This window comes from Excalfactoria chinensis, chromosome 2 (genome assembly GCF_039878825.1).
Source record: "Excalfactoria chinensis isolate bCotChi1 chromosome 2, bCotChi1.hap2, whole genome shotgun sequence".
In the NCBI taxonomy this organism is placed as follows: domain Eukaryota; kingdom Metazoa; phylum Chordata; class Aves; order Galliformes; family Phasianidae; genus Excalfactoria; species Excalfactoria chinensis.
In genome coordinates, this window is record NC_092826.1 from 38,322,001 (window position 1) to 38,898,716 (window position 576,716).

Genomic DNA, 576,716 nt, shown 5'->3' on the forward strand with positions numbered 1-576,716 from the left:
TGACAGGATAGAAATATGTCAATACGATCTTCCTAAGGTCTTGCCTAAAATTAACATACATATATTTTGTAGCAAAATGGCATTAGGTACTTCCCTTTCCCCCCATCTGCCCCTTTGTCTGCAAATCGAAACCAGTTTTTTAAAGGTGAATACCTTATGATATGTTCCAGTTTGAGAGTAATGTCTTAGGTAGGTACACTCTTAATAGAAAGATAAAGCTGTCACACAAGGTGCAGTAAAGGATAAGGAACATTAGCGTTAAGATATGTTCTTATTATATCAGAGGCAGGTTTTATTTATTTATTTATTTATTTCAAAGGGAATATAAAGTTCTTATTGTCCTCCACCAACTAGAGAGCATTAACAAAAATGAATGTGTCTGGCATGTGATTAATATGGAAAGCATTCCACAGTATTTATGAAAAAAACCTGACAGTACTGACAAACATGAGTCCAACATGAGCCTGAGAAACCAAAAGCATTAAAGCCTTTTGCATTTCATTTTCTGAAAATAAACACACAGTTATCTCTGGTAATATAACAAAGACAGACCGGCTTTTTACTTGAGGTTGGTTTTGGCTTTTTTGGGGGGAGTGGGTAGTAGGGTGTTGTCTTTTGATCATTTTTTCTTCATGTAGGTGCTTCTTGTTTGGTTCTTGTTTCTTATACACTGCCAAAAAAAGGCTGAAATAATTTCCCAGGAAAAAGAAAAAAAGAAATATATATATATATATATATATATATGGTTGTTTTTCCAGTCATTTTGACTTAATGACTCAAAGTCAAGGATTTAATGTCCTGGCGTTTTTTCCACCATTCTTTCTAATGAGATCTTACACTGTCTTTTGTAGAAATGTTCTCATCACACATTCCCCCTTACTACTTTAATTTTCTTTCTTTTGTATAGATTTTAAATAGCACTTAGAAAAGAATGGTGTTTGCTAAAAGCACGGTTACTCATCCATCTGTGGTCCACTGACTGTCGGTTGTATTTCCCTGCTGCTCCTCTCAGGGAGCTTCATCTGTATTGTTTGCAAACAACTCTCCATCTGTAATTTCTTTCTTCTGAAAAGTGCCTGCCATTGAATGCACAAAGAAAGAAAAGGAATAATGAAATGTAATGGGTCATGAAACTATAGCTTCTCCTTTATGTATATATTTAAATTCAGATTATCTGCTAATCTTCTCTACCTGTACCTTCAAGTAGCTGTTGTCAAGAAAAATAAAAAAGCATAAAATTACTACATAGAAATATATCTATAAAATTCTGATTTTGCCTGTACTCCTCTCTCACGAAGAAGAAAACCATAAAAAACGATTCAGTAGACTCTGAAGAACCTGGAAGTGCTGCAGTGATTGATAATCAGCAAGTTTATCTGCAGAAGAGTGCTCTAGATCAGAAAGGAAAAGAAAATTAATTCAACTATTCTGTTGCTTACTGTGGTCTGCTGATGATCTAACATGCAAAAGAAAATTGTGGCTGAGATAGCTGTTGTCTCTTGGATTAGGATCAAATGTTTTCTTACAGAACATCATTATAAAAGAATGAAAGTTTTTTAATGTGAATATGTTTATTCTCTGGAGCAAGTTCCCTAATTTCACTGCTGTCCAACATCTGGGGATTTTCATGCTTAATATTTTCTGTCATAATAGTCAATATTACTTTGCAAGAAATTGTAATGTCATAGATTCTTGTACAATTTGACTGTTCCAATAAGCCACAAAAAGATATTGCTCTCAGGGAAAAGCATGGTTTCCAAAAAAGAACTACTAATGTTACAATGCGCAACAAAGGTAAAACAAGTTATTTTGACATAAGCTAGTGAGTGGCACACACAGACATGCATGCACACATGTGGTTACATGCATATGTGTATTCCTTTTTACGTCTGTATTTCGTAACTTAAAATGGTTCCCACAGCCATTTTGTATAATTTATATCAGATCCTTCTAAGTTTGCTGGGGATTTGCTTTCTACAAGGGCAAAAAATGTGACATACCACAGAATTAATAGAATTACCATCTTTTCCTGTATTGCTAATGTTGAGTTCTCTGTGACAAATAGGGGTTATTATTAACAATCAGTACTACTGTCAAAACCTAAGCAAAAGGTGTTTTGTGGGTTACTTCTACCCCAAAATTCAGAGGGAAAAATTACTTTGGATTGAAGCACTCAGACATTTTTTTGCAACATTCTGAGGAGCCCTGCTTTGACCTCTATGTTAACAGTGAGGTATCAGTATGTCACAGAAGCACATCCTGATGTTGCGAAGTGTCAGTAGATGTGCACTGAGTTCTCACCCTGGACAAATATCAGGAAAGTTTGCATGATGGCCTTTGACCAGTTGTGCTATACTTCAGCATTCTGCTTTGAAAATATTTTCCATCAAACTAACAGCACTTTTCACCACTTTTCACCCAGAGAAGTTGTGCTGTAGATGTGTCTACAAATTGGAGCAGCTAGGAGAAAGGCTGTGAATTCTAAATTAAATTCCAGCACCATTCTAGTGCTACTCTGAATATTCATGACATCTAATCTGTGAGGTCTCCTTCTCATAGGTACCTCAGCTGCTCACTGAACATCAGCAATTAAGATGCGACTCTGACTTGCATTGAACATAATGATGGGTTTGTAGAAGCAGTACAGACTCAAATGCAGGACATAAAGCATTTGATACACTGGAGGGAAAGAAAGCCATCTGGGAGGACCTGGATAGGCTGAAGTGAGCCCATTAATACATAATGAGGTTCAGCAAGGCCAAGTCCAAGTTACTGCACTTGGGCCAGGACAATCCCAGGTATTTATACAGGAGAAGAACTTGGGGGTCTTTGTGGATGAGAAGCTGGGCATGAGCCAGCAGTGTGCCCTGCAGCTTGGAAGGCTGTCTGTGTTCTGGGCTGCATTAAAAAAGGGTGGCCAGCAGAGAGAGGGAGGTGATTGTCCTCCTCTACTCTGCTCTCCTGAGGCCCCATCTGGAGTACTGCTTCCAGTGGGGCCCTGTCACGTGTTAACTGAAAATCCAGCACAAGAAAGACGCAGAAGTCTTGTAACGGGTCCAGAGGAGGACCGCTAAGATGATCAGAGGGCTGGAGCACCTCTCATATGAAGAAAGGTTGAGGGAACTGGGCTTTTTTTTTGCTTTGTTTTGTTTTTTATTTAGATTTTTTTAATCACACTGCATATTTTGTGGCTACCACTCACCTCCTACATTTATGTGTATGGAGTCAAATCTATGTACATTTCAATGTTTGTCTTACCTTGCCACTACTGTGCTTACATTACTACAGTAATAGCTAAGCCACAAATATATTTATGACTGGAGTTTGCAATCTGATGGTATTTCAGTTACAATTCCTTCCCTACTGGCTTCAGTAATTGTTCTGCAGCATCCATTCCTGACACCAAGTGTGTTATGCATTTATACCTCTATTATTCCTTTTGAGGCAGATGTTCACAGCTTCCTGTTTCAAGCAGTTGCAAGTGGTGCATCACCAAATGAGTGGATTTGGTGATTCAAAACAGTATCAGTCTACTTGCCCAACTTTAAAACCCTATCTAACTATTAACTAACAAATGTTGGCTGAAAATATGAAAAGTTTTTAAATAATCCCTTAATAATGTCCACTATCCCTGAACTTTGGTCTACTTTGTCCTTCCTTTTCTTAAAAAAACACACATCTACCTATTGTTTTGTTTTTGTTTGTTTGTTTGTTTTGTTGTTATGTTTCCAGGTAAAGCTGAGATTCCCATTTCAGTTTGGTTTACTGTACTATCACACAGTGAACTGTGCATTACAAAATTACAAAGCATTACACATTGCAAAAAATCTTCCTTCGTGTTCTGTCCATAGGCTGGATATGTGCTGGGACAAAAGGCATTCACTACTGGTGTTCTTTGCCACGTTTAAAATTGTAATCTACATTCAAGGGATGGAAAAATATGTTCTCTGAACTATTTGCTGGCTGAATGAACACTGAAGATGATGAACTATTGACGAAACACACGCTTTCATAGATTACTTCTACTATTATTATGTTTCTAAGTTCAGATTGTCACAAACATATAACCAAGGAATGCACCACAGTTTTATATCTGTACTCAGAAAATTATTTTAGATGCTGACAAACATTTCTTATCTATTTCATTTATAAATTAATTGCTTGCTCAGTGAACTAAATAATATTAGATATGTGTTTTTTTTTTAATTCTACTACCTTTTTTTTTCCTTTTTGCAAGCAGATAATTTTAAATGTCATTATTTTTCAGAAGAAATATTAAAATTTAATTTAAATTAATTACTATTAAGATAATTAATATGTACATTCCAATGTTAAGATTATAAAAGGAGATTAAACTTTTTTTTTTTTTTTTTTTTCCCCCCAATAATTAATGGTTTCAATCACTTATAATTCTTTTCCCTTTAGTCTCTCATGCAGCTGCTTTATGGGAGGGATTTTTTAGGCATTGCCCAATGGTGGACAAATCAGTCAGAGTTATGGTGACATAAAAAGACTGTAGAAAGGTTATGGTATCTGATTGCTATTAATAATAATAATAATAAAATTGTTATTAAACCTTTTTGCCTTCTACACTGAAATAAAATAAACTATGAATGAGAGAATGGCCCACAGCCCATTATGGTTGTGAGCAACCCTGCACTGCAGATTCTAGACAGGTAAGTAGGTAAGTCTACTGCTTTTCTATATAGATTTTAGACTGGGAGGTGGGTATGAGGAGATAAATTTGTGAAAACTAGTTCCTTCCTTCCTTCCTTCCTTCCTTCCTTCCTTCCTTCCTTCCTTCCTTCCTTCCTTCCTTCCTTCCTTACTTCCTTACTTCCCTTCCTTACTTCCCTTCCTTACTTCCCTTCCTTACTTCCAACTTCCTAACTTCCTAACTTCCTAACTTCCTAACTTCCTAACTTCTTACCTTTTTTCTGAAGACCGTTAATGGATAATGCATGTTCTTGGTTTGCTACAAATTGTGTTATGTCTTTCAAAGTCTTTCTGTTGGACTTTGATCTACAGGGATAGTCTGCATAGCAATTAACTGTTTCAAAAATATTTCTGGCTCTGTATCTGTGCCCAGTTTAGTTAATAAGCTGTGGAGATGGTGTCCCTTGATACTGGTACTCATAGTATCATAGTATCGTGCGAGTTGGAAGGGACCTTAGAGATCATCGAGTCCAACTCCCAGGTTTTGAGCCCCCTGTGTAGCGAAGCGGCACTTCTACCCCTGCACCACAGGGGGGATTCGAACCCGGGCCCTCCGGTGCCGCAAGCAGCAGCTTATACCACTGTGCCACTGGGGGCACAGTATTGTCCATGATATGTGCCTATACATGATAGATGGTTTTATAACCATTTCCTTAGCCCAAACGCATAATGGTATTGGCTGGTAAAATCATATTATTGTAAGAAGCAACACACTGACTTCCTTTCTTATATACAATAACTGAAGAGGTTTCTGGGGCTTTAGGTGAGAGGGTCATCTTTCATTCAATGCAAACATTTAGTGACTTAGGCAACCAATCATGGTAGCAGTCTGCTTTCATATTTCTTTTTACATACTTCAGCAAGCATGAGGAATTTCCATATGTCCATGTTCCAGCTCCCAGGGTCAACACAGTGCTTCTCCTGAGATCTTCCCCAGCATCCATAGCCCTTGGAGAAGAATCTTGACATCTCTAAGCAGTTGCTTCAAAGTTAGAGACTTCAGATTTGAGGGAGGGTGCTTGTCACCATGCCACTTTGAATTTTGAGTTTGCTGGTCAGTGTCACTAGGGAGAGGGAGGAAAGAGAAAGGTGCTTAGTTATTTGTTACAGAATAGTGAGTCCATAGCAAGCTCTGTTGTTACAGATATATAGCCAAACTTTTGTGGCAACAGATGCAAAAGAGGGAAAAGAGAGAAGGGACTTCTGTGGACTTGGAATGTGGCAGCCAGCATTGTAATGCCCAGCAGTCCCTATAGCATCCTGTAGCAGAAATGCTGAGTCATGGCTTGAAACAGTGATTGGGCACTCAGCCTTTCATAAATTCCTAATTAAATTCCGTAATAATGAGGATCGACTCAGATACATAATGACTTTAAGTAATAAATTAAATCTGGTACTTTTGCCAGCTTCCAGCAAGCAGATAAATGGTTTCTGTTACTGGATTTCACTACATCATTTATTACAAGTAAGTTTAGGAATTCACCATCCTTTCCATTTCGTACTCTGTAAAAATTTAAAACTAGGTATAAAATTTCAGAAATAACCTCACTCACAACATCACTGGTAGTTGACATTATTATTATTATTAAGTTTCTAGGAAAAATCATTGATGTGCTTCCAATTTTGTAAGAACCAAGGTTAGCTTTGCTCCTGGTGAAATCAAATCATTGGACTAAGTCATGGAATTTAGTCTTACAAAACTGATGCTGGCACAGAGCTGTGTGGAGCATAAATGTAGACCACCATGGGAAAGGGAAGGTGGAAGGAGTCCATTCTATTGACAAAGAAGCTCATATTCCTAGTATTTTTAGCATATTACTCCAGCAAGGGTTTTTGTTACTGCTGCTATTAATTGAGGGCAATAATGTGAGGGTTATTTGATACTTGAGGCAATAGTACCTATAGATACTTATGACAAGTATTCGATACAGTAAGTTGGATGCTCTGCGTACAAAGTAAGACTTATACCTTATGGCTGCTTTTCTGTCTGACACATGTAATAAATATAATTATTTATTGAGTATGACCTTCAAAAAATACCAGGAAAATGTCACATGAGAATATAGTTTATACAAGCTCTACCATTCTATTCAAAAGGCAAAGTTTACTAGCTCAGAAGTGTGCATCCCAAAAATACCAATTCAGTAGGGGATATTCATTATGCAACTACAACTGCCATTACAATGTCTGATGAAATAAAATCTTTTTAAAATAGCTGTCAGTCAGAAAATTACTTTGCAATAGTGTATAAACTTTTAAAAGTCATCTTGAGGATTACCATCAGGTGAGTTATCATATTTTTTTTCAGTAAGAGAAGCAATCATGTCCCAATTAGACACAGAATCCACATAAAAAAACAAGCCTGTAACATATCCCACTATAGTAAACATGTTTCTATAACTCCCAATATAAGAAAAATTTCTATGTTTAGACTTAGTCTAAGAAGATATAATGGCAAGAAACTTCTAAAGCTTCTATATTGACAACTTCTGCCACTTTTAACTTTGTTGCCTTCATTTACCTTTTCAATTAGTTCCAGATAGCAAGGTCAGAGGAGGGGAGTGGTTTCAGGGCTGGTTTGCAATACATCCATGCTCCCATATTTATAGCACACTTTCTCTACTGGGTCACTTAATTAAAGATTATATTTAAAGTACAATTTCTATTTCATAACTTCAGATACAGTAAATATGAATGGATATTTATTTTCTTTTGAGAATTAAAATCAGTCTAGCAGTTCTTATCAAATGCATGCACACAAAGACAATATTAATACTTTCTACCATTTCCTCTATCAGTGCTTGACTGTGGACAACTGTTTCTTGATTTTCTATTTCTGAAGTAAAACACAAAAATCAAAACAGTATTGTTCTTCTAGTGGAAAAGGTGAAACATAACTTACACACTTGTGTAGTGTATTGAAAGTAATACCCATGTAGAAACAGCAAAATAAGTATCTTTCTGCTGCATGGAGTGTTCCCACTGAGATGATGTCCTCATCAATTTAGTATTACTATGACTAAAGCTCTAGGGAAATTAAAAGACCAGTTAACTACTTTTTGAGAGGAAGTGACACTGGAGAAGAGTAATATCTGCTTCTTTGTTATAAACTGATTTTTAACAGAAATTGAGATACTGGCTTGTCACTTCTCAAAAGCATCCATCTTCCACTGAAAAAAAATGAATAGCAGAGTAACAGCAGAAAGAGATAATGAAACATCAGTAAGATTGCTTATGAACTGCTAAAATTAATAAATTAATTGTGATAACTTGCTTTACATATTTCAGTGTTTATAAATGTAACAAAAGAAATGAAGTGTCTGTTAACTCCTTGTTTATGCTGACAGTTCAAAGCCAACTTTTCCATTCAATCTCCAATTTGTCCTCTCCTCATGCAGAAACATCATAATCAGAATGATTTAATATATTATTTTTGGAAATATAGAATATGCATTAGTAACATACAGTCCAACTTTTCCTTTTGTCTTCTGTAATGCAATATATATTGCTGCATGCTTTTATATAATAGGAAGCAAAATAAAATATTTTTTGTATCATAAACTTCACCAACCAAGCACATAAAAATCTCCAGAATAATGCGCTGTCATTGTTTAACCCAACTGACAGCTAAACGTTACATTAAAATTTACTTGCTTCCCTGCCTCAGTGGGATGGAGGAGAGAAAGGAAAAGTGCAAGAAACTGTAGTGGAGAGGAGGGAAGGGAGGAGAGGAGAGGAGAGGAGAGGAGAGGAGAGGAGAGGAGAGGAGAGGAGAGGAGAGGAGAGGAGAGGAGAGGAGAGGAGAGGAGAGGAGAGGAGAGGAGAGGAGAGGAGAGGAGAGGAGAGGAGAGGAGAGGAGAGGAGAGGAGAGGAGAGGAGAGGAGAGGAGAGGAGAGAAAAGTCAATCCTCAGCTTCTCAAATAAAGCAGAATATTTCAAATATCTGTCCTTGTCTCATTTGAAATTCATTTAATGCATCCTACTGATTCAACGACACAGGTGAGAATTACTTTAGGAGATTCAAAAGTCCCTGACTACCTTATGAGTTTCTCCTTATTAACCTATATGGAAGAGCTATTTCTGATTGTGGTGCAACTCATTTATTTATTTATTTATTTATTTAGCTGAGTTCAGATTGTAGCCACACATGGATCAAGTCTTGTATCAACTAAGGATAATATCTTTTCTGGGAGAGGGAATGTCTGGTCACCGTTTTTGACATGATTCATGCCAGATACAGATATTAAAAAGACAACATTAAAGTCATCATTTGTACTGAGAAAGAGATAGTATGCCCATAAGAACATGCTATAGTCCTTGTATTCCAATACCTTTCTCTGTTCTACCTCCCCCACTTTCTCCTTTCTTTTTCTGTGTATATACATCTGGATATGCTTATAAAATATGCAACAGAATTCAGACACTTGATATCAAGTAAGAAGATCGACCTGAACTATACAGTCCCTTTGTGGTGCTAACTGATATGGTGTGTTTGTTCTTGACTGCAGACCACAGGTACCAGCATCTACAACCTGCACTCTCCAGCAAGGACTGTGCTTGGCCCAGTCACTTGGCAAAGGCTGTCACAATTATATGTCAGCTTGTCACGTCCAGTGTTTTAGAGTAAATACATATATGCACTCCTTTAATATACAAGCTTGTGATATGAGTGTTCATGGTATATGGGAATTCTAAAATGATTTAAACCACCTTACTGATAGCACCTATAGAGCAGTCACGGTGCTACAGTGGTTTACCTGGGGTTCAGAAAGATTTTAAGCAACAGTAAACTGTCTCTTTATCTCTTATTTTGCACAGCAAAAGAATGATACTTTATGAAGCACAGCTTGTATTTCATGGAGTGGTGGGGACATTACAGCTGGTTCACTAGTAGCCTCCGGAGGAATTTGTGTGAATTGTTTGTGTGGCAGAGGTGATAATCGTTACTAACTCTGATTTTTCTCCTACAATTACAGCTGTCAGGGAATATAGCCAGGCTGCCTTACAGCACCCTAATTACAAACAGAGAATCAGAACAAGAATAGATAATTTTATCCTATGTTTAAGATCACCTATCTTTCCCAGTTATGTGTGTTTTATATTAATGTGTTGCCTATTTTCATGGCAGGTCACAATAAGCATCCCACGGAATTAACACATGAAAATCAAAAGATGAGGATTCAATTTTTAGATGCAATTTTACATTTTCTGCAGAGACAGAAGACACTTTACAACATTGTGCAATTTAAAATATTACCATTTCAATGTTATTTTGATGGAAAATCTTTAAGCAGTTCAGACTTTTCATTTCATGTACTTTGACAAATATATATACATATATTAAAAAAAAAAAATTTTAAAAAAATGATTTTTATTTGGCCTATTTACCCTGCTCAAAATTGCTCTGTAGCATATTAGCAAATTACTATGTAGCAGTAATATCAGTAAGCCCTGAAGGCCTAGAACTGGACTGAGGTTCCATTGCTGAGTAGCACAGGAGGACCACATCTTTTGACCAGCTAGCAATGCTTTGCCTAATGCAGCTAAGAATATGGTCAGCCTTGTTATCAGCAAGTGTATATTGCTGTCTCATGTTTAACTTGATGTGTGGACTTTTAGAACTAAAGATTACCTTAGGAAATTTTATGCAATAGCACCACTACATTTCTCTGTGTTCTTACTCTGCTTTTCTTTAGTTGAAAGTGGTTGACTGTAGGTTTAAATCTAACCACTGTGATAGAGACTATTTGTAATTTCTCCTTTAGACACTTAACTCTGATTTCATTTATTTGGTCTGCTTTAATCTCCACTGGATAGAAGAGACATACTGACATTAACCCTAATCATGGAACATTTCCTAATGCCTAGCTTGTGGGAATATATATGAAGAAGGTAAAAGCCGTGGTAGTGTCACAAAACTAGGTTGGGAGTAGTTCAAAGCAGAGTCCAAAGTAGTGTCCAAAGACCAGAACAAAAAGAGAAACAGAAAAGTTTCTCTGTTGCTGAGAACTGCTTTGAATGTTCACTACACTGTAGAGCCAGTAAAAGAGAGTGCACAGTTCAGGAACTGCTATATTTTCCTTACAACTGAACCCTTTCAAGAACTGCCACAGCCAACAGTCATTCATTTAATCCTGTCTCATTTCTCATTACTGACAGGGCTGCTAGATAAGCTAAAACTCTTCCGTTCTGCTGTGCTCACTCATCAACTGGAGAGAAGTATGTATAGTTGATGGACAACACTCACGCAAGCTGTAAAGGGTGAGCATACATGATTTAAGATGTAACCTCTGTAAATAATAAGAAATGATCTGTGCAAAGGTTTTGCAAGTAATAACAAGCTTGCATTCTGCAACATTTTCTTGCATAGATGAGCATTGCTCAGTTTTAAGTCATAGCAACACACCATGTGTACAATTCCTGCAGGGGGATCTATTCATTTAGGACAAATCCTCTTTGTGAGGTCACTTGGTGGTTTCTGTGCCACAAGTGTAATGTTATGTTGGGATTAATAAAGAGACTGTTATGTGACAGAGTTGTGCAAGTTTCAAAAATGTTTGAAGTCTTTCCTAGTCTTTTTATCATATGGGAGCCAAACATAACCTGTAAATTAGTACTCTGACACTAACTGCACTGCAAGGTAAAATCTCAACAGCTAAAATGGTCTAAGTGTCAGAGTTAGTATCTGGAGCAGATTGGACAGCCTTGACTTTTTTAAGTGGACAGATCAGAACAGGACTCTGTATTGAAGTTCAGTCCTCTCTGTCTTTATTAGGCACAGGTAAATAAGCTTGGCTGATGGATACCGCAAGGCAATTTGCTGTGATCCATGTGTGGAGCACAAGAAGGTATTCTGCTCAGAAAAGTCTCTTCTGCAGAAAGCAAAAGCTTAGCTTGAACAATGTCTGAAAATTTAGTCCCACATGATTTTAAACAGAAACAGAAATGAAAACAAACAAACAAAAAAGATCAGCTTTAGAATTCGACAAAGTAAATGTTTTTTGAATAGTCTAGGAAGGGAAACTCAGTCTGAGTCAGTGCAGCAGGTCATGAAAATCTCATATTTAACAAAACCTAGAGAGAAATGAGTGAGTCATATTGGAGACCTCCTAATGCCCAAACCTTCAGTGGAGAATTGGATTTGAATGGATCTTGTCTGGCAGGTTAGAAAGTCACTTACCAGCCTGTAGAAATTCTAGCTTGCGGCTGAAAATTTGTAGAGCTCAATAGGAAGATTTAAATAATTCTGGTGAGGAACAAAACAAAAGCTTTTGCTTGGACTAAGCAATATGAGAGTAATGCAAAAGACTGAAAATAAGATGGCTTTTCAATATAGAAGAAATGCTAAGAAAGTGCCTTTACATAACAACAAAGCTTTTTTTTGAAGTGAGGAGAGCTATAAATAGTGTTAAGATCTATGATAAAATATATGAAATTGAAGCATAATAAGATAATTGTAAGGAAAAACTAGCATGATACATCTGAAAATTGATTAAAGTTATTAGAAGTAGAAAGGAAGAAAAAAGGAAACAATACTTGTGAAAAGAGATTTGAAAATTAATGATGAAGAACAAATGTTTAAATATTTGGAGGTTTTCAAGAACTGAAAACTAACCTATTCCTAATTAGTGGTTTTTTTTGTTTGTTTGTTTTGTTTGTTGTTTTTTTTTTTTAAGAAAAGAACAATATTTCCAAATATTTGTTTATTTATTAACAAAAAATCTCTTTATTACTTATCCCTACAGAAGGCAGAGGTTCCAAACATACTCAAGGCTACCTAACTTAGGAATTTTTACAATAAGTAAAGAAATTTTGAATTTTGTTCTGTTATTTTTCTTTCATTTTCAGAATGGAGGAAATTTTAATAACTGGAAAGTAAGATTTAGCTAGCCTCTTATTACAAAGAAAGAAAAAACCTTATGGAAAAACTATAGGGCTCTTTATGTTGTTTTGTTTTCTTTCAGTCTGGATGCTGAAGATATTTCATCTGTGACCATGAAAATGGGTGCTACTCAAAAGAAAATATGAAAGAAAAAATCACTTTGGATCAACCAAAAAGGAATTAGCTTTGATTTTCAGGAAGGCAGTGTTTTGGTTGGAAAAAAATCATGATTTAAGATATGTTCATATTTGTTTCAGTAATGTTTATATTTGTTTGTTTGTCTTAATTGCTTAATTTTTTTTGTTGTTGTTCCTTTTTGGTTTTTTTTTTTTTTTTTCCTTTTTGTCATCTACTTATTCTTAGGTAACACTATGAATTGTTTCTGATACATTTAATTAAATGAAGTCAACATGTGTGGACTTGCAGAACATGGTCTTTACCAAATATGCTTCCTCAGATGTAAAGGTGTAACTTCTGAGATCTTTAGCCAGTAGATTTGTCTAACAACAAGAGGAGACAGAAAGAAGTACTTCCTTCTGAGATCACTCAGAAAAGTTTCACTGGGAAATAATTTTTCTACAATACAAACAGAAAGCATGCTTAGACTATGACTGCACATTAGAGTCTGACTGAGTCTTCACACTTAGGGAACCTCTGGTCATGCCCTTGCATGTACTCATCCGCAGAAGTAGGTGTATATATATATGCATACCTGCTATCAATATATGACCTGCTAAGCACATTAGACTATGTGGAACACAATTATGCTATTCTCCCTATAAAGTTATTGTTTCAATACAATACAGTTAATTTAAAAAAAAAAAAAAAAAAAAAAAAAGTAAAGCTAGAACAAATACCAACAATCGCAAGTGGTAGAAGTGCCGCTCTGCTACACAGAAGGCTCGAATCCCAGGAGTTGGACTCGATGATCTCTAAGGTCCCTTCCAACTCGCATGATACTGTGATACTGTGATACTGTGATAATCCACCAATTAAAAAAGAAAGAAAGGAAGAAAGGAAGAAAGGAAGGAAGGAAGGAAGAAAGGAAGGAAGGAAGGAAGGAAGGAAGGAAGGAAGGAAGGAAGGAAGGAAGGAAGGAAGGAAGGAAGGAAGGAAGGAAGGAAGGAAGGAAGGAAGGAAGGAAGGAAGGAAGGAAGGAAGGAAGGAAGGAAGGAAGAAAGAAAGAAAGAAAGAAAGAAAGAAAGAAAGAAAGAAAGAAAGAAAGAAAGAAAGAAAGAAAGAAAGAAAGAAAGAAAGAAAGAAAGAAAGAAAGAAAGAAAGAAAGAAAGAAAGAAAGAAAGAAAGAAAGAAAGAAAGAAAGAAAGAAAGAAAGAGAAAGAAAGAAAGAGGGACAGCAAGCTTTTCTTGTTTTTCTCAGATTTTGTTTCAGATCTGAGGAACTATGAAAAGATCCTTATTATTTGTTGACATTTTCCTAAATTTCTGAATAACAAGATATTTTTTTTCTCACTTTCCCAGGAGCTGTGTAAGAGAAAGATAATATTTCTAATGCCAAAATTGCCTCTGGAGTCATATTAAAAACAGAAATACTTAATTAATAATAATAATAATAATAATAATAATAATAATAATAATAATAATAATAATAAAGTAAAGGATTTTGCCATGTGTTCTGCATTCTTTAGCCAAAAATGTCATGAATCCCTTCTTGGAGTACTCAATAGGTTCTCAGTCTCTCCCACGTGACAATAGCTCTTTCAATTTTCTCATGTCTCACATCCCACTATATTCTGGACTATGCCTCTAACACTCTTGACAATTTTCTTACCTTTTCCCATGTTAATTTTGTATCTCTATTGGTTTGAGAGTTGATCTGTACCAATTTCATCTACAAGCTATTCTGTTATCCTGGAGGCAGGCTGCTTTACTGGATTACAGTGTTTCATCTTCTGCGCTACCAGTCACATATTTTCATATAATTTATTTTTTTGATATCTCTTAACTCCCTTCATATACATATACAATGTTTTAACTCTTTTCCTTTTTGAAATACCACATCATTCTTACTGCCAAAGATGACCATGAGATACTAAGTACAGCAGCCCGGGTCTACTCCAACAGTCAGTAGTTGCTTAAATAACACTATGAGTTAGGAAAATTATTTGCATGTAGCTTATTGCATAATCAGTAGGGAAAGGGTAATTGATTCCAAATGTTATCTCAGTTAATTTGTGGAACTGCTCCTCCACTGATTAGAGATGGAGGCTGGGAAGAGTAGATTTGCTAGTGAAGTGAATAAATTATTAGTTATACTATGAAATACAAATTTCTACTGACTGTCTTTTAATTTACGGATTCCAAAAGAAACACTTTGTTAAATCTAATCGAGCTATCATACATACATTCAGCTTAATTCTGCTTGGGGTTTGATTTGTTTGTTATTCTATTCTTATTATAATTATCCATTTTTCTCTAGGACCACTCAGTTTCAAGAAGTGCTAGTAGTATTGAGTTGCTCAGGATAAATTTTTTAGTTTCTGACAGAATTTCATCAAAACAGTACATGCCTTTCATAACAGCTTCCTTCCAATTTATTTGGCCTTAGTTAAAGTTAGATATCTACGGGGCTGAAACATAAATGAAGCGTGTTTACGCATATCAATTTTATCAGTTCTGTATTTATTTCTTTGTTTGCTTCTTAAAAAACTTAATCTAGACTGTGATCATATTGAAATGTCAGTATGTTGTAGAAAGGCCATGTTAAAAAAAAAAAAAAAAGAAAAGAAAAAAGGAATAAAAATAAAGAACTGTGTCTTTATTGAACTCTATTGAAATTAAAGCTTAATTGAAGAAGTAATAATACTTTAAAGAGACTGACTTACTGTTTGTTGTATTTCAATCTCAGTATTTCAGTATTTCATAAGATAGAGTAGAACCTCCTATCACAGAATCACAGAATCAGCAAGGCTGGAAAAGAGCTACAAGATCATCCAGTCCAACCATCCATCAATCACCAATAGTTCTTACTAAACCATGTCCTTCAACACAATGTCCAAACATTCCTTAACACCTCCAGGGTCAGTGACTCCACCACCTCCCTGGGCAACCCATTCCACTGCCTGACCACCCTTTCAGAGAAATAGTATTTCCAAACGCCCATCCTCAACCTCCCCTACCACAGCTTGAAGCCATTCCCTCCAGTCTTATCACCAGTTACACGAGAGCAGAGGCCAACCGCCAGCTCACAACAACCTCCCTTCAGGTAATTATAGAGAGCAATAAAGTCTCCCCTGAGCCTCCTCTTCTCCAGACTTAACAATCCCAGCTCCCTCAGCCGCTCCTCATAAGGCCTGTGCCCAGACCCATCACCAACTTTGTTGCCATTTTGAACATGCTCTAGGGCCTCAATGTCTTTCTGGCAGCGAGGGGCCCAAAACTGAATGCAGTACTCGAGTTGCAGCCTCACCAGAGTTGAGTACTGGGGACAACCACTTCCCTCTTCCTGCTAGCAATACTGTTTCTGACACAAGCCAGAATGCATTGGCCTTCTTGGCCACCTGGGCACACTGTCAGCTCATGTTCAGCTGAGCATCAATCAATACTCCCAAATCCATTTCCTCTACACAGTCTTTCAGCCACTCTGTCCCAAGTCTGTAGCATTGCCTGGGGTTGTGGCTAAAATGCAGGACACGGCATTTGGTCTTGTTGAACCTCATCCCATTGGCTTCAGCCCAGCTATCCAGCCTGTCCAGATCTCTCTGTAGGGCCTCACTACCCCCAGGCAGATCGACAGTTCCAGTCAACATCTGCAAACTTACTGAGGGTGCTCTCAGTGCCCTCATCCAGGTCGTCAATAAAGATATTGAAAAGGACAGACCCCAGCACTGACCCCTGGAGAGCACTACTCATGGCCATTCACCAGTTGGATTTAGTTCCATTCACCACCACTCTCTGGGCCCAGCCCACGAGCCAGTTCTTTGCCCAGCCATGGGTGTACCTGTCCAAGCCACAGGCCGCCAGCTTCTGCAGGAGAATACCATGGGAGACAGTGTCAAAGACTTTGCTGAAGTCTAGGTAGACTACATCAACAGCCTTTCCCACTGGGTAATGAGGGAAAGGCTGTTGATGTAGTCTACCTAGACTTTCTAACAGATTTTATAAATATATCCAGGACAACCAACCAACCAAAAACAAAAGCAGTTCGCACCTCTGTCAGTTTATATCTTTATTATCTGTGTTTTTGGAACCATGGATAAAGTATCTTTAAAATTGTACGATGACTGAATATTTGCTTGCAGAATATATTTACTTTGCACATTTTAAGCATTTGTTTATAGGAAAAAAAAAAAAAAAAAAAAAAGCTATGGAGACTAACAGCGAATCCTAGCTCCTATGTATAGAAACTTTTTTTCAGATACAAGGGAACTGTACAATCAAATAGCCCTTGTCCTCTATCTCTTTTAATGTCTTGCAAAGAATATTTTTGTTAACTTTTATGTCACTTTGATTACTGCCTTAGAAATCTGTAAACATCCATTTACTTTATAACATAGTTGTTCTGGGACAGTTCTGATTTTGAAGGTATTCTCTCTCTTCAAGAACCCAACTTGTGTTAAAAATATGATCCGTATTTTACAAATATGACTTAGCATATGTTACCTATGTGTTTGGAAATTCTACTTGGGGGCCCTGGTATAGGCTAGTCCTTTTAAATACTGGTGTTATATGTACCTCATGAACAGAAGATCTTGTTAGGAAGAAATGTAAAAACGGCCAATACAAATGAATTTGAGAAGAGACTGGAAAGTATACATTATGCATACTTGCATACTGTCTATCAGTAAAAATAAACGGGGACTACAACATACAAAATGTGAGCTACATGAAAAGAAACAAAGCACCTCATTTTCTTGTTCTGAATAGCAAGGGGAAAGAAAATTACATGTAATATAGAGTGAATGTCAAAGCATTTGAATAACAAGGGAAAAATGACTGAACTTTTTATTGTGCTATTTAAAGAATGACCTCTGCTTCAGTATTTCAGTTGTTAATGTAGATGGCAATGTAGTATAGTACTCCAAATCACACTTGACAAACCTTCTGAGACTAACAGTATATTTTATCTTGATGTCTGTTATGTGTTTCCTGAAACTTCCATTGCCAGAGTAGTTTGCTACATAGCTACATAGGGAAAGGAAGGAGTAATAACTTCTCTTCATTCACACAGACAATGAATATTGTTATAATCACAAGATTCACAAGTATTGAATCCTCTATTTAGTCTCAGTTCAGTGGATAAGGGTTCATATTTTGGATATACTTAAAATAAGATGTTCTTACTTCCCCCTGTCAAAGCATAGAATCTTGTGAAATGTGTAAAAGGGAAATATCTTGCAGTGTCTACAGATAGGAAGTCAGTATAATTAATTAACCCAAAAGTGTATGTTTAGATCTTTAATCCTTGATATTTAACTTGAGCATATCTATGTTCATTGCCTACTGACAAATACATGCAGATAACAAAAATATCATGAATCTTTACTTAAAGTAATACAAAAGCTCAGTTTCTCACTATGAATGATCAAATGTACATCTTCTATATATTATGGAAAGAACAAAATACCTTACAATTTCTTTCTATGTAGAGATTTTATACTACTACCCCTCAGGTAAACATGAAGTCAGTAAGGGGCTATATTTAGGATGCAGAAGAAACATAATTTTTCCAATATAAAAATTCTGCTAGTATTGATGAATTATGTTTTTCTTGGGGAGTGGCACATTTAAAAAAAAAAAAAAAGGAAAAAAAAAAATGGATATGTAATTTTTCTCAATAATAACTGAAAACCTTAGGGGAGTGAGGAGAAACTATGTTCTAAGTGTCATCTTTAAATCAATGTAAAATTGCTCTTAATTCTAAAATGAATCCTAGTCATATACAAGGATAACATTTTCTCTGAGCTATTGTACATTTACACAGAAGTACATCAAAGCAGCTAAATGCATTATTTTACCTGGAAGAACCTTCTCTTAAGCCATCCTTTTTTTGTGCAGTCATCACTGAAGCAATTATTTTTACAGAAGCTATTGTCTGTTTTGTAGGAATACACTATGCTGAGACAAATCTTTAAATAATAGTGTAATGTAAGTTATCTCTAAGGCTCAGATGCACTCCATAAACCTAAATGTTGTTAGCTGGCATGTCAATATCAAACATTAACCTAGCCCATTTCAAAATTTTGTAGTTTTCAACAGCAAAATTGACCATGAATGTTAATGTTTTTAGAGTATTCTTAGTGCCAGTTATTTTGACCTTGTCCAACAGAATAGTCTCAACAGGAAATGATTTCTTCTAACGCCAAACTAACAGATTCTTATTATCTGAGAAATATGTTAATTTATTTAATTTTCAGTATGTAACTTAAAGCTTTTTTTTTTTTTTTTGCTTTTTTTTTTTTTTTGCCTTTTTCTTCCAGAAAGCTAAAAAATACGAAAAGAGTATATGTGCTCTTTGATGTATGGCATTTGATTCAATTACGTTTTGTGTGTTCATCTGTAACATTGATTATATATTAATGAGGATTTTTAACTGTTCTGAATATCATTATATTTTAAGACTTGACTTCAATCAGAGAAAAATAATCCATTCTAGTAATAAATCTGCCTATCATATAAAATATTAATTACAATTTACTGAGTTGAAGCAGTGTGTTTCATTCTGGAGTGGCAGATTTCACTAATAAGTGTAATCAAAGAAGTTAAGGTGCATACTATGTATTTCTTAGCCTAGCAAGAAATGATCCCTATCTATCTTGCATACTACAGGTGATATATGTGTTGTACAAAGAGATCTAGTCAAAGATATTTAGGTCAGTGTCCAATAATTTTATACAATATTTCCTAAAAATGCATGTGCAAGAGAAATACACACCAGATCAAATCCCAGAATACCTTGTAAATGTTCACTGAAGTAACACTACTGTTTTAATTGCATAGTGTACTTTCCATGCTCTAGAGGCGGTCACAATGCCTAAAGCTGAACATTTATTAATTTATGAGATTTATTAATCATGCCTGTTTTATTATTAAAGCCAGAATGATCAAAGGCAGTTAATAAACAATGTTTTATTGGGCAGTGTTTGAAAGAAATTAATTTTTTAATAATTTATGAGGTCATATAAAAGACAACAGTATTGTGTTCCTTCTAAATCAACATCCACTGTCTCAACATAGGACAAAAAGCTAAGGATTTTAAAGAAGTTAGGCTTTCATAAGATATTGCTCAGTTATTTCTACAATATGCAATCTCAAGTTAAATGGAAAGAAAAGGTGTAGAAGGTGTAGAATAATCCCAGAATGAGAACACTATGAAAATAATTCCTAGAAATCATAGTAGCTTTATGTAGCTTTCAAAATATAATAATTCAAAATAATAAAATATATAAAATATATAATATTTATAGTATTATAAAATAAAATATTTCAAAATATAAAACAAAATTGCTTGAAATTAAAAATGTAATGTATAGATATTTTCAGTTTTTGGTTTTGTAATTTTTAGAGTGAATTACTTTTAGAATGTGAATCATATTTGTATATGCTTTGGGAACCTGATCTAGTGATACAGTTATTCTCATGAATGCCACCATAAGTGTTGCAAATAAGTATATTGTATGAACATATGATTATAGATTATGTACTGAGAATGTTAAAAAGACTGATAAAAAAAAGGCCAATTTAAAGTTTTTAACTTCAAAACAAAAATTTACTGGACTGACATTTGATACCAACACATACTGTGTTAAGAGTTCATATATATTAATCAAGACCTATGATTACATATTCAGAACAGTTAACATTTAGCAAATATATCTCATCTGTGAGTATACAATACCATGGCATTCAATCAGCCATAGCAAACCTGGTGGAAACAGAGAGTCACATATGTGATATCATCCTGACTTTGCCAACTGACGGGCGGGTTCAGTCTGATGCCACGTTCATGGCTCCAGCCTGTGTGGTGGACAGGGGTAGATGAGGTTGGGAAGATGCTCCTCCCATTGGTGCTGCAGAAGGCAAATGTTACAAACTGCAAAAAAGAAAGATAATATCATGATCACTGTGTGTTCCTACGGCAGTCAGTAGCAATGCCCTGGTACCCCATCACCAAACCCTCCTGACCCTTGCTTCTCACCAGCCACCCTGGGGCCATGTCCTCACTCTACTCACCTCTTCAGTATGAAAAGTCCTTGTGCAGCCCCAGCTGCCTGAATCAGGCATGGCCAGGGAAACACTGGTGATATTGTGGAATGGACACCAAGAACTTCTTACAGCAGCCCCACAGTTCTCTTCAATATTTTCATAAATGACTCATGTCAGACTAGAGGGTGCTATGAGCAAGTTACTAACAATAACTAAAGTTGCTAACAATACTAAATTGAGAGGAACTGTTGACTCTCTTGGGGGTGGAGATGCCTTGCATAGACAAAATTATAGAGCTTGGCAATCACCATACTACTGTGAACTGTCTAGAGAGGAAGACATATGAGGAAAAAATAAAGTCTCTTGCTTTGTTCAGCCCACAGAAAAGGAGACTGAGAGGAGACCTCATTGATGCCTACAGATTCTTCACAAGAGGAGTGGATAGGCAGCACAATTTATTCTCTCTGGTGATATCACTGAGACCCAAGGGAAGGGCATGAAGCTGTGGAAGGGGAAAGTCCAGATAGATATCAGGAAAATATTCTTCACCGAGAGGGTACTCAGGCTCTGGGACAGTCTCCACAGGGAAATGGTCTAGCTGACAGAGTTCAAGAAGCATCTGGCCAACATTCTCAGACATATGTTCTGATTTTTGGGTTATACTGAGTGAAGCCAGGAGTTAAACTGATCCTTGTGGGTCTCTTCCAACTCATGATATTCTTTGTTTCTATGATTCTATTTCACCTACTTGGACTTATGCAAAGCATGTCATACTGTCCCATAGGATATGTTAGTATTTTACTGTCTTTACTTAGAGGGGCATGCATTTGATGGAACACTCAGGTGATAAGAAATTGTCTGTACAGTCACACTCAAAGTGTTGCAGTCAGTGGATATATTTAGATTAGATAACAGAATCAAATTATTTATTGTGAAGAGGCACAGAAATAGGCTGCTCAGAGAAGCTATGGATCCCTAGAGACATTAAAGACCAGATTTGTTGGGGCCCTCAGCATCCTGACCTAGTGGGAAATAACCTTGCTCATGACAGGAGGGCTGGGATTAAGTGATCTTTAAGGTCCCTTCCAGTGCAAACCATTCTATAAGTGAATAACAGCACCATCAGAAGGTTCACTTCTCATGTCTTCTATCTTCTTTATCAGATTTAGAAGGCAATTCCTGTTCTTTTGTGTGTATGAAGTACACATGAGAGGGATATGAAGAGGTCAAAGCTTTTTTTGTTAATCTGGACTTTCTTCTTGATCAGGACAATTGGAAATTGAAGCATCAGTGATATAAATAAAAGTTGATTGGTAATGTAAAGCCTGAGATTATTCTTTTGTGTGTGTATAACTGTTGTCAAAACAAGCCTTGCTTTATTAGTATTTATCAAATCTAAATACTCTCAGAGGTTTTATATAGTCAGAGGTTTGTTTGGGGTCATATTCTTTTATAGTGTTCTCTAAACTACATATAAACTACAGTCTTGTTAACATCTCCGTACTTATAACAGGAGTTAGACTAAAAAATAACAAACATAAAAAATATTCTTTCTCTATCATAGTCATTTATCTGTTATTCACTCTTCAATAAGCTTGTCTGCACCTAACTATTACTTACATTATCTGGTCTCAGTGGCAGTCTTCTTACTATGTTTAGCATATTCTTAATGGCATAAGGCACAACTTCAAGTTTTTGGTCATTTTATGCATAAGAATTCTTAGCTCAAGGTAGTTCCTAATCTAAAGTAACAGAATGCAGAAAGATATTTTACATTATGCTTTATTAAAAATAACCTATATTCTTTCTGAAACAGAAATAGTCTCCTAAAAGAGAAATGAGCCATTTATGAAAGGTTTGGTTTTTCTGTTGTTGTTATATAAGAAGCTTTCCAACTGTCTATTTTGCAGAAGGTCACTGACAGATTGCTGAGGAGGGTGCTTAGACCTTAAAAGTACCTTCACCGTATCCCAAGGGGTTCTATTCATATTCTGCCAGATCACTTCTTCTTTTCTTCATCCAAGAGTCTCTCAGCATGCTGTATGGCCAACACCATGGTTACACGATCATCCCAAACACAGAAGTACTGCATATGCAAAGTATGAAAAATACATGAAAACAAAAATAAAGGAAGAGAAAAAAAAAATATTGAGGAAGGATACATTTTTCCTTCTTTTTTGTTTGTCATTTTTTGCTGTCTAATTCCATTTTCTTCAAAAAGAATCATCCTCTGTTGCCAGAGAGCATGCGTCACTTAGCTCACTTGGCCACAGTGCATACAAAGGGGATCACCATGGGCCCTCCTTGCAGCAATCCATGAGTATAGTGATTTCTATACTGAACATAATTTATCTTTAACACTGTAGTGAATCATGTAGATCCATGCAATTTCAAATCAACTTCATTTTCTACATGCCTATAAAAATACATGTTGCTTCATTATTAATTCTGCACTTTGGAAATTATTTACTCCAAAAACATTGGAACAGAATACCTGTGGGTTACATGTAAATTTCCTGAGTGCTGTACTTCACAACTGAACCGTTAACTACATCAACATCAGACCTTATTAAAAAGAAATAAACACACAACAAACAAACAATAACAACAACAGAAACCACCTAGAAGTTTCATTTAAAAACATAGGAACTAAACTAGTAGGTTTATATAGTCATCTGGTTTGACAGCTGAAATTGTGAAGCAAGTTCATTTCATTCTTCCAAGTGCTTCTTATTTATGCTGTTTGCAACTCTCAACAAAAGCCCAGTGGGAAATCTTGTTCTTCAGTGCCTTTCTTAAGGGAAGTCCATTCATTTTCTGACTTTTCTTCCAAAGTCTGCCTTTCCACTACCTAAGATTCATTCCATCAGGGAATTCAACTAGATATGAGAAGTGACACTTTGATTTCATTTGTTCAGTTTTATAACAAGCAGCTAAATCCTAGCATACTGATAACACAACTGCTAGGGCCTAGTTGTCCAGCAACTTGATTCTGCTTGCCTTTTATTTAATAGAAATATCTGAAATATTTTCTTCAATCAAATGTCCTTTACAAGCTTTTCTTTTTTTTTTTTTTTTCTTGCATTTTCAACAAAGACATCGAGAATTTTTTTATACAGTATATTCCCAAATAGCTGAAGTCAGCTCTCTTTTTTCAGTCTCTGTTGTCTTAAAATCTTGAGAAGTACAATGCCTTCAATCTTTTCATGTATTTTGGCTCTCCCAATTGCATGTATTATGTGTTGAATGGAAAACAAAGGTAGGTATTTTATATACCATCTCACAGTATACATTTCAGTTCTAAACTAATATAGTCCTCATAATTATTATTCACATTTTAAAATGTTAGAAAAATCACTTCATTAAATACACCAGATGTATTTTACTTATATGTGTTGTATGTTTTTGGGAGGATGAATTTCATTCAGTTGCTTCCCTTTGACAGCATTTGTAAATAAACCAAAATGTTCCTGTGTGGTAGTTCTCACTGGGTCTTTTGGAAGCTATTATGTTTACAGAAGTATTTTGAGAGCAAAAATTGGCATATGATTAGAAAAAAAAGGAGCAAACTCTATGTTCCCTTATAAAATGGGCACCATTTTTACTGTTCTTCAGCATATAGTAACTGTGTTTTTGTTTTGCTAGAACTAATTTATAATAAATATTATTCTTTTTCATTCTATTGTTCTTTAAAAATTTTGGACTTTGTCAGAGCTATATTAAGACAAATATTGGCAAATACTTTCCTGGAGATTTTAGATTTTAATGGTTTTTATAAGGTTATTGTGGAACAGATTCCTCTCATTCAATAACCAGTACATACTTCTGTGTGTATATGGGTCGGCTCTGAAAGTAATGCCTCCTATTTTATCATGTTGTCTGACAACACCAGAGGTGAATGTTGATATTATGGCAGTAGAGGTGGAACTTTTTCACCAGTATTCCATTACATTTTGTTGTAGTGTAGCAGAGGGTCAGCCTGACACAATGGCTTCTAGCATGGGAGCGTGTATGAATGAAAGGTGTGCTGCTGAACCCCTCCATATGGAAAAAAAATGCATCCATTGAAATTCATTGATGTTTGATGAATGTTTATGGAGTCCAAACAGTGGATGACAGCTCAGTGAGGCAGTGACTGGTGTGTTTCAGCAGTGGCAGCAAAAATGTAGAAGACAAATCACATTCTGGATGACCATGACAATTTTTATGAGCATGCTATGTGGGCTCTCACTAATTGCTGGCAAAAAACATAGCTAATTGTAGGGATTGTATTGAAAAATAGTGTTTTATAGTGGAGAATTTACTCTATCAAATAGTGTTATGTTGCTCTCTTGTATCTGTTGTAAAATAGGAGGCATCATGTTTGGAATGACCTAGGTGTATCAATAGACTATATGTATATATATGTGCAGACAACAGTGAATGCATAAAAGAAATGCTGATTTTGACATATGGACTCAGCTTTTAATTTAGTACTGCATCTCTATTTTCTTGCCTTGAATTTAGTGAATGTGTTTTGCATGTACTCTGGCCCCAGGTTGAGAACTTACAGTAACAAATAGAATAAATATACAGAGCTTAAACTTTTTGTACATTGCTGAAGTCTTTTTTCTTTTGTGCTGCATTTTATTGCTCCTTGGAGATAAGTAGGCAATCATACAGAATTTCATTCTGCTTCAATTTAAAAACTGCTACACAGGGATAATCTCACACTAGTCTCCCATACCTTTAGTTTTTCCCTGCAGCACAGTGTTAGTGAAGTAGGCTTAATTGCTTACCTGACAGTTTTCGTGGCCAATTTCTTACTAAGTCTGAGGAGGGGTGTTGGAAAAAAAAACACCCTTGTGTTCTTTAGGAAAAGGCAGATATTTAAAACTAATTACTAGCACATGATCCTTCCAAAATGTGAACTAATTTCTCCTACCTTTGTATGAAATTTCATGAACAATCTAACCGATGTGAATGTAGGTTGCAAGTTAAAAAAGGTATTTTTCTCACAAAGTGCAGGTGCTAGTTTCAAAGCTGTGGTTATACTTGCATCTAGCTTCCTCCCATGAAATAATCTCATGCATACTGTTTTTGTAATTGTTGTTATTATTTGTCTGTTCAATTTTACCTCTTCACCTTTCCAGTTTACATCAGGTTTTCCTTAGACTCTAACACTTCATTGTCACTAATCTACTAATCCAGTCCAATTGGTTATTTTGGTGTTAGGAAAAGGCTGGTTTCTAATCAAACAGTCTTAAAAATTTTAAACAGCAATGAACCACTTTCTGCATTTGAAAATACTGTCTTGTTTTTTAACTTCAGAGCAGCAATTTTTACTTTTAGTAATGCACATTTTTATGTTCATATTATGCAGTATTGTCTTTGCCTTTAAATCTACAGTGTTAAATTTTTGACTGTTCCCATTAAATTACAGTCTTTTCTGCTCAATGAGTATCAAAATGCTGCAAAGTTTTCAGTGTTTCTACTGACTTTTTCCTTACTAAAGAATGGCCAAACCTCTCCTGAATGCTTAGGGGATTTTTCTATTACCTCCACTTAAAAGCTTCCATAGTTCACATATGGACACACAAAACTCCCTATTTTATTTGACTTCCTCCTCATTATTATTTAATAAGATATTCTCTGTCCACACTGTGGTGGTTGTTACAATGAGCTGCCCTTCTTAGTTTCGGTACACTGCTAATGATGACTGAACAGGAAAAGGAACTGAATATCTTTATTGCCTTTTAAGTGCTTCAACTTTTGTTGTCTCTTCATGTTTTCTTTTTTCTTATCCTTTCCTGATTTGAATATGTACTTTATATTGGAATACAAGTGTATATTTGAGTATATATATTTAAATATTCCGAATGGTATCTGCTTTGATCTTCTTTCTTTGTATTCTTCTCTGATATTTCCATCTATTATTAAAAATGTCTCATTTAGGAATGAAACTCACTTTATACATTGTTTTTCCTTGTTCCATCTTGTTCTCTTTTCTAAAATCAGATGCACAAACAAGAAAATTATCACTTTTTTCTCTTTAATTCTAACAGAAACCATTAGCTTGTGAATTATTTTTCTACCCAATAAGTCCTTACACTGATAAGGAGCTCATGAGGAGGCCCTTTAGTTATCATTCCTCCAGAGAATCATTGTTCTCAACACAGTTCCTTACTTTTATACCATTCACTCATACTTCTTCATGACCTTCCTAACCTATCAGGGAAAGAAGGCTGCAAAAGAAAGAATTCTGGGCATCCCACTTCACATCACATATTCTGGTTTTTCCTTCCAGGTTCATCGCTAGTATCAGCCATTGATTGTTGGCCTCTCTAGCTGTGATTTGGAAGAGCAGCGTCATGTGCTTTTTGTTTGTTTGTTTTTCATATGGTATGACAAGTAGCAAAGCAGCTCTTTCAACAGCTGGCTGAACAAAAGCAAAAACAAAAACAACAGCAACAATAAAAAAAAAGTGTCTGTAAATCCTGCCTTTTTAAAAGCTCGAAACTGTATTTTCAGCCAATAAATACTGCTCTTGTATTCAACATGAATTCACAGAGTGTGTTGCACATTTATTAACCAGCTACAGTTTTTAGGCACATGTTTTATGAGTATACACAGTAATTATTGTGCTACAGGAGTGTATATTCATGAAAATGTTCTTTGTGTGAAATCAAGTTCAGAATATACATATAATCAATTATAGCTGCAAGTTCAGTCTAATTTGTCAGAATGTGCCTGGCAGCATTAGTACTGTTAAGCATTATTCACAACTAGAACAGTACCTTGGTATATGTCTCATGTAAACATCTTAAAGCTTCTGCGGTGATTGTCCTGTATACATATTTCTGATGTATTGCATCCAAAACAATATTTTGGATATACTCAAATTTTATTTTTGCATTGTTTATTGAAGTCTGTACAACTATGATAGACCTTAATCAACATAGTAAATAATAATAGATAAAAATGAGGTTTTGGCAGTTTGTGTTTTTGACTGGGACATTTTTTCCTTTGGAGAAATGTTAGAAAACCTAAGATTAATGTTTAATTTATTCTTTGTCTGAAGACGTTGAAAGATGTCCAAGGGACTGTTGTGATAATTGTTTCTTTTAAAGATTGACAGGTTCTATAAAGATTACAATGAAAGTTAACCTGTTATCTGAATGCACTGTCCTGTCAGTAGAAATGCTTTCTTTTTCTTTTTCTTTTTCTTTTTCTTTTTCTTTTTCTTTTTCTTTTTCTTTTTCTTTTTCTTTTTCTTTTTCTTTTTCTTTTTCTTTTTCTTTTTCTTTTTCTTTTTCATAAAAAAATGGAAACACTGAGATTTAGCTTTTCTAAAATTTATTTTTCAGCATAAAATGGTAGATACTAAGAAGGAAAACATCCAGACAAAAATCTGTTTTGTTCACTATATTTCAGCTAAAAATGCGAACAGAATGGATGTAGTATAATAAACAGTTAAGAAATCCAAAATACAATCTTGTCTTGAATTTTTTATGGAGGAATCAGAAAGACAGAGAGAAGAAGTGTATCTTCTATATGGAGATGAAGTCATGGAAGTGAATGATAACCCAGAAGATTTGAAGAAGGTCTTGATTCAAATATTTCTGTCACAAAGGAAAGAGCAATTTTATAAAAAATTTATTTCATACAGCAGGATTGACTTCTCTGTTAAAAAATTCTGTGTTCTCAATTCCTAAGACTGTTCTCTATGTCTATTTTTGTTCACACTGACATTATAAAACAATGATACTCTGCAGTCCCTTGAGACTTGCTGCCACTTGCGTCTTGTTGCCTTTCTAAAATATGTTCTTTTTTCTCTTGCAGAAATAAAACCATACTTTTTGTTTTCCTTCCATTATATCCATCATAAATGTAGTCTTTTTTTTTTTTTTTTTTTTTTTTTTTTTTTTTTTTTCAGTCTAGGAAAAGAGTATACAGTCAAATTCTCTCAATGTAAACAAACAAACAAAAAACAAACAAACAAGAACCTCTGATTACCTGTTGGTGTTCATATTTGCAATCATTTATTTATAACCATTTAGAAAAAAAGTAAGAGAATGAACTGAGAACAGCTCTGAGGAGAAGGATTTGGAGATACTGGTTGGTGAAAGATTCAACATTAGCTGACAGTGTGCACTTAAAGCCCAGAAGGACAACAGTATCCTGGGTTGCATCAAGCGCCTCCGTGGAACAGATTTTGTTCCAACAGCACAGAATCACTAAATATTTTAATATTAAGCTTTGTTTTGTCCTTCTTTAAAGTTGAGAAAAGCAGTTAGCTAATATTCCAGAGAACAAAAGAGGAAGAAATAATAAGTGGGTTAAACTAATCAACGCTAGTTTGAGATATTTGAATATGTATGAGTTGATGGTGCCACACATAACAGAAATGAGTACTTGCATGTTGATTTATTCAGTTAAACTGAGAACTGTCCTTCAGATTGGGACTTTTCTGTGTAGTATAATAAAAAAGAGCAGGATAAAAGGAAATTAAAGTGAAATGACAGACACCAAAATCTTTTGTTTCTTTTTTTCTAAAATAAGAAAAATAAAACAAATGAAATATTACTTTGAATGAGAGACTGAATACTATTAGTCTGTTTTAAAAAAAATTTAAAAGAAGCCATGATTCTCCATCTTTCTCCATCTTGTTGCATCTTATCTACTACTGCACTGCTTGACTAACAGATGAGAGCAGGGTAATCTAAGACTCTAAAAGGCATTAAGAATAGGAAATCAGAATAGTATTATTAAATTTCACTATGAAAGCCCAAATAATTGTTAAAGAAAGAATGTTACTTGAATGAAGCAATTTTTTGTTCATCTTATATCTTTTAGAGGTTTTATTTCTTTATAACCATGAATGCCCATGATGGCATGGAAATATTATTTCCATGCGGGTATCTGTATCAGTGGAATAGCAATATCAATGCATTTTGCCTAATTCACAAATTGCACAGACATTTAGTTTCAGTTGTTTGATGCATCAAGAATCAACAATGACTACTGTCTCAAGTCAGTTGAAACATGGAAGAAATTTCCAAAACATGTAATATCCTTAGCATATGGTTTCTTCACCTCTGTTCTTTGGGGATTTTCCTCTGGGTATGAGGGACACATCACCCCGTGGTGTCACAGTCACTTCTGTTTTTCTCTATGTTTTTGTTTGTTTGTTTGTTTTTCATATTTGTTTGTTCCATTGCCTATCTGCCTCTGCCCTCTTACTTTAAGGATAGAAACACTGATGTGAATCTGTAATCATTGTATCAGTCACTGTACACTGAGAACTCCCAGTTCAACCTGGAAATTGGGATTTCCATGGGAGAAGTAAACAGAATAAAAATATAGTAAACCAGAAGATGGAAGCTCTTTTAATAGTTCTGTGATTTGTGTCTAGGTGTGTATGAGAGATTAGAGATCCAGATAAACTTCAGTCACTTGTATATAGGGCCAGCAATTTTATTGCAGAAGTTGAAATGATCTCATTCTCACTGATTCTTTCCATGCTATCAGTCTTTCCACTTTCTGGTTTTTGTTTTGCTTTGTTTTATTGTTGTTTTTTGTTTTTGTTGTTGTTGTTTGTTTGTTTTATTGTTTTAAATTTATTATTATTAAGCTGATTTAAAAGACAACTTAGTTTTGTGCTGTCAGTTTATTCATTCCTCTTTGCTGTCTTATCTGGAATTTGCCTATTCACTGACCATTAAAAAAAGCACCTGGAGATACAAAGCAGCAAAATGAATAGACATCATTAGCTTTTTCGCTTTAACCTCCAACCAACTGATATTTCAAAAGATAAAGAAATAACTACACTTACTCAGCTAGCTATGGGGAATTCCAATGAGTCATCCAATCTGTACCTCTTGGATGAATTGTTTCAACAGGTCTTCCTTACCTTGTAAATGAGCAAGAATGTCTAAGTCTATGATTCCATAGCACTGTAATGCTTTGTTCCTTTTTAACACCCTGAACACTGTGCAGTCTCTATTTTTAAAAGGGAAAGGAAAGCAAAATCTGATTGCCATACATCAGCCATCTAGAGTCTTTCAGTTCACATGGTTTACACTTGCAGTTTGCTATGTTTAAATGTCATTTGCATTCTGTAACTGAATCAACGCCTTCACACACATTAATAAATGGAGAACTGAGTAATTTTTCTGAGATCTTCTGGTATAGTGTTTCTTTTTCTGTGCATGAATTATTCACCTCTGATGATCCATTTGGTAGGTGGTAACTGCATTTAGGAAACATTAAAGTACAGACTTTCAGCAACATATTTATAATTTATTTCCTCCAAATATCAGACAAAGAATTTTACAAGATTTCTCTGGAGCAAAACAGCATTTAATAACAGTGATTTTATCTAGTGTTTTAGCAGCAGTTAATTTCCCTTTACAGTCAAGTGAGTACATACAATCACATGTAAATCAGTGATAATTGTTTCCTTGTGATTTATCACAGAAATAAGTTACAACATAGTGAGAAAATGCCAACACATTTTTAGAAGGTCTGTTATATTCTCTATTATTAAATTAATTTAATTGTATGAAATGATGTACAGTGGTACAATGGTATGTACTGGTAGGCACAAGGAAAAAAGCATGCATGTGTGAGTGAAGTCCGAATTTGCTACTTATGAGCAAATATGTCCAGTGCATATTAATCATTCAGTTCTACAACTGGATATAACTGAATGTTTATAATGTGATGGCAAAGGCATTATGAATGAGGAAAAAGATCTCATCATTTATTATCTTTGTTCTTATTTTTTCTCTATATATTCTCTTTTATATAAAATATATATCTAAAATAATTAAATACAAAACATATACATAAGACTAATATATGTCTATATATCAAAATATGTAAAATATTTAATTTATGTCATGCAAAGTTGTTGGTCCAGAGAAAGGCCACAAAAATGATCAGAGGGCTGGGGCACCTCTCCAATGAAGAAAGATTGGGGGAACTGGGCTTGTTCAGCTCCAGGCAGAACTCCTTGCAACATTCTGGTATTTGAGGTGATCTTATAGACAGGAGAGAGGCTGGTGTTTTGCACAGTCTGGTGGTGGTAGGACGAGGGAGAAAGTCCTTGTCTTTAAATTACAAATGGGAAGATTTATATTAGATGACAGGAGGAAATGCTTTACGCAGAGGGTGGGTTGTGAGGTGCTGGAACAGATTTCTCAGATAAATTTTGGATGCTCCTTTCCATTCAAGACATTCAAGAGCCCTTGGCAGCCTTATCTAGTGGGTGGTAACTACATGATTATTAAGGCTGCTCCCACCCTATGCCATTCTACAATTCTTTAGTGATGCACAGTGTTCAAACAGAACAGATGAAGAACAGGCCTTTTAGAAAATGAACATGATAGAAAGTGTGCTGTAGACAACAAAATGGACAGCTTTTGCAATAGTAATCCTAAGAATTTTGATGGTTAGAGGAAAGAGAATGATTGTGAATATTAAGATAAGTAAATCCTGGAGAATTATCATGTTAAAGATATCAGAATAGATCAGTGTAAGCTGACTAGATATTAATTTATGAGAGGATATCTATCCTACATAACAGTAAACTTCTGCAACAGTTTTCTAAAAACAGTAGTGAAGATAGATAGAAATACAACATTTTTTAAGGTGGAGTTTGATGCATTTATGAGATGTATCATATGCCAGTTTCTTTTTATAACAAGGGTTTGGAGTTGATGACTTGGCAAATCCTTTTCATTCTTATGTTGTTTGTCACGATATTTTTATGCTGTGATTTTCAAAACCTTGCTGATTGCCATCTGAACCACTTCATAAATCTGCCTTTACAGCAACTAAATTGATTTTTGCTACTCTAACAAAGTAAGCTTGATAATTCAGAATTCATTTCCCAACAAATCTTAGTAAAATGTAGTGTAACTGTAAGCTTTATGGGTATTCTTTCATTTTAAAATGATGTTTAAGAAAAGCAGACTGCTAATCATTCATTTTTAGTGTATTATACTTTTACATCAAATAAACTCAATTCTGTTTGTAGCCCTGGGAATTAATCTGACAATCAAATTCCATTTCACAGCTATTTCTTAAATAACAAAAAGAAACGTGAGTTTTCTTCTTTACTTTTCAGCTCTTCCATATGTACTAAAATATCCAAGCAACAATGTCATTTCTATATGTATATATTTGAAATAATAGACAAATATGAAATGCATTAATGAGCTGTGGGAAAGAAAGAGAATGTGGGAGAATGAGAAGTTTCCATTAGGAAGCTTGAAAGGTGAAAGTAATGGAGACCAATTTGCAAAAAAAAGTAAAATTAAAAAACAGCAAAGAAAAACAGCTAAATCTTGAATGCTTGTTTGAATTCACTTTGATTTTCAGTCAGCCAGGTGATTCTCTTCCTGTATTTAGGTTTTGGTGTTGGCTCACCTGAATATTGTGTGTGATTCTAGTCACCGCAGCATAAAAAGGATGTTAAGATCCCTACGTGCACCCAGATGAGCGCAACAAGGATGACTAAAGAGTGGGAAGGCATATCGTGTGATGTTGGCTGAGGACATCTGATTTGCCTATATAGGAGAAAAGAAGGCTAAGTGGCAACCTTGCTGCTCTCTATAAATTCCTGGGAAAAAAAAGGAGGTGGAGATGTCAGGCACTTCTTCAAAACTAGTGACAGACAGCAAATCACAAAGCTGTACCAGGGGAATTAGGGCATTAGGAGAAATTTATTTAATCTGAAGGTATCCAAACACTGGAACAAGATTCCTAGAGAGTTGGTTGATGCTCCATGCTTATCAGAATTCAAGAATCGTTTGGATAATGCCCTTAGTAATTGCTTTGACTTTTGTTAAGTGTTGTCAAACAGGACTAGATGATCTCTGTAGGATCTTTCCAACTGAACTATTCTATTCTATATGTATATGTATATGTATATATATTATATACTATTATATACAGTCTATTTCATATTTATTTAATGTATCAGCATGTTCCAATCTAGATCTATGCAGTTTGGGCTCCTGAAGAGAAAATGTTTTTAATTTAGATATGAAAAATACAACAGTTAAAGACAAAGTGTAAGAGAAATGATAAGAAGTAGATTGGAATAAGAACAGAGTGACTCAGAGCACATTTAGCTGATCTACTCTTTTTTTAATTGCTGAAAACACTGTGTGTTTAGTCCTGTATTCCACTGATTTGTTTCTTCTTGGAAATACAGAGAAAAATGAACTCAGGGATTATTTTGAATAAGCCACTGGTGTTGACAGCTTAGGTCATTCTCAATTATATTTGCTTAAACCTCATGTGATTATCATAATCCTTCTTCAGCATCATTCATTATTTCAATACGTCTTGGATTCAAAAGTTTACTATTCTATTTCTTTTTCTTTTTCCCATTAATGTAATGTCTCCACTTTTAAATGACACTAACTTATCTACTGGATTCATTTTATTTTCTGTTTACATGTTATGCATGGATGGTATTTTAATTTCAGTGCGCTTGGAAATTTTGTTTTCTGTGGCTTATTACTGTGTCAGTTCTCTAGTTTTGGAATTTTTTTATTTTATTATTTATATTTTTTGGGGTGTGTGTGTCAATGCTACACTTGTTCAATTTATTTTAGGACTCTTTTTGGCTTTCAAAAATATTCCCTTATTACTTATCTTGAGCATATTCTTTTTTAGAATTCTCTTCATATTCTGAAAATAGATATGAAGTAGAAAGCAGAGAAGATGGGGGAAGTCTGAGAGAGCATAAAAAATAGCTTCTTTGTGCAAATAGGGTGTTTTGTGTAGTTAAGTTTTCTAACATTGAAAACTGAAGGATATTTTTATGGGGAAACCAATATAAGATAGCTTGATCTACAGATATATGTACCCACACATGAATATGCATGTATGCACTTACAGAAATACTTACATAAATGCTTAGATATGTGTTGCTTTCAGGTACAGTGGCTATGGAATCATTATGCTATAACTTTCAGTACCAAATACACTTTTGTTTGTTTGTTTGTTTGTTTGTTTGTTTGTTTTTTGGCTAACACATAAAACATAGATATCACTTGCCTATTTTCACCTCTGAAAGGTATTTTTATTATAGTTTTTTAGGAAGTGAAAATGTAGGTAAAAGTTCTAGTACTCTGTAAATAGTCATTCTGTCGGTTTTGTTCCTCTACTTGAAGAATGCAAATGGAGTGGCCAGTAATCATCCAGACCTTTAATAGTAAGGGAACAGAGAGATGGCCTACTTTCTGTGCAGACAAAAGAGGGTGAATGTAGCTTCCATTTTGTCAAACTGGAAGAATTTCAAAGCACAGGACAGCAATAGAGCATCTCTTGTTCAAGTTGGTTTCCTACTGTTTCATGGCGAAGAAGCCCAGAGGTTAGAAGATATTTTTGTGTATCTACAAACTACAGGCAAGAGTCCTGTTTGCATTCTGGAGTTGGCTATTACAGTTATGAGGGCTGGCAGCTTTTTTCTGCTGGCGGAAATAAGATGCAGATGCTCATTTTGAATGTTAGCAGTGATGATAATGGTCTGTTTTTTGTCTGTGTAGGCACTGATATTTCAAGTAAACTACAGAAGAATAACAAATATTATGCTTAAAGGGCAGTTTAAATACATTTTTATTTAGTGTTTTATTTAGCTTTGAACATACAAACAAGGAACTGAGATATTGGGGGATTTTTTACTACTTTTGGGACTACGAAACTCTCATCGGAATCCAGAATAGATACAGATATTTGTCTTTCTAAGTGAACATTATTAGGTTCTTGACATCAGATGCCTCCCTGGCATCCAGGAATATGGAGCTGCACCATAATTTCCATAGTTCCAGACAGTCTACAGACTCGTGTTTACAAAATTCAAGAAAATATCAGAATGTAACACCACCAACAGTGGACAAAATTTCTGCCCTTCTTCACTAGGCATGTGATGATGAGAGACTTTCACTGTTCCTTAGTGCCAATAGCAATGAAGTCTTATGAGATCTTTGAGAATAACAAGCCAAATAAGATAATGCCTTCCTACCTCACTCAAGATAATAACAGCTTGGTGGGAAAAAAAAAAAAAAAAAAAAAAAAAAAAAAAAAAAAAAGAAGAAGAAAGCAATTTACAATTTGTTTTGAGCTTCTTCAGTACTCTGCAGGAAATGACTCCAATAAAAATAGCATCTTTACATAATACTCCCTAACCTTCACAGTATTTGCTAATTGTGTTGGAAAAAAACATCTTTCTTCTTTTTATGTCTTAACATTCAAAGAAGAATCAAATATATTTTTAAAAGTACTTAAAAATCTCAGAATTTCTGAACCTGGGATTCAGTGTTAAAATATCTTTTTCTGTCCTTTATCCCTTTTGGCAGACAGAGTACCTTGCAGACATTTTTCATGCTTCTTTATGTCTCTAGCTGTAATCATAAAATCATAGAATCCTTAGAGTTGGAGGAGACATTTAAAGGTTTAGTCTAACTCCCCCACAATGGACACCTACAACTAGATCAGGTTGCTCAGAGCCTTTTCAGCCTGGCCTTGGAAGTCTCCATGGACGGGGCATCCACCACAGTTCTGGATAACCTGTTCCACTGCATCACCACCCTCAGTGTAAATGACATTTTTCTTATATCCACCTTAATCTACCCTTGTTGCATTTTAAATCATTTCCCCTTGTCCAATCACAGCACATCCTGTTAAAGGTCACCTTGGAGCCTTCTCCAGGCTCAACAGACTCCATGTCTCTCACTCCAACAGGCCCATGTCTCCTCTGTATTGAGGAGGTCTCACCAGGACAGAGTAGAGGGGGAGGATCACCTCCCTCACCCTGCTGGCCGTTATTCTTCTGATGCAGCCCAGAATACAGTTGGCTTTCTGGTCTGTGAGCTCACATTGCTGGCTCATGTCCAGCTTCCTATCCAGCAGTACCCCCAGGTTCTTTTTGACAGGGTTGTGCTCAGTTGTTTCATCCTACAGCTAGTTTTGTTAGAGGGGGTAGCCTAGACCCAGGTGCAAGGATTTGTTGAACCTCATGAGTTTCACCGTGGTCCACTGTTCAAGCTTGTCTAGGTCCCTCTGGATGGCATCATGTCCTTTGGGCATGTCAACTGCGTGCCACAGCATGACATTACCCTCAAACTTTCTGAGGGTGCACTTGATCCCACTGAATTGTGAGAACAGTCTTTCCATACTGTGAGAACAACCTTTCCATATTGTGAGAACAGCCTTTCACATAACTTGTGCAGATACAAGCTGAAGGACAGAATGTGTAAACATAAGATCAAGAACAGAATGCAGAGGCCACGTTGTTAAGATAAGGAAGTAGAATACATGTCCTGTTGTTGAAAATAAGACAGCAAAACAGGTGCCTCAGCTCAGTGCAACACAAGTGGGAACTGGTTTGGTCTAGCCCCCCCTTTGAAGGCTGGAAGTTCACAGAGAGGGTGGTGACTACTAGCCTTCATTCAATGACCACCAGAGACCCCCACCAAGCTCTTAGAACACATGCTTGAAAGAGTGGGACAGCATGTTAATTATTTATTGGAATTTCTGTCCATTACCTTAGAATGTAATGAATATATGTAGTCACTGCTTCTCTCAGTATGCATGCATGGTGAAGCAATCCTCTATACACCCACTGCTGTAGTAAATGGAGTGCCTGCTTGACATAACTCATTGGCATGTCAAGTTACTTTGTTGACTTTCTTGGCTCCACCACTGTCAACATCATTGATGAAGATATTAAGGAATATCAGTCCTAGCACTGACCACTGGGTAATATCACTCATCACTTACCTCCACCCAGACATGGAGCCATTGACCTTCAATCTGGATTCAGTCCTGCAGCCAGTTCTTTGTCTATCAAACTGTCTGTCTATCAAAACCATATCTTTCCAATTTGGAGAGAAGGTCACCAGGGGCTTCACCTGACTTCCATGACTTTTCAAATATCATCAAGAGTGGCATGGCAACTACATCAGTCAATTCCCCCAGGACTCTGGGATGCATCTTGTCAGGATTCATAGTAATAAAAGAATCTTTCCCATCATATTAGTTCACTTTTCTTCAAAACTCACACAGCAGACAAACATCAGCAATTTTGTGAGGCTATAGCTTTACTAAAGTATCAGAGAGCAGCTTCACTTTCTAGGTCGGGATGAATGCTTCAGTCATGACTTAGTTCACATCAAAAACAAATCTGGGTACAGGGAACACTTTTTAGTGCTTTTTGTTCCACAGGCAGATTCTAGTCTGCAGATTGTTAGTCTGCATGCCAGTATGTTTCATTTCCTTCAAGGGGTAGCTGCCAGTATTGAACTGGAATAGCCAAGTCCACCTGGTTGACTGAAGTTTATAAACAGGTATTGAATCTCAGAAAGTCCTCCACAGAAAGCTGTGAAACTAAAGCTTCCTTTCATATACAGTAGGCAGAGGAGAAGAAGAAACTATCTACCTGGTCAGCCTAGGTAGATAGATCTATTAGAAGATCAGTCTTTGTATGTAGTACTCATGTTTCCACTTAGAGAAGCATTTTTAGGGATGATCATAGGGGACAAATGCAAATGACATGTTCAGAAGTGTTAGTCTCTCACATAAGTCTAGGTAAAATTGATCAGTCTGAATGAATTGTTCTATTTTCTGAATTCACAGGCAAAATGAGGCAAATACATTGGGGGGAAAAAATAGACATGGGTTCTTCAAGAAGATGCTGTTGTGATGCACGGGAAGTAGAACAGAGAAGGGCAGAAATTGGACTCACAAGACTTACATAGAAATCTTGTCAGTTTGGTAGCCTTTCTTATCAAATCTGGATAGCCAGATAGTCTACTATTAATTGTGCGAGTTTTCAGTTTTAATACAAGAGTAGATCTTATGTTTTCTGTGTGCAAGCAATGCAACAGCATTATATACAGGATTTCTGTCCTGAATTCATATTCTTCATCATCCAATCCATGAAAAAAAAAAAATCTAGAATATTTAGATATTATTATTTGCTCCTATTTGTAGTGCTTCATTCCTGTTAAAAACAAAGCTGAGAGGATACTACTATGATTACATTAACCTGTCTCTAAAGGGATTAGAAATCCAGTATTTTCCAAGTTGAGTATAATGATTCATCTATCTTTTCAAATACCGAAACTGTTAGCTATTGTCCATTGCCACATTATGCCATTATGCATTTTTTTTTTTTTCCTGAAATTTGGCTTGATCCTTTGTTGTTGCTGTTACTTCACTTCATAAAATCAGAGACAAGCTTCAGAATGCTCTCATACCCCTTGAATGGAACTTCAGAAGGATGTGAGCTGTGAACCAATAAACAATTCGATTCAGCCTTCAGAAAATGTATTGCTCTGAAAGGGAAAAACATATTTCCATTTCAAACCATTTTGTTCTAAGCTGTATGTCTTTTATCATTATATTGATCTCTTTTGTCTCCTCTGTGCATTAATATTACATTAAATGTTATAATATTTTTAATGGAGTTCACATTTCACGCAAACTGAAGAATTTGAATTTGTGCTATCTCAGCTTGCCAAAGGAAATCTAAAAAATCTAAATCAGTCAGGAAATCTAAAGTGATATGTTTTTAGGGTAGAACACAGTAGTACAATACAAATTAATACCCCATAGGAATAAAAGTGAGTTGCTTTGAATGCAGATGTTTGCCCTGAAATATTAATTATGAACAGATGTATGTGAAGACATTTAGTTCTGGGAAGATAAGGTGCATGAAAGTATTGCTGTCAATATAATGACAAATATGACAAACAAAAGTAATTTTCCAGGCCAATTCAGAAAATGAAATCTGTAATACAAAATAATTAAAGGAGGTTGTTAAGGGATGAAACTTTTTTGAGAATTCAGAATATAAAAAGCATTCACTATTTAAAAAACAAACACAAAACACGTTAATCAATATTGCTGTAACACATTTATTACAGTTAGATGCAGTTTTTCACCTTTCTAAATACTGTGTTAATACAACTGCATTGACAAAGCTGAAAGATTTAAAGGAGGCAAAGAACTTGATTTATCTCTGATGACCTGAGCATCAATTATGAGTTATCCTATTGAAACTACTGAACTGCAAAGATGCAAAACTGCTGATAGAGCTGAAATGTAATGTGGCACAGGTAACAAAATTTCTTAATGACTTGTGAACTGATACTTTTAATACATAATAACATTATTCATATTATTTTCCTTTAAATTTCCTTTTCTGAAAGTTAGAGTCTCATCCCAACCCACAGAATCCCCACCATATATCACAGAATCATAAAATCATAGAATTATTTTCTTTTCGTAAAGAATCATAGAATGGCTTGGGTTGGGAGTTACCCCAAGGATCATCAAGTTCCAACTCCCCTGCCACAGGCAGCATTGCCAGCTGCTAGATCAGACTGCCCAGAGCGCCATCTAGCCTGTCCTTACACACCTCCAGGTACAGGCATCCACAACCTCTCTGTTCCACCTTACCAATCTCTCTGTGAAGATCTTCCCTCGTTAATTGTTACATAATTCTCCCTTGTCTTATCACTATCTGTCCGTGTAAAAAGTTGATTTCTCTCACATTTATAAACTCCCTTTAAATATTGGGAGGCTGCAATAAGGTCTCCCCACAGCCTACTCTTTCCCAGGCTGAACAAGCCCTATTCCTTTTGCCTGCCTTCGTAGGAGAGGTGCTCCAGACCTTGGATCATCCTTGTGGTCCTCTTATGGAGCATATCCAAAAGCACCATATCCTTCCTGTGTTGAGACCCCAGACATGAACACAGCACTCAGCAGGTGAGTGCTCCCTCGCCCTGCTGGCCACCCCTCTTCTGATGGAAATGTATGTGTAACAACACATAAAAAAATAGAGATTGTACAACATTCAGTCAAAGCTCAAGTTACTACTTAATGCTAAGTAGTCACCAAATGGAAGACAAAGAGATTTCAATTTCATTGGAAAAATCAGTTATTTAATAATCAACCAGATGCAAGAAATCGTGCCTAGCATACCAAAGTGCAGTTTCTAAGGCATGGAAATGTATGTGAACAATCCAAATCATTTATTATAGGTTCTAACATCCCATACATACATTCTCAAGTTTTCTCTTCTAACTTTCCCATCTACCTGTACATGCCAACAAAACATTCCACTAACACTCCTTAACTGTGCATGCAGGCACTTAACCAAATCAGTCATGAGTTGTTCCTAGCCACACTCTCTTCCTCCAGTCAGAATCATTATCACGCAGCCATCACAAAACTTACTTTTGTTTTTTCCTCTTCTCGTGAGTACTTTATTCTCAGCCTTGCTTTTTCATGCTGTTTATCTTGCTCTGCAGCTTCTACTCTGAATATTCTTCCATGTATTCCCACACTAAAGAGCTACACTACATCAATTCTGATGATGAGGGTGGCTTCCTATTTAGAAGAAAATACATAAGAATTTGCCACAGAGTATGAAACTGATAAAATCCCTTAGAAAAGCTTTAAGAGATTTAGAACTGTTGAGGTTTCAAGTGTGACATAGAGAGAGTACCCCTTTCTCCCCTTTTGGGGGAAGGAAAGAAAAATGACCCACTTAAGGTAAGATTACAGACTTATTATAAATGAGAATGTAAGACAATAATAAGAAAGAGGGTTACAATTAATAACTCAAATGGGAGTGAGAGGAAGGCTACAAATATGTTGAGGCTTGTGGTGCTGATGGAACCCAGAAGAAGGTTCACCCCTATCACCCAGAATTGTTGATCATGCGGAGACCTTTGAGAAATGTAGTTCATCTCACTGTATGTTTCTCTTGGAGAAACAGAACTCATGTGAAACTGCTAGAGAACATGAGACTAGAAAGTACAGCTCCACTGTGCACTTGTGTCTATGCACCCAACAGCCTGTTGCATGATGTCGTATATGAAATATTCATATAACCAAGACAAGAATGTAAAAGGAACTATGTCTCACTGAGAGCATAAGACTTACACAAGGCCTTTGAACCTCCTGAAGGCCTTTGAAGAACTTTACCACTGAATCTGCTAAACAAAGTGTATTTCCATTTTAAGAACTTGCTCAGGCTATAGAACAGAAAAATAGCACAAGGTCTGGAAGGATGGGGAAGAGGGCATCTGCCAGTAACCACTGGTAGCAATAGCAAGTTTCCCAACATGCAGTAATCTATTCTACCACATGCTTGAACATTGTGGTTGGTGCAGAGGAGATGATAATCAGTGCTTTATGATTGTATTTTTTATTCCTAAATCCTGTTAATAGCTTTTCTTTGAAACTGTGCTGACGCAAATCCTTACAGCTTAATTGTAACTTTGCATAGCATCAGTAGTCAGTGCTGTGCTGTTGGAGACTGCCATTGATACTTGAAATGGATCTCCTGCTTCCATTTCAGACCTTGTTCTTGAAATCTCCCTGACCTCCTGCTTAGTCTCTGTAGTGTGTTTGAAGAGTCTCCCACTTAAACATTTTCAGAGTTTCACTGTTCAGGCTGTCTGACACAAAACTTCACTGTATTTCAGGTCATTCTGGGCAAGTTTCCAAGCTTAGCTGTGGAGTCCTGTCCCTTCTGTTACTACTATCAAAGAAAAAGCAAAAAGTAAGCTCCAGCAGCAGAGCTGCAGCTGTTTCATCTGAATGCTCTGATATATTAAGTAGAATCTGAGCTTAGCTGAACCGCTTCTTTTCTCTCTGACAATACTTAGCTTTTTCTGTCTCTCAGTATGTATGAAACGCTTGCTAAAGAAAGCTGGCTAGATTATTAGGCTTGAATAGAGGAGGGGCTTGTTTGCTCCTGGGAGTTATCTGCACCTCTTCTAGAATGTAAATTTAATTTTAAAACCTCAGAAAATATCACAATATTGCCATGTTTGCATAGAGAATAGAAAGTAATATTACTTGTATTCCGTAAGAAGGAAATCAGAAGAATATTTCAAAGTTAGTCAATAATGAAACTGTAGTTGTATTTCTCTGCTTGGACACTCATTTATAAATTACTGGAGTTGTACAGAGTAGAACATCATTATGTAGAGTTGCATATTATTATCATCATCATATTATCAGAAGTTCTCTATGGGAATATTTGCTCCTAAAGCAAAGTATAGGAGAGAATCTATTGCATAAGCTAAAAGAGAAATACCTAATACCATCATTTAAAACATTTTCTTTCCTTCCTTCCTTCCTTCCTTCCTTCCTTCCTTCCTTCCTTCCTTCCTTCCTTCCTTCCTTCCTTCCTTCCTTCCTTCCTTCCTTCCTTCCTTCCTTCCTTCCTTCCTTCCTTCCTTCCTTCCTTCCTTCCTTCCTTCCTTCCTTCCTTCCTTCCTTCCTTCCTTCCTCCCTTCCTCCCTTCCTTCCTCCCTTCCTTCCTCCCTTCCTTCCTCCCTTCCTTCCTCCCTTCCTTCCTCCCTTCCTTCCTCCCTTCCTTCTTCCAATATGCAATAACAAGAAAACAAATTTCCTAAAGTTTCATGTAAGTGTACATGATACAACACAAAATATATGATTCTGTCTATTAAGGAAAATATTCAGTGCATAGTATCAGAAAATGTTCAGAGAGAAGCTATTATCTTAAGTGATATGATCTTCACAGATGGGAGAATCAAACTGCAGAGATCTGGTTGGGAAATGAAAATTCTTCATATATGAAAAAAAGGGCAGAGGTGGCAAAGGGTAGAAAATTAAAAGAGATGTTCAAAATCTTGGATTTGGGAAGTGTGAAAAAAGGCAGTCAGGAGAAAGCCTATTAATTTTTAAATATTGGACCAAAATAGTACAATAGTACAAGTACAGATAGTACTTGTAAAACTTGTGATTCTATTTATCGGCACAAGTACCGATAGAAGAACTTCTGGACTGAAGATCTGATCTTACCTTAAATGCCCTGCAGCTAAGGAGAAAATGGAAGTTAGGAAACGCATGTAGAGATAACTGCTATATAGCTAAATTACTGTTTCTTTATGTTACTTGCCAAAACTGATAGCATTTCCAAAGTCCACGCAAAGTTTACTTGTTCATGACTGTGGATTTTTAAAGTATTTCTCACAATTAGACATTCCTAACATCTTCCAGGAGAAAGAATCTGGAATTAAGATATCTACCTGGATAAGCTTCTCCTGGCCAAACAGTTGTTTAAACTGTCACTCTATAGATGAGAGCAATTGATTTATGGAGGTGTTCTCAAATGGAGCTGTCAAACAGACACTTTCTCTTTTAGTATATTTTTAGTGATGTCAATATGGAGTTACAAATATTTTAGAATTAAATACCTCATAATCTGTAAGACACAAATGGTTAACCATGTTGAACTTGGTATTCTGTTTCTGTATAGGAAGAAAGTATAAGAAAATATGTAAAGCCTTTTCTGGTAGCTATCAGGTTAGGGATTTTGTGCCACAAAACAATAGTTAATTTAAATTTGGAAATGGAAGAGCAAAAAGGTCACAGGAATGTAATTCAGTCTCCTTAAATCTAGCACTATGTTGAGAAAACCTCTTTTGACTCTTCAGCCTTTAACCTAAGTTAAGTGTCAAGACAAAATGGATCAGCTCTAAGGGACTAATTTATGTCCATTACCAGGTAGAATAGATTAGGAATAGATTAGGAAGGTGTGTTAACCTCAACTGCATGTAAAATCTTGCTAATTTGAAGATGACTGATGTTAATAAATTTAACTAATAAAACTCATTTTTAGTCTCATCTTTGTTATATGCAACTATATTATTATGTGCATATTTAAAATTATACTTTAATATTTAGCATCAACAAATTGCATAGTTACATATTATAATTGCCTACAAGACAATGAATAATCAACATTCAGTACAATAAATTATTCCTAAAATCTTAAGTAATGTCACTCATCAAAGGTCAAGACCAAGATGCATAACAAAATCAGTGGTATGTTAAAGGACAGTTATGTTTTAACTTTATTAGCCAAGTGATCAGTGTCATTATTAATCTTTCTCTTATTGTCTGCTAAACCAGCATTATATACTCATGTGATCTATTCATGCATAATTCATAATAAGAATATGAAAATGGAATGAGACATTTGAAGTATAAGAATGGTCATGAAACCTTAATGAAACCTTTATGAACTTTTAATTCATTAACTGTCAAGCATCAACTGTTGTCTTGCTACAATTTATATGAGGGAGAAGAGGTTGTTTGATATATGTATACCCGGCATGAAATTAAGAAAAAACGGTTCAAATGTTGGTCTGACCAGTTTATTACAAATCTTAATCAGGGAGATGGAGAACGGGAGGATGGATGATTTCTGGTGATGGGGAAGGGAAGGCAGGCAATACAAAATATAGATAAAGGCAAGAATTGCGTAAAGCAGGGATAGTCACCATCAGGATCCAGCAGTAGTGTGACCTGCCTTGAGCAGCAAGAAAGTAGAAGGAAGAAGCTGCAGGGTAAGTCCAGGAGCAGGCAGCAGGATTCAGGTAGCAAGTCTGGGAGAGTCCGTCAGTGAGCAGGACATCCGTAGCGAGGAATCTGATGGCAGAAATCCTTTCTTGTTCTTCAGCATGTAGGAATCTTCTTCAGCATGCAGTTGTCAGGTTGTGAGGAACCTGATGTCAGAAACCTTGACTTCATGCTTGCTGATCCCTCTTTTATCTTCCTTTTTTTTCCTGCCTACTTGACATCCCTGGGTGCACCCCCTGAGATGGCCATCTTCCTCAAAATAAGCCCACACAAAAGACCACCTCATGGCCATTCATCTGCAGCTTATCTCTCTCATTGTTCCTGGCCTTGTCCATCTGTGTCCTTTGTCAGACAAAGGATTTCTCAACCCTTGACCAGGACTTGCTTGGACTTGTTCATCTGTGTCCTTCAGCAAGCTTTGAGTCAACAGTATAACAATAATTTCTTACAACTATCGAGAATAAATGTATGCTTTTAACAACCCAGGAAATGCTCATGCACATTACTTTATTAACGATTTTATTGAATACATACTCAAAAAAATAATGTTCCAACATTACAAATCAGATCTTGTTTTCTTTTGCCAAAATCCTACCACAAAGTGAAATATGAATGAAGTTTTGTTTAGTTTTGTCATTTTTCCCCCATTAATGTAGACTGTTCATTCAATGATGGAATATCTCATGCAACTAAGATGAACAAAACAGTTAACTGTTCTGAACAATTTTCTCTTGTTTATGCTGTCAGTGATAGAATACAAGAGAAAATTACTCCAGACACATACAACTAAAGAAACTTTCAAATTCCAAAATGATGACAGGTTTATTTTACTTCCTCTAAGATGGGAAAACTGTATTCTTTTTGTAGGATACATGTATTTCAGGGTAGTAGGTTTGATTTCTCTGTAGGCCTTCAAAAATAACTCTGAAGGTTTTCAAATTTCCATAAAATGATGCAGTGTACACAGAGGTTGTCTATTAACAAAAATCTGGAAATATTTTGTTGTTGATTCCTGACTCTACAACTGCAGAATAATCAGAGAATAAGAAAATGTCTGTTTATATGAAATATGTGTATATAAAGAAGAATGCACTTTTTAATAACTTTATACTCACACAGCTTTAATAAATACGCAGGAAAGAATAAAATATAGAAAGACTTCTAATCTCCTTAATTTTTCAGTAAGGTATCAAGCTGTTGTATTGCTGAATGCAATTTTATCTTAAGTTGTTTCAGCCATTTCTGAAGCTGTGGTCAGCTAAGAGTTTGGATTTTAATTATTTAAGCATACATGTTGTGAATTTTCCCACATTTTAACACAGTATTCATTTTTCAGAATTATTCTGCACTTCTGCAATTCTCTTCATTTTGTTGTTGTTGTTGTTGATTTTTGAGAATGTGGATACCTTATCTCATTCCCCCATTCTTTGATTATTTATATAGCTCTTTTATCAAGTAAAGTGGTTTAAGGGAGTAGAATGAGGAGAAAATGTGATTATTTGCATAACTATTAGGTATTCAAAATTGGTTTAGAAAATTAGCTCCATAGTGTTTCCAGATTGTCTATTAATTAGATCTTATTTCACAAGAAACAATTATCCTAATTCCAAACATTTGCCATATGGGCCCTTACAGGTTTGAGAACTAGATTTATGTGCACAATGTAATTGAAGACTTGACTTCTTTGTGTTTATGTCTGTGCTTCAGTGATTTAGAAGTAGGGTTGTCTAAGCAATCTTACATGGAATTATTATATGTCATATTCCTCCAGAAACACTCTACTGAATTCTGTGGAGGGTCTGATAAATCCCAAGTAATAACTATTATTGCTATCTTATGTTGGAATTAATTATATTCTGCTAATGGAAAATAATAAAGATATCCTCCTCTTTGGGAGGAATATCCAGTAATGACATGCTTACAAAAAGGATAAAAGAGGCCTTCCACATTTTCCTGATCCAGAAAATACATAGGAGAAAAGCCTATTTCGATCTGTATTTCTTATGAAGCTATTTAAATTTTATACTCTTTCTCTGCCATATTCCACTTGCCATTTGAGAGTTCTCCTCTTATACTATCTGTGTATTGTATATTACTATACAAGTCCACTGCATGCCATTATATCCCAGATTAACTTCAAGCCCTAAATTTGTTTCTTGTACATCTTTCTGAACAGATTCACTCTTAGCATGGGAACTACAAATATTTGACAGTCTTTGGGGACTTAATTAGAAGAACTCTCCTTTGGTGTTCTTGCCATTAATGACTGAAATCTCATGCAGATCTTTAAGGTATGATTTATTCGGATTGTTTTATGCTCTCTGCATCTAATAATTATTGTAACATAAATCTTCTTTTCAAGGAAATCACCTTCTGGCCTCTTCCAAAAACCATCTTTCTGGTTTTTGTCTATTCTATAGGCGAAACCTCAGTTCTACAAATGTTAATGGCAAAGTAGACATCAGTTTACTGAGGTAATGATTTCATCTTGACTTATTAGTAACATGTAGACTATCTGAAATATCAGTATTAAGTTTTCTCTTGAAAAATACTATCCTTATTTTCTTTTCTAAAGTACTTTATGTATATAAGTATAAAAATACTATTGCCATTAATAATTCATTATGTGATTGCTTCCTTGTTATTGCTTTTACAACCTATAATGTTGTAAAATGAATTGCAAATGCCGTAAATTAAAAAGTCCCAAGTTTCCTTTTAGGGTTATGTAAGATTCACCATTTGAATGTGTATTCCTAAATGCTTCATTTCTATTAGACAAATTACACTTCTCCATAAGCTTCCTGCACTGAGAAATATATTGAAAGATTGCATAACTGAACTAGTTTGATGCAAATTCTAAATGAAGTATTCTGGACTTCTGATGTACAATTAATAAATAAAATAATTTGGAAAACTAGTTATCAGTGAAATGGTATTAACACTGGAGGTGTATCATTTAGGGGAATTTCATAAAAAATACAGAAGCAGATAAAGAGAGTAGTAGCTGAACTTAACTAAATATTGTTAATGTAAACAACATAAAATAAAGCTTATGTTATATTCATAAATTCACAGACATTAAATAGGTGTCACTATTATTTTCATATGCAACAACTGTAGCACTTTTCTTATAACTTTCTTTATTCCTACTTAACATTTTAGATACTGCTGTGTTTGTCCCATAGTAGAATGATTGTAAACCAAGCAGAACAGCAGTCCTCCATGATTCTGTGGAACTGCATCAGTTTGTCACCTAAAACTTCAGTTATGCAATTAAGAACCTGCTGTTTTTCAGTCATGCATATTATAATAAGCATGAGAAGTCTAGGCTATGTGCTAAAACAGAACAATTCCTTAAATCCAGAAAGTTAAAACATAGTAAGCTCTAAGAAAAATGAAGTAGTTGTTGAGAACAGGGACACTTGTGAAGGGTCAAGTAGTCCTCCTTGCTAAACTAAACTGCAAGCTGGCAGGAGAGAATTACACTGTTGAAGGAGGGATTCATATTAGACCACTCAGATGCTCTGTAATGAAGACTCAGGTTCAGCATTTTGCAAGAGCTAGAAAAAATACTGGATAGGAATGTCATGCTGGTCTATGTTTTCTTTAGCAGAGACAGTGAGTGAGGAAATTCATGCTGGTAGAATCCAAAGCAGCAATTCCAGATATTTGTGAGTCGCCTATCTAGGGATCTCCACGGATCTGGAGACAGGAACAGTACAGTATTGTCAGGCTGAAGAAGAAGATGGTGGAACATGGAATGCGTTCAAGTGTCCCACTTTTGAATCCAGACCTAAAGAAAACTACTGGATGCATTGGGAACATTGGCAGTTGTTGGAAAATCCAACAGAAGGTTATAAAGGATGAGCACTGAGAACACACAGGCCAAATGTTATAGTACATATAATATTGCTTAAGATCTGCAATATCCAGACATAGTTTTATTCATATCACTAGATTCCAGGACTGCAGATACTTGAAAAAAATGACCTGTTGTTGGCTCCTCACATTAACTGCTAGTAATCGGTATATGTCACCTGATGCCTGCTGGAATGGCAGGATATGAGAAAGTATTTACAACCTAGGACATTTAATACAGTGTACCTGACTCAAAATAGTGTTTGCAGTACCGCTTTAATCCATTTGCATAAGCAGTCGCTACAAAGAAGGTAGCTCCTGTGGGTAATTAATTTTCTGAAGATCCTAAAAATAGATCTCTTTCATTTGTTCCTTTCCTGACTGAATATATATATATATATGTAATAATTAAAAAAAATATATTGCAATAAATATTCATCTAAAAATGTAGAATAAATTATTGCCTTGTAAGGGTAAAAAAAATGATATCAGAAACCATGGTCAGCATTCACTGACTGAGAAGTATTCTACATTATTGGACTTGATGGTTGGACTTGATGATCTTGATGGTTGGACTTGATGATCTTCAAGGTCTTTTCCAACCTGAGTAATTCTATGATTCTATGATTCTATGATTATTGAGATACTCTTTTTGTCCTAGTTCTGATTTTGGAGAGAGTACTGTGATCTTGACTGAGCTTTCCTGGTTGTAGCTTCTTGTATGTGATGAAACAAATCTAATAATCTTGTATAATCATCAAGGATACTGAAATATCTTTTGCACTGCAGCTTTAACTCAGTTCTGTCAAGGAAGTTCACATAATTCCATTCCATTTAGAAATAGCTTTTTGTACACAGTTGTAGTTACAGGAGCACAGACATTATCTGTAATATTTTTCAGCCTTTCAGTAATTATTACAATTTATAATTTTCCAATGTCACTTTAAAATACATGAATGAAAATATCATCAAAGTGAAGAAGGCGACAGTGCTCTTCTCAACATTCTTATCAGCAGACGTTTTATTAGATTGACTATCATCATTACATGTTTTTCACTGCATTCATCATGATCCAAATATTTATACCAGATTGCATAGGTAAAAGTTAAATTATTTGTATCTTTATTAAAATACACACTTAAATGCCACTATAACTCATCCTATGAACCACTGATACAGCTAATGAACCATAATAGTCAGGTAGCTACCTTACTACTGCGATATGAAACACACATTACATATATGTAAACATAAAACTTTCTCAGGAGACAGCAGATATATGTTAGGTATGGGTATGAGAAAATTCCAGCCTTTGTTAGGATTTCATCAATTAAACAGAGAGATAAAGACTTACTGTCACTTCAGCTCATTAAAAAGATGAAGATAATTGAGTAACTGATTTGCATTTTTAACTCAGGTTTCAAGAGAAACAGATCAGACATTATAATTCTCTTTTCAAAAACATTGCTAATAATAATATGGTAATGAGAGGAATTTAATTTTTGACAGTTCACATAATCTTTATTTCTACTGTTCTCTGCAAAATTAATTTTCCAAATTCTCCATATGAACTTAGTCCTTGGAATTAAAAATAAAGAAATGATAACTTTGCAAAAACAATGTTACATGAAGAATGCACATACTACTCTGAGTGATGTACCCATTATAAGACTACTGGTTGAAAATTCAGTAGCATTTTGGAACATTACATTCTTCTCTGTTTTAATGCCCAGTGAGATATGGTAACAAACCATACCATTTTTCTTCATTAGATTTACATGACAAAAGTTTGACTTTTAACCACTTAGCATTTAGTTTTGATGCTTTGATTTGGCAATAGGCAATAGCAGAAGACTAAAAAAAAAAAAAAAAAAAAAAAAGGAAGAAAATATAATTTAAGTCATTATCAGCACTTCTTGCAGTGTTGTTGAGTCCAAATGTGTGCCTCCGGTGGCGCACGGTGTTAGAACCGCCGCTTGCAACACTGGAGGCCCGGGTTCGAATCCCCCCTGTGGCGCAAGTGGATAACTGCCGCTCTGCTACACTAGAGGGCTCGAATCCCGGGAGTTGGACTCGATGATCTCTAAGGTCCCTTCCAACTCGCACGATACTATGATACTATGAAATAGGTCTAGGTGATTACTGATGACCAGAAGGATGATCCTCTCCTGTAAAGAAAGGCTGAGGGAGTAAGAGTTGTTTAATCTTGAGAAAAGAAGGTTTTGGAGACTACTTCCAGCCTTCCAGTACCTCAAGGTAGTCTACAAGAAAGATAGAGATGGGCATTTTTACAAGAACATATCATGATAAGACAAGGGTAATAAGTTTGAAGTGAAAGAGGGTTGGTTTAGATTAGGTGTAAGGTAGAAAGTCTTCACTATGAGGGTGGTGAGGAACTGGAACAGATTGTCCAGAGAAATCATGGATCAAGTTCTACATGACTGAAAATGTTCAAGACAGGTTGGAAGGGACCCTGGGCAGTGTGATCTAGTGGATAGTGTCCCAGTACATGCCAGAGAGACTGGAACCGGATGATCGTTATGGTCCATTCTAACCCAAACCATTCCATGATTCCATGTTTAAAGCTGTGGATTAGCTCTTGAGAATTGTGTGAAAACTGTTTTGTATATGAAATTATTGACAGTATCTTCTCTTATTTAGTGGTCACAACTCTACTACTGCTGCTCAAATTGTAGCCTTTTGAGGAAAAATGTGTTTTACTATATTCAACCCACTTTCTCAGACACTGCATTTTCATGATAAACTTGAAAAACTATTTTCCTTCCTAAATTGGAAAAGTTCTCAGAATAACATTTTCTTTAACTGCTAAACCATTTACAAATTTTATGGAAGTTCAGAGAAACTAAAGTTTATTTAAACTTTGAGACAGATAATTGATGACCCATTTAAACCCTCAAAAACATTAAACACTAAAGTAGCCCTTTTATTATATTGAAAACATACACAGATGGGAATATATAATGAATTTTGAAAACATATATATGGCAAGTACTTAGTATCTATGTATGCTCTTCTGTAGCATTTAATCATGAGCTACTGATTCCATATGATGTTGCTTTGCCACTGGAAATGTAATCACAGTAATCGCTGCTGAAGGGAGATGGATTTATAAGGCTACCATGGCTTTGGAGTAGGGAAATTTGAAAATTAGTCTGAAGTGCAAATTGACAATACATAACCTTATTCAAAAATGTTAGTTAGCAATGTCCAGGACAGTGTGATTCCACAGTAGGAAATCTCATGTTTCTCTCCAGTAGTGCTAAGTCATCTGCCTCAATTCCCTGAGGTGCTATCTGGCTAATAATCACACTAATTGCTACCTCAGAGATTGACATATCTAATCCTTGTTCAGTCCCAGCTGGGGTGATAAGGTCATTTCCTGGCTGTGGTGCTGGCATTAATTAGTGCCTGAGGTACAGCTTGGAGCTTGGCAGTTTGCCACTGCAGGATTATCTGTTTTGTGATGCTTCTACTTCTGTGAAATGACATCTAACTCCAGTAGCATCAGACTCGATATGACTGACTGATCTATATAATATGAGTCAGAATAGCATGATCAGGGCTAGCATCTGTCATTTTGATGATCTCTCTCATTTTGCATATTTGCCACAACATATTTGTCTATAAATACACTGTTCCTGAAAAATTCAATATATGATCCACCATTTATTACACCAAGTCCAGTAATACACCACACTGAGGTACTGGGGTATATTACCACAGTTTTCATGATAATTCCATAACTGTATTTATTTTTTAAGATTTTTGAGAATTTCGAAATTTCTGCTATTTTTCACTAGTATGCAAATGCTGTGTCAGGTAACAAGGGGATGTATGAGAGTGAATTTGTTTTCTTTAGTAAATGTTGTCCTATTTCAACATCTCTAGGTTCATAAGTTTTGCTCCTTCTGCTCCTATGATTTAATGATTCATTATTTTCTATTTTAATAAACCACAAAGTGCAGTAAATGAATGTTCCTCCTAGAGGGAGGAAAGGGACTGAAGAGAAATGTCAATCTCCTTGATTGTCTTAATTTCCTAATTGTTAAATTTATGATGGCTAAAATGCTAATTACCACTAGTGCTGCTTACCCTGCTTCCTTAAACATGACCTTTATTTGCTTGATTAACTACACTGTATTTTATAGCAAGAAGCTGTTACTGACAGTTTTGTTTAGGCAGCTTTATAGTCTGTTGTTACAATAGTTTGGAATTTTATATCTATCCAAAAAAGACAGAACTTTAGTTTGACTTTAATATCTGGAATTTTTGTAATAACAAAATAAAACTGAGTAGGAGAACAGTATTTTTAGCTTCAAGTAATTGTATGATCACTGTTTTCCTTTAAATTGATTTACAAAGATTAAATATACTATAAATGTTCATAGTCTTGAACATATATTGAAAACTGGAAATTCGCTGAATCCACAGAAAGTGGTGAATTAAAATTGATGGCAATATGATTATTAGATGTTGAACTCTGTTTCCTGTAAAAATAATTTATTCTGGCTCAACATATTTACCAGTAGTGCTGATTCAACGAACATTCATGCAATAATAACAAACAACGTTTTGACAATCCACATTTTTCACACAGAACATTTAGCTACTTATCCTACTGCAATATATATATATATAATACAGATATCCTTGAATTGTTAGATTATTTTCCTTAATAACGTGTGACTGAAGAAATGCAGCTTGTTTCCATTCATGATACTTTAAAAATGATGTCATACTGATTAATTAAAAATATAAATATAATATTGACATAAATACTATAGAAAGATAGCTCAGCCCTATCATACTTATAATTTAGAATCCAATTCAATTATCTATTACCTTATTGCTCCCATGATAACCAGCATAAATCTTCTGATTTCTGGTATTTTGGAGTGCAAATCCAACAAGCCAAGAGTGTATCACTGTTGGAGTTACAGAAGGGTCTCTTTAACGTTTTTGTGCTCCTGCTAGCACATGTGGTGGAAAGTGTTGACAGAATTATTGGACTCTGTAATCTTCATGAGTATCTTTCAACTCAAGAGATTCTATAATTCTACGGTTCTATGATTCTGTGAAAATTGGTCATTGTGTATTACAGTTAGAAAACCAAAGGCAGGCAAGAAAAGGAAACATAGCTCTCACCCATTTTTTGTGATTCTACATTTTCTTTATCACTGAAGAATCTGATGCAATAATGTGGAGTCCTTTAGTTGCTTAGATACTTCTTCATGGAGGCTGTCTGTACCAAAACATTGGCATTAATTATCCTCAAGCAGTTTCTTCTCAAATTATGTTTATTACTGCAATAAAATGAGTACATCATTCAGTCCATGACTTCAAAACATGCATTTTATTTCAATTTTTCCAAGGATTAGATTATTGTTTATAATTCTGTTTATAATAAAAATATTTCAGCTGGGATGGAGTTGCTTGTCTTTATAGTGTCTGGTATGATGTTATATTTCTCTTTTGGGAGAAAAACAATTTTGATAAGACATCGAAGTTTTTTAGGTGTTGCTGACCAGTGCTGAACAGATCCAAGGTTGTTTCAGTTTTCTCAACTTATCATAGTTCCAGAGAGTGGAACGAGGGACATGAGGAGTTGGGAGACAAGGACAGCTGACCAAAGCTGGCCAAATGGCTATTCCATAACATATGACATCATCTGAAAAAAAACTAAAAAACGGAAGGAAGTTGGCCAGGGGAGTGGCCACTGCTCAAGCACTGGCTGGGCATTGATCAGTGGGTGGTGAGCTATGACTTTGTGAATCACTTGTTTTATAGATAGATAGATAGATAGAATCATGTATTTTATTTCTCACTTCCTTTTCTGTCTTGGTAAACAGATTTTTTATCTTAACTCACGTTCTACTTTTTTTTTTTTTTTTTTTTTTCCCTGATTCCCTCCCCCACTCCAGTGGCATGAAGGGGCAATGAGTGAAAGGCTGTGTAGTGTTTAGCTGCTTGCTGGACTAAACCACAGTAAATATAATCTCCAAATAGCTTCAACAATTTGTTAATTTTCCAGTAGAATCTCTTGGCTAAGCACAGAATTTTGTGAGATGTTTTGGACCACTTATCAGAGACTGTCACTCTGTACTGTAGCAATATAAATTTATCTGGATAAGAGATAACTGGCAGGTGCAACCTCATGTTAAGTGTACAGTAAGATACTTATTCTTGATAGTAGTGCAAACCTCCTGTCTTATCTATAAACTGATAACCTCTTGTTCAGGTGAGTAGAGACTGGCTTTTGACATTGGTTGGCAAGCAGATATGAGTCTAATTAAACTGAAAGAATGAAAAAAAAAATAAATCTAACTAACTAAGATTAATTACTATTTATTTTTTTCTTTTTTCTTACTTAAATTCTAAGGTCAGGAGAGAGACAGTATTGTTGAATAAGTTCCCAGAAAGCTACACTTGAACCTCTCTGAAGCAGCAGCCTGAATACTGAAGATGCACTGGATTCTGGCTACAATAATTTTATATCTGCTTTGATTTACTGGTCCAGAACTTCAAAATGTTTTTGCGTGTCTAATTTAGCCAAAATTTAGAAAAATTCTGTTCCTATGACAGCTTTAAAGCAATGTAGTGTAAATATTCTTACTTCAAGAAAGTAAACAAAACAATCTGCAAAGATTTTATTCGATCATTGCTTTTAATAAAATCTTTAGACTTATGATATGGAGATTAAGAAAAGAATATAGCTAGCTGATTAAAGAGTAGATCAATGTATGGGTCAAGATCTTCATATGTCAGATATGAACCTTAAAGAAAAAAAAAAATAAATCTTATTCCTCTACTTGATTATATTTAATGATCTTTTTGATAAGAAAATCTGAACTGCTATTTGAAAATAAGCTTCTTCAAAGCTTCCAGTTTTGTTTGTTTAAGTATTCCTTTCTCTTCTTTCTCAGATTCCCTCTTCTACATTCTTCCTCTTCTATTATATTTTGTTCTATATTGTTTTTCTGGGTTGCCTACTTCTCTGTTTTTTTCCATTTACTTTACTGCTCTCCATTCCTCATCCTGCAATTTTGCCATTGTTGATATTTCATTGTTCAAAATCTTTGACTGTTTTTCATGGTATCTTTTTTAACAATAGATAAAAAGGTTTCATCCTGGATCACTGTAACCTCTAAGTATCATTTCATTACTGATCTGCTTTATTTTCCTTTTATCTTAAACTTCAGTATTGCTTCTGCATAATTTTATATTTCACTAGAGAGTATAAAACAGAATTAAAAGTAGAAATTCCTGATATATTAATCAGAAAGGTGGTCTTAGTAACCATTATGAGGGAGTTATGGTAGTTAAAAAATACCATTTCAATTCTGAGTTTTACATGTCTGGCCTTATGAAGTAGAACAGAAATTCTTTATAAGCTGCCAGTGGGATAAAAAGGAAGTGCTGTCTGATCATTTCAAGTTTTATGACTACATAAAAATGTGAAGTGTGCCACTCTTGTTTAACACTGCTATTAAAGACATAAGTCATGGCCACAGTAAGAGTGACTGAGATGATTTCTCAGCGCCCTCCCTCAAAAAGAATTGATTGCATGGAACCTGAAGCTTATTGGTTGCCTTCATGTACTTATAAAACAGTATCAATTGGAATCTTTTGGTTTGGTAGAAGACAACATTGCATTACAGGACTGGAAATCTTGTTCTGAACTGAACTGCATGTGATATAACCCAGAGTCTGATATATAACCTTTCTGGTGAAGTTCTATATGGTATCTTTACCTGATATAGCTCAACGGGTTATTAACATGTCCTGCTCAAACTTCTGGCTTTCAAAGGATCGGAAAACTAGCAAATGTGGGTCATCTCCTGGAGGAAACAGAAGTCCTGGTTACCCAGAAGGGGGAAAAGGTATCAACCTTTGCCAGCAAGACTGGCCTGCAGGAATCCCAGAGGCTAGAGCAAAGATGATGTACCTTTGGTGAAAGAGGATCAGGATGGGGAATATTTGAGTAAACTAGATATTCACAAGACCATATGTCCTGATGGAATGCATGCACACACAAATCCCAAGGAAAAGAAAAAGAAAAAAAAGACTGGAGGGAAGCAAATCTTCTGTCTTCTAGTAACCTTTTTATTTCTTTCCAATTCTGCTCTGCCCCTTGTCACTTTCTTCCAAGTAACCACCAGCTGTAGCTGGGCGTTTGGAAAGAGGCTGGACAAACACCTCATACAAGACTTAATGCTTGTATGCCAAGACAGCTATTACAACCTAAGTCTCAGCTTAATCATAGTTAGTCAGCACAGTAGTCACAGAAATAGCTCTTTCATTGGCTAATAGCCTCTCTATTGTACGTGAAATTAGTCACTTCCAGATCTCAATTTAAAAAGGAGCTTTAAGGAATCAAGTTCTGGTTACAACAACCTTTTAACATTTTTTATTAATTGGAGGTATTTTTGTATAAAGTCTAAGTAGATCTAGAAAGTAGACAGAAAGAAGTGCTGCATCAATAGATGCAATCTAATATATAGCATTCCTTTTAAATCAACTTTGTGACATCATCTTCCTGAATTTCTTTATGCTTGACAAATGCATTCTAAACTTCATGAATTAGATATAAATTAAAACTAAGAACCACCTAAAAACCGCCAAACATTTGTTACTGAAAAAATAAACCTTCCAATAATTAAGAAATATATATATATTGTCTGTAATAGAGAAATATTCTTCCTGTTCATATTAATATTCCACATGGAAATAATATAATATAGTTATTATCTATATCTCCAAGTGTCCTTACTTAAGAAAAAAGCTTAATAAAAAAAGATTATTAACAGCATAATACTAGAATTAGCTCTTAATTCTTCATTTAACACATGTGACAAAAATTAAAATTACTACTCTTGATCTTGTAAATCCAAATAAAATATGATTTAGTGCAAAAGATTAAAACAAATAAAAAACATAACAAACAAGCAAACAAACAAACAAACAAACAAAACTATAACACATGCAGATTCTTTGAAAGCTTGATGAATATTAACTTGCAAATGCCTACCATCACGTTATTTCACTTAGTGACGGAAAATAATTTGACAGACTGAGGAAGGATCATCTGTTTAATACACTAGATATATTTGGATTCAGGAACAGATTTTCTAAGTGTATTAAATACTTACTGCCAGAAGCATGGCTGACTGGGACAAGTATTAAGATAGAGAACCTCAAATTTGTTAAGGGAAAATGTAGAAACTTTCTCAGCTTCCTTCTTCCTTCAGAAGGATGGATGGTTCATATTGACAACAGGTCAAAGGGTTGGGGAGGGGTGCAGTTTCCATGATGACTTTTCTTCAATTTTAGATTTGCACTGTTTTGTATTATTAAGATAATGTTCAAATGCTTCTGGAGCCCATGTATTTAAAAGCTCATGTTGCTCTGCTTCCATTATTTATTTATTTATTTATTTATTGTGAAAACCATCTATTAAACATCTCTGTTTTTATATATGATAAACATCTCTGTTTTTACTATAAATTACACTCTCTCATTAGTATACTTTTTGAGAAGTGGAATATTTATCTGACAGGAAATTTCTAATGTGATATATTTTTCTTAGTTCAACTGAACTTTGAAAGATCAATACAATTTCAATAGTGTTTTTAAGAATACTAGTATGTTTTATCCTAAATATTATGAAATCAAAGGGATTACTGAAATCTTATTACATTAATGCTGCTTGGTTTTTATATTTGAATCATTTTAAGTTGAAAGGATCTGGGGGAACAGTAGATGTCTTTTCAAGATGAGAAAATTCAAATTGAGACCTGGGAAGACATATTTCTTCCAAAACTGAAGAATCTCTAGAAAGGCAGAAATTACTTGGAAACGAAAGATAAAAAGAAAACTCTTGATCACTTCCTCAGAGAGAATAATAATATTGATATTGTCATAAAGAAGAAGAAAAGATGTTGCCATCAAAGAGGTTGTTGTGTATTTAATCTTACAATCTTATTTTTTAAGGTATGCTACAGAAGTATTGAAATACAAAAGGAACAGAAAATGAGAAGAGGAAGAGAACCTGATTTCCATGGCAGCAATGCAAAAGTATTAGTTATTTCATTTGTCTTTATTAAATTCTAAAACATAATAATGGTCAAGTAAGGATTTTTATTAAATAGCATTTTTGTTCAGAGATGTAATTGATGTGTCCACAGGTGACAGGACATACATGTATCATGCACAAAAATTTATGGGACAGAAAAATTCACCTGCTTACACTGACTAGGAAAAAAACAACAAAACAAATGAACAAAGAAAACAAACATGCCTATAAAATAAAACTGCTTTTGCTGTCAGACTCAGGTTATTCTGCACCTCACAGCTTCTGGTAAAAATAATGGTAAATTCTTTTACAAGCAGCCTTAAATTTAAGGCAGATCAGACTGAATCTTCCTTGGGGTGCTGACTGTTGAGAGAAGTGACTGGACATATGATATTGCATATATATGGATACAACAGGGATATGTTTTGTGAAGAATATGAACAAAAGTAACAATTAGTACTGAAGAGTATTCAGAAAGTACATAAGGTTCTTAAATACACTATTACACAGATGCCGTAAGATGAAATTTTTCAGAAGCAGTAATTTGAAAGGCAAAGTCTAAGTATTCTAATTTAAAAAATATAGATTATGACTGGATGCAAGCATGAGAATGGCATTTAAATAATATATCTTAAATAAAAAGTGGGTGTAAAGTAGAACATAGTCATATATTTTTGTGGACTGGAAAAACATTTTGCTAATGCAGATTTTATTATATTTGATGCCAAATTAATTTTTCTGTTGACAGATACTTTATTCATTTATACATCAGAAATTGCAAGCAACAAAATGAAAAATAGCAGGGAGTTACCTTTGTGAATTTTAGCTGATAACAAACACATTTTTGTGGCACCTTGCTGTTATGTTATGTTTCAGTGTAATTGATAACAGATATCACAATCATATGATATGTCCATACTACTCAAGACCACCACAACTTGTTCCGTGAAGTCAGTTTTCAGTGCAAAGCTTATAACTTATTCAAGCAGTTTCCAAAAATTAACTTAGAGACTCAATAAAAGAATTACAACATCAACAGGCAGCTGCCAAGAATACAATCTGCAAAGATTGTCTTAATGGTACAAGATGGTTGAAAATTGCTCTAGTTACAAATAGAAATGGGTTGCTTTCTCAGTGCTTATGCTTTTTCTGATCCAGATGTTTGGGACATGCTTCTGCAATTCTTTCTGTTGGCTCTCTGCAGCCAGAAAAGGAACAACTTAAATGCACTGGAAATTGTAACCACAAATATATTAGAAGTAATTATCCACTAAGAATCAACACAGTGTTTTGAATTACCGTGTTTCTTGAATGAAAAAGATGGAAATAGGTAATCTTACCTGTTAAAAAACAATCTTCATTTTGATTAATGTAGTCCATACATCTGAGTGTTTCGTGCTTTTCTTGATAAGAAATATTTAATTTATCTCCCAGTGACCTTGAAAGTTGAATAAAAACAAGAGATCTCTTACTATTATAAAATCTACATTGGTATATTTTATCCTTGGACTAGTTGCAAACAATTCCTAAGAGTCAATGAAAATCTTGATGAAAGCATTACCAGAATTAGTCGTCAAACATATTCACAGCAAAAAACACCTTATGAGATCGCTTAGAGGTAGTAGTTGATCAGTTGTGATTTTCTCAGTTGTAAAAGGGCAGTTCCTTTCTGGTCAAGTGACTTTTTTGGGGTGCATTCATCTTTCTATTATCAATGTTTTTCAGACAAAAAATACTGGGTTGAATGCTATTTCCTACATGTTCACTGTAAAAGAGTCCCTGTGTCAGCAAATTCAAACCACAACTTTCTCTTCTTTGAACCATCAGGATTGTTGTTTCCACAACAGATCATTTTCTCTCCAAAATAGACATGCATTACCAATCAAGACTACTATCTGCCCTGACAGACAGGCACAGCAGTATCAAAGCCCTGACCCTGCAAGCTAATGGATCCTACTGCTTCCCTCACCCCAGTGACACTTCTTACAGGCATTGGCCCCTGCCTGATTGTCTCTGACCAGTCTGAGCTATTATGATGAGATCTTGACCATGACATCCTGATCCTGTATATTTTGGCAACCAGTCACAGTTCTCAGCAACTCCATTGCAAATCACTTTTATTTGATTCCTTGAAGAACCAAGGCAAATTTGCTACTTGGAGAAAATGTTTTTACTAAGTGCTTCAGAACTTACGGTCTCATTGATGATACTTAGACACTTTCCACTACACAGACACATTAGCTCTTGATAATGAATTACAAGAAAATCTGTAACATTTTCAAACCATTTAAGCTGCTCTCTGGTCATTTAAAAAATTTAGTTTTCAGACTAAGGGCAAACATTTTCAGGTTGCCAGAACTCCTCTATACTGTGAAGCACCCCTTAATTCTAAGTTGCAGAAAGAGGAAGAATGAATAGAAAAAGTACTACATGTTGCTACTAATATCACAGAATGACAGAACTGCAGGCTTTGGAAAGGATCTCAATATCGAGTCCAACCTCTATGCTAAAGCAGATTCCCTACACTAGTTTGCAGAAGTTGTAATACGGATGGGTCTTGAATATCTCTACAGAAGGAAACTCCACAACCTCTCTGGGCAACCTGTTCTAGTGCCTTGTCACCTTTACCATAAAGAAGCTCTTCCACGTGTTTGTATGGAATTTCCTATGTTCAAATATCAGACATCAGACCAACATATTGAAATTCTACTGTAAATCTTTTAGATATAGGTTTTAGTCTGTGCATTGACTTAGTTTCCTGTTTGATTTTGCTCATACAATGCTTTAAATGTTTTCAGTACAATGCAATGTTCTTCTTCCATTATAAAACAATAACACAGACTAGTGATCTGGAGAATATAATCTGTTACAATCATAGGCTCACCTACTCATTGAGATTAGTAGGTATCTCTGGAGGCCATCTGCCATAACAAATACCTCAAAACAAGGTCATTTTTTAAGTTAGACCCAACTTTAAAATTAGATCAGATTCCTCAAGATCTTTTTGAAATGTTTTGAGTATCTCCCAGGATGAAAATTTGATAATCTAAGTATACTCATGGTTAGAATAAATTCAAAATATCTAATTGAAGCTTGTCTTGGTTCAAGATTCTCTTGGTTATTTCTCATTTATTATTTATAATACTTGCTAAGATTTGATTCTTCTAATAATTAATATTGTCTCAACACTTACAGATATCTACAAACCTCTGGAATATAGTAAAGTCCAACTACATAATGCACAAGCACCAAAATGCTCTGTGTATTTTGTGAGAAGAGTCTTGCTTTTACTTTCTTCTCTCTTTACTATATAGTATAAGAATGAGAAAATATATAATCAAATCATATGAAACTGAGTATGCTAAGAAACTACAATAATATATTATACTGTCAAGTTTTCTGTTGATCCACTTAAAGGAACATTGACCTTTAATATTAATGTGCTTAGCTACAAATGTCATTGGAAAAGACTATAATACTTAATCTTCAGTGACATAAAATGTGCATGTCAACTGTGAACAAAACCATGAGCAGTAGTGAATAAATGTAAGCTTAATTGCATCATCTACTTGTCAGGAGGCTCTCACCATTTTCTATCATGAAAAATGGAGATTAAAGAGTATCAGTAGGCCAAAAGGCTACCATTCATCATGGAAAGATATTTCTGTGAAATAAAAAATAATAAGTTTTTTGTTGCAGACAGGAAAGGTGGTTAAATTATATGTGTTTATTTCAAAAGATTAACATCATTTATGCTTTGGATACAAAATAACAAATACCAGTGTGATACTTCACAGCAGTAAATAGAAAAAGGATTATTGATTCTTTTATCAGCTTAAAATTTATTTTCTTGCAGGATATAGAACATAAATTGTACAGCAAAAACCTCTGTTCATAGAATCATAGAATCACTAATGTTGGAAAAGACCTACAAGATCATCCAGTCCAATTGTCCACCCATCACTAATATTCTCACTAAACCACATCTCTCAACAAAATGTCCAGACATTCCTTCACCTTCAGGACACCTTCAGGAATGGTGACTCCACCACCTCCATGGGCAGCCCATTCCAGTGCCTGACCACTCTTTTGGAAAAGCAGTATTTCCTAACATCCAGTCTGAATCTTCCATTCCCTCTCATCTTGTCACTAGTTACATGAGAGGACAACCCCCAGCTCAACCAATACCCTCAGATCTGTTTCCTCAGAGGATACGCTGAACTTTAACCCCATTGTCTGTAAGCAAACAGTCTCCATAAGCACTTTTTCAGGTGTAGGGGTTCTTAACAGATGGTTTTCTGTATATATACTAGGTGACTTAGGTATTGACAAACGAGTGTCTGAAAAGGCAGCTTCTCTAAGGAGAGATGGAGGTTGCCACTTGTATGTTTCAACAGACCCACTGACCCACCATACGTCTGAGCCCACTAGCAGAAAGGGCTGAAAACTTTGGACATGCAGATAAATTTGAAATAAAAACAAACAAACAAAAACAAACAAACAAACAAAAAAAAAAGAAACGAACAAAAACTGAAAAAAAAAAAAAAAGCTGGACAGAGAGGAGGTGGTCCAGGCACTGTTGCAGAGATTGCAATGTACTGAATAATTTGTGATTGAGATTGATTGGAACTGTGAACTGTTAAGACTAGAAAACTACGTGGATGACCAGTTTGTGTGTTTTCTGTTGTTTTGTTTCCTAATTTATTAATCACTTTTCTTCTTCAGTACTTTTACACCAGCGTATGTATATAGGTATTAATTTTATCTGAGGATCTTGTAGGAAATTAAAAATACTGTTGATGAACAATATCTTTTTTTTTTTGTATTACTGAAAGGCTTTGAATGTACTCAGCTAGTTGTACAGCACAGTCCCTCTGATCAAATAAGAAGGGAAAAAGAAAGCAGTTAGATGCAATGATAGTGGCAGTTGAAAAGATACACTGGTTACAACCAAAACTTTAGGACACTGAAAGTTGCTTTCTACAGTTAACTGGGCAGCTTGAAAACTGGTATGTAAGGCATGTTGCAGGATATGAAAAAGTTGGCTGCAAAACTATTTCCATTTGACACATGGTGAATAATGCAATCCACTTCATAGTCTGCATATGTTGCGAATGACAGCAGTGATCATGTGTATCATGTTTTGAAAATTATACCTAATGTACCTTATTCCAAGAATGTACCAACAGAAACATTTATGAACATACTCTTCAATGGTTAGCCTGAACAGGAAAGTTTTTACTACGGTGTAGGTCTTCAAATGAATTACATGGGGATGACAAATTTAAGCAGCAAATATAATTTCCTAAAAGTAATACCATGAGTCATAGTCCATTATATGTTACAGCACAGAACAGCGCTGAATTTAGTGACAAGAAAGCTATACAACCTAATTAACATTACTACAGATGTTTCTGACAGTCTTAATAAAGCAAATGATAGGGACTTACAAATATCATTTGAAGATTTCATAATCACAGAAACTCACAGTATGAGCTAATGTAAATTGCTGTACTGACTTCATTCAACAACTTAAAAACCTTGAATCTCTAATAAACATAATTTGTCAAATAATACAGTCAGGTTGAATGTATTATTTGTAAATATATACAAGGAAGGCTTGGAAATTAATGAACCATTTTATTCTGCTGGACAGTAACACTGAAGGTGGATACTGGTGGTATGACAGTATAGGCTGAACCTTCCCACCAATATTTCATTACATTTTGTTGCCATGTGACAGATGGTATCTGAAGAACAGTCTGGCTGATAGGTATCTGACATAGAAAAGCATGTGAAGTGAAAGTGTGTCACTGAATTCCTCCATGTGGAAAATACAGCACCCACTGACAGTCATTGATGCTTGCTGAATGTTTATGGAGCCCAAACAGTGGATGTGAGCATAGTGGGGTGGTGACTGGTATGTTTCAGAAGTTGAAACAGTGGAAGACAAGGCATGTTCTGGATGACCATGAGCATTTTTATGAGCATGGTATTCAGACTCTTGTTCATTGCTGGCAAAAATGCATAGCTAATGGTGGTGACTGTATTGAAAAACAGTGTTTTGTAGTGGAGAATCTGCTCTATCAAATAGTGTTATTATGCTATTTGTATCTGTTGTAGTTTTGATGGAAATAAATAGGAAGCATTACTTTCAGTGCAACCTACATAAATACAACATTAAAATTTGATTTTATTTACAATCTACAGCTAAATTTGTATTAACAGGAAAAACCTTTTACAGAACTAAGTTGTGAAGCATTCTGTAGGTATTTAATAAGAATCTATAGTGACAATGTGAGAATTTAAAAATTAACAGAAGTATGTGGAGAACTCTTAATGTGCCTTTTTCAGTAATAACCTGTAGCAGATTTTCTAGATCAAGAATTGTATGAATTGCTTGACACTTTTGCAAAGTATTTGAAATTTAAAATAATATCCAAAGATGTTTTAATATGAACAATATTTCTACTGCAATGTTTTTCAACTAAAAACATAAGTAAATATTAAATGAATCTTTAGCAACAGGATGCATGAAAATGTATTTCTACTCATACAATTTTAAGTACAGACACAATTGTTCATGTATTAGATATTTGGTAGTTATTGTGTCCATCTGTCAGCATCCTGATGAAAACCTGTATTTACTTCTAATATTATCCTTGGTGTGCTTGCAGATAATCCATTTCTACTTTCATCTTGGAAATCAACAATAATTAAAGCACCAGATTTAGGCAAACTGAAAGACATCAAGGAACACTCCTGTTTAGTCTGGCATCCCTGGCATCTTTTCTGTATCTCAAAGAGAAAAGCAAGGGGTTTTGTTTGTTTGTTTGTCTGATTTTTTTATTTTATTTTTTTTTATTTTTATTTTTTTGCAGAAAGCCTTGATGGATCTGATATATAGTTTCATTTTGGTAATATACCATTACCAGTTACTCCCTGAGTTTGACATTCTCTGTCACCTGGGAAAATCAATTTGTAGTATGGTCACATATTCTTAACTGAAGAAAGATCATGACAGAGAGTTGATATACACTGAAGTCTATCAAATTTAAAATGTCCTTCATTTATAATTTAACAGGACTTGGGAAAATCTTTTTCACTGTTATTTCATGGTAAGTACTTAATAATAGTTTCACAATTTTTTAAGAACTGAAATTAAGCTGATCAGTCTATGATATCTGAACTGTTTTTAATAAAAGATACTGGGTTTGCTTGATTGTTTCAGTCTAGGCTGCTCAGGGGAATGTTTCTTGGAAACTACCTTAAAGTACATTTCTACTTATTGCTGGAGTTATTGTCTGCTGTCTGATACTCCAGTATACAGAAATGATGTGAACACAAAGATCTTAAAGATGCTGTCAGTTTCCTGTCACTGCCAAGAAGTCAGGGGACATACCATCTACGTGGCTCTTCTTTGAATGTATTTATATTTTCATCATGATTTCTTTTCTTTTCTTTGTTATGCTTCATCTTAAGTCTCAGATTTTCTTATTGTTGAATCTAAAGACTCATGAATGCTTGTATACTCTCCTGATTGGTTTGACCTTTCTTCATCTTCTGTGAAAAAACAAAACAAAACAAAACAAAAACATAAAAAATCATTTTAATTACATCATTTTCAATCTCTTCTGTTTGGCATAGAGTTTGTACTCTAGAATTCTTTTGTTTACTATAGCTTTAGGGTATTCTGTACTCACACTCTTATCCGCTCTTCAAGGAAAGAAAAAAGTTACTTTTTCCTTCCCCACCCTGGTTTATTAAATCTTCTAAAATCTTAAATTCAGATCTGTGGTTACCTCCTTTCATGAAAACGATGATTATTTCCGTATTTTTTCCCTCTGCTGTACCAGAGAATGAAAAATTAATGATTACAATTCCAGGAACATCGACGGCAAGGACACGTATTCCTCTTTTTCAATACTGCCACAGGCAATAACCTCCAGGAGAGGAATGGGCACACACTTTAGAGCAGCTGTGTCTTATATTACTACAGCTAGAATAGCAACATCTCCTGTGTAAATGTGCTCTTCTCTGAAGCTCTTCAGCATTTTGAGGATTGACATTTCTAGAATTATGTCCTGAACATCAACATATTTCTTAATTTTACTTTTTTTTTTAATTTTTAATTTAATTTTATTTATTTTTTTTTTAAAATCTACTCCTCAAACATATTGCAGGCATATGAAAAAACAAAAGGCCTTAGTAAATATACTAATTCTAGAATCTCTTTTATTTCATGATGGCATTGTGAATTGGATTGTGGTTTCAGCAGAAAAACATTAAATTGTGATCATCACCATTCTTTTGTATATGCTTTATTTCAGATTGAAGTAATTAAAAGTAACAGTCTAGAACAAATGAAAACGTGTTGCCAAATCAGCCCTATAGGAGTAATAAAAATTTTAATCAAACAAAATTCAGTGAATATTTTTTATTCTGCTTTAGTCAAGCTACTTTGAAAAAAACTGCAAGTTTGCCTTTGGTGCAACTGCCTTATAATTCACATAGCACGTTTCTTTACCTCTGATTCCTCTATCTTCTGAAGCATCTTTAATTGAAGCAAGTTAGCCGTGGGGATCTTTATTTAAAATCACTTCTACATGTCTTATTTTGTTCAGAAATGCCACACAAATCAAGAAGAGTCAGTAAATACAGCCTTAAGGCAATATGCATCTGTACTTTTATTTTTTCACCTGTGTCTACTTTTATAAAAATATCTGATCATGTCTTTTATGTTCCAAAAGCTTAGTAATCTAGATTAATTCCATTGGGTCTGACAAGTATCAGCTGCTTGATTAATTTTGCAATTGTTTGACTTGGTAAGAATACAGAGTGATAAAAACTGAGTTCTTATAGCTGCATGTGCAGCTTAATAATGCTAAAAGGAAAGATAAAATTCCTTCTTGTGCTCCTGTTTCCCTCCTTGTTATGTTATTACCAACTTAAGTACTTATTTTACATCTATATTATATGCACATATATTTTTAAGATATAAACTTACAGTTCAAATCCAGCAGTTTCGTAAAACATCATAAATCTGTATGTTTCTGACATTGGCATTTACATGTGCCAAACTGTAAAAAATAGTAATGTGAATAAAAAATAGTAATTCAACACAAATCTCTTGACAAGATCAAGATACGTAAGTACGCTCTCAAGCTCTCAACTTCTACTGTTACCCTTTGTCTCACAAAGGAAGAGCCTGACGTTTAACGTGCTTGCAAACAATGAACAATGTTTGTCAAAACACAGAACAAATAAGTTCTTTGATGAAAAATGTTGCTTTCTGCAATATTATGCTCTATAAGAAGAAGGATTCACTTATATTGTTATGTCTGCTCCTCTCATAAGTAAATATGTGTGTACATGGATGAAGCGTGAGGTTCAGTATGAGTCAGTTCAATTTTTAAAATTTTTTTATATTGCAGAATATATCTGATTCATGTGTACTTAAGGTTTTTGTTTTGTTTTGTTTTGTTTTTCTGGCCTACCACATGCACTATTTCACTCACTAAGCCATTATCCTTGAAAAGTCAGTACATCTGCCTCCTCCTTTCTCCTTCACAACAGTTAATAATAAATAAATATTAAATAAAAACAACAAAATAATCTAGACGTACTTAAGGAAAGGGCACTTGGAATGGATCATTTTATTTTACCAAAAGAAAAATGAATTCTAACATAAAATCTATCTTTAGCAGGAGGGCAAATGTAAAAGTAGAAGCAAATCTTGACTGACTGCCAAGGGCAGATATAGCAATCCTTCTAAGTTTCTATTTCATAAAGGTTTTAAACTTCCCAAGGTTCTAAACAGGGCAAGAGGTGAAAATAATGTGAAATTTCATGTTCCAATAATTCAAAAGATATTTCAATTTTATTTTCTATGTCACCTAGTCGTTCACTAATGATCTTAAGAATCTTAAAAAAATCTTAAAAGAATTCTTAAAAAAAATATATTTTTATTTATTTATCTATTTATTTATTTAATTTCCCCAGGCATTCAAGGAGATAAAGCAGAACAAAGTAAAATATGTCACAGGAACAAAACCAACAGGAGTATTACAAACAAATGAATGTGGGATTAGTTGTAATATTTCCCAAAGTTTAATTGTATATAATTTATAAGGCAATTAAGAACTAAAGATTAAAAAGAATCAGGCATTCATGATTCTAATTTGAGATTTTGTTCACAAGATAATGCCACTGTGAAATCATACATCAAGGAGTTATACCTAAAAAGATGTCAAAATAGATAAACATACATACAGGCTTACTATAGTTAAAAATGACACACTGATAAAAAAAAAAAAAAAAAAAAAGGGGGCATTAGATTTGATCTTGGCTGCAAAACTGTTAGAGTGGTGGGAAGAATCAAGGCTAAACTGAAGTCAGTGGAAATTTCTCTGTGGTTAATATTCATTAAACATGGGGCAGATTTTGAGACCTTATGTTCAAAAGATCTAGTCCATTGTAGTTATTCATAATAATACATTATTTTTTTAATTTTATTTATTATTATTTTTTTCCCCTTTGATTAATATTTTGTGTTTATTTTGATAACTTACCTTTGTAGCGGTGTGGCTCCCTGTTTGAATTTCAGTACATCATCAGGCAGGAAATAAGAAAAATATGGCAGTGCAGGAGCTGCTCCTGCAGAGAACTGATAAGCTCAGTACTTAAAAATTCACTTAAAATAGCCTTCAGTTTTGGAAAATGTGTAAATTACCTTTCTGCATGCACACTGGCCCTTGTTCAACTTACTGTTTTTTTCACCTTAAGGAAACATACTAAACAGTGTAATGTAATTGCCCTCTGCATGTTTCTGGATGTTGCTCATTGTTAGTTTAAATGCAGATGCACCTCCTTGCCATTTAGACTTCTCAAGAAACACTACCAGAACTTTTAGTGAAAGAGAAAGAACAATATGCCAATCACTGAACAATGTTTTACAACTTCTTTACTATTCTGGAAAGATTATTTTAATAAAATAAGAATTCTAAACTTGTGCCAGGTGCACATGGAACAAGCAGTTCTGAAGACCAGGTTTTCTTTGGTTGATTTTCAAATAATAATAAAAAAAAGTAAGTGGATAAGAAAGATTAAACAAACGAGAAGTATCATCAACCCATGCTACTTAAATATATATATATTTACATATCTAAATGAATATTTAAGTTGCAGTATAAGAGGATTCATGTAGTGATGATGATTGAATGGCAAACACAAAGTGGATCATTCAGCAGAAGAGTGACAAAATTAGCTCAACTCTTAAAAGAGCTTTGTAGTTGACATGTTTTTCCAGGAAAGCAATATTATCTTTTTCTGCTTAAGAAAAGATAAGAAAGAAAACGATTTCTTAATTATCTGAAAGGTGGGTCAGTTCTATGTCAGTTAACCAGAACAGTAAAATGCATACTGTCTTCAGTGCAGGTAGAAGCCTAGTATGTAGATATAAAAGTAAAAACAGAAAATGAGATTTTCTGTAGCTCATTCTATTTGTTTAAATCTCATGGATGTTTACTCATAGAATATTTCAATAGAATATTTCTTGGCATTATTCAAAACTGACAGTAAACACTGTTATGCATGTAAAATGTAAAATCAAGCTTCCATATCTTCGAGATAGACACCAAAGAAGAAACATCTCTGAAAGAAAAAAAGGAGCAGGAGGCATTATGCACTACTGGAAGAGACATTTAAACTTCGTGTCATTTTTAGGAAGATAGAGTAGAACCTCCTATCACAGAATCACAGAATCACAAAGGTTGGAAGAAAGACCTTCAAGATCATCCAGTCCAACCATCCACCAATCACCAATAGTTCTCACTAAACCATACTTCTCAACACAAAATCCAAATGTTCCTTGAACACCTCCAGGGTCAGTGACTCCACCACCTGGAGTGGAGGTGACTAGGCATGACTAACTAGCCTAGAAGTTCTTTCTCAGTTCTCTATTTCAGGCCTTTACATGGAACCGTATGTTTACTTCACTATGATATCTCTCTTAGTTCTATAGTATTCAGGACAGCTAATAACTATCATCTTCATTGAGAATATATGTTGAGCAAAAATAAATATAGAAACCTCAAGTCTTCAAATGCTGAAATTAAATTCCTTGTAAAAAAATCTGCACAGCCTTGATGAAATCTAAAAGAAAATTTAAAAAAGATTTTTTTTTTGCATATAATTGGAGTAGAATGATAAGACAAAAAAAAAGAATAAAAATCAACCCGTCATCTACTTTTTTTTTTTTTTTAACACTTCTGATCCAAAAAGAATTTCCATTAAGAACAGCAATTAGGAACAAATTTTGAACCTGAATACAAAACACTTAGGATTATGCATATTTATTTCCACTAATGACAGAGTAAATGTTCTATTAAATGACATTCATTTTAAATGATTAAGTTTCTTAAACTGCATATCTTAAAATGATAATTAGAATGTATGATTAGCTGAGACATTTCAGAAGAGGTGCTTGAGGAATTAGTAAAATATATAAGACAAGATATATATATATAAAGAATCGACGAATAAAACACCTTATTTGTATTAAGATCTTACACATACTGCTTGTCCTATCACTACATACCAAGCAGAAGAGAGCAGCTCTGAAGAGAAGGACTTTGAATTCTGGTGGATGAGTAGCTTGACATGAGCCAGTAGTGTGCATTTGCATCCCCAGAGGCCAACTGTACCCTCCGCTGCATTGGGCAGTGGCCAGGGCAAGGGAGGTGACTGTTCCACTCAGCTCTGTCCCCACCTGAAGTACTACATCCAGATCTGGGGCCCTCAGAACAAGAAAGATGTGGAACTTTCACAGTGGGTCTACAGAAAGCCACAAAGGCCAGGTTTAAAGCACTCTTATCTAGTGCAAGTTGTCCCTGCTCAAGGCAGAGGTGTTGTAACTTTGACTGACTTAATCTTTAAGGTAACTTTCAATTCAATGCTTTCTATAATTCTGTGTTTCTATGAAAGTGATCATTTATTTGTGATTACTATTTATTTATTTATTTATTTATTTTTGTTCCTAAATGTGAAAAATGTAAGAGAGCTCGGAGAACAGTAAAAAAGAATAATCCATAGGAAGTTACTTATAATCTCTTTTGTTTTTTCCTAGTTGTCATCAATGACTTATGCAATTGAATCACCTATTATTCTGTTATTTAATCTGTATTGATAGAAGTAGATAAAGAGAACACAGACTCTGTCAAAAATGTTATTTTAAAATATCCTACTAAATATAGTAGTGTTGAAGTTGGCCTAGCATATCACTTTCTCAGTTTCTTTGGATTTAAAACAAACTAAAAATAATGTTATAAAAAGGTTTAATTTGAAATGTTGACTTCAAACACAATATCATTGTGGATTAATCTTAAACATCTTGAACGGAAAAGGTTCTTCTGTCCTTGCCTTCTAACAGAATCCTCTTGTTGGCATTCTTAGGAATACATAAAATTGCAAAGGTCAGAGAAAAAACCAAAAATTACCATATGAATGTCTTTGATATTGGCTGTCTTTCTTCTAGACGAGAATAGAAATTTCAGCAGACAGCTCTAAATGGGTGGTTATATAATGCAGCTTGGCAGAAAAATATATATTAAAATATTTTATGCAGTGAGTGAGATCTGCTCTTTACATGAAATATAGTTCTACAACATACAGAATAGTTTCTTATATGATTTGTTTAGCTTTCTTATGCTTCACACTATCTTCTCGTTGTTGAGTTAATCCTTTACTGCTTCCATGAGGCATGATGGATATGATAGTATTTGTGTAAGAACAAGTTTTTTTTTTTTTGTTTGTTTGTTTCTCTGTTTTTAAAGACTTTTGCTAACCATTTAACTAGTAACATATCTGGAAAAATCAAAGTATGCAAATAAAAAATATGCCCCGAGCACTATAGTAGCAAGTCTTTTAGGGAAAGAATCACTGGAATCACATCTGAGAGAAAAAAAGGGAGAATACTAAGTGTGCCAAATATCCACTAACTTCAGTGTGAAATCTGCTTGGCTGAAATCATGTCCTTGCAATTAAACAAAAGTTAAAGAAGATAACAGCTGACACCATTTTTTCTGTTTCCCCTCACATGTTTTCTTTTAATAGACATCTTCTCTTGTTAAAGATACAGGGCATGAGGGAACACACAAATTACTTTATAATCAAAATGGAAATCAAATGAATTCCTTGTGCACAAGCAGAAAACTGTAAGAGATACTCCTCTCTTGTCCCTGTGCAGCTTTCCTAACCAGACAGATTAAAACATAAACTAGCCAGCACTTGCTTAGCACAGGTTTAGTGACCTGACCTCAAGTGAGGATATTTTTTGGAGTGGTTCAGTTGACTGATACAGAAATGACTCTGTTCCTTCCTACATATGAAGCATTTTTTAGGGGAACATTCATCATTAGCAGTGTGTTTTGTATTTCTTGTCTTACAATGAGGTTTTTTTTTGTTTGCTTGTTTTTGTTTTTTGTTTTTTGTTTGTTTATTATTGTTTTAGTAATTTAAACCTTGTTGCTGTCAGCTGATCAGTTGATTTTCTGCAATTGCATCCAATCACCTATAGCAACTGATTCAGCATTTTATTTGGTATAGAGAAGCCATTTATGATTTGAATTGTAAAATTGCACCTCCCTGAAAGTCACTGTAAATTTATTTGAGTGGAATGACAGTTTTTAGTATTCTCTCTGGCTGAGAAGAAGTGCCCTTATGAGAGTATTTCCTTGCTGTCTTCATCTTTAAATTACTTGACATTTACAATTTCTAAGTGAGAAAAAAAATATACACTTTTTTAATTGGTCCACAAAGATGTATCTTAATGGACAGTAGTGAGGACAGATTTTAGGAGTAGAAGTCAAATGTAATCTTTCCTTTTGAAAAGTATTGAGAAACTGTATTGGGATAAGATACGCCATTCATTTCCCTTAATATAATAAAAAGCTGACAGAGAAATTATTTTCATGTAACTAAGGCTAAATAATCTCTTACATATGAACCATATGGTAAGAAATAAAAAAATAACATCTGTTGTTGCATATGAATCATGGGACCAACATCTTTAGTTAGCCTTTCAGTTTGAACTGTTTTTGAAAGGGTGATCTAGTAAATGAGATTCCCTCATGTGCTGTTGGCAAAGCCCTCATTAAAACCTTGCTGGAGTTTTAAATTTACTCCTACAATAATGCTCCCAAATTGACATCTTCTTGTGTACATCTTAGTCAATGATTCCTTGGCTTTCTCTTTTATATGATAAGGAAATTTCTATGCCAGTAGAGAAAACATAACTTCATTAACATAACACAAGATTGTTTAGATTCACCCTGGCATCTGTAAAGCAATCACCGAAAAAATCAGATAATTACTGTAATGTATATCAACTCTTTCATATTGTGCAGCACCCTTGTCTGAATCTGATTTCTTTTTTTTTTTTTTTTTCCTTGATTGAAATTCCATGTGGATACAGCTGTATATATGAACAGTGTAGCTCCTAGCCCCCTATTAACATTAATCAAAAGAAAAATAGCTGCTAATAGCCCAGTGGTGGCTTTTGCTTGAGACAGGTACTCTATCCCACAGAGCCATGGTGATATTTGCTACCCCAGTGTGTCAGCTCTACCACCATCACAGTGATCATTTATGTGCAAAATATGTAGATTTTAGTATTGTTGTGACAGATTATTTTTTAAGAAATTTGTTCTAAAGAACTTGTGATAAAATACAGTTAGGAATTAGAAAGCTAACTTGATGGACTGCTACTGAGACTTAATCTAACCAAAGGATCCTTTCTGCCCTTACGCTCAGAAAACCTATGAACATACTGAACTGTCAGAATTTTCATAGACATTCAGAAGAAGATTTTGTAACAAAATTATATCTCACTTCATCAAACAAAAATTTTTACTCTGATTTCATTGTGAAATAAGAGTGATAGAAATATAAAATTAGTATAAAAGTTATCAAATTAAATGAATTTATAATTTTTCTTAAAAGGCTCACAGATGAGCTTTTCTGAGGAGGAAAAGCATATGCAGTATGACACAAATGTTATATGAGGTCAAACAAAAGTTCAGGAACATCCTTTTAGAAATTGCTTACCTGCACACAAAAGACTTAAGAGAAAATTATTTTAAGAAAAATCAACAATGCAAATAGATGCCATCTTTCCCTCTTGCCAGTTTCTCCTTCCAGCAGCCTATGCAACTAAAACAGTAGTTCATATTCTAATAAGAGGATACTGTACAATAATGTACACCATCAGAATGGTGCTGATACTTGATAAATAATCCTGCAACCAGGGAAATTACAAGTGGATCACAAGCCAACCATAATGTCTGGATATATGAACAAACCTTTCATTGTATATCTCGGTTATAATGGTTACATAACTTCCTCAAAGGCTTAAAATAATACCATAGCTGTTAATCTTTACTATGTATTTTTCTCCCTGGTAAATAGTTACTGATAGAAGAATAATGGATAACTTGATCATTCTAGATTAGAGACAATATATATGCATTTTAATGTGTGCAATCTTTTAATTCAAGTTATATTCTATAGTTATATATAGTCATTTTTTACATGCATCACATTTCAAATGATCTCACACTTTACCATACTGTGAATAAAGCTGGTGTTTATACACTGTCTGAATAGAAACAGAAATATAAAAATGGATTCATGTAAAAAGCTATTTAAACAGACAGATGAGCAAGTAACAGTTGTTACCACTTTCAGATATGTCTGCATGATAAATTCTTTTTCTAAGGCATCGTTAAGTAAATAGATGCAGTTTTGTTGACTGGATAGTACATTTGCAAAGATATTGTTCACTGCACTATTTTTGGTGTCTTTTAAAATAAAAAAAAATCTATGTTTCTTCTGACTGATTTGATCTGGCTTACATATCTGCAAAATTCTTGACGTATGTTTACATATGATGCAATAAGAAGGATCTTCACACCTCCTGTGCATACGTGCAAAACAGTGATCCATAACTTCTTACAGTTCAAGTCCAAAACTTAGAACACAGATCCTGGGATACAGCAGCTATTACTCATAGGCCAGACATAAGTATTATAGTATTGAATGTGTGACTTTAAAGAAGGGAAATAATTTTACCAAATACCAAAATTGCAATATCAAAGTTCCCAATAAGCAGACTATCTTTTACATGAATTTTGTAACAGATGCTGTTTCTCTGCTAATTAACTAGAAAAAAATATGTACTTTTATTTTAGTCTGAAGGTCATCTTTATTTGTATCAGATAATCATTGTTACCTTTCAGCCTCTGAAGAAATATGAGCAAAGATTATGGATTGTAGTAAACTGCCTTTTGTTCTGCCAAGACAGAGAGTTGAAATAATATCACTTGGTCTTACTTCTGTAAGTGGCAGTTCACTATCAGGATTATACAATGATATAAAAATTTTGCTGAATTTTATGCAATCATCATTATTTACATAGGAATGTTGTGTTCTTGCTGAGGAAACAATAAAAATTTGAGGTGTATTAGGTATTTGATTTCAAAGAAGAGGAATGCTGTGCTTCATCCAATGATTGTTTCTTTAGACTTTTTTCCATCTTTCAGGGAATGACTTTGCCTTAAATCTTGACTTTAGTTGGAGACAGAAGAAGACCAAAATTCTCTGTTGCATACAAAGTCTATCTGAAAAGAACCTTAATTTCATCAGCCAGCAGTTCTCATCTACTGCACGTCTTCCTAGAATTCCTCATGTGTTGTAAATGAAAGAATCTGGAAGTCTGAAAATAACACTATGCTATTGCCTCACAAGTAAAATTAGCCACTCTGGTAATGAATCACTGAGTTATGTCCTTTAAGACACATTACAGTCTTTTACTTTATTTGTGTGCTCATCTGTGTGTGTATTTATTTGTGTGTTCATTTTAGGAATTTCCAGAGGTTTTAGAGATAATTTGCTTCTGTACCTTACTATATTTGTCAAGATTATTTATTATCCCCTGAAGGGAAGCTTTCCAGATGAGTCAATACTTAATTTAGATGTTGCTTAGTTCTCCCTGTATATATGATACTGCTTGCAGACTTTTCACTGTGAAATGAATTAATTATGAATGTAAATACCTCTTATGATCTGTGAGCTCAGAACAGATTGTGTTGCAGCTATGAAAATATGGCCTTTTTTTCACTCCACAGTAGGTTCAATTTTTAATTTTTGTCATTGTGCCACCACCTTAGCCAACATTCTTCTTTTAGTAACACGTACAGATTTAAATCAGCCCACTGGATAACTTGCCTGCAGTTCTTAATGCTTATTTTTGTCCACATTGTTATCTAGAGTTTAATAGAACATTGCAGTATTTAATTAAGTCTGCATAGAACAACTATTATTTTGATTAAACCTGTTTTTGGACTCAGACAATTTGTTGACATGAGCTCAGCATGTCTGGCTTTCTACTGAAAACCTTCATTAAGGTCACATCTGCTTCCCCTGAATCCATCAAAAATGACCTTGTTGTTTACTCTGGTTTATGACCACAAAATCTCTCCCTCTGTAAAAAAGCCCTTCAAATGCTGATTGCAGTTGTGTCCTTTGGCTCTTGAATATTTCCAAACTGGGAAGTATTCAGGTCACTTCAAATCAGTATAAAGCTCAATCCAGAACAAAAAGTCACCATAGCTACCGATGTTATATACCATCCCTACTTCTTGTGCCTGGAAAAAGAAATTTTTGAGAACTAATATTAAACTTTAAATTTTAGCTTACCTTTTTGTGAGAGCCTCAAGACATAAAGAACTATAGGACGAAAATACCTACTGTTACATCACATAAATCTCTTCTGTTACCCTTTAAAGGTTAGAAATTGCATAAAATGTAATAAAAGCACCACTGCTTCACTAATATATCCTAGAATGTGCATGATGGTAGAACTTTGCACTCATTCACATCATTCAGATTTCATACATTTGTGACTCAAGCTCTCCAGAAAAATAGCTAGAAAAATCACATAGCCTTCAAGCAACTTAAAAGCTTATTCACAGTTCTGATTCTCAAAATGTCCTTTTAGAAGGAACAGTAGGAAGTCTCCTTTTTTTCTCTTCCCTTTCTAAACTCTTTCTGCCCTGCTTTTACTTGTAATTCACAAATTATAATATTTACCAGACAGTGTAGGATCACTCTTCTGCTATGCTTCTGTACATGCCCAAACAGAAGTAAAAAACATTCCCATTCTAAGAGATCTATGTTCCTTGTATTCATGATAACAACATGCAAAGTTAAGAGTGGATGTACTTTGGACAATGCTATTCTACTCCAGATTTCAAAATGTAGCAACAATTGGTGAATCCTCAGAATTGACCAAAAAGAGTATTCTATATTAAATAAGGCTTTATCACTAACACTTTAGTCATTATATCATTGAATGCCTGAAGGATTAGCTTGACATCCCAGAATCTCAAAAGCTCAGTCTGATTACCACCACATTATTTTTTATTTTTCTAAAAATGACCGTAAAGATGCATGTAATGTAGGAGCTAAAATAGGTTAGAGTGCAAAATACTAAAAAGAACTGCATATGAAACGGAGTGTTACTCTTGGTTCTCACGTCTGCTTTTATCTGTATATTCACCCAACTGACTACTCAAGATTCTTGATTTGACAGATTATGTTTTGGGACCTGTTAAAACAGTTTTGGACTAACAAGCAAGTTGTCTCCTTAGAGGACAGCAGGAGAGCATATTTCCTCTTCCATATTAATTCATAAATCGAGTTCTATCAGGCTTTGTGATGTAACTTCTATAAGACTAGAATTCCACTTGCCTGGTTTATTGAAAACAAAAAACAAAACAAACAAACAAACAACAACAAAATCAAAGTGAAGTAAAAATAATATCAAGATTTCCATCAAATAAAAAATTAAATATTTTCAAGTTCATCATGCCTGAAAAAAATATAAAATTTTTATCCTGTATGGAAATTTTTTCATCAGCTGGAGGTGTTCCAGATAAGACCACAACAGGATACATTAACAAGTAATACAGTATATGGAACATATCTCCCTAAAGGTTCAGATGGAATAATGGGGAAATTTCATTGAACAGTACATTGATGACAAACATAGTTTGTCAAAGATGTTTGGGAGAGAATAAACATAATTTCTTAAGAAAGTATTCATGTTTATCAGTTGTGACATTATAGTTTACCTGCTTTATTAAGGAGGTGTCTTGACAAGTCATCTGACAGCAGTTCCCATAAAATGCCTCCTTAATGTTAGTTTTAATACGTGAATGTATTTAAGTTAATGTTTTTGTGTCACTGTTAACCTGATGGAAATTTAAAATGTTAGGTTTGGAAACAAAGCTTTCTGAATTATGTAAGAAGAGGTGATGCATGTTTTCATAATGGTTACAAGAAATGGAGCATTTAGAAATCTCCAACTGATCTTTGAAAAAGTCAGTAAGAAAAACCACCTAAAATGATAACTAAATGATAAAATGAAGTAACAATTAGCACTTAGAATACCAGATTAATATCTGAAAACTTAAAGCATGGGATTATGAGATTTGTAATATGCTGTACACTTAATAGGTGTTATCAGAGCTGGAATAGCACAGTTGTTTGCTTTTTTTAAAAGACTAGTTGACTAAAAAACAACAACAACAACAACAAAAAAAAAAAAAGAACCAACACTGCACTTAAAGGCAGGAAAAAAATAAAATAATAATAATTTAAAAAAAGTACTGAAGATCCATTTCTTAAAATCCTATTTCTATTTTATAGAAATTCTTCACATGAAAATCCAATTCATTAAGGGCATTATTTTCTATGTTTTACTTAACAATCCAAATCTCATTACTGCTACTACATATTTTCTTAAGCAGAAATCAACTGAGTGAGAAGGGAAACAAGCAAAAATGTTTTGCAAAGTAAGGTATTTGTAGCCAGGAAGACAAAGCAGGAAGTCTTTATGATGTCCACTTGTGAGTAGCTCATTGCATTAAAAAATTCAGCATGATAAGGAATTTTACACATTCATCATTGTTGATGTAGCTATGCACTTACAATAACTCAAGTCAATGCTGTGTGTGAAGGCATTATTCAGTCATAAAAATATATAAACTGTATAAACATCAATTGTTCAAAAGCAATAATTTTGCACCGTGCAACATCAAAATTTGAATGATGGGTAAGTTTACCAAGGTTCTATTTATTTGCCTTATGAAGTAATCTTCAGAGTGATACATTTCATGTAATGAAGCTTGATCCTGACCTTCAACCAATGAGATCTTTACAAGCTTATAACTACACATATATTGGAGGAATACACATTTTTATCTTTTTAAGTACCACAGAAGGAAGAATGATGAAAACCGTTCTGCTAATATGTGACTTACGATTTTACTTTCATTCATAAAGCCTGGACAGTGGACATCATTTTAATGATTTTCAACTGGATAATAAAATTTGAGGAAACAGTTTTGTTTCTTATTTTACTGATATAGTGGTTGTGAGATACATTTCCAGTGAACAGATGGTGCACACTGAAAAATATTTTTGTACAAAAAGGCAGAGTTGTTTAGCTTTGACAGTTTAAAGTGAGTCTGCACACTGTGAATGATTTAATTTTGTGTGCTGACCAAGATCATCCATTTGAAAACTGGCAGCACCAAGATGAAATGCAGAGGAAATCATGGGTCTGCTTCTGTTATCAGTTGTGCTGCACTTTAAAAAATAATAACATACATTTTATTTAATCTGTACTTAAATTTAGTTACATTTGGCAGTTACTGTGCTGGAGGTAGCTCAATTGGTTCTATCACATCAGATGTAAATGTCACAACTGCTTCCCTTACCAGATGTAAAATTTCTCCTGCACACCACTGTCTGCCATTTCTGCCATTTCTGCTCCACTCTCATAGGCCATTTTTCATGAAAGAAATAATCTCTTGTGTTCAGTAAAGCAATATTTTAGCAGAGGTACGTGGTGGGTTTTTTTTGTTTGTTTTTGTTTTTTGTTTTTGTTATTGTTGTGTCTTTTGTTTTGTTTTGTTTGTTGTTGTTTTTTCCTTAAAATGTTTCTTGAAATCAGAGTTAAATGAGTTTCAGTGCAACACTGTCTGGATTCACTGGATTCACGCTTACAGATATGTCCTTCCAGGTACAGAAAATGTTCATGCACAGAGATTTCTCAGATTCTCTGGCACCCTGCTACAGTGCGTAGTTATTCTCTTGGTGACAGTTCTTTCTTATATCCAGTCAAAACTTTCCTGCTTCAGTGCAGAACAGTTGCTTCATATTCACTGTTCTTTTGCTGTATATGTGAGCACAGAGCATGACTCTATCATATCATCCTCTCACCATGCTTTCAATGAAAGATAGAAAATGCTGTTTTAGGATGAGAACAAATCTCCATTTAGCATCCTGTATTTTTTTTAGCCTTAAAAACAAACCCAGGAATGGGCTTAGGGTCATCCTACAGTAATATTTCCCCAAAATGTTCTCCAATCCTCCAACAAGTTATGGCCCATGATTTTCCTAATTTTTGCATTAAACATTCTGTGCTGATATGTTTTATTTATGTTTTCTTGCTTCAAGAAGGTCTACAGCTCAGTTCTTGTGTGTGTGGGAACATTCAACTCCTTTTCAGTCTAATATTTCATTAGATGGTCTATTAAAAAGGAACTGTGAGAGGCACTGAATAATTGTTTCCCTTTTCCACTCTTTACAATGTTATCAAATTGTATTGCCCATTTTGAGGTTGTTTTATGACTTCTTTGCCCTTCCTAGAGCCTCCCCTGGCCATCTTGAGGGAAGAGGATCAAAACTGCACAAACTAGCTATGTTTTAATACAGCATCATAATATCACTGTCTACTTTGTTCTCCACTGCTAACTGTGTAAGCCCCTTTGGGACTGCTGCTGTTCTGATGTCTCTAAAAAATCTCAGGGATGAGGCAGGATATCAAGATGAATTTCAATTGTCTGATCAGAGCCCAACATTTGTATGTAGAACTCTGTTTCTCCTATGTGTATAACCTCACATTTATCATCTCTGAAATTCATCAGCCATTCTTTTGCTCAGTAAGCCTCACAGATTCCTTCAAATACCTTATGTCTGAACTGTACTTACTGCCTGATGGTTTTAAATATGAGGTTTTTGGATGAAAACCTTTCAAGCTTTGTGTGTGGTGAGAGCTTGGATGAGTAACTATAGCTTTTCCAAAGAAACAGTAAGTGATCCTAAAAATTCAAAAGCCCTCAGATTGTTTGGGTTTCCCCGTCCTTTTTTTTTTTTTTTTTTTTTTTTTTTTTTTTTAAGCTTCCAAGAATATTGACTTTAAACCATTAATCAGAAGGTCTCAATAAAAGCCTGAGGCTGTGAATATCTTTTTGTCATCCTGTAAAAATGAATTATTCTATAATTGCAAATAAATAGAATTCTGCTACTTTCCCAGTGGGTTAAAATCTTTCCATATTAATTGAGATTAACTGACTTCATCAAATAAGCAAAGAGGAAAGAATAATCTCATCAATGAAGTGGAATGTTTTCCTATTCTCATTTTACAAGTGTCATTTTTAATCATTCATGATGCCACTTGTCATGAGTTAACCGAAAATCTACCTGCGCCAGTGACAGGGGGGCAGCTGGCCCATAGAGCTGCTGGCCCAAAAAGGAAAGGGAAAAAGGGAAAGGGAAAACAGTGGCAACGATCTAAGGAGGCACACTTATTTACTAAACACTATATTGAAATACAGGATAACACAATATAATACAAATTAATTGAAACTGAGGCTAATGAATCAAGCAAAATAGGAGAGAGAGTGAGTCCCAAAACCGAGAGGCCTACTGTAAGCTCTAGGTAAAAACAGCTGGAATGCTCTCCCACGCTCCCTGGATTCAAGAGAGCGAGTCGAGCCTGGGAGAGAGATTATATAGTGTCCTTGTCCCGTGACTTATCCCTGACCGTGATGTCCTCTGGGATATGTAGTCTTCTTCTGTGAGCTGAACATTTGGTAAAATTATCCATACTTTACATGATGTTATGATGTGGAATACTGATAGCAAAGTTACAAAACCATGACACCGCTATACAGTAGATTGCTATTATGATGAAAGACTGAAATACGTGCTTTATTCGTAGAAGTAATGAAACTTGCATGATCCAAGGACAACTTTTTGTTCTCTGTACTGAATATCTGAGCAACAATTAAGTATTTTTTATGTAGCTAACATGAAACAGTAAAACTGTACTTGATGATCGCATACATTTTTCCAAGTAACATGTAGGCATTTCAGCTAGAATTTGTCTTAATTACTTCAATTTTCCTCTGCTGTCGGTTCGCACAAGGTACAGAGACAGGTAGGTACACAGTTTGAGAGGTAAGATTCTTGACTACCTTTTGTGTTTGAAGTTCAGCAGAGTTCTCTAAAACTATTTAATTATTTGTGAATCCAATAAGAATACTATGAAAGAAATTTAATTTCATTTGACTCATTTGTTACAGAAAGAACTTCTGTCACAGTTCATCATTTTTTATTATTCTGATGTCATGAAAGTCACCCTCTCATTCATTAGAGAGATTCCCAGCAGAGGGAAAGACTCATCTTTCAGGAGAGACATCATCCTAAATGCTCTGAGGAGATCCTGGTTTACTGAACTATGAACACCTTATATATTGATAGAGTTCTTTAACAATGTAGTGAGATTTCTTACTTTGGGATATTTGGATGATACAGTAGGATTGTCTTGAATGGAAGCAGAAATTGAATGTATTTTTCTTCACTGAAACTAGACTGAAAATTTTTGTTCTAAGAAATCCCCATAAAGAAAATTTTCATTATCAAATAGTTTCCAACTGTTACGATTTTATTGAGTGTTTGATTTTGCTGAGATGTACACTTTTCTATTTGCCCCAGTTACTAAAACTGGATCATTATCTGAGATGGTAAGTGGTTCTTTTTTGTTTTTGTTTGTTTGTTTGTTAAATATAAATGCTGCTGAACTGCTTGATTTTGGAAACAGCTTGACTAATGCTAGGTAATCATCAACTTTGGGAAAACAAAAAAGAATCCATCTACTTATTCCCTATACCTCAAAAACATTAAAAAATACAATTTTGGGGACACTGGGTTTATTTGTGCTTATCAGAGGTAAAAGAAGGAAAATAAATTGATTTTTTTTTAATTGGACTTAAAAAAAAAAAAAAAGAAGAAGAAGAAAGAGAATATTTATCTTGATTTGATTAACAGAGAAGAGAAAGTACGATAAATTAAAGATGCATGGTGACCTCATGTGATGGTTCAAGACTTCAGTTAATTGTATTCAATTATATTAAGTGCATTAAAGCTTCAGAAATCTTAATAAATTTTAGACCATAACTTAAAACATGGTGATGTTATATCCTGCCCCTGGTAAGGGTATTAAGATTTAAAAAAAGATGTGATTTGAGAAGGAGGGGGAGCCCAAACAACCAGCCTACTGCAGTTCCTCCCAGGGTTCCACACAGGAGAGCCATTGGCTCTGCCCCACCTCAGCCACTACTGGGCCTCTCCAGAGCACCTTATAAATAGAGAGGTTGTATTGCTCACAGGCTGACATATTTATAGCAGGAGGCAGGAGAACAGCATCTGGGGATTGCATTGTACCTATTATGGAATGTTTAGGGGAGAAACCAAAGGTGGAAAAAGGGAGGGATCAAGATGGTTGGGGATGAACAAGCAAGAGAGATAGGTCATGTGTGACCAGGTTCCTGGTCTGTATGCATGTCTGGTTGTCCAGTCACTACTTCCTGACCTGTCTTCCTACTGAATTTATTTTCTAAATCCTTTTCCTGGGCAAGAGGCTCAATTCTGAAAGCATGAAAGTTTCAGAAGCTGCAACTGGGGCACATTTGGCAGCAAGTATGTCCCTGCTGTCAGCAAAGGTGGGGCTGAGCATCTACAAGTCAGGGTGTTACCACAAGGCACACCAAACTGGACCAGCCCACAGGCATGCATGCAGAGTATCATGGGGACTGGGCTTGTGCATAGGAACCTTGGACCAGTTGGTCCAGGACAACTGCCAGTGAAACCGTGGAGCTTCAAAATTGACTGTGTGCATGTGCACACGTGCAAGTGCATATATGTGTGTACCAGCAGCAGGAGTTGAGCTGTGGCCTCAGGGGCTTGTATGTCTATGTGCCAGCAACTGGAAAGATTGGGATTCAGAGGCAGCTGCTCAGCAGACTGAGTGCCTGAGTCCCACTGCTGGAGGCATCCATGCTGTACATCTGTGTAAGTGCATCTCCCAAAAACAAACCTTCAGCTCACTTTCTGGTGAGCCAGAGAGGAATCTGAATGAGATGCTGTTTGTGTGAGTGATGTGATCTACATGGCTGGCCGTATGTGCAAGTATATATGCATTGTATGTGTGTGTGTGCCTGTTGCACATGTTGGGCACACACACTCAGCCTTGCTACATTTTGGACCTGGGGATGTGCAGCTGCAGCAGCTTTACTGCCAGTGAAAGACCATACTAGAAACTCCTTGCAGCACCCATCTCGTTTTCTGCCTTTGAAAAATAACCCTATTTGTGCTGCTTGATTTGATCCTATTTTAATCCCAGAAACAAACAGCATTGAAAAGGTAGGTGTAGTTCCAGCTTTGCAAAACTTCTGGGAACTGGTAGCATCTATAGCTTACAAACAATCCTGTGTTTGTAAGACACCCAGGAGTGGTTTTCAGGCTATTTACTTCTGATGTGCGTACTTGTAATGGGCTTTGGACAAACTACCACTGTTCAGTCAGAAAGGCTTTTTTCTACATAAAGTACAAGTAATACTAGAGAATTTTTATGACTCGAGGAAAACTGAAAGAAATGGAGAGTGGTAGTAGGAGGTAGCTGTTGTTTCATTCACTTTGCATGCCAGTTTGGGTTAACATCTGAGTAGCTGCATACTTGGTCAGTGTGACTACCCTGGACAACGCAAAATTTTCTCATAAAGATACTCAAATCAAGAGCTCTACATTGAAATCTAATTTTTATAAACTCAAAACCTGTTTCAGTCATAGAACAAGACATCCACTTATGGTAAAGATGATTAACAGGATGATCTATCACTACACAGCACCTAAGTGTTGCAGGGGTTCCCTGCGCTTCTAGAAGCATTTGCTCACTAATATTAGTAGACACAGGTAATGCATATCTGCCAAATTTATTTTGCCAGTGGAAACTTCTTTCTAAAATATACTTTGGGTCTTTGTGAGAGAAGGTGATAAAAGAATGATAACAAGTTACTAGCTGAGGATCAAAGTGACTCACATATTTTGCAAACAGGGACCTAGAACAAATTATATGTTCTCAAAATAATAAAGCCATTGAAAAGTAATATAATTCTCACTTGCAGTCATAGCGACAATCTAATCTGAATTTTTATTTGGTAATATTGTCTAACCTTCATGAGAAATTCCATGGGTGCCTACAGAATAATTAAGAAGTCAAACAAAAGGTGTTACGCGATGCTTGGGAAACACTGTGCTCCTCACATATAGGCTCCTTGTACGAGGTAACTATTTATAAGGGGAAACCATCAGACATGCATTTAAATAGTCAGTAACTACCTTAATGGAAAGTGAAAACAGCTGTAATGTATTTAAACTACTGTGTAGCTATTAGCACTAGTCAGCACCAGAAGCCCATAACCAAACAAATAAAAAGAAGCAATCTAGGAATCTGTTATTACAAGCAGTTATCTGAGTGTAAATAAATCCCTTTATACATTACAGTAGAATGTAGTTGTAGTAATTTAGATGTGTACACCATTGAAGATTACTTTGTTTCCCTGACTATCCCGTTCAAGCAGAGTGGCACACAGTATTGAAATAGCAACCATCTTTTGCTCATGTATTTGGTATCAGAAGTCCAAATGCAGATGCTGCTAACATGGTCCTTTCACTTCATCCTCCTCAGGCTAACGTTCCTATATTATTTTAAACTCAGACAACAAGCCTTTCATCGAATTATATAGTTAAATAATATATCAAAATAGCAAAAATTATGGTGCTGCCTCTCAGCTCGTTACATGTTAAATTTCGGAGGTTTATGGTTGTGGTCTTCATGCTGGCATTTGACAACAGAAGAGACTCTGGTTGCAGTCCAAGTTAGATAAGAGCTATACAGTTGGTCCATTAATCAAGTGAACAATTTCAGTATCACAGAATGCTAACCTCAGACGTTCTAAATTGGCTTAGTCAGTGGAGCTGTGCTGCCTTACTCCAAGGGCACGGCCCCAATTTTTCATCTGATTTTTAATATGAGACAGCCAATGGGTTAAGTTATATAGGAAGAAGTAGTGCCAGACACCCACAGTTGATTTCAATTAATGACAAAATTTTTACCTTGCTCTCAAATGACAGTATTCCTGTGCCGGGAAAGTCTAATTTGTCTTGGATTATTATATTATCTGTCATACATTTCTGGGACAGACACAAAATGCTTTTGGCTATTCAGTATCCTGGTGGTAAGGAACTAAAGGAACAGTGCTGTGACCTTATTTCTGCCTGCCTCTATTGATATCTTCATTCAGTTATTTGCAACTATTTGCAAAAATCTAGGCTTTCTGGAGTCCAAGCTCCTATTCACATAAACCAGTAGATTTTCTTCACATTTCCTAGTCTGAAGCCAGTACCTTTGAATCTGAAGAGACATTTGATAGTGAACACACATCTGTGAGAATAGAGAGACTACCAGGTCAGTTCTGCATGAGACACTTGATGTCCACACACAGGCATATGCTTTCTCTCTGCCATTTGGGTGATTAGTTCAGACAGTGATCCCTGCAAGCAACACTACCCTTCCTCCAGGGCAAAACCACCATGAACTAAATGTTCAGGACAGTGAATGGAGTGACAGCATTAACATGAAAATTTGGCAGCCTGCAACTCTCAAACTAAGGAGAATAAGACTGCAAATTTACATGCACTGAGAAGCTGTAAAGTTTGCACATTTGTTTCCTGATGAAGGTAGAGAAGTTTAGCTGCCAAAACATATCCCGGCACTTGCATTTCCCATATGAGAACTGAGCTCGAGCTTTCCCTTACCTCCAACCTCCAGTGGGATAGGGAAAGAGGAATTAATGAATAAAAGCAAGAAAAACACGCACACACAAACAAAAACAAACAAACAAACAACAACAACAAAAAACAGCTTGTTGAGATAAAAGCTGTTTAATAAGTGAATAAGAAGAGAACGAATAGAGAAAGAAGACAAGACAAAACAACCAATGCAAATGCAATCATTCACCACCTCTTATGCAGAGACCAATCCCAAGACAGTCTCCAATGGAAAAATGTCTAATCCCTCACTTTTTCCTTTTCCATTATTTATTGTTGTACACGTCACTGTATTGCATGAAGTACCTCTTTGGTCATTTTGAGTCATTTGCCTGGCTGTGTCCCCTCCCCGTCTCTTGCACATCACCTAGATTTTTCACTGGGAGGCAGATTTAGAAACAGCACTGAGTCTCTGAACACTGCTCAGCAACAGCTAAAATATCAGTGTGCTGTCATCACTTGTTACAAATCTAAAACACAGCACTGTGCAATCTTTTATCAAGAAAATTAACTTAATACATACCAGACATAGTAGTTATTCTAGACTAACTTTCACATCAAATGAAAGTTCGATGTTTGCTTTTAAAACAAAAGGGTTCCATGTCAGATGTCACTTAGAGATTGTAAATAAAGATTGCATTTTTCCATCCTGCAATCAGAGTATTTATGGTAAAAAGGTGTGATGTAATTTCCCATATGAAACCTGAAACCTGAGTACAGTTAAAAGCAATTTATTCCTTTGAACAACTTCAGCACTGTTCAAATAGAAAAAGATATGTTTCAGCTATGAATGCAACATTTCCATAAAAAAATTTAAGAAGTCAATTTAGGCCCCTACGGTTTTTTCATGTCCAATGTCAAGATCCTAGTTTATTACACAGAAAGTATGCTAACGAGCCTGTACACTAAAAGCTGCTGTTACTTTATGAAAGAAGGTAAACTGCTGTCTCCAGACATTTTGACTTGTACATTTGCTTAAGCTTTAGCCATTTCAAAACTTACATGGAAATTCTTAATTACAGACTTTATTAATTTTGAAAGGCAAAACACAAAGCCTGTATTCTGTATCTTTTATGATCTGATTTATTTTTGTTTGTATGATAAATACTAGAAAATAGTAAGTGAATCAATGTTCAGACTCTCTTAATATCTTGCCTGATAAAACACAGCATGCCCAAAACTGGAGTCACTCTTCAAGAGGAAAAATTCCCCAAACACCCTGACTTTGAGTATAATCAGTGGGAGTTTCAGATACAAGGTTTTGGTCTAATGATTTTAAAGGTACGGGAGAAGGTTAATATCTATTTGCAGTGGTTATTACATAGTGGTGTCACAAAGAGCCTTGAGAGGAGTTAACTGAAATACTATCCTAACCAGAGGCAGTTTATTAGAGGGACTTGGTCATACAGCAGTTGTTCAGCTTATGATTGAGAAAGTCTTCACTATCTCAGTTTTAAGTCCTTGTTATGTCAAATTTCTTCATAATTGAGGGATCTTCTCTGCCTTCAGGTAAGCCCTGGAATTGGTCTGGAGTAACAGAGAGTAAAACTAATTTCCATGGCTCTAACTGGAAACGCTGGTTGTCAAATACTTTATTCTGATAGACTGTTAGCTGCATCAACTCCCAGTAATGCACAGCTGTCACTTTACTTCAGTGCATGAATTTAAGTCTTCATGCTCATGGACATAGAGTGTTACTGGAAGTACAGTCATTAAGTATCCTTAAGATCTGAGTGGAAAAAAAAAAAAAAAAAAAAAAAAAAAAAAGAACAGATTTATAGATGAAAGGAACAGAAAGAGTGGGAGGAAAATCAGTTCCCATTAGTTTTCCAAAGGTCCAGAACTGACTTCTGTTTTTAAAAAAAGAGAAAGTTGGAACACTGCTGACAAATACAATGGCCCCATTTTTATAAATGCTTTCCCCAGAAATCTACTTAAGCTAGCACCATCCTCTTCAAACACATGCAGATAATATATTACCCTCTCTCTTTTTCAAGTCTATTTCTACAGGTAAAACTTAATTTTGCAGCCATTTTATAGCCCAGTATTTGAGAATGCAGTCCTTGGAGCTCGTATAACTTTCAGTGACAGCACAATAATTAATGAAGCATAACAACCTGAGGTATACAGTGAAATGGAACAAAGATGAAACTTCATAACATCAAGCTTAATCAGCCAAGTTCCCCACATTTGAGATAGGAAATAACTCTCTTTATGGAAAATGCCATAGAATGAAAAGCTTTGATTGAGTGTACTTTGCTGTGCTTCGCACTTTTCCTCTTTGTATAATTCAAATTCATGCTTGGCTGAGTTTCAGGCAATATTCAGGCACAACAAGCATGTTCCTTAGGTCACGTGAGGTCCTTGCAGTCTTTCTTCAGTTGAGAATGATATGTATGCATATATACATATACTGACATTTACCAGTTCGAATAAATGTTTGAAAATGTCCGCTGTGCACAGTGTGCGCAGTGATAGCTGCCAAAGTGTTTGGATAGCCTTTGACAAATAGAAGAATTAGAATAAGTTATAGTCAAACAAAAAATGTTTTGTTCCTATACCTATTATCTGGGCATTCATGAACCTGACTTTGAGGGAATCGGAGCAGATGAGATAAGGGCTGGACAGCTGATATTGGTAACAATACATCCCCAAGATGTTGTTTGCCTGTGCTCTCTAGAAGCTTTCTTTCAGAATTACCATTTCAGGCTTTCTAATGACAAGTAAACATTAATGTTTGAGATGAATTTATTTCAAAAGTACAATATTTTTTCTACCTAATTCTAACTCAAAGCAAAACTCATGCATCAGGTTTTCACTCACCAAATACTTTTCAATTAAAACATTCCCAGAAGCTCTGCGCCAGTTGCAGAGCAATAGCCTAGCTCCTGGTAGAGGTATGCTCTACCTTCAACAGCTATATTATCTATATTGGAAGGTAAAGGAACAAGGGTTTTATTTCCAAAATTCATAAATATTTATTTAACTGCAGATATTGTACTACTGTTGAAAGAGCAACTGGAACTAAAATGCTTTCAAAAAACTCTCCTGACATATAATTAAGTAAAAGAAAGCCCACTGAATTCTCTAATACATTTATTTTAAAGGGAGGTATTAAGAGCTTGCTCAAAGACATTTGCACAATGACTGGACAGTTAGATAAGGAGCTTATATTACTCTATCTCATCTTCTCTTTGAGTCTTAATGCTTTATTTACATTGCAGTCTTTCTACAGCAGCTAATATGATGTCAGAATTACTACTGCAAATGCAAAAAAAATAAAAATCAAGTGATGAAGAATGAAGAGCTTTGCAGTAATGCTAGGGAAAGAAAATAAAACTAATAAAGAAAAATACAAAAAACAAACTTCAGCAGCATGAAGATCACCTAATGATAGCTAAATACATTGAGTTTTCATATATATATAAATAAAATAAATAAGGTTGTTATTTGATACCTATTATTACATAGACCCAAAAGCAAAATATGAATTTGATATCTACATTTGCATTCGTAAATCTGAATGAGAGAGGAAAAATAAATAGAGACTATATGAGATGGTTACCATTGTTACTATTCTGATTATTATTATTACCATTACTATCATTATTACTGTTTTAATTAATACAGGACTTTATAGCTCTGTTTAGACTTGTTTGCTTCATTTGTTCATTATTCTACAAATCTTACCTTATATGTCTATTGTATTAACAATCCTTTCAGTAGCATTTGGATTTCCCCTTCTATGTGATTACTCTAAGGAGCAGAATAGAAAGGACCTTCACTTTGACCCTACAAATGTAGAAATTTCTTTATAGTAGTATGGTTTAAACAGGTACATTGGATAATATTAAATTTGAAATTCTTTCTGATTTTTATTGGAACTGGAACTCAGACCGTAGAATTAGTTTCTTCTTGCCCAGCCCAGATGAAGTTACTTCTCTCCTTCAAAAAGTACACATTATATCTACTTATTTTATCTAGCTTTGTTTAATATTTGGGGATAGGAGCAAGTTCAAATGTTCGTTCTATTGAAGAATAAGAGTGTGCATTTGGATACAAGCAAATAAGATTTTCTCATTCAAAACTATGAAATGAACTCTATAAAGTACAATAAATATTAGAGAAAACACAGCACATCCTATCAGCTTGGAGGAATTTTCAACCACTTTAAAAAAGAGAAATAAAAGCTGAGAGTAAGAGTTGTTCTGATTTCATTTTTTGAGCCACTACTACTTCATTAGACTGAAGATAAAAATGGACTTTCTTTTAAAATGCCATAATTGCACACTAATAATAACATTATTTGCTTTAATCCAGTAAATTTCATTTCCCAGAGGGAATCTAAAATACTCAAATATTTCACTTTGGAAATCTTTTTTTTTTTTTTTTTTTTTTTTAACTTTTTCTGACACAGATAATAAAAGTAATAACATTCCTGTACCATTGTACTTCTGAGATCATTTCTTCATTTTCTTCTTTCCTGCTGGAAAGACCTGCCTGCCCAAATTAGTAGGGAAAGAGCTTGAAGGACACAAAAAAAACTACCTGAGTTTCAGTGATGAAATTTGCTCTTGTTCATGTAATTAATTAATCTCATAGTAAAAATACTCTAATTACTAAGAGGTAATTTGGAATTCTGGTAGTATCCCATTTACAATCTGAAACGTATATTCAGTAAAAACAAACAAACAATAAAGCACTTTAGAAATCTGATTAATCTAATCAGTCATTCTCTGTAATGAGTTTAACTTGTTCAAGCTTGCAAAAAAGATTAAGGTATAATGGGAATAAAGATTACACTTTTCTACCTTGGTGAAGACAAAACACAAAGGGAAAGCTTTGGGCTCCATTCTGATTATATCTGATTTACTCTTATGACAAAAAAGTCACATCCTGCAGTACAAGTAAAGGGACAGATGAGATGTTCTGAATGTCCCTGTATGTTCACAAAAACCATTTTTTACAGTTTTCTTATGACAGGATCACAGTAGAGACACAAACTGTAGTTCAAGGTGACTCCTTTCTGTATTAGAAGGTCATAAGAGAGGACTATGAGCACCTAATCAGACCAGCTAGGAAATTCAAGCACATATAATAGATTGGCTGAGACACTACTTATTTTCACAAGGCTACAAAGTGCAACTTATGTATATAGAGATACAAGATAAAAATAAGTTATTTTTCTATTAGTTAAAGTATTGATTTAGAAAGTACTTACACTAATTTGAAGCTTTCAAATAAGCAGTAGTTTATTTGTAGTTTAATATAAATATTTTCATATATAGTTTAACAAAAAGAAAACAGTGAAAATGTGTTCATTTGAATAAGACACTCACTAGCGATATGATTTTTTTTTTTTCTTTTTCCTTTATTCTTTTGTTTTAAGAGTGTGATGGAGTTTTGGTAAAAGAAAGAAATTATACCTTGGAATAGCTTGAAAAATGGCTTGGACATTGGAAGGCTAAAGGCAAAGGAGAGAGGGACAGCATGGGTCATTTCTTTCTTGCTTGAGAGCACTCTAGGCTGAGACAGAATGACAGGAAACCAACCCTCCTCCACAAGGCTAAATGGAATGTATGCATTCTCTAAGAGCATAAACAGAGACTAAAAAACATTGATTTTTCTTCACTAGACAGAATGAAATTTTTAGAAATTTTAAAAACCTTTCTGTGAAATGTTTTATTTGTTGTTGTTGTTGTTGTTGTTTTCTTTCTTACTTTGCCCCAGTTGTGATCTCATAATTCTCATCTTACTACCTCCTATTATGGTAGTAAACAGTAACATGAATGTTTAAATTTCACATCATTTTGAGAAGTTTCCTAACATGAGAGGCAAGAGTAATAGAGGAATCAAAGGGGTTCTGTTGTAGGCATTAATGAGGATTCGGGATGTGACGTGATAGTATCCCCCCTCTTCCGTCCCCTGCCTAGTGATGTATCTTGAGCACGCATTTCAAATATACACCCTAAGGGGTGTAGACAAAGTGATTAAAGTATATAAGGTGTTAATTACTCCTAATAAAGGCCATTTTAGCCATCTTTCTTGCTGAGTCATGGTGGCTTTTTTGGCCCTAGCAGGGGTAACGCTAGAACCTGGGGCAAGGGGGATTTGAACCATGGAAGCACAAGGCAACAGCGTTCAGACCTTCGTATTTTTCAATTTACTTTTCACTACATCCTTTCTAATATTACTTTATTCTTGGGGATAAGAAGAATTGATTAGTCTTTAAACAATTATGGTCTCATCCAAATAATGGAACTGAAAAAGGGTGAAGCTGAAGGAAATAGAACTGAGTAACAGTTCTCAAAAACAGAGGCCTGAAAAATTGTAACTTCCTTTTTTCCCCTCTATGAAACTGGATGTGTTATATGTAACTCAGGTAGGCTTACCACAAAGGACCTATTCTAAAGAATATCCTGTTGCTATGAAATTATGTAAAGTTTGATACTTAGTTTTAGAAAAGGTATGATTCCAAATTATGGCTTTTTATATACATAGAGGAACCTTCACTTTGGATTACACTGATTGCATTTATCCTAAGAAGGAATTTATTTACACGGTGAGCTCTTCAACCAAAAGCACTTCACATTTCCTTACATGCTTTAGAACTAACAGTTAAGTTCCAAGAAGGAGTTGTGTCTGCAGAATAGAAACAAAAATATCTTTTAATCTGTAGATTAAACAAAACAGGAAAAAAAAACAAAAACAAAACACACACACACACAAAAAAGCCCAAACCCACAAACAGAAATTATAATTCATATATTACAATGTACAGTGAAGTCCTATTACCCTGGATAAGGAAGGATAAAAAGTATAAGCAAGTATAAGCCTGCTAGTACAATTATTAAGGCATGTTTTGGTGCACGCCTCTTCTTGGATCAAGACTAGATATCAGATTGTTAATGCTTCTCTGGTGTACATTGCCAGACCTTTTTCCTTTGCACAAAGACAGCACAGCACTACATTTACAATATTAAGCACCTGTGAGGATAAATAAGCTTGAATGGAAACCAGTACCAGTGTATCAAGGCTTGTATTTCCATTAATGTAAACTCAGTTCTGAGTAAATATAACATGGCCAAGAATCACAGAATCATCTAGACTGGAAAAGACCTTCAAAATCATCAGGTCTAACAATCACCCTGACCCAACAAGACCCAGCAATGCATCCTGTCCCTTAGTGCTGCATCTGCATGTCTCCTGAATATCTCCAGGGACAGGGATCTCACAACTTCTCTAGGCGATCTGTTCTAATGCTTAAGTACCTTCTCTGTGAAGAAATTCTTCCTGGTATCCAGACTAAACCTTTCCTGGAGCAATATCAGTATGTTTCTTCACATCCCGTCACTTGTCACCTGGGAAAAAAGACTGACACCCTCCTTACTGCAGCCTCCTTCCAGATAGTTGTAGGGAGCGAGGAGGTCTCCCCTCAGTCTCATCAAGACTAAACACTCCCAGTTCACTCAGCTACTCCTTTTCATCTTGTTTACAAGTCTCTTTAACCAGCTTTGCTGCTCTTAGCTGCTGCTACTTGAAAATCCTTCTTCTAGTGAGTAGCCCAGAACTGACCATAGCACTTGAAGTGCAATCTTGTCAATGCCACATACAAGGGGACAATCACCTCCCTAGTCCTGCTGGTCACACTATTTCTGATTTAGGCTTGGAGCCATTCACCTTCTTGACCATATGAGTACACTGCTGCATCACATTCATCTGACTGTCAACTAGCACCCCCAGATCCTTTTCTGCCAGGCAGTTGTCAAGCTACACTCCTCCAGACCTATACTGCTGCATGGAATTGCTATGACTGAAGTGCAGGACACAGCACATAGACTTGTTGAATGTTGTGTAATTGAATTAATTCAATTTTGAATCAAATAATTCACTGAAGATCAAGTGTTAGGTGAAATTCTTGATACCCATTTTGCTTAATTTAACAAAAGTTAAAAGCAGTATGTAGCCACTGTTTCAGAAATTTCTTCCATGCAACAGAAATTCTGAGAGCAATGATGTGATCATGCAAAGAAATTTGATGCCTTTAAAGCAGTGTTCTGGAAGACATATTTTTCCCGCTACTAATTGTAGAGTGCAGTTCTGGAAAAAAACACATTAATGGCTTTTAAAAACTATAACACAAAATTTGTAAAGCACTACTTAGATTTAATTTGTACTTTCTTTATTGTTTTGGAGTGACAAAGGCAAACCTTTTTTTTTTATTTTTATTTTTATTTTTATTTTTAGAATGAGTGATGTAAATATGATTTCAGTATGTCAAAAGACCCATTTCAACATTTTCCTAAATATCTATTACTGAAAGAAAGTAAAAAGATTTCAATCCTGATGTTTCCACGTGGGAATATATGTAGCTCTATATGCCCAGTAATACTCTCAATATTACCAACCTTACTGTTAAAACAGATAATGAAGATATATCAAGGAAGTTAGTAATATTGAAGACCTCTTTTTCAGGTATAAGGGCTCTTATTCATCACAGTGACATCAGATTTCACATTTAGTGCCAGAAATCTGTGGAAAAGCTGCTTATATTTAGGGTAAATTGTGTCAGTTTTTATCCTTTTATTGGAAATAGTTCAGTGAAATCCTTGACAGTGTGTCTGCTCAAATACATGTACCTCAAAGAATTAGCTTTTAGTTAGTCTGTCTCAGTTTTGGTTGCTTTTTTGCTACGTAAACATTTTACCATATATTAATTAATATTAGGTATAAGAATGTTTGTTTAAATCATGCTCCTGGAGACATAATGAGTAGATACATTTCCAGAAACAATACACTCAGTAAGCCTGATAACTATAATCAGAATAAAGCCTCAGCTTCAGGTCTTGAATTTTTCCTAATTGTCAGTGAATATGTAATGAATGGCTAAATTTCAACTAAGGCATACTAGAGCACTCATTTGTCAAACTACCTCTAATAACTGTGGACAGTCATGAGATTCATATTTATTAAGTCAAAACTAACTTAAATTCAGATTGTCAACAGAAATCAGAAATAGCTTTAAAAGACATATCTTGCTCTTGGTAATTACTTTTCTGTCAAAAGAAGATTCATTTATAATGCTAAAAAGCATATAATTAGAAATAAACTGAGCACCAATGTAGTGAAATGTATGAATGAAGTTGCTTTTAAAAGTATTGTTTAACATGCATCAGAACAGACTACATATGCTGCTCTGAAAATACTGCATCTGATTTATTTCCATGGAAACTACAACAGATTAAAAGAGTACAATAACACTGTTTGGTAGAGCAAATTCTCAGCTACAAAGCACTAATTTTCAAACTGGTATGAGGTCTGGTATTATCATAATGCAATAGAAAGATTGTCTGCTCTGGCCTGACTCTAATGCTTGAGCTTAGTCAGCATCGTGATGTAGTGATCAGAGGTGACAGTCTGTCCAGGTTTCAAGAACTCCAGAAGGATCATCCCTTTCTTATGCCAAAAGGCAGTGCATATCACTTCTGCCACTACAGACTGTATCTTGAACTTTGTCTTCATTGAGGAATTTGCATGTTGCCACCCCTGGACTGCCATTTTCAGCTCATAGAGGCAACACCACATAAATAGACCCTGACCATCTTGCATATGGTGTTCTGTTCTTGTGTGAGCATTCACAGGAAACACCTGGAGAAAACAGTTTTTTCCTCATGAAGGATTTCAGTTCCACACCTTTGCTTCAAATGCACTTCCATGCCATTTTGTCAGACTGGCCCTCTGCTGCCATCTGTGGCACAACAATAAAATGTAATGGAATACTGGCAGGAAAATGTGCTACCATACCACCACCATCTCCTCCTGATGTTGTGGTGTCCAGACAATAAAATACAAGGCACTTTTTAGAAAGAATAGAATAGAATAGAATAGAATAGAATAGAATAGAATAGAATAGAATAGAATAGAATAGAATAGAATAGAATAGAATAGAATAGAATAGAATAGAATAGAATAGAATAGAATAGAATAGAATGAAAGCTGAAGTATCACACCTTTATGAATTGTTTCTAAACATTGTGCAATCTTACTGACCATCAACTGTTCACAAATTTATCTTTAATATCTGCCCTATCCACTAATATATCCTCCTGAAATTAAAATTTTAATTTTCTGTGTAGCATAAGCAGGAAATATGTCTAATAACTTATCTTTGGAAATGAACTTTTAGAAAATAAAATGATCTTTTTACTCCTATTTTATAGCAGCAAAGAAGAGAAACAAAATTGAGTGGAAAAATGAGTCAAACTAGTTTATTTCTGCATAGGACTGTCTACACCTTGGGCAATCAGTAGCACAGTAGGAGAAGTTGAGCACTGAGCAGGAAATTGTGTAATGCAGTGAGACAAATCAGACAGTCTCCAGGAAAGTATTTGGCATATTTTTAGTGCTTAAAAAAAAAAAAACAGGGAAATTTCTATTGCTAACTACTATATAAAATGTAAAAAGACATCAGAAGATATTTCATTATCTCTCTCACTACTTTTCTTTTTTGATTATCAATTCAATAGTTCCTTTTCTTGTGATGACTCAGAAGAGGAAACCCTTAAACTGCTTGACCACTGATAACTACTAATCACTGTATATTCACACAATCCTTAAAAAAAATAATAACATATCTTGAAACAGATATTTTGAAGAATCTTCTCTTAATTTCTCTTGGTTTCTTTTAACAAAATCATTTACTAAGTGATTTGAAAAAGCATTTAAAATATTTTCATTAAAGCAAAAAAAGAAGTGAACTACTGTTTCACTTTGAACTGAATATTTTCCTTTGCTTAATATCTATTCAGTGAGACATGTCACTTGGAAGTATCTGTAAAAAAAACATTGAAGAAATTCTTGCTATACTACCATACCTCTTTTCACATGATACAGTACAGTGATTGCATATGAAAAGGAAATAGAAAATCCACCATCAAGTTCTGCCAGCAGATCCAAAAAAGAATTTCAGACATTCATACAATCTCAAAATTCTAATATTGTCTTAGAAATGTAGTGGGAGAAGAATACTTGTGGCTAAAATCAAATTAAGACCCGATTCCTTCATAATTTAGTACAATATTCTCTTTCTTTATCAATTTACTGCTTTGAGATAAAACTTCAGCAGAAGTGAGGGGAACTAAGGCCAGTAAATCTAATCAATTTTTGGTTTCTGGTTTATCTCCTAGACATACTGACAAAAAATAGCATCTGTTACAATCTAGCTTTACATATATCTTCATTCATACTTATTTCATGCTTTTATTTCTAAATCCTTTAACTTTCCCTTAAACTCCAAACTTTAGTGACTTAGACTGGAGCAATAATCATTCTACTAATTGTCCCTGCTTGTATAATAGTTCAGTTAATTGACAGCAGCATGGAGTTGTTATATATAACAAGTAATGGAATTTTCACATTCCGGATTTTAAGATGAAAGAGTGCTTCTTTGAAAAAATCAGTTGCTCTTTATTAAGAGCATACCTGTAACACAAATATGCCTAACATCCTAGTTATTGTGTATTTGGACTAACTTGACAGCAGCTCCTCACAACCTTTTTCCAACCTCTCCAGGAAGTCTACTAGATTAAAAAGTGACCTTTTTAGAGCTTTAGACCTTTTCTGAAACTACCACTGTGATAATAGATACTTAAGATAATGGGAAACGCACAACCTAAGCATAGCAAGCCAGTTTGTGACATTTCATCCCATTTTTGAGAGTCAAAATTGTGGAATACTGACTTTAAAAGGTATTTCTAAATCAAGAAGTACTTTCACTATTACAAATAGGAATTTCATATGAAGTCTGATCAGTTTGTAAAAAAAATAAATAACAGTTCTCATATATTTATAATTTTCCAGATTTTTACAGTGATTAGTAGTTATCAGTGGTCAAGCAGTTTAAGGGTTTCCTCTTCTGAGTAAAAAAAATTAAAATTAAAATAAAATAATTTTTTTTGAAAAAAAATAAACCAGAAAAAAAAAAAAAGGCACCTGGTTTAGTGAAATGCATTGTTTTCAAACATGTTCTCTACTGAGAATTTATTGATTTAGGGGATATTCATCAAATTGTAGGCATTTTTAGTTTTAATAGAAAGATTAGTAAAAGGACTTCTGGCTGAATAACCTGATCTAGTTACACCATACAGAACTAGATAACAAATTTAACACTTTCTCCTGTGACTCTTGTTGGAAATCAGAAATGGAATTTTCTTTCATAGGTTTTCTTTTCTCCCAAAACCTCTTCAAAAACATGTGAAAATTCTAGGGGCTTCTTGTCACATTATTTATGAAACCTGTGCTCTTCTGTTAGTTGTCAAAAACATTCAAATTGCTGAATCATAGAATCCGCTACTGAGTGGTCAAGGTTCAAAGACACCTCTGGACTCACCTTGTCCAACAGCTGCTCAGACAGGGCCACCCAGAGCAGGTTGCCCAGGATCACATCTAGGTAGCTTTTGAAGATCTCCCATGAAACTTCACAATTGCTCCAGGCAATCTATCACAGTGCTTTGTCACCATCAGAGTAAAGAGGTGCCTCTTGATGCTTAGATTGAAATTTCTGTACTTCTGCTCATGCCCATCTTGTCCTGGGCACCACTTAGAAGAGCCTAGCTCCATGTTCTTTGTACGCATCAATCATGTATGTACAGACATGGATGAATTTTCCCAGAGCCTCTTGTTCTCCAGGCTAAAGAACTCTCTCAGACTTTTCCTTTAAGAGAGATGCTCCAAGATGCTCCAACAACTAATACTAGTTGACTAATTCTTTCTTAAATGGATTTCTCTTGGGAGTAAAAAGATACAGAGACACTGTCTTCATGGAAATGGACCATACATTTGAACTACATGATCCATAATGTCCCTTCCAACACAAGCTGTTCTGCAATTACATAGTGTAGAATGTGTCCTAATACATAAAACTCAATCAGCCACACAAAATTACTGTAAATATCTGTGCTCTGTTCATAAAGAATTAAAATTATTTCTGACCGGTTCTAGGCAGTTCCAGGCAAAGAATCCACAAGCAGACCAGTAACAATACACAGGAAAAAGACACAAACTCACCCAACTAGCAAAGGGGCTCTCCAGCCCTACAGCACACCTCCTCAGGAAACAGACTTTTTTCAATGGCTGGCCCTTATATAAGTCCAGGATGGCTCCACCCTGGGTCCACCCCTTCCAGTCACATGGGGAGCACCAGTTCAAGCTGTGGCCTAACAGTTCCCCTGCAACCTGCAGACAAGTTGCTAATGAGGAGGGTACATCCAGTATTCTGTGGGAATACAAAAAGGACTGTACAGAGCTGCAGCTGTGGAGCAAGATAAACAGCATGAGAACAAGGGACACCTCTAGAAGAAGAGCAACTAGCAGCTCCGATTGGATAAATGCCCGCATGAACGGTTGAAGAGTGTTTGTGCAATGCTCTGTTGATATGTAGGGGCAAATGGAAAAGCTAGGAAAAGAAAACTTGTGAAGGTATATAAGTGCTTCTTGCAACACCGGAGGCCCAGGGTTCGAATCCCCCCTGTGGCGCAAGTGGTAGAAGTGCTGCTTTGCTACACAGAAAGGCTCGAATCCTGGGAGCTGGACTCGATGATCTCTAAGGTCCCTTCCAACTTGCACGATACTGTGATACTGTGATGTGAGAACTTGTAATAAACAATGTGGATGTTTCACATCTGTGTCTGTGCATCAGATGCAGCAGTATTCTAGACCTGTTATTCTGCGGTCAAACTTTACTCATTCTACACATAAAAAAACACCTGATTTTCATTCTTCATGCATTCAGACTTATCCTGACTCTAGCAGAAACTTTGATTCTGTAAAGAGTGCAAGATGAGCAGTGGCAAGACAAAATTAAACTACATGGCAATCACTTTACTACTGCTTCTGCAATATGATGGAGAAATATCACTGTATTGCCTTAAAATGGAGAATGGATAATAACAGCAGATGGAAATAATATGAATGGATGAATTTACACAAGGAGCTGACGTTAGAAGTCATCTGGATTATCATTTTTGAAAAAGAACAATTGACTCCTATGACATTATGAAATGCCGTATCAGCAGCTGTGCTGAAAGCTGTGTAGGAGAAAGATTATTCATGAGCTGCTGTTTGATTCATACAGACTTCTTCCCCAGTACTGCTGAAGTCCACTAAAAATGCCTACGTATTTTTAACATAAGAGGGGAAAGTTTACAATCTCCATAGACAAATGTGTTCATATACATGGATGCATTTATATAAATTTCTCCTGAAGTCTTAGTGAGCAAAGTAGATTCACAGATATAATTTCATTCCTGTATATATGATTTCATGACCTTGTTCATTAAAGGCCTAAAAAAAATGATCACCAGACTTGCAGGGACTAAAATATTATATGTAGGACATGGCGTCCTTCAAAAAAATTTAATTCTGTCTGAAAGAGATTGAAATTTAATTTTAAAAAGTAGAGGGATGCTGCTATGATTCTTCTCCCCACCAGAGCATGGAACATATGCAGGCTAGTAGTTCCAGCAATATATCTGAAACACTCAAACTTTTATATTTATGGAAGAACAGACAGGTGTTGATATATTTGGGAGCCATTAACAAACAAACACTTGATCATCATAGAATGTTATGAAACTGCTCTAGAAGCCTGTCTTCAGCTTCTAATGGCAAGTAAACATTTATTGGTGTTTTTTTTTTCTACTCTAAATATCAAAATTATAGAGAAGAAAAAATGCTATATAATCTCCAAATTGTAACTGTAATCTTTAAGTATCTACTGTCACTTATTTTGGGTTTTGTTTGTTTGGGTCAGTAGGATTTTTCATTTTGCAGTTGTTGTAGCTTTTGTCTTCTCATATATGCATTCCCTATATCCTTATATTTTTCATGTACTCTCAGTGTAGGAAACACTGAAACTTATAGTATATTTTACCTGCTATCACCACACTCATAATCTGGCGTATTTTTCTTCAGCATTACTCTCTACCCAGCCATTCTCTTCATGTCCTTTTTTGACCAATTTGAATGTTTAATAATACATTAATTTTAGTCTAAAGAACCAATACAGTTCTTTTAAATGTTACCTTTTACAGACAAACAAATAAGCAAATAACTTAATAACCTCTCACAACCATGAGTAAATAAGAATGAATTAAAAAATATTTCCCAACATTTCAATTCATTCATCTTTGATGTTGGAAGGACCTATTTTATGTACAGCTATTTATTGTCCTCATTCTTTTAAAGCAGATGACCAACAAATGTTCCCTGAGGTGCCAGAAAGATTGTTTGATACACAGGCTGCTTCTGTTTTCAAAATCATGGCAAGCAAGCAATGATTTATCTTTTAAAGTATTTGCTTGTCTAAACAAAACTCTCTGTTCCTTCATGTGTGCCAGCAGAACATTTTAATTCTTTACTTTCATCTGAATGTCAAAGGTTAGCATCTGACATGCCATATCAAGTTCTTCTACCTTTTCCAAACCATTTAAAGCAATAAGACTTTTTGAAGGTAAATATATGAGGTAAATATATGATGAGATTCTAGGATTCATGGAATCAAACTTGTAAATTGCAGATGACAATGATTAGACATGCTGTTTAGATTATAAAACTACCTATTACAATTACTGAGGCTGAATTTAGAGACAAAAGCCTTGAAATCCTTCACTGTGCACACACAGTTGAATAAAAAAAAAAAAAAACGATTCGAACCCGGGCCCTCCGGTGTTGCCACAGATTGGATAAATGCTCTGATAGTAGAGGAAGAAGTGCAAAGTCCTGAACCTAGGGAGGAACAACACCACACACTTTGGAGTTATCAGCAAGTTGGAAAGCAGCTCTACAGATAAGTCGCTGGAATCCTTGTGGACACCAAGTTGAACATAAGCCAGCAATGTGCTCTTGCCACAGATAAAGCTAATGGTATTCTGGCCTGTATTAGGTAAATCATTGCCAGCAGGTTAAGGGAGGTGATCCTTATGAAGTAATTAGTTTAAATCCCCACATATTTTATTTATTCAGTTCTGTATATTGGTAACATTAAACTCATTGTAAATAGAATTGAGGAGTAAAAAATCATTGGCTATATGATCTCTAGTGAGGACTGAAGAATAAGTCGAAAGCAATTTTTTTTTATTTTTTTTTTAAATATATATTTCTTTCTTTTCAGTGCAAATTCAAAGGATTGTTTTGCTTCCCTGCAATTTCAGGATAGAAAATCACTGTGTTATTCTGCTTGTACGTGAACATGATGCTTCCTCATAGAATCAAGTCTGACAATGAAGAAATAATCTCAAAGAACACTTCCATAGTTCTACTCAATTACTATACTGCGGCACTTTGTACTACATCCTTCTCACAATATTCAATGTATTTCAGCCCAGTGTAATAATTAATAAAGTTTAATGTATTCCCTTCCAAATCTATATATAGGTACATATATATATATATATAGATAATTGTAAGATAGGAAGTTGATTTTATAAAGTAAATTTTCCCTGAACTAGTTAGAATGCTATTTCAACCATATTCTCCCAAAATATAATATGAATTTATTAAGATGTCCATACTAATAATATATATGTGGGGAGGAAGTGATGAAGTAAGTTGCTATTTGTTAAAAAAACATGAGTAGCAAGCATTTGTTATTTATCTGAAACACAAAAAAACAATTATCAAAAACATTCCATCTGTCTTACTGCTTTCATTTCTAATGATCTAGACTTGAATCATTGGTGAATTATTGTATTAGGCCTGTTATTTTGTGTCCTATTTAAATTAGTTATTCAAAATTAAGGGAAAAAAATGATTGCGCAGAGGCTACATACTGTGAACTGTTTCTGCACATGAATAATGATTCTTTCTACTATTGAATAAATGTAAATAAACATGCTAGTTATTCATTTCTCTATACTTTAAAAATGCTAGTGTTGCAAGCCGCTTTTACATATGTTCATATTGTGTGAGTAGTGAGAAAGTTGGCATGCTACATTATTTTGTTTGCCTTTTGGCAAAGTCAAATGGAACAGCAGATTCAACAAGAACATCCATTATTAACTGAAATAAAATTTTCCCATCATTTACAGGCTACCACTGACGCATTAAGTGAAAAATAAGGACTTAGTGTCTTCACGGAAATAAGTATATAAAAATTTAATATGTATGCAAGTATATACATATAGATATGTGTTTGTGTCTGTATACCCCTACAGATATGGAAGTAAACATTTGTCTGTATACCAGTCTGTAACCATCCGTACAGCCATATTCATATATTTTCCCTGGAGCAGATATGTTGTTCTCGGTTCAACTGACCTGATTTTCTTCTTAGAGTAGGTGGAAGTTTCTGTACAATTAGCACTAAGGAAAACATTATTTAGATTATAAAGTAATGAAGTAGCTGTTATGATTTAACTAGGCAGGCAGCTCAGCATCATGCTGTCATTCACTCACTTCCTGATCCCAGTGGGATGTGAGATTTGGAGAGAATTGAAAAAAAACAATGTAGAATGCATGGGTTGAGATGAAACACTGAGAAAGAAAAGGAAAAGGAAAATATTAACAATAAAATTAATAATATCTTTTTACAGAACAAGTGATGCACAGTGCACTGGATCACCACCCATTGACCAGTGCCTAGCTGTTCTGGTTTTGTTCCCTCCTAGATCCTTTTGTCCTCTTTGCCCCTCTCACTGGCAAGGCAGTACAAGAACCTGAAACACACTCAGCTCTGTACAGCACGGCTCAGCAACATCTAAAACATCAATCTTTTCTCAACATTGTTTTTCTCCCAAAGCAAAAACATAGCATCATACCAGTCACCATAAAGAAAATCAATTCAAACCCAGCTGAAAACAGGACACCTTGTGAGGATAGGATAGTTCTGCATACACTGTGCCATATCACCACCAGTTTTGCTCCTGTCTTTAGCCTGGCCCTCTCCAGCAGCCACTCCAGCTCCAATGAAAGTCTGATGTGGGACACACCAGGACAAGACTCTCCCAGTTGAAACAAGGACAGTATCTTTGTACCTTACTCTTTAAGTTCATTACAAATTCAGTAGTGCAAATTATTGCTACACTGAGCTCCATTTGAATTTATTTCTGCATCAATTTCAGTAAGATTATTTTAAGCCCAGTGTATACCCTATCTTATCTTCTATTGTTCATATAGAATAAAAGTGTTTCCAATTAAACTGGGAGAGTGCATTTGTGCAGGATCATATTCACTCTCATAAACTGGCACATGTTCATCAGCCTATTAATATATGTGTTTCCTGTTTTGTTGTAGTCAAGCACTGTCAAATTTCACATGGGAGAAACTATTAAACCAAGAAATATATAAAAACAGAATTTAAGCATAAATAATAAAATTCACAGGAAGGATTATTCTTGCCATATAACCGTTTGTATACTAAGAAAACAGAAGATTTTTTCAGCTAATAGCACATTCTTTTGCATGGGAATGTGGGATTTTTGGAACAGTAAAGATAGAGGATTCTTCTAAATAATCAAATACAGCAAGACTAATTTCTGAAGGAGCAGATTGCTTTTCTGTTAATTGTTGACTTGTTCTCCACAATGGAGAGTTTCTTCTTAAATACACTTCTGCTGATGTTACTTTTTAAAGAGTCTGAGTTAATTAAAAAATGCTCTGTTTCTTGCAAGCGGAAAAAGATCTGTTATCTGCTATGAGTGAACAGCTTCATATTTTTCTATAACATAAAGAATTTTTGGTTTTCAGATAAAAAATACACCTTTGACTTCTTTCAACACATATTTTTGGTTCTGATATAGAAGAAATTCAGCTGCAGTATGGAGTCAAAGGTGCAAAAAGAAAACAAGACTCTTGGACCCAGACATGTTCTTCAATCCTAGCTGTGAACACTGTGTCTATATTGTTAAGTACATTATTCTATTGCATTTATCAGTTTTGGTCCATCTGCCATTATATTCAATTTAATCATTTAAACATTATAATGTGTAGTAATATTGGCTCACTAATATATAAAAGTACACTTTTTGTTTTCAAATTGTTAGTCATAATGCAAAAGCATAAAGAAAATACCACCATGTGAAACATGTTTTTTATTTTTCCAGCCAAATGAAAAGCAGTTTTGGAAAGAAAACATTAACTCTGTAAGTCATCATGATGTTATTGCTAGAGTAGGCATTATTTCCTTCTTCCTGTGTTAGCCTGACATTTGATAAAATGGAGGCATGAACTAATTTTTTTGGAAAGCAAAACAGAACACCTTTCGTCATATTAGATATGAAGACAATAACATGTAATGAACAGTATAAAAATACTGAAAGGTACAATGAAATTTATCAATGATTTTTCACCTTTGTTTTGATATACAAATACCTTAAATTTAGGTGTGCATGCATGCAAATCTTTGAAAATAAAACGTTGAAGGTGAGAATTGTGGTTTCCATAGATACAAGTACCTTCTGTTTGTCCAGTCTTATATGATTTTTCATTTAATGAAAATAATCATATGAAAACAGCAGGTACAGAAAATATTGTTTTTAATTTTTTATTTTATACAATTAATTATTTCTTTATTTAAATTTCCTTCTTCTTACCTGATTAAATTTCAAAGGTTTGATGGTTAGTTGTTTATTTTTTGCCTTCTGAAATTAAATACAAATTTTAGCCAACTAAATACCTTTTTCACTTTGTTAAAATGAAACACTTCCCTCACAGCATGGAATAAAGGAAGAGATCAAATGGCAAATTCTTCCTGCTGCGAGACATTCTTGAAGGCTGAATTTCAACCTTCTGATCAGTTACTAGCAGGCATAAAGAGAATAATTGAATAGAGAAGTGTGACATAAGCCTCTGAAACAAACACTTGAAAAGATGTAGGCTGAAGAATCTAATTATTTTAATTTTTGTGTTCTACATATCCCTTTTATTTTGTTGATTTTCAGTGTGAACATAAACAGTAACTACACTAAATGCTCTTTAGAGGCTTGAGTAGCCATAGGTATAGTTTTACTTTATTTGAGGGATAGAAACAATAGGATAATTTTCAAAGCAGTTCCTCTCAGAAAAACATCTTTTTATTAGAGAAGTTGATGGTGGAAATAGAATTTAACAAGAATCTTTACCTAAATTACTTTCAGCAGAGTTAGTTGTACTGCAGTTTTTACTACAGGGTTTAGTGACTGTAATTGATTGAGATTTAATTATGTGAATAAAACAGTTAGAGTAGTGACCCCAATCACGTGTCTTGTGTATAGTATTTTCTTTAATTCTTAGGACAGGAAGTAGCCAGCAAATCATCACCACTGTTTAGCAATTCTTATGAAGAGTTGTAAGCAGGAAGGTTAATAAGTTTACACTGAGGGAATACCTAAAGATTACTACTGAGACTGAGATTTAAAAGGCAATATATTTTAGTTACAAGTAACTGATGCTGAGCAGATATATATAAAAAAGTGTGTTAGTGAAATAAATTCTGCACAACAGGGTTTCTTTAACAACAACAAAAAAGTAAATTTAAAAATGTTAATTAGCTGTATTTGAAGGCACTTGTCTTCCACTTTCTACTTTCTCTATAATACCTAGTTATTAGCCTAAAACTAGTCAGAAGCACTGTGACAGAATTTTAACAATAAAATGCCAACAATAAAAATTAATTGAGTGTATCAGGGTTTTTTGGGGGTGGGAGGGGAGGTTCTGACCTTCCTCAGACTGAACAACACCTAGAAAATAGATTTTATTCTATGAGTCTATGACTTCAAATCTGGGTAATAGAAAATAGAGTCTTTGATCATTATGGTAACTGCTTGCTTCATTTTATGAATTCAGCAACAAAAAAGAATTTTAGGTGTCTTCCTAACAGCCTTGTTTTTCACTGTTGGATATAGACAATGCTATGGTGAAACTGAAAGGATTTACAGCTGAATGCCAGAGCTTGCCTCTGAATAATTCAGGGAAGAACATGGTGGGTTTAACAAAATCAAGTGTAGAGTCTTGCACCTGGGAAAGAATAACCACATGTACCAGTACAGGTTAGGGGATGACCTGCTGGAGATAAGGTCTGCTGAGAAGGACCTGGGTGTTCTGATGGTCAATGGATTGACCATGAGCCAGCAATGTGCTTTTGTGGCCAAGAAGGCCAGTGGTATTCTGGGGTGCATTAAAAAGAGCATGGCCAGCAGGTAGAGGGAGGTGATCCTCCCCCTCTACTCTGCCCTAGTTGAGGCCACATTTTGCATAGTATGTCCAGTTCTGGGCTCTCTAGTTCAAAAAAAATGGGAATCTCCTAGAAGTCCAGCAGAGATGATAAAGAGCCCATGTGACAAAAGGCTGAGTAACCTCGGTTTGTTCAGCTTGGGGAAAAGAAGACTGAGGGGGACCTGATAAATGTTTATAAATAACTAAAGGGAGGTAGGTAGGAAATGAACAGATTAGGCCAGATTCTTCTTGGTGGTGTATAACAATAGAACAAGGAGTAATTGCCTCGAAGTTGAACACAGGAAGATCCATATCAACATGTTAAAGAACTACAGTAGAAGTGATGGAGCACTGGAACAGGCTGTCCAAAGAGGTTGTGGAGTCTCCTTCTACGGAGATGTTCAAGACCCATCTGGATGCCTACCTGTGCCACCGATTGTAGGGTATCTGCTTTAGCAGAAGGGCTGGACATGACTGATCTCTTGAGGTCTGAATAGTGAAAAAGGACTCCATAGTAGATGAAAGGGGAACACTTTGCTACAGAAAGGGAAAAGGGGTCTCACTAAGGCAAAGGGTAGTCACAGATAGATAGTTTATGTTAAGGGAGGACAGAGAGAGGGGGAATTGCAGACACTAAGTTTGAGAAAACAAGGGGATGAAGGCCATGAAGAAAAGGGTGGAACAGCCCAAAAACAGTATGGTGATTAGATGCCCACAGAGCAAGCTGAAACCAGTTTGGGGGGTGCCCCTCCCGCAGGGTCAAAAGTTTACAGCGAGGAAGATGATGAGCCTTCACAAGGAAGATGATGAGCCTTCATCCCACGACCACCCCCACAACTCACTACGCACACACAAGGGGGGAGGGACTGCATGCTAATGGAGTCTCAGGAATGTAATGAATATGTATCCAAATTCCTGCAAACTATTGATTATGTATTAGTTTAGCCTATATCTGTTGCACGCTTTCTCCTAATGGTGTGCAAGTGAGGTGGAGCTATCCCCCTTGCACTAGGGTGTATGCACATCATCACAAACATACCTGCTTTATAACTCCTTCGTGGTTATGGAGTTTGATTCTGCAAGTCAGGTCCCTGTCAACTCCTGCAATTCTGTGATCCTGTGATTCTGTAACTCACAGATCTGCTGTTTTTTTCAATAATCATACCATGAATAACAACAAATAGTTCATATATTTGGAGGTCATATAAACCACTATAAAGAAATATACTAACTGGTTTCTTATCTCTAATGCAATGTGCTGTTTGTGGATCTCAGATTCTGATATGTGTTACACAGCCACTTTAAAACTGCATTGCCAACAACTGCCTGTAACCAATTGCTGCTCAAGACAATAGGATCTGTATGGCTCACAGGAAAATGGAGGAAGAACATATGGACTCTAGACTAGAGGCATCCAATAGCCAATCACATCACAAACAGTTCTGTTCCTAGGCCACATCCCTGTTTGTAGTTATTGGGCTATATTACACATTTCCTCTATCCTCACAAACTGCAAAACTTTTTTGCAACATATTTCCTGTAAATTTCTTAGCTGAGCTTCCTTATTACCTGAAGAAACAAAACAGTCATTATGAAAAGATTCTGTTTAATTCTGTGTTTCCAGTCTAAAGCCAAACTCATGATAGAAAGCCTTAAATATCTATTTTCTTGGTGAACAGTGGAGATGCTTTGTACTTAAATGATTGTAGTTTTCCACAAGGTCCAATGTTCTGGAAAACTGAGGTGGTGCTTTACAACAATTGCATTAGGCAACTCCCAGTGAAAGCAGAATTTGAGCAAGAACTACATTCTAAGCTGAGAGAATAGGAGAGACATCCATGAGAGCAATACCTTCTGCAAAAAAAAAGATGCTACTGGTGACACGCACTGATTCACAACCTTTAATGTGAAAAATCAGTCTTCATGATTTAAAGATTTATTCACTGACTTCAACTGTTCTCTTTCATAACAGGACTGTTGACCATGGTTAATAGCAAAAAATCCCTTCTTATTAGAATTGCATATTATATAGAATTAGTTCTTTCTGAATAAATGCTTCCAATTTATATATATGTGTATATATATATGATTATTGGTTGAATTTAAGAGAGGAAGAAGAATACATGAGAGCAAATGAGAAAGACAATGACCTTAGAGAAGAACAGATTAATAAATATTTTTAAAGCAAGTAAAAATAAAAAAAAAGTTTCTTGACAGGCCATTACATGTTAGATGCGCAGTCACTCAAAATATATGTCTAAGATCAGAGTAAACTAATAATACAAATTGAGCTCTGATGTTATTTACTTTGAAGTCAAACATATCATTCATATGATGTTTCAATTTCAAAATAAGCCATTCTGATAAAGAATGTTTATTAGCTGCAAAGTGAGGAACTGATTTTGATTTTGTAGTTTGAAGTAAAGGAGCATTGTTTTGTGTTAACAAACTACTTGACCAATGTGCATATATATAGATAATCTTCACCTAGAAAATTTCATATCAAACCGATGTTTTCTTTTGAACTTTTGCCTGTTCAAGATGAAACAAGTGTAGCTTGATTTATATAGTATTCTTTTACTCCTACATTATGTACCCAATTATTGCTATTCAGAGTAAATTAAGCCTTGCATAAGTGCTTATCAAAGTCATGAGAATCTTTACCAAACTCAGTCCAGCAGATTATAAATGCTATTGATTTTGTATTTCAGTTTCAATTTCTAATTCAGATTTCTAGTTAGCAAAAATGTTCAGATAACATCATAAAACTATCACTGGAGTAATAAATATGTGCAATCTAAGTAAAAGATTCTTCTTTTTTTTTAATTACGTTATTTTTGCACAGTAGTCCTTAGGCTGTGTTCAGCTTGCAGATTAATTGCATAATACTTACAAACCCATTTTATAGAAGACTAACTGCAGATTCAGATGATAAATCTCCACAGTATAAACTGTACCGTGCTATCTAACCTTACAGACTTAGGATGTACATGATTAAAGGCGCCTATTCAGTACATTGTTTTTGTGTTTTATGTCTCTATTTTATTTCATGTACTTACCAATAATTTATATACTGTTTTACCTATGGTTAGCTTAATCTTCTCATTCTGCATTACCTTAAGCAACTTAGAATCAATTAGTAGATTAGTGTTACCAACACAGTTATCTCAGTAAAGTGTTAGAATTCTTCAGCATTTCACTTCAGCTTTCACTTTCAATTATGTATTCATATAATTAGCAAAATGAGATCACAGCTTGTCCTCTATATGGATGCCCAAATGAACTGTCAAGAAATCAGTCAACTGTTACTTGCAGAGGAATCTGTTCATTAGCATCCGTTGCGTGAATTCATTGCTTGAATCAGTTTGCAAATCAGTTTGCCCAAGGAGGGAACTTGGTTTTGAGCAAAAGCCCCTCTAAGAAAATGAAGTTAGATACAGGGCAATTGCATTAAACATGAACCACCAGATGGCAGTAGGAGTGACAGTTTGTCCCTTGGAAAGAAGGGGTTCTGTTTTAAGGAACACCAGGTAGCTAACACCATGCTCCTTCATCTTCACGCACCAGTAAAACATATTAGTTACTCGCAGCTCTTTGACTGGGATTGTTGCTGAGTGACAGAGCTCCTGCTCAGAGCAGAAGGCAGTCTTAACAGTCCTGCTTTTTATTCCAAAATACATAGTGTGAATTTGTGCTTTCCAAAGCACCAGTTTCTTGAAATTTTGTTACTGTTTTTCTCCTTCATTAAGGCAGAAGGACCAGAATAGTCTCCCTAATATGTAAATACTGAATTTTGAGGTTGTTTTTTTCATCATCTAAAATTATTAACAAAAAAACTCATAAAACTTCCTCCCAGAATTTAGTTATGAGAAAAGAACACAGAGATTCTTTTCTTTCTCCTCCAAAAAAGATATGCCATAGTTTTGCAAGCAAAAAAGCACCAATTTAATCAAAGCTCAAAGAATTGCCACAGCCTCAACTTTGTTGTCAACAAATAAAAAAAATAAAGTAAGGTCTAAAGGAAAGGTCTTCATGCCTCTTACCAAAAGGAAAGGTCTTCATGCCTCTTACCAAAGACGGTTGTGTGCATGTACTTCCTCAGTCCTTGCAAGTACTCAGGGGTCACTGTTCATCTGTTTAACATCATACATAACATTTTTGCAGTCAGCCCTCAAAAATTATCTAGATTCTTTTTCTTTACAGTTTGTGTAAACTATTGACTGAGTGCTTTAGTGACTTAATTCTAACTGCAGCAATGCTAAGTGACTGTGTATCTTTCAATTACCATTTGCTTTTGCAAAATGCAAATGCTAATTTGAACCAAAACATGTATTAGCTTCAGAGAAGTGTACTTAACTATGAGTACTGTGTTGAGTTTTGGGCCCCTCACTACAGGAAAGACATCAAGGCCCTGGAACATGTCCAAAGAAGGACAACAAAACTGGTGAGGGGTCTGGAGAAAAGACCTTATGAGAAGCAGCTGACGGACCTGAGATTGTTCAGTCAGGAGAAGAGGAGGCTCAGGGGAGACATTACTGCTCTCCATAACTACCTGAAGGGAGGTTGTTTTGAGCTGGGGGTCAGCCTCTCTCATGTAACTGGTGATAGGACTAGAGGGAATGGCTTCAAGCTGCACCGGGGGAGGTTCAGGTGGTGGAGTCACTGACCCTGGAGGTGTTCAAGGAACTTTTGGACGTTGTGTTGAGGAACATGGTTTAGTGAATATTTGTCATGGTTTGTTGCTTTTTGGTTACTGGTATTCCATGTCATAATATCATGTGGTGCACTGGGAGTTAAAGTGTTAATGCTCCAATTCCAGGTACCTGCCCGGAGGAGAAGAACTACCTTCACCAGGGGACTTTGCAGTCAGAGAGGAGATAGAACTCCTGGCAAGGTTACCTGATTGGGCTTTTTCGTCTCGGCGCTCCTCTCCTTCACCTCTCCTCGCTGCTGCCCATCCCGACTGCGTGCATCGCTTCAGTATCAGTGTAAGGCTGTTTGGACAGTATCTCTCTCATTATATTTGATTTATTAGCTTCAATTCTAATTATAATGTGTTATAGTGTGTTATCTTGCATTATGATACCATATTTAGTAAATTAGTTTGTTTATCCTCAGATCATTGTTGCTGTTTTAAATTATTTTGGGGTCTCCTGTTTCCCTTTTCTGGAGGTGTGGATTTTGCAAAATTCCTCCGGCCCACTAGTCACGGAACTGGGCAGGAGCAGCCTATAAACCACTGACAGTATTATTGGTGATCAGTGGATGGTTGGACTGGATGGTCTCATAGATCTTTTCAAACCTCAGTGATTCTATGATTCTATGACTCTATTTAGTTAGCTCTCAAAAAGCTGGTGTTGAGAGATACTCTGTTATAGTGGAGTGCTTATTTTGACTGCTTGACTTGCACTGGTAAAGATAACTTTTTTTTTTTTTTTTTTTTTTTTTTTTTTTTTTTTTTCTGTTAGACTTCTATTTAAATACTTTCATTTTCTCTCTTATTTGTTCACATTGGACTTATTTAGAAGAAAGCTACTGAATGGAAGTCAGAAAGTTACATTTTCTCTCTTTGATAATTGGACTTTTTGGCATTGTGATTTTCTGTGAGGTTTTCTTTTTCCACATAAAAAAATAAATCCTAAATAATGTACCTGTATTTGTAATAGTCTCAGAGAATTCTTAGGCCAGATTTCTCAGATAATTCATACACTGGACAAACAGTGAATACTACCATGTTTCCACAGTGCCTTCTTTGCTACTTCAAAAGTGAAGAGCTCAGGGCTTTCTTTGAATTCTGACTGTCAGCACAGCCAGTGGTGATTGATCTGAGCATAATCAATTATCTGGTGAAACATATTAGCCTCAGCCAGATCACAGAATCATAGAATCATTAAGGTTGGAAAAGACCTTTAAATACATCTAGTCCAACTGTCCACCAGTCACCAGTATTGCCCACCACACCTTGTTTTGAAGTACCTCTACACTTTCTTAAACAGCTCCAGGGACAGTGGCCCTACCACCACCCTGAGCAGCTTGTCCCAATATCTCACCACTCTTTCTGAGAAGAAATTCTTCATAATGTCCAACAAGAGCGACACTTGCCAAAACACCCTCTATTCTCTAAAAGCCAAATATACCTATCCAATGGCACATTCTGATGCAGTTGGTCTGGAAATAAGCATATTAAATACTATAACGGCTATAGGTTGTTACATTGTTACATGTCCAATGAGTGTAGTAAAGTGTCCTTATTTCTTTGCCTTCAGGCTCTGCCTTTGGACTTTACAGAACAATTTCTGTTGTAGTACTTCATCTAGCATTTCAAGAATCTTGAGATTTTGAGAATCCAGAACAATTACTTGTGCTACAGCTGGGAAAAACAAACAAACAAACAAACAAAAAAAACTTGATGGATTAGAAATAAAGGTAGAAATTCTGCATAAATCAAAGAAGAGGAAAAACACTAAAACTACATGTATGTTATCTATGCTCAAGATGGGAAAGTTTACAAAGCAGGCAAAAAAAAAAAAAAATAATGACCATGTGTCAGCACAGCTCTAAGGTAGTTAAAGGTAGATGTCTTTAGCCATCAACTATAAAGATCCTATTAAACTTTGGGACATCTATTTCAGTCATCTCATGCTAGGATTTGGTGAAATACTGTCTGTCTCCTAACAGACTGTTTAATTTGTAATTCATGTAGTTTCCAAAAAACGTTAGGTGTTATTTCCAGATTTTTGAAAAGACATTTACTGACAGTGTCTCTTGTTTTTTGTTTGTTTCTTTTTTTTTTTTTTTTTCTCATTTAATTGTGCTACTCGCTTTATTAAATCCTGCAGTGAAGAAGCTGTCCATTTATTTTTCATGTCTCTTTGCATTTAATGAGAACAGCTGCTAGATGTCATGCTTTTTTATTTGGTAAAATGACATTTACTGATAGGTTTCAGTAAAAAGGTATATCCTTCTGAGCAGAAGGGTCCAGTTGCAAAACAGTATTTGCCTGTCATGGCTTATTGTACCCATTTAAATGATACTGACCTATGTGTTAATGGAGCTGTAACCTTTGCTTTAGAGTAAACGATGACTGAATCAAAAATAGAGTTGGAGAAAGAGAGTACACTATGCTGCACAAAATGTGAAATATTATGGAAGGCAAAGCTTTAGCAAAATACTTTGAGTTTGGCAGCACATAAAATTGTGGTTTTAAACTGAACTAGAGTTTTTCAGGACAACATAGGTACATATATACAGATTCCTTGGGTTAGATTAAAGATAATAGTATAGATAATAAAATAAAGTTTAATAGCACTTTGTAGGGTTTTTATTCATTATTTATTTTTGACAAGAATTTATCCAATATTTTATGATCTTATTTAGTGTTATACAGTGTTGAGTACTGAGGGACAATCATTTCTGTGCTCCTGCTGGGTTCACTATTTCTGATACAGGCCATGATGCCATTGGCTTTCTTGGGTAGCTTGGATACCATTTAACTGAATCTAAACTTTTATCATCAAGCTATTCACTAGATTTTTTAGATGTTCCTGGGATAATAATAGCTTACCTATAGGTCATCATTTTCAGTGTATGCATCTAACATAAACAAGGTTGTTCTCATTCGTGCAGTTTCCTTTAAAAAATGACCTTTTACTACTCTGGCACTCAGAGGGTTTGATGGAAGTTCCAGAAATCTTTAGATATTTCAACTGTGGATTTTCCAAGCACTTTGTATTGCTATTAACAAGTCCTCCATTACTGTAAAAAATATACTATTAATGAAACCTAAATTCTTTTAGCTACAGTATCAAGAAAATGCTTCTATACCACTGTATGAAGAAAAGCAGTATTGCTCAATGTGGCAGAAATAGAGAATTCTCTTTAAAAGGGTTGTTTCATTTCATATTTCATTTTAGCTGTTATTTTATATGAATAAATATTCAGATCTAGATTCAAATTTGCCCTCCAGAGATACAATTCTTCAGAGGTATTCACTGCTGATGTTGTAAACCTCAGAGATAATTAATTATAAATATTAACATTCTAAGAAGATTTCAGTTAATTTAAAAAAATCTATCACCAGACAGTGGTTCTAATTTGCTTACTCATTCGTTTTAATGGAGTTTTCATTCTGGCTATTTTTTCACAGCTTTCTGGCAGGAAACTTTGTTTTCTTGGAAATTTGCATCTCTTGGTGAAGATGAAATCACTCAAATTTTATCCATGTCTTCATGATTTAACTAACATTTTAACTCAAGTCTTTATATTAACTGAAAATCATAGACTCATAGAATCACGAAGTTGGAAAGAACCTACAAATTTATCTAGTCCAACCATCCTCCCATTACCATAGCTACAGCAAAACACTAAACCATATCTAATAGTTTCTCATCCAGATGCCTCTTGAACACTGCCAGGGACTGCAACTCCACCACCTTCCTGGACAGCCATTCCAGTGCCTGACCACTCTCTGAGAGAAAAAGTTCCTTCTTATGTCCAATCTAAACTTCTGGTACAACTTGCAACCATTTCCTCAGGTCCTGTTTGTTGCTTGGGGGAAGAGGCCAAGTCCCTACTCATCACAACCTCCCTTCAGGAAATTGTAGAGTGCAATGAGGTCTCCCTGAGCCTTCTCTTCTCCAGGCTAAACAATTCCAGCTCCCTGAGCCGCTCCTCATAAGTCTTGTGCCCCAGACTCCTCACCAGTTTCACTGCCCTTCTCTGGACATGTTCCAGGACCTGAACATCTTTCTTATAGTGAGGAGTCCAAAACTGAACACAATACTTGAAATGCAGCCTCACCAGAGCTGTGTACAGGGGGGTGATTACCTCTCTGCATCTGCTGGCCACACTATTTCTTATACAGGCCAGGATGCCATTGGCCTTCTTGGCCACCTGGGCACACTGTTGGCTCATATTCAGCTCAGCATTGACCAACACCTTAAGTCCCTTTCCTCTTCACAGTCATCCAGCCACTCAGCCCCAAACCTATAGCACTGCATGGGGTTATTGTGGCCAAAGTGCAGGACTCAGCACTTGGCCTTGTTGAACCTCATCCCATTCACCTCAGCCCAGGAATCCAGTCTATCCAGATCCCTCTGAAGGGCCTCCCTACCCTCAGGCAGATTGACACTACCTCCCAACTCGGTGTCATCTGCAAACTTACTGAGGGTACACACAATCCCCTCATCTAGTTCATCAATGAAGTTATTATACAAGATGGGCCCCAGTACCGACCCCGGGGGGGACACCACTTGTAACAGGTTGCCAGCTGGACTTAACTCCATGGTTACACTACCTGCTGAGCACAGGCAAAATGTGTTTGCATATATCCAAGAACATAGTAAAAGCAAAAGTTGTACAAAGAAATGCTGTCCTTAGTTGAGAAACTGATGGAATTGAGAAAATAGACTAATTGCCATGATGGTCCTAACAGGCAAAGACAATATTTAAGCCTACCCAAGACTAGGTTGAGAAACATAACTTGTGAATAACGTTGATCCATTTATCAATTTGAGTTGAAAAGTAAGCTAGTGGTAATATATTATACTGGGATTCAGAAAAGCCAAAAGGTGAAATAAAGTTCTTCGCATTTATGAGAAAATGAACTACTAGCTGAGGGTGAAGAACAGATAGATCAACTGTCAAAGTCTTTGGATATCCCTGGTCTTAACATCAGCTATTTTAAGAACTGTGGATAAATTATATCATGGAATTTGAAAATTTTCCATTTCCAGTTTTGAAGCTGTTCTTCAGACCTCCTTTAAAGATTCATTTGAGAGAATGAAAAACATTTTTAAATTCCTTCTTATATAATTTTGTTCCTTACAAATTGACTGTGTGGATCCATTTATGGCAGTGGCTGGAGACATTTACATATGACAGGAATTCTCCACCAGTTTTCATGGAACTTACATAGCTATTTTATTTTCTTCCAGTGAAGTGAATTAAGCCGTGGAAGATGTACCAGTAAAGTCATCAAACTATTGTGCACCACAATAAATTCTTACACTCTAGTTGTAGAAGTTAAACCAAAATTACTAGTGAAAAAATTTTTCAAAAGTACCTCTCCATCTCTGACATATCATGGCTGGTTGTCAAGGCTGACTTTCAAGTGGAAGCTGGTCAAAATACTTCAGATCATCATGCAGTTTTTAAGATTTCCAATAATTAATGTCCTTGTGATATTGATCTTTGTATGATAAACTCAAAACAACTCAATTTCACAGTTCCAAGAAAATTACTTTTTAAATTACTAGTCATGAAATCACAGTAATTCAGCAGAGCAGAATTAAGGCAATGCAATAAATATATTTAGAGGATTGAATTTGTAAGGTGAAGAATATTTTTAATTCTCAGCAACTTAAGCTTAGAGAGCTCAGTACTGTGGAAGATCAAATCCTGTGTGTCTTTAACATGTGGCTGATTAAAAAGGTTTCAAAATGAGAAAAGTATACCAACTATGTTATAAAGAATAGTATTTTTAAAGTTTGAAATAAGTATACATTCAAACATGAAAAACGATAGTGTCTGAAAGTAATATAGCCTTTTTACAGATGTACAGGCATTTGCTTTCTCATTAGTTCTAACAGACAGAATCTGCATTATTATCGTTTTAATCCAGAGTCTGTACTCTTAACAGACTTAAAAATAGGTATGTTTCATGTAGATGTAGGAATTTAAAAAGCAAGCAGGTCTGCCATAAAGGTCAGGATCTGGCTAACTAGACTATGGCATTAGACACAGCAGGATAAACAATTTGTAGTTTTCTTCCTTTTTACCAGTGCTATTATTTGGACAAGTAGCATGCCATTATATTTCCCCAAGTTTCTTTTCTTGGGGAAAGATACAAGGAAACAATCATGACTCAAAGATGTGGCCACAAGTCATAGCCTCCTGGAGTTCTTTAGATGTCATACATTACTTCTTGCTCAGGATTGTGTCTCTGGTCTTGACTTCCACTTTAAAATTAAGGTGCACAGCAGTAGGTTATTTTATATGAGTAACAGAAAGTTGGTTAATAAGTACAGTTATACTGTAAATACAATAATTTTCAATGTATATCATTTTATTTTACTTTCATACATTTCTTTAAACTCTTAGACATATCTTTGAGCTATGCTATTGCAGGGGAGTTGAACTATATGACCTTTTTGGGTCCCTTCCAACTTGATTCTATGATTATGATTCTGTGATTGGGACAGCAATTGTGAAAGAAGTGATGTTACTATGATTATTTGTGCTCACTCTAATATAATTGCTTTTATGTTGTCTTACATTTTCAAATGAAATTTGAAGCTTCTTTCCTTACTGTGTACTCACCATATAAATTTAAATGATATGCTTATGCTCTAAAATACTAAATACTTTACTGTCCGTAGAGTTTGGAGTACCTTCTTGAAACTACTTACAAAACATAGAAAAGATGCAAAACTCAGTACAACCTCTAAATATTAAGGTTAATCATGAAATTACTAACTAGGATTAGACAACTCTCTCAAAGCATTAAAATTGGCTCTTTTTAAAATTGGCTCTTTTTCTGGAGAAAAAAATAAAATAACTCATCAATAGATATGCCATTTTTTGCTGTTTTTCATATTCTTGAAAGATCTTTCATATCCCCACATAGAAAAAGGATATTTAGCACCAAAATAACAGCAGTCTTCTACTTGTCTGTTCAGTATCAGGAAACACAAAGAAAACTAGGTAAACAGAAAAGGACTTCTCATCAGGAGAAGCAACATAGCTTTATTCCAAACAATGGTCAATAAAATTTTATGAAAGAAAATTGTTTAAAAAAAAGACAAGTAAACTGAAAATCTTAAACTTTCAGCTGCTGGTGAAAACACAGTCTTCTTCTTTGTGTGGTCTGTAATCAGAAAATGAAATTAGCGCTATCATGTCAACAAGTGGCTTTTATCAACTGTCACACAATGATTCTGGGAAAAAAAAAATCATTCTTTAAGATAATGTACATTACAGTTATTTGGTATACAGTAAAGTTGAGTTAAATACAACCTATGACAAACATTTGTTTTCTGAGGATAAGGAAAAGGTGGAGGTTCTGAATGCCTTCTTTACGTCTGTCTTTGAAAGTCAGACCAGTTATCCTCAGGGTACTCCTCTCTCTGACCTTGTAGTCTCGGTTGGGGAGCACACTAAGCCCCCTGTGATTGTGGAAGAAACGGTCAGAGACTTACTACTCCAACTGGACTGCCACAAGTTCATGGGGCCAGATGAGATCCACCCAAGAGTGCTGATGGAACTGCCGGAGGTAACAGCCGAGCTGCTTTCCATCATCTACCAGCTCTCCTTGTTGACTGGTGAGGTCCCGGAAGACTGGAGGCTTGCCAATGTGACTCCCATTTACATGAAAGGTTGTAAGGAGAATCCGGGGAACTACAGGCCTGTTAACCTGACCTCGGTTCCAGGGAAGGTTATGGAACAGATGGGTACACTCTTGGCTGGGTAAGGAACTGGCTGGAGGGCCGGGCTCAGAGAGTGGTGGTGAATGGAGTTAAATCCAGCTGGCTACCGGTCACGAGTGGTGTTCCCCAGGGCTTGATGCTGGGGCCTGTCCTCTTCAGTATCTTTATTGATGACCTGGATGAGGGCATTGAGTGCACCCTCAGTAAGTTCGCAGATGACACTAAATTGGCTGGTAGTGTGGATCTGCCTGGGGGTAGCGAGGCCCTACAGAGGGATCTGGACAGGCTGGAGAGCAGGGCTGAAGCCAATGGGATGAGGTTCAACAAGATCAAATGCCAAGTCCTGCACTTCAGCCACAACAACCCCAGGCAGCGCTATAGGCTTGGGGCGGAGTGGCTGGAAGACTGTGTGGAGGGAACGGACCTGGGAGTACTGATTGATGCTCAGCTGAGCATGAGCTGACAGTGTGCCCGGGTGGCCAAGAAGGCCAGCGGCACCCTGGCTTGCATCAAAAATAGTGTTATTGGCAGGAACAGGGAGGTAATTGTCTTCCTGTACTCTGCACTGGTGAGGCTGCACCTCAAGTACTGTGTTCAGTTTTGGGCCCCTCACTGAAAAAAGACATTGAGGCCCTGGAACGTGTTCAAAGGATGGCTACGAAGCTGGTGAGGGGTCTGGAGCACAGGCCTTATGAGGAGCGGCTGAGGGAGCTGGGATTGTTCAGCCTGGAGAAGAGGAGGCTCAGGGGAGACCTTATTACTGTCTATAACTTCCTGAAGGGAGGTTGTAGTGAGCTAGGAGTCAACCTTTTCTCTTGTGTCATTAGTAATAGGACTAGAGGGAATGGTTTCAAGCTGCAGCAGGGGAGATTCAGGCTGGACATTAGGAAGTATTACTTCTCAGAAAGGGTAGTCAGGCACTGGAATGGACTGCCCAGGGAGGTGGTGGAATCACCGACCATGGGGGTGTTCAAGGAACTTTTTGGATGTTGTGCTGAGGGATATGATTTAGCTGGGAAGTATTGGTGATAGTTGGACTGCATGATATTTTAGGTCTTTTCCAACCTTGATAATTCTGTGATTCAATACCACTGAGCATGCATTTGTGAAAGCTAACAGATAAATATGAAATGGCAAAGTAGACGTTTCATACAAGTTGGTCAGAAAATGTAGAACATACTACTTGAGCCTAGGAAAAAGTTTTCAAAGATGTCAGTTACCAAGGAAAATAAATTAATTATTGTGTGATAGTCATCTGGGCATTCCTTCAATGAGGACTGGTTGGGAAGGTATGTGTCAAAGTTATTCTGATCTCTTTGACTGATGAAGATAAAGGGACTGAGAAGAAAAATCAGACCGACTTTTCTTCTAGGTAGATTACATATGATATAAAATTTGTTGAATAACAAATCTAAGAAAAATGCCATGAGCAGAACCGCATTTTTTGCTCAAGGGAGCACTGAGCTCTTGGAAGTAGATGTCCTACGTGTGATAATAATATCAGGTAATCTTAATGATTTTATGCAATTTTTTATTATCTTATGTAAATTTGGCTGGCTGAAAAGTCATCAACATCTTTAAATCTAAAACATGCATGTCTTCAGTCAAGGATGCTTGTAAAATATGTGAACATTAGCTGGATACTTTTTAGCATAATGGTTGCTGCACTACTGATCTGTATCATCAGAAACAGAAATTGTGACACCCATTTGCAATATGGGTTGGGGAATCTGCATCAATCGCATTAAAAGAAAAATATAATTAGAACAACTGTGATGATCAAAACAGTGCAGAGATGATGTGGCAGTGTAATTCAGATGATGAAAGAATCCTTGAGGATTGCTGTATGGAGGAGTCTCAAAATGTAGGCAGATGAAATGTCATAAAAGCTATCACAGTGCTAATCTCAAATGATTTAATGCAGCACAGTTCTACACAGAGGATCCAGGACACATTCCAAGGGCCACAGTTCTCCAGCATTGACAAATTTCAAGGGTGCACCTGAGGTCACAAGTAATTTTAATTCTGCACAGAGCAGAGCAAAACAAAGTCAGGACATTAGAAAATGTTCAGTAGCATGTAGCTTTTCACATGGGTTCTGCTTCATATTTTGTAATAGATGAGACCTCTGAATAAAATAGCTGAAGGAAAGAGACAAGAGCTCACTCATTAATTCTGATAGAATATCCTTCCACGTGGTAAGATAGCGTATAAGTTACAGTAACTTGACCTTAAACTTCAGATCAATGTCGTTCAAAGATTTAGATCTGGAAACCTATTGTGGAATGCATTAAAATACATTAGTGCTGAGTCAATATAATTAATCTTCTCCTCAGTACAATTATATGGAACTTACAAGAAAGACATTTCTAAAAATTTTTACATCTTTTGTGTTAATGCTGGAATAAAAAACTAACTTTAAAAGGAAGCCATGTGGCTCACTATATTTCCATATATCTTTATCTTTGATACATCCAGATTCTATTGTAATCCTCAATATTATCCTGAAGGGTGATCACTGAGGTACTCTCTCACCAGCAGATAAGTAAGTCTGTGTGTAGGTGTATGGCCAGGCATGTAGACTCTTTCACAGCTATATGTCAAAGATCCTTGAAAAGTATTTAGGGCTTTAAAAGAAGCACAAACTTAAGATCATTTAGAAAACTTAAAAATTCTAATTCTTCTAGCTATTCCCTCATTAATTTCAAAATTAATAAGCTTTTTCACCCACAATTTTTATGCTCATTAGAATTTTACACCCAAATTAATTTCTTAATGTATTAACACCTCAATCAGTATGGTAAATTCTCATTTTGCAATTGCTTTGTAGCAATTTCTTCAGAACCAGATCCAGATTTTAAATTTGATTTGGCTGCACAATTCAGAACTGATCTTGTGTTTTTCCTAGAACATCTTGAAATGAATTCACATAACCAATCCACAGACTTCTCATACTCCATATGAGAAAGCCTGAAAGATTGAGCATTTCATGCAGAAAATCATTTCCCAGTAAACTGAGGAGATACTTATTTTCAATCTTCAATGACAGTTCTAGCCTTTGTATTTGTTGTCACTTATATCTAATTATGCATTATGTAATATAAAATACACATCATGTCTTCTCCATAGCTTGACTGAAATTATTTTAAAGTCAAAGAGAAAACACGTCACCTTTGTAACCAAAGTGCTGCCATATAATGTTTTCCTTCCTTTCAGCTTCATTATTTGCCCTTAAAAATCTCATTCTGATTGACTACTCTCTCAGTGTAATGTATTTAGGTTTCTAGAACACACTAATCTTTTTAAATTCCCCATTGTTTTATATCGCTGTTTTTATTTCCTTCTCTGACTGACACATTCTCAGTGTTCTCCACAACTTCCCTGCCATATTGGTTTGCTTTTCTTTATTCATTTTTCCTTTTGACTACTGAGAATATGCCTACCGTATGCTATCTGCCAAGCACTCCTCCTGTAAATTAAAATTTAAACATTTTTATTGGTAGAAATAATTTTCATCTCTGCTAATCTCACCATGGACCTTATTGTATTGTAAATTCAGTTCAGCATCTGAGATGCCAAGATTCTCTGTATGGGTATCATATAATTACTAATTAAATCTAATGAAAGAAATAAAATAACTTTTAACCACTTGACATCAGTCAATCATCTTTCCTATAATTTTAGCTTTTCCTTGCCTGGGGAGCCTGAGTTTATTAAAGGCAGAGGGTTGTTTCCCCTTATGGCATAGTAATTTGCGTTTCTATTAGAATGAATAGGTAGATGATTTAGACTGATTAATAATTTACCGTCTTGTTCATCACTTATTTACTACTTTATATTACTATAAACCTTGAATTTTGAACCCAATGATCAGAACAATACAAGCTGCTAGGTCTTGTTAGTAGCATATATAGTTCATGGCTACCTAAGTGAAGACTCCTTTGAACAAAATTCTTCTAATTATCAGTGGGTTATAAAGCAAAGACACAGTTGTAAAGAGTGATTATATATAGACAATGTTGTTATTGTGATGCAAAGATGACTGTTTATGCACCATAAAATTTCTAATGCGCTAATATTTTTCCTTTTTGGTGTGGTACCTCAGCTGATCATGATCAGGAGGATTATCAGTGGACATGGTAGTAGACACCTGAATTAGAAATGGCATTAATTATTAATGGAATTCACTCCTTCTGATGCTACCTGTAGCTAGAAGGATAATTTAGAGATGAAAAATTATAGACTCCAAAATTATCCCCAGGCACTAATAATCCTCATCAGCAGATTTCCTGACTGTCAATACAGACTATCAAGAGCTATTTCATCACAGATCGATACCTTTCAAAATTCAAGCATTGTTATTTACCAGGAGACACTGTTTAAAAATGACATATGTATACTATTATGTGCCTACTTACAAAAATCTGGATCAATCTGACCAAACTTCTGCAGAAAGCTGATTAAAAGACAGTGTTAAAAAAAAAAAAAAAAAGAGAGAGAGAGAGAGAGAGAGAGAGAGAGAGAGGACATACGGGATTTCTCACTTAAATACAAATTCAAGTTTACTATCATTGTTTACATGCACACAATGAAGAAAAGATGCTGTCCACAAATATACTCAAGGTATTTACTTAGAATTTTATTCTTCGTTGATTCAAATGACAAAAAAAAAAATAGCAGCTATCTGGCCTGGAAGTACATTTGTTTGTTGTGAGTGTAAAACAGTTAGGGATGCACTAGTATTTTGGATCTATTTGCAATAATAGATCTTCTTTCCACTTTGAGTAGGAAAATCATCTTAAGCCCATTAAATAGCTGACACAACTTGGGTTATTGTACTAATAAATGCAAAGAACTACATGCATTTTTATTTTAAATACACCTCTATTTAAAAAAATATATATTTTTATATTATTATTATTTTTTTGTGGCAATGCAAAGCAATAAATTATAATGTACAAAAAGGTGATGAAGATAATGTTTGACAGTACCCGTGGAAAGGACAAACAGGATCCTAGACAAATGCCTAGTACAAAAGTGACAGAAGATCTCAATCATTAGAGATCAAAAATAAGTGTGAAAGTGTTTTGTTTTATTTCATGTACATACATTTTCCTTTTAACTTCTTACACTGTTAACATTTGCAGTTTAGCAAATGCGCTGTGAGAGATCTGAAGGCTGAAAACATACTATGTTTAATAAAATAAAAAAGAAATAATGAAAATCATATCAAGTTACGCTCACAGAGAAACAATGACCAAATCTCTACAAATTCAATCAATCTGTCTGACCACAGCAGACATTCAATTAGTCAATAGCAATTTGTTCAGTGAATGTACAATAATGTCTGATAGGCTCATAGAGTTCAGTTTTGTTTATGCATTTAGTTATAGCTGTTACATGGTTTACGGTTTGATTTTGTATGTACTCACTGACTTGCCTACTCTCTCACTCCAATTTAAAGGAGGGAGGCAAGCTTCTCTTATATATTATACCCGGTGTGAGATTAAGAAACAACGGTTCAAACATTGGTCTGACCAATTTATTACAAATAGTAATCAACCGAGAAGATGAGGAAGGGAGAGTGACAACTACTGAGAATTAGGATGACAGGGAGAGGAAAGTGGGCAATAGGAAAGGTAGGAAGAAAGCAAGAATTGAGTAAAGTGAGGATAGTCACATGGCTATATCCAGGATATCACCTGGTTACAGCAGCATCCCATCACATGGTGTTCCATCGGTCCAAGGCAAAAGCACAGGGGATGGCAACAGCAGAAGGGAGCAGCAGCAGAGTGGCTGTCCACAAGCAGCAAGCCAGTGCAACGCAGAGTAGGTGGTGGAAGAAGCAGCAGGGTCTCACACAGCAGGCCCAGGAGAGTCTATCAGCAGCAGCAGAACAGCAGCGAGGGATCTGAAGCCAGATACCTTTCTTGTTCTTCAGCATGCAGGCATCTTCTTCAGCATGCAGATGTCAGCTCATGAGGAATCTGATGTCAGAAAACCACCTTGTTCACGTTGTGAGGAATCTGATGTCAGAAAACCTAACTTAATGGTTGCTGATTCCTCTTTTATCCTATCCTCCTTTTTCCTGCCTATGTGACATTCCTGGGTGCTTGGGTAAGAGTCATGTGCAAATCCCCTGAGATGGCAATCTTCCTTGAGATAAGCCCACACATAAGACCACTTCACAGCCATTTATCTGCAGGTTTTCTCTCTCACCTTGACTCTGGCCTTATCCATCTGTGTTCCTTAGACAAAGGATTTCTCAACCCTTGCTCAGGACATGTTTGGACTTGTCCATCCTCAGCAAACTTTGAGGCAATAGTGCAAAAGCATGACATCTTACATCTCCTTTTAATGAGAACCTAGTCAAGTTGTACCTTCTGAAAAGCTGTTTTCAGACAATTACTAGGAGCTGGTAGGAGGCCCCCTGTGACATCCATAAACCTAGTAACTTTGGATTCAGTTGCAATGACTTACATCATCAGAAAAGGAAAATGCATTCTCAACTATGCAAATACGTCAGAAATACTGGCTTTAAAAATTATCAGCATTAGAGATGCAAGTACACTGTACACACCCTGTCATCTAGCCTTGTTTCTACACAGAGAGCTGCCCTAGCCACTACACTACACTGGTACCTTAAGCTGTAAAGAAGTTTTTAAAATTGATTTCAATATTTCTATGAGTGTACCAACTGGACAGATCAATACAACAGGAAAGACACTGCAACAGAGATGTTCCAACAGAAGGGCTAGCACAATGAAATGTGCTATAAAGGAAGGGAAGAAGACTGCTCACCTGTATCAGAAGATTCTAAATTCGCAGAGGAAAGCTTCACCAAATAATGATCCCCAGAAAGAGACCCCTCCCCAATGGCAGTCAGCCCTTAAATGAGGTCGAAGAGAGATGTAGCCAGGCTCCACACTTTCCAGTCAAACAGGTGAATAGCCTTCACCTGTGCCCCTGGGGCTGACCACGTCCTTTCCCCAGGTGTTCAATGAGTGGTTCAGGCCATGACTCAGCAGTTCCCATACAATGGGCAATCACCAAGTTGCACAGTTTTATTCTCATTGCAAACCCTAATTAATGCTGAGTGTGCTCCACAGTGCTACATTTCTTTGCAGTAGGAAACAGCATCAGATGGAATCAGATAGGCTGCTCTTAAGACACTTCTACTTAAATGGTGCACTGAAATGAATAAAATCTCTGACATCATGTGTCTTGCTGATATGAATGAGTATATGTATGTCTTTGGGGAGCAGCTGGCTTGTTTTTAAACTAGCAGGCAAAGAAGGCTCATTTCTGTGGCACGCTTCCAAAACGAAAGAAATTTTCTATGAACTATAAGAAATTAAAAGAAAAGAAAAAAAAAAAAAAAAAAAGGAATAAAATATGGAAGTAATAGAATTACTTAGAAATTAGACAGTTGATATTTTGTACAGATCAGATAGTAAATGGGATTAAAATTTATATATTTATATATAAAATGTCTAATACAGAAATCCCTACAATATCTAAACATTGCATTTTTTAATGACATATACACAGGTAAGATAAAACTTATGAAATGCATGTAAGTGGTACTGTCAGAGCAATTGATGGTCATTGATTCTTAGTTTCTACAAATTTTCAATGAGATACAGATAATTAAGTGCTCAGGTAATGTCTGAAAGCTTTTCTTAGAAGCATTTTTCCAATAAAAGCTTTTACAAACTTGACCGACACACTGCAACCCTACATTTTCCTGATATTTAAGAAAATACATTATCTTCCACTCTATTAAAAAAAAAGAAAAAAAAAAGGAAAAAAAGAAAAGTAAAAAATTCTAACAGAAATAGTGCATTTAGCTCTAAGAAATCATGCTGCATTGTTGGGAGGGAATGAAAAAAGTGGAATCAGTCTCTTATCAGTAGCACAGAAAAAGAGGCTCTGGGCACAAAATAAAAAACACAACATTCCACCTGAAAACAAGAAAATAACTTTTTTACTGTGAGAGAGATCAAACACTGGAAAAAGGTTTCCCAACTGATTGTGTAGCCTTTCATAGTGGAATTCCAAGGTTGCAGCCTGAACCGAGACATGAGCACGTGACTGCCTGGAGTTCGGGGTGGGGCTGGAGCCACCCTTTCTGTATCAGCAATGCTTCTGGGAGCCTGTGTGCAATCTGAGTCTGTGAGGGTTCCCTTTCCTTCAGCCCTTTCCTCCTGTGGCACGAGTACGAATGGGAGAAGGCTGTGTTCCTCAGTTTGCCCCTTTCTCCAAACTGTTACTGGGAGGGATGAGTTAATTTCTCTTTGATATTTTTTCTTTAGCACCTATTTCTGTTACTGATCAGTCTGCTCTTGTTGACCCTGCTTGAGCTTGAGGAGTTGACTAGATGATCTCAAGAAGTCCCTCCAAAACTCAATGGTTCTCTGATTCAGTGATTCTCTGAATCTCTACAGATTTCCAGTTGTTTTGTTGTTGTTGTTGTTGTTGTTTTTCCTTTAGATCAGATGGGTTACTTATGAAGATTTCATGAACCTGTATCAAGAGCTCCACTAGATATACGACATCCACAAAGTATATTCTATCTAGAAGGTCTGTTGACCTGTCTTGGAAGGAAATTATTAACCTGTTATTGACAAATTAGTTTTGGTTGCTACTCATTTCCTTGTTCACTTCCACAGACTCACAAATTCTTGGTTCTTTTTTGTGTTTGTTTGTTTTTTTTATCATTTATAGTAAATTAGCTGACCTATAATTTCTTCCTTTTCTCTTAAAAAAAAAAAAAAAAAGAAAAGAAAAACGAACAAAAAACTCTTCTACTCTGCTGCTGCTTATGAGATCTCAAAGACAGCCCATAAGGCTTCTGACCACTCACAAGCATTTTCTTACATATCTTAGGTTTAAATTCATCTAGCCTTCTTCATCTGAAAGTCTCTTACCTAAGCATCATGTATATAATATAATATTTACTGAAGGATATTATATGATTATTGTGGGAATTTGCTGTAGAAATCAATTGATCAAAAGCAACCATTTTCTTAAGGACAACTTTTTAGATAATATACCTTCCCCAATAATTACCTTTATGAACTTATCCTCAGCAAATATACTAATAATTCATTTTGTTTTCGTATTCTCGTGCTCCCCATTCACATTTGCTTTAACCTACTTTCCATTCCCTGTATCTTATTTTTTAAATATTTTCCTTTTCTGAAGTCAAAGAACTCATGATGTAGTCCAGTTCCAGTTCATCTCTCAGAATTTTATTTTTCTGTATTGAGATAGTGTGAACTTGTGACCTTAATATCATTTCTGTATGTATTCGTTGAACCTGCCAATTCACTTCTAAGCTTCCAACTGAGAGCTGCCAGTTTTCTGAGTTTATTGAAGTCTGCCTGCCTGAAATTTACTGTTGTTTTTTGTTTGTTTGTTTGTGTAACATTATTATTTCTTCTTGTCTTATGGATTATCAGCTCTACTATTTCACAACCACTTTTACTCAAGTTTTCTTCATGTGTTCTTTCTTGTTGGCTAGAGCACAATGGAAGTACTTAACTTAGCATTAACTATATGCTGAACATGTGCACATTTTCTGTGTGCAAAGATAATCTCAGATTTTACAGACAAGTATAATGATACATACATGCAATCAACATAAAATTTTGTTGTAACAGAACTATTTACTTACATGAGAGAGATTTACTTCAAAATCATTGTAAAATGTGTATTCCTGAGCACTGGTTTATGCAGTTCATTCCTCATTTTCCTCTTTTCAGATAAGTGTCACATCTGAGTTTTATAGGATGACAGTGTCTCACTAAAGTTTCAATTGTACATTTAACTTGTCTCATGCAATAATCCACACCAGAAAGCTGCATGAAGATCTGCTTAGCTAGTGTCACGGGTTACCTAGATTTACCTGTGCCTGTGACAGGGGGCAGCAGCCCCGTAGGGCCCCCGGCCTGAAAGGGAAGGGAAAAGGGGAATGGGAAAAGAGAACAGCGGCAGCAATCTAAGGAGGAAAACTTATTTTATTAAATATGATATCAGAATACAAGATAACACAATATAATACAATATGATTGATGTAAATAAATAAAAAAAACCAAAGAGTGAGAGTCCCCAAAAACCGAGAGGCCTACTGTGAACTCTAGGCGACATGGCTAGAACGCTTCCCACTCTCCAGGAGTCCAAGAAAGAGAAAAGTCCAGCCTGGGAGCGAGATTATATATGTCCTCCTCCCATGACTTATCTCTGACCATGAAGTCCTCTGGGATACGTAGTTTTCTTCTAAGAGCTGAGTATTCAGGATGATGTTATTCCGCAGAACTGGAGTATGAGCCTTTTAATGATCCATACTGCACATAATATTATGATATGGAATATTGACAGCAACATTACAAAACCATGACAGCTAGGAACTAAGTAGTTCTTGCCTACAATTGACAACAATTGCAACTGTATGACATAGATTATCTGTTTGTATATGATCATTCATATACCCTATCCAAAGTGAAAAAGGGATGGTATTATTAAAAACACTTAATAGGAACATTTATGACACTGTATTTCATTGCTGCATTTGAATACCATCAGTTAGTTAATAGATTGTAAGCACAATTATACCATTTGCAGCTGTCCCCAAGAAATGCTCACTTGCAGACTAAGAAAAAAGACAAGAAGAAAGAAAAAACACATATATTGTCAATCTATTTGGTAATGTCTGTGCCAGCTCATTCATTCATGAATGGTGAAAAACAACTTGCCAGTCTAATCACTGGCTCATTGAAAAATGTCTAGGAGAGGGAAAAGTATATATATATATATTCATCTTTATCTATTTGCAAAACAGTAAGGCAGATTGTTGGCAAATATGAAAAAGGTTTGCATCGAACTGTGTATATAATCAGATATTCATGATGCAGGTTTTCCCTCTATTTCCTACATAGACATTAAGTCTAGACAGGGAAATGTGCAAAAATGAAGTATGAGAGAACAGCTCAGTACTTCTGTATTCACTGAATCTTTTTTGAATCTTTCAATTCACTTTATCCTCTTCACTTACCTAAGAACAGCAAGATGTATTCTCCACAAAGCACTAAGAGCGCAAAAAGATTGTGTGCAGTGAAAGTGGGAAAAATACATTAAATAAGTGAAGTGAAATAGCAATGGAAGTTGGTAAAATATTCTACCAGACTTAGAGTTAATAGCTATCTTGAAAAATTTTCTGAGTCACTCCCAAAACTTTTATAGTATAAATTCAAGAGGAATTGAAATCTATTTTACTGAAGTCAGTTAAGTTCTTTTTTAAGAAGAAATTTCCAAGATCACTCATGAAGTATATTAATGTCAGTATGCATGGAAAAAGGATCTACAATAACAGCTATCACTGTAATTAATCCTCTACTTCAACATACATGAACAGGGTGATGATGTTTGTTAAAATATAATTCTTATTGTCTTCTTATTAGAAATAATTCAGGGCTCTAATTATTAGCATTCCAGTACTCACTACTTAAAAACATTTAACTGTAATCTTCTTTAGAGGACAATCTAGTAATCTTTGTCACATGTCTGAAAAGGATGACAAATAAGTACCTAAGTCCAGAAATGGTCATGAGCTAGAAATGTGCTGTGCATAAATGAGTATACATTCTCTCTAGGACTGAGTTCAAAGTAAAACAGATTTCAGAGGCACCATCTTTTACCTTCCCTGACTAGCTATGGCATTTTATTTAATCCGTGGCAATTTCCCCTCACTGATGCATAATTCTCCCAGCTAACGTAGAGAAAAACATGCTTTATATGCAGTTTTAGTAAATCTACAGTAAATGCATGTAGGTGAACTGAAACAGTTCATGCCCTAACTAGGTAAACTTTGACAGCAATTCATTTTCAGACACTTCATCAGTGCAGTAGAAAACAATGTGCTGCATAACGTTCCATGAATTGGAAATCTCATGCAGTTGTGATTCCAAACAGCAATTAGCTATTTTAAGTGCTCTTCATCTGGCATTTGTTTGTTTTATTTTAAGGACACTAATCATAAATAATCCTTATAGGTATGTGTACACAATCTACATAAAAATGCTTTGTGTATTTTTGTGTTTCTTAATTTTGGATACTACAGATACTGAACTCACAATTAGTTGGCATCACATACAATTAGTGTTGAGCTGTCCAGATTAACTGACCTCAGCGATTAGCCTCAGTCTTAGTCACAAAATGATAGGCCTGATCCACAAATCTGGAATGCCTGAGCTGTAAACAATTATTAAGAAAACAGTGCCCTGTTTGTATAATTTCCTGCTGGCCAAGAACATACATATGTCTGGTAAATCAGCGGCCTGAATAAAACTCCTGTGTCCACTCAGGGAGCTTTGATTTCATCTCTCTAATGTCTTTAAATGTCCTCTTGAAAGATAAAAGGTAAATTTGTTATTGAGGCTGTCATTGTGTTAATCAAGCAATAGAGAAAGAACCAGAAGGAAGGGATGAGGAAAATGGTTCCAGCTTCAGATCTGTTTCCAGAATTTTTTGTTTACTGCCTGCTGTAAAATTTGGCAAATCTTTCTTTCTCCCTATTTGTTTTCCTTCCTCTATCCTCATTATTTTGTTTTAGATCTGACTACATGCTTCAGCATGGAAAGATAAGTCCAGAATAGCTCAAAGGACAGAGTTAGTTTAAGTTTTCACTTCTTTGCTAAATTTAATTTTTAAATACACCTATAATTGATTTTTTTATTCATTTGTTTAAGATAGAATAATGGGAGAGATGGTGTAGACAGTATTTGACTAATTGTATTCTCAACTCTCCTGTGCAAAGGCTAGATTTTTGACAAAATCATGTATAGCAGTGTGTTAATCAGCTAATTCACTTAAAATGATGAGATGGCACTGCTAATCCTGGAAACCATTGTTTACGGCTTTTTGGTATATTTGACAATGAAAAATGCTCTGACAATAAGCAATGCAATTATTGGTAAATGCATCATCCAAGGGTGTGGAAAGTACTTGTCAAGGAAAACAAATTGTATAGATCTAAGGCATTACTCTGATAACTACTTTTATTTAAGAATGCAAGAATGAAAGAAACTGTTGTAAAATATAATTTTCTGTTTCAGCTTCACTGACTGAGAATTGCATTTCATTTTTAAAGAAAAGGCAATTTCTTACATGCTATACAGTTTTTATCCTTGAAAACCGTTGGTTGCAATATCCAGGATGAAAATCTTTTTTTAGTATCCAGAGAGCATGCAAGAACATGTTTTCACATATAGACTAAATGAGGATGCCACCTGGGTGACACATAAAAAAAAAAATCTGTTCTGTAACACAGATCAACTTCTTTTGGCTGAGAAACGACAACTAGAAAATGCTATTTCTTCTACACAAAGATTGTACATTTAAAAAAAAAAAAAAAAAAAGTGGAAAAAGTTTTAAGTAGTGTCTTCATTTAAATGTGCCCTTTCACTGAATTAGTAAAACAAACTAATTAAAGATAGGTGATCACTTACTTGTTAAGTGTTCTCAAGAGGAATATGAAGGGCTCTTATCCTCTCATTTAATACCACAGCAGCTTGTCCGTAACTTTTTGTAATGTTAGATTAGTGCTGGAGAAGAAAATGAACTAATTTCACAAGCTTAATCCATGTACATCAAGTGCATGGAATTTTCCCTGTCCCAGACTGGAAATTATCAGACTAACAAAAGAGAGAAGCTAGGCTCTGCCTGTCATTAACATTCAGTAGTATTGCATTGTATAATCAAGTGTGGTCAGTTCCTTAGCCCTTATTATATTAACAGGCTTCTCAAGGGGATCTACCAAATTCAATATTGTTTTTTCTGCTCTCTAGTGGCAGGCACTGGGACTCTGTGCTGCAGGAAAACATCAGAGAATTGCCACCACTGAAGAAGATGCCCAAGTTTTCAGGAATGCTATTGTGATAGCTTTTCCTTGTATTAAACTCTCTATCTTTGATCAACACTATTTGCTTCTTTGCTGAGAATTTAGCTTTTATGGACATCTGCAATATCTAATGTCTTCCTGACAGAGCACAAAGATAATTTTGAATGTGTATGTGTATATGTGTTGATCAGTTAGTGGTGATGAGCAACTCAGAACAATATTTTTGTTCTCAATAGTACAGATCCAAAACTGACTGGCAAATGAGCTCTATTCAGTGAGTCTCTGCCTAAAAATTGGAGTCCAGATTTCCTGTGTAGTTACATTTGCCTCTTGGATCAGGAATGCAAAAGAACTGAAAGTGATTACATGTCATACAATAACAATCTGTCCAAATAAGTAGTGTAGCTCGTAAGCTACGATATACAAGACGTTTACACAGCAGTAATTCAAATGCAGAATAGAAGGTGATATTTTAGATGATTACTGTTCAGTGGTGCACAATGGTGAATCTGTATCTGGATGGAACTGGCACCCACAGCTCACATACAGATTATATTCCCATTCTCACAATGACATTTTTTTAATCTCTCCCTAGGCAGCATTATCTTCTGGACATGATCCCATTTCACTCTTCACACTATGATTCTCTTAGCTGTTCACAGTTTCCTGATTTTGGATCTCCCAGAATCACATTTACTTTCCACCACCCTCTGATACAGGAAAAAACAACACTCTTGTAGGTCTTCCTTTTTACTACTAAAAAAAAAAATAAATAAATAAAATAAAAAAATATTAAAGATGTGCACAAACTAATTTCTCTCCCCTCTATTTGAGTCAATTACAGAGAAAGGAAGCTGCTGGGGTTCCTGCATTAGTACATTCACATGGAAATATGTTTTGATTTCATAATGAGAATTGTCTGACATTATGCAAATCCTTTCTTACATGCTTGTATGTTTGAGCTTTCTTTATACTGTACTTATGTAGCTACTACACAAACAGCTTTCTATCCATCTATAAAATTTACCTTCAGTTTCTGCTTTGCTTTTGTTTCCATGGAAACAAGGATGTTTTTAAGGAGGTAGAAAGAAATGCAGGTTATCACAAAGACAATCCTCAAGACGGATGTCGTGAGATATTCTAGTCTTGTTCAAGAATTCCCACCTTGAAAGTCTCTACAAAATATTTTTTCTCTGTGAAGTCCTGGGAGGTCTTCTTTTTGCATACTTACATTCATACAGACACTGACATAACACTTTATAAAGTTGTAATCTAAGTAGTTGATAATATGTAAGCATAAATTACATGAAAATCTCTACAATTTAACCTTATTTACATGCTCCTAATCATAAGAGAAGAGACACATGGGCTTCAGTGAGGTGTCAGGGCAAATGAAAGCTGAGCACTAGGTTGCTCATTGCTGCAACTCCCCAGGCTAAGTTCACCCAAACTGCCAAGTGGAAAGCAAAATCTGGATTTGGCAGCCCAATTTCTCCATCTCAGTGTACATAACGCTGTTTACATGGGATGTTCAATAGCATTCAATTAGGCAATTTTGTGACACTAAGATTCATAGAGGCAAGGGTATTCGACCATTTTTACTATTCCAAGATAAAAGAAGACCAAGACTTTCAATGTTTAAGGCTTTAAACCTGATGACATTCAAACCTTTATTTCTTTTCTGTATATTCTATTCCTAACAATGAAAGTTAATAATCATAGGAAAATTAATAATACTGGTAGAAAAAAATATACAGAGAAATATCAGTGTTGAGAATGATTTAACTTAGTTTAACTGTAGCAGCTTTTGCCTCAGTTTTATTCCTTGGTACCCAATCATAGGTTTATGTTTCAGCACCAGTGAGATTTCAACTGCTCAGGAAGTGGATGCTGACAATTTAAAAGTTACAATATTTACATTAATTTTAGGATTCCTTCATATATGTTATATATATTAAAATAAAATAAAGAAATAAAAATAAAAATAATAATAAAAAAGCCTAAGGAGACCTAATTTATATATTGCACAGGATGGTAATTTCTCTGTTACTTGGTAAGAAATAAAAACCTTGGGACAAGGTTGGAGAATGAGCAGGACACAGTGGGAACAGAGACTGTACTGTACGCAGCTATAAGGGGGACCTTGGAGACTTGAGGAGTCATGCCTAGAGCCTTTGTATGCATTAGCAGAGAAGAAACAAATGACTTCTGGGCCGCAAAATTGGCAGCAAGTGATTTCAGAAAAAGGGAAAGACAATACCCTGTTTTAAAAGATGTTCCTAAGATAAGTTTTAAGGACTAATCTTGGATATTGCAATAGACAGATAAGTGAAAAACGCAGAATGCAGTTAAACTGGGGGCGGGGGGTTGGTGGGGGGAAGCAAATGACATGAAGAAGTCAGAGAAAAATACAGACAAAACTGTAATGCATCTGAATGAAGCTATGGTGAAATTTCACATGAGGCAAGAATCAGAGAAGGAAATCTTATTAAAAAGTGTATTCAGAATAATCTGTGTTTTTAGAATAAAACTTTTATTTTCACAGTATTTGTTCATCTTGCCATCCTGAGCCATTCACTTTCATTTTGTCTGTATTGAATGAAAGAGAGCTGCTGTTACCTGATTGCTGATTTTAATTTCCTGCCCTAAATCTGTTAAGTTGATTTTAATTACTTCAGAGTTTGTTTCTTTTCCATGCAAAGTAGTCCAGTAAAGCTGAGCAGACACAATGCCTTTTTTTTTTTTTTTTTTTTTTTTTCCCAGGAAAACCTCTCCTATGACAATTATCTCTTCTTACTTTGGCTTTCCATCACTTACCAGAGCCATATGTTGAGTTAGATCTGAGTAGACGCACTCAGCATCTCACTTATCAAGCAGTGCTTTCTGGTAGGCTTCACCCCTTGATGATAAACAGTGCTGTTTAGAAAATGAAGCTGTCTGCAAAGATAATGTATGTTTCATTGTAGGCATGCAATGTTATGGTACAAATGACTTAGCCTTGCTGGTAGTCTTGTCTTTGAAGAAGATGAGTTATGACTGAAGAACAGGTTTCATTCTGACTGATGTCATTCCTTTGAGTCTGCTGCTGCTGAAGAATCATTTTTTATTAGTTTAGGGAGGTTCTTTTGTTTCAGTTTGAGCTGTGGAAATTGTGATTGCCAAGCCATGAATGTAAGAAGAAAGTTGATAATACATCAAGCAAACACAGTATAGAAAAATAAACCATGAAAATCAACTCTGTCTTACACTTTAAACAGACAGGAACAATCTTCAATATTTAGATGCACTAATTTCACCTTTTTAAAGTCTGAGTAAAGAATGATAACACAAGATGAACTGGTGCATGTAAGATTGATGCCAAGGATGTCAGATGTATTCATATATTTTCTATTAATTTTCTTTTCTGCAATGCTATTTCAATACTGGCAAAGCCTAAGAAAGTTAAGTGATGGTATTTTCCATGTGGTTAATTTATTTAAGACAGTGAAAACATTAGAACTGAAAATCCTTGAATGTTTCATTAGGAACTTCATTTGGAGCCTGAGACATACTGTTAGTCTTGATTCAGTATAATTGTGCTGCTATTTTTCTGATTTCTGTAGACTGTTTCCTTATACTTCTGAAGGCTGAAAAGAATGTGTCATTTATAGAAGGTGATATTTCCTTAATACTGCATATGCTGTGACATTAATAACATTCAATTGTTGCAAATCAATAAATAAGATATACTGTAAAAGCCAAGATCTCACAGGAGTTACTTTGCATATCTTTGAATCTATCAAGAAATTCACATTTTCCAACAACAGTACACCATGAATATCTTTAAACACCTAAAATTTATCAGTTAAAATCCCCACTAATGGAATATCACAGTACTTAATAAAGCTATAATGTGAAAAAAAGATATCCAGGGGGAAAACAGATAAAAGTTATTGAATACTTAAGATGTATGTTCGACAACATAAAAGTACATTTATGGTTTAATTTAGAGCATAAATTACAGTGCATTACAGAAATGGAAATTCAAGTAAATTTAATTATCTGTGTCTGTTCTCTTTTATTTCACAGCTCTAACACATAGGTTGTTTAGCCCTGAATGCTCCAAATCCAGTTGTCAAAACTGAAGAACACGTGGTTTATTTCTTAGGCACGGGGGCATAGGAATAGTATAGAGGAGGCAATGCAAGTTATTAATGAAGAATATTACTGAATAAATGTTTACCTATGATAACAGTAGACAGAATACAGTTTTCCAGCTGTCAGTCATTGTAATTACATTTGGATTCTACGGTAATCACCACTAATTGTTTTTCAGTCCACTTTGGAAAAGTGGGAAAGAGGGATAGAGATGTAGGTTGTTATTTGGTCTCCACAAGATTGCAGGTTTTATAGAAAGAGGCTTTGATTTAAGAATGGCATATTATTTTGCCTGCTTATGCTTGCAGACACTTGGGGCACGTTGGCTTTTTTGTGGGAATGGAAAGTCTCAGCAGGCTGCAACTGCTAAAAGCCATTCTGCTTTACTGCTTCCACTCTTGCTGCTGCTGAGGAATGGTTTCAGAAGCACCCTAGAAGAGCTGATGAGAGCTTAAGTCTTTTGTGAGCATCATAAACATTTAAGAAATATCTACTGTGTAAAAGCCTAATTTCCCTAGACCATTGGTTTTATTTTTACTTTTCTTGTTTATGTTTTTTTTCACAAAGCATTGTGTGTCTCTGTCTCAGAAAACAAGTAGAAATTAAAAGACAAAGTAACACTTCAAGGTAGCTGAGATCATAAGCTTTGAACATTTGATGCTAACTCAGAATTACTAGCACACATTCCATTCATAACACATGCTTGTTTATTGTTGGTTTTAGAATTTTAATCATTAAAACGTTGTTATTTACTTGAATGGTAGTTCTCCTTTAGATTTGATTCCAAGACATTGCAAGTGGTTAAGCTAGGGCAAAATAGATAAAAGCCTGGAGATTATAACTTATGGATCACATCTCAAGAAGCTTGACATACTAGCATAGCCATATGCCTACTGTGTAGTCAGGATACTGTGTAGTTAGAAGTTCTTAAATGAAAATGATCTCTAGTACTTTATAAGACAATTAAATGAGTAGGAGATCTAGATACGAGATACAGACAAGAGAACTCTAATTACTGACCGCTGTCACATTTTTAATATCTCATATATATTCAAACAAGGACAGATTTCCCTAAAATTTATTTGCTCATCTTGTATGAAAACTGTAGATTAACATGTCATAAACATGTTCTTGCCTATTATGTCTTCAGCACATATTTCAGGTGAATATGCAACAAATACCTGTCCAGTCATATGTATCACTACACCATATTAAGATAGTTTTCCTAAAAAGATTAATAGCTTTCTCATTAGGCATAGGAAGTTTATTTGCTGGAAACATGCTGCCACATTTGACTATCTATCACCTTTTTTTGTGCTGCTTGTAATCATTAGTTATCTTGTGAAAAGCTTTTAAGTTATTGCATTTTATAACAGCTACTGAAGATTTACAGAATAATTGGTGATAACAATTATAATTCTGTTACAAGTGAATAATGCAATATTATACTCTGAATAAATGTGCTATGACTGAATTTTGCTATATAAGTCCAGTATTTGTACTTATCTCCCTAGCAGAGTAATTAAAATATTCTGATAATAATCCAATGGGACCAGGAATCACTTTGTATATAAACTCTACTGTGATTATATTATTGCTTTATCATATCTCAGGTCTGATAATATACCACTGTAATCAGGGCCATCTTTACTTTTTGATCTTTGAGTCCAGTGGCAAAACAAACTTTCTCTGAAGCTCTGTTCCCAGATGAACTACACAGGGTATTACATCTTCCTATGCAATCTGTAACAGACCATTCTGATGTAAAGTTCTGTCTCTCATCCTTCTCCTCTGTATTCCAGTAAAATGTCACATACCCAAATGATGATGTTTTATATCCAAATTGATACTTTTTTTCCCCCCCTGTATTCTTTGAGCACCAGGAGGGGCAAAACTCAAAACTTACATGGTTCCTAATAAGAAAGTTCTATTGCAGTGTTTTCAAAGCAGGGAATGTATTGTGTGCCTTGAAAATGACAGTCAGTGACCACATAGCCACTAGTTAGTTCCACAAACACATTAAAGTATCAGTAAACAGGGATAAATTATACTAATGCTTTTCTTCTAATTAGGGCTGTGATTTCTAAAGTGATTTTGTGTTAATACACAGGAAAAGGCCTCCAAGGCTACATCTGTCTTACTAAATTAAACATACCCAATATTGTGTTCTGGCACTGAGACAAGCTGGCAAGGAGCAGCCCTCGTACATACGTCTGCACAATTCACAGGGTAATGACAGTGTCCTCACTGCAAACAGCCCTGCTCTGTGCTCACTCCTTAATCACACCTGGAATTGTTTTGGAGACAGCCTGGGATGAATCTGTGGCAGAAATCACTTTAATCACTCATTTAGCAACATCAGTAGGAGTAAGGCCATAACAGTTTAATGGTAAAAGCAGTATAGTCTCAATGTCCAGGAATGTCATGCAGCATCACTTTACTTACTAGAACAGAAAAAAACCTACTGAGCAGGGTTTGTCACACTGCACTTCTGCTTGTTTGATTTAATCCAAGGACAATGATCAGTAGGTACAGAATCAGGTCTTTTACTGGGAGGTGCAGTTAAGAAAAGTCTCACAAAAGTAATATTATAAATATTTTATTTATAGATTTTTTAAATACAATTGAAAATTCATACAAACAGAGAAGAAAAGGTAGTCCTGTATTTCAGGAGTAGAAATTTCTCAGAAAATAACCATGTATTTTCTCTTTGTTGGCTTACTGCCTTTTAATTAGAGATGTGTTTTCCATATAATTTCAAAATAAATTCAAACATAATTTCATTTCCAAATCATTTCATAATTTAACAAACATGTGTATTCATTCAAAGTGTTGAAATTTTGAACAATTTTATCCTCTTGAAATAGCAAGTTTTTCCTTCTTTCTTCAGCACTATGAAATGTAGTTCAGCAGTTTGAATATGATTACACTTTTTTTTCCTTGAATATATGCGCTAAACTGTGTTACTGATATTTCTTATACCCTTACAATGGGGACAATATATGAAGTTGTATAAGTAATATCAAATGTCTGATTTGCTTGCAAATGTTTTATGACATCAACATGGCAAATAAGTTGCCATGAAATTCCGTTGTATCTGATATCTGATATCTGATGATATCTGGGGACGGGGAGAGGCAGCATTCCTGCAGTAGTATCTTTGTATTAAAAGTAAAATAGATTTTGCCAATATAAAGTGGTCTATAAGCATTTTCTGATACTGAACACACTTACAAATTAATACTACAGTAATATTCCAGTATATCACTATGTGATCCCATTACATATCTAGTTAATTAAATTGCTTTTCTCACAAAGTGAAACCCAATTAATTTGGGTTTATAATCCCTTGCAAATCTATTTTCAAGTGGGACTAGGGATCCTTTGCTTGGGGAACTGTCTTCTGAATTAAACTGTTAAGAGATTACAGATATTTTCATCTTTATTTGCTCTTCATACACACTTGGTTTTATTATGAAATGCATGGTTTTATATGTTCTGAAAACTGTGGAAAGATCAAGTTCTATGTTACAGTATCCTTTATCGTGATGGTCCAGCAAGAGTTTGTTTATAATTGGTAATTACCTTGCAGTATTACTTTTCAGGCAATATACATAACTGAAAAGAACTCTAGGCAGAAGGAAACATCTATTTTTCACATAATTGGAGCCTTTTCTTCATGACTCAGTGATTTTTTCTTTCCTTTAGACTGAGAAACAAGTGAAAAAGGATTTAAATTCTCCTTTTGTCTAGTCTTTGACTAGTCCTCCTGAGGTCACTTATCTTACATGGAAAACCAGCTTATTTATTGAGGAAGATAACTAAGATAACTGCTATGAGTTAAACTTTTTCTCCTACAGCTACTATCCTTGTTTGACTCTCACTGACCTCTAAATGATCTATCAGCCATCAGACTTTGAAGACCAGATGTAATATTAACGTAATTCTTCACATACAATTTCATTAGCATGCTGAATTTTGGCCCCAGTTCTAGACTCTACAATGACAATTTATACAGATTGCTGAGGAGACACAGAGAGCTATCGATTTCTGCAGGATTCATCAATGCAGTTTTTCTGTTGTGACTCATTTAGAGCTGCTCTTAAATTATTCGATAATGCAGTAGCCTTACCAAGTGGTTTCTGTACTTTTTGACTTAAGTGTCTCTTTCTTGGGATTATTTGAGATGAGTCAAGCAGAAAATAGATGACTGAACATGTCCTGTGTAAGGGTCATTAAGAAAACAAACACATTACTAGATTTGATGCCTCTGGCCTCCAACTTGTTTTGGAACCAGTCATACCTGAAGAGGGAAAGAGCCCACTAGCACAAAAAAAGGCATGAAGAAACCTTTCCCTTGTACAGAGAGAGAGAGTTTAGGGCTACTTAACATCCAGAGTGGAGAATCCACCGAGATTCATAGAGAAATATAGCTGCACATATAAATTGGATATGACTTCACATGAGATACATCATCATTGCTTTTTGGAAGGGTTTGAACTAGGAAAAAGTACTTACATATTATTTGCTACTTTATAATCCCTGTGCTTTATATAGCAGTTTGATAACGTCAGAATAAAAACACGCTGTTTTAGGAATGATGCTGGATTATATCAGTAAATACAGGATCATAAAAGAAGGAAAGTAAATGTTATAAAATGCAGGTAAATATGTTCCTACACAAAATAAATATGAAAGGACTAGAAAGAGGTTGTAATTCTGAGATGAGCCATTCTACAACACTATGGGAAAAAACAAAACAACAACAACAACAACAAAACCACGAAGTACCACATAATTAATAAATTTGTATTAGGTTATTCACAGAAAAGAATAGGGTCTATGTGAGTCACTCTAAAAGTACTGCCTCATATTTATATCCATGGAAACTACAAAAAATAGAAAGAGCAAAATAACCCTATTTGATAAAGCAAATTCTCAGCTTCAATAGTCATCATCACCATTTGTTATGTGGTTTCACCAGTGATGAACAAGAGCCTGAATGCCATGCTTATAAGAATCTGCACCAATGGAGGTGACCCACTATTGCCATTGACACTGCTGATATGCATCACCTACCACTTCACTGTTCTCACCTCCACTTCTTGGTGTACTTCACTGTTCTCACCTCCACTTCTTGGTGTCCATAAGAACTCAGCAAGTGTTGATTAATGTCAATGGGTGCAATTTTTTCAGCAAAAGGGAGTACAATGACACATTGTTTTATACACACTTCCAGGTCAGACGCCATTTTGTAAGACTGCCCCAGTGCTGCCATGTGTCCCAGCAACAAAATGTAACAGAATATCAGTGGGAAGATTCAGCCTCCACTGCCACGCCATCAACATCTGCATCTAATTTTGTAGGCTAGTGTAATAGCATAGGAAAGATTATTATTATTTATGTTATCTCTGACAAATTCAAAGACAGAATTAAAAGGCATGGTTCTCAAGTCCCCTTTAATGCAATTCCTAGTCACCTCCACTTTTACATGCTAGTCATGAAATTTATAGACTTTTTTTCAGTATTCCTGCTCACTCATTTTGGTAAGAAAACTATTTGCCCCTAGGTTTGCTCATATATGTGAAAGAACTGTGTTTCCACAGAGAGAGTAGTCAGTTTCCCAACTAGCTTTAGCTTGATTTTTTTTATGCTCCTTTATGTTTATTTTCCCTATGTGACTTCTAGCTATTTTCTTCAAGCTACAATGGAAAGGAGGATCTAACTATCTGACAAGGACAAAAGGCATGGAGAAAAAATTATATAGTACCATGACAGCAAAACTATGGGAATATTTATAGCATAACTTGCACTCAGCCTTTTGTTATCATTATCTAGATAAACTTCCAGATAATTTACAGCATCTCATCTACACAAACACTGTGATCAGCATCATTTTTGCTACTTTGCATGTGGTCACTGATGAAAAGATGACCTGAAAAAGAAAAGTAATCTTTCTTACAGAATCAAACAAACAAACAAAAACAAACCAACACTGGTACAGGACACATCTGTTCCTATTAGATCACAGAATCACAGAATCACTAAGGTTGGAAAAGACCTAAAAGATCATCCAGTCCAACCATTCACCTATTACCAATAGCTCCCACTAAACCATGTCCCTCAACACAACATCCAAACATTCCTTGAACACCCTCAGGGTCAGTGACACCACCACCTCCCTGGGCAGTCCATTCCAGTGCCTCACCACCCTTTCTGAGAAGTAATACTTCCTAATGTCCAGCCTGAATCTCCCCTGCTGCAGCTTGAAACCATTCCCTCTAGTCCTATCACTAATGTCACGAGAGAAGAGTTCGACCCCCAGATTACTACAACCTCCCTTCAGGAAGTTATAGAGAGCAATAAGGTCTCCCCTGAGCCTCCTCTTCTTCAGGCTGAACATTCCTAGCTCCTTCAGCCTCTCCTCATATGGCCTGTGCGACAGACCCCTCACCTGCTTTGTTGCCCTCCTTTGAACATGTTCCAGGGCCTCAATGTCTTTCTTGAAGTGATGGGCCCAAATTTAGACACTCGAGATGCGGCCTCACCAGTGCTGAGAACAGCACTGATGAGGGGAAGAATCACCTCTCTGCTCCTGCTGGCAACACTGTTTCTGATGCAAGCCAGGATGCCATTGGCCTTCTTGGCTGCCTGGGCACACTGTTGGCTCATGTTCAGCCAAGCATCAACCAATACCTCAGGTCCATTTCCTCTACACAGTCCTCCAGCCACTCCGCCCCAAGCCTGTAATCACAGAACCAGGAGAGAACATACGTCCTACAAACGTATGTATGCAGGTAATTACAATGTCTACATGTGCTCTTTTAAGAGTTAGTGTAAGGCAGGAATATCCATTTAACTTACCTTGGAAGTCTCTTCTTCCTTTTCCTGTCCTCCAAACACCAAATGCTATATCCAGGGGGATCAGGGTTAGAAACTTCTTTATTGCACAATTTTTCCTTAAATAAATTCCAGACAATCAAGTTCCTAAATTAAATTTTTTGCTAAATTTTACTTAGTTCAGCTCATTAATGTAGTTACCAATTTAATTAACTGAGTAGCATGGCCATGAATATTTTATAATATGCAATGGAATGACAACAAAATCTGTCATATAACATGGAGATCTGAAGTGCCTTGATGAGAAGCCCTAGCTATTCGGAGGTTATGTGAAATACACTGATTAACTGAAAGAAAAAAAATAAGATCATAGTTTGCATACACACTATTTTTTCTATATTAGCAGATAAGATGCTACACTTTCCTGTTCTGAATAATTAAAATATAGAATAATTTCTATAACTAGACATATTCCAGAAGTACTGATATAAGTACTGAAAAACTGGGTTTATGTTTCAAATTTTCAGTGGTATAACTGGGAGATCAACTTGCCAAAAAGCTGTGGGAAGTCAAAAAACACAAACATTTTTTATTTAAAATCACATTTCAATTTGCATTCTTATGAAAGTTTGTAACAAGATAGCTTATTCAGTTATTTTACAAACAATCATGCCCATGTAACTCAACAGAATGAACTAAAATCCACTTCTGGATAATGATATTCATTCTTTTGTTTTCTAAGGAGTCTGCTTGGTGACTATTTTTATTATGTATCAAGTATACCCCCTAAAAACATATACTTATGTTTCTAAAAGTTTACATCTGAGAGATGCTATTTTTATTATTATTATTATTACTTTTCTTAAAAGTGGAAGAGATTGACAGGAAAAAATGTATTTTAAGATAAGTAAAGATCCAAACTTCTGAGCTTGTTTGAAAGTGTTGCTTATGAGCAGAGACAAGTTTGATTATTTTTGTGGTTAATTTTATACTCACAGAATTTTTTATGCACAATGAAAACATCATGACATCTATATTATTCTTCTAGAATATTGATATAAAAACATCATTATAAAATCTATATTTTTATTTGAAATTATGCTACCTTTTAAGCATTTTTTAAATCTTTCTGTGAATATATAATTCTGACTTATGTAACTTTGGTACGATATACTTGTTTGAACCAGTATGTTCATTCTCTTAAGTAAGCTCTCTTCTGTTGATCTCAAAATATTTAAGGTGTTATGATAATTTTTCAGGTGAGAAAATTAAGCTATGAGCCAGGCAGATGGCTTGCCAATCGTATGCAAGTTAAAAGTTCTACAATTATAATTGACTCCATATTTGATGTTCCTGAAATGGAACACAAAAGAAATCAAATTCGCTGGTAATCAAATTCTCTGGTATTTGTCAGATTTAATTTAATCCTACAGATAAGAAATTAGCTATCATTTGAGATAATATTGGTAAAACAAAAGAGTCTATTAAACTACTGACCACTTCCAAGAATTGGATCCTTTTCTTCTTTATATCTCACAGTGTTCTAAGTGTAAAGTAGCAGTTTTCAAACTGTGAGCTTGGCTCCATGGGGGGACTTTGATCTCCTCCAGTGAAGAGTTCAAATATGAAAAGCAAAAGCAGAAAATATATACTTATTTCCTACTTTCTTTTTTTATTTTCCTTTTCTTTTTTCAGTTTCTGCAATTTAGGACTTTCAGCATATAGAAGCTATTTATGGTACACCACATACTTTGTGTGTCTGTATCAACTTCAAGTAGATTAAGACTAGGTTACTAGCAAGTTTGTATTTCAGTACATATGTTTACTATTATAGGAAACATTTCAGGCTGTGGACAAAAGCAGTGTCATACATTCAAAATAAGTTAAGAATTTGTTTGCATTTTAATCAATGATTGTAATGAAATGGTTAAGGACAGTGGTATTAAAAATACTGTAAGATAGAAGCTCAATCAATTATGTGAATCTAGGGATTCTGAGGGGATTCCCACACCCAGTGTGGTTGTGAGATACGTTGTAGGACTGTGTATTTATGTTGTATGATAGATAGCACTATGAGAGATATATGAAAGTATTAAATGAAGATGTCACTTGGATAACATGGTAAGTCACCGAAGGAACCCAGCTACAAAACTAAAGCACTACTGTAGTAGCTGTTGTTCCTGTGCCTGAGGCACGTTCCGCCGGGGGCTAGCGATTGACCCTCACTAGGACCATTGCAACACTGACACCAATACGGGGATGCAGCAAATGGCAATTTATTGCAACACAGCAGCTCCTTAAGTACTCTAATTGCTTCGTCTAAGCCCCATAAGCGTGCACCAAAAGCATGCGTCTAATTTACATCACAGAGCAGGGGAGGTCCTGTCGCATCACAAACCGTGTCCTTGTTATCACCTACTACAACACACTATGGAAAATGTTACATACTGTCACTGAGACAAAAGTCAGTGCTTTGCTCTTGTTGGCCACACTCACGTCTCTGAAAAAGTGCTCAGGAGGTGATTCTGGGAGCTGCAGGACAGAGACTCCCACTCACTCCAAAGGCAGCTGAGCCTACAATAAAGCACAGATTACTGGGTACATGCATGAAGTAGTATGCTGAGCTTAAGTCCATATTTTCAGAGACAAAAAAAAAAAAACAAACAAAAAAAAAAAAAAAAAACAACAAAAAAAAAACCCACAACGAAAAAAAACAGCCTCACTGACCTGCTGATCTTATATCCATGGGCTGGGGTAAGCTAGCACATGGGTAAAGGCAGCACTGTGGAAACCACATAATTAGATTTCTGAAAGGCTTCTGATGGTCTTTTACACCCAAGTCTTTTAAAGGAACTGAGCTGTCAACAGGTTGGAGGAAAGGATGTTTTAAAAATTGGAAGAAAAGGTTAGAACTTAATTATTTCCCAGTCTGTATAAGAATCAGCAGTGGATTCCTGCTGAACAGCCTTATTCAGCTTTTTAGGACACAAAGAAGGAGCTACACAGTATGTACAAAAGTTTATAAATCATATTAACCTTTTGCAGGTAGTTAAATGCCACATCTCTGACACAGTATTGGAAAAGGAATTGCCAAACAAGTTATCATTCTAGAAGATAGTAGCTGATCTTCGTATATATATATATATGAAGAAACCTTTCTATAATGTGGCTCCACAAGGCTGAATTTGGAAGTGATATATAAGAATGAGCCAAGGCTGAAGGGTTTACTAAATAATTGGCTTTATCTGCAGCAATAGAAATGAAAGTTACCAGAATGGATTTTGCTCATGATAGACACTGAAAAGAAAACAGAGGATGCCGTTTTGCTGGTAAATAAAATCCTGCTGTCCCCAGTTTATGTGTTCTATATGGTTCCAGCCTCTACATCTCAGGAATGGCATCATCAAGAAAAACAATATACAGAGAAAAGCATGTAAAACAGCAAAGAGGGTAGAGTAACTTCTGTCTGAGGAGAAACTAAACAGGCTGAAACTCTTTAATAAGGAGAGGAGAATGGAGAACTTGACTGTGGTTTATGAAATCATGGAGATGATGGGCAAGATCACTGCAGCTCAATTATTATTCACTAAGTTAAGGCTTTTGATTAGACTAACATTAGGTCATTTTAAAATATACAGAATAAGGTAATTATGAATGTTGACAGTTTCTAGACCTTAATGGTAGGAGAGCTTGTTGGAGCAGACAATATGGGCTAATTTAAAATGAGTCTGGTAAGTCTATGGACAACAGGTCTGAAAAGAACACAAAACAGATGAGGTATAGTTATGTCTCCCTTGTCTTCCTTTATTACTCATACAAAAATTCTGATGGTGCAGAAGTATGAATATCTCTAAATATCACCTATTATTTCCTGTCCTTACAGATTTTCCCCTAGGATTACTTGAGTGTCTGACTGATAAAAATCTCATAGTCCTCCTTGTGAAGTGGTGAGGAGAGAGGAAAAAGTAATCAACAAAACATCAACAGCCATGGGGAACAGCGAATGAAGAAAGAGAGAGTGTGAAAGTAAAAATGGAAAAATAAAGAACTTCAGATAGATTTTGCACAGAACACAACATGAAAGCCCACCTCTCCCTGATGACATCCAAGGAGTCAGCTTGTTATACACAGTCAGAATCACAGGATGTTTAAATTTGGAAGGGAAATTATAGAGGTCCTCTGGTCCAGCCACCTGCTCAACTAAGGAGACCTTGATCAGATTACCCAGAATATGTTCAGGTGGCTTCTGAAGAGGGAGAGACCACATGGGCTATTCCAGTGCACCACTATCCGTATAGGAAGGAAGTGCTTTGTGAGTGTCAGCATTCATAGAAGTGCTCATTAATGAGAAAGTTGATGATTGTCAATACATACATACATCTAGGGACTAAAAATAACATTTTTAAAATATTTTGGGAAATCTGTTAGAAATACTTTTAATATTGACCTTGATAGAAGTGTATGTGGGGGGAGGGGGGGGGAGGGCATGTGTGTGGGGGGGAATAGAGAGGGGACAACAGCTTCTAGTATTTTTAATCAAAGAAACATTTCAAATCCACTTTTAAGGCCCCCTTCCCCCCCCACCCCTCCCACACACCCCCGCCACACACACACACAGGTTAAAAATAAATAAATAAAAGAGAAGAAAATAATACTTTAGTCTCTTGATTTCTGAATAATTTTCTCATAAAATAACTCTGGAAACATCTAATTTTTCTTCACTGCACAAACACATTTTACAGATCTATTCTAAAAACATGAGAAGGATTATCTATAGGATTTTACAGTATAAGCTTATGACACTCCACAAACATATTGACAATAGGAATATACATATATATTTAACAGCAGTCTCTTTCCAATGGAAATGTTTCTCTATCCTGAAAACCCTAGACATAAAAATTCTAGCCCAAGGCACTAGGAAAAATAAAAGAACACACCAGAAAATTGCCAAGTGCAGATCACATTCCTGGTAAAGATATTGCTGGGGATATTGAACAGAGTACCAAACACACAACTCTGAGAAATAAACACCACCAATAAAATAAACAATACAAAATAAAAAACAAACAAAATAAAAAAAAACAAAAAACAAACAAACAAACAAACAAACAAAAAAACAACTAAAAAGCTCCACAATGCAAAACAGTGTTAAGTGTTAAGAACTGCCGAACTGTAGGAAAACAGTTTAATGAAAATGACATAAATGCCAAGAACCAGGAATTATTTCAGAGAGTACAATCCAAGACATAGAGATTGCTTGAGAGGGTTCTAAAAAACAAGAGATATGTAGTTATTTTTTTCTAGAACTTGAGAATTACAGCTGGACATTGTAGTAGTGGAATTAAAGAAAATGGGAAAGAGGGCATGGAGCATATCTTCTGGAATAGATCATCTTAAATTTTCTTTTACATTCCAGATATATTTTTATGATCACATGTTCACACAAAATGTAATAACTAAAACAAGTCAAGTAGTAGAAATAAAGTGAAGAACTATAATTTTCAGCTTCTCCTTCACCCCTCCCCCCCACCCCCATAAGAGTTTATATATATATATATATACTTACATAAATATATAAATTATATATATAGTCCAAAGATAAATATCAAGAAATGAGATTATTAATTTTCATAGAAAGCAACAACAATTGTAACTGTTCTTAGGAAAACAAACCTTCTCTCTCCATACTTTTCTTAACACTATTCAGAAAAATAAAATGTATAATCAAGCTAATTTAAACTGAATGTAATCTCCTTTCACAAAACTGAATGGAAATCACAAAAATTCAGAAACTAGTAGAATGCAGCAAGAATGGAAGAGAATAAGAACACCAACTGAATGTTAGGAAGACATTTATTTCAGGGCAATATCCCCATAAATGCAGTGTTTTGCAAAGAAGAAAGGTTAGACATGTGATGGTAAAAGATAAAGGAACTGCAATAAAAATCAAATAAATGAAATTCTTGTAATTAAAATATTAGCATAAAACCTGACATTGTTTCTAATTTATACTAGATCATAGATAGGAATCATACTGGTCTAGAATTTGACAGTTAAGAATTTAGAGAAAACTCTCTTTCATTTCTACTTCTCTCCTGCCAAAATGAGACTTCAACTATTCCTAAAACTGAGGTCATGCAGGCATTATGTATCAGATTGTGTGTTTCTTGAATTACTTGTGAGGTCTTAGAGGGGCTGAAATTAGTAATGAATGTAGAATTTCACTGTACCAAAACAGTCTAGATGTAAATGGATTTAAGAGATTTAAATAAGTTCTGTCGAGCTGTTTAGAAGTAAGAAAATTAAAACTGAAATTACAAAAACTTTATATACTTTACTGCAATAAAATCATAATGTCATATTTTGAAACATTAAGATGTTGTACTAGGGGACGTGGTTTAGTGGGGGAATACTGGTGGTAGGTGAATGGCCAAACTAGGTGATCTTGGATGTTTTTTCCAAACTCTGTGACATGGTGATTCTATGATTCTATAATATACTTAGAGAATTCAAGATTAGAAAAATATTTGGATGTAATTCTCTGACCTTCCCTCTTCCAGAGTCATGAGAAGTTGAAGTAAATGCCCTAATGTACCAGTCTACTCTATAACTGTCTCTTGCCTTTGTCTCTCTCTCTCACTGAGATCTCAGGAACGTATCAGAGTGCCACAGAGCCTTCTGTGATTGACGCAGAAACACCCTTACTCTGAGAAGCTAGCACTAGCTTGTACCAATGGACTCCATAAACTTCCAGTGTGCCTGTTCATAGGCTCAGCTGCTTTATCACCAGGAGGCTTAATGGCTGAGATTTAACACTGCTTTAAAAAGTTATCTTATTACAATGTAGTACATTGCATTTGATCTAAGACTTGCATTTGGTCTAAGTTTAGTCAAAACTTTATTTACTATAAGACAGTAAGGAGTATTACAAATTGGAAGTCCTATTTCTTTCTGGAGAAAGGTCTCATAACTCCTACTTTAAAGCTAATGCTGAATTTATATTTAATACATTTATGTTCTTGTTAATTTAAACAATATTTTTTCTTCAAATAATTATCTGTTCTCATCACCGGTGCTAATCCTTGCAAATCAAGCTTTTGTTGATTTTGTACTAATTTTCACTTCCGTTTGTAAAAGTCCTTGAGACTGATTGCACAGCAATTAAAACAAATGGAATTACCATAGTATAATAATGCTCAGGAGAAAAGAGATAATATTATTTATTATTTGCTTCACTTGCTCTTATTAAAAATAAAATAATCTTTTTAAAAAAGGGAAAAAGGAAGTGAGAAAACCGTACTCACTGAAAGTTTTAAAATTCAGTATAGTGTGATTTGTGTTCCAAAACTTCTACTCATATAAAGTGAGACCAAGATTTGAAAAATATGATTTATTTGGCCCAAATAGAAAGAAGCATATAGAACATAGTTCTGATTTTGTCATTGCAGCTCTGTCCTAACCAAGGCTCCCTGAATACAATCCAACTGTAGAGGGAAAAAAAAAAAAAAAAAAAGATTAATCACTTAGAATTAAACTGTCTGATTGCAAAGATGGAAAAAAGACTTGATAAATGCTAGAGATATTTTACTTCTGGAAATCCATAAAGAAAAGGTTTCCTATGAGCTTTTCACTCTTTCTCCTTTGCCCTTTACAGGGCTTTTTATTTTCGCCGGTTCAGCTGTGGCTGGAAGCCAAAAGATGTGGAGAGGGAAGGGCTAAAATATAAATCTTCTAACCTGCTTCCCAGAAAAAAAAAAAAAAAAAAAAAAAAAAAGATTTGCATCCAAATCTGCATCATTATCCTGACACCCACTGGAGTTATCTCACTGAAAATGAACTCTTAAAATGATGACTCATTTCTCACTGACCCACACACCCTCCCCCTGTGAAGTGAGGAGGAAAATAAAAAAAAGACTGGCTCCTAGTTTATCTTCTTAGTGATAAAGTGAACTGTTTGTATATCCCATCCCTGTTACTGATGAGCTGAGAGCTGGTCACAGGACTAGAAGAACAAGCAGGTCCGTGATATACTGGCTTTTCACCGGATGTCTGTGAGTCACCAGTCTGATGCAACCATGGGAATAACTCATACAAACAGTCACAGTCTGGGCAGATGATCAGCAAACAGTAAGGCCATAGAGCAGGACATAAGGGAGATCATATCTGGAGCATGGTATGTGATGCAAAGGTAGTTGCAGTTAGGGGAAAAAGTCAAAATAGGACATATTCAGAGTAAGACTGCATCCCATTAGAATGGAATGGAAACAAGCCAGGGAACCCAATTAGAGAATGCCTACACTGAGCACTGCAGAGCAGTATAGAAAGACCTGAGATAATGTGGACTTTATCTGCTCTGGAAGCAGTATGTCATGGTGCAGATGAGTGGTATTTATTATCTTAAACTGCATTAAAGTGGATGAGCTGCTTCTGGCCCTGAGATGGTATTGCTGCAGCACAACAGGTAGACATATCAGCTGGGGCCAGCAACAGCTCAGGAATCTGCACCAAATTTCACTGCGCTGCACAGACATCTTCTGCATGAGCTTGTGCTGTGCATTCAGGCAAAATGAAAGCTGTCAGGGTGTATGATTACTTGCTACAAATATATCAAGGAAGGGAAGGGAAAGTGGAAACTGACACCAGAACTGGAAAAAAATATTTAAATTAGGGGATAATGTTGGCACAAAATCAAATAGATATAAACTAGCTACAAATAGGTTTAGACTGGAAATTAGAAGACAGTTTCAAGCCATCAGAGCAGTGAAATTCTGGAAGGTTTTACAACAAGAGGAGGAGTGCCAAAAAAGCCTAATTACTTTAAAGATAAAATTTAAGCATTTGTGAGGGTTTATATGATACGACTGCCTGAGGAAGCTGGATAAAATTCAGTGACTAAGGCTGTTCTTCTGAAATTTACATTCCTCTGAAGAGTTTTCCACCATCTCACAAACCCCTCGATCCTTCACAGTTGGACACAAGGTTCCCCTAAGCCACCCTGACAGCTCAGATCTCTTATACACCACACAAGCAATTGGGCCTTCACCTTCCAATCCGGGAACAGCTCCATGCATATTTCTGCGCAACTGAAAGTGCAGGCCACATAGATCTGAGGAGTTCCCATTGCCTTTGAATTTCCATTTTTATCATAGTACAAGCTACATTTTCCCCCCAAACAAACTGATGGAAAGCCTTATACATACATACATATATATATATATATATATACGTGTATATATATATATATATATATATATATATAAGCCTCATATATCTGTTCATAAAAGAAAGGTGAGAGTTTAGATCTGGTGGAGTAGGAAGTTTCTCGTCTTTTCACTCAGGCTTATTTTGTTGGGCTTCCTTGTGTCTGATAAAACACCAGTTTCTAGACACATGTTCACTTGATGTCTCAATATCTGGTAAAAAGTATTCCTAGCCTTCAGCTCATCAGCAAAAAAGTCTGAAGGATATTCCAGATTTACTTTCAGAATCACAGAAAAATAGAAAGCAAGTGACTGTCATTACTACTATCTTCAAGCACTACTCTTTTACAGGCCAAAATCTATGGGTATCGGTGGCAGGGCTGCCAGGCACTCAGCCAGATGGTGTTTCCATGCTGTGTCTTTTTGGAAAATGAATAAATGACTTTATACCCTCTTGATTTTTAACTAGAATCATAGAATCACAAGGTTGGAAAGGACCTACAAGATCATCTAGTCCAACTGTCCTCCTATCACCATTGCTACCACCACAAGCCACTAAACCATATCTCATAGCTCCTCATCCAGATGACTCTTGAACTCTGCCAGGAATTGTGACTCCACCACCTCCCTGGGCAGCCATTCCAGTGCCTGACCACTCTCTTAGAGAAACAGTTTTCCCTCATATCTAATCTAAACCTCCCCTGGTACAACTTGTGACCATTTCCTCAGGTCCTGTTTGCTGCCTGGGAGAAGATGCCAAACCCATCCTCATCACAGCCTCCCTTCAGGAAGTTGTAGAGTTCAATGAGGTCTCCTCTGAGCCTTCTCTTCTCCAGGCTAAACAATTCCAGCTCCCTGAGCTGCTCCTCATAAGACTTGTGCTCCAGACCCCTCACCAGTTTCATTGCCCTTCTCTGGACATGTTCCAGGGCACCACCTCTGGTAGGCTCTCATACCAGCTGCATAAGGAAGCTATGTTCCATACACTCTAGAAACCTCTTGGACTGCTTGTTCTGCACTATACTGTATTTCCAACATATATTAGGGAAGCTGAAGTCTCCCACAAGAATGAATGCTGATGATCATATGACTTCGGCAAGCTGCTCATAGAATGTATCATCCATCTCTTCATCCTGATTAAGTGGTCTATAACAGACCCCCACCAAGATGTCACCCCTGCAGGCCTTCCCCCGATCCTTACCCACAGCCACTAAACTTTACCATTCCCAACGCCAAGCTCTTTAACGTCAAAAAAGTCTTTAATATAAAGGGCTACACCACCACCCTTCCTTCCTCATCTACCCCTTCTGTAGAGCTTGTAACCATCCATCACTGCACTTGAGTCATGGAAGTGGTCCCACCATGTTTCAGTAATAGCAGCTAGGTCACATTTAGCCTGACGCACAATCACTTCCAACTCCCCCGACTTGTTGTCCATGCTGTGTGCACTGGTGAAGAAGCACATCAGCCAAGACATCTACCTCAACCCCATCTCAAGTAATGTTCACCTAGGCTCATCTCTTTTGAGCCCTGTTTTGTCCCCTTCCCCTGTTGTAGCTATTTTAAAGCTCTCTCAATAAACCCCACTAGCTCCTGCTCTAGGATTCATTGCCCTATTTGAGATAGGTGGGTTCCATAGACAGAGAAAAGGCCAGGGGCCAAGTAAATTGCCCCATGATCAGCGAACCCAAAGTTTCTGACTTGACACCAGCCTCTGAGTCATTTAATCATTGATTGTGTTTTCGAAGCCCTCTCCATGTCCTCACTGTCCATGAAGGTATAGAACAAAAAATCACTTGTACTCCCCCTCCTTGAACTAAACTCCCTAAAACCCTGAAATCTCTTTTCATAGTTCATAGGCTTCTCTGAGCAATTTCATCACTGCCCACCTGAACTATGAATAGTGGAAAATAATCAGTGGACCTAACCAGTTTTGGGAGTTTCCTGGTTATGCCCCTGACTTGGGCCCCAGGAAGGCAGCACACTTCCCAACAGCTTGGGTCTGGTCTGCATATGGGGCCCTCAATTCCTCTGAAAAGCGAGTTGCTCACCACAATCACCCTTCTTTCTTTCCTGTCAGAGGAAGGCTCAAGGCCAGCTCTCCCCCTGCTGATGCAGGATCCTTCCCACCAGCTGCCAGCTCCCCAGAACAAGTGTGGCAGCACTGTTGCTACTTCAAAAAAAAAGCCATAAAAAGAGCTTTTTTTTTTTGGCCTTTTTTACTCCAGATCTCTCACCTTCCTCTGAAATTAGTTAACTGTTCCTATAATCACACGATCCATGCAACATGTCCTCTTTCACTGTAGCAGCAACACAAGAACAAATGCTTTGAATTTCATAAACTGTTTCCAAAATCAGATTTTTTTTATTATTATTATTATTTATTTTTTTTTCACCATCCTTCTTCTAGTAAAGAGCTAAAGTTATCTTTTGATTTACAGCATGTTACTGATGAATACCAAAGTATGCCTATTCTTTCATGGTCTCTGCCCTCAGCTCTTTCCTACATCAGAGGTACTCAATTTTCAACCTTAAAACTGTGTTTTCCTGAGCCCCTTGGGCAGTAAGGCATTATCTACATTTATCTGTCTTGCAGTTTTATCTTGATTGATTGTTGGGATATATCTGTACACAAATGTTCTGGTTTTGGCTGGGATAAAGTTGATTTTCTTCACGGTGGCTGACATGATGTTGTGCTTTGAATTTAAGAGAAAAACAATTCTGATTACACCTTGATGTTTTCATTGTGGCCGAGCAGTGCTTACAATAAATCAAGGACTTTGTGGCTCTGCTAGTGAGGAGTTGAGGGCGTAGAAGGAGCTGGGAGGGCACAGGACCAGGACAGCTGACCCAAACTGGACAAAGATATATCCCATACTATATCGTGTCACAGTGGACTATAAAACTGGGTGAAGCTGGCACTGCGGTAAGACTGCTGCAAAGGAACAGGTTGGACATTTTTAAGAAGGTTGTGAGCAATTATTATGTAGATGACCATCGTGGTGGGAAATGACAATTAACAGCCTAGGTTCCTCAAGTATTTTCTTGATCTCTCAGATTTGACTTTCAATGATATAAAACTCATACACTGTATGACTGAATGCAAAAGGTTAGTTAAAAAAGTATTTATTTTCTATATTTTTTTCTGTTACGTTCCATTACAAAAAGAAAACACATAACATAACAAAACCAAAACACAAGATAGCATTTTATTAGTGGTACATTAATGAGCTCTAACAACTAGGTGACTTATGTTTGTCACAAATACATATTACAAACAACCACCAACACCAAAAAAAAAAAAAAAAAAAAAAAAAAAAAAAAAAAAAAAAAAGTGACTGAAAATTAAATAAATAAATTGAATATTTATCTTCAATTTTTATATTTATAAAATATATAGCACTTTCTATTACATTTTTCAGTCATTTTTATCCATAACAAATTAAAACTTATGACATATATTGCAAATATTCTTAAGGATAAGAATAATTAAAAAAATCAAAGTTCCTGGAGGTATGAAACAGTAAATCTGTTAATGTTCATTAATTTATATCATATATCCAGATTGTGCATGTTCTGCAAAAATAGCCATTTCTTCAACTAATATACATATTTATTTTTTTAATAGTATTATAAGATTAAGATTTTAAATGTAAAGCTTCATGGATTTATGCTTGTTTTATAGTTGTGCCTAATATGGAACTTTCTTTAATATATACTGAATATTTTCCATTAGTATATACTAATATACACACACACATATACACACACACTATGTATTATATATTAGTATATACTCAATAATAAAGCCATTTCTGTAACATATAATTGAGATTCTTGCAGTGAAAGTTGTTGAAACTGGGAAGTGTGCATATCATAGCAATGAAAACTGTCTAGGTTAGCTAAATGAATGCATTTAGTTTTACACTGTCTAACATACTTTGAGTATGTAATGTACTGTAATAATATACAGAATCCAAACAGAAATTTCTTTTTTATTTCAGTATCCCTGATTTTACATCTGATTCCAACAGAACATGAATTGCTATTCTCAGTAAAGTTCCTGAAAATGGAGCCAAGTAAATAAAAATTTGTTGACACTACTGACCTTATTCCAGGAGCAATACTAAAATTGCACTTAAGAGCCCTCCTAGCCAAGAAAGCACTTAAGCTTGAAGATGACTTTACTCAGTTTACTCTGAATATTGATCACAGACTGCAGCACTCTTTTGGTACTCAGTTGCCCTTGCTATAATGCTTGAATATTGTTGCCTGACTGTGTTACAGATTTAGAGGCTCCCTTACATAGCTGAGTGAGTGCAGCTTTGCTATCTGCATAGAGCAAAGAGGATGAGGCAGTGTTCTTGGAGCTCTCTGAGTGAATTTTAAAGTATGTATTTCTGATAGACGGGCAGAGAGATGCAGCAGGGAGAGGGCTGACCAGCATGATGTAACCTGAACGCTTTCCCTTTGTAGTGAGGGAAGAGGGCAACACAGACTAACCTGCCCTGGACATCTGTCAGTCACCTTCTGTAAATGAAGCAGGTTCCTCCATAACCCACAGTACCTGGGCACCACCCACTGTGCAGAAAGAACTCTCACCAGGATCTATCAGCTGTACCACTTTAGAGGGATTCTTAGGCTGAATGACCATTAGGAGTTGGAACAATTAGGTGTGACACTGGTTTAGTTTTAGCCTAAAATTCCAGTTCCTGTGCTTAAAGACTGCTCTGGCAAATGAAGAATAACAATAACAGGCAGAAGGCAGGAAGCTGGCTTCAAAAGAGCACATTCCTAAAACAAGTGAAATGAAAGTGGCTGCACCTCTGCCACCACTATGGAGACAAAACTGAAGAGCTGCTAAGTCATGGTCCTAACTCGTAAGGGCCCTGCACTGCCATTCTGAGGACCTCAAGTCCTATCCTAGGTGTCTACAACAGATATTTAAAGGTAAGGAGCTTGGGTGAGTGCATCATGTGCTTTTTTTTTTTTTTTTTTTTTTTTTCCCATTTTTATCAGGGACTAGATTCTACAAGTGAATTAAAAGTTCAGTACTTAGATGAGTGCTTAAAAAGAATACATTTACATTTGACTTGGCATTACTATATCAGAATGAAAATTGTTCTTTCTTTTTGGCATAGGGAATACTAGAGGGTTCTTAACAATGTGTAGCAAAGCTGCTGAATTTTTAAGGGCAGCAAATGTACATTCATGAGATCTTTATCCTTTTTAATATTTCTCTTGATGTAAGAAACATCTTAAGGCATTGCATAAATGAAATCATATTTAAAGCAATAAGCTGCAGCAACCTCAACTTCATCATGTTTACCTGTGCATTGTGAGATATTCTGATAAAGTCAGAACATATAAAGTAAATACTTTTTGTGGGATGAAGAACTAAGCTGGAAAACAATATGTTTCAGGAATCTCATCTCAAAGTATATTGATACTGTATATTATTATTTTACATTTTTATGAATTCTAGTTGAAACAACTAAAATGTCAGATTCTTTGTTTTAAAAAATAACTGGCTTACAATTTACAAACTTCTTGCTGCACTTCATTAACAAAATAAAATGACCAATATTTTATAATATCCTGATCTTTATTTCAAAAGTGCCTTCTGGAACTGTGTTTTTATACAGATAAAGGAAATGAAATATATTCATTCACTGATGAAATCTAGAATAACATGTCTACAAGTGTGCAACACATTCATAACAAAATTATGATAACACTATAACCAAGCATATCGATAATTCTGTGGAGGTGAGCTTATCTAAAATTTCCATCATAAAGCAAAGCAATTTAAATCAAATATATTTTGTGATACTGAGGAGTGTATGTTTTTGGTATGCTATATAACATCACTTCAATAGGCACAGTACTAAGTAAAAAGATATATACTTTTTAATTTAACTTATTTAAGAATACAATGTAATAATGAAAAATTATATTTTACTTTGTGGGAAGTAAGGTTGATTGTGTCATTTTTGAGATTTTCTTTTTCAATATTTGCTTTAATTTGCATACAGATTTTTAGCAAGAGCTGGTAGTTCATTATAATTTTGTTTTTCATTGTAATCAGTGGGACATGTTAACTTACAAAATATTTGCATTCATTATATTTTATATGTTACATGATAGCTTGCAACATAAAGTTTGATTTTTGACATATGCACATGAAGTTAACTATGCTTTAATTTGGAGACTTCTTCCTGTATTTAAATAAAAAAACATAGCCACTAAAATTATATTTTGCTGTTTTACAATTAGTTACGACACAGAGTTTAAAGTTTTCCCTCTTTGGTTCAAGGCTGAGTTTCTGTTCTACTTCCACTGAGAGGGCAAGCCTGATACAGTCACCTCTGAATAATCTGAGGTCAGTGCAAAGGCCCCCAGAATCACATGCTTACAAAACAGCACTGACCTGTAGTCAAGGCCATGGCATTTTATATTATCCCAAGGTAACCTTTATTTTCTTGAATCTAAAAATATTAAGCCCCACAAGTTCAGATCTTTGAAATATGGGGTTTCAAAACATAAATAAACATGAAAATTGCAGGTTATATTTTGTGTACATGTTTAAACACTGTGTATTCCATGCCCAACTACAAAAATACTCATTGATGAATACAGCGTTTCTACAAAATACGTGAGAGTTCTGTAGAATGCCTTGGTAAAGTCCAGGCCCCAAAAATGCATGGCATGAAACCAGTTCTGCGCAACCTGCAACTTTCAGTTATTTATTTATTTTTTCTTTCAAATCATGGAAAACCTTAATCTTCAGCAATTTGCAATTGTATAGTTTCTGCTCTTTCAGATAAATTTTATGCTCACTTAACAATATTAAACAGTGTCCCCTAAATAACTTGGTTTCAGTGGTACCATTATGCACATCATCTGAGCTAGTTGAAGGGAAAAAGTTCAACTGGCAGCTGATTAATTTTAGATTCTTCTACTACTACCAGAACATTTACAGAGGCATTCACATGCTTGTACTGGGTGTTTGAATGCAATGCTCACCAGAATGTGATGACCCTAATGGGAGCACAGAAGATAACTGTCATTAACAGATACAAAGCTTCATCATTGCCATTGGTCTGACAAAACTGTCTTTCCAGAACATGCCTTTTGGACAAGGAGAATATCTGAGTTACCATCAGCAAACTTATTAGAGAGTTTCAGCTTTGGATTCAAAACATTTGGGGTTTTTTATCTCTCAGGAATAAACTCAATAGCCACAGCAGTTTCAAATGTCATGCAGAGACTAGGATCCAACCCCCTTATTTAGGGAAGATTTATGTAAACAGGATAATGACTATGAAAATGCTGGATTTTGATGACACTTAAAATATTTAATCTTTGGATTATGACATGATCTCATTGTTTTTAGCATAGAGAATAAATGTGAAACTCAATTATGAAATCTTTAATTCTGTAACACTTGGAGGTCTACTAAGAAGGAAGATCATACTGGTAGTCCCATGACAATGATAAAGAGTTCCAAGAAAATGTATTTTCAGATTGTTTTGAACTAGAATCAACTTTACCTTCAGTCTCCATTTTGCAAGGACACTTTCTAACACACATAAATCCAAATACTTGTACTGCAAAGCAAAAAGACAGATGCGTGATTTGCCCACAAAGTTCATTCATCTTTTGTCCCCACTCAACATTTGAACTGTTCCCATTTCGAAAAAGCTTTCCTCTGGCTTCAATTATGAAGTTTTCCTTCATTCAATATGTAAAGATGGATGTGAAATAGTTTTTATTCCAGCTGCACAAGAGAGATTGTTTCCTTAACTCTTACCTTTCATGTGCTTTTATAAGAAGAGGGAAAAAAAGGAAATGTAAATTCCAATATTATAACTAATAATCCCAGAAAGCATCATGTAAAATATTCACTCATTCTGAATGCGAACCAACTGCATTCTCTCCAATACTCCAATATTTTATTTTATTTTTTTTAATGTCTGAAAAAAAAAAAAAAAAATCACCTCACCTTTTTTTGATCTTTCAGCAACAACCCATATATAACTCACACCATTTTGCCATTTTCATTGCTGTGCAGTAGCACAACATTAAATTATTTTTGAAAACTATATTTTTAATAAGTTACTAGTTAGAAATGTACAATTGCTTCAGATTTGATCATTAGATGAGACCCTGGAACTACTATTTCTGTTATATGGTCATGGGTGACATTATATTTTTTTAACATATGAAGACATTAAGCATTCTGTCATTGCTTCTATCATTAAAGGCTATTTATTTTATTCCTGCCTCTTACTAATAATACTAAAAGGAAATCACTACAAATTCAGTGGTTGGATTCATTTTTCAAAAATAATGTTGAATTTTTATTTTGTTGAGAGCTTATGATGTGAAATCAATGTTAATAATGGAAACGATGCATTAGGTGGATTGTGTCTGAAACAAATACAACATCTGTGTCATGTGAGCCAAAACTATCAGATTAACACAACTTAGTTTTGCAAAAAATTGAGGACGTGAAAAGCAGAAATGATATTTTACAAACTTTCATTTGTCATTATATTTAAATTAATATTACATTATTTTTAATTGAAGAAGAGGAATGAACTCATGGAAGTAGGGCTGTGGGGTTTTTGTTTTTGTTTTCAATTGTGTCAGTCAATATGGCTATATCTTTGTTGCTAATGTTCAAAGAATAAACTAGAAAAGGTAGCATGACTCCATGTATGGAAAGAAATACGGATTACAGTGGTGCTTAAAGTGCTTTCTTATTTGAAGAGATACTTACACAAATGTCTTTTCATGCTCATCTCCTCATCATTATGTACTAAATGCTTTTTGCTTGCTCTTATGTCATTTATAATATAATCATTGGGTATTAAGTTTATACTCAGAGTTTAGCATATTGTCATAAAAATATTTGAAAACAGGAAAATGACAATTCTCTTTGTGTGTTATTACAGCATTTTGAAAATTTTATTAAATACCGAAGTGCCTCATTGCATCATTTATTCCTTTGCTTCCAGTGTTGGTTAAAGCACTAGATAAGTACAAATAGATCATACTAAAAGCATATCCATCCTATTCCGGGGAGTCTGCGAGGATTATTTACTGGTGTCTTGCAGAACAGAGATGAGTTTATGATCCCACGTGACCATCTATCTCCTGATGCTGCAAGATGTCTTGTCTCCAGGATTGGTTTCCATGTACATGGTTCACCAAAGTTTCACATCTTATGAATATCTATACATTAAGTCTTTTTGATAAATGGCAGTGCTGTAATGTGAGATATCAAGTTGTATATTTTAATTTGCCAGTACCAGAAGTTGTGGGAGCAGCAGAAGCTGTGGCTTGACTGCCTACGAACAAAGGGTCCAAACAAGCCACTTTGGCTGCAAAGAATGAATGGATACAATGAAGGACTGCAAACAGGTTGGAAAACTCCAGCTCCTGGAAGTGAAAACAAAAAGATTAATCATGAAGCAGAAGAAGACATCCAAAACATGCACCCAGGAATGAACTGAGTTTCAAGTGGAAATAGTCTGATATAATTCTGTTGATGTATTTGATAGTTCTATGTTATAGTCACCTAAGATACAGATTTATTTATTCCATAAATAATTTTTGTAAGCTAATATAGACAAATTTCTGAGTAAAGTGGCTGTACAGGAATATGATGTTCTGCCTGCTAAAGAGGAAGGAATGTGACAGCCATATAGTATGTTTTTCCCTTGTGTCATTAAGGCAAATCTGGTGCATTTTGCCAGTTGATTTATTTTTATAAATCAATCAATGGCATGAGTGCATTGTGTCTACATACCTCTCGGTTACTACTGTATGTAGCCACCACAAAGATCAGTAATGTTGAGTTCCACATACGTCATGTTCATCTGTCATGTCACCACACAGTGACACCAATGCTAATCGTTAGTTAAAAAAGCAAACAAAAGAGACATTTTCAAAAAGTGCTACTATAATACATGGATATTCTGGCTCTGTTTTCATTGTTTTTATTGTATTAAAAGTAAGAAACATATCTGAGGTTTCAATCTTATTAAAAATATTAGACAAAGCCTTTTTTGTTCTACTTTAATTTACTTTTTTTTTTTATTATTTTTAACAGCTCCTTATATGAGATTTTCTTAGAAACAATGTGAAAACAAAACAAAACCAAAAAATCATATATGTATATGTATATATACATATATATATATATGTATAAATGCTTTCCTTTGAGTCTAATTGATTTTATCAATGGGATCATAATGACAATGATTTTTTTTTAGGAATTCTTCAGTACATAATTTTGATGTTAACATTTGATCAGTAAAAATCTGCTGTGTTTGGAAGCAGATACTGATGTTATGCACGTAGGGATGGTGATGCAGGATTGCAATCTTTCTGCTTTGATTCACTGCCTATGTAGATTTCTACACTGAAGCCGGGAACTGAGAACTGTGGTATATCCTATTTGTGTTTCTGTCTAGTACTCGTATTTCCAGGTTATTTACTGCTGACAGCTTTGCTTTTGTATAAAGAAATATTGGTAGTACTGTGTATTTAACAAGGAAAAAAAAAAAAAAAAAAAAAAAAAAAAAAAAAAAAAAAAAGCAAAGCAAAACAAAACAAAACAAAACAAACAAAACAAAACAAAAAAAAAACCCTAAAAATTACATGAGCCCTCCTTATGAGTTTTTCTGGAAGTTATTGCTTTACATACTTTGTGGAGACATTCACAAATCCCTTACGTGTGAGATGGAAGACTGCCTGAAAGCAGAAGACTACACATGCAGATTATTCCAGAGATGTATGAAATGGGCAGAGTTCTGTTCAATTCTCTTTAAACCTGAGCAGATGTCCTTTGGAAATGCTCAGAAATGATTTTTAATTGCTTACAAGCCTTTTTAAACTCCCCTAAGTACCAATTCACAATAAAGATGATGAAGTTTATGCCAAGTTTCACATACCTGCCATCTGTATTCATTTAAAAAAAAAAAAAATCTGTTTCATTTTTAAACATTGGGAAAAGTGTAATTTAGTTACAGTGACAGAGATTTCTCCCCCTCCTATTCAAATTTCAAAATAAGAAAATTTATCATAGATGGGAACAATAGTGGAAAGTCAAAGATGAAAAATAACAAGGAATTGTGGAAGCTATTTCTGAATAAGAAGCATCAGTCATTCAAATTGTTACTTTTCATTTAAAGTCTTTTTATTAATCACATCTATCCTTCAGTACTATAAAAATAATACTTAAGCTTGAGAAGAAAATATAAATAATGGATCTTACAAATATTTGTGATGTCAGCTCTGTGTTATATTTGGAAAGACTCACTTTCCAGCTGTGTGTCAACAGAACAAGTCTATTAAAACAAATATTGCAGTTTGAGGATTGTTCGAGTCAATTAGGTAATCCTACTGCTGAAAGTTCTTATGTATATCATAATTATGGCTGCTGGACACTGAATTTTCACAATGCATCAGTACAGTTATTATCACCAGTTAACACAGGTGTTTCTGCAACAGTAACACATTGGGAAGATCCATTGCTCAGTGGACCTTCAATGAAAATGTGTGAGTCAATGGCACAACTACTGATGGTCCCAATGATATGCTACTGCTGTTAGCAATTAAACAACACAGAAATTATCTTGATAGTAAAGATGAGCACTAACAAGTCAACAAATGCTAGATACTACTTGGCATGAAACATAATTCTTTCAGTGTCAATGTGTGTATCATGAAGTGAATTAAACAGATCTCTCTGATCACACAATTTAACAAATTACATGCATTTAAGGTGGCTTAGGTAGAGGATCCATGTAATGCAGCTTATTTAGAACACACAAATATATGTATATAACCAAATTCTGTGAAGCTACTTAAAGACACTGATGGCTTGTGTTGTAACTGTGCGGAGCAGAAGGCACACTCTTGTGATCACATCTATTTCCCCAGCACTGGATGTGGATTAGAGGCTAAGAAAGCCACACACTGACTCTGCTACAAGCAGAGTTCACATTACAAGTGGAATTTGAAGCACTGTGAAACACAGTGGGCTGATATTGGTATGAGATGAGTATATACATGTCTAATTAATAGCTGCAGCTGAATTCAAAGGAGTAAGATTGATGCAATGGGATCTATCAGGAACAATACTTTCCTGGCAGATTAGCCTAGTCATGAGCAAGTTTAATGAACAGATAAAGGTTCAACACAGAGTTGTTGACAGACAAAACACTCCCTTAATTTCTGTTGAGAACTTGCATTTTCAAATCCCTGTAGGTCTGAAGTACTGCCATAAAATGGAGGGGAACCCCCAGGCTTTTCTGCACATCTAACTGCCCTGGTTGTTTTTGCATTTAGAATGCAGTGCTGTCAGTCATATGCTTGTCTGAACACACTTTTGTCTAGCAGAGTAGTGCACGTTGCACACGCAGCTTCAAGTAAACAAAGAAATAAATCCTAAGAAACCTGAAGAAATATTCTGTCAAGCTATTAAGTCTGCAAACTATAGGAAAAGCAGATGCTCTGAATCACCAAAAATCAAAGAAATCCAAATTTAAGCCAAAACAACTACTTATCCATGCACAAAAACACGATTTACTCCTATTCAGGTCTCCAGACTGGAATATTAGTGTATCCTTGTGATCTTCAAATAGTCCTCCCACCTTCTTGACCAAACTACTTTCACTAAACATTGCTGTAATTATACCAGATATTCTCAGATTATTAATCTGCAGATTCACTGTTCCTGCACAAGAAAATGTAAGGCAACAAAAGATGAAGAAGGAAAATGTGAAGGAAAAAAGAAAAAAAAAGAAAAAGAACACAGATAATGTTGTCAGATCAAAAAAAAATAAAATAAAATAAAATAAAAAAAATCAGCTACTATTTCATAATATTAATGACACAGCTACCTAAACTCTACATATACAAACTCAAACAACTGTTAGTTTGTGATTCAGAAAAAATCATGGTATTGTCACATATAAACTGCTGATATATGAATATATTTGTTGCTTCATCAAATGCCTATATACTGGGGTAGAATATATTTTAAATGGATTAAAAAAATACAATATTTGAGCAAGACTACAAACTGAGTCACATAAACCCATGCAGTTCAAACATCTAAACTCAGAACTCAGTCACTGCAATTGAGCAATCACTCTGTAAAAATACTAAGGATAGATACTTGAAATCCATTTAAAGCTGAAATTCTAAATTTGAAGAGCACTGCAATGCTCACTGAAAAGCCCTCAAGGCTAAGAACAGGGATTAAATTAAAATTATGCTTTGGAGAATATACTTGAAATGAGCAGAAATATAAGCCTGGAAAATATTGCAGGTATTTATCAAGGCACCTTACAACACAACAAAAGGCAAACATTTTGTTCACATTACAACATCTCTAATGCAGACTGTCTTATTTTAGATTTGATTTCTAGATGGAATAATTTCAAGTACAAATTAATAATCATTAATTTTTCTTAATGCATTATTCATTACTCAGTATGAATGCCAGGATCTTTAAAGTTATGCATCTTCTTTTGTTGACACCACAGTTTTTCCCTATTGACCAGAAAATCTTCATGTGCTGCTCACCCCTGTTCCATGACACTTAGCTTAGGGCATTAGCTAGCCTGCGAACAAAAGCTAACAGCACAGCTGTGTGACCTTGGCCAAGTTTTGCTGAGAAAGCTGTTAAGCTGTGAAAAATCCTTGCAAGTTCAGAAAGGTAAGAGGACAGAGAGAATAGTTTTTGAGATATACAGTGTGCTTTGTGTTACAGAGCTGAAACCTAAGAAGGACATTCATTTTCTCAGTCCAACTGTGTAAGCCTGTTGCTATTTTACTTCAATAGGTATCAAATCCTTGCCATTGTGATGGGGCACATAATCTTTCAGTTTACAGAAATTACTGGTTATTATATTCACTTACAAAATTCAAATGGAAATGGTATGGAGTTAAAAAAAAAAAAAAGGAAAAAAAAAAAAAAGCAGCAACAATTCTGCTTTAGATATATAGATACTGCAATGTTTGGGATGTCTGGGAAACAGAATCCTTCATAGGTTTAAGATATTTTTCTCAGAAAAACATAAAATTGTTTCCATTGCAGTGATCCACTACTCAGTCAGGTACAATGGAAGATTATAGTGCTCTGAGTTTATTACAGTGCTGAAATTCCATTAGCCTCTGGAAGCTGCTCTAATGCTGAAAAGCCATTAACAGATCATGAAGTTATAGCTTAAAAAAAAAAAAAAAAAAAGAATTAGATAGCAAGATGCATAATGTATCCCTCTGTGTTTTACAAATGAAAAGAAAGCTCTGTCCTTTTTTTTTTTTTTTTTTTTTTTTTTGTCAATGCAACCAGAGCAGCACAATAGGGATGTAGCAGAGGGACACGCAGGCTCCATGTTCTGCCATGCCAACTGCTCTATTTTGTAGTTCTCAGTCAGAAAAATTCTGTCTGACTGTGCAAACCTCTGCAATAACTCCTGCTGAGTGACAGCTGGAAAATAACCAGAGATTGGAATGTCTAAGGGGTACTGGTGATTAATGTTGCCCCTAAATGGTTTACATCTCAGAAACTACTTGGACCTTAACTTTGAGACCTTCAAAGTCAGGTGTTTGATTCCAGCCACTTTGCCACTGACCACCAGTGTGACCAATGGTAATTACTGTTCAGATTTTTCAGACTGCAATTGTTCATATCTATGAGGAAGCACTTCCTTTATTCGATACTATGCATCTTTACAGTAGCATGACGTTGCTTCAGTGAGGCCAAACAAAAGCAAACAGTCTCTAAGTTTAAACATTCAAGTATTTTTGAGTCTAAAAGATGTATTCCTAATTAAACAGTAACCAAATATAAAGCATATGTTCTTCATCTCGAAACATGTCATTTTTAATTTTGTTAAGTCAGGCATGAAAAGCACTAAAATATTTTGACAGCGTTATAAAAATATTAGGTTTCCAGTGTCAGTGAAGGACTTTTTGTCACTTAGGAATGCAAACTCTGTTGGCAATGTGTTTTTTAAAAACAAAAGTTGTCTGATGAAAGGATGTAGTTCTGCATTTCTTTCTGAAAAAATACTTATCTAAAGTGATTGTTCTTTATATTCAATCAGAATAAAGAGGAAATTATAAAGTCAGGCTAAAATTTAAAACACTGCCACATAATTATTTTTCTTTTTAAAATGTTAATCAACATTAACTACCTCAACACTCTACCAATCTTAATTCTCTAGGTCATGAGTAAATGCCTAAGATATAAAGAATATTATCACACAGACACAACAAGCCACAACTGTATACATACAGGCTGTACACAAATGTGCAGTATTATATAAAGATAGGAAGCATTTGGGTTTTGATAACTCACATTTTTACATGAAGGAATTCCTGGATTAAACCAATATTATTGGAAATCAATTAACCATTCTGTAACTGAACCATTTTACATTTGCAAGGTGAAACTGAATTACAGCACATTAAAGACTTTAAACATATCTTGTCAGCAGCACAGTTGAAACTCAGACATGGAGGAAAACAGGCACTGCAGAACAAGAAGAGCAGGAGTCTCAAATCAAGTATGCGCACACTATAGCAGGTTCTGCATAGCATGATAATGTTGATGATGAAGAGGAAAAACCTACTCTCACTTCTAGTACCTTGAGCTGTATCATAGTTAGTTGCCACACTGATTTTTCACTACTGTTTAAGAATGCAAAAATGAAAAGCCCTAAAAAGCTGAGATAATGATTCCTTAGAATTTTTTTGTCTCAGCTGTAAGTCCTCTTCCCACTATATTCCTCATGGAATATAGTAGGCAGACAATTATATTTATCTCAACTTTACATTACCCTGCATGCCCTCCTTACAACAGCAGGTCTCCAGGCCTTCTACAGCAGAGTTTCATTTAACAGGTGGTGATAGCTTTCGCTATGAATATTCATCACAACCTTTCACAGCTGTTTTAGAAAATTCCCATCATCTGATTCCAAATCAAGCCTGCATGCAGCATGCATGAAACCTGGCATTACAAGCATTTCTTAAAATCTGATTAACATTTCTTAATGACTAGAGAGTTCCCCAAATAGATATGTCTCCAGTTCTGTAATGCTAATAAAGTCCAATAAATAGAAGCTAGATTGTTCCACATCTTTTCTTGCTGAATAGTGCTTTAAATACTTGAAAGGCTCAATGGATGCAGAGAGGCCTATTCACAGAATTTAAAACTAACTAACGTTAAAAAATAGGACATAAAAATGTTCTCATCCTTTCTACAGACAAGTATATCTTATAGTTTTTAGACTAAGCAATGTACTTCACACATAAGCAAACAGGAAGTCAATAAATGCTGTAACACTGTCCAAACAAAACAATCATATTTTTTGATCATAATGTAACTGACTTGCTTTGAGTATCAAGAAAATGAAATATATATATATTTCTAAATTGATCAACATGAAAGATTAAATTTATAATCAATAAAAGCAGCTAGAGAACAGGACAATATATTAATTAGGATGTTTGTAAGTTTGTACAATACAGCGCCTTTTTAAGTTAGAGGCAGAATTTCTACCTTGATAAAAGGTGGAAAGGTAAAGTTTCCTAGAAATAAAACTCTGTTCAGTTTAACTGGGAACAACACTACCATAAAGTACTTGGAAATCTCCACGTCTTAAAAATGATTAACATTAGATTAACATTTAATTTAAAAAAAAAAAACAAAAAAAACAAACAAAAATTAGAAAAAAATAATGTAAGCCATGTTTGTCACTCAACATCTAGATTTGTAACTATGCATTATTTTTAAATTGATGAAATAAAGCATCACTATTCAGCTCTTGCATTCCAAAGAAAATTCTGAGCAATTTTAACTTTGCTAGTTCTAAAATCTTGTGTCCATGTAATAGCAATAAGAGATAAATATTAGAAAAGAAATGATGAGTTTCAACTTCCAGTCATACTTAGGAGCATAATAAAAGTTTCCTAATATTTTCTTAAAAGAAAATCATCCTCACAACTTCAGGGTATTAAGTTATGGCTTCTTATTAATGAAGAAAAGAAAATCTGTACTACTATAACATTGAAGGAAATAAGAATATTAATCTTTGAGATGAAGAAAAATGTGAATGTACTGAAAGTCCACCACATTTCATTGCTACTGATTTACTGTGAGCTTTTGTATACCTTCATTGTATTGAGCATAACATTCAAAATCAAGTAAATAGCTGGGAAAACAGTATAGTAAGAGCTTAAAAAGCAAGCTTTAAAACACATTCAAGCAAACATAACCAGGATTACAAAAATGTTGGGATTCTAATGAAAAAGACCTTTGATTCAGACTCTAAGGCAGTTTTGATGTTCCCAGGAAGATCACTTCCTTATGTATACTGGGACAGTAAATTCTTAAAAGACATTCATAAAATTAGGCATAAATCTTTTAGTGTGACTATTTTCAAAAAATAACTCCTGAATCAAAAGCACTAATCACAACAGAATTTTTGAATTAGACCAAGACACAAAGCTTCAATGACATCTTCTTGCAGGAGGATATATGTTTAATCTGCAATTTTTTTTTTTTATTTTTTATTTTTTATTGAGCCATTTTCTGCCCAAACTGACTCAAGAATGTTTTGCATTGTTTCTTTATGATATCAGTACAGAGAGAAGGGTAAGGCATTCAAATTTTCAGCCACTTTTATCAAAATGATTAGCAGACTTGGCAAGTAATTCTAAATGCAGCAAATCTTTTTTTTTTTTTTTTTTTTTTTCTTAATTGTGATGACACTCTATAAAAGAAAGACTTTAACTTACCAAAAATTCAAACAGTTTCTTCAGATTTCTTCAGTTTTCTTTATTTTCACTTTGCACATTGAATGACTTCTAAGTAATTTAGTTTGATTTACTCCTCTTTTCTCTTTTCTCCCAGCTGCTGCTTTAATACATATTTTTAGGCAGATTTATAAAAGAAAAAAGTGTACTGTTCTTACCTTTGCTTCAATTTGTTTATTATCTGGGTTTTGGAAAAGGAATTTGATTTTGCTCTTCCCATCATCTGAAGAACCTTTGAGCTGGGAAAATTTGTACCTCCACAGTACAGCCTAGAGAAAAAAAATACGTATAAACAAGCAAGTCAGTGCAGTTGTTATGGTAAACTGCATGACAAACAGCTGATCTTCTAGCAGAATTTTTAACCTGTCAATGGTACATCATAAAACAATTTGAGTATTATGTATTCTGATGTCTCTTTGATCATAGGGATGTAGTATACTTCGACAGTATTTGACTGAGATCTGACAGACAATATCTGTGAAGTGTACTCTGAAATCTCTTTAATTATACTTAATTTTGATTTATCGTGACTGAACCCAAAGATTTTTACACTGAATATTTGGGGATTCCACAATCCATATGAAGTGATTATGTTTCATAAAACTCCTCCCTTTTTCTTTACACAGGATTTAAAAAAAATAATAATAATACAAAAAAATAATCTAGTTGTATTTACATAAATAACATATCTACTTAAAAACAAATATAATATTTAAATTTATAACAAAATCCTGTAGTGAAAATTAATTTTGAGTTTTTTTATTAATGCTCTTATTGGGAATATAAGCAGATCATTGATTCTACACATAATACTGGTCAATCATGTCTTTATATAGTGAATTGAATCATGCCATGTTGAAAAAGACAGATTGCTCTACAAAATAAGCATAAAATAATAATAATAGCTAGAAAAATATCTTCTACATTTATTATATCTAATGTAGATTTAAATAGTCAAGCAGCATTTGAAACATCATTTTGCCTAGAAGATCCATTTTTTTAATTGTAATTAGTTTTGACCTAGTTAAGAGGTATTTTTCACACCTGCAGGTGTTTTAAAGAAGTATTGTTTTCATTGTGATCTCAGTACTTTTGTCAACTTAATTGCAAGATCATCCTCACTCATATTGGGCTGCTGATTTAGTCAACACAAAACCTCTAGATACTGGGTGTTGTCTTTTTTATTTGTTTTGGCCTAGTGATTTCTTTTTTAGTGGTTTTTTAGTATCTAGCTGATACTGTGATACAGACTGTGAGAGAGGTGAAACTCTCAACTTTCCAAAATAAAATCAAGCTCTCGTTTACCAATTAAGTAATTTTTTATGCTATAACCTGAAATGCATCTTTTACCTGCACCATGGTAAAGTTAGTCACATTCAAATTGTCTAAGTAACTGGAAGAGAGTGAAAAAAACGATATTTTAATTGTGCACAGTAACAATGCAAGTGCAAGATTTATTTTCCCGTCTCAAAATTGAAGATTGTAATTATATGAAAGCTGCTCCAAAAGTAATGTCTCCTATTTTATGATGTTGGCCCATTTGTCCCATGATGTCAAAGGCAGATGATGGTGATATAGCAGTAGAGGTTGAATCTTCTCACCAGTATTCCATTACATTTTTTTGCAGCGTGATGGATGGCAGCAGCCAGGATGTGGACAAAATGATGAAAGTGCATATGAAGCAAAGCAAAAAATGGTGTCCATTGACATTCATGGATGCTTTCTGAATGTTTGTGGAGACCAAACAGTGATATGAGCACAGTGAGGCAGAGGGTGGTGTGTTTCAACAGTGGGTTACCTCCACTGGTGCAAATTTTTATTTGCTCTATCAAATAGTGTTATTGTTCTCTTTGTATTTTTTGTAGGTTAGATGGAATTATGAGGCATTACTTTTTGAGCAACATCCCTTTCTAACACCAAAAATTCTCTACACACTTGCCCTTTCTTTGCAGAGGCTATTAAATCATCCTCATCTAAAGCATAAAGATTAAAAAGACCATTGACTATGCATAAAATGATTTCAAAATGAAAGAACTATCTGTTTCTTTTGAGTGGTTCTTAACACATCACATATTTTTTAAATTTTTTTATTTATTTTAATTTATTATTATTATTATTATTTTCCCCCAAAGACAGCTACATGAAGTAGAGCTCTTCTTGCAGAAACCAGATTAGGGAAAATGTTAGTTTTGAAGTCAGGAAATCAAGAGATTTCTAATGCTAAAACTAGTCATCTTGGCTACCACTTTTGTTCTAAAGAGAGAACTTCTGATGAACAATCATCCTATTTTGATCTGAGATGAATACTAGTTCCTACTAATACACTCTGGATGTGTATCTCACCAGTACCTACATCAGAAGTGTAACAACTAGTTCAAACTAGATGTCCAAATTGTAAATGGCTAAAGGTACGACAATTATTTAGGCATAAACTAAATCAGATCCATTAAATTTCTAAGAGTTCATAGTCAGAACTGCATGTTTCAACTGTGTAGCAAATAAAGATGATGAAGAAGGATGCAACCCAGCAGTCAGACCAATTTTAGGAAGCAGTGCCATACTTTACCTTTTCTCGCCAGTCCGTGTGCTCATTTTTTTTAAGGACTATTTGTTTTTTTAGTTAGTGCAAAATGCTTAAGCAGAGAACACAGACTGGACCTGTCTTTATTCAGTGACTACTTCATAGAGCCAACGAACAAAGAAGAAGCAAGACTTATGTGCAAAGAGTATAGTTATATAGCTACAGCTCTGACTTAAACACACAAGAAACATGAGTTTCACATGTAGTTATCTTTCATATTTCCTATGGACTTATTTTAGTTTCAAAGTCTTCAGTTCAGTGACTGCTTGGATTTCTAATTTTAAGGGATAATTCTGCTGCAATAGGAATAGGAATCTTTGGGAACAGAAATCTATACCATCGCCAAAAAAGGCAATTTTTCCATGGTTTTGAGTATCACAGTTCTTCAGAAATGTTTAGCTTTCTAAGGGAAATCTTTACATTATATATGCTACTGAATCATTCTAAATTTCAGAGGACACCTTTCAAACTAATGTTCTTTCTCATCTGACTGAAATTAATGATACTCCTATAAGTCAAACTGAAACATGTAAAAATGTCGTGTAGATCTCTGTTTTCAAGAATAAAAGTAATTGGGCCTTTGGACATCTTGTATATACCTTAATTTGTCTGTCTCATTTGTAATTGAGAAAGATGGCATTCTTGCAAAAAGACATTTTGCCCATAAAGACAGCAGCAGAAGGGAACTGAAAAGGACTAAAATATTGCTCATGTTCAGTTCTACTGTGTTACTGATCTCTGGAGAGTGTCTTACTACAAAATAATTATGGTACAAGGCAATTTTCTTTGTCAACTTCTGCAGCTTTATAACTGCAAAGGGAAGGACACAGAAGAATATGGAGGATAAAGAATAAATGTAAGATATAGGAAAAAAGAAAGGAAGTCATTCCTAATAAAATAAAATTGGACTTGTCAATTACTGAAAATATAGAAAGCTAAAAGACTATAGTTTATTTACTTAGTACTGATGGATAACCTATCAAAAATTTGTTTGCTCAGGATTTTAAGAACCATGCTGTGTTTATTTCAAAGCTACAGTAGCTGTTTGTTCAACATTTCAGTTTCTAAGTATGGAGTAAATATTTGCTCAAATGATTTAAATTCTTAAAACTTTACCCTGAAGTGAGTATAGTCGCCCTCTGCCTTCTCTGTAACTGAACTCTGGATCTCTTTTTGCTTTTTCTATTTATTTTTTTTTTTTCCACAGATCTTCAGATATGTATACTTACTTAGAAAGAGTTCCTTCCTAAAGAAATTCAGACAATTTCTGCCCTGTTACAGAGTAGACATTTGATATTAAAAAAAAAGTATATATGTTGCAATGCTATTTATTGTTTGCAATGTATTCTCTTTCTTGAAGTTCCAGGGGTTGGAACTGGATGATCCTTAAGGTCCTTTCCAACTCAAGCTATTCTATTATTCCCTGATTACGATTCAATGATACATTGATCTTCTGACCTCAGGAGGAGTTAACTGAATAGTTATTTAAAACAATAACTGGAAATAAGCTGGAAAAATAGAAATAAAAAGCATGCCTCAAATACTGTTGTGTTTTCTTCCAGATAATGAATGCAGTTTAGTAGTGTTCTAAGATATAGAGCAATGAATCCAAATGGGCATAAACCAGCTTTGCCATATTTAAATACAGGAAAAAAATAATAATAATAATAAAAAAATATATATATATACACACATATATATACATGCAGACACTTTGCAGACAGAATGCATTAAGGGATTGAAAATCACCCTTCTCTGCCACTTCTCTGCCACTTGTAGTACATAACCTAATAAAAAAGTCTGCTGTTTTCTTTTGGGGCTGTATTGAGGGAAAATAGGAAAATGGAATACATATTTTGCTATTCATAGTGAATAGACTAACAGAAAGTTATTGGATCAGACACACACAAAAGTGCAAGCTTTTTTTTTTTTTTTTTTTTTTTTAAATACACAAAGAAAATGCTTAGGGAGAACCAGAATGAAGATGTGGCAGGAATTCACAACCTCAAAGATTAGTTAGATTTTGGAAATAAGAAAACTAACTTTGGAAAAGGGAATTGTGGGAATACACCTGCATATTTAGATTAACAAAAGCTGACACAATTTTTTGATATGCAATAATAAAATGAAATCCTTTAGTATCATTGAGTGTATCTGTTTATATCACCTGTTCGGAAGTTCTGCAAAGATTACATCCACTGAAAGGAAATTAAAGCTTACTTAACAGCAACCTGGGTGTTTACACTGCATCATGTTCAATGAGACCTTTATCTCATCTATGGTCCTTCTGAATTACTAGCAGGCCAATTAACAACATGAATAGGCAATGTTAGAGAAATGTATGACTTGAAGTAGCCATCTGTAATCATAGTTCTTGGGAAAAACACTTTCTACAGCAGACACTGATATTCAGAGCTGCAAAAATTACCTAAGCAATGTCTTGGTTTGTAACTTTCAACACCTGCAACAGATATTTTACATCTTTATAGAATTTATATCTTTAAAATATATATATATATATGTGTTTAGGGCCTAAAGCATTTCAAAAGAAAAACTGTGTCTGCAGTAGATGCTGCATATCTTGTGACTATCTGTCAAGCAAGATGTAGCTGAACAGAGTCCAGAAAACTTGATTAAGCAGACAACAGAAAGGAAATTACCTACTCAGTGTTCACAAATGCTTTTGAATTCACTTTTAGCAGAATACAAGTGGAATATCAGAAGAAGAAAGAGGGAATTTTGTGCTTCCAGTGCAGATTTCAAATAGTACGAATTACTTCAAAGATGGTGGACATGTATTGAAGAAGTCCATAATGGATTTGAAGCTGTGAGGACACTTAACTAGTGGTCTTATTTCAACTTTTACATATGCTGATGGCATCATAAACATTTTTTTTTATAAAACCTAATAAACACTTCCAGTTGACATTTCAAATTTTACCTTGAGGCACCCATATGAATCATTAGGTAGATGACCTTTTCATATCAGGTGTATTACTACAGTAAATGAAGGACTGCATCACAGAAATTAATCATAGTCACAGAATTACAGAATCGTAGGTGTTGGAAATAACCTCTGGAGACCACCTAACCCAAACTCCTGCTAAGGCAGGTTCCTTAGAGTACAAAACACAGGAAAGCATCCAGACATGTTTTGAATATCTCTAGAGAGGAAGACGTCACAAACTCTCTAGGCAGTTTGTTACAGTGCTCTATAACCCCTAAAGTACAGTTTTTTCCTTATGTTTGTATGGAACTTCCTGTGTTCCATTTTATGCCCATAGGCCCTTGTCCTGTTGCTGGAAACTTTTGAAAAGAACCCAGCTGCATCCAATTTAGTCTTGCCAATTAGATAGATATTTATAAACATTGATAAGATCCCCTCTCAGTCTTGTCTTCTCCAGCTAAGACAACCCCAGGTCTCTCAGCTGTTCCTCATAATGGAGATGTTCTTTTGGGTGAAACCATGTTGACTACTCCTGATAATCTTCTCTACAGTCTGCTTGGAGATGACATCCAGAATAAAGTGCTCCATCACCTTCCCAGAAATGGAAGTGAAGCTGATTGTTCTGTAGTTACCCAGATCCTTCTTCTTCCTCTTTCTGAAGACTGGAGTGATATCGACTATCCTCTATTCCTTAGACACCTCTCTCATTCTTCATGACTCTTCAAAGGTAATACAGAGTGGCTTGGCAATCACTTCTGCCAGTTTCCTCAGCACACCCATAGGGGCCAATGGATTTGAGCGTGTGGAGTTTCCCTTGACATTCTCTGACCAGATCCTTCTTGACCAAGAGAGGTCAAGAGGACTCGTCAGACTCTTATCACCAGGGGCTTGGATTCCTAAGCTTTACTGAAGTTTTAACAGTAAAGATCAGTTTTAACAGTAAAGATCAAAGCAAAGACAGCATCTGTTAGCTGTCTTCTCAGAATCCTTCGTTATCAGAGCATCCAGCTCATTCAGTCACAGATCCATGTTTTCTCTCATCTTCCTTTTGCTACTGACATATTTAAATAAACCTTTCTTGTTGTCCTTGATTTCCCTCACCAGATTTAATTTTAAGTGGACTTTTGTCTTCCTTGTGGCATCTCTGAAAGTCCTGACAATGTTTCTATATTTTTCCCAAGCGGCCAGACCCTTTTCCCCCATTCCATCGACTTCCATTTGAGTTTTTCCATAAGCTCCTTGATCATCTGTGCAGGTCTCCTGCCACCTTTGCCTGATTTCTTACTCTTAAGGATACAGCAATCTTGAGCTTGAACGTCAACCAACTCTCTTGGGCCCTCTTACCTGACCCAGTGCTATAACCACAGGATACCTCCAAGTAGGTCCTTGAAGAGGTCAAAGCTCTCACTCAAAAAAGTCCAAGGTTGCAATTCTACTTACTGCCTTGGTTTTTTTCCATGTAAGATCCCTATTTTTACTGTCTACTCATGGTCAAATATCTTATAATAACTGCTTGGTCCATATGAATGTTAGTAGTGGATTTGGATTTTAGAACATTTGTGAAGTTTTGTCTGCAATTGGTCAGGCATGGTGGAAAAATGTATTTATTAACTGGAAGTGTAAGAAAGGAAAATAAATATTGTTTAATTACTTCAATAACATGAATATTGGAAAATCTGGCCAAAGTTCTTATCATGAACAACTTGGCCTCAGTTTAGTAGTGAGTACTCAGTATTAAAAAATAGTTCATTCTCAGTTCCGTAATGATTAAGAAAGAATACTTATAACACCATGAACACACACCTGAGAATAAAACAGAAAACCTGAAAAGTTATACTGCACAACAGTACTAAAAAGGATTTCTCAAATATGCTCAGAAGCTAATACTTGAGCTTTGTGTTCTGGTAAATATCAAAACTTCACAAATAAATAAATAGATAAATAAAAAATAAAAGTCAAATGTGAAAGAGAGTAAGGGAATATTTTAAAATGAAACCTTTTCAAAATTCTGAGTTTGTCTAAGAAACGCTATGCCCATAGAAGAGACAGATAAATTATCTTAAGATATCATTTCTCCTGAAGAATCACATCACAAGAGAAAGTTTATATCAAATTTATATTCAAGTTTTGTCTAGTTATCAAAGGAAAAAAGATAATAAAAAAAGAATTTTTGTGTACAATAGTTGTAACTGGTAAGTCTGCAACAGAAGCTTTCTCTTCATGTGATGTCATGGTCTTATGGTTTTCCACTGGTATTCCACATCATAATATCATGCAGTGCACTGGGGGTTCTAAAGTTCCTTTTCCTGGACAACACCAGACTGTTTTTGCAACTATTCAGATAGTTTATTTATGAGTATTGGGAATTTTTAGAGCACCAACACTAATTTCATCACTCCGATTTCTTCAAACACTGTTATCTCAGCTGTCATTTAATAGTGGGATTTAGAGGTAACCTGGGGATACGTATTCTTGAAAGTGTTAACAACTGCCGCAGTGGTTTACAGCAAAGGTCTGTCTATCTGTTCCAGCATCTTGTTCCCAAAAATGACTAAAACCAAAACTTGGGGAAGAGTAAAAATGCCCATACAGTTTCTCCTAACGCGATTGCCACGTATCAAAGTTTTGCAGCTTAAAAGACTTTGTAAAACTGGTGTTGCTTGTTCATTTAATGGTATTCATTAGATCTGTCCTCCAAGTACTTGTCCAAGACCCCTTCAACTTCTTTAAAATATTTTCTATCTGTAGTACTATTCTGCAACGAGTAAAAGCTGGACTGAATGAGTTATTTGACACTGAACTCTGGAGTCTATAGAATATGCCTTAAAGTTCAGTGCTAACAGAAAAAGGAGAAGCTGAATTTCATGAGTAATGGAAAAATAATAGAAGTGAGCAGGTGGCAAAAGAATCATAACTGCTATTGGTAGCCAATTTATTCATAAGTTTTATTTACTTGGGGAATTTCTATTTATTTTAGGAACGATGAAATCTGTGACTGAACACAATTTTTCCACTACAGGGACTTAAGAAAGACAACAGTTTGCACTGTATTTGAAAATACTCATTGTAAAAATTTATGCAATCTATACACAACTGGATGCAATCATTCATGAACAGTACAACATTTCACGGTAGTTCCTAGGACACTCGTATAATGTTAACTTACAAAATTAAGATGTATTCATAAAATATTGATAACAGTTTAAATTTAATTCATCTTTTACTTGTTCTACTGACTGATTTCCATTTTTTTCCTGTTTTGTTTTTCACAATTCTTTATTTGCAAAGAAATTTTGAACTCATTCGTTAGGTGGAGAAACAACACTTCTACTTCATGTGACTAAACACTTTCTGTTCTATTTTATACGCATATAACAATACTGTTGAAGAACATTAGGAGCCAAGACACAACCTACACCTGCCACAGTCACAGTAAAGTAAAATAATGGAGGTAATGCTTCTCCTATTTAGGAGCTCATGAAAATGGATTAGCATTTGTCAACTCTCTGGTATGCATGCTAGCAGAGCATGTATGTTTAACACAATGCCTTTATCTTCCACTGTGCATTCCGGTTGCCTTTTTTTCTGTATCAAAGGTAAACAAAATCAACCTTGAAAACATTAGGATTCTCTGTGTATTGAAGCCTGAGCTTTACAATCATTGGTTTCTCCCTCCATTCTGGAAGGAAACCTATTTTTAAAAGAAAACTAGCAAGCATTAAGGCAAAACTTTTTACCAGGCAAAAGCACAAGCAAGAAATACAGAGAAAACATAGACAGTGCAACTGGAAAAGACAGAAGTAAAACTAGGAGGTAAGAGTAACTTTCAAAAAACAGAAAATATTTTTTTTTAGGGGAAATAACTCCTGCCACAACATGCAGCTTTTCTCTGAATGCTGTCGGGAGCTTTGAAGATTAGCATGAGACGAGAGGTGGTTAATGATGGATTTGACAGATCATCAAGATAACACACGTTACAGAATACAAATTCTCTTATCATTTAGAAATCACATCCAAATCTAAACTAAAGCACAAGAGTTGAGAGTTGACACGAAATGGTCTGTTGCATGAGTAAAAAAAATAAAAAAATAAAAAAAAATGTTCCATTTTAAGGATGTACTGTTTACCTTAAAGTGTGAGAAATTAGGAGTTAATAGTACCACAATGGATAGAAATTTTAGATCTTTACCTTTGTTGCAGCATCAAAACAGACAAAGCCTGTGCTGAAGTCAATGGTAAGCCCCATGAGATGGCTTTCCAAAACGCAGGCATATGTCTTGCACTGTAAATAAAAAAAAATCAAAGAAGGCAGTTACCACAGAACATATTTCTTTAACTTCTTCTAGGACCAGACTTCCGTTGTTTTATTGCAATTATATCTCAAAATTAGCATCTGGGAAAAACAACAACAACACAACAAACCAATTTGTGTGTAAATAGGCCAATTTGCTGCTGAGTAACAGAAAGTCATATGCTATCAGGTGACCCACCAAAGGTGTGAAAGCTATAAATGTCCTCTAGGAAATTGAAGATTTCTCAGTTACAGTGGAGGTAGAAAAGTGACTGGTCTATTTCCTTACAACACTGAAAAAATGTTATGTATTTCACTAGCTGTATAAAATCTGACTTCAGACAGTACAGGGATGCACTTAATCATTATAATTATAAATGCATTTAAAAAAATGATAATTGTTAACCACAAAGTCAGTGATGTAACTCTGCTTTGTCACAGTCATATGGTATCTGTATTTATGACAGCACATAAAATTGTGGGGTTTATTTTTATTTATTGTAATGAGCAGCCATAGCAAAAAAACCATTATGAAAATATAAACTTTGATTCTAAATCATTGTTGTTAGAAAAGGAGATGTTACTGCCTTTGCAAACATCTCATTAGTAGAAGAAGAGCATTCATCAATAGAAAGTAACATATTTCAGAGTGATTTACCACTTAACAAATTCTCACATGCAAAAATGTTCAATTTCTGCATGCAAAGCCAAATAATTTTGCAGAATCATTTTGCTAACTTCTTACAGGATATGTGAAACAACTACATTTTCATTTGTAGACCTCCAAGTTATCTAGAACAGACACAGCCTTTACTTAAAATAGAAATTTGGCAAGGAGACATTATCTCAGATTCAAAATATGTATCGCTGTGTAATTCATCTGACATCCCCCTCGGCAGCAGCAGTCTACGATACACACTGAGCTGGCACAGCTACATCTAGAACAACATTGCTTAAGCATAGCTCTGTGCCTGAGCAAGTATGCTTCACTGAGAAGATTTATGAGAAGCTGGACTTCTCAGCCTGGGCACAGTGTTGCACTGAAAAAGCTACCCAGTTCCCAGGCTGTAGGCTCTTTCTGCAAAACAACACACAGCTTGTGGAGAAATGCCTAGTTCAGCACAACATGGGCAACTACAGCAAGAAAGTACATCATAAAGTGCAGGCTACTAATGGAGTGGCTGATTGTATGAAGTAATTAATCCTTGGAGACTTTATAATTAAGAAGTTTGCATATATTTATCATGTAACTTTAAGAGTGACTGGTAAAAAATATTGTGAAAGTTTGGCTTTGATAACTGCTTTTTCACATAAAGGTCACAAAAAAAAAAAAAAAAAAATATTAAACAGAAGCACCCCCCCTCTCAAAAGATAGCGGAAAATAATCCAGCATTCATTTCTTGTTCTTTCATACAATACAGTATTTTAAGTTGAGTTTATGAATAATTCAGCAGATCAGGGGCTGAAGGAGACTCTACTTCCTCAGTAACATCCAGTTTAACTTATGGAAAGAATGATAAACTGTAAGCCTAGTATAAGCTATACCTGAAGCAAAGAGAAACCAGACAATAAGTCCAAGATATAAGTCATGACTCAAACTTCACCTTCAGAGGAGACAAAGAAATAAAGCATGGTACTACAAAGCAGCTTACATAATAATCTTTACATTGGGTCACAAGCAAATACAATACAAATCAAAACAGCAAAGAAAAAAAATGTTGATGGATGTGGTGAAAAATTTAGCATAAATAGTAGGAACTTTACGTGAACTTGACAATCATAGAATTGCACTTCATTATATATATATTTCAGTTTCATCATTCTTCATAAAGCTGTTAGATAGGAAAAAGGATCTCCAGTTTAACTTTTTAATAATTTTTAAATAGTTAATTATAAAAAGCTATCAGTTACTTTTGCTACTCTAAATAAAACTAAAGAGTGACTATAACACATTATGATGACACACAGTATAGTGCCATATAACAAATTATTGCCAAATTATTATCAGCTTTATTCTTTCTGCAAAACAAACAAACAAACAAACAAACAAAAAAAAAAAAAAAACCAACACAACAGCAACAAAAAAAAGTATCTGTTGGCCTAACTCATGTTTTAGATAGATATCTGGCAAAAGCCACGAATTAGGCTTAAGTAGAATTTATACATATTTCTAGTGAGGCATTTTTTAAATATTTGTATTTGCTATATATTCTTTAGATATATATAAAATTTGAGTCTTGTTTAAACTCAGTAGAGGTTAATTCCAATTTGTATTAGTTGAGAAACTCTGTCATTATTTGCATGATTGTAACATAATATGCAAAACATTTGAATAATTTTAAATGGTTGTTTTAAACAGCAGTTACATTCTCAAAATTACATGATTTCATAGTACAACAAACCTGCACACAGGTGGACTATCATTCACATGAAATATGAATATTTATATGAAGATAACTGCATAAAACAGAACTTTAGGAAACATTTACAGTTGATGCCTTCATTTGAACCTGCTCACTTCTTTTTTCCTCTCAGAGCAATGAAAGTTCTTTCCTGAGACAAATTATATCACTGGTTATTCAAACCAGGATTCATATTCATCTGGAAATTGATGGATAAAAGCAGCAACAGTTTGCTGAAAGAAAATAGGGGAACCAAGGCAGGTTATATTATTTAAAAAAAAAAAAAAAAAAACACAACATTTTGTTTTCTTTCATTTCCAAACTGGGATACAGAAAGAGAAGCAAGAAAGAGCTGGAATTATAAATGCATGTTCCACAGTAATAATCAATCACAAGGTGGTTGTTTGTCCACTTTTTCAAAAGTGCTGTAATCACTTAGACTTGGGAAATAAATATCTTGACCTCTTAACTGCTACTCTGAACATCAACAGTGAAAAAAGTTAAAAATCTGAGGTTAAGTCTTTTAGAGAATCTCTTTTTGGGAGATGGGAGAAATGTTGAATAAATGAAGTTCTCATACCTGAGCTAGGAATGCTACAGAATGATTCAGTATCAGAGACAAATAAATATGAAGTGAATTCTGGGTTAAAGGTTATTTTAGTAAATTGCCGTATCTTCTTTTATTGATGGCACAGCAGGCTTTCTGTGAACAACATTTCTGATAGTTTTACAGGATAGACAAAGCATCTTAAATATTTAGTAGCAGAGGTATGTGCCATTGAAAATCTTATACAAAAAAAACTACATTTGCACAACAACCAGAGCTCACAAGGTAAGACTAGTTCCTGTGAATGGTAGGAGAGTACATCAACTTCGAAAGATACAAATGGAACCTTCACAGATTCCTACTCCAGCAAAGGTAATTCGCATTAATTAGCTCAGTCCATCTGCAATATTGGCTGATGGGTCATAAGAATATATATATATAAATATATATTATATATATATTATATATATATAGTATATGTAGTATATATATATATTTAGAGCTAACAATATGTCTAAATAAAAATAATTTAAAAAGCCAAAACAACTGTCAAAGCTTGTGTTAACATGAGGATGCAAAAAATGATAGCATGCAAATTGAGTATTAGCCAATGTTTTAACAGGGTAATACACTAATCATTTTGTAGGAGTGCATACAGAACTTATGGCAACTTCAATTGTTGTCAAAACCTGTTCAATCCACATTATTTTCAATGCTGGGAATGTTAAGATATCCACTAGGATTATAAGTTCTTAATCATAATTTTTGTGATTTGTTTTCCTCAGATTTTTTTTTTTTTTTTTTTCTTCCAGTAATAATGATTTGAGAGTTCCATAAGGACAGAGAATTTATTCATTTAAGTCTTTATTTTGTCATAAACTGTTAATGTACCCGAAGATAATCATCAAGGCAGTTGTTCTCACCTGTATCCGTTCAACTTCTAAAAAAGTTGCTGTCTGGAATGCTTTTTCCCATAGTGCTAGGTCAGACTCTAATTCCACGGAAAAGTAAAGATCTTCTCCAGATTCAGATTGGACACCAAAACAATGTTTCCGCCGGTCCAGTAGATCACTGTCCTGATGAAAACCTGAAGTTATATAATCTGGCATACATCAAGAAATACTTCTTTTATTGCAAATATGACCCAAATGTAGCCTAAGCATGGGCACCAGAAATAATTTTAAACAGGATTCTAATATTCAGGATGGTACAGAACAACATAGTATATCTGGCATAAAATTCACTATTTTTAACAAATTGTCAGAAACATAAATGTCTTCAAATTAAATAAATAATACAAAAGGCAACCACTTTCTATTCATGTGAGAACGAAAAGATCAGTTTCTTTAACCGGTGTGACTCTCCCATCCTAGTTTGAAAGGCTGGCCAAAGGAAGCAAGGAATTTATTTAAGTATCTAAAAAGTCTATCTGTCCTTCTTTACCTATGGAGGCTAGAGAAAATAAATCCATATTTTTGATGGTTTAAATACCCAGTGCAAAATTTTTATATGGCTATATATTACCAGCAGAGACTATGTTGGCTGCCAGGGATTAGTTTGCTAGCTTTGGAGCTGGATAAGGAAGTTACTTTTGGCTTTACTTTCAATACAATAGCATACAGTGAATGTCTGATTGCAGAAATATATGACATTTAATGATTGCTAGCAAATCAAAGAATAATCAGGTTAATCAGAAAATATATCTTAAATGTTTTTCAAAGGTTTTTCTTTTCCTGATAGAGGATAATTTATGCTAAAATTCTATCATGTAATTTGTCCTTGTGAAAAATATCCTTGCAGAAAATGTTTTAATTAATGTTGTCCCTACTACAGCAAAGCATCTGTCATGATCCACAGGCTCACCAGCTGTCCTTGCAAACAGTTCTGAAAATTTGGTTACATGTAGCTTGGGTGAAATTTTTACATGTTATCCTGTGGCAGAGGTCATAACTGAGATCAGCAAAAGACTCCCAGGATAGCATCGCCATCTGGTCATCACAACTTGAACAGACCAAAGGGACCATAACTAGTAATACAAGCCTTGTAATGTTCAAGCAAACCTGGTGGAGACTACCAGGACATCAAACTGGCAGAGAACGAAAACATACAAAACAGGAATCTCTGTGATAAATTATTACACTTGAGCACTACCTTCCTCCTTTTCATTCAAGTGACAGACCTACTCAAGAAGGTTAGGACAGCATCTATTCCTGGGTGCTGATGGTTCAGAATTCTTTTAGTGTCTAGAAAAAACAGCTGTGAAGGCAATACAGCCTCACTTTTAAATCACTATGACAAAACTGAGTTGTTTAGAATTTAAAATGATCAACTGCTGTGAAGCAATGATCTCCTTTGTTACTTATCTTCCATCAATTCCTAAGCTAAGCACCTTAACAGCATTAAGTAATGGATAGAAGGATAGAAAAAACAGTATGAAAATAGGCCTTTTGATTTTAAAAACAGCATATAGAAAATAAATACAGACTATTCACTTGCATTCAGAGGGCTATGGAAGCAAACTTGTTAGATGTAGCTAAATAAGTCTGTCTCCTATGGAAAATGCTTATCTGTCAATTCTGATTACAGTAGGTTTTGGCCAGCATTCAAAATGCAGGTCATAATGTCTGGGTTGATAACAATGACAACTCTGTTGTACTGCCTGCTCAGCCTTGAAGTATACAGAACAGAATCACTACGACAAATGTTTAATCTTGTGAAAATGTGCATCGACATAAAACATACCATCTAGTACCTGGCAATATTAACTCATAGAACTACTCAGGTTGGAAAAGACCTCAAAGATCATCAAGTCCAACTGCAACTCTATCAGGAGGGACTGGCTGAATGAAGGTGATGGCCAATCCAGCTTCCTTCTTCCAAGGAAGTACAGCCACTTCATACAGAGTAACAATACTTCTCAGCTAATAGGTCTTTAGTGGAGTCTTAAATTAATCACAGTCCCAGAACTACACCTCATTGATATGCTTATTGGGCCATAATCAAATAGACCTATTCAGGACAGAGTTTAACAAAACTAATGTGTAAGGCAAATGTAGTTTGCAGGGAAAGATTTAATTCTCCATACCTGCAATTTCAGACGAAACTAAAAATATTTTGAATTCATTTCCACTTATTCTTGACAAGAGGCAATAGAGAAAAAAATGTGAGTAATTCAACTGTTCATATTTTGAAACAATGCTACAGCACTATGTGGGATTACAAGAATTGCTGTCACTTCAAGCAACTGAAGCAACAGACCCTGATTTTAAATGGGAGGAATTACAGTGCCAGGTTCCAGAAAGCATATCTCTATGTCTCTGCTTTGCTGGGCAAAGTTAAGGTTTGACTCTTTTAAATTATGCTGTTAGACTTTTAGATTTTTACTGCTGTTTTTTGTTTGAGGTGTTTTTTTTTTCTGTTTTGTTTTGTTTTTTCTCCCTAGTATGAATATGCTGGCTATGTAAAAGAGTTGTGCTCTTTTATAAAATGAAAATGAAAGTGTTAAAAGTTTTATTGAGACTCTGTTAAAATGTGTTTGAAAGTGCAAGAACCTTGGAAAAGTCTTTTCAAGTGATTAAATAAAAGCCTGTGCATGTTATTACTAATATTGATAGCAATAACTGTACTAGATCCTGCTGAGCATTTCATTAATCCTAGTGATTAAGTAGGAAAAAGAGAGATAAAATGGATCTGGAATATTAACCCATGCTTTTGCTATTTACACATGAACATGAGAAAATACAGCATTTATAGAAGATCTAATCTACACAAGGTAGCTCAGTAGCTTACAAAAAAGGTTATTAGTATTATTAGTATTATTATTTCAACCACTACATCAGACTGTGACAAATTACACACAATGTACATATTAACAAAACAGAGCAAAGCTATAAAAAAAGATGAAAAATAAAATAAAAAAGAAAATTTCCTCATACCAGAAAATAACACGGGAAAATTATCTGAAACATTATGGGAATTTATCTTTTATTTGAATTGAAAAAAGGGAAACAAACCAAAATGCATGACAATCTTCCAAAACAAATATATATTTTAATTAGTTCTAATCTGATGATCTGAATGTACTTGTGATTTTGATATCCCTTGTCATGGACACACTAACTGTATGGTAAAAATGATAACAGTGAAAACTAAATCCAATCAAATATATTTGAATGGCATAATTTCACTTACAATGATATGTCTCCATACAGATGAGATAATAACTTCCTCTTTAGTAGTATTTTCTTCTGTTTGTAAAAAGAATTTGATGTCCCTGCAAGGCTCTCTTTAGTACCGCTTCTACTCCTTTTTGCTTTTAAGACTTTTCTTTAGGTTTTTATTTGTGCTCAGGAGTGTAAAAAGTGGAGTCTATATACCAAGTCACAGATTTAACTCTATTTTCACTTATAGTGTAGGTTACTGTACGAAACAGTAAGTAAACAAATTTTAAAAACAGCTATTCAAAAGTCCTAGGAAAGGTAGGAATTTAAAGTGAAATTTTGTCTCAGGAAATTACCCAAAACTCCCTGCAAGTATTAGATGAACCTACCAGTGACCTTAAAAATAGGCGTAGCTTAAGCAGAAATCATGCTAATTGACTTTTACAGAATAGTTACTTTAGTTAAATATAAAATAATGCTCTATCAGTTTAAATGTAGTTACAACTTTGTATTTTGACCCCGTATTTTTATTATCACTCACAAGTCAATTATAGCCAACAGCTAATTTCATCTTATTTTTGAGCCATCTTTCATACTGGTAATGATCAGCTGTACCATTTGTCCCGTTGTTCTCAATGTGAATTAATACAGACTTTCTGAAGATGAACAGTCAGAAAGCTTGTAGCAGTATGCTAATTTCCTACTGGAAGGAAAGCAGCCCTGCTGAAGAATGAGTGGTGAGAAAAGTCTTTGGCTTATACCCAGCTTCAGGGTAATCCAGCATCTCTGCTGACAGGATGGTATGACTCCTGCTTGCCTAATTAATAATGATGTCCATGTTAAGTGAGAGTAATAAATTTGTCTAAGGGAACTCAGCATGGCTCATTAGGCAGGTCCTTTCAAATTAAGGCAGAATGCCTCTTTATCACTAAGCAGTGACATCACTTTCTCTACAGCAAGAGAATTTTCTTCCTCTTTGAAATACTCTCCAGAAATATCAGTACTTCTTTTTTGATTACATGTATCTTTTCATTTTATGTATGATGGATACAATGAATACTCATATTTGGGCTATTTGTTAAATCCACTAAGACGTAAGAGACCCTGAGCTCTGACTGCAACCAAGCCCAATTGTTCTATTCTACAATGGTTTGTGAAGGATTAAACAAAACTATGTTCATGTGTTCCATGTAGGACCTTTACCCAGAAGGACTTATTTGAGAAATCTTAAGCACTGGTTCTCCTGTTAAATACAGGATATATATATACATACACATATATATGTATGTATATGTATACATATACATACACATATATGTATATAATGTCATAATGTCCAAAGTAATTAGGAAGTGGAACTGTATACACCAGCAAAAATTTTTGACATGAGCCAAAAATTCAAAACCATTCAAAACAGAGTTCTATACACAGACAACAGACCTTGATATATTTTATTTTCTCTTTTAAAGTAAGGTAAAATGTTTGTAATACTGATTATAATTCTTAATAATGCAGAGCTGAAAAACCCTGCTTCCTTTTTTGACTACTTTAGACAGTCCCAAAACAAAAAGAAATCTGTCCTATAGAACTCTCTCCCATCAGATCAAGTGTGCAATAACATTAAGATGACTGTAAAAAATGATCACATTATGTCTTTACACCTGCTGGCACTAGCATCAGAACACTGATTATTTTACATTTATTATCTCCATCTACATAAACAAAACTCCTTTCTAAGGGATTCTAATGATCTATTTCTTCATCTGAAACTTTGGGAACACTCTTTTCAGGCATCACCATTAGTTGCTATGGTGATAGTTCTAATAGCATTTACAGGCAGCAGGAAACTGATTCAGTCCAAAGGGAATAAAAGAGATACTCCTCCAAAAAATACTCATTAATCAAATAAAAAACACCCCACGTCACTTCCATGCAAGCATATACAAACATGTCATCTTTTCTGGACCCTTCTGAATTTTCATGTCAAAAATATACAGAAAAATGTTGCAGTTGCATAAAATTGTTTGTTTAAATAGCCACAGAATGCCAGCTAACCTAAAACAGGGCATCATGTTTTTCATCATTAAAATTTTATGAGGATATGCATTCTGAATGGGGAAAAATAATTATGAATACAGGATAAGTTTTAGTTTCAATTAAATTTCCATTAGAAAGATCTGTCTGATTGCTTAGCAGAAATAAAATGTTAATTCCCTGTAACCTACTAGGTACAGTAGTAAACACAAATGTAAAATTAATTTCCTATTCTTCCTGATTAAAGGATAAGATTGCAACTACGGTAGTAGGAGGACGGTTGGACTAAATGATCTTGTAGGTCCTTTCCAACCTTGTGATTCTATGATTCTTTGATAATGCAATTTCAAAGATTCACTTGAATCAGAACATGAATCTGAATATAGGCTCCCCCTGAGTTAGGGCCATAATTACATCTGTTTCTTCTGTAATAATATCCACTACCAAATGTGTTTACTTTAATACCATAGGAGGACAATTTTCAAAAGTTGTCATTAAAGAAAGAGATTCATCTTTAGGGGCAAAGAAAGTACCCTATTCTAATACTTTCCAGTGAAGCCTTTGCAGTCTATGAAAAAGAAGATTCGATAATAAGGCTGCAAATAGAAAATAGTTACACAATTAATAACTCTATTTTCAATGTTGGTTCTGCCTATTGAGAGTAAGTAGCATGCAGACTTTGCACCAAAGCAAATAGCAATTAGTTGTCCCTGAGACAGAAACAATCTATTTCACATGATGAACAGAGCACAGATCTAGTGAAAAATACAATATAATCACTGTTGTGTGAAGGTCTATGAAGCTTTGTTCTTTACATAATAAAACTCCAATGTCTTGCAATAAATTTAATTATCACAATAGTCAGTTAGGAAGGTTTAACCACAATGGAAAGTGTTTCTGTGTTTCTGGAATAAACTCAATTAAGGATTGTGACCAGAAAGAGGACCAGACAAGAGAAAAATGACACACTGAAGAAAAATGCTAAAAAAAAAAAAAAAAAAAAGCCTGCAAAAACGGATGTGTCAGAACATAGTGAAGAAAACACTAAAATGCATCACAGATCCTGAAAAGTGCCCTGCTCAGACTAGATCAGCACTCAAACTTTTGATAAATCTTGAACAGCAACTAGGATGTAAAACATACACTTGCTTTTGTAGGGTATGCTCATTCATTATTTTTCTTTCACACTTAATTTTCATTCTCTTTCATCATTCCTTTTGCCTTATGTTAGAAGTTAAAAGTTGACTTTACACCACACGGATGTTGTAACACCCCTGTGGGTCTCATAAATAGGCAGTAAAAAGCAATTACTTAGATGGAAAAGTTGGTGTCTTTAACGAGCAGACAGTTTCCAAGAATCATTTAAGTATCTGTTCTGTATCTGTTATTCTTTTTCTTTTATTCCATGCCCTTATCTTGTTATTCCTCCTATGAAGCAGGATCACTCTAACAGTGGCAGCCCCAACCCACCTCAGTTTACTCCGTTTTCTGAAGAAGAAACGGTTTATGCTATCTTAATATTATTTATTAAAAACCCAAATACCTCCTTTAAAAACAAAGAACATTTACCCTTCTAAAGTTAAAGGGAAACAGAAAAAGCCTTACTTAAAAGTTTTATATTTAAAATATCTTTTTTTTCCCTGAACCAAATAAACAAGGCCTGATACGGCAGCAGTTGTCATACAACTAATAAAATTTTTTGCTTTCAAAAGAGGCAAATCAAAAAAGGATTCCATCACTATATACAGTGACAAAGAAAAATCACAGAAAACATGGAAGATCAGGTAAGAAACATGTTTATCTGGAGCACATCTCAGTTCAAGGAAGGAGCAGCTACACAGCCCCGTAAGCTTAAAAGAACCCAGTGATAGCAATTCAGCAGCTTCAGTAGTTCTATTTTAGTACTGAGTGATACTAGCACCTGACATTTTTCCTTATTGTATAATTAAAGTCAACTTTATGATGGTCTTAATACCAGTGGACAAGGGGAACATTTATTATTTCTACTGTTATCTTATACCAAAATAAGTTAGAGTGGGAACAGAACCTCATTTCTCTGGAGACATTAAACACATCTACCTTTAGAGCAGCAGGACTTAAAATCACTTCAATTACTTAGAACTGAAACCCTCAGCAGGGTCTTTCTTCCAAGAACAGACAGGACTTGCTGAGCCCTGGATAAAAATGAGATGTTCCCTAGATTTAGTATTCGTTAAAGGCACTCATAACTTATGCCACCTATGCATGAGTTTGCGTAAAGTGCTTTATTGGAATCATATCAGCATGTAAGCATTAGTCACAGAGCAAATTACATTTATATATCGATACTTTAAATATTTGAGTATACTGGCATCCACACTGGAATAGGGTCCCCAGGGAGGTGGGGGAATGTGCTTAAAAACCATTTGGATGTAGTGCTCAGGGACATGATTTAGCAGAGGGTTGTTAGGGTTAGGGTACTATAATTGGGCCTGATCTTTAAGGTCTTTTCCAACCTAAACAATTCTATGATTCTATGATTTTAAAATTTATCTAGCATTTTCTATGTCTCTTATGCTTTATACATCCTTTTCCTAGAAACAATATTTGAAGCAATAATATAAATTATTTTTCTCTGCAAAACACAACTTGCATTTTGCAAGGACGAAGGCTGGCTATTACGTGCCTTTATGGGGATGAAGAACAAAATTAGAGGACCTTTAAATGGGAAAATTAACATAATTGTATTTAAGCAATTTACACAGTAACAGCTAAAAATGAGGAACAAATGGCATGCCTGGTCCTGATTAATACTGTAGTGAGAAAAGTATAGCTGCACTGATGGGAATGAATGATTCACCATCCTGACACACTGCCAACATAGACTGTCATTCATAATTACTCTCACATTTCATTTCAGATCTGACCTGACACCTGAATATGGTTCCTGTTTAGTGCTAAATAAAATATGCTGTTTATTGTACATTTTTGAATGTTTTCGCATGACACACTTAAGACAGAGGGGAATGACTGAATGATAGAAAGCATTTTCTCCCAATTACGAGGAGATGCTTGGATTATGCTGAGGAATATCAGTAACTCAAGTAAACAAAGCAAACATGCTTTAAGTAAATGGTAAATGTAGCATTTTCTACTGTTCTTTACAAGTTACCTAAAAAAACACACACAAGCATACTCAAAAGTTGTACATAATTTGACTGCATATTAAAAAAGTAATAGAGGAGTTACAAAAATACAGATTCAATTCAACAAGCTTTGAATTACAGAAGCCAATGCCATCTGCCTATTCCTAAATCCAGTGATATAAGTATCTTCTGGGTTCAGTTTTTGAAGTCTTGACCAATACCACCATTGGAATTATTTGACTACCAAAGGGGCTTTACTTGTCACCATAAAGCAACAGGTGAAACAAGCGTCTTCCAGAATAAATTAACAATATATATTCATGGCAAACCCTACCACTGATTCTGCCGAAAATGACTCATTGATACAGTTTAATGTCAGAAGTGATATAATCAGATTATCTTGCATGAAGACTTATTTAATATATATAAGATTTTCGTCTTTGTGCTGTTGGTATCCCATAGTATCAGATTGAATACAGCTGACAGTACAGAAAAAAAAAAAAAAAAGTTTTTTCTTGCAGCATTTCATTCCATTGATTAATCATAAGATGTTAAAATTTCTGACTTCTTCCTAATTTGAACTTCCCTAGATTTAATTCCTGCTTTTTCTCCTATTTTATCTTTATTGTTTTAGGATGAATGAGTTCTTCAGAGCTCTTTATTCTTCCTCTTAAGGTACTTGAACCCATAATAAAAAAAAAACAACACATAGTATTTTTAATAAATTAATTCTTATGCCTACCAATTTATGTATCTTTCCACCAGATCTAAATTATTTGTATCTTCAATAATGTTCTTTTCCCATCAAGCGCAGCCCACTGCTATGTTACCACTACTGAGGCATAATGAATAATTTAATGCAATATAATTAAAATGTGATTATTGTACCTCTCCTGTTTTAGTAATTGCATGACAAATTAAATTGTCTCCCCCAAAATAGAGAACATGAAAATTTTTTACACTTATACATATTTTTACTAGGTCCTTTGAGGTCTTTTCATAGAATCTTCTTTATTATCCACTACTTCAGATTGCATTATATTACTATTCTAGTATTCAAATGTGATTTGTCTTTGTTTTACGTTACTTTTTCACTACCTATCTAGAGTTCAAATACTGAATTAGGTTATAAGAGATCATTTTATGATTTGATGTCAGAAAAACTATTTTGAAAAGTCAAAATAATGTTTTTTTTTTTAAAATCTTCTCTTTTTTTTTTTTTTTTTTTTTTTTTAATATTCAGAAGGTTCTAATGAGATTAACAATAACTTTTTGCTGTCCTTAGGTTATGTCTCCTTTCTTTTCCTTGTAATGTGACACACATACACACACAAAAAAAGATTACAGAAATAACAAAACAGATTTACCAAAAGGACTTTAATAAATTGAATCCACAAGTTTTAAACCACATGACACCTTAATCACTGATTGAGATGTACGAGGTCCTGCCTTGAGGTTGAGAGAATTGCAGAAATTGAAAATGGCATCTCAGTTTCACACACAGTTCATGAGAAGACTTCGGAATTAATGCAAAGGAGAACACACAATATGGATACAGGCAAGTATGAGGAAAACCTTTGCCATGGTTCTCAATTTTATTTAACACATATTGCCTTCCTGATGACTAAATCGGTGAAGTCCTTTGCTGGCTGGTAGACATTAATACTTATTTAGCGATTTAATATTTTACTGTCACTAGAAGTGGTATTCTCTCATACTAAAAATCTGAAATATTAATGTGCATTCAGTAGGATCAGGCAGTTCATATTCTCCACTTCAGTGCTTCTGTCATGGAGAGAAACTTCAAATATCTCTAACTGATGAAAACTACAATACCATTTGAAAGAATAAACTTAGGATAGAAAGTTTCTTTACTCAAAATTCTTCTAGTGGCATTCACCAGGATTTTTGACAGAATTAGGGACTGGAAGAAGGAACAAAATGTTTGGTGAGAGATTCAGTAGTAAGTCCTGTCCTTGTTGTACAGAGGACACTTACTGAAGTTTCCAGGCTACAGCAACAGAAAATACTAGCGTGCAGTCTCACTCACTCCATGGAAAATTCATATGAAATTTAGCACAGCCCACTTGCAAGTCCTCCTACTTTAAGTAAATCCTATCCACAGAAGCTGCATCTGTACTAATAAACAAAGTATGTATGGGACTACCTGTTGACACTATAGCCAACTGACAAGGGCCACAGCCTATTCATACATTGAAAATCTTAAGCACTGGCAGGTGGTGAAAAATTGCATTGTGAATCACTTAATTTGTAAATGTATGTGTGTAGGTATATACACACAGTTGTCATTACTCATATTTCCCTCTATTTTTTCCATCCTAGCAAACAATTTTTTTTAATCTAAACCTATGAGCTCTACTTTTTTTTCTAATTCCTCTCCAGGTTAAACCACAACAGGAACATTCTTATAAAAACTGCTCATTAGAAATCACTTCTTAACTGATGAGAAGTTCAAACAAGTGAGCTAGGAACTGTATGGGTAAGTGTTAAGTGGTGTATTTGGTCCAAAAACTACTGTGATCACACAAAAAATAGTTAAGAAAATTATTATTAGTATTATTGTGATTGTATCACTCAAATTGGGAGTGAACTGCAATATTTATTCCTAGTAAATGAGTATCTTGAACAGTTTGAATTTAAACAGGAATATGGAACTAAAACCACTCAAGATACATTAACTGATAATATCCCACTGCAAATCTGTACAGTTACACAATTGTGTAGTTATACAATTATACAGTCAGTAGGTAAACAGAGTTTAGACAGATGTTTTGCATGAAAAAAATATTGTGATAGAAAGATAACATGATAAATGGAAAATGCTCACCAATATTAAAGATTCACAGTGAACTCTACAAAGGAGAGATCTCCAGAAAAAGAGATCCTGCCTTAGTGGTAGCCAGCCCTTAAATGAGATCTGGGAGAGGTGGAGCCAAGCTCCACCCCTTCTGATAGCACAGCTGAATTACCTTCACCTGTGCTCCTGCAGCTGACTCATTGCTTGCCTCAGGTGGTTAATCAGAGGTTCAGGCTGTGATCAACAGTTTCCTATACAAAACTGATTAAATATTTTCCTGTCCAGAGATGTATGATTATCTCTACTGAAGGAGAAGCACAGAACAGTGTTATCTTCCCAATATTTCAGAAAAGAATGGCATAAACTCAGTAGTTCCAATGGAAGAACAGTGAATGTAGAAAAGGGAACACTGCAGTAGAAGAGTCCAGGTCTCTTTCCTCAATGTTTTTAATCAGGATTCTGAAGTTACTATGATATATATATATATCTGTGAATATAGCCTTCGATTTTAACATCCAATTTTTTCTCCAAGGAAACAAGTTTATAATAAAAGTAGAATGTGAGATACGATAGAAGGGAAGAAGTAACAGTCTAAATTTTTTAAGTTCCCTCTGCTTTGGTAATATCCATGGAGAAAATCTGTCTTGTAAAAATGCATCTGGACACTTATGATGCTGGCAGAAAAGCTGAACAAAGACGTAAGTAACTACAGAGGTTCAGTGAAGTAATAGTAATGGGAAGCTATTTTTTTTTTTTTTTTTTCTTTTCTGGTTTTACTTGCTTTAATTTTTAGTGAAGCAAGGGGTAAATATTGTGCTATCTGCTGTAGAAAGCTAGAAGATGATGAATGTTAACATACTGATAATTTCATTGCAGAGATTTTTTCTCCAATTAAAAAAAAATACAAAAAAAAAAAAACAACAGAAACGTTTCAAACACTTCAAGATTTTATGAATGTTATCATGCTTAGATAATAAAACAACCGAATACAAATAACATGGTAAACGCATCAGTAATATTGTTATATCACTTAATCAGCAATTGTCCCTTTGCTGGATCATCCAATGTTAACACAGACTGCGAATGAAGGCGCTTAAGGGAGCTAAAGTAGTCTGAAGAACTAAGTGATAAGAAAGAACAGCATCTTTGCACTCTTTACTGTGCCAGGAAGGTGTTGATTCAGGTTTTACAGTGTTATGGTCTGTGCTCTGGTTGACTTGTCAAGCCCTACTTTTATGTAATGAACTTCTCTACAAAGTTGAAATGAAAAAACATAAATAAACCCCTACAATAGTACACACAAATCGGACAAAGGAGAAGAGGAAAAAAGAAAAAAAGAATAAAAATGAATGAATTAGGAGAGTATCAGCAACGTAAGATGGCAGAAAGAAGGAATAGAAGAAAGAATCCTGAATTAGAAAAAGTACACATCATAGGTGCAAATAGAATAACAAAATCTTTGGATAAAGTCACAAGAAGGAATTGTCCTCACTCCTACAGGCTTAAATCTTAAGAGAAGGTGCTAGGTACTTATTGTTTTCCATACTGAACTTCTGAAGCAAACAGAGACTGCCATTAAAATAAAAAGACATATAGCAACAGAATTCAAATCTCACTAAGAATGACTGTGTTGTTAGTATAGTAGTTCATATTACCTCCTGAGTGCAACTGCTCCTGTTAATTTTATTCCTACTTGAGACAGTCAAAGTTTGCACACACCTGATAGTTAACCACAGTCATCCCCTGTCCAAACTAATAGTATAAGAATGCCTTTGCTTCTGCTATTTCTGATTGCTAACAGGTTTATTACTCAGATTTAAAATTAGCTTTCTTATTTTTGAAGTCTCTGATGTAAAAAGCTTCCATATTTTACTGAGTCATTCCATCTGCAGTCTGCCTCCTAAAGGAATGGAGTGCACCTATATGACCTACAAAAACTAGAAAATGTACCATGTATGTCAGTACAAGGTCTTCCCAAAGGGACACGCTTATTTAAAATATATTTTTTCATACCTCTTGATACTAGACTCTGCCTGGATAGAAAGTAAAATCCAAATTACCTCTTACAAAAATTTTGACCTACAAAATACAACATGGGAAAGCACTTCAGATGAATGGAAAGAGACAGTTTTTCATCTCTTTTTTTTTCCTTCCCTCTCCCTCACATTTTAGATTTAGAAATGCTGAACATCTGGAAAATTGTTTTTCAATTATTTAAAAAGAGAGAGAAGAAAGTATGCATTAATTTTGAACAAAATCAGAAAAAAATAAATACAGTGTACTGTAACAGGTCTATTCAATTTGCTACTCATTGATTTAGATTTCTAAACATTTAATTAGCTCTCCCATATCCTATAGTTAAGGTAAACTGAAACAATTAGAAAAAGGACAAATGATTTTAGAATGGTATTTGATACGTTAATGACTCTGCTGTCTGCCTTAGTGCAATCTTGCATTGGAATTATGAATTGCTTCAACACATTAGAAAGCAATAGAACTGATCTGTATTTCTTTTAATTCCTCAATTAGGAAAAGTTGTATTGATTGACTGTGCCAGTAAAGCAGAGACATAAAACTCTTTCAGTAGAAAACACATACTGCACTATAGAGAAATAAAACATTTTCCCAGTTAAAAACAAAACAAACAAACAAACTAACTAACTAAACAGTTTATTTACAATTTTGTTGTTCTTTTTGAAAACATTTCTTCTGAATTTTGGATCTGTATCTAATGAGCTCAGGACTTATGATATTGATTCATAAGGACAAGATTTGATGTCTTTCTGCAAGGCAGTCACATGGGATTCTCTAGCTTCTCAACTGGTCTGGCAAAATTGTAATTTATTTTATACTTTTTCATCATACCTTGAAAATTTTGCACATTATCTCATAGACTGAAAATGTTTTCTCAGCTCGTGTCCAATCCCAAGTTGTGACCTTGAAAAAAAAAAAGAATATAAAAAAGAAAAAAAAAAAAAAAAAAAGGAAAAGAAACCAAGTTATTATTCTTCATTTCAATAATTCAGTTTATTTTTTTAAAAAATCAGTCCCTAAAACTTTCTACCTTTAACATCCATTATAATGTACATGAAAGGCCAAGCACTGCCTCAGAGCACAAACTACCAGGGACCAGTGCTGAAAAGATGTCTAGCTCTTTGCACTTATAGTGGTTTTTCACACAGGCTGCTTTATGCTGAATGAACAGGTTTCCCCTAGGATTCTCCTATCTATGCTGGTGGGGGTTGCACTGAGATCGCACAAGCATACAGCCCTTTAATTCTTTTCACAGAACCCTGACGTGTTTCATCTAATTTCTGATCTTATAACAGAATTTCTTGTTATACATACATTGTTTGCAGAGGCTCTAAACCATAAAACTTTGCAGTGTCCTAGACACTTATCATGTGTGACTTGAAATCTAGATAAAAAAGCTAACAAGAAAGAACAAAAGTAAATATGCTCTTTTTTTTTTTTTTTTTCTTACCAATGTGAATCTGCTCTTAAATTCAAACAGGGTGAGATTTGAATAAAAGTCTGTTTCTCCACATTATCTCACAATTTTTGCAATTGCTTTAAAGGGTATTTATACTAAGCAATTATTTTAAGCAAAGCCTACATATATAAGAAGAGTTCAATAAAATAATATGAAGGTAAGAGTTAATACATAAACAAGATAAGGGAAAAGTCAACAGAAAACTATAAATAACTTTTCTAGGAAACTGCAAGAAGGAAAGTGGAGAATTAGTCAAAGTCTCAAAAGACAGAATACAAAACAAACTAACAATCAAAAACAAACAAAACAAACCAAAAAACGGTGTAGTAAGAAATCTCAAAAAGGTAATTAAGTTTCAAGATGCGAATAAGATTTGTTAGAACTGATCATGCACCTGAGCATGGAGAGAAGTTCTATCAATAAAACTGATAAAAAAAAAAAAAAATGCAGCTGATGTATAATATTTAAACACATGCCTCCCTCAGGAATTATACAGGACAATAGTTTCATTTAATTTTCTGGTTAAAATGTTGGCAGATCTGCTAAGAAACAGCTTAATCGAAGAAGCTTACACTACAAATATAATTAAAATGGTTTTTCTTCCTATAACAACATTTACATGTTACATAATTATAAGCTCCAAAACTGTAGCCTTGAAAGTTTATTCTTAATCTTTTTTAATCCCTGGAAGTGATGAATGTGCATGCCCACAGAGCAGCAACCAATTGTATGTGTAAAAGTTTGCATAGAGAAAGTCCTTCTGAAAGGCCTACTACAGTCTGTGAGAAAAAGAAAATTTTACCGGGCACTTAAGTATAATATAAATGGTTTTAAGCACCTCTACAGAAATTGTTCTTCTGTTGGTCTTTTTAAAAGTTTGTTTATTATTATTCTTCCCTCCTACTGAATGGAAATATTTTATTTTATTTTATTTTATTTTATTTTATTTTATTTTATTTTATTTTATTTTATTTTATTTTATTTTATTTTATTTTTTTCCTGTTTGAACTGTCTTTCTGCTTTGGAATAAGAATCAGATTCTGTTTTATTTTTAATAATTAAATTATGCTTTGCTTGCAGCTCATCTGAAACAAGACCCTACAAATATTCTGAGATCACCCTTGTCTCAAAAAGCAGCAGCTTGCCAGAATTCTCCTAGCTCAGAGCACTGTGCTTCACATCCCTACTATAAATATGTGCTTCCCATAACCATTTACCCACAAGCAACACATTACTTCTGAAAACTAATAATAAAAATGATATTGTATATAAATAGAAATAATATACCAACAAAGTCTCAGTAAAGAAATTTGTAGTTTCTTCCACACTGCTTACAAAAGAATAATCTTTTTCTTTTAAACTGAACGGGAGCATTCAGCATTGCAGCTAGAAGGGAGATATCTATACTTTACTGGTAGCAAATACACAGGTAGATGTACCAAAGCCAGGCAGGCTTTTTTCCAAATTAAGGTGCCTGACAGCACCTGAGATTTTTATCTAATCCTGAAAAAATGTCACCAACAAAAGCCATACTCCCACTATTAACAATGGGGGAGCCAAACTATTATACTAGTGAACCCATGAGACTTACCAACATTGAACACACTTAAGTTCATACTTCTGTTCTCAGTGTATTCAATATGCTCTTAAATGCTTTGCTAAACAAACAAATAAGAATTGTGAATGAAGAATAGCGTGGACACTTGCCATCTAAATTTGAACTAACTCCAACAGGAAGGATCTGCAGCCCGAGTCAGGACAACTGCTAAACACTAAGTGCTGCTGGCATGGGTCTGCTGCCAACTCCTTACCTACTGACTTAAAACTTAGCAAGAGGATATGTGTGTTTCCTGCAGCTTAGATGTACCATAAAACCATGAAATTAAACTGCTGATTATGAGACAGTAGCTTAAATATTTCCCTTACTTGTCAGTCAGATTCCAATTTCTATTCAACCTTAACTGCTTCATTTGCTTCCCTACTTTTGTTTTGGTGCTATCAAACTGCATAGAAGTTATATTCAGGGTGAAAACTAAAGATAGGGATATTGCTCTGCAAGCCATGCTATTTCTACAGCATGTAAATAGGTTTGGTATTACCCCAAATCTCAGCAGTTTGCATTCAGAATGACAGTTCAGTTTAATTGTGACCAACTTGCTTTGGGCTTGTTTTGCTTGCCAAAGGGAAATGAAAAGCCCCCTGTTAGCACAAATAGATCTCTCCTGTATTTTTCTGTGTTCAGGTGACTGAGGGGAAATAAGTACTTGATAGCTGCGCAGTAATCTGATGAACAGTTATTTTCTGTCACTATTCCAATACATTTATCTGGAACTTTTCAGAGCTTTAAGTTAAAATGCCATTAATTCAGTGAGTGATATCTCAGTGTGAAAGCCTGGTACATATTACATGAAACTATTTCATTTAATAACATTTATGCCCACACAGAAGAAGAAATATACTTACTGGAGGTGCCAGAAATTTATATAGAGAAGATCCCCTCAGTGCTAGAAACTTTGGTGTATACATTCGATCCTGAAGGGAGTCTTGTTCCCGTTCTTCCGTCCAGCCCATGTAGACTATCTGACAAAAAAATCAATAGCGTTGACAAATTCCTCAGGCATTTTCTTCAAATCAATTGCAAATACTTCATGCAAGTAAGCTGATGTCTGTCAGATCTTACTGAAATACAAACCTTGAGCCACTGACACAATGTGATATATTGGCAGTTCACTTATAATCACATGAATGCGTAAAGAAAGCCTGTTACAACAACCAAAATATAAGAGAAGACTTATTTATTGCCCTAGTAACAACAAAAGAGTTAAGCCACATATCTAACAGATGTCTATTTTACTTTTTTTTTTTTTTTTTTTTTCCCATTATCTCATTAAAGGCTCTCTAAAGGAATACTTGCAGACAAATCACATCAGAAGAATTTAATGCAAGTGAAGTGTAAGGAGCCAGTAGGCAGGAATGCAAAATCAAGAATTATTCAGATACAAGACAGACAGAAATACATGGGATCTTACTGCAATATGGAAAAAAAAAAATAAATACATGCTGGAACACATGTTGTATTTTCATATATTCAAAAATTAGTTATAAACATTTCCAGATAACTGTATAACTGAAAAAAAAAATAAAAATAAAAATAAAAAAAATCAACAACTACACTAATTTATTGAAATAACATTTCAATCTCTAAGTACGGATTTGGAAAGGAATGCTCAGAGTTTTTGAAGATTAGTGTTTTGTTTATTTCCTTCAGATCATGTGGCATGTTTATAATCATTTGTTCAACTACCTCTAATTTGGTGATTAAAGAAGCTTATAAAGTTTGAAAAAAAGATACAGCCATGCCTCAGTACTCAAGAATTAAGCAGTACTCATAAGTACTATATTGTCATGCAATAATTAAAAAGCCATGGTCTCCAAAATCTCTTTCATTTCTGAATGAAAAATACTCAAGAATAAAGTCCAAAAGGTACAGTGACAGAAGCTTTAAGTTATTTCAGTTCAACAGTTACTCATATTCTCCTCATCTCTCCTGTTTTGTATGTTATTCAATGCAATAAAGATACATGCTTCAACTTGATAGGAATCCGTGCAGCTTAGTGACTGAGAGAAGCAATACATGGGAGTAAAATTAATATAACAATGTACTATTACATGCAGAAGTATGGCGTATTTTTCTTCTGTAATGAAAAGGGAATGAATGATCTCTAATTTCTAGGCATTAAGACAACTACACTTTTTAATTAATTAATTCTGTGCCATCTTTGATTTGTTTCATTAGAATTGGATATAGTAAGATATAATCTTGCCTGATGAGATTTCATATCACTGTTTCACAGCGTGTAATCTGTGCTCATTTAGGTTGTTTTCTTTTTCACATTCCTCACTTAATATAAGTTTCTATTTCTCCTACATCAGAATAACAAGGCACAGTCATGAATGTTGTGTAGATGCACTGATATTTCACATTTGATTGCCTCAATACGAACACAGCCATGAAATTTAAAGCAATTGCTCCTTTTAATATTGCTCCCTTGCCTCTGTACATCACAAGGAGAAAACTGATTGATTTTTCAGACAACCACAAAACACATTTCTTGTTCAGACTAAATACTTACTCAAACATCTAGCAAAACTCTTAAGAAAAAGCTGTATGACTGTAATTAGGAACAGCTAAATAGTTGTTTGAATGCACAAGTGTATTCATATATGTGGATTAAAATAACGTTGCCTAGATTCTGGAAAACAGGAAAAAAATGTACAGAGACTGGATAACTATTTTAATTGCATGCTCCTACAATGAATGACCTTAGTTTACCTAAGTAAACTGAACACATGTTGCTAGATAAAGTATGGTAATTTTTACATGATGAAACTGAGAAACTGTTGAAATATTTTCACTCATGGGATAAAATTGAGGCCACTTTCTTAAAGCATATATGTTACTAAAAAACATTCTGACTTCTAAAAAAGTTACGACTATTAATAACTTAAGTAAGTTCAAAAAAAACCTATTCATTTGGAAAGGGATCAGAACATTTCAAACTAACAGCTCAAATATATACATATATATATACACTAACATTTTGGATGAATATGAAATTCGATTTGGAAAGCTGAATTTCATAAGATTATATCTGAAAATTTTATTACAGTGGATACAGGTTGTATGTGGAACCAGAAATAGACAGTGCACAGTATGCTCATTTTACACATTTAAAAATGAGGATGTTTTTTTTAATCATAGAAATGTTTCTGTATAAACTGCTGGCTTTAGTGGCTGCTGGCTTATTAATAAAGATTCAATAAGTTATTACTGTATGTGAGCTAAATCACATGCAGTTGAAATAAGATGTATTTATAGGAAAAATGAAACAGCACACTCTCTTCAATCAAAAATTCATAATCTTCCAGTCCTTCTTTACCTCACATACATATTTCAGCCTAAAAGAAAGTAATCCACAAGTTTTCTATTTCATATCTACTCAAAATACTGCTAAAATGTCTTAATTGGCTTCAATAAAAATCCTCTTTTACTTTCAGAGACTTCTCCACAGTTCTAACATTTTTTATCATATTTTAGGAAGAATGGTAAAATATAAAATAAAATATTCTTAAAAATGAAGTGTAAAATTGATGCTATTTTTAATGTGAGGATATTCAAAGATTAGAACAAATGTACTAACAGCTTTCTATCACGGAAGTCTCACATTTATACTCATACGGTTGTTTTAGCATACTTTTTCCTGTATGGTAATTTCAAAATTCATTATAGGTAATTGTTATCAGGTTAAAACAAAACAAAGAGAAACAAACAAAAAACAAAAAAGAAAAAGAAAAAGAAAAGAAAAAAACAAAACAAGACATTATTATAGATGTTAAATAATTCAAAGTATGTTACTTGATTGTTCATATAAACTACATTAATACAGTTTTTTAGGAAATGATGTGCCAAATCAGTGCCAGAATAGTTATCTTCCACTACAGCTAAATAGTGATAACACTATGAATTTTTGTTGTTTTTTTTCTGTTTTTTTCTGTTTTTTTTTTTAAACTTTGACCTGTATTTAGTTTGAAAAGATTCAATTTTTCTAATTAAGTGAAATAAATATTTTGCAAATGAAAGACACAATATACATCTTGCTAAGTTTACAGAAATGCATTTATTAAATATGTCTACCTTGTAGCACTATAGCAAAAAAAAAAAAAAAAAAAAAAAAATTGTATAAAAGCATAGCATTCTGGGTGTCTTTTAGTAGTTAAAAAATATAGAAAAAGTATAATTATTTCACCTCGTGAGTGATGTTATGGACTTTTCACTTTTAAGAATATTCAGAATTTGACTGGGCAAAGTCCTGACCGACATGATTTATGCTGACCCTTCCTGGAACAAGATTTTGACCAGATAACCAACAGTAAATCATCCAACCTACATCTGTCTATGCTTCAGTGAGTCTTTGGTATCAAAGCAGTCATATCAGTCTTGGGATCTCTTTCAGAGCAGTAACAACTTACTGCTCTTAGCATCCAACTTCAGCATGACTTTTTTTAACAGTGCCACGATATTCTTCCATTGTACAAAGGATACTGCATACCAGTATATATAACCTGCATTCTTACTCTTATATAAAAGTCTTCTCAAACTAATTACTCAGAAAGAGAAGTGAGAACAATCTGCAACTACTTCAAATATTAACTTGTACACAATGTAACCAAGTAAAACTAGGTTGAGAGAGGGAACCACAACACACCATCACTCTAAGACAGCAAGGTAGATAGAAACTACTTTTAAAATCCCTTGTTCTGGAGCTGGAAAAAAAACCTCAGGGGATGATTAAATGAAGAACAAGATATTCAGTGGATTCTGCATGCTTCTGTTTTCATGCTTCTATTTATACCTTAATTTTTATCATTAATCTGTTGGTTTTGCTGCGGTAGAATGAAGCTTATTTTCATTTGCCTTACATTTAAAGTGAACCTAGGATATGCTAAAGAATCATTCACAGGCCAATGGCCTCTGGCAGGGAATTAGCAGTAAAGTTCACATGTATTGAAGCCACGTTGCACTTAATTGTTTTTCTACAAAAGGGTGGTGCCTGTCAATATGTTACTTTATCTCTGACGTATCTCAGTATTTCCATGAATGTTGAGCTTTGAAAAACTCAGTCTTATAAGGTGTGTTGACTGAAACCATTTTGCAGTATCACTACTCCCTTTTATTCCATTCCATCAATGCAAAGTGTTCCACCATTATGAACAACGTGGAAGAATATAGCCCATAGAGGTTTTATCTTCTTCAAAATTAAGCTGTGTTGATCCTATATGAACCTCTAACTTCAGTGTCAGACTCAGAGGCTATGTATCCATAGAAAGCTCTGCAGTGTGACAGGCAGCCTCCTTTGCCCCCAGGGAGGACCATGTGAAAAATCAGCCATGGCAGCCATTTCTGTGGCTGTAAAAAAGATCTTTATGAAATACTTCAAGCCCTGTGAAGAGTGGACAGTTACCGACAGAAACTATCAAACAATTTATAGATGTAGACTTGTAAATAACAGCCAAAAGTTTATCCTCTCACAGGGTTCACTTCTATTTCAGTATCTTTTTGCATACTTTCAGGGGTTCAGATCTTTTTTTTTTTTTTGCAAGCTCTCCTCTCCCATTATCTTGGGTAGTTTTTGAATAGCAGACCAGCTTGAGTAGGAGAGGTAGGAGAGGCTGCCATACTATCTTATCTATTGGCATTATGGTGGGCTTTTAGGAATAATAGGTTGGAATAACAAGCAACTTGTGTGGCTATGAAGCAAGTACCATAAAACACTGGATTGTTAAAAATTATGGAAAGCAGTGTGACTTTTGACTACTTACTTGAAATAAAGCAGCTAGGAAATTGCATATCACAGTATTCTGATCCTGCTGGACTTATTCTGGGAATGTCAGCTGGACAGAGTGCATCTGGATACTCAGCCACTTATATGCCACCATAGCCATCAGTCAGAGACTTGATGCCTGTCTGGAACTTGTCTAAAAGTTCCCAGACTCAACATTACATATCTGTTGCTTTGAAGTCTGTTTCCCTCTCCAGACATACACATTTTTCCTTATGATTCTATGTAAGTAAAGATGCACATTTTTGGTTCTAAATTCTGCATCTCTGAGAGAAATTCCAACCAGAAAAAATATTTATAACAAATAAATAAATAAATGCTTTAATCATTAGCTTCTGAGAATAGCATGTTTACTGCTATTAAATCACCACTTGCTGTGTCATAAAATAAGGTGGACTTAGGAAGTTTTGTTTCCCAAAATTTTAAAATTGAAATCCAAAGTTCTCTTACATGCTAAACATGTAAGAGCTATGCACTGCTCATCAAATATTGTTTTCTTACTAGGTAATGTAATTGTTTAAAAGAACACAAAAGGTGTTCTTCAATCATGATTTTCTAATAGATGCTTCTTCATTCTAAATTAAAAAAATATATATATATATATATTTTCTATTCGGCTTTCTTGCTAGCTGTTTTCCCCACATCTTCAGTGATTAATCCTTCTCAGTTCTTCTTTTCATTTGCATGTAATCCATAAATGGTTGATTGTTTTGCACAATTCTAAGCATCAACTATTTTATAAAATTCAAGTGTCAACTTTATTGCTGGTAACATGGAATATTATTGCAGTGAAAGGGAAGGATCAGTAACTGTCTATGCTCCATAGAATCCTATTATCCACTATTCTTAGATGTTCAGGAGATTAAATAATTCTACTTTCAAGGGGTAAGATAAGGAAAGGAAAGATCATCTGTATAGATATAAAATAGGTGAGTGAAAAACAATGAAATGTGTATTTACCTCTCCTCTTGGTATACACTTTGATTAGAAATATCTTCTTTAAGCTTTTTGAGTCCCATATGCTTTTTCAACAGGAGATCAACAGTTAAAGCATATGCTTCATTGATTCCAATTAATTTATTTAGATGATACAGTTCCCTAAGGAGTAATGTCTATATTGATTTACTGAACACCTTCATTCTAGTCTATGAAATGAATGTCAATCTTGGGAAAATTTAAACTGACTTGAGGCAATAGAAGAGACATTTTAATAAATTACTGCAGTGTTTTTAATTCAAGCCTTAGCTTTCAACAAATAATCCAAAATGGACAGATAGAACAAATTTATATCTGATAAATATAATACAAAGACAAAACAATGCAACAATATCAATCCAATCCCTTCAAACTGCTTTTTAAATTGACTGGTTTCTCATTGTGCAACTTCACCCTATGTGTGCACTGTTATGCTTCTAAGTATAACTTAACTGCAAAAATTCACTCAGTGTTAAAGGTTTATGACAAACAAGGAAGTAGCAATTCCTCTGCATAAATCTGCTAGGTGGATGTCTGATTCAGAAGAGTCCTGGATACATACAGACAGGAGCATATTTTAAAAAAATAAATAAATAAATAAAATCATATTCTTGCAAAAAGTATCAGCTAAAGGGCATGCCCTTTTTATGGCAACCTACTAATTATAGCACTCAAAAACTGAATACATCAAACTTGCAACTTTCATCACCTAACTGAGGTACACTGCTCCTGTTGAAGCTATGACATTATGCAGAAAGACATGCAAGAACTGTGAGATCAGAAAGAGGTCAACATTATATCTGAAAGAAGTGTAAGATATAATGCAAATGATCTGGTAAGAAGTCCTTAATCTGGAAAGAAGTAGATCAAGCTGTCTACTTGGCCAAGTACTTTTAAGCTATGACCATCACCAAAAAAAAAAGAAAGGGTATAAATGTATTTTACTAAGTATATGCAATTATTTATTTTAGTTGAAGTGGGAACTCCAATTCAGTTCTTGTCTTGTCTTATAAAAGCATACAAATTTATGAAAACTCATGTGAATGAAGCTTTGACTCAGACTACTCAAAGAAAAGCTTACATTAAAAGGGACCTTGAAGATCACCTCGTTCCAACCCCCGACTGTGGGCAGAGTTGCCACGCACAATATAACACATTCAACCTGGCCACATTCAACCTGGCCTTGAATGCCTTCAGGCAGAGAGATGTGAGGTTCACCAGCCTGCAGTTCACCAGGTCTTCCTTTCTCACTTTCTTAAAAATGGAAGTGATGTTTTCTTTTTCCCAGTCACAAGGGACTTCACCTGGCTGCTATAACTAATCAAATACTATGGAGAGTAGCTTGCCAATCACATCAGCTGGTTCCTTGAAGATCTACAGGAACAGTTGGAAGTCACTGTGCTACTGGAAAACCATTACGTAGTTGCCATCAACAAACCAGTTGGGATGATTCCCATGACTGGAATGTGTCTACTGATGTGTACAAGCCTTTCAGAAGGGACACTTGAGGAAGGAGGGCAGGAGGCGGTGCCCTCTACATCAAGGAAGGAATAGGGTATGAAGATCTGTCTCTGAAGAATGGCTGTGGGTGAGTCAAAAATCTACGTGTGAGAGTTAGAGACCAAGACAACAAAGGGATCCTCGTGGCTGGGGTTTACTACAGGCCTATCAAGTTAAACCTCTTGATAAAGCCTTTTTCATCCAGCTACAGGAGGTACTGTGATTGCAGGCCCATATCCTGTTGAGGTACTTCAGCCACGCTGATATCTGATGAAAAAGTAGAACAGTGAGTGTAGGCAATTCAAGACACTTCTGTAATGTATTGAGGATAAATTCCTGAGTCAGGTATTATGGTTGAACTGAGACCTGATGGTCAAACTGGAGTTCAAGAAAAAAATACACAAGCAGTTGAACCAGGGACAGGTAATCTGGAGGAATATAAGGATGCTGCAAGGCTGTGTACAGATAGGGTCAGGAAGGCCAAGATTCAATTGCAACTGGACATGTCAAAGAACACAAAGAAGGATATGAAAGGCTTCTATACGTACATCAATTGGAAAAGGAAAGTCGAGGAAGACATACTCTCCCTATTGAGCAACACATAAGTCTATGAGTCTTAATGAGATACATCCTAGAGTCCTGAGGGAACTGGCTGATGTAGCTGCCAAGCTACTCTTGATGATATTTGAAAAGTTAGGGTGGTCAGCTGAAGTCCCTGGTGACTTGGAAATAAAGAAAATGTAGCACACATTTTTGAGAAGGGTAGAAAGGATGGCTCTGGGAACTACTGACCTTTTAGTCTTACCTCATTGCCAGAGAAGAACAGGAGCAGATCCTCCTGGAAGATCTGCTAAGGCACATGGAAGAGAGAGAGATTATAAGGGATAACCAGCATAGCTTCACCAAGATCAAGTCATGCCTGACCAGTCTTGTTGCTTCTTATGATGGCAGTACTGTATCATTGAAAAAAGAAAAAAATAAACACTGATGTCATCTATCTGGACATCAGTTCGGTCTTTGACACGGTCCCCCTTAACATTTTCTTCTCCAAATTTGAAAGATATGTTGGATTGACTGCTGGATGAGGAACTGGTTATGAGATCATAATCAGAGAGTGGCTGTTGATCCTGCACCCTTACTCTGTTCTCATGAGACCTTACTTGGACTCCTATGTCCAGATGTGGTGTCTTCAGTAAAGGAGAAATGTTAAAAGATTTCAAATGTTTACAACAGAGCATTCACTTTATATGGACCATTAGTTGAGAACACTGGACTTTCTTTCCTGTATTAACTAAAATTTGAACTCAGATCTACTGTGGATATAGTCAATAGATCTGGTCAGGAAAACCTTACCCTTACTGGAAAGTATTTCCAGGGAGTGACATTAATACTGCAGAGAAAAAGAAAAAAAAGAAAAAGAAAAAAAAAAAAAAAAAGAAAAAAAAAAAAGGAGCTAAACAAAATCAAACAAACAAACAAAAGAAATAGGAAGAAATTAGGAAGAAATCTATACTTGAGGCAAAATTGAATTTGCTGGATATGCAGAAATAATTTGATGCACAGCTTGAGACTTATAGTTCGAGATTTAAATACAAACTTGATCTCATCACTCTTTTCTATCATCTACATTTCCAGCAGGCATCCAAATTAATTCCATTGCCTTGTGAGCTATAGGTGACATAGCCCCATGATACCAGCACTGCTATCCAATAACTTCATCAAGGTACTCAAAATGTAAATATTGTCCAGCTCATCAGGTAATCTGCTATCTTTGGGAAGCCATCTGGCTTTTCTCTCAAAAGTCACCATGAAGGTTTCCTAAATCTAAAACTTTCTAACAATGGTACACACTGTTTTTTAAAAGCTTGCCTATATCCTGAAGCTCAACACCTACTTAGAACTACAGTGTAAAGAAAAATTCCTTACTGGTCAAAGGAAGCACAGTTTTAATAACAGGTGTCTCAGAAGCAACTAGGGCAACATAGTAAATGTCCTGTTACTACTTCCTATCAGCTACAGAGAGTATACTTTTAGATAAATATATGAATATAAATGTATTCTCTTTATTTTACAGAAAGCCCAATAAAACACTAATAATCAATATAAGCCAGTCATAGGTTTAAACTATAGAGTAATAATCCATGCCAAGTGCCATAGATGACTGACAATACAACGTGGTGAATTAACAGAGCATAATTTACACCCTATCGTGTTCTTCTGCTTAATTTAACAGCAAGAACTCAGCTCCCCCTGTGTGTATATAAACATTTAACAACAGAAGTTTCATTCGAGAGATTTCCCTTCAAAATAAACCTGATCACATCCGTACTGTGACAACAGATGGTGTTATAGCAGATGTACCACAAGACCTGAAAGTTCAGCAACTGTCAATCAAGAGATGCAGAATGGTGACTCTGAGGAATTACAGTAATGGCATATTGTAAAAAAACTAATTAAAAAATGATGCTACATCAGAAAAACAAAACAAAACAAAACAAAAAAAACCAACAACAACACAACAAAAATACTAAAACACCAAAGAGAGTGAACATACATGCTATCTTTAAGAAACTACTAGAATAATTACATGGTTTCTTTGAGGGAATGTCACATTCCATCAAAATATCCTGTTTAATTATTCCAATTTAATAATATGAATACAATACAAATAACATCTCAAATGTTATTATGATAATATAAAAAAAATAAAATATTTGGAGTGTGTTACCACTAGACGTTACCACTAGAACAGGTGTCCTATGAGGAGCCCAACTAAGCAGTGCCATTCCCATTTCCAAGTGTAATAAAGATGCAACATACCTGAAGCAAAGTACAGTGCTTGTGTGACAGGCATGCCAGCTACCATGTAATTTGTATGCATTCACCTCTATATAGCTTTTTAAAGGTAGGTTTTAGTAAACAAATTCACTGAGTATAACTTTTAGAAGCAATTTTAAAAGAGACCATTTTAAGTGTGTTACTTTAATCAAGCAGAACAGCAGCCTATTAAGCCAGAATATATGGTGACATTTTGCTGATATGACATTGCCACATGTAGTTGCATTTATTAAATTACATTAAAACAAGAAAAAAAAAAAAAAAAAAAAAAGGAAAAAAAAAAAAAAGGTACACTCCTCTGTACTTGTGAATCTTTCAGTACGTGAAGGGAGCATACAAACAGGAGGTGGAACAGCTGTTTAAGAGGATGGATAGTAATAGGACAAGGAGAAGTGGTTTTAAACCAAGACAGGGAGGCTCAGGTTAGATATTAGGAGGAAGTTTTTCATTCAGAGGGTGGTGATACACTGGAACAGGTTGCCCAAGGAGGTTGAGGATGCCCAATCCCTGGAGGCATTCAAGTCCAGGCTGAATGTGGCTCTGGCAGCCTGTTCTAGTTGTTGGTAACCCTGGACATAGCAGGGGGTTGAAACTAGATGATCTTTGTGGTCTTTTGCAACATAGGCCATTCTATGTTTCTGTGATATGCCTGCAATACAATACAACTCATGAAAATTGAATGTTGCAGAATGTGATATGCACAGCTATACTCCAGTTCCCTCTGTTAATAGGGCATCCGTTAATTTTGCCACTATATTGTTTTAAGACTGAATGAAACACAGTTGTGGAATTGGAAACAGCGCTCAATAAAGACAGACATAGGAATCTAAGTAAGAAATAGGCTAAGTTATTAATTCCAAAGTAATATCATAAAGTATTAAAGCTGCATGAATCTCATTATATGCTGTTAACTTTGCCCAGGACAGCTACCAATTTGTTTCCCATAAATGTAGGAAAATTCTGGAGGGAAAGATTCCTCTTAAAAATGATAGTCAAAACTACTTAACAAGAATGTCTTATCCTCTGCACAGAAAAGAAAAATGTTTCAAAAATACTCATGCTGCCTGTAGATAGAAGAGAAATAGCATTCAACTTTTTTTTTTTTTTTTACTTTTTTTTTTTTTTTTTTTTTAATTAAATTAAGTTGTCCTTGATTAAAGATGGAGGATAATAGTTTTTTAATTCATCTTAATAGAGATACAGCATGGGTAGAAGGTTTTAAATACACTGCCGTGCCAAGACATTCCAACCCCTGTTCCATGTAAAAAGCATTCTATCAGGGCTGACAGACTCAAATAGTCTGCAGTACTGTCTCCTGAAAAGAAGCACTGCCTTCTTTCCTACAGAGACATTGGGATGCTCTCCTAGCAAGGGAGAATTTAGGTGTACTGGGCTTAAGTCCCTGTTAAAGCAGTAAAACAGAACTAATAGTACAGTGAGAATGAGCAGAACAATCTCGATGGCTAAGAAAAGCAGTGGCAATAGTCTGAATTGGAGCATGCTAAGGGCTGCATTAGAAAAAGAAACATAAATTTGTTTTTTAAAATCTCTGTGAGAGATGAGCAGGATGCCTCCTTTTTTTGGTATATGTGTGGAAAAATCATCATATACACATTCAATACCAGTGCATTCCTAGTATTAGAATACTTGTCCTTCCTTAGAAAATAAAACATTATTTTTAGATGGGATTAAACTGTATTTTGCTCTTTGCTCTTGAAGGTGATGCCTACAGTGTTTGGTAACCTTGAGAAAATAAAACTAAGGGTTACATGAAGATGTGCATATCTGCTTTGTTTGTATGACTCTTCACGTGCTACATTTTTTTTTTGCTTTCTTTGTTTAATGGAGCAAAAGTAGGTTAACTTTTTAAATCTCAGTTTTATGAAAGATCGTTTTATTAAAATTATTTTATTTCCCTCTGAAGCTGGTAATTTTTGGTAGTTAATGCTGACAGTTTAACCATTACATTAAGACTGTAGATAGAATTTCCAGCAGCCATAGAAAATAGCCTACTTAAGCCACTTGGATACTATGATGGGTGAATGCTCAGATCTTGAAAGAGATAACATATTGAAACTTCTGTTGATGTAATGAGAAAGATCTGAGAAATAAAATAACACAGGAGTTCCATTTATATTAATTGTAGGTATTTTCTAAAGTCATGTACATATTAAATAACAGAATAGAATCATTTCACGCAGATACTTTGATTATATTTAAGCCCTCAGGCTTGGCTTTTGTCTTTGTAGTATAGAAGCAAGAGACTATTTATTGCATTTGTAAACACTGCCATAACACAGTAAATGGAAAATCAGTTCCCTGGTTTTCCCACATCTGTGTTATCCAGCAGTTCATCCTGGTACTGCTTTCCTACCGAGGAAGATACATAGGATGTACAGTAAGAAACATAATGTGCTTGTAGTTTGGACTAATTAGTTTAGCTAAAATATATTGTAGAAATAATATGAAAGTAAAATCCAAATCAGAACAGTTTCAGAGTTCAAGTTTATTATGTGCTTGTATAAAGGAAGTTAAAAAAAATATATCTTAGACAAAATTGATTTTTATGAAAATAAATGCCCCGATGATAAAGATATTCAAGATAATTAATATTCTAGTAAATATATGATTTTTTATCAAAGAAAAAAGGCCTGTTGCTTCCCTGCACATTTTTTATGCTTGCTGCATATCAGAGGACAGAAATTAACTAATTTAAGTTAAATAAGGTATTATTTCCTACCTCCATCTACAATTTAAATACAAAATGAAATTACCTAAGATGATAAACCCCAAAAGGAGTCTGTTTTGAAATAAAAATTCCCTAAAATTTCAAGATACCTGTGGATCAATAATTGTTTTCCTTTTCCAGTATTTGATGGACAGTGAGACCTTATCTCCTGATCAGACTCCCACTTTTCAGTTTGACATTTTGGCTGACTTCCTTGAAATGGTTCACAGTAATTCTTTTCAAAGATAGTGATTGATGCTGATGAGAGAGACATTAATTGTAGGCCACTACTGCAGATATCAAGCTACTCAAGACAAGAAATTTAGTTTTGCTTTCCACTGGAATTCTAATGAAGAGAAATAAAATGCTCTGTATGTCAGGAATTCAAAACCAGCAAGTAACTCTGAATTAATAACAGTCCAGTGAGACATTATAACATTATAACTGTTATTTATAATTTTACTGTACTTTTTTTTTAGATACTAATAAAAGCAAAGACACAAATCCAAAGTAAATCGTAACAGTGAAATGTTGTGTTTGTTTTTTTTTTTAATTATTATTATTAGTTTTTTTTAGTTTTTATCTAATAGGCATTTTGTCCATTCTTTGAGATAGGAGTACTTCTTTGTCACTGCCAGCAGATGATATTACAGAAACTTTTCTGAAAATGTTTAAATAAAATTAACTTTGACTGCAAAATGTAGCAAACATCTTCTTGGTAATGTCAGGAAGAGACAGCAAGATAAACATATACAGAAGTCTATAAAATTGTAGGACAAAGAATTAAAAACCATGTGCAAATAAAAATGTGCCTAATTTATGTTTCATCTGTTTTAGCTTTATTTATACAAGGCATACAAATGCTTGTTATTATTTTGTTATAATTTGTGGACCTTCTGAAGAAGAAAGAGGAAAAGAAACTAATAATGTCCATCCCTGCTGTGTGAATTACACTTAGTAAAATTCCACTTCAATGAAGTTGGACAAGAGACGTGTAACTCAAATATAATCTTGACTGAAATGTGAGGTGAAAGTACTTTCATTCTAAAAATATGTCTTCATGAAGTCAAGTCTACAGCTCAGTGCTGCACATATTTCTTCTTGTCCACATGAAGGCAATTTATTCCTTCCGCTGAACCTAATTTGTCTGTTTCCCACTACTCCATTACTTAAAAAGAAATCCCTAAATGTTATATAACATTTATGACACACAACAAAAATCCAAAGGCATTACTGTAGTATGGGATTATGCTCCAAATTAATCTCGGATCACTTTACAGTGTACTCACCTTTACTTTGATTTTATTTATTTATTTACTTATTTTTGTTCATGCTTTGTTTATACATTTATCTTAAATATGTGTTGATCCCAATGAGGAGATGTGATTGTTTTTCTTTCTTATTTGATCTCTAGCAACTTCAAGATCAGAACAGAAATTCAGTCTCTCATCTTCAAGCCATCTAAATGTTTCCCTTTCATTCAAGGATCCAAACGCCCTACATTCGGCTTTAGAGAACAGTAGCCATTCTGCTAGGAAAGTATTTTGCAAGAAAACATCTCTGTTCAAGGAATTCTACTGCATTTTCAAGGCACTACTATGCCTTTCATTAACATGATACCATCAAAGGGTGAACTTGGAGATAATCAGATAATGCAGTTTGTTCCAGATTTTCCTGCTGATCTGCCCCATAACCATTTATATCCATTTTTATGCTTTCATTTAGACAACAGACTATTCACATTTTAAAAGTAGTAGACAAACCTTGATTAATAATATGTAATTCTGTTAAGCACAGCAATTCCTTTCCCATTTTTATAATAAAATGCATGACACACAATCTGAAGAAAGTGAGTTTGAATAAATGCATTAAACTTAATTTAAATTGAAAAGATTAAGCATGATCTTACTTAATGTGAACATACCAAATTGTTCGCACTGGCTTCAGGGAAAAAAAAAATAATAAAATAGTAATAATAATAAAAAAATAATAAAAAAAGCAAGAACAAAAAAGCAAGGTACTCTCTAAGGAGAACTTACCAACAACACTTTTACCTAAAGCAATGCACAGCTGCCACTCAATTAAATGCAGATGAAATTAGAATTATGAATGAAGATACTCCAAATTTTATTTTTCTTACCTGCTGGTTTACAGGGAAATTCCTGTTGATTTTTTTAATCTATAAAAATGAATGAAAAAAAATGGATTAATATCTCAGTCAGTAGAAGAAAAAAAAACCATTAGGGTTTGGAGACATGTATAAGACACTTCTTTCCAAATTATATGTGGGAGAAAAAAAAAAAAAAGAAATAAAAATCTACTATAGGATAATGATGAAATTCATATGAATAAAGGGACATTTCTGTAGTCACTTCATGGCTTATTGTTCTTTTTCAGAAAATATGAAAGGAGAATACGTGCTGAATTATTTTCTGAATCCTACAACACAATGTACTTTTCCTACTTTCTGAGCAGAATCTGTAATTTAAACAGAAGCATTTAATTAAATTTTATTTAGGTTTATTTATCACCTTCCACCAAGTCATCAAGCTTTAGGAAAATATTTTTTCCTTAGAGGAAGATGGAAAATTGATCCAGAAGAGCATTTGAAACTAGATTCACTTACTCTATGCTCCTCTAGGTGCAGAATCAAGTGTACAAATTTAGTTTTGATAATTGCAATTTGACAATCAAGTAATTTTTATCTTTAGAACAATAATAAATACACTCTCTAAAATGTTATTACTAACCCAATCTGAGACTGAAGATTCATGAGGAGTTTGCATTTACACTATAGATGACTGTTTCCCTCTAAATAAACATTGCCAGCCATCTGACTAAAAAGCGTCCAGAAGGAGAACTAAGTATGGAGCATACCCATTCCTGACATTAGGAGAAGAATAAAAGTGTTCTTTTATTTTCAAAATAAGCCCTGAAAGCTTTTGAGCAAACTTGGAATATTTACCATCTGCATTCACTATAGATATTTAATATTTATTTTTTGCTCCTTTATGCCAACAATTCACAATTGTTTTGGTAGCTCTGGGTAAATGAGTCAAATAAATATTAAAATTTAAGATATTATCATCAAGAAATCAATTCTGTTGCCAACTAAGCCCTAACATAGCCATGCAACATTTACATTGCTTCAGATAAAGGGAGAACATCTTTTTAGAGTAAGAATCCCTTTAGAAGAGAATCTCCATTAAAAAAGAAATGAATAAATAAATAAATAAATAAATAAGTGATTTTTTTCCCTGTTACTTGAGATATATTATCTAAAAGAGAAATGCTCCTTCAGTTTTCTATAATGTTACTTAGCTCATTGTAAAATTACTGAGCACAATAACAGGACACAATACTACATAACTAATGTCAAATAAATAACATCTGTTTTCTCCAGAGAACTGACAAAGGACACCAGTATGATAAACTGCAAACATATATGCACATATTTTAAATAAATGCCCTGTAGGCAGGCAATCTGAGAACATCCATTAGAAAGATCTGTTTAACTAGAGCAAGAAAAAAATCAGGTGGGGTACAAGAGGAGACAAAAGTAGCAAGCACTGAACATTCTGTTCTGAAGAAAATAGTGCAGAAAGCATTACAAAAGATGTATTTAGGTGAACAAGAAATGCCTGCATATATTTCATATTCAGCAAAATAGGTGCTAAGAGCTTAATTCTATTCAAGTTTGACTCTCTGGAATGTGGATTAGGAAATAAATTCTAAAAATGCTGCAGAAAAAGTAGTTCGGGATGTGGTAATCACCTAAACCTGGAAGGAGGAGATGGGGTCAGAAACAAAGTATCTGCCTCAGACTGTTAAATAGGCAAGTGATGTTGATAAGAAATGAAAAATGGAGAAGATATTACAGCAGAAGCAGAATCTTAAAATTATGATTCGAAGTTTAATACATTAGGGTAAAAATACAGACAATATGACTAGGTATGTTTCAACTCAAATAGTTGAATGTTTTAGGAAATCACAACCATCAAAAGTACAGAATAGACAGATGACATGAAGTGAGATGAAGAGAAGGATTCATGATGGCCATACTCAGTTAATTTGTGCATTGGGTACCGACACACATGGATAACGTTCAAATGATGGCTGTGATTGCTCTGCAGAGGAAACAAAAAAATTATGTGGGAGAAATCACTCCTCAGAAGGGTGGGTAGATGAGGAGCCTTTTGTTCTAGGTGTACATGATTATTTTATTTTGTATTTGATTTTAATTTTTTAACTGCATTCATCCATGAGAAGCAGGAAGTTAGCAGAATGTCTCCCACATACTAATGATTTTTTTGTTCTATTATTGTTGCCCTCTACTGGAATGCAGCTGATGCAGCTGATAAAAACTGGGTTTTAAGCTTGAAAATTCAGTTGAAACTGAACTGACTTGTTCACTCCTCTGAGAGCTACTATTTCAGACTTTCTTTAAGCAAATAGTACTACAATAACTATCTTTGGTTCCCATAAGAGAACCTTAAAGTACAATCTTAGAAGTGCTATTTATTAGGGGGTTTGACCTTTTTTACCCATTTATTTTAATGAAATTTGCTATTCCAATGTAATCACAGAATCCTCATGAGATGATGAGGAAATAAGCCTTTCAATGAGCATATGCAGTCGTTAAGGACTCTTAAGGGCAGTATGATCTAAACTCTGAGTTAAGGACACAGATTCCAGGTTTTCCCAATTCTCAACAATTTAAATTAAGACAAACAGACAAACAAACAAAAACCCACTTTTTAAAGTTTCTATATCTTATGCTTCCTTTTGTCTTATTTTCTTATTTCCTGAAAAAAAATAGTGTAAATAAGGAGCTCATAGGTCTAATGAGATAGCAAGAAAATTGTTCAGTGATTGTTAGTGTGGGTGTCAGGTACCAAAAATGGGCCTCTGTAAGAAGCAATAGTACAGTAGACATTTGTTGTCAGGGTAGAGCAATGGACAGAGACCACTTTCAGTACACATAGGAACCACTAAGACTGTAGTACATCTAGAATAAGGGCGAACCAGCTCCTGCTCAGTATTTTGTTGACTCAGATATTAAATATGATTTTCCCATACTTTCACATATCATTTGGTCTATCTTTTCTTGCAACAAACAGCAGTCACGTAACTTTATAGGCCTCCTACATCATCAGAAATTTTCCATTAAAAATTACTATTATTTTAATTTATGCAGGTCGTATATGCGGATTTCCCCAAACAATTTAGACTTTGCAGCCTTCTTTCTAATTTTTCTCCATTTCATAACTGCTGATTTGCATCATGAATGGATAATTAAATGCAATAACTTTCCCATGAATTAAAGCAACAAGAAAGTGCATGCCAGTAGGATGTTAAGTGATTGCAAAGAGGCAGCAAGACTATTACAAATTGGAGCAGGTTGGAAAAAAACACATGAATTCATTTGGTGATAACCCTGTGCTAATAGAAGAGGACAAACGTGTAAATGGGCAATTAGGAGAGAGTAAGCCTTATTCAGGAAGCTCCATATGAGCAGACTCACAAAAGTCCTGAAGTAGCAGTTGACTAAAAAGTTTAAGGGTAGAATAACTAAATTTTTGCTATCATTAGACACAATACTTGATGGATTTTTATTCTGGGTCAATATTAGCATGTAAATACCCATGGATTAACTTTCCATTTGGAAACTGAAAGTTCCCTTGAATCCTATATATTCTAGAGGAAGAAAATAACTCAGACAGTCCTGAGGTCTCATCTGGAAAGTAGCTTTATAGTTGTACAAACTTCTTAGTTAAATTCTTGTACTGACTGTCCTTGAATTAGCCAGTGAAATAAAATCAAATAAAAACTTGCACATTTGGTGAGCTGCTTATACATACAGATGTTCGATTGATATTGTTACACACACAGGATGATTAGTAAGACTCAGGGATGCCCTCCCAAACAAGCAAACAAAGAAACAAACAAACCCAAAACCAAAACCATACAGATCAGTTGATTATCATTTCTAATAGAGGTCTTACACTGATGCATAAAAAGATTTAGGTAGTATACTTACACATTAAAAAACTAGAGTATGTTAAGCATAGCATCAATTTATGGTATATAAGAACACTAATAGAGGAAAAATGGCCATCTGAACTATGATTCCAACCATGCATATTACCACATTTGTTTAATGTACTTCCATGTCAAGACTGGTTCAATGATGCATTGAACTCTACTTGCACAGTGTACTATTAAAGCGATATTGTTAACAACTGAAAACCAGTGCTGGAAAAGGTTATAATGGTTGCATGAGAAGGAGAGAAATGTTTGTCTCCCTACTGAAGCATTTTAAACAATATAAAAACAAAACAAAACAAAAATACTGAAACAAATGACCCAGACGGAGATACAGGAAGCATTACTTTGATAATGAAATACAACTGGATAATTGTCGCTTACATCATAATACTGACTGCTCACTGCAGTACAGTTACTGAATAGTTAAATACATTCCTGTTGGGCACCTCCAAATTATATTTTAGTTATATTCACTTTGAAAGAGACCACAGAATAACATTTAAGCTTCTGAATGTGGTAGGAGTAACAGGTCATAATGACTGGTTTAGTAGATGACAAAATGTAAATGAAGCTGTTACATCCTGAATTCATTATGACCTCAAAATGCCAACACCTTGGAGCTTGAATATACATACACTTGTCAAAAGAACCAGGTTAAGGCAATGAAAAGAATTAAGTCTTGAAATAAGAGCACAGTGAAGAAAAAACTGGATCATACTTCTTCATAAAATCAAGAGAGTATAGCTGTCTATACAAAAAAGACGGAGAAGATGAGGCTTCAGGGAGACATTATTCAGAGAGGCCTTTCACTATTTAGTGGGGACCTATAAGAAAGATGGGAGGATAATTTTTACAGGGCATGTAATGATGGCAAAAGGTGTAGAAGTTTAAACTGAAAGTATAGATTTAGATTGGTTATAAGGAAGGAATTCATGATGAGGGTGTTGAGGCACTGGAACATGTTTCCCAGAGAAGGTGTGAGTGCCCGATCCTTGGAGATGTTCAAGGCTAGATTGGATGGAGATTTGACCACCCTGATCTAATGGGAGGTATCTTTGTAGGGGGATAGGAATGGATGATCTTTAAAGGTCTTTTCCAAGGCAAACCATTCTATGAAACTGTTTTTATAAGCAACAGCGTATTACTTCCCCAGCAGAAATCAGACTGCTATGCTGTCAGGTAACAATCTTATATATCTCTTCTGATTTAAAACACCAGATTTCAGACTTTTGATTGTTTGTGGAAGTTAAATAAAGTGGCTAACTCCCATTTCAATTTTACTTTTCACTTACAATTTTATTACAAAGTAACACTTAGACATTACAATAAATAAGATATGGTATTTACTTCCATTTTTCACAAAATTCCAAATAAATGAAGATAAACATAAGTTAAAAGTTTTTCATTATCTGTCTTATCCTAGTATTTCTGAATGCACTGACAAGTTACAAGCACTGACAGTGAATAAGTTAATGCTGATGATGATACAAAAAAATAGAAACACACAGCTGAAATCAACAGGTCAAACTGTTGAGCAGTTTATAAAGCCCTGTAATGATGGCACTCTCAATGCCTTATGAGTAAATCTATTACTAAGCATTGATCCACTGAGCATGGGAAGTTTTTTTAATACATAATCAGACTCTGGTTGTATTCCATGAGATTCACATTCTCTACTTCACATGTAACCCATCACAGAAACAAAAAAGAAACTGTTTTTTTTTTTGTTGTTTGTTTGTTTTTGTTTTTTGTTTGTTTGTTTGTTTGTTTTTTTCCCCAAGTTGAAACATTATTCATTTCTTGAGGCCAAACAGTTCCACAGTTCCATCTCACCTCTTACTTACTTGCAAGTTTATACTATTGTCCTCTTTGGTTGCCATGACACATTTTTTTTCTTCATGATCAGGAGAATTGTCTAGCACATTACAACAGCTCTGACACCAGTGGCGCACGGTGGTAGAACTGCCGCTTGCAAGACCGGAGGCCCGGGTTCAAATCCCCCCTGTGGCACAAGTGGTAGAAGTGCCACTCTGCTACACAGAAGGCTCGAATCCCGGGAGTTGGACTCGATGATCTCTAAGGTCCCTTCCAACTCGCACGATACTATGATACTATGATCTCTGCCCCCAGCCAACAGTCTCAGTCACTTCTGATCTACTTATAGTCACACTGAAATTTGGTCATGCATGTCATGTATGGGTTGCCCCAGTTAATATTCTTTTGGCTAGATGGCTTTATCAACACCTCTGAGATTTAAGCCCTTGGTTGACAAAAGGCTTCCTTTGATGTTTGGTTCACTCACTAGACAGAATTTTTCATCACACCAATGACTATCACTTCCTCATGGGAAGGGAGATTGGTAATCTCACAATCCTTCCAACTTGCCATGCTTTCATTTAATTTTTTCTCATTTCTGTCATAAGGCTTTAATCTTTAGATACTATGAGACAGTAACATAATAAATCACTGTCTGGAAGGAACAGTTTCCCCCTCAAGAAGACCTGCAAGCAGACATTTCAGTAGAATGTATGCTCCACTTGAGGCACCTTTATCTCCTCAGACTTCTTTATAGAGAGAAATGCAAACCACAACTTCTAAAAACCCACTTGAATTTGGACTGAAACAGCTATAGCTTTGGTTCCTATCTCCAGTTTCTGCACCCACTATTAGTAGTAGATGGTACAAGGAAAATTACTCGACAACTGAATTTATCTTGTAACAGTTTGCTTTACATATACCACACTTGCTGAATCTCCTTAATTTCCTACTGCCCTTTTTTCCCCAAAGTCCTTTTGAGTTGCTCATTTATTTAGTCACATGGCTGCATGCCTCTAAGTTCCTCTTGCCAAGTAATATGACTTGATTAAAAGCGAATGAGAGGCAGTTTGTTGAATTCTGCAGCTAAATCTGGTTTGTTCTCATTCTTGAGACCGAGATCCATCAGCAGGCTTCTGAACTTGCCCCTAAAGAGTCTACAGTTTGCCAGGATTTGTGTTATTTCTCACTTTCTCACTTTGGCAGAGATAACATTCACAGTTCCCAATTTGTCTTTTTATTAAAAAAAAAAAAAAAAAAAAAAAAAAAAGGGGGGGGGGGAATTTTATACGATTATATATATAACACGATACAATTAACCCTCCTGACAGAGCCTAATGCTCTGCAGAAATGTAAATTGTGGTTTTTAAAATATTGTTAACATTTATATCATAGCATATAGTTCCAAATGTACTCCTGCAGGCAAACTTCAATACATTTCTCAGTTGCCAATAGCATAGACAAATACCATTATCAGAGGTAATGAAGCTGAAGAAGTTTTCCATAGTCTTTATAGTTACTGTATCTTCCATCAATCCACTACCATTGCAAGGTTCAGATTACTGGATTAAAAATATATACATTCATATATATAAGAACATCTAGTCTTTGTTGGACTTTTCTATCTAAGGGAATTACACACTTATATTCTCTTGGAACATTCAGGAAGAAATGCAATATATCATAAACAGTTTGTCTGGCAGCATCAGCTAATAATCTGTTAGCAAGTAAACTAAAAGGTCATTTGCTATTAAGATATTTAAATCATTTATTTGACATAAAATGAAAGAGTTGTTAGACATTAAGCTCAAGTGATAATGAACTAGATATTACTATAAATTCTAAGTTTGATGCTAAATAATGAAATATTTTACTATGTTAAACTATGTAAGATAGCTATAAAAGAATTGTCTTTACTCTCAAATCAACTTAATTAAACACTTTAAATTTCACTTGAAACTCTGAAAAACTACTTTCTTATTTTTATTTTTAAAACATTTTGTAAAATGCTTCTAGTCACTCCTCTGTCATAGAGTCATAGAATGGCTTGGGTTGCAAAGGACCACAAAGATCATCTAGTTTCAACCCCCTCCTGCTATGGGCAGGGTAATCAACCACCAGACCAGGCTGCCCAGAGCCACATTCTGTCTGTTCTTGAATGCCTCCACGGACAGGGCATCCACAACCTCCTTAGGCAACCGTTCCAGTGCATCACCACCATCTGTACGAAAAAAAAAAAAAAACAACTTCCTCCTAATATCTAATCTAAATCTCTCCTGTCTCAGTTTAAAACCATTCCCCTTGTCCTATCACTATCAACCCATGTAATCAACCATTACCTTATATGGTAAGGCCCACTGTACTCTGCATGTACTTTATTCACTGAATCTAGTATTGCTTTAAAATATACTCTGATCTGTTCTTCAATGAGAAACTTTTGCAATAAAACCTCTGCATTGTTTTAAGTAGGTAAGATCGGATCTCTTTCTCTCAAAAAGTTACAGGGTAATCAGCTTGAGAAATTCTGAATTCAGTTGACTTCTAAATCATGCAGTTGCTCCTACTTACCTCCAATTTCTCCCCATAAGAATTCAAGAATCCAAACATTACCATAAAATATAATGTAAAATGGGGACTTTTCTGAAGTATTTTCTGATGATTCTGAACTGTAATATTCAAATACTGAGCAATATGGACATATTCAATCTTTTGGATTATGACTGAAAGGCAGACCATTGAGTAGAATTTGTCAAAGTACTAAAAAGTATGCAGTACTTGAAATACGGGGGAAACACCACCATTTTTGAGTTCAGACTTTTTATTTATCTATTTATTTTAAAGAAGCCTGTTAAAAACGTAACTACATTTGAAGACTATTTGAGTTTTGACAATAGTAATGTTAAATTATCATAGTAGAAATTGATGGCATACATTTTCTTCCTCGGGTATCACCTTAAAATCCTTAGATAGGAAGAATTTCAAATAATTAAAAGTGAAAAGAATTTTCCTCATTCTCTTGAGAATAATAAGCTTCTTGCAATTAAGAACAACTATGACCACTTTGGAAGATAACACAATAAAATTAAAACAAAAGTTTTGTAGTTTTGTCTAAATGTGGATTTCATGTTTACCAGTGAAAATACTAGGAACCTTACTTGGATTTCAATGCATTATATTAAGATATAATTTGCTATATAATTTTATATATATTTTATATATATTTGCGATATAATTAAGATATAATATATCTTAATATATCTTATATATATCTTTTTATTTATTTATATATATATATATATATATATATATATATATTTTCCCAGCGGAGAACAGAAAAGAACAAAAAAGCAAAACGATGTTCTCTTCCATTTAAAAATGACATATTTGTGCATGAGTGAGAATTGTCACATGATCTATAAAGTTCAAGAAACATTTTTAAAATCTTTCACTGAAAGTGCATCTGTCTCCACAGATTTCAGAACAGCATCTCAATGTCTAATTACATTCCTGCTGTAAAAGTGATTGTGTACTTGAAAGTATAGATTTTTTTTTTTTTGCAACATCAATAGTTTTTGTAGTCCAAATGAAAAGATGATTTCATAAGTTAATAATTGTAAGCACCATTTTACCTTTACAAGATAACAGTGACTCAGCAATAAAACATACTATTATAGAAGGAATCATCCTTAAGACACTGAAAACAAGTTACTGGAATGAATTATTATTATTATTATTATTATAACACATTTTCTCTTGTTACTGTACTGAAGTTTTAGTTAACAACTATGGACGTTAATTTTGCTGAGAGGAAAAAAAAAATAAAGCATGTGACACACAGGCTTACTACTGCATTATAATTAAAATACAAGAAATAAATTATTCAGTGTAAGTAAAATGTAATAGCCCACGATGAGAATGCCATGAGTGGAACACAAAGCTACAATTTACAGTTCATGAAATGCATATGCCAATGTGCAAGGAAAAAGGATAACGTATGGTGAGTAAAATTATGTGGCTACATTGTTATTTATTGCATAGTGTAAGATGTGGCTGCAGAAATTTCACATTATTATAATAACACTTAAAATAATAATAGATATCACAATGGTGCATTATTTGGAAAGTTTAGAACAAACAAAGTAAATATCTTAATAATATAATTAATCCCTATTTATAAAGAATAAGCTGATTGTGAGAGCATAATCATAAAACCTAGAATGAATAAAATACTCCCAAAGCTGAATGAAGGCAACAATTCATATATAAAATATGGAATTATGCTTTTATTATGACTGCTAAATGTACTTAAGAGTCATTATGTGGGTATTAATACTCACAATACAAATTGCAAAAGATTTACTCTCAAACTATACACAACTGAAAAAAATATTAATGAAAAGTAGTGTTCACTATATAAAGTCTGCCTTCATTGCATGTTCTAAACCATACAGGATCTATTTTGTCTATTTTGGTATTTCTTTATTCGTTCTGAATATAATTTCTGTTTTAACATAAATAGATCACAGTTGACAGAAGTTTTCTAATTCCTAAAATATTTTTATTTTTGTTCTGGCTTGGATTATAAACAATATATTTATTTAGAACCCTTCTCATTAACATATCACTTGTTCCCTGTTTGATTTCTAACCCCTCCCAATTTTATTCTAGACTGCCACACTTACAGATGGTCACGGTTGTCTGATTACAACAATTTACACCTACAATGTGTTCCATGTACAAAACGTACAATTTACATTTTGAGTAAATTCTGATCAAAAAGAGCATTAAATACTTTGACTGTCTTAAAGGTTATCAACCAATAATCTTATTTTCAGTATATTATGAACCAGCCCTTAACCTATTTCTTTTCACTCTTGCAGCTTTCCTTTCAAGGAAATCTCATCTAATGCTACTAGTTTTCTAATTCTATATACTTCTGCTATACTTCCTGAGTCTACTCATGGTAACAAGTCAATTCTCTACTCTTTCTTTCCTGTGTTTTAGGTTAATGAAGATGTCATCATCTAGCCAAGACATTCCTTCTTGCACTTTCTTCCACTGGACTGGTGAGGTATGGATTTCATTTACCAAAAATAAGACCATTTATTGACTTATGGTTGTACAAATATTCACATGTGAAAATGTAATATATATATATATATATATATTTATTAGTGCTAATACACTATTGGTAGCAGTAAAAAAAGCAACTGGGACAACTGATAGAAAGAACTGCTAAGCCGCAGACAGACTGATGGAAGAGTGGCTGTATTTAAAATAATTCCACTATTACTATCAACTTTTCTTGTCTCTTAGTGACTATGGAAGATAACACTTTCAAGCCCAAAGGTTTTTTTTTTTTTTTTTTTTTTTTTTTTTTTTTTTAGTTTCTCATCTATTTAAATAAAGATTTAAAAACACGCCTTGACTTTGTAATTTTTTCTAATCAGATAAAAAGGACATTGCCATTTGAGATAAAAAGATCAGTAATGCTGCATGTCAATTCTTTTATAATATTTGCTGATGATTTGACCATGAAGCAGTCTGCCTTTTAAGTCATTCCAGCATAAAGACTGGATGGTATTGTAACCAGGAGAGAGTGGGAAGTTTCTGTGAGATTCATTTTAGGGTTGAAAAAAGTTTTAAGAATAACACACACAAACTGTGATTTGTTCTATGAATTTACAAAGGTAATGAGAAAAGAGTTTTGTGTCAAAAGAATAAAGAAAGGTCTGTCAGCTACAGTTGCTTCAAGCTGGGTTTGACCTACAACCTAACCAGCTAAGTGAATAACAACTCAATTTACTGGTAGGACCATCTGCAAGCCTTAGGGAATTCTAGTTGCTAACCAAATCCAAGGACTATTCTCTTTTTATGCAAATTGCATATTATAATTTTCTGACTTCTGCTCATTATATTTTGCATTGAAAATGCTATTTATGGTTACTCTTTGGCAAATGGATGAGCTAATCTCCCTCCTGCTGCAGCAAGAGTAGCTTTTTTAATTAGGGTGCAGGTATTTTTCACAAATATTTTATTGCTTTCAGTGAAACTGATGGAGATTATATCAGTGTTATACTGTCTCTTTAGGCACATAACTTGAAAAACAATCAGTTTGAAACAGTGTCTAAAAAACAACTTCTAGGAATCTGAAATAGTATTTCAAAATTTATAGATTATGTTTATACAGTGATATCATGATCAATTTATGTTAATCTAATGCAAAATGAAACAATTCTGATATGAAACAAAATTGCTACAAGATGAGACAAATATTTAAAAAGAATGCACATGCTATTAAAATATATTTCCATGAGTAGTTTCAGACGGGCAAAGAACAAAACAAATAATAAGCAAAATATATTCACACCTTTTACTGACTGCATCATATACAAGTATGTAGAACTGAATGACAATGCTCACTGCTAAAAGCTCAAACACCTATGTAGGTGTCGCTCGGTTTTATACAAATATTAATTATAATGCTAATTTCTTCAAAGATTTATTTCTTATTTGCATTTGCATTTTTCGTCATAATAAGAAACTTCAAGAATAGCTTCGTAGACATCTGAAGTATCTCAGGAAAACTCATGAGGAGAAAAATCTTTGTGGCATTTCAGAATATTTTGAAGAGATTACTAATAAAATTAGTACAGTAAAAAAAAAAAAATTGGAAAGAGTAGAAACAGGTGTCTGAATGTCAGCAGACATTTTCCAATAAAATCAACTTACTATAAGTTGGGAGGATTAAACTTTTCATTAATTCTTCATTCTAAAGAGAATATGGATTATTTTGCCATTTTGAGTCCTTGATGTTTTAATCATCCACACCACATACTGGAACTTTCCGTTTGTCTTTCCCAGACCGCAATATTGCCACAGACTCACTTGACAGAAATGCTTAAGCCTAAGGCAGCCAAGCAAGCACTACCCTTGTCAGGTTCCAGCATTTCTGTATTTCTGAATTTATGCCATCTTGGTTTTCAGAGAGGGTTGACCTAACAACTCACATATCCATCTCTGTCTATCTACCTATCTAGATATGTCTCCTCTAAAAATTTCTCCTGTTCACCAGTAACTGAGTAAGGAGGAACTCATATCCTGATGGTCCATTACAGAAGATTTTCCTTCTCTCTGAGTAGAATTACTAAATCATTAAAGTAGGTATTAGGAGTTCAAAATCTACACAGTAGCTATAAATTGCTATACCAGCAAAGAAACATTAAGCACATATATCTAAAAATTCCCAGTAAAACTTGTATTTTCCCCAGTCTGCACCTGTACAGGGGCAAGCAGCAACCACAATGAATGGAAACATGACTGAAGAAGTCTGCACTTCTCTCTTCCTGCATTTTAGTTGGTTAGAACAACTGAGGAACTGCACTGTTAACAACACTTGCAAAATGATTTTGGCTAAAAATATCTGCAAAAAATAAAAGCAGTACTATTATACAGGGAGTCACGTGTGTGTCCATTTTGATCATGATAGGCAATACCAGAGTATCCACCCATGACAGCAGACATTTCATTCTTATTATTCTCAGGTTAACGGTTTAGATTAGCACTTGTGCTGTACTTAAGCAATACTCCTAATTAAGAGAGAGTCTGATTGAGAACCATGTTCTAGAAAAACAATCCTTGCTTCCTACTCAATGGCATGAGTATGAATTTTAAACGTGGCTCAGTGTATAGCCAAGAGAACATTGTATGGAAAGGGGATTGGAGCCTTAGCCCTGAACTATATCAAGAGATCCTTTAGCCAGGGGTGAGACAGCATCAGCTCTGCAGGCCAAGTAACTCAGAGAGCTTCTGTCTCTTATGTAAGGGTGATTCTTCCAACCTGTAGGCTATTACGTTAAAGTATCCTCTTGCCATTTCCTATTAGAAGTGGAAGAGGTAACTCCTTAATTCAAGGAGATTGAATTACCCTCTGGAGATGTCTGCATCCTTTATACAGTAAATGGGATAGAAGTAAGTGTCTAAGTTAAGAGAACTGGTTCGCTTTCTTTTTATCATAAAGTCTTTATAAAGTCTTTTAAAGTTTTTTTTTTGTTTGTTTGTTTGTTTGTTTTTTTCCAATATCCATTGACTATGTAGGCAGTTTGGGGAGAGAGGATCTTGCCTTTACAGGAAAAAAAAAACAAAACACATTTCTGAGTCCATTTAATTTACCCAAATTAGATGGCATTCCTATATTTTTATCTGGTTAATAAAAAAGTAGACTACTTTCTAGGCTTTCCAACAGCAGAAAAGAATACCTGATAAAATTCCTTTAAGTCTCCTGAATTATGTGAGGTCCTGCAGCACGCTGACACACTCTCGGAAGTATTTCATCAATTTTATTACCTTGTAAAATTACCTCAGGAAGTAAACAAAATTAAAGCAATATATTCTGCTAGACAGAAGAACTTCTGCTCTGGAGAAAACTGTCATAAGTTTGCATGATAATTCAACTTAATAATTTTCTGTACAAACTGAAAGCATATGAAATGTTCAAATAAATCACCTCTACACAGATTAGTTGAACATACTTAAACCTATCTATGAACAGTTTGACCCAAAAATAATTGCTCTATCATGTTACATAAATGGCCACTGTATTGCGGACACAATGGGTTATAAAAATACTTCTTACTGATCCTTTATGTGGTTTCAGTGCATCATGGTAGATGAGTAGTAGTTCATCTAATAGTAGTTTGAAAAACATTTTCTTTTCTGGCATTTGAAAAGTAGCCGTGTGATAAAAAATGCAATATACCTCATTAAAGAGTTAAATTGTATATGTATTTTGACCGCATATCATCTCTATGTTAATACTGCTAAAACTAAGTGTACGGTTTAATGTGCACCAAGCACTTCGTCATATGTATTTCATGTTTTATTTAATGAAAGTGAACCATTAAGAGGGGACAGGTGAGGTGGGCAGGCATTGCTTAACTAGCCAGTTGCCATGTCTCCAGAAGTATTTTATGATTTCCTCATTTCCTATAACTAAAGACTAGGGACTAGTTTTCCTATCGAAAACTGGAGATCCCGTATGTACACTTCTGTCATGAAGCGTTCTCTTGACAGACTACCCAGGCATAAGTGAAAAAATTCTCACTAAAAAAAAACAAAACTGGGAATAAAGAACTGATTGCCTGCATCGAATACAAAAATGTATAGTCATTTGGATATTAATCAAGTATATGGAACTCACACTCTCTGAGACATTATTCTATACAGCTGAGTATAACAGGTCTGGTTTCATAAAGAAATAAAGCAGTAAAATGTTTTGTAGATTTGTTACTTTTTTTCTTCTTAATCTTAAGCACTGTGTACATGCTTTACTCTGAGGGTGGTGAGACACTTGAACAGGTTGCCCAGAGAAGCTGTGAATTCCCCCTCCCTGGAAGCACTCAAGGCCAGGCTGGATAGGGCTTTGAGCAACCTGGTCTAGTAGGAGGTGACCCTGCCTAGAGCATGGTGTTGCAACTGGATGATCTTAAAGGTCCTTTTGAATCCAAATCATCCTATGATACTGATTTCTGTGTAGATGAACATATATATGTAACACATATGTAACATTAAAGCAGCTTATTTCTTTATTTCCCTTAGTCTTAATGATAGGGCTTAATTTTATGATCTTATGTTGTCCTTTCCCAAGATGAAACAATTCTGTTGATAATTTAGAATTCTATGAAGAATGCTGCATCTCTGGGACCCCTGTTTTAGTTCTTAGTATAGTTCAAAGTTACAGTGATTGGTAAAATGCAGAAAACACAATTCTAAAACTTTAAAATGCTTAAAAAAAACAAACCAAACCAAAACAAACAAACAGAAAAGTTACATACTATCATTACAAAAAAAGTTTTAAAAGGTAGAAATCCTACAGGGAAATAAATAATTTGCTTTCCAGTGCGGTAAGTCGGAGTGATTAAGCAATAAGAAGAAACCAAGATGCTCCATCCTAAACTTTTCATGCCTGATTTCATGACCTCAGTGACATTCTCTCAAATAAATAATTATCTCATTTTCTGAAATAAACAAATGGACAAAAAAAAACCTTACAATTGGATCATTGCCCACACAGGCCATTAGCATGCCCATAATTTCAGACTTTGCTCACAGATACCTGCCACAACTACTACATGGGTTATTATTAGAAGATACAAAACTTGCAACAGATTTTTGTAACTCATTTTGTTAAAAGTCACAAGTATAATCTCAGGCCTATTTCCAATGCAGGTCTTTCTGCTTATAGGTCATCTGTAGTTTTGTTTATTTTCCCATCAGCTGGACTTGTTTCACATAATATCTCAAACCTATAATGACTAAAATTCCTGTTTCTTACCACGCCCCCCTGCATCCTGATTTGAGTCCTTCTCTTCCTCAGGCAAATATAAGCGATGTGCTACCAGAGCACACTGGATATCTGCAGCACTTTATGAAGCAAGACAACCAAAGGAGAAAATGTTTTCAACACACTAATCTACTGATAATGCATATACCCTGAGGTGCATTATGGTTCTTTGAATGCATTCAATTTCCTTTTTTTAATTTTTTTATTTTTTTTTAATTTAATTGGTTGTGGAAGAAAGGTAAAGCTGTTGATGTAACCATCTTTTAAAAATGTATGCTAACAATAAGAGGAAACAGATGTAAAAACAAGCTAACCACTTTAAAATAATTGTATTTGTGTTTTAGACTGCAAAGAAAACAGATACAAAGAGGAAAGTTACTATTGTTTAGCCTCCCAGGTCCCAGTTGCAGTTTTATCAACAGCAGTTTGTGATTCAGCAGCCTCTTTCAACACACTCTCACTTACAATAAACCAATTGTGGAATATTGAACAGTATGTGGTACAACAAAAAATAAGTTGAAATAGATGGAGGTCTCCAGCTGATATGGAAAGGGCAGCTTGGCATTTTGGCAGGAAAGGGCAACTTTTAACGAGTACTTTCTTTTTCCACGTGCTGCCTCTCTATAAAACTCAAGTGGCTTACCTGCATTTCCAGTCAGACTAGTTCTACTTCATTTATTCTTGTCATCCTTTCTTTGTCCCTTTAAACCAATGAAGAAAATTTCAGTTTTTCTTAATCACGGGTTCCTTTCTATACTTCACCAGGGTTGGATGTCAAGACATCTCTCTAAACTGTTTTGCAACCAGAGCACAGACTTTTTGATAGAGCGCCAACTTAAGCTTTCAATAATAGTGACACTAAAGAAGGGAAGGAGCTAGTTTCAGAGCTTCAAATAAAACCTACACAAAAAGCAAATCAGATATTCTGATGTTTTGCTTTTATCTAAGTACCAGTGCAAGAATACCAGTTTTAGTTTGAATCCCTACAAAACTGAATGAGTTGGAGAAAATGTGTGTACTCTGCTGTATGACAGCATTATGAAGATAAAACTGAGAAAATATTATCTCTGCATCACTGTATGGCTTTCTTTAAGGTGTGCATTTAAGAAGTAAATTGTAGTTCAGTTCACAGAACATTTGATTTTTTACTTTTTTTAATATTTGTTTTAAAGGATGTTATTACTCTTAAGTTAGAGATATATAGATGGCAATTTATGACAGAGAACATTTTTATTGACTGCTTCAAGACTTGTGATAATATGTACAAGAAAACTGAAATTGTATTATTAAAAAGGTTTGAATACTTGGGAGAAATTTAGTATAAAAATACAATTTCATTTCAAAGCTATCATGACTAATTACAGTTTACAGTTTCAAGTAAAACCTCCATATCTGATCGATGAGTGATATCACCATAATCAGAATGTGTCATAACAAAGGTTATGTCATGAAGGCAGAAGTTCTGTGTCACAGGCTTCCCAGATAAGGTGAGTATTCTGGAAAATGACAATGCTTGCACTTTATAAAAGCACATTTAACTTCCATTCTTTCCCTGCATCTTTCTCCTGACTTATTGCATTCTAGATATTATCCCTTCAAATTCAAGTACTGTTATTAATATATAGATGAAATATACTGAAGCAACAGCTAGAAAGTTTGGAAAAAACTATCTTTCTTTGCAGCTATATTGGTACACCCAAGAGGACAAACCACATAAACAAGGTATATGCAGAAACAGTTACTCAAATAAGACATGCCATTCCACACTTTTTGTTGTGAATACAAGGCCATATGTAACCCTTCATAAAAGTGACATAGAAACTTATGTTTTTCTAGATATCAAACTGGAAACATTTCACTTTTAAAGGGTAGGAAAAATAGGAAACACTTGATTTATGTAAATTCAATTTGACTATATTTATTCACTTATATCAATGTGTCTCAAGAGACCTACATAGGAAAACTGCATATAAATGACATTGTTATGTTACAGAAGCATCCAGTTCAGAGTTTTAAACATTCCTAAGGAGACCTAAGTATCAATACTGGAGTAAAGACCTCTGTGATTTCTTTTACCAAGTCTGGAAGGGAATGCAAAACAAAGAAATAAAGTTTCAGAAAGCCATAAACACCTAAATGCATAATATTGCTTAGGAAACAAATTATTATACATTTTAGTAGATAAAATCCAATTTATTTGAGTAACTCGTTCAATTTCAGGGAAAAGCAAATATGCTAAAACTCTTCTGAAGACTTCTTATACTTTTTGATTTATTTTTTCTTAATTGCAAAAGGTCTTAAACTTCTAGAAGACAGTGTGATATTTTGCAAGATTTCCACAGAAAATGATGGAATGATTACAAATTATTGGGTAATAATTCTTGCAAGATCTTATAGGCATTCCAAGATAAATTTAAAACTCTTTTTATCACTTTCTGCTTGGCAACTTTTACTCAGTTGCCTGTCATTTTTGTCTGGTGAAGTTCTTGTTGTTTCTTCTCTGTCAAGTGTTAAAGTCAAGGTAAGAAACATAAATCTGCAATAGGTGCAGTGTCTTCCATAGAAATGATGGCAAAGGAAAGGGTAAAGAAATATCATGGCACTCAGTATATAAAAATTTGAAAGTAGTAGACAAGAGTGACATATATAGAGAGGATAAATTCCCAAAGAATCTGTTAAGCTGTGTCCTAAAAGATAACTGAAAAACATATATATACTTATATGAATATGTGTCTTTTCTTATCAAAACCCAAAGTTTCTGTCCACATCTTTTTTTTTTTTTTTTTTTTTTTTTTTTTTTTTTTTTTTTCCTTCTTTTTTTTTCTTTTTCTCCCAGCACTTGGAAAATATATTGGGGCATTCAAGTAATTTTGAATTGAATCAGGTTTGAAAAATAACTTAGTTAAAACCTCATCCCTGCAGAATTCATTACAGATACTGTCTCTGAGACCCCTGAAAACTGTACCACATAAATTAGGGATATATTGGCATCAAGTGGATCATTATATAGCATGTGATTTTAGAGTCTTTTCTTATACTATTCTAAGAGCCGAGTTTCTTTAAAAGTTATATGACCTAGTCGATACCGTGTTAAAGATGAGAAATCAGTATTAATTATCAAAGAAATTAACACCGACTAAAAGTAGCTTATTAAATGGCTAGGCTAACAGTTCACAGCTGAATTGGCGCAGCAGAACAGAAAAGTACAGATAAAAAAGGTAGAAGCAGAAGTTTTTCCCTTTCTAATCTTCTTTGGCATGTCATCCAGACTGGCAACAAATACGTCATGAACACACAAGGGAATCAGAGTTCCCAAGTGTGGGTTCAATTTAATCTATTCAGGTTTCAGCACACAAACTTTAGTTTGACAACTGCTTCAACAAAACTCTGAGCTTAACATAACCCCTGTATTTTTTGAATCTAGCTCTAAACAAATGAATTTTTAGCAGACAGGCAGCTTAGATGGCTCACACTGGAGAGGAACTCAACTTCAGAAATGAATGAGCTTTATGGATTCATCACATCATCAATTATAATATGATAGGATATCACTTTAAGCAGTGCATTTCTATACTGCCCTGTGAGTTGCATACCCTTATAGAAGTCATTTTATGTTTTTTAATCTTAACAGGATGCATTTCACCTCATATGTAATTGTTCCTTTGTACCTGGGGAACTGAAGAAATGCTAGTTGTCAGTATCACTCTCACTGTTTCAGAATCACTGGAGGATACTACTCCTAATTTACCAAATATAAGGAAAAGTACTGCATGCTTGAAGTCTGTCTTTCAACAACAACAACAACAACAAAAAAGAGAACTAATGAAGTCAACTACATCAGTCAACATAACGATATTTTTATGTAATCTCTGCTTGAAGAGTCATAATATAAATTGCTAAATCTGTGCATTAAAACTGCAGCTATCTTGCTGCATGGTAATACAAGCTTAATCTCACTCTACCCAGTGATGGACAGTCTTCAAATTACTGCAGGTAATGTGTGTTGGCCCATAGACAAAATATTCCAGACTCCGTTATTTAGACTCAATTAGCAAAACTGTCTTTCAAAGGTGATGATAATCAACACATTCTGGTTTTGCTTCCACTCAGTGCCTTTTTGTTATCCTGTTGCTCTCTGGCTACACTGCTGATTCTTCAACTGAACTACACCGCTGTTGTGTCAGATTTGAACATTTTATATTGAAATGGAAGAAATTTTGACTTTGTCCAATAAAAAATGTAACTTAACCATAATCTCAAACAGGAGATTTTGAAGCATGGGGTTTATATTTCAGAACTGGGAGAGTAAGCTGGCTTTTTACCACACTCATCTGTGGGGACCATCAGACCCTTTGATTTCAGACTGTTTGTGTAAAAAAGTAAAATAGTTCAGAATACTGGTTGAAACTAGAATGTTTTCTGTCAAAATATCCAGGCATTTCTCTGCTAGAAGCTTCGCTTCAGAGAAGCTCTCTTTCACTCCATGAAGAGACCTGTGACAGAATATACACATCTTCTTAGATATCTGAGTTTGAACTCAGCACCTCGGGGTCCATAACCAGTCTAAGGAAAGAAAGACATGTCCTGTGGGGATTTATCTCATCAGAAAACAGATGTCAGAATTAAAGCAGAGGGATTACTATTCAGACATTCTGCTTTAAGACATTTAACATTAGGCAAGAGAAATCCCACCCAAACTTACTGAGTACAAACCTGACATATAAAATAAGGATATGCTTTCAGAAATATAGTTTTTATAATCTTACTAGTTTTAATCTTCCTTCTGTTCAGAAGTTAGAAAAAGCATGTAAGTTTACATTTAAATGAACTACGTAGTATTTAAGTGAAAAATTCATTTTACATAGCACCTAGTTAAAAATAAAACATTAATTGAAACAAAAAAGAAAAACAGTCAATGTATTTTTGTTTGCCTGAAAATTAAATAAAGTCCTGTACTCACATTGCTTCTTTGATACTGCATGCCAACTACTCACATGCCTACTCACATTTAACCATTGTTCTGAATAACAGTTTGCTTTTTTCTTTTATCCTCTTACTATCTAGTATTGCTTAGATTCACTTATCATATACACTGTCAAACAACTAATTTTTACTGGCAACTGACATTTTTAAGAAAAGTATATCATGAAAAAGAGAGTCTTATTGGTTTCCATAAAATCAAATGGGCAATAAACAATTGGGACAGTTGTAAAACATCATTTACAATAATCACAAGCCCAAACTAAATCACAATTTCTTTACAGGATGTTTTTGAGATAAGGTAAATATAGATGTTTGCATAATAGTTATATCATCAGCTATTTCTTCACATAAAACATCAGCTATAGTGTTTGTGTTTCTTTACAGAAACTAGTGTAGAATGATATACTGCACTCCTTTTTAAAACCCTGAAAGTATTTTATGTAACAACAGTGCACTATCAAGATCCAAGTTACACCAAGCAACCATGGTTACAGTCTCATAAGAGATACATAAAGCATTATCAGATAAATTTTAGAGGCTTCTACCTACTTTTGTAAGTAATCAAACATTCCGCTTTAGATTGCAAGAATAATCAATAGTCTAAACTAATGATGTCAAGATAAAAATTAATCAGCACACTCATTTTTCAGGATGCCTAGTAGACAAGAAGTTCTACACAGCAATAGCAGTATATTTAAGGAGGAATAAATAGCCATAAAGTTGCTTTGCACTGCATGGAAGCTCACAGATGGTGGATGAATTCATGTCTGTCATGTTTTTATAATACAATGACTTTTACATATTGCTGCCAGATGGAACATACTTTTGCATCTTGAATAAAAATCTGCAAGAAATACAACTTCCCTCAATATGTTCCCTGTATTTGAAACAAAAGCAAGTCTAGTTAGATTTGGGAGGCTACAACAGATTTAAAGAAATCTGAAAGAATATAAATTCTCAGGGGCTTCCTTGTTCTAAATTATTTCAAAATAATGGAGTTACCCATGTGTTCTGTATTTTTGTAGACAGAACAGAGAAGGAATCATATAGAATTTTAAGCTGAGAATGACATTTTATTTAGCAAATGTAAGATATATCCTAGGTAGATCTAAAAAAAAATAAATTGAGAGCTTTCAACTGAATTTAGGAATATTTTAGCAAAACCTATGCATAACAGTTATTCCTTGTTTCAATAAAAAGTTATCTATCTCACAAGATCAGACCATAGAAGTACAGTGCATGAAGCATAAATGCATTTAATCATTCTTGATAGTGAGGATTGGTATTGTCCGTTAAATTGTGTGTTAAATGATATCTAAATAGACCTAATATATAATTCAGATCCAATTATTTCAATTTCAATATAGATATACCTTTTCAAACCATCAAGATAATGCAGGATTTCCTTTTGCTTTTATATGTTCTTATCCATCACACCTGGCTTTCTCTTGTTGCTAGTCTTTGTTTCTCATAGTAACTGGTATTGCTAAATATGCAATGTTGATAACGATGAAGTGAACTAGATGACTGTAGGGGAGAATATTTTCTCATTCAGTGATTTCTCACAAAGTCTGATTTGATGATAAACTTGAGTTGACTTCTCTCAGACAGCCTCGAGCATTGTTTATATGCAGATAATTCTGTGCTTGAACCCATTAGGCTTTTATGACAGTTATAATCAAATATGATTGGGAAACCTTCTGGCTTGCTTGGATCCATACTTACATTGTGCTTTGTGAGGTTGGAAATGTTACTTGCTATTGCTTGTAGCCAGTCAATACAGTCTTCAGTAGAGAGACACTGAATTATTCCACTGCAAACCCCATCCACAGCAATTACTTGGAACGCATTTTGCCTATAGAGATGTCATAACAGATCAGGTCAGAAGAAAATTTCATCTGTTCTAGCATACCATCTTAACAATACTTGTAGAAATGCTTTTCTTTCAACTACAATGAAGGTCAGCCAGTAAACACTGACAAATTACTGGTTTTCCTGTTTTATAAATACCTGACATATTAAAACAATCAGCTATGTATAAAATGTCATATATAAAGGTCAACTATTCCTATATTAAGTTTCCATGAAGCTATAAGAAAATCCTATTGACTAGCTCCATTGAATCATGTTCAACATACTGTACATTTTTCTCAAAAAAAAAAAAAAAAAAAAAAAAGTGTTTCATTCTCCCAATTCATTTTTAAAACACATTAAGGTTGTTTGTTAGCATGGTAGCTGCTTTTAGTGAATTTTCATTTGAAATGAGCCTCTTCTTACCTGCTGATGGAATAGATGGTTAATTCAAATTTGACGAGCAGTATTAATGATTTTCTCAATTGCATTTAATTGCATTTCTGTATGCAGAATCATTAGCAAATGATGCAAATGACACTAGAATGCCAGGAGACATCCATTGACAAAAGCAGTTGCCACTCGGGTGTCTCTACCCCAGCAACATTCTTGAAACTTACAATGTTCAGTGATGCATTATAGTTTGACCTTCTACAAATGAGTGCTGAACAACTACAGAAGAAGATGAAACTTTCAAACTATAAAGCTATAGCAGATCTAACTTCTGTAAAAGGTCTTTTTGGCCCTTGGGAAGGTTGACAGATCTCTAGCTTCAGAACCCCATAAGCTCATTATCAATTATTTTCACAGAATATGATATTACTAAGCATACAGAGAACATAAAGTTCCACTGCTAGCATTCTTCTACAAGTTAATCCATTCATGGTTTAAAATCAAGCACATTGTTCAGATTTTTTTAGAAGGCTGAGGAGAAATGAGGGATATCTCCAATATAATATGGTCACTAATGACAGTTTCTGATATCTCCAGACTGATATTGATTCTGCCAAATTATCAGTTCTTTACTTCATAAAACTATTGACTAGTTTTATAGAATACAGAGCTGGTATCTACCTCAGCTATAAAGGTCCTTCCATGTCTGTGTCAAGTACAGGCTTTTCTTTCATTTAAGACAAGCATAAAAATGAATTAGAGCCATGCCTTTTCCTTGAGCAATGCCATCATGGGAATCGGTTCTGACTGGAAGATAAAGCTTATGTATCCTAACATGATCATGAAGACATCAATGGTTATCTAAATCTATCATCTAACTCATCAGTTGTCTTTTAACAGAGGTGGCCATCTGTCTTTAAGCCCCTAAAGGCACAATCTAAAAGATATGTTTTTTAAAAAAAAACAAACCTAACTTTTTGTCTTTACAGTACTTCAAAGTTTTTGGAGGAGATTTATTTAAGGCATCTTCAGGTAACGTACCTAAATGTTAAAACAGTGTTTTAACAACTCTGTTTCTCTCTATCAATTTTTCATTTTTATTTTTATTTTTTAAACTTTTAAGTAATCTTTCCCATGTTAGATAACACAGGAAAATACAAGGAGATAATTAGTAATCACTGAAAGTGTGAGTGTAACTTCAGGTATTCAGTGTTTTACAAATACATCTGAAAATTTACTTCTTTTGAAACTGAAATCTCAGGAATATTGCTGCCTACACATAATGTTTATCTGTAATGTACAAGTTCTATAATGAGCATATTAAACTTGTATTTTATTGCTACAAAAGACTGAATGTGAAAGTCTTATATCTATGAATAGTTGAATATATCCCAATTTTCCCCATGAGTAGTTCTAGCCAGTTTAGTATCTTATCTGGAGAGTACAGCAGAACAGATCTTAGATTTGACTTTTATAATTCTGGGTCCTTTATGATTCATGCTGTTAATTATATATATTTCATATATATTTCAACTACTGTAAAACACTGAGCTGAAGGTTTTCAGAGAACCACATACAAGAAATCTTACATCTCTGGCATCTATATCCTGCTCTATTTCTGCTCAGCCAATGAGCCAGCACAGATTTTGCATCACAAGTTAAGTCTCTGGGCCAGTAATTGTCAAGAGATCAAGAATCATGTAGACAAGTAAGAACGATCTTGCTATCACTATTCAGAGACCACAGGCTGATTTTAGCTTAACAATCATCTAGTGACTACTGACTAAACTGCTTTTATATCAGTTCTGTAAATAGGAAATAAGACTGCAAACCTATGTGGTAAGAAACAATAGCCCTTTGAATTAATTGAGACTATGGAAGGCTTTTTTATAACTTTCAAATATTTGGTAATAATTAATGATAAGAAGGTTGTGATGAGAAACAACAAAATTGATCCCAAGAAAACCCAAAATTGACTTATGATCTTCAGTTTCCATTGGGATCATAAACCCACACCTGGAGGGAAGTGGTAACACGTGCCTGCAAGACTTCTTTCCAGGGGAAAGGTTGAACATAACAACAAAGAAATGATACTCTAAATGTTCTTTTGCAAAGCAGTTATAACAGAAATACTATTTTGAATATTTTATGTATTAATTAAGTAACTTCATGTGTTTTTGAATGTAGGAACAGAAATAATTCAAGGTACTAATGCTTGAAGACTAGTCAGATCATCAGGTGATGCAATAAATTTAACCCTGACTGTGAGCTTCCCACATCCCATGTCTTCTGTCCTATATCTCTCAGAGCTGCATTAATATTAATATTGCAAATCACTGAGGATTGCTTCTCTAAACCAGAAGTCAACAGTTTCAGTTTTCTAAACTTATTTACCTGCACAAATCTGATCCTGGAAGGTACTGGGAAAATCGTGAATGAAGAAGTGGAATTAATCGGAGGTCACACCACCTTTTTTCCCATCTAAGTCCTGGGGATGTTGGCCATGAGGAACACGATAATGTATCCTGAAAAACATTTAGAAGGTCCTTTTCAGTTTTGGGCTGTATTATAAATACTCAGCAGACTGGAAAGAAAGATAGCTGTTTCAAAGTCCTTACTTTTAGCAGAGTCATCCACTTTCCTCAGATCATATGGCACCAATTCTAGCTAGCACTGGACAGATTCTAAACTTTTTGTCACAAATAAAGCTCAACATCAGCATGTTTAGACAAACTACAAGTAGCAATATTCCAGAAACCTTGCAAAAACAAATTGCATCATTTTTGGGGATGATTAGTCATAAATAAAAGTATTTCATATATGTTATCAGTTACAGGCTTAATATCTGTACCCTGAGTAAGGGTGATTTCTATGTTACTCAGTCGTAATTCAGGTGTTTTCTATAGCTCCATACTCAATTACATATACTAATTCTAATTTCACTTCACTGGTATTTTATATTATGTAATAATTTATATTAATTCACATGTACTAATAAATGATGAAAATTAATAATTCAATATATGATTTTTACCTATTTACACAAGATATCATTTATACGAAAATTCAACTAAATCATGTCTGATATACATTTATTGGTTTTTTTGACCTACAGCAAGACTCAATGTTACTACTTTTATTTCTTTTTAATTAACTCCATCTCCTATAAACATGTGTAAACCCAAAAGGTTTCCTACATCCTAATTAGGCTTAAAACTGTGCTATTCTAAGTTTCTGGGCTTCCATTTGAAACTTTTTATTAGTGAAATAAGAAAGAAAAATAAAGGAAGACAAAAATTAGAGATAGGAAGTCTAGTGAATAATGCTTACCCTTCTGTTCATTTTTATATAGCTGTAATAATTATTTGATATACAGATTTATTTATTCTGTGATATCTATACCTATCCGAAGTGAAATACACATTAAAAAATATATATCTTTAGAACTACACAAAATATCATAAATGCTGCTTTTCATGACTAAGAAATAGATTAAAAGCACAGTGTTGCATTTCAAAGGAATCTTTTATGACAAATCTGAACAAAGATTTGTAGCACTTCATGCTAAAGGCACTTTGCTACATAATACCATTGTTCTTCAATACAATTGTTAGTGCTAGTTAATAGGAGAAATATGTTCACATCTTAAAAATAGGAAAAAACTTGCACCTGAATAAGCCTTTGTCAAAAGTTATAAATAATAAATTAAATAAAACATATGAAACAGTGCTCTGAAAAAGGTTTTTTGTCTCCTCTTTAAATAGCTATATTGTCACTTTAATAATTTTATTCTCTGTGCTCTGCAAATAAATGTAGAAGACAAAACTTTCTCAAAATTCCCATTGTCCAGATCAAAATAGTAATCACATTTATCAGAGCATAATCTCAGCTGCTACAATTTTATTCTTAGCTGTAATATCTGTCTAAGAATTTTTAGCCCCCTATGGAACTATCTCCAATGCTAACTAGAGTTCCTCCCACGATGCTGCCTTTTATTAATTACTGTCACTTAGATTATTTTTTTTTTTCTTATGTAATTTCATGAAAGAAATATAAGCTCTTACCGTGTTGTTGGGATGGTAGTTGAGATGCAAACCACTGTCACACAGGGGAGAGGAAGTGCCACTGCTCTGGTCACTGGGGGCACCTGACACCAACATGGATATACCAAATACGTATCATTAGCCTACAACACTACAGTAAAAGTTTCCATGTTTTTGTGTGATTGCATGTTTCCCTTTCCAATTGATCTTGTCATATTTAAAACTTATGGATCAACTTTCCCTTGGTGATGTGCAAAAAAGTTAATAATCTGCTCAGTAAGAAGTAATTACAAATGTTTTTTGCAAACCTGATAATAAAATGAAAGTGTACACTTCCCTAATTGGTTCTTACTTAAATGAAACAGACAATGCTCTCGACATTCTCTATGAAGTTCATAGGTTTAACTGCTCTTCTAGCAACTTAGAAGGATATAGAGCTATATTTCATAAAACATATATGATAGGATCTATTCAAGAGCACGCTAGTGTGCAATACTCAGTGTTCTCTATGGTACCACAACCCTTCATAAAAGCAGCAATGATTTGCTGGCATTCATTTTCATTTAAGAATATTTAAGAATATTTCTGGTGTTGTATTTTTTTCTTGCCTCACTTAAATTTCAATACAGGATAAAGATGGTACTTCCACAACTGGTTTTATATAAGATGTATCAAAAATTAGTTTACTTAATTGCTACTAATGTAAAAGGCCTAGAAGTACTGAAATCAAACACATTTTTGTTTTGTTTCTTTTAGGAGAAAAAAGCAGAAAGTAGCTGTGCCAAATGGCACTAGATGATTATACATATGCTTGGGTATGCTACAACTGTGTAATTATGCACCCACACTCACAATTTCATACAATTTAAGGAAGACAGCTGTCTCCATTTTCTTCAGTTGGGGGCTAGCTTACTAAAACTCAGTCAGACTTAAAATATTAAACATTATAGACAAATCTATTTTTAGGTACATAGACAACTATGGGAAAAATGCTGAATTTTAAATGAGAAATTTAAGCTCTCAAAATATACAGAATTACAGAATGACCTGGGTTGGAAGGGACCTCAAGGATCATGAAGCGCCAACTCCTCTGCCTGGCAGGGCCACCAAACTTCCACGTTTAATAGATCAGGTTGCCCAGGGCCCCCATCCAACCTGGTCTTGAACACCTCCAGAGATGGAGCATCCACACCTCCCTGGGCAACCTTTTCCAGGACCTCACCACTCTCCTAGTAAAGAACTTCCCCCCTGACATCCAACCTAAATCTTCCCTATTTCAACTTAAAACCATTTCCTCTTGTGTATGGGAAACTGGTAATCACAGCCTGAACCTCTGATTAATCAGCTGAGGCAAGTGTCAGGTCAGCTGTGGGAGCACAGGTAAGAGTAATTTAGCTGTGCTCCCAGAAGGGGTGGAGCTTGACTCCACCTCCTCTAGACCTCATTTAAGGGCTGACCACGACTAAGGCAGTATCTCTTGGAGACTGCTCCCTGGTGGAGATTGCCTCAGCATTTCCCAGTGAAGGCATCCATATCAGTAAGTTTTTTCTCATAAATAACCTTTTGAATATCTGTTATCATCTTCATTACCATCTTTGTATCATTCCACCTTACATTTGGTGAGCCAGGCAGGAGCCTGTGGTTGTGGCCATAATATCTTTCCTGTGGAAAATATATAATTGGATCAAGGGGGAGAAAGTTACCCCCTTAGGGAAGATGCTCCCTGGACAAATTCCAGGGTTTATGGGGTCCCCCTCTTTCCAAATTACCACTATCATTGAGCAAGGGGGCCCATTACAAGTGGCAGACAATATCTCTCCATTCCACCTTACACCTTGTTCTGCTAATACCCACATGATCTCATTTTCACATCTAGAAGACAAAGCTCTTAGACTAAACCATTAGCTGGTGCTCCATGGAAAAACGTTTTTAAATACTCTGCATCAGAATGCGAGCTACTGTTACTTAATGTACTTCCCCTGATTCAACTTTGCTGATTCACACCAGCCAAATACAAGGTGATCTGTTTTTCAAGCAATGACTGCAATCTTTTGTATAAGGAGACTGCTACTATGATGTCTGGCAACATGAGAAGCCACAATGTTGACTGAGAAAGCTCCTGTTAACCACCCCCAATGCACACTAGGTTCAGAAGCTGCAAGTATTCACAAGCATTGACTTAAGTTTTATTTTGGTCAAGTAAAAAAAGGGTAAACTAACAAAGGCTTACATGCGCAATCTTCATTCAGTGGCAGTTTGAGAAAAGCAGGTGCTCTTTTCAGAAAGGACACAGTTAGGGTCACTTCTTCCCCTGCATTGCGAAGGACCTGAACCTGGAAGAGAAAGAGACAGGACACTCTGATATATATGTATGACCAAAACACAGCAGAAATATAAGCAGAGCTATGCAACTTTCATATACCTGCAATTTATTGCCATAACATCTTTCAAAAAGAAAGCAAGATGTAAAGCTTTCTATGTGCTCAGCTCCCAGTAACACAAGTAATACTAGTGTGGAAACAACACTGTCTGCTTCTACAGCTTGCATTCTGACACTTTCCAGCTGTGCACCTCACCCTTTCAGATCTGGTATAAACAGTAACCCAGATGTATAAATTCTTTTTGGTTTGCTTCAGTTTTGCTGAGGTTGTTTCATACATCTCCAATCAAAACAAAAGTTGTAGTTTCCACTGTTATGCCATGGTCCTATGGAATGGCTACAGTAGGAAGGAGGTAGGGAGACAAGTGAATCACCTATCCATGTACAAATGCTCTTAGCTACTTTATATCTCTCCAATAACTGCTTCTGTAGCTCCTGTTCATGTCTTTAGCTTTTCTGCGGTGTGTCTGATGACACCCCAAGCTGTACAGCTGAAAGAGAATTCCAGGCACCTCCCCAGACTGTTAAAAGGGATACATATAAGCATCTAAGCAAAATGCTATACTCAACAGGGGATAACTTGCATTAGAATCATGTTATTACATGAGAACCAGGATGTGACACAACTCTATCAGAATGAATATTTCCAGTTGTTCTGCCTCTATAACTTGTTAACATTATAAGGGTTAATTTAAGTTGCCTGTTTAATCTGGCATATATTTGTCCTCTTCTGCTGTGATCTAACTGTGTCTAGATAGCTTACAAGTAACCCTTCTGCAATGCTGCTGTGTGTCAAAAAGCCTTGTAAGTTAATTGATGGAAGATTGCATTTAATCCATACCAATGAAAAGCCTATCCTACACATTCAACTGCATAAGTATATATTACTATTTTCAGGAATACTTTCACTGCACTACATTAAGCTAATTTAAAGCAATCCTTCAAGAAAAATTGTCAACTTCTCACTCAGACACAATATTTCCTATATATAATATATATATATATAAAATATTTCCAGAGGAGTAAAAATGCGATGACACATTATTTGAATCAGTATCTGAAATCCACACTGAAATTTTAGACTGTGTATTATGTAAAATAGCACATTGGCTGTCAAGGCATACTTTACAATGTAGTATGCATGCAGGCCAATAACCAAACACAAATCACAACAAATTTCATCAATTGAAATCATATCCCAAAACGTCTGCTGTAGTACAAAGATCTTCAGTGAGTACTTCCCATTTCTGATATTTTAGACCTCAGAATTCAGAAATAACATTTATTTCATGGCAAAACAATGACACTTTCAGTGGAATAGTCAGTCAGATCAAGACTCTGAAGTCTTAAATTCCACCAGAGATCATCTTGTAACCTGAGCCTTCACAGAAAACGCATCCTTCTCTCTTCTGTACCAGTCACGTGGTTCAGAATAGTCATAGCCAAAGCAGAAAGGAGGCATGAAATCACTGATGTGGACAGAAAAAGTGCACGAAAAATAAAGCTATCCTTTACCTTTTTAAAAAATGTTTTTACTCAAGAATGGACAAGAAAGGGAGAATTTACAGAATTAGCAACTCTAACTTACAGAGTCACCTTTTGAAGATACCTAAGTGAATATCACCTGTGGAAAAAAAAAAAAGCTGAAACACTGAACTTTGTCCCTGAACACTTTTTCTTCTAAAATTTAAACAAGCCTCGAGTCCAGATGATTATATTTGATAATATTGCTGTACATATGCTAGAAGTTGTCCCAAGTAGTCTGTTAAGACCTTTTTATTCCAAGCTTTCTCTTTTTCTCTCTCAAACACATAGGATGAGAAACTGACGAAGCTGGTACAAAATCTATATGAAATCAGCAATACTTATTTCAGTAAAGCATATATTGTAGTATATAAGGCACATAAACCAAAAAGTGGTTGGATTTGACATGTAGAATACAGAGATAAAAATAATATTGAAATACAAAACAACTAGTAAATATTACAACAAAGAGAATAAATGAACTATCAATCCCATGCCACTTACTTTTCAGTGATTATCAAATCCATTCTTAGAAATAAAGTTAATTAACAAAACTTCAACACTTAATTGAATTAACTGTCTTTTTGAATCTTTCACTTGAAATCTTTATGCAACTTTACATTTTTTGTGTTTCATTAAATGTGCAATGAACAATTGTTGAACTGTATTAAATCAAGCATGCCTTACAGGACTGGTTTACTTTATGTCCTCATTCAACATGCACTTTCCCTTAGCATCTTTCCTCCATGTAGAAAGAGAAGGGGATATGAGAGGAAATCTATTCTTACTGAGGACTGCTGACGAATGTTTCTAGTAATAGACCAGAACAACTAATGTCCAGAAATGAAAAATGGATAACTTTTATGAAAGGGTAACAGCCAAAATAAATGTGTCTAGTTTTTATGGAGAGTTATGTCTTTTTAAAAAAAAAAAAAAAAAAAAAAAAAGTTGAAAACAGGAAGTCAAACAGTTTGACTGGAAGATACAATACAGAACGAGCTTTTAGACTTTACAAATGTGAATGGAATCCTAATAGTGAGAGATACTAGCATATTCTTTCTTTCTTCTCTCTCCATCATTGCCTGCCAGTACTGCAGCTAAAAATTTTACAGAGTTATTTCATTCAAATGAGTCCCACATGAGTGCAAAAGTAGTGCTTGGAAAGTCTATGTTAATGAAAATATATCTATCTGTACGAGTATATCTATGCAGATCTGAAAATGCATATTCCACTGACAAAGTGGTATTTTGAAGAGACAGATTTTATGGTGGCATGTGATACTTCTGAATAAAATTTCTACATAACAATAACACTAGTCTTAACATTCAGTAATGCCTATAATAATGTTGCCTTTTAGTTTTATAAAACCTTTTAAAGTGCCAGTTAAAGAAAACATTAGAGCATATGCTGCTGTCTCTCTCAATATATTCACTAAAGCACTGACGTGTGAAGTCCCTCTGATTTCAGCAAGTATTTTTATTGAATGAGTCATTAAATTCACTCTTAATTTACAAATGTAATCTATACATAAATAAATTGGCACAGACTTAAGCAGAAGACAACAAAAGACATATATTACTTAAGATCTGTGATTTCCTGAAACACAGCAAATACCACTCTTCACTGTAAGTGAAAGCAAAAATCAGCTAACTAATGAATATCTTACATTGTCATCAATTGAAAAAAAACAAAAGAAGGAAACTGGGCACTGTTAGCCAATTCACTGGTACCATCCAGGTCATCTACAGATCCGACAGTATGTACTCTGGTACAGTGATTTAAAGGCCCAAGGCTAGAAGGTTCGACACCTACATACAGCTACCTCGAATTATGTTTAATTATGTAAAAAGGCAATTGTTTCTTTCAGTAGAACACTTGTATGTGATAATGAATAGTATAGATACTCACAGCAAAAATATGCCAGAATACAGGGAGTTTTTGTCTGGTCAGAGAACTTGACTTAGATATTTAGAAACAAAATCAAATAAGTTGCACCCTGTAATGGAAAGCTTCCTCAAGCAAAGCAAAAAGAAATGCATGTGCCGAGGATTTATGAAGACATGAACTTCTATTCGGACATCACTTTTGCACCTAACTTTCTGCCAGTACTTTTTTATAGAAGGGAAGGTGAATACAGTAATACTAGTAGTTAGAGCAGAAAGATCATATTAAGTTTATCACTAAGCAATTATTCTGAAAAGTGGCAGAAAAAGGTTTAGTGTTTCTCAAGATGACACAGGAATTGAACCAAGGTAACACTTACATGGAATGTTCCAGCTACAAAGACACTATATAAAAGGTCATTTCAAAGCAATATACACAGTCACTTGGGATTTGATGCTTTTTGACAAGTCCCATCAGACTTAGCACTCAGAAGCAAAATTATTCTCAATTCCAAGTGACAGTACTCATTTGAGGCTAGATCATCAGGTGATTTCTCAGATGGACAGTGTCACACCAGTCTGTTATAAGTACCTTCTGTCTTCACTCATCGATCTTTGCCCCACCTGCTCTCATTGGCTTATGAGCCAACGTAGACATAAAAGTTCCAGTAACCTCAAGACTCAAGTACAAAGTAGAACACCAAGGTATCTGCCTTTAAAAAGAGATAAAAAATATAATCATGTTTTGAGATCCAAATAGCCACAGAGTACTATGGCTGCTGTCAGATTCTTCTTCAATGTAGTGCCCAGATAAAAAGAAAATTCTATTACTTCAGTGATATATCGACAATCAAGTTGGAAGATTAGCTTTTAAGCTAGTAAAACAGTATTTTTAAGTCTTATTATTATACTCCATAATCAGCACTAAAATTCTTAGTAATATTAGAAGAGCAACAGACAGCAATTATTGTTGAGTTAGATGTTTATCTTTGTTGAGTTAGATGTTTATCTTTTTGAAAGTAACAGAGGAGTGCCTCAGCAATAGATAATCATGAGAAAAAAAAAAAAAAAAAAAAAAAAAAAAAAAAAAAAAAAGGAGGAAAAATGAAAACCTAACAGAATTAACAAAGTAAGACTGTCAGAAAAGATGCCCAGGCAGCATTTTCCTGCTCTTCACTCACTAAATTTAGTATCATTAATAAACATAACCCCCCCTCAAAATATTGCTAGAAGTGCTTAATTTGCATTCCTTAGGTCATGTACTCTAATTTGGAATTCTGTTTTACTAAAGATTGCATATTACTGGTCATCACAATTCATATTAAATCAAATCATTAGCAGGCCAATACAGAAACTAAAACATGCAAGGAATTAGAACTTCGTAAAATTTTAGTGTTTGAAAAATGGAAATGCCAGTGACAGGCTCCAAACTTAAAATTCTGTATCACCTTCAGAAAAATTAAAAAATATTTCATTAAATTCTGACTACATTGCTTACAATGATCTATCTGTATTTTCTCTGAAGCATACCAGCTATCTTCAGACTGTCAATTCTGAATTGATAGAACACAAGGGGAAATGGTTTCAAGCTCAAAGAGGGTAGATTTAGGTTAGAAAATAAAGAAAAAATATTTTAAAGTGAGGGTGGTGAGGCACTGGAACAGGTTGCCCGGTTGTCCAATGATATGGTTGATGTGTCCCTGGAGACCTTCAAGATGAGGCTGGTTTAGGCCCTGTGCAGCCTGATCTAGCTATGGATGTCCCAGTTCACTGCAGGGGAGTAGGACTAGATGACCTTCAGAGGTTCCTTCCAACTCTAAGGTTTCTATGATTCTATTATTATAAAGAAAAAGTCACTTTCAAACACAGAGTTTTCTTAACGCTCCCTAAACTTTATTCCATGGACTTCTATTGGTCTGGGACCATGGTCTGTAGAAGAAATGAGTACACACAGATACAACAATTAGTTACTGAACAATCATTCATTCCAACAAGAAAATGAGTAGAAAATACTATATCACTATTGTAAAAGGATACCATTTAGTGCAAAGATTAGCATTTGAGGTGTTGAAAAATTTATACTTCATTGCACGTTACATTTAAATATTTTTTTTGTATCCTATGGCATATATTAGAATATACACAACATGGACAAAACTTATTTTCATGTTCTGACTAAAGTGTAAGCAATGAGTCAACTGAAATTTGACTTGATTTGCATATAGACCAGTGTTTACATGATACACAGTTACTCATATAGCATATATGACAAAAAATAATCTATGCAAGTAAACAAACTTCAAAGAACCAGAGGACTAATCCAAACTCTGACAATTTTTCATGAGTTTTTTCAACAGACTTACATGTAGAGAGTGCATGCCAGAGCTGAATCACAGAAGTGCCAATCCTTTTCTTTCTCATTATCAATCCCCACATGGTTTTCCTCTAGGATTACTCAACTACACTGAATAATCTGTGCAGCCATACAGTTTCAAAAACTCCTCTTCTTTAAACTCTTGTAGCAATTCAATTTTTTTTTTTTTTTAAACCTAACATATACTCAGCTGCTGGGCACCCACGATCTTTCTATACTAATTTATAAACACATTTTTAAATTATATATTTAAAGAGTTTCACAAGAACTGACTGAGAAAAATGAAGGAAACACCTTAATGACACAGAAAATGCTAGAAATAAAGTAGAACAGTTGCTAGTATGGTTGAAACTAAATTATATTCTTCATTTTTTAAAAGGTACTAAATTAGTAGCTTGAAAAGTTTTGTACAAAAGAAAAAAAATAGTATATTTTTTGCTTTGGATATCACAGTTGTATGGGGCTGTTAAAGCCATCATCATGTAGACAAACTACTTAACCCCATCATCTGTTAAATATTCAAGAAGCTTAGTTTTCAACTAGTTGTAGTAAAATGCATATTTCATCTCCTACTGGCATTACGTGCCTTAATTATAATAGAATTTATTTGAGAAAGCCTCTTACTGGTATTAGAGCTCAGAAATATACATAGGAACCAGAATTTGGTTTGGATTAATCTTACTGCCACTTTACAAATAAAAAAAATAATCAAAGCTACTTTAGAATTAATATGTGATCCTGTTTACATAATACTCCTACTGGAATCAAGAATTTACGGTACTGTTACAACAACATCCACAGACTTCTACAAAGCCTTCTCAAAAGGTTTCACAACACCATCATATCTGTGTTTTGTGTACAGTCAGATGATTAACAGGCGATCTCCCGTCAACCTGCAATGGATTTCTCCTTTAAGACACAAGATGTTTTTTACTATTAGTCAGAAACCAACAGAAGGCTTTACTGAGATGGCTGTTATTTTTTAGCTCCTCTTGACTACATGTGATGGAGAATATTCAAAGAAAGCTATCAACACCTGCAGAATTTTTAAGCAACCTGCAAATGCTTTGCTCATGGTTTCTTCATAACAAATGACAATTGATTTTTACCTTCAAGGAACCCTGATGCGAAACTTCAAAGATTTTTTTCCACTTTTTCTCAAATAAATAAATAAAGAAAGAAAGAAAAATCTAGGACATTTTAACACAGAGATCAGATGTATGAATTTCTCATAGTTAATCATATCTGCACGAAAGCCTTTACTAGTCATACAAGTAGTATATTTTTTAATGGGCATCAGTCCCATATAATACAAAGGCATTATCCATGTCATATTCAGAAAAATAAATAGCATCAGCTATATTCATATTTATGTGGATGAGTCCTTGGCTATCTATATAGTTTGAATGAATGCCATTAGAAATCCTTCCATTAATAGAAATGTATTTTCCAATGAAATTTCTTTTCTAAGTAAGCGTAAATAAAAAGTTGAAGTGAGGTTGAAAGTGGAAATTCTTTTTCTTGGCAAGTTGCAAGAGGAATTGAACACTGATTTGGAATTAAGGACTTGAGATTTTCCAGGTGAAGTGTTTTCACTTCTGTTCTCCCAGAAGTGAGAGAAGGAAATAATTACTTATATATTGAATAAAATAACATATAGGAGGAACTGATTGCAATCAAATTTTCCAGTTTAAGGATTTAGAGGCTCTTCCACCCCATTCACAGTTTGGTCATAGTGCACTTTATTATTATTATTTTTCTGTTAGAGTAATGAACCCTTATAGGGTCAAGGTTTCTAGACTTGATTAATAACACAGAAGCTTCTTCTTTTTCTATTAAACAGACAAGAAATCACTGCTCCTTCGGTAGAACTTTATAGACGCTTCAAATTTACCAGAAAAAGTACTTTCACAGTTGAGTAATACAGGATATTTTTAACACATTTACTAAACAAGTTCCTTATTTCTGCATGCTGTTTGTGAAAATACTGTAAGTAATATGCAAAATTCAGACATGTTACTACACTAAATATCAGGCTAGCTACTGCTTCTGTTCCTAATATTTCAAGACCAGAAGTTGCCCAATTGGCACAGTGATCTGAAGTACATTCTTAAGTTTCAAATGTTTTCTGAACAGAGATACATCTGAAATTATTCAAAACACCATTTGAATGCTTGTCTGAGAAAGCAGAACCCCATTTTAAGCGAGGGGGTGATGATGGAATCAGTAACAGAATAACAGTGTGCTTACACTAATCCCATTGCAAGACCAGGGTCAAACACACAGCCAGTGGCAAATTTCACATTTACATATTCAATATAAAATTTGCTGATGGCAAATATGACCTTAACATTTACTTTTCATGAACAGTCACACTAATCAAGCACCAGCACATAACTGCTCATGAAAAATTAATAAAAAGTAGTCTTAAAGACTTTGAAATCAAAATTTAATTCTAATTTTGAATCAATATTAATGCGCAAGCCTACTGTTATTTGTTCAACACTAAATGTTATCAGCTTCACAATGACATAAAGCATAATTCTTGGGCAAATCTGTATATTAAGTAATGTTTTAGATCAATGTATGCAGTTAACTCTGTTAAGCTTCTTGGCAGCTAGGATCTAATCTCAGAGAAAGATATTTTAGTAGTTCTGGAAATGTGCTCAGTAGCAGAAGTTTTCAACTCAGAAAATGCATTATAAGAGTCTTTAGTGACATTTAATGTGATGGTGGCCTTTTCGCTGTGCAGAAATAATTCTACTGCATCTAACTGGAACTGAGAAATTGACTTAGTACTTCATAAATATTTTTCAAAAATGAGGAAAAAAGTCCTTAACCCATCAAAACACTTCAGTTGTTACTTTTAGGCAAAGGCATACATATTTTACTGAGCTAGGATCCAACACCGTTATCAAAAAATATGAAATATCGATATACAATATTGTCTAAACATTTTTTACATTTATTTTCAACAGCATCTAAATTTTAAATTTTGAAAAAACTGAGTTTGGAGGTACTCACATTGGGTATTAATTAACTGGAGGACATTTACAGATATTTTACCAGCTGATGTTGTTGACAAGCTACTCTACGTCATATTTGAATACTCACTGTCATCAGGTTAAGTCCGTGGTGATCATAGAAAGAGAAATATCACTCTTATTTTTAAGAAAGGGAGAAACGAAGATCTGGGGAACTGCAGGTCAGTGAGCTTTATCTCCGTGTCTGTGAAGATCATGGGGCATGACTGAGATATGAAGATTTTGTAAAGGATGTCTCTTTACCCATTTAGTATGCAAATGCAATATACTCAAAATATTATAAGAAAAAAAATCAGTATTTCAGGGAAAACAGAGATACCCTCAGTACTTACTACTTGCACAATGACACGCTAAAATATGGGAGACTTTTTAATGCAGACTGTTCTTTTAAACTTTCCTTGTAATGGGTCAGCATAATTAGAACCTCTGAAATATTCTGAGTCAGGACTGGCCTGACAAGGGCATGTGAAGTAGAGCATATCTACCTACATTTACAAGACCTAATTTAAAGATACATGTCATTACCTTAGTAATGCCATTTCAGCTTGAGCACTGACTACTTCCCATTCTGTTCAGAAAAGTACTAACAGCGCAATGTCTGCAGGTCTTTGCAGTACAGTCTGAAGAAAAGATAACCTTTGTACATTTTAATGCAGAATTTCTTCCTTCTGGCATGACAACTGCACTTGAGTTTTTTTCTTGTGATCTAACCTAGTGTTTTAGTAGGTACCGTCTTGCAGAATAACTAATGGAAAACAGGTAGAACCACATTGAACTTGTAGAAAAATTCCATTACTAAAAGGGCAATGTCAAGAAAAAACATTGTTAAACTAGGAAAATGGTAAAGTACTGATAAACGTGTAGCAAAACATCAGTATTATACTGTTCCATACGAGTGGCTAAGAAATATGGAATGCCATTTGGAAACTTCCTTAGATCTGGTTGAACAGTTCAATATTGAATACTAATGAAAAATGTATGGAGTCCATTCTCCCTTCCTTTTCTTCTTCCACCATGGATAAATATTGGCATTTTCTGAGCATGCTCTTTATTTGTGACTCCTTCTAGCTAGCTAAAGTAGTGCACATGCTTTCCTTCATCCAATGTACTCTCTCTGATCCATATCAAGCCATAAGAAATAAAGAAGTTACCTTACAGAGTTGAACATTTCCTGCTAGTCAATGTAACATGGTGATTTCCCTTTTAAAGAAAACACTGATGCTGCTGCCTCTTAGATAATATTTTCTAGTCCATATGAGAATTTTTTTTAATAGTGACCCAGGAAAAATAGTATTTGTTAACAGAAGGTTTCTCTTTCCTTACACTAAAATGATCTGAACTTACAGAATGCCATATGCATTATTGTTTCCTTTGATTTTTGGTGGTATTTGATGTTTTCTATGCTATTCTGGTATAGCCTCACTACATTACTATGTAGATATACTAAGTAAAAAACAAACAAACAAACAAAATCCAACAATTAAAAACGCAATGAACCAAAGTGGAGTAAGACTTAAGAAATATAAACCATCCAGTAACAGATTTAAAATGTTTAGCACCTAGCATTTTCTTTTTTTTTTTTTTCCTGTTATTATATAATATCACAAATAAGTACAAAAGAAAAAGTCTGAGTCCCTGTACCAGAGCCTACCTGAATTATAACTCTTCAACTGCAAGGTGGTCTGTAGAATGGAAACTTTCAGTAAGTCTCCTGGAGAGAAAGACAAGTACACCAACAGATCTAAAAATATTCCTATTTTATCCCTAAGGAAGCAGAAAAAACAAGTATTTACAGTAAAGTATCAGTGCAAATGAAGTCAGAAATGAATGATATCTGATAGAGCATACTTTAAAAACTCTGCTCAACTGTCTATTTTCTTTGAAGCTCAGGCTTCAGCATAAATATTGGTACACGGCAAAAGAAGTAGCAATGGCATCTATTTGAAGAACGTTTCAACATAACTGCTGACTCCTTTCACTCCACCCCACTAAATCCTACAGGATTTTGACTTTGAGAATCACAGCAGTATAAAAAAAAAAAAAAAAAAAAAAAATTATATTAATCATATTGACTCAATATTAGCCATGCTAACATTGTACCCATCTATTAAAATTGCTAGAAGTGTTGAATAGTTTTAAGAGATGGGAGTCTTAAAACAATTAATACATGGATTGAGAAAATATATGTAACTTGAGAAAAAAATATGAAAAAATAAGTTAGGAAGACATGCAATTCAGATCAGTGTATATAAAGTTTAACATCATGGTTGTTAAATAAACCCTAGCATTTTATAAATTCCACACAAAAATTGTTTATTTAAACAACAAAAATATAGGTGAATACATATGAGAAGACTACTCTAGGATGCACCCTAATAAAAAGAATTTCCACTACACAAGAAAAAGAAATCAGAGCTCCCCCAAAACACAAAAACAAGACAAAACCAACCAAACAGAAACCTCTGGAGATTATTTATACCATCTAGGTTCTTTTATACCTGATGTCCGCTCACTTCATTCTAATGCTGAATTACTTGACAGATCATTATTAGCTCCAAGCTTCGTGAACAATAAGGAAATTATAAATACATTGTTATAGATATCTTCATTAATTACACCATGGTAAAAGAGGTGAGATTAGCACTTTTCTTATAACCATTGGTCTCATACAGAATAGCTGTATGGAATAACTAACATCTTGGCCTCCTTGTATGAAGAAAACTACTGCAGAATGATCTTGAAATCATTGCAGAATGATCTTGAGAAAGAGCTCTTCTCTTAGAAGTGCTGACTGTGCAGCTTCAATATCAAAAGTCATCATCCAGTTTACAGAGGAAAGGATTAAGCGGCCATCCTATTAATTATATAAGATCTCAAATAATAACAGAAGGCGTTAATCTGCACTTACAGGTTGTTGTAATCACTATCACCTAACACCTTACAGCAAAATATTAATAAAAAATATTTTGTAGGGATTCTCTTCTATAACAGATTCTGAAGTGCCAAAATCTTATCTCTGTTTCACAGTTAAGGATTAAAATATAACAAAAACTTAATTTATTAAAATATTAAATCTACTAAAGACAAGATGGAGTGAGATCTCATATCATTTGGTTTCATTTTTTGCTTTATAAATATGATATGCTTGTTATTCTGTTCAAAACATGAAATAAATTACTGAAGCAATTAATTTGGAGACCTGTAACTAGCAGTGTCCCCCAGGGATCTGTGCTGGGTCCGTTCTTGTTCAACATCTTCATCAGTGACCTTGATGAGGGGATAGTGGCCACCCTCAGCAAATTTGCTGATGATACAAAGTTGGGAGGATTGGCTGACACACCTGAAGGCTGTGCTGCCATTCAGCGAGACCTGGACAGGCTGGAGAGCTGGGTAAGAAAGAGAGTAAGAAACTGGATGAGGTTTAACAGAAGCAAGTGTAGAGCCTTGCACCTAGGGAGGAATTATTACATGCACCAGTACAAGTTGGGGGATGACCTGCTGGAGAGGAGCTCTGCAGAGAGGGACCTGGGTGTCCTGGTGGACGACAGGTTGGCCATGAGCCAACAGTGTGCCCACATGGCCAAAAAGGCCAATGGCATTCTGGGGTGCATTAAAAAGAGCATGGACAGCAGGTCAAGGGAAGTTATCTTCCCTCCCTATTCTGCCCTGGCAAGGCCTCATCTGGAATACTGTGTCCAGTTCTGGGCTCCCCAGTACAAAAAAGACAGGGATCTCTTGGAAAGAGTTCAGCGGAGGACCACAAAGATGATGAAGGGACTGGACCATCTTCCCTATGAAGAAAGGCTAATTAAACTGGATCTGTTTAACCTTGAGAAAAGAAGACAGAGGGGACCTGATCCAGATCTATAAATATATGAGGTGTGGGGGCCAAAGTGGCGAGGCCAGACTCTTCATCAGTGTGTGGAGACAGAACAAGGGGAAACAGCCAGAAACTGGAGCATAGGAAGTTCCACACAAATGTGCACAAGAATTTCTTTATGGTGAGGGTGACAGAGCACTGGAACAGGCTGCCCAGGGAGGTGGTGGAGTCTCCTTCTCTGGAGATATTCAAGACCTGCCTGGACACCTACCTGTGCGACCTGGTGTAGGGAACCGGCTTTGGCAAGGGAGCTGAACTCGAAGTTCTCTGGAGGTCCCTTCCAGCCCCTATAATTCTTTGATGCTGTGATCATAGGTTTAAAAAAATCAGCTTGGATGAAAACTGATTTAAAAAAAAAAAAAAAAAAAAAAAAAAAAAAAAAAAAAGATTTGTCAGCTGCACATAATTCCTGCACATGATTCCAGTTAAGTAACTACAGCTTTTATGCCATCATCTTTATGCAACATATATCACAACTGAATCACAATTGAAATTCTGCTAGAATACAGGGAAAAGGGCCAAAGCTACAATGCAATGCACATGGGTATCCCATTTTATGTCAAACTTATAAAAAAGATGTCCTGCTCAAAATGTATCTGATGTTTGAATTGTAACATGGAGCTACACAGAATACCTAGCTGTATCAAAAAAACATCAAAGTTGAAATACCTACACAGATTCTATATCTACCAATATCAGCTTCTCTCTGGACAATGACCTTGCTTTTCAAGAAACTTACTTGAACCATGACAGCTGGAATGTACAAATGACATTTTCATTAGAAACCCTGAATTTACCTCAAATATAAGAAATAACAAACCATTTAATATTTGCATCTATTTCATTTTAATTTTATTTCTTGAGAGGAAAACTCATCCTAGACTGAAAGAAAATCAGTACCAACACAGCTGTTAGTACTATTTAAGATTCACATTAACAGAGGAATGCTGTGCTGTATTCAGATGGGATTCTTTACAACCCCAGCTGAACAACAAACTGATATTCAGTCTTTGATAGAAACTCATAATATCCTTTCATGATAATGAATAATATCCTCACCTATGACAAATGGAAAAGTAAGCTCAAAATTCACTTAAAAATAAGAAGATTCCAATGGGAAGTTACACCAAAAAACAAATAAGCCTACATATTCAGCCTTATAAGAGTCTTATCTACCTATTGATTTTTCATATTCAGGCTTCAGATTGTAACATACTTGTGGGATAACACGATCTGTGCCACACTGGAAACTTTATTACCAGATCTAGTAACTAATGGAAGACAAAAGATATCACATATGTTAAGTCAACTAAGTTTGTTGCATATCAGGAAAAGATTCTCCCTACTATGAAAGACTGTCCTAATTTGATACAACTACTTAATGGAAAAACAATTTGATTTGTGTAGTAGAGTAAAAACAGTAAAGTAAAACATCACATTTAGCTGATTAATAATCTGTAATATTATTGACTGCACTGATAATTATGCACAATTTTTCATTATTGAGTTATGAAGATAGGACATTTGTTTAAAACGTTTTTGCAAACAGAAGTAAGTGTTGGATCTAGAAAAGAGAACAAAGGCACATGGCATTCAAAGTGCAGATAATGCATACATGTTTGAATTTCCTATGGGAAGCTTCAACTTAACACAGTGGAAAATATTTCCTTCTGCTTTACAGTAAATATTTTCTAAGATATCAGGGCAACTCAAAATGTTAATATAGTCTCTCATCACATGATACCTGCTAAGTCTTAACTAGATTCAGAAGAAAAGAATTATGATCAGAATGAAACAAAATTCTGACATTATGGACCCTGCACAGTCATTTTAAAAGTAACTAGATGTGGTAAGGATTGGATATTATGTATTCGTTGCCGTTCTAATCCATGCTGTGAGGAAATATGTTTTACATACTTTTCATTTTCTCTGTTACTTTGACGTTAGGACTATGGATCCCATATTTAAAAAAGATTAGCACAGGAGTACTATAACAGCTCAAAGTTCATGGAGTATGCTGCAGACAAAACCTACCTATAACTCCTACTATTAAAATAATTTCTGTATCTGCTCCTTAGTCAGGTCTATGTCTAAAATCCTACTTAAACATACAATGAACTACCAGATCTATCATTAATAAATCTGCACAAATTATAATCAGGCTTTACAGTAAATTTACTACACATGCATGTATATCATTGTGCAGCAGACAAACTATGACTGAGTTGCCTTTATGGAAACAAGGTGGTGTTGCTCTCACAACTGGAGTGCTGCTGTGGATGCCTATAATCTCTTCAGAAGTGATAGGCAAAGAAGGAGGAGTGGCAGCGTGGCACTCTATGTTGGCAGTGCTTTGATGTTGTTGAGTTTGGTGCTGGGAATGAGTCTTTATGGGTAATGGTCAGGGGGAGGGTCAACAAGGTGGAGATCCTGTTGGGTGTCTGTTGTAGTCCACCTAGCCAGGATAAAGGGACAGATGAGGCATTCCATGAGCAGCTGGCAGAAGTTGTGTGATCATCAGCCCTTGTCCTCATGGGGGACTTCAACTTCCGTCATATATGCTGGAAATATAATACAGCACAGAGGAAGCAGTCTAGGAGGTTTCTAGAGTGTGTGGAAGATAGCTTCCTGATGCAGCTGTTAAGAGAGCCTACCAGGGGAGGTGCCTGACTAGATCTGCTGTTTACAAACAGAGAAGGACTGGTGGGAGATGTGGAGGTCAGGAGCTGTCTTGGACAGTTTACATGAAATGGTAGAGTTCTTGATTCTTGGTGAAATCAAGAGAGGGGGCAGCAAAACTGCTACCCTGGACTTCCAGAAGGTGGACTTGAGAGATCTTTTGTAACCATTGTGATTCTGTGATTCTATGATCATAAAAAATTCTATGTAAAACAAAAACAAAAACAAAAACAAAAAACTTGAAATTTATGTTCATTTTATATCTCCTCCTCTGCAAATATAAGTTTACAAAATGCTACATAGATTACTTAAATATTGCTCAATATGAATTCTTCATTCTTAGAAATTATTCGTCAAACTAAAAATAAAACAAAACAAAACAAAAAAATTTACCTGCTCTTAGACACCTAAAGTGCTTGTATATAGAAAAGGGCACATTCATAACTAGTAAGGCAACACCTTTGCTTTGTTATTATTCTTATTCAGATAAAATTATTGATAAGGAGATTGAGAAGCACATTATGTGGGACTAAAAAGGTATAAAATAAAATTTAACACAACAATATTGGCTACTTTATGTGAATCTGTCCTTTTGGGCAGATCTGAAGAAACTTACCAGTTTTAATTTGCATTTTTGTGTGAAAATCTGCACTTGTATTAACATCTTGCTCTCACGTCTTTAAATTTCAACATCACATTGAAATCCCATTGAGATATTTACCATATTAAAACATATAAAACCAAATAACTGTGGTAATCCTATAAAATATTGAAATCTGGTCACTACTGCACAGCCAAAGCTTAAAACTTAGGCAAATATGAGTGTTATTCTGTTTATGCAGAAGATGCATAAATATATTCTGAGAGGTGGAAGAGAGCACTTGTTTTATCTTTCAACCTGCACTTATTTTTTTATCAGAATTTCATCAACTTGTGCTATCTATACCTGAATGGCATACATTTATCAGTCTGTCATAAAACAGAATACAATATTAAATACAGAACATTTATTAATTGATAAATAAGCTTTACAGTTATAGTTTATGTGGACATAGACAGGAATAAAAGATAATTTCTTTAGTAATCTTTGGTAATCTTCCAAGCATGGCATTATTTCTCAAGCTTCATGTTTCCTACTTCTCAAAGTCCTTAAGTACAATCAAACAGCCAAATATAACATAATACTTTTAAAACAGCTGACTCAACAAGGGAACCAGTCTACTCAAAGACACATGCCTCCTCTAAGAGGAATCTCCTTAATGCTCTGTTCATTTAAACCCTTATGAATGAGGAGAGCATCCTCATAAATGAAAGCCAGAGAATGGAAGTCAGACTAACGCATTGTATTTACTTTAAATAGGTTTTAAAACAACAACAACAAAAAAAACCCAACATAGTGCAAATTATGACTTTTGAAATTAAAATGACTTCACACAACCAGAAAGGTTTAGCAGTGCCGAAATTTGATAAGTATAAGCCAGAAGAATGGTTAGAAAACTTACAGCTAAAATCCTCATAATAAAATAACCACCTTTACTACACAATCTGAGGACAGTAATTATAACAAGTCTATGAAGAAGATTAAAGATTTTCTAAACAAGAAGGTACAGTCTGATTTTTTTTTTTGATTTTTTTTTTTTTTTTTTTAGGAATAGCAATAATACAACTGATACCAGTGTACTGCGATCATCTCAATAACTACAATAAACAAAATGTAGACTGAAAAACAGAAAAGCTCACCACTTCTTCATGCCTGCATTTTCTCACATTAATTCCATTAATCTGTTATTAAAAAGATAAAGAGAAGACTTACTCTACATTTCATAAGCATAGATTTTATTTCACTTTTCTATACAATTATATATAAAAGTACTTTCAAGTTCACTCACCTGCAGAATTGCATCTCCTATAAAGAGCAAACCTGAAAGTTCAGCTGAAAATAGAAAGCATATTTTTCACTCAGTTTGCACAAAACATCCCATATATCTTGTACTTAAATTTCCATTTCATTTAGGTTTTTCCATGATCTTTTTTATTCTTTTTAATAAGCATAAATAAATAAATAAATAAAAATAAAAAAGCAATACACAGCTTCTATGTAGTTATTCAAAATCTTTTAATCCCCAAATACCAACTATCATTGTTCCAATGAAAGAGTCCTGTCATCCCAAGTAATAACACTCCAAAACAACTTCCATCAGTGTATAGCATCTTTTGGGTGAATAATAGCATCATTATGGTGAACTATGGCATGCTTTTCTGAAAGCAGAATGACTGCAGAACTAGGTCCTATTTACCTGTAAGAGATGATTTCTTAGAAGGTCTGAGGGAAAAGAATCATCATCAAATCATCATCAAAACTGGACTTGATTTTTAAAATAAATCAATACCCTCCAAGTCATAAGGGAATTAACAAAATCTGATTCCAAAATTAACATTTTAAAATATTGAGTTATATTACAGAGCTATCAAATGCACTTCATAAATACATAATTAATATAATAAAGATTAATTATCTATACAGATGTCTATAAAGTGTCGATAATCTCTAACATGAGAACTGAGGAATACTAACAGAATACATTGAATTATTTGCGTATAGCATTTCAAAACATCACAAAGTATGCTGTTTCAAAAAGTCTGAAACTTGACTTGATGCAACTAATGTTTACTTCATTACATGAGTTGTGAGACTGGCACTGATATTCACATAAATTATGATAATATGTTCAAAGGACTGGTCTTATTAGGCAAGATGCAGCAATGGATTCTTAAATTATGGGAAGGTTTTCTAATTTATTTTATTTTTAAGAAATCTATATCTCAATATTCCTCTTTAGACATGGGGCTTGCATGTACTAACAAACTACATATGACTTAATTACTCTGTGTACAGCACCGTTGGTATAAATTGCATTAACTATCACATTCTTGTTTAGAGGCCTAAAAAATGAACCCAAGTGCAATTGGTAGGAGGGTAGAACTAAGTCTCCAGTGTACTGAGGTATAGGCTGTAGATTAAACATCATTTTCCAAGATACCTGGTACAGATGACACTTAGATAGCCTTGTGCTACAGAGGTGACGTCCCTTGTAAGTAGCTCTCTAAACATCAGCAGTATTTTTATTGAAAGTATGTATGGAAGTTAGAAATAATGCATCAGTCACTCTTAAAAAAAAAAAATAAAAAAAAAATAGAAAGAATAATAAAAGGAAACAGCATGCACTTTGGTGTGCTCAATTAAACTTTGGTCTACGTTTCTTATTTTTCCTGCAGTGCTTAATGGCTTTTTAATAGCTAGTGTAGGCAATATATGCCACATTATTATGTATTACACACTTATATTTATACTGAAAATAATGGAGTCACTTCTTAAGACTAACCTTTTTGTTTTCCTTTGGGTCTCATTCTCTGCTATACTGCAATCTCTCTACACACAACTATCACATCTACATATCAGGGTCAGCTTTCAGTTCTCAGAATTTCAAGATTCCCCAGTACATTTCTTTATCTATGGTGTGTGGGTGAATATGTGTTTTTTTCTAGTTGAGCTTTTTCGTTGTGCAGAAGCAGTATTCCAGAATTACTGTATGCAGATGGAGGAAAATGCTTAGTTTAAAGTTTCTGACCTCATGCATATATGCAAATTCACACAAACATAACAAAGATCATAAACACACCCTAGAAGTACTTATTCAAAATCTTGAACCTTCATCTTTGAGTGCATCATGAGTCATCTAACAATAACCCATCTTCATAGCACATACTATATCATTCCAACAAATTCAAAACATTGGCAGTTAAAAATATGCACGATTAAAGCCCTCGTACAATACAGATTTTGCTATATATCCGTTGCCGTAAAATTTTACAGACCACAGTATCAAACGTTTTTCTCTCTAAATTGGAGAGGTATGGATTTGAAAAATGGACTATTAGGATGAATTAAGAACTGGTTAGCTGGTCACAGACAAAGGGTGGTGATCAGTTCTATGTCTGGGTGGAGTACGGTCGCAAGCAGTGTCCCAAAGGGGTCAGTCTTGGGACCAGTGCTCTTCAACATCTTCATCAATGTCATAGATGATGGCGTCAAGCAAATCTGCAGATGACACCGAGTGGTGCGGTCAATATACTGGAGGGAAGGGAAGCCACTCAAAGGGACCTGGATAGACTAGAAAAGTAAGCCCATGTAAACCTAATGAGGTTCAAGAAGGCCAGGTGCAAAGTGCTGCACTTGGGCCAGGGCAATCCCAGGTGTTTATACAGACTAGGTAAGAACTCCTCTCCTTGAAAGCAGCCCTGTGAAGAAGAAGTCCTGGTGGGGTCCTGGTGGACGAGAAGTTGGACATGAGACAGCAGTGTATGCTTGCAGCCAGAAGGCTAGCTGTATTCTGGGATGCATTAAAAGAGGAGTGGCCAGCAGGGAGAGGGAGGTGAATGTCCCCCTCTATTCAGCTCTTGAGAGGCTCCATCTGCTGTACTGCATTCAGGCCTGGGATCCCTAGCACGAGAAAAACATGGAGCTCTTGGAATGGGTCCAGAGGAGGGCTCCTAAGATAATCAGAGGGCTGGAGCACCTGTCCTATGTGGAAAGGTTGAGGGAACTGGGTTTGTTTAGCTTGGAGAAGATAAGGCTCTGGGGAGTCCTCATTGTGGCCTTCCAGTACTTGAAGGGAGCATACAAACAGAAGAAGGAATGGCTGTTAACATAAGTGGATAGTGATAGGATAAGGGGGAATGGTTTTAAACTAAGACAGGAAAGGTGGATTAGGTTAGATATTAGGAGGAAGTTTTTCACAAAGAGGGTGGAGATGCACTGAAACAGGTTGCCCAGAGATGTTCAGGGTGCCCCATCCCTGGCAGCATTCAAGAGCAGGCTGGATATGGCTCTGGGCAGCCTGGTCTGCACACAGCAGGGGGTTGAAACTGGATGATCATTATGGTGCTTTTCAACCCAGGTCATTCTATGATGATTCTAAGATTGTATGCTGAAATAGGGAAGGGTATTACCAAGATTCTGCCACTACCCACCCCTGAGTACTATCCTACTATCCAGTATAAAAAGACATGCTTTCTCTTCTTGTGTTCATATATTTTAATGTTCAAACTTTCAATATGGTACTTCTTTCTGGCAGTAAGCATTCAGAAATAAAAGACAGAACTATTAATTTTTGCACTACTTAAAGTTATTAAATATTTTCATTCCTATTTTTCCCTTTAAAGATTAGCTTTACAAAAACATTTAAAAGATCATTTGAAGACAATGTTTATAAACTACTCCAAATATGTTTTGTATATTTATATAGTTCTAAAGAGAAGAGAAATCATGACGTAATGGAGAGAGAAATCAATAACATTTAATTATTACTTCCTGAAGAATCTCAATATTTAGAACCTTGTTCTAAAGAGCAGATCAAGACATATTGAACTAATTGGACACTCACCTCGTTGTTCTTTGGAAATCTTAGAAATGACCACTGGAATATTATGTTCTGCTCCACCCTGAAAATAAAATAAACAGCAATCTCATAAGTTACTGGAGATATCTTTTTGCTTGTAATTATATTTTATCCCTTCTGTAACTTGGTTTCAGAGAGACTGAGAAAATAATTCTGATCCTACATTTCGTTCTTCTTTTGTCTAATTCTGTATTAGAATTGATTTAGATTAATTCCTTACTTCTTCTTGCCTCTCATGAAGAAGCTCCCAGGTTCCATAATTAGCTGAGGAAGTGAACAAGACTTGAAGAAGAACATAAGTTTCTGCAATTTTTGGATAGCTTAATGTATCAAACTGTGTCATACAAAGGCAGAATGGCCATCACACCACAATGACAACCATGCTGTGAACACTCAGTTTTCATGCTGGTAAGAAACATGTAAACAAAAGCCCAAGAAAAGCAAGCTTGGACTTTCATCTCAAAAGCAGCCTTTATTTGTTTCCATCTCTGTCACACACGAACAAAGAGTGAGCAAAGCAGAGGGATAAGTAACAAGGAGCAGAAAACGGAAACATAAAGTGGAACAGTAGGTGTTCAATAAATGGGGGAAAAATAAAGGAAAGTTGGATGATAATTCAACAGTTTGACAGCAATTCAATGCTGTTGTTTCATTCAATTTATGCTAGTGGAACTAGAAACTTTTATGGTTCTTAAGATATTAAAAGGAAACCTTAAATAAAAAGCACACTCAAAGAAAGAAAAAGGCAAGTATGTAACAGAATCACAAATATTTTTCTTCCTCCAAAGACAGCATCAAAGTGCCAGCCTGAACATAACCTGTACAGATTCAGGTAATCAGAAATGACAATCTGTCACACTGTCATTTTGCCTAAGAATCCTGGTTCTGTGTTTGCTTATTTTTCTTTTCTTTGGAAACAATGGACTTCTTAGGTTCGCACACTCCATGTCAACCTATGGAATGGCCTGACCTGGATATTTTGATCTTCTAAGGATTAGTGAAGATTACTTCTTCATGCAAGAACCAGTTGTTTTACCCTGAACAGAGACCTGCACTCAACAGCTTTATCTGTTACAGAACAGAGAAAAAGAAAGCCATAGAAAACATGTTTCTGTGTTTTCCTCCTCTATTGGCAGTCTTATAACGTATTTAAATTACATCTTCAAAGAAAGAGCCTTACATCTCTGCCACTGCACATGTCCCAGATGGTCATGGTTTCCACAAAGACTATGATGTCACCTTCATTTTAGTCAGGTTTACACACATATTTAAACTAAATAGTTTGCAGCATTGTAATAATCTTTTGATTATTACACACAGAAACAGAAGTTGTAAAGCTTGGCTTCACTTTAGATAACCAGTTCAAACTCACTGAATTAATAAGACTTACTCTAATTCCTTCAGACTTTTCCTCAGCTATATGCACATCTAATTTCTTCTATATTTTTCAAACAAACAAATGCCAGTTCCCTCTCTAAGCCTCCAATATGCTACAAAAATATTGCACTATGCAAGACATTTGAAGTTCAGCCAAGGAGCACAGTGATTAAAGTTCAACGTAACTAAGACCTTTTTCTCTCAGTAAACTGTCCTTTCCCTGTTTCAACTCAGCTCCCCAGTAAAGAGGACATCATGGTTTTATGATAGAGGGAAATCCCTGTTATTTCCAAACAAAATACTAACGAGCAGCATCTTGTGCTCTCACTTCCTATATCTAATTCCACTTTCACTGCAGTTTTGAAGAAGCATCTCTCAATGCTTCTGGAAAAAACGACCCCCTTTCTGCAGCCAGACCCAGCCATTATAAAGGATCCCTTTTGAATTAGTCTTATGACATGTTCCCTCCTACAAGTCTGATTCTCAGCAAAAGCGCATGCATGTCTGGCTATACAGTCCCAAGAGATACACTGCTTCTGAGAGCTCTGGAAACAATGGCTACTTTTCCACTCATAAAATTTTCCTCCTCTAGTGTGGACACTAGCAGAAAAGTTGTGCAAGTATTAGCCTGGAACAAAGGCGGCTGCCCAGCTTCAGAGATGGTCCTATGAAAAGAAGGAAGCTTTAATCACCGGCATTTGTTGGAGTGCCCAAAACTACACGTGGTAGATGAACTAATGCTGCACCAGCACAAAGCAGAGAGAGACAATCACTTCTCTGGCCCCTTTTTGCTTTAGCCTTAACAATATCATTTATGTCTATGTGGATAAACTGTCTTTAAGACTGGAATATAATGACATGATGCATTTTGTCTATTGGAAATGGTCCATGTATAATGTTTTGACCTGTGATACTGAACAGTCTTATCTCAAAAATGCTAGCTGGCATAAGTCAATATTATGGCAGGTAACATGCTGACAATTAAACAATATGGACAACAATGTGCTAGTGTTAATTATCCCTTTTCAACTTCACTGTTTGAAATAATAGTTTACCTGGATAGATTTTAAAGTAAAAGCTAGGTAATCATAATCATAATTCAATAGAATGCTTTCTAACTTTTATTTTTTCCACTTGAAACACAGAGAAAACGTTCTCATAAAAAAGATTATCACAGAATGAATGAATATGAAGAAAATTATCTGAATATATTCATAGGTGTGAGTACCTTTATAGATATTTTATGTAGACACACTGAGAAGTCAAACAATCTTAGATCTGTGATAAAATTTATCATATAAAGAATGACCAGAAGAAAAGCATGAAAATGGCTCAGTACAGAGTTCTGGTATCTAGTGGTGAGACTGTAGCTGCAAACTTTAATTAATTTAATGAACTATCACTTCTAGTGTCTATTTCCCGAAGAACACTACACTCTCCAATTATTAAGAAACATGATGTTCTTTCAAAAGTCATACACTTTGCAGCTTCTTGTGTCAAATCTCTGCATCTCAAACTTGTCAGAGATGTGATGAATGACTGAAATACTACACTGCACTAATCAATTTCTAAATCTTACTCCATGTCTACTCCTTCTCACAGAGGTTTATTAATGAGAGTTTTAAAAGAGGCTTCAGAAATGAAAAAATTATTCCTTCTGAGCAGTGTGGAACAGATCATGTCTGCTCCAAATTTAATTAAACCTCTGCCATTAACTTCAGTAAAATGAAGTACAGCAGAACACAAAACAGTATTTTTCTATCTAACCTACAAAGAGTGGGTTGTAATCAATTTTTTAAAGGGCTTAGCTTCAGATCTTGTGTAAAAATCAATTCTGTGAGCAGTTTTTTAAGCAGTTAGATGAATCTGATTTTTATAACTTCAGTTGAAGCATCCAAGTTAGAACACAAAAGTTTTCTCCCCACAGAGAAATCACCAAAAAATTACGAGGGAGTTTCATTTTTAATTTACTAATTTTATTTATTTTTTTAATCTTTCTGCTCTTAAGAAATAAATGGGAAAAAAAAAAAAAAAAAAAAGAAAAAAAAGAAAAAGAGAGAGAGAGAGGGCAAGGGGTGCAGGGAGTGGATGGGAGGGGGACCAGGAGGGGAGAAAGAAAAAAAAATGAATTGAAAAAAAGTAGAGAATATTTAAGATTGGATAAGACACTTCCAAAAGTTACTTAAAAGAAAGTGACTTGTTCATGTAAGATTTCTGGTAGCAAACAATCAAATTAACAGGAAAAAACACATGATAATACTCTTCAGCTAAGAAGAGTATCAGGTGAGTAATCAGACCTAGTCTGCTTGGCTCCTTGGTTTATGTGCCTTTCCAAAAGCCCTAATGCAGAGACAAAGGTTCAGCAAGCTGACTAACTAGCACGGATGGTTAACTTCTGATGGCTACAGCTGCCTTCTCCACAGAAGAAATTACAAATGTACAAAAGCAGGTTCACAGGCACAAGAACTGGGGAAAAAACAAACAAACACTAGTTGGCCATCCAAAACTAAGCTCCTTTGGTTTCCAGGCATATACAGAAATTTGGTTCCCAGTATAATCCTCTGGCAGTATTTCTCTTCTCTGGAAGGTATAGGAACTTTTAGAACTTGAAATGTGATATCTCAGCAAGTATACTTTCATACAGAGTCATCAGTTTCTGTATGAGTGTACATGTGAGTGCCAAAAATGAGAACGAACACGAGGCATGGGAAAACTATCAGTCAGGAGCAGATGTAGAACTTCCTCACTTTTCCTCCACCACTAGAATTTTGCCTAGGTCTCAAATTCAATAGTTGCAGGTTTTGTTTTGAGACAACTGTATTATATCTCCTAGATCCTGAAAAGACAATGCTAGGGTATGTTAAGACATGAAGTAAGATAAACTTCATGAAACATGTGAAGCAGGTTTGGTTCTCATACCAGCCTTTCCCACAGGGTGACCTGTAGATCCCAATTGCTCATCTATTTATTTTATTTTATTTTATTTTATTTTATTTTATTTTATTTTATTTTATTTTATTTTATTTTATTTTATTTTATTTTTATTTTTACAGAATATGGGGTTACAATAGAAAAATAATAATCTAGCAAAATAGGACTTGAGTTCATTGACTCTTGGAACACACAGAATCATCTTGCTTCAAACACACATATAATATTGCAAACCATGAAATTATTCTCACCATTTTCATTATTGAATATATACCTCTGATTGGGTTTGAATGCATTCTGTTGAAAAAGATCTGTCTGCTTAATGACATCTGTTGAAGGAATATCTGTTAAAGTAACTAACAATCTTCATCTGTTCATTAGTCATTCTAAAAACTGAAAAGAAAACATCTATTCAAGCCTGAACATATGTACCTCCACTACCTTATTAATTATGATCAAAACAACTTTGCAATAAAACTAGAAATTAGTTTTAATAATTTAATGCTATGATTTGTAAATTCTGTTGCAGTTGCTCCTAAAACTTTTAATGAAAGTTTTTAGTATAGATTACTTAACAGAAATAGGACAAACAACAGAAACAGTTTATATGGTCTTTCATAAATGCATAAATATACTTTATGAAGCTGAACTTATAAACTGAAAAATCCATAGCTGCATTGGCACTTTTAAATCCTTCCAAGAAATTTCTTCAGAACAGTGGATATTTTCCTCTAAAAAATGCCACTGCTTTAAGAAAGACCATCCACCCATTCACTTTGAAATTTCTATTTGTCAGTGATTATTTTTCTTCTATTTACCTGATACTTATATACAAACTGATCTTGATTTCTTTTCACAAATTTAATTTTAAAAGATAACCTATTGCAAAGTAGAACCAAAAATACCCCAACAAAACAGTTTCAGACACTTTTATTCAACTTCATGACACTTGCTTTCCAAACCACAACAAAATTTACCCTTAGGAACTATTTCTTACTTCTAACCAAGTAAAACCTCATTTACCCATATACTTTATTGTAAACTGACACACACTACTGCATCACTATTCAGTGAACTGTAACCTACAAGGACACTACACCATGTTGACTAAACTTATGAGAAATTTTGGCTACAAAATAAGAATCTTCTTTCCTTGAAGAGAAGTCATTAGTGGGTCAAACAGATAAAAGAAAGTGTGCCAAGATAAATTTTCAAGAATTAGGATTTCCATTCAGCAATATTCTTATCAATTGCAACACAAATGGACATTAATCCGTCTTCTGAGTCAGTTTCTATAAGGTCAGTTCTAGCAGCTGTTCACAGGAAAGCCTGTACTTCAACTTTATATGCAGCATTTAAGGCTTTTTGCATTCATGTGAAGTACACTTGATTTCTTCTATTGCCATCTTTAGGCTAAGGAATGCTGTGCTAAGAAGATAAAATAACACTGAATCTCTACAATGAGATTCTAAGCTTAGGTAAGGTTTTCAAAATAATGGCAATATAGATTTACATAAAGCTTATGAGGACAAAAAATGATTAACCCCCTGTCCCTTAAAAAGGATCACTTTCACTTTCATGTTCTTAACTCTTACTGAGGAAAGCAGAAGTAAGGTAACTATTGTGATAAATAGCTGCAGTTGTGTGATCTATGGAAAACAATATAAGAAAGCAGTAACACTTTCTGTCCAACTAATGAATTAAGGTGAAGTAATATGGTATTATTTTTAGGTGAACTGATTATGAACTTACTGGCTCTTCCCTGTGCCTGCCACGGTAAATTAACAACCATTTAAATTAGAGTGCTACTGAACAAAAGTACAGTCTGTGCAGCTGCAAACACTTTTCAACTCTCGTATGCAATCATGTTACAGAAGTTTAGTTTGGATCTTAATGGGATGATCTTTCCATTGCCTTCTGTTCCATAGGGCTGTGTAGCTGCTAGTCGCCCTACTGTAGTACCATCAAACTTTTCAGAACATATTCTATTGTTACTAGTCCTCTGAAATACAGTTTGTCCTCATTAAAACTATAATTAACTATTTACAAGGACACTTTCTGGTGTGATATGGAACAACAGACCAAAAATAAATAAATAAATAAATCATCCTACCTTTATACTTAATCCAAATCCTCCTACAGTTTGTCTTCTAATTGTCACCGTCCTTTCCTGAATAAATAAATAAATAAATCATCTGGTTATATTTAGCATTTTCTGCCATTACATCTAGAATCACACTTCATTACATTCTTTCTGTGCTACCCTCCTACAGTGTTTTTACCTTTAACAATAAACTTGTAAATTCCTGAATGTGAAGCTCCTATGAAAACTATGCTGCAGGAGTAAACAACAAAGTCTGGAAAAAATAGCACAGCTATTATTTGTTCTGTTCATGTGATAGTAGTAATGTGCGCAGTAGTAAATACTGCAGTGAAATAAGAACAGATCCGTGGTGTTAAACTGTTAATGTGTGCAGGACATGTAGACAGACTGTACACTAGATGCTGAAGTACATGAATTGCACTCAGGAGGTACATTCTCCAATTTAGTTTCATCTAAAAAAGAATACAGCTTAGGTACTCCCAACAGTATTCTGTAACACGAACAAAAGCAAGAATGGAGTAGATGATCCAGAAACTCATTTCAAGGCTCATTCCAGATCCAAATTAAGAGACTAATGTAAACACAGTCATTGTCTGACCTCACAGTTCTGGTTTAAAAATTAAAACTATTGGCTATTGTTATAGATACAATCATTTAAAGCATCCCATGCTTTCTCTTCTATTATGTATCCTTAAAGTTTGTTCTTTAAAAATTGTAGGCTAGAGTCTGTCTTAAATATGAGAATTTAAGATATTTTGTTTTGTTGTTGTCTTTTGTTGCTTTTTTTTTTTTTTTTTTTTTTTTTTGTCATTCATGTTGATTTTATTCCCAAAGATCATTTAATATAAGTCAATCTGATTTGCAGTGAAAATCTTTGCAGCAGATAAACTGGTGTAGCATACATCCAGTCACAGATAATAGTTAGAATTCTGATGTCCCATACACGTGGTTTAGATTTTATATTCTTTTCAATACATATAATTTCATAAGTCTGAATATTTACATTCATATTTTCCAGTCCAATCAGCAAAGACTGCTAGTGCCATTCAGATTTGCATAGACAACTACAAATATATACTATCAATGTTAATTATTACATTAAGGAATAGATTATAATTCAGTCCACATGTCTACTGAGGAGTGTAAGATGCATAAGGAAACATAAGGTGTTCTCCTGTCTTCTATGAGAAGGATGCCAGCATGAGTGAGCTTGAAAGCTTTACAGATCTATTTTCCCCTCCTTTATATTTAAAAAAGAAAATAAAGAAGGTAAGAGGTTTGGGAAACTGCTCTTGCTGAATTTAAGGGAAAACACAGTTGTCTTTCACATTTGTGACAAATATGAATTGTGAAAATCCAGAAAAACCAACAATAAACCTGTTCAGTATTTCAAGAGCCAAGAAAAGAGGCTGCCTAAAATGAGACTTTACATTTACAAAGATCAGTGTGAATAAATAAATGCTTAATTTTCTTCTAAGATAAAAATGTACTGAAACATATTAAAATTTTAATGAATGGCAAAAGAAGAACATATGCCTAGCCTGTTCCATCTGTGTGCATATATGCTATGCACAATGTCCAGAAAAGCGTTCTCAGCTCTTCACTGACGCCTTCTAGGAACTTTCGTAACAAAGTGCCCAAGAAGAGAGTACAACCTACAAAGCTACTCCAGGCCACAAACCAACTCAGAAAACCTTTCATCTGCCAGGTTTCAGTAAGATAATTCTGACAGCATTAAAGACAGGATAAACTAATATAGGCCACAGCTTGATGTTTGATCTAAGCTGAGCTTACACATAAGAACATGAAAAACTCAGCTGTGGCTCTGCTGATAGTAGTCATTTTTTTCTGATAGCTACCTCTTATTTCCAGCTCTGTCTCCTGTTGGACATGTAGTTAAAAATAATAGACTGACTATTAGATTGTAGTCCATACATTCCATTATTTTGTCATATATGTTCAAATCACACAGAAAATACGTTACATAAGAATACACTGAAAAATAACAATTTTTAAAATTTAAAGACAACTAGCATAGCAGCATTACATTATCCATGCATGGAACAAAGCATATCATACTTCATACATTTCAAGTGAATAGTACACTCATTAAAGAACATAAATCTTCTTAAAGGTTCATAATTGCTGTTAAGTATAAAGAGTGTCACCTATGCCAGAGCTATTCTTTAAAAAAGACTAATGAGAACTTCTTTTTTGTTCTCTTTCTTATCAAAACACACACATAAATCTGCCTATGTAAAAGAGCTGAATATTCTTTCTGGTTTTCACTCAAGCTTGAACAGAGTTAAGAAATCCATAAAGCTATTCGGTTTATTTGTTGTTTATGTTGTTTTGTTTTCCTTGAGTTTGATAGCCCATCTTACATAAAACTATAAATATTTTATATTGTAGCCTGGTATTACTTTGTAAGAGCAAAAAATGAATGTACTTCAAAAATGCTTTACCAATATAGCAGATTACTAAGTGGAAAAATTGTGTAAGAGTAAGCAAATAGAACAGCCAGAAATAATTCAAGCAATTGTAACTTTGCAGCACACCGTGGTTTATCAGAGGGTTTTATATGGTACTTCTTGGTTCATTTCTATCTCTGTTGAGAGCAGATACTAAATATTTCAGACTGCTATTGAACAGAACTGAAATTCAAGAGCATACTGAAAATTAGATTCACTCTAATTATGTGTTATGTGCAAAGTATTGCACTGTATTCAGCTAAGACTAATTCTACACACTTTCCAGTCCGACAAAAAAAGAATTTTGTTACTTTAGTGTACCTGAAATGTAACGAGTTCACAACAAAACAGCTAACAATCACAAATATGCAAACAATTAACAACCTTCAAAAACATAAACCAAAATTACGTACGTTAAGTATTTCATTACTAAGCCACCAATAATCAACCACTGTGCAATTACAAGCCTCATATAAAAAATAGAGTGAAACAGCTTTTCCTAAACTGTCAGAGACCAGAATCTTGGCATAACATCGGACCTTGGTTCTCATCAATTTTATTATTTTATCCAAAACTTTAGGAGAAAAAATAATGAAACTCATCTAATCCATGTTAAGTAATCTAAAACTTGGGCAGTGGTCAAAGGTATTTTTCTCTATAATCAGCAAAGAAAAAAAAAAACACAAAACACATTCAACTCAGATGATTCTAAGTAGATGCCCACAAGAGATGATAAACTACTTCATTCTCTGTATCCTTCATTGTGTACAAAAATTCCCCTCTTTATTTACAGAGTAGAATCATAGAATCATGGAATCACAAGGTTGGAAAGGATCTACAAGATCATCTAGTCAAACCTATAATTGAATTTGCACTGTTTTTGCTGCTTCCCAACACTATGCCATCTCTGAGTTTTTTCCAGGTTTATATAAATCAAATTTGATCTTAATAAAAAGCTACCCACATTGATATGAGACTAGTCAACAAATCCTGTGATCTTATAATTCCTTTATTATTACAATAATTACATTTATTAGCTACTTTATACTAAACAAAAGAAAGTTATAGATCCTAGGATTTTTAGATACAGGATTCAAAGAGTGTTTTACAACCTGCTTCCTGGAACAGAAAAAATAGCAGTTATCATTTTATTGAAAAACTCAAAGCTGCTGCCAAGCTGTCAGCATTTTCTATGCCTGTAACTCAGAAAATTCCTCATCCACGCATATGTTCATTGACTGGAAAGGAGAGCTAAGAGTTTTGCCAAAAATCTTATTCATCTGAGAGCTATGCAGTGAAACAGAAATGCAGTAATTTTTAGTCTTCCATTAAAGAAGACTAAACATTTTTCCCTTAAACAACAGTGTGAACTTGAGATTGCAGAAATCATCTTAAGGAAGATTAGAAATGTGTGAGCACACAGTGACAACAAATAATCAGAAAGAAAAAGCACAGAATTCTATGCAATTAACTATTTACAGACAGAAAACAAGAACTCTTCACTGTGGATGGAACAGTTACAGTGATACTAAACATATGTCTTTGTATGTATATATATATATATTTTAATACCATATATGTATGGTATTAAAAACTGTGCACAGTAAAAAGAGCATGGCTGGCAGTCTGAGGGAGGTGATCCTCCCCCTCTGCCCTGACGATGCCACATTTAGAATACTGTGTCCAGTTCTGGGTTCCTCAGTTCAAAAAATACAGGGTTCTCCTAGAAGGAGTCCAGCAGAGGGCCACGAATGTGATTAAGGGCCTGGAGCATATTCTGTATGAGGAAAGACTGAGTAACCTGGGTCTGTGCAGCATCAGGAAAAGAAGACTGAGATGAGATCTGATTAATGTTTATAAATAACTAAAGGGAGACAGGAGGGAAATGGATGAGGCCAGGCTCTTCTCCTTGCTTTGTAGTGATAGGACATGGAGCCTAAAACTTGAACACAGGAGGTTCCATATAAATATTCAGAAGAACTTCTTCATGGTAAGGGTGACAGAGCACTGGAACAGGCTGCCCATTGAGATTGTGGTGACTCCGTCTATGGAGATATTCAAGACCCATCTGGATGCCTACCCGTGTGACCTACTGTTGGGTACCCTGCTTTAGCAGAGGAGTTGGACTCAACGATCTCTTAAGGTCTCTTCCAGTCCCTGCAATTCTGATTCTGTGATATACATCAAAAACAAACAAAAGAACCCACCCCATTTTTATGCATTAAATAATTCCATCCATTTTCCAGTAGAGAGATTTTACATCTTCTTTTTTCTAATGCTTTATTCTTGACATGAGCAGTCAAACTTTACACTCATTCTAAGAATACAAAGGCCGCTCACATCTCTGAATTGAATTAAAAGTGTAAGTGCCAATGGCCTTGCTCAGCTGCTGAAACCTCCTTATTTCAATTCCTCATGCAACTGGAGAACACTGGCAGTATGGAAGGACAACAGAATGCCTGGTTAACTGGGAATCCTGGTTCCTCTGCAGCTGCGCATGCTAAATGCAGATGTGTTACAAACTGCTAACACCAACTGTAATGGACAACAGCACCTGACTCTGCTTTTCTTTCTTTTTTACTTGCAATGTGCTACTGATAATACAGCATATGACCAAAATCAGACACTCATCGAAATTTCTACTTGTAAAAATTTTACTCCTAGGACTGATGGATTTCAAAGTATTGAATTTTTCAGCATACAAGGAAGAAAGTGAAAATAAGAGATGAAAGGAAGTCCAAAGTCAGCATCAATCTGATTTCTCACAAGGTTAAGTAAAGAACACCCTTCATAGTTTCATCATAGGTGTAGTTTCCAGCTGCCACCTCCCATCATAGCCTGATCAGTGCTTTGGGTTTTCCAAGCATTTCATCTTTTTCAATGCTTATATTACCTCTTTTGTGAGGAAAATCAAAACAAAAACAAACAAACAAACAAACAAAACAAATAAACAGTAAAAGCAAAGAAGTTATTCTTCTCTTTCAAATTTGGCCTTACAAATGGCAGTCTTGTATTTTAGCCTACATAGCTTACTATACTTAGTTTTTTTTTGGTTTTTGTTTGTTTGTTTGTTTGTTTTTAGATAGGGTCAGAAAAATAAGCTGTCTTGGATTTTCCCAAAATATTCTTTTTTATTAATTTACACTTGTCAGGTCTATATTGTAATTTATAAATGGTCCAGACTGGCAGGAAAGAAAAATGTTACCATCATCTGATGGTAAGTCATCATTTGATGACTTCTGTGAGAAAATTTGGTTCAGTCCACTGAATATCAGACAGACACCAGCATGATTAAGAAACAAAACAACAACAAACAAACACATCCCAGCTAATGTCGTTTTGTGAAAGTAATAAAATAGATAATGGTGGAAAGGTTACCTATCCATTCACATAGTTGCAGTTCTCTCCTGGAAAGAAAGATGCGCTTTGGCACCATTCCCATTGTTAAGTCTCTCATCAGAATCAAAACAGTAAATCAATACAGAATAAACAGAAAGCATACAGTAAGTCAAAGCACTATGTCAATCAAAACTATTTTAAGCTTTTCCCTTTTTTCCACTCATTTTTGTAGTCATTTAGCTTTGCTAATGTTAATTAAATTTGCACTACCTACACCAAGATATATGAAAAAAAAACAAACCAAACTCTCAAAATGAATGATCCAAACTAACACATTTAAAATACACTTTCAATATGACTCTAAAAGTCCAAAATATGCAAACAAGGGAAATGCAATTACTGCATCTGACTTCTCAGGCAAGCCAGGCTTAAGTGACCTTCTGACATAATATTATTTAAATCAATAACATCAAGAAAAGCAACTTATTGTACAACTTTTTAGCTGAAAGGCTCTCTTTTTTTGCAACTATTTTTTTGTAATCCACATTGACATTGTATAGAGTTATAAATTTTTCACTGTAGTTGATTTCACAATAGCAAAAGGACACATCTAAAAGTGAGACGTAATAGGTTCTTATCTTTACAAGCAAAAGAAGAATAGCTGTTGATTAGTAATGCCAGAAATCAGATCTGGCTTCATTTCAACAATTTAACTCAGTGTTACTCTCTGACCTTGGAAAAGATGCTTACTGATGAAAGCTTCTCACCTATCCAAAAACAATTACAATTGCTAGGTTAAATTTAAATACATTTGTATCAAACTCAGTTAAATTCTTTGAGAAATGTTACGCTACTTGGAGAGCTGATGTTCTGTAATTTACAGAAATGTGTATTCAGTTTTTATTAGCATTGAAAGTATAGATGATCTTCACATCAATCTCCTGAAAACATGCTTTAAAAAAAGCTAAAAATAAAAATAATAATAATAAAAAAAAGTTTAATTAAATAAAGCCTTACTGCATAGCAGCAAGGAATTAGATTACTCAAAATGAATCAGAGTAATCTCTATCATTTCAATAGTGAGTTAGCTGTATTTCAAAAATCTATGACTCTTCAACAGAACCTTTAAGAAAATAGTTCAAAAACAAACTGTTGGGGTAACAAAAATTAGCATTTTGCCAGCTGCTTGCTGTTTATTTTCAGTCTTTTAGGAAAACAGCAGCTGATTTAAACCATCCATTTTGTCAGATGGTACACTGTCATCACCAGTTTCTGGATCTAACAGACAGATACACTCCAGTAGAAAAAAATACTTGCCTGAGTACAATTAGCAAACAAACAGAATCCTCCTTGACATGTAAGTTACTTTTCCTGATAAAACACAGCCACTCATTTATTTGATTTTCAGGCAGACACAAAGGGTGATAGAAATTACGAGGATTAACTACAAAATAAAAATTATGATTGTGGAACAGTAAAGATAAAATATTTTCCTAGGAATTAGCCCACTGAAGATTTTTTTATTTTTATTTTTTCCAAAGGAGACATACCATACCTTAGGGGTTCCTACCCATCTACTGCCTAACTAGGACAGCATCAGGCCATCTTTGTTATTCGTGTCTGTTGACCTATGCATCCGAAATGACTGGAGACGTCATCTTGAACATTATTTTACTTGAGCAGTAAAATTCTGTGAGTAAAATTTTATGCTATTCAAGGAATACTTTATATAAAATATATATTGATATAAAATTTTTCCTGCCATCAGTAATGAGGCCAAGTTCCCATGTGGTATAAGTCATCTGTTTACAGGGAATTTGCTTTTCAGACCAAAAGAGTAAAAATCCTGACTGTCCTGCAGCACAAGTAACTGCTGTAGAGATTTGTAATGATTATAATAAAGTTATCAGTTGACAATACCACAAATATGAACAGATGTTTTCTGAGAGTCTACTACATTAATGGAAAGAAAAATGTAGCTGAACTAACAGTTACCCTTCTTCCAATTTTCGCATATGGACTCATGAGTATCTTCATCACATGTACCAGTCAAAACTCTGACATACACTCAGCACACTATCAACTCTTCCTCCAGGCAAGGATTTCATTTGAAATAACACAGTTATTGCCTTCTAGACTTCTAGTTTTACAAAATGTTCTCACCTAACTTGGAGATTTGGATTCCAATGCAAACGAACATCAGATACACACTAGTAGGATTAATGGTGAATCCACAACATTTCTATCTATTGGAAATACATAAACAAATCTCTGTAATACTTGTTAATGCAACCGATACGGAAATTTAGATCTATGTGACCTGTGACTAATAGAACTATCTGTAATGTTTCATGGAATTGCTTCAGGTACGATTTATGTAGGATCCTCGTGAACCATTTCATTCAAACTTCTATAGAAACAGATGCTTTCATTTTTAGAGTTTAACACTACTTCTATGCTATGATGGTTATAATCTTTTACAACTGCATCCAAACTGCATGCAGTGATGGCAGAAAAAAAGTTTCTTTGCATCTATACAGGTTTGGGAAATTAAAATTGATTTCCACTAAAAAGGAAGCATTTCATATTAAGAACTAGGTCTTTATTTCATGTACTCACATTAAGCAGCACCTCACTCCTAAAGGTTCATTGCTTTCATTTAAATTATTCTGCAGGATGCAAATCAGGATACCGCGGAAACGTTCAGTGACTGTTTAAAGTCTGTCCTACACAGAGAAGCATGCAAATTGATTCAGACTCAACAAACAGAAGAGACACTGTTCTAAACTAGAAGCATAGTAATCTTTCATTCGTAAACAGTGAAGTGCTAAGTTTAACAACCTATAATCAAATTATTTGAAGATTATTTAAAACAGATTAAAAAGGATTTTCACTGTAGCAAAATGCTACAGCAGTGCTACTGTTCCTCAGTTACAAATTTTAATTTTGTTCTTTAGAGCTCATTTAATGGGGGTTGGACTCGATGATCTCTAGAGGTCCCTTCCAACCCCTACAATTCTGTGATTCTGTGATTATGTGAGGCATTCTGTAAGAAGCATGTAAAAGAAAAAACAGATGTTGTCAGTCATCTAGAATGACACCAAGAACAAAGCAAAATCAACCAAACAAAAGACATATTAAAAAAAAAATAAAAAAAATAAAAAAAAAAAAAACAAGCAATCACAATAGAAGCCTAATAACAGCAGCAATAAAAATGGAAAAGAAAAACAAAACAAAACAAACAAACAAACAAAAAAAAAAACACACCAAAAGCTGATCATGCTATACAACCACAGCTAATAATTCCAGATTGTTTAAATGGCCTGTGACAAAAGGACAGTTACTATCTGAGAAATGCCAATCATCCTAGCTAAAATGAACCTACTGATTCAAGATCTAGACTTAATCTCAGATGAAATTATGGTAAAGGGCTCAAAATTCAGCAGCCTAACAATGACACTGCCAAGTGAAAATAAACTCCTTACCACCACATTAATATCCATTAGTTAATGAGTTATGGATTCAATATGCTAATACAATAGGGAGTCTGTAATCAGTGAAGCAAATCACACACTATTTTCAACAGTGACGGTGCCAACCTTGTGGCATGCCAATGAAAAACACTTTATCTGTGCTATGCCTGGAATTGTATCAAACACTTATAAGATAAAATCATCACCATGACAACAGGCGAAAGGCTAAAGACATAGTCACGGTCAGAGGAGTGGGGGCCTGTGGAGATGGGACAGCCTTGCTCTTTCCAAAGCTCCTCTGTTGATTAACTTGCTGATGAACAAACTTGTTTACGACAAACTTGTTGAAATCTATCAGATGTAAAAAGAATGCCTGAGAGAAGCTCAGGGTGGCTTCAAGACTTCAGTACACTGAAAATTCAGGACGGGTGCTCTCACAGAACAAGGTTACCCTGTTGGCTAAACCAATGCTGGAATCCAGATTAGCAATCTCTGTCTCATGCCAACTCTTCTCTTCTTTCTTTTTCCCTCAAAAAGTTGTTAAGTAATGCAAGCTTACTTTGATTTCTTACAACGTTGCATAGCTTAGCTGCACAGCTTAGATAGATACAATTGTAGGAGTATTTTAAGATAACTGAAGTACAGAATTTCTCATTAAAATTGATGATTGTGTTTGGAAATTGAGTGTCAGTTTCACCTTAATCTAACCAGGGGGAATTTGAGAATCTGGTCACCCATTCCTCACCCTCCCTCCCTTGACAGACAGGATGTGACAAACCTAAAGAGGAAAAAGCTGTAAGAGAGTCTTTCTGTGAAATGGGAAAAAATTAAACATGCATTTCATGAAGACATTTAAATACCAAGTTCAGCAGAAGTAACAGACATCACAGCATAATAATTAAAGTCATACTTTTGAGTGATAAAATCTTGCAATAAATAAAGCCAGAATTATGCTGGTGGAGAAACAGTGCTGCAGTGCTGCAGTGTGTTTTGCTAATTGAACAGCTATAGCTATAGCCAGAGTCTGAACTAATAATTTCTTTCTGCCTGGGCTGCTAGATGTCATGTCTGTAGAGAAACATTAAAAGGAGCATCTCTATTCCATATACAGCACATAGACCAATATTAACAAGCTGTACAACATGAAATTGTCAAAAGCTAGTTCCAGATTTGACGTGCAAATAAACCCAAGCCAAAAAAAACCAATTTTTTTTAGATTTTCATTCCTATCTTTTTATTTCAGTTGTATTTTGAGATATAGGGATGTGGCAACAGCAGTAATTAATAACACAGACAGGCATAGTATTTGCATAAATAGGTGTTACACTATGATGCCTCACAAGATTTAGCATTAAATCCTATGATAATTTCACTTTAGCGAGCAAACAGAATGATCAGAATAGTTTCCAACAAATATAAATCTCTGTACAGCATGTCTATAGAAATGAATAGTAAATTGTTTCTTTCTTTTTTCTGCTATCTTGTAGATAAAAACGCAGCATTACAATAGTTAAAAAACAACAAAAACAAAACAAAAAAACAGAAACAAGCAAACAAACAAAAAAACACCCTACAATATTATCCTGCATAACGTTTTACAGATCTTTCAAAAATTGTCTACAAAACTCAATTTATTATCCACAAAATTCAATGAAGTGCTATGTAAGAAATCCTGGATTTTTACATTACATCATATAAAACAGTAATACATAAATCATACTATTACAGCATTCCAGCTGAAGTCCATTTCTATTAATGTAATATGCAAGTTCAGCTAGTGGCCCTCAAATTACTGACTGGCAACATGCATAAAGTTTGATATTATGCTATCCCATGAGGCAAATCAAGCAACAGAGGATGACAGGTAATTGCTACACTTTCATCCAGTAAAGATCTACCAGAACAGTTAACCACCAACTGTCCAATAAACTCCACAGACAACAATCAGATATCTAAGTACATCTGCATTTGCAGCAAGTTATTTTTATGTGTATTCTTAACTGCATTATCTGGCTCCAAGATTTAAGGTGTGGAGAAACAATACTGTAGTTGTGCATATAACATATTTGCTCTTATAGATGTTTCCTAGATGAGTATTACTAAGATTTTTTCTCAGTAGATGATATATTACAATATATTTAGTTCTTGATATATTAAACTATACTTAGTGTTAACAATACAAAATGAAATATCAAACTGAGAGTAAATGCACACACAGATGTACATACACAATGAGTATTTTTACTTTTTGTAAAGTACATCTTAAAAGAGGAAATAAGAACTACTTACACCAGAATAGAAAGGCTCACCAGACACACAGATCACATCCTGCTCCTGGATCATCAAAATATCTTTGGCTAAGTGCAGTCGCACTTTGAAAGGCTCCTGGTTACCATCCTGCAGCAAACAAATCCCTGTCTTTGTCTTGAAAGGAACAAAGAAAAAAGTTTTCTCAGTTACCATGCTGCATTGCCAGAATCCACATTTCTAAAAAGAAAGATGATAAGTCTTAGTTGAGTGGTTTGTGTTTATACATCAACAGATATCCAAAACTATTACCAATTACTGCTATGCAGTGCTTAGTCTGAAAGAGAACAATGGCTGCAGTCGCAATGAGCAGGGGTACATTTTTCAGTGACAAAGTCTGATACTGTCCATGATGAATTTATGATACATCTTTGGTGAGCTTTGGGGCAGCTTTGGTTGTATACTCCTTCTCTGGATTACATGATGACAGCTCACTTGGACACAAAATGAGAACTGCTGTTCCTGCATGCTGCAACTATTTTGACACAGAAAGACATACAACTGTATGACATCTCCAAACTACCCACTAAGCACTAACAGTGTATGTGAACCTGTTCTGGGCTTTTCCTGAAGTTCAAGCACAACATCCATTTACGTTACTCTTCAATGACAATGCTGAAGTTAAGAAAAAACAGGTCAAGTAATGTAACTCCCTCTAGTAACTTAATTCCCACTTCACTTCTGTATTCTGTATTTACAGCTACAGGTCAGGAATTCCATAGGATTCTTCTGTATAAAGTATATGGCTTTTGAGCAACTTAACAGAATACTTGTTGTCAGTAAACACTGGTGGGGTTCTATATATAAAAGGTATGAGCAGTGAAAAAATCTGCATGTGGAAGCATGTGTAGTATTAGCAATATTTCCCTGAAGGCTGTACTGAAAATAGCATAAATTGAAAAGTTGGTAGAACATTTTTGTATGATAAATTTATTTATATATTATGTAAAAATTCAGCATTATAACACAGAATTTTCCTTTATCATATAACCACACCTACTTGCATAGATACAAGTATATATATAATCATGTATACATCTCAGAAAACAATGTTTAGCTGAAAATGGTTTTAAATCTTAGGCTCATCAGTGTCAGTAACAGAACATATGTTTTCTTCATTCAGGTCAGATTTTAATCTGCTGTCTGTAGAAAGTTGACTTGAGAACAAGGACACAAAAATCTTGCTGTGAACTTTCTCTGCCAGGTTGACCCGGCTGAATCTAAGGGCTCTTTCTCAGACAAGAGTTTAAAAGAGCATTTGGAAGATCTCCCCATAGTAAGCTCTGATACCTTAGATCTATAGCATGAAGAGAACAAACAGAAATACGGAACTGACAGTAGGCAACTGGAAGAAGGAAAGCTTAAATTGTTCCTATAAGACACTAAGAGAGGTAGGAAGGTCAAGAACAATCTTTAAATAGCTCTATATAATCTCCTCTGACTAACTACTCTTAACTTTGGCTCAAACTTAAAAATAAAATAAAATAAAATAAAATAAAATAAAAGTTTTCTCTGAGATACAGGTAGCAAAACTCAAATATTTGAAATATTTTATTCAAGTAGTAAAACGTGGGATTTTGAACACTAAACTCATACTAAAGGTAGTGTGTGCTCTGATCACACAGACTTGTTTTAGTATTTATGTGTCATTTTTGTAACAGGATGAGATAGAAATGGGTTGACATGGACAGATGAATTAAATAAATGGATCAGCAAAAGGAGTTTTCAGTACCACTGAAAAAATCCCTCATAGCACATATAAAATATTAGAAAATTAAAGAGATGGTAATATATTGTCCTGATCCTTCTCTTCATAACTGCATTATAGATTCAGAAGAATCTATGTATGGAGTCGTGAAGTAAGCAGTAAGCAACTATGGATGAACAAAAGAAATAGGCCCACAAACACACACCATTTATAAAACACCTTTCTCCCATAGTAAATGTTTGCAAATGCACCCTCCCTCATCCCCTGGATAGATGGTAATGGGATAAATTCTGACTTTAATATACTGGTTTTAGTAGCTATGTCTTACTTGACTGCACATTTCTGATTTGGTCAATTACCCTATAAAGTCTCCAAAGAATCTTTCTGCTGAAAGCTAAGGGGCTTCTTTGTGGGAATTAAGAGGCACATAACCATAGCAGGCACAATTAGGCATTAGTAAGAAATTTAAAATTCAAGTCAGTTTCCAAATGTGTGTGGGCTGAGTTTATTCAGTCTGAGCAAGAAAACCAAGCTTGGGAACAGCAAAACATTTTGGCTCTTGGAAAGATTGATTTGCACATTCAGGCAACTTATTTACATCAGACACTCTAAAATGCAATGAACCACTTTACTGTTGTTCGGCTTTATGAAAGCAGGTTTATGATACAGTTCAAAATTAAAGCTTCAATTATGATACCTCCTTTTCTCTGTTACCTGAGAACAGCATTAACAACCCTGTAAAGAATAAGATCCCAGAAGATGATGCTAAAAATCCTATTCAGTTTCATTAGATAAACTCAAGACAATTCTGTAAGCACAAAGACCCACATTTATTTTTTTCAATGTTTTTCTTAAATCTCCTAACATTTCCTTTTTTTTTTTTTTTTTTTTTTTTTTCTCCCCCTCCTCCTCCTCAAAGCATCCACTAAACTGAATCAAATAAGGAGGCAAATTCCTGCATCTTTATTCTGAGATAATCTTAGAGAGGTTTTTCTGCACATATGTTTTCATGTAAAATCACAGTGCTCATCAACACCTTTCATCCACACAGCATGTAGTAAATTAACCTGCCTGGAAGATCAGGTGGACTGCTTCATCTATACCCCCACCATCGTGAAGAGCTTAGATGATGTGCCTGTGGACGAGGTTGTGGCTGATGTGAGCTTCTGTTCCATTGACTAGCTATTATGAGATTCCACAAGAGGGTGAGCCAAAAATTTTCCCTTCAAGGCTTTTATATTTCACTGGCAGAGGGTCCTGCCTTGACCTACAGCAATAAAATAGTATATGTCAAGTCAGCTGAGCTACTGTAACTGTCAGTGTGAGGTCAGGCCTCTCCTCCTCAAATGTATGATAAACTGCACTGCATTGAAACAGACATGGGTAAAGAAGTGTAGTTCAGCTTCTAACATTTTATTATGCCAATACACCTTGACTGCCTATTTGAATGAGCCCAAACTGCCATGCTTATATTTCTACCTTCCTACTTTCTTCATCCCATTTGTAGAATTAGGCTCCTGTTACAAAGAGGGCAGGAAAACTGAGTTTTGCAAGCTGCATAAAGTCTACAAGGCAGTGTAAGGAATGGATAGGAAGGTAATAAACAGCAATAAAAGAATAAGGTTTTGTATGAGAGAGCAGTTAGTGACTTCAAGCAAAAGCAGTGAAGAAGATAAAGGCATCTTCCTTCCCAAGTGATGCAGTAAATTTTGCGCCTCCACCACATACTGTCTCGGCCATTGGATCCTACATCCTTTTTAGCTCAGTTACAAAGGAACACTATTTTGGTAAGAGCCAATGTCCTTGGTAGGAGTTTAGAAACTGCTTGCTGTTTCTGAACTAACATAATTATGAGAGGAACTGAAAACTGATCCCTCCTTGCTTTGCAATACCACAGTGTGTTGAACTTTCTGCTTCAGAACACTGCTGGAGAATGGTGTAAGTTAGCACAGCCCTCAAAGTAGGATATTGCTACAAACAATATGGTCACATTTAGATCATAAACAGCAACAAGGCAGTGGAAAAGTTATTTCAAAAATATTTTTCCATTAGTCTCTGATTTATACTGCATGGCGATATTGGTTATGCACAAAATCACATCCTGCTACCTTTCCTAAAAAGGAATTTATAAATTCTCAGAGATTATAACATTTTTGCTGTAGCATTTATGGCCTTCACAAATACTTAGGAATTAATTTCAGAGGAAATACATACAAAAAGAGAGCTGCAGTTCAGCCTGGAGAAGAGGATGCCAGGACAAGAGGCAATGGACACAAACTGCAACACAGGATGTTCCCTCAGAGCACCAGGAGCACTTCTGTGCTGTGCAGGTGATGCAGTACTGGCACAGGCTTCCCTGAGGCTGTGGGTGGGCTCCGCTCCTTTGGAAAGCTTCAGCAGCTGCCTGTACACCTGCTCTGGTATCCCTGATGGAGTGGGGGTTGGGTCCAATGGACCTAGAGGGCACTGCCAGATTCAGCCATTCTGTTAAAACTATAGTTTCTACATTTAATCTAGAAGAATAGTCTCCACTAAATGTATACCAAAATAAATAATGTTGCACATTGGTTTCAGAGTCATTTTCCAGCAGGACATCAAACATCCATACCTTTCAATTTACCTAGCCTAAGTAGGGCTATTGGCAGATTTATTGTTAAATAACTTTTTTTTTTTTTTTTTTTTTTTTAAGAATTTTTACCTTTTTCCTATTGTCTAAAAATTTTCCAAGGTTTTGTTCCAGAGAAGATTTAATCAGTATTCCAAGCCACCTTAGTTAATCTTCATTAGTTTTCAAGAGACTAACATATCTTTCAGTTAAGCTATTTTATTTATTACTTTTGCCCTTTGGTAGTAAAGCAATTTAGTTTACTTTAATTCTTCCAGTTTCAGGTCATTTTTAAAAGACCTTGGCACTTCAGCAGATATCCAAGAATCAGCGGGATACCCTGTGAATCAGCGGAAGAAAGGAGGAGAAAAAAAACTCTCAGTGATTTTTCTATACAAATGACCTGGACTTTAATTTTTTTCTTTGGTTCCTGTCTTCCAAAGCATAACATAACTCTGCAATTTAGTTTAAAGCCATAAAGAATCCGATACTGGTAAGGAGAACAGGTTGCAGAAACTGCTTTAAAAATGTATGTAGTTCACTTCAGAGAAATACCTACACTTTGGGATGTTTATTTGAACAGAAGCTGACCTCAAGGCACACAGAGACATTTTTGTCACTGCTTTATAATGGCACATATAATAATCAAAAAGAAAAGTGAATCAGAGGCATAAGGGAATGATGGCAATGAATACAAGAAGCAGGAATATGTGCCAGAACCACATAAAAGACATTTTAAAAATGGTCCAGCTACTCATTCTGTAGGAGGAGTGTTGCTAGTGTAGGTGAAAAACACTTACACTGTCAAAAATTGGAATATAGCCCAGATACACAGGGATGTGTTCAGCCTGTCATTCAGAGCCTGTTCTAACAGGTACCAACATTTTTCAATCCAGTGGATAACAAGTACTTTCCTGCACATGAATTCTATACTTCAACCCAAGAGAACTGAAGAAAACACAGAATTTGGGCTTTATCTTATTTTTCTTTGATTCGTCAGGTATGAGCATTTGGCTATGGCATTCTTGATAAGTTGTTTTCTCAAAAGAATGAAGTCTTACAGAGAATTTTCTTTGTTTCATACAATCTGATTAAGTCTATATGTAAATAAGACATTTGGAAATGTATATATATGCATGTACAATTATACAAATGTACATATGAGTTTCTTTATGAACTAAGATGACATTTTAGAGCAAAAACTTTACTTTTCTTCACAATAAATGTACACTTTTTAATATCTGGATTGCTAATGGACTTACTAGGAGTAGATTATATCATTACAATTAAGGTTAAGAGACAGGACCACATAAAACAAAGGCTACTGTGCATGTTTCTTCAAATTTACTGTGGCTGTTAACACAACATTTTTATAGGCATCAAAAAATGTCCATCATTTTATATCTTGTGATTTCAGGATAAAATTATGATTTGAAGCTGGATTTTAAAAAACAAAAATACAAAAACTAAAATGTTAGAGACTGAGTTTCTCTTCTAAGCAAAATTTTTCAGAATGTAGAAAAAGGTCACGTGAATTCAGGTCAGATTTTAAAGAACTCAATGACTCTATGACTTATGCTCTTGAGAAGTTCAGAAAGCTCTGAATAAAGGATAAAAGCATAAATAGTCTTATGGCTTGGAAACTAATGAATAAGTTAATTAAAAAATTGTTTTACAAGAATCAGTATGACTCATAAATTTGCTGATCAGTGAAGGAAAAAAGTATGAAATCCAGAATAACCCCTTAGAAAAAAAAAAAAAATATATATATATATATACACACATGTGTTAAACCTCCTTTTTTGAATTAACATAGAATAATTTTATTGAGGAATAAACCCATTTCAGGATGCTTTGAAAAGTAGCTCAGTCTATAGACAAGATTATTCAGCAGAAAGTAATAATCAGAATCATACTGAGATTGACACCCAACTGAAACTTTCTCCTGAGTTCTCATTGTAATCAGTGAAGAGCTCACTGCGGTCACTAAAGCTCAGAAAGCAATTGAGCTGATCAGCAGGTTTGGGAGGAACTGGTCACTAGGTTCCACTGACTGTAAGATCTGCAGTAGGAACTTAGGCTCAAATTGCAAGTAGGAAAGACAATTTCAGCACTCTAATCTCAAACAAAATCCTGATAGACACTGAAGGTGGTGTTACAATGAATTTCTGCTACAAGCAAAAGCAGAACAAGCAAGTGAGGCTTTCAACGGACAGATAAGAGGAGCCTCATGTTCGCAGGCTCTGCTCCTCATGAGCATCTTTAACCAACCTGGTATCTGCTGAAAAGGACCAGACAAGGATATTAGCAATCCAGGTAGTTCTTGGGGTGAACTGCTGATAACTTCCTCCTTCAACTGACAGGGGATGCACAAAAGAGGGGTGCCCTGCTGGACCTCATACTCACCAACAATAAAGAATTTTTTGGGAGCATGGATGTCAAGGACAGTCTTGCCTGAGGAAAACATGAAATGACGGAGTTCAGGATCCTAAGGGCAGGGAGTTGAAAGTTGAAAGTAATAAAAGGTGTAAGAAGAAGGTGGAAGGGTGCACATCAGGATGGACATCCAGAGTTACAGTTTGTCCTAACAAGTAACCATGAGGCGTGATGCAGCCCTGCTTTCCGGGAGAAGGTTGAACATCTGACTGGGAATGGGAAGTAATAAATGAATTCCTTATCTTGTTTTGTCTGTGCACACAGTTTTTGCTTTACCTATTCTCTTAACACACAAGTTCTCACACTTAAACTTTCTAATTTTCTACTGTGTCCCACTGTGGGAGAAGTGAACAAGTAGCTGCGTGGTTTTTGTTGACTGAATTTAACCCACGTCAATATCACTGTATTAGGAAAAATAGAGCTTTCCATGGATATTATGAATATCGTGCATCTATGTCTTTAGTGCATCTATGAGGAATATTTTGTTTTTAAGCTAGTTGAAACTCAGTTCAAATCACTTACTGCCATTAGTAAGGATGGGGATGAAAGTAGCAGTAAGGAGTCCCTTAGTTTCACTCAGCATTTTGGCAGAGCTATGTCAGTTCTTCTATGGTGACAGGTCTCTGGAGAATTGGGAAAGAAGAGCAATAAGATATTCAGTAGAAAGGAAACAAAGAGGGGAAGAAGAGGAAGGCTTTATGATAGCCTTTACTGTCATTATAAAAAACTGCCTAGTAAGTATAGTGGCATATACGATCAGTGATTACTTTTCTCGGATCCACAGAATAACTGATAAATTGATGCAAATGGGGAAGGAGAGAAAGTTGTAAATGTACTGACTAGATAAGCAATTAAACAAAAGTATTGTGAAGTGAAGACTAGAGCAATTTTATGTTTCTTGTCAGTAATTGAAATAACAACAAAGCTTTTGTGATTGCATGCAAAATACAGCTCAGAGAGATTAAACTGCTGCTGAAGATGTACCAGTGGCGCAAAACTGTAGTTCATTAAGGAGTTAGTGCCACAATGGTACTTTAGTCTCTATCATCACTTTCACAAGAAACTCAAAGATAAAGTCTTGGCTGAAAGATATTTTGGAATTGAAATACTTGACAGAATGGATGATTGCATCTGATATTGAACTCAAATTAAAAATCATATTTAGTAATTGTTCAGAACTGGATGGCACAAGTCAAAGGAACTTATCCACACAGTGGAGCAAAAACCCCAAACCCTTCTGGAAATCAAGTAGATGAAAACAGTTGTTGGGTAATGTGGTAAAATCTTGCCTGTGTGCACAAAGGTATACAGAAAACAGATGGTGGGAGCCTGAGTAACACCCTGCCTGGCTAATCCAGACCCATTACAGAGGTCATCAGCCTATGAAAGGTCCACTTCCACAAGCCTAGGGAAGCACACGGACACATAGCAGTTGAAAACTAAAAATGAGTACTCAGAGGAAAACACACCCTATCTGATCCACTCCCAGGGTTTTCCTGGGAGAGCCCCAGCTCCAGTGCCTAGATGTAATGAATGTGATGAATACACTGGGACAGGTTCCTCATGATGAGACAACAGCAGACTGTCTTTGGGACTAAGGAGCATCACTGCCTAGGAGAGTGAAACACATTATCATAAAATCATAGAATTGTTGGAGTTGGAAGGGACTTTTAAAGGTCACAGAATCACAGAATCACAGAATCACAGTGGGGTTGGAAGGGACCTCTAGAGATCATCAAGTCCAACCCCCCTGCCAAAGCAGGTTCCCTACACCACATCACACAGGTAGGTGTCCAGGCAGGTCTTGAATATCTCCAGAGAAGGAGACTCCACCACCTCCCTGGGCAGCCTGTTCCAGTGCTCCGTCACCCTCACCATAAAGTTCTTGCGCACATTTGTGCGGAACTTCCTATGCTGAAGTTTCAGCCCATTACCCCTTGTCCTGTCCCCACGCACTACTGAAAAGAGACCAGCCTCGCCACTATGGCTCCCACACCTCAGGTATTTATAAACCTGAACCAAATCCCCTCTCAGCCTTCTTTTCTGAAGGCTAGACAGACCGAGTTCCCTAAGTCTCTCCTCATAGGGGAGATGCTCCAGGTCCTTCACCATCTTTGTGGCCCTCCACTGGACTCTTTCCAAGAGATCCCTGTCTTTTTTGTACTGGGGAGCCCAGAACTGGACACAGTATTCCAGATGAGGCCCCACCGGGGCAGAGTAGAGGGGGAGGATCACCTCCCTTGACCTGCTGGACACGCTCTTTTTAATGCACCCCAGTATGCCATTGGCCTTTTTGGCTACAAGGGCACACTGCTGGCTCATGGCCAACCTGTCGTCCACCAGGACTCCCAGGTCCCTCTCAGCAGAGCTCCTCTCCAGGTCATCTAGTCTAACTCCCCTGCAATGAACAGGGACATCCATAACTAGATCAGGTTGCTCAGAACCCCATCCAGCCTGACCTTGAACGTCTCCAGGGATGGGGCATCCACCATATCACTAGGCAAGCTGTTTCAGTACCTCACTACCCTTTATTGCAAAAAACATGATTCTTATATCCAACCTAAATCTCCTCTCTTTTAATTCAAAACCACTTTCCTTTGTCCTGTCACAACAGATCCTGCTAAAGAGTCTGTTCCCTTCCTGCTTATTGCCCTTCTTCAGATACTCAAAGAGAGGGATACATCTCTAGATCGCACAGGACTCACTATGGCAAGTTTAAAGAGGAGCTGCAGGAAGAGAAAGAGAGGGATTTAAGTGATTTGGGGAGAAGATAGGTGGGCAAGGACATAAAAAAAAGTTGGCTGCATCTAAATAGGTCACTGGTCAGCACATCTATCAGATCACATCCTGAAATAACTTACTGAATTCCTTTCTAACTTTTTTCCTGGGTGAGAGACTTCTTGTGTATGTATATGTGTGTGTCATGTTCAGGTGCCAGCAATTGAGGAGACTGGGCCCCAGGGGAAGCTGCTGGGCAGGCTGCGTAGTAAGCTCTGCTGCTGGAAGCACCCACATTCTATATATGCATACATATGTATTCTCTCTCTAAATGAAATCCATTTTGCTTAGCCAGAGAAGAAGCTTGGATGAGGCTGGTGGTGCCATCTGTGTTTGTGTGAGTATTTTGCATGTCCTCGCATAATTCAAATGGCTGGCCACATACACACATAAGTACATCTATACATACATATGTAGTGCTTATGTGTGCTCTGTCTGCATATGCCTAATGGCTATACATTTTAACTCCGTGTGCATATGCCTACTGGGTATTTATCTTCACCCCCACTACTGCTTGGATCTGGGACTACAGAACTGCAGTGGCCACATGTCTCCAGGACTATTGGACACAGCTTGATATATTTTCCTCTAACAACAACCAACAAAGAAGATATCTTAAAACGTTCGTGCTGAGGTTTTAGTTAAAAATTTAGCTAAACCTGTAAGCATAAGGCTACTGACGCTTTACTTAGATGTAAGCATTTGATGAAAGTAGGTTGAATGTCTATATTTTATTAACTTTGATTGGCTTGGGACACAAGACGTAATTAGTTCGCTGCAGCTTTAAGAATTTCTCAGAAGTGGCACCACTGATTCTGTGGCACAGACCTAATTTCATGCAAAGCAGATAAAATGGAATTGAATCTACTTAATTTAATTTAATTAATTTAAAAGTTAGAAGTGCTTGCTTAGGTGTCCAAGATCACGGATCTTTTATGATGGGAGGAGTCACCCTGTCTTTCCACTGTCCATCATGGAAGCTCAAAGATTTTTAAAGACCTAAATGTGAAATGAATGCCCAATTAAAAACCAAATGCTGAATGAAACAGATCTGACAATACACTTGTAATTTAAAGGCTAAGACATGATTCATATTCCAAGTCATCTCTTTGTGCCTGCTGTTGTCATTATTGCTGCTGGGCACTGAGTTAATTGCTGCTAAGCAATCTCTACTAGGTTGCAGTTAAAATAAAAACATAAAACTCCTGTAAAGATAATACATATCTACTCAATCAATCCATTAAAATGAAAGAAGCAAGAAAAAAAATTAAAGATGCCTATTTTTCCCCAGGCAAATAATCTGGCATATACTATATTACAGATTTTAGATTGTGTATAAAGTCTGTCACACAGTATTGTGAGCAACCATCATGGTATCCTTTCTCAAAGACAAATTTAACATTATTTTATAATCTCAATACTCTTTTCAGACGGCTATTGTGATTTAATAATCTTCAGCCTGCTCATACTCTCTTCCCCCAAGTAATTTACATCAATCTATTCTCAAGTCAAAATTGTTTTGCCTACATTTAGTTCTCTGACCTATTGTTATTATCCTCCTTCCACTTCTATTTTTCATGGAATTAATGTCACCTGTAAAGACACGATCACCTTCCTAATCACTGTTTGCTATTCTCAGACATTGCAACATAATTTGGTGAAACTAAAGTTGTGTAAACATCTGAAAAAAAATAATAATATATTGTCCATGGAAAACCATTGAGAAGATAATAACATATCCAAATATATCTTATTTACCTTCTTTAAGACAAAGTTAGTAAAAATACAGACAAAAAAAAAAAAAAAAAAAAAAAAAAAAAGCACTTTCCCCATCGTTAGTGGAGGAGTTGAATTACTTTAAATTGATATTTTGAAACTAAATATATATACTATATGCTATATGAAAATTACTCTCTTATCAAATTTAAATTAAATTACTCTCTTATGAGATTAAAATTAAAGTACTTTTCATTTAGGTCACTTTCACACCTTCCACTCTCTCCCTACCCTTTTCCCATACTCCTACATTTTGCCTTTGATTTTGTTGAACAGAGAAAGATTTGGGACTCCACTGATGTTTTATTTCATGTACAGGCTTTCAAATATAAACGGTGAAGACTAAGGGCAAATCTCACACAAAACATAGATACCTGCACCCACGTTGTGCCCAAAGAGGTAAATTGGAAGGGACAGAGGTGAGGGGTAGTGATGAATACACCTGGGAAAATTCTTTCATGTTCTATTACAAAGTCTGCCTGCCACCATGAAGCAGTCAACTGAAAAACTTACATCTGATTATATAATTCCCCTCATTGCAAGAAAGGGGTGGGGGCTTAGCATATAAAAAGGATTAAAAGTGTGTTCAGTTTGAATCTACTATTGTTTGATAAGAAAAATATCTGATCCTACCTCTTCGCAGGCGGTCCTGAAATCCATGTGCTATGACACAGCAAGTGATATTTGTCTAAAATAGAAAGAAAGATTTCATTAGAATGAAAAAGATATTGCAAAACATAAGTTATCTTTCTAAGCTGAACAATTGAACTTGCCTTTGTCAGGTCCAGTTATAATCAGATCTTAGAAAGAGAAACATTCAAAGTTGCAAAAGGATTAGAAAGCAGAAGATGTTATAAGTAAATTCTGCTCCTTATAAAGCAGACAACTTGGTATGATCAGAGGTATTTTTCTCTTCCCACTATCTTGTTCCTCCCATGGGGCATTCAGATTTATTTTTCATATTGCAAGGACAAGTCTATTTTTCATTTCTTTTCAAAAGTAAGGGCATACTGGAAAGTAACACTTCAGAAGCAGACAGTTAAGAGTCGTTCTTCAGAACGCACTCGCTCTCATGAAAGACTTTTTGGTTTTGTTTTTCTTTTCTCCCATAGCAAAAGAAACATTAAGAACCAATACCTTTGTCTCACATTTTATTAACATACGTAATCTCTCCATGGAAGCCAGTATTATTTAACAGAGTGTCAACTGCAGAAATATTTATGAGTTGAAAAAACCCAAATGTTAGAAAAGTCAGGAATATGTGTGAGGGCTAGCAAAATGTCATACCAAATCCTGTGATTATTACTTTGCTAGAACTTTACCTGAAGTGTCCTCATCCCAGCGCACACTTATTAATTCATTTATTTATGAGATAAAGCAACCAGAGCAGGCTTTTATCAGAAGACCAGAATACTGTCCTGCTTCTGGTTCTACAGTACAAACTCTCATCCTTCTGCATAAAACATTTCCAGGAATCCCTGAGCAAAACAAACACTTTATTCAATGCCCTGAGATGCAAAACCTGTAACAAAATCCTTCACATCAAGTAGTTTGTTATTAATCTGAATGAATCATGAGCTTACAATTATTTGTATAAATTTAGTACTTAAAGGTCCAACCTAAGAGCATAAGCTTAAAACAAAATTGAAAAAAAAAACAAAACAAAAAAAAAAAAAACAACCAATAATGCAAATCTTAATTAAAAAATATCTTAATCTCTTAAGCATCTTAATTTGTTTTACTGCCTTGTACTTAGTTTTATTAAATCCAAGCGCACACACATGTGGCAATATTCTGTATTTACTGAGCTTTTTCTGTTTCACACCCTGTGCACAAAGCTTATTTCTAGCTTTGCTAGAAATTGCTAGCTTTGGCTTGGTTACAGTGCATCATTATTTCCTTGTCAGCTTTACAAGTGCACCAGGAGTGAACAAACATCTGTATTCATAATTCTGCTCTCAAAATGCTCATGAAAGACAAGGTCACCATTACAATTTTGAAGGCTTTTCACTCTTGAGGGACAGTCATTATGAAATGAGTTTGTATTTTTTATAAACTTCTCACAGCTGAGTAAGCTGAAATGGGAAGGAGGCTTTACTTCAGATATTTTGTGAATATTCTAGCTTTCTAGAATCAGAAACTTACACATCTTTAAAATATAAATTGGAGCGCTGCACAGTGGTATCCTTTCTTAGGCCCTGACTATATCAAGTCAGTAACTTCTGCTACAGAAAAAAAGTGTCTCCATTTACACTCTACTAATTCCTGAACAGTGTTCAGGTAACACTGATTCCACAATAAGCGATGACTTCTCTTCAGTTACTTTTCAGTTACGCTTTAATCTAAATCCTGTTTAACTCAGGTGTTTTCCAGAAATAACTAATATTCCGTCTTCATCTCATTTGTTGTTTTCATGTATTACTGATATATTTATGTATTCATTTATAAATATATATATTATCATGTAGAACCAAAGTCAAGAAATAAGATGATTCTATGGATGGCTGGTTACCCAAAATAAACTAATTTGCTCAGATAATTAATGAATATGGTATGAATTTTCATATAAATATCAGCTTTATTGAGAGAAAAAAAAAATCTTTTAAACATCTCAATCACTACAATTATTCCAGCATAATTCTAATATGTTGGGTGATGTTATTTATATGTCGGGCGATGTTATTTATGCAAAACAGGAAACATAGTTCTCTATCCTGTGACTTGAGAAATGTCATGGCAAACAAAAGCACTGACTTTCAGTAGTCAGTTTTGTCAGTTTTGAGGACAGTTCTCAAATTATAAATATTGCCTCCCTCTACCTGTTAATGTTTGGCAAGTCTATCTGCTGACATTTCTTTTCCCTTACATGATATATTATACACAGAAAAATTGATTATATAATACCCTCCTGACACCCATTTCTTATTGAAATTATTCCTTTAGTTCCCAAAGAAGGTGGCACATAGTGTTTCACAGAATTATAAAACAGTATGGGTTGGAAGGGATCTTAAATATTACCTACTTCCAATTCCCTTCCGCAGATGGGGCACACCTTCCACTAGAAAAGGTTACCCAAAGCCCCATCCACCTTGGCCTTGAACACCTCCAGGGATGCAGTATCCACGGCTTTTCAGGGCAACCTGTTCCAGTGCTTCACTACCTTTAATAGTGAAAAAAAAAAAATAAAAAAAATCCTAATAGCTAATTCAAATCAACATTATCTACACTCATCTAGTTTAAAATCATTACCCTTTGTTCTGTTACTATACTCCCTGATAAAGAGTCCATTCCCAGGTTTTCTAGATTCTCCCTTGAGGTTCTGGAATGTTGCTGTAATGTCTCCCTGAAGTCTCCTCTTTGCTAGGCAGAATAGCCCCACTTTTATCAGTCTTTCTTCACAGAAGAGGCACTCTAGCACTCTGATCATCTTCATAGCCCTCCTCTGGACCCAATTCAAACAGGTCCATGTTATTCTCATACTGGAAGCTGCACAGCTGAATGCAGTACTCCAGGTGGAGTCTCACGAGAGCACAGTAGATGGAAAGAATCAGCTCCCTCAACATGCTGGTCATGCTTCTTCTGTTTCAGTCCAGGATATGGTTGGCTTTTTTGGCTTGCAAGTGCACATATATTTCCACATCATGTAAAGTTTTTCAACCATCAGGGCCCTCAAGTCCTTCTCAGGGTTACTCTGAACAAGTTATCTGCCCAGCCTGTATTTGTGCTTGAGACTGCCTAGGTGCAGGACCTGGCAGATAGCCTTGTTGAACTTCATTAATTTCTCTTGGGACCACCTGTGAGGTCTGTCAGTGTCCTTCTGGATGGCATCCAGGGAAGTCTGTCAGTGTCCTTCTGGATGGCATCCTTTCCATTCAGCATGGCAAATGAACCATGCAGCTTGGTGTTGTCAACAAGTTTGCAGAATATGCATTCAATCTTATTATGCACATCACTGAAAATGATACTAAATTGTACCAGTCCTAATATAGACCCACCAAGGAAAACTACTTGTCACCAATGTTCACTTAGTCTATCACTTGGTTAACCCATCAAATTCACGTATCTGTAATTTAGAGACAAGAATGTTGGTTTAGCATCACATGCTTTGCACAAGTTCAGGTGGATGGCAACAGTTGCTCCTCCCTGTTGCAGAACACCACCAAATTTCTCAGGCACTTTTTATCCTTAGTGAAGCCATGTTGACTGTCCCCAGTTATATTGTTGTTTTCTGTATGCCTTAGCATAGTTTACAGTAGGATCTCCTGCTCCACAATCTCACCTGACATGGAGATGAGAATAACTAGTTATTCAGTTTTCTTTTTTCTCATTTTTAAAATGGGGGTTGTACTTCTTCTTGTCACTGGGAACTTCACTGGCCTGCCAAGAGATTTCAGATACGTCGGAGAGTGGCTTAGCAACTTCATCTGCCAGTTCCATCAGGATCACTAGATGCACAGATTTGTGTACCTTCAGGTTCCTTATGTGGCAGTTCTTCAATTTCCTGGTCCTCTGCCTTTGGATTCTGAGACTTCCTCTGGGAAAGATGTCTGGAGGCAGTTTTTCATGATTGATAATAAGATCTTCTAACATTAAAATGATGTCTAAGATGTGTATCTGGAACTACAGAACTCTCAGCACAAAACCATGTTTCCTGCAGTTACTGTACCTGTTCTTCATGCATCAAAATCTCAGTCACTGATCTCTGAAGCATGGCTTGCACTTTTTCTGTATTGCACTGTTTCCAATTGCTTCTTGGATGTGGTACAGACTGGAAATCAAGCCCATTATCAAAGAGTTTTGTTGTTTTTTTTTTTGTTGTTGTTGTTTTTTTTCAGTCCATCAAGCAATTATTTAAAATTTGATATTATGGAAACAGCATACAGAAGCTAAGATTATAAAATTCATTATCTCATATATCAGCTCAGAAGCTTCATTGTTTTCCCTCTTTCCCTGGGAAAACTCTCTAGATTATTAAATTACAAGAATACATATAGTGTATCACGCAGACATTTTATGATGCTATGCTGGTAAAATGTTCTAATGATAAGTAATTTTCTCTTGCTGTTATACACAATATATATATGTAAAACCAAAAAATCCTAAAACCAAAGCATTTTTAAAACAATTAACTGTGAAATCCGCCACTGACTGATGTCTCTTTGTCTGCCTTTGCCTAACCTCAGCAATCTTATCTTGAAATCCAAGCAATGCCTAACTGAGCATCTCTTCAGCTCTCTAAAGAACATCTTTCAGTCTCACACAAACATACCAGTGCTTATGAGCCCAGAGACACCTTCAGCATCAGTATTTCATTTTTCTTTTTGCCTCCCCATCCATAAATTGCTTTAGAACAAACAGTGCTCCATAAAGTAAGAATAAATTAAAAACAAAACAAAACAAAACAAAAACACAACTGTCTGTGGCTATGAAAGGCTGAAGTGCAGTATTTGTACAGGGTCCGCTGCAGTGTAGAGTGAAGCATGAGCAGCATATATGATTCAAAGAGAAGTAATAGCTAAAAGAGAAAACAAGGCTTTCCTCTGAAAAGCAATCAAGGTTATGTAAACAAGCATGCTCCAGAAAGTTGCTTTGCTTCCTTTCTATTTGATTTGTAATCTGTACCTTCTCACAAACTGAGGTACCAAACTTATTTAGCGCATCTCTACTGATAGATGTATAGGAAGCAGCACATGAGTGACAGGTTGGGAACAGAATTTGACACCCTCTTGACAGAACAAGCAGTTATTCAATACCAAAGAAAGCATTTACTGAACTGTAATATTATGGCATTTTTGTTCTAAAGGGAAATCAATGGCTAAAACATAATGGCAAAGTTGAAGGCTAAGGCAGCCCTCAGAGACAAAGCTTCATTTAGGATAATGCATTGAGCACTTGAGTTATGCTCAGATCTTCCTGTAATAAATCAGGTCATACTCCAGTAACATGATGCAATTTCACCATGACAGTATATTCCAGTATTTTTAATAAAATAAGATAGCAAACCAAAAGAAAATTGCATGGACGCATGACAGTGATAACAAACACTTTGTAAAGTTTTCAAAATAACACAAGCTAAAGAGAGTACTACTGGATCAGCCGTACGCAATACTCAATTCTCAATGATTCTCAATGTTACTGTTGCAGAGAATAGAATATTGTATTCAAAAACAATAAATTCATGGAGAAAAGATGTATTATCATATACAACTGAATTTATCATATAATGCCACTGCAGCTTGCATAGTCCTTACTCACTGGGGATAAATCACTTTTTTTTTTTTTTTTTTTTTTTTTAAATGAGTAAACAATTTTTTTCTTCTCTTATTACTTACCTTCCTGAACTGGGGGAATCTGTCTGGTGGTTTGACTCGGAGAGCTATCTGTCTGCATCTTCACAGAGATTTGACCTCGGAAGAAGCTTACTTATACAGAGACAGTCTAAAGTCACAAGAATGTTCATTGTCTGAATTGCTTACTGGCAAGCAGACTAAAACCACGTTTCAAAGGCATAAATACCAGATCTGCGACCAATTGCGACAGCTATTAACTAATAAACTACATGCTTACTTTTAAAGTCTTTCCCCTGCCTTCATTGCTACCAAACTTGTCTGTGCTTCACTTTCTGGAGATATTTGAATCAAATCTCATTTCTTTGTGTGCTGGAAATGAAGTACATTTCTATGTAACTGTGCTATGAGTGTTTTTAGAGAAATTTATTAAAATTTATTACTGATTGTCCTTTATCTGTAGCATAGTTTGTCTTTCTGCTTTTGGGAGGGGGGGGGGAGGGAAGGGAAGGGGAATAAGTAAATAAATAAATAACATGTGGGGAAACAAAGGCATTATTTTAAATACAATTTTCATGAACACTTTTCTATTCTGGACAGCTTGCCACAAAGTGCTTTGTGCTGAAACAGTTTTCTGAGCCACGTACACAGTACAGGAATCCTAAGGAACCATTTAGTAACTACAGGTTGACAACATATTCTGTTATTATTTTCCAGGTTACTTCCGTTATATTTCATTTGAACACGCAGTTACTTACATTCAGTTAACATAATGTGTTTAGTCATCTACTGTTGTAGCATATTGGACCAGTCTGTTTAAAAATTTCTCCATGAGCTGGGAATGTATTCCCTATACAAAAACACATCCTTACTTCTCTCCTAGACTACAATACACAAAAGAAGAATTGCACAGTATTTCAGCTTCAATGAATTAATTCATACTGAAAGATGCTTGGAAACCTGGAGACCTGGAATACATTACATGTACTTCATCTACCCAGAAGTTCAAAGAACAAGGCTTTTGGTTTTGTTTTGTTTTGCTTTGCTTTGTTTTTTGTCAGTGAGAAGCATAAACTTCTGACAAAGCTTTTTGACAAAATGTCCAGCTCTCAGCAAAGCACATACTTCAAAAGAATTGAAGTTGGCAATTAGTAGCTAACAGGATTTCTGAATGTTTAATTCATGTTACCACAGTTAAAACAAGAATTATATTTACTTGCTAGACATAATTTATTGTTTTAATTGCAAGCATTTGTAATCAGCACGCATAGTTAAGGATGATTCAAAAATAAGTGAGCCCCAAGGCAGTATTAACTAAATGAGGTTATATTGGACTCATGGTTATAAATTCCAGTATTATTTAGATCAAAAGTTATCTACTGCCCCTCAACACATACAACACCTACATGTAACCCAGGCAGTAATGGCTTGGCAAATGCCAACTGATAAAAATGCCAAAATGAAAAGAGCAACGCAACACATGGTTTTTCACAGGCAAAAAGTAGTACCATGGGAGAATCATTTGAAAAAGGCAAGATTAAATGTCAATGGACTGCTACTATATGGGTTTTTTTGGGGAGGATGTTCTACAACAAACTAGGACAGGAAACTTTGGCTCTGGGTTAAAGCCTGGAATGTTACTAGGAAAATAAATAAATAACTAAATGTTCTTTCACTTTTTCAGTGTTATCTTTTGATGATTCTCAAAAATTATCTGAATACAATTATGCATTTAATTTTTAACAGATGTTGTACAGATACTGGAGACTCAAAGGAAGATAAATATCCACATATTCTGTGCTTCTTTGAAGGCAGTACAAACTGTTACATAATTTGTGTCAATTTCTCAGTTTTATCAATATAACTGTGCTTCCTATCAAAGACAAACAGAAGTTCTCTATCTGCTACCACTGTCTGCTTTTCTCTTTGTTATCTCTCAACACACAACTTCCTTACAAAAGAGATACTGGCAATTCCTTTGCCATGGCAATTGATTCCCAGTCAAAAATAAATTTCATGCTTCTGGCATTATGCCTAAAGCAAATAGTTTGGAGTGGGACAGTCAACATCATGTTGCATCTTTTGATTTTATTAAAGTTAAAATAATCAAAAATGCATTGTGCTAATCTCCTAAGAGAAGTGAAGAAATCAATTTTCAATTGTAAAGACTCAGGAGGTTTTATTTGGCATGGTTCTTGGGAACTGCTTGAAGAACTAAGTTTAAGACAGGAATGTTTCTACTCATAAAATTTAGCATGCTTTTTCAAATTAACAAGGTAAGATAATGCTTAATAGAAAAGTCACAGTTTAATATAAGTTTTGCCTTTTTCTTACCCTAAATTTATTATGTTTAATCAAGAGCTAATATGAGACACAGATTTACCCCTGTGAAGTCCTGAGTCTTAGGTGAGCAAAAGAAGTTGGACTGATGCAAAAACAAAAACAAACAAACAAACAAAGCACAACTAATTCACAAATATGGAAAGAGAATAAAATCAGTCTGACTACACAAACCTGTACACAGCATAAGTGAGTGGTAAAATATACAACATAGTTATGAAATTGTTTGCGCTAAATGTGTTTTTTAATAATTTTGTTTTCAAAAAATTCATCAAAAACTTTCCACAACTCCTTGCTCCACTATCTCAGATTCAGAGTAGTAAACTGTGAAATCCCACAACATAATTTATATTTCCTATCTGAAAACAGGACTACTATTTCATTTCTGTAGGGAAGTGTAGCCTTATCGACTACCAAACAATGTTTTGAAATTAACTACTAGAAGTGCTCTAGCCTGCTCTATTCTTTGGGCTGTGTTTTGGATGCATGTATTAAAGGGTATGCATACAAATGCAATGCAGTAGTGTTTTATAAAAAAGTATGGATAACAAGAAGTGCAACACACTGATGTCTAAGAATTCTTAGAAGGTCTTATAAATTCTTCCAGAAACTAAATTTAAATTCCCCCAAGGCAAAAAAAAAAAATAAAAAAAAAAATCCAAGTTTCATTTGAAACTTCATAACCTAAACAGCATTTACCTTTCTTCATTTTCAAGGGAGTGAGAGTGAACATTGTTTGACCGACAACTAATCACCAAAACCTTTTCATTTTACTTTACCATCCGTTTTTATGAAATAATTCAGAGTACTAGAAAGAGCATTCTTATTCAGAATTCACGAGGTCAAAACACTGTCTGACATATTTTAAATTACCAGGCTATACATCACAATGTAATCAACATGTAAATTTTTTGAGATAGAGTGGTAGCAGGGTTTTCAAGTGTTTTCTTTTTACATCTGTAAATGTGAATAAAAATTTTGTACTGAATTTGTATCATTTGAATTTGGGCCAGCTGCTATGTGGCCCAAAATGAAGAGGATACCTTGTTGAGATAGGATGCCAAATGCAGCATTGAAGGACACTGGGTTTTACCAGTCTTTTCCTTGGAGATGTAGCAATAAAAGAAAACAGCCCAGCAAAAAGCCTGGCATCAGTTAACTTGTGGTGTTTGTTTGATATTTAGAGCTTGCTTTTGAGTTGGCATTTACTGCCATCCCTATTTTAGCAATTGATAGATTTACTATAATTTAGAAATGGAATTCAGGTATTCAGGAGTAGAAAAGTTAGGGGAATATGCCTGGAAGCTACACAGGGAGATAGGCAGATAGCGTGAGAGTACACTAGGTCAGTACAAGCTGGCAGAATAAAAGAAACCAGTTATTCTTGCTTTTGTCAAATCATTATTATTTGCTGGCATACTAATCATAAATGACTGAACTCAAATATCAAAATTAACTTTCATTAAAAAAAAAAAAAAAAAAAAAAAAAGCAGAGAACAAGAGAAATCCATCTCCATAGACTGGAGATTATAGGAGCCAAAAACTCAAGCATCTTATTTACATGGGCTAAGAAATCTTGAGATCATAACTCAGCCCAGAGAAATTTTCTGTCTCTTATTCTGTTGGGTCACTGATTTTTGATGTCAAGAAATTTTCTGTAGGTTTTATTTTCTTCTTCTAAAGTATGAACTTAGAGGTTTTCCATAAATAACCAAGTTAATCACAGGAATAATTTGGAAAAAAACAAAACAAACAAACAAAAAACAATAACAAAGGTTGACTTAAAGTAATATGGTTAAAGCACCATTACGCAGCTTTAGACTGAAGTCAGAACTGAAACTCAGCCTCTATTACCAGATTCCACATTCAACAGTGGCTTTCCTATCTAAGAAAAAGTCTTATGACAGGTATTCACACACAATTAATACTCACCATTAAAATAATTAAAATCACCATTTGTTTGTCATCTCTGAAGAAACCATAGCTACATTATAAAGAACTCCTAGGATTATTATGCTATTACTCTAGTATCATATTATCTGCAAAGTCACTTATAAAGACAGTATCTACCATTAGAACATTAATTTTCCTCAAGTTAAGAGAAACAGACAGTAACCTATTTCAAATATACTGTCTACAATGCAGGTATTTTTAGCTATTAGAGATACCACAGTCATGGTTTGCAGTCCTCATCATATATCTATTTCTTCAGAGCAGTTATTTATACATATAGCAGATACAGCATATTCAACGCTTGCTGAAAACAAACATCAATAACTTGACTCAATCAGCATAATTAAACCTTTCAGTTGAGTTTTTTATATAATTGCAACAAAAGCCTCTTTAACTCCTCTGAACTCCAGAAAGCAGGAACTTACAGCAGTACTGCTATAATATCATCAAGTCAAGTTTATTTATTGTCAGAATGGTCCTGAAGTGGTACATTGTCAGAAGACATAATAAGAGAAGTTGAAATATGCAAAATATGCCACAGAGAAAAACAAAGCACTTTAAGCACTGTAAAATTAAAATGAACACATTTAAGCAGACAGTGAGGAAATTTAAAACTAATCAGAAAACAGCCCTTTCTCTGTAACAGCAGCATTCATCACTTAAAGTCTTTCTGTATGGCACTGTATTGGACTGGGATGGTGAAATGGTCAGCACAATTGTCCACACGATTCACTTCTGGAGGCTACAGTGCCAGCCATAAAGGTACAGAAATAAGGATTAAAAAAAAAAAAACCAAATATAATCTGCTCTCCTCTTGAAAATAGAGGTTGGTTCAGATTACCACTGATGAGTGGTAAAACACACTTCTTTAGGAATACCAAGCCACAAGACAATGACACTGGTCCCAGGACATGTGGCTGAACAGCTACAGAAACCACCCCGAACAAATCATTTACCCACCCCATTTTATTTATCTAATTGTCTAGCTCACTGACTATTGCTCTACTTTGATTTTTACTTATTATGTCATTAAACTCACTGAGAGCCAGGATGGCAAAAACTGGAAGTCAAAAGAAATTTCTCTTTGGCAATAAAGTCTCCGGCACAGTCACGATGCTAATTGTAATGTAGGTGAGACTAGCATTAGGAACTCCTACCTATGGTTGTCATAAGAACTCCATCTTTGTATTCACTTGCAACTTAGATAAGTTTTAATTGTTTGAACTTTTTTTTTTATTACAGGCTTCTTAGTACAAACCCCTTTTTTGCAGTAGTATAGACAAAAAATATTATCTGTCTTTGAAAACAAACATAAGGACTGGCATATTGATTAGAGAAAGGGGAAGCTCTGTAGGCCAAAGTAGAGGCGTTAGCTGGTTAGGCCAATCAGGAGACCCTTTGGGCAATGGGCAAGTTGGAAGAAAAAAAGACAATCCTCAGGAGGGAGAAAATGAAAGTCAGTAACCACCATAGAGCACTTGCTTCCGGAGAGGAGATAGCCAAAAATGAGAACTCAAAATTCTATAGTCATGATAGTATTATACCTGTTTTATAGTACAGAATACTAAAATTAAGCAATGCTAGTATTTTATTATACATACTGTTAAGCAGTTAGTATAATGGGCTCGATCCATTTCAGTCAGTACTCTTCAAAACAAGAGACAGCACGGTTAAGTAATTAGTATGCAATCATTCTCAACAGGCAATTTTCTTGCAGTTTTCCTAATTGGAGGATAAGGCTGTTAAATATGACCGATATAGGCTACATTATGTAACCACTCTCCATGCCAGAAATCAGTTTAATTAATAACATAAACTATGAGCTTCATTTTGTGGAAACTCACAAAAAGCAGCAGAATATCACAGCCACTGGTACAGTAGCTGCAATGGTATCTTTGAAGGTTCCAAGCCTACCAAGAGGATAGTTATGCTTAATTCAAGTATTTTCCAGCTTATAATTTACTGGAGGATTTTAAACATAAGTCTTGAAAGTAAATACATCTCCAGATTTGAATAAATAAATAAATAAATAAATTTATATTGGTACACTAAAACAGTACTGAAGAATTTGTGCATTTCAGACAAAGTCACTAAAGCTAAGCAGGAGTTTTGCCCTTTGTTTTACCTTCCAATACTCTCAGTCAAGAGAGGAGAGGAGAGGCCAGAGTTCAGGTCACAGTTCCTTTACTCAGTTTAAAATCTATTTCAGGGAATTGGAAAGCTATAGTTTAAAGACTCCAACCCCTCTCTTGGTGGGGCTATGGATCTGGATGAGGTATAAGTACTTTTTTCAGCACATCTTCTTGCAACAGAAGCAGGAAACTTCTATAAACTAACCAGAAAGTGAGTGCATTAATAGATACAACATCATGCTGCTCTGAGAAAATCTATGAAAGAGAAAAATAATTTTTAAAAAGGAAGAGAAAAACATGAAAGAAGAGTTCTGAGATGTTTGATAAGAAAAAGGGTGTAGAAAGAAAAAGATCTCAAATAAAAGAAAATGGAGACATAGGAAATGAGATAATAAGGAAAGAGTGGTACGAGTTATGAATTTTAGAAAATGAATATTAAAGAAATCTTTACCTTGCAGAGAGATGAGGAAATAGATGTATGTTTTATAAAATCATTTGCATTCCCAAATTACACATTCTTTTTCAAAACTGGTCTCATATAAATGTCAGCTTGATCAAACTCACATTTACAAAGTTAAGTTTACTATTTTCTTCATCAGTGGTATTCCATATTCTAATTGGTATAGTGAAGGGATATTTTTTCAGGTATGTGAAGAATCCCAATTGGCTTTCTTTCCTCCCTCTCCACTCCCCCCTCCATTCAGCTGACCTGGAAAACAAAGATTAATCTCACAGAAAGGGAAATAACAAATCTTAGGGTTGAGCTGGCAATAGGAAATAAATCTGAGAAGAGCAGGTCAGGGATGCAATAAGAGATACTTTCTTTACATCTTCAGTTACACGGCTACAATAACTATGCCATAGTTCAAATTCTTTCGGTAAGATTAACAGAACTATCAAAGTTCATTGCTTGTGACATGTCTACTGAAAACAAATTACTTAAGTGCAGCTTTGGGTACTACCTGAATCACTATAGCTTAAAAGCATTCCTTATCAGTGTAGAAATATTCAAGTGAAAGAGGGAGATATAAGGGAAACACATTCTGTACAGATGTCCGGTGACACGCTAAATTACAGTGAATGAGCCGATGTTACCAGAACACAGTGATGCAGGAAATGAATATGGGTATTGTGGGGCTGTACAGTATGTTTGAGCATCTGGGATTTGGCAAACCTGCCACAGAGGAATGATTAAGGCAGGAAGCTCAGCTAAATTAAGACCATGCAGCAGAACAAAATACATGACTATTTTTAGAAAATGTTGACATTCACATAGCCCAGGGGAAAGACTGGCCTCTTACTTTCAGTGTGACAAAAATGGCATCAGAGTAAGTTACAAGGACATACCAAGTGTAAACGTTAGAGAAGTAAAATGAGACTGATAGAAGACAGTGAAATGATGGCTTAGGAGTTCTGTAAAATAAACGTCAAGGGCTCTGTTACCCAGAGTCACAATTAATGAATGTGCTACAGAGTGAGTTAGTTTAGGACACCCTGGTATCAAACAGCTTTATCTCAGCTTGAATGCATGTATGAAAAACAAAACAAAACAAAACAAAACAACAACAACAAAACAATTTGTGAAGTATAAATACTGACATCGAGTGGGAATCCTTTGGGAAGGTTCCAGCTTCAGAAATACTGTTCTGTGCATGCTGTGTCTGTGATACTTCATCATATTTTCAAATAATTCTTCACAGAGCATAACAGATCAAGCTCAATTTAAAATGAAGTGAAAACCAGAATGCTAAAGAAGGTATTAGAGACATGCTTCCCTGTTTAGAAAATGCTTCTCCATTGAAAATTGAGATTTCTTCTGTGATCTGCTTATATGACTTCTCCTAGCAACAGCACAGTTTCCAGGTTCTTGTATTCCTCCGCTTTTAACAGCCATCAGATTCTGTCTAAAAAAATGGTTCCTTCAACGAGAAATATTTACGTTTCTTGCTACTTTGACGAGTGTTTTATAGCAATGGTTTTCAGACAGCAGTACTAACAATCATGAATAGGCAATCTACAAAGTACTGCGCTGTTGTGAGAATTTGTAACCTATTCATTGAACAAGAACTTTAGCTATGGAAGATTCACCGGACTGACAACTAGTAAGTATCCATCCAAGTTTTCATCCACAGTGTTTTTAATTCTTGCAATCAGTGGTGAGAGAAATGCCATGATGTCATGTGAGTTACCATGTCAGTCCTTCCAGGGAATGAGATAATGGTCCTCACAAAGACTGAAAAAGCAAATATCCAAGTTTCTCTTTATAGTTCATATTTTCTAGAGCTTAAGAAAACTAAGGAGAAAGGAAAACAAACTCCAAATGTGTTTTAAGCAAACTTCAGTTCTGTTCAGTATTCTCCAATAAAAACAACAAAATAGTCTATAAATTTATTTCTGGACAGATTTTCTTTTAAAGAGTAAACCTTGTTATCCCACCTTTCACCATCCAGGATCAAAAGCATATGCTTCCTCTCAGCCTTTCACTGAGCTGGGCTTCTCCCTTACTGAATTATCCCTCTGTTCCTAATACACCTGACAGACTATTGTGACATAAGGCCATATGAAAACACATATTCTTATGTACAGAGGAGTTTATCAAAGGATTTAGAATACTGTTTGTCAATCATTACATTCAGCCACTAAGCCTTTCCACTCAGTAAACAAACAAAACATTTAGCTCTTCCTATCCAGCGGTGAACAGACTAGTCCTGCCCCAGTCTTGAAATAAGTTTTCTGTACAGGATTTTTATGAGGACCTTTCAGCTGCCATGAAACCTTCAAAAATAATTTAAGAATTGCCAGTACAATGACTCATTTTGTTCCTTGTGGAACAGGGCATGATGCCAAAGCTTGTATCTTCAGAATTTATCCCACAGAAAACTGAGGTACATATGCTCTCAAGTTGCCAAATTACACTTCACTAAACTGCATTGTTTTTATTCCCTTTCAGTATATTTGATAACACTCAGCTCCTTAGCAATTTGTCTTTCCCCAGGCTAGTTGCTTGTCAGCCCCCAAGACACTAACTCTTCGATGACAATAGACAGTAAGTCTGCTTCCTCAGGGACTCAAATGCCTCTATGGAAATGTGTGTATCATGGGGAATCTTGCAAAGCTTGAAGGGCTTTGATCTCAGTGGCATTACAGAGACACGGTGGAGTGGCTTCCATGACTGGAGCACTTGGAGTTAAAGATACAGGCTTTTTAGGAAAGACAAGCAGGGAAGATAAGGAGGGAGGTGTCACATTCAATGTCAATGACCAGATTAAATGTATGGAGCTTCATCTGAGTGCTATGAGTCAAGATAAAACGGAGGGCAGGGTTGGATGACATGGCAATGGGGATCTGCTACAGGGCATATGACCCGGATGTCATATAGTCTATGGATAAATAGGAGCAGCCTCATATTGACAAGCCCTGGTCTTCATGGAATCCAAAATGTTCCTGGATTGCATTGATAAGTTCCCTTTCCAAGTGACAAAGGAGGTAGAGAGGAGAGCTGTTATGCTCGACCTCATTCTCACCAGCAAAGAGGGACTGGTAGGGAACGTTCAAGGGTAGCCTTGGCTGTAGTGACCCTGAAATGGTGGAGTTCGCAATCCTTAGTGCAGAAAGGGATGAGCAAAGTAAATTCACTACTGTGGACATCAGGAGAGCAGTTTTTGGTCTCTTAAAGGATCTTTCTTTCTGTTTTCTTGTTTCTCCCCCCTTCCCAAAGAACAGTTTTGAGAAAATAGCATTTAGAAGTACTCAAATATTTAAACTTAGAAATACATTTTAAATATTCTACTGAACTCAGCTTTCATAACAATGAAGTCTGAAGTTGGATTTTCTTATCCCTATGTATAAAAAAATTATGAAGACAAAATTATTTTGGGATTAGCTAACTTCCAGAAGTAATAGATTTAATGAGACTTCCTAATTTGGAATTACTTGAATTGCATTGTGAAGTATATCATAAAAAAAAAAAAAAAAATAGTATTAGACCATCTTATAAAGATATAAGTTTACATTTTTTGTAGAATGACAGTCAATCATTGGAACTTGAGGAATCTCTAATAGCCCATGTGAGCAATATAAAATACATACTCTGACATACACTATTATAACAATTACTGAAGAGTTTCAGGGGGGGAAATTTCACATTTACAAGTCTGCATAGTACAGCACACAGTCCATCAATATGGCAAAAAGTACTTAAAAAACACATAAACTAGTACAATTGTTTGAGCTGTCATTCAAGTTGTCGCTCAGTTGGTCCCAGAGAACACCGATGTTATTTTTCAAAATCTAACATTTTTGTTAAATTGATGTATCTAAAAACTGTATTACACTCTTTCCTTCTTTCTTTCTTCTTCTTGTATCATCCTTTGTTTTAAGGGATATATAAAAAAAATAATAATAATAAATAAATAAATAAATAAATAAAGATTAATTTCATACTATGAATTACTTGGGATGGAAGTGACCTCCAAGATCACTGAGTTCAAACCTTCCCTTCCATGGTAAGAGTTCTCAGACACTAAATCAATCTGCACAGGAACCTACCAAGCCTGGCTTTGAATGCCTCCAGGGATGGGGAATCCATAATCTCTCTGGGCAGCCCATGCCTCTGCCTCACCAAGCTCCAAGTAAAGAATTTCTTCCTAATATTTAACCTAAAATCTTTCTGTAAAATTGTGGTGTGATTTCAGCCATAAGACTTAAAAAAGTCTCTCTTCAGTAATTTTCAGATTTCATCAATACAGTATATGCTTCAAAATTGTAATTCCTTTGCACTTTAATGAAGTTAATCATGTGGAATGTATCTTATGATGTTCTCTTCATGACTTTCACTTTCAGGAAAGGCAATTTAGGAGAATAAACAACAAAACTAACATAAAATCAACATACTATTTCAACAGATTATTTTTTTAATACAAGATATTTGGACCACGACAAAGCTTAAACTCTAATCTATATGTTATGTGTGAATGAATTATTTTTTTCTGTATTAAATTTCATCTTGAGTTCCTAGTCATGACTTGCACTGATTTGCACAGAGGTAAAAATACCAACAAGCTGGAAAATAACGAAAAAATAAAATATGTACTAACTTATCCCTCTCAATTCTCATCTTTTCAAATCTTTTCAGAGCATTATCTCACCACCTCCACAACCTGCCCATATTTTCTCTATTATTCCTTTTAATCTTTTCTCTCTCATTCAAACATTTCAGAAGTTATTGTGTATTTAATGAGATTTCAGACAATCTGTTCTTAGATGACACTATTAGAAATATATTACACAAATACTCAAAAGCTTGAATTGAATGACCGTGCTCCAGTTCTCCTGATTCAAGTACTTCAAGCGCTATAGCTTTTCTAATTTCCAAACTCTGAAGATGAGGTATCATGTTTATCATCTTTTCAACAAATCTAGGTCATTTAATCTAATATACTCAAAAAAACCTACATACACTTTCTTCTTCTTCCTCTTTTTAAATCCAGATACAAGAACCATCTCTCAAAATCTGTGAGAAGTTCAAAAACAGAAGACAAAATGACACTATTAGAATAATATTGCAGATTGCCTTTTCCACAACCTAAACAAAAATTGCTCAAGTATATTCAATTTTAGATACTTACAAAGAGATGCAACATAAGCTTGACCAGATACCAGTCAGAGGACATTTAAAAACTGCCCTATAAAATGCTAAAAGGTTCCTGCTCCAGAAAAGGAAGAAAAACTGCAAGAAGTGAAACACTGTAGTCTGCTGCGCAAGATCATTAAAATAAATTGTTTCTCAATAAGAAGCTCATTTGACAGATGAGCTGTACCAGGATGAAACTTACTGCTTATAGTTTTATGGTTGTTGGGTTTGTTTGTTTTTACATATGATATCATTACCTAAATAAATGTGGAACAAGCTTATATTAGTTCTATTTCAGTTCAGCCACTTTGGCAAATTCTTCATTTTCTGTAACTTCTGAAAAGGATACATAATAAACCTGATAATGCTTAGCAGTTAACTGTCCTTCAACTATTACTGTGACAAATGACATGATGATTATGCTTTAAACAATGAAACAGATTTGAGAAATTGTTCTCATGCTTCTTGTTAAGCGAGGAATAAAATCAATTGTTACAACTCTATACGTTGTGCTCTGTAATCCCCCAGCTAGAAATCTGCAGAGATACTGTTCTAAAACACGGATAAAAGCATACTGAAAATGTGCTAGTTTGAGATCAAAATTCAAAGGGCACTTAAAATTAGAGCTCTGACTAATACTCCTTTCTTTTCCTCAACTACCTCTCCCTTTCACATTTCATGAAACTGTGTTAGGACTAACTTGCTGCAGCAGAATTATAATTCAAGTTAGAAGAATTGAACTGCTTAGATTAAACACATCAGTGTGCCAGAGAGCCACACTTCTGTTCTACGGCAGTAAGTAGCTCTAAGACTAGCTGCTCTGTATTGATGGTCAGTCACAACCAGCATGTACTTACTAGGTGTTGCCCTGGCAATCCAGGCTGAAATTAAGCACTGCAAGACCACACAGAGACCCTGAAACCACCTGTCAAGGGGAAGGTACAGTATAAAAAGTGGACCAAATACATACAATTATTCAATGCTAAAAGCATCTTTTGAAAGACAGTAAGAAACGTCAGAGAGCTCTTGTAAGAATTGTCTGGTTAATAATGCCAATTAGAGAAAGGAATCTTAGTTAAAAGATCAGTATAAACAATTTAACATAAATTAAAGTTAATATGTCTACAGTTTCTGCCATGGGGTTCAGATAATGAAGAACTCTAATCTTAGTATATTTCAGAATAATATCTTTTTTTTTTTTTTTTTTTTTTTTTTTTTTTTTTCCTCTCTCTTTTTCCTGTGACGCTTCCTTTACCAAATAAAGTCCAATTCAATAAATAGAAACTCATATCTGCATGTAACATTTAGCTTCAAAATCCAAATGCCAGAAGACATGAAAAACAGGTGCAGAAGTAACTCGGAACACATTTTAATGCCTACCAGAAACAGAAAACACAAATAATTTACTGTTGGTTTCAATGTCTTCATGTTAACTCACAATTACCTAACCAAAACTGAAAGGCCACCAGTTCTGCAACTAAAAAATATCAGTCAAAAGGCTCATTTAAGATTAACAACAAGCTATTAACTTTTATCTGCTATTGGAAAAAAGGGGATCAGTAAAGGAAATTAAGCGCAGCAGGAGTTGGTCCAGGTTCAGAATGCCATTTAGTGCATGAAAATTCATTAATTCAGCTGAGTTCTCGCCATGAGGTGAGAACTATAGGCTTGGCAGCTCAGGTTTGTCTCTCATTGTGCCTAACTCCCTGGCACACAGACACAGATAGCTGGGCAACCAAAGATAAATACCAAGTTGTGCAACACCTCAGAAATCCTTCCATACTCCTAAATTCCTATGAATGATATTAAAGCAAAAGGATGGAAGAAAGAATTTAAAGACAGATAACAGGACAACATAAAAGACACAAGACAGGAATGATGTTCACACTGCCTCACTGAGGCCACACCATTGCCCTTGACTGTGAAGGACATATCCATACTACACAAATGGGTGAAAACAGAGGAAGCGTGAGCTGGAAAGACTTGACAGATGCATCCACTTTATTCCTGGTACTGGGACCCAAGCAGACCGTGACGATATTCGTTTGTATCCAGTTTTCTTAATGAGTGAATTTTTCCCTCTTGCTGCCTGTAAGAACTGTAGACTGGGCTCCAGATCCAGGGCTATATATGGGAAAATTAAACTGAATTGAGTGAGGAGGCAGGAGGAGCACTGGCTATGCCTGAGACTTTCATTTGTGATACTTTTTGATTTTGTAGCATAACTGGGAGAGGCTATCATATCTGAAGAATCACAGCAGACAAAGCACTTAGACATACTCCAATCAAGTGGAAAATGATGGCAAAACCTTTAAACATACCAGGCTGTGGACTTTACCCAACAAAGACCAGACAAACTCTCATTTCAGCCAGTTTCACTGGTGAACGCCAATTTCTGAGTGTTGCAGGTGGACGCATATACAGAGAAACGAGAATTCCAAAGACCATGTGAACAAAGCTGCTTGATGCTAGGAGAAAATGCAAGTAAAAAGGAAAGAAGCATGCACCTAAACTTTACCCTATGCAATTGTGCAACTATCAGTGATTTTGCAAATATTAAGAAGTGCATTTACTAAAAATAAATGCAATGCTTACCTTTTGATATGACGTTGAATGCAACAATGACTCAAAATAAAAATTAAAAAAAAAAAAAAAACAGCCTAGAAATTGTATTTAATATTAAAAAGCTTTATTTACTTTTTTTCTTTGCTACACATCATATTCCAAAAAGATATTCTTAATAGCTCTCTTTTTCACCGAAGGAATGATATGTGCTGTAATATTTAAAATATTGCTATGTCTGGAATTATGTGTACAATTATGGAGGATTGCTCAGAGCCTTCAGCAACGACATAATATAAAGCCTCCATAATAATTTCATTCTCCCTCCAAATGTTCATTCAGATTAATTTACCCATGTACGTTGCCCTTTTCCTCACATGCCACAGAAACAGTTGCCCTGGAGTGAAAGATAATTGCTCTTTAGACTCAGTGTTGCTCAGCTGAATGGGGTGAGACATTCTCAGGGAAATGCAACAACTGTGCAGACAACTGCTGCATGAGTGACTGTATGAAAAGTTGTTTCTATGAAAAAGTTGACTTCTGTGACAACTGGTAAAGGAATCTTGCATCAACAACACAAAGAAATACATTTACATGAATAAAAATGTCTGAGAAATAATTACAATAGCACTGACAAGTTTCATTGGGAAAGGGAAAATGACTGAGTGCAGTAAAATCAAACCTAAGTGCTGTTATTATTTTATAAATATATGTTGTATATTAAGCCTTAGTATAAAATATAGCATGCAGTAAGAAGAGGAAAGTCAGTCTGCAGGTTATGCTTTCAGCTACATTGCTACCTGTATTTTTTATATAGTATCTCTAACACTAATTTTCTGAAGATTGCAAAAGCGTTTATTTTGTGTATTTAAAACTTCATAATCAGATTTACTCTGATTGTGGAATGAATTAGATATACCTTATCCATAACTGGAAATATAATGATTTTAAGTATTTTTTTGGAATCACTACTGTTCATAACTTTGAAGTTCAACAGGGAACTAAAAGAGAGAGTCCAGTGGAGGGCTACAAAGTTAATCATCTTTGCAGAGCCCTGGAGCATCTCCCTTATATGGAATGGCTGAGAGACCTGGGATTGTTCAGCCTGGAAAAGAGAAGATTGAGAGGGATCTTAGAACACTTAGAAATATCTACAGAGTGGGTGTCAAGTGGACGGGGCCAGGCTCTTTCAGTGGTGCCCAGAAACAGGACAAGGGGTGGCAGACACAAACTGGAGGAAGTTCCATATGAACATGAGAAAAAACTTTTTTATTTTGAGGGTTACAAAGCACTTGGAACAGTCTGCTTACAGAGCTTGTGGAGTCACTTTCTCTGGAGATGTACAAAACCCACCTGGATGCTCTCCTGTGTAACCCACTGTGGGGAACCTGCTTTAGCAGGGAATTTGGGCTAGATAATCTCCAGAGGTTCCTTCCAATCCCTACAATTTTGTGATTCTGTAACAAAAGCAAAAGCTAGGGCTGAGTATCAGAAGTCTAAGAGAAAACCTGGGAACTGTTAATCATGAAATAATAGAATGGTTTGGATTGGAAAGGGCCTTAAAGATTACCTACTTCCAAACCCCATGCCACAAGGAGGAATATCTTCCACCAGACCAAAGCCCCATCTTACCTGACTGTCAACATCCTGCATCCACAAATTTCCAGGCAGCATGTTACAATGCCTTATTATCCTCATAGTGAACAATTTCTTCCTGATGTGTAATACCTAAATCTCCTCTTGTTTTAAGTCATTATTTCTTCCCTTATCACTACTCTCCTTAATAAAAAGTCTCTTTCCAATTTTCCTGTAGGTCTCTTTTAAGCACTGGTATGCTACTAGAAAGTCTCCCCTGAACATTCTTTTTCTTGTCTCCAGGCTGAGCAAGCCCAGCTTCCTCAACCTTTCCTCATAGGAAAGGTGCTTCAACCCTCTGATCATTCTCCTGACCTCTTCAACACCTGCTCCAAGAGCTCCACATCTTTTTTGTGCTGCAGGCACCAGAGCCGAAGAGAGTACTTCAGGTCAGATCTCATGAAAGCAGAGTAGAGGGGTACAATCACCTCCCTTGACCTGCAGTTATATTTCTTGTGATTCAGCCCAGAATAAAGTTAGCTTTTTGGGTTGCAAGTACACAATGCCATGTCATGCAAAGCTTTTCATCAAACAACAGCCCCAAGTCCTTCTCCTCAAAGCTGCTCTCAATCCATTCCCTGTCCAGCCTGTGTTTGCACTTGGGATTGCCCCAACCCACATACAGGACTTCAAATTTGGCCTTGTTGAACTACTTGAGTTTTGTACAAGCCCACCCTTGGCCTGTCAAGGTCCCTCTGGACATGATGACATGTTCACAGAATATTGCCAGCACCACACAGATTTCTGTTGCTGGAAAACTTGCTGAGACTGTACTCAGTCTCACCAACCACATCACCAACAAAGATGTTAAATAATACTAGTCCTAATACAGACTGCTGAGGAAAGTCACCTCCTTGTTCTCCTCCTGGACACTGAGCTGTTGACAGCAAATCTTTGAGCATGACCGTACAGCCAATTCCTTAATCCACTCAGTGGTATATCCATCAAATCCATGTTTCTTTAATTTAGAGACAAGGATGCTGTGCAGAACAATATCACTTTCATGCTTAATAGTCTATACAACATTTTATTTTTTCCTATATATATATATATTTTTTTTTCCTTTTATAAACCCTTCAGAAATCTACCAGACACATAGATTGTTTTTACTTCGAAAAGTAATGATTTCCATGTTCAGAATTTTGCAGATGAAATTTTCTCTCTGTTGACCTGAGTGGAAACTTCTCTGTTACCTTCAAAACTACCACAGACTTCACATTTCTCAGTGGTTATTTTCAGTTACCAAGAATGTACTGAGTCTGAAAGTATATTTTCACACACTCGTACTCTGTAAAGATATAGTAACTGAGAGAACAAAGGAGTCATCCCCAAACCTCTGATTCTGTAACAAATAGAGAAGCATTCCATGCAGTGGTACAGTTATGATACTAAAACTCCATGACTTCACTTAAACCAACAGTTGCATGAGTATAATACAGGAACTGCTGTTAAGAGAGGATCTTCTGAATTTGTCCTTGCTGAGCAACCTACACTCCATTAGCCACACAGTCTGTCTTCACACAAAGGAAATAATAATAAAAAATGCTTTCACTTATTTTATCATCATACCATCTTTTCCTACAGTAATCAAATGGAATTTTGTCATAATATGTCTTGCTTCTCAAAATACTTAGGCAGAAACAACTTCAGATTTTCAAAGGAACACATCATTCATTATGCCTTGTGTACCAATAAGAAATAATGAAAGAGCGGAATAGCAAAAATGAGCAGATTATCAAGCATGAAGAAAATAATATTTTGCATTGTTATATTCACTTATGTTGACTCAACTTCACAATGCTGGTTGTTGATTTTACATCAAAACCTCATATATGCTCCTTTTAAGAGATAAAAACTTATAAAAGGGAGATCATTCCCATTTTATTTAAATAAATGTGAATTAAAAAATGTCAAGACCCTTATTATCTACATTTTGTCACCGACTTCTCCAGGGAATAAAATCAGAGAAGTCTCTCACACATGTACAAAACTATTTGTAGTTTTCTAACTGTCGTTCCATTTGAGTTTGGGAGACTAAATATTTATGAATGTTCAAGGAAGCTTTTGATCAGCAATCAGTGTTTCAAAACCATCTCATCTGGTTCTTTGTGGTGTTTGCATCCTAGTCACTCTCTTTCTTCAGAAATAGGCAAGCAAAAACACAGAAGGAGGAAAGCAACAAAGATGGTCAATTTGCTTCAGAAAATTCAGAGCAGAAAAAGGTTAAATGGATCGGGATAGAAAAGTCTTAAGAAGAAAATCAGTAATTGTCCTAAAATACAAATTCTATCAGTCAGACTACCATTATATGAAAATGCATTCAACTTAATACAATTAAAAAACATCAAATAAGATGTTTTCATCTGGGCCATTTTCTGCATTTTCTGGTTCCTCATGGGCTCCTCCCACACAGCACAGAAAATGATTACACATAACCAGAACTTTAGTTATAGGATCTGCCTAACCATGTGATGAACACATTCTAGCATGCATTCTAGCTCCAACCCCCTAAGCAATCTCATGCACACCCTCTTACTTACAGAAACATTCTTGTTGTATGGAACTACAATATTTCTAAATTTACAAGGAAGTCTCTGTTCTCTCAGACACACTGAGAAGTGCCATCTTTGAATGGTCCCTCAGGCTTTCCTCCCCTTCCTCCCCTTTTCAGTAAGGAAAGGATCCTTCTTTCAAGTATGTGGTGTGCTTGTATTTTCAGGGTGCTATTGGCAATGATACCATCGACCACAGTTCCCACATACAAGTAAGATGGTTATGGACTTTCCTCTGAGCTCTCTAATGGACACCTTTTTTTTTTTTTCCAAGTAGCACTTACCAGGACCCAGTTTAATATCTAGAAGCCCTTTTTTTTTTTTTTTTTTTTTTTTTTTTTTTTTTTTTTTTTTTTTTTTTTTTTTTCCCTCCTAAAAAATCTTAGTGTGGAATCAGTATTTGATCTCTACACATTGCAGTTCTGTGACCAGTTTTGATGGGGAAAGCATTAACCAAGGCAATATTCTAAAATGAAACAATGAAGCAAACAAAACTTCCACAAATGTGAATTAAAAAAAAGAAAAGTAAAAAATGAAGATAATCTGTAAATTAAAGCACTAAATTTTAAATATGAAAAACTTGTGAACTCTAGTACAGAGCATTTATCTTTTAGTAGGTATGAATGTTGACAAGAGATGAGCAATCCCAAAATATGGGTGTTATTCTTTATTACATTCAACTGTTATTAAAATCTGCAGCATTCATTGAGGTTTTCCTCAATGAATAAAGAAACCAGAATAGTAGTCTCAATGTTTAATTTATTTTGTCCTTAGAAATTAATTTCCTGTCAGCCTTTTTGTACCTTCAAAGTGCTTCAAACCTGATTCACATCATATAAAAGCCTCTGACAACCTGGGCAGGTTTTATAGGAATTATGAAACACTAGTATTAGCCTGGTAGCAATTTGAACTTCCATACAATTTCGTGTCATTTTTTAAGCTTTGAGTTAAAAGTGTAATGAAAGTGCCCTCTTATTTTTTTCATTTTGTCTCAGTTTTTCTATATATTCCAGTTTTTGAACATATATATGTTACTGCATATAATATATGTGACATCGCTACTAGGCAGAGGAGGGTGATTTTTGCCATAATATATATATATTTATATACTATATATATATATACACACAATAGAAGTATGTAGTTGTTTTGATACATGAACAATTATATTTTAAAGGACTGCATTAGTCTTTAAATACATATGGTAAAGTTTCTATTGTGGCAATTCTAACAGTGTGAGCTTCAAAAGTATCTCTGCATCTTCTTTTTGTATTGCATTTTCAAGGCAGACATTGCCTAGGGGAACTAGAGCTCCCAAGGGCACCAATCAGCATTTGGTAGGCTGCTGTGCTTGCATGCTGTCCCACTGAAATCAGTGGGGTATCAAACAGGAATAGCAAACCAGCAACATGTAAGAAATCACTAAACGAGTACCTAAAAACAGACAAAGAGAGTAAGATAATATGCTAGAATTAGAATAGAAAAATGCAATTATGTTTTCCACTGGCAGACTTTTAAGGTTTGAGAGACCAGCTGAAAAAAATCCACAAGTGAAGATACATTATGTTCATTACCTTGATTATATGTGCCTACTTTGGAATTTATCTGACAGAGAAAAGCAATTTAGATCTTTCAAATAAGGACAAAATGTGAAATAGGATTTCAGCAGCTTAGCTTAATTCATCAGCCTTCTAAGCTGATAAAATAGAGCAACAAACACATTCAAAATCACTATTTTGATGACAGTCTTATCCTTACTGAAAGTCTTACTGAGGTTTTATATTCCACAAAGACATAACTTGTCTTTGTGTAATATACACAAGATACAGAAAAAAAAAAAAAAAAAAAAAAAAATTAAAAAAAAAAAAAATTCCCCTTACAGCAGAAGTACCTTTACCCATACAAGAAGAACTACCAAAGAAACAAAAACATAAGGCAAAGCCAAAGGCATCCCACTGTACTACACCAAACTTTTTCTTTTGTCACTTTGCTATCATAAATTTCAGAACTGTGCAATATCTAAAATAACTTTGACAATAACGCTTGACAAATAATTTTCCTATGTACCATTCTTCACTCCAAAGACTGAACTGTATTTCTATTCTCCCTCAACAAAAGTTACTAGCAGAGTTCCCATTTTAATTCCAGAAACAGAAGGCCACGCTGGCAGCTGAATCAAAGTTTCCCCAGTATACACTGCCAAAGATAACTACAGTAAAGGAGCATCACTTCCATCCAATCTGCACTACTGTACTCCCCTGTGGTCTGTTCTTTTTAGCTGTAGGTACAGTACATCCTAGATCAATCTATGTCTGCGACAAAAACAAACAAAATGCAGATGGAAACAGCTCAGAGAAAAGCAGTATTAATGGTAACGCATACCAAAATATTGCATACAGACTGCAAGAATTAAAGTCCTCCTAGCCCAGAACAAAGAAGACTGAATCTCAACTTTCTCACATATATACATAATATATGCACATATATAAACAACTGTGCTTCCAGATATATTCTATATACACATAAATAAACTTACGTATATATGTGCATATAAAAAGAAAAAAAGAGAATGGAAAGAAGTTGCTGTCCATGTTTAATGTGAGTAAAGAGTGTGAGATTAAATCAGAATCAGAACAGAAATCAACTGCCTGTGAGAAATGTGAACTTCTGTTACTAGATGTGTTCCATTTTATTTTTTTCCTAAGAATTAATTAAATAAAAATATTCCAGGAATGCTTCAAGAACAGCAGATCTCATGATTTCATGCTCTAGGGAAGGATTGGACAGATTAGTCTCTCAAAGTTCTTTCTCCCCTCCCCCCAGAATATCACCTTTTTGAAAACAAATTTTCAGGTAAATTAAATTTCAGCTTTTTCAGCAGTAATAGAAACTAAATTCAGCATTGCAGTCCTCCAAGTATGGCATTTATTACATTTAAAAAGTCCTATTCCCAAGAGTCTTTTTTATATGTAAAATGACTAAGAAAATGAACACGGGAGCTACAGAGCATTCTGAAGAGCAATGTGAAAATATTTAGAACCTGTTCATTAAACTTGTCAAAACTGGGTGCAGCACAGATAATGACTTCAAAACACTTCAATTTAAGTACAATCAGCAATGCCTTAACAAGACAAAACTAGGCTTTAAAAAACACACACTTTAAAGAAAACACAAAACTGTTTGTATCAAGCATCAGACAGTCATTATGTGTAACGTGGTTGTTTTGTTTTTTATGGGTATATGATGGCCTTGTCCATTTTTTTGTTGAGGTTGTTTTGACAGAGAAACTGAAAGCACTGAGCAGTAACTAATGACTATTAGGCCATTAAGATCTATGAAATCCTAAGTGCATTTGCACTCACTTACTGTTTATATGTAAGTTCTGTTCATCTTGCAGGAAATTCTCTTTAGTATTATTACTGTAGTGATAAGCTATTTTTTTTTTTTTTTTTTTCAATATCTCTGTGTTTTGTCTTTTCCTTAAGTGGGATTATAAAATGTAACTTGGCAAAATTCATACTCTTCATAAACTGGCAGGCTTCCACCGTAAACTTATCATCATGATTTCAGCATCTGAAAGTACACACATACAAATAGTTTGCCAGCTGCAGGATGTAAATGCTAATCAAAAGGGTAAAATTCACTCTACAGAAACACCCCAAATCCACCTTTTCATTGGGCAGAGGCCTTATGCTTGCAGAATCTATGAAGGCTGAGCTCAAAGAGGTAATTCTTACTGTGACTCAGAAGAAAATGCCATTACAGGGGCTTCAGAAGCTCTGCTGGGGAACTGGCAATCATTCACTGGCTAAAAATAAGCACTGAAAAGAAACCATGTTATCTTAGAAAAAAACAACCTTAAAGATGTTTACAAGTACAAAATATTTCATCATATGTTTTTCCTAAGTGATGATTAAGCACCAGATTTTTACTCTAATCTATAGGATTCTTAATTCACATTCAGAGATATAAATGGCTCTTAATTTGCTGACATAGACAGAAAGCTCCCATAGCCTGAAAAAGATAGAAGTGCTTAAAGGAAAAATAAATCAAAACCATAAAATTGTGACTCTGAAATCTCTAATTATGATATCCCCTGAAAACATTTAACCTTCAAAACCAGCATGCTTAGATTATTTTCAGTCATAATCTCTTCTTGGAAAATAACATCTACACAAAAAGATCCAAAAAAAAAAAAAAAACCAAAAACAACAACAACAAAAAAACAAACAAACAAACAAAAAAAACCAACACATTTACTTCATTAAATGTAATCCTTTTCTAAAAAATGAATGGCAAAAGTCCAGAAAGGAAGAGACTATGATCATTGGCCAAATGATTATTAAATTCTACACTAATTAATTCTACATTAAATTCTATACTCTGAAGACAACATTTAAATTAAGTAAACTGGAGTAGAGAAAAACATTAACACTCCAAGCATCAATAACATTTTTAATTGCATTGGGGCAATTTTATTTTTGGCCTATATGCTGGACAGAACATTCCAAAATTTCAGTGAACCTCAAGTATACAGAGTGATTTTTTCAGTAAGCTGATCTCAAGACAAGAGAACTGACTGATGGCAATTAGCCACCCATAAAAGGAAGAAGCCATGGTCCAAAATCATACCTGTATTTCTAAATTAATCAGTCATCATGTGCCACTTTCAAAGATCCGTCACTGATAAAAAATTAAATCCTAAATAACTAGGACCAAAATCTGACATTTTTTGAAGGTTTCAAATCAAGGTAACTTCCACTTACTCTCTCACTTCAAAAAAAAAAAAAAATAAATAAAAAAAAAATAAAAAAAAAAATCGGTAAACATATTTGCATGTAATTCTGATAAAGACCTAGTTTGGTATCATTTTCCACTTATTCTGGGTTACAATTTCCTCCTGGTTTCATATGGCAAAACAGCCTGGAAAACAAAAATAAATAATTTTATTTACAAGATAATTGCTGGAGATGGCATATAGTTATCTAAGCACAGTTTTGGCTGACTTGAATTTCAACAATTGCCATCTTCAGACAGAATTATACACAAATACAGTGTTTAACAGCTGTATTAAATAAATTCTACATTTTCTGCGGACAGTATGTTCACTTATGGCAAATACAGTATCACTGGCATATATCTTAAAAACACCCAAGAATTGGATGATCTGGAAGCAATGAGTCCAGCAGAATGTCAGCTATTGACGCCTGTCTGTAAATCTGTATCTTCTTGAAATGTCCAAACTTCTACTTTCAAAGCTATAAATGGGATGTTGCAAAACCAGGAGGCATTAAGTGCATTTTCTGATATTCTGCAGCGCTTCTTACAGTACTATACTTTGAGGAGTTGTCAGAAATTTGCAAAATTCATCCAGAGAAAATATTTCTGTAGTGCAAGAACAATACACGAGAAAACTCACAAGATCGGCCGCTGTATGAACAAATGACTTAGAAAATTTTATCAGACATGAATCCACAGAACACCTATATGATGAAAAGGATAGCTTCTCCAACTATCACAAGTAAGCTCAGTTATTTATTCACTCTGAGAAGTTGGTTCACTCTTAATGTATCTTTTTATTTATAGCATGAGAAACCACACTACATATTACTACAGAAGTAGCATGGTCTATTATCATAGTATCATAGAATCACAGTATCGTGCGAGTTGGAAGGGACCTTAGAGATGGAGTCCAAATCCCGGGATTCCAGTCCTCTAGTGTAGCAGAGCAGCACTTGTACCACTTGCGCCACAAGGGGGATTCGAACCCAGGCCCTCCAGTGTTGCAAAGCGACCCTCCAGTGTTGCAAAGCGACTTCTTATAGATACTTCTCAAGAATAAGCTATGAAAATCCAGGTTCCAACACATTTTGACAGGTGCAGATATAAAACTAAAGTCTGTATCTCTTACAGTTCACCACCAAACTTCTTAATAACAGAAGTTTCCAAGATTAGTCAGTCATGTATTTTGTCTTCAGATCAATAAAGTACTTATTTTCACTTTCTTATAGGAATGTAAAATAAAACAATGCTAAATGCATACCTCCAGCATTTTCATCTTTTTATTTTTCTAAGCAGAATTGGCTTTCCTGTTGGAGTATGAAGAAATGAAAGTATGTTTATTATTTCTTTGAACATAGAAATCCTTCAAAATTTGTTGCCCAACTCTGACTGTGAAGGATGAAAATTGCTACAGCACAATGGAACTAACAGTGAGTTCTCTGAAGTTAAACATGCAATGGGCACAGATGCAGGCTCTGCAAGCTACCAGGAAAGAAAAAAATAAAAAATAAATAAAAAATCTAGACATTAGATTCTTGTATTTCCCTACCATTATCAGCTGCTTGTTGTCATGCTACATTATAAATAAATGAAAGATTTAAAAGGTTTCAACATTTATTAAACTCCTAATTGGAATCACAGATACTGAGATCTGAGACTACGTCAAGTCATTTTCACTGATAAGCAAGCTCATCATAACATCCTCAAAGAAGCTATTCAATAAATATGCATGAAGTAGTTGTTCAAGCAGAAAGCTGTCACTTGCCTCTCCATAAGAATAAAAAGTTTGGGGTATTTTCTTCAGGCATATATGTACCTAAATAAATCTATTCGGAATTAAGCTGTCTGATTAGAGGCTGTTCTGAACTGCAAAGATTGATGCAGAAAAAAAAAAAAAAAAAAAAAAAAAAAAAAAAAAAAAAAAAAAAAAAAAAAAAAGAATTAAGAAAGCATTTTGAAGTAGATATGTTTCACAAACTCAATGAAATGAAAAAAAAAGTGGGAGTGTATAAAAATCTAAAATCTATAGCATGTCTCTGTTGAGCGTTTTTAATAATGTGCACTGAGAAACACAGCACAAAAATTCTCTGACAAAGAAGGAAATAGAGGTTCCGGTCTGGGAGTATACAAAGTCCAACAGGAAAAGTGACCTAGATACACAGAGTGTACTCTACTTGTGTTATAACTGGGAATAACTTGTAGTCTTCACTACATCTTTCAAACAGAGAAAAAGCTCCCCTGAATATAAATGGTACTAGCATCTAGGATTAACAGCTCAGCTTGAAACATATGTAGAAATCAAAGCATATGATACCCTCATCATACAAAAATTATCCGTCACATTTAAAGCTATATATCCCTGTGAATAATTACAAGTCATTAGCTTGCTTTCAGGTAGTAGTCTAAGATCCTGAAAGTAGCATCCACTAAGAGTCTACCGTTTGGGTGTCTGCCAATTTATTTTGCTACTTGCCATTTTAATACGAATTTCATTCTTCTTTTCTAAAGTAAAGCACAAAGAATCAAAAGCAGGGTTCAGAAAACAGAAATGAAGAAAGGAATTTGGCACTGTTTCACAATTATGCTTTTGAGCTGCTCTCTTCATCTGAGATTCTGTGCTCTGAAGTGGAAGGGTGAACAGGTGTTTTGCAGGCAATACAGACGAGACTAAAGGGTAAGCACACCATCAGGGGATGGGTTGACTTCAGACCCATAAGATAAAGACTGAAATACTCCAGTTAAAAGAAACAGCAAATTCTGAGCTTCTAAATCTAGATGGAAACCCAGGGGCAAAACTGCAATTTGTTAGTTGAAAAACAGACTCGTCTAAAAGGAAACACCTTATCCTCTGCATAATTTTCAAGCTGACAAATATAAGCTCATGATTTTATTGCCCCTGAATTTGAAAATATCCTCAGGGAAACCATTAGCCTAAAAGCAAACTGAATTGCAGACATTTTAGTATTAATCTGCATTACTCAATATAGCTTCCTCATTCAAATGACTTTTGGTTCTTTTGGAGCTACTCTGTGGTTGACTCTCAGGAATCATGACAGGGTATCTGAGGGTATCAGGCTATCTGAGCAGAAAAACTCCATGGAAACAATCTAATCTACCCAATGCTTCTCAGTCTCCATTCTTATCTACTTAATAGAACTCCTGGAATATTAAGTCTAACTAAAGCAGCCTAGATCATTTTGTGGACATTTAGAGGAATATCTGCTTTTTTATTTTCTGTAACCTCCAAGCAGTCAGAAGCTTTTGTTTTCCAACTAGGAATTTCCATTTATTTAAAAAAAAGAGAAAAAAAAGCATGAGTAAGGAAATAGCAGAAGAATCCTCTCTCCCTAGCAATGAGTATTACAGATCTACTGTACAGTAGTACAGTATTACAGTAGCAGAGCAGAAATACTTCTGCAAGTATGTAAAGTTGCATCTGACTTATGAGACAAGCAGTTTTCTTAGAGCAGGATCATATCTGGTTTGATAGATAACCTTATATGCAGATATTCATAGGCATATAAAAAGGATTCAAAATGTTTGGTACCAAAGAGAGTGCAAGTGTGCTAGAGGACACCTCTAGCCAGGCAAATAATCCTGCTGCTCTGATCTTGTTTGAAATGAGAAGTGAAACAGGAGAACCTGTTAGCACCTCCAAATCATCTGGGTACATTACAGGAGATCCAAATTGAAGCAGGTCTCCTTTAAAGTAACAGGGCTTGAAAATGGCCTTCTTTCACATACCAGGTAGGATGCACCTGCTGGAAAAGGCCTTTGAGTAACGAAGCTTGCAGACTCACAATTACTGCACAATGACATCATTAAACAAGACACAGACCATTTTCTTTTCCATTTGTTCAAATGGTCACACTTCTCCAAAATTATCAATTGAACAAAACAAACAAACAAAATCAAACAACAAAGAACACTCCACTAAGTACTCAAAGGAGGGAAAAAAACAAAAAACAAACAAAAAACAAACAAACAAACAAACAAAAACAAAAAAAAAAACAACAACAACAACAAAAAAAAAAGACAAAATAGCTTAAAAAGACAGTGAAGCTCCATTAACCTCTAAAGAATCAAGCATGTCTCTAGGTAAATTGTGGATAAACATTCCATAGTGGAACGAATAACTACCATTTGTTTACTTGGGTTCCAGCAGGTGCCAGGGGCTGCTTTTCCAGTGTGGGCCTGTGGACCATGGATTTTGATAAGAGTGCAAATGTTTCTTGTACTGAGAGACTCTATACAGTACTTTCTTGAAATTTAATTTCAGGAATAATACGTAAGGGAAATGAAAAGTGTTAGTATGTTTTTGTAGATACACTGGAAATACATAAGGACAAACATCAGGCCAGCTCTTGATGAGCATAAATAAAATCTCTGGGACGGAAATTGTATTTTAGGGTCTGGCTGGCTGGGGGACTGTGTATGTATGTAGTCTGGACAGGACAGCACTGAGCCTATAATGAGACAGCCAGGTGTGACCAGCTAAAAACCAGAGCTGTGAGATATACAGAGCTGTAGTCTGTAGTACTCTTCAGTACTTAAAAGGAGCTTATAAAGGGAGAGCAACTTTTTACATGATCCAATAGAGAGGTTTTGAACTAAAAGAGTGGAAATTAAATTAGATATTAAGAGGCATTTTTATTTATTTATTTATTTTACTCAAGGTGGTAAGGCTTAGGCACAGGCTTCCCATAGAAACTGTGGATGTCTTGTCCCTGGAGTCATTCTAAGTCAGGTCAGATTCAGTCCTGGGCAGCCTAATCTGGTGGGTGGCAGCCTTGCCAATGGCAGAGTGGTTGAAACTACATGAATCTTAAGGTCCCTTTCAACCCAATGCATTTTATGATTCTATGCCCCACCTTCCAATATTTGCTTGAGTTCTATGCACAAGTAGCTATATTTTTACCATGACGAGCAAGCACTCTCCAAGCTTACATTCTGATTCTTTAGCATCTAGGACTGCTTGCAGGATTTAGGCAAAGAGTAGTTCTCTGATTAGTTACCTGTGCAGAATCCGTTACTATGGTCATACTTTCCACACAACAGTGTTTTTATGACTCAGATGTAAAAATCTACCCTGTATTGTGAGAACACTTTTTTTCCCCCCCAGTCATAAAGCCTTTATTATACATACTAAACCATTTCTCCTTTGAAACTGTAACCTATTTTCTTCGAATAACAAATAAATGTATTTATTACAAGTCTGAAATAAACTGGGAAAATTTCAAGCTAAGTCTTGGCTTATATAAAAGTATGAGGTTTTAGAATAGATCCAAAAGACTGCAATTAGTAAAAGACTTAGTTTCCTATGCACCACAGAGAGCTTTCAGGATGAATTTAATATGATTATGGGCTTTAACAAAAGCTAACATACAGACACATATGGTATTAGTAACAACAGAGTTAATGTCTAATATCCAGCTAGCTGGAGAAAATATTTAGTGACTTAGTCAACTGAGGAACAATGTCTTGAAAGATAAGGTCGAAGTCTTGAAAACAAGAATTATTTTCAAGGTAGAAAGTATGACTACATGAAAATTAAGACAATTTGTAAGTATCATGACAGCCTGCATTCAAACAAGAGAAAGGACAGAATGAGATCTGAATAATGTAGGGAACAGGTAGTTCAGAATGATCGGGAAGAAGAAAGCATGAAAAAGACTTCACAGCTATCTTGAAAAAAAACTGAAGTTATTTTGACAGGAGAATGTGAAAGAAATATAAATGATGAGGAATTATAATAACTTTATAATTACCAAGAAAAAGGTTAAAAAAAAAAAAAAAAAAGCTAATAAATGAAACCCAAATAATCAGTAAATAATTAGTATAATGTGGATTATAAAATAATTAATTTCAAATTGGAATATTTATATCTGTGGAATATAAACCAGAATGGAGTACAAAGTGCAGTAACCTAAAAATGTAGTACAAGAAATATTAGTAATATAATGTTAATAAATAAATGAATGAGTACATTTCTAATGGAAAAAATCTTTAACTGAGAGCAGAGACAAAGAGGTATGAAATCAACTACAAAAAAAGCTAAACTACAGCTCAATAACCTTAGGAAATGCATAAATACATTCAAAATACCCATTTTCATATAGGATTGATTATGAAGGAAAACAGAAAATCTTGAATGAATTTATGTATTTTCAATGTAATTTTTCAGCCAAAATGATTGGCTTAATTACTCCTAATGATACATACATAGATCAGACACTTAATAATGCCACGTTCTGCTCCATAAGCCATTAACAGAAAAAAACTCAATGACTAAAAAACACAGTGGCAGAAAGTCACTGTGATTTAGATTCTCAGAAATATCTTCCAGAGATGTCTCTTTACCCAATCAGGAATAAAATGGTCCATTAATGGAAAGGTACACTGGGCAAATAAAACATGATAAATAGAATGGCACAGAGTCTGGAGAAAATAATTAAATAAATAAATAAATGCAATTATGTAGGGAATTATACCTATCTGTATCTAACCTTTTGTGTATAAACACCTTGACAGTCACATCAAGAAAGTAATAAAATTTACTTATTAATAAACATTAGTAGATAAGAACTCACAAGACAGACAAAAGCAGCTTCGAGCTGGCTATGAGCGAAGTACAATTTGAAGTGGAACTATAGTAAAAAGACCACTGTCCTCTGAAATTCTAAGCATATTCTGTGTCAGAGATAATTATTCTCACACTTGAAAAAACATTATCCAGGTTGCTCTGAAGCACTGCACAATTTTTCTAATTTCCCTTACAAGGAAAAGCTGAGAGGCTTCTTTACTTTCAGGGAGCCAACTGTAGAAAACTATTTTGTATCAGATACTTCATTGTTGAATCAAAATAGTGTTGCTGAAGTATACCATTTCTTGGATACACTCTATGTTCAAAATAATAAATGTTTTGCAAATTCAGAGAGCTAATTTAAGATATTTCTGCCTCGAAGCATAACGATAGCCTTGTATGACTCACATACTTTCTAGGACATTATCCCAGTCCACTTGCATGAATAGAGTCAAAACTGAAGACCATAAGCACTTAAAATTTTAAAGCAAAAAAAGCTTGAAATTGAATGTTAGAGATGAACGAAGAAGCACATAGAAAGAAATGTAACAGTTAGCTAATCCTTAAATGCATTGTGTAGTCAGTTGCTTCCAAAACACAAAAGTAATGAATAATGTTTAGGTTTTGTTGCACCTTGAACTGTCATCTCTTCAGAACACGAGAAGGAAAGCAATAACCTACTACACATTAATGTAGGCTAACTGGTTCTTCTCATGCATTCTGAAACACTCTACCCTCTAATGTCATGTGCCAATCTTTTCAAAATCAACGGTGTTCAACGACATCAGACAAAACATTGATTCTTGAGGTTGCACAGCCAATGAATGCTGCCAGAGGTGACAGACAGTCCCAGAACCACGTCAGTAATGCTGCAGATGTTCCTAAAAGATACAGTGATACACACTGACCCCACTACAGCTCAATACCACAATGCCTGATAGGGCTTCCAGATTCCAGAAAAAGACATGCATCCTGACCAATGCCAATTCCTCAATAGAGCAAGATGTCCCTATGCTTCCTTCTTTCTTCTTCCACCCCTCATTTTCATGCAAAGTACATCTGACCCCCCCAAAGGGGTGTTGCTATTCAGGAACAAGATTGGCAGAACACATCTTCAGGTAAGTCTAAATGGAGACTCAGACAGAACTAAGGTGGGATGCAGACTGTTTCCCTGCTTTCGTAATCTGGTATCTATATTTTAAATTGGATTGTTAACTTCTGTATTTATTAAGCTAAATTGAAAAAGTTAAAGAAGTCATAAAAATCCAGTAGAAGCTCAACACCAGGACATAACTTAAACTCATGAAGGATGAGACCTAAGGCATTAAATACTGAGTATAGCCTGGATGCAAATGAACTTTTGAATGATGCAGTCCACAGCTAGACTACAGCAGCAGTAAATATGGAAAATATCAGTAACAAAAGTAACAAATTTTACAGGTAAGAAGAATCTAATTCTTATTTCTTCTGAAAATATATATAAGATTACTGTAATAATACTGAACTGTGAGTTTAGTCATCTGGAAAAAACTCAAAGCACCCCACAAAGAACACAATTAATCTGCAAATAGGGTAGGCCTAACTACTTCTGCTTGGCTGTTCTTCACCATTTGATACCTACCTCAACTCCACAGGGCACCCACATTATGTAGACAGTTACAAGATGGAAGTTCTGTCTCCTCTTTAGCAATGTTCCAATGATTATTTTGAATAAATGAGGTTGATCAAAAATGAAATGGCTTTCACAGTGGTCTATTGTTCCTGTATTTTTACCTGTTAATTCAATAGAATATGCCAAATACTCTGGAGACGACAACTAAAAATATCCTCAAATAAACCTTGCAAGTACAGTCATTATGCCCTGCAGATAATAAGTAAATGGAAATAGCAAATTAGTAAACAGAGATGCACTCCATGAGGGGAAAAAAAAAAAAAAAAAAAAAAAGTAAAATGCTATTTTATATTAGCTATTTTTCCCTTTAGAAGTGTAAAGGCCCTGGTTTTATGCCTTGTAATTGCAGCAATGTTGTTCAACACAGAGAAACTACTCTGGAAGAGTATTCACAAGCTTTTATTAAAAAAAAAAAAAAAAACAACAAAGGGCTCTGTCGTCATTTAGCTGACAGACTTATACTACCAATAAAAATTCATCCCCATACTTTGCTCGTGCACAATCAATATGAATTTTCTAGATGGTTAGTGGATACGTGTAGTCAACCAGAAGAAAAGCAAGTGTTACGTCAAGATCTCTAAGCGTGGCAATATAAGATGATCCTTTTCTATACTGTTACTCTACTCTGTGAAGAAGAAAAAAATTAGAATGCATGGAAATCAGATGATGCAAAAATAAATAAATAAATAATAATAATTAAGTACTGAAATTAAACAGAATTAAAGCAATCGGAATGGGTAATAATGGCCTGAAATACTACAGTGTTCATTTCCCATATTGTTTATATGAACTCTTCAATGTCCAGAGTTAATGAAAATACTTTTTCTTTATTTATGATGTAAATTTTAGGTTTTCATGTGTGTGAAACTTATAGGCAGGTGAAAGAGATACTCAACTTCTGATTTCATTTGACAGGCCTATTGCTGCATAAATATTGATTCTCATTTTCTACATAAATGGTGCGGCTGAACTTTACATTTAATATTAGTAAAAGCATGACTTCCACTATCCAGCAGCCTTGCACCTGTGACGGCAGTTCACAAAACAATGATTCAAGCCATATGCCCAGTCAGTATGTATACAAATTTTTATATCTGTATATGTAACTGTATTTATACATGCACATACACCTCCTTGCTTGAGTCTAAGGCATATATCAAGCCATCACCCCCATCATACAGCCAACGAACTGTTAGCAAAGTGGGCACATCCCTATTTTGATCTTAGTTACAAAAGCACTTAGGTACAGGCAGGTCCTTACAGAAAAAGTAGGCGACAATACCTAGTTTTCCCTATAAGAACGTTCAAATTTCCAAGCTGAAAAAAGCAAATCAAATCAAACAAACCACAGTGAAACACACACAAAAAAATTGATCAAGTACAACCCTAGTATAGCTTTATGTCTGTTTTATTACAGAAAAGCCACATTTAGTATAACGATTCTTTTTCGTTATGCTAATGTCTCATTAAAAAATGAAAAATAAAAATGAAGCAATTATCTCCCAAATCTGTGCCCCCAGTGGTGCAGGGGTAGAATTGCTGCTTGCAACACCAGAGGCCCGAGGTTCGAATCCCCCCTGTGGCGCAAGAGGTAGAAGTGCCGCTTCGCTACACAGAGGGCTCAAATCCCGGGAGTTGGACTCGATGATCTCTAAGGTCCCTTCCAACTCGCATGATACTGTGATACTGTGAAATCCTGGAAAATAGCAAGAGCTGCACATTTTTTTTCACCACTGCCTTAGCTCTGTTTGTTCTAAGGAAACCACAAAACAGTCCCTAGTACCTTCAGAACTGATTCTGAAACAGAAAACATATTTTAGAGTACAAGATAGGGGAAATTAATTGAAAACATCTCAAACCACTATGTGGTCCTAACAGTTGACTGCAGGAGTCCCATTCCTCATTTTGATTCTTCTTTTACTTCTAATATATTCAATTCATCTCAGAGTCAGCTCTCAAACATATATACAGAAGAATTAACTTTGACCTGTACTTCTCTAAAGTACCTTTGCTGTCAGAGGACAGAAATAACCTCTTTTGGTCAATTGAGATGATAATTAGCTATCAATATTGGTAAATTATTCTCTTATATCTGTTACTTTGCCTTTGTAATTATTTGTTCTTAAACATGATTTGAGTTTAAGAAGGAGGGAATAGTCACAAAATAAAAGCCAGATGATCATGATGGACTCAAGAAGGCATTAATTCTAAAATCTCTCTGGAGTTATTGACTCTTCTTGTTATTTGGGCTGGTAATTAACTGCAAATACTCTCCACAATTTTAAACTTTTGAAGTGAAGGATATGTAAATATTTTCAGAGCTTCTTATGTGCCTCTCTACTAGCTTATTCTAATGTAAATTACAAATGATTACAACAGGCACACTGTGTATGCACCAGGATTTATTATCTTCCCATCCAAGCAATTAAGTAGCAACATAAACAGATACAGCGGCATATAAAACAAAATGGGCTGCTATTTCTTCTGGCACATTATGTCTACTTACATCCACATTCTCGCAACGGTGCAATAAAATATGGGTTCTTCAAATGGTAAGCATTTTCCTTGTTATGTTAAAAATATTTGCGGTATACCGCATGTCAAAGAATGAACAGAATTAGAGTTCAAGATACAATCAAACCTTTGACATATCTGACAAGAATAAAAAAATGTATATCCTTATTTGAAAACTCAGAAATTTTTCTTCCTCAATAGCGTATATCTGTTATTAAGAAGGCGTATCAATGAAATTATGCACAGGAATCTCTCTGCATTAGTAGCATTTAGATAATGGAAGTGCCTACTTAGATATCTAGTCCTTCACCTTACAACCGCAGTCTTGAAAATCTATGTCACTCACTAGAAACCTATTTCTAGGTGGGCTATAAAACATAAAATACTCCTCATCATCCTTCATTGCACAACTTCAGACCTGTCTGTTAGTTCTTTCCTATTGTCTTCATGCTAGCAACAAGCTGCCTCCCTTACACTGAGGTTACCCCTTAGATGCAGTCCCTTATTCCTCAGACTGTAAGTAGGTACACGTGAAGACAGAGCAAATCCACAGTGACGTGCACGGCTCAAATGTACAGGCCATCCGAGCTGCAGAGCCCTTCATGGAGAAAATGTTTGCTCTGCCCAAGGTGCCCTGATAGCAACAGCTCCAACCTTCTATCTTAGGAGAAGTTATCATTGCTGTACCAAGCAGAATGAGAAAACTTTGGCAATAGAAAGTACTTCAGTCAAGAAAATACTAATTCCTAGGAGAAAAACAAACAAACAAACAAAACCTGTATTTTCGAACCTTGTGACCAATCTCTGCTGATTTAGCAGCCTTTCTTACATTCTGTGGAAGGGAACGTGTGTCGTCCCTTTAAGATAATAACTACAAGAGCTATAAGAAATTGATTTTACTAGGCGTGCAGCTAAGCCCTTTTGACCCAGCTGTACTTGAGGGAAAGAGGAGGCTCACGGTAGATTTACTAACTGAATAGCTTCAAGAAGTTCTGGTAAAGCTCAGGATCACGTAAATACAATCTCTGTAACACAGTTCTAAATTAAATCTATTTAAACATACATTCCTCATAAATTTCCAGTGAAAGTAAGTCAACATCTCTCTAGATTACCTCACTGCATTCAGCAAGAATTCCAATCTGTGATATAGAGATCACAGTGTGACCCACTCTTTAATCTTACTGCAAAACATTATTTGCTACTGTTTAATTTATTGATTTATTGCCTTTATACTACATCATCTTTGTTGTTGTTTTTCTTTGTTTGCTTGTTAAGGAAGAATTGAAGAGGGAAAAAAGTTCACAAAGTAGAAAAAATAAAACTGGAAAGAAGCACCGAACATCTCTTGACAGAGTCTTTTCACCATGAGCACAGCAGTATAAAGTAAATAGCTTCTCTTTAGCTGAGTTTGAATGACATTATTAAGTAAAATCCACTGCTGCTTTGTTAAGATTTTAAGTGGGAAGGCACAACTTGCTTTAGAGTTGCGGTAAATAGGAACAGTTTCATTGAAAATTCCAAATTATAGTCTTCAAAACTCAGGCATGCAAGTGCTCATGGCAGGCACAGTTTGAAATCCTACACTTTTAAGAGAAAAATATATTTTTACACTCAATGAAAATGTAACATTTTAGAAAGGCTGCGCATGTTTGTGTGCACAACTGATGAAGCAGTTGGAGACAACACACCTCTGGGGATGGTAGAAAGCCTCATATGATAGAGACGATCCCCTAGGTCAAATGTAGCTAAAAGAGAATTTCACAGTTTTACGGATATTGTTTCTCAGTGAATAAATGGCAAACGGCCATCTCTTAGTCCATTTTTCTCTGCAAGCTTCAGTGAAGTTGACTATGAAACAAGGTTGCACTATGTGATGGGTTACATGCAGGTTCCAAGGGAACTGCTTTAAAGGCCACTTATTTATGACCTCCCTCACGCACCAGTAATTTTCCATCCTTTTCAAAAATTAAAGGCAGCTCCTAGAAAAAGTGCTTAATAGCACAATCTTAAGTGCTAATAACATATAAATATAACTCCCCTACGTACTCAACAGAACTAGCACTGTACGTACTGCTAGAACAGACAAAATGTTGGTATGATATCAGAACTATCACTGAGCACAACTGGAATAGTAACAAAACTTTCAAATGAACTGACTGAAACAACAGTGTTGGCCTCTTTAGAAGTTGAAGAGTTGAAGGAGAAACAAAAGGGAAACTAAGGAAGGTATACATCTACAGTCATTTGAAGGTAGAGTACGAAATAATATATCATTTTCATAATTTACAAATCTTACTTCAACAAAGTAATTTACTTATCTCAATTTGGAGGCTTTTTGTTTTGTTTTGTTTTTGTTTTTGCTTAGCATCATGAAATTCAATCAGAAACTTTGCAGCTATGTAAACAAGGTGAAACAACATAACATAATGAGATCACAATCATCTCATTCTATGAAAAATATCACTATTTTCATCAGATCTGCTTTCCCTAGGCATTGTTCAGAGGATATGTTCAGATGAACTACTACTATTAGTCTGTAATCATGTATTAGCAAACACAAGAGCCTGTCTATGTTGAAAAATAATCTCTGCACTAGAACAAAGGTCAAGTGAACTGTAGATGAAAAAACAAGAAAAGGATATTACCAGGAAAATGACATGAAAAGCAGGTATGGAATATAATGGAACATAGCTTGCTTTTTTTTTTTTTTTTTTGTCTAAATAACTTCAGCAAAGTGTAGCTTGTTTGGGAAGGGGGAAAGGCTGTGTGACTGCCTGGAAAGGCTGCAAGAAGAACACCAGAGATGTCAAATGTCAGTCACTGCACAGATAAGACACAAGGCGGTGATGAAGAATTAAGTGTCATTTGCCAAATTCTGCACTTTAGTATCTTGATGACAATGGAACTCTCAACTGACTTTCATGTCCTGGAAGGTGAAGAGTCATAGGAAAAGTTACACAGAACCAGATACAAATACACAGGGCTATTTATACAAGATTACATAACCAGAGTAGGACCACTAAGATGATCAGTGGGCTGGAGCACCTCTCCTATAAAGAAAAGTTGAGTGAACTGACCTTGTTTAGCTTGGAGAGGCTTCAGGGAGACATCATTGTGGCTTTCCAGTACTTGAAGGGAGCATATAAGCAGGAGGGGGAACGGCTGTTTACATGGGTGCATATTGATAGAACAAAGAGGAATGGTTTTAAATTAAGACAAGAGGAGGCTTAGGTTAGGTAGTAGGAGAGTATTTTTTATACAGAGAATGGTGATGCACTGGAACAGGTTGCCTAATGAGGCTGTGGATGCCTCATCCATGGATGCATTCAAGGTCAGCTGGATGTCTTTGAGCAGCCCAGTGGATTGGTGACCATGCCCAGGACAGGGGGATTAAAACCAGATGATCTTTGAGCTCCTTTTCAGCCCAGGCCATTCTATGATTCTATGATATGACTACGCATTTTAGAATCTAATATCTCTTCAATTAAAAGACAGGAAAATAAAGATATAGCAAGTAGAAGTTTGCACAGTCTCCTGTTTGACTCTTACTTGGACATGGAAACAAAAAACCTTACAGAGCATCTGATCGGTGGCATTTTGAAAAAGTAACTATGAATCTCAAAATTAGACACTGAGGAATAATATCCCAGACATCATATGTGAAAGAATTAAAACTTCAGGCCATTCCATCCAGATCTGTAGATGCTTTAGGTTATCTGCATATATATAAATTTGACGTTGCAGAAGATCCTGATCAGCCAAAAGGGCTGAGTGCAGAACAAATGGGCAGTTGAATAAGCATCTCCTGATTGAGATAATACAAAACTATGCAGCATGGAGGAGCTATTGAAAAACTCATCAATGCAATTTAACTGAGCTTTATTTTTACTTCCAGCTATTTTGACTGTGCTTTGGAAAATAAATAAATAAATAAAAATAAATCCACACAAAAAGAATAAAAGAACAAGCCTGCTTTTTATATGGAAATATTAGAAAATTAATTTCCTCAACAATACACTCTTTTGTAGGTTTGTTTTGGGGTAGAGGCTGGTTTGAGTCACCAGTTCTATTCTTCTGCTATTTCAACCCAGATCAAAATGTCATCTAGATGAACTCTTCTACCTTCTGTTTTTTTCTCACTGAAGCTCGTAGGATGAAAAACACAGCTCAAGTATCACTCCCACAAGGAGTCATTATTGATCATAAACCTATGTCCTGGTTTTCTATGACCAGCCACCAAGTATAGAAAAACATCACCTGCTGTTCTCAAAACTTTTCCATCCCACATAAATAGTAAAACAAGGTGCTTTACACAGTGATTAATTCTTTTCGAACACTAAGAGAAGAGTTCTTGCCTCTCCCTATTTCCCAGAACAGTGAGTAAGTTCTTTCTTGTTAGCACCTTAAGGCTAAGGATCTCCTTGAGAGCAGCCCTGCAGAGAAGGACTTGGGGGTTCTGGTAGACAAGAAGCTGGTCACAAGACAGCAGTGTATGCTTGCAGCCAGAAGGCCAGCTGTGTTTTGGGATGCATTAAAAGAGGAGTGGCCAGCAGGGAGAGGGAGGTGATTGTCCCCCTCTATTCAGCTCTTGTGAGGCCCCATCTGTAGTACTGCATTCAGGCCTAGGATCCCTAGCACAAGAAAAACATGGAGCTCTTGGAATGGGTCCAGAGGAAGGCCCCTAAGATGATCAGAGGGCTGGAGCACCTTGTCCTATGAAGAAAGGTTGAGGGAACTGGGTTTGTTTAGCTTGGAGAAGATAAGGCTCTGGGGGCTGTGGATGCCCCATCCCTAGATGCAGCTCTGGGCAGCGTGGTCTAGTGGCGGGCAACCATGCACATAGCAGGGGGGTTGACACTAGATGATCATTGTGGTCCTTTTCAACACAGGCGTTTTTATGATTCTATGACCTTATTAAAGATCATGATCCTCAAAGAACTTTCAGGTTTCTGTTCACAGTTTGAGACAATTCCCATCCCCTGAAGGGTGGTATTTCAAATACTATTTCGTGGTCACTCCTAATCATTATGACAATTACCTTTCCTTAGCAGGGGAAAAAGTATAGATGAAGTTATTCCTTTTAAATCTAACAATAGATTTTCTCCCTCTCTACAGCACAAGGCACCTTTCTAGTGACTGAAGCCAGCACACTGGTCATTAACAGAAAGACATTAAGCCTACCTGAGTAGTCAGCAGGAATGCAATCCCCCTAAAGTCTTGTCTTTACTTAAACACTGTTGTTACCAAGTTTAATTTCACTTTTATTTATCTTCTGACAGTAATGCCACTGCTGTTGATCATATTGTTTTACACATTTGTATCAGAACAACCCTCCCAAGTTGCTTATGAGCATTCATTATCTCCTGCAAAAAACTCTTCCAATCTAATCTTCCCACCTGCCTACACCATGCATGTTCTGCTATCAGTTGCAAAATCTCAGAAAGCCACCTAAGCCATTGGGGTTCCTTCTGCTCTTTCCAAATACTTTGGCTCTCAGACACATTACCTTCAATTACATACACCACAGCACATAAAGCACTGCAAAGTTATTCTTTTGTTTATTTTTTTTTCTCTATATTCTGATTTTGTGCACAATTTTTCTTTCCTAATTAGATTTCCTTTTTCATATTGCTTTGTATCCTGAGTCTTATCAGAGAGACCAGAGACAGTTGCTGGAGCCTGTCTGGGCCCAAAGTGCCCTGGTCCAGTGTATGGGCTTGAAATGTTCCCAGATGAGGAGGAAAGAGGTCAGCTGTGGTCATGACAAACCACTAACACAAGAATCGAAGAGAAGCTTTCCTTAGATATTTAAAGTAGGAAGAAAATAAATAAATAAATAAATAATGTTGTACCTGCAAGTAGAATGGGAAACACAGGTTTTAGTTTATTTATCCTGAGATACAATGGAATGAGAGCAGCACAGAGTGGCAACAGCACAGACATCCCCAGGAATCAGTAAGAATTCAGAATCAAACACTCTCTGAACAGAATGAGAAGACAACATGTTCAGGGAAGTCTTTCATTTCCCTTTTGTAACTGAGCAGCTTCCTCTGTTATTCAGCATGAATAGTACAAAATCCTTTTGCTTGCTTAGTGATATTTCATCCAGTATCAGTGCAAGCACAGTAGAGAACTGAACAAATTACAGAAGGTGTATCAGAAGTTATACTTGTTTGTAGTATAGCTCTCCAGGCATAGCAATCAGAGTCAGCAAACGTAGATTTAAAATCTGTTGTATTTCAGGTAAACAGATTGAGGAATTACCAAACACTGTGCATTGCTAAGTCAACAGCTAGTGGCTGCTCTGCCAGCACAACATGAACAGAACACTGCACATTCTTTCATCTACAGTATATGGGGACTACTTCAACACACGGTAAAACTGCAATATATGGGATAACAATTTCACATGCACATTTCTAAGAGTTTTGAGCAAGATATTTAGTTTTCTTCAGTAAGCTTTCCTTGCAGCACATAAAGTGAGCTTGGGATATGAGTGTCTTTCATCCTGTACTCTGTACAATGTCACTTAATCAAGACTGTGAAACCAACTACAGAGACTTTTATCTATTAAAACAAAACAGAGAGAAAACAACTAAACACTGAGAAGAAAATTGGATTTTTGGAATCCCCTTGGTTTAAGCAATAACACAAAAGACTACATTAAATAAGTACAGAGCAATTCACTCCCTCACAATACGTGAATCACTAATACTGGAACATGCAACTCTAACATGGGTTGTAGCTTTACAAATGCCCATTGAGATGGCCTGAATTCACTCAGATGTTTCATTTTGAATCTACTATTGCTATTTCCATTGGGCCTATTTCGACCATCTTTCCTAAGGCAAATCACCCTGTACAAGTGAGATTTTCATTCACTAGTAGCTTCATGGATGAATAGTTCCACTGATTAAGGTTATAAACTCTATTCCTAGATAAAGATTTTTACATACTTTGTTTCAGTAAAAGAAACAAAAGGAAGCAGCACTATAGAAACTCACTCAATTGTTCCTTAATGAAAAGTAGAACAGGAAACAATGAATCCCAAGTCTTTACAGGCATGACCTAGATGCTTGCATTTTGGCTATGCTTGTAAAGATTTTCTCAGGCACCTAACTCCTTTCTATCTTCTCAGGCATAAAAGCAACTTATGCAGTAAAATGACTTTCTGATGCATGACAGTACCTCAGGCTAGCAACCCTGGAGATGCCTTAAGCATCCTGAAGTTCACTCTTCTAGCTAGGCATCTAATCATTAAGCATCCCGGCACTATGTATCATGACATGAAAATTCTTTCTGCAACTTTTGGAGCAGGTCTGTGAAATGCAAGTGGGACAGCTACAACTGAGACATACAAAATCTAATTTTTGCTTCAGAACGTAGTTAAAGCTAACTGAAAATCTGAGATACAGAGCATACAAATCAAAGGTGAATAGACTACTGCATTTTCCTTACCCCCCCCCCCCCCTTTTTTTTTTTTAATGTAACAGCTTAATTTTTACCAATTTTTTTTTAATTTTATTTATTTATTTTTTTTTTTAAGTGAAGAACTGCAGTAAAAGCCCATAAGAATTTCTACAATTCCCAAATCACTTTTGATGTACAAGATACACCTAAACTCTAAACACAATAATAGGAAATAAGGCATGGACCTGAGGGCTGCCCTGAATGCAATGCCCCCCATTTTCTTATGTCAGTCCACAACATCAGAGACGGATGTTGATGGTACAGCACTAAATGGTTGAACCAACACACCAATATTATGTTACTTTTTGTTGCTCTGTGAAAGATGGCAGCAGAGGGGCAATCTGACAAAATGACATCTGGTGGCATCTGACATGGAAGTGCATATAAAGTAAAGGTGTGTCACTGAATGCCTCCATGCTGGGGGGAAGAACCCACTGGCATTTGTTAATGTTTTCAGAATACTTATGGAGACCAAACAATAGATGTGAGCGCAATGAGGCATCAGGCGCTGCGTTTCAGCAACAAAAGTTACAGCAGTGGTGAAACAGGGAGACATCTATGCTGGTGTATATTTCTACAAGCATGGCATGCAGACTCTTGTTCATTGCTGGTGAAACTGCATACCCAGTAGGGGGTGACTATGTTGAAAAACGGTGGATTTATTTTATTTATTTTTATTTTTTTAAGCTGAGAGTGCGCTCTATCAAATAGCACTATTGTACACTTTGTATCTCTTGCAGTTTCTAGGGAAGTAAGTAGGAAGGTTGCTCTGAAAATAATGCTATGTACCTACACATTGGTATCTTCCTGGAAGCTTTCAAGCCAGGCTGAATGGTCTAGAGGGAAATATCCCTGCCTATAGGAGGGCATTTGAAACTAGGTGATCTTAAAGGTTCCTTCCAATCCAAACCATTCTATGATTCAATGCTTAATTTATCTCCTGTGCATTTATATTTTAAGCTTTAAATACAACTGGATAGATAAAATGATACCACTGGCTATAATAAATTACAACTTGTAAAACAAGTCAGAAAAAAATAAAGAGACTACGAGAGATAATGTGTTGTCTTTCTGAGATGTTTATGCACAAATATGCAAATACTGGCAAACGAAAAAGGTATCATGTATAACAGCAAAAATAAGGCAAATAGCTATATAAAAAATGAGAACCTTCACAAATCACCTTTTCTGATATTTAAACACACAAAATCTTCCAAAATTAGAATGCATCTGTCTGTCTAATCCATGTAAAGAATTCCAGAACATAGCTCTGCTATGCTGATGATAAGCTTTAAGAACAACCTTAGCAGATACCATCACTAAAGTTCTAATCTCTGAAAATTTGAATCCTAAATGTAAAAATGAAACCACAAACTAAACTTCAAATTCAACTCCAGCAGGACATTATTCATCACTTTGCCATGGATTCACTGCACTTTAAACAAAGGGGAATAGATAAATGCCATTTCCATGCCACTTCAAAATATATTTTTTTCCAAGACTATGACAACTAAAAGAAACAAACAAATGAAACCTTGCCCTTGAAGAAAATAAATAAATAGCCATAGAATCATAGTTGCTGTTTTTTGATGGGCATTTTTCAGATGATACTCATAGAGGATAACACACTACTAAAGATTTCTTGGCATTCATCTATGACCACTCCCTGATTCTTGGTGCAAAACTGACTACTCTTCAGATTTATGACTGATAGACTCTGGAAGACATAAAGAAAATTTAGAATGAGGAAGTTTTATATGTATATATTTTACAATTCTGTAAGTAAGGTGTGATCTTCAGATGTCTGTTCATCACCTTCACAATGTAGCTGAGAATTTAGGAAATTCTGTTTGCCTCCTACAATGATGTTTTGTTGCCACAAGAAGGCGAGCAACAGAGAATCTTAAGCCAAATATCCTATAACATTGAATACACATCTTACTAATTGGGAATCATAGAATTGCTCAGGTTGGAAAAGTCCTTCAAGATCATCAAGTCCAACCACAACCTAACCATAATACTCTAACAACACCCCACCAAATCATGTCCCTGAGCACCACATCCAAATGGTTTTTAAGCACATCAGGGATGGTGACTCAACCACTTCCCTTGAGGAGCCTATTCCAGTGCTTAACAACCCTTTCTGCGAAGAAGTTTTTCCTGAAATCCACATCTAAGCCTCCCTGGCAAAACCTCATTCTCTCTGATAGCAGACACCAAGCTAATGATACTACACACCACGAATAAACTAAATACTAAAAGTGACAAGTCTTAGACTAATGAAGTTCCACATATTTCTACTTATGTTCTAAATGCATACTTAACTAGATTCTACTCTATTTGGTAGGAGGCTGTGGAAGATTTTCAAATAGCATGAAGAGAAATAAGTAGAAAAAAAGTCTCCAGTTTCCATGATGCTACGGCAGAGAGTATGGCCTGAAGTCAGCCTTCTGTTTGAGCTTTGAATTTGGCCTGCTGTCAGCATCTGTAAAACAAATCTGCATGGTTTGTACAATTCAGTTTTAATATTTAAACATTAAACTTAGCAAGTTAATGCTTTATGGATTTGTACTCAGAAAAATAAAAAGTTTCTGAGTAGCCATAAAGACAACAGAACTAAGCATGTGCTGTTTCGGATAAGACATAACTTACGTCACTACTTCCATGTACATCTACAGAAGATTAAAATAAATAATTGAGAAGGGATATTGGCAACCCTGCCCAAAGCAGGCAGGCTGGAACTAGATGATCATTGAGGTCCCTTCCAACCCAAGTCATTGTATAATTCTATGATTTCCATTACATTTTTCAGCAGTTAATGTTTATACACCAGTTATGCATAGATGTATATGATACTTAAGGTAAAAAGACATTAAAAAAAAAAAAAAACAAACAAAAAAAACAAAAAAAACAACACACCTGAGTTCTGTAAAATAGTACATTTAGCATTATTTTTGTGAGTCTTATTTTATGTCCCTTATTCTATATGATAGAGAATTGAGAATGATTTCATGATAACAAGAAACGTAATTAACTTAGGATTTCTTCTACCTAGTAAACATAGTTCATGTGCTAAGTGTAGTATATTAATATCAACTTCAAATATGAGACATTTTTGATCTTGCATAAGACTCAGAAGATTTCTTAATAAATTCACTTTGAAATTTTTTTGGTAAGGGTTTATAGAATGATTTTGCTCATGGTAAGACAGCTGTCTATCCTTGATATTGCCTCTGTTAAGAATTGTTAGAGCAGCTGCCAAAAAGTATGGTTTACAGTTGAAAGAAAAAGAAAATTAGCAAATTAGAAATTAGTAGCCTGCTATGTTATTTAAAAAAAAATAATTATATTTTATGAAAATATGTGGGTATGTAAATAGAGTTACTGTATATGTTCTAGTTTTGCAAGTAATATTTTAAAATGCTGCTTCTTTTAAAAAAATAAAAAAATAAAATTCTGATCTAGGCATATTTGTATTTTTCCATGAACTAGCTCTCTTTGCCTGATGCCTTTTTTCTCTCATTCTTTCATTAACTCCTTTGAAAAAGAGTAGTCCTACTTATTTAAGAGAACATTAAAACATTGCTGTTTTTTCCCATGGAAGAACATATTTGCATAAAGATGCCTCTAGTTATAGAGGACTTTGGTGCAACCCCATATTTAACAACAGTGAGTTGAAAATATCAGAACAACTTCTTTATTCTTCTCAGTTCTATCTACTTAAACTGGAATAAGCATGAAAATCAATTTTACTTTACATGAAGAGAATAAGTAGTAGAAATAAATGCAGATATTGCTTCTACTGATCTACTTCGCTTGCAATATACTCAAAGTAAAAAAGATAGTTTTATACATATATACGTATATATTTTAGAATGGATACTTTTAGAAAAAGGTATTTTAGGTATATATGTAATATCTACAGAAGATTTGAAGATTATTTTTTAAGAGTTTTACCCAGAGTCACTTTTTCTTTCCTTAATTACACCTGTTTAAATATAAAATTTACAGAATATTTTGAACTCATCAGGTAACTATCCATTTTTGTCTTCATTTCACAGACAGTACATTTCTGTTTCCCCAACTTTCCATATTTCTTAATTTATTCATTTAATTCAGGAAAGAAGATTATAGCCAATTAGTTTGGTATTGTGATTGTCTTCTTTCTCTCTTTGTGATCTTAGCAAAACTCTGTGAAATAACTTTCTAGTAAAACACACAATTTTGCTTTTCAAGATATTTTCTAGCTGTTTTACAAGATAGTTTCTAGTTTTCTAAGCATCAAGAAAATTTTTAGTTTTTAATTACAGATTACACAATAAAAAGTTGTAGCATGTCCTCAAGGCTACAATGTCATTTTGGATCAAGTCATCCATCTTGCATTTAATTTTCACTTCTGACACAAGCCACAGCTTTTGTCAAGAAGAATTTTTGTTTGGATGTTATCATTTCATATATTACAAAAGAAAGCTGTCTGATGCATTCTTTTAACCCAACAGCACAGTCAGAAGCATTCACAACCATAGCAAAATGACTCAAGAAATCAGCTATTTAGAATGCATGAAGATCACACCAAAGGTTTCAAGAGCCTCTTTTGAAGTCCTTTTATAGAATTCTTAGAGTTGAAAAGGAGCTTTCTAGGCCAGCTAGTCCAGCTCCACTGCAATGAACAGGGACATGCATAGCTACGTCAGGTTGCTCAGAGCCTGGATCCAGCCTCACCCTGAACACCCCTAGTTGTGGGCCATCAACCATACCTCTATGCAAACTATTCCAATGCCTTACCACCCTCACTGTAAAATATTTATTCCTTAAATCTAAGCTAAATTTCTCCTCTTTAAATTTCAAAACACTTGTCCTTGTCCTGTTACCATGGACCCTGCTGAAGAGTCTGTCCCCTTATTTGTTATAGGCCCCCTTTAGATACTTTCAGGCACTTTGGAGCTTTCTCTTCTCCAGGCTGAACACCCCCAGCTCTCTCAGCCCATCCCCATAGAAAAGGTATTCCCATCCCTTGCATCATTTCTGTGGCACTCCTCTGGATGCACTGCAACAGGTACATGTCTCTCCTGTACTGAGGACTCAACATCTGGACACAGTACTCCAGGTGAGACCTCATCAGCACAGAGCAAAGGGGCAGACTCACCTCCCTTTCCCCATTGACCACACTTCTTTTTGATGCATTCCTGGATACAGTTGGCTTTCTGAGCTGCAAGGGCACACTGTTGGCTCATGTCCAACTTGCTATCCACCAGTACCCCTAGATCCTTTTCTTTTAAGTTCTCTTCCCTTTCACACAACACTACTATTGGATAGCTAAGAATCAGAAGGCTATAAACAGAATTTGCCATAGTAGATCAATACAATGCTTCCAACAGTGACAGCTGTAACACATTTCAGAAAAACAAAATATGCACCCTACAGTAAGCAAATACAAGAAACAAGTTCTTGTCTCATACATCCATTACTTACATTGCTCCATAAGCAAGTATTTTGCAATTTACAAGGCATATTCAAAGTACGAGAGTACTGAAAAACGCTACTGAAGAACAGTAGTGAAGAGCACAATAAAAGTCAATGGCTAATGGTACAACTGTAGAGTGATGCCCAAAGACTGTGAACTTTTCATCTTTTTTAACATACATAGCTTAGACCCTCTACAGTGTAATCAGTGCTGTACTTCAGTCTGCATTGAGAAATAATGTGGTCTCTAGCTTTAAATGTGAACTTTCTCTCCCTACAGGTTTTCCACCATATTTAGTGCTTTACACAAAGTATACAGAATGAGACTTAACACAGACTGATGCCTAAATTCCAAACATAATGCACAAATACACAATATAAAAATGCAGACATATAAAGTATGGCTAGATAAGCACTGTAACACATCTTTTGTTACCTGTAGGAGAACAAATACCAAATGTCAGTCCACATCACTAAGCCTACTTCACCCTCAATGAAGAGGATCTTAACTTTTTCCTTCATTCTTTTTTTAATCTAACTAAAAAATAACAAAAATAACAAAGATAACTCTGACTTTTGTTATCTTCAAGAGCTAAGACTTCATAATGCAAAGTTAGCAATTTCATCAAATTCTCCAAAGATAGTGAGCTGCTGAGCAACCGTCTCACTGGAGTTTACTTCAGTATACAATACATCTAAGGAAGGATTAGAACTTAATCCCAAACCAATGACTTCACGGAAGTACTGCCAGACCAGTTAATTTGCTCAGAGTAATGGTAATGGGAAGCAAAATGATGAATGTGAAAGGTTTGGGGTTTTGTGGGTTTTTTTGGTGGTGGTGGTTTTTATTTTTTATTTTTTGTTTGTTTGTTTTTTGTTTTATTTGTTTTCTTCCAGTTATCTAACATGTTTTCATAGATTTGGACTGGTATCTTCTTAAGTACTAATTGACTACACGTCACAAACAGTCCAGATTTAAAATAATCAGTGTCTGCATCAGAGACAAAATAAAAAACATTTTAATTACAGAAATTCTCCACCAGTAAATTAGAACTTCTCTGCTATGTTATAGCGTAAGATGGAAAAAGATGTTTTGGCAAGAGCCCATGGTGAACAATATTCATACACATCTAGCAGCAAACTATCTGACAATATATAATTAATTTTTGATGAATGTGTTCAATGTAGACAATACAATTATGCTCTGCAAAGACTATAACAAGCAGAAAGTGTCACACAAGATGTTTACAATTTATATTGCAATAATTCTCCTAAAAATCAGTCTTAGATCTATTCCCACTTTTATCTTTCTTATGTTTGAATTTTTCCTCATGCTCCGACTTAGTTCCTGCCTTTACTTTTGCAAGTTACTTTGTCATGATAATCTTGAATCTTGATTATTTAATCTTGCAGAATTAAAAAAAAAAAAAAAAGCAAAAAACCCAAAAAACAAAGCTCATAAAAGCTCATAGAAGCTTTCAATTCAAATCAGATCTCAGAAACAATCTCAGCTTTTCTACATTGTAAAAGATTTAAACATATTACTGTAGAAAATGTACCAATAACTGCACAGATGACTTTCCTGGTTTAAACTGTGACAGTGTTAACAGCACACCAATGTTTTGGTTGTTGTTGAGTAATGGGTTCACACGCCCCAGGCCAGGCTACTCAGTGTGGAAGTGCAACTACCATAACAGCACAGCAACAGGGAGTGGGGACAAACCAGGACAGCTAGCCTGAATTAGGCAAGAAGTTATCCCATGCCATGTGACATGGTACAACAAAGCTGTGGGAAGTTGACTGTGGTGGGGCTACTGCTCTGACATTGCTGGGCATCTGTCAGCAAGACATTGCACTGCAGTACTCTCATCAGCAGGCAGACTTACTGACAGTTGGACAACAGGTGGCAAGCGGCAAGTAATTACACAATGGGTATAGAGATGAATACTATTACAATTATGGTTTTGTTTCCATTTTCCTTTTCAGTCTTAGCAAATAGTTTATCTGAACCCACAAATTCTAACTTGTTTCCATTTCTCTACCCTACCCCACCCTCAGGGGAAAACAAGAGAAGGGATGTTTGGTGTTGAGTCATGTGCCAGGTTAAACCGTAACATGGATAGATAGTACCTTTTAAAAGACTTCCTACACAGCAACAGAATCAAAACATTTGCAGTAAAAATCTCCTTAATGTTCATATTATCTACTTGAAACCCTTGGATGCAGGACTGCCCTCTACATTTTGGCCGCTATTCTTAGACAAATGTATATAACGCATTAGCAGCTATGCATTGGTATTTTATGCCACTTAAAAATAGCTTTTCTAACAATATATTTTCTGAGAGAGATTTGTATTGCTCTGCTTCACAGATGGCATTCAATCACTCACTCTTTGCTACCACTGTCTTTTATTCATCATGTTCCACCTACAAAGTTTTATTAAGCTTTTGAGATGCACAGCTTCCCTCTTTTCCTTCCAGGTCCTAATTCTCTTTCTATTTCTAGTAAAGCAATTCTAAAATGTTTCCACCCCCCACCCCAGAAGTGGAAAACACGGACTGTTTTTCTGGAAAGTTATATCAAATAGCTGCAATGTCTCACCTTCAAATGCAAGCATGCATTGTCCCAGGAACTGAATAATTTACTTGAACAAAATCAGAATCTCAAACAGTACTTTACAATATATTTCTATAGAAAACAGTATTTTCAAAATGAATCAAAATAAAACAGACTCTGTGTCTAGCACATACTTCTGTCCAAAAACCTTTGTAAGTAACCTGATAAGTCAACCTGATAAGTAAGAGCTTTCAATTTTTAAAGGAAGACAGAAGAAAAATAACTGGAAAGCACTGAGACAATGAATTCAAAACAATTAAATCAACACAGTGAGAAGTATTATATTTCAGAAGACCTTTTTATTTCTTTATTTTGCTAATTAAATGACTTGAATATAAGAAACAACCAAGCTACAAAGTGTTCACCAACATGCCCACAATCTCTTGCTCCATCTACTAATACACAGCCCCAAAATACTAAAGATTACGAACATATCACTGTTTCATTGCCTTCCTTCTATCTTATTACAAGTGGTTGGCCTACAGATTATCCGCCCAGCCTCTTTTCTTGTCAAACAGGTTGCCCTGTCTGACACATATCGCTGTTATCACTATTAATCCATTCAACAAAATTCAGTTACTCATCTTGGCTTTAGGAGGGAATACGCTAAGTTTAGTATCTTAGATATAGAAATCTTCAATAAGACACCACACATTCACAGGTTTTCTCACTGGTTTTGATTTTCACATCAGTTTGTCTAACTAGAAAAGGAAGAAGACTGTTTCTAGACTGTCATTCCAAAACATCATCATTTTAGTCATCCCCTTTGCCTGCACCTCTAATTTTCTCACACTTCTTATGCTCTGCAAATGTTGGTAGTTCTCATTTTCCTCCTTCACTGGTTTCTAACAGTTCAGGAAGTGTAAGTTCTGCATCTCTTTAATCACGGGAATCATCTTTCTACAGTTCTGTATCTTTAATTGGCTCCCACCTTGCAATCTGAATTACTTCCAACGCTGCTGCTTTACAAAATATTTAGTTTTGTATAACCTTTTCAGTTGTGTATCCATTTGGGTAGTTGCAGCCATTGTCCTCCAAGTAATTTCAAGCACTAGAGTTTCTTTTGCTCAGTCCAGTTGATTTGGTTTAACTTAAGTGCAAAAGCTCTGAGTTTTTACTGGATATTCTAGGTAAAAAACTTAGCACACAAGAAGTTAATTTGTTAAAAACATAAAGGACAGATCAAAAGGAATGAACCTAACAGAAAAATGTGGACAATGATGGCAGCATTAAGTAGGAAAAGTGGAACAAAACATAGGACTCTAGAGGAACACAAAAGGACTAAGATGTCAGTAGAATGATTTTCTGCGTAAATAACTGAGAATGGATTCTTTGAACTTTGCTTCAGAAAACATTAACCCTGCTGGTTTCAATTATTTTATTGATTCAAAGTAAACCATATTACTTTGTAATATGATGTTTAGCTTGCAGTTTTCTCTATCATTGGGCACACTCTGCTATAGAGCACGTAGAAAGAATCAATTGCTAGCCATAGGAAGTAGTCTTTTCTAATAGCAGAAATTATTGTTTACCTCAAGATAGCTGATGTTTATTTGGTTTGCCATCATCAAATGATAAGACCAGCCTCTCAACTTTTTTTTTTTTTCCATCCTTGTACCCCTCCAAAGGTCATCTTTTATTTTCCTCTTTCTCTACATCTCACAGACCTATACAGTAAGTCTCAGCTTTTATATAACCAATTATTTTATTGAAAGTACCAGTACTCAACCACCAAAGAAAAATAATAACAAACAACAACAAAGCGTACAACAATAGCATGAACAAAACACTGCATGTGCAAAGGCCAACTAATCTATGCTTCACAGGCTGACACTACCTAGACTAGCCTGCTTTATTTTTTTTCCTCCTTTCTCCATCTGAGCTCAATTAAGGTTGCAATGAAGATATCACCTATGTTTTCAAGGTATATTTTTGATTTATTTTGTTAGTCTTTCAATGGACTAAAGGTGGACATTATGCAAATAAGCATAATTACCAGAATCTTGCCAAACAGATTCCTGAATTACAGGCAATCTCAGATGAAGTATAGATTGGGTTAAGAACTCACTGAGAGCTGCCCTGCGAAAAAGGACTTGGGATGCTGTTGGATGATAACCTTGGCATGAGGCAACACTGTGCTCTTGAAGCCCAGGAAACAAACTCTATGCCAGGATACACCAAAAGGGGGTGACCATCACAACCCCCTTTTGTGTACTGAATACACAATAAAGACCAGTGAAAGAATGGAAGACCAGACCTGTAGACTCTGTAGGTGAAAATTTCTAAGATCAGAATGGGAATTCAGCCTGAATAGTGAGATCCTTTGCCACAGTTGGAAACAATAGTAATTTGCCAAAAAAAAAAAAAAAAATTGAACTGCATGGGTAATTGTGCATTAGTAACAAGTACTGAGTGTAGCAAAACTCTTACTGCATATCAGAAAATAGTAAGTAGAATATTGACTACAGTGTAATAGTTGTACAGTATATTAAATATTTGTACAACAGTTCAGTGGCTAAAAGTTTCTAAAACTTATTTTATAAAGACAGGCTTATGAACTCAACATTTTCTATATCAAAAGACTTATAATAAAAACAAAAAAGCACATTTATAGTACTGACCATTTTCTGATATGACTATTTTATAGTACTCCTTTTATGATTTTTTCCACATCTGATTTTATGATTGTTAATTATTTCTTCATAATGAATATTCCTTTTTATATAAAATTATCAACATTAGCAGATGTTTTAATGCAGTACTAAACATTGCAGAGTATTATGTCATTTACGTAAAAAAAACAAAACAAAACAAAACAAAACAACTTGGATTAAAAAAAAAGACAGCTTTTTTGGATGGAATCTCAGCCAACAAGCTTCCATTAATAGCCAAAACTCTTTTAGATACTGAGGAAGAAGCATCACAGATATGACTGCAGACAAGCATCTAAATTTTGAATCACAGTCATAATTAACTGTAAAAGTTGGATGATGTCCAGAGCTGTATTCTTTATCTTGAAAAGGCTAACAGCTTAGAGGTTTCAACTAGTAACAGTTAATCTAGGATACCAATATCACATGTTGCATTCTGCACTAATATTCACAGAATACTGTGGACAGAACATAGTTTTCCAAAGAAAAGACAGTTTTCACATGCTTCTATTCTTGCTAGTGCTGCTTATACTATAATTTACCGAACCAGGCGTTTTTATTTGTTTTATTGGTTCTCTTCTATTTTTACTTCTGTAAAGTATCAGCTATTAAATGTTCTATTCTTTCTCATAGTGAAATTTGGGAAAGAAAGTAACTTCCCATTCATTTAACATAATTTCTTATAAACTGAGGAATCTACATCCAGGAGTTAAAAAGAAATACAGTTTTTGTTACACAAAAACTTCTTTGGGTTTTGCCATAGAAAACTGACTTCACTAGGGAAGCATATAGGCTGCCAGCTTTCTTTGGAAGACATATGTTTTACACATACTCTCTGACTTCTAAAATCTTTAAAGCTTTATGGGCCGTGGTAAATTCGGTACAGCTTTTTAATACTGTTTATCTTTATGTATGAGGGAACTGCATCCTATGACTACAGAAGTTGGAAGATTTGCTTCTGAAATTATTCCTTACAGCTTTTCTTATCTATTGCAATGTTACTTTTGGTTAAAGGCTCTTTCTTACATTTATTCTTATTGCCACACAAATTGCTTGGATGAAAAAAAGAGGATGTGATCTGGACACTGGTGATTAGAATGAATGGAATAAAGTGTCAGTGAAGAGCAGATAAAATTCTACAACCGAGGATGCACCTCAGTAGGCAAGACATCCGCCTGTGTTGAGTTTGTATGGGCCTCTGTTACTAGCAAAAATATGTAAAAATCAATGGGAAAAGCATGCCTCTGTTAAGTTCCTAATGACCGTCATGGTTTTATGATGTTTGGTTATTGGTATTCCACATCATAACATCATGTGATGCACTGAGAGTTAACGCTCCAGTTCCAGGTACCTATCCCAGAAAAGAACTACTACATTCCCCAGAGGACTGTTCACTGTTCTGTTATCATTTCCACTCAGAGGGAAAAGATAAAAGGCCTTCGTAGGTCACCTGACATCCCCTTTGATTGTCTGGCTCATTACAGTAAGGCCTTCAGCTTTCAGACACTCTCATTTAATTTGATTTATTAGTTCCAATTCTATTGTACTACTATATAGTGTGTTATCTTGCATTCCAATACCTTATTTAGTAAAATATTTTCTCTTACAGATCACTGCTACTGTTTCCTTTCTAAGTCCATCTCTCTATCCTTTTCCCCTTTTTCTAGGGCACAGATACATGGGTCCCCCACATTCCATGTAAAATCCCAGTCATGGAACCAGGCCAAACCAGCCCATAAAACACTGACAATGAGAAAGAAAGGCTTTCATCTGATCCACTTACATTACTACCCTTAATTACTGAGGGCTGTGCTATGAAATATTTTGAGTGTGTAACTGAAAATACTTAAGTCAAACTGAAAATAGGAATGCATGATCCAGTTTCTAATTTCTCAGCTTTCAGAGAGGAAAAAAAAAAAAAAAAAAAAAAAAAAAAGTACATTAAACACTAGATAAAATAGAACAGTAAACACACATTAAAACAAACACATAAAAAGCACATAAATTACAGAAGCAGTCAAGAATTTGAGAATAAGTGCACAGTAACAAGTCACTCAGATCATACTGCTTCAAGTTCCTGGCAAGCATATATTACCATGTGTTTAACTGCGTGTTTGCATATACTGTTCTTCTCCTCACCGAAGATGTGCTCCATTCACTTGCCAGGCCAGGCCATGCCTGCAAGACAAGTGTCTCAGCCACAGCTAAGCATGGCAAGGCAGCCACGGGGTGCACTGCAGGTTATGTAACCTGCATACCTCTCAGAATATTGAGTTCTTTCCCTGACACAACCACATCATCCCTGCACAATGAAGGACAAGAAACATAAATCATAAGTGTCACCTGCTGCTTCAATAACTTCCTCATTTTTCATAACACTACTGTAATACGATGCAACCTCTGGGACCTTGTAAGTGTTTTGCTTACTTAATCAGTACTGGAGTATAGTTTTGAACACCGAATGTGTCATAGCATGCAAAATAGCCTAAAACAGTAAGCTGACAACTTCAAAAATTTGGCCTTAAATTTTTCCTCTCCTACATTTACACTTCGGTAAAGTGGGAAATAGGTACGTTCTAAAGGTTTGTTTAACATAATAATGCATCCTAAAACTATCACAGGAAAGTAAGAGAACAGCTAACCACAATATTTATCCAAAAGGAATTTTGCTGGTTTGAAATAAATACAGCACAGTGACATGTCACGAACAGGAAGTGTTGTATTACTCTACGTTCTGCCAGACCTATCCACCACAATCAGCAGGGCACTTCGCTTTTTAATAGTTAATTGAGCAGATACAGATTTTGTATGACCTAATATGAAATGTAAATTGCATGAAGGTTGCATAGTATTTCTAATTTTCCAGCTTCTGATTTTTTAACCTTAATATTTTAAACAAATTTCTATGTCACATTAACTGTAATTATTCATCAGTAACATGGCATATATTATAGAATTTAGCAATATCTGTAATTCAGGAAGAGAAATCAGCTGTTCAAAATAAACCCACTCAGAAAAGCTCATTGAGAAATATTATAGAACAATAGAGTGATCAGAACTGAACTATTTGAGATCATACTTCACTATTTAAACAGTTAGGAGAAAATAGTTTCAATTTGCAAGCTTAGCACATAAACATGCACTTCAAAAGGAAAAAATAAAAAAAAATGCATCTATAGAGAGAACTGTGGGTGTATCAAAGACATGAGTATTTCTTTTTCTTGTGGATTTTCTGCTCCTCTGTAGGCCATTCTGAAACATAAAATGCATTAAATAACTAACACTGTCATTTAATCACTTAACTTCATAGAGCAGTTCTTTTGTGCCTATGCAAGATTACTGATTTGTTTTACTGCCCATTATTGTATCCTTGATACCTTTTTTGCAATTAAAACAGATCAAAGGACAGCGTATCAGCCAAGTAAGCAACTCACACAGAGCTCAGACTTTCTGCTGTGCATCAGTATGCATAGTTTCTGTGACTTCAGGAGTGCTTATGATTCTCAACATATTCCATCAGAGGGGGTTCTGAAGAGATTTTCATTTCAATTATGCATGCCTCATTATCATACTTTTAGTGAAGTGAAAAGTACATTACAAGGTGAGAGCCAAAAAAAAGCATAAGTGAGAGCACAAAGCATAAGTATTTTAGAAAGACTTCTAAATTTGTCTGAAATAAAATGAATAATATTATGACATATTTGTATTTTCCTCTAACACTGCATATTTATATCATACTTTAAAATAATTTCTTCTAAGCATATTTCATAAGATAAGGTGTGACAAACTTGAATGAAAAATGTACACAGGTATCACTGGCAAGATGAGCAAATCAGAAAGCATTGCACGATGCACTGGGTTTTAGGGAGAGAGACCTTTCATAGGGTGAAAACAGGCACTCAGTAAACAGGAAGTCTATAGCTGAGAAGAAATGTGACACTTCCAAAAGGCAGAATAGGTAGACAAAATAATAATAATAATAATAATAAAATCTTAATTTATTAGAGGGAGCTAAAACAGCAGAGAAGTAATAAATAATGAGAAGATATTTAGAGCGTGATTCAGAAGTCAGCAGATAAGTATAAAACAGTTTGGAAAGGGAAAAGGAGAGAGTTGCCTCAGAAAGTAAAATTAAAAACACAAAAGTATTTAAAGAGAGGAGTGATGGGGTTGGAGGAAAATGACTTTCAAAAGTAGCATTTTTGTTAGACTAGAGAACAGAAATTCTGCGTGGATACATTACTATAGAAGGAAGACAATCGGCATCAATACAAAGCGAGAAAAGTAGTAGAAAAGAAGTACAATAAATAAAGAAGACTTTCCTGAAACAGGAAAGTAATGGAGAGTTATTATAAGGAAAAGAAGAGAATGGTTGAGAAGATCTGAAAATCTTATAGCCATCCACTACAGCACTCCATTTGTGGGAGCAATCCCACCTTTTTCCTGTAATGGTAACTATGATCTTAGTTTGCCTGTTGCACAATGGCTTGAAAGTTCCTCTTGTTTGAAGTGCATGGTGTGTGCACTAGTGTCAACCTCCCCTGGAGCAGCTTAAGGTCATAGCCTCTTGTCCTAGCACTACTGACGTGAGAGGAGAGGATGACTCCCACATTACTACAACTTCCTTTAACAACTACAAAGTACAGCCTCCAAAAACATCTCCCTTAAGCCTCCTCTTCTCCAGACTGAAGAAGTCCTGTTGCCCCTCAGCTGCACCACATAAGACTTCTGTGCTCCAGACCCCTCACCAGCTTCACTGCTCTTTTTTGGACATGCTTCAGGACCTCAACATCATTCTTGGAGAAAGGGAAAGCAGAAACAGCATGAAAGAATATAAAAAACTACATTAAGCAGAAAGAACATTACTATATTGCAAAACAGACAGAGGACACATTGCAGACATTCTAGAACCAGCGCCAGTGGAGGAACAGTGCAGACACCTTTTAAGGTAGAAAAATGCAAATGCAAAGATAGAAGACAAAGTTGCAAGTGAACAGAAGAAAAAAAAAAAAAGTTTATTTCAACAAAAACCACAGGCAATTTACGATAAGTGATATTAAAGAATACAAACTTTTAAAATATTTTTAATACAAATAAAAGACATAAATGATAAAATGACTAAAAAAATAAGAAAACAAGTGAAAAGGAGTAATTGTATAGACTGAGGGATTGTGAAGATGTAAAGGACAGGCTGACAAAAAGCATATGGAATTAAAGACTAAGGCAGGAAATAAGTAGAGGGGGAGGAAAAAATTATTTCTGGGTATTAAATTTATACTTCTGCAAAATTTTGAAAGATTACTCACATGAAAAAAGCACATTTATACTCCTAAGCCACCACTAACAAACCTGATCTATCATTGCTACAGTTGCTACATTGTTGAACAAGAGCCAAGCATTAATTAAGTGGGAGACTGAAGATGTAATAGTAGAAACAACACTAATAAAGCAGTAAAAGGAAGTGCTGCACAGACCTTTAGAGAAAATAATTAAGAACTATAATGCTGAATCATATGTTGAGAAAAGTGGACTATATAAACTCAGTACAAATTGCAGATATTGAGATTATAGGAGACATTAAAACTGCCTTCAGCAGACTTAAATGCTGTGCTATAGCTTTCTGAATTCTTCAGAACAAGCTATGTAACAACCTCAGCTATCTGAACACAGCACACGATTTCAAACAAATCTCAACGTGAGTGTGATAGGAATCATGATGAATTAGAACAGGCAGAACTTCCTCAGTTAAACTGCGGAAGAAAGTTAGCTTTATGATATCACAGCTATAAAATAAAGAAGCCACCTCTACTGCTAGGAAATGATATAAAGACTGTAGGAAAATGGACAAATATTTGACAGGCTTGTTTACATGACCAAAAACAGCATTCTTCCCACTGCCACAGCAATGGCTTGTGTGCTTCATTATTTGCTGTACTTTTCTAACCAGACAAAATTTATTTCAATTTACTGTACTTGGTGAACTCATAAAAGCAGCACTGGAAAGTCACCATAAAATTCAAGACAATACATGTAAACAAAACCTTGAAAATCAGTGAGTGGTAGCCGACTTTTAGAAACTATTGCTGGTTCACAAAGGACAAAAAATAAAAATAAAAAATAAATCAAGATATTATCTATGCCTACTGCAAAGGAATTCTGAGAGTTCTCAAATCTACAATTTTGCTTTAGTATTACTTAGAAAATTAATTACTTAAAAAAAAAATAAATAAAAATCTAAATAATTGCTGGAATACAACTTCCCTGATAGGGAACCAAATACAGTTAGCAGCTGTTAAATATTTCTACCAGAAAACATTCTGGACCTCAAATACACTTAAGTATACATTAACACATTTTAAATAAATACTTGGAATAAAATCTACAGTAGTAGATGAACAAGTTAGATTTACAGCAAACCCCTGTATTCACAATGCTTCAGCAAACCTATGTTTCTCATTAAAAATCACTCCCCAGATCTTTCTAAAATACTAATAGACATCTCTCCAGTAAGATGTTCTACAAAGCAGCAGTCTGAAAGAAAGCAATAAATGTTTTAAGGAAGTTAAACTGTGGCTCAAACTTCTCACTTTTAATAAATGAAAATCAAACTTTGAAAGAGCTCCTGTTGTGGTGACTTTAAAATAAATCACTTGAGTTTTATATAATTTATATCCTTTAACTGTAAATTCAGAATCCATCTGGCTAAACTTCTGGTTTAATAAGCTTTACTGCATATCCAGTGTTATTGATCTTTTCATCAAATCCAATTTTACTTATAGTAAGTTCGCTGTTTCCTGCTTTGGATCATTGAGATAACTAAGCATTTGCTCCTTGTGTATGAGAAGCAAACAAGCCAAAAGAAGAACTGGTGCACATCTCACATCTTCCTTACACCAAAAAGGACTTCCAAATTCCAGAAGCATTAAACAATGAAAACCTACAGAGCTTCTGCATGGGCCAGTAAAATACGCTGAAATTATATTTGATTATAAACTTTTGTGTGAATAGAAAACTCCATGCAAATGGAAAAACAAATGTTTCTAAAGCTAGGAGCTTTAACTGAGTATATTAGCTTTTTATTTTCCCAAAAAAGAAAGAAAATGACAACACACCCTGCACTCAAAAAATTTGCATTACAACTGTGCAATAGCATGAAGTATCTACTGTTTTGCAACTATTCCCTTAAAATAGAAATACCAGTCAGTTTCTGATCTTAGCTATAAAGGTCAGGTTCCACAAGGAAACAGTACAAAGCTTTTTCTTGTCCATATGCATTACCTGAAATGTCAATGTAGAGTCAAGTATTGCAAGCTCTTACCAGTTTACCTGACCTCCTCTGGATTAGGTGCTGTTAGTTGCTTTATACATAATGCACTGTCAATATTCATGTGAGAGTTGTGTTTTACAAGACACTCTTCTGACTTTCAGACCTTTTCCTAGGCCTTTCCTACTCTCATCATGATCAGATCCTGAAGTTAATTGAATCTCCTAGGTTTTTCTCCAGGGATTACCAGTTGGATCTCTGCAACCTGACCTCTTCCAGGTCCCACAGCAGGTAGCTGCTGTTGGTAAGAGCACGGCAACAGAGACTTCAGCACTGCAATAGTGTGAACTAGGAACTCAGTGCATACTCTCAGCAGTAAGCAAAATGAGTTTCTCTAACAAAGAAACAAACAAGCAGAACGTACAGTGACACACTGGAATTCCCCTATGAAATGGAAATGCTGTACAGAGAACTCACACCCTTGGTCACTATCAATAGAAAGAGTGCCTCAATGCCTCCTAATTCTAACAGTATTCAGATATATTATCAGTATCATTGAATAATAATCTTTAAAGTTACCTTTAAAAAAAAAAAAAAGCTAACACTTCCTCAATTTTTGCTTTCTCAGGTTACCATACTTAGCGTAGTCACTTGACATCAAATAGGTAAAAATCACAGTAAAACCAAGTAACATAAAGCATTATCTGAATAAGGAACAATAAACATTATTTTCTAGCTTGCAATGAATATTACACACATCACATAGTACTTTCAAACAGTCGAATTCCTTGCTCTTAGTAGCATGATAGATAAGGGAAAATAAAGCGAATAATTAGATAAGCAAGAGGTTAACTTAAGATTTCTGAAAATAAACATACCCAAAGGTGGAAGGAGAAAGCATCTTCTATGCCTGTACCCATCACTCTACAATTCAATTCACAACACAAAATTCCTCATATATAATCCAGAGTTATCACTTAGTGGTAAAGCTTTAAATTTCTCAGTTTGATTAATGATACTTTTTAAATTACATCCAAGATTCATAAGACAGATATGACTTCCCACGTATTTTTATTAGCCTTTTAATGCTAGACCTGAACTCCAAATCTGATTTGATCAGAAGGTATTTTACCTATCAGGGTGAGAAGCCTTCAGCCACACTGCTGCTCTAACCCAAAAACCTCCCCAGCCCCAAAACAAATATATTTAAGCACTCATTTTTAACTCTGATCCTAAAACAGCTGCTATAAGCACAAAAAAAAAAAAAAAAAAAAAAAGAAAAGAAAAAGGACACTTTAACTAGTCTTTCCATCTTTTTTTATAGTTCCAGTAAATTTGTCTTAATCTACACCATTACTAACTCTAAATACTGAAATCCTTGCATTCAGTAACTTCTTCAAACTTTAAACTTAATTATTTAAAAGCTAAAGTCATAGTATTATTTCTCCAGTTTACACTATTGTAGCTGTTAATGGAGATGCTCTGAAATATTTCACTGTTTTTCTCCATTATTTCTTGAATTCAGCTTTTTAAATAATCCTAGCAATCATGTACTTATGATCTGTTACCACCCCTTGGTAATCTTGGGCTACTAGGATTCAGCTTCTTCCCTACAGTTGTTTCACTTGCTACTTATAAATTGAAATAGTATTTCTTCTCCAATCTGCACCTTGACTGTTCACTTGCACTACCTCTATATGTTTGAGTTGATAGCATAGCATTTACATCTACTACTCTGTTCTAAAATTGTTTTGTTTGGGGAGATTTGGGTTGATTTTGTCAGGCAGGGGGAGGAATTGCCTTTTTTTTTTTTTTTTTTTTTGTAAGATGGTGGCTAATCTCATATTTGATTTACCACTATGAAGAAGAGTAACAGTTTCCTAGCACGTTGCACCCAGGTTCACATAAACACAAGGGAAATCTACCTCCACACATCCATTCATCTTGTGTGAAGGAAGTCTATCAATAATAGAAGAGAAACAAAATTTTACCTGTGCATTTCAGAAGAGCTAATCTTTACAGCATTAAGTCCTGTTACTAATTTACATTTATTTAAAACTAAAATTAGATGCTAGCTAGATATAGTATACATATGAGAACAGAGTAACGTATAAAGAATAATTCTACAATTAGACAAAGACACGACAGAAACAGTGATAACTTCTAAGGTTTAAGTAAAAAAGGAAAAGAAGCATAAACTGACTTTCTGCCCAGATCCATAAGGCCATTAAAATTAATTTAACTAGATACAAGACCAGTACAACCCAATTTAATTTTACTAAGTAGTTCTTCAAAAAACTTTATGCCACTAACAATGTATAGAATGAGATTCGTTTCCTGCTTCCTTTACTGTAGCAACAACATGATAATTTGTCTGTCATCTCTCTCAATAGATGAAGTTATCTATTAATCCATTTGTGTTTGGATCAATTCCAGTTTTCTGGACAGTGCTCACAGCGACTCCATGTTTCATAAAAAGAACCTCCCACAACACACTCTTTCTTCTGTCTTCCCATATGTTACATTTTCCTCCAGGGTAAATCTGGTCTAGTCACAAACTAGCTTGTCACAAACTGGTCACAGAACCTAACGAATTATTCTTGATATACAGAGATGAAAAACAGCTTACTCCAGAGGCCAATAATTTGCTCATTCAGTAAGATGTTTGTTCAATGAAAGAAAAAAAAATTTTGCATTACCTTAAAGGTTTACTTTACATTACATAATTTTCTGAGGCCAGCAGTTACAGCAGCTAATATCAAAAGTTAATAAATATCTATAATAAACATAGATTAACAATGATAACTGTGCAGCATTAATTGGTTGAGTGTAGTGCAATACCTTCCAGGGGATTTCAGATTTCCTTACCTACTAAGGAAACGCTCAGTATCCTAAGCGTGCAGTATGGATGTTCAAGCAGGTTATACTGTAGTTGTCACTTATTCCTTTCGATTCAAAGAATTTCTTCTGTGATTGTTGGGAATGCAGCCTATTCCACAGATCACTGATGACCATGAACATTGTACTGCTGGCCTTTGTAATGAAGTTGGCTCACATAAGTCAGATTTGCTTCACATTCCATATATCGCTAACTGATGACACTGACTACCTATGGTAAAGCAATTTATGATTAATCCTACCTTTATTTAAGAAACCAGTTACACGGGAATTAGCCATAGGAAAGGAATAGCATACATTCTGATCATGGACTCAGAAGAAAGCTACCAACACTGTGTTCTGATAGGATTCCAACTGAAAGGGATGCTCAAGTAAAACTTTGTGGGCATATGGCCTCACAGGACAACAAATTTCATCTTTTCTTCCCTCCATGTTAAATGGAAAGACAGGAGCCTTCGCTTCACAAAGTCCACCCAAACCTTTGCTGACCTGGAGTATGCTCTCTCCCTATCAGCTGCAGGGGCACTAGAACAGCTGGTTGCATTGTGGACACAGCACAGTCAAATGCCTATCATTAGAGAGGATTTCTTTAGAGAGGATTAATCCATTCCTCAGTTTTAGATATGCTCAGGAAAATCCTGCAAGTTTATGCATAATGCTTAGAGGAAAAGGAAGAGGGAGCTAAATGATTTTATCTTACAACAGTTATATCCTAGTAAGAAAGAGCTGAGAAAAACTTTTCTTATAACAGCAGTACATTGAAGTGTCTTTAAATGTCACATTGTTAGCAAATATGTCAGAGGAGCCTATGCCCTCTCTTTATGCATGTTCACCTCATTGCATAGGAGTATTTCTCTTCATGGCAGAGACTCAAAGTAATTATCTTGACCGTAGCTGTAAAATACAGATAACTAGACTATTAACGCTGAAAGGAAAAACATGTAGTTTGGAATGAATTAATAACTCAGATGAAAATACAACCATATGTATTACTCAGTAGGTAGTATAATACGGATGGTTCCCAGAAGGCATAAATACAAACAGAACATAATCAGTAGTGCTTTCGTTATTGGATTTACAGCAAGAAGAGCAGATTTCTATCATAATCCTACATCAGAGGCAAGAGGACACTTGATGGCTTCCTGCAGATTAGTAAGACTACTACGAGATAAATCAAGCACTCTAAGCACTTGCAGAATATTAGTATAAGAATAGTCAATGGCAATGTTAGGAGACTTGCTCAGCTAAGCTAGGACTTAAAGGAACAATTTTTCTTCCAAAAGAAGTTAATAAAACTCTGCTAAATTATATGTTGAAGATTTCAGATTCTTCTGAAGGAACACATAGTTATACACACTTTCGACCATCCACATCAAGCAATGATATCAACTAGTGAATGACTTCTAAAAATGAGTAGAAACTTTACACATGAAAAAAATATATGAAATATATCAAATTCTACCTATCATAAAGGAAAGTAAGAATAAACCAGAGAGAATGATTCTTCAGTAACAATCTGAAAAAGAAAAATGCAGACTTAAAACCAAAGTTTATTTCTCAAATAGAGAAAGTAAAAAAGTGTTCTTTGCTGTAATATCATAATTACATAAAACACTTAAAAATAAATAAATAAAATCAAGGAACGGTGAAATGCTGATATTTCTAAATTATTATTTTTTATTCCCCCCCCTCCCCGCCCCCAACAATTGTTATAGACTATAAGCAGGGAAGAATACATATCTTCTTCTCCTTCAGATAAATTTACTATAGGTAGCATTCTGTCATTCCTATGACATTCCAATCATTCCCTTCAGTCAGAAGAGTATACTCAACTGCCACCTCAAAAGTTTCATTTTACCAGCATTCATTACCAGATTCTCATCACTGCTGCTACAATTCTATCCCAAGATTAACAAACAAATCATGCCACTACCTTGGAAGACAGAGTTAATTTTATAATTCAGTAATCAACCACATGAATACACAATCAGTATGCAGAACAATAGGAAGGAAACCGATACAGAACTTTTATGGTGGAATTTACAGAGCATAATTCAACCACCTAAAAGGTAGTGCTGCTTCCCCTTTAGTTGACAGAAGAATATTGATGTCTCTAAGGTTCACATACTCTACCCAGTTTAGCTGTCTACTTTATAAGGAAATGAATCCAGTTTGCAATACCTTTTGGGTTTGTCTGAGATCAATTGCTTTTAAGGCACAAAGTATGCAATGTTGTACTATAACTCAGCATGCCAGAGAGCTAAATGCAAATTATTCATGCAGGAATGGATGTTAATTACAATTTGCAAGGCAGCAAATTGTTCTTTTAAATTATACATGGGTTATGTATATACTGTTCTTTAGATATGCATTCTTTAAATCTGTGTGTTGTCTATATTTTTTTGTACCTACAAAAATAATTTGTATTCACTCATTCTGTGAATATTTTCATAACATTTTTGACAGCCCTACTTCTAGTATTTCATATACAAACAGCAACGGAGTCACAACACAACATTTCCTGCCTTGACAAAGTAGATCTTGTCTTTCTCATTTTCAAGTGATCTCAAGAGTCCTGATAAGTTGACACATTCAGTACCCTAATGAAAGTTGTTTGCTGTATCAGATCTGAACAGCTGCCATCCTTTAACACAACCTTATCAACCACATTACCATTAATGACCAGGTGGAAAGTGCTGCAATAATCTGAGTATAAGAGAAAAATCCACAGCACAGAAACAATGTAACAGGAGAACCATCTGCAAATTATTTCCTATTCTCCATAAGTTGCAACACAAATTAACAGTATAGGCCTGCTGCCCATCAAAAGCATGAAGACTTTCCCACTCAGCTCTTAACAGGCAAATTAATAACAGTTCCACACACTTCAAAAATTCAACGCAAATGCTCAAAGTATTATTTTTTTTTTCCTGGGTTTGTTTGCTATATTCCGTACTATTTGCTTCATAGAGAAGAATGAAAAGTAAACAGAGAACAAGGAGAATGAAGTACCAAGGCAAATAAGCACAGCATAAAAGGAAAAGCAAAAAACAATTATAAAACAATAGTTTATGCCAAAAGAAAGAAAAAGCAATTGGAGAACATTCTTGAACAGAACTCAAGCACTCATGATTTAACTTCCCTCAACCTTCTTATATAAATATTTCTCTTAAAATAAAATTACAGCATTTTGTCCACTGTTTTATACTCTTCTGATCTATGATGTAATTTATACTTTTCTAATACCCCCGTTTGACTTATGATTCAGAGACCAAAATATTTTTCAGATTATTAAATTAATTTACTTAAAAGCTGTATAGACATTCAAACTCCATTTGCCAATCTTAATTGCATTAAGAGAAGACATAACTAAAATGTGTCATCTAGATTATGACAGTATCTCACATAACATGTACTTTCTAAACCTATAAAAAGATGTTCCTAAACACAAAATATATTAATGCATGAGGTGACATAAATAATTAAAAGAAAAGGAAAAATAGTTTGGAAGTTTCCAGCAGCACAGGACCAAATGATAAATCCATCCTAAGTTGCTTCCCTATTTATTTAATTAGGTTTTGAATTAAACACATTATTTTCACCTCCATCTGTCACAGATAAACCTTTGTCCCAGTTTCAGTTCATATCATTCTTTGTTTCCTTCACAGAATAAGCATTCTAAGAACAAGCACTAAATGAAGGACTAAGAATGAATGAACTTTAACACAACCTTTATTCCAAATCAAGGTTTTGAAGACCAGGTAACAGTTTCTGAGAGACACATTTCACATTCTTACTACAGCAAATATCCATGAGCATTTCAAGTGGTGCCATGAAAAAGATTAGTGCACATATTCCTACAAACTGGTCTTTTTGCAAAGACAGGGAGGAATACATTTAATCCTTATTACCTTTACCAGTGATGTCAGTTAACTAGGACAAGAAACAAAGGGGTATACAGCAACAGCACAAAAATACCTCTTATAAGTACTTGCAAGGATACATACTGCATTTCCTATGAGTTCCAAAAAGAAAGAATAGAACTCGCTAGTCTAGTGAGGAAAACAAGTGATTTATGTACATTTATTTATTCTAATTGTAAAATGAAATTCCATTTTCCTGATAAATTGAATTCCATAGACCCAGTACTCTAGAGAAATTTTTCCTGATGAATTTCAGATCTTCCTGGAAACTCAGTTTTTACACTTGTGGTCAATGACACATTCGGTAAGTGATGAAATTGTCTTAAACATCACTTAAGAAATTCAGAATAACGAATTTATTAAAGAAACACATCTTAGACAAGATGTATTTCTTACAAATTTCTAAAGCTAAATAACCCAACTCATGTAGATGCTGCTATTTCAGAAAACAATTTCTTTGTGTATTTAAACAGTAGCTTTTATTTATAATAACTTCAGTTTCACATTTTTTCAGTTTACAGGCATTTACCCAAACTTTAACCAAAATGGCAAAGGTGAGTTATACTAGTATTACAGTGTAGTAGCAGTACACTGGTAGAGTCAATAAGTTGTTAAATCCTTTCAATTTAAACATATTTGACTAGTAACCTTCTTTACTTCTTTCTCCTAACACATAGACCCAAAGTTCTTAAATAATATAATTTCATAGCAAAATCAAGATTATTATGTTCAAAATAATCATGTTAGTAACAGAGAAGGCATAAAAAAAATTACTTCTTGAGATGTTCCGTATCACCAAGCACTTTCCATATTGTATAACAACATTGCTATTTCATTTTTTCCCCCTAAAGGCACATGAACTTGAGCTAAATGAATCTCAGTCTAAGATTAAGATGAGCTGATGTGGCACGTGTATTTTTATTTAACTTCAAAGGCATAACTGTCCAGTACAAATTGTAAAATCAAGAGAATTCTCCAGCAGATAAACTTATGCTTCATAGGATGTCCAGAGGGACTGCAATTTCATAAACAGCAGAAAGCTTAGCAGAACAAATTCTCACTACAGTTCAAACAGATGACCAATGAAAAAGAACTGCCAAGTATGTGATTGTAGTCAAGGCACTCAAGTCAGTGCTTTGCACAATCCCTAACAAAACAAAGTACTAATACAAATCAAATAAGTGAATCTGTGCCCTGGAACCAAAATTTCATTACATCAATTTTATGTTTGAGAATTGTAGATTATACCCTGGGCTATAATCTACAATTCTCAAACAGATACAAATCAGAAATCTATAAATCACAAATGGAAAAGGTAAACCACTTAGTGCATTTTGATTTACAGTATAAAATCAGTTTTCTTAAACATACACGATAACAAGAACTCATTTAGGAAACATCATGAATGAATCAAGTTTTATGAGTCCAGAAGTATAAAGCAATCTCAATTTTAATCCAGTACTTTTCAGAAAGCTACTTGATTGTCTTCACTCTATTCTTTTAAAATTACTTTCCCCCCTATTACAGTGCTTGCAGACTTTGCTTTATGAATGTGGTAGTTTCATGATGCTCAACAGAATTCCTCAAACACTTTGTTTTAAGCACATTTGGTTTTGTAAGATTTGTCTTTACATGCTATCGAACGCCTGACATATGATGAAATATCCTAATAATGGTCAAAACCTGAAGCAGAGGCCCTTAGATTCTGAATGTTCATGCTGTGAATTGTTCAGAAGGCAATTCATTTTAAATGTACCAGGACTAATGCTTCTGTGGGAAAAGATGCCCTCAGTGGCTAAACATTCCTTGATGTCTCAGACCATGAGATTCCTACTGTGGAGAGGGTTCTGCTAATCATCTCAAGCAGAAGCATAATAAGATTCTGGTAACATTACAGGAAGACACTTAAGTATTTTTAAAGATACAAACAGCTAAAAATACTTAAGCAACAAATTCTGCTGGAGAGGAGCTCTGCTGAGAGGGACCTGGGCATCCTGGTGGACGACAGGTTGGCCATGAGCCAGCAGTGTGCTCTTATAGCCAAAAAGGCCAATGGCATACTGGGGTGCATTAAAAAGAGCATGGACAGCAGGTCAAGGGAGGTGATCGTCCCCCTCTACTCTGCCCTGGTGAGGCCTCATCTGGAATACTGTGTCCAGTTCTGGGCTCCCCAGTACAAAAAAGACAGGGATCTCTTGGAAAGAGTCCAGCGGAGGGCCACAAAGATGGTGAAGGGCCTGGACCATCTCCCCTATGAGGAGAGACTTAGGGAACTGGGTCTGTTTAGCCTTGAGAAAAGAAGGCTGAGAGGGGACTTGATCCAAGTTTATAAATACCTGAAGTGTGGGAGCCATAGTGGCGAGGCTGGTCTCTTTTCAGTAGTGCGTGGGGACAGGACTATGGGAAATGGGCTGAAACTTCAGCATAGGAAGTTCCGCACGAATGTGCGCAAGAACTTCTTTACGGTGAGGGTGACGGAGCACTGGAACAGGCTGCCCAGGGAGGTGGTGGAGTCTCCTTCTCTGGAGGTATTCAAGACCCGCCTGGACGCCTACCTGTGCGACGTGGTGTAGGGAGCCTGCTTTGGCAGGGGGGTTGGACTCATCTCTAGAGGTCCCTTCCAACCCCTATAATTCTGTGATTCTGTGAAATTCAGTTTGTAATGAAACTAGCAGATAGTGCTTGCCTCACTGTCACTACTAGCTTATTTGTTAGCCTGTTTGCTCTGCATGGCTATAAAAAGATCAGGCTTGCATTATGTGTATGCATTGTGCAGTACTCCCAACTTGTTTTCTAGTGTTGGATTCTTAAAGCATATTTTTTAAGGCTTAATATTGAAGAGTATAAATGAAGAAGCATAAAAAAAAAAAAAAAAAAATCCAAAGAAGCCTAATCCTTCTTCTGCCAGTATATTTCTGGAGTGACAAGGAAAAAATACCATTGATCATTCTCAACGTTAATTTGTGCCCACCTGTCTGTATTAATTATTCATAGCTATCAACTAAGAGGAAGAATGAAGTAACGGCTGAGAGTTTAATCTGATATCCTAAAACACGAAGACAATAAGAACAAACAGTGGTATACAGGCACATACTTCAGCTTCAATTTAGATGTAGCAAGAAAATGACGTAAACCTACCTACTGAAGGTCCTTACCCTGGAGCTGACATCATTTTTAAATTTTCAATTAACTTCTTTTGGTTTTTAGATCAATTTTAGATTATTTCACAGAAGTGAGAAACTTAAACCGTATGAATAGTTTCTCAAAATTTCACTTTAATTCTCCTGGTTAGAACGAAGCTGAATACTTACACGATTAATTCACTCACCTCCATAATAAATAATTAGTTCATTAAATAGCTTTAATCATTATTTGCAGCTTATGTTCAACCTAATTCAACATAAGCATATTTAACATCTTTCTTCCACAAAACACTGACTCAGTTCTATGTGTTTCTTATTCTGCCTCAATACCTAACCAGTTAGTTTGTGATTAACACATTATTTAAAAAAGATTTCTAGAGAAGAAGAAATGTATTTCTAATTATTTCCTGAATAGATTTTATCAGAAATGTCAGGTTAAACCCTTGTTTAACATAAAGCCACGTAACTCATATTTCTGTTCATCTTACAATGTTAGCTATCATGTGCAAAAGGTGAGAATTTTTTCTCTGTAATATTTCTAACTCTAATGATTCCCACTATGTGAATTGCAAATTCTAATTAGTGTGCTTTTTATAACTCTGCCAGGAAACAACAAAAGGTAGAAAAATAAATTATGGTTTGTTTATATTCACAGATTTTATCTGCTCCTGTTGCAACTTCACAACTTACTTAAATATGAATACTAGTTTATTCCAGAACAATAAACAGAATTATGAAATAATATCAGTCCCTAAGCCTTCATCCCCTAAGGATATTGCTTGAATACTTGAACTACTGTAGTTTCAGGGCTTAGATCACACTTAAGAAGTGTATTCCAATATACAGAAAACTTCAAACAGTCTAAGGAAGAAGTTTATAAACTAGATTTATTGGGTAGAAAAAGTTCACAGTTGTCCAAATTCAATGTCATGAAGTTAAGTCCAATGACAGGAAACTGAAAGAGACCTGCTTCTCAAATGCATAATTTTTTCTAGTGACTACACAGACAGAAATATCATAACTCCATCTACAATGATTAAAAGCACAGAAGAAAAGCAACATCCTCAGGCAGTCTTGTTTGATTTATTTTTTCTTCTCACTTCCAGAGCTTCACTGCTTTGCTCCTTATTATCATCTCTTCCACCTAACTTTTATATTCATTTGAACTGGAAAAAACCTCCAAGGTAATCTACTACTACTTCCCACCTAAGCCATGCCCCATAGTACAACATCTAATCATAATCCTTTGTTCAAAGGATGCTTACAAAGAAAAAAAAAATATATATAAAGTTTCTGTAATTACAATTTGGTTTAGCTTCCTTCTAAGCAGCTTAATACAATTTAAGTATCAACAACTTAAAAGTGGAATTCTGTATTCACTGCTGTTTTTAACCCCTCTAATACTGCACAAGTAATTCAGGAAACACATCAATTTAGGACTGTGTATACACAAATTCTAGAAAATTAGATGCATCAAAGTCTGCCCTGTAGCACTTAAAACAAGTGGCCTGGCTTACATGAAAAAATGTAAGAATCTCTTCTGTTACAGAACAAAGGAGTCATCTATATAAGTTTAAGGAATACCACTTGATCTATAACCTTAAATTGCCCCTAATCATAGCTTGAGAAAGCATTAACTACACAGGCCAAAGCATTTTTTGAAGCACAGCAACAATTAAACAGCTGTTTCCTAACACATACAACTTGTACGTCCAGCATTGGGATACAATAATACACTGCACTCATCATTATAAAGCCTCAACTGTAAATTGAAAGTTTTTAAACCTCTTCTGTGCTTGGGAACTGTAAGTAGTGCTATGACCTTTCAGCAAAGAAAAACTCTGCAAATTGAAATATTTAACAACAAACATAATTGTGATGATAAATTAAGGCAACATACCACATTTATAAAGGTCTTCTATCAGCACTTCTGCAAACCTAATTTCACCACTGACACAGTTATTTTCTCCCTTTTATTTGCCCTTCATTTACGTAATGTGTAGTTTACTGAAACCAAGGGAATAAATCAATTTTGAACTTGCTATTAATAGTAAACTAGAAGAGCTAGAATTCAGAAAAAACAAACAAACAAAAAAAAAAAAGATAAACAGTAGTTTAGTGATATCCTAGAGGCATTAATTGCCTCCACCTGTAATCATTTCCAGTCATACTGTAGTATGATAGATGGGAGCAGCCAGCAAAGAGGTTTTTTTTGTTTGTTTTAATGATGTATACATGAGATCACTGTTACCACAGTCACATATAACAGATCGAGGTAGATGAACTGCTGCCAAATTCTCTAAGAACAATGGGAAACAATGACTACAAATAAATTATATGTACTTCAGGTATTACCTAATCCTGAACAAAAATATATACATTGTGATAGAAAACGTAAGCGATTAAAAAAAAAAAAAAAAAGGACTCAAAATTCAATACAGCTCAGTTTTACAGGGGGAAACTCCTACATCATCTAAATAAAGATACTTAAAATATAAATCATAACTTCATAAAGAAAACTAATGAACATTTTATGTTTACGTGACATACATATGGTAAGTGAAGCTAGGAAATTAAGCATGTGCTTATTTCAACAGACTTACAATTTTTTTTTCTAGTTGTATTTTAATACAGGATGGAAGGATATGGTGGACTTGTTTAGGTCTCTGCTATGGCTTGTAGAGTACTATTATCATCATCATAGTATCATAGTATCGTGCGAGTTGGAAGGGACCTTAGAGATCATCGAGTCCAACTCTCGGGATTCGAGCCCCTCTGAGTAGCAGAGCAGCATTTCTGCCACTTGTGCCACAGGGAGGATTCGGACCCTGGGCCTCTGGTGTTGCAAGCAGCAATTCTACCACTGCGCCTCCGGAGGCACACTAAATTATTTTCATTGATAAAAACCTTGACATGGATTCATGTCAAAATTTATTTTTCATATACCTTATAGCCCATCTGACCCTACTGAGTATTGTTTTCTATTTGTTTACCAGTGAGTCAAGGGCATGGTTACCTCCATCCCCAACTAAAAGATCTCCAGATAGTTAACTAGGCTATTTCTTGTAAGCTATTGAACTGTTAATACTGTTAGACTAAAATAAGCAACCATTGTTTCTAACTTGTTTTTGCTAGGAATTTGCTGCATGTTTCTTAGAGAGACAGACCATGTTCCTCAAGGCACGCTGAACTCTTCAGACTGAATAATTGAAAAAAATATATACATTATGTTTCTCTAAGCATTCAGCTCACAAATGTTCACTACTGTCATTAGCTCTGGCAAGCTATAGCTTCCACAGCACTTGCATATTTCTACATTACATTCATCATGCATAATTTTCACACAATGAAATCCAGTTCTTTATTTCAGCTTCCAACATTTGAAGGCTTGTTTCAATGTTGTAACTGACACACTGATTCTAACTCCTGAAACTTAGTCATCAATAACTGACCACATACACATCAAATATCGCAGACTGATTTCTGTCAAATAAAGACTTCAAGTCACCAATTCCTTCATTCATTCCTTTAAAGTGGTGAGCTTTTAATCCTAGCTTCATAAGAACAATGGAATTCAACACTGTATTTTTCCAGCAATAAGCATATAATGACTTGGAGATTTCAGAAAGGAGATTCCACCTGCGGTGACAGGACACTGTAGAAACATATGACTGGTAACACAAACTCTATAAAACTGCAAAGAACAGTTCAATATAGATATTCTATGAGATTATTACTACATTAGAAAACAATACCCACGCTTGAAGCACAAATTTAATTTCAGACTTTAACTATCTGAAGCAGATTTTCAGCTACAACAAACTCATTCTGTAGTAGATAAATGATTATAAAAGTAATGCAACAAAGAATTAAAGAAACTGCTTTACTATACACCAGTTTGATAAATTAGCCTGAATCTTAGTACAAAATATAGCTAGAAAGATAAACTTATGTTACATTTACATCACCCCTTCTCCTGTCACAATTCTTAAATCCTTTTAAAATGCAGTATAGCCAGATTCTGCATTCATGAGAACCACAGAATCACCCAGGTTGGAAAAGATCTTGAAGATCATCAAGTCCAGGCGCAGCCTAGCCATAGTACCCTAATTCTAAAAACCCTCCACTAAATCATATCTCTGAGCACCACATCCAAACGGCTCTTAAACACATCCAGGGATGGCGATTCAACCACCTCCCTGGGGAGCCTATTCCAGTACCTAACCACCCTTTCTTTGAAAAAGTGTTTCCTAACATCCAACCTAAACTTACCTTGGCGCAACTTGAGGCCATTTCCCCTTGTCCTGTCACTTCTCACCAGTGAGAAGAGACTTGCCCCGCTCTCACTGTAAGCACCTTTCAGATACTGGAAGGGAGCAATAAGGTCTCGCCTCAGCCTCCTTTTCCCTCAGCCTAAACAGCCCCAGCTTCCTTAGCCTCTACTCATAGGGTCAATTTTCCAAGCCCTTCACAAGCCTCGTTGCCCTTCTCTGGACCTGCTCCAGCACCTCCATGTCTTTCCTGTGCTGAGGTGCCCAAAACTGGACACAGTACTCGAGGTGAGGCCTCAACAATGCCGAGTACAGGGGCAGGATGACTTCCCTAGTCCTGCTCACCACACCATTTCTGATATAAGTCAGGATGCCACTCACCCTTTTGGCTGTCTGGGCACACTGCTGGCTCATATTCAGCCAACTGTCCATCATCATGAGTCGCATTAAAACACACCAAAGAAAAAAGTCTACTCCTAAGCATAAAGGATTGAGTAAAGAGGTTGTTAGAGAAGGAATATATGACAAAAAAACCACACTTTAGGATAAGACTTTGGCAACAGGTCAACAGCAGATGGATCTAGGACAGTATACTGATCTGTTGTTTTCCACACCTCTATGGACTAGAGCACTGCCAACAAGCCTAGAGCAAGGACCAATAGCAGGAAAACAAAATATACAGGCTAATCTCCTACAGGAAAGTAAACGTGAGACCAACTTAAAAAGCATGGAAGCGTTAGGTGTAATTTTCATCCAAGAAATGCCAGTGTAAAAAATAAAGCTACCATTTTCTGTCATTTATTGCTACTTCCTGTTTCTTGATATCTGCTAAGTAGCAGGCAGCTAAATCTTACAAAGAGGAAAAAAAAATAAAATCACTGCGTATTATATACATGAAAAGCTAGCATATAACAGAAAAATATGCTTGACATACACTTCATTGGTTTGCACTGTAATGTGCATTTCTTCACACAGGACTAAAATTTGGATGTAAGAATGTACCTTACAGATGTAGCTACATTTTTGATTTTCAGTTTAAAATACAAGTTCAAGCTTCCACTCAGCTTGATATAGTGGAGGGCATCCAAGTACAACAGATATAATGGCTCTCATTTCCCAGTCACATACCACTGTATACCTTCAACATACTAGAAATATAGTGAACCTTGACCGAACACTTCAGGCATGGGAAGAAGTGAATTTGCACAGGCAGAGAATATCAACCTTCCCCTTTTGACTTCAATGAAGTTAAATACAGCACCTGAAGATTACAGAGGCCCAACTCCAGATAACCGAAAAGAAAGCAAGCTGAAAGTGCACATGAATATTAAAAATATTAAAACATATAAATAATGCAAGCTTTGAAGTCCTGAAAGTTAGCTATTCCCCCCCCCCCCCCATGTTTTTCTCACAAAATTGATACATTTTTACATTTTTTAAACAATATTGTGAACTATGATTATTTTGTATTCCTGTTGGTTTACCACTACTGGCAGGAATAGCATATAAGTTCTGCCTTTTAATTTTTACAGATATTTGACAGAGTGATTAAAACGATTACAGATAATGATACTTTATACACGTTTGGGAATATTCTGAAAAAATGATTTAAAACCTCTTAAAAAATGCCACAAAAGCTTTGTTCAACTTAGTTTATTTCCTATTACTCTAAGCATCTGACAAAACCTAATGAAGGGTACTTTCTCCATTCCTCAAAAAAAAAAAAAAGTTTCATGCAACAATAATTCTTTAATGAAGCACATCATCTTAGAATGCAGTGACAACCTTAAATTAGGCTCTCCTTTAGGTTTGTATGCGTAGGAACATGATGTATTCAAGACCACTTGAATCCAGTAACCATAAATCTAAGAAAGTGTTTGATTTATGTTATTCATTTCCTCTTTAATTGACAATATAGCCAAACACAGGTAGGTTAAAACAGTTCCTGAGAGCATTCTATTGAAAGATAACACACTATTCCATATGGACTCTAAATATTACATCTAAGCTGACATTTTTTCAAATCCGAAGTTTAGGAACAAAGGATTGATGTGGGAAGTCCTGATAATTCAAGTCCTCCGAAATCTCAATCCATTTTGAAAAAGTTATCTTGTCCAAAAGGGTCATGTTTAAGAAGCATTTACATGAAACAGAGACCACAAGACATTTCCCCACTCAATAGCTCACTGTGTCCTAAGGTCTCTAGGGGTGAACTTGAAGGGAATCACAGCTGGTTCCATTCAAGATCAATACACATCTTATGTATTTTTTTCATTTATTTTAAAGAAGTACTCTTCCTAGGAGCAAATCATAACCTGCATAATAAAGAAAATCAAAAGAAAAGGCAATGATAGCTGACAAACTAAGCCTGGGTAGGAAGTTTCCTGAACCATAAGAAGGGCATACAGTAGTGAGGAAAGCACTAAAGCTGGGTGCTGGACTGATTTTATCATCAATTGAATTTCACTATAGCCTACAACACACCTTCAAGGGCTCTACACTTTTCAAGGAAGGATGAAAGCCAAACACACAAACATGTTATCCGAGTATCAATATTGTAATTTATCACATGAACAGTATTCTTTCAAGCAGTGCAGAATCTTAAAATATCTACTCGCCTCAATGTATTGTAGGATGTGAGGCTGAAAGAACTTCCCAGACATAAATTCCAACAACTGCAATCATATAACCGTGCTTGTAAAGGTTTGATTATGAATATGATGAAGCTCAATACCTCTTGGTTTTCAGTGCTTCTATTGACAGGACTCCTCTGAAAGTTCTGATCAGTCATTTTTAAACACAATTACAAAAACAGCAACAATGGCAAAAACTGAATCTTATGTATTTCTGTATTATTAAAACTGTAACATCATAAAGCGATGAAAACAGAGCAATAGCAGCATCATAGCAAAGTCCTAGACTGCAGTAAGTGAGGTTACACTCAATTGTAGCAACCACAGACATACAAATGAAAGAAAAAAGTTGCTTACCCTTCAGAGACCTTGGGAAGGCAGGGATCTCCAGCAAGATACCTATGCTTCCACTGCCAACCCTTAAATGAGGTCTGGGAATGGGTGGATCCTGGCTCCAGCCCTTCCCATCAGTCTGTTCACTGTATGCACCTGAGCTCCCCTGGGTTGGCCCTGCCTTCTCACTCAGGTGCTCAATCACTGCTTCAAGCCCTGACCTAGTATTTCCATTACAAATAAATAAATAAATAAATAAATAAAATTAATCTATAAAACATAACTGAATCATAAATATTTTTAATTTGGAATGGGTAACAATGCTTTTGAAAGTAGTGAATACAGTTTATAACTTGAGAAGTTTGAGGGATATTTTTATTTTGAAATTTAAAAGAAAGTGCTGCTAATGTATTAATTATTCTTACCCTGTAACACGTTTTTATTAATTACCTAATGACATGGCACCATTTTTACTGGCACACCATAAAGCAGAAAATACTTCCTCAAACTCTTTAGTAAAACCTAAGAAGTCTCAGTAATATAACAAGTAACTCTCTTCAACATTAAGGCAATCATCTGGCAAAAAAAAAAAAAAGCTAAGATGAACTTGGAATGCAGACAATGACATGTTTACTCATGCAGTGCAGAGGTCTAATTGGAGTGGCATCACTAATTCCCCTTTAACAGGATTGAACAATCTTTCTTTACAAGATACCATGCTCTTATTGACTGAAAATACCCTAAAATAAACAAATAAATAAATAAATAAATCATATGTATTTCCTGAATTTCTTATTTGCTTAAGAATATGTTAAACTCATGGAAGTCAAAAATATAAAACATTAACCAGAAAAAGTTAACCATACATTTTGCCCAAAGAGGTTGCGGATGCCCCATCCCTGCAGGTACTCAAGGACAGGCTGCATGTGACCCTGGGCAGCCTGGTCTGGTGGCTGGTGACCCTGCCTGTGGCAGGGGAGTTGAAACTTGATGATCATTGTTACTGTTGTTGTTATCATTGGTCTTTTTCAACCCAGGCCATTGTACAATTTTTGATTTTGCTACTTAATTTTTTTGTCTTTTAAAGTTGAATTCCTAACAGCTTCAGAGATTCTTATCAAAGCACAAGCAAACAAATAGATCATTCATTCAGTCAACAGAATAGAAGATGGAGGTGACAGTAAGACGTGATCCCCCAGCTCATACTGACATCAGCTCTCTCATTCATATCACCTTTCAGATAAGTATATTATTTTGCACTCTCTAGCTGTAAAATAAATATTTTCAAATAAAACAAACAGAGCAGAGATGTTCCAAGTATGATAAGGTTCATGAACAGGAGAATCAGAGTCCTGCCCTTTCTCCCATAAATGCATAATACCGTGACTCAGATCCAGTGTGCACCATACATCAGAACCATACACAGCAGATCTCTTGCCATTAGTCATAGCTATTTACGGAGTTGGCATATCAACTCTATACTAGAAGGACAAAGAAATAAGAAACTGAACTTGGAAAAGTTAATGACAGAAAAAACTTATAACAACTCAGGATATCCTGCTCTCCTAAAAAATAAAATAGAATAAAATAACTATAAGCTTCTTTTTCATTTTTCAGTTTGTAAAAGAATGGTATTTGTTCATAATATTTTAAGTTGTCGAACATATTGTCTCAATACATAAAAGTGTGTGCAAGGCTTATCCTGGACAGCATTTTAATAATAAAATTATGATGTACCAGACCAGTTAATATTTTAAATGCACGTTAGTAAGCTGAATTGTATTATATAAATGATCATTAAAGATAATTACTTCCTAGACATCACTATCTTCAAGAGTGATGCAAGGGAAGACATGGTCTATGTTACCTTCCAACAGATTTCACAGATGGCACACAAGGCTGACATAAGGCACAGGGGATACACAGTTATATCTTTACAGCAATGCAAGAATAAAGTACAGTCTAGTTGTTTATTTAAACAACTCTTTGAATCCTTTCTTATGGTAACTAATATTTCTTAAATAAATGTTAATTTTTAAATTATTAATTATTAAAACTTTATATGAAAAGACTGTGAAGAAATAAGTATTATGATTGATGGGATGCCAAATACTGCCTTAAAAAAAAGCATATACTAAGAATTTTTTTTGATGCAATCTTTAATGTACTTTGCTGTACAAGTTACAGTTGTGCATATTTTGTTAGAACAAGTGAATATACAGAGGCAGCACTGATCAGTCACAGAATACAATGGTTAGACCATTTCAGGAAATGGAACAAGTTTTTCCAAAAGATAACTATGGGTTAACACTACAGATCATATTCTTCTGAAAAACAACTGTATCATATTAGAATGTGCACTATCACTAAGCTGTGTAGAGAAATTAATTCTATACAAACAAGCTAGAAGTTTCTGTGTTATTACTTTTCAAAGCCTATCCCACGCTTTACAATGTTCCATTTTCCTGTTTTTTTAAGGCAGAGCAAGACTTTTTTTTTTCAGAATTTGCTTCCTTACTATGGAAAACAACTAAAGGAAATAAGTTATAATAGGAATTCTGGTGCTCTTTCATAATCTTCACATGGATAAATCTTTTTCTCAAGCTTCTAGCACCACTGGAAAAAAATAACCCCACAATAAGAAAGCAAAAGCAAAAAAAAAAAAAAAAAAATCAACAGCATAAAAAATACAGTATATATTTTCTTCCCTACAGCTTTTGAAAACTTAACTAACCTGGCTGCAAGCATCTGGCACCAACCAAGTGGCATATGTAAGTTGTTTACAGACTCTGTATATCTCTGAAGTAGAAAGCCTAAGGCTCTTGTCAAGAAGTTTCAATTTGCTCTGAAATGCTGTTCTTCTAAGACATCTGTCTCAGAGACCTCTCTTCTTTTGGTTAGCAATGTCTTTTTGAAGAACTGCAGCATCTCTAGTGGGGCTTGCAAAAGCAAATCACATTGGTTTAAGTGCAGGTGCCACACAGATCTGTGGACAGTGCTGAAGAACATTCAAAAGTCTAGGACTACAGTCAAGGTCTTGACTTATTGTGTCATCTTTTTTTTTAATCAGCTCAGCTTTCTTTTGTTGTTGTCATATTTTATGTCAAAGGCAAGGAATAATGTATTTAAATGCTTCACTACAAGAAAAAAAAAAAAAAAAAAAAGTTTCTTAACTGGAAGTTCCACTCTCATAACCAGTAACCAGTAGATACATCCAGACATTATTCAAAATCCCAATGGTATGTCATTTAACACAACAGAATGATTTACCTTTACAGTAATAATAATACTGAATGCAGCATGGGAGTATCTATATATCTGTGAGACTTCACTGATAAATTAAACAAAGAGATGGGGAAAAAGATACCTTTTTTGTTCCATAAAACAAGATGGTATGATGAACTTCAAAGGAAATTCCAAATCTCATCACTTTCAAACCAGAAATAAATCAAGAGAATGAATCCTGCTCTTGTGCCAGATGGTTATCCTACACAGACCTGTCATCTTGCCTTCTACTATGCAACACTGCAATTTGTTGTCACTGCTACTATAGAGCATGTAACTATACTGACAGTGTACAAGGTTGGTTAGGATGAACTAACATTCCCCACAGCAGCCCACATAGTGCTGTGCTCTGCACTTGCAGCCAAAATAGTGTTGATATCACACAAATGTTTTGACAACCACTGAGCAGTTCTCATTAAGACTCCCTTAAACGCCCTAAAGTCAGGAGGTTGGAAGTGGACAAGAGGTTGAGAGGGAGCATCACCAGAACAGCTGGCTCAAGCAGATCAAAGGGATATTCCTTACCATATGATTTCATGCTCAGATCTAATATCTAGAGAAGGGTACCCCTCATTATGGGAATGTCTGTCCTGCCAACAACCACTAAGTGCATTGAGACCCTGCTTCCTCAGATGTGGCCAAACATTGTTTGCTAATAGAAAGTAGACAATGTTCTCTTTGCTTCTGTATGGCCACTGCTTGTTTTTCTCTTTTTCTAATCTCAATCCACTAACATTTTCCTTTTTCCATTGTATTTTCTCCCCATTCTTCTAAGAAACAGGAGAGCAGTGTGGTGGAGTTTAGCTTTTCATCAGTGTGAAGCTACTACAGGGTGGACTTATATTCAGACAGAAGCCTCTCCTTCACTTCTCAGATCTTTCCTCTAACACTGTGAAAAGACTTGCTTTATTATTATTATTATTGTCATTGTTCCATCTGCTGCCCTTTTTATCATCAATCTAATATATATATATATTTGTGTGTGAAATACAAAATAATTTAATATATTCAAATAATATATATTCAAATATATTCAAATTCTGGTCAGATCAGCCATAAAACAGCCATAAAAGCTCAAAAAACAGTCCTTTGAGATTCAACTATCACTTAGAACTGGTTAGCCTGACAATTCTTTCATCTTCATGACACCTGAGCAAGTTATTTTTAGCTTTTGTGCACTGTAATCCAGTGTTAGCTATGAAAGCATCAGAAAATAATTAACTCATTTCTTCTAGCAGCAGCAACACTGGACAGCTGGTTCAGTTATTCCTACTGTGACATAAAAGAAAACACATTTTCTTTCCTTCACATATAAAAGGCAGTAACCATGTAAGATTTGATCTTCAATATGTACTGTCATTTTATCTCTAATGATTCACATCTTTCATATATTTTCCAGTAGTGTGTTAATTTTTAAAAATCTGTCCATAAATAGGCACCGTGAGATTAATAGCAGGAGACTTTTTATGTAGTGTGCAGGGCTTACTGCTAATCTGCATAATAGAGAGCAAGGTGTATTCTTTCATCATCTTCCACCATTTTGATGTCATGTGTATACACACACACATCGAGATGAATACATAAAGTTCTCTATATGCAAATTCTCCATACAAAAAAAAGATTTTTAGCATTCTCAGAGCAATTACGTAAGGCATCCAGTTTCCTCTCTTAACCTCTTTCTGTCATTGTTTTTAACCAAAAGACTTTAATTGATCTCTTGTCTTCCATACAACTACAAGGAGCTCAAGATCATACAGCCAATTGTCCATAAAAGTTTGCCAGGTTGCGAAGCAGTTGACAAAACAGTGTCACACTCCTGAACTTCTAAAGTTATGAGTAAGAGTCAGAAGAAGTAACAGAACCAGTGTAATCCCTTTTGCCGCACTTTCTGTTTCCACTATTGTTTTCTTCAGTCTGTGGATATGTAGCTAAAAATAAAAGATGCTCCCAGCATCTCCTCAACCACTAGAAAGATATGGAATTTCCCATATGAAACTAACTGCATTTTGAGCTAAGAATATTTTCCCCAGTTAAAAATAAATGAATAAATAAAAATATTAATAATTTTTAAAAATGTTCTAATGGAACTAAAAAAGAAAAGGAGGAAGGAAAAACGCTGAAGAATGTAAAACTCAACTGAACAGCCAGATGAGCTTTGATGGATTTGTAAACGTTTTCCTTTTGACAAACAGACTAATAATAATAAAAATCTCTCGCTTATAAATAAACATGCAAGTATGTTACTAAAACTTTCTTCCAGAGTTATCACAGCTAAATGCAATTAAGCCCCACTTAGTATTCCAAATTCAAACCAGCTGAAACATTTCTTATTCTTCTCTATTTTTTATAAAAAGCTCCTAGAGATTTTTGATGGAAAGCAGGCAGACGTATCTGTAGGCTATACGCATGTTGACAAGCTTTCTTCTGTCTTTGCTTGGGGTCAAGCATGACAAATTTCCAGCCAGACAACGCTTGTCACATCTTAAGCCCATCCAGACAGCAATCACGCCTGCTGCTCGAAGAAGCAACATCTGCCAGTACGACAAACAAGAGCTCTTGATTCTCTCAGTCTCTTGCTGAGCTCCCAGCTCATTAGGACCTAACTGCTGCCTCTTACATATGAAAAACACACCTATCGTTGACTAAGTGTTTTACTCCCTGCTAGACTCTTGAACTCAGCAGCTCCTGTCGAGCTTGAGCTTGGCCAGAACAAGAGCCTTCATGGAATCACAGAATCGTAGGGGTTAGAAGGGAACCCCAGAGATCATCAAGTTCAACCCCCCTGCCAAAGCAGGTTCCCTACGCCAAGTCGCACAGGTAGGCATCCAGGTGGGTCTTGAATATCTACAGAGAAGGAGACCCCACAACCCCCCTGGGCAGCCTTTTCCAATGCTCCATCACCCTCATCACAAAACAGTTTTTGTACACGTTCGTGTGGAACTTCCTGTGCTCTAGTTTCTGGCCATTTGCCTTTGTCCTGTCTCCACACAACGCTGAAAGCAGACTGAAGGTGTATTCAGCTTTACCTAATGTGAAGCCACCTATAGCTCCACAAAAATGAGTGTAGTGCAGCTTTAGGCATAGGTCTACAGCCCACACTAGGGTAAGCAACTTCCCTAGGAAGATTAAAGCATCAATTTAACATTTACTGTAAAATCGTGGTTCTTCAAGTCCCTCAGACTCACCCTAGTACTTGAAGATACACACTTGGATTGTAAAAGGCCATTTAAACTCCTGGCTCTACATTCAAAAGCTCTTGTCCCAGTACCACAGTAAGATTAGAAATTTATAGTAGGGAAAGGGCTAAAACGAACTTGATAATAAAAATGAACAAAGAATTTCACATTTATCTAGCTTGATATGACGTTACTTTTCCTTTAAGAGAAACAGCAGTAGTAAAGGGTAAAATTTCACTCAAGGAAAGCTTCAAAAGCAGCAGCTTATAGAGGCTTAACATCTAAAAGACCATCAATGAAATTTACCTTTTAAGCAATCCTACTTAGGAAACATCAGCTAAGAATTATAGTGTAAGAAACTGGTCTTTCTTTGAAAGACAAAAATAAAAATGAGTTGCTTCTCACATTTTTTTACAAAATTATTTGGAGAAATACCTGAAGCAAAACTTAGTAGTTTTACAAGACTAAAAAAATTTAACAAGCCTACTGTACTTAGGGATTTGAGTTGGGTAATCTTTAAAATTACCTAAGTCTTGGTGTAAAATATTCAGTAGATATTACAGGATGGCAAGGGTGTAACTGAGAATCTCAGCAATGAAGGGAAAAGTACCTGAGATAACCTAAGCAGAGAAAAATATCATCTCATGCCTGAGATCAGTGTTTTCTTTCACAAGCCAGTTTTTTTTTCTAAAGATACTAAAACTGCTACCCTTTGTTCTTACACAGAAGGAAGGGTTTATCCTATGGATACAGGACTAACTCTAGAAAATCTGTCTTTAACTTCTCACCGCATCAGGAACTTTCCATGTGATCTTCAGCAAATTGCAACAGGAAAACACCTCTGAACTAGAACTTCAGATGGACACTAAAAATGGGATTGACAAGATATTGCTATATAAACAGAAGAGTTCTGTTTAGAAGAACAGAAAAGACTTCTCAGATAGCAGAAATCAAAACAGTTCACCTCAAATTTACATATACTTTTAAAGAAGCCAAGATCTGTGTAAATTTGACAGCTGCTTTTGAAGAAATTTATCTGTCCTTTTAGGAAATAACATCTGGATTAACTTGCAGCAATTTGCTATGCATGGATGAATCTAAGCAAGAGGAAATAATTTCATAATTTGAAATAGAAATGTGTGCAAAATTGATGTCATAACTTCAGTTGTGATAAATTTCTTTATACTTCTAAATATTGTTTTTCTTTTTATCACAGCTTTAATTTTAAATGATAAAAATACTTGTATGCTACTAACAATATCATAGCTCAAGATACAGTTGTATTTTCATATCCTGCCTCTTTTACTACTCTTCTGTTTCATTATTTTTTAATATGCACTCCAAAGTTGGGCTTTTAAACAACAAAAGTAGAATTTCGTAATGCACTTCTGGACCACTAAGCTCCACTGAACTGAAGGAACTGTGGAAATATCAGAAATTAATGAGCAACAGTGGACCACAGTCCAAGCTCCCAGATGCAAGATAAAATAACTAGGTATTGAAATGAGTTTCTTGGGGCTGCTTTAGTTGGCATATCATAGAGTACTGTGAAGATATAAAGGCAGAAAATTATTTTTTTTCCAGGTAGTGTATGCTTAGTGCAGATACATGATCTTCACCCTGTAGTGTTTAGTACCTTTCATTTCAGCCTGGGGAGTTTGTTTAAATGGAAAGAAACTTCATGATATAAACAATAGAAAATGCATTCTTACGTATACAAAGATTAGAGACCATCAGTTGACATAAAGAAGCATTATATTTGAATTTGCAAATACATACTTTTGAGGAACTGGTTATTTAACCATTTCTTATTGTGTCCTTAATATACTAAAGACATAAATACCAAATTCCATTAAAATCATCATAACAGAATATACTAAATAGAATTATTTCTCTCTAGATATGGGTCATTGTTTATACCAAAGGAAGTCATATAAAAACAAAAATATATCTGATCTGCTTCATTAAGAAACAATGATATTATTCACAGTCATTTTTCCTTGGCCACAGACAGAGGTTTTATTTTGCTTCTTATAAACAAATAAGAATGATATGCAGTAAACAATTACTGTTTTGCTTGATGAATATGAAAAGAGAGAGAAAGAGAGAGGAAAAAAAAAAAAAAAAAGAGAGAGAGAGAGAGAGATGAAAACTTCTCTTTCTTTGTAAAGCACTTGGCTTAGGTAAAGACAGAAAAAGGGTTGGAATACCTCCAGGTATTATTTATTATTAATGACAATGTCATATTATTGCTAACTTTTGAAGTTATACTTTTTTAGCTGGATCTTAATAACTTTCTACCGCTGAATCATAGAATCACATAGGTTGGAAAAGACCAATCCACCCATCCACCCATCACCAATGGTTCCCACTAAACCATGTCCATCAGTATAACATGTAAATGCTTCTTGAACACCTCCAGGATCGATGACTTCACCAACTCCATGGGCAGCCCATTCTAGTGCCTGACCACTCTTTCAGATAAGTATTTCTTAATGTCCAGCCTAAATCTCCTCTGGCACAACTCGAGGCCATCCCCTCTAGTCCTTTCACTAGAATACGTTTAGTAAAGAAACTCTAGTTAATTATCCAGTAATCTACAAATCAAAGATGATTGGATATTCATTAAAAACATAAGATAGAAATTGCTTTAGAAAGCTATTTAGCCAACATTTCAAAATGATCAATAGATACATTCAGAATTTTGAAATTCTTATTTTTTATTAAACTGTATTGATATTATAGCTGACTTTCTGAGATTATCACCTACCATGAGCACCTGTGGCCTTATGGAGATACTGAATGAGCATAATGGCTTCTTCTAATCTCATATGTTGACAGCTCACATTGTTTCATTGTGCCTCTGATTTGTTAAGGACACTGAAGATTAGAATTAGAAATCAAACCTGGATGTAGCATCGATCAAACTGAGTATCATTTCCAGAATCCAAAATGAAAAACAGATTGTTTTGTGTCACTGTTTTACAGATAGATTTATCACTGTTATGTCCATGAACCCTGATCATGTAGCTAATTAAATTTAAGTGATTAACTCACAGTAATTACTTGTAATTGTAAAATCATCCCAACCCCCTAAAGTTACTTCCTTGTTGGTTGTCACATAACACAGTTCCAGTTCTGTAAGATATTTTCCCTTGACAGCCTGATGATCAGATTATCATGGCAGCATTATATAAACAGGTTGAGGAGAACTACCTTTTTAGTACATAATCAACATAATTACATCCTCAATATAATCTCTTCTTCCCTTGAAATCTACAAAGCAGTCTATCTATTTATGTGTCTGGAAGTATATAGTGGAACCACAAGCAGAAAGCCCAAATGATTAGTTTAAAAAGTTATTGAATACATCTTTCAAATACTATGAAAAGAGAAAAAGAAAGAAACTTTAAACAGAAGATGAAAACTTACATTAAAATAGAGAAGAGTTAAATGCGTCAAACATTTACCTATTCACAGGGAAAGAGAAAGGTAGGCAACCATAAAATGACTCATACTGCATCTTCACTTCTTGCATGAAATGTTATTTTCAAGATTTTCTTTCATTTAAACAAAACTGGCAGGAGCTTTAGTGCTCATTAAAGTGAAAAATGGGTATTGTTGTTCAGGACAATGCACGCAGCAAAATATGAGAAGCTAAAGTATTGCTCTGTTAATAGAAAACAAACCAGGCATACCCTACAATATTTTTCTCAAGGCAGAAAAATATCCCAGAAGAGGCTATTTATTTCACACGTATTCAGCTTCAGTACTGTTACCACAACTTCCTCAGACAGCAGCTCTGATAGCTCCAGCATGCGCCTCCCTATAAACCAGCATTCTACCATTTCTGGGAGTAGGAAAGTAACACTAAATCCACAATCCACCAATCATCTTGCCCGGAAGCTAGGTGCAAAATAGGTAAATATAGTTAGCATTTAGGCAAACAAAACATTACTGGTTCACAAAATTATATTTTATCATTTTAATCAGGAACACTCTTATGTGAGGATGATTTTTAAAAGACTTCCCACTTTTGAGGCCTGAGTTACCCTTACTACAGCGACGTGCTGAAGCTAAAACCACTGATCCTCTCACTGAGCACCTCTGTGTGCTTCCAGGGCCAGGAGTGGGCAGCATCCTGAGAAGCACAACTGCATTCCCCCTACACAGCTGTCCTCTGTCCTACACCACTGCAGGGGCAGTAAAATATTAATGATTCTTGGCCACTCTTGGATTCAATGTGCTCAACATGCAGTTAAACATAGGTTGCTAAGATCACAGGACTAGAAGGAAACCAGTGGAAAAATCAAATCCAGCTTCTTATAATATGAGGCATCACCACAAAAGTAGGAGATTTTGTTCTATTCTTCATTAAAATATTGTTCCAGAGCACCACTCTTCCACTTAATTCCCAGGCCATTTTTTTATTTTACCTTTGTGTTTATTATCATTTTTTCTTATGCCAAGACTGTTTTGTTCAAATCCTGCTTCTCTTGAGTTACCTGATATAGTTTTAAGGAGAGATCCTACTCAAGCACAGCATAGCAAATCCAGTAAGCATCTCCTGACACATCTACTCTCCTGTAAGAACACAGAGATCTAAGCAGGCGCCCGCACTAACCTCAGACCTTTACTTGACAAAGATATCACCAAAAAAATGTTCAGAATAACGTGCTATAGAACTTAACTGACACAGCTCAGGCCCTGAGAAGAGCTAGGCTGCTGATGGCTATGAGTGTGCAGATCAGCCTGACCTTCAATATCTATCTCTACATGGGCACCGCTGACTCAGACCTCTGCAGAGCACAGACAGATGACAGAAACAACTTCTATGATCATTACTACTCCCATTTCAGTACCTAGTCTTCTATTAATGACTTCTTAAGTTAAAAGCACCATTAAAATGTCAGCTGTCTCAAGACAGCATTTCTTTTTTTTTAATCATGCCCACCCTGGTTTCCAGGAACCCCTGTATTATTTCAGAGATCTTTCTCCTTGACACAGCTTTGCATCTTTTCATTCCTGTTGTCAGTTAGTCAGAAATGGAGACCTAAGTTTGGAGTTAAGATTCAAATACCAGAATCTGAAACTAAGTACTAAGGCTCCTTTTAATTCTGTTCTATTGTTCATTTTTAAGCTTCATAAAGCTCCACTGACCTCATTTCACACTGACTTTTTTCTGTAATTTTGCCTCCTGCTCAATGAAGCAAGTCCAATCCGCTATATTCATTAACTGAATTAATAGAGTTTTATATTAAGGACATCATCTCCTAAATATAGTTTTAGCATTTTAGTTACATATATTCACTATTTAATCTCCCTATACTAATTTGTATTGCTTCACTTCTTCCCCTGTATTTTTATCCTTGTATATCTATATGTATATTCACCTATTTATATGTATCTAATATATGAAAATATTAACCTATGAATAAAAATCACCATTTTAAAGTAAAAGTGAAATGCTGAATCAGAAGTTTGCATCAACAGAAAATCTCTTTACAAGTCAGATTACAGAGAGAATATGCACAGTAAACTACCCTGTGCTGATGATTGATATGTGGGTACTGATGGGAGGCAAATGGCTTAAAACCAGTCAGATGTAGTGCTGACTATATTTTTTGCCTAAATGCAGCATGTAATACATAGAATCACAGGATAACTTGTGTTGGAAGGAATTTTAAATACCATCCAGTTTCAACCCCCTGCCCTAGGCAGGGATACCTCCCACTAGGATCAGTTTGTTCAGGGCCCCATTCAACCTGGCTCTGAATGCCTCCAGGGCATCCATGGCTTCTCTTAGCAGCCTGTGTCAGAGAATTCATCATTCTCTGAGAAAAAAAAAAATAATCCTCCTTATGTCTAATTTAAGTATCCACTCTTTTAATTTTAAACCACTCCCTCTTGCCAACAACAGCAATAAAAATTGACTGATTTGGTTCAATAACTTCCTCTTTAGAAAAAAGAAGACATTGGTTACCTTAGAATGGTTTCAGTAAAGATTTGTTTTCAGTTTTGCCTTAAATCTGTGTCCTCAATAATAGTCATTTAATAACCTCAAATGACTACAATCATGGTTCTTTACCTCACTCAAAATGTACTCTCCCTGGTAGAACACAGAGCTTGCCTGTTTTCATTCAGAAACAACTGACTCATAAGAAAGAATATCTTGCATCATAATTTACTTGAGATTAATGTTATCTCACAGAATCAAAGAATTGCAGGGGTTGGAAGGGACCTCAAGAGACGGTTGAATTTAACTCTTAAAGCAGGTACCCTACAGTAGGTTGCAAAGGTAGGCATCCGAATGGGTCTTGAATATCTCCGTAGAAGGAGACTCCAAGACATCTCTGGGCAACCTCTTCCATTGTTCCAGTACCCTTAACCATAAAGTACTTCCACATATAGAACTTCCTACATTCATATTTCAGGCCAGTATTCCTAGTCCTGTCAATAGGCTCCATTGAGAAGAGCCTGGACTCATCCATTTGTCTCCCATCTCTCTTTGAATATTTATAAACATTTATCAGATCCTCCCTCATTCTTCTTTTACCTGAGGCTGAACAGACTCATGTTACTTAGCCTTTCCTCATAAGGGAAATGCTCCAGGCCCTCTATTATCTTTGTGGCCCTCCAGTGGACTCCTAAGAGAATTCTGTATTTCTTGAAGCCCAGAACAGGACACAATAGTCTAAATATGGCCTGACCAGAGCAAAGTAGAGGAAGATCACCTCCCTGGACCTGCTGGCCATGCTCTTTTGAATGCATCCCAAGATACCAATGGCCATCTTGGCCACAAAGGCACACTGCCGGCTCATGGCCAACCTGCTGTTCACAAGTACATACAGGTTCTTCTCCACAGAGCTCCTCTCCAGCAGGTCAGCAGGTCATCCCCTAACCTGTACATAAGTGGTTGTTTCTTCCCAGGTGCCAGACTCTACTCTTGCTCTTGTTTAACCTCATCAAGTTCCTCCCTGTCCCACCCTCCATCCTGTCCAGGTCCCATTGAAAGGTAGCACAGCCTTCAGGTGTGTCAGCCAATCCTCCCAGTTTTGTATCATCAGGAAAAATCTCAAAATTACTATAGGTAACTGTCATCAGTAACAAAACTAGCAATGAATTTCTGCACATATTGTTTTGTTATGAGCACTGTTGGTATTACCAATGGGAAATATAATTCCTTAATGATAAATCTTACTGAATAATCTGTAGAACATATACAGAAACATATACAATATAGACTTTTTTATTTATTGTCTTGGCATTTAATTCAGAACTTGGCCAAAATCATCCATGTATGTCTACAAGGGTCTTTGTGCTTAAGTTAATACTGCAATACGGAATTTTCTGCCACGTCTTACCATTTTTGAACTTGTTAAATAATAACATTATCTCAAATGGTGTTAGGCAGTCAGAGAAAAAATATTTGTTTTATTTCTGAACCACTCTGAAATTACTGCATGTCCTCTACCTTCCACTCAACCAGAAATAACATACAGTACTGTCCTATTAAACTTCCCAGTTCCATTATAGAGTACAAGATCACATCCACGTCCCAAAACAAATGGCTTGGAAAACTGTTTCTCTCCACTTCAGCAAAATACCCATTGTTCCTCACCTTCAGTTATTATCTTTTAACTAGTTATTAATCTGTAAGAAGCTTTTCCTGCAAATTCCAATTTAGTTTTGTTTAATTACAAGCATTAGTCAAGGGAATTTGTCAAAAGCAATTTGGTACTGAGATATAACAACTTTTTGTTATAGTCGCCACTTCAAAGTGATTCTTCACTTGTTAGATCTTGAATTTATACAGAGTTGTTCATTCTTAAAGCAAGAGTATTCCTTTGTGAGTTCCCTGAATAGTTCCTTCAGTCATTTACAACATACAATTTTAACTTATTCCACATCATGGCATTCACTCAATTTATACACGGACAATTAAATTGTATTACTAGTTTGTTGTCAGTTCCTGCAACCACCCTGGCAGACTCTTAAGTACTTTTCATTTTTGATAACATTCAATACTTTCTCCTTAAGCCAGGAACTTCATTCACAGGGATCCAATAGCATGTGCTGATGTACTTAGCCATTTGTAATAAACACATCTGGTGCTGCATTTTCTTGCCTCAAACACACAGCTGAACTATTCTATACAATGTGTAGTCCGGGGATACAAGAAATCCTCATTTCAGTATAGGTCTCTATATACTTGGATTGAGGTTTGTCTTTTCACATGATCTACTTAAATAATTTTTTTGTTATTGTTGTTCTTTTGTCCTCTTGACTGTTTTTTTTTTTTTTTTTTTTTTTTTTTTTTTTGTTTTTTTGTTTTTTTGTTTTTTAAATTCTAGTGAGTACTACCAGATACTCAGTATCCAAGTCAGTTCGGATTTCTTATAGCACTGGCATTTTATAACCACATCTTTAACTCATCACTCTTTCTACCAGCTGGGATCAGTCTTACAAAGGCACTGATAACAACATCATTGTTGGAAGTGGATGTAGCTCTCTGCTGACCTTTACTGGCAGTTCAAGTGAGCCTGAAAATTGTGACATTATTTGTAAGTTCATGTCGCCAACTCAAGTCACACAAAAAAAAAAAAAAAAGAAAAAAAAAAAGACTTTCTACACTTAGTGAATCAGTTGTCCACCTTACCGGAATACCTCCAATATATCTGCTGTTTTCCTTTGTCATCACAGCAGCCTCCAGCAGGGTCAAATGAATATCACTTCCTGCAGGACCTCTGACTCCCATCTCTCTACAAAGACTTACATCCTAATATCAGAGACTTATTCATCTACTTCTGTGTCATTTGAAGATAAATAAGTCTGCCTAGACCTCCAGGATCCAGATTCGTATACTGTATATATATATTGGTATCTGCACCACTATAGACTTAGATCACATTTTCCTACAGTGTGCTTTCTTCACAAAATGTTTCAATAAGGTGTTTTTTTCTGCAGCCAACCATCCCCCCATTTTCTTTAAGCTTACCCAAGATACTTCCCTGCTCACCCATTGTAAATGGTAAAGTCTATTTCTGTAGAAGTCTGTCACAAAGTAGCTGACTCAAGAATGAATTTTTCTCTGCAATACATTTGCAAAAAAAGAAATTTGTTTACTTGTCAAAAAAGTACCCAAGAAGCAAAATTATTTTGTATATAGACATATGGCAATCTTTCTGACGTTTTGCAACTTTTTTTTAAAAAACACAATCATAAAAAGACGCAAGTTGGAAAAGAGATATACAAAGGAATTACAAAGTATTTTAATACATTTAATAAATTTTAAATACATAAAAAGATAAAGTTATTTAAGTTACTTCTGTAGAAACAATTAATACTTTATACTTTCTTTACAATACCTTGAGAAAAAAAGAAAACAATTCTATTTACATGAAACAGGCCTTGGTGGAAAAAAAAGTAACTTCAAAGTGAAACTCAGTGTATGTGGATTATCTGCAAGCCTTCAATGTATGTAGGAGATAAGCTATCTGTTATTAAAATCACAAATTTCAGAAATCATTTATTTCACTGGATTGATAAAATCATTGAATCATAAAATCACTCAGGTTGAAAAAGATCTTAAAGATCATCGAGTCCAACCACAGCCTAACCATACTACCCTAAATCTAACAACCCTCCGCTAAATCATATCTCTGAGCACCACATCCAAATGGTTTTTAAACACATCCAGGGATGGTGACTCAACCACCTCCCTGGGGAGCCTATTGCAGTGCTTAACAACCCTTTCTGTAAAGAAGTTTTTCCTGATATCCAACCTAAACTTACCCTGGTGCAACTTAAGGCCGTTTCCCCTCATCCTGTCACCTGTCACCCATGAGAAGAGACCAGCCCTGTTCTCTCTGTAAGCACCTTTCAGATATTGGAAGAGAGCAATAAGGTCTCCCCTCAGTCTCATTTTCCCCAGGCTAAACAGCCCCAGTTCCCTCAGTCCCTCCTCATAGGGCACATTCTTCAAGCCCTTCACAAACCTTGTTGCCCTTCTTTGGACCTGCTCCAGCACCTGCATGCCTGTTTGTCCTTTCTGCACTGAGATGCCCAAAATTGAACACAGTACTTGAGGTGGGGCCTCACAAATGCCAAGTACAGGGACAGGACAAAAAAAAAAAAAAAAAAAACAAACAAACAAACAAAAAAAAACCAACAACTGTATTTTTATTTGCTTATTAGAGCAATTAAACATATTAGCTGAGACCTATAATGTATATAAGTGGAGATGATTTGTAATTAAATGCACTTTTATGTTCATATGTATATATTCAGGTATTCAACTTTGCATTAAGAATTTACTGGAATACTGTAGTCAATATCAAAAGAAAAGGTATTATCCAAAAAGGCAAGATAACCTGTTCTCACTGGAACAGGTTGCCCAAGGAGGTTGTGGATGCCTCATTCCTGAAGGCATTCAAGGCCAGGCTGGATGTGGCTCTGGACAGCCTGGTCTCGTAGTCTTTTTCAACCCAGGCCATTATATGATTCTCCACTGAAAATGGCAGCTATGTTAAAATATTTCTTACAAATTCAACTACATTTGCACTTTAAGTTATAGCATTTGACAAATGATCACTTCTGGGTTGTCAAGACAGCGGAATCTATCATTTGCAGCAATGTGTGATGTTTTTTGTTTCAATTTTTACTTGACCATAAAGAATGAAATATCAGAGTAAATGGTAAAGGCATATAGAGAATGCTGCTACTAATATGTTCAACTACATTCAGCCCAAGTCACATAAAAACAAAAATATATTAGTATCTGAAAGCTCATTCTTGGATCAAGAGAAATTAGTTGCAAGTTTTGCTCACTCTCTAACACATTAACATTTATTTAGAAATCAGTGCTATCCACCTTGTATTCTTTAGTAAGCGTTCCATACAGGGGTCTTCACTTAATTCATCAGCACACATACATCTGACTCATCTATTTTCTCAGTGATGGACAGAAAAGTAAGCAAGTTGCAATGAAAAAAATATGCAGGGAATAATTCAAAGGATGAAATAAATTTGTGACATAAAACCTTTAAGAAGTTCTGAAAATCAAGTTAAATATTTTACATTTACCAGCTTTTGACAAAACTGAAATACTCTACACTTCTACTACTCCTCAGTTCCAATTTGTTCTTGTTTTAAACACTGAAAAGGAAAGAACAGACTTGGTTTCCTCATGGAATTGGAACAAAATAAACAAAAAAAAGTTCCAAAAATCCCACATTCACAGCTAAAAATGAATATATGGTCATGACAAAGCTAGTCCATGAGAAAATTCTTAAAGAGCAGGAGAAATACAAGAAGTCATACTTGCATCAATATCATCCTAAGTTTTACTCAAGCTGGTTGTTTCCAAAGAAATTCAGTTTTGAAAAATGTAAAAAGCTTATTCAGTACTTGAAAAGATTTCAGTGTCTTTGATCTGAAAAGAAATGTAAAAGAGAAATAATTGTAAAAGTAAGCACCTTCTGTAAAAGAAAACAAAACAAACAAACAAAAAACATAGACTCATCTAACAGCAGAATGTTGGGAAATAACCATTCAACACAGGAGAAAAGAAAAATGCCACATTTGAGGTTGTGAGGCTCAAATAACTGCACAAGAAACTGGACTATAAATATTGTCAGAAATATTTATGTACAAAGCTGCTCACATGAAAAATGTTAATTTAAAAGTCTCAAAACAGTTATTAAACATATCTGTTGACACAACTGACAAATTCAGCTAACTCTGTATCTATGGATGAGCCAATCGCAAAGCCCAAATAAATCTCCTGGGAATCCTCAATCTCTTTTTAATTCATATCTTTCTTTGTACTTAGAGACTATGAATGAGAAGCTTAAGTACAAAACAGCAGCTGTTCTCATTCCATTTTCAGCTTTGTCAGGACCAAGAAAGAGCAAAAACCTTGTGAGACAGGTTGCTATAATGAGACATTCAGCAGAGGTTGGCTAACAGAATGTTTTGATGCTTTGGATTAATACAGGAGATTTCACAATTGACTCGGACTAAATTGAGGTAGCTTTCCATGTTTCCCCTATGCAGTGCAAACTACAGAATAATTTTAGCTATTCCTAATTTCCTGAAGTATTTCATAGAATATCCTGAGTTGGATGGGGCCCACAGGTATGACAGAGTCCACACAGGACCACCCAAAAAGCAGACCATGCATCTGAGAGCATTGTCCAAATGCTCCTAGAACTCCAACAGCCCGAGGCCACTTCCTCTGCCCTGAGCAGCCCGTTCCATGCTCACCTGCCCTCTGGTGCAGACCCTTTCCCGAACCCCCAGATGCTCCTCCCCTGGCACAGCTCCATGCCGTTCCCTCGGGCCCTGTCGCTGTCACAGAGAGCAGAGCTCAGCGCTACCCCTCTGCTCCCTGTGAGGAGCTGCAACTGCCAGGAGGCTCCCCTCACTCTCCTCTCCACTTGGCTAAAAAAACAAGTGGTCTCAGCCACTCCTCATACACCTCCCAAATGACATTGAGATATCTCCTTAAATTCATTCTTGCTTCCAATATTCTCTCACTCCAAGATCTCATCTTAATGTAGTATCGCAGATGCTTAAGACTGACATAAAGAAAAATTTCAAAAGTATTTATGAAACTGATAAACAAAAACATCCATAACTACATGGATGGAGTTAGTGCAATATGATGCCTGAAAAAAGCCACTGTCTTTGCCAGGTTAAAGCTCTTGAAGTCAGGTAACCTTCACGACACCAACTGAACAAATAGGCGAAGTCTAATTGCAGTTAATATTTGGATTCTCAAAGTTAAGATTTTAAGACAGCCCAATTATTCAGATAAATAAAGATGACAAAAGGGTGAGAAAGCAGAACGTGCAGACATGAGTCATGACTTTTCCTTCCTTTTGTTTGGGAAGATACCAAGTACCTTTGCAACCAGCATACATCAGGTTACCCAAAATCAAAGGTGAAACATGCTTACAGAAAGTGAATAAGCTACAGCACTCATGTCCACAGCAAAATGGAGAGAAAGACACGCTTCCAAAGGCCCAATCAAAACAAGAACACAATTAAGAAATTTAAATTTGAGCATTTAAAAAAAAAAAAAAAAAAAAAAAAAAAGTTAAAAAATTAATCTCTTTAAAGATTCTTTCTGACATGATGTTTCTATGACAACCTCTGTATCACCCAGGCTCCCTCCTACTAGCACAAAAAGCTGCTGGTACTTTTAATCTCCTTTGGGTCATAGGAAACAGACATGAGTTCAGCAGCTTTGTTCTTCTCTTGTTGCCAGGACTCAGGGAGTGCAGATGCAGCTATGTACAGAAAGCTGTTCATGTTCTCTTCTATCAGGACTAAAGATCTGCATCATTAACTATGCTGGAAATCACTGAAAGAAAAAATACGCTGATAGTTCATTCTGATGTAAAAGTAAAGAATGGTTGGAAAAACATGGAATATAGAACCCTTGAATCTGATTTAGTGAGAAGACAAAGAACGATCTTGCTAGAATTGTTTATGGAAAGAAGTCTAGTACTACCATAATGAATAAAAGCATCAAAGCAGCTTAGCAGTACATAAACAGTTTAACATTCACGTTCACTATAGCAACCTGCTGCCTCCCTCTTGGACATATGCCACTTCTGTATCTACATGGTTTATGCTATCATTCCAGAGACGGTCCTGAGAAGACTGTAAAGACTTCTCGGAAATCACTGTCATACATCTTGAGTCATACCGCAGAACTCGGTGACTTGGCAATTTTATTATGCAACAACTGACCTTCAAGAGCTCCTTGTTTGCCTTCAGTGTGTTTGAACAGTATCTGTCAACATTTACCACCAAGGATCTGCCAGCAAAGTGTACTGTGATGCTAGGAGAATTTATATTCTGATCATTACTATGGTTACTAAATGCTACAGTGAAAAGATTTTGATAGAATTTACTACTGTGTTCATTTTGTTAAATTATCTGTAGTGGTTCAGAGACTGCTGACTGATAACAACTGGAAGATTTGTGGGTTTTTGTTGTTTTTTTTTTCCAGGTCATGTGTTTTTCTCTTTTTACCTGATTTCCTCTCTTGTTGCAAGGAGTTGTAAAGAGTAAAACCTCCCACACAGAACCAGAAAAGGAGTTTTAGCTGTACTATATTTGATAGTTCAACTATCTGTTATTACCTCCCCAGTATCCTAGGAATTAGTAATTTCTTGCATTGTATTTATTCATAACCAGAAAATCTTGCATGACCTAACATAAAATCTGACAATCTAAACTAAAACTATTCTAAAACAACCTCTAGATCCCAGGACTATTTAATGATAGCTCTGTTTAAAAATGAACTGTATCATGTCTTGCAGTACTAAGTGATTAATACATGAGTTTGAAAGAAGAGACAGTCTTATAACAAAAGGCATTCACAGCTTTCCTTTTCAATGAGGATTGCAGAGACAACAGGTATTTTCAGCAACATTTTTTAGCAATCCATCAATTAAAATACACTTGTTCTCAAAGAAAGATAATTTCAGCTTTGCAAGAACACCATGAAGATACAGATACAGACAAACATCTACAAAGAAATATCTCACCCAAGTATGCAATGCTACCAGTCTTGTCAATATTTGCATAAAAAGAGAATGTAATCTTTAAATGGTAGAGAAAAGACATATGACTAAAAGCAAGGTAATAGAGAAACAGGATGTTTCCAAAATAACTGATATAAATAAAAGTCTAAATGTGGTCTGCTAAGCAGGTGAAGGCAAAAAGAGAGGACATAATCCACATTTTTAGGTCAACTGTAGTGCTGTCTCTCTTGCTCCAATATCTTAACATTTCTTTCCATGCCGTGATACAGTTTCCATTTTCAAACTGGGTCCTCCAAGAGTCACCAAAGACTACCAAATAAGTAAAACTAGCTTTTTTGTAAGACCCTTACAATCAATTGTCTTCTCTTCAGAATGAAGAAATAATCTCTTTTAAACAAGCATACCTACATAAAGATTAAGATTTTAGTTTTCTTTTGTCTTAAAAATACACTCAGGTTCATACCTGACTTTCTTATTCAAAAATGGAAAACCAGATGGAGATAATGCTCACAGGGACAAGGCATTATCACTGTGCTCTCCACAAGGACTAGCGTGCAGTTCAACACACTCAGCACCTCAGAAGGAGCCATGCACAGAAGATCAGGATTTGAAATGAGATTACAGAAGAGAAAGGGTAGTTGTGTTTGGTAAATAGTAAACAACCCTAAATCCACAGGGAGTACTGTAGAGGAGATAGACTGGCAAGAAAGAAGAAGTCATAAAGCCCTATCATATTTAATGTCAATCTTGGTACAAATGCCGTCAATTATCTGTTTATTTGAAAAGTCACTTCTGTACTCTGGTAAGCACTGTAGCACTTATTAGCTTAAAAACAAAACATAGCAGTGAGAAGATACCTCAACAAAATAAATGTAGTATTATTGAAGCAAAAAACACCTAGGGCAATCTAATTTATTAGACAGATACCCTCACTCCTTTGAGGTAGATCTAACTTTCTATCAAAAAGTCAGTAAGCCTACAGAACGCTTCTCCATGCTACCACATAGGGCAGCACAATGGAAAAGACACTAAAGCGCATTTATGGTGTGCTTAGTCACAGTAGGGCAATGGTACATTTAGGCAATTTTCTCCAGTGCTGTATCATGCAGCTATATCAGCTGCAGGCTACAGTAATCCCAAGGTCTCTCTACTGTGAGACACTGTGTAGCACAGATGTATTACATATACAGCCGTGTTAGGACTACCAATCTCATGACAAATGATGTGATTGTATCCTTTCCCCTCTAAGACATTTCACTGCTCACTCCATATTTGATCTTCAGGCTCCCTGAAGACTGACTATATATATATAAAAAATACAAAATCTCAGACAGACACAAAATGTGTCCTTCACATTCCTCCTACAGTCACTTAAGTGTGCTTTGGTGATGACTGCCATATGTTGTGTGGCTTCTTGCACAAGAGTACTCCAAATATTTTATATGTTTTTTTTCAATTATTATTAAACATGAAAATCCTTGGATAATTACAGTGCACAGACACAGTTTACACCACATGGTTTTTGGCATCTACCTCGTTTAGGTCTAAATGAAGCAAAACTGTTCCCTATCTGCAAGAATATCAGCAGAATTTTAGAAAGAACTCGACTTTTGCATTCCCATATTACTTTGTTGCAACTCTTGGAACATGCATTTCTGTTCCATATACTCCATCATTATATACAGTCTCCTCTCTTTTTTAATTCGCTTTTTCAAATTTTGTCTGCTTTATCGTTAGACTTGTCACTGCTATTGCAATTATTATGTTGTTGGTTTTACACACACAATCCTCAAAAGTTTGTTTGCTGTGGGAATGAAATATTTGAACAGTGAGACATGTAGCGTGGCAAGTCAGGATATGCATTTTGAGTCCATCATCACTGCCCATAGCTCTGTTCTAGGAGAGGTATGTCTCACTCTTCTCTGTATTTATCACTGTACATGCCAATGTCACCATCTTGGCAAAAGCAGCTTGATAACCCAGGTGCAGCTGGAGGTCATGGCAAGGAGACCTGTGAGAAGGGCCTTCAGAGAAGTTCATTTTTAATGTGTCAAGGAAAAAATAGTTTCAGGTACTAAAATATCTTCCATAACCTGTCATTTCACTTTCACCATATGAGGAATTACATTTCCACTAGCTACATATTGATCACATATTTCTCCCTCGGTTCAGTGTTATAAACAAACATTCTGCAATCTAAACAGTAAAGCTGGAACACTGCTGAAGTATTTCTGGTAATATAGCCACAATGAAGGCTGACATTTTGCGTCTGAAAAATCATAGAATGGTCGGTCATTCAGAATTCCTTTGCAATCTCTTTTACAGGCAAGATTAATTTTTGTGTCCTTTTTACTACTCCCTGTCCTCTGTTCTAGCTAGTAAGATCCCTACAACAGAATTCATAATGGCAGGAAATAATGACATTTTATCACTTTTCAGGATTATTTGTGACTGAAGAGGGTCTGCTAAACTGAATTCACTAATAGCCTCTCCTAACAACCTGGAGAAGCAGCATTTTTCACCTCTACAGATAGTTTATCCCTTTCTTGTTGTTCCAGAAAGCGCTAAGTATGACCACAAGACCCAAGGGCATAGTTAGTCTGTTAGAAATATGCTTGCACGCTGGCTCAATGCAGAGACTAGCCTCAGAATACATTCCTCATACTCCTTTGATAGAGCAAAATGTGCAGCAGGCAGGCTGGTGGGTAGCAGCAGGTGCGCAGGAGCCAGGGCTTGGGCAGGCTCCCAGCCCATCTGGTGGTGCTCCTGAGGTCCTGAGGGCAACACTGAGCTCACTGGCAGACCACACTGCTTTGCTCTCCAGGGAGCAATTGAATCATTTATTCATTATCTAGAAGCACGGAGAAAATGCTCTTCCTGCACCTTCTTCCTTCCTTAACCTCCCTGCTAACTGGTCAGAGCTTTACCAAAAATAAAATGAGAAATAAGGCTGAAAACAAGGCTCCTAGGGGAAACAAAAATATTCTGGCCCATGAAAGAAAGCAGGCTCAATTCACGCTGAGAGGTGTGAGTCTAATATGCTCGGTTAAATTAGAAAAGCAAGCAGCACAGCTGTCCCAAAGTATAGGGAGGAAGTAAGATACGTGATCTTTTCACAGTTATTTCTGGGGAATGACTCAACCCCTAGGAGTAGTACAAAAGGATGGTGCTTGCATGATTATTATGTAAATGTAAAGATAAGTTTCTGCACTACACAGTCATCTCAGTGAAAGTGCCTGAGGTCTGACAACAATCAATTTGATGTCAGAGATAAAGAATAACAAACTCTTGGTATGAGCCAACTTCTATACTGCAATCCACTCATTTTAGTGACAGAGGAGTGCACAGCTGAAGCCTACCAAACAGCAGTTCTCAATGGCTCTATGCCTGCCAACATCACAGGCTTTTAAAGGTGCACCCAATGGTGGCAAGCCACATCAGTGGAATGACAGACTAAGACAAAAACGTATTTTAAGTAATAACACTATTAGAAAGCCATACTGCAGCCATGTATTTTTCTTTTATCATTTAAACAGGTTAGTCATTTCTGAATACGGAGTTATTTTGGACAACACTCATCTCCACAGCCCCAGCAGCATTTCAGTAACCAGAAAATAACAATAACATAATTACTTTAATTGCAGTGTCTTTAAGACTTAATCTCTAATAATGTGATAACCAGCTGTTTCTGTAATCTATCTCACTTAACAGAAATTGAATTGGTTGCAAACAGCTGTTCTTAAACAGCAGCCACACAACGTGCCTGCAATTTTTAAGGTTATAAAACACAAACTACAGAAATGTGATTTGTGGATAATAATCTGTATCAACCTTTTATAAAACAATGCTAAGCCACCTGAGGACTGATAAGGAGTATCCAGTAACTACATACCTCAGATTAATTTACTTTCTAAATGTAAATTATAAATAACTGATAACCAGTAAAGTTCTAAGATTCGGTGCCTGGGTGTTGCTATCAGACAGAACAAAAAAATGAGCCTGTGTTGAATTACTAAAGTAGCTAGTAGCTCCTCAGGAGTGCAGTAGAGTCTTCATTCTAATTCTTTGGAGAAATATTTGATATCTTTCTGAAATGAGCATTCCCTACCAACCTGCCATTACTACTTTGGTGCAGGTATTACTGGTTAAAAATGTCATCCAAAAAAAACCAAAACACCTTGCAGATTCTGAAATGTCTGAAAATAGAATCACTAAATAGGTCCTATGAATACAGCTGTATTAAAAATGTCCATGATTAATAGAAAAATTCCCATTATTTTTTTTATTTTTCAAGGACTTTTTTTTTCTAAACTGATCTATAAACACTTAAGTATCTAACACATTCTTCCTTTATTTACTAACTACAGAAAGTATGTCTCTTCGAAGTAAAGAGGTGCTTTTGCTTCATGCCTGAGTTTTCTATTCAATTTTCAAACTATCAAAAAAGCTGTGCCTTGCTTTTTACAAAAGCTATTGAGAATGAAAGGTAATCTACTTTGTCACTGATCTGGGATCACACTCTGACTATACAGTCTGAAACAAAAATCTGTTTATCTCCATCTTTTTGGTCCAACAACAAACAACCTTAAAAGGCAAGAATGAAGTTAGATAACATCTGCTTTCCATTGAGTTATCTTCCTCAGCATCAGATCTTGGCAGCAAATTCACAGAATCACAGACTGGTTAAAATTGGAAGGCACCTCTGGGTCCATCATGTCCAACCCTTGCTCTAGGAGGGACACTCAGAGCAAGGGGCCCAGACCCATGCCCAGGCAGCTGTTCAGCATCTCCAAGGAGGAGACTCAATGGTTTCTGGACAGTCCATGCCAGTGTTCCATAACTCACAAAGCACAAAAAGTGCACCTGGCATGAACTGCCTCTTGGTGCTGGTACTGGGTACCACAGAACAAAGCCTAGATCCCTCTAGAGAAAATTCTATCACTGTCAGCGAATACCCAAGCCTCTTCCTCTCCAGTTCTCTCAGACTCTACACATAGGAGAAATTCATTCCATTAAAGACAATTATTTTAATTGTCATTATGACCAGCAATCCATTTGTTCATATATCTTACTCATATATCAAAGGAGTGCTTTCCTTTCATTAACCAGCACCTTAAGTAATGTGAGCATTACTTAATGTGAGCACTGAAACTAGTGAAGAGACTTTTTTTTTTATATATATTTGTCTAAAAATCACTTGTCATAAGGATGTCATTTTTATTCCAAAATGTACATGGCTCGGTCCGAAAGTAATGCCTCCTATTTGTTTCCATGGAAACTACAAGTGAGAAAAAGCAGAATAACACTATTTGATAGAGCAAGTTCTAATGTACAAAAAACTCTTTTTCAACAGCCATCACCACTAATAGCTACGTATTTTCACCAGCAATGAACAAGAGCCAACATGCTGTGCTTATAAAAATTTGTACCAGCAAAGGTGATCCACTGTTTTGCAGCTGCTGTAACAGCATCATTGCTGAAACACACCATCTACTGCCTCACTGTTTGGTCTCCATAAATGTTCAGTTAAGTATTGATGAATGTCAATGGGTTCCATTTTTTCTGCATTGAAGAATTCAATGACACATCTTTAGTTCATGCACACTTCCACATCAGATGTCATTTTGTCAGACTGCCCCTCTGCTGCCATCTGTCACACAGCAGTAAAATGCAAAAGGATACTGGAGGTAAGCTTCAGCCTCTACTGCCATACCACCAATATCCACCTCCGACATCGTGGGCCAATATAATGAAAGGCATTACCCAAAAGGTATTACTTTCAGAGCAGCCCTCATGCATAGAGAAAAACGTTTTGTAGTAGGCTTACATCAAAATAAAATTATCACACATTTCTGTGGCAGTACTATTATGCTCCGTATGCTACTGAAATAGTTAACTTACTTAAATAGAAATGAATACAATACAGTTCCTACCAATCTTCATAGAGATTAAATTGTTCTTCTTGTGGCTTACACAAAAATTGAGTTTCATTACTTCTGGACGTAAAAGTCGAAGTGCAACTGAATAATTTTTTTGGAACTGTCTTCAAAATAATACTTAAATTTTCTGCATAATCAGCCTTGCAAATGGGGAGTGAACTACATTGTACAAGAAGCGATAGCAAGTACCTAGTTCTGTAACTACAGTTTCTTCTGGTATTTTACTTATTACAAGAGTGCTGAACAGTCACAAAGGTCAGATGAGCTAGAAATGAAACCAGACGAAAGCAGTAAAGGACCAGAAATTAATGAGAGACAGACATATTGGACAAATGAAGTTTGAAAACTTGGTCCTGAGAGGTCTGACTGTGACAGGAACATGAGATTAACCAGGCACTGAGTTGAATGAGGAACAAGGAGGATCAACACTACTTGGCATATAAGATATCACATAGCTCCACCAGAAGCCACAGGAACTTCTCTCAATGGAGTACAGATTGATGCTTGGAGAAAAACAAGCTCTACTATAACCTACTGACAATTACACAAACTGATTTTTGAGCAAGCGTTAGCAAGGTTGAAAGACTGAGCTTTAAATAATTCATGGGGGAAAGGGATAAAACCACACCCATTAATCATAAGCTATGGGAGGGCGTGCAAAAATTTGAGTGACTACATGATAGTAAGATCCTTCAGTCTGCTCCAGAAGGGTACAATGAAGCACATTTTAGATGTTTCAGTATTAATGCACAGATCCTGAGGAACAAGCAACAAATTTGGCTGAGCCCAAGAACTATAACATCACTGGCATAAGTGTAACCTGATAAGAGCCCTGTGACTGGTGTGTCACAATGGATGGTTCAAGGCCCTTCAGCAGGGACAGGAATGGCAGGCAAGGAAGGGAGGTGCTGTGTGTGAGAGGGTGACTGAGGCGTACGGAGCTCACAGCTTGAGATGACACATGTGAGCCTCTGGATAAGGATAAAAGGAAAAGCAAAAAAAGTGAATGGTACTGTAGGACACTCATCCAGGATGATGACACCAATGAATCATTATTTCAGGAACTAAGAGATACTTCTATAACGCCCACCCTTGTCCTTATGGGTGACTTCAACTTGCCAGTTGTTAACTGGGAACAACACCCAGTGGATTCCTAAAACATCTTGCTGTAACTTCTCAATACAGGTACTAAAGGCACAGGAGCAACCTGTCCCTGAGTAGTGACAGATGAGACAAATGGGAAGAAGACCAATGTGCATGAACAGGGAACTTCTGCTGAGATGCCAGGAGAAAAAAGAGAGTCTATCTCCCCTGTAAGAAGTGACAAGCAACTCAGGGAGAATATGAAGAAGTTGCAAGGATATGCAGGGAGAAAATTATAAAGGCAAAAGCCCAGCTTGAAATCAACCTAGCTACTACAGTAAAAGACAACAAAAAGCTTTTTTTACAAGCATACAAACAGTAAAAGGAGGACTAAGGAGAACCTTTATACTTTTCCTTCCTTTACTGGATGCAGCAGGGAACGTGACCATTGAAGGTAACTAAAAACCTAAGGTTATCAATGCCTTCTTTACATCTTCCTTTAAAAGTCAGACCAGTTATGCTTGGGGTATTCTACCCACTGACCTGGAAGTCTGGGGTGAAGAGCAGAACTAACCCCTCATGACGCAGGTGAAGACAGACATTCTATTCCATTTAGACATCACAAATCCATCAGACTGGATGGGATCCACCCAAGGGTGCTCAGGGAGCTGGTGGAGGTGATAACCAAGGCACTTTTCATCATCAGCATTCCTGGTAAACCAGAGAGGTACCAGAGGATTGGAGGTTTGCTAATGTGACTCCTACCTACAAGAAGGTTCAGAAGAAAAATCCAGAGAACTACAGGCATGACAGCCTGACCTCAGTACCAGGAAAGGTTATAGAGCAGATCGCCCTGAGGGAGATCACTCGGCATGTGCAGGAGAACAAGAGGATCAGCCAGCATGGGTTCATGAAAGGTAGGTCCTCCTTAACCAATCTGATCTCCTTCTAAGTTTGAGTGATCTGATGAGGGAAAGGCTGTTGATGTAATCTAACTAGACTTTAGCAAAGCCTTCAAAACTCTCTCCCATAGTATTCTCCTGAAGAAGCAATCAGCCCATGGTTTGGGCTGGTATACTCTTTGTAAAGAATATGCTGGATGGCCAGGCCCAGAGAGTGGTAATGGATGGAGTTAAATCCATCTGGCCACTGGTCACTAATGGTGTTCCCCAGAGGTTGGCACTGGAGTCCATCCTGTTTAATTTCTTTATTGATGATCTGGATGAAGGCATTGAGTGCACTCTCAATTAGTTTGCGGATGACACAAAGCTGGCCAGAAGCATCAATCTGCCTAGGAGCAGAAACTGCCCTTCAGAGGGATCAAGATGGGCTGGATCACTGGGCTGAGGCCAGTGGGATGAAATTCAATAAGACCAAGTGCAAGGTCCTGCACTTCTACCACAACAGCCCCAGGCAATGCTACAAACTTGGGGCAGAGAGGCTGGAAACAGAGGTGGGGGGTACTGGTTGACACTTGGCTGAACATGAGCCAGCAGTGTGCACAGGTGACCAAGAAGGCCAACAGCATCCTGGCCTGTATAAGAAATAGTGTTGCCAGCAGGAGCAGGAATATGACAATTCCCTTGCACTCTGCTCTGGTGAGGCTGAACCTCAAGTACTATGTTCAGTTTTGGGCCTCTCACTACAAGAAAGACATCAAAACCCTGGAACATGTCCAGAGAAGGACAACAAAGCTGCTGGGGAGTCTGGAGCACAAGTCTTAGGTTTAATGGACAATACTGATGGTAGGAGGTCATTTGGACTAGATGATCTTAGAGGTCTTTTCCAACCTTAATGACTACAAATGATGCTCTCCTTGATTTGTTGCTTGTAAACAGAGAGGGTCTTATGAGTCGTGATCACAGTGACCATGAAGTAGCCTTGAAGTAAGTTTAAAATTTTGATGACAGGAGGAATATTGCCACCAAAATTTCAGCTCCAAATATGGAGAGAGTAGATGCTCAGAGAACAGGTTAGAAGGGTCCCCTGGGAATCTGCTTTTTAAGTCATTGTAGTACATCAGTGCTGGTCATTTTCTAAGTTTAACATCATGGAAGCACAGGAACAGGCAATTCTAAAATGTCAGAAGTAATGCAGGCAGGGTAGGAGACCAGCTTGGCTGAGAATGGATCTTCTAGAGCTTAGGTGGAAATTGTATGGCCACTGGAATCAAGGTCAGATGAAAATGGGAGGTCTTTAGAGATGCTGTTCACCACTGCAGGGTGCAGTCAAAGCTCTATTAGAGTTGAAACTGGCCTCTACTGTGGAGGAGAACAAAACAGACTTTTTAAACACATAAATAGTAAATGGAGGATCAGAGATAACATTTGTTCAGTATCTGATAAGGATGATCACCTCACAGATAGGGACACAGATAACGTAGAGACATTTAATTCCTTCTTTGCCTCTTTCTGATCAAGGGTCCTAGGACCCTTGGAGCTCTGAGTTGAAGAATTGTGACTGCAGTGACAAACTCTTAGCCAACCTCAAACTTGTGTAGTATTTACTGCTCCAGCTGGATGCAGATAGGTCTATGGCATCCAATGGGATTATTCAAGCGTTTTCAAATTGCTGGCTGATGTCATCTGCAAGACCTTTCTCAATTATTTTTCATTGGTCTTGGGAATCTGGAGAGGCCCTAGTTGACTCAAAGCTGGCAAACATTGTCCTGATTTTCCAGAAGGGCAAGAAAGAAGACCCTGGCAATTATACGCCCATCAGTTTCACTTCAGTACCTGGCAAAATTATAAAAAATTATTCTGGAAGTTTTTGAAAAACAGCTGAAACTCACTCATTAGTCACAGACAATATGGTTTCACAATGTGAAATCCATGATCAAAAAATCTTAATCTCTGTTTATGACAAAATTACCCACCTATACTTGACCAAGGACAGACAGCTAATGGTATTTTTTCACATTTCGGCAAAGCTTTTGATACTATTTCTCACAGTCTCCTTTTGGACAAAATGTCCAGCATGACAAAAACATAAGAAATAACCTTCAGCATGTATCCATATAAAATAGTTAACTTTCCCAGTCCATCAAAAGTGTTTCAATACAGAAGGCTGTGTGCTTTTCCACATCAGCTGTCATTAAGGACTGCATTACAAACTGTAGACAGAGCCAGTACTCCAGTAGATTTGCTTGATCTTAAACAATTCAAAAACTCAAGCGCATTTAGAGAGATTCTGAGATCTACACTTGAGTAAACTCTAATTTGTTTGTAGCTTTGAAACACGCCTTCTGAAATTCTTCCTTTTTCTTCAGTTGCAAAGTGTCATGCAATGAAGAGTCCAGCATGACCCTAGGCATAGGCACTACTGCAGTGCTTGCTCATTTGACTTGAGTCCAAAAGGATGTAGTTCTTGCCTTCGAGAATATATGTGTATATATATTATATGTATATACATTATATATATTATATACATATATATATACATTATATACACAATATATATACATTATATATATTACACACATATATATTATATATAATGAGACATATATATATTATATATATAATGAGACATATATATATATATGTCTCATGTGACACAAGCACATAGAGACCAATGTAATTATTAGTTGTACAAAGTTAGTGTATCTATGTTGGAGGTCTAGTGGGTTTCCAGTGTCAGATAATCCACTAACTGAAGGGGTTACAATGGTAGCTTATTGTTTACCAGGTGACAGAAAGCACCAGATATAAAAAAAAAAAAAAAAAAAAAAAAAAAAAAAAAAAAAGCAGAAAATGGCACTTTGTTCAAGAAATTGTTGCAAAAAAAAATAGGTAATAATTGTATTTTCACCTAAGGCACCTATAGAAATCATGTAGTCCAACCCTCTGCTGTAGCAGGTTCCCTACAATTAAAAAAAAAAAAAATGCAAAGAAGAAACAAAGCAAACTCATTAAAATTCTACTTTTCTGAAATACATCAATTTCTTTGGCTACTATTTATACACTGCTAAATGTTGGTGAGTTATTCTATAAGCATGAATAATTGTAATTAATAAACACTATAAATAAATTTAATAAAATTGGTTCAAAGATCATGCTATATCTACATTAGGAACATTAAAAATAATGAACAGCAACAATAGAAATCCATAATTATTATCATTCATAATAGCAGGTTTGCTCATCTGTTTATCATGGAAAACTTCTAAGCAAACTACATATTCATTGACCTGAATCATATAAACCCTGCCAGACTGTCTCCATCCTGTTCGAAGAAGCTCTGCACATGTGTTTAGAATCTGCATTTCTGCCATCTCTTTCTTGTTCATTCCAAAACATGTATTTTATGAGATTGTCTTAAATACACTGTGTCATGAAAGTAGGTCTGTTACCTTGCCAGACACCTCTTCAGTAAACCTGCTAAAGAGAACTTCCATGTAACCAAATGGATTTTAAAAATTATCTTCATTTATAATTTCTGTCTTCATTTGCAAAGAACTACATGACCAAGAAAATATTTGTCTAAAAAACTGCAAAATTACCAAGGCGTTTTTCACACTTGAAAATGAATAACAAACAAAACCAGTTCCAATTAATAGCTGGATCGGGATTTCTCTAAACAGTATTTTTAGAGTGTTTCCCTTTTTTACATAAAGCATATACTTAAGAAATTCATGAGCTTGCATAACCAAGCAAAATCTATAATATAGATTAAAAATTTGATATCCTAACTATAAAATCTATTAACAAAGTACAACCTTTCCCATTCTGCAACACTCCTTCATTACAAAGAGCCCATCACTGCCAGAAGAAAATGTAACGTACACAATTCCTATGAAGATGAATTGAAGTCCTTACATGGAAAAAACATCCTGTAGTTATACTTGGTGACATACTTCGAGTAAAAAAGACAAAAGAAAAGTGATGAAGCAGAAATTTAACATCAGAAAAACTTCCCAATCTGTCAATGATATTCAGAAAGCCCGTAACTGTTCTGCAGTATTTTCAATTGAGAAAATACAGAACTTTTATTCTTGGAATCCAACATTGGCTTGAAATGATCAGAAGTACAAGACAGTGTTATCGCCAAATGAAAAATGATTTTACTTGAAATCGAACCAGACTGTGAAAAGAAATAGTTTGCACATAAAAGACATTTCAATAAGCTCTGCATTTTTGAAAGTATTCACCGAATAATTTTTCACCAAAGCCGTAAGATGTAGATATTTTTGTCATTACCAAAGGGACACTTTCAACAGTCATACTGTTTGCCCTTCTCAAGGAAACAGTGTCACCACACATACAGGTACTACATAATGAAGGGATAAATTCCACTTCAGCATACTCATATAAACTGAAATAGTAAATAGTCATAGTTTTGGCAGCACAATTACATTAAAGAAGATCTGGAAAAGCTGAAAGGGAAGCCAAGAAAAAAATTGCCCTGATTTACTCAGATGTATGTCGACACTCAGAGCCTTCAGGATCTACCCTACTCTTGTTCTCTGAGCACTTTAGGGGCAAGGCTAACCCTATGGGTAGTAAGTGGCATGCTTTGTGCTAGCTCTTTGTCACCTTCATTTAAGGCCAAAAGCAAAATCCCAAGAATAGTATTAATATCTCTTGAGCAAAAATGTCTTTTAACTGACAATTTTTATATTAACTGCTGACTTTGATCACAAATATAAATATTGGAATCTGAATTACTGCATCACTTGACAATGACAGCCTCAGAATGATCTTTTTCTTCAGCACTTGTTTAATATGTTTAATGTACATTTCAGTGAAAAAACATTCAGGCATTAACTATAAAAAATTTCAGGCACATACGGAAAATCAAACAGCAGTGCAGTATGTTCGGCAACAAATTTGCTTGCACTGAAACTGATGAAAGACAAGTTCTTTCAAAAGAAAATTATAAAAGCAAAGTCATTTTGTGCTATGAGTCTATTAGGTAGTAAGAATCAATGGAAGACTATTGAATAGTTTTCTATGAAAGCAATTTCTTCTTGTCTTTAGAAGATGAAGCTGATACTGTGCTTATTGAGATATGGCAATTACGCTTCATCCTTGCCTTTCAAAAAGCTCCTCCTGTGATATTTCAATAGGTGACTGAACTACAATTTGATGCTTGCCTGTTCTAAGCACATGATATTTCTGGAATGGACAAACTTGTCCATTGTGGAGCACAGGCTTTAATAAGCCTCCTGAGAACACCAAGGAAACTTGTTCAGAATTTACTATGGGATTCCTCTGAAGGCCTGCATGCTTTGTAATAAATTTGAGGTTAAAGACAGAGGTCAACTTTCAAATGTTTGCCCATTAATGTAAAGATCCTTAGGTCTAAGAATAAATGCTAAGTCTCACAATAAATGAGAATCCATTATTAGCATGAAATAGCATTTTTCATTTAGTATTTAGCAAATATTACATAAAACTCAAGACAAAATGACCTGAAAGGATGGTTTAGCCTTTACTAGTGCTTCTGTGGAAACAGAATTCAGCTCTTGGGACAACAGTAAAACTGTTAAGTCTGCCACCTTGCCCATGTTAACATACTGGCTGATAAAGTTTCATGGTCTTTCTCCTAACTTGTATGCAGAACAAACAAGGGACAGATTCTTCTACTAAGACATACCTTTTGGATCATTATTATTTACATACATTTTGATGCATTATTATACCAGTGATATTACAGAGTAGTGAAAGAGGATACTAGTCTCACTGGCACAAGGGTTTTAGTAACATTAGACACATTGCCAAACAGTTGATATAAAAACCGGAGTGGACAATTAAACACTTTTCTGGATCAATATATTCTAGATAAAGAGCCTGGTAAGGCTACCAGGGCTCTAAGAAAAAAACAGCTGCAAACCCCCAAAGACTAAATTTTTTCTCCAGGTATTCTGCAAACCATTTTCTTTTACATTCTTGAGTTGCCTTAAGTGGGAACTGCTATTAACAAGGCTTGTTTGTTAAGAAAATGGAAATGTGCATTTTTGCACCTCCTGGACAGCTAGATCTTCCTAATCAATAATCTTTGACAACATCCCTGCAGCACTGAGTAATGTGCCATCTGTGGGTCCATTCTAAATATGGCCTAAAACATCTTATAATTTTAAGATACTTACAGAAGCAGACAAGATAAATGATGAGGCAGAATAATACATGCTTGAAGCTTGGTCATAACAAATAAATGTAAACAGGCTAGTAAGTAACTTTCTGAACTTCCATAAAACCCCCCTTTTTTTTTTTTTTTTTTTTTTTTAAAGACTAAATATGTGTATTTTAAAATGGCAATCTGGTTCTCATTCAATCCATGGAAAAAGAACTGGAAGTACAGATGACACAAGTTTAGCTAAGCTGCATTAGCCACATTTCAAATTACAAGCATTCCTTTCTAGAGCAGATCAACGTCAAAGTTTCCCTTACCTGTAGTATATGACAGAAACAAAAGCGAACTGGGGTACTCAATTATTTAAATCAAGTCCAAGGATAATGAAGTTTCAGTACAATTTTGCTCCATAAAATTTCATTAGTTACAGGGATCCTATTGACCTGGTATTAAATAATGCTCTGCCACATAGTACGAAAATTCTACAGACTCATTCTGACCCTGCCAATAAAGTGAAGCATCTTCATTTTTACAGTCAGATATATTCAGGAAAAGGTGAAGGATTCAAGATATATTAAAAGAAACAAACAGGATAAACAACAACAAAAAACAACGAACCATCTTATGGGAAAAGCAGAAAAGAAAAGAAAAAAAAAAAAAAAGAAACAAAAACCACAAGAAAGTTTAATAAACCTTTCACCTATCATCAATTCCCTCTTTAGTACTGAAGGAAAGACCTCCAAGATCATCTAGTACAACTACCCACCTACCATCAATGTTTCCCCACTAAACAATGTCCTTTAGTACCACATTAAACATTTCTTGGACACCTCCATGGATAGTGACTTAACCACGTACCTAGGCAGCCCATTCCAGCAGTGACCACTCTTTCGAAGAAGAAATATTTTCCTAATATTGAAAACCTCCCCTGGTGCAACTTGAGGCCATTCCCTCTAGTCCTACTGCTAGTTACGTTGGAGAAGATGCCAATCCCCACATAACAATTTCCTTTCAGGTCAGTATAGTGAACAATAAGGTCTCCCCTGAGCCTCCTTTTCTCCAGAAGAAACAAACCCAATTTCCTCAGATGCTAGCCATCAGACTTGTGCTCTAGTTCCCTTATCACCTTCCTTGCCCTCCTCTGAGCATGCTCTAGGGCCTCAATGTCTTTCTTGCTGTGAGGAACCTAAAACCAAACACACTACTCAAGATGCTGCCTCAACAGAGCTGAGTACAGGGGGGATCACCACCTCTCTGCTTCTGCTGGCAACACAATTTCTTATACAAGTAACAATGCAATTGGTCATCTTGACAACCTGGGCCCACTTGTGGCTCATGTTCTGCCAAGTGCTGACCAACACCCCTACGTCCTTATTTTTCCATACAATATTCCAGCCCCCGCACCCCAAGCTTGTCACATGGCCTGGGGTTATTGTGGTATAAGTACAGGACCTGGCACTCGGTCTTGTTGAATTTCATCTCATTGGCCTTAGACCAGCTATTCATACTGTCATGATTTTTCCCTACCCCCAGGCCAATCAACACTTCCTCCTAACTTGCTATCATCTGTAGACTTACAGAGGGTGCACTCAATGCCTTCATCCAGATCATCAACTAAAATATTAAATAGAACAGGCCCTGATACTGATCTCTGGGGAACACCGCTCATGACCTACCTGAAAATCTGGGGATCTTCTTCTTGACCCCACTGTTGAAACACAAAGAGCTACCTTAAGCCTATTTTAATGGCTTAAGGTCACCCTTAATGGCTTAAGTCATCCTGAAGACAAAAGCTCAATCCCTTCTTCAGCTATTTCCTCCTGCCTATAATAACCTAACTCTCGTTCCAGTAGGCACCCTCTTAATACAAGTCCTTTTTAAGCAGAAATGATGTCTGAGTGGAATACAAGCAGGAGAGGGCTGATATGGGAAACAGCTGGCCTGTCCACTAGCAGTGGAAATGGTAGGGCAAGGTCACTTTAGGAACTCTGGTCATAGATACAAACTAGTGGTTTGTTTTTATACATCTCTGAAATAAATCCCAGACAGCACTAAACAGCAGGTATTTTAGCCTACATTTTCCTTGAAGAGAGCAAAAATCAGCTGCACTCAAAGGAGAGATTTGTTAGGCATGCAGTGATAGAAGAGTCCTCATCACAGAACAAGACTGCACCTAACTGCTAAGAAAATCCATCAAAACTTTGAAATGCCATGTCTATTTCCCTTGAAATGCTCAACACTGACCTGTGAGAGCAAACCTGCAGAATACACATCTCACGTGAAACTGCAGAAAAACAGATGCCTCTCCCAGGTATCTGACTAGTTGTAAGAAAAGTTATGCAAAGGCCACTGAAAACATTTATTCTTAATAGCTATATGCTTGTATAACCTGAAGTTGGTTACAGAAATATCAGGTTACAAAACATAAGTGCAACTACACTCAATAACAAGATGCCTAAAGGCACCTCAATCGAGATGTCTTACACTCCTTACATTGTTGTTTTTTGCTGTTTGGTTTTCATACCACAGTGTGCCTTACTTGCTTTGGTTGGGTACATCATAATAATGGCAAATAACCATGTTTGTCCCACACTTTCCCATGATGTTCTCATCAGGCCTCACTGTTATAAAAAACTACGCTACAAAAAGAAGTAATGAAATATTAAAACACGAAGGCAAGCATGACCACAAGCAGAGACAACGAGTCACAAGGGTGCTTTTATCCATCCTTTCTTGGCAGAGGTAATGGACCAGTTTTAACCAATATAGCTCTAATGCCTATCTGTGCAATGGAATTGGATAGTATCCATATAACGTTTTCCACGTCTGTAGATTGCCTTTCTGGTAGGATGCAGCTGACGTGTTTAACAGTGAACACTTGTAAACTAAAGCATCTTTAAAAATCAAAAGGGAAGTAAAAGAAGAATGATGACATACCCCTCATCCTAAACCAAATCTAGAGAGTCATCTTCAAATTGCCATGCACAGCACTCTTGCATGGAGAGGAAAATAATCTATTCAATTAATCAGGCCCTTTACACACAATATGACATCCATTAGGGGTCCCTGTGTATCACTACCGTGTAAGAGATGGAGAGCTGATAAAAATCTATTGTTTATGTATATAATCAGCATTTCAGCAAAGGAGTATTGCCATATTAAAGGAATGTAAAGAAAAGTAATATAACTGAATTAAAGATATGCTGGTTTATAGTTCTGTATAGTTCGTAAGTTACAGCTATATTAGATAAAATGAATATCTAATAGCAAAGGACTTTAAACTTTCCTAAATCTCTAAAAATTCCTTAAGCCTTAGAGCTTAAGTCAGTAACTTACTGAATTAAGGTTTCTATTTGGTATTCTTACTTTGGGATATTATCATAGAATAGCTGAGGATGCAAGGAATAATCCGGACCAAGCCCCTGCTCATGCATGACCCCCCGGTGCAGCAGCAGCAGCAACATGAAGTTGAAGCCTGAGAGGTTTCCATACATATATGAGGAGTTTTCTGGGCTCTGACACCATCGGGTTGCGCTTGTTGAAGGTATGGGCTGGCAGGCAGCTGTTCTCACAAGAGGGGCAGGCAAAAGATGGGTAACACTGGGGGAGCTACACAGCTCCTACCAGGGAGTGCTAGCAGGGTTCTGGGTTCAACTGGGGCATAGACTATAATCATCCACAGGAACAAGAACCATCTACATAGCCAGACCAGTCTGGAACAAATAGAAGCGGCCACCCACCAAACAGTGCTTCCTATGAGTAAGGCTGCTGGTCAGGCTGAGGGCGGTTACCATTTGCATATTCTCAAGTCATTTTTATCCCACAGTCCACTCTAGTATCTTAAATCTCACCCCAAGGCCATCAGTAATTCTACTTCAATGAGTTATCTTCATATTTATATTCTTAACTTCAGAACTTTGGGTTTAGATAAAGAGGATGGTCTAAGAAAAAAAAAAGAACTGTGTAATTTTGTGAGTACACTCACTGATTTTGAGATAGATTCTGCAACTTTGAATTATTTTACCCACTGCATGCATGTCAACATGACCATGCCTATGCAAGAGTGAATTATTACATACTACTTCCAGAAATTTTGTTAATATTTTACATTATAAATAAGGAACCTATGTTTGGCTTTGGTTTGTTGGTTTGGTTTTGTTTATATATATATTGATTTTTATTAACTTTTCATTTCTTTTACATACTTACATGCTTCAGGTAATATCCTAAAGTCCCTATGTGTTATACTTGGGGAGCCCCTTCTATGCACCATGGACAATAATCATAGTTTTCTACAAAATAATTAGTGACTGTTAAAAGGTGAAAGCTTAATTCTGAAAACATTGCAAGTCAATCTAACGAACACCATAAAACAAATAGGCTCCCTGTGGAATCAAGTATCACAGAAGAATAATTGGAAAAGCAACATGGGGTGAAGTTATCATCACTGAAATGTATGAAAGGTATAGTATAATTCATACATAAACCAAAAAATCTAAGTACACGGTAAACACATCTATCACTGAAATCCACACAGATCTTAGAATCTGTTTAAATAGTTTCAGAAACAGAGCTCAGAAATAATCAGATAAAATTCCAGGTAAGGTAGCTCTAAATATTCAGATTGACAATAGTTTGATTTGTCAAAAAACAACTAAATAAAAAAGGATTAGAATTATGGCACTTATTATTCATAGCACGAAAACTTAAAAGAATCTGCTCAGCTTTCAGGCATTTTTGCTTGCTACATAGAAAGTGATGATCCTTCTCTAATTAGCTTATTGCACAACCATGACCAGATTAGTATTTTATAGCAATCTAATAATAAATAGTATGTGACACACAAATCCAATTTGCAAACTGATTCAACAGAAGTAACCTTGTTTATAAGTAAACATTTCTTTCAAAGATGAATTTATTTATTTATTTATTAAGAGTGCACCTCTGCCTCTGGGGAACAGGAGTACCAACCCATATCTGAGAGACGCAGGACAGCTACACTGTGGGACCTAGCTTTAAGTGAAAATATGAAGAAAATCACAGACATGAACATCAATCAAAAGGCACGGAGAAAAGTTACAGTGTCACTCTATTTGGATTGCTGAAAAATTATGTGCATATATATATTCTGAACAGCAGGACCTACACCATAGCATTAAGCATCATGCCTAGGGAGCTCTGAACAAGAGTACAGTGCTCATTACATGAAAACCTCATTCACCCTAGCTGCACTGACTTGCCTGATGACAGTAGGAGAAGAAAGTTTATCTGAATTTTAATCTGGAGTGGGACTGTTTCTAGTTCTACATGTTGTCAGATTATGACTCTGTCCATCACAAACTGCCTCTTTCCTTTCTGAATCTTCATCCTGAAGCTAACATGTGACCTTGCCAAAAAGCATAAATGAATATCCAAGATCTCTAGTTGCCTGGGTTCCCAATTAATTGTTGTGTGACCCACAACAACTTGTTAGGCCATTACCAGATGGACTGCAAATCTTAGGTACAAATAACGTACAGATAATTTTGGTGCCACAAATTGTTACACAAGCCTGGCACCTGGGTTATACCTGTTACCTTCCCCCTGTTGAAGTATTCCACTCTTCAAAGGGAATCATTACACACAAGAACAACACAATGCATGCTTGGAACTTATCCCAGCTCAGTAAATGCATGTAGAGAAACTTAACCTGTACACAAAGTAATTGTAAACATCCTTACTATTTCCATCTCCAACTCAGAATATTTAGTTTTTTTCTAAACTAGCATATAAGATGTGCAAGACAGGTTTCATTGAAAGCAAACCATGGAAGAAATATACAATTAAGCAAATTAATCTGATAATAATTACCATGAGGGAAAGCACACATGAAAATGAAAACTATTTGAAAAGATCGAGTAGAATTGAATGTGTGTTACCAAGACATGATTATCATTGACATTTTAAAATGTAAAACATGTCTGTTAAATATTATCAAGTTTTTTGTTTTTGTTTTTGTTTTTTTTTTTTCTGGGAGAAACAATAAATATTTTTCAAAAACATGCAAGTCTTTTCAAATATGTCTGACAAAAAGAACCTACATTTCACAGCCTTTCTAGATTGGACAAGTCTTGTATAACGCATGTGGTTCTTAAGAGTGATTTTCTATGGTTGGCGAACATTCACATTTCTAGACTTAAAGAACTATTATTTTTCATGAATATTTCTGCAATACCCTGGCAAAAGGATAGCGGCTACTTTTATATATACTTGCAAATTCACTGCAAGTAACAACAGTTCAAAACATTTGTGTGATACATACACATATGTACAGATTTTATGATGACTTCTAATTCACAGGTAAGAACAAGTATTCACCAATTTATCTTTCCTATACAAAAGTTGTTTTAAAGCAGTCTTAGTGCATTTCTATTACATATCAATAAATCACAACATATAGTGTAAGAAATCATAACACAGCAGAGGCAGCTTTAAGTAGCAGGTGTTTACATGAGCTCTTGCTATGTGGAACTATCTTACTACATCTACCACAACAGAACCAACATTTAGGTCTAAGAAATCCAGACACAGTTGACAGAAAAGATTTTCAGGTGAAAAGCCAATATTCCATATTTTCTACTTTTGCAGAGGACTTCTAATTATCACTTACTCCTACACATTAACTGAGTAGTACATCAAAGCCCTTTTTATCAGGTTGTCTTTCTCTGCATTGGCTGTACACACTCCACTAATTAATCACTTACTAGCTAGAATGTTGGAGTACTCTCTTCTTCCTTCATAAATAATCTCTACAAGTTTTTAGCATTGTTTTCTAGCTTTCTGTTCTTTTCTCCTTTAATACCATTTCCCTGAAAAACATTCATTAGTATTTGCTCTCACGTAACAATATTGAATATTTTTCCCTCTCAGAAATACTCTTGAAGTCCACAGTGTTAAACAGCTATATATAAAACTAGATATGAAGACACCTATGGACAAACAAGAGAGTTGCTATTAGCCTAGCTTTAACCAGATGACTGTTTAAGTGCCTGTAAGAGTATCTGATTTCAGAATACAAACTACACACAGTATTTCAACATGTATCTGAAATGGAATTATTATTTAAAAAAGAATTTTTAAAACAGAGATATTCCATGAGGTACCATTTTGTGTTACATGCTTTTTTTCATCACATTCTTCTCCTATTTGTAACACTGCTGTTTGACCACTAGCACTTAATGAAGGAAAGATGATTTACACAGTAAAGTATCCAGCTCATTAGCTTGCATATCTGTAATAGAAGCATTATATTTCCATGGAGAACATCATATTATCTATTTATTAAAGCAATATGCCATGTGCACACCTAGCTCATGAGTTCACAATTTACATAGGGTGTTTACTTCTAGGAAAAAAAAAAATAATAGCACCTAGTTTAAAATTTTACTCACTTCAGTTCTATCAATCTTCCAAAATATTTTTAACAAAAATTTGCTAATATAGTAATTATCTAAAGTATGGTTCTTGGAGTTTTCAAATGTAGTTGCCTTTGAAAGCTACTGATTAAAATCCTCATTTAGTTTTGCACTTTGCTTTCAGATTAACTCAAATGCTTCAGAAAATGTTTTCTTGTCTTGTTTCCTTCACTGTTCTTGAAATCCACTTCTGAAAAGACAACTACCCAGGATTTAAACCTGTGCAAAGTAAGAATTCGTTCATGTGTTTTGACAAACAAAAATTAAGTTTAATTATGAGGTTGAAGACAGGCATTTGATCATTCAGTGCCCAAAATAAACAGTTCAATCCACTCTAGGATCACTAATGAAGACTGTTTTTCCCACAGAATATTTCATTAGCATGTGTTAAGATGCTCTGAATTAATAACTAAAAGTATTCATTCTGCAATAATGCCATTCCATCCCATTAGCTATATCATTACTCATGAAACCAACTCATCCTCAGTCAATATAAGGCAGCAACTATGAAGCACTCCTGCATTTTTGTACCCAATAGATGGCTGTAACTGATTAATATGTTGATACTACCTACAGCACGAACTTTGATGTTCATGTAGAGTTTTGCATTGTAGAGTTTCATTAGATTCAATCTAAACTCAAGCATTATTATTCAAGGTCTGTTACACTAAAGAGATTATTACATCCGTGTCATTTTAAAATGTCTGCAGTTTCTAAACTTTTGCTGTATCTTAACGCAAACAGGGATTTCAAAGCTCTTCTTTCTTTTTCAGTACCTAGACCATGATTTGTTTTGTCTTTCCTTTGCAACCCACTCTAGGAAACCTGCTTTAGCAGTGAGGTTGGACTAGATAATCTCCAGAGTTTCCTTCCAACCTCTACAATTATGAGATCTGTCACGAAAAAATACCTTAATATTATTTGTGCATTCTGATACTTTTGTAAGATTGCATAGAGAAAATGCATCTCTGACCATCAAAAGGAAGCTATATGGGGGATTTATGGATGTGACTAAGAATTACAAAAAATAAGAATCAATCAGAACAAAATCATAATTCACATCCATTTCTATTCGCAGTAGCATGTATGTACATGAGCCACATTACTGGGACTTAAGAAAATAAACTAGATGGTTTTTAAGTTGCTTTCAAGCCAAGCCATTCTATAATAATCAAACCTCCACTGAAATTTGTATTTATTTACCTTTTAGAAAATAATATTTTCTGTCTCTTTTGCGGACTGCAGTAAAAGTTTTGATGAAAGTTTGAAATACTACTTAAATATTTAAACTTCAAAAAAACCATATTTTTTGAAAATGATATTTATATGCATTTTCACCTGAAAACATTTAACCAGATCTTGTCCTCAAAGTACACCTGTCTGTGATATGAATTCAGCCTAGATACTGTATATACCAAAAACACTTCAATCTAATGAATCAATAGAAGTATTTACATACCAAATGAGTCATTTTCAACTGAAATATTTAAGTAAAAAGAAATACTAATATTCATTCACAATTTATTCACATTTACTGCTAGCTCATTGACAATAAATACTAAATCTATATTAAGTAAATTTATCTTCATTCATCTTCATAAGCTTATTTTTATTTTAATGCTTGTTATTTATGAAAATGTTATTTTAATAGATTTGATAATAAATATTTAAATTTAATTATATAAATACAACAAATCATTCTTCAACTTAGATTATCAGACTTCAACTTATCTATTTGCTAGGGAATCTCTCTAAATTGTGTAGTCTAGATATCTTGAAGACAACAGGAATATATAAATTTAGAATAACTGTCAACACGTAAAAATATTGGATATCAGCACAACGTTAATACGCTTCAGTAGAGTAAAAATGGAGATCCTAAACAGAGTGATAAATAGAAGCTGTAACACTGCCAAAAGACCAGAAGGGACCTCATACAAGAGGTTTCCTAATGTAGGAGTGCCTTTGCAAATATTTATTTAATATTAGGAGAAGAGAGAACATACACTAATGTCTCTCTGTTACAACCCTGAGGATGCCTAGCAAAAAACAACTGAACAGGCTAAAATCTGAAACAGAAGGTAACAAAACGAGTTTAGAGCTACCAATTTAATTCTAGACATGGTATCTTTGTGAGTGTTCTTATGCCACCCACCATGGTTATAACCGAACCTTGCAAGTATTCTGAATATATAGTCACACCAGCTCACTCAGCGATTGTAAATAAGTATTCAAAGTTGTTTAAAACTAAGTAGTACATGCCAATACACAAGCCAGGAAGCAAATCCTAGGGTAGAAAAGAAAGCTTTTCCCCAGTAAATAACAAATTAAAAGAGTTCACCCAGGCACCAAGGTCAGGGATCCTTAAGCCTGAATTGATGAAGCTATTACAAGGTAGCTATGAAGAGCTTTAGTGAAAATATTCCAAGCTGTTGTGGTTTAACCTGGTAGGTGGCTAAACACCACCCAGTGATAGGAAGTGATAGGCTTACTCTCCCCGCTTCCCAGTAGGATGGCAAAAAAGAATCAAAAGGGGAAAAAAAGGAAAAAGAAGAAAAAACTTGTGTGTTGAGATTAAATTACTTAGAGAAAAAATATAATTATTATTACACATATAGAGAGAGATAGATAGATATAGAATGTATATGGCAAGCGATGTGCAAGAAATTTCTCATCAACCACTCTCCTAAGATAATCCAAGGATGCATGCAGCCTCTGGGTCAATTGCAGTGGAGTGCTTTTGCCAGTCATTCCGGTTAGGCTCACTTCAGCCCTCAATACAGTTAACTCTTGGGATTGCCCTGTTTTTCAGAAATAAAAATAGGTTCTGCCCCTTTATAACTTGATGGCAATAGAATACACTGTACACCAGTGTTGGCTAGAGCCTCATATTTCTATGGTTTTGATGTTCCAGGTCATCAAATCCATACAGTTCAATCAACTCAATTATCCTCTTCCTCCACCCAGTTGAAGGCCAGGCCCTCTAGTTCTGGTTAATATATTCATTACTCATCTCTCATGTATGAGAGTCAGAAGGTTCACTGCCAACATCAGAGTTAAGATCAAGCCATCTTCTCTGTCTAGAGAACTGCTTGCTGGAAACTGGAGCCACTATTTTCTTGCAATGACCCCCTCTTGTGATTGTTTTACTTTGCAACTCATGCACCCGTGTCTGTGGGTCTAGGTGAGTTTTCCTACCTAAGACACAAGCTCACAAGCTATAGGTTGTAGATGTGTAAAGGTCGAAAAGGTGCCGTAATTAAAAAAATAGTCCAAATTTGTTCCAAGAAGAGCCAGTTAAATCACAGCTATGGAAGGATCTTATAGCCTATTCTGCTGAGTTCAAAATTAGATTACAATAAAGTACAACATAGTTCAATTTGTACCCAAAATATCTTCAGTCTATCAGGTAGTAAAAAGTAGTGTAAGATAATTAGGAAAAAAAGAGAGCATAAAACAGTATTTCAAACTTCGTAAACTTTGTAAAAGCAAGCTGTTCCTCAGTAATGGTGGTATTTAATAAGTAGTACTGATCAGCATACTCAAGTTGACACAGTTGCGTTCCTACATAAAAGCAAGCAGCAAGAACAAAGAATGCTAAATATAAATTAACTGTAAGCACTGATCTACAATCCTAAAACATGAAAGCCTGAGAGTATTGAAGTTCATAAGAAGAAACTTCAAAAATGTTTCTAAAAATGCAATGAGCACAGCAATTTCAAAATGAATACTACCTGGTATATTTTTTTATGTATTTTCCTTGACTGGAATACAAGACAAATATGCTGAAGTAGGTTTTTTTTTTTGTTGGGGTTTTTTTTTTCTATTTTTACTATGTTTTAAAATTGTATTTATGCATACACCTAAACTTACATAAAAGCATGCACAAAATAAACATTTAGTAAGTAAAAATAGGATAGAACAAAAGTACCTGATATACCATCAACACCACAAGAACACTCCTAAGGCTTCTCCTACAAATTCTGATTTTCGTAGACATGCAAAAAAAATTTAAGTAAAGGTCTCTGTCATGTAAAACCAATTATTATGTCAATTTCTAGGGCTCTGACTTTAAAAACACTGTTTTGCAAACCAGAAACAGGGGTATATAAAAAAATGTTATTGTCTTTTCTTGTGTATCACAGCTACAAAAGTTTAAGCATATGACCCCAGTAACTACAAGAATTGAGTCCATCAGATTTTGAAGTATTTACTCTTGAATAACCTGTAGTGTCGGAAAGTAACACTATTCTAACCGGAAATTTAGTTTTTTATTGCTGTTTTTTTTTTGTTTGTTTGTTTTTTGTTTTTTTAATTTTTGTTTGTTGGGATTTTTTATTTTTTATTTATTTTTTAATTAATTGATAATTGAAAGACAAATTGTTCCAGTCTCATTTCTGTGAGCAACGCCACCCAGATCAATTCTGTCACTCAGGACTGACTGCAAAAGTCTTTGCAAAATGATATTCTATTTCCTTGTCCTTGATGAAATAGAAAGGGCTAGTTTAAATCTGTTTCACAGAGAAGACACAAACTCAGGTAAGCAGCTTTAGAAATACCATTACAAGAAACTGCAAACACATTTACCTACTTCACTAACCATCACAGGGTATTCAATGAAACCTAACTTTGTAAAAGAAAAATAAACTATGGAATAGAGATTAATAAAGTACTTTCAAGAACTAGCTTGCTCCAAATTGGAGAAAAGTATTTCATATTGTATCTTCTGTTAATATCTAAATAATAAAAGTTGCCAAACAGTAATTCAATAGAAGCATTTTAACATTTAAAGCTAAGTATGTCTCTCAATATTAAACTGACCATGAAAGGATTTGTAAAGAGACTTCCCTGAAAAACACGTTATGGAAATTTCTTCATTCAAAAAATGTATTCTTAAAAAGAGTCCAGTAGCCACAGTGGGTACTCTAGGAGTGGTCTTCACTTTGAACCTTTTGCAAGCTTTCTACTTAGAGCAGTCCTTCTTCCAGCCCATATATGGTTAGTAACCACCCCAAAATCAGTTGCAACCACAGAATAAGTCAATTAACATGCTACTTAGTTCTCATGTCAATCAAACTGAAGATATTTCCAGCACATATTACAGGGTAAGCAGGGAAATCCTTTTAAATGCAGTACCTCACAAATTTGTGTGGTCCAGTCCTAGCCCTGAACACTTCACTTAGAAAAAACATTGGATGTTGCCTACCTAAAAATTGAATATCTTTGTTAAAAAGAAAATAATCACGTCAAATAAAGGCCCTGTTCTCTATTTTATTAGCTTATATATCAACGAGTATTTTGGATCTTTATGAGAGGTAATCAAAGGCATTCAAAGAACATTCTCCTAAAAGAATAGGCTGCTCCACATGCATGAGCTTTCTATTCCTATCCACTAATAAATCCCCCATCAGCATATCATCTCTGCTTTCCTTTTTTCACATATGCAAGAAGAATAGTTCATTCAAAGCAATTACACTGCTGGGGAATGGACTGAGGTTTTCTTGCATTGTGGATCAAGTTCATGTGATCTATAAATCTCCCTGTGCTTCACAGAGAGGTAAATAAGATTATGCCGCTCTGTTCTTTCTTCCTTATTTCCAGCTGCTAACCTTCATTAAAAACTCCATAAACTAGAGCAAAGACATCCCTCAGGAGTCAGTTGCTCTACTTCTCCTGGAATATATTTGCAAAGAAGGGGCAGGTGGCCCACACAGTAGTCTGGATGGAAATGTGACCAACCGTATAAACATTTGAGAACCCTTGTGCTCACAAAATTGAATGAGAGTTAGCAGGTACAAGAGGGTACATTATACATCTTATTCTCATAGACTGAGGGCACTTCAAAAAAAATCAGCTCTGCACTGCAAATACTTAAAAAACACTGCAAGATATGGATTTTGATTGAGTAACACTATCCAATGGAAAAGAGACTGAATTTGTTCAGTAGCCTTGTCTGATTCTGCTAAGTCAATCACACATTCAAAGAGCTAGTACATAGCAGGTGTGGACTTTTTCATGTTAAACATATCAGGAAGTTATTCATACATTCATACTTAATTCTGGATTGACAGATGTTTATAATGATACCACGTACACCAGAGGTAAAACAGTTACGAGGAAATATGAGAAGTCCGTCAGCCTTGTGTTTATGACAGCATCCCTCCAGCAATCAACATTAGCATGCAGGACAAGAGCTTCACACTGCCCTAAAGGTACCATGCCTAAAAATCATGCAGCAGATTTTCTGAGTTAATGTAGTTCTAAAAAGTTAGAGGTTCTGACATTCAAACTATTTCAGGAGATTCGATTTCCTCCTATACAAGAGTCAGAAAAGTCACTGGGCATTATTAAGCAGTGAGCAATTTGCAAGACTTATAGACAGGCCACAGTTCAAGTTTTTTTCAGTAGTAATATTATCATTAACTTTCTTCAACACAACTAAATTGAGGTTATCATACATATATATACTACATTTGCAAAAATAACTTCATTTTGTCAAACTTACTGTTTAGCACTGTTCTCTTGAGAAAATGCATGTGATAGTATAGAAGCACTGAGCATTTTCCTAAATTAGAAATCTCTAAATGAAGTAGAGAGACACTGATGAAAATGTGAACTTTCCCAAATTTTATTTTCACTGTACAATTCCTGCAGGCATCCTATTTGTAGATTGAAAGATTGTCTGGTGTGCTTTGACTGACACGATCCTACCCAGTTTTTGGTTATTCATCCAACTGTGTGTGTCCTTCACTGTCTGTTTCTGCACTTCTGTCAGGCTTCCCACATCTCTCATTGGTGGGGTTCAAGGAAGCAAAGTCACTCTCACTGTAACTGAAGAACCAGTTGAGACCTCCTCACTAGACTGAACATGTACAAGTCTACAGGGCTGGACAACATGCGCTCCAGGTCCCTGAAGGAACTGTCTGACGTGGTTGCCAAGCTATTCTCCATCATATCTTCCAGGAAGTCCTGGAAGGCATGTTAAGGCACATACAAGACAAGGAGATGATCCAAAACAGCCAGCACAGCTGCACCAAGGGCAGATAGTGCCTTCACTATACAGTGGCATTCTGCAATTGAGTGATGGCACTGGTGGACAAAAAGGGAGCAAATGATGTCTACTTGGGCTCCCACAAGGCCTCTGGCATGGTCCCACACTACAACCTTGCCCCTAAATGGCAGAGAGAGAGACCTGAAGGATGATCTATTCAACAGATAGAGTTGCTTGGATGTTCACAGCAAGAAGGTTGTGGTCAGTGGCTCTATGTCCAGGCAGAGGCCAGCCATGAGTGTATCCCTCCAATTGTGCATCTTGGGACTAGTTCTTTTAAACATCTTTATCAATGACATTGACAGTTGGATTGAGTGCACTCTCAGCAAGTTTGTGGACTACACCAAACTGAGTAGTAAAGTTGGTAAGACAGAAAGAAGGAATGTCAACCAAAATGACCTGGACAGGCTTTAAAAGCTGGCCCACTTTAACCTAGTGAAGCTCAACAAGGTCAGGTTTAAGGTATCATAGTATCATAGTATCATAGTATTGTGCGAGTTGGAAGGGACCTTAGAGATCATCGAGTCCAACTCCCAGGATTCGAGCCCTCTGTGTAGCAGAGCGGCACTTCTACCCCCTGCTCCACAGGGGGGGATTCGAACCCGGGCCCCCTGGTGTTGCAAACGGGAATTCTACCGCTGCGCCACCGGAGGCACACCTTGGCAAGGTGTTGCACTTAAGTCAGGGTGATCCCAAATATGTGTACAGACTACTGGGAGCAGCCCTGCAGAAGAGGACTTGTGGGTCCTGGTGCACAAAATGCTTGAGATGAGCCAGCAGTGTGCACTTGCAGCCTGGAAGGCCAACTGAACCTAGGCTACATCAGAAAAGGAGCAGGTCAGCAGGGCAATCATGACTGTCCCTATCTAGTCTACCCTTGGTTGGAAGAGGCCTATAAGGTCATCCAGTCCAACCATCCACCCACCATCTTCAGATATCAAACCATGATCTGGTATGCTGAATTATTTTACCAGCAACCTCACAAGTCAAGAACACTCACGTCACCAAACATTCAGTATAGTACATGATTAAGGAAGTTCACTGCACTCTGAAAACTTCCTTATAAGAGAAAAAATTTTAAGGCTTATTGCAGATAAGCTTGATTTAGGTGTTCTAAAATGCCCTACTAGAGAAGTCTATACTTGAAAAACTGCCTAAAAAGTGGCCATTTATTTACCATTTCAGAGAAATAAGTACTGTATATGACTATTCTCAGCTGGTCTGCAGTAGAAGCAGCAGGATGCAGAACTTACCAGGAGTGGTACACAAATTCACTAAAAAGACTACAGATTATCATGAATAAGCAAACTGGACATTGTCAACTTGGTCTTCTAGGGCATATCCCTTTTAGAAACAACTGTTGGAACATAAGGTGTTAACTGTTTCTCAAGATGATATCTAGGGCTTCAAATACACAAAGATACTTAACAGCATAGGTACTTGTTACTATGCATAATAATTCCAACTTCACCCTACCTTGCCTAAAAGCATAATTACTAATTCAAATATGAGTGTATATCTTTACACCAAAATATTAACTGGACCCAGGAAAAGTAATTCTATTTTTATGTGTACCAATCATTTCACAGAGTTTGTAGACAGCCAATACTACGCTGGTTTGCAAAATAAGTCACATTATGCAACACAATTTAATGGACAGATACCAGAATAAGATGCAGCAGTTTTGTTCCAAGAAAACTCTTGCCTCTGATGCTGTTGAAATTAGCTGCAAGAATTTTAGTCTTTATGGATAAAGATCAGAAAAAAAACTACTTTTAAATGAAACAACAACAACAACAAAAACCTACTTTTTAAATGAAAACAAACAAACAAAAAAAAAGCATCTTTACAGTATACATTTATGTTTCATGACACAAATTAGGCTAATGAATCATGCAATATTTGGTCTACACCACTGGCAATTCAAGTGATATGGACAAAGTATAGAATTCCAAGTATTACACAAAGTAGAAATTTGTTTACCTGGTTAAACATGCTTTTGACATGGACAACATTTTGCTACTCAGATTTAAGGTACTAAGGTAATTTACTGCACCTAACACAAAAGAGATGAGATCTCCCTGGGAAAAGGGGTGTGAAAAGTAAGTCTTTACCTCTCTATTGACCATTTCTTCTTCAGAGTTTTCAACATCACTAGGCAGTTAAGACAGCAAATTTAATGTTATTTACTGATTAAATTGTAGCTACAGCCACAGTACAAGATTCCAACTCTGAGCATAATAAAAATGTATCAAAAGGAATCACAGATAGATTGCTACTTGTTAGTTCTACTGCATAATAAATAATAGTTTTCATCTCACTCTCACCAAATATGAGAAGAAAGATAATGCTTAACCAGAATCATTTTAAAATCAGATTTAAGGCTTTTTAAAGACAGGATAAGTAATTTTTAATGTGTAATTTGCTTCCAAATATTTAATTCTTTTTCTTTGTAGGAAAATAAAGTATTTCCCTACAGAGGCAAAGCAGACAACAACAGATTTTAGAATGAAGTGGATGCTACTCAACAAACGATTTCAGAAAGGTTTTCCTGACATACTGAAAGCACTGAAACCACCTTCCATCAGCAAAAGCAGAATTCTAAAATATTACAAAAGGGTAAATGACAAGCAATAACCAATAAACACACAGCTCCTGCATTTGTCTAAATGAATCTCACTAAGTTCATTATATAACTGGAGTACTGTCTGCAGAAATAAGGAGCAAGATTTTGTTTGTAAAAGCATTCAAGTGACTTAAATTTCTTGAATCACCACATTGTAAATAAAACAAAACAAAACAAAAAAACACATGTGCCCCACACTAATAGAATTTTATCTTCATTATCTCAGTTCTTTTGAAGAAGACATGAATGTTACAGCTTCTCTACAAAATCCTATTTACATACCATTGAATCTCACAACATAATCCAGTTATAACCTCAAAGCATTGTGAAATCTCTTTTCATAGCATAATCTCATCAATGGTCTCATGAGCGTTTCATCACCATGAATTGCAGTGCAATTTTATTTCCACTACATGCTGAATAATGTAAATGCTCCCCTGTAATCTTGTCCTTGATGGATACTACTTCCACTCTGTAATAGTCAAATCTCCCTAGAGACTTCTCATATTGCTTGCATGACAATAGAGCCCTAGCACTGTTGGTAGTTCCAAGAGCTACCTTCTAAAGCTCCTAAAATGGAGAGGAAATATTAATTTTAGTTTCATCTATATTTTGCAGAGCATACTTCAAATAATATTATTTTCTTTTGAAGTCTAAAGCATCTTCAAAACAGCTGCATGCCAAATCAGTAAAGCTAAGCTTGAAAGCAATGTTCATCTTATTTTTTAGTAATTCTTCTGTTGCGGAGAGTAGAGCATGTTAGGAAGAAACTACTGTCTGTAAGCTGCAATCAATTTTTTTTATATATTTAAAAGCTTATTTCCAAAGTCAAAAGAAAATAAAGTCCTCTGAAGGTTTAAGCCTTTCAAACAGGCAAAATAATGCAGAGTATTCTTATAAAGCATGTGAAAAACTGATGATAGCAAAACTCCAGGTTGGGCCTGGTTCTGTCCTCATCTCAGGGAAAAGAACATGCAAAGCAACACAGACAAACAGTATCCAGCAGGTAGAGAAGACCTTCAGTAAATACACTCCTAGAGTGCAGATCCCATTTCCCTGTTCTATGATATTCAGTTTATTTTGGTAACTCAAAGGCATGAGAATGTTTACAGTTACAATTACAAAGTGATGAAATAAACTGTTAGCTACTTCTCTGAAAATGTATTAGGATTAACTAAACATGAGCAGCAGGCAGCATAAAGTCACTTAGGTGGGATTCTAGTCTGTTCTTCCTCCCTGAGATCTTAGTGTGCCCCCGGTGGCGCAGTGGTGTGAAGTGCTGCTTGCGGCACCGAAGGGCCCGGGTTCGAATCCCCCCTGTGGCGCAGGGGGTAGAAGTGCCGCTTCGCTACACAGGGGGCTCGAAACCCGGGAGTTGGACTCGATGATCTCTAAGGTCCCTTCCAACTCGCACAATACTATGATACTATGATGATACTATGAATCAGAACTGCAGAATGGCTCAAGTTGGAAGGGACCTCAACAACCATCCAATTACAACCCCACACCACCACCACCTCCCAGAGTGCAGGATTGCCACTCACTAGATTAAGTTGCCCTGGGCCTCATACAACCTGGCCATGAATGCCTCCAGGGATGGGGCATCCATAACTTCTGATCAGATTTTTATTCCACCTCTTGAAAGCAGAAGAAAGACAGCTTACTGTATCCATATTCAATGGAATATCATTGCAATAAAGAAGTTAATGGATTTAATAAAAACAAGGTGCCTTTGATAATCACAGTTGGCCAAGAGCTTTAAAGAAAACACATCATCATGATGTAGCTGTTTTAGCAACAAATCACTGTCATCCTTGACAAGCCTTCAAATTTACAAATGAATTATCCAGTATTGCTACTTAGTTTACAGTACAGACATTGAACTAGTGGCATGCTCATGGTAAAACATCTTAAATGTCACTCTTGAGGGTGTTTAATTAGACATCTGCTGTGGTTCATCACTTATGAGAAATCAATGAGCAGTAAATTCTCAGTTTTTGGCAATTTAGTTAATTATTTCATGATGGAGACAGGAAAAAATTCTGTGATGCAAAAAGTAAGAACAACGCATTAAACCTAAATCAAGAAAGGTTAGGTTATATTTAAGAAATTATTAAAATAAATTATTCAGCAAAACAAATAAATATATTTTAGCATATGAGCATTTGATTAATCAAATATTAAAATTGTTACATGGTACACTGCTATAGGCATGGGCACCTCCCTCTAGCCCAGGTTGCCATTCAAAGCCCCATTCAAGCCTGGCCTTGAATGCTTCCAGGGAGGGGACATCCACAACCTCACTAGGCAATATGTTCCAGTGTCTCACCATCTTCACAGCAAAGAATTTTTTCTTAATATCTAGTCTAAGTTGACTTTCTTCCAATTTAAAGCCATTTCACCTTGTCCTGTCACTACCTGCCCTTATAAAAGTCCCTCAGCTTTCCTGTAGGCACCCTTCAGGCACTAGGAGGCTGCTATAAGGCTTCCCAGAGCCTTCTCCAGGCTGAAGAGCCCTAACTCTCTGGGTCTGTTCCCACAGAGCAGGTGCTCAATCCCTAACATGATGCTAAAAAGAAACTTTTGCAGACTAAATAGTAAAACCTACACATACACACTAATATTTCTAGGAAGTTTTCTCTAGACAGAGTTCCCCCCCACTCAGACCTCTGTGCAACAGCTTTGGAAGTCATCAGAAAGGCTATCCTCATATTCTGCTCTCTTTGTTTTCTTTCAGAGAAAAGCACTGCTCAATTGAGCAACATCTCCCACCAAAGTAAAGGACAGAACATGCTTCAAAACAGCAGGAAACAAATCTTGAGAACAGCAAATAAGTGTTGCCCAAGAAAAACAGAGCACTTCAGTTTACAATGAAAAATAAATCACTAAGGCCCTGTCTGTTGGGAAATGCCTCAAAAATCTAAGAAAAATTGGAGTTGACATTAAAATCAATTCACAGCTATAAAGGACTCCATTGGTGGATAGAGATTCAGGGGATCTCTGAGCTTGATAGTCTCAGTGTGTCTGACCTGAAACGAGCCAAGTCGCAGCTTTAGCCATTTACTGTAACTCAAAGCTCTTCTAAACAGATATTAAACTGCTGTTCCCTATAAAGCTCAATTGTGGAATAATTTCAGTTGTTGCCCTGTTTTCATTTCAGAATGATACAGGGAAAAAATACTGTAACTGTGAAGTCATGCTGTTAAAAGAATGTTTTTTCAGCTTTTTCTATCAGAATTCAAATACAGAAGTGTATTTAAAATAGAAGGCGGCACTGAACTAAATACAGATACAAAAACATCTTCACAGTGAAATGGAGTATTTATACTTTTAATTCCCCTAGCTTTACAATATAGCCATGTGCAGCAAATATCTCAGAAACCTTCACTGAGACAAACGGAGACTAATTACTGCTTGTGTGAGGTAATTAAGGGTACTTGTCAATATTTTACAGTGGAGGGAGTTAACTCAGATTAACAATTACATCAATCAGTAGAAGAATAAGAAAAGAAAAGGGAAGGGAAAGGGAGAAGAAGAGGGAGAGACTCTACTCAGTCTTCCAGCCACACTGTTCCAAGCCTGTAGCATAGCCTGGGATTCTTGTAGCCAAAGTGTAGGGTCTGACACTTGGTCTTTAATTTCATCCCACTGGCCTCAGCCCAACTATCCAGCCTGTTCAGATCACTCTGTAGATCACTCCTTCCTACTCCCAGGAAGATAACACCTCCTCCCAACTTGGTATCATCTGCAGACTTATTGAGGGTGCACTCAATGCCCTCATCCAGATTGTCAATAAAGATATTGAACAGAACAGGCCCCCAGCATCAACCCCTGGGGTCCAACATCATCTCTCCTGACCAGCACCAGCTGGATTTAACTCCACCCACCACCATTCTCATATTTTTTACTGTTTGGCTATAATTCAATAACGCATACATAGTGTGTGTGAATCATTTTTGGCTCCATAATCCTGAATTCCCAGGACCAGATACTATCAGGTACTTTCTAGAGACATCTGAGGGAGAAAAAAAAAAAAAAAAAAAAAAAAAAAAAACACAAAAAAGCATATTTCACTCTTGTGTTGAAAAACTGCCCATAACCTATTGAAAAGGCACAGACTGACAAATCTGCATGTTCAATAAAGGATTAAAATAGCAGTTTAAGTTGTTGATCCCGCTTCAGAGGTCGTAAGTAATAATTTCAGTTTGTAGATGATAAAACTAAGGAAAAAAGTTTTTTGACATTCATCAGGTCAAACAATCATTTATCGCATTCCTTATAAAAAAATTAAAAAGCATACAAATGCTACAGTCAGAACTCAATAAAAAATCCCAAATCAGCTCATGCCATATCACAAATCAAATAAGATAGACATAAAATAGGTCTATCAGAAACACCCGCGTCTTGTGCACATAAATCAAAAGAAAAACTAGCTCAAATGCACTTTAGAAACAAAAAGTCAGATGTTATTTTGTCACTTTGGGATGCAGATCAGTACTTCTGTGAGTTACATAACCAGAGTTCACTATTTAATTCCACTATTTTCATCCACATTGTGAATTCATCACATATTTTATCTGTAACATTGTTCTAATTTCAAGCTAAATGCAAGATTCCTACTTTCTTCCTTGACCCTCCTATCCCTGTAACCATGCCATCTCAAAAACTTACAGTATTGATTAACATATCATCCTATCTCCTATTAAAGAGGAGAACTTTATTACTCAGCTTCCCACTGAACTGTGACAAAGTTCATCACTGAGCTCTGTTATCACTGATGCTCTGTGCCACAAAGCTTAGGTAGCCAATTAAAAGAACACAATTATTAACAATAATAATAATAAAAACAGAAGGTTGTACTATTGCTGCAATGTTGAACAGCCACAAACCATAGCTTGTTATGGCTGTGAGACTGAACATCAGGTGGTACACAATTAGTGTCCATCTGCCAAAAGTCATCTAAACCTCTCCTGACAAAATTGCATCCAACTGTGTCAGTGGCAATCAAGTTCAGAGCCATTCACTCTTCCCTCACAGCATTCATAGCTACTCATTATTTTGCATACGTGAGAATTCCAATTCATTATCACACTTCATCCTATTCAGGGACTGCTGCAACACCTGGTGGGATATAGTTATTCGTTACTTAGAGTACCAAGATGGAGAACAGAAACATTTAATGGCTTCAGTGTAATGGCTGGGGGAAGCTTGGGATGCAATGATCACTAGATGGTAGAGTTCAAGATCTTGTGTGGAAGAAGCAAAGTAATAAGTAGAATTGCTACCCCAGACTTCAAGGAGAGCCAGCTTTTTTTTTGAGGAAATGGCCTCAAGTTGCTTCAGAGTAAGTTTAGGTTGGATATCAGGAAAGACTTCTTTACAGAAAGGGCTTTTAAGCACTGGAATGGGCTCCCCAGGGAGGTGGTTTAGTCACCATCCTTGGATGTGTTTAAAAACCATTTGGATGTGATGCTCAGGGCCATGATTTAGTGGCAGGTTGTTATGATAGTATAGTTAGGTCATGGTTGGACTCAGTGATCCTAAGGTTTTTTCCAACCTGAGTGATTCTATGATATAGTGTAGGAATTTCAGACTGAAGGCATGGAGTGTAAATTTATTTAACTTATGCATTCACTCACCAGCTACTATGGGAAAGAAAAACTATTTACCATACACATGCTGATTAGTGACATGAATCTTCATTGCAAAGTGGGTGTGTTTTTGTTTGTTTGTTTTTACAAAAGCATAAACTAGCAGCTTAAAAGGAAAGCAGCTAAGAATCACAAATAACCTGCCATCATGGCTGTACTAGTTTAAAACCTGTCTTAACGATAATGTAATTGCCTGCATTTCTGCACAGACACAAAGCAGCTTATAGTTGTTTTGCATATGCCTCAATGTCTACTTCCAGTGCAACATTTTGCATCAGCTTAATGAATGTAATGTTAAAATATATACTTCAGCAAGTTTGAATTACGTGCAGAATAAGTTTGCATTTTTTATCTTCAATTCCAAAAATCAGAGAAGGCAGTGATCTTGATGAAGCCAAACTATAGACTGGAAATTACAGTCATAACAACTGTAACAGCAACTGTAATTGATGTGTACTGTATATAGTGAGAGAGCAGTGCAACAGTGATTAACAGGATATCTTGACATTCTGATAGCTCACAGTGTGCACTTCCAACGTGGAAATATCCTGCCCCTGTACTCGGCATTGGTGAGGCCTCACCTCGAGTACTGTGTCCAGTTTTGAGCACCTCAGCACAAGAAAGATATGGAAGTACTGGAGCAGGTCCAGAGAAGGGCAATGAGGCTCGTGAAGGGCTTGGAGAATCAGCCCTACAAGGAGAGGCTAAGGAAGCTGGGGCTGTTTAGTCTGAGGAAGAGGAGGCTGAGTGGAGACCTTATTGCTGTCTTCCAGTACCTGAAAGGTTCTTACAGCGAGAGTGGGGCAGGTCTCTTCTCACTAGTGACAAGTGACAGGACGAGGGGAAATGGCCTCAAGTTGCGCCAGGGCAAGTTTAGGTTGGATATTAGAAAGAACTTCTTTACAGAAAGGGTGGTTAGGTACTGGAATAGGCTCCCCAGGGAGGTGGTTGAATCGCCATCCCTGGATGTGTTTAAGAGCCGTTTGGATGTGGTACTCAGGGATATGATTTAGCAGAGGTTTTTTTTTTTTAGAGATGGGGTACTGGTTAGGCTGCGGTTGGACTTGATGATCTTCAAGGTCTTTTCCAACCTGGGTAATTCTATGATTCTATGATTCTATGATTCTCAGCATGCCAGAAGCATCCTAGCCTGCCTGCTTCCCTTAGATGAACAGAGGCTCATAACACACGAGAAAAAAATGGAACTAAGGTAAACGGGCACTGTAAAGGATGAAACTGTTCATGCCTGTTCACTCCCTTTTGTCTTTTACCCATATTCATAGTCCCTTCTAAACATAAAATTTTACTGGTTGATTTGCTCCATTTTCCACTGTGATCAAGCCAAAAAGAGCTGCTTAGCATTCTTTGATAAGATGAAGCCTCTTCAGCGACTTTCATTGCTCACTGTTTCACAGTTACATCTGTGAGAACAACACTTGAAACACTGCCATTCGCTGAGGTACAAAGAATCATTCTGCAGCCATAATCACTTCCGTAATCATGACTGCCAATGCTTAAATGAAAAATAAAACTATGGATGAGGGAAAAAAGGGGGAAAAAAAGAAAAAGAAAAAAAAAGAAAAAAAAAGAAAAAAGAAAAAAAAGAAAAAAAAAAGAAAAAAAAAAGAGGATAAATTAGTATGATAGCATGCAAAATTATGAGAAGCATGGAGGTATTTATAAAAACTATGTGTACATAAAGACATAAGTATATATAAACTAGGCACTGATAATAACACTACCCCAACTAGAGGATAACTGTAAGACTCAGAAAACTATAACTACATAGTAAAAAGTAGCCTTTTACATTCTTTAAAAAAAAACAAACAAAAAAAATTAATTATAATGCAAGTACTCCTGGGCATCTGAAGCTGTTTAGAAATAATTGCATGCTTGCTTAAGATGTCAGTTCTTAATGTAATGGTCAGAAGCAAGAACCCTTGAAGAGTTTAGTACTGACAGTGGGACTGTCATTTCCACTATAAAAGCAAATTCAGCTCATCCTCGCTTCCTGCTCTAGTGCTTTAGGTGACATTTTTGTGGTCAAGACTTCATTCCTCAATTACAGAAGTCTAACCAACCTCTTCTGTCATGAGATCTCATCAAGAATATGCTTTAGCAATCACTGTGTGAAAATGGATGGTACAGATAACATGGACTACAAATTCCTTGACCTTGGGTGTAATTCAGATTGTTCTGAAGTGCTGTTTGCAATGGTCCACAGCACAGAGCAGCACACCTGGTATCATATGCACAGAATAATGTCTGTAGAGGAGGACTAAATGTTACTATTCCAGTTGAATAACTTAATGCCACTTATAAGCATTGTTTTCTACATTATTTAATGCTCAGGAACACATAAGAGGAATCCCGGTAAATTCCTTCACTGGAGGAGAAGAAACAACCACAAGGGTTTTGATCAACCTTAATCTATTTTAGCACGGATGCTTAAAAGTGACCAATGTCATCATTTCTCAGCCTGATCCTTACGTTTCATTTGTTTCATGCCCCAGGCTAGGTTTTACTGAATGAATCCATTTTTCCCAAAAAGATAAGTACCCACATCAACAAATTAATGTTCATTATAGTTCAAACAGAACAATATGCTTGCTTTGTTTTCCTTTGAAAGAAAATAATTTCCTAATAACTGCAAGGAAAAGGATACAATTCTTAGTACAGTTAATGCAGTTATAATTCAATCTAGTCCTAGCCATCAGCATAATTGCTAATATGTTCTACCCTCTTATTCATAAAGCTACCATGGGAAAAGATATCACAGAGTATTATGCATTCCCTGTAGCATTCCTCTTGGCTTCAGACCCAATGAACTTAGCTTATCTTTCTTCAGTGAGCTATACATTTATTAGACACACACAGCTCAATATTTTCATTTGCAATATAAACTTGTCCAATTTGTTTCCCAGGTCTCAAGAAGTGATTTGTAATCCTTTAGTAAATGAAAGTTACTTTAGCATATAATAACAATCCTAACTTATTTGCCTGGTTGCTGCCACCAGATAAAACAAATTTATTATTTTTTCTACTTATGTATGAAGTACACTGAGGGTACTAGAAGAAAAAGAAAATGCAGGAAAGTGAAATTATATATTCAGCAAAACGGGTTACTCATATGTGAAGACAAAAAAAGGAATGTAAATCCACCAGTATGTTTTAGTACTGCATATTTTAAAAGTCTTCTTGCTAAGAGCAAAATCCGTTGGTTTTCTTGTTAATGATGTGGGTGTGCTTGGATCATCTGAGCACTGATTGCTTTTTGGTTTAGAATTAGCCCATAAGATTAGCAGTATATCAAATGTATGAAAAGATTGCATGGAATTATACTCCTCAAACTTCACGTTTTCTGCAGCACATGTTCAATTCTTACACAGCATTCAAAACTCCAAGGAAAATTATATTTGGTGTTTCCCCTCTTTGCAAGGTTTAAGAAAACTCTCCAAAGAACAGACCATACTAATATATTTTGTTTAGTACGTCCAAATATTCCTGAGCAAATTTTGCAGTGTTCCTAAATCTGATATTCTATATGGGTCTCAGCTTCCCAAGAATACATAACTTGTGGCACAATTATTCTAACAGTAGCCCAAATCTGCTAGTATTTATTGCAGTGAAATTTTAATATTTACAGTAGATTTACATTCAGCCAGACAAGAACATTTTACCACTTCCATTCGTATAGAAAGCAATAGAGAGCACAAAGCCAACTTACAAATTGCACCATTTTTTTATATCAGTGGGAAGACTTTCCCTTAGCTCTAGTGGTAAATTGTTTAATAGTGTTTAAAAATGCAAATCAAACTGAATCCTACATTTAATTTTCAAGAGCACTGCATGAATACTGGAGGATCTCAGTCACTCTAGGAACAATCTTTCCACTCAAAAACAGGAACAATAAACTTTATCATTTTGCCTGAAGTTCACTGTAGTGGAACAGGGACCACAAGAAACAGCAAAGCTCAAAATGCAAAAATTTCTGTTTCTTATCAGTAAGCAAAAAATTCCACTGCACAGCTCTGTGTGTCACTAACTCAAGAATGAAAGAGTACAAAGTGAGCTTTCTCTCTGTGAAAGTGAAAAATGGTAGCTATTCTTAAAAAGAGTGGAAATCTGGCTTGGGAGACAGCCATGTCAATCAGAGGAAGGTAGAATGCAACAAAGGTTATAATTTTAATCACAAATAGGGGTTCTGGAAGTTTATCACTGCGTATTTGTATCAGATTTAAGACTCTCCTGTGCCTTAGAATGTTTTGTTGGACAGGTCTAATTTAAGGCTTCTACTGCTTTAATCTTTTTAATGGCATGATAATGAGCTATGGAGCCCAGAATTATGTGGCAAAAGGTTTTTAGCCTTTTAACCAACCACTTTCTTTGCAAAATGCCTACTGCCACTGATCACAGCACCTCTTAGCCCATTTGCTGAATGCTAGAATAATTTCCCCAGACTCCCAGCCGTAACTTAAAAAGCAATCAGCTAAATTAATGGAAGCTTGCATCTCATATCCCCAACTATACTAATAAAATGCTTTCCCAATTGTATCACAATTACCAATTCGGATGCAAAGCTTTAATTAGAACCTATAATGCATTTTCTATAAATACACAACTGTTTTTTTTTCTATGAAATACAGCATAGCACAAAAACAGTCCAGAGGGTAACAAAAAACAAAAGAACATGTCGATGTAGTCATCTTTATTTCTTAATTTGATTACCTTTGAAAATGAAGTTTCTGTTTTTGTGCTGCCTGTGTACGCCCACACAAAGGTCAAGTCTGAGAGCATACCTACATGTCTAAACAACTTCAAAAACAGTCATTAGTTTGCAGCCTCTTCCCAGTATTCAGCTTCAGCAAAATTGGCCATAGAGGCAATAAAAGTACTTCAAGGTATTATGCAAACACATAACTGGCTAAGATAGAGAATCCATTACTAATCCTATTGGCAATTAGCTCATCCACCAGGGATGTGAGCTTTTATTTTTGATTCATAATAACCTACCCCCACAAAATAAAGTGAAGACAAATGAAAACATTGCTTGCAGAATAAGTAACTGTTGTGGAAGAACTGAGATACAATAGTGACGGGACCACAAAGCTACATATCTAAACACAATACAGGCAAGCCCAACATGGATTATCCCATTAAATAGAAAACATCACACAATTCACAGTGCTATGCCATCATACTGTATTGAAACAGTAACTTTTCAATAACCAGAGTACAGACCTCAAGGTGAGGTAGTGTGAATATCAACTACAGTGGTAGACTCAGGATAACAAATCCACTGTGGAAGAGAGAAGCAACATTGCCAAAATCTTGGCAGACACTGTATGCAAGGAAGGCAAATGGTAAGTTGTAAGTTGTTTAATATCTCACATCAGTGACTAATGCACTTGCTGGCTGGTTTCCACTGCAGAACCAGTCAAGAAGATCACAATTGCCAGCTCCTCTCCCTGTTTTAAGGGGATGACTCCTATGCTGCTACTACAGCATTACTTATACAGTGTCACTGACTTCTACACACACGTGCCCAGTATATTAGAAGCCTTGCCAAAACATGAATACTTAGTGAGATGGTGTATTCATCCTAGCCTCATTCTGGTTGTTATCAAAGCATCTGATTCTCATAAGCAATGATTTCATTTCCATAAACTAGTAACAATCCCTCAAAATGCTACACACCAGCAGGAAAAAGAAAAATACATTCCACCTAAAGCTGTAACTATCAGTAAGGCAGTTCACATTGCATGAGGGTGCATGATCTCGAAGTCTGTGCTGGCCAGAGGCCTTGTTACAAGAGTAGCATTTCCCTTCACTCCTTCACTGCTTATTTTTTAATTCCCTACAGCAAATAGCGAATACAGAGGTCAAACAGCTGTGTGAAATTTTTGTTGTTCAAGCTGTTTATGTCCTTTTGTTGTATTTTTAAACTAAATTCAATGGGTTTAAGTCCAAGAAATTTTAACATTAACCACTGTCATGACTACCATGAAATGCTGAAGAACATGAACAAAAGCAAGGAAGTTTTGTCAAGCTGGAAGTGAATTTCTAGGTAATCTGTCCTTGTCTGCTATGCACTGCCTCAAGGCAGATGTCTAGAAATATTCACTTCAAGCAGCCTCCAGAATTTCACTAAATGAATGGGTATTAACTATTAATTAAATATGCAAGTGTCACTATTAAAAGAAAAAAATATTATTTTTATGCTCTACGATAGGACGTTTTAATACTAAAGAGCATATGTTAGGTAGATTCTATCACTGCAGTAAGAGGAGAAAAACAGCAAGGAACAAAATTTCAGTCACTCAAAAAGGAGATGCTGAGATCTCACATAGTTATATAAAAATATTCAAAATGAACCACTGAACAAAAGTTCTCATTTAGGCTAGAAATCAGCTCCAGATGAAAGTTAAGTTAGTCAACAATTGAAGGTTATAAAAGTAGACAAGCAAGTTTTAAGTAGGACATTTTTACTTTCATTTGAGACAAAAGTATGTTTTACAGAAATTTCAAGGGAAGAAGAGGCAACCAAGATGGTAGTGGATGGGTGGCAGCAATGAAAATCTCAGTAAGCTGCTAAGTACAGAACCTAATAAACATCTTTACTAAGCAAAACCACTGAAAATAGTGTTCTTCAACTTGATGTGAGGAAGGAGAAACACAAAAGGCATGAGAAGGACAATGCAGTCAGAATAACAAGCCTGGAAGATGACCCCCAGCAATGACTGTGACTAGGCCTCAGTACACGGCATGAAAAACAAAACTATGCACATTATATAAGAGAAGCCACAGGAACATCCAGTTCAGTAATTTGGCCATTGTCGATATCAAAACTGGATTTAGTACAGTTTTCTAAATCCCAGTACTACCTAGGTTGGTAAAGGTATTCAGTATATCACATTTAAACATACCGGCAAATCATAATATAAATACTGAACTAAGGATCAATCATCCTCAAAAAAAAAAAAAAAAAAAAAAAAAAAAAAAAAAAAAAAAAAAAAAAGCTAAACGTGACCTGCACTCAAATTATTTATGTCATCATCCCTTTGAGGAAAAATAAATAAATAAGTAAATAAAAATTGGCTGAAAAGCAAAAATTCAACATCCTGACAGTTTAAGAGTAATATATATACAATTTAAGACAACTATTCTCTGCATAGATGCATCTTTAACCCGTCACAGAAACAAACATTACGCCTTTAGTTTTAAGACAAGTTGCCAAGTCTTTTTAACTAAAGTTGCTTTCACTTCTATCGTGATGGCACCTTGTACCTCATTAAAAGATGTGCCATCTGTGCTCACTACTTTCCATGTGAACAATAAAGAAACATTCTCCATTTCAAGCACTTACTATTTCTACTTCAAATTAATTTTATACCTCTGTTATGATCCTAACACTGCTGTTAAAGGATTTTTACACTGAAGATAACGTAACTCGCAGAAATATGCAAGACTAACTGCATATTCTCCTATAAGCAGCTTCTACAATCCAAGAAGAGAGCAAGAAAGAATCTCCTGCTGGCTATCTGAAAACATGGGAGCTGAAGACCACAACATCTAACAAGGAAGGTAATCACAGAATCATAAAGTGGCTTGAATTGGAAGACATCTTACAAATCATCATGCTCCAACCTCTTGCTGCAGGCAGGGCTGCCACCCACCCTATTGGGCTCCCCAGGGTCCCATCCAACCTGGCCATGAACACCTCCATGGACAGGACATCCACAGCTTCTACAGGCAGCTTGTGCCAAAGCTTCACTATCCTCTGGTAAGAAGAAACACTGCATCAATCATGCCTGTGAGAAAAAAACAGAACCGTACGTGGCCCAATATTCCCTGCAAGGCAACAAGAGGGTTACTGCTACAAGCAACTATCTGCAGCACTTTCACTGACACCTAAGAGGAAATACCATATCTTTGTAAATAACAAGGATGTCACTGCAGAAATCTCTGATATGCATCATCTACTTTCTTTTAACAGGAGCTCCCCAGCAAAGCCCCAGACAGCAGGTGGCTACTCAGATGGAAGGGACTGCCAGATAAATCGCTTCACACTTCAGAAGCTGCCTAATACGTATCAGTAAATCAAAGACTTCCCCGAATGATGAAGACTGAGCTTGCTGTAGAAGAACATCCTCTCAGTGGCTGAGGTAGACAGAACTGATTCAGTCACAAGTCATGCCTGCCATGCTCTGACAAAACATCTGCACTCTCCTTCTAAGCAAGCTCACAAAAGCTGTGATGAAGATTATCCCAAGAACCACTTCTGTATATACAGAGCAACATGCAGTCTCCTTACAGCAACTACAGAGCCTTCTGATTAGGAGAAGCAGCATCCTTTTATCTATATATCTGCTGCATACACAGCAACAAGTTTACCACTTAAAAATGCCTTTATATTTCATAACTCATAAAAACCTCCATTTTCATCAAATAAAGAGGCTGTTTCCTGGAGCCCAGACTCAGCCATAAGAGCTAATTCTGGCTCTTTTCATTTCTGGACTCTACTAAAGAACACTGTACAAATAACGCAATATAGACAGATTAAAAAGAATCATTATTTACTTAAAATATGAATTTTCACAGTCTGGGAAGTAGGATCATAAGAAAACACACCAAAAGAAAAAAGCGTTACTGGAGCTGAAAGACAAATATTCAGTCAATTGCCTATTCGCAATCAGTCCACACTAAAAAGATATCACTAGAGACAGTATCATATGGCATTACTGTGAATATTTAAATGCTAGATCCAGAGATTGCAGGCCAAGAGTTTTAAATTATCCTGAGGTATTGAGGTACAGGAATAGTAGTGGGACAAATAAGAAGAAAACTGTCCCTTCTGAATTAGCTTTATTCAGTACATCATGGAGTATCTTTTCCATGTATTAGTGAATAAGGACCTGGCTAAGCCAGATCCCCTAGCCAGCCTACAGCTGTGTAGCATGCTGATCTATTATTCCGCCTACAGTAATTATATTTCTTCACTGATTTTTTGCTTTCCTTTATTTTACAATTTTAAACAATACATCACCCTAAACATATCATCTGGATGCAGACTCTACAGCAACACATATCCTAAATCAAAGGATGCACAGATAAGTGCTATTAGTATATTGTGTTATTCCCAATGTACAGCATCTTGCATGTGTGCTCCCTGGATTTGTCTGCATAGTCAAAAACACACACAAACGTCAGACAACACCCCTTATCAGCATCCTGAAAGTGCCCTAACGCTGTGTATATAAGAACTTTGTGGAAGAGACCATAATTTCGTTACCTAACATTTCTCTGTGGTATTTAAAAGCATATTTTCCACTGTTTCTCATATTTTTTAAATACAAGAGTACTCCAGTCAGATAATGTAAAAAACACCTTTTACTTAAAAGACTATTTACGTAATTGTACCTGCTTCTTAAATTAGCAAAATGCTTTTATGAATAAACAGATGAGTGTTTGGGACAAAGCCACAAGTTTCAAATGCACACAGGGCTTACACTCAAATAGAGATTACTACAACAAGTGCATATTTGCATGTTTTAAAAATAAAGCAGTAGCATCTCCAACTATTTACATGCCATTAAAAAAATGCAGAATAGTTAGTTGTAACTCCAAGTAAGTACAGCATGCAGTTTTTTTGCTCTTTAAATGTGTGCAGAGAAATTAAGTATGTAGAAAGATTTAAAATGTTTTTCACCACCCAGAGATGATGGCTCTGCTGACATAAAATGAAGAATGTATGTTAATCTTGTGCATCACTTTATGACTGTAGTAATATTGACACCTGACCCACAAAAGCAGCCTTCTCATCCACAGTGTCAAAAGTAGTTAATATTTAAAAAGGAAACAATCATAATTTCACACTTTTACAGTTGTGTTTAGAGGTGGTTCCAGCTATCTGTTCCAGCCATATTTCCAGCCAATTGCCTAGCCAATTTTTTTGAAGAAAATCAGAATTGTGAAATGAGATTCTTAACTCTGCTTAATCCCGGTAAAATATTTTAGAGTCTATTGTAAAAATAAGCACACACCCAAAGCCCTATTTGTCTTGAGCCAGATCACATAGAATCATAGAATTACGCAGATTGGAAAAGACCTTGAAGATCATCAAGTCCAACCGCAGCCTAACCAGTACCCTAATTCTAAAAGCCCTGCACTAAATCATATCCCTGAGTACCACATCCATACAGCTCTTAAACACATCCAGGGATGGCGATTCAATCACCTCCCTGGGGAGCCTATTCCAGTACTTAACTACCCTTTCTGTAAAGAAGTTCTTCCTAATATCCAACCTGAACTTGCCCTGGCGCAACTTGAGGCCATTTCCCCTCGTCCTGTCATTTGACACTAGTGAGAAGAGACTTGCCCCACTCTCACTGTAAGCACCTTTCAGGTACTGGAAGAGGGCGATAAGGTCTCCCCTCAGCCTCCTTTTCCACAGACTAAACAGCCCCAGCTTCCTTAGCCTCTCCTCATAGGGCTGATTCTCCAAGCCCTTCACAAGCCTCGTTGCCCTTCTCTGGACCTGCTCCAGCACCTCCATGTCTTTCCTAAACTGTCTTTCCACATAGATATACATGTATGACAGGGCAAAAAGGAAAAGCAATCCAGATGATTTCTACATCTCTCCTACCATGAAACAATCTCTTAGAAATTTTTATATTGCTCCTAGTGCACAATGACATCAATTTCAGACAGCCTTAAGAATCAGAGCATCCCAACTGCATCCTCAAATTGACCTGTAGGAGCTGTCTGAGGATGCAACTGAATTTCTGCAAATGAGGTCCTGCCTTAAACATGGGGAACTCATGGGACTTTCAGAAAACAGTGACACAGCTGCAGAGTTTCCTAGACATTTCTCAGATAGACAGAGAAAACACTTTCAACAAGCCTCCTTCTCATGAGTAGCAGGTCCATAATTCAAGGACATATTTCAATTACTGAACAAGTGCAATCATGTGAAGCACGACTTTCCCCTCAAGAACCCCAGCAGCAGCTCTCTCATCAAACATCTTGCTTCTAACAGTTCTTTGTCTGCTTTGTATAAAAACCTCAACTATTCTCCTTTTCCACTTTTCAAGGGTCATATATATATCTTCTCTCCATCACAGCATAAAGAATTGAAAAAGCACGCCCACTGCATTTCTCTACATCTTTCTTCTAGTCGGCTTAGATATTTACTACCCCAGTTACTGACAGTATCAGGCGTACAGTCCTATAGCCACTAAAGAACTGTACAGAAGGCTTACTGCTGCATACACATGGTGGTCAGTTCTACTATGTAGTAAATAGGGGAAGTGTTTTGTCATTTTAGACTCCTATGAATAAAAGGTGGGGAAAAAAAAAAAAAAAAAAAAAAAAAAAAAAAAAAAAAAAAAACTCCATAGTGAAAAGCATCAAAGTTCCCTATCTGTACCCTTAAAATGCCTGCTATCATTCCTATCCTTCTTCCTAATGAACAGCTACACTGCAGCTTAGCAGCCCATTATAGCACTTAGTGTTTGTCATTCTATCTGCTGAATAGCCATTACTAATGCCCTTTGTAATCAGAAGTCATTAAAAGTTTCTGCTGCTTTTGGTAAACATTTTGTTTATGTACAGAAATGCTACATTTGAATTGTTTCCCTAAAGAAAGAATTAGGGGAAGGAAGTATATAGATTTTTCTAGGATTTTAGCATTGAAATTTCAAGAATAGCTCCTGGCTCTACCACTGATGTCACCATGGTAAGGACATCTCGGGTGAGTAATTCCCATTAAAGATATAATTTCTCCCTGCATGAACATTTATAACCTCTAAGGTCAGTAGCTGTATCACACCTCATTCTCCTAAGAAACCACATATAGATACATTCACCTGCATAAAAGGGTAAGTTCCTGACTATGATTTCCTATGGCAATAGTTTACTATAGCTTACCCCTTCAGTACTCAGGGCACACACAGCCTGTGGGTATTCTCATGCAGCACTTCACACTGGGTCTTAAACTTTCCCTACTGTTAGTCACTAGGAAGCAAAACTGATTCTTCTCTGCTATATTTTCTCTTTAGGAAGGGCAGGCATCATGTCTTTTCATAACGTTTAAGAATTTAAACAACTTCTGCAAATGAACACTGGGCAAGGCCATCAAAAGACACTCCTAGTAGGAGCTGTACCAAGGTATAACTTCCCCAAACTTATTCTCACGGACCTAAAAGCTTCTCGGCTGCTTGTCCAGATCACTCGAGTCAGAACATCTAACTACACAGAATTACTTGAAACCACTGGATTCTTGAGGCTGAAATAAAGAACTAGTAAAAAATGTTGTGTGAGCTCCTACTTCACCCCCAAAGTACTTCTCCACTGCCCCAAGAACCTGTCAGCAGCTGAACACTATGCAGCTGTTCACACTGCCCCAAAGTGGGATGGGAGAGAGAACTGGAAAGAAAATAGAACTAGCAGGCTGAGACAAAAGCTGTTTACAAAGCCAAGTGTAACATGGATATCCACAAGGACTCACCTCACTGACCAGCACACAGCACCCCATGTAGCAATCAGGTCCCATCCAACCTACAGCTTCACATCCCTCTGCATGGTGCCACATGATACAAAACAACCCCAGCCTCATTCTGGCACCAGTACCAACCCCACCTCACCCCTACTCCCATCATCACGGCAGCAGCTGTGCCAGCACAGCTGTCCTCTCATCACTCAGCGACAACCAGCACTTCAGCCTGCTCTTAACCAGCTGAACCCAGGACATACCCATATCCCATAGGTTCTTGCAAACACATCAGGCACCAGATCCAGCAGCTGAGGGACTGAAGGTTCACACTTTTGCCAGATGACTTTTCTGGAATAGAATGTTCTCCTACAACATTGGCCATTCCATCTCACTAGATCAGATTCCCTTTAAAAAAGTATTCAGGGATGGGATCCCTTAATATTTAAAACATTTCCTGAGTTTTACTATCACCCCCATCCCTGTCAATCAGGAATCTGAGGACTCTGCATACAGAATCACAGAATGGCCCGGGTTGGAAGGGATGTCAAGGATCACAAATCTCCCCCCCCCCCCCCCCCCCCCCCCACACACACACACCACCACAGGCAGGGCCATCAACCCATCAACCTCCACATGTAATACTAGACCAGGATGCCCAGGGCCACATCCAACCAGCCTTGAACACCACCAGGGATGGGCATCCACAACCTTTCTAGCATAACATGTCTCTGACTGACAGACCTTTCTCATAACTAAACATATCTGCCAATCTCCATGTTAGTATCTTGCTTTACAGAATTTCCCATCTTATGCATGGTAAAAGCAATAGTTGTACATCAATTATTTTAAGATTATGATGTTCGGTACATTAGCAGTTTTCTCTAGAGACAATAGAACAAGACTGGACCAGGAAGCATATTTAGTTCCTGCAAGTCTGATGTAATAAGGCCTACAGTGTCACAGAACCTCTTCCAAAACTCATCTTTACGTCATTATTTCCTTAGGGAGGGGGGACCAGGAAGAGGTGTGGCAGGACAGAAGAGCTCAGAATGAAGCGTGAAAATAAAGAAGTTATTTGAATAAATAAATAAATTAAAATATATTAAGAAAACTGCATATAATGTACTAATTTAAGAGAAAGAAGATCCCAACTAATTTCTGTAGGTGCTGGATTGTGCTTTTAGAATTTCCCAAAGAGAACCAATCCCCAGCATTTCTTGTTTTCCCATTTCCCAAAATGCTTTTCCACAAAAAAAAACATGGCTTTGCTGAGGTTAGGCAACTGCAGCTAATTGTGAAGAGCTATTATACAAGCCAAAATAAAATCAGATTTCAAAGAGGAAAGGCCTTGGGAGCAATCCTGTAAACACACAGTACACAAAGAATAGCATATAAATATTAATAAACAATTGTATATAAACACACAGAAGCAAAGCACAAAAATCTACAGAATCTTGGGCTTGAGAAAACAATGTGGGACGCAAACTGTACTATATGAAGTGAATAAGAAACACAGATCATTAACCATGAAATTCTAGTTTCAGGAAAAAAATATTGTAATCTCATTATGAAGATGTTAAAAAAAAAATAATATTAAAAGGTACATAAAAGAGCATGTTGCATATGAGCACCATGATAAATGGGAATATCTAATCACCACTAACAACTGGGTTTCTCCATTAATCAAAGGATGCAGTGAATGCAGTCTCAAAAAAAATAAAGCTTTTCCTGAAAACCAAAAACCACAAACCACAAGAAAACATTGCAAAAACAAACAAAACAAAACAAAAAACAGCTACATAAATGGCATTGGGAACATAGTAATACAACACAAAGAATGTATAATAACTGATCAGTGAGATTAGCATCATCTCAGGTGAAAGCTATTGAATACAGTAAAAATGGAAGTTGCTTCATAAAACAGATTAATAACATGAAATTTAGATAAACTTAATTAAGACATCTCAAGCAAATAGACTAGACAAACTTCTAATTACTTAAAACAGTAACTTGTGAAAAGAAGCATGTTATAAGCCTTTACTACAGATGCTTAAGAATTAACTAGCTGAAAGACTAACGGCATGGTATATTTGTGCATTCAATTATTCAGGAATGTTTTTCCTAATTTCAGTGACTTAAAGAAAAATGAAAGGTGATAATCTTCAGGTGCTGTCATATTTCTATATACATTGCCTATATATTTTCCTTAGAAATGTCTACCAGTAAGCTTTTGCAAGAAAATTATATATATATATATATGTATATTTCACATATGTCACTGTATTTTACTAAGAGACTGCTTCAACTGAAAAGGCAGTGCAGTAATTTTTGCATTTATATTAATAGAGATGTTTATTTTGCCAACAGGGGAACCCTGCTACTAACTGTGCCCCTGACAGCAGCCAATCACGCCATATTCATAGTGCATTAACCACTCCAGTTTCTTGGAACTACAGCACCACTTTGCTTTTAAATCTATTCCTCATTATTAAAGCCTAACGGTGATTTTGAAAAGACTTCTTTTTATTGTATATTACCCTCTGTGTTCATAAAGTTGTTTCATAAAAAGAGAAAAATAAAGAATTAGAGTGAAGACACTCCAGTTTTTAAAACCCATAGGCCTGACACTGATTGCTATTCATAAATCTATCCCCAATGAAGTGCTCAGAGCACGCGCTGGTGTGTATTTTACTACATAACAAGAAGCGCTCTGCATGGATCGACCCTCTATATATTGCCTCATAAATGTTTGCCACTTAATAACTGGTTAAAACAGGTGTAGAAAGAGCTGGTTGTGAATTCTGCTGCATTTAGGAACATTCAGCTGTGATACCAACTGATAATGCACACAGGCAGACAGCTGTGTGTGATGAAATCTAAAGCTACAAGACAAATGCAGGGCCATTGATTTTCGCAGCCTTTTTCACTCCAAAAAAATAAAAAAAAATCTGATTAATGTACATCAGTTCTCAAAGTCTGTTTATAATATATATGAAATGATAAGAGAGAGAGAAGAGATGCAAACATAATTCTAATTGCTTTACTTCTTTAGAGGTCAAAAGCAAGCCAAGAAAATCAATGCCCATTTGTGTTGCAGAAGCTGAAACATACAGTTCATTATTCACAACTGTTAAAATAGTCAATCAAAACATTTTGCCATGTAGATGACTAGAAAAAGCTATCTCACATAATTCTGAATGACGATACATTTAGAAACAACAAAGCATTTTACAAAAAAAATTTCAGAAACAATTATGCAATTAAGAATCCATATTTTTATAGTAAGGCCAGTGATAATGACTATATGATGGATGAATATCAAAATCTGATAAGAGTTTCAATAAGATGGCATTATTCCTGTTGAAATCACTGAGCATTTTACACTAAGTTCAATAAAAAATATTGAAATAATGTTTATACTAAAGAGCAGGACAAGTTCCTATCATTTGTACAGGAAGATTTGAACGTTCCTTTAATTTCTGACAGAAAGAAAAACAAATGTTGATGATGACTTTCCCATGCTTGTTTTTCATCAGACCTGGCAAGAAACACTCAAACCTAAGAGCAAGAAGCAAATACATTAAATAAATAAATAAATAAATAAATTCAGTCATTTTGAGATTAGGTCTAGATTATAACTACCTGCAGAATTATCAATTGACAACAATCAGTTGAATACATGGTAACTGAAACTGTAAGCTCCTTCACAGCCCTTAACCTCAACCACATCTCACACAGGAATTGCAGTGGCCACTAAAATAAATCCTGCAAGCACCATTGTCAGAGATGAACTCTACCTCAAGTCTTGTTCCAACCTGAGAACATCCAAATTCATTCTGAGGGCAAAAATATTTACTTAATAAATCAAAAACAGAAAGTCCTCAAGAAAAAATCCAGCCCTTAGCTTCTGTTCCTCTAAATTCATTACACATCTCTCTGCCAACCCTTTTGGCCAGCTTCTGCTAATTACTGAAGATAAAACTCATAGTAGCAAATGACAGTGACAACCATATCAGAAGTGCACAATGAAGAAAAGCTTTGCTTCCTTATTACATAGCTCCTCTACTTTGTAGTGAGTAGATACTGTCACCTATTATATCAGCCTCTGAAGATGGACAGGTCCTTCCCTTTAGAAAATGACCATATGTGTAAATGTCACTAACAGTGTCTCCACTGCATCCCCTGGTGTAGATTAGAGCAGTACATTTGAGGTATAATCTGTTCTTTTTTTCTTAATGTGTGCTTTCTCTCCTTTCTCTAATCTGCAACAGGAATGCAGAAAAATCAGGTTAGCTGCAATGGCAAAAAGACTTTCAGACTCCTCCAGTTGTGGTAGGTAAAATTCAAGGTAAATACAGAAGGTCAGCTGTGTAGTCATGCTGAGCCAATGTCACAGCAGACTGTCAGAGGAACATGTTGATGCAGCAGACTTAAACTGGGATTCAACGCACCCACATTCAGGTCTCTTGCTGGAAACCTGAACCAAAAGAACAGCCATGAGAAGGGCCATGAAAGAGTGAATGCTAAACCCACCTGACATTTTTTTTGCTACAACTCCTTACCTTTTTAACAATGTATGCAAGCAAACCTAGAGATGACTATTGGTAAGGAATACTGACAGTGTTCATGGTGGCTCAGACACAAGGACCAATGCTAAGTTACAAGCATGAAGAAATGGTGCTTATCTGAGAAATACAGAGTGAAGAACTGAGAAGAAACTATAAGTATATATATATTTATATATTTAAGAATCACAGAAAAAACATACTCATCTGGGTTGGACTGACAAGCAAAACCTTACTGAACTGTTGATAATGTTTAATTTTGCTTACAGGGCTTTCTGTCAGTTGATGCAAGTTATGCGTGACAAGCCAAACAGCACATCTGAGCAAATATAGGGGGAAAAAAAAAATCAGGAAAGAACTGTAATATCTTAACCTGAAATCTCAGAATCAAGTCAATATCTTCTCTATTAAAAAGATCTGTATAACATTATAATAAAAATGCCTGCCATAAAGTTGAATGTGCTGTACTTTGGAAATCTGTAATTGAAAAAGGTACAAGCAAACTGTGATAAAGCACATTAGAGAGAAGGCTTGAAGAGCTTTACAGTAAATGGTACAATTGACATTCTCTAGTTTTTAAAATTAAGAACTACACATAATTTAAACTGAAGTATGTGGAAAAGTTCCAGATCAAAGATAAAGAAAATATCTGAAGATAAAGGGTTTTGATCAGTATCTTAGAAGTCATTGCTTTGTAATTTTATCCTTAAAGACTTCATGTCCTACCTTCCCTCTTTCAAGTCCCCAACAGAAAAAGAAAGGTTTCCTTTTTCTACTAGATTCTGTGAAAACTTGCTTCTTCAGCCATGTAACAATAATTTCTCTGTTAGTGAAAGTCTAGAGCAGTATGTTCTTTAATTCAGTGATGAGGACCTTCATTAGATCATCTCATAGCTATTGGGCAAGATACTGCAAAAGCCAAATGATATATCAGTAAATTATGTTTTCTTCCTCTTGAGGAAAAGAACGAGTATAGCGTTTGATTAATTTGAAGAACTGAAAAGAAATAAAAGAGCTCCATAATTTGTATCAGGAGTGACAAAGCTGACGCTATTTTTAAAACCCACTTATTTATAGAATCAACTATAAGCAGTTAATTATATTAATTGTGGAAATCGCCACTACACTACATAGCCCAAATTAATTCAGATCAGTGCATTCTTCACTGTTTCGTGTTCTCCCTTGCACATGCCTAGTGAAAGCCTGCCACTCTGCAACAGAGGAAGGAATTACTACAACAAAACCAGAGGAGCACTTAGTCAAAAACTGTTCTTTGTTGATATGACGCAGAAGCTGTTTAAAGTAATGGATTGATTCGTGTCCCAATATCTTTCAACACTTATTCTAATTGTGTTTCACTGTATCTCCAGGCAGTTAGAAATACAAACCACAGGAAAGCTATCCTGAAATTGCACTGAAACAAATGACATTCCCCTCTGCCTTATAACCCACAGAGAGCTTTGTCCAGTTACAGGAAAGGCTTACTTTATCTTTCTGCTTTAAACTCAAGTTAGTTACTGGCAAGTCAACAGCTTTTAATCCAGTTAGATTTGCTAACTATCTATGTAAAACATCTGTTGCAGCCCATTAGAAGATCTGCTCCTGTCAGCAAAGCAATGTGCCTTAACTTGAAGAGCTCCAAGACTGCCCCCAAACATCTTGCTACAGATCTCCCTGATTAGAAAAAGAAATATCCCAAACTCCTCAGATGTTTCATGCATGCTGACATTTCTACAAGAGCTTCTAAGATCGTAACTTATTTCATCCCTGTGAGTGAGCTATTTCTCCAAGCCTGTACACACACCATGACCAGTACCTCTGCTGAAACTACTGTGTTCAGTTGAACACTGCCAGAGCTCTTAGTGAAGTGTCAGAGCTGAACTATAAATCTGTATAACTGCTTTTATTCTGTGATGCTCCTGTGTTCGAACAGAACGTGCATCAAGGTCACTGTACAGAATTGTAGTTTTCAGGCTCAGAAAGAAGATGCTAAAGAAATCAATACCAGCAAACTTAATTAAACACAGTCTGAAGTTCTGTCTGCTCCCAAACTGGCACAGGAATCATTTCTCTATTCCCTGCAATCCACAGGCAGGTGCTTTGTAGATAGGGGAATACAGGCTGTTAGCTTAAACACTATCTGTGCTGAACAGTGAACAGGAGGGTTTGTCCTCTGCAGCGTGACAGGTCTGTTCAGAGCTCTTTGAGGTTTTAGCAGGAGATCACAGACTCATGGGCCTGTTCCTGTGGAGTTCCTCCAGGAGCAGAATTAGCCCCCTGCCTGCTGCCCATGCTCTGCATCCTGAACATGTCACAGTCAACTTTCTGTTTCACGGCATTGCCAAATACAATAATAGGTAGCCACGGGTGAAAGCTAGCAAGCAAACAAGATCGAGTAAACCATATCCTCGCAGCAAAAGCACCTCAGAGGAAATCCCCAGGTAGGACACCAGAAAGTTAAAGGCATCAAAATCAAAACTCCAGCTTCACTATCTTAATCCCTGACAGGGTCTGAAATGCTCACACGCAGCCTGCCGCTGCCAGAAAGCAATTACGAATCTCCTACAATTGAGTTACAGCCCAGCACAAAGGAAAAGGCATTTCACACTAATTCCTGTAAGTCACCATTTGTTGCAGCTGTACGCGGGCACCCCGCACCCAGTGCTCCCCCAGCGCCGCGGCGCAGCGCGTACCTTTGGGATGCGGGACCGCGCTCCCCTGCAGCCCAGCCCAGCCTGCCGGGAGACTGAACTCCAAACCCGGCGCAGGCAACCAACAGCTGGAAGAAGTCAGGGGAAAAGCCAGGGAAAAATATATATATATATACATATAAAAGCATAAAAGAAAGAAAAGGAGCGCTTACTTGCCAGTACACGACCGCCGGGCGACCTCCTCTCAGCTGGTGAAACGGGCTGCCCCCGCTCGTCCTCCTCGGACCGCTCCGTGCTATTTCCAAAATATTTCCCCCGGGCGCCGGCACATCTCCGGGCTCACTAGGAGCGCGCAGGGAGTCCGTCCGCCGCGCCCCCGAGCCCGGCGCCCATGGTGCCAGCCGCAGCCCCGGCCACTCTCGCTCCTTCCCTCCGGGGGCTAACACGGCATCGCACCGATCTGCCGCCGCCGGCTTCAACTCCGCCGCTGCGCCGAGGGGCAACGAGGGGCTCCCCGCGTCCTTCCCGGAGACGGAGCGGGGCGCCGGGCGGGGGAGTACGGGGAGGCAGCGCCGCCCCTCCGCGGCGGCGAGCGGCCAGGCGAGGCGAAGCGAGGAGAGGCGAGGCGGCGCGCCGCCGCCACCGCGGCCGCAGCCCGCCGCGGCGATGCCGGCCCCGCCCGGGACCCCCGCCCGCCGCTCCCGGGGCGCTCTGTGACGCCGCCCCACCGCTGCTGACGCGCGGCCCTCCCCCGAGCCGGCCTCTGTGGCGGAGCTGGAGGTTGCCGGGACGCGTGGAAGCCGCGCGCAGTGCTCGGAGAAGGGATGCTGCCCTCCTCCCGCCCGCTTCAAACTTCCCGTGCAGTTTCTCCTGAGCGGGTACAGAGCGCCCGCTTGTCGGAGAGAAAACACATCGATCCCCATCTCAGTGTTGTGCTGGGTTTATGATTCTCACAGAGTCGCTGTCGACCCGGGTGCGACATCCCCGCTCACTGGAGTCAGCTCCCGGCCACTGCCCGGGGCTCAACGCGGGGCGGCTGCCGCACACAGCGCCCCGTAGCGCAACGCAACCCCGGGGCGGAGGCGGTACAGAGTGGGAAAATAAACCCCGGGAGAGAAAAAAGGGGACCCCGGGGAGCCGCCTCTCCGCGCTGGCTGCGGGCGCGGGGGAAGAATCATGGTGCTGCCCCTCCCCGGCTTGGGGCTGAAGCGGTCGTCGGGGGGCTCTGCCAGGCGGGGTGATGAGAGCAGCCGTGGCCTTATCCGCATCCACGTGTTGCGCTATAGCCGAGCGGAAGGTGGTCACAATTGGAAGCCGGTCACAATTGGAAGCCGGGTAGACGGAGCATAAGCGTTGATTTCCCGCAGCTGCTCTGCTCGCCCTTTTAGTCTCCACTTGTTTCTTAGGCTCTGTAATTCCTTTAGGAATCTTGTGCTCTTCTTCCACAGAGCTGGTGCAAACAAAAATGTTTGTGTTCCTTCTGAATCGCTTTTATAAATATTAACTTCAATAAAGTGCAGTGAGCCATTGAGGGGGAAAAGGATTTTAAAAGCTTTGCGCAAGCTACATGCAGATGCTCTGAAGAATGTAGTTAAGTGTTGACTTGATAAATGCATGAGAAGATGCAGTGATAAGTTTCATGCCTAATTGAACAGATTTGTACTTCAGTTCTCAACCATCTCCTAGTGATACCGATCCGTATTTTTCCTCTTTTCTTAATACTGATTGATGTTAACAGAGTTCTTGATAGCTACGAGCTAACCAAGTTATCTGCCCTATTGTGGCTCTGCTGAAAGATTGAGTGGTGTGAACTGACAGTTCTCCTGACAAGACTGGAAAGAAATGACTACAACAATACATATATTAGAGCTGGGATAATTTAAACACACGTCTGAGAATTGAAATAACTGAAATGTAATTGATTGAAAACTCTTTCCATGTCAAACACAGAAATAGAACTGTAACCCTCTGCTCACACACTGTGGAGAAGATCAGCGCAGCCCTTAACAGCACAGTGCTTAAACCAAGTGGGTACAAATAATCCATTAACTGCTAGACCCAATCCCACACTTGATTTCCAATTCCTCTTTCTTGGAGACCCATCTCTTTTGTCTATGTCACAATGAAGAATAAGTCTATGTAAGCAAGAAAGATTCATTTTTACAAGAGAATGGTGTTAAAATTGTCATGGCAAGATCTTTTAAACTCTTATTATGTTTATTAGAACACGTATATGTCAGTTACAACTTTTGTTAGAAGTCAGAATGTGCTGAAGATGAACTCTAACAAACCACATGAACAGTGGGCATTTAATCATTTTAAAGCTGATGCCACGATTGTATGAAATATGTCTGGCTGTCAATTTTACACAAGATTAGAAGGTTAGTTTTGTATTGTGTTGTTGCTTCAGGCAGTGCAAACACAATGCGGAATTCTTACATCAGCAGAAATTGTATTTCAGGACCAGAACATGACCGAACATTAAAAATCAGAGTGGGTGAGCCAGAATTGCTTTTGTGTCGTCTGGGCAATTCTCATTAAGAAATGTTGGATAACAAGCTAGTAGTGGGCTGCCATCTGTGGTAGATTCTGCAGCATTAGCGGACTGAAACCACAAATGTCACTAACATGGATGGAGGGACAGAGGAGAAGCAGTGTTAAAAGAAGAGGGAGTGAGGGTTAAACATGAAGGATAAATGACACTGTTACTGTTTAAAAAAGAGAAAGAAATAAAAAAAATTAAAAAAAAAAAATAGGAATGTCACCCAACAAGAAAGCAAATCAAATCCTCTGTAAAATTACACAGACTATCTACCTATGAGAAACCATTTGTCCTTTTTCCATTTAGCAACATTACAGCACCCAATCTTTTTTTTTTTTTTTTTTTTTTTTTTTTTTCCCCTTGCTAAAGTATACTTCACTTTGATTGTAGGCAGTGATTCTTACATTTGCCAGTCTGCACTGGTGCATATGTCCATCCCACACCACCCTCACTGGGGAAAATCAGGAATTCAAACAGGTGAACAACTGAGGGCTTGAAAAAGTGCACGGGGAAGAAACCTACTTCAGTAATAGGGAAGTAAGATGAACATATAATAAAAGATGTTGTAGAGGATTTGAGAAGAGTGAAGGGAAAGCCCTTATATCCAAAATCACTGCAGCAGTTGGTTTTCACTCACATAGCAGGTCTTAGAACATCTGAACACATCCCTGTTACCTATTCTTTCCTTGACAGAACCTAGTTCATTGCTAATTTGAAGTCATCAGCAATATCAAGTACACTCTAGTCTGCAAATGAAGGCATGAAACGAGGCATGGTTGATCTTTGCTGACAAAGACTCTTTTAGAATTATGAAGATGTATTTTTAATTCTTAGATAATAACAAGTCTGATCAGTCTGTAAGATGGTCTTCTTAAGCAGAATCTCAAACTGGTGGAAGTTAAACTCTTAGTACTGACAGGTTTTTTTGTTGACTCTATCAGAACAGGATTGATTTCTTTTCGATACCTACTTTTGGAAAAGAGAACAAGCAGAATTGCAAATGTAACTCTCACAGACAAGTATCACAGCTTTGATAATAAGTAAGTTACAAGGTCATCTATGAGCATCTTACTCTTGCCACTCCCTATACTGAAATATAAATGCCCATTTTCTGACAACTTTCTATTATTTTTCATTTCTGTTCACAGGCATATAACAATTCCCACAACTGAGTTCAGAAAAGTTTATGAGTATGTACTTTCTTGTTTCCCCACATCTAAACTAAAATAAACTTCAAGCTTGTTTTACCAGTGTTTGGCACACTTATATAAAATAATGTGTCATTTGTCACCATGGCTTGTAATCTGAGAAGTCTGACTGGGGAAATGATGGAGACCAAAATAGCCGTTACAGTCTGTGGGTGGCTAAAAAAGCTGCAGCTATATTCCATAACATTCCTCCACTACCATGATTTGTTTCTTGATAGCACACAACAGTCTGTTTGAAACTCACATAGACCCAAAGAGGGACATGGGAGCTTGTCCAGACTGGAACTGAATATACTCATACTTGCAGATTTAAATCACTCATTTCATATGTAAACAGGATATTAGCAATTCTGTGAATTCTATGTGAATTTTACTGTGATATTCTAAGATTTTCAAATCATCTCAAAGCTTGGAGAATTCTCTGTTGGAGAATTTAGACCCATCTATGCTGAAACTATACAGCAGAGAGCCTCAAGGAAGCTACAGAGTTAATCTGTCCTTAATCCCAAATCTTGCATGCAGCCTGTACATCATCTTCAGTACCGTTGTTATTTATGTCCTTCTATAACTGGTTTGCATCTCGTTAATGTGTATTTTTAATCTGTAAAGTAATTTAGATAAAATTATAAGAAAAGATTGCAACTAGTTTCAGTGAAATTATCTGTGTAATCTGCCTTAGTAATTGATTTATTGAAATCAGTTATCATGAATTACAAAAAGGCAAGTAACAAATCACAGGCTAAAAATAGCATAATCTAAGAAAAATATGAACTACTTTTTTTTCTGTCTTATCTTCACTAAAAAAAACCAAAAAACTATGTTTTTATACACAAGTAATCATTTTTCTGTTGCAAATAAAGATAAAATTGCCCTCCATATGTTTATAAATGCACTTTACACATTACAATGTTCAAAACCTCTTTTTTTTCCCTTAAGAAATCAAATAGCTGATAAACGACCAGTATCATTCAAAAATATCTAGCTAAAAGGCTATGGCATTTATAAGTCTTCATGAGAAATTTGAAAAGATGACTGAAGATACAGAAGAAGTTCTCTATTTAACTTCACCATTTTTTGAAGTGGTAGTTAAAATATGGGACTACGGAATTCAGATATGAAATGTCATCTTCAAACGGTGTCATTGATTATGTTATTTTGAAATATATGTGGGTACAGCTAAAAAAGAAATATTGCTGTCTTCCTGTCATTAAAGATCATTTCTGTATACTTATTCAAGACCATTTTTGGTGGAGTAAGGCTGTTTCAGATAATCCCTTGCAGATGGGTGGTAGAACTCAGTCTGCCCAGCATCTTCAGCCATATGTAAGTGTCCTCCTGTGGAAGAATGAATAGCGCTTTCAGACAGCTGGGTAATTTGTTCATACTCACTCACTGAGACAAACATGAGATGCTTCTGTAGCTGCAAAAGAAATGGGATATGGTGCTGGTTATGAATGAAGGAGGCAAGACCTCCTGGCTGGCACAGAGAGACATGGATTGTATGGAGGGCATGGTGGTGGTGGTTTGACAGTTGGACTAGATGGTCTGTGTGGTCTTTTTCAACCTTAATGACTCTGTGATTTTATGATTCTGTAATGTGTGACATGATACTTTCTCACATCATTTTCACTGGCCGTTTTCCAGGGCTCAAAGCACTTGGGCTCTTCTCAGCCCCCACCTAATCCTCTGCAGTTTTCAGCACAGCTTACCTTACCTCTAGGCCATCTAGATTAGCTGTCTCTCCAGAACTGCATTCTTTGTCACCTGGTTAGGACATGCATCTTCAAGGATAGTGTCAGGGTCCTGCAAAGGCTCCCTGAGGGCCAGACCGCTATAGTGACAAGGTCACATCCAAGGCCAAGCTGGGAAGACAACCCGTAGATCAGAGTCTAGTTCTGTGAGTTCCACAGCTGGGTCTGGGCACAGTTGCGAGAGAACTGCAAACAGATCAACTTACAGTGGGTACTTTTGTCTTACAGCAGGGGGTGATGGCCCTTGGCAGAGCTGTAATGTGGTTCTGGGCCTCTGGGCAGAAGTGAAACAAGGGCCCCAAAGTAAACTGTGAAGGAACAGAATGGTCAGGTAGTACCCTCAGGGCCCTCCTAGTTCATACAAATAGGAAATACACTGCAAAATTTTTCAGTGATGTGTGTGAGTACCAGATTATCACTCATTACAAAAACATGAAGATACTGATCTGAAGCTTCAGCTCTGATGCAGCATTTCCCTGGAGTTGTTGATTCCAGGGCAAAGTAAGCCCTTGTGCAATTGCAGCACTGTTTTTCTCATAGTTATAAAAAACACCCACACCATCTTATTCAGAAATCATGAAAGGAGTACTTTTTTATTAGTATAAGAAACTCTTGAACAAAGTGGTTCTCATTTTTATATAAGGAAAAACATTTTTACATGGTACCTTTGAAGTGTTCCTTTCAAGATGCAATCAGCAGCAATGAAACCAAGAAATGAGTTCAGACCATCCACCTCCACTTGTCTTTCACAGTAATAATCTGTCTTCCAAGTATTACATCTCTATAAATATTACATCTTTCTAAAATCCATTTTTTTTTCCTTTTCATTTTTCACAGAAGTAGAATGAAGGAGGGGATAACCTTGGAAATTTTATTTTCAGTGTTATGTAGGAGATCTATTAAAACTATGAGTGACTTCTGCATCATCTTAGTTTCAGATCAGAGCTACAGTCTTTCTGCCTGCATTATCCTACGCTTTCCTGGAGGGAACTCCACTAACCAGGGTTAAAGCTACAGTACCACATACAAGCAGAGAGAACAAAATTCTTATCTTTAAATATAAATTTAGCCAAGCATTTTAGCAATTCATGTAATACAATTGCCCCATAGCCTTGGAAGTTATTTATGTTGGGAAAAATATTGGATTTATAGACCTAAAATTATGATACTGCATTTAACATTCTATTTTCTCTAGAAACAGCACATATCTAATTTTCTGTCTTAAGTGATTTGCATTTTGATTTCAAGTGATTAGCTTCCATATGAATTTCAATTGTTTGACTTATGCAAATTTTACTGAATCGTACCCAACAGCTATTCATTAGTTCATAAAGACACTTTCCTTTGTTACAAATGTTTATGTAAAAAGAAAACATTTATTCCCTTCTGAACACTTTTAATTATTTTTGTTGACTTTTGCTATCATAATGAAATGTTAACTGAGGAAAAATAAGTGTTTTTAAATAAATTATATTAAAATGTTTGCTTTCAGAAGAGTAAATTGACTCAAGTTGAATTTGATTCTATTTCTCTCTTAGTCAGCTCTCAAAAATGTTTTGATATTATCTAGAGATGGAATGAAAATAACCATAATTTAATACGTACTCTTGTATTAATTGCAGCTTGTTCACAGTGCAAAAAAAAGCACTTTTCTGTCTGCAACAGTTGGACATTTTAGTTTGCAAAGGTTAATTAGCCTTCAACATGGGACTCAGCTTTAAAAAAAAAAAAAAAAAAAAAAAAAAAAAAAAAGAAAGAAAAACAAAAACAAAAAACAAAACAGAGAGAAAGTAAAGATGCATTTTGAAGGAATCTTATTTTTCTAGGCTGATCTTACAAAGTATAAATGGGTCAGACATCTGTCGCAAACATATGAAATCCTTGGGATAGGATCATGGGTAGTGTTGCATGGCTATGAAATGAAAATAGATTTGTATTTTTTTTCCAAGAGATGATAACCAGGTAGTTAGAATTTATGCTTACATTTTTATAAACATTTTAAGGAAATGTTATCTCTGTTCTTTGCTTAATTCTTAGCAGAAAATATTTGAAGGTGATGTTAAGGTTTATTTTCCATAACAGATTAATAACTCTTAGAAGAAACAAACATGAAATTCCAGCATTTGCATACAAGTTGAATAAAAGGAATTTTTTTGTCAGGAAATGCTGTGTTGTTGATGTGTTAATGAAAATAAATATATATATTTCAAAATTTTCCAGAGAATTAAAAAAAAAGAGAGAAAAAACAAAAAAACAACTTCCTTTAAATTCAGTCGAGACCTTTATAATGTGTTTTCCCTTTACTCAGTATAGTGACATTAGAAGCTATATCAAACCACAAAAAATCTGTATTTCCTGTTTCAATCACAGAGGCTTATTCCTATGCTTGCTTCAAAACGCAATTTCTTCAAGCTGATTTGTTTCCTCTGTGGCTCCTCACCAAAGCACTTTTGATACTTTGGCTTTTCAACAATGGGAGCATTCTATGAGGGAAAAGAAAATCTTACTAATTCTATTTACAACAGAAAATCTATGCACTCTTCATGCAAAGCTGCTTTGACTGATCGCCATCTGAATCCAAGCTAGTATTGATAGGTGCTGATATACATGAAAGCTTCTCTGTGCTCTTGTATCAAACTGAAGCCTGGAATGATTCATTGTTGCAGCTACAGCCAAGGAGTTGATGTACAGCTGCCAAAAGACAAATCATTTACTTTCAACACCTGTGCTGCCTCCTTCCTAGAAGTTTTCCATTAGGGTGCTGGCTCTATCTCTGCAGAGAAAGGGCTATTTACCTGAAGGCATTTGGGGGATAAAAAGGCACATTCTGACAAACTGAAATACTCAGGAAAAAAACAAACAAACAAACAAAAAAAAACTAATCTGAAACATGGCAATTCTCTTTATAAGTCTTATTTCTGATAAAAAGAGAAGGGTTCGAGGAACTGACACATTCATAAGAAATTCTGGTACATCAGGCAAAAGGTTGTGTCTGGCCCTTATGAATCTCTTATCTACATTATGTTTTTTTGGTTGTGGCTTACCCTGGTCTCAAAATGGTTTAACACTCGTGAATCACAGGGAAGAATCACTTTGGAGATACTCCACAGTCTTTTGTAATTAAGAAATCTATTAAAACTACAACCCAGGCATGAAGATCCTGTGGCTGACACTTGGAGCTGAACAGGATCTTACAAAACCTCTTACTTCTATTTGGCAAACTGAGATTTATTCCCATCAAAATTGATATTCTAGTCTGGGCAATAATCCAAGGTCTTTCATGAAAGCTGAGTTCCCTGAAGCCTCCTTAATGTTGCTAGTTCTTAGATAATGGAGCTTAAAGTCTCAGGGCACCCTGAGATCTTTCAACCCTGAGCTATTCTCCTGTTACAGGCTTCACTAAACTGCATGCTTCTCAAATAGTAACAGCTCAGTGCTGTTTTCTGTCTGATTTCTTTTGATACTGTATCCATTAAATCTCACCTGTCCACTACTGATCATTCAGAATGTATAAACAGTTATTTAAATGGTCTACGCAGCTTAATGTCTGAGACACTAAGAAGGAAAGAGCAAATTAGAGAGCTCTTCACAGAACTAGAATTAACGATGGTGATATATTTAAAGGCAGGTAGCAAATGCTGTAGGAAGCTGTGTGTATGCCTGCACATACACAATACAAGTCTCTGAAAAATCAGCAAAACTCCTAACATTATGAATACTGGAAAATATTGTAGTTGTAAAAGAACTCCAAAGAATGGAATGCTAAATTTTTAGTGATGTTCTCACTGGATGTCTTTAATTCAAACTAAATAATGTATAACACCATTACTTAAATGAATGTATACAACATAAAGCATATCAGAGATCCAAGAGGTGTTCATAAAATACTGAATTCATATATTGTACTGTAAATGTATCTGCAAATGTTTTTTCAAGAAAGCAAAGTGCCACATAGAGCAAACCAAACTGGAAATATTCAGAATGTGAGGAGTTTTCATATGGAAGATTTTTATTTATTTATTTTAAGTAAAAGGAAAAAAATGTGGTTATTATGAGCATGTTCTTTAGACACAGTCTTACCCATATGTTCTTGTGGACAGTTCCCAACATTTGTGATGAACATATTTCATTGCACAATATTGCAATTGAGACTTCTCTTGTTTAAATACTAGCAATATGAAAACAATAATAAAAATAAAGACGGTAAAATTATTCTTTTAGGTAAACGGGAGTTCCGTTTCTTATGCATTTCTAACAACATGCTTGTATTTATCGAGGCTTCTGAAAGCAGCGGCTGCTCATCTAGCTTGACACTGATATAGTTATGCTTAGATGAATGTTAGGTGAAAATTAATCCCTTCAGATGGCACAGTGGACAATCATTTTGGATTATAATTCCACATATTTATTGTGTAGTTCATAAATCAATCTCAGTTTATCCATTTAAGCCATAAAACTTTCAGGTTTTTTTTCCCAATCACTACTGTGATTGCTACATAGGAAAGGCTGCTTCTACTAGTTAGAAATTTTATGTGGAAGTCATTCAGGTTTATTGAAGAGCTCCCTATAATGAAGCAGTCTGGAAAGAAGCAATACTTATTCTAGTTTTAATTCAACAGCAGTTAAGACTAACTAAATAAAAGAAACTATTCCTTCGGTGTGTGTGGATTGGGATGTAGAAATTACTGCATTAATATCTTTTTTCACATGCTAAAAGTTAAGAGGAAAGCCAGTATTTTATTCTACAATTTTGTCTCAAAGACTAATAAAGTCAATGAAAAGAGTATTTTTCTGCTTATACTTGGTTGCCTGATGGCCTGGATGAGGGAAGTATTAGTATACTGATCTTTTCAGTCTGGGGATGGAAAATTTGGCCCCGTGTTATAAGGAAGAGGGGATTAACAAGAATCCCTTACCTCTCATGCCATTTCCCTGATTAAAAGCAACAGACATCTTCCTGAATCAAAAAGATCACTTTTTATAGTCAAAATGATCATTTCAAAAGAATTTCAATTAGCAAAAATGTCCAAAAGGTTTTGCTTTTGTTCTGCAGTGGAATGGAAACAAATCCCCAAATCTCAGAAGTTGCTGCGAAACAGAAATGTTGTCAGCTTTGCTATTACCCACAGAGGGCTTTGGATCAGACCCATTATCCCTTTAATCTCTTTATGTCTCTCCCATGAGCAGAGGACAAAAATGAAAAAGGAAAGCCCTGTGCATCAGTGACCTAGATCAGACTATGGAGTTAGCAGCTAGAACAGTAAAAAAATCACTGCTCAAGTCCTCCTTCCACCAACAAGCCATGCTCTGTTCTATCAGTAGAGAAAAAGACTAACAACAGAAATTGCACAAGGAAAGCAAGTAGTATAAAAATTAAATGAAAATAATATGTGAGTGTTTTTTTTTCTTCCAGAAAAATGTTTTTAGTAAATTTTTAGTGGTCATCTGATAAGCTGGAAGCTTATTAATTCTATCTATCTCCCATCTTGTTTTCTAAAAATCTACTGCAAAGAACATAAAAAATATAAAAGTTTACATCACTTGTGAAAGTAAGTAATATAATTGTCCTTCAAAATGGAACAGTGCTGGTTAACTTCCCACCAGGCTCACAGCCACTATAGCTGTTCCTGTAATTTACTGCCTTAGTTCATTGACTTCCGTGTGGGAAACACTGATAAATATGTATGGGAACTGACAGATGTCTAGCACTTTGTGACACTTTTCATTCTTAAGGATCTTAAAATAATTTGTACATCTTTGCTGCACACATACATGTATCTAGGCACTGATGATGGTGGCTGTGGCTGTTAGAATGCCTGTTATTTTTTGTACATATAGTAAACACTGTGGCAATTCTTTAAATTTAGGAGATTAGACACACACACACACGCACACACACACACACAGAGAAAAGGTTGGCAAGTACTACTAATGACAACTGTGCATATATTAATTTGATATTTGACAGCCACAGAGAAAGGGATATAAATGACTATTGCAGGAAACCAGAAAATTTGCTGCAAACATTGTAATAGTAACAAATAATAACTTCATCATTTGTTTGCATGACCTGTGAAACAGTGACTGACTCGGTGTTCATCCTTAGATAAAGGAACTGGATGTGAAGAGTACTCTAGAGCTGTGTTTTCATGCTCTGTTTAGTGTACACTATAAGTACTCTCATCTCTTGATGCACATGCTTCAAAATATTAACAAAATTTAAGTTGTCCCACTCTTGTGGCTGGAAGAGTAATTATTCTTCTGCTGTCATCAATGATATCCCTAGTCCCACAAAATGAGAAAATAGCCAAATATGCTAGCCTCTTTAGAAAGGTAGCAAATCTGAATACAATTGAAGTCTCGCTGTAGATAAGTATTTTGCTAATTAGAAAGTAAAAAGAGATAATGAAACAAAAAATTCAGTATCCATAGGCATAATAGGAATAATAAATAAATAATATCACCAAGAGAAAAATGTGCACTTTTTGATAATGCGCATTGCTCACAGCTTTTAGCAATACAAGTGCAATCAGAAAACTTGTTTTTGCTTTTTTGTTTGTTTGTTTTTTTCTAATGAAGAATATTTATCTGTAATGCTATAAAAACCAGTCAAGATATACATACGCAGTCATGCACACAGGCACATCTCTATACTCTAATGCACATAGAGACAAAAATATCTTAGAATTACATATTAACCCCACATATGTATAAAGCCTCTTGTGGCCTTGGAAAAAATATCCCCCATGCTGTCATACTTAGAAGTTATCTCAGTTACCCTGAAGTTGCACTGACAGAAAATGAGATGACCAAAACCCCCAGCTCTTGCTTCTACTTCCTTCTGGTTTAACCTTGTAAAATGGCACCTGCATTTACAAGGTTACACTGTTTCTATTACTTTAAAGAAAGAAAAAGTATCTCAGCAGTACTGCTGTCAAGAGTGCTGTAGCAAGTGTACTTAGGCTATGTCTAGACAGCACAGCAGATGAGCATCCCGGCATGCCTGGGGTGCTGGTCCTCACACATCCCAGTCACAGTTGTGTGATGCTAATTCTCCATGGTCTCATCACTCACCTTCCCACCCGTGGAGATAAGTAGGAAAGGAAAGCAAGGAGAAGTGGTGGTGCACTTCTGGGTTTGGTTCTGATACACTCTCAGGGCTTCTGCAGTGCACGTACAGTCTTGGGGATTCTCTTAACATCCACTAAAGTCAGTGGGATCTGAAATCCATATCATGGCAGAGGTTATAGAAAGAAAAACACTAACAATGTTCAACTGGGAAAAAAATATTGAATACCCACAAGTACTCAGATTGCCTCAAGCTCTCAAAATAGTTATTCACTGAAAATTAAGATCTTTATTCATTATGTCCCATATATGATTTTATTTATTTATTGTCATTTCCAGGTATATTTTGATTCTGAACATTTACAACAACCTGAATGCAGGAGGCAAAAACTTAAACTGTATGAGGCAGATATATGCAATATATTTCAGTTTAATGAGATCATATGTTTCAACTGGGAATTCATCCCAGTAAAAAGTTTGTTTTTTTACTGACATTACTGTTTTTGTACTGACATTACTGCCAGTAATAATTATCAGTGTATGTTAATTACTATGTAACCAACAGAGTGGGTCACGGAAGCATTCCTGAATGAAAATTAGTAATTTATCTTATTTCAAATCCCAGTTGTCCTCAGATGAGCCCATACTAGTTAATGTAATTAGTTAATAAGTAATAAAGTAATTTATTTTCAAAGCTGGTTAGAATTTACTGAGTTGCCACTGTCTAGATACGTACTCAAAACTTGGAAGTCCAAAAACCTTTCACATTGATATAAAATCTTTTACAGAATAAAGCCACATACTTAAAAATAGCATTTACTATATTTAAAATCTTGTTTAATCTGTTTTGATGACTGAAGCAGAGGAGTTTTAAGCTATTGCACCGCTGCACTGAATCTTTGTTAAAAAGTCAAAGTTCAACAGGAGTGAATGATAAACCCAGAAGAGATCTTCTCAGTTTATTAGTTATGCAAAGTCTTCAAATGTGATGACCATTTATAGTCTATATATATATTAATAATCTTCTGTTTAAAGATAGGTCTCTAAACAATTCCAAATAGGAAGAGAGTACAACCTGTGTGATTTAAATTTCTCCAGTGACATAGCTTACCTGAGCAAGGTTTATCTCTTTCTTAATGTAATACATGCACTATTTCCATTTCAAATGCATTTCAAATTTTAATCTAAGAGAAGCCTTTTGTAGTAGTACTCATCCCTAAGTCCTTACCCACAAGGTTACATATAGTAAAGTGTCTAAATTACATGGAGAAAGTCTTTTTCCTAGTGCACAGAAACGTTCTTTTTATTAGTACAACTGATCACTATTGAGGTACTTTATGACAACTGTGCAAATTGTTAATAGTTAGAATCGAGTAAGTGGCTGCTGTATCTTGATTCTGATTCCTGTGCAGACACAGTCATATTGAGAGTATTTCAGATTAAAGGTAAGGGAAAATAAAGGAAGATTTGAATTGAACTTATTGTCTCTTAGAAAATGGTGTTGGAATTAAGAAGTTGAGAGTTATTACACCATTACACTAGAACTTTCAAAGAAGTGAATCATTAAGAGTTCAGCTTCAAGTCAGGAAGTTCATTTTTTTCCACACATACTGAATAATATGTAATATATGTATGTCCAAAGAAATATAGATGACATTAGCACTAGTCTTAAGTGGCTATAAGTTTCTTTTCACAACAGTGTAACAAATCACAGGATAACAACTAGCAAGTGGAATGTGGTGGATGAGAAATAACAACAGGATTTGGAATAAAAAAACCACACCCTCCTATAGGATCTTCCTCTCTTACATTTTTATGAAGATTTGCAAAAAACCTAAAGAAACAATCATATTAGTCCTTACAAACAAATGTCATTTTAAATACATGCAATTCCATTTCTGAAGCATGACTGTTTATGTCACTAAGATGAGAATACACCCCAATATTTGTAGGATTTGGAACAAGAATGGCTACTTTCCTTCTAGTAAAAATGGCACACTGACATCAAAGGAAGTAACCTGTTTGAGGTTCCAAATGGTTCACTTTCAAAGCAGAATATAATTATCTCACAATCACTTGAGAATTTCTGGCTCAAAGTAAAACCAGAAGTGCACATACAAAGTTGAATTAAATATGCATAAGAGCTTACAATGTGAAAAAAATAAAAATAAAAATAAAAAAAAAATCTTCACACCAAACCATCTTGCCAACATCACTTCTTAGTTTTAGCACATAAACATAGCTGGCAGATCATAAGACAGTCTGATAACAAGACCAGCAAGAACTTTACTGCCCAGAGAGAAGACATAAAATAATACTCCCATTAAGATTTGTATTGGTTATTAATATACAGATGGTAGCAAATGTACAGAAGGAATAAGTAAAGGAAAACTCACCAGTGGTGGTGCCTTGGCTGAAGAATCTGGGGCAGTCCTCACTGGTGAGCAGTCTCCAAAAGATGCTGCCTCAGTGGGAGTCAGCCCTTAAATGAGGTCTCAGAGGGGATGGAGTCGAGCTCCACCCCTTCCGGGAGCACAGCTATATCACTCTCACCTGTGCTCCCACAGCTGACCCCATACTTGCCTCAGCTGATTAATCAGAGGTTCAGGCTGTGATTACCAATCTCCCATACAAGATTATAGGAGATAATGTTATTTCTCAAAAGCTGTGAAGAACTTGGAAGAGCAATTATTATTCAACAGTAAAAGCCAGATTATTTTCAGCTGGGGTTGTGTTTGACATACCTAACTTTAAAAGCAAAATACCTCTGCAGCAGGCTCTCTTGTTTTCTTCATTACTTTAGAAAAGGTAACTCACAGTTTACTATGCAAAATATGGTTCTCTTATTTTCATAACTATAAATAGTATCAGTAGTCAGTAGACTGTATGGGAGATTGGTAATCACAGCCTGAACCTCTGATTAATCAGCTGAGGCAAGTATGGGGTCAGCTGTGGGAGCACAGGTGAGAGTGATGTAGCTGTGCTCCCGGGAGGGGTGGAGCTTGACTCCATCCCCTCTGAGACCTCATTTAAGGGCTGACTCCCACTGGAGCAGTATCTCTTGGAGATTGCTCACCAGGGAGGACTGCCCCAGCTTCTTCAGCCAAGGCACCACCATTGGTGAGTTTTTCCTTTACTTATTCACTTATACCTTCTGTACATTTTGTTACCATCTGTACATTAAAAACCAATACAGTAGACCATAGAAGCCCACCTCCCTGTTCATAGATCTGGGCTGAAATTAGTATGTGAACACAAGTAAACATTATCACAGAATCACAGAATTATAGGGGTTGGAAGGGACCTCTAGAGATCATCGAGTCCAACCCCCCTGCCAAAGCAGGCTCCCTACACCACGTCGCACAGGTAGGCGTCCAGGCGAGTCTTGAATATCTCCAGAGAAGGAGACTCCACCACCTCCCTGGGCAGCCTGTTCCAGTGCTCCGTCACCCTCACTGTAAAGAAGTTCTTGCGCACATTCGTGCGGAACTTCCTATGCTGGAGTTTCAGCCCATTGCCCCTAGTCCTGTCCCCACGCACTACTGAAAAGAGACCAGCCTCGCCACTATAGCTCCCACACCTCAGGTATTTATAAACCTGGATCAAGTCCCCTCTCAGCCTTCTTTTCTCAAGGCTAAACAGACCCAGTTCCCTAAGTCTCTCCTCGTAGGGGAGATGGTCCAGGCCCTTCACCATCTTTGTGGCCCTCCGCTGGACTCTTTCCAAGAGATCCCTGTCTTTTTTGTACTGGGGAGCCCAGAACTGGACACAGTATTCCAGATGAGGCCTCACCAGGGCAGAGTAGTATACTATTAAATGTACCTATTATGTATGATTTTAGATGAAGTCTTTGAATGCCATCTGTGTAAAGAAAGGCAAATGTAATTAAACCTAAGATGAAATGATCTTTGTCATCTTTAAAAAATCTACAGTGTGAGAAAGACTCAGTTTTTAAAAGTGCCAAAGGGTGTGGAAAACCTTTCTGCAAGGCAAAGTACTTAATCTCTCACATTCCAGAGGGGAACCCTGACTTAGAGGTGGCTAACTATACTGGACGACTCCTTCAAGCCTGAAGTGCTGTCTCATGTCTGACAAATTTCAGACAGGGATGGTGATGTGTAGTCTGAGATGATCTGATAAATCGATATGTTGTAAAAATAAAACACTTTGAGAATTCAAAACCTGGTCTTCCTTATTTTCCTCCTGACTTCAGAGGGTTGTGAATGCAGTTATTTTTACCCCTGTAAAGGAAATCAGTTCACCTGGATGTTTGAACTAACAGTCTCAGCCTCATGGCAGTTATGGCACTATGCCATATATGTGCAAAAGCAGATAACCATGGTAGCAGCATGCATCAATGTGTAGTTACTGCTACAGTGACTGTCCTTGTCTCATAGCCATTTTAATGTAAACCCTTACTAAACAATGCTATACTTAGGTATAAAAATTTACCCTCAATGGATTTTTATTTTTTTTTTCCCTTAATTTTAGCAATCACATATATATTTCATGGCTAACTGTTGGAAAATTCATTTTTGTTTTTATCATTTGTGTGATACACCGTGTTACTATCTGCTAACAAGGAAAATAGCTCACATTTGTCATGGTCTTCCAAACTAATTAACAAAAATGCTGAAGTAGTGAAAATCAGTGCTTTTTCCAGAAACATTTAGGAATGCTTGTCATGCATTTAGTTTGCATTTCTACCTCATGAGGGTCTGGAAATTGTGTTGGCAAGTATGGATGTGATCAACTTCTGTTTATAGATTCCCCCCCAAAAAAAAACATCTTTTAATGAAGGCAATAGGTGTCCTTGAAAATACATAGTTTTAAGCTGAAAGATTGATTGGAAAAGTTGACTTCTACAAACAAGAAAAAGCAATGATGTTGAGTCACTGGTCTTAATTTTAGCACAGTCTCACTGGCTGTGAAAGGCAAGAGGACTTTTTGCAAGTAGAAAGGGTGGGTAGAAATTGCAGAAATGAAGCTCTCTGAAGAACTGAAATACAAATAGGCTTCTGAACCTAACACACGTATCAAAAATGAGAGCCAGTCTGGAAGAGAAGGTAATGTAATGTGATATTGAAAAGACCATAGGATGAAAATACATTGAGTACTGGTAGTTTTGATAATTTTTAAACCCATTTCTCATTTTGTATACCTCCTTATCACTTATTTGCCTTCTCCTTCTTTTTGTTCTCTTTTTCTCTCCATGATTTGTTTCTCTTTTTCTATCTAGTTTCGGATTAGTCTTTCAGCCCTTTGCACAAGTTCACACTTTGCTTGAAATCTTACAGCAGCATGAAGATGAGAGAATGCATTGAAATGTAAAAGTAAATACATATATGTATGTTTTGTTTTTTTTACAGGTAATTAATAACTGCTAAGTTTTGGGGTCATGCACCTAACAAATTGAAGTCAGATGGTCTTCAGCGAGTCTGGATTTAGCTCTGATGGCTGGATGATTAACATTTTTCCCCACATATTTCATGTTAAGAATTATGTAAGCCATCCCATCTTATAGTTTGAAATTACAATATTCTGCAAGACACCTTCCTACCTAATAAGCACAGCTAGAAGTGCTGGTTTGGCCTGTCCCTGCAGAGTTAGGAGCCTGACAGGAGATATCACAAATAGATATGAAAGTATTTTTTCATTTGCAGCCTGAACATGCTGTATTAATCTTTATATTAACTATTAGATTAAAAATAAATAAACAAAATAAAAACAGACAGCTATACTGGTACAATGACAGGGCCTATGAAGTCTAGAGGGACTGATAACTTAGACATAACCTTCATTCGGGCTTTCATTTATTGCTGAAGAATGTATTGTTGCAATAGCTTTCTCTCTGTATTTTTGAGCAGTGGCTTACACTAGTTCAGTGAGAAATGCACTATTTTGAATCATTTCCACTACTTTTTCTGTTTTAGGCTGTATGCATACTACAAGTTGCTTAGCAATCCAGCTATTTCTTGGGTCGTGGTCTAAAGATTATTCACAAGAAACTTACACTATTTCACTTTCATGCTCCATTTTGATAAAAAACAAAAACAAACAAACAAAAAACAAGCTTGGGCATGGTCCAGGACATACCTTCCAATCAGCATTTCAGAAAATGATGACACAGCTGCAGCTGCCTTGGCTCTGTGGTTTGCTCAAGCATGATTTGCATGGGCTGTGCATCTCTGCAGTGGTCTGATGCCAAACCCTACCTGCATGGCACCTGCTGTGTGTACACATTTAAAGTTTATAGTATTAAAAATGCTGTGCTTTGGGCAGTAAAGCAGGTCTCACATTGTTTGTCACATTTCAAACTGGAAAAGATATACAGAAATAAAGAGAATGATGTCACAGCATGACAGTGTCAGACCCTAAGGCCCCCAGAAGAACCACAAAGTTTCACTCAGTTTAAACGCAGTTTCTAGCCTGTGCAACCTGATGAGGGTGTGTGGCTATGCACACACACCTTTTAGGATATGACTGCAATACATAGTCCTCAAAAGACCCTAGTGGCCTTCTGCAAATGCACAATTAACAGCTCAGCTACCCTTTATTTAGATCACAAAACAGTATGTACGTCTCTGTTTGATTCTCTTAAAGGTATTATGTTAAATAATTATAAAAATGTAAAAGAAAAGCTTGTTTATTTTCCCTCTGCTTGTGTGCAGGATATACATACCAGCTCATACACTGCCAGATTGCCTTTAACTGTGGCCTTCAAGGAGTGGCACAGATTTCACTATGGCTAGAATAACGCAACAACTGTCTTCACAATTGAGGACACCAAATTACTTCCCTCAGAATGTATGTTTGTATTTAAATATCTCACTGCAGCAACTGAATATATGGTTGTTCGTGTCCAGACATCTCTTTACTGAAATAACCAGACTACTAGGACTCTTTAGTAGCACTAATTGTTTACTATACTTTGCAACCCCTAAGTGACCATATGAGTATGTTATACTTAATATTCATAGTGTTATGACTTTAGGCCCCAGTTACATACTACTACATAGCAGATGACATGACTGGACTTTGCTGAAGTCTACAGTTACTCCTTAGGTTTACTATTCATCTCTACACCCCATAAAGCAGGATAAATTCTAACAACTAATGCCTTCTACTCTAAGCTTTAGATCCAGGTTCCAATTGGATCCCATATTTTGAGCCATAGATTCCTGTTTTGCTCCTGTTGTTGTTGTTTTATTTAATTCTTAGCCTCAGTGCATGGCTTGACCTGACTATCACAGGTAGGGAATGTCTGCAGTTCAGAGCTGTCAGTTCTTGGCTGCCCTGAGTATTCAGCAATTTGCATTTAATTTATGCACCAAGAACTGATTCTTGGTAGTAGAAGAGGTAATTTTGAAAATGGAAGCTTCAACCTCAAATTCTTTCTTATCAAATACATTAGAGCCACTCAACAGAGTACATCAACTGCTTCTTTTAAATCATAAATTATTAAAAGCTTCAGGTGAGCCAGGGTAATTCACCCTTTTCGCAACTACATAGTCAACTTTTCAAAATATGTTGAACATATTTCAATTGGACTGACTATAGCAACGCCCGAGGCTTCAATAAAAATTCGCAACTACAAGACATGAGTGACACTGATGAATTCACTGAATGACAGGCTGAAATGAAGAACAGAGGTGAAATTTCAAAATGTGAGAGGCTTCCAAATTTGTGTCTGTGTCTATTAATTTATCTGTGGATAAAAATAAATATTTCCAGGAATGATGCAGAAAGAGTTCAACTTCTTATCCCCAGGGGTAAAGCAGAATATTCAGAAATCCAGAAAAGAAAACAATTATTTCTATCAGCTCCACTGGATGGTCAAGTATGTGAAATTTCCACATAATTTATGCTGAGTGTCTGTGGGATATGATTTTTAATCCTATTTCAGGAATAAGACATTGAAAGTAAATTGTTGAATCTGATTATTGTTGTTAATACTACTCTCCTCAACTTCCTTTTGTTTTACATCTGTAATCCTCCATGGAATTAAATGTTTGTGGACTTGTAGCCAGTATGCATACTTCGGAATGTATGTAAGTGTGTCATTAATGGAAAAAATAAATAAATGTATATAATTCAATTTTGATAAGTGAAGGAGAGAGATTACATTCAGATAAATAAGAAAGCAGTCATTTGTGAAATACAGTGAGATATTAAGGAGGAAAACAAAGTATCTTTTTAGAGCAGTAGTCTTCAGGCTATATTAGGATGGAGATAAAAGTATTTTCTTTAATTAAATATTGATGATTGTATAAGTATATATTTTAACTGTCTTTTAAAATAATGAACATAATGACATAAAAAATTATAATGCTCTGAACAAAACTCCTGTGTTGGTAATTCCATCTACAACACCACCTCATAGAAAGCACAGCTTTTGTATAAGAGAATGTCATTTCAGTCTGTGTATAGTATAGGTGTACACAAAACAGCTTAAAAGTTACAATTTTCTGCTCTGTCAAAAATGTTTAGAATGAAAGCTCCTTCAGAGGAGATTTGCTTTAGACATTTTAAGTTTTCGACTATGCCCAGATTTTCAGCCAATCATTAAAGTTCATTAGTGTGCTGAATTTTAGTATGTTCTACATCAAGTCACAAACTTCTCAGTTGTAAATGTTTATCTTCATTAATATTTCTAAAATACTTTTGGAGATTCTACTATAAAAATGCATTAAACAATCAAAACCAATTCATCAGAAGCATCAAAACTCCCCTCCTCTCCCCACACCTCCTCTCAAAATGAGGAGGAAGAGATCCTTCCTACTGAAATTTCAGTTTTCAAGATTTCTTTAAGCAGTAGCTGCAGAGTGCTGAAAAAGATTTTCTGCTTATGTTACACTGGGATATAATTTGATTAAGTTTTGTAAAATGCTTGTAGTAATTATCCTTTAAAAACTGTGAGTGGCCAACATTTAATTACACATCATTCCTTATATTTTCAGAAGTATTTTAAAACAAACATTATAAATTGTTTTATCTTAATACACCTTTTTTTTTTTTTCCCTGTTACTATTCAGAATAAAGAAAATACATATCTTCCTTATTACATTGGTTTAACATCATATGAACACTGACAGTTCATGTGTAACAAGAATAAGATATGATTCTAAAGATTAGAATGCCTATTGATTCTAGAGTGGAGATAAAAATTACCAATATTCTGCATTATATTATTTTTTTATAACTTTAATATAGAAGATATTTTGAGTTTGTCAAACTGGTCATGTAGTAAGTATTACTCCCCTTTATTTATAACTGGTGTACTTTTCAGAAGGTATGAGATGTTTTGTGTCAGTGACTGTTTTGCTCTTTGTCTGGAGCAAATCAGCCCTTTTCTCAGGCAAAATAATCCATTACCAAGTTCTCTTTTGATTCCCAAGGTATCTTTCAGTAAGATTGTTTAGATACACCTACATGAATTTGTATTGTAAAGATGTGCCCTTTCTAATAAATATATAGACATGAACTTTGTCATATCTAACTTCACCAACATGTGGGTTCCTGATCTGTCATAGTCATGTAGATAGATTCATGGAGTGAGACATCTCCAAAGGACAACTCATCTTATGCGCTATTAACATCTCCCTAGGGATGAGAGGAATCACATTGAAGAGGTCTATTTGTCTCCACTGGTGGAAGCCACATCACTAGCAAAGATTAGACAACTAATTTTTAGGTGGTTAAAAGACTGGGTGAGATGAATATCACCCCAGGTGATGAAATAGTGCAGTAGGTCACTGTCTGAATCTTCTGTATTAAGCAGTAGCTACAACTCCTGCTGATTTTACTGTTTCTAATCAACAATTAACGGTTATAATGAACACTAGTTCCACTCTAGTGCATCTGAGTAGGAAATTCGGTATTAGGCATATCTTCAGCTGCAGCCTTCCTTTTTCTCAAGGGTTTTTCATTATCCTTGCTGAATAGAAGAAAAAAAGACAGCATGTTAAACCTTTCTCCAGGCTTTGTCTTTACATCATTCCTCCCTCCCATATACTGAGGTGATTTTAGATTATTCATCTTCCTACACTAGCATGAGGAATTAATCTAGATATAAAGCAATACATCAGAATAGTCTGTGCTTCTTGATAAAAGGTTCTACAGTTTCCTTAGGTGAACACTTTGTGTGTCTTTGATCTATTATTTGCCCAGGCTATATGCTAGAAAAGTGCAATATGAATACTGGATTTTGCTCTTCTTTCAGACTGACAGTCAGTTCTGCTGTAGGTTACTTCGTAACAGTCTTGCTTTTTTTTTTTTTTTTTTTTAATATTATTCGTCTGTACAAAAATAATGTGAAAAGGGGATTCTTTACACAAAAATGAGCTGGAAACATCCCAGTGTCACTCGTTGGATATACAGGTACAGAATGTTCTTTGTTTTACTCTGTCAAGCATCTCCTACTTCTGCAGTTTAAACCAGCAGGTAGCTAAGCACCACTCAGTCATTTACTCACTCCCCTCCAGTGGGACAGGGAAGAAAACTGGAAAAAAGATGTGTGTCAGAATATATCAGTTGAGATAAGAACAGTTTAATAAGAAAGAGGAAAGAAGAATACAAGATTACTTGAAAACTAGGAAATAAAAAACAAACAAACAAACAAACAGAAAAAGATTACACAGTACAATTAGACACAACCCACCAACCAATGCCCATCCAGTCCTCAAGCAGTATCAGTGCCCCTCACACCAACTCCCCCAGATTTACTGTTTTGCATGATGCTGTGTGATGTGGCTCAGCTGTTCTGACTGCATCCCCTCCCAGCTCCTTCTGTACTCAGACCTCCTCACTGGCAGGGTGGCAAGAGAAGTAGAAAAGTCCTTGGCTCTGTCTAAGCACTGCTCAGTAACAACTAAAACATTGGTGTTATCAACACCGTTTTGATCCTAAATAAAAAACACAGCACTATACTAGCCACTCTGAAGAAAAATAATCTGTTCCTAATCTATTATTATTAATCTGTTCCAACTGAAAGTGAACACCCATCATATTTTTTACATTATGTTCAAGAATCCTGAACTCCAGGAGGAGCACCATGAATTTAGATGTGCTGTTGGAATAAAGACTATGTTACCGTTTCTTATTTTTGACAGTAATGCCCTGATCTGTGACTCAAACTTCTAAATACTCTCCCAATACAAATAAGACATGACAGTAGGAGCTGCCCAGAAGATGCATAAGAAGTACCACCTCAGGTGGAACTGTGAAAGATGAATATTTCTACGAGACATAGTTCCCTGGCCTCTCTGATCTTGCCTCAGAAATTTCAGAAATTTACTTTGAATATGCAGGCAACTGACACAGTCATGTTAACTTAACTGTGCTGGGATGACAGAAGATAAGTCTAAAAAATTCCTTTTGTTCAGTAACAACTAAGTCAAACATTTACATTACCTGAGCGAAAAGGTTGTGGAGCCATTCAGCTCTACTCTTGCTATCTGACATCGTGATCTGAGGAGAAATTTGCTGGGGAGGAAGGGCCACTCTGCTTCCTATTTCACCTGGAAATAATTCGCTTCTGAAAACTAAATTGTTTTGTGAACATACTATATGAGTCAGCTATTTATGCCTTCAGTACTAAATCTTCTGTCCAGGTATTTTGTAAAATGGATAAGGGGAGTGTTTAATGTGTTCACTAAACTTCAGTATTATATTCTATGAGCTAGTTTCAGGTACTTGGTATCTGGTCTTATTTGTTCTAAGCTTCACAAATGAGTTTGAAAGAAATTAATAATAAGAGGTAATGGGAATAACTGAGGAAACCATAGAAAGTGGAGAGAGGGAAATGAAACACAGCACATTATATATTACAAATTCAGCACAACTAATACTATTTCGAGTGATAAGGCTTTCAAATGTTCATTACTAGCTACTCTTCTAACCATATGTAATTCTAATCCGTAGAAATTATCATTTACATCAAAAAGTAAATGCATGGGAAACCAATCTGCCTGTTAAAGTATTCTGTGTTACTTCAAGGCTTAAAGGATCTTGCCAGAAAATATTTCTTCTTTTAAGAAGAATTAATAGAATGACTGTTTTGTCCAATACAGCAACTGGATGAGCTAAAGGTACATATAAAATGAAGTGGTAAGAAAATAATTAATTTCAGTGATTTCACATTAGTTCTTCACATGTAATTTGAATTCTAAACAAAACATTCCCATTACATACAACACTGTCAGAAATACAGTGTTTATTTTGTTGCACAATTATAAATTACACCTTTTCTGATGCCACCTTTCTAGAAGGTTTTTTCTGCAACTTCATTTTCATTTTAAAACCATTTTCTATCAATAACATCTTATGTATTTGTTCACAGGTTTGTGAAGAAATAGTTTTGTTGTATGGTATTTTGCTGCAGTATGATTTATAACTTCTTGCCTTCTGAAGAAGCATGAAAGAAAAACCTACTTCTTCTATTTTTCTATTCCTAGTGTATCAGTAGTAATAAAAATTTCAGATGAACAATGGACAAGTGAGAAAAACATTTAGCCTTCCTTAACAGACCAGTTTCCCTTTCTTTATACAGATGAGATTCCCAGTGGGCTGCCTTGCAGTGACTATCTGGAGAACAAACTAAGTACCTGCTCCTCTCCCCTCCCGCTTTCATCTTCCACAACCTAGTCTCTCCTCTGTTGGTAATTGACCTTCCATCTTCAAGTTTCCAGTGCTGAAGTAATAGATAATTAAATTCTTTTAGAGACAGTTATTCTCGTTGTTCAGATGTAAGGCAGTTTAATCATTATTCATTTCCACATCAAAGCAGGCAGCCAAAAGCGAACAGCATTTTCTAGAATTCTGCCCATATTTCTAAATAGTCAATAGAACCCTGAAGGCAAAATTGAACTATTGAGAAAATTAAACAAAAAAGAAAACTAAGTGGACACAGAAGAAGCAATTGGCACTTGCGTAGTTTTTTGTTGGATTTGCGTTGCATGTTAAACACAGATGCAAGTGCTCACTGGAAGTACAACTGTCTAAATACAAGAAGGAGACTGAAAATGGTGGCTGGCCCAGCCAATATTCTGCAGAAGGAAATTGTTGAACAATTTTCAGTTGCAATTAAAGCTATTGAGTATTTTTACAATTATTTGTCACACGGAAGTTCTGTTTGGAATATATTACGCAGATGTCCCTCAATTCTTTAGCTGCATTTTTTTTTTCTTTTAAAAAAGCGATTAAGCATAATTACATAAATGACAGCAGAAAATGAAGTGAACTATTTTTCAAGATCATATTGATTCCTACATAAATTTAGAGGAATGTTTATACTTTTCTTCAGATATCCTAATAAATGGAGAAATACAATGACCTAAGAGAAAATATAATTCAAAAATTATGAGAGCAGAGAAGAAAGAATGTAAGTAAAGAATAAAAACCTTTTACTATCAAACATCCTCTACTGAAATCATAGCTGTGATTCTCTCCAATGGCTGCATACCTTACTGAGAAATTAGACAACAAGTTCACAAACAGAAACAAAATGTAAAAAGATCTTCATATGTATTTATGGGAGCTTAGATTTAGTTTCTCACCTTATGGAATAATCTACCAAAACAAACAAACAAACAAACAAACAAAAACCCACACCAGAATTGAGCAAATAAATTGAAAACATGGTGAAAATTAAGGTCTGGCCATTTTAAGAACTGGAAGAGACTTGGATCAGCTTACGCAACTTAGACGTATATTAGTCTTCAGGCCCTGATGGAAAACACCCATGAATACTGAGGGAACTAACAGATGTCACTGCAGAAATAACATTTTATAGTCTTTGACTGTGAAAAAAAATACAAAAAGTACTTGAAGATGGAGGAAAGCAAATGTTACTTCTATCTTTTAGATGAGCAAGATGGAGGACCAGGGATCCACAGGTCCCTCAGCTTCACTCTGGGACTACAGTGGAGCAGCCAATCCTGGAAACTATTTCCAGGCATGTGAAAGACAGGAAAATCAATGGTACTTGTCAGCATGGATTCACCAAAGGGTAGTCACGCTTGACCACCTTCATAAACCTCTATGATGAAATAAATAACAGTACTGGCAAAAATGACACGAGTAGTAGATATTCTTTACCTCGATATCAGTAAGGCCCTTGACACTATCTCTCATAAAATTCTCATGGAGTGAATGCTAAACAAGTTGTTGATGGACAGACAGTGAGGAGAACAGTAAAGAGGCTGAATGGCTGAGCCCCAAGCATGGTGATTGTTGGCATGAGAGCCAATAACTAGCAGTGTACCTCAGGGGTCAATACCAGGTCTTGTTGTTTTTAACACCTTCATTAGTATGGATGCTGGTTGAAGTATACCCTCAGCGTATTTCCACATCACACAAAACTAGAAGTGGCTGATATTCCAGTGTCAGTATCATGCAAGCACAGTGTCATGCTGCCATTCAGAGGACACCTGACATGCTATAGAAGTGGACTGGAAGAAACCTTATGAGTTTCAACAAGAAATGCAAAACCTGCATGTGAAGAGGGGCAACCTCATGCACCAGTACATGCTGCAAGCAACACAGCTGAAAAGTAGCTCAGCAGAGGAGACCCGGACTTCTAGTAGACATCAAGTTGTGAAAAAGTGTGCTTTACGACTCACAGAGCTAACAGTATTCTGGGCTGCATTATGCAAAGTATTGCCAGTAGTTCAAGAGAAGTGATCCTTCCCCTTTACCCAGCACTGATAAGGTCACACCTGGAGTAGGCCTTCCTAGTACAAGGCTTCTGAACAGTCCAACAAGTGTCTCAAAGATGACAAAGTGACTGGGGTATCTTCCCTATGAGGAGAGGCTGAGGGAGATGAGACTGTTCAACACAGAGAAGAATCAGGGGAAATCCTATCAATGTCAATAAATATCTGGAGGTAGGATGCAAAGAGACCTGATTCAGGTGCTTTTTAGTGGTATCCAGAGCCAGGACAAGAGGTGGTGGGCACAATCTATACACAGCCAGTTTCCTCTGAACATCAATAAATACTTCTTTGCTGTGTGGGTGATGGCGCATTGGAACAGACTGCCCAAAGAGATTGTGGAGTTGTCTATTTGGAGAACTTTGAAAGCTACCCAGAAATGATCTTTGTCCACCTGCTTTTGGTGTCCCTGCTTGAGCACAGAGCTGGACCAGATGAACTCAGAGGTGTCTTCGAACCCTAATCATCTGTGAGTCTGTGATTCGGTGATTCTGTTATGCAACGTAATGTGACTTGTAACAAGTTCTGCTCAAGACTTTTTTCTCAATAGCACATTTTTGTGAGAAAACATCACATTGAGAAAAATTATTACTCATAGAAATTACTGCTTTGGAATCTTCTTGGGTCTAAAGTAGACTTCATGGAGAAGAAAAAGATAAAAGGTAATATAATTGTAGAATAGCAAACAAGCCCTTTGGCTAGGGCACACTCTGAAATGTAAAGCTACTTTGTATTGTAGGATATCACTTCACAGTACTTTCTGGGGAGCTATAGTGTGGTATTATGCCTGGAAAAATTCAGAATTCATAGTCTGAGATGGAAATACGAATATGCAGAATAGAAAAGGAAACATACCATATGTCAGTAAAAACCCTTACCTGGAAACAATGTCAAGGATGATGTGAGTTGTTGTGCTGCACAGTCAGACAAATATCCAAACAGTATCAGAGATCCCCTTGTTTTAAAGAAATTCAACTCTAGTTAATGTAATATAGACTAGATAAAGATGTTTTAATCTAATTATTATGTTGAACAACTGCAAATAGAATACACACACTTAAAATATTGACTTTCCTATAGATAATTTCTTATGGACACATTAGGACAAAAGGACAAATCATAAAGATTCACATGTCACACTCATTTCTTCAAAACATACAGCTAATAAGGATAACAAAAACAAACAAAAAGCAAACAAACAGAAAAAATCCCCAGCAAACTAGTCAACGTGAGGAAAAAAAAGGATTATTACAGGGATAATTGTGTATGTCTGGAGGAAAATGACAATGATTTCAGATTTATATGATAGGTATCCAATTTCATCCTAGTTTCTGTATTGCCAATGAGGAATGCAACATCATAAATATTAACAAAACTAATTCATGCATAATGTTTCTCTAATGTGAGATAGAGAAAACAAATGTTATTTCAGTTTATGTAACTATTCATTTGAATAAAATTAGAAGATTTTGTTTGCAATTCCATGAAGAAAATGTCGTGCTAGAACCACAAGAAATTAAATATGCAAAACAAATAATTTGGTTAGCCAAGGGATTTATGTTTAGAATATTCACTTGAAGTACCAAAAAGTTAAGCATTTTCCAATTAACTATTAGTGAGATAAAGTAATGATGATGTCTGTTTGGAAATCAGATGATATTTTAAGATAAGGAATGACATGTTTCCTGCATAAAGGAAAACGAGTTATGAAAGAAATACAGACACATCTGGGCTTTTTAGTGAGAGTGCATTGCTTTGATTATAGCTTATTTCAAAATTAGGCCCAGAGTCTAAATGAAATTAAATAAATAAATAAAATCAGAGATTCATTTATTTATTTTTAACTTTAGAAAACATAGCATAAGCTCTGAGATGAGAAAAACATACTGAAGTGTTTTGTTCTGCATTCTATTTTTAGTGTAGTTGGCTCTTGAGTCCTGTTTCAAGCTGACTCCAAGCTACATAAACACTTTTGTGTAACACTTATAGCATCCTCACTGTAAGGGCAGACAGAGGTCGCAAGTAGGGTGTGTGCAAGCAACTTGTAAATCTTGTAAATCATCCTAGAAATCATGATTAATGATTTCATTAATTTTTAGACTCAAACTCAAGATATTACTAAGGACTGTGCAACTTGCATTTTGTACTTATCTGTTCCCGAGTAGTAAAATTTCACAGACTGTAACAGAAACACAGAAACACTGCAAAGCAGTTCTTTAGTCTACCTCAGGTAGTTGCTTGGTATCAAAAAGCCTGGCCTGACCATTTCACCTCTTCAGTGCTTTTTCAATCAATAGTTCAGTTTCACAGAGCCACTGGAAGCCATCCTGTGAACTATACAGAACTGAATAATTATTACACCCTAAGGCATAAAACAAAGACAGATTCTGAGGGCTAGGAGAGAGACAGAGCTGAAGACTATCTTGACTATTGCTTTATTCATTCATAATAGCTTTGGCGTTAAGAAATCGAAAAGCACAATCTCAGTTTTGCACAATTTAAGTCAGCACTGAAATATAGCACTGCTGGCAAATTAATCACATTTGTAGTAGTGATTACTGGTGTTAAAATTCTCTTGTTTCTTTCAGCATGCCTTTAAAATAAGGAGTAATTTCATACTGCAATATCAATAAAAGGTTATCCTCTAGTGTAGACAGATCATAATCTTGCTATTTATTAATTATATTAAAAACTAAAATAAAGATTAAGATAAATAAAGATTTTATAAGTTAACTAAAAATTAAGATTAATAAAACAAATCAAGAAGGTGGTAATAATGATGCAACAAGTTTGCAAAACAGCAAGATTACATACCTCTGAGAGGTACAAAGCTAAAATGAATGAAGCTATAGCTCACATGTTGATTAAGCAGCAGGATACCAAAGTTCTTCTTCTGTACAAGAACAGTTACTGTGAAAGAATAATGGAAGGATATTGAAAACTTATAGTAAAGAGCCAGGGTCCACTGAAGCAATAGAAAAAGGAAGCAGGGAAACTCAAGGAGAACACTTCAAAGGAATTGAGGCATTATCTTCCCAGAATGTGACAAGGCTGGCTGTTCAGCTGAAGTGCCTCAACAGCAACATACACAGCTTAGGAAACAAACAGGAGGAGGTGGAAGCCATTGTGCTTGTCATGGGTTAACCTAAAGTCTACCTGCACCCATGACAGGGGAAATAGACGGCCTGCAGGGCTGCTATCCCAAAAGGAAAAGGGAAAAAGGGAAAAGAAAAATAAATACGGCAGCAATGATCTAAGGAGGCACACTTATTTACTAAATACTATATCGGAATACAGAATAACACAATATAATACAATATAATTGGAATTAAGGCTAACAAATCAAGTAAAATAAGAGAGAGTGAGTCCCAAAACCGAGGGGCTTACTATAACTCTAGGTGAAATGGCTTGAACACTCCCACATGGCTCCCCCTGGCTGGCAAGGTCCAAGAGAGCGAGTCCAGCACTGAAGTGAGATTATATAGAGTCCTTGTCATATGACTGACTGTGGTGTTCTCTGGGACATTCAGTCTTCTTTTGTGAGCAACACATTAGTCAAAATTATCCATGCTTTATCATGATGTTATGATGTGGAATACTGATAGCAAAATTACAGAATTGCAAGACCACGACAGTGCTACTAGAAAACCATGATAGTTGCCATCACTAAAACCTGCTGGGATTCCCACAGCTGGAATGTAACTATTAACAGCTACTGAACAGATCAGAAGGAATAGGAGAGGAAGAAGGGGAGGATGTGTTGCTTTCTACATCAAGTTAGGAAGAGACAGTAAAGAGCTGTCCCTGAAGGTTGGCTACAAGCTAATCAAAAGTCTATGGGTGACAGTTACAGACTAAGGCAACAAAGAGAGCCTTGTGGCTGGGATCAACCATAGGCCACCTGATCACCCTGTTGATGCAGCCTTCTTCCTTCAGCTACAGAAGGCATCATGATTGCAGTCTCTCTTCCTGATGGAAGTCTTCAACCACCCTGGCATCTGCTGGAAAATTAGCACAGCAAGCTGAAGGCAATCCAGGATGCTTTTCAAATGCATCTAACTAACAAATCCAAGTACAAGGTTTTGAGGGAATGTTGTAGACAGCGGGCTCTGTCAACGCTAGTAGGATTGTTAGGGCACTGTCCACCTGGCTAACTGGTGGCACTCTCCTTGGAAAAGTCGCCCACAAGGAGTACTCCATCAACATTATCCATGAGGAGAAGCTGTTGTGGATGATGAGTGCATTATGTTCCATGATATTTCACCCCAAGGTCCAGCACACTTTCCTAGCTACTCTTGAGGAGTCATTTGTCAGGTTATCCAAAGCAGAATTTTCTGATGGACCTCTTCTCGGGCATGTGATGATTGCTAGCAAGAAGTGCACTACTAACCTGGGCCTGACCAACAGATTCTAGATGTCTGTGAGATATCCACCATCAGGCCCTTCAGATTACCACATATGTCTTTGTATCCTGGGTGGCCATCAGTTGGGCCAGCCTCCTGGCTAAGATGCCTTGTACCTGGGTTACATAAACTGCCGCTATCAGCTTAAGCTGAGGGAATGTAAGGATTAAGCACAGCCCTGCTGAAAAGGACTTGTGAGTCCTGGTGGATGAGAAGCTAGACAAGAGCCAACAGTGTGCCCTCACAATCTAGAAAGCCAGCCATATCCTGGCCTGCATCAAAAGAAGCATGGCCAGCAGGTTGAGGGAGGTGGTCTTGCCTCCCTGCTTTGTGCTGGTGAGGCCTCAGCTGAAGCACTGTGTGCAGTTGTGGAGTCCTCAGTACAGGAGAGACATGAACCTGTTCAAGTGTGTCCAGAGGAGGACCACACAAACAGTGCAAGGAGTGGAACACCTCTCCTCTGAGGACAGGCTGAGAGAGCTGGGGCTGTTCAGCTTGGAGAAGAGAAGGCTCTGAGGCTACCTGATAACAGCACCTCAGTATCTAAAGGGGAGCAACAGGAAGAAAGAGGACAGACTCTTTATCAGAGTCTGTGGTGATAGGACAAGGGGAAGTGATTTAAAACTTAAAGAGGAGAGATCTAAGTTGAATATAAGAAATATATATATATATTATGATGAAGGCTGTGAAGCACAGGAACAGGTTCTCTGGAAAGGTAGTATATGCCTCATCCCTGGAAACATTCACAGAGAGGCTGGACTAGGCTCTGCGACCTGATCTAGAAGTGAGTTTCCCTGCTTGCTGCAAAGGAATTGAACTCATTGAGCTGGAAAGATCCCTTCCAACTCAGAAGATTCTGTGATTCTATGAATCCATGACTGATCAGATAACCTGGCAGGATATGACAGATTTGATATTCTGGAGGCATTTGCATTTTATGTTTATATTGACAAATGTTTTATTGTTTGTACATGTAGAGTAAATATATATATTAATGCATTGCTTATTTTGGTGGAGAGTACTTATACTCTGGTTCCATGCTGGATAAGGCTACTGTTAATACAAATCCCTAGAAACTCAGAGAAACCTGAGGAAACAAACAAATTAGCCCTCTATGTAGTCTTTTATGCTTGTTTGAAAGATGGACCAAACAAACCAATTAAGGCCTGGAGCTTAGATTAGAAATTTACATATAGGAAACAAAAGAGAACAAAGACTTAGTTTGTCTCTGTAAATACTAGGACTGTATTCAGTTTTAGGATAATTTCTGCTAAACGGAATATGTATATAGTTTACATATTTTATCTGTAACATTTTCATCTCAGTAAAAAATAATAATATAAAATTGAATGAACAATGGAACTATACAGGACCAGATGACTAAAACCAGAAACAGAAGATCAAGATAGACGAGGGGAACTGAGTGGGTATAAATGAAGGAGATGGTATCTCCTTTTGTAGTAATCAACCAAATAAAATGGAAGAAGACAACAGTAAAAAATAGAATATATTTGGCAGCAGTTTGGGCCTCTTTTGATGCTTATTTCACTACTGGACAGCCTGAAAGGCTTCTTTCTGTAGTAGAGAAGAAGATACACAGAGATGCACCTCTTGGCAGTGATGCCTCCAGAAAGTTAGGCACAATTCTCCATATCACATGGTAATATCTCTAGATACTAGGGAGGAGAATGACTTTTACTATTTACCAAACCAAGCTATTTACTTGTTGCCATTAAAGTTGTCTAAGTAATTATGTCCTTTACTTGTTGAATTTTAGATTTTAACTGACCAGAATTCATCTGTTCTGTGTATTGAAAGGACTGCAGAAGTCTGTGAGGTATGTATCAGGCAGAAAACCAAGAAAAGACTACAATATTTTTCCACATTTGCTAGTAGATATTTAAAAGCAGGAAAAGGGAAAACAACTACTACTATTTAAATACAAAAAAAAAAATGCAAATAGAATACTTACATTTCTGCAGTTCTGATTGTTTCCCACATTGCTATTTTTCTCCATAGTGAAATCCACTATTTTCAGCTTTCTTTAACACTGAAGGCACTCTCTTAGACCTACTCCTTCTTTTGAAGATCTGTTTAAGGAAGAAGAAATGCCAAGAGACTGAAACTGTTAAAAATTATAAGCAGCAGAAAGTGACAGTTTAAAAAAAAAAAAAAAAGATTGTGGACTTTATGTGAAAATACATGTCAAATCTTTCTTAGCTTACATTTATATAACTATATACTGGTAGATTTTCTTGTACTTTTTAATTATTTTTTTCACTATCTGGCAAAATAGCTGCAATTTTCCAACATCGGTACATACAAAAGTTTTATTCATTTCTAAAGTACAAGACATGGCTGATGACAGAAGCAAGGAGAAAGCATATTGTTTTCTTAGTTTGCTTCATCTGTTTTCTCAAGAATAAACTCTTGGACATCATGACTTAAGCACTTAAAAAAATCTAATGCCAAATGTTTAAGTAATTTTATTTTTAAAATGTGAATCCAAAGCCAACTGTGAAATTTCATACAAATTGCTTCCATTTCTTTCTCCTTTCTACAATTTTTCCTTGGCTATGAACACGTTCTGTTAAACTAAGTTTGTTGTTCAACTGTTATTTGTCATATTGCTTTTTTATCTATCGTAATCAAGATTACCTCATGCTGTAACATTATTAAAACCATGAAAACTTTCCAATACAATTGAAAAATTCTGGGAGCTGTCTGGTGAAGCATTATTAGTATTGCATTTAACTAACTGTTTGAGGGATAAATTGTTACAGATTGTATTGTGCTGAAAGACCATAATAAAGGTCTTTAAGATTAAATTCTTCTATTTTTTTCTTAATTTCTAATGAAACTGGCAGGAGGTAGAAGTCTGGCAGTTTTATTTTTATCCATTATCTTCCATGGCAGAAAGCCATCTGCAAAGGAAATGAAACAGATTCAGCCAGAGCAGAGCACACTGCTACAGGATATCACCCCATGAAGACAAAATAAAGAACAAAAGAAGCAGATATTAAATAATTTATCAATGCTAACACATGACAGGTGAATATCAGAATCCGGTATACAGTTCTCCCTGCCCTAAGTTCCTTTTCTAGTGTCTTTCTACTACTCTTTGAGGATGGCAATTTATCCAGACTACCATCTAGTTTCCAATTTTTAATTCAAAGAATGACACAATTCACAGAGCATAAAATGTTAGTGACTCCATGACACATGTATGCTTTTCATTACAGGGTATGCTTTCTTGAACTGATTCTTAAGATTAGCATATAAATTAATTTAGCTGTGGCTAAGTGAGTGTAAATTGATATTTTGGCAAGTGTTCTTAGAATGGCTTAATAAATTTAAGAGTTTCTCTTATCCAGCAAAATTTACTATATATGAGTATCCTCAAAGGAAATCGTGAACCTAATCTCTTGACTTTACTGACAAATTCAAGTGTCAGCAATATGCAGGTTGATGAACTGAATTGTTCATAGCAACGTACACTGCTTTTGGGTTGGGAATCCGTAGCACAAAAGCATTAAAATCAGGCATCCATTTTTTTTCTCCTGTTTTCCTATTTAGGTTTTCCTTTCTTCACGGTAGATAAAATATTTTGCTGCTGTTCTCAATGCAAAGTCTGACTTTACACTTCCTCCTATCAGTTCTCCTGACTGTAAATACAAATCTGGACCAACAAACTTAGCACTGGGAAAAAAGATGGAGATGACTGCTGTTCATTCCACTTTCCCAAGTTCAACTGGATAGACAACAGACCTAAAATAACTCCTCCAAAGTGACCTTCTAATCTGAGATAAACCAACACTGATTGTCCAACTACATTACTAAGGTGTATAGTTATATAAATGTAAGGTAAGAAAGATTTTACTTGTATTTTTACAGAAAGACTTACTTACAGAATGTTTACTTCAAATTCACAAGGTCTTGTGATTTCCAGAGTTTATGAAAGGAAAAAAAAAAGCTCTAGACATATACTCTTTATGGCTTATCAACATGATAAGGCGTACTTCAGGCTTATGAAATCAGTCTTCATATTACATGAGTTAAATATTACTAAATTTGTAAATATTTTTAGAACCTGGGAATTTCAGAGTATTTTATTCTTTAAATTCATACTTGTATGTAAGTTTGCAAACATACAGTGCTTTTATAAAAAGTAGTGACAAATTCATATACGTAGCTGTTGGTATAGGTCTTCCTTTACTTCACAGGCACTTAACACACACACACATTATTATTATTATTATTGTACTGGTAAATAGAAATTATTTTTCTCTCAGCGACTCCTATTAGAAAGACAGTCCATGTCCTCTATCAGTATGGAAGGAGAAAGTTTATTTAACATTGACAACTAAATTGATTGAAACCGCTTCAGCTACAGAATCATAGAAGTACCAAGGTTGGAAAAGACCTCCAAGATCATCCAGTACAATTGTCCACCTACCAGCAGTACTTCCACAGTAAACCATATCCCTTAACACAATGTCTAAATATTTCTTGAACACATCCAGGTATGGTTACTCGACCACCTGTCTGGGCAGCTCATTCTAACACCTGACCACTCTTTTGGAGAAGAAATTTTTCCTAATTTCACAATAGCAATTATTAAGATTTTATTTTATTTTTGTCTGTTTTCCTTAAACTTTCTTGGATTAGATTTTTAATCCATTTGTTACTAGAAAGTAATTATCTTTTTTTTTTGTTTGTTTGGTTTTTTTTTTTTGTTTGTTTTTTTACAGAAATAGCTTTAAGTCATTTAAAAATATTTCAGATTCTTTACAAATCAAGTGCATAATGCTCATAATCCTAAACAATGTGGATATTAACAGTAGAGAGATGAAAATTCATATGTTTTGTAACTATTCAAATTCTCAATTCATGCTGAATGAGAACTTCATTAAGACAGTTGCATCTTATTAAACTGCAGCTCAATTTTTAAATAACAGTACTAGAAAACAAACTTCAAGGTGCCAACTTCTATGAATTATGAGCATGAATTAAGGACTGCTGCCTTACTGTGTAGTATTCCCTCTAAGCCTATCTCCAAGTACTCTGATGATCCATACTACATACAGCCAAGAAAGTGATTGGTAGCCTTTGAATGGATTTCCTTTTCTTCATCCAGATTTATAACCTTTTTTTTTTCTAGAACACCAGTTAGCCATTTTGGTTACAGTTTTTAAGCATTTCCCTTCCTTCCCTTCCTTTTTTTTTCTTTCAAGAAGGAAAGATACTCCATCAGACAATTTGTGTTCTGATCTGAAGATTTACTTGTTCTTACATGCTTTCCATTTTTTTACTGATCTCCTGTTGCATGTAGGGAGTACTGAGATTTATCCATATCCCTAATCTATGCATCACTGCATCTCCTTCTTGGTATCTGTATTTTAATTGCCACATATACTACATAAACTACAGACACAACTCTAAGTCCTTTTCAGGGACTCACAGCTTCTTTGTTGCATAAAAAAGTTTATATTTACTTTCAGGAGGTTTTTTATTTTTAACTGCCAATTTAATAATGCTAACATTTAAACAGAGTTTACTGAGTTTTTTATTTTCAAGCCTGGAATTTTATGCTTAAACCTATAAACACAGCAAGGAAAATGATGTTGGTAAACTCATTCTTTTTGATTGCTTGAAGATAGTATTCTTCAAGCCTCAGTTTGCAAAGAACAACTTCACCAGCTCTATCATGTCTCTAGAATATTTATTATAGAAGATAAACCCTTACATTCTATGGCTAAGTTAATCTTTCTCACTGTCCGTTCACTCCCTTTTAAAATTAATTTCATTGTTCTACAATCCCATTTTGCAGGGTCTTCCCCCTAACAATTACTTTTCAGGATGATTCATGAAAGTTCACTGACTTATTGTGGTATCTCTGCCCTTGTCAATATTCAGCATGTCAAGACACGAGATTCTAGTGATTCTAGTCTCTTCCAAATATTGTTTAATCACTTACATTCTCTATGTCCTTGAAAGCTCTCAGTATTCAATTAATTATTCTTTTGAAATGTATTTCAAAATCAGTTTTTGAAAAGACAGATGATTGCTTTATCCTGCCTGTCATGTATCGACTAGCACTGATTTTCAAATACAAACATTCTGCAAGGAAACAAACTGACCTCTGAACTGTGCTGCACTGCTCTGAGTTGATTCACCATTTGAGCTCTTCATCATGGTTAACCCACTCTGTATTTAAAAAATTCTAAAATATCCTTGTCCATTAAATGATGCCTTATCTGAAGTTCATTTGGAAATACTTGGAGAAAGAAATATCATTAGTAAAGTAGAGGGATACTAATAAAAAATAATAGCTCTTAAAATTCTCCCTAATATCTAATGATAGTGAACTTCTAACAAACAATGCACAAGAAAACACTGGGGATATAGATAACCTATGCACTGCTCTTCATTAGTTTGAGGACCTCCATCTTCCCTCCTTCAGTTCAATTCCCACAGCTGTAACTGTTCCTCTAAATTCTTTTTGAAAAGGGGTTAATTTAAAATAACTGAATTGGTGCAGGCAGACCAGATTGAAACAAACTGTTTTATTCACCTTTTCATACATACTACTGAGTAATGATTGAAAATGAACAGGTCAGCTTTCTTGTGCCAGTAGGCTCTCAAGCTGATCATGCATCTTATTGGACATAATATTGCCAGGCAGTGTGGAAGATGTTAAATCCTTGATGGAAAGCAATTGAAAACAAGTCAGCTGAAGGAAAAAAAAAAAAAAAGAGAGAGAGAGAGAAGAAGAGAGAGACAGGCAGATCTGCATTGGAACTGCACTGTAAGAGATCAGTGCTTAAGTTTTCTCTGTTCTCTTTACTTGTGTACTTTATAATTTTTTTTTTTTTTTTTTTTTTTACTATGTTGCCAACTGTAGGTGACATAAATTAATATTCTTATTTGAATTTTACTTTAGCCAACTCTAATTAATAGTGATTTCAAGGTAACTGTATAATATTAGGACACTTTCCATCCAATACTAGACCCAGTAATCAAAACTGAATTGCTTGGGAATCTTTGCAGTTGTTTCAGCCCTGGAACAGTCATAAAGATATCCAAAAAGCATATAGACCCTTTATCAACAGCCTACCTAAAAATGTTGCATACTTGCATTGGTTGTTAATATACAGATGGCAGCAAATGTACAGAAGGAATAAGTAAAGGAAAGCTCACCAGTGGTGGTGTCTTGGCTGAAGAAGCTGGGGCAGTCCTCACTGGAGAGCAATCTCCAAGAGATGCTGCCTCAGTGGGAGTCAGCCCTTAAATGAGGTCTCAGAGGGGATGGAGTCAAGCTCCACCCCTTCTGGGAGCACAGCTACATCACTCTCACCTGTGCTCCCACAGCTGACCCCATACTTGCTTCAGCTGATTAATCAGAGGTTCAGGCTGTGATTACCAATCTCCCATACAATATTACAGCATAGTTATCACAAAATCAGAAGATAAAGAAGTCTTTCCTCAGTAACTCTGTTAAGTAGAGAAAATCTTTGTCACATTTGGAGGACTCCTGGGGCACTTGAGCCCAGAGATACTGAGATATAGGGAAAATGCATGCCAAGATCTTTTGCTGCAGCAAAATTTGGGAAAGTAATCAGCAGAAGGATACAGCTGAGCATGGAGAGGTTCCTGGCCACATGCTGCAACAGCGAACATCAGGAGAAATGAAACTAATTCTGGATCCTAACAGACCTCTGGACACAGGCTGCTTCCATATGTTCAGGCATCTGTTTCTTCCAGGAGGAGGTTATGGCAGGCATTTTTCCATTTAGGTTAAGAAAAGGGATGCGAAGAGATACATTATTTGTTTGTTGGCATAGGAAAGACCCCCTCTTAATCACCTGAAGCAGACGCAAGAAAGAGGACTGCTCTTTGGTATCTCCAATATCACTGTTTGCATAGGTTTTCATGCCCTGAAGAACAAACTTCCAAAGGCCAGCGAGGACACTGTAGAACAGCTGGAACTGACACACACTCTGCTTATGTTCTCTGAGGCTCTTCATTGCTCTTCTCCCTGCCAGTTGCAGATTTTCACTTCATGTTCTGGGACAAGTTTGGCCTGGATCATGCCAAGGTCTGGGATGAATTCTTTATGTGTGGAATTCTCTCCTTTTTGTGCAGGAAGGCCAGAATAGTCTTAATGCTGAAGATCTGAGATGCTAATTCTGAGTTTCCCTCACTAGACTGTAGTGAATGCGATCCGCTGCAACTGAGGTCTGAGCTGGAGGATGGAGTCCAACCAGACTGGGCCCATGTAGTCCCATTACAGAACATCTTTGATAACTTGTATCTGAATCAAAATATCCTTCACCTGGTGAAGAGGGATAGTTTCTCATTTGTCGCCTGTTTCTCAGCAAAGAGAAAAGAACTGACATGGGGAATCACAGCTACTCAATAGGGATCCCATTGCTGTGTGAGATGCCTTGAGGAACTATAAGTTGCTGAAAAAAGGTTGGTAAATTTCAGCAGACTCTTGAACAAGGCTGTTGGCTTTCACCTGGCAGAGTATCAGAGCTGAACAAGGTTACTGTGCTTTTTTGCCTTTCAGGAAAGCTTGTTGCAGTCCCATCCATCCTTCAGCAGCCTGTGCTTTTTCCCCAGTACCTGGACATGGATTTTTCTCTGTTCAGAGCAGCTCTGTCTCAATTACTGGCAGCTGTTGTCATCTACTATGTACCCAAAACAAGTTAGCAAGGAATGATTTCCCTTTCCAGAGACCATACTGATTCTTGCCCTACAGGCTGTGTTTATCCATGTGCTCAGCAATCTTATCTTTTAATATAGGCTCTTCCATTTCACCAGAGATGAAAGACAGACTCAGTGGTCTGTGGTTCCCAGATCCTCTCTGGAGCCCTGGAGTTACAGTGGCAATATTCCAATCCTCTGGCTCAGTATCTGCTTGTAATGATAGGATACACATTTTGGTCAGCAGGTCTGCAATTTCACATTTGAGTTCCTTCACAGCATTTGGGTTAATGGCTGCTGATCCTGGTGACTTACTGACATCTAGCTTACTTTATGTGGTCTAATACTTAATGCAAACTTAACACAAATTTATAAATTGACATAGCTTCCCTGACCAAGCTGCTACAAAAACAAAACAAAACAAGAAAACATTGGATTTTGGAAACTCTCCAACACCTTTAACAATAATAATAATAATTTTAAAAAGCAATTCAAATTTTCCACTGTAGCCTTATCCTCAATAGCGGCTTATACATCTTTGTTATCAAGTGGTTCAGCCAATTCAAAAGCTGACTTACTGCTTATGAGGTATTTAAAGACCTTTAACTATCAACCTGAATATTCTTCAAAAAATCATTTGTGTCTTTTGTAATTTCCTGTGTATGTTGCATGTTTTACAACTTCTCAGTTTTTTAAAGTCAGTCCTTTCTGCATATTAATCCCCTTGATTTTTCTGCTGAATTATACAGTGTTTTTTACTTGATAATTTTGTTTTATTTTTCTGAACAGTTTACTTGGGCTTCTGGTAGAGTATTTACAAGCAGCCTCAAAGCTATGTGCAGGCTTCTTGCTTCTTGGAGTATTCATTTTAGTAGTATTTTTCCTAATTGTCTCATTTTTATGTAATTTCCTTTCCTGAAATCTAATCTCTGCACTCGAGACTTATTTTTCTTGCTCTCTCCCACTGCAGTATTAAGCCTAAGTTTATTCCAGTTTTCCACTGATACCATTTGAATCAGGACCTGTGTACTATTCATGACAAAAGACCCAATGGCAGCTTTTCATTAAAGTGCTAAGATTAATTGTTCTAGGAAGCAGTCACTTATTGTGTATAATAACCTTATCTCTGCTTCTTGTCCTAAAGCAACAATGATCCAGACTGTACACATATAGCAGAATTTCCCACTACTGTAACCTATGTTAAGTGTGAAAAATTACTTAAACATTATTGCCCTCCAGAGCTAACAGTCTATAGTACCATCCTAGCACTATTTTTAAACTATTCGTAGATTATGGGATTTCTCCCCGTAATAATTCTCTTTTCCCACAATATTTATCATGTGGTGGCATTTCACATTTCCTTTCACATACAACACCCTCACCAGTACACCTCATTCCATCATCCTTTAAAGCTTGTAGCAGGGCAAAACTGTATCTCATTAATTATTATTCTTTCACCACGTCTCTGGAATGCCTATTGTGTTAGGATTGTTGTTTGGTATCAGATATTCTAATTTGTCCACCTTACTTTTTAGTTTTCTAGCACAGATGCAGAATTTGTTACTTTTGTCCTTCATTTGGCTTTGTCATGCTGATTGGTTGCTGTAACCAGCAAACTGACTTGCCTTCCCTGTTTCTGTTTATTTCCCTCCTGGCTTTTTCAGGAGTATCATCCAGGTTATCCTGCCAAGTTAAATCAATCTGAACAAGATGTTTCTCCATGCTTGTCAACATTTTCCCAGTTCCTAGTTTAAATAATCCTGTATGACCTTAATTTTCAGAGCCAGCAGTCTGTCTCCACCTTGATTAACATATAGCCTATTCTTCCTTTTCTTTTGTCCTGAAACATTTCCCGGACCCTAAGAAATTGGCATTCCTGTTCTCTCTATGCTAGTCTTACCTGTGTAGTGCAATGCAGAACTATTGCTTGCATTTTACTCCTCGTGCACTAGAACCAGCAGTATTTTGGCAAATGCTTCATTGAAAATTCCTTCAGTCTTCTCTGGCCTTCCAATAATTGAAAAGGAGCTTATATTCAGGAAGGAGACTGTTTTTTTACATGGTCTGGTAGTGATAAGACAAAGGAGAATGGATATAAACTAAAAGAGGAGAGAGTTACATTAGATGTTAGGGGGAAATTTTTTTACTCAGAGGATGGTGAGGTGCAGGAACAAGATGCCCAGAGAAGCTCTGTGTGCTCCATTCCTGGAGGCATTCAAGGCCAAGTTGGAAAGGGTTGTGATCTTGTGCTTGATTTAGTAATTGGTAACCCTGAGCACAGCAGTGGGGTTGTAACTAGATGATCTTTAAGATCTCTTTCAACCCAAGCCATTCTATGATTGTACTAAGAAGCTGATACAGTTTTCCTGAGTATGTCTTTTACACTACCCCATTGTTTCATTGTTACACTACCCCAATCTTTCATTGTTGCTGAGATTGTGATCCTTGAGTACTCTCGTGCACCTTTAAATAATCTCTCTAGTCTTCTCATAAAGCCTACTTGTGCCAGCTAGTGGATGGTAAAATTTTGCACCACCACCTGCTTCATTCAATAGCTTGCTGACAAGTACCTCTAGTGAAAGCAACACCAGCTGGAGGCTCATCTCAGAGATGATATCCTTCACTTTCAGCTCATTGCTCTTCCTCTTTAAGATTTCAGAACCACAAAGCTGACACAGTGAACAGGCGCCTACTCTGAAACATCCCACTACAGCGTCATCATCCTAACTCCCCCCTCACATCCCACCCCAGCCCTTTTCTTTTAACTGTTACGTTTTTAGAGATCCTCAAAAGAGCAGACCTAGTCTCCCAAAACCTAGAGTTCCTTGCACAGTATGCACACATATAGCAACAGGCAATTAACTCTCCTCTTACCATAGTCTACCATTAATAAGCTAACTACTAAGAAATGAGATGTACTCTAGAACACTGGGGGCTGAGAAATGTGTAGAAGGAGTCATTATATTTAAATCTGAAATGATCAGCTCTGCGAGCAATCCACACCAACTATGTTGCAGCCAGAAATTTTAATTACTATTGTATCAAGAATAACAGAACCTTCAGAGAAACTGGGGAATTGATTATAGGAAAATTATGTAAGCAAGAGAAAATTAACAAAGTGTGAACTGAAATACTCATTCATGTCATTAGATACATGTGTTTATAATAAAAAAAACTTGGTTCCAAGCAGATTGAGTTTATGCAAAATGTAGAATGTTAATGCCTCAAAGTAAAATGGTTCTGGATTCATATTTGATTTAAAAGACACAAATATGGAATCTTTTTAATCTGTGCTCCGAAGGGAAAAAATATCAGATTTTGGTTTTGTTTTTTGTTTGTTGTTTTTGTTTTTTTGTTTTTTAATACACAATCATGATAGAATAAAATGATAAAATGAATTACAGTATTTCATTTACAGTATTTGGATAATCCATCAATGATAATGTTTTAATTACTACCAGATCTTTGATTAGTATCTTTGTCCTTGCTTGCAGGACAATATGAGAAGCTGTCAAGTCTTTGACTCAGTGTAAACACTGATCAGCAAAAACTAAAACATCAATTTGTTATCAGCATTATTCTCATCTTAAATCCAAAACTCTTCACTATCCCAGCTACAATTAACTTTACCCCAGACAAAAACTGTCTTTTGGCTGTTGAATAGTCACATGGTACACAACCTGATAGTGTTATTATACACTAAACTTCAACTTCTTCAATCATCTGGTGCTGATAAGAGCTGTACATTTTCCTTTTCCTGTATAATACTACAAATTCTTCAGCATTTGTTAACAAAATAAAGTTGCATTAATAATACTATTTTAGTGTATTAGAATTCATACAGACTTCATATAATAACCTGAAGAGATCAAAGATTCACAAGAGGCTTTGTCTTTTCTAACGAGAAGGTGTTTCCTGATGATAAATCAATGTTAAAACCTTTCAGTGGGATTTTCCTAACTCTAGAGCCTGCAGACAAGAAAGAGGCTATACAAAGAGGGTTTTATTCCTTCTGGGAGTGAGATCATGCTAGTTCACTGCCTTCTTAGATTGCCTTCAGAGACTGTCCCATTCATCTCAGCATTCTACTATATTCCACCACAGTAAAAACTGATGTGGAAGAGCTCATGGGAGATACTGCAGTCTGTTTCTCTCTAGATAAGACATCAGCCAGCTTAAATAATGCCCACGACCATTCCTGCAGTGACTATTTATTTGATAATACAGCTTGATTTACACTATCAAATACTTTAAAAATAATCTAAAGCTGTTGTGCTACATTTCTCATGTTTGTCAAATTCACCAAAAGTTTTGTTAGTTGAGCTGATCTATACTGTCTTAAGTCAGCCCAAGCCTTAAGGAAAACTGATTTGTAAGAAAGTATCACTTGTAAGAATGTGGTGCTCAAATTGAATGCTCATATACTGTTCAAAATAAGATAGGTAGGAGGGAGATGAGTCTTTTTCTGGGTTGAGTTACAGTTTCACATTTCAAAGCTGAATTTTATGTTCACATTGCCATAATCTAAACTATATTGCAAAATAAATAACTATATTTTTCTAAGGAGAAGATTTCAGCTATTGTAGGAATTCTTCCATCTAGTACAGGGTCATTTCTCTACAGTGAACAGGGACATTCACAGCTAGATCAGGATGCTCAGAGCCTTGTCCAGCCTTGCCATGAATGTTTCCAGGTGCAGAGTATCTGCTCCAATAGTCTGCAACCTGTTCCAGTACCTCACCACCTTCACTTTAAAAGACTTTTTCCTTATATCCAACCTAAATCTCTCCTCTATAAGTTTGAAAACATTTCCCCTTGTCTCATCACCACAGACTCTGTGAAAGAGTCTGTCCTCTGTACATGTAAGACTGCCTGTCTGTCCAGTCATGGGTAAAGTTTTCCATAAATTATAAAAAAATAAAATAAAACCTTATCCATAAGAAACTTGTGAAACACTTAAGCCTCTCAATTGTGCAGAAATCAGCTCTATGGTACTATTCATACCTTTACAATTCATTGTTGTCTGTGCAACAAAGTACCTTCTATAACACCTTTGAAGGAGTTTTGTTTTGATAATACAAAGGAAAAAAAAAAACAAAACAAAAAACAACAAAAGAACTGTCACTGCTTAGGAATGTGTATCTCTGCCAACAGTTTGATGTTTTGAATTTCAAAACCCAGATTTATGTTTCTTATCAGCAAGAGGGACTCCTGTAGCATAGGTTATCAAGCATCAATAAGTTGGAGAATCTCAGCTTTCACCAAACCCTGCACACACAATGAAGATGAGGCTTCATGGGCTCCACCTCCTTTTTTTGTTGTATGACCAAGTGGAATCTACTTTACTAAAGTTTAGATGGCTAAATATTAGGCTTCCAATCTAAATCCATTCCTCTCAAACAGGTCAAAAGAATTGCCCACTGGAAGAGCATATATCTTTCCCTTGACTAAATCAAAAGAACTAAGTGTATACCTACAGGGTAGGTTACTAACCCCATAGGGCCATTATGTTTATTCGCAGTGGAGTCTTTGTTAGATGGACAACAGCCATTCCATATTAAATAATAATAATAATAATAATATAAAAATAAAAATAAAATAAAAATTCCACTGAATGTACTGCAGACCTGATTGAGATCCTTCTAATTTGATCATCTCAAAACAATTAGGAAGAAAAGCTCATCTAAAGAATCAAAATTTGAAATACTTCTCTTACATGTTATGTAATATGGTCAACTTTCACAACCTGTATCAGCATTTTAATGCATTTCAGAAGACCTGATTCACAGAATCATAGAATCATAGAATCATAGAATTACCCAGGTTGGAAAAGACCTTGAAGATCATCAAGTCCAACCGCAGCCTAACCAGTACCCTAACTCAAAAAACCCTCTGCTAAATCATATCCCTGAGTACCACATCCAAACGGCTCTTAAACACATCCAGGGATGGCGATTCAACCACCTCCCTGGGGAGCCTATTCCAGTACTTAACTACTCCTTCTGTAAAGAAGTTCTTCCTAATATCCAACCTGAACTTGCCCTGGCGCAACTTGAGGCCATTTCCCCTTGTCCTGTCATTTGACACTAGTGAGAAGAGACTTGCCCCACTCTCACTGTAAGCACTTTTCAGGTACTGGAAGAGGGCAATAAGGTCTCCCCTCAGCCTCCTTTTCCCTAGACTAAACAGCCCCAGCTTCCTTAGCCTCTCCTCATAGGGCTGATTCTCCAAGCCCTTCATGAGCCTTGCTCTTCTCTGGACCTGCTCCAGTACCTCCATGTCTTTCCTGTGCTGAGGTACCCAAAACTGAACACAGTACTCAAGATGAGGCCTCACCAATGCCGAGTACAGGGGCAGGATGACTTCCTTATTCCTGCTCACCACACCATTCTTGATACAAGCCAGGATGCCATTGGCCCTCTTGGCCACCCAGGCACACTGCTGGCTCATATTCAGCTGACTGTCCATCAGCACACCAAGGTCCCTTTCTGTCTGGGAGCTTTCCAGCCACACCTCCCCAAGCCTGTAGGGTTGCCTGGGGTTGCTGTGACCAAAATGCAGGACCCGACACTTGGCCCTATTGAAAAAATCTGATTATATAAGTCCGAGTGATAAGAAAAATATACCAAGCAAAATATCATTTCCTTCCTCCTTGGATTTCCTGGACTTAAATTACCAACAAAATTGGTAAGAAACAGTTTAATACTTGCAGGGCCAGAAAATCCATTCCCATCACATAGTCTAGGTGTAGAGAAGTTAATCTTTGAATCTTGCTTTAAAATTTTAAAATTAAAAGATCATTGAATAACTTCCTTATCTCCAGCAAGGACAAACAATTTTCTGCCTTCCTTTGTATTTGTCACATTAATGCTACCATGTGTTAATTGAATTAGATGGAAATGGCATCTTTAGATAACCTGTCAATTAATCTGAGAAAATAATTTTCTAGTTCATTTCTTGACCACTTTTTTCAGCCAGCAACTGATTCCATGGCCCTTCTGCAGTAGTTCCTAGAGAATTTGATCATTATGATCACCTGCTGATTATTTGATTGAGATACAACTAACCTACAGAAACCACCAGAAGTTTTCACTGCTTTCTGTTCTGACTAGGAGAAGCTGGGAGCCATTTCATTATTGATGAACACCAAGTTTTTGTGGTTGGATTCTCACAAAGTCCTTTAAATCCAATTAAAAAGGTTTCAGTGGAAACACAATGTACCCAAACACGAAACAAAATCCAATAGTGTAAGACACACACAAACAAAGCTATTTTTGATGTATCACTGGCCTTATTTGACTTACCACAGAAAGGAAATTTTAAATGTACAGCTCTTTCCACTAAAGTTTCAGAAATTGTCACCTGGTATTTGGAGAGTTAGAACAGCTTAGTTTAGAACAGCAAGTACAATGGGGTAAGAAATCAGATCATGATGTACACCTAGCAGAAGTACATGCTTGAGTCATAGATGTTAGAAAAACATGGAGCACATTTCTCTGGCCAACTCACACAGTGACTGACACACTGCAGCTTCTGAGACATGATTAAGTTTGTAATCTCACTGAGAAATTTATTTTGTAACAACAACAGTGAAAAAGGAACAGAGAAACTACAGACTCATAGTTAAAGCAGATGTGTCAGAAAAAACTTACTTCATTTGTTTTATATCTGCAGGCCATTCTAAGTGCTTGAAAAAGATGTCGAAAAGGTCTTTGTGCCCACTTTGCTAAAAGAGAGTAGAATCCATTCTAATACCCGGGTCAGGCTGCAGAACCCAGATTCAATTTCACCGATAATGTTGTAGCAGCAGAGTCTATATCCCTGAGGATTTTTTTCTCTTTTCTTACAGCTTTATGACTCACCACCTTCCTTGATCCATTCCCTCTCTGGAAAGGTTTGCAGCTGCAGGGCAGTGACTGCAGCTGACCTTGGCTTACCTTCTGTCTGGACCACTGTCTTCCTAATCCTAACATTACTGTTATTTAATTTCACAGTCCAGTTCAGATCTACATTACATATAGCTACAGTTACTGAAAAAACAACAACAAAAACACCAAACAACCCAAAACATTTGTATCTATGTATCAGAGATAATTTAAGACAAAAAGAGGATTATACAACTTTACATCAGCCAGCCAATTCACAGAACAGTTCACGTGGCAAATGATTTAACAGTTCCTCTGTTCAGAGCTTTGATCTCTGTAGCTGCACTTAAAGTCACACAGTCAGACGTTAGGCATCTAACCCAAATGTTGTGTGTTTCTCTTTGAAGTACTTCACAGTTGTATTTCTTTGACTGCTACTGCATCAGTACCACTGACAGGTTTTATGAATCATCTAAGGAGAAATATCTTGTTTGCTCACCCTCTATCCACATGCAACTTGGCTTGTATGTGATCACTGACTTAGCAAGTTTTCTATCATGCACGTGCCAAAAATTTATTTTGACACTATTTGAAATAGTAATACTCAACTTTGTTTACCAAATAAAGAGGCTCACAAAGCTTCTGTTGTTTCATGGAAATATACATCTCCCTGGAACACGCTTCAATTCTTAAATTGATAAATCAAGTATTTACTGTTAATTGCAAAACAGTAAGGAGGGAAAATAGGAAAGGCTTGATATTCACTTATGTAAAGATGCCTCTTTTTATGTAAAAACAATATATTGAAAGACTTTTCCTGCATCCATTAGTAACAGTAATGTCATGGCCTTACTTCCCTGCAAGTTTCAGCTGTAGAGTACACCTTTGCAGAAGACTTAACTAATAGCCAGGTGTGTAAAAGAACTTCTGAACTTATCTCAAGAGGTCTTTAAGTCTCTATTAGGTAATCCAGAAAGAGGCATGAGTTATAGTTCACTCTTCACTTTAATGGGGTCTTAACCTTACTTTTGCAGTGGGGATGCCAAGTATCTAATTGATAGCTTGGTAGTTCTTTGGGGCTGTTTTTATGGTCATCTACACATACCCTTTTGCTGAACTGGTTGCCACAAATTACCATATGTGCTATGTTATTGTAAGGACAAACAAAACAGTGAGAAATCACTGGATTTCTGGTGTGTCCACAGCACCTGAATACTATAGTCATGAAGGTTTGCATGTGACAAGTGGCGATTGTGATTTTCACATTCTTAGGGTACCTCTTTTCATACCTAAAGGTTCTTTCACTTTTAAGAGTCAGATCAAGAACAGTAGCACAAATTTGATATCCTATAGTTGTTATTATTATTAATTAATTACATTGTTACTAAGAATCTATAAAAAATATTCAGTCTCCTGAACTCCTCAGGGTAAGCAAGACAATTGATGACTCCTATAAATCCTGAAGGCAAGATACTGATCATAAAAATAAGCTTTATAAATATTCTTAGAAAATTTAGAAAAACTGATATACTCTTAGAAAACTCAAATTCACTTCCCATTTTGCAAATTTGGCTGAAGTTAAAAAAAAAAAAAAAAAAAAAAAAAAAAAAAAAGAGCAAGAAGAAATGAATAAAAAAGAGGAGTCCAATACACAACAGGAAGTTTTACCTCCCAAGAGGAAAAAAAACCAAATATTAAGATACCCAAAACTTGATCAGTAGCACTATCTGCATTCTGTTTTAACTACATATTGTGTGTTCAATCAGATAAATTTGACAATTATGGTCATTCATTCTGGGCAGAATTATGTACTAATTAGAGTCTAAATACTGCAAGCAAAATTCTGCAAAGATCAAGCTACTCATTTTCACCTTGAACAACTTTGTTCAGACCATACATAACTTCTTGACAGAAATATCAAGAAGAAGAAGAAATGCTGTTACATGGATCAACAGAAGCTGTATTCACTGTAAGGCATGAGAATGGCAGGAGAAAGCTTTCCATGAATACTCTCTATTTTTCTAAACATTTCTTCCACCTATCGTGACACCTCCATTTCAAGACTGAACTTCAAACATCCTCACAGCATCCAAAGAGTGGGGGCAATAAAGATCACAAGACCTCACTGGTATTGTGTGGTCTGTTCTGATTAGATAAAAATGTATGAGATCTGTTCTACTTACTTGCTGCCTAATTTAAAACGATAACTTAAAAAAAAAAAAAAAAAAAAAAAAAAAAAAAAAAAAAAAAAAACAAACTTCCTACAATGATTTAATGCAATTTCTAAATGAAGAAGGAGAAAATTTGAGTATGTGAGTTATGCAAAATAAATTATAGAAAGAGAAAAGCAATTGTCTCTACTTTCTTCTTTCTACTTGCCAAAATTCTTCCAGATACTCCTGCTTAATTTCAGAGGGAAACTAGTAAAAGACAGTAACTGAAATGAGATCATAACTGGTATGAATGTTTCAGAATTATTCTACCTAGAATTTTACTAAGTTTTTTTTTTGCAGAAAAAGTCTTAAAGACTGTAATGCAATCAAATTCAGACTGCAAAGTAGCACTGCTCTCTGCTGGTTGTTATAAAACTAAATTGCTACTTGGTAGTTGCATAAAATCTCCTCAGTGCTTTTTCTCAATTCATCTTTGAATTATGCTTTTATTGAAATTAGGAGAGATAAATACATGTTTAGTTAGCTGTAAAGCTAAAATATAGCTGCTCATTTCCCTGGTAAATGAGCAATTCTCACATAAGGCTTTCTCAGCAAGACATTGTGTTTGCAGAATTTTATATCAAAAGATCCACCAGCCTTTGCCCTTTCTGGCATAACTTGTACCTGTATTCTCATCTCTAGTATCTTGCCTAATTCTTCTGCATCTTTCTTTAACCCGGTCTTCACTTTTTTTCAGAATTTAATTACTTGCTGATGGTGCAGCCTTATTTTAATTGGGAAAGCTGAGATGGAAGGAGCTTAGCTGAAGACTGCATTGACATATAGCTTTAATCAGATGCATCTCCACACAAAGAAATTTCCCAAGATCCCTCTGCTCCTTAGGAAAGAAAAAATAGCCTCTCTTGCTGTGAGAAGCATGCATCAGGCTCCAACTTTTCCAATTACAGATTCTCCTGACAAATGAGAATCTCCTCTGCATTCATGCAATAACAGGAGATGACGGTCCTTGTCAGTCATTTGCTTTCTCTTTCCCTGCCTCTTTCAGCAGACATCAGGGAGCTCTGAGATCAATAACCACTGCAGAAACATCAACCTTAGGCATGTGAGAGTGATGACTTAGGCTCCTGAGATGTGAAATTTGAAGAGATAACAAGGGGAGGGTTTCCTGAATATCATATTTACTATTACATCCTTTTAGGCTCTGTAAACACAACTGGTAACATATTTATATACTGGTTTGATTTTCTTCCATTTATTTATTTATTTATTTACTTACTTACTTATTGTTCTCTTCTGGAAATACATCACATCTTATTTTCTTAAAATATATGCAGTAGAATGAATCATGAGAGTTGGTCAGGCTTGGATGCTTTCCCAATCTAAACAAAGAGGACTTTGAAACTGTGACGTGTAAAAAGAACAGAAACTAACGTACCCTAGCAAGCAACAATGACAGAAGCCTAAAACCCATTTGCTACTAGTTCTGAATGCATGGTCTGAATGCATTGATGCTGCACCAACTTTACAGCTTCCAGCTCTGGAAAACAAAATCTAATGCAGAATGTAATATTAACTTTATATAAACACAGTACTATTTGTGACAGGGTTAAAATAAAGATTGTGTTTATCCACTCCAAGGAAAGGAAATTACGATTTTGATTTCTGACAAGAGGGGAGAAGAATCCCAAAACTAAGAGCCATTTCTTACTTTTGCATTGTTTCAATATCTCCAAAATGAACTGAGAAAAAATAATTGATATGCATTATATTTTGTATAGAGAGTGAGATTTTCAAAGACACAAGGACAGTCAGATATGTCTCCTTTTAAGCCTTCATACATAATTATCACCAACACTGAAAGTAAAGCTGTGATATATAATGGACGTAATTCCAAGTCTTTCTCTTCTTACAAGCAATTAAAACTCAACCACCTTCCACACATGAAAAAAGGTCTCTAAGAAAGCAAAGCAAGCAAAGGATATAATGCCTATTCTTCTTCCCCTAAATCTGAGACCCCAGGAAATACATGGATTGGCTTTGAAAAAATCCTTTCTCAGATATTATTTGTTGCCAAAATTACAAACAGCAACTGACAATGGCTTTAATACAGACAGACTGAGATGCATCATGCTTCTTTTAATTAATGTGACAGCTTACTGCCCCTGTAAGGTTACCACACCATTTTGTGTTTTTTAACTCTGTCTTCTGTTCTTTGGTTAAAATCTGGCTGTAGGCTCTTTGCTTTACTTTCAGAGATAAAAATTAGTATCAAGCTCTTCCTTTTTTTTTTTTTTTTTTTTTTTTTTTAAATCCCCAAAGCTTCTTTTAATCAAAGAGAAATCATGAGAAACAACAAACAAACAAATAATTCCAATTTGCGTATACATATCCTATTCTCAGATTTATCTTTCTACATTACATTAGGCAACAAACTACCATTTAAAGGTTTGAACCGGTCTCTGACAAACCAGAGAATCATTTGGATGTGCATTCAATGTACAATTTATTTTCATTTTAATTAATTAATAACCAATTAAAACAACATTTTCTTACATCTAAAAGAAGAAAAAATTTTGGCACGCCAAATGTTTATTCCAGTGCTCAGGAAATCAGCTACTTTTCTTCAGATAATTTAGAACAATGGAGTCTTGAATCCTTTCTATGTTAAAAAAAAAAAAAAAAAAAAAAAAAAGGTAGGAAAAGGCTGTTAGAGCAACCTGAATATAAGCCAAAGTTCAATTTTCATTGTAAGCTCCCACATTTCCTTCCTCTTCATTTTCTCACCCACCTGTTTTTCATTTTTCTTTTCCCTCCAGATCAATTCAACTGTTAATCTGCCTCAGAGGAAAAAGTCTTGCACAAAAATATGCTTTTCCTTCAGAGATCAAAGCCGTTTTAAAGGTTTTTTCAATTTATTTTAAAATTTTTATTTCCTCCCTAGGCTTCTATTCAATCTTAGAAGCATCAAATGCATTAAGAACAGCAACAAAAACAACAAAGAGAGAAAAAAAAAAGGTTCAGTAAATGAATAAGTAGTTTCAATATCTAATAGCAATTAGTGATACCAAAAATATTCAAGTAAAAAATAGTACCTGCAGAGCTGATTATTTCTAGAAGCCACTTTTTAGTGCCTCACTTTGTCAGAATGAAAAAGTTACAGCGTGGATTCTATCTCTTATGGGAAAATGGGGGGAGGGAACTCATAGCATAGGAAACAGTTCAAACTGAGTGAGAACACAACCTGAGTAAAGCAATTCTAATTAAATGTTTATAGAAATGGAAAATGTTTAACCACGGATTTGTCTACTTGTTATGTATGATAAAAAAGAACACTGCATAAATAGTAGGCCATTAACTAGTGCAGAACAGCATGCCATAAATGTCACATCGGTCCTGAAAAGAATGTATGAAGCATATAAACAAAAGCATAATCACCTTACTTGCCTTTTCTGTTCAATTTATTTGACTAATAGCTTCAGAACCTTGAAATTAATAAAATGATTACAATCTTCATTTCACAAGAAGAATGGGTTAATTTCCTTTCTCATCTCCATTAAAACTGTAGTCACGAGAACAAATCAATTCTGAACCATTTTCAGTTTGCCTCATTCTATCTCCAAAGATTGTGTCTCCTGAATTTTAAAGCCCTAGAGTATCTCTGAAAGACAACAGTTTGCTGGACAGCCTTTAAAATAATCTCTACTGTTGCTGCTTGTCCCTTCTAATATTTGTGTCTGGCTGTGGGAACTTGGTAACTGTCAGTCAGCTCTGCAGTCCTGTTTCATTGGAAAAGACAGTAAGCACTGCCAGCTTGCCAGCACCCAGCAAAGACCACAACAAACATCGCTGCCTGAGCATGCCCCGAGAGCCAGGACTGGGAACCAGTAAAGGTGAGAAAGCCACCAGATGAGCCCAGCAAATGCCTCTAGAGTTGGATACATCATCCGGTGTCCTAACCTCAGATTTTTGCTTGTCTATTTGCTTTTAAGAGGAGTTCCTGTAAAGCAGCAAAGTGAGATACTATTTCTGAATTAACTCAGAACTTCAAGGGGCCAGTCTTTCATTCACTGTGTAATTTTTGAATTATTATTTCCTCAGTATCCTGCAGTAAGGTGTAATTTCTGTTTAGTAAAGAAGTCACAACCGTACTTTTTGCAGCAGCAATTCTGCATAAATCTTTTCCCCCTTTCCAACACAGATTTGTAAGAACTGCTTATGGAGCCTGTAGCACTAGACATTTGTCACCTGTTTTACCAGGTGTGAAAAACTTTTGTCCTTTTGCAAAACAAGGAGAGCATCCCAATATAGGTCCTACACTTTCACTGCCAGTCGGTTTCTAGATGCCTTTCAAATTGTTCATTTTAGCCTGGAAAGTACCAAGTATTTTAGGCCTTCTTTACTGCTTACCTTCCATGTAACATTCATCAGCTGAGACTACCTAAAGGGGGCAATGCAAAATGAAAACGTTTCATTTCAAACCCATTCCCTCCCTGCTCTCACACATGCAATTACATGAGAGCTTAGACAAAAGATGGTAGCCAGCTAATCTTTCTTTACATGAGGAATGCAATCTACAATTAATTTTTTACTTTTATCATTAAAGTGTGGATATATTGAACGACAACATAAAAGATTTTTAAGATAATACTTTATTATTCTGATTATAGGAGGGCTGCTCTGAAAGTAACACCTCCTATTATGTTAGCCAGTGATGTCAGAGGGAGATGTTACTGGTATGGCAGTAGAGACGGAACCTTACTGCCAGTATCTGGTTATATTTTGTTGCTGTGTGACAGAAGGTAGCAGAAGGACAGTCTGACAAATTTGAGACTGACACAGAAGTACATCTGAGGTAGCGGTGAGTCAATGAATTCCTCCTTGCAGAAAAAAAAAAGGGCACCCATTGACACTAACAGACATTTGCTGAACATTTATGGAGTACAGTGAATGTGAGCACTGTGGGATAGTGGGAGGCTGCAACAGCACCATGAAAGACAAGCCACATTCTGAATGGTCATGCACAGGTGTCACACCACAAAGTGAAGAGCATTTGGCAGATTAAGACCAGGGAAGTATGTATGGAGCTGAATATTGGCTTGAGTGGATAGAAAATGATGGCAGCAACCATGGACTACAGCAAGGTTTGAGCCAGGGGGTCCCAAGAATGCTAGTACGGGAAAAGAAAGAACACTACGTGCAAGCATTTTCAGGACCTATCAAACCAATACTAGGTTGAAGGTGACAGTTTTCTGAATTGCATTATTACTAGTAACAAGAAGCGGTGTCACCACTACGAGCTGGAGTAAAAATGGCACTCCATGGAGAGACAATGTGAATTTCCCATTGCAGAAAAGTTCAAGATGCAGCCCTCATTGGGTAAAGTGATGTGCACTGTCTTTTGGGATATGATTCTAGACAAGATGCTAATCAGGCTGATGGCTCAATCTTCCAAAGTCAGGACGGAAAAGAAGACAATCTTTCACTTGCAACAAAATAACACCAGGCCCCATACTAGTTTGAAGATCGTGGAACACATAACTAACCTTGGCTGAACTGTCCTATAGCAGCTACCATATAGTCTGAATTTGGCACTGACATCCATATGTTCTGGACAATGAAAGATGAACTGTGTGGGCAACCAAGTAATAACATCATCATAGTAGCTGTGAACAAGTGGACCATCTCCACTGGTGCAGATTTTTACAAGTGCAGCATTCAGACTCTTTTTCATCACTGATGAAAATGCATCGCTAATGATGGTGGCAATGTTGAACAGTGTTATTATTAGTATTATTATTGTAGCTGAGAATTTGATCATTTAAATTGTGTTATTTTTGGTTTTTGTATCTGTTGTAGTTTGCAAAGAAATAAATAGGAGGCATTACTTTTGGAGCAACCTATGTATAGTATGACCTCCTGCACAGTATATAGAGAGAATCTGCTTATGCAGGCTATATCCTTAATTTTGAATCATTTTCTGTTACAAAACAATAGTTTATGACAGTGGAGTAGCCCAAGCAACTCAAGATTCTGTGTTTTTCCTTTTTTGAGCTTATGACAGCTGAATTTAGAACCGCTGATTTTGCATTTAATGCATTCTGTAGCTATACACCCTACAGCAATCACTGATGTAAAACCGCTGTAAAGTAGTGATTCAGATTGAGTATCCAGTCTCAAAAAAATAATCCCGAACAAAACTACCTTAACAGTAATTTTGCTTGGATAATGACTGGCTAAAGTTAGACTATGACTTAAAATGAGATGCTCTGAGTCCTTCCAATGAGGGACTGAAAATTAGAAAACAACTCACAAATTGTTGTGCATCGGGAATTTTTCTAGGGTAAATATTTGAAATTTTCTTATTTGTAGATATATTTATCTTGATTTTTGATCCAAATAGAGGGAAATTAAGCAAACACCAAAATACCACTGCTTTTTAGATGGTTACTGGGTGACCTCTCATTCAAACATAATACCATCTTACCTACTTTCATTTGATTTAGTCCAGTCTCTAGTTACTTGAATCTTAATGAGATGTGCTTTAGTCTTGAAACAAATGTGCAACTTACTTTTATATACTGAATGTCCTTCTGTCACTGTAAAAACCAGATGTTTGGTAATTAAACTTGCACTATCAATGGTTGTGTATTGTCATGTAAAAGAGTACTCTTTACAAGGTCCTATCCAACCAAATAGCATGACTACTGAAAAACTGTATGTTAATTGAGAAAAAAAGTCTGTCTTGAAAATTAACTTTAAAAAGTAATCACTTTCTAGAGCATTTTACATAATATTAGCAAAATAACATTGGCAGATTTTGTGGAAATTCTGCACGTCCTACTACTACCTTCCTTCTTCCCATTTTATTTATTTGTAACTTATTTTCCACTCCCAGAAAAATGAATGTGAACAATAAGCAATGAAACTTAAAAGTTTCCTGTGGGGAGGAAGATCATCATCAGTTTCAGCCTAACCAGTGTAGGCCTGGTACAGTGTTCAAAGTATATTTTTTTACTTACTCTGGTGTATGTAGAACAAAAATTCTGTGATGATTATCCCTTGTGAATTTTCCTTTTCACTTCCAATGACTAATCTTTCATGCATTTTAGGGTATGAGACTTCTAAGGGCTCATAAGTCGGTCACTAAAATCAGTAAAGGCTGCTGGGAGTCTGGCACAGAGGTGAGACCTGACATGAAATGTGGAGAAGTGGAAAAAAAAGACTGCAGTGGTGAATGAACAAGTAGGTCTCCATGGAGGGAATACAACCAGCACATTCATCCTGAGGATGGTGAGGAAAGAGGCCTGAATAGGAAATAGAAAAGGAGTATTTCTTTCCATACAGTTTTTGGTATCTAAAAAGCATAAGTAATATAACAATATGGGGACTTGGATTTGGATATACTTGTCTCAACAGGGAAAAAAAATATCCAGTTTAAGAAAGCCACCTATAAATAACAGCACTGATACAGACCCACACCTCAAAATGATAACTACAGATTGCTCAATGTAGTGAGATATTAAAATAAGATTTGATTATATTGTTTTCTCTTGAAAACAAGCAAGATCAAATGCAGCTTCAGCTTTTCACTGATCACTGAAATTCTGATCAATATTTCTGCTCTGACACCATTCATAAAAATAATTGTTTCCTATGCCTTGCTTCAGCCGTACAATCACAACTTTCGTGGTCACCCAAAGGAGCTACCAAATTCCTGATAGGGAAAAATGTTTCTGGGTTTGGATTTTATGCTTTAAGTCATTTCTAAAGGTACACAAAGCAATGGAATTGTTGTCCAATAGAAATATCTCATTTCAGACTTTTATGGCTAGTTTAATTTGGTGTGGAGGGAAAACAGTTCTGTTTCCACACGACATGAAACTTGCGCAGCAAGAGAACTTGCTACTGATGAGTTGAGATGTACATTGTCTCATAACCTGTAATTACAAAAAAAGTTGCATTTACACTGTGATCTGTTTGTTTGTTTGTTTCCAAATAGTAGAATGAGCATTTTTTGAAAGAAAGCACCTTCTCGGTAAGTTTATGACTTTTTTTCACATCCACTGCCTTGCTTTCTTCTCTTTCCATCAGAGATATTTATTATTTTTGGATTTAGAAAAATTTTAGAAGTAATGGATGGTATGAACAGGAAGATGATAAATACTCTATGAAATCCCAAAAGAGCTAAAGATTGTCCATTGAACATAAAATTAGAATTTTGGGAAGATATGTCTGGAGATAGAATTTCTGCCTGTTCTGTTTGTTTTCTTTCTTTTCATATATGTTGCCTTCGACTCAAAAATATCTTTCTGAGACAGTTCAATTATTGTTTCAGCAGGCAACCACTGTTATGTGTAACATTTGGCTGGGAATAGAAGGCATGCAGCATAACTTGGACTTTAGCCTCACTGTTAACTTCTTAAGTATTACACCTTGAAGCGATATTTATTAGAAAAGTAACAGGACTGATTAAGGAATTATACCTTTTAATGCACAGGTGTTAGATTTTGCACACAGAACATCAGAAAGTATGAATCCAAGCACGCACATTCAGACCAAAAAGACTCTTCAAATTACTCCAAGGGAATCCTGCATACACTATTTCACATGCCTCTGAAGTCTGCAATTCCTTTAACTGTAGCCATAAGTTTATTAGTTAACAATAGAGCTTTGTGGCATTCACTACACAAGGACATCTTTCTATGACATGAGTACATATTTTCTAACCTGAAAGCAAACTTGCTTTCTCCAACATTATCGCTAGGTTTAGTAAATGACTGTACTTTGTTCAAAATGCTCTCCTTTCAAGAAGACATTTTTTAGACAGTATTCTGTTCAGTAGAATTGCCACAGTGACAACACTGAACCACACACATAGCCATTTATACTTGTGACACCCTGAAAACATTATAAGTCTATATCACTAGACACTTCTGAAATTTGAAATAAATACAAGCCATTCCCCAGAGCTACCTTCAAAACAGCTTAAGGTCTGAAAGTGGACAGAAAGGAAAACTGAGAATTGTGCTTTTCCAGTGAATACAGTAGAGGTCAGAACCTGACTAGTCACCTCAGTAAAGTTTAGAGGTCATAAAAAAGTAATTTCTGAACATAAAGCGAACTTGAACTCATCACAAAGAAGCCTAATAGAAGGGGATGTAATATGAGAAAATAGCAAATCAGGACAGAAAGCAAATCAATGATTCTCATCTACTCAATAAAGTATAAAGAAGGAAAAACTCTAGCTGCTGCTGTTTAATGCTACGTGCAGTAAAGAACAGCAATTATAGTGTCCTCCTACCCACTCAATCACATAGATGTTACTGTAGGAAAGTAATTTACTCTCCATCCTACTACCACCATACTGTCAATGTTGAAAAAAAGGTTCACTATTTTCAACAGAAACTATACATAACATTTAAACAACTGAACAAAACAATCACTTTTACTCGAAGAACAGAAATGAAAAATGAGAGTTCCAGACAAAAAAGTTTACAGGCACTTGTAGAAAGTGTTGTAGAACAGCAGTACGTTAATAACAATGTATTAGAAAGTTTACTTTTAGGTACTTTCCATTTGTAGTAAAGTATAAGTCTTTCATGCAACTGTCCATATACATAATATTGTTTGCAACTAGGCTTCATGCCTAGCTATACATGAAAGGTACCTAACTGGAAAACCAGGCGAGAAAATAATAGTTCTCTCACAGGATGAAGCACCTTCCAGAACTAGAAGATCTCTGAAGAATACCCTGCTTTTACCTCCAGCTCTTTGGCAGATTTGGCTTCTTGGATACCTCAGATCTCAGTATTTGTCTGGCAGTGTCAGAAGAGGCACCTATCGTCTTCATATCTTGCCAGTCCACATCTCTTCTCTGTCCAAACACTTTTATTCCCACCTTCTCAGTCTCCATCATGCTATACTAAAGGGCAATCCATGCCCCCCCTTCCAGAGTCTACCAGATGAATGTTTACAGTGAATGACTAGGTCCTGTTAGGAGCTTCCAAAATATCTGAAAGCCTCAACACTTGTGCCTATCATCTACACACACGACTGACAACAACACTTGTTTATTATGTTCAACATGAGCATGTTTCTAAGACAATAGTCCAAGCCTTGGACCATCTTCAAAGGTAACTCCAATAACAGTAAAACATGTGAGAGTACAGAAGTTAAAGAGTTAGAAATTGTTGCTGGTAACATCAATAAAGATATTCTCATATCCTTTTGCACTGCACCACAAGCTAGAATGCATTTCATAAGATCAATGGGGAGCATTGTTTTCAGCCTATACTACAAGCCCCCAGACAATCCAGTTGGCATAGTTGTCAGGAAATACAAAGAACCAAGAAAAAAATCTGTCTTTCTAATAATAAAAAACCCTCTTTCACTTAACACAGTTCAGCAATAATAAAATATACACTGACCATAACAAGTCAGGTGTGTCAGAGTACAGCAGCTCCAGGAGTTCTGCAGGGAAGGCTGGCAAAGTAAAGGATGGTATGACCTCCTTGATGTGTGTGCAGTCCTACAGTGCCCAAACACAAAGAACTTGCTGTTACCTGCTATCATGATCCTGCAGCCTTGGATCTGGTCTCCAGAACAGGCAGTTTGGTCCTTATGTGCAGAATAGAGGCATAAAGAAGGAAACAAGAATAGTCTCCATGTTCCCCTATGAAAGCACAAGAGGAAAGATCAAGTCTCATTTGACTGTAACCTTTCTTACTTTTTTGCAGTGTCATAGTGAGCCAGATCTGTTGTGGATGTTCATTGTGGGAACTTAAGCCTTTTGCTTTCAGAGCAAGCTAGGGAGTAGGCAACTGCTTTCCCTTGGGCAGGCCACTGGAAGGGAAGACAGCAGCCCTAGGCGGTTTTGCAAGGCTGAAAAGAAGAGAGAAGTCTCATGGGAACGGTTAAGCCTTTGTGACTCTTATTTATTTGCTTCCTAAGAAAGAGTAAATCTGTCCTACTAGCAGCAGATTGATCTGCTGAGCAGCCCAAGGCAGTGGTGTGTAGAGGAGCGTTAGATGACAGTTTGCTTCTCGCTTACTACCCTAAAATTCTCTATGGCTGGTACTTTCAGGTTTCAGAAACATTCTTCTTTTTGTTTGAAGTGACAGACTAAGGTCTTTTTCTTCCATGCAACCTTCACATAAGAAACTTCCTGTTTTACCTCCTTCTTACCACACAAAAATTCACCTTATCCATATCTGAACAAATAAGAGTGCTGGAAGCCTACACACTGTCCCAGGCTTGTAATGTCATCCTGTCTTTCTGTTCTTGTTGCAAATTATACCTTCCCTCTGGTAAACTAGGATGGCAAACCTCTTCCATGGTTCCAATACTGCATCAGTTATTGACTACACACAAATTTCAGAAGGTCTCTTTTTTAAATAAAGAAAATTTTCACTAACATAAAAATAAATTAGCATTAGAATTTATTCCTGTATGGGTGAGCAGAATTTCCAGCTGAAGTGCAATTTAAATTCTGTTTTAACAGTGATTAAATACACTGATTTCTAACTCCTTCTGTAAGACAATAAGGTTGCACCCCACCGTGTTCCTTGGAAATCAGACCTAAACATCAATAAGGACTGTAAGAAAGTATTTCCTGACACATGAAGGTACAGACTTCAAACTGGAGAAGATTTGGTGTCAGTGTAAACAATAAAGAAGCCAGAATAAAAGCACCTAGATAAGTGCCATAGATGATGACATAATTTGTTCCTGAAATCTGTGGAGATAGGAGAGATGAAGACAAACACATACGTCTGGATGGCTCAAAAAAATAAAAGAAGAATCTATATGGTAGAAAGTTTGCTCGAGGTCTCTTCAGAGAATGACAGAATAGTAAGGGTTGGAAAGGACCTCTGGAAGTCACCAGGTCAATCTCCCTGCAAAAGCAGGTTCCCTAGAGCAGGGTGCACAGGAAAGCATTCAGATAGTCTTTGAGTAACTCCAGAGGAGACTCCACAGACTCTTTGGGCGGCCTGTTCCAGTGCCCTGTCACCCTCAAAACACTGAAGATTTTCCTTACATTCACCTGGAGTATTGTTTGTTCCATTTTGTACTCATTGCCCCTCATTCTGTTACTGGGCATTACTGAAAATAGCCTGGCTCCATCCACTTGACTCCCATTCATTAGATATTTATAAACATTGATAAGATCCTTTCTCATTTTTCACCAGGATGAACAGGGCAGATAAAGGGGTGGATTTACCTCCCTTCATCTGCTTGCTGCGTTCTTTCTTAATGCATCACAGGATCCCATTGGCCTTCTTGGCCACAAGGGCACACTGGTATCTCATGGTCTTGTTGGAGTTCTGCTCTTCTGAAGCAGACATAAGACTAGAACAAGATGCCTGTATATCAGTCAGAATTCTGTTTCTCAAAAGATGTTATTCAGTGCCTAAAACTTAAGAGTTCAGCTCTTTATTACTGTTGTCTGGCTGTGGTCTTGAGGTACACTATCTAAGTAGCCTCCTATTTGTTGTACTAAGCAGTAGTAAAGTATTAGGCATTTAATGCCAGAGAATTTTCTACATATTTATGCTAACATAACAAAATAAGTGGTATATGACAGCTGATAATACTATAATTTTCATCCAACTTTTATCTAAACAAGAGTAAAATGTTTAAAGCCTTACATTCATCACTATAAATCAAAGCATTTCACAGTATTAACAAATTTTCCTCAAGAAAAGTAACAGGAAAAGAAAGATAATGTGAAGACTGAATACAGGAGTAAATAAAGAAAAGAGATCAGAAGGCCATAAGTTTTCTGGTTCACACTATCCAAATTCACACAACACACTTTGCAGAGATGATAAAAGAAATCAGAAATCAAATTTCACAATTATTATAGCTGAACAAAGAAATATGCACAAAACCACAGTCCATCACAAAACCAAGTTCTGTGAGTTGCTATGTGTGTTCTAGAGTGTGCTGAAAATTGTAGGTACTCCCAGACATGAAAAAAACAAATATACAAGATTAAACAGGATAAAAAAATGTTAATAGGATGCCATCTGTTTTGTAACTGCAATCTTTTATAAAATTTGCTGGTTAACTTCAGTTCTAAGATTTCAGAAAACAATAATGCTTTGAAAGAGAACATCAAATTACAATTAGCTGCCTCTCTAACTGCTCAGTGTAACTGGAGAGTGAATATAAGCAACACCAAGAAATTTGCTTGCTTCTTTTCACATAAAAGTGCTCCTTTGATGATGAAAAATGTGTTTGTGAATTCATACAATCACCATCTGTATAGACAGTTCTTCATGTCTGGCTGTGTTCCCTTGATTTACTTAATTTTAATAGTTTACAGCTCCTTATAGTTCTGTTTTTGTTTCTATCAGAACACAAGAATCAATGTAGCATGCAAACAAATAGACTGTCATATGAAAATAACATATATTTCTAAAAAATGCTACTTGCATTAATTCTTTAATTTTTATTATAAGTAGATTTAAAAAACTCAATGTTTTTGTTTGTTTGTTTGTTTTTCTTTTTAAACAGTCAACAACAGAAAGTTAATTCACAATGTTTAGTATGCTGCTAGTTTTATATTTTCATCTATTATTTTATTGCTGTTATGCTAGGTAGTGACTTTTTATTGTCATGCTACTCAGAGAACATAAATTTTCATCTATAATTGCATCAGCATATCAGCATGGTTTAGAATTGCAATTATTGTTGATATGACCTTCTGGAAGGAGAGATGAATTCCTGGGTTTTACTAACCAGCAGTGATAATATCATACAAAACAAACTTATTCTTGCCAGTTAGTATTTTAACCTGTAGTCAACTAGATTTTTGTTTGATTTCATAAACAAATAGAGCTGATATTGATAGTGCTTTGTATATGCTTCACGTTCTGACTGCGCCTTTCATATTTGTAGCAAAGAAAAGAAGAATGAGAGAAATACATTCTTATCAATATGATCACACTTCCTGAAGCGCATACCTTGCCATTTCACAATAGCTTCCATATTGTGACATATTTTCCTTTTTGTTTTCAGTCTTTCCTAAAGGTCGTCATTACACAATTGCCATTTATTTAACCACTAGGGACCCTACAAACCATTGAAACTGGCTCATATTTTCCTAGGTATTTGCAACTGTTTTTTTGTTTGTTTTTACTAAATGATAAATTTGATGAATAATAATATCAAGATCGACGAGAGGACATAAAATATTAGAAGAAAATACAGAATGGAGAACATTACATGACCAACAATGACAGGTCAAAAACACATGTAGAGATGGAAGAAAAAGATAATTTATACCCCCCAAAAAACCTTTTTTAATACCTCATATTTATCTTCTTTCTAAACCAAAAGGAACAAAATCAAAGCATTTCATTATTAAAATGTTATATGATTATAATGAGCATTTTAGTTATAAATGGTTGCTTTTATTCCACAATAACACATTTTCTGTATATCATAAATATTTGTTAAGTATCTTCTCAGAAGAACGAACCTAATTAAAGAGCAGACCCTATTTTATCAAATATAATCATATTTAAAAAAAACATTTTGAGATTTCCATTAGTTTTGCATCTTTTGAAAGATTTTCCAGTCTAATATTTAGAAAAACAGAAAACTATACTTAAGTTTTTCTGATTTTTATATTATTTTTGTTCGACTAATTTTTTTATCAAATTAATATTCTGATATATCAGGTACTGGAGATGCACTTCCTTGTAAAATATATAATACCTTCAGTGTACCTATGCAGTCACACACAGAATCACACCGAATGGCCTGGGTTGGAATGGACCTCAAGGATCATGAAGCTCCAAGCCCCCTGCCTGGCATGGCCACAAAACTTACAGTCTTAGAAAAGGAGACCTATGCAGAATTTGCCTGTACTCCTAGCGAATCAGAAGCCACATCATTAACAGTGTTTTAAGTTCAATCTTATACAACCAGTTCCTTAGCAATGTTTACTGTGATGACTCATCATCAAAATTATCTTGAACTTAATGAAATTGAAAATACATATTTATTATTGTTATTATATTTATCTATTTATGCAAATATATACAACTAACTAACACTCTTAAACACTTTAACACTTTAAACACAAAAGTGCCTTACAATTTAGGTTCATCTTACTACAAACTGTATGTGAAAGTAGGATTTCCAACATTTCCAAGCATGCATTACTGAATGGTGCTGGGCTAAAATGGCAAATCAGGTACAGGTATGACTTGTCTAACACAAATTTTTGCTTACTCTGCCAGCAGGGCTACAGCAACTTCAAGGTGTTAGAACTGTAAAGGCAAGAGTCAGTTTTACTGAAATCAGAAAAGATAAAAGAAAGTAAATTAAAGAGAGGAGGGCTATGTCTCCTTTCTAATGATCTGTATTGGGCAGATGAAAAAGATCAGGAAGTCATGTGGCAGAAAAAAAAAAACAGTGAGATAGATTGAGGGACTATAGCTAGAAAGAAGGTACTAACTACCCCTTCCTTTGTGGTTTCTGGGTTGGTTTGTTTGCATCTTCTATTTCCTTGTACAGTATAGCTTCCTTTCCAAGAACACCACCTCTAGCCCAGAAGTAATGTTAACTTAGCCCACCTAATCTCTAGAAAGGAAGGTGTCTATGAAATAAGGTTCAGTTAGTTTTAAATTAAATTGACGTTCTCATCCATGTAGGTAAATTTCTATTGTACAGCATCTATCTAGGGAAAGGAAAACCAACCAAAAAAACAACAACAACAACAACAAAAAAAAACCAACAAAAACCCAACCCTCTGAAATAAAAACAGATCATGATTATTATGTACCTCTGTAGCACATATATTACAAGACTGAATTATGAATATATATAAGATGCATATTTGCATATGCAATATGAGTTGTGTGTAGCTTACATATACATATACACAAAAATATAAGTGAAATCTCCAGCTAAGAGTCATCTCACGTGTTATATTCCTTTGTAACTTACCTGCTATAGAAATTTGTCATGGTCAGCCATCTTTTTCCTCAGAGGAAAGGAAATGGCTGTAGAATTTATGCAATCATGGCATAAGAATGCCAGATGCTAATAGTTACATTGTTAGAAGTTACTAAGTTTGCTGTAGAAAACAGTTCTGAATCAGAGCTACTTGAAAATCCCTCTCACGGAGCTTGCCATTTCATTCTAACAACAGGAAAGCAAAGAGTAGATGGGAGGACCAGCAAGTGATGAATACACATATTCATCAGCACTAATTCCTTGTTCCAGACACTTCCACAGCAACGGGAGCAAGGGGACTTTGTTACAGCATAACAAAGCATAGAGCCTTGACTATCGTATTTTTTGTAGCTTTAACTTAGCAGCTTTTAGTATTCTCAGTGGGAGTCCTCAGCTTGTTCTGCGGTTAAATTTCTTCCATACATTTTTTTTTTTTTTTTTAAATGTCACATAACAATTTATATTTATTTTTATTTTTTCTGAAGAAATAAAAATAAAATAGAACAGCCAAAGATTGGACAACTTCAGTAAAATAAGAACACAGCCTGGGGAATGTCCATAAGTCTAGAGCCTTGGTGTGTGTAAAATTACTTTTGCAGCTTTGCATCTGGAAATATGGGAGGTTTGATCAGTAATTTTTGAAGAAGTGCCATAGGCTAAATAAGATAATCTTGCACCTTAATTACCATGTCATACATCCTTTCTCCAAGCAACGTCATCATGACCTTTTAAAATTATATAATATCTATAGTGAGCTTGCAAATAAGAGTTTCAATGAAACAAAGTCTTATATCACCCTCAAGAAAAAGCAGAAAATGTAACAGTTTTGTGAATGTATCTAGTGAATCACCCCCAGGGGCTTACAGAGGCCACCTTCTGGTTCAGTAAGAATCTTAATGTCATAAATGTTTAAATCCATATGCTTCATTCATGACTCATGAACAGCTCCCATGGACAGAACAGCTACAGAACAGCTGGGGAGACTATGTGCTGAAGAGATCATCAGTGATGTTACACTAGATAATTTAAAGTTTATCTGGAACTGCAGTAAGTCCTGGTGCTTGCTTGCTGGGTACAAGGTGATCCTTTTCTTTCTGGAATGTGTTTTTTTTTTTTTTTTTTTTTTTTTTTTTTTTTTACTGTGACTAGCCCACAGGAAGTACGGCTGAATGGTGAATCCAGCACTGCTTGCAACCCCTTAGTGTCTAACCAAGAAAAAATCAGGTCAAGAATGATGATTAGCATGCTTTTCTTGAGTAGATGTTTAATAACCTGGTATTTTAAGGGCTTCTGGAGCACCTATCTCCATGCAACATATAAATGGGCTACGAAGGAAGACAATATTAGCATGTGACATTTTTAGCTAAGTCTGAATCAAGTAGCAACTAGATATCTGACTAAAGGAAATCTATGTCTTGATACAATTGCTGATGCACTGGCGATTTTTTTTTTTTTTTTTTCCCCTCAATCAAAATAAATACTCATAGAACATGAAGATTCATCCAGTTCTAACAAATACTCATTAACATTCTTATACAATAGGAATCTAATAAAAAATACACAGGACTTCTCACTCCTGACCCAAAATTCCCTAAGCATGAAATCTCAAATAAAAAATCCATAGGTAAGGAAAAAATGTCCTTTGGAACCACAGAATGTCACTAAGTTCCAACTCCCTGCTACAGGCAGGGCCACCACCTTCCAGATCTGGTACTAGACCAGGTTGCCCGACTTGGTCTTGAACACTTCCAGGGATGGAGCTGTTGTATTAGGCAAAATGCGGGAATATAGAGTTGTTACATGTCAGTATCTACAACCTCTTTGAGCAGCCTGTTCCAGCACCTCACTGCTCTTTCTATGATGAACTTCTTCCTGACATCCAATCTAAACCTTCTTTCCTTAAGCTTAAGACAGTTCCCCTTGCCCTATCACTATCTAGCCTTGTAAAAAGTTGATCCCCCTCCCCTTTTAAGTTCTCCAGGCTGGCTGAAGAAGCCCAGCTCCCTCACCCTGTCTTGGTATGGCATGTGCTCCAGCCCTCTAAACATCTCTGTGACCCTCCTCTGGACCCTCTCCAACAGCTCCACAACACTTATAGTCAACACAATAGTCTGCTATTACATTATCTACAAAGCCACTGTAAGTTTCTATTTGTTACACCAAATATTTTTCAGGCTTTACTCCAAATCATATATACATATATATATATATGCATGCATATATATACATATATACACAGCACTTGTCAACTTACAAAGAACTCTAATGAGCTACTGTCTGAAAACTTGGATAAATGTTTACAGCATAGTTTTTACTAATTAAATTCAACTCTGCAGGTTGCCAGATTTTAATTTGAGCTCTCCTTTAATAGAATCAATTATTCTCATTCAAACTGATTACATTTGAATAGATAAATATTAGTAATCAGAGCAACTTTGAGGTTATAGGTAACTGTTCAAGCACACACACATATATATTTAACGTATTGAAAGCTCCTTCCAACTTTAGAACAACACACTTAAAATAGAAGAAGAAAAAAATTGCATGCTACTTACTATTAGGATAAACATAATTTACTGTTGAGTAAATTGACAAATATTTTGTTGATTTATTTATTCCATGGCTAGTTGAATATTATCTACCAAATTATTCAACATATAACAGTGAATATTGTTCCATGACTCAATAATCCATTGTAAGTTACTGTTCAAGCAAATATTTAAAATAAGTGGAAAAGTAGAGAGGCATTTCATAAATAAGGCCAGCTGCTTCAAAGTTCTGTTGTCATTTTATTACTACAGAAGTAGCCATAGTTCATCTTTTATAAGCAACAAGATTAAAATAAATAAATAAATAAATTTTACACCACATAAAATTTTTATTTTTATTTTTTTAATGAAAACAGTCAGAAAAATAGTATTTGTAAGATTGACATCTTAGATGGTAAAGCTTCCAGCATTGCCTAAAGGCAAAAGCAATTAAAGATCCTCAAGTGGGAGATCTCTTTTCAGTTACATCTAAATGAAACACTGCAAAGATAGATAACTAGCAGAAAGCAACACCTGTTGATACAAAGTACTCTTTTAATAATAATAAATAGTTTGCATAATCAGTCTGGATATCTTCACACTCTAACATACAAGAGATGTGTAGAGGGAAAGAAAAGGGAAGCTAAAATAAGATTGTGGTGAAAGAACAAAAACCCAGACAATAATTTAACAAAGACTTAAATTGAGAATTTCTATATATGCTTATCTTTGTATGATCTGCTCAATCCCTTTGATTTCCCTATTACTGATTAAATTCTATGTGGAAAATGCACATACTGCTGAGACGTAGAGGACTGGTTGCTCTAAAAAAATGCTCTAAAATAAAATCATCTTACTATCATCTTCAATGGAGACCTTGGGATAAAGCTGTCACCCAAGATTAGTCAACTATGTTAATATATAGGTATATATGATTATAAGTGAACATCTTAACTCCAATTTAAAAACATCAAAATTTCTCATACAAATAATTTTTTCATAAACTTATCTGTGCCAACTCAATTCTAACTTGAAACTGATTTTGAGAAACGTGTATTTAAAAAATTGGCTAGCACTGCCTACCAAGTATACTACAAATAATATCTTGGTGTTCTTAGGTTCTTTGTTGATATTTTATTCAAAAAGAAATGTGCCCCCTAAATTACATTAAATTGTCACACCACAGGAAATATTACCTAGCAGCTGGTTTTATACAAGGCAATAGAATTGTTTTATGCTTAGGTCTAATGCAATTTGTGCATACTTTGCATTTTATCACTGTGACAAGGTAGACATGTGGGATTCTATATTTGAAGATGAACCTAGAAGAGAACAGATTGCTGTTTAAAGGCAAAGGAATCACCATGGACTTACATTAAGTGCTTCAAGAAATCATTTCAATGTCACTAAAACCCACAGCAGAAGGATGTCCTAAAAGAATTTTCATAATGTATACTTTTAATCCAGTAAGCTTTGATTGTTGTCTGAGGCCTTCATCTTTCCAAAGCAATAGAAATAGTTATAGAAATCTATAGTACTATTTAATATGCATAAATGTAAAATTTAAAAAAGAAGTTTGATCCTTCTGATAAATATGCCACTAGATTTCTTAAAGTATTTGTCACCAAATCAGTGTAATTTTAATGCTATATCTCATTTAGACATGCTTTCAAGCTAAAACACCGAAGAACTATTTCTGAATTCTACCATCACCTAATGCAAGAATCTAGTAAAGATCTGATAAGGCACCAAGTGTTCTGCTGGCAGGTGCTCTACCATGATTCACCTTGTTCTCTTAGTCAGTAGATTGAATAGAGTCAAGTCATTTATTGCACAGGCTGTTTGTACAGTGTCCTGTTCCAGTGAGCTAGAATCTTAAGTCCCTTAGCACCTCCCAAGGGCATGGTTGTCCACGTTTTTCTTTTCAAAGTAAAAATTTCTGGGCAAGTAGAATTGGCAAAATATTTTTGCATGCAATATTATTATTTATTTAGCAGGTAAAAAGCGAGTAAATGGATCACTGGAGAAGTTAATTAATAAAATTCTGATATATCAGAAGCTTAGATAAAAATTTCCTACCAAAGTGTCAAACCCTAAACATGAGCTAAGGAAAAAATATTTTATTAATTAACTTCTCCAGCATCGTAAGGCAGTGGGTGGTGCGTTTCAGCAGTGGTGACAGCAATGTGAAAGACAAGCCATGTTCTGGATGGCCATGCTCAGCTGTCATGCCACAAAATGAAGAGTGTCTTTATCATTTCATCCATGCAAATGAGCAGATCATCATCAGAGGACTGTATGGAGCTGAATATTGGCTTCAGTGAATTGGAAACAATGATGGTAACTGCTGACTATTATAAAGTTTGTACCAGGTGAATCCCATGAATGGCCACACAGGAACAGAAAGAACACCACATGTACATTTGTCAGTAGCTATTAAAACAATACAAGGTACAAGGTTGAAGGTGATAGTTTCCTGGGTGGTGAGGCACTGGAATGGACTGCCCAGGAAGGTGGTGGAGTCACCAGCCCTGGGAGTGTTCAAGGAGCGACTGGATGTTGTGTTGAGGGACATGGTTTAGTGGGAGCTACTGATAAGTGAATGGTTGGACTGGATGATCTTTTAGGTCTTTTCCAACCTTGGTGGTTCTATGATTCTATGATTTCTGGTGATGAAAGTAGTGTCAACCACTATAGGCTGGAGACAAAACGTCACTCCGTGGAGTGGTGTCATGAATTCCCAATTGAGGAAAAGTACAAGATGTAGCCCTCACTGGATAGAAATGTACACTGTCATTTGGAATAGGAAAGGGGTTTTCTCGGAGACTGATCTCTACATTGTAGAACTAAGGCCGATAAGAGATAATAATGAACTGGATTGACCAATTCAGACAAAATTAATATAAATGAAAATACACGTACTAACAGAGTACATAGAGTAAATAACTAGTAAAATTTAAACAGTAGCATAAGGAAGAACATGCACAGCATATAGACTATTTGACACAAACTCTAAATGCAATTCTACAAGAAAACATAACACAATATGTGGTTATATATAGAAAGAGATAGTGGTTAGATGTATGCAATACTGGTCAGAAATATCAGAAGAATATATGAAGTTCTGTTTTCTATATTTTTTAACATAGAGATTGAAAAACTAGGGAAAACGTAGAAGCGAGTCACAAATATTACCCAAGAGGTAGAAAAATGCATTTTTGCAGGAGACTGCTACAACTCAATCCACTTGGGTTATCAAATAGGACATTAAGAAATGGCATGACTGCAATGTATAAATAATTTGGAAGTAAGGTACTAAAACCATCGGGTACTAAAAGGCTTTTTAACCTAGTAGAATAAGTCATGACAAGAATGAATGTTCAGAAGCTGATGGCAAATAACACAAATTTATGATAGGGAATGTGGCCAGGAATCAGAAAATAGTACAAGTGATATCAGAGTTCTGAATCTTGATTCCCCTGGCCAACACAGGATATATTCACATAATAAATGCCTCAGACAAGTAGATGCTGTTTAACTTAGTAAAGCAAAAAGAATACCTATGCAAATATAGAGAAAGCCCTTAGAAAAATATGGGATACTCTCTTAAAGCCCAAACCCATTCTCTGAGTTTCTCTACACTAGGTAACATTTTCAGAGTCTGTGTTTACTGCAGATTGGGACTATAAGTCATCTTTCTCTTATTCTACAAATTTTAAGAACACTATGAAATTCTTAGAACTAAAGATAATATTTTGAATAATCTGTTATTTGCATACAGAACTGGTTAGAAAAATATTCTCATGTTTAATAAAATCTCTAGTGGCTTAAAAAAAAAAAAAACACAAAAAACACCTCCAAACAAACAAAAAAAAAAAAAAACAGTGTGTAAAGATCATTGTAAATCATTGTATGTCAGTTTACTGATTTTGAAATAATGATTGCAAAATGATTAATTCAGATAGTTCAATTCTGAATCAACAGATTGTGAAAGCCCCCAATAACATGCACTCTGTTTTAAATCATATTTATTAATATTATGCAGGAAAACAAACATTAAAAAAACCAAACACAGTGACCATTGATCTCTGAAATTTTGATGAAATCAGATGTACCCATAAGATACTTCAATCTTAATGTGTTTTGCAACAGAGATTTTTTTTACTAAATAAGTGCTCTCTTACCCTCCCCAGTGTAAAAAGATGTTTCAGAAAAGCATGAAAAATGATTGACACTATAATTCTTATAACTGTATCACTGAACATGATTGTCTCTGTTGTTCGGATAAGATTATGAGCATCCTAAATCTTCATTTCCAGATATTCACTGATGCAGAATCTTAGAACTGTCTGAGTTGGAGGGAACCTTTAAAGGTCTTCCAATTCAAGTCCCCTGCCTTGGACATCCACAGCTAGATAGGGTTGCTCAGAGCCTTGTCCTGCCTGGCTTGGAATGTCTTATAGGATAGAGCATTCACCACCTCTCCAGACAATCTATTCCAGTGCTTCAGTACCCTATGTTCTACATACCAACAGAAAAGTTTTACAAGAAAGAGATAACATAAGGGTTTGGGTATTTGCCAAATTCAGCTAATTTAAAATATAAAATTAAAATAACATTCAGAGTCAAACCGTAATGTAACAGTCTAATCTGGTGCAGCCAGTAGTGCCAAGTACTGCACTCAAACCCAGATGCATAAGTGCTAAAAAAAATTACAGAATATAAATCATCTGTCATACAGAAATGTAGTCCTGGTTCTGAGCTGTGATCCAATTTCTAGCTGAAATTGACATTATAAGCCCTGTTCCATACTTTTGCCTACAGGAAAACAAGTCAAACTAAGTACTTCTAAAAAAGGACTTGCAGATATTCTTTTGTCACACATCTTTTCAGTAACTCCATATTCGAGCACTTGCCATACTACCAGAATCCCATATTTTAAAAATTCCTTGCATCTTAACATCCCACAGCACTTCTTCCCTTGACCACCTGCTCTGCTTTATGCAAACAGTCCCTGGTGGCTTAATGGTAATGGCGCTTTACAGTCTGTTTGCCAGAGATCTATACTACCAATGATATTTCAGTGACAGGTTGAATTCACTTGTTTCAAAGAAAGTGTGTAATGCACATGGACTCCTCACACCTGTCACACACTTTTTCATGTGTTTATTGAGCAAAGTTTTAAAGTACAACTTCAGTGCACTTAATAGCTTTAGGCGAGTGAATTTTGGGCTGAGTTCAGGTCCATTTTTGGAATAAAAGAGGCCTTTTCCTCATGCTCTTAGCCAATTCCTCCACTGTTGTTCCCTTCTATCTTATTTCTCCGGCCTTGCACAGCCCTTCACTTAGGCCTCAATCTCTGCTTCCCCATTATCTTTTTCCATTTATATCCCAAAGTTCCACAGGAAATTATTGACCCTTCCTCCAAAAGTTCTTCTACTCAACATAGCTTTCTGAATTGCTTACTCAAAACATCAAACAATAAATAAACTCTATCTGTATTATGATGACTACAGAATGATAGACAAACAAACAAAAAACAAGCAAAAAAACCAACAACAACAACAAAAAAACCTGTACCTAAATGCATCCCACATAAGAATTTACAGAAACAGTTTTGTATCTGAATCTGAAATTTTAAATTCTTTCCAATCATACTTCCTATGTCCATTTCATTAATTAGGAACTCTAGATGAGAAGAAATTTCCTTCTTTAAAGCACCACAATCCTTTTTAGATTAAGACTATTCAAGTCTTTCTAGTCACAGAATCACAGAATTGTAGGAGCTGGAAGGAACCTCTAAAGATGAAGTCCAGACCCCTGCAAAGCAGGCCACCAAATGGTTTCATTAACCTTTGGAATGAAACTACACACAGCAACTATGTCCACAACAATACAATATGAAAACTGAATACAGTATGAAGGGTTTTACTTACATGTACTTCTATATTTACATTGTTAGTAACTGTTTTCCATCCGATCCTCTCATATCCTGATATACGTCATAAACAAAATCTCTAAAAAGTTGTGAAGCAACAACTATTCCTGTAAAAAATGCTAAGGTTCCATCTAAGCAAAAAACAAAACAAAAAAAACCCTCACATCTCACACAGTTCAAGGAAGTCTATCATATTATAGCTTTGACTCATATCATTTGCACAAAATTGGTACTTTTTTTTTAAGGTATCTGAAAGTCTGAATATAAGTCAGCCTCAGTGTAGATGAAAGAATGTTGGAAGTCAACACAAATAAGTAATAAACTATATTTTCAGTGTTTGATCTTTAAATTAATTTATCTAATAAAGCAAATGGAGTCATACAGGATTTCTGTATTTTCAGGACTGTTCAAGACATTCATAAATCATCTGCAAAAGCAGATGCTGCAAGGAGGCAAAGTATGCTGGTGATGCTCAGTCGTTCAAAGTAATAAAAACAAGGGCAGTTGAAATGCAGAAGAAATGAAGTGATAATGAAATGGCAGATGAAGTCAGTGTAGGTAAATATACAGTGATATACACAATAAAAAACAATCCTAATGATGAGGTGACAAGCTCTGAGATTACTTTTGCCATGCAAGAATGAGATCTTTAGAATGAGCTTGTAATAAATAGTTCAATGAAAGTGTCAGCTCAATACTCACAAGCAGTAAAAAAGAAAATAAAAGCCTTAAAATGGAAAAGGAAAACAATACTGAAAATATTGTAATGTTATATGATAGCATATAAACCTATCCAGAGTGTTGTTTGCAGTTTCCACAATCCCTACCCTCTATCTCAAAAAGGGAGCAAGCAAAAATAAGGAAGAGTAATCAAGGATAGTAAAATGGTTATTCAGCATGAGAGATGAAACAAATAGCCTCTCCCTCCAATAAATATGGGGTAAATAATAACAACTACTGTGGGGTTATACATAATACTAAAAAGATAAATAAAAGAGAAAAAACCATCAAAGCAACACCTGTGACATCAAGGAAATCTACTTGGTAACAAGGAAAAACAAAACAAACAAACAAACAAAAACAACAACAACAAAAAACAACCAAATAAAACAGAAACAATTCATAGCTCATAGCTTATCTGTAGAAATCTCATATTATGTGATGTGGAAAGTAAACATCTACATGGACTTCAGAAAGCACTGGGAGAAGTTTATAGAGGAAAAATCTATTAAGGACTGGTAATCAAAGACAATCTCAAGTGAAGGATGTCCTTTAGATACAATTAGGAGAATAACCAAGCATGTAATACCATTTTAACAGCTCCTGAGACCATATGAAATGATGACAGAGTTGAAAAACTACAAAGGAAAAAACAAAAACAAACAAAAACCACCACTATTTCAGACACAAATACACAAATATAGTTTTCAAGCCCTCCAAGGCTATATAATTTTTCCCAGCTATTTCAGTATAGCTTATAGTCATATATAGGAAATGCCATATTTTGTGTCTGTTAACATTTAATCCCAATAGGTAGGCAGCTCAGCGCCACACAGCTGCTTACTGAATTCCACTGCAGCAGGATGATTGAGAGACCTGGAAGTGTAAAAAGATAAAGACATTCATAGAGTCACAGGATAGCTTGTGTTGGAAGGGACCATAAAGATCATCCAGATCCAATCCCCCTGCCTCAGCCAGGGTTACCACCCACCAGATCGGGTTGCCCAATGGCAAAAGTAAAGTTGTTGTTGCTTTTGACCAATGGTAAAACAAAGCTGCATGCACAAGCAAAGCATTCCCTACTTCACATCAGCAGGCAGATGCTCAGCCATTTGCAGGAAAGCAGTGCCCATCACGCTTAACCATTACTTGGAAGACAAACACTATCACTCTGAATGTCCTCTCATCCCCTCTGTTTATGCCCCAGCTTTTTGCTAAGCATGATGCCATATGTTATAGAATACTTCTGGATAGTTCAGCTATCTTGGTGGTGTCCCCTCACAGCTTCTTGTGCGCCCTCAGCTCCTAGCTGACAGGGCAGCACAAGAAACTGAAATCACTTGGCTCAGTGTAAACACTGCTCAGTAACAACTAAAGAATTGGTGTGCTGTGAACACTGTTTTGGTCACAAATCCAAAAAACAGCATCATTCAAAAATTAATTCATTCTAGACAAAACTTTATATAGTCTCTCATTTTCATTCTTTGTATATGACATAATTTTGGCAGGTACATAGGGTTTTGCATAATAGAAATGCTTTCCTGGCTTAAGAAGAGAAGAAAAATGGAGTTCTTGATTCATTTGCAGCATTCATTATGCAGCTTAAATAACATTTTCTTCAGTACTTGCTGTATTTATTCAATATATTCACTCATTATTTAAGCATTCACTTTTAATAATAAGTATCAGAAATCAAGTTCAGTAAAATACTCAGAACTATTATTTTTCCCCCCACTACTGCAGTCATTGCAAACTAAAGCATTTGGATTTTGCAGCATCATCTTATGAAAAACCACGTTATAGCCCCCCATATTAGACACTGAATCTATTTGCATATTTTTTTCTTTGTCAGTTTAGATGATGAACCCAAAGTATTTCCATGCTATGAAGCTGTTCCAAATTCATAGAAAGAAAATAAAAGTGTGAGTTTGGAGGATGGTAGTGAAACACTACCAGTGACCTGGTGAGAATGATGGTGAATCTTAGCTAGACATTACACTTTTAAAACAAAAAACAACAAAACTTTATGCCATGGTCAGTTAGAATTACAAGGTCCAAACTATTAACAATAGTAGATCTCATAGGAAGCTTTACAAAGGAAAGAGAACAAGCTACCAAACCTCAGCTACTGGTAGAAAAGAAAAGAATATCCTAAGGAGTGGGGTGGAGGGAGGAAGGAAAAGAAAAAAAAAAAAAAAAAAAAAAAAAAAAAGGTAGAAAAAAAACAATTACCTATGTGACTTCTTCAGATTTTTCCTATTTATCTGAAGGAAACAGTACATCTCTATTCCAAAGATATTTCTGAATGAAATACTGGGTATAACAAAAATTTTCTGGGTCTTCAAAACTTTAATCATATCATATCAGATGTTCCAGACACTGACCTATTGTCACTGAGTCAAACAAGTGTCAAATGAGTGGTTAAAATCTCAGCTTTGATTTTTGATATCATAAGGGTCTCCAACCAGCTTTTCTCACCAGTGAGAAGCTGGGTGTGCACAAGAAGCTGGAAGGGAACAGGAGCACAATAGCTGACCCAGACTGGCCAAAGGGATATTCCACACCATATAGCATTTTATCAAACAATAAAACCAGCTGGGACTACTGCTGCCTGGAGATTTGGTAGGCATCAGTCTGCAGGTGGTGAGCAACTGCATCATGCATCACTCTCTGTATACTCTTTTTGTTGTTACTGTGGCCTTTCCTCACTTACTAAACTGTCCTTACCTCAGTCAGTGGAACCTTGCACTTCTGTTTTCTCTTCCCCTCCCACAGTAGTGGGAGGACTGAGCAAATGGTTGTATGGCATTTAGCTGTCTGCCAAGTTAAACTGCAGTAACCTCTGAATTTAGACAAACTGCTAAAGATCAAGCATATGTAAATCTTATTCAAATGTAGTTTCAGGAAATACCACTAGCCCTTATGATTTCCTATTCCACTGACATACATACAGCCACTTTATTACTTATACTGCATCTAATTCCCACAGGGATTAAATTTGAAGCATCAGCTTGAGTACCTTTTGCTCACACAACCAAAATTGTTACATGGTTCTTTTTTAGTAGCCTGACATTACAAATAAAGTTGTCTCCTCTGTGGTCTCCTATGCACGCTTGTTTGCTCTGTTTTTAGGATTCAAATTCTTCTGAATAAGCAGTGTCTTCCTACACTTGTATTGCTCCTAAATTTGACTAGAAGCATGGTTCAGCATATACAGTCTTAAGTGCTCTAGTACCAGGTCAGAAATGCTGAGTCCTGTAACAAAAAGCACTTGGTTTGCATCGTCTCTGCTACTTTAAACACCAAAAATGTTTGAAAGAACAACTTTTCTTTTGCCATTCTACATGCTGGATTAGATATTGCTTTGAAACTCTAGCTTCATGTCAGATTAGATACTATTTGCTCTATCATTTCTGATATTATGTGTTCATGAACTCCACATCTAATGCTTTTGTTGATCATAGAATCATAGAATTACCTAGGCTGGAAAAATGCTCAAGGATCATCAAGTCCAACCACAGCCTAACCATAGTACCCAAACTCTAACAACTCTCTGCTAAATTATATCTCCGAGCACCACATCCAAACAGCTCTTAAACACATGATTTAATGTATACTGGATGCTTGTTCTCTTTGTGAGCTCAGAGTGTATATCCACACGCAAAGCAGCACTAAAACTACACAGAGGTGTGCATACAACATCCCATTTTAAGACAAGTAAAAAAGTAGGTCAAAAGGTACCCAGTTCATATTAAGTTTCAGTTAATTTCATTTTTTTGCCACAAATTCATCATTATTTTTCATTTTTGTTTGTAAATGTGTACACCATTTGCACACAAATAGGATACCTATCGACTGTATACCAAACAAGTCAAAAACATCCAAGTCAAAATCATAAAACACCCCATGAGTTGGAAGTTACCCATGCAGACAGCTGAGAAAGTACTAATAAATAAATAAATAAATAAATTGCATACATGCTATGGTCACTTGCCAGAAGTTTTGATAGCAGAAACTAATTTTGCTATTAACTGAATTTGCATACTGAGCATAAGACCCCTAAGACCAGAAGGCATAAAATCAGAATCTTGGAGATTGTTCAGTGTGACAGTATATCATAGTGATATTGCACTAAACAAATTTGTGACAAGGCCAGTACCCAGTGCAAAGTGTGCCTCTTCTGAAGATCTATTTGTAGCATTTGCATTGCTCAGTTTCCATGCCAAGTGTAAAGCTGATATTTTCTGTTATGATCAGTACCAATCAATCATATTTAGTCAACATCATTTGCTGTGTTGTCTGATGCAAGCCTGAAGGCAGCTAGAAAATGAAATCTATCTAGGATAAGTGTAGGATTTAATATAGTAGGGGAAATATCTGTGTAGTTCATCAATAAAGATGAGGAAAAAGTAAACTTTATGGCACTGAAACCCAAAGAAAGATTAATGGATAAATAATAACATGTGACTGGTATTTTTTTTTTAGTCTAGACTTTAAGACCAAGAGTCAGAAAATTTTACCTGGAGCTAATGTATCTGATTTTTTCGTGCAATAACTCTGGAGACTGCAGACATATAAATCAGACCTCTTGCAGGCAGGCCTAACTGCCTGTATCTATTGCGCCTGAACCCTTTCCCACCTACACATCCTACAGCCCTCAGGCTTAACTCTGGTTAAGTGCTCCTCCAGACTGCTGAAGGAAAGAGCTGCTGAGCTGCCACAGCTTCCCAAAGGACCCTTGGGCAGCTGCCATCAGTTCTGCCTTCTCCTCAGAGCCCTGACCAAGGGACTCCTATGGCTGCCTCACAGTGACAACACCAACTCTCCCCAGTCTGGAAGAATAAATGAATGAACCACCAAAACACAAACAGCTCCTGCTTCACTTCTTAAGTGCAGTGTTTGAGAAGAACACTGTGTTATGTCTAGCTGGAATACAAGACCTAAATGAGGTGTAAATTAATCATAATTCTGAAGAGTATTTTTATAGTTATTGTTTTCAACAGTTTATCTTCATTACAATCTTTAACATCTGTATAAAAATTAGTCAGATGGCAAGAAGTTTTATATGCTAGTCCAAACTCTTCATAGCAAAATCAAATGATTCCATTAAGTTGCTTTCCATTAACTTGATTACAGAGATGGCAGAAACTATTAAGTAAGCCCATTGAGGGCTTCCAGGTGAGAACTTGAGCCAATTGTAATTGTTCTTACATTGTCCTGGCTCCCATACCACAGCACAGAGAAGGGCCCAGGATTTGACAAGATCCCACATGAGGCAACCTAGTTAACTGAACCGGTCATGTGAATTGGCAGTGATAACCAGTGCTGACGCACACTCAAAGGTGTAACAGATGCAGGGATGCCAGGAAATCCCACAGTGATCTTTTGGATCATATTTGACAGTAGTGCTGTGCACAGCCAGGGAAAGGCAATACTTCCAGTGCCAATTCAAGTTAGAGTGTGTCAATCCAAATGTCCAGGGAAGAAAAAGCTATATATACATAGATTTCAGCAGAGTTAAAACTAAACTTGTTGCATTTCCTAATACTAAATGCCATTACTAGCTGTAGACATTTTGTTTTCATAAACCCAAATTTATAATTCTATAATCTTTGCAAATAACTTTGTAAATAATAGCAAAAAAAATTTATGAGAAGTTGTCCTTTGATAACACCATAAAGAAATGTTAAAATCAGATGAAAGAATAAAAAAGTTTTACTCTCATTTTTATCTTTTATCTCTGGATGAAAGTGGGAAGGAATCCAAGTCAAAGTAACAAATAAATAAACTGAAGCTTTCTGAGTAGGTTTCGTGAAAAGCTGTGCATGAATAGTTAAGTAAAAATAAAAATTCCTTTATGGTAACTAAGGTTACTTTAATAAATAAAATAATAAATGATTATAAATTAAATGAATTAATAAATAAATATTGGTCTGCAGTGAGTATTTCAAAGGATGTTCAAAAGGAACAAGCCTCTGAACATTTAGTGGCATTTAGTCTTTGAAAAATCCAACTGATAGTGTGTATCAGGAGACATAAAAGGAGAATTAATTATAGAATCTGTAGAATCATAGAATTACTCAGGTTGGAAGAGACCTTAAAGATCATCAAGTCTAACCTCAGCCTAACCATAGTACCCTAACTCTAACAACCCTCTGCCAAATCATACCTTTGAACACCGCATCCAAATGGCTCTTAAACACATCCATGGATGGTGACTCAACCACCTCTGTGGGGATCCTATTCCAGTGTTTAACTACGCTTTCTGTAAAGAAGCTTTTCCTAACGTTCAACCTAAACTAATCTTGGAGCAACCTGAGACCATTTCCCCTCGTCCTGTCCCCTATCACCATTGAGAATGGACCTGCCCCACTCTCACTGTAAGCACCTTTCAGATATTTGAAGAGAGCGATCAGGTATCTCCTCAGCCTCCTTTTCCCCAGATGAAACAGCCCCAGCTCCCTCAGCCTCTCCTCATAGGGCTGATTTTCCAAGACCTTCACAAGCCTTGTCACCCTTCTCTGGACCTGCTCTAGTACCTCCAAGTCCTTTCTGTACGGAGGTGCCCAAAACTGAACACAGTACTTGAGGTGAGGCCTCACCGGTGCCAAATACAGGGGCAGGATGACTTCCCTAGTTCTGCTCACCACAACATTCCTGTTACAAGCCAGGATGCCATTGGCCTTCTTGGCCACCTGGGCACACTGCAGGCTCATATTCAGCCAACCATCCACCAGCAAACCAAGGTCCCTTTCCATCAGGCAGCTTTCCAGCCACACCTCCCCAAGCCTGTAGGGTTGCCTGGGGTTGTTGTGACCAAAATGCAGGACCTGACATTTGGCCCTATTGAAACTCATGCCATTAACCTTGGCCCATCAATCCAGTCTGTCCAGGTCCCTCTGTAGTGCCCTTCTCCCCTCAGGCAGATCAATACTCCCTCCCAGCTTGGTGACATCTGCAAACTTACTAGGGGTGCACTCAATGCCCTCATCAAGATCATCAATGAAAATGTTAAACCAAAGCAGTCCCAGTACTGAGTCCTGGGGGACACCGCTCATGACCATAGAGCTTAAAACAAAAACTATCTTTCAAAACTCTGGATGCTCACTTGAGATGAAAATTGAGCAATAGGTAGAATAAAAAATAATAGTCATAGAATGGATTGGCCTGGGTTGAAAAGGACCATAATGACCATCTAGCTTCTACACCCTTGCTGTGTGCTTGGTGCCACCTACTAGACCTGACTGCCCAGAGCCACATCCAGCCTGGCCTTGAATTCAAGGCTGAATCCTTCCTTCACACATAAGATATTTCTGGCTTCCCTAATATCACTGGGAATGCAATGATGGAGCTCGGCACTCTCTCTTCTTCTCTCATTCCCTTTGTAAAGGAGAATGAAAAGTTAAACTGAATTTCTATGAAATCTAAACACTAAGAACTATGGACAAAAAAATAGGTATAATGACATACTGTATGCCCATTATCAAAACAAATGAAACAAAAAACAAAAAACAAAAAACGACTTGTCAGAAGGAGTAGAATAATGAGGTAACAACAAAAGAACCCCAGTAGCTGCTAAATTAGAAACAATGTCTTTAGGAAACTATCCCTTAACAAGATGAAAAGGGCTGATAAGGTAATTCAAAGATATATTCAGACTCTTATTATGCATTGAAAAACATTTATAAATGGATTCTATTTCTTACATTTGCTCAGGTATCTCCAAGCAAATGGTTACCTGTTGTACTATAAAAACATAGAATAGTTCCACGTAGAATCACAGAGTCATAGGGGTTGGAAGGGACCTCCAGAGATTGAGTCCAGTCCTGCTGATTATACAAATACAAATCAAATTATATAAACATAAATGTGATGGATAACTGGGATCACAATGCAGGCCCTTCTCTCCCTGAGGAATAGAGCACACTCACTCAAATCATTTTTCCCCTTAGTTTTACATGGGCCTGGAGCTGCAGTTTACATAACTAAAGTTATATTAAATTACTCAGATTTAAGATTGGCTTTTTATTTTGATCATGAATCCTATGCTCCATTGGGATGTTCATAAGTTCCCAGGAAACTGCTAGCATTACTCTGTTTCCACAGGCATCCCAGCCCCCCAAATAAAACTCCAGAATGCATGGAGGTAAACAGTACTAATCTTGGAAGAGTTTATAGGCATGAGACTTCTTTATCTATATTCCTAACTATTAAAAAAATAAATAAGTACACTGAATAAACTGAATAAATCATACACCAAGAAAATAACTATCTCTGAAAACAAAAGAAATAACAATGACTGGTTTTCTATAAAGGAAAACATGATTTAGGTTGTAAATGTCTGTTAAGAAGGTGCCAAAATAAAGTTTATTGTTGGTAGGACATTCATTTTGTCAAGTTCATGTGAAGTTTAGCGCTTAAGGAAGGAAAGGTTTCAGTATAAACTCAATCTTATTAATTACTCTTCTATACTGGGATGATTACAGTTATACAACTTGTAGTAATCAGGGATCTCTCATAACTAATCTCAACCAACATAGTCAACGGAATTAGAATTGCAAGAAACATGATACCTTGAGAAACACAGAAGCAGAAAGCATGACTGGGGAAACCTTATTTCCTTCTCCTTCAATAATCATACCATAGACAATTTCTTCACTATGGGAATTCTAAATGGAGGGATTTTTCTGAAAAATTACTAGTTGTTTTTGTTTTTATTTTCTCACTGCCATGAGAAGGTTTGTTGATTAACACAGGAACACTCTAGTGAGAAAACATTACTGAGTCTAAACATGTGCACACTCCTTTGGGTAAACCCTTATCAACATTAGCAGAGTTTATTTGCTGCTTAACATCCCTGAACATGTTGTACAACAGACAAGCACGACATGATTCTGCCCAGGTGTTCAACATCACTCAGTTGGATCTGGCAGTATTAACAAACTGACCTGCTTGAATATTGCATAATGAATGTGCCAGAAAGAATGACCCAATTGATCAAAGGCAGTAAGAGAATGGCCATGAAATTACTTAACTGATACAGTTTTGTACATGTCCATATGAAAACATCTGCAGAAAACTGTGAAATTACAATTCAAACATGACAGTACAGAGATCAGTTTCTCTTTATAAACACTTTGCCCATAGTGCTAGACTAAAAAACAAACAAAAACCAACTATAGAGCAGCTATTTTGAGTTACTTCAAAATATAATGTAAGCACTTAGCAGAATTAATTGTATGATACCAATGTATTTAGTACAGATACTTTATATTAATTCCTTCAGAGTAACAGAATGCGGTAAACCACTAAACTATTATGTAGAAAATTAACTAACCCATAATGGCATAATTTGACTTAAAGTTCCTACACAGAGTAGTTAAGTTTAGATTATGAAGCTGAGACTGGAGTTGGAGGTTTTCAAAACTACATTTTGTTATTTTTTATTTTGCCATATTCAGGTCCTTCACTTCTTAATGAAACTTCAAAACATTAGTGTAGAAATACAAACTAATGAATTTTAGTAATTTGAGAATCCCTCAGATTCAAGGATTCCAGTCTGCCACTGTGCTCAAAGTCTTTGCCTGTCATTCTGAGGCAGGCATTGGCGTGAACATCTGAAGTATTTTCAGTAGAGTTGATATCATCTCTCTGCATCAGGATGAGGGTATCACCACATCACTTACAGAAGGGCACATAGTTGTATCAACTACTGAAGCCTTAAAACCCAATTCAATTTTAAAGTAAGATGAGAGGAGTGTTTAAGATTGTAATACTACCACAATATGAAAGCAAGGCAATTAAATTAACAACAACAACAAAAAAAAAAAAAAAAAAAAAAAAAAAAAAAGAAAATTGGTTAGATCACTTCTTTCCACACCTCCACTGATAGTTAAGTAGTATATAAATATCCATATAATAGGTTATAGTCTTTCCTCTGGAGATATTCAAGACCTGCCTGGAGGCATTCCTTTGCAACCTACTTTAGGGAACCTGCTTTATCAGTGGGGTTGGACTCAACGATCCCCAGAGGTTCCTTTCAACACCTATGATTATCTTATCTCCACGAATATCTGTGGAGATATAGACAGAATGAAATTAGATGTTTCAAACATACAGGTTCTGAACTTACAAGAAAGGAGTGTGAAAGAACCAAGTAATTTATTAGACTATTTAGTATCGTAACCAGGGAAAAACAAAAAATACAATAATTATAATAATAAAATAGTAAAAACAACCTTCACAAAACAACAGCAATCAATGGGAGGTTATTCTGTCAGAGTATTTCTTTTGGATGAGACAGTTGTTTGTCCCCTCCTCTTGTTTCTAAAATATTGTCATTGTAAGTCAGACCAACTCCAGAAGAATCAAGGAAGATAGAGCAGATACTTTTGAAGTATAATACACAGCTGAATATATACAGGAAAAAAAAAAATAAAAAAAATCATTCTTTGTATCTTCAGAGGTAAGAGACTTTCAAGAACTGCTTTTTTTTTTTTTTTTTTTTCTTTAAACTCAGAAAAAGCACTTACGTATGCCCCCATATGTTTGGGAAGTAATACTCCAAACTAAACAGGGTGTGAATGGAGAAAAGCATAATTATTCTTGAGCCAAGATATTTTTTTCCTTTTAAAGTATATTACAGCAGATACAACATAAGCCAAGGAATTTAGCTGGAGGAGAATAAAAAAAAAACAAAAACAAACAAACAAACAAACAAAAACAATAACAAAAAAAATGAACACAAAGCAACAAAAAAGCTAAATTTATTTCTATACTTTCATCATCAACTTCAAATTTAAATTAGAGCTATAAAAAAAAAAGTTAAGGAAGATACAAAATGCACAGTGTCTTGCTATGATAAGTAGGGAAAATCTGGGTTATTACATTTCAAAATCAAAACATCTTTCCTGCTCCTCCCTCCCCCCCCCCTCCCCTTTTCACAACTTGATTCTTTCAGAAATAGAATATTCCAGTATTCCACCAACAACAGGAATGTGAGATATTTCAGTGGTTACTAGAGACAATTGCACCATTTGGAATTTGTTATTTTAGCCTGCTTGTATTTTAAGTCCATTTCTGAGCTTTTAACAAGTTAATCTAAATAAAACACAAGAGAAACAAAGAAGAACCAGATCCCACTCTTTAAAGGCACACTTCCAATTGATATTGGGAATACAGAAAACACACAAAAGTGTCTAAATATTTGCTCTCAACACACAAGCTTACAAACTCAAATAGAACAAAGCTGTATACAACCCACTCTCATGTCTCTAGAGATCACAGGTAGCAGATATCTAGACATGGGACCAAAATACAGACATACTCCTGCTCAGTATCCAGTGATGTATCACAGCCAATGCATAAAACAAGTAATGAAAATCAAGTGCAAAATCATTAAGTTTTCCTTCCATTATTATTATTATTTCTGTCTTCTCTTTCTTGAATCCATCAACACTAAAGTTGAGGAAAAGTGAAAAGGACTTTTTCCTCACTTGACAAAACCAGGAGATATTCAGCAACACAGTCACCTGTGAAAGTAGGAATAATTCAAAACAGAATTTATCAGGCTAAATAACTCACTCTCCCCTCCCTCTCCCTACTGCCACTCTTCTTTTGATGCACCCCATAATACACTCGGTCTTTCTGGGCTACAAGTGCACACTGCTGGCTCATGTCTGACATTCTGTCCATCAGGAATCCCAAGCCCTATTCCACAAGACTTTGAGTTCTTCTCTCAGTCTGCAATATGTTTGGGGTAGCTCTGACTCAGGCACAGCACCTGGCACTTGGACCTTGGATTTTAGTACATAACCTATCAAACTCTAAGTGATAAAATGAATAATGAAAAATCACTAGAATTAAAAGCATTCAGTAAAGATTTCTTGACCATCCCATCAATGAAACAGTGAATTGTGGAATCACATTAACAATGCTTTGGAACAAGAAGGTAGGAAATAGTCATTAGGACTTTGTCCATCACCAACTGTGCTGAATGCATACATGATCAAAAATTCAATCAGAGTACCTGTTGATAAAGCCCTCCAGCCTAAATTACCAGAATGTCACTAAATTCCTCAAAAGACATTGACTATAATTTATAAACAGATGCAGGACAGTAGGCTAAACAGATCTTCTTCTGACCTGATGATTGCAGGGTTGTTTTTTTTCCTGAGTTGTTGGTTTCTTTTCCCCCTCCACTGTTTTGCTATCTTAATAATTGTAGACACTGAGTATTACTGCTTCTGTTATATTCAGGCATTCCATATAAATCCTACCTTATGTCTACACTATAAGATATAGCCAAATCACCTCTGAAATGAACAATCATAAAGCTGGAATGAATAAGAAAGAAAACATTGTACTGCAGTATTCTTCTTAACTCTCTACCAAGTATACCATGAAACTACTCATTTAACCTACACTGTAGTAAACATTTATTTCTAATGTTAAGAATCCTGTAATTTGCAGCTAAACTGCTACTAAATTGTTGAACCCTTCCCAGATGTTCAAAGACATTTGAAAAATTTATTTTCAAAAAAGTCAGATAATTAGAGAGAATTTAATTAGAGAGTCAAAGACACTCTGTAATAGAAGCCTGCAGCACAGTCTGTCTTACAAGAGAGAAATATGCCCACTCAGGAAAAAAAAATAAAAAGGCTTACTTTGCTCTTTTCTCGATGGAGTTGAACCAGTGTGCTGAGATAAAACTAGCTTTAGCAGTAAAGGCTTAGCAGCAGTTATTTCTTCCCCAGAACAAAGAATTGCATTTGAAATGCAATTTACTTCTACATTTGTGCAGGCCTTTGACAGCTTACTGATGGAGCTTTCTCTGCGTGTTCAGTACTGACTTGGTATAAACTTCAATAACTCACACGCGACGTATAGAATGAAGTCTGGAGTGCTAATAATGCATCTCTGGGCATTCATCTGTAAATGTCTTTGCAGTTCCAAACTGGAATTTACAATATATAATCTGAAGTCAGTCCCAGAGAAATGGAGGCAGGAAAGCCTGAGCTTCTTTGGCATCCATTCCTAAATCATAGTATCATCATAGTATCATAGTATCGTGTGAGTTGGAAGGGACCTTAGAGATCATCGAGTCCAACTCCCAGGATTCGAGCCCTCTAGTGTAGCATAGCGGCACTTCTACCGCTTGCGCCACAGGGGGGATTCGAACCCGGGCCTCCAGTGTTGCAAGCGGCAGTTCTAACACCGTGCGCCACTGCACTTCATTTTAGAGTTGTAAAACAGATAGGATAACGGATGCTCAGTCATTTTTCTCTCTTAATTCCTTTCCTAAGCATAAAGTGAAATTTATATAAACTCTTTATATGTGAACACATTAAAATTTTTAGATGTGGAAAAAAATGTAGAACAGGAAAATAAACCCCACTTATCCACGCAGATTTTGGTGACTGTGCACTATCCAGATATGCACTTTGTTACTTACTACACAAGTTTTAATACATATTCTCATTTGTTTTTGTAAAGCCATGAGGACAGTTACCTGGTATTTTCTGCTCCACAGGTACGTCTGCAAAACTTAGAATCTTGTTAATATACAAGTTAGAGAATGACAAACAGAAATACATAGTACACATTTGTTTCAATTCAGCTGCATCATATCAAAATTATTCTATGAAATCTGATTCCCCTTAAAATAACACCTGGACTGCAGTGCAATTAAAAGTGTTCATAAGTGAAAGAAAAAAAGAGAATGAGATGCAGTATATAGATATTCTAAGTTCTTTGAAACCTCAAATTTGTCTTGGAAATGAAACAATAAGAGATGGAGAAAAATTAGATTCACAGCACCTAAACATTTTCAGATGAATGATGAAGATGTGGTTATTTTGAGTTATACTTGTTACCTACTGCAAAGCTATAGTTATGTAAATAAATAACAATACCATTGTCACCTGCACCTTTCAAATAAAGTTGAAAATCCAAAATGAAAATATTTCAGCATATTTATTCAAAAGTTTAGCCTGATTTTGAGAAACAAAGAAATCTCAGATGAAGAAAGGGCATATAATCAGAACTGGATCTGAAAAAGATAAAAGTTTGCAGTAAACAAAATAGGGAAAGGGGAAAAATGACCAGGAGAAAAATCTAAGCTCCTGATAAAGCTAATCTGACAGCAAAAATCTGTTTCTGAATCTGCTCAGTAGAATGACATGGAAACATGAAAGCACTGTATGCAAAATAAATAATACAACATAACAATGAGAAACACCGTTACAAACAGAAATCGAACTGTCTGCCACAAATTGAGAAAAGTTATCAGAGAAAGTGCATTTAAGAAGGAAATGAGAAAATTAATGGGAAGATCATTAATGTTTTTTTAGTTAGAAGGTATGTTAATCAGTATGAGAATAAGTTGAACTTTCAGATAATTTTATTGATTATGTAATACCAATGGTGATACTGTAAAATGACATACTTCACTGCCATGCCCTTTGCAAAAACAGAAGACTAGATCTATAAATCTGAGGTGCAAATCAAGGATAATTTTATAAGATAAGTGGTATCTCAGTGCTGAAAGACAGTTGTAAGTAGAAGAGAAAGACAGAGTTTAATCCATAATTGCTGGTGGATCTCTGGACACAAGCAGCATATCATAACTTTTTATTAAACTTTGACCTTGGACTTTTCTACATCTGTACTTGTCAGAAAACTTAAATTAACCACTGAAAATATCGTCTCTTATTTCAGCAAAGCAAGTCAACAGCCTGTCAGCTATGTCATGTAACCTTGCATATCTTAGGATTCTGATCCACCAAGGTAGTATCAAGAATATTTTCAAATTATTTTTCCCTGAGGTAGAATTAAGTTGACATTTACAACAAAAGCTCTGTGTTCTCAGATCCTTTCCCTTCCTTGTCATGAACAGATGGTACAATAAAAAGAGAACCATTTTCTTACTCTCAAAATTGGATGAAGTGGAATTTGTTAGGAAAAGCAAAAATAAAACACACACTAGAAACATCTCTGAAGCTGGTTTTAGTTTAGACCTCTAAACTTTAAGGCAGCAGCAATACTCTTCTTGGCTTCTGACACTACTGTCATCAATGTAGGAGTAAGAATTATTCCTAATTCTCTGTGTTCTTTTAAAGTCCTTCCTGCCACCAACTTAAAATCTACAAATTCCCTTTCTTGCCAGGCTGAAAGTCCTTAAAATCTCAGTGAGCCTTGGCATGCCCTACAGTTGCAAAGCAGGCAGCTGAGGAGCCCTGGTGCATCAGGCACGTACATCAGTATCAATACACTCACCCTTGTTGTTTAGGTTGGAGCTTTTTAAAAGCTAAGACACATTCATTTACTCATGAGATGGACTTTAATCTGTTTTTGCCTCCACATCCCCTGTACCCACCATGATGCAGGGCAAAAAAACAGCTCTGCTCTCAAATTCTTGTACTTCAGCTCATTATTGCATGATGCTACTACACAAGGCATTAATGTGCTTCAGTGCCATCTTCTCTACATTAGTAACAAAATCAAAACATGGTGCAAATAGACATACTGTTCCTCATGAGCCCACTTAAGAGATGGGCAGAGGAAGCATGACAGCCTATCAGGGCTACAGACTATGTGGAAACAGCAAGAAAAAAAAACTATTGGCTTTCTGTGTTACTGTGGGAACCCTCATAACAAGAATTTTGCCAGTAGATAAAATAAGAAATTTTGTCTTTTCAAATGCAAGTCTAATTAAGGAACCCTCTCAGAAGTCAGAGAGCACAAAGACATCACCAATTCACAGGGAGAACATTTCTCTCTGTTCTTTCCTTCTCCCACTAAAATTTAAAGAATTATCAGAAATGGAACCCCCTCCTACATCACAAACTGGACATGGTACCTGTATGTACCTTTTTTAAAATTTTTTATTTTTTTCAGAATTGCATAGAGGAATAAATATACACAAAAATATAATTAATGCAGTTCAACATATTCTTGGGAAGAAGTTTGAGAATATAGTGGTGAGACTGATATAGAATCACAGAATTGCTCAGGTTGGAAAAAGATCTGCAAAATCATCAAATTCAACAACAGCCTAACCATACTACCCTACCTAACAACCCTCCAATAAATCATGTCCCTGAGCACTACATCCAAATGGTTTTTAAACACATCCAGGGATGGTGACTCAACCACCTCCCTGGGGAGCCTATATATATATATATATATATATATATATATACACCCACACATACACACTCAAAGTAAATCATATTTATTCCACATATATGATATCCAAAATGACTTTCTTTCCACCTAGTTACTGAGACATTCCCATACTCAAATTTATGTAAGATGGAAACTCATAAGAAAAAAAAAAAAAAAATCACACAGGAAGTGTTCTTATTTTCTTGCTATTTAACAGGAATATGGTTGTACAACTGTCAGTGGTTAACTAGAGAAAAGAAGCTAACAATGAGAACTGAGCTGACTAAAGACAATATCCTAACAATCAATCAGTGTACAAAAATCCTCTGGCTTATGCAACTCAAAAAAAAAAAAAAAAAATCAAGATAATAAAAATAACCTTACACTGGATGACTTGCAAAGTAAAAAAAAAAAAAAAAACCATAAACAATGAGAAACAATAGAAAAATCATTGCTACTACGCAAAAAAAAAAAAAAAAAAAAAAAAAAAAAAAAAAAAAAAACAAACAAGCTGACACTAATTAGATGGGAGGAAACTCTTTATATTAGCAATTAAGATATTCTCCAAGAAAACAAATTAAGTACAAATATTACAGGTGATATTTCTGAAGATGAAAACTAAAATCACATTTTGAAAGTTAGCCATTTTTATAATGTAAAACCCTCAGTCATATTTTCTAGGAGGAAAAAAAAACCAAACAACCATGCTAATTAAAGATATTTTCTTACTTTGCATTTAAAAGAAAGATTACAACATATTTCACACTGATGTTCTTACATAGAATATTCTTCCACAGAGAATTACTCCTATATTAATATTTATGATATGTATATTGGCTTTTTTAGTTGGCTACAGTTTGTTCTCTTACAAAATACTTTAGAATTGCTACATATCTGCAATTGCCCTGCAATTCCACCAGTGATATTAAAACAGCTTTAGGGGTTAGTTCATATCTTGGTGGCTTGAGGGCACTCTTTGATTTTAATAAAGAAGCCTATACAAAGAGCAAGTTGTCAATTTAATTACAAGTAGGTCAGAACTAAACTAGGACATGTGTAGCTTGGGCCAAAGTAACAGCAGAGGATAAAGGCTGGGGTAACATACTTGGGCTAAAAGGCCACTCAGTAGTCAGAAAAGCTTGGAAATGAACCAGGCACTTTCTCTTACACTGCAAAGCTATGGATGTAGGCGAGTATTTAGCATCGCTCATCAGAGCAAAGCCACTGCAAGAAGTGTCTGCTGGGGGGAAGGAATGCATGGCTGGAACAGAAAGATTTCCTGCTCCTGTTGATTACAGTATGCAATGGAGAAGAAAGGAAAGTTGGTGGCAAGTTGGAAAACTGCCACACTAAAACATACCATTAATTTATTTAGCGTTGCATCATCCATCTCTGAAAATGACTGCTGCATAAAAGAAAGTATTGAATGCTGTTTGATGTATTCATCAATACATATTCCAGAATTTTCAGAGATCATCCCCCACTGCCAGCTATCATCCTGTAGCACAGTCTGAACCAAGACACTGAAGACAACAGGTTCAAGCAGATGCCACTATTGTATAAAAATGATTCTGATCATTATTTGGCTTTTTTTGTGTCTTTTTCATGACTCAAGCCATCATCCTTTTAGCTATCTTCCACACTGCATGACTTGACATTCAGTTGAGTGCCTTAAAGCTTCCCTCAAAATCAGAATTATTATAGAATTAGAATATTTAGTAACAGGTAATGTAGGCACATATCAGGAATAAATCTATCCAAAAACAAACAACAAACAAACAAACAAACAACAACACCAAACCAAGAAAAAAAATCCAACAAAGCAACAACCCATATTTTTAACAAAACAAAATAAAGCGTGCATAATAAAGGTGCAAAATAAAGGTGCACAAAAACTCATCAGATTTTCTCAAAGTAAAACAGAGAAAAACAAAAACAAGATCACTTTTCTGCTATCTGATGGTATTTTTTTTATTAAAAATCAAATAAACACTTCAATTATATTTGTAAGTCTAGCAGTCATATGCACGCTTTAGGGACCAGAGCTTTCATAAAGCTATATATCTGATAGGAGATCGTGATTCCAACAAAGCCAGCAGACCAGTAGCATGGTGGAGATCCATGCTCTGTCATCTGATGTCACATGCTTCTCACAAGTACTTTTAACTTGCTGATGCAGTCTTTTCTCAACTCAGTGTCATTTAATTTATCACCAGTACCAAGTTCTAAGATATAAGCAGTCAGCCTCAAAACAGCTTCATAATAAAGCAAACAACCTCATTAAATTATTTTCTCCAAGGCAAATACAGTTGAAAATACTAAAGATTAAATCTGTAAATTAATGCCAAGGCAATCACTTCTACTGTTAAGTTAAACTCTCTAAAAACCCTCTAAAAAGCAAACCCTAGTCAGGGCAGGTCCAGTTTCACTAACTGGACAAGGTTTTGCTTTGAGACTGTTGTGTGCACTAATTATTAAATTGAACAGAAGCTAAGTGCAAACCAAAGCTCAGTGCTAACTAAAGCGTGGTATTCAAAAATCCTGTAGGGTTTTTCCTCTAAAAACACACACCTGAACTGACTGAAAATATAATGTAGGCAGTTAGGCAGTAAAAAGTGCATACTAATACCATTAGAAAGAGAGGGAGGAGGGAAAAAAAAACAACAAACCTTAGCTTGGCAGCATAATGCCATCACAAATGTCTGATTTGCTAGATTTACAGATGGAACAGATTGAAATACTATTGTGGACATAATAGGAAATAAAAGACTGAAGGAGGTAGCCTTGAAAAAAGAAAAAATCACATTACAGGACAAGACATTTCACCAAAAATTGTAGAACCACAGACTAGAATTATAGAATGGCCTGGGTTGAAAAGGACCATAACGATCATCTAGTTTCAACCTCCCTGATCATCAAAACATATTGTTCAGTATAGACAAATAAAGGACAATCAGAAAAGTATACATCGGGGAACTCTTCTGGTCCCAAAGTCTTTCATTATAAACTAAGAAGTAGCAACTTGATACCAAGTTACTGTAGACCTCGCTGGTTTCTAAATGCTAATGCAGCCAAACCTAAGAACATGCATGTAATATAAGATAATAAGAAATAAAATGCAACTTTATAGAATTTGTTCAGATGAAGGCATCACAGCACTCAAAATTTTTAGTCTTATCAAACTTACATGTTAAACTTGAAGGCTTTGAAGACTCTTATTTAAACATAAAAATATATTAAAAACATATTAAACCCCTTGAAATAGTCTTCAAGGGTAATACAAAGGCAAAGCTAACAGTCTGATCATTTGTTAGCCTCTACTCTGTCTTCTCCCATTTCAGCTAAATTAATAGTATTATGAGTTAATATGCAGAATTTCTAATTCCTGCCTTCTTCCACAAACCTTACAAAGTTTTATAATCCATTTTCTTCTCATTTGAAACATCTACAGAATTCTGTGAACAATTACTAGAAATATGCATTAGCATACTCCAGTAATTCCATGCCTTGGATGCAATCCCTTTCTACTGTACATACAAAATAAAGAAAGACTGTATTTCTGGTGATAAGCACGTGATTCCTCTTCAAGTTCTTTTTACAGTAGAAAAGGACACTGTACTTCAAATAACTTTTTTTTTTTTACTTGAATAATTATTTTTGCATTTTAATTTTAGTTAGTACCCTTCTTCACTCCACTTACCAGACAAACCTATGCTACAGTTTTTCTTCTAATGTTTTTATTTCTTTCAGATTGGAAAACCTAGAAGCTTAGACATGCAGGCTATGCTATATCATAGATTCATAGAATGGCCTGGGTTGAAAAGGACCACAATGATCACCTAGTTTCAACTCCCCAGCTACAAGCAGGTTCACCAGCCACTAGATCAGGCTGTCCAGAGCCTCATCAAGCCTGGCCTTGAATGCCTCCAAGGATGGGGCATCCACAACTTCCACAATCATATATTATGGGTTAGATACAGTGTATAAAGAATGTCTGAATGGCCTTTTCCAACCAAATTATCAATCTAAAATAGAACACTCTTTAGGTATTACTATCAAATGTAACCTATAATCTCTCATTCTATCAAATCTGAACTCACTTCCCAAATTAGCTGTGTTGTAGATTATGGTTAAATTTGCTGGACCATTTCAAAGAATCCCCCCCTGCCCCCCCCCCCCATGGTTGGTTACTCATGCAGTATTTCATGGGTGCTTTTTGAAATTGTGGGAAATAAATAAAATACAATTACAGGAATATACAATTGAATAAAAAATTGGTTATGCATATTGTTTATTCTAGCATAACTGATAACAGATTCTTCCATACACCCTTTCACATCCATAAAAATTATTACAGTAAGATGCCTGAAAGAGAAAAATTCCTTCTGCACTGGTGTATGGGAGATTGGTAATCACAGCCTGAACCTCTGATTAATCAGCTGAGGCAAGTATGGGGTCAGCTGTGGGAGCACAGGTGAGAGTGATGTAGCTGTGCTCCGGGAAGGGGTGGAGCTTGACTCCATCCCCTCTGAGACCTCATTTAATGGCTGACTCCCACTGAAGCAGTATCTCTTGGAGATTGCTCACCAGTGAGGACTGCCTCAGCTTCTTCAGCCAAGGCACCACCACTAGTGAGTTTTCCTTTACTTATTCCTTCTGTACATTTGCTACCATCTATATATTAATAACCAAAACAGCTGATGATTCTCTAAGATGTCTCATATGGTGAGAACTACCACACTGAGTTGTATGCACCTATTAAGCAATTATTTGTAGTATCTTCTCATCAGCTTTCTTCAATTCTTTCTTCTAGTGTGGCTGTTTATATGGCTTAAGAGCTGTTTTCTCTTATCAGGCATAACAGCGGAGATGCCACTTTCAAATATGTGATACACACAAATATAACAGGAGAGATCAGCTGAAGATGCTTAGTGTATATATTGTGTGCCTCCGGTGGCACAGTGGCAGAATTGCTGCTTGCAACACCAGAGGCCCGGGGTTCGAATCCCCCTGTGGCGCAAGTGGCAGTAATGCTGCTCTGCTACACAGAAAGGCTCGAATCCCAGGAGTTGGACTCGATGATCTCTAAGGTCCCTTCCAACTTGCATGATACTGTGATACTGTGTGATATTGTGATATTTTTGTTTGCTTTGTTTTATTTAAACTCTTCCCCTCAACATCTACTTGAACAGTGAAATTTTAATTGATTTAATATTTTTGTCAAAATTCCCCTCACAAATCACCTGGAGTTGTCTCTATTTTAAAAGCAATGCCTGACAACTGATAAACATGAATTTCTACTTCATTTATTTTTAATTCCATTGATTGGATTTTGATTTCAGTAGTAATTTAATAAGTTATTGATAGATTGTACAACTGCTTCATTTACATATTACTACCTGCAGCTGTTCTGCAGTTCTTCCTTAGGGTTAAATAGTATAGTAGGAAACTATAATATTTAATTAAATCTAATAAGATATTATTATTATTTTATAAGATGCAACTTATTTAGATCCTGATATTTAAGAAGTTGTTTTTACAAAAAGATCATCTTCTATATTTTAGATGACATGTTCAATTTAAAATCTTAAAAAAGGGGTTGAGATAAATGGCTTACAGAAAATATTAACATTTTAAGTGGTCAAAAGCTTAGCTCTTGCTCTTAGTATTGCAGTAGAAGCTCTGCAAGAGAAGGGTAACAACACAGCCTCCAAACAGGTTTATGAGCAGGAGCTTGGAACAAAACACACTTACCAAAGCTAAACCAGCTTAACGGCATTTCTAGAAACATATCTTTATGCATCACAAACTTATGATCAGTCCATAACTCTCAAATACATTTATGATGTATTTGACATGTACAAATGTACAGCACACTATCCCAATGTTAGCTTCCTGTTTGACTACAAATATATCCCAAGATATAGCTAACCCTTACATGTTTGAACATTCATGCTGCACTGATTCTCCCACTCACATCCTACTTCATGCTCTGCTTCAATACAATAGCTATTTCCATAATACAGGGCAACAGAATCAGTGTTTTAAATTAGAAAAATCCCTTGAAGTCTTGTATTTCTGGGGCATTCACATATATAAATTAGAGTGAAACAGATTTTGAATTAGTTTCTTCTTCCAGTTCCATTCCAGTGAACTCTGGTCTGACAACTAGACAATTCATTCACCTACGACAAAACTAATCTAACTCTTGCATTTCTTCACTGTAGAAGAGTTATCATTACCACAGGTCTGAACATAAAAGCCTCTTTGGACACCCAAAGGTCCTCACAGTTCCTTTCAGCATACAGCAGCTGATGCTCTGGGCACAGCCCTTCCAAAGATAAACAAAAGTAGAAGCACATCATGGAAATTTCAACTCTGTAAGTTACTGACTTAAGCTCTAAGGCTTAAGGGCATTTCAAAGGGTTAGAAGGGTTTATCTGTGGGGAAAAAAATATATATATTCACTTGACTTCTGTTTTGGTCTGACTTCCTCCAATGTGCTGCAGTAATCCTGATCTGTAGACCGTCGAGGTGATAACAACTGCAGCCGGCTCAACCTGAATACCCCTGGGCTGGGCTGCAGTCTGTGCTTCGAGTGATAGGCCTTCAAGGCAATGCTGTGTGCAGTCCCTGGCTACAGAATAACCTCCTGCTTGCTGTAAGAGAAGCCTACAGGCAGCTCCCAATTGGCACAGGAAATTACACAATTTGTGTGTCCTTGCCATTGTCTAAAAGTGGAGTAAGAAATTCCCACACGAACATGTTTTCTATTTGTCAGTAGAAAAGATGGGTAGAGATGCTTTACATAAGAAAAATCCTATAATAATTTGAATGACCAAAATGCAGTAATCCTTCCTACAGACTAGGTCAGCATGGCATACTGAGATCAGTATGACTGATCAAGAGAGTATCTGATGAAGCTGCCTTGAGATTCCCAGCATCAGAGGACAGGTCAAATGGCCTAATAGACTCTTCCTTTATAATGTTAACTAGAAGAACTAGAATTTTAAGTGATACTTTACAGAGCCTGAGTGCTTTTCCTTCTGGGAGCATAACAAACCAACTGCATCCAAAATACACTACTACTCTAGAAGAGCCACAAGATGCAGACAGCTTAAAAGGCCTCTTAGCAGCCACTTACATGGAAAAAGTTTGAGTGGATTTACTTCTAGTATCTGAGGATTTTACCATAACATTTCCAGAAAACTTGGTGGTGTTGCTAGTATGAAAAAATACGTAGCTTTTTCAATAAGTGTAGAAATTTTCAGAAAGCAATACAAGTTTTTGGTTCTGAATTGTGGATTGCATGTTATTTGTATTACACTGATGGATTAACCCAATGTTAAGAACCAGTGAGAAACATTAACTCAAGACCTCGGGATTTCCTTTACTTTCTGTGAATTATAACTTCTCAGAATTATGAAACTGGTTGATGCTTCCTCTTCACACTTCCATCCCCAACTATTTCAACAAGATCTTTATGACTGTGTTCTACACAAGGAAAAAAGATCATCTGATGGCAGAGGCTCCCATTAAGTAATGCTAGCAAGTACACCTTGTTTACAGCACACTGGAATCTTGAATGATAGTAATACAATGAATTATTAGAACCACAACTTGCTGGAGTGGTAATTCCTTTTTAACAAATTCCTCAGTAGGACAACAGACATCTTTTTCCTCCTACCTGCTGATCTGCCTGGTTCAGTTTGTAATTGTCCATAAAAACCTCAAATGTACGGGCTACAATCATTCCCAATAATTATATCTTGGGATAAATACATAATAAATATAATGGTATTTATATATATATATTTATATATAAGTAACTTTGGATACAGAAAGAGATAAGGAGAAAGAATGCATGTGCTCAGTCTAATCTAAATGAGTTTGAAAGTTGACATCTTATTTCAGTTAAAAGATGAGCATTATATCCCTGCAGAATGGGAAAGTGGAATTTCCTTTTTTTAAAAAAAAAAAAAAAAAAAAAAAAAATCACATTTCACATTTTACAGTCAGATTCCTTTCCTTTTCAGCTGTTTTAAGCTGCATCAATATTCCTGACCTTACTCTGGAACTCAGTCTTCCAGAATAACCTCCTCCTTTTCTTTCAGGACTCTTTTATTTCCTCTTTAATGGAAGTAAAGCAGGCAGAAAGAACAGAGGTCAACTATAAAAGTAGCAGTGAAGCAAAGGACTAAAATGGATGTCCTCCCTCATTATATAAACTCTCAGATAGTGCAAGAAACTGAAACATCTTTTTCAGGATTTTATACCCAAGATCAAGGTCAGGAGACAGTTGGGTGACTGGTTTATCTATCTCTCTAGATAAACACTGCAATAATGTCAGCAACACACAGAATATCTAACAGTTTTAGTTCGAAAAGTTTGCTGCCATATTTTCAGATCAATTATTTCAAAAAACGAAGCCTGTAAAATCTGTGCATAGAATGTCACATATACCTACAAGAGAGTTTGCAGGAGACCATAATTTCCCAGTCAGTTTACAAATTTTCTATCTACAATAATTTCCACATTATCAGTTATAAAAATATTAAAAACCTAAATAGACAATAGATTGCACCAAAAAAGGATGTGCTTTTAATGTTTCAGCTAAAAATACATGAATTATCTCAGTACTTTATCAAATCCAAAAGGAATTTTCTCCTTTCATACCACAATTAAAACAAACACAAAAGTTAATAAAGTAAAAGATCTTCTATGCCAGCAGAGGTTGTATACTTTCTAAAGAATTAACTATTTCCCATTTGTCAAGGCATTTTGTTTTCCACACTGTGAAATTTGACTCTGCTTTTACGTATAGTCTTCAAAACATTAGGCAGTACAGAATCTCCATTCTTGGCATTTCTTCTCACTGAAAGCATACCATTTTTCTTCAGACAGTATATTCTACACTCTCATCACACACCTCTCCACCATTCCAAGAACACAAATTGGACTGAGTTTAGTTTTCTTTGCTACAGACTTCACTGAAACTTGTCCTAAAACCATGAAACTAAATAAAGTTAATAATCACTTAATCTCTTGAAGTGCTCACCTGTGCATTTGGTGGTAGTGAAATGTAAACACTGAGGAATACAGTGAAGAAAGGACATGTTATTCTGCCATTCATTCTCCCCAGGTCTACATGGACATTTAATGCACAGGCTCTGCCCAGATAAAGCAGTAATACCTGAGCTCGTGCAGCAGAGTGGGCTATGAAATAGTACATCTTTTTTATAAGTAGTGCATGTCTTAATCATCCTAGATTGATGCAACTGAGGAAATTCTAAGCATATTACTCATTTTTCTTCTTTTCACATGTTAATATGAACAGATGTGAGGCTATATTTTAAAATAAGCATGATTTTAGATTAACTATGTTTTTACACAGCTAATAGAGGGTTTTAAGTTTCCTTCCCTCCTGGTTATCAGTAACTTAACCGGTGTCTCTAGAAACTTCTTAAGATGTTATACGTACCACAGCAGAAAATAAAAGCTATGTTAGGTCATGATCACTGCAAACCAATAAAATCTTATTTTGTGCTAGGTAACAGTTGAAGTCCAAACGTACGTCAAGGAAAGTGATTCTCAAATAGATACATCACTGAGTTTTCCACAAAATTGAGGCCCTTAGTCAACTAAGTAACATCACAGATAGAACTACTTACTGTTTACATACAAGAAATTTCTGCCTATAAAGAAACCAGGCTTTAAAAAGAGCACCACCATGAAAGCCTCTTAATTCCAGAAGACAGTTAAAGTGACGTAGCCACAAGCCTAGACATAACTACTGAATTAAGGACAGCATGCACTGACTGCAACATGACTAATTTTAAGTTTAAAAAAAGTAAATAAAATCAAGGATAGGAATGTAGCATAGGAACATGAAATTATAATTTTCTTATCTAATACCAGGATTAATTTTCAGCATGACTTTTCCCTATAACTTAAGAGCTACAACAAAAGCTACAAATTTTAATATACTGAATTACCAAGAGAAATAAAGGTAATAAAAACAGCTCACCTCTCATTGCTGCATTGCTCTACAGCTAATAGGAAAACACAGCTACAAACTGAAACATTCAGAGCAAGGCTGTGCTTTGTACTTACATCAGTTTGTGTGACAGGATCATGGGAATTACTGGAGATAGAACTGGTACTGTTCTTGACCACTTTCTTGTGGCCTAATTTATCTCTGATTGACCAACTCTGGTCAACATTTAACAAAGAGAAGAAGAGGTGTAAATTGATGTCTATGAAATACCATTCCCAGCTACAGTTAGTGGTGTAAACAAGTCTTTCCAAAGCATGTATAAATTTTACCCTTAGTTAAGCTCAAACACTTACCATGATGATGTACAAGTTTTTCCAATTGAGTTTCATAAGTCATTAGCCATCAGCTGAAATCTCCATGTCCCTAAATGAAATTTAAACACTTAAATCTCTCCTAGTTTCAGATGAAATAGTTAATAGCATACTAGTGTGCTGGTTGTTGTTGAGCAATGGGAGCACACCTGTGCTGGGTCAGGCTGCTGGGTAAACAGAGCTGTCACTATGATGTCACAGGGCAGGGGTGGGGAGGCAGACATCATTCTGTACCATGGCACTGCATGAAGGGGTATAGATCTTTGGGTGAGCATAGCTTCTGCATGGTGGTGCTGTAGGTCAGTTGGTGCACATGAGGTCTTGCACAGTAGATTAATTGATCTATCACCTGCTTTATTTATTTATTTTTCTCCTTTCCCCCTCCCCTCCCCCCCCCCCCCCCCCCCCCACACACACACACACACACATTTTGTCTTAGTTTTTATTTCAATCCACACATCCTGTTTTTCTTCTAGTGCTCTCCAACATCCCACATGGTGGCAGCAAGAAAATGGCTGTGCAGTGCTGAGCTCCTGCAGGGTTACACCCTCACAACAACAGCAATCACAATAACAGCAATCAGGTTGTCTTTTGTCTTTCTACTTGTCTGTGTAGGTGCAAAGAACAAAATAACTGCTATTTGTGTTCTTTTTTTTTTTCTTGGTGTTGGTGAGGCAGAAATTGGTAGCTCATTTATTCTGAAAATTAGGAAAGGAAACAGATGGATGCAGAACTGCTTGGATCAAGATACAGGTCTTGCTGGGGGTGAGCCATTGGGAAGGTACAGGAAAATAGGAAAGCAAAAAAAGTGGAGTCCAGCAGTTCACAACAACAACAATAATAATAATAATGTGCTAAAGACTTTAAAACACTGAAATCACAAATACCTGAGAGGGTTTAAGTTAATACTGAGAGGCAGCAGAATATAAAAAAACTGATACATTTGTATGCAAGCTTTCACAAAGAGGGCACAATGAAGGAACTCAAACTAGAGGTGGGAGGGCACTTCAGTACTGTAGTGAGGAAGGAGGAAAAAATAAAAGGTCTTGTAGAGGTGGGGGGAAAGGAAGTAGCAGTAGTACTTTCCAAAGCTTTGTTTCTAGCTGCTCAGGCAGGAGACATTTAGGGAATGGGAAACAGACCGGACATGGATTTTAGGCATAGGGCACAAGACAGGCATCATTCCTGAAGTTAGGAAGGTTGAAAGTATTTCATCCTTCAGTGTCCACTCTGACCCAAGTCTTCTGGTTGCTATTTTCCTTTTTGCTAGAATTAACTAATGTCCTGCTAGATCTTCAAAGAAAGAGAAGAATTCATTATGTGAGGATCCAGAAATATTTCCTATATAATTACTGATATAGAAGAGTACTTTTTTCTACTCCTTGTAGGCTTAAGAATTCTTTGAAAACCAGTGAACATCTTCAAACTAGTGAAAATAGAAGGATAAAAATGAAAGCCCAGAATTATCTTGAGAAATCTCACTATATACACTATTTCTGTGCTAGTCTCAGTTTTTTAAAAAATCTTTAAAAAAAGTATTAGATCAGATATTTAAATACATAGCTCAAGACTATGGACATTACTTAAACAAGTGAACATGAAGTTACTGTTTAGACAGTGTAGGATAATAGTGTTTCTTGTGCTCCTCTTTAGGAATTATTTTTTTCTGAATCCCTATGCTAACTATTTTAATATGTACAACCTACAGAGCTTAAAATTCTAGATCATTTCTATTAAAAAAAAAAATAGTCAAATCTAAACATTAGTAATTCTATGTTGCCTTGTGGTATAAAAGTGACAGTGCATACACAGAGCAGAAAATTGCAGGGGAAGAAATTAGGAGAAAATGAGTTAAAAATAAAACGTATAATTCAGCTCTCATCTACCGCTTCTCATTTTTGAAAATTTCTTACAAACCTTACAAAAGATAAAATTTAGCAATGAGTCATTTCATATAAATTTGTTCCAAAATAATTTGCTTTTTGAAAAATAGAAGTAGTGATTTTGATCTTAGGATCTCAGAATTACTTTGTGGAAGATATGGTATTTTATTTGCTATAAATAACTTGGATTGTCATTTACTGGAGATTATATTTATCTTGTACAAGAAAAAGTATAATTGATAAGAGATGTGACTATAAAATGACCTGTTATTCCTTGGGAAGGCTACTGAATAATTTCCATGACTAACGGATAGTTTTGATGGTCTCCTTATTTTATATATCAAACAGCTGTTCTGGAAAAATGTCTAGATCTAATGGAGAAACACAGATACACTTCCTGTAGATATTACAGCGTATGACCAAATGTGTTCATGGCTGCTGTCACAATATGATTAATTTTGTTTATACTAAAAAACACACAAAACTTGGATGATAACAGCAGACTTATGATTAAGCAAAGAGATAGTATGGAGACAACTGCAACAGTCCAACCATCAAATATTATGTACTCTCATTGGAAGTTAGTCTCATCGTAGTGGTATTTGACTATAAATTTTATTAGTTGATGTATTTATGGAACATGAAGAAGGAAGCATTTGATCATTATCTTCATTTTAAATTTATGGACTCAAGAAATCCAATTTGTGGTATCTCATTCTTTAACCCTTAGAGAACTACTCTGATCACTACTGGGGAAAAAAGAAAAAAAAAAATCACTATCGTAGCTGCTGATTGCATCTGCTAGCTAAAAGGACTTTAGGAGTAGCCTCTGAAAATTGCATGTTAGTGACAGCAGACAAAACTGTTTTCTTAAATTCTTCATCATTATGGCATAGGACACCACTGAGTAAATAAATTATTACCTATAACATTACTTGTTTGAAAAACTACAATTCTTCATTTCAACCACATAACATATCCATCCTCATGTACAAATAACAATGAATTATTGAAACAGATGTTAAAATAATACTATTATATCTACTGGCTTCCCTTGAATTGCAAGGGAGTACTAGCATCCTTGTTTTAAAAATAAACCAGCACATTTACCTTCACTCTGGGCCTAATGGTTTCTACAGGATCACAGGTTATTTTTGTGAAATAGTAGCTAATGGCACATCCTAAGTAAGTGATCAGCAGACATCCTTTTCTAGGATGGACAGTTGAAATAGCTACACAGATCTAATTCAATCTTAAGCATCTATCAGTTACCAGCAATAATGAATTATAAGTCCCAATATACTGAGTATCCCACATAATTTATGAAAACCTGGGAATTTTTATTAACATTAGTATCTTGTAATAAAGTGCTGAGGGGAGACAGTTAAGAATAAAAATCTTAAGATGCTGACATAACAGTTTCTTATGCTACATGAATTGTAGGGGGCCTCTAGAATCAAGCCCAACCCTCCTGCCAAAGCAGGCTCCCTATAGCAGCAGGCTGCACAGGTAGGCATCCAGCTGGATCTTGAATGTCTCCAGGGAAGGAGAATCCACAACAGCCCTGGGCAGCCTGCTCCAGTACTCCATCAACCTTACTATGAAGTTCTTATGTAAATTTGTGCAGAACCTTCTATGCTTTAGTTTATGGCTGTTTCCCCTCGTCCTGTTGCCACACACCACTGAAAAATGCTGGCTCATGTTCAGCCAACCATCCATCAGCACACCAAGGTCCCTTTCTGTCTGGGAGCTTTCCAGCCACTCCTCCCCAAGCCTGTAGAGTTGCCTGGGGTTGCTGTGACCAAAATGCAGGACCCGACACTTAGCCCTATTGAAACTCATGCTGTTAACCTTGGCCCATTAATCCAGTCTACCCAGGTCCCTCTGTAGTGCTCTTCTCCCCTCAGGCAGATCAGCACTCCCTTCCAACTTGGTGTCATTTGCCAGTTTACTGAGGATGCACTCAATCCCCTTATCAAGATCATCAATGAAGATACATGCCTATTGAATTGGCAAAAATGTATTTTTTAGTTGTGTGTATGCTTTTAAGTAATGCTTAATTACTGTTATAACATGCCATTAAAATATGTATTTAGAGGTCATTATAACAAAAATTCTAGGATAGCTTACTAAAATCTTAATGTTTAAGCCTAAACCAATAAAAACTAAGTAACATTTATTACATATAATGTTGCTACTTTATACATAGCAGCTCATGTATACTCTGTACTGTCCAGTGTCTACAGTATAATTGTTAATTTATATTTATGAATAGTGATCAAATTTTTCTTTGTATGGTACAGTGCTACTTATATGACTTACTAGTACTGATACTATTTCAATGGAGGTAAATCATAGTTTTGTTGAAAAACATTGCTTTAGCCACCACAAGGCTGTGAGTTTGGTTAGCATTTACCATATAGCTTATAATAGAATTTACACAGGACCGGAATGTTTTCCTTCACCTTCATCTTAGAGGTCAGTTTAAAGAAGTGTCTCTATAGAAAATAAAGAATCTGTATGCATTTTGTTCTTCTTCACATGAGTACATGAACATATGGTTTTACACTTCTCGTGAGGGTAGTAGTCTTTATTGGACAATCTGGAACTATTACAGAGACTTTCAATCTCTTCTTCTGGCCATATTACATACTACATAAATAGATATTCACATGGACAAGAGCAGTAAGTCATTTTTATCCATTCATATACCAGCAACTAGGCTACAAGATCATTCTTTCTCCCATGTGTTTTGCCTGAAGGTTCAATTCACGGCAAAATACTTGCCAGAAGAACTAAATCACACCATGCCTTTCTCTTGTTAATGTTCAACTGCTAACTTAAGTGACACCTCAGGAAAAAAAAAAAAAAAAAAAAAAAAAAAAAAAAAAAAAAAAAAAAAAAAAAAAAAAAGCCCACTATAACACTATAATGTGATGGAAAGTACAGCAACAATAACAAAGTAACAAAGTTTTTGGCTGTAACAAATGAGGACAAGCTCAAATACAGCAGCTCTGGATGCAGAAATAAAGAAGAGAGAAGAAGACAAACAAACAAACGAAAATTCTTACCTTTGAAAGTCCTCAGATATTCAAGGATTCTCAACTGAAAAACCATTACCTCCACTGCCAAGCCTTAAATGAGGTCTAGGAAGAGGTGGATCCTGGCTCCATGACTTCCAGTCCCTCAGGTGCACTGCATGCACCTGAGCTCCCCTTGATTGACTCTGCCTTCCCACCAGGTGCTCAATCACTGTTTCAGGCTGTGATTTAGTATTTCTGCTACATCCACACATGCAGAACTAGATTTATCTTATAAAAAGTGTACTTGGCTTCACAATTTTATTTTAAGTCAATTAAAATAAATTTAAAGGTTGTATTATTTAGAAGTCATTAACAACTGACTTTTAAAAACACTATCTTCATTCTACTTTAAACTTTAAGATCTGTTTTATATTTATAGAAAGTTTTTGTTTTTTGAATTTATTTTGAAGTATTCAGAACATTTAGTAGCTCAGTGCATATTGATGTAAGCCCCTTCATCCAGAATCATAACTCTACAGGGGCAGCGTGGAGAGAAGTAATCTCTGAGATGCTGTACCTACTGATGAGAAAGATATTAGTCACATCAAGAAAATTAATGCAAACTTGGAGGCAGATATTATGTCACTCTAGGAGATAGCTCAAATAAGAGTAAATGGCTCCTAGCCTCATTCTGTGGTCATAATTGCTTTTGCCTGCATCCTTAAATGTAGGATACATACTTGAGTACTATTTTGAATATCCTGAGCCACCTCTTGTAAAACAGATACTATCTTTCTTCTGAAGAAAGCATTCAATTTCTACAAATAGTCAAGAGTGTACATTTTCAGGTTCCTACTTTTCAGAGTAGTTTTCAGCTTCATTATGTTAACCAGTTTTTTGTGAGGGGCAGTCAGAATAAAGTATGGACACAGGAATCTTCAGCTCTCAAGATGTTGCTGAATAATGAGGAACTTCATATCTCCAAAGCATACATATTAACTTGCTTCTTTTTCTGTTGCTTTACATTGCACAGCCATCAGTACCATGTGCACTCTACATGGCATGGCGTTCTCTCACACACAGACAGAAAGGTGAATGATGCCTTCAAAAGACAAAATCTCATTATTGAGATATTTACCTTCTAATTTTATGGCTCCAAAATCTCATTTGATTTTCTGTATTTTAAGAATGCATACTGTATTTATTTTGGTGTCTTGATGTTTGCCCCTGGTATTGCTTCAGCTGGATTCAATAGCATAAATCCAAGTATTTCAGTTTTCATCAGTTCTGTTCCTCTCTGCTTGCACAGAACAAAACAAACAAACAAACAAAAAATAAAACAAAAACAAAGAAAACAACACACATTTCTTTTAAGCAAAGAGAAGGGCAATAAATGACAAAAAATCCCGCAAACTTCTGGACTGGAGCTCTACGTTCATTCTTGCATACATTATACATTATTTTTCTTATGTAATATGTGTATGACTGTTCCTTATAAATAGAGTTGTCTTTTCATTTATTTCTGGTTCAGTGAAATGCTATATTTGGAAGAAACTAAGTTTTAACGGTGACAAGGATTATTGAATTTCTTGTAAACTGTGAAAGAAAGTCAATAAGATATAATAAGAGGACAGCAGGTCTGATAATATGACAAATCCTTTAATAAAAACAGAAGAGTGAAGTAATGTAGACACTAGATAAAAAATTCAATATACTTCTGTACAACAAAGTCATCTCTAGTGAATCTATTGCCAGAGAGCAGAGGGAAATGCAAGTGAAACCTAACTACAGGGAAAGTGTACGGTTGGTAGAGGCGTAACTGCTTGCCATTGATATATAAGAATGTAAGGGTAATGTAATTACCTGCTTTTATGTTCAGTGTTGTATTCCCTTAGTATGGTAAAAACATACTTCAGGCATCAGAATTCACATCCAAATTTTCATCATATTAAAATACCACACCATTTTGTTATTTATCTGTCTTTTGATTGACATGGATTGTTGGCATTCACACAGTAACAGACTTGAGCGCATGCCAGATGCATATGATAAATTCACTGACTTGGCAGGAATTCCATTGCAAACTGGTTTTGGGATATAATCCTGTGGATTAAATCAATTTGGAGCCCAGTGCCTAAATTTGCCATTACCATCTGTTGTTCAGCAATAAATTTACCGGACTGTGAACATGTTCATATTGCATGAATATAATCAAAACTGTTGTTTTGGAATTTGCATGTGGTGCATATCTGAGTCCTTGCATGGATGAAGCTGGGTGGAATCACTTTCATCCTTTGACACAGACAAATAGAAAAATGTTTTCTAATGATATCACATGTTACTTTTATACAGGTATGCAGACAACAAATTTAGACAGTCATTTAGAATATCTCTGGCAAAAGCTCCAGTATTTTCTTGAAAGTATCTTAACTTGCCAAGAGAATAGAGACAAGTTTGGCACTTTTAAGGCTAGAGAAAGATGGTGTCACATTAGAATTGTAAGTAGGCCATCAATCATGAAGAGATCATAGTATTTCACTGAGTATTTCATCTGAATTTGTACATCAGATAAACTCTGCAAAATATCCTGTGTTGAACCTGAGTTTGATCACAAGGTTATCAGAATCTTTGACTGACTGGTGTTTTGATTGCTTTGTACCTATTCATTTGAATTCCAAAAAATGCATTAAAATAGCGTATTTTTTCTCCTTATAATACAATTTGATGAACTGTATTTCCTCATAGAAGATTACTTTACTCTGATTACTAAGGTTAACATTTCCTGTTTTTCTATTCATTGTAAGAATTCGCAGGCTAGACTTGAAGGGATGACTTCAGAGTAATGTTCTCCCTTCACAGCAAAAATATAGCTATATATCTTCCCCCTCACACCACTTGTTATACCTCTTGGTAAAAAGTACTGTGAAAACATCTAAAATCACCAGCATCATCAGACTATATAAATCTGTAGTTATCAAAGATTGAATAACATAACCCAATTGGTTTAGTTCTCAGAATCTACTGACAAAATGAATGAGGTTGAATCAATCAGTACTATGAATCATTGAGAAATAATCTTTAAAATGATTATTGTTTATTCATTTTAAAACAGAAAATACTGTAGATATGTCAGCTTACGACAGGAAAAAATTCAGGAAAATATTGTTAAATTTATATACCCTGTCAGGTTCCCTTTTTCAACAATTTACAGGCTGGTTTGGCCTGGTTCTGTGACAAGCAGGGCAGAGGGATTTCTCAGAATCTGCACCTCTAGATATAGGAAAAGAGGGGACCCCAAATTATTTGAAAAGAAACTGCAACAATGTGATGAGAAATGAACTAATTTACTAAATAGAATATTGAAAAAACAAGATAAGACAGTATAATAAAATAGAATTAGAATTAGAATTGACCAAATTGGATATAATGAAAAAGAGATTGTCTGAAAAAAGAAGGCCTTATGCTAATACTGAGATGTAGATGCAACAGTCAAGTCAAGCAGCAGGGAGGATAGCCAAAGGAAAGCGAGCATGTCAGATGATCAGCTACTGTCTTATATGCATTTCCCCCTGTGCAGGAATATCAGCACAGTGAACAGTCTCCTGGGGAGCATAGTTTCTTCTCTTTGGTATGTGGAACTGGGGCATTAACACTTTAATTCCGAGTGCACTACATGATCTTATGATGTGGAATACCAATCACCATAAAACCTTCCAGGGAGGTATGTATTAATCCTAACCCAAAGAAGGTCACCAGCATAAAAATTTCAAGATTCTGTTAGATAACCTTTCCTATGAACTCTTCAGCAACATACTCATCATTAAAAAAAATGTCAAATTTTGGAAAAAGAACGAAGGTCTTTGTGATGTCACAATGTAAGTACACGTTAATGCATTTTCCAGATGGGAAGCATCAACTGCACAGTTATCCCGAAATCGAACCAGTCCTTTTTCTACCAAACATCTCCTGTGATTTCGTTGAACCAAACTGATAATGACTATCTGCAAGTTTCAACTTGAGAATGAGGGAAAAGCTATAAGTAAGTGTGCAGAAATAGTCAAATCCAAACTATCCAAAGCACTAAGCATCACCTGCATGAATCTCTGAGGCAGGGTAGGAATGGTTACTTCCAATATACTTCAGATGGTTCATTCTTCATTGCACAGTTTCCCTCTAGAGCAAGAACAGAGAAAACAGAGTCTGCAGTTTAGTTCTTGTAAAACATCCCTGAACAGGGGGATTTAGATACTTACCTTCACTGATGAACTATAGCTCACTGCTGCAGACTACACTTGTAAACTATGTTTACAAATACCCAAAAGAATCAGTAAAGATTGATAACATAAGGCTAAAGACATAAAATAAAGGTGTTGACTTGTGCAAGTCATACATTACCGGAAGCTGTTCTTTAGTAAGCAGTTGGGGAAGAACAAATAACCTTGATTTTATTTAAGCAGTGATATACTTGCATAGGAACAAAGCAGATGACCCAAGTTCCAAATTTTATTTAATGCAATCTTAAGCTTTGACAAGTTTTGAAGTTGGAATCCTCAAGTCACTGGACTCAGTGAAAGAGTTATCCTCCAGAGTGTAACATGGAGGCAAAAGACAAAATATATATTGAAAACTGCTTTTATTACTGTTGCTGTATGGGTGAGAGACTTACTGAGAAGTGACTCACTTGTGGAAGCAGAGTATACAGGTAATTCGTGATGTTGAAGGTGTATGGCCCATTTTCTGTAAAGAAGGAATTTGTAAGTAAAGTCAAAATACAAATTGCCTCTTTCAGAGAAAGTGTGGAGAAAAGCTACTATTAAGAAATCATTGCTGAAGGAGGAAAACCTGATGTCTCTCACTAATAAATTCACATTATTACTTAAGAAGGGGCAGATATTTTTTCCAGACATTTCAGACATGTAAATGATTCACTTTTCTCTCTGCAATGAGCATACATAACTCCTTTCTACTACCCTATAATTGTAGTTTTTGCATACAATTTCCATAAAACTTCACAGGAGATATGCACATGCATCACGGACAGAATAGTTATCTTTAATTCTATGCCTATATATCCTTTTTAAAGAGATGATTAAACCAAATAGAGGATAAGCTTTGCTAGTTCTGTAGTTTGTTCCATGAATCCCAAATGGAGCAATTGCAGAGAAAAAAGGGGAAAATTCACAGAAAGTTTAAGTTGAGATAGTTCAGCATCTTACAAGCCAGGGTGAACTGTTAATAGGTTTTGACTATTAATATAAAAAAAATTCAATTCAAAAATATTTTTTTCTTCAGAATTCGATACTTTCAAAATAGTTTGTCTTCTGATTTTATTCGAGAGTTTTAATCTTGCTTTTTTTGTCTAACTGCATTCCTTTATGAACATAATAATGACAAATTTTGCACTGCGCCACCAAAGCACAAATAGTATGCACATTTACAAATTAGTGTGCTTTGCTTCCCACATTTGAATTTCTAGAGATTCCGCCATATACTATTTTGCACTGACATTGCAGCACACAATTTAAATTGCGTATATGAAAACTATGTTCTTCAATTGCTATCTATTACAGACATGCTAGAAGGTGTTTGCCACTTAAACAACAGAACTTGAAATACATTACTTAGTAAATGCACTTATATGGATTGCTGTTAAGAACTTACTATTTACAAGGACTGATAAAACCATGACAAGTTGATTGGGTGTTTATTGTCATATCTCTGATCTCTGGAGCTAATAAAATGGCTGTTTCAACTGCTTTGCCTCAGTAATCCAAGCTATTAATTTGTGATGAGTTAAGGAAGACCTGTTCAAATGGAAAAATAAATTGGAAATACTGCATTTTATTTTACTGTGGTGATAATTTATTGTTCTTTCTCATCTACTTGTACAGTAATCTATGTGCAATAGTTAAGAAGAGTTAGGACATATTCCTGCAAGTGACTGGCCAATACTGCAATTGAGACACAAGGCATGGTCACATTAAAGAAAAAAAAAAATCACTATGCATTACTTTTGTTTATTCTTAAGCAATGTTTTACAAAAGCTATAGAGTCAGCTGACTACGTAAGCTGTAATTGTCAGTATTAAAAATGATCAATTCAGAGTTGATGGCTGAAGAAAATTAAGCAAGCTATATGTTAACACCCTAACTTTACACGTGAAAACTGTGCTTCATGACTTAGAAAAGCTGTTAATTAGGCAGTTATGTTGTACCTCTCTAAAGATTAGAAGGTGATCAGCTTTCTCAAAGATAAAGAATGAGATAAAGACTTGAATGGTGACTTGCAGTTTAATGAAACACTGAAACATACAATGTTACTAACACAAAGTCAGGCAAATCTTTTCTAGAGGAAAATCAAAAACTTCAGTATATTTTCTTTGAAAGTAAACACTTTTGGTCTTGAAGTGCTTTTTGAAAATTGCTTTTTATTGTCAGCATAAGGAGCCCAATTACAATCAGCAAGAATTTTATTTACACTGTTGTAAATTAGCTTTAACAGAGCTGCTCCTGCACACTGCTGAAAGGCCAGAGTAGAAACGGCTAGCTGAATGGTTCTTGTAACTTCACTTGTCCCTGCTGGGTTTCTTTGTACAGGTGGATTAAGGAAGTGAACAATTTTAGCTAGGCTTTTAAGTTCACATATTCATTCTCATGATTACTGATCAACATGAACAAAAGGAAATTAAAATCCAAGTTTACCCTCTAACTTAGTTGAAAGTAGATTTCTTCTGTTCTTCAGTCAAATGTTTTAAAACAAAAATGGAAGCAGCAGGATGTCCGTGGTTGGTTGTGTAGTAATCATGAGAAGTGTTTCTCTCTGTGAAGGTCCACCAATTTAGGGAAAGATTCAGAACACATTTATTTTAAGAAAAAAGCATGATTTTTAAGCCTGATGAAAATCAGGCCAGCTGAGATTATTTAACAAATTTAGAAGAAGGAGTTATTTCAAAAACTCCTGTAGAATATATAAAACAGACTAATTTGTCTAGTTATGTGTAGTAACAACCATACAGAAAAAGAAGTTGAGATTTTTGATGTTTCCAAGCATGTGACAGAATATATGACAAAGAAAGAGGTGGAACATACAAATTTTATAAGAAATTTGTCTGAAAACTCTTCATTTTTTGAGATTATTTTCTTTTCTCTCAGTTCAGTGTTGGATTTACTGTAATAAGAATACAGCATTATCCTGTCCTAATGTATATCATAAAAAAAAAAAATATTGCTACACTTAATTTTACAAAAATGTTCTATATTTTAGGGAAGTAGTAACATTCTGACTTGTTAAATTAAATACAGAAAAATGAAATGTAAGTTACTCTTTAAAAATATTAAATATGTAAACACAAAAATTATATAATGAATTTATGAAGAGTAATTTTTTATTGGCCTGTAGTTTTCTACCTGTAGAGAAGAAATCTAGGAACTGATATAGTAAAGAGACCATGAATGAAAAACCGCTTTTTACAAAAAAAAATCTTCCAGTCAGAAATGTGTTCATTACAGAATATTTTTATAAAATTAGGCCACAAACATAATTTTCAAACATTCTATTGAAATATGTCTTGGTATACACATTTTTTTATTTACCACTTAGAAGGAGATATTTACTTTGGTGACAGCCTCCAAACTCTTCATTCTCTTAATTCTTCATTCTTCTAAGAAATAATTTATTTTCAGAATATCTTAAACCAAAGCTGTAATTAAAGTCATGTTTTGCAGATTCACTACATTTAGATGCAATAAAAGAAGCCGTACATTGAGCTTTGCAGACATTTAAATATGAATATCATTTATAATGGCCTTTTCTCTGTGTCACTGAGAAGGAGAACTCATTACACCAAAATATACCTTGAAGTCATTAAGATATGTGTTTTTCTAACTATCTGGTGGAAATAATCTGAAATTTGAAGATTTCTGGTGCCATCAGTGGGAGCTAAAAGTTCCTCATCTAGTTATGGTTCAATCACCTGTTTAAATCAAATTTCAATTTTTCTGTTTTCTCAGGTTTTGTAGTTATCACTATTTTATCTTGAACACATTAATTAAGATAAAATAAAATAAAAATGAAGAAAAAGGAAAAGTCTGTCAGATTATTTTATATAACTAGATTAGTGACTCAAATGATGTAATCTTTAGTAGCACTGTTCTGACTTTCAGTAACAGAAAATCATGCATTGTGTCAAACCTGCAAATATTGACGGAAAAAGAAGTAGTCATTGCGCCAACAGCCTCCTCTTACTGTTAAAACCATTAGGTAAAGGATCTGGAACATGTAAAATAAATTGACAATTTACATGAAGTGTTAGAAATTATCATCCTTAAATAACACCACCCCCCTAAATAAAAAGAAACAAACAAAAAAATAAATAAATAAAAAAGCATCATGATCTAATAAAAATCTAATAAGATTAACATAGGTGTTACAGCAATACTTGGCTGTACTGAGGATAGTAAAGCATATAGCAAGAAAGTTAAAAATTTAACGTGATTTTTTCTACTGTTTCAAGGTAACTCATATAAAATAATTTCATCTTTGCAGCAATTTATGATACTTCCTTTCAATTAAGTTCGAGGAATAGAAATTAGTAAAAAATAGGCAAAATATTTCCATTGTAAATTAGAAGAAAAACATCATTATTTGTTTATTTTAATTTCAGTTTAACCTAGTCATGAGCAGTAACAATTTTAGTAGCTTATTTACAATTGAGAAGCAGATGGGAACTACCTATCTCCTTCCTCTCCTGGTTACTTATTTCCAGGGAAGCCCTGCTATGCACAGCAAAGAAGCAGACAGAAGATTCGAAAGTCAGAGAGAATAAAACTATGAGAAGCAATGTACAAACAAGGATACAGGAGAGACTTACTGACAATGTCTTTTATTCCTGTTTTATTTCACCTTGTGTTCTCTTTTTTATAAATGCCTTAAAGTGAACTTCTTAAAAGTATTACTCAGGCTTCTTTCTGAGCTAATAAAACTGGATTTTGTGGGTAAGAGCTCTTCTTTCTTAAGTAGCATTTGCTACTTAAAAAAGAAAAAAAAAAAATGTGTGGAAGAGCTAAACTATTCTAAACGGCTTTTCTGCCAAATGACATCATAGAATTAAACAATATCAAGAATGAGTGTTTTATGTGCATTTCCTTGTCTCCGGAATTGCAATCCATTTATTCCATTTTAATTATAGAAGGGAAAAG

The 576,716-nt window shown here is 35.6% G+C and overlaps 1 protein-coding gene across 3 annotated transcripts; it reads right to left on the reverse strand.

The window, feature by feature from the left end:
* Nucleotides 1–159,221: 159,221 nt before the first annotated feature.
* Nucleotides 159,222–461,037, reverse strand: SNTG1 (syntrophin gamma 1). Of its 3 annotated transcripts, XM_072328347.1 has the most exons (18): nucleotides 460,705–461,037; nucleotides 300,208–300,262; nucleotides 288,254–288,388; nucleotides 276,691–276,747; nucleotides 270,255–270,312; nucleotides 266,700–266,743; nucleotides 266,551–266,592; nucleotides 249,276–249,378; nucleotides 247,067–247,149; nucleotides 245,397–245,527; nucleotides 242,484–242,613; nucleotides 219,711–219,749; nucleotides 204,593–204,709; nucleotides 201,502–201,573; nucleotides 187,423–187,575; nucleotides 183,449–183,541; nucleotides 173,890–174,000; nucleotides 159,222–165,334 (listed from the first exon to the last, which is right to left on the reverse strand). In XM_072328347.1, the coding sequence occupies exons 2-18, from the start codon at nucleotides 300,232–300,234 to the stop codon at nucleotides 165,176–165,178; spliced, it is 1,554 nt and encodes a 517-aa protein (XP_072184448.1). In that variant the 5' UTR covers nucleotides 300,235–300,262; nucleotides 460,705–461,037; the 3' UTR covers nucleotides 159,222–165,175. The 3 variants fall into 3 exon arrangements, with proteins under 3 accessions (XP_072184448.1, XP_072184449.1, XP_072184450.1); XM_072328348.1 differs by lacking the exon at nucleotides 288,254–288,388 and having other exon boundaries at nucleotides 460,705–460,844; XM_072328349.1 differs by lacking the exons at nucleotides 266,551–266,592; nucleotides 266,700–266,743; nucleotides 270,255–270,312; nucleotides 276,691–276,747 and having other exon boundaries at nucleotides 460,705–460,844.
* Between the last annotated feature and the right edge of the window lie 115,679 nt (nucleotides 461,038–576,716).

Coding starts and splice junctions, on each gene's coding strand:
- SNTG1 (XM_072328347.1), bottom strand. CDS start 300,234: ATGGATTTCAGGACCGCCTGCGAAGAG. Junction 187,576..201,501: donor TAATGTGCAAAATTTTCAAG/GTATGATGAAAA, acceptor GGTTTTCATCAG/GACAGTGATCTACTGGACCG. Junction 183,542..187,422: donor TAGAAGTTGAACGGATACAG/GTGAGAACAACT, acceptor TTTTATTTACAG/TGCAAGACATATGCCTGCGT.